General features: G+C 43.7%; 12 protein-coding genes, 4 non-coding genes and 2 pseudogenes across 25 annotated transcripts; 7 read left to right on the top strand and 11 right to left on the bottom strand.

Moving 5' to 3' along the window:
• Positions 1-10,367: 10,367 nt before the first annotated feature.
• LOC116627210 lies at positions 10,368-10,474 on the bottom strand. Its single transcript, XR_004298447.1, has one exon. It is a non-coding gene; the product is annotated as a U6 spliceosomal RNA (small nuclear RNA).
• A 7,291-nt stretch (positions 10,475-17,765) lies between these two features.
• Positions 17,766-28,774, bottom strand: LOC116627130 (60S ribosomal protein L12-like). Its single transcript, XM_032396809.1, is given in 4 exon segments — positions 17,766-18,359; positions 18,963-19,189; positions 26,938-26,992; positions 28,737-28,774. Coding segments are annotated over 4 exon segments (891 nt in total). The 3' UTR covers positions 17,766-17,788.
• BAG1 (BAG cochaperone 1) lies at positions 19,127-54,193 on the bottom strand. 3 transcript variants are annotated; one of them, XM_032396775.1, is made up of 8 exons: positions 53,913-54,193; positions 52,411-52,539; positions 49,954-50,036; positions 48,101-48,214; positions 45,664-45,771; positions 44,391-44,453; positions 43,780-43,870; positions 19,127-19,218 (listed from the first exon to the last, which is right to left on the bottom strand). In XM_032396775.1, exons 1-7 carry the CDS (start codon positions 53,947-53,949, stop codon positions 43,781-43,783), a joined length of 624 nt encoding a protein of 207 aa, XP_032252666.1. In that variant the 5' UTR covers positions 53,950-54,193; the 3' UTR covers positions 19,127-19,218; position 43,780. The 3 variants fall into 3 exon arrangements, with proteins under 3 accessions (XP_032252666.1, XP_032252667.1, XP_032252668.1); XM_032396776.1 differs by lacking the exon at positions 19,127-19,218 and adding an exon at positions 41,600-43,073; XM_032396777.1 differs by lacking the exons at positions 19,127-19,218; positions 48,101-48,214 and having other exon boundaries at positions 43,072-43,870.
• On the top strand, positions 30,953-40,554 carry SPINK4 (serine peptidase inhibitor Kazal type 4). The gene is made up of 4 exons (XM_032396778.1): positions 30,953-31,555; positions 35,677-35,717; positions 37,076-37,188; positions 38,427-40,554. The coding sequence occupies exons 1-4, from the start codon at positions 31,501-31,503 to the stop codon at positions 38,470-38,472; spliced, it is 255 nt and encodes an 84-aa protein (XP_032252669.1). The 5' UTR covers positions 30,953-31,500; the 3' UTR covers positions 38,473-40,554.
• Positions 54,194-54,588: 395 nt separating the features above from the next.
• On the top strand, positions 54,589-68,433 carry CHMP5 (charged multivesicular body protein 5). 2 transcript variants are annotated; one of them, XM_032396906.1, is made up of 8 exons: positions 54,589-54,838; positions 55,591-55,695; positions 57,206-57,252; positions 59,254-59,347; positions 59,481-59,552; positions 63,514-63,622; positions 65,287-65,399; positions 67,729-68,433. In XM_032396906.1, the coding sequence occupies exons 1-8, from the start codon at positions 54,770-54,772 to the stop codon at positions 67,777-67,779; spliced, it is 660 nt and encodes a 219-aa protein (XP_032252797.1). In that variant the 5' UTR covers positions 54,589-54,769; the 3' UTR covers positions 67,780-68,433. The 2 variants fall into 2 exon arrangements, with proteins under 2 accessions (XP_032252797.1, XP_032252798.1); XM_032396907.1 differs by lacking the exon at positions 63,514-63,622 and having other exon boundaries at positions 54,673-54,838.
• Positions 62,338-62,441, top strand: LOC116627220. The gene has a single exon (XR_004298454.1). It is a non-coding gene; the product is annotated as a U6 spliceosomal RNA (small nuclear RNA).
• Positions 68,434-73,285: 4,852 nt separating the features above from the next.
• On the bottom strand, positions 73,286-74,623 carry LOC116627153 (annotated as a pseudogene). The gene has a single exon (XR_004298438.1). The product of XR_004298438.1 is annotated as a cytochrome c oxidase subunit 8A, mitochondrial-like (transcript).
• A 1,328-nt stretch (positions 74,624-75,951) lies between these two features.
• On the top strand, positions 75,952-150,180 carry NFX1 (nuclear transcription factor, X-box binding 1). Of its 4 annotated transcripts, none has more exons than XM_032396786.1 (24): positions 75,956-76,135; positions 80,355-81,356; positions 93,343-93,501; positions 96,349-96,426; positions 99,850-99,955; positions 101,668-101,739; positions 103,458-103,597; positions 110,467-110,566; positions 110,650-110,867; positions 115,509-115,606; positions 118,894-118,924; positions 122,896-122,975; positions 123,902-124,010; positions 127,923-128,042; positions 130,559-130,638; positions 133,564-133,794; positions 134,646-134,719; positions 136,221-136,322; positions 136,849-136,890; positions 144,450-144,548; positions 145,115-145,181; positions 146,316-146,461; positions 147,202-147,306; positions 148,506-150,180. In XM_032396786.1, exons 1-24 carry the CDS (start codon positions 76,111-76,113, stop codon positions 148,576-148,578), a joined length of 3,357 nt encoding a protein of 1,118 aa, XP_032252677.1. In that variant the 5' UTR covers positions 75,956-76,110; the 3' UTR covers positions 148,579-150,180. The 4 variants fall into 4 exon arrangements, with proteins under 4 accessions (XP_032252678.1, XP_032252679.1, XP_032252677.1 ...); XM_032396785.1 differs by having other exon boundaries at positions 122,893-122,975; XM_032396787.1 differs by lacking the exon at positions 147,202-147,306 and having other exon boundaries at positions 75,952-76,135; positions 122,893-122,975.
• On the top strand, positions 141,650-142,379 carry LOC116627115 (dnaJ homolog subfamily C member 15-like). The gene has a single exon (XM_032396789.1). It carries the CDS (start codon positions 141,757-141,759, stop codon positions 142,210-142,212), a length of 456 nt encoding a protein of 151 aa, XP_032252680.1. The 5' UTR covers positions 141,650-141,756; the 3' UTR covers positions 142,213-142,379.
• Positions 150,181-159,476: 9,296 nt separating the features above from the next.
• Positions 159,477-172,263, bottom strand: AQP7 (aquaporin 7). Its single transcript, XM_032396909.1, has 7 exons — positions 172,213-172,263; positions 167,940-168,060; positions 161,649-161,772; positions 160,883-161,020; positions 160,554-160,672; positions 160,156-160,373; positions 159,477-159,781 (listed from the first exon to the last, which is right to left on the bottom strand). The coding sequence occupies exons 1-7, from the start codon at positions 172,236-172,238 to the stop codon at positions 159,499-159,501; spliced, it is 1,029 nt and encodes a 342-aa protein (XP_032252800.1). The 5' UTR covers positions 172,239-172,263; the 3' UTR covers positions 159,477-159,498.
• Positions 172,264-199,434: 27,171 nt separating this feature from the next.
• AQP3 (aquaporin 3 (Gill blood group)) lies at positions 199,435-205,383 on the bottom strand. The gene is made up of 6 exons (XM_032396842.1): positions 205,213-205,383; positions 202,030-202,156; positions 201,528-201,665; positions 201,054-201,172; positions 200,516-200,733; positions 199,435-200,424 (listed from the first exon to the last, which is right to left on the bottom strand). The coding sequence occupies exons 1-6, from the start codon at positions 205,318-205,320 to the stop codon at positions 200,256-200,258; spliced, it is 879 nt and encodes a 292-aa protein (XP_032252733.1). The 5' UTR covers positions 205,321-205,383; the 3' UTR covers positions 199,435-200,255.
• An 8,472-nt stretch (positions 205,384-213,855) lies between these two features.
• On the bottom strand, positions 213,856-227,537 carry NOL6 (nucleolar protein 6). 2 transcript variants are annotated; one of them, XM_032396912.1, is made up of 26 exons: positions 227,213-227,537; positions 225,942-226,148; positions 225,740-225,856; positions 223,341-223,520; positions 222,598-222,766; positions 222,241-222,375; positions 221,996-222,159; positions 221,789-221,909; positions 221,508-221,566; positions 221,323-221,424; positions 221,004-221,119; positions 220,656-220,833; positions 219,927-220,049; positions 219,605-219,753; positions 219,374-219,449; positions 218,985-219,125; positions 218,726-218,843; positions 218,486-218,640; positions 218,219-218,382; positions 217,742-217,894; positions 217,424-217,521; positions 216,535-216,659; positions 216,319-216,408; positions 215,701-215,895; positions 215,483-215,584; positions 213,856-215,262 (listed from the first exon to the last, which is right to left on the bottom strand). In XM_032396912.1, exons 1-26 carry the CDS (start codon positions 227,264-227,266, stop codon positions 215,113-215,115), a joined length of 3,441 nt encoding a protein of 1,146 aa, XP_032252803.1. In that variant the 5' UTR covers positions 227,267-227,537; the 3' UTR covers positions 213,856-215,112. The 2 variants fall into 2 exon arrangements, with proteins under 2 accessions (XP_032252803.1, XP_032252804.1); XM_032396913.1 differs by having other exon boundaries at positions 222,598-222,754.
• LOC116627196 lies at positions 224,394-224,968 on the bottom strand (annotated as a pseudogene).
• A 9,128-nt stretch (positions 227,538-236,665) lies between the features above and the next one.
• UBE2R2 (ubiquitin conjugating enzyme E2 R2) lies at positions 236,666-348,968 on the top strand. The gene is made up of 5 exons (XM_032396917.1): positions 236,666-237,161; positions 312,553-312,639; positions 327,529-327,626; positions 342,151-342,285; positions 345,418-348,968. Exons 1-5 carry the CDS (start codon positions 236,985-236,987, stop codon positions 345,635-345,637), a joined length of 717 nt encoding a protein of 238 aa, XP_032252808.1. The 5' UTR covers positions 236,666-236,984; the 3' UTR covers positions 345,638-348,968.
• Positions 348,969-350,175: 1,207 nt separating this feature from the next.
• UBAP2 (ubiquitin associated protein 2) lies at positions 350,176-478,460 on the bottom strand. Of its 2 annotated transcripts, none has more exons than XM_032396916.1 (28): positions 478,435-478,460; positions 437,615-437,754; positions 425,126-425,203; positions 422,055-422,165; positions 414,835-414,988; positions 413,253-413,330; positions 400,907-400,961; positions 399,299-399,402; positions 388,112-388,164; positions 382,135-382,202; positions 378,918-379,107; positions 373,089-373,302; positions 370,317-370,591; positions 369,537-369,706; positions 367,822-368,035; positions 364,595-364,634; positions 361,564-361,747; positions 360,551-360,620; positions 356,350-356,545; positions 355,425-355,516; positions 355,114-355,161; positions 352,730-352,808; positions 352,292-352,497; positions 351,937-352,036; positions 351,746-351,853; positions 351,526-351,593; positions 351,250-351,441; positions 350,176-351,159 (listed from the first exon to the last, which is right to left on the bottom strand). In XM_032396916.1, the coding sequence occupies exons 2-28, from the start codon at positions 437,711-437,713 to the stop codon at positions 351,064-351,066; spliced, it is 3,342 nt and encodes a 1,113-aa protein (XP_032252807.1). In that variant the 5' UTR covers positions 437,714-437,754; positions 478,435-478,460; the 3' UTR covers positions 350,176-351,063. The 2 variants fall into 2 exon arrangements, with proteins under 2 accessions (XP_032252807.1, XP_032252806.1); XM_032396915.1 differs by lacking the exon at positions 478,435-478,460 and adding an exon at positions 478,106-478,224.
• LOC116627217 lies at positions 362,396-362,477 on the bottom strand. Its single transcript, XR_004298451.1, has one exon. It is a non-coding gene; the product is annotated as a small nucleolar RNA SNORD121A (small nucleolar RNA).
• Positions 378,715-378,797, bottom strand: LOC116627214. The gene has a single exon (XR_004298450.1). It is a non-coding gene; the product is annotated as a small nucleolar RNA SNORD121A (small nucleolar RNA).
• Positions 382,227-384,104, top strand: LOC116627201 (U6 snRNA-associated Sm-like protein LSm3). Its single transcript, XM_032396918.1, has one exon. The coding sequence runs from the start codon at positions 383,725-383,727 to the stop codon at positions 384,028-384,030; it is 306 nt and encodes a 101-aa protein (XP_032252809.1). The 5' UTR covers positions 382,227-383,724; the 3' UTR covers positions 384,031-384,104.
• Positions 478,461-510,089: the final 31,629 nt, after the last annotated feature.

Below are 510,089 nucleotides of genomic sequence, written 5' to 3'. Positions count from 1 at the left end.
AAGAATGAGTAATTGTTGGGGCACCTGGGTGGTGCAGTCGGTTAAGTGTCTGACTTTGGCTCAGGTCATGATCTCGGGATCCGATCTTGGGGTCATGGGATCAAGCCCTGAGACAGGCTCTGTTCAGTGGGGAGTCTCCTTCTCCCTCTCCTTCTGCCCCTCCCCACCTCTAAAATAAATACATCTTAAAAAAAAAAAAAAAGAATTGTTAGTCAGATGAGAAGAAGAGAAGGATGGATGAAAGAGATTGATTAATAAAGCCAATTAGATCTTCAAAACAAAACAAAGAATGACACCCGGGTAGCTTGGGTGATGGGCAAATATGGTGCCAATTGACCAGAAAAGGGAAGGATATAAAAGAAAAGGGATTGATTAGGTCTTGGACATGCTGAGTCTTAGGTGCTTGTAGATATATGAGGAAAGATGACCAACAGCACTTCCAAAGTGTGTTCTAGGAACCTGACTTCCAGGAGATATTAATATTCCAGGGAAAAAGGGAGCGGGGGTAGACTGTGGAAGGCTGTATTAGCCCAGATTCCCTGGGAAACAGAGCAGAGGCAAGAATTATATGCTGATGCCTTTTATGAAGGTGCAAACCCTAATCCTCAAGAATGATGTAAAAGACATGAGGCAGGGAAGGACGAGAAACAATGCAAGATGCAGGGAGGAGCAGCTGGTGGGCCACAGAACTACACTGTTGGCTACAGTTCAAGAAAAGCAAATGGCTAGGGGTCCAGGACTTAGGCAGTGGTAACAGAAACTGAGAAAGCAGATTGTATCCAATACAGATGCCAAATAAGTTTAAGAAGTATTGGGTATTACATGCCCTCTCTTGGAAATTTGCAATGCATTTTAACACATTAACAGTTCTGGAAGTAACTTAGCAAGGAAATAAATTTCATTTTATTTAACACAGTATTTCCCAAACTTATTTGACCATAGAAGCTTTCCTTCCTGCCCTGCTCATCTGTAGAACTCAGTTCTGGTCAGCTGTGGATACTGCAGTCTGGAGCAAGGGAGATAGTACGGATTGGAGGTAGGGATTTGAGAAGCATATAGGTAGTGTTTGAAGGCCAGAGGATGGAGATCATCCAGGAAAAGTCTGTAGAATGATCCTAAGCCAGAGTCATGGGTTACACCAATATTAAGGGACAAACACAGGAAGAAGATCCCTTAAGAGAGAAGGAAGAAACATCAACAGAATTTGGATAATCAGAAGCTATCACTAAGTAAAGCAGAAAGGAATTTATGAACAGGTATAGGTGAGCAGAGGACACCCTAGGACTGAGTGACTCAAAAATCTATCCTGACCATTAGACACTACCCAGGAGCTTGTTAGACATGCAAAATCTGAGATCTCACTCCATATCTACCCTTTACCTGGATCCTCGGGTGATTCACATAAACGTTAAAGTTTAAGAAGCTCTGGCTTATAGCATTGCTGCAAGGAGTGGAGGAGTAGACTAAAATGGAGCTTCCGGAAATACCTGTAAACCCTCAGAATCACCATGCCTCTGCCATTGTAATTAAGAAAGAAGCCACAAAAACACTAGTGCTGCAGGAAGCTGCTGAACTAGGAAGCTGGTGATCATGAAACCAGCCGGCCTCTATCCACACCAGCAAAACTGATGCCTCACCTGCTGCTACTCCCCTCTTTGTTCCAGGATCAAGTCTCAGGTAATGTCATTGAATTGGCAGTTCCTAAATCACATGTGGAGTGCCAGCTGCAAGGAAGTCTAGGAAATGTAGCTTCCCAGCCATAATGTCCTAGAAGGAAGTGGAAAGCATAAACCAGTCAACAGGATCCATCCTTGGAGGTGTCCTGGAAAGTATGACAGGTGCAGATAGCTATCCCCCAATATCTATTCTACCCTTCATCCATGGTTATAGGATCTTCAGCTTGGCACATGACTGCCCAGAATAGACATCTCCCAGCCTCTCTGCAGACAGATATGACCATGTGACTAAGTTTGGGCCAATAATGTAATGGAAATGTCACAAACCAGCATCCAGGAATCTTTGAGAGACAGGAGGAGCATATCCTTTACACTCTTCTTTGTCCGTCACTCTACCATGCTGCTTGGAGCATGAGAGGACATCATCTTGGACTATGAGGTTGAGGGCTAAATCCTGGGGTTGGCAGAGCCGAGCTAGAAGGAGCCTGAGTCCCTGAGGACTTCCTAGGTGAGATCATCATCCTTGCTCTTGTGACTTACCTCTGTATACATGAAAGTCTAATCAACCATTGTTGTTTTGGATCATCCCTGGAAGAACCTAATCATAGCCAGATGTCAAAAGCACTGGTTCTTAACACTGGCAATTCATTGATTCCTTTGAGAATGGAATGAATGTCCTGGACCACCCCCCTAAAAAGATGCACATCTGTACAACTCTGTATAACAATTTCAAGGACTGTGTGATGTTTTTTCCTGAAGACAGTCTAAGAACTCATGGAACCCTGGTTAAGAACCCCCAGAGTTGAGATTTCTCAAGAAGAAAGGATTATAATCAAAAGGCAAATGGCTCAGAGTTAAAGTAAGAACCGAGAAGTGGTCCTGGTCCAGACTGTTGCTGCCACTGGTAGGAGCAGTTTCAGTGGGGTAGGGTAGAGAGGGGGCAAAAACTAGACTATAGAGTTCTGGGAGAATGAAAATCAAGAAAGTGGAGGCAGCAAGTATTGTCAACCATCTGGAGTAGCCTACCCCCGAAGATGGTGGTGGCTGGGAGACGGTAGAGGTCATGGGCTCCAGAGAGGGTTTTCCTGGCTTTCCTCTGCTTCTAGGACCAGACCAGCCAGAGTGAGGGTGATTTGGGATATCCAACACCATTCCATGTTGCAGCCCATCTGGTAGCCTTTTTTTTTTTTTTTCACTGCCTTGGAAATGCTGGTCCCGTCTCAGAAAGTAGGGGAAAGTGGGATCCTGGGAATAGAAAACATTCCTGAGGGAATGAAGGCTAGAAGATGAATTGGGCTCAGCCAGAGTAGATGCTATTAAGTCCTTCCTCTTCAGACACTCCACACTAGGATGCCTCTGGGCAACCTTCAATGAGAAGGCTATCCCCTCTGCCCCATCTCTTACCACCTCTGGTGTTGCTGCTCTAGCGGGATCCCAGTCCTGACACCAGTGCGTCCAATAGCCTCAGCATACCTGTGGAGCTAACATCAAAGTGAACACAGCTTGTCCTCTGGAGAGGAAAGGGGACCACATCATGTGTCCTGGTTTCTCTTCTTACCGGGAAGCTCTTCCATGCTTTTCTGCACTCAGACTGGCATTCCTGATGTGCCTCCATGATTTTCTCCCCCAGTACTTCATCAACCCTGCTCTGGGATCCCAGGCTTATCCTGTTCCTGCACCCTGAGCTGTTCCTCTGCATCACCCCCTGAATACACGAGTCACTTAGTCCTCTCTCTCCTTTACATCATCCTTTCAAATGATAGAACCACCTTCCCAATCAAAGATTTACTGTGCAAGCACCCTCCCCAGCTTCCTATGGTGGGGAAATTAGACAAAATCTAATCACATGTTGGAAACTGGAGACAGAAATGGCTCAGATTTATACTAGAGCCCCAGGGAACAGCACTGGCAGATGGAGCCTATCAAAGAGGCTCTGCTCCAAGTGGCCTACCTTTTATGGAGACCCAAAGTGCTCATTTATCTCCTATCTTGGGAGGAAATGAGGGTCTTCACTGGGGCCTTGCACTTGACAGCCAATTGCTGAGCCAAACTTGTGTTTTAGTAGCCCCTTGAAGGCCTCAGGCATCCAGGGAGAAAGCAAGGGTCCCAGGTCAGAGCCAGGGCAGCTCTCACTCTGTGGCTCCCACTTCCCAAGACATGTTCCTGCTGCTCTGGACTGTGGCTACCTCCAAAAAGGAGACTAGGCTTACAAAGTGGAAATTGTCCAACAAAACTTGTAAACATCCCACCTGTACCCCTCCCACTTCCCACCCCTTGGGGCCCCAGTGTTTGAAAACAAAGCTTAGCGGCCACTGAAAGCCTTGACCTTACATAAGAACTGAGCCAAACAGGTGGGGCTGGTTCCTTAGGGCAGCCTCTTCCTCCTCCCCTAACCAGCATTTCCTGGGTGAGAAGGAAGAACTCAGCAAAAGGAATTTGCTTCCCCAGAATTTTAGCAAGGTGCTTAGAAAGAAATACGGGCTCTGGCCTCTGAAAAGCCTGGGTCCCAATCCAATCCCTGCTACTTACCTGCTGTGTGACTTTCCCTTAACTTTTCTGAGCTTCCCCTTATTTTCTCAACTGTAAAATAAGGATTAGAAATGTATGCATAGTTCCTGGCTTTTTAAAATTGTTACTAACCTGCTTGAAGATGGAGCCTCTACATAACTCGTTTACCATTTTCAGAAATCCTTTTCTCTCTGGTTTCAGTTTACCTTTCTCCTCTTTCCTCAATTCTCTCCCCAGTACCTGGAAATATCTCCTAGGTCCCTATTATTCAAAGGTCCAGGACAAGAAGCCTCACCTAAGAGCTTGTTAGAAATGCAGAATCTCAGGCCTACCCCAGACCCTCTTGAGTCAGAATCTGCCTTTGAATAAGATACCTAAGTTCTTCTCTGTGCATATTACAGTTTGAAAAGCACTTGTACTGGGTCATCCTTTGCTGCTTTTTTTTTTTTTTTTAAGATTTTATTTATTCATTTGAGAGAGAGAGCACGAACTGGGGGAGGGGCACAGGGAGAGGGAGAAGCAGACTCCCAGCTGAGCAGGGAGCCTGATGTGGGGCTCAATCCCAGGACCCCAAGATCATGACCTGAGCCGAAGTCAGATGCCTAACCAACTGAGCCATCCAGGCGCCCCATATCCTTTCTTCACAATACCAAATAGCACCGGATTTCAACACCACTTAACAGGAGTTTCCCTCCAGCAAATTTCACATTACATACTAAAACTTCTTTTTTTTTTTTTTAAAGATTTTATTTATTTATTCAAGACACAGAGATACAGAGAGAAAGATAGCATGAGCAGGGGGAGAGGGAGAGGGAGAGGGAGAAGCAGACTCCCCGCTGAGCCAGGAGCCAGATGTGGGGCTCCATCCTAGGACCCTGGGATCATGACCTGAGCCGAAGGTGGACGCTTAACCATCTGAGCCACCCAGGCGCCCTTATATACTAAAACTTCTTAATTGGACACTTGAATAACAACAAATCATAACAGTAATAAAATATTAGTAACACAATTTGATATGTGCTTAATGCTTTGCTATTTACAACACACAATTTTATACCCACATAATCTCATCTGATTTCAGAATATGGGATAGTTATCTTCAATCAGAGAGTGTTTGAGTGAGTGAATGAATAAATGATTGAATGAATGACTTGGGGACTATTTAGTGAAGAGAAACTGAGTTATGAGAGGGCTTTTAGGGTTACACCAATGAGGACTTTTGTTCAGCCCTTAGTAAGAGAGATCCAAAACAACAGTGGCCTAAATAAGATAGAGGCTTATTTTCCTCTCACATGATAAACCGTCTTCAGGCGGGCCAGGCTGGTATGGGGACTCTACAAGTCTCAGAAGCTGGAATCCTATCTTCTGCTCTGCCATCCTTAGCACATGACTTCAACCCACAGATGAAAATGACTGCTGGAGCTCTACCCCTCAAGTTCATGTCCCAGGGACAAATAAGCAAGAACAGGGGGAAAGGACAAAGGGGTGCTTGCTAGCTAGTGAACCCCTTTAAACAGCTTTCTAAAAACCCTACCCAATCACTTCCACTGACTTCTCATTAGCCATCGCCCTCTGCAAGGAAGGTTGGGAAATGTGGTTTTATTAGCCAGCCACATTGCTGCCCTCAACATAGGAGTAAGGAAGGTGAGGATAATAGCTATTAGGGTGAAATCTAGCAATTCTCTACCAAAAGGGGAATGAAGGAAAGAGAGCGTTTTGTATTTCTCCCCTTGCAATATCTCAACAAGGAATGGAAGAGTCTGGACAAGAGGGGGTGGTCCCTGCTGGGCTGCTTTCAGGCAAAAGGAAAGAGTCTTCTTACCAGTGTATTAGCTGGGGGCCCAAAGTAGGGGTAGGTGAGAAACCAGGACCTTTAACTGAAGTGTTGCTGTGACTCCAGAGGATGCTGACCTCATGATAGAGTTATCATTCATCCTCTTCTTCTGGACTGGGATGTTCTCCCTTCTTTACATCCTAATTCCCAACTCCTTCCACTCCATTCCTGCTCATTCCTTCAGTTTTCTGCTTGTATGTTCTCAAAATCTTGTTATATGTTCTCATAAACCTGGATTTTACCGATATAGTACTTGTTCCAGGTTTACCCTGCCCTGGCCTTTTATCCCCCCTCCAAGTATAAGGTCCCTTAGGGTAGATACTATGGCTATCCTATTCATCACTGGATTTCCAGCACCTTGCGTGGTACCTGAACATAGTAGTTGTACCAGAAGAATGCACTTGAATCAATAAACGTATCTGATAAGAAAGTTCATATTATTCCTTAGCTTTTTTGGATTGTAAATAACAAACATCCATCTGCACTATCAAGGAGAAAGTTAATTATAATGATACGGAGGCATGTCACATAGACAAGGGACTAGATTACAGCCTGACCTCAGGAATGGAGCAGAACCAGAAACTCAGATGCCCCTGGGAGTCTCCTCATCTTTTGTTCTCTCATCAGACCAGTTTCTCCTGCTTGTTACTTCTACACAGTGAGGAAAATACGGCTGTCAAGAAAACCTCAGAGTTATCTGTTATTGGACCAATCAGCTGGAGAGAAGTTAAGATAGCTCTTCCTCTCATCTCTATCTCTTCAAAATTCCAAGCAGAAAAATTATTGTTCCAGTATGGGTCAAGTGCCTGACCTGGACCAGTCAAGGGACCAGGGACCAGGGTCATATTGTAGAAACATAGCAGTTCTCACTGCAACCTTGTAGTTTGGGGATGGGAGAGTTGATTCCTGGAAGAGTGGTCTGGGGCAGACGAAACAGTGGATGTCCACTGGAGTGAGCATCAGCTCCCCAACACACACAATCCCAGCTCCTCAGCCACAAGTCCAGCATCTCCTTGGATTAATGCCTGTATCTCTGGGGCCTCCACTGGATCTTCAGGGCCATTGCCAGAGTTCTCTGGTAGATTCTCATATCTAGCTTCCAACTCTTCTTTCGTTCCCTGAAAATCCTTCTTCCCCAACAATACCAGTGTTCAAAGATACCACAGGCACTTGAGCTTCACAGGGAGGGCCTTCTCAACAACCAGGAGAATCTGCTGAGCTGTCCTGGCTGCAGAAGATGGCAAATTAAGTTGGAAGAACTGTTGGGCATAGTCAGACCTCAGGTGGGTGCAGCTCTCTCCAGGATTTCTTCCAACCAGCACTCTACTTCTCCTCTTACATCTGGCCATCATGTAGCTATGAGGGATGAACTTCCAAATCCATCTGACAAATGAGGAAACTGAGGCCCGAAAAAGGGACAGGATATGAGGGTGGTCATTTAGTGTCAAGACAACACTTGAACTTAAGTCTCTCTTCCTTATGCTTTTGATAGAGGGACTGGAAGAGCTTGACAACTCTTCTGCAGAATCAATGCTATGTTCACTAGATATAGGCTACATTTCCCAGGTCCGCTTGCATCTAAGTATGGACCATATGACTGAGTTCAGCCAATAGGAAGAAAGTAGAAGAAAAGCCTGCCACTTCCACATTTGCCCATAAAATATCCCAGGTTATCTTCCACACCCTCTCTCCTCCATCTGTGTGAGTCTGGAAATAAAAGGTTCTGAGATGGCAAAGCCTTCTAATGGAGGAAGACCAAATCTCTGATTTCACTGCTTGGAGGAGAGCTGCCCAGGAGTCACCAAGATCCACATTGAACTTTACTGGAACAAGAAGTAAATCTTTACTGTGTGAAGCCACTGAGATTTTAAAGTTATATATTATTATATATAGCATCCCATTCCCATCTTTGATGGAGCTCCTCTTCTCTGTGATGAGTTAGACTTTTTTTTATTTTAAGATTTATTCATTTATTTGAGAAAGGGAGAGCACGTATGGGAGGGAGGGGCAGAGGCAGAGGGAGAGACAGTCTTAAGCAGACTCCACTTGGGACTCGATCTCAGGGCCTGAGCTGAAACTAAGAGCCAGATGCTTAACTGACTGCACCGCCCAGGTGCCCCTATGTTGAGTTAGACTTGATCTCCTCCAGCACTGTCTCTGCCCTTTGACCCTGACAAAGACCCAAACTACAAAGGGGCAGTACAGCTTTGTGATAGGAACTCAGGCCTTAAATCCAGTCATATCTGAGTCTGAACCCCAGATCCCACCCCCGCGACAGACCCAAGCAGGTTTGTTCCTTTGAGCCTATTTCCACATGTGTAAAATGGAGAAAGTACCCAACGTGCCATTGTAGGGTTTAAATAAGATATTACATAATCAGTGGTTCTCAACAGAATGATGTCACAGAAATTGTAAGGTCATGTTTGTGGAACCCCTTTAACTAGAGATGCTAGGTGTCCTGTGATGCTTAGGACACTCCTACACAATGACAAACTGTTGCCCCTCCCCCACAGCTTTCATATGGTCCACGGGACATTCACCTATCTGACGTTAGAATTACGTGAGCCTAGACACTAAACTCTGTTTTACAAAGAATCACGACATATTTTGGCATGGTTTAGTATCTATTGAATGTTCCTGGAGTGTATTTGCCGGGTGTAACTGTCAGGGTCCTGACAGGAAATCAGCGCATTCAAGTTAAGATAATTCAGGGAGGGGTTGATTTGCAAAATGACTAATTACAAAGGTGTCGACAGGTGTGGGGAAGCCAGACAGGATAGGGCAGACACCAGCTGTCACCACCACTATATCCGAGGTGTGAGCAGAGGCGAGATCACCAGAACCTGAGAGGGGAGAAATGTGGCTGAGAGTATTAGATCCCCCGGGCTGCCGCGACTAATCACCACAACCTTGGTGGCTTAAAACAACAGAAATCTATTCTCACAATTCTCAAGGCCAGAAGTCCAAAATCAAGGCAGCAGCAGGGTCACAGTGCCTCCAAAGGCCCTAGGGGAGAATCCTTCCTGGCCTCTTCCAGCTGTGGGCGGCTCCCAGCCTTCCTTGGTCAGCGGCATCACTCCAGTCTCTGCCTCTGCCTTTTTTTTTTTTTTTTTTAAGATTTTATTTATTTACCTGACAGAGAGAGAGAGCACGAGCAGGGGAGTGGCAGAGGGAGAGGGAGAAGCAGGCTCCTCACTGAGCAGGGACCAGGGAGCAGGGACCCCCCCCCTTCCTGCCCCAAACGGGGCAAATATCCCAGGACCCTGGGATCATGACTTGAGCCGAAGGCAGATGCTTCACCAGTTGAGCCACTCAGGCGCCCCTCTGCTTCTGTCTTTACATGGCCATCTCCTCTTCTGTGTCTTCTCTTCTGTCTCTTCTAAAGACGCTTGTTATTGAATTTAGGGTGATCACATCTCGAGAGCCTTAATTACATCAGCAAAGATCCTCTCTCCAAATAAGGCTACATCCACAGGTTCCAGAAGTTAGAATATGGACATTTGTAGAGGCCGATTTTAGGCAACACGCTTGAGCAATGGAAACCTGAGTAAGGTAAAAGGGCCCACAGTGACCCCTGGGCTGAATGCAAACAGGCCCAGCAGGCGACCCACTTCAAAATATCCACAAGCCCTAGCTGATCAATGGCCTGCTTACAACTGGGCACAGGTACCAAAAAAGGAAAATTCCATATACCCCATACCTCCTCACCTTACCCGCCTTAACGACAGCCCCCCACCACTGCCTCCTGGCAGACAGCCTCTCCTCTGCTGCCCTTGCAGTGTAGTCAATAAACTTCTATCTCCTTTGTTTGGCCTGGGGTGAATTCTTTCCCTGCCTGTGCCCGCCTCCACCGTATCAGGTCGCTCCACAGACACAGCTTTGGGGGGCTTTCATTCAACTCACAATAGCCATCTTGAGAATAGCAGCAGCCTTAGGATGAGGGATATAGACAGGAAGATAGGCAGAAAGATAAAAACCCCAATCTCCCTTCCCTCCCTCACCCCATCTCCTGTCAGGACTTTCATTGGCCAAACCCAGCAGGAAATCAGAGGGCATGAGTGTGGCTCCCGGGGCCAAGAGCAGAGAAGAGAAGTGGGGGAGAATGGATCTGGAGGGGCAAACAAAAGACGGCAGGGCACCATGTTAATCAAGGGAGACTGGACTCTGTTTTATTTGGAACTTCAGCAGGAGAGGTCGCCACTGCAGAAATCGTAATTGATTGGCAACAGTGCTGCTAGTATTGGAGCCAATAATGTAACATATCTGTATCAGGATGTGTTCACAGTTGTTGCCCTTTCACAGGGAATGACTACTTCCTTATACCTGCCAGTCGTCCTCTATGCAAGCGTTTCTGTCTTGAACGCCTCACAGATCTGCATGTTGTCCTTGCACAGGGGCCATGCTAATCTTCTCTGTATCGTTCCAGTTTTAGTATATGTGCTGCCCAAGCAAGCACAGAATATATATTCTTTTATTTTAAATACCTTTTATTTCCTCCTTTAAGTTAATTGTGGCATTTTTTTTTTTTTTTTTGGTTAAATATTATGAAACTGTGATGCGGGTTGGTTATATTATCTATGAATGCTAAAAGTGGCATTGAAGGGGCGCCTGGGTGGCTCAGTCGGTTAAGCGTCTGCCTTCAGCTCAGGTCATGGTCCTGGGATCGAGCCCCACATCATCATTGGGCTCCCTGCTCAGCAGGGAGCCTGCTTCTCCCTCTCCCTCTGCCCCTCCCCCTGCTTGTGCTCTCTTGCTCGCTCTCTTGCTCTCTCTCTCAAATAAACAAATAAAATCTCAAAAAAAAAAATAAAGTAAAAATGGCATTAAAAAATATTATTGGGTTGCATAAAGTTGAGAGCTACAAGGTGTAGGTGACTCACAGTGCCAACACATTAAGTGCTGGATACATAGTACCTATTGGCATTAAGGCTATGATCCGCTTCATCACCTCCAAGCACAATTGGATTGAGGACCCTAGAGACCAGGCCTGCTGTGAGTCACTAGGCAAGGAGAGGGCCTGGAGCCAGTCCCCTGGAGGTGGTATGACGTAAGCCTGGGTCCTGAGAAACCCTGGCTCCGACACCACAGTTCCCTTCCCCAGAGCAAGATGTCTCCAGAGGAGGAGATTGTTTCTCCTGAGCCCTGGAAGCCCTCAATGAGCTACTTGAGCATATCAGCATCCTGGGCTTTCCCACAAAGCAGGGAGCTGTGAGGGAGGTGGCTAGGCCTGGCTCCAAAGCTCAAACCAGACAACCCCACCAAGCTGACATCAGTGGGCTGGCTGGCCAGGGGAGGGCAGGGTGGGGCTGGCCTGGGAGCCTAGCTGTCTCACCCCCAGGGGAAGGGAGGAGATGAGAGAAGAGGGAGGAGGGGAAGGAGGGAGGAGAAAGGCAGGAAGGGGTGGGAAGTGAGCCCAGGGAAATCTGACTCAGGCCTGTCTGGACAGCCATAGGGAGGGAAAATGGAGTACATGATACCTCCTTTCTTGAAACCTGGCATTCAAGACCCCTGCTTACATCTCCATCCTCATCTCATGCCATTCCCTGCCATGCAGACTACTTATAGATTCCTTCAAAGGCCAGGCTAATGCACGCCTTTCGTCATACAGTTCTCTGCCTGAATTGCCTTTTTCTGGCTCACCTAGCTCAAGGCTTCCTTGAAAATATCACTTTCTCCATGAAGTATTCCCCAATCCAGACACAATTACTCTTGTCTTTGCGCTGAGATCTATAGATGTCGAAAGTAGACTAGAATTACCATTTATTAATTTAGTGCAGTGTTCCCAGGCTTTAGCATGCATCAGAATCACCCGCGAGGCTTTTAAAATGTGGATTGCTGATTTCTAAGTTTCTGATTCTAATTCTGGTGTGGGGTGGTGTGGGAGGAGGTAACTGAGAGGACATGACTGCTGGTTGACCCTCAAGTAGGACCTGGGCAATGGGGGGGCTCCTCACCCCCTCCCCTGTCCTTGGGATGTACATTCTGCCTACTGTTTCCACAGTGGGAGCATTCCAAGGATGTAGCTTTGAGAGAGTAAGGTGTTGTTGAGACCACCTGGACCGAAGACATGGCTGAACCCAGTTAAGGCTTCTATATAAACTTTTAAGATTAGGTGGGTTGGTGCAGAGATGTACTTCTCTTGTGGCCACAAAAGCCAAGTCTTGTAAGTAAGTTCCCTTGCTTATTAACCTGCCACCTACCAATCTGGAGTGGTCTGCCTCTTTCTTTGGTCTCTCTCTCTGCCTTCTGTGTACGGCGCCAGTTTGTGAACCAACAGGTGAGGTCAAGAATTTTCATTTCTAGTAAGTGATGTTGCTGGTCCCAGGATCACACTTTGAGAACCACTGGTTTAGTGCAAGAAATGATCATTCCTGGGTATGATCAGTGCTTATTTATGAATTCATTTGGTGAATGTCTCCTACAGGCCTGCAGCATGCCACACATAGACTATGTGTTGAGTATTCAGGAATAAGCAAAGCAGACATAGAACTTACCCCCATGGAGCTTCCAGTCCACGGGGGGACAGGAAGCAAATAAACATACTATTAAGTATATAATAACAAATTGTGATAAATGCTGTAAAGGAAAATAAGAAGAATATGATGAAAAAGAATAATAACGGGGCACCTTGGTGGCTCAGTTGGTTAAGTGGCTGCCTTCGGCTCAGGTCATGATCCCAGGGTCCTGAGTTCAAGCCCCGCGTCAGGCGCCCTGCTCAGCGGGGAGCCTGCTTCTCGCTCTCCCTCTGCCTGCCTCTCTGCCTACTTGTGCTCTCTCTCTATCTCTCTGTCAAATAAATAAATGAAATCTTTAAAAAAAATAAAAAGAAAATAAAATTTAAAAAAAGAAAAAGAATAATAACTAGAACCTATTTCAGACGGGGTGATCAGGTAAGGCCTTTTGGGTAAAAGAGACATTTATACAGGCATACCTTAAACAGTTATTGCACTGTATTGTTATCTATTTTTTTTTATTTTTTATTGTTATGTTAGTCACCATACATGACATCATTAGTTTTTGATGTAGTGTTCCATGATTCATTGTTTGCGTATAACACCCAGTGCTCCATGCAGAACGTGCCCTCTTTAATACCCATCACCAGGCTAACCGATCCCCCACCCCCCTCCCCTCTAGAACCCTCAGTTTGTTTTTCAGAGTCCATAGTCTCTCATGGTTCGTCTCCCCCTCCGATTTCCCCCCCTTCATTCTTCCCCTCCTGCTATCTTCTTTTTTTTTTCTTAACATATACTGCTTGTTATCTGTTTTTAAGTTGTTCAGCTAACCACTAGACTATGTGCACCCTGAAAGTTAGAATCTTGTGTTATTCATATTTGTGCCTTCAGTATGCTGCAGAGTAGGGCCTTCACAGATAGTGTAAAATAGATGGGACAATGGAAGGATCATTGGAAGGATGGATAAATGATTGAATAAACTGTCAGATGTATGTACATATGTATGTATGCATTGATGGATGGACGGATGGATGGATGGATGGACGGATGGATGGATGGATGGATGGATGACTGTCTCTGGCAGCAACATGGAGAACCAGGATTCCTGCTGGTATCAGTGAGACAGGAGTGGAAACTAATAGAAACCTAGCTGACTCCTTTGCTATATTTCCAAACCTTGTCTATCATTTAAGGTGACCACCAATGGCCCCTCGTCCCCAAAGCTCCCTTGATTACCATTGCTGAGCCCCACCCCCCACATGAATGAGTTACTGTCACCTCTTGCATTCCCACACAGCCCACACTGACTTCAACACACACAACGGCCTCATACTTGCCATCTGCTCACCACCTGCAAGCTTCTCAGGGCAAGCCGTGTTCTCTGTGTCAGTTTTAGAAGGCAAAGGGAATGGGAGAGGAAAGAAAAGAAAGTTTTTCTCTAACTCCTGGAGCCAAAGAAGGCACGGAGCTCAGAGGGGGTGAGGAGATTCCTGCTTTGATAATTTACCACATGACTTCAAAATAGCACTTTCAATGACACATTTCCTCTAAATATGTGTCTTAGGCTCCTACGAGGAGCACAGTTTATTTAAAGACTCAATTTGAGTCAAATAAGGAGAAGAAAAACACCCAGGGTCCCTCTGGGGTATTTAAAAATGGAGAGTGGAGAGAAAACTATATACAGACCAATTCCTTCCCTCTGAAGACTCTCCACCCAGGGATGAAACTCGACCTTCTTCACAGGCTTCAGACTGCCATATACTTGCGTCCCTTCTCATCAAGGCTCACAGCCACCAAGCCCAGTCCTCCTACACCAAAGACATTTGAATTCAGAAAGGAATTTCCAAAGGAGTTAGAGGTGGGAGAAGAGCTCCCCTCCATCTAAAAGAGGACAGAATGAAGAATCTGGGACATGAAACTCCCCAGAGATTGAAATAAAATTTGTCTCAATTGTGAAGGACCTGAACAGATGACTCGCAGAAGAGGGCAAGAGGATTGAATATCTCTTGTGAGCATGAATATCTAACATTAATATTAACTAAAGAAACGTAAAGAAAGCAAGATTTCATATGTATGTGGGCATGTGCGTGGCACGCACGCGCACGCGCACACACACACACATTAAACCATAATACCCTGTGTGAATCAGGATGTCCTGAAATGGTCTCAAGTGGAACTGTAATTGGTACATTTCTGAAATCATTGGGCAATAGGTCTTAAGAGCTAATAAAACATTCATGCTTCCCCTCCACACACACACACACCCAAAGGAAGATGTGATTTGACATCAATTTATTTCCAATTCTGATCATCTATCCTAAAGGAATCATTTGAAATACAAAAACAAACAAAACAACAGCAAAAAGAACACTAATCACAAATACTAATCACAAAGATATTCATCCTTATGTTCTATATAATAGTGACAGACTGAAAAATGCCTCTAAGTCCAGCAACTACAGAATGGTTGTTGGTTAAACATTTATAGAATGTTATTTATCCATGCCCAATTACGTATTCTGCAGAGTTCTTCCTTGGGGGATGCGCTGGCAGCAATAATTGTCTGGCGCGCAGGCTGCAGGTCCTTTAGGAGAGCACCCTGATTGGTCCCCCAAGTCCAAAACCTGGTTCTCAGCTTCTCAGGATCAGAACCTGGCTCTCTTAGTGCACCAGCTAGTAGTAGAGTCTTGGTGACAGACTTTCACTAATACCACCCAAGGCTTATATAGCCATCAAAGGCCAATCTATTAGATCACAGTGGATGACATCCCTTTCCAAACAGCAGAATATGTGTATCCACTGCCAAGATCTGTCCCTCAGCTGATAGTGGGGTAGATGATAAGAAAAATCAGATTACTTGGTGAGCTGCATGTCTGAATAAAAGGAAATGGGTAGTCTTGAGGAATATTTTTCAAGCCATGGTGAAGCTTGGTGAAGTGTCTCTGATCTAAAGGACAGACAATTTCTCTAGTGACTGAAACACTAGTTTCTCTTCCTGGGAGAGCAGGGGCTGCTTGGTGACCAGTTTGCTTTCTTGCACCTGCCTTTCCACGCTCACTGCTTCTCTTTCTATGAATGCGGTTCCATTCTCAGCAGAAGTGACTGACCAATCCAGGGTGACACCATCTCGACCAATCATCCTCCCTTCTCTGGGCATACAGACTTGGGATTGTGCTAGTTATTAATCTGTTGCCCCTAGGCTCCATATTTAGCCTTCATTGTCTACTCTACAAAAATAGAGTAGAGCATCTCAACATTTTTTCTTTGCTAGCTGACAAATGTAAAGCTTTGCCAGTAGAAGTTCCTGGAGAGATATTGTAAGAGGAATTTTCTTTCCTGATTGAGGTGTGTTCTGTTCAGCAAGCCCCGTGACCCCGGGGCACCTGACTCAGACAGCGTGGACAGCTTCTCCAGTATCCAGCTCCTGCAGGGCAAGTGACTTCTCTAGCATCAAGTTCCTGCAGGACCAATGGTGTCTTTAGCATCAGTTCCTGCAGTGCATGGTGGCTGGCATCCTCCAAAGGCCCACAGCTTTCCCTGGCACTCTTCTCCATTCCCTTTTGTAGAGCAGCAACTCCAGTGAACACATCCCAAGCAGGTTCTGCCAGTGTAGCCCCAGTGTGCGGTCTCTACTGACCACTGAACCACAGCCACACCCTCTCCCATAAGGTTTTATTTTATTTTTTATTTATTTATTTTTTTTCCCATAAGGTTTTAGATCACCGCCCTGGGAGTGGGGGTGGGAAGCCCTGCCCTCGACGCTCTGTCTCAGCTCCAAAGAGACTTAACTAGGACAATCTGATTCTGAGAGACATTGTACCTCCTCTCATGATATATTAATTTCATTAGAACATTTCGAGTTTGAGAGATGTCCCCTTCTGAAACGTTACTTATAAAAGCGAAAATGAAAACTCAAAAGTCCAATAATAGATACATTTTGAAAATTATTAATGTGCTTGTTTCTTTCGCCTTTCCCCTCTTCTGCACAAAGCAGGTGGGGTGGTTATCTCCATCTGCCCCTTCAAATCCGCTGTCCACCGTCTCCAACCTGCTCTGTGTGCTGGGAGGCTGACCCCTGTGGGCTATTTATTCCTCTGCCTTCCAGTTCAGTTCAGCTAATGGGAGGCACTGGGAAGAGATCTGAGGGCAGGTGGAGAGATGCCAGAGTGATCACTCCCCTGGCTCCCTTTCAGCCAGACCACAGGGAGCCAATAGCTGCGATCCTTCACCGAAATTCCCGTTGGACAGTCTCTCTCCTGCGGGTAGAGCTTTTGCTGTTTCTCCTTCAGGACTAGGGGTGGCAATGCCCTCCCACATCTCTAGTCCTGAGTGCTTTGTGGTTTCTTGTTTGTTATCTTAGCCTTGCTGGCACCTTTGTAAATGGTCCCCCCATTAAACTCTTCAGTGACACATCGAATAAACCATGTGTTTTCTGCTGAGACCTTGGGGGATTCAGTATCCATGAGAAGGAGAAGAGACCAGGGATTAGAATTTATTACAGAAGGCTTGCAAAGAGAAAGACTGAGGTTTCAGCCCTGCAAAATAGAATCATGTAGTAATAAAAAGCCTTAAAGGCAGGCTGTTTATATTATTTCTTAGGGGTGCCTGAGTGGCTCAGTGGGTTAAGCATCCAACTCTTGATTTTGGCTCAGGTCATGATCTCAGGATCGTGAGATTGCTTAAGATTCTCTTTCTCCCCCTCTGCCCCTCCCCCCCTTTATTTCTCTCAAAAAAAAAAAAGTTATTTCTTTTAGAATATTTTTTAGTTAGACCCATGGTTAATTTTCCCTGTTAAGTGGGTGCACGTTGTACAGGAGGCTAGAAGAGCTGAAGAATATAGAAATCACAGTTTTTCTGCACATTCCCAGTTGAAGTGTGATATAAATCTGTCACCACTACAGGGACATGGTTAACTAAATGATGGATGGATAGGATGGAATATTAATGATAACAGCAAATTTTGATGAGTAAAAGCTTATAATGTACTGCCAAGTGAAAAAGGCATGAAACTTATGGTCATTTTGATCTCAACTATGTTAAATATGTACACATATATGCATAGAAAAAAATAATCAGAAAAAAACAAATCAAATCAAAAAAACAAATCAGAAAAAAAAACAAACTTGTAAGGAATACACCAAAATGTAAAGAGGTTGCCTTTAGGTAGTGGGATTAGGGTTGGTATTTATTTTTTTTCCTTTATATTTCTCTTTATTTTCTAATTTTTCTGCAATGAGCATGAATTACTTTTGTAGCCAGAATTTTTTTTTTTCCTGGTCATCAAATGATCCACTATTGAAATATTTTCCTTTGTAGTTTTAACTAGCTGGGCATTCCACTGTACCACTGTTGATGTCATCTATGATGTCATGAGGGTGGTGGCCACCAACATTGCAGCCCACAGATTGGGCAGGCCCCAGGATCTCTTTAATGGTTCCAGAGAGTTGTCTGGCTAAAGATCGGTGCTGCATCTGTCGGGCAATGTTGACAATCTCATCAAAAGTGATATTTCCACTGTGCTTAATGTTTTTCTGCTTCTTTCTGTCTCCTGGCGGTTCTTTAAGGACTTTGCTAATCAGGGCAAAGGCAGAAGGAACCACTTCAGTCTGCACCTGTCTGTTCTGAATGGTCCGTTTCACTGTCATCCTCAGACCCTTCCAATCCCTGTTCGCCTTGGCAATGTCATCACCATCCTTTTATGGAGACAGGCCCAGGGGGCTGATCTTCGGGGCCCGGGCAGACGTGGCACCGACTTCGCCACCGGTGCAGCTCAGGTACACGACTTTGATCTCACTGGGGTCGAGCTTAGGCGGCCTGGTGGCTTGGCTGGTGTGCGATGACTGAAGACAGTTACCTGGCCTCCTCTGAGCCGAAAGCCAAAAGCTGTAGCTAGAATTTTATTTGGTTTTTTAAGAGAACACATACATCATGTTCTACTCACACTATTAGAAACAAATCAGACTGACCCTGGCAAGTGCCAGCCAAGGAATTTCCCTCCAGATATGCCTTGGCCTGATTAGTGTCAGGAACCTCAGCAAACAGCTCTCTGAGTTAACTCTTTCTTCAGAAAAGAGTAGGAGGTGGTGAGGCAGGGACCGTTCTGATGAGGTCTACCTGTAGGAATGGGGTTGCTATAATGGATCCAATTGTCCTGAGCGCTTGCTGTGGATATATGGGAAGTTTTTAGTCTTCCAGTCAGGGTTAGGTTGGGCAAACTCTGTGGGCTGCTGAGAAATAAGCTGAACCAGAACTAGCCCTGTCCTTGAGGAACAAGCATGGGACTCTACGCCCAGTGACATGCACAGGCCACGAATGTTGTCCTTGGAGCTCGGAAAACATAATCGGGCCAGCTTACTCAAGACTAGGTAGAGACTTGTAAGTTGATGTCCCTTTTCCCACCCAGGTGAATGTGGTCCTGCCTTCGGGCCTTCGCGTGGGCCTTTCCTTCTTCTAGAAATCCCATCTCTGTCTACCAGATTCCTGCGGACTTACCTTTGAGTATCTAGGTAGAATAGCAAGAAGACTTCATCCTGGTGGATCCAGGCCTTGGCTGCTCTGTGCTGACCCTCTGAAGGGTCCAGACAGGCGCCCCCTGCTGGAGGATGCGTCACACGTGAGACCTTCTGGAGTAGGGCAGGAAAGTATGCTGAAAGGCTGTGCTGGTATTTCGATACTTCGTTTTGTTTTGCTGCTGTAGAGGAGAAAAACTCATGTTCTCTCTATCCTTCGGAGTTTTTAGCTGAGACCCCTGTAATAAACGACAGATTAACAAGGGAAAAAACCAAGTTTATTAACATGTATACTTCATGTGTACATGGGAGATACCCAGGTAGGGAGATGCCCAGTAAGTCCCTGAGGTGGTTTAGAATTCAGGATTAAATACACTCTTAATAGGGAAAGGGAAGGGGGAATGTAGGCCTCGGAGAGGAGAGAAGATGATTTTTAGGAAAGATGAATGGGCCCTCAGAATAGATGGGAGGTATAAGAGTTTGAGACAAAAGTCTGTCTTCTGGGTGTGGTATTGACTTCTAATCCCCTCTCCTGTTACAAGATAATTTTCCCTGGTGAATGATACCTCAGGGGAGACATCTATGATAAATGAGTTTCTTTTGGAGGATCCATGTTGAGGCAGATAAGAATTTAGAGAAAGTCTCTCTACATTTGCTGTTTTTCATGTGCCTACAAGTCAGCATAATCAAATACCAAAGCGGCATGTTTCGGGATGGCCTGTTCTGCCACCCTTTGTTGTGGTTACTGATGCTGTGGTTTTCAGTTTCCCTCCCCTTAGTTACCCCCCACCTAGGCTAGGCACCCTCCACCCATCAAAAGCCAAGTCTGTGGGAAGAGTGTTCCCCCAGGTCCTCACCAAGGCCTCTGGCCGAGGCCCAGCCTGCCTGCATTCTTCCTGTGGCCTGCAGAGCTCATGCCAGCAGTGCCCAGGGCCAGGCCCAGACAAGGGCATGACCTGTTAAGGGGGGAAGAGAATCTAAAACTGGACTGGTTCAGCCTCTGGGTGCACTTGCCCTGAACATCTTTGCTTCCTGATGGGTCAGGCTGCCTGCCATCAATCCTCACTGTACCTCCTCCCTCTACCAGTGTTGGGGATCAAGAGGAAGAAGCTAAAAGTTCTTCATACAGGGCCTGAACACTAGGCTGTGTGGCTGGCCATTTGCCTGTCCAGAGCTGGTTTCTCTGGGAAGAGAACGGGAAATATCCCTTCCCCGTTTGAACCCTGCTCATTCCCTTCCTCTCAGTCTTTGCCATTATATCTACCCAGTTGTGGCAGATATCTAGACGTATATATATATATATATATATATATATATATATATATATATATATAATGAGGTATGGCCTCATTATCTGTTCTTGCTCCCTGATGACATCCTGCCGCTTCCCCTGGTGAATCAGTCATTGCTAGGTGATGGCAAGGAGAGAAGAGAAGACACTCGTTCCCCGTACCAGTCTTCCCTTCCTAGTTGTCTGTCTGGCCAGGCCTGGAAACCACTAGGTCAGCCTTTGGCCAGGGTACCACTCAGAAATACATTTGGTTCTGTTGACATTCTTATCCAAAAGTGTGCTCATTTTAAGGCAGCCCTTCTCAAACAGTAAAGTGTAAAAGTCAAGTGTCTGGGGATCTTGTTAAAGCGCAAGGTCTGGCTTGCTAGCTTTAAGGTGGAGCCGAAGATTTTGTCTTTCTAACAAGCTCCTGATACTGCAAGGATGTAAAAGGGACCCAGTCTCGTATTCTAGGCTTAGTGAGGTATTGCTTGGTCTGTGAAGATTATCAGAACTCCAGTGTCAGAATTAATCACTGAGTTCCATTGTTTCCCCCAACATCTGGCTCAGACCTTGACATATCTTCTGACAGTCTGACTTGACTCATCTGTCCCCCTGCTAGCCTACGGGTCGCTGGGACAAGTAATCTTTGTAGCCCTATTACCTAGCATGGTGGGTGCCCAACAGTTTTTTGAATAAATGAAGGAACACATTAGTGGCTTTTGAAGGCAATTTATAAAAAATGGAGGTCGTTAATAGCTAGGACATTTCCTAAACTGTGTTCCTTGAGATACCAGTTCTGTGCGGGTGTTAAAAGATGTGGTAGGTGTGGTAGGAAGTTTCTGTAATCACTTAAACTGGGAAATGCTGGATTAAAAATAGACATCCGGGGGTGCCTGGCTGGCTCGGTCAGTAAAGCATGCAACTCTTGATCTCAGGGTTGTGAGAGCCCCACATTTTTTTAAAAATAAAAATAAAATATTTTTTTAAGATTTTATTTATTTATTTATTTATTTATTTATTTATTTATTTATTTATAGCAAGTGAGCAGGAGGAGGGGCAGAGAGAGAGAGGGAGAGAGAATTCCATGTGGGGCTCAATCTCACGACCCTGAGGTCATGACCTGAGCCAAAATCAAGAGTCGGATGCTCAACTGACTGAGCCACCCAGGCGCCCCTAAAAATAAAATCTTTAAAAAAAATAGACGGGGCGCCTGGGTGGCTGAGTTGGTTAAGCGACTGCCTTTGGCTCAGGTCATGATCCCAGGGTCCTGGGATCGAGCCCCGCATCGGGCTCCCTGCTCAGCGGGAAGCCTGCTTCTCCCTCTCCCACCCCCCTGCTTGTGTTACTTCTCTCGCTGTCTCTCTGTCAATTAAATAAATAAATAAAATCTTTAAAAAAATAAAAAATAAAATAAAATAGACGTCTGAAGAGCTTCTCAAAGCCTTTAATATACTGATGGTCATTGCCAGTGTCCAAGAGAGGGATCCAGTAGGCAGCATTACTATTACTTATTTGACCTCAGAAAACTTTCCTCAGAAGCATCTTATAGGGCTAGTGTGCTGAGGAATATACTTGTGACAGTCGTCACTCTGGGTGTTCATCTAAGGACTGTAGATAAAAAATTACATGGGAGATCTAGAGAGAGAATAGGTCCTTCTGAGAAGAGAGGATATGAGAGCCAAAAAGAGAGACTGAATCATCAAACTTTTAAGGTCTTATCAGCCACTGTGGGACTGTCCTTCCTCTTCTGGATTCCCAGGAAGGGAACTCCCTCTTCCTTCTCTGATGCACTAGAGTGGCTGAGAGGGAGGCCAGGAAAGCTAGAGAAAAGAGAACCTGGATGACTGCTTGGAGCTCAGTCCCCTAAAAGGCGAAGGGCTCCAGTATCTCCAGAAAGAGCTTTACTGCAGCCAAGACGCAAGGGGGCAGGTTTTAAAAGGGATCCCATACAGTAAGTCTGTGGCTAAGATTAGGGTTGAAATAAACTGGAAAGAAAGAAAGGAAGATCCTAGAAAAAGGCCCCAAGTGAATCCCAGAATTCATTTACCTTAAAATAGTGGTTCTCAACTAGATGCAACTTTGTCCCCATCATTGGACATTTGACAATGTCTGGAGATGTTTTTGGTCATCACAACTGGGGAGAAGTGCATCTAGTGAGTAGTGACCAGGGATGGTGCTAAACACCCTCTAATGCACAGGACAGCTCCTGATAACAAAGAATCAGAAGGCCAAAATGTCATAGTTCTACTGTTGAGAAGCCTTGCTTTAAATGTGGTTCTGAAATGTCACCTTTAATTTAAAATTTAGGATGTTGCTTAAATTCAGCTGTTTTACAGCAAAGAATTGGGGATAGTTTATTCGGTAAAAGAAAATCCATGATCATCAATGTGATGGTCCAAATCTTAGTCAACAATACTATTTTGTAAGCTTAAATCATATCACAAACAAGAAGATATGTTTTGCAAGGAGCTATAGAAATAAAATGACCCATAACAAATATTTCCCATAATTTAAAAGTTTAAGATGTTGCTCAGATTAACCTGTTTTAACTCCAAGAATTGGAGGGAATTTACTAAGTAGAAGGAAATAAAGAGATACAAATAAATATTAAGAGTAGAGGTGAGAAGGATCCCACTCCTGGCTATGCAATTAGAGAAATTCTTACGCAGGTGCATGAAGAGACATGTAAGAGGATATTTTATCACAAAGTTATTTGTGATTGTTGGAGTGCTGGATGCAGTGAGGCACTGGAATATTCCATCACTGGAATATTCTACCACAGTAAGGAGCAATGAGCCAGATATACACACAACGTAGATAGATCTTTAAAACGCCGTGCTGAATGGCGGGGTGGGAAGGGAGAGTAAGGAACAGAAAGAGACCTCCAACAGGATACTATTGATTGAAATTTAAAATACATGCCCACAAAACAATGCCTCATGCTTTCAAGAACACTCACAAATAGAATGATTCCCAAATTTAGACATTACACAACCTTTACGGTTGGACTCAGGCATTAGGCACCACTGCCACCTGGTGGTAGCAATTCAAAATTGAGGCATAATACAGGTTGGTTTTTTAGGTTTTGTTTTTGTTTTTGTTTTTTGTTTTTTGTTTTTTAAGGATTCCACTTGCTCTAAATCTTTGCCAATACTTGATATTGACTGTGTTTTTTGTTTTAGCCCTTGGCGAGTGTGTAGTGATATCACAACATAGCTTTTTTTTTTTTTTTTAATTTTATTGAAGTATAGGGACGCCTGGGTGGCTCAGTTGGTTAAGCATCTGCCTTCTGCTCAGGTCATGATCCCAGGGTCCTGGGACCGAGCCCCGCTTTGGGCTCCCTGTTCAGCGGGGACCCTGCTTCTCCCTCTCCCTCTGCTGCTCCCCCTGCTTGTGCTCTCACTCTCTCTGTCAAATAAATAAATAAAATCTTTTTAAAAAATTTTATTGTAGTTGACACACAGTGTTACATTATTTTCAGGAGTGCAACATAGTGATTAAACAACTCTATACATCATACTATGCTCACAAGTATAGCTACCATCTGTCACCATACAACCCTATTACATTATTGACTATATTCCCTATGCTATATCTTTTTTTAAAGTTTTTTTTTTTTTAAGTAAACTCTATGCCCAAAGTGAGGCTCAAACTCATAACCCCAAGGTCAAGAGTCATGTGCTCTACCGACTGAGCCAGCCAGGTGCCCATCTATGCTACGCCTTTTGTCCATATGATTTATTCATTCCGTAACTGAAAGGCTGTATCTCCCAGTCCACTTCACCCATATTGTCCATCTCCTCACCCCTCTTCCCCCTGGTAACCATCAGTTTGTTCTCTGTACTTATGAGTCTGTTTCAGTTAAGGTTTTTTATTTTTTAAAAAGATTTTATTTATTCATTTGACACACAGAGAGAGAGAGAGCAAAAGCAGGGGGAGCAGCCAAGGGAGAGGGAGAAGCGGGCTCCCTGCTCAGGACTTGATCCCAGGACACTGAGATCATGACCCGAGTGGAAGGCAGATGCTTAACCAACAGAGCCACCCAGGTGCCCTGCAGTTAAGATTTTTTTAAGATATAGTTTATTTCCTATGAGATGCACAGATATTAAATGTTAAATTCCTTAACTTTGGCAATTGTGTACATCAGTGTCATTATCACTCTAAACAATATAGAGAACATTTCCATCCCTCCAGAAAGTTCCCTCTACCCTTTCCTACACCTTACCCTAAAAGCAACCACTGATCTCTTTCTGTCACTATAAATAAGCTTTGCCTGTTGTAGAACTTCGTGTCCATGGAATTATACAGTGCTCCACCCACATCTCCTTGGCGCTCACCATTCCTGTGCATACCCGCATTTCCATCCTCAACCCCTGCAATCCTTTGGCTGCAGGCTTTCTCTGGATGCTCGGAGACATGAGAGAGGGAGCCCATAGTGCCAGGGCGTTAAGGACCTCGCTCTCGTGTTCTCAATCAGTGACCGATGGGAGTTGGTGGCTATACACCCCAGCTCCCTCACCCCTCAGTGGGGATAACTGAAAGGAGTTCCACACAGTGTCCCGTCCATCCCTGGTAGGACTGAGGCCTGGTTTCCCAGTGATAACCTCAGTGATGCACACTATTGTTTCTCTTCTCTCCCCGCCTCACTATCCTGACTCCTCTGCCAGTGCTTCCCGGTATCAGCTCCTGGAAAACTGCTTGGAATTTAATATCTCAGGGTCTGCTCCTGAGTGAGTCCAACATTAAGTTAACTACATCCTCTTCTGGAAAATTCCCATTTTCTGCATAAGTTGGCAAGAATCTGTTTCTGTTGCTTGCAAGTCATGGATCCTATCAGAATTAACAGTGGTCTGAGGGGATGTGATATTGCACTTGGCCATAAGAACCTATAGTCTTTTAAAAAAATTTTTTTTAATTTAAATTCAACTTAGTGGGGTGCCTGGTAGCTTAGTCGGTTAAGCACCTGCCTTGGGCTCAGTTCATGATCCCAGAGTCCTGGGATCAAGCCCTGCATCGGGCTCCCTGCTCAGCTGGGAGCCGGCTTCTCCTCCCTCTGCCTGCCACCCCATCTGCCTGTGCTCTGTCTCATGCTCTCGGTCAAATAAATAAGTAAAATCTTTTAAAAAATTTTTTAATTCAATTTAGTTAACATATAGTGTATTATTAGTTTCAGGGGTAGAATTTAGTGATTCATCAGTTGCATATAATGCCCAGTGCTCATTATATCAAGTGCCCTCCTTAATGCCCATCACCTAATTACCCCATCCCCCCACCCACCTCCCCTCCAGCAACCCTCAGTTTGTTCCCTAGAGTTAAGAGTCTCTTATGATTTGCCTCTCTCTCTGTTTTCATCTTATTTTATTTTTTTTCCTTCCCTTCCCCTATGTTTATCTGTTTTGTTTCTTAAATTCCACATATGAGTGAAATCATATGGTATTTGTCTTTCTCTGACTGGCTTATTTCACTCAGCATAATAGTTTTTTTTCTAAAGACCATCAGAGCTTTGAAATGGGAAGAAGAGGGTCTCATGAGCCTTTGTCTTTCATATGTAAGCTCAGAAAACTTGAGTTCTGAGCTATGCCTGTGTGAATGGAACTCCTTGGATGGCACATGACCAGAGAACACCAGGTCTCTTGTGACCCCAGGCCACTTATAGAGTGAGGACTGACCTAAAAATTCTTCCTGGTTGATGATCATCAAGCCAGGATCCCATACACTGAGAGAGAAGGCAGTACTGAGTCACTGTGAGTCCTGCACATGGGCTTGGGACAGCTTTTGGACTGAAGCACCACATCTAGGTCTTGGAGGAGATGCTGATTTCTTGGGGACCCTGACAGGTGGGCCAAGAATTAGAAAAATTGGTCCTTGGAATAGAGTGCCACCTCTGTTCCCATATGGACACAGCACAGAGTGGTCAGTGGCTGGACCCACTGGGCCAACTGGAGCCCAGCCTGGTCCTCAGAGCTCTCTGAAGCCCTTGAGCCCAGCTGACAGAACCTGGAACTGGGCTCCTTGCTGTCCTGAAGTTGCATCCAGTCCTGGATGTATTCATATAGTCAACACACAGGTGCCAGGCCCTGCAAAGAGCACCGGGGGTATGGGGTAAACTGGACGTCCTCCCATTCCTCTCTGTAAGGAAATATAGGACATAGTCACATAAGCAAGAAAGGACCATGGGACATTATACGTGCTGCTGGGATAGATGTCTGTACAGATGAGGGGCCCAAACTGGGGAGGCTGAGCACCCAGGAAGAGAGTCCAAGGCAGGTGGTAGAGGAGCATGCCAGGCAGAGGTGCCGCATGAGCAAAGGCTTGGAGGAATAAGAACCTGGTGGGTGGTTCTGTCTGATGGAGTTCAGAGTTAGGTGGTCAGAGATGAAGGTAGAGAGGCCAGCAAAGGCCCAGTCATGGAAGACCGTGTATGCTGATGAATTTGGTTTTCATCCTTGAGTCAATAGAGATTGAATAATATTAATTGAATGGACTAATAATAATTGAATAATATTAAGCAGTGGATCATGTGGTCATTTTTACATATCAGAAAGATTGCCCTGGAAGAAATATGGAGGATGTTAGAGGAAATGTAGAGGAGGTGATAGATATGAGAGAGGGGGAAGAGGTGAAATCAGAAAGAATGAAGAATTAAGGACGAGTTCAGGGGGATGCCCAGGTCCGCCAAGGGCACCTGGATGATAGTGGCACTGTCCACCTGGATGGAGACACGGGGACGTAGGTCATCTCTGGGTGGAGAGGAGATAGCAAATTGACTTTTGGACATATTGAGGGAGGGGTGCATGGGCTATCTCTATTACCATTTCCTTTACTGTCCTGACTACAGCATTTTATAAGTACCTTCGTAAATTTATAAATGCTCAGTGTCCGTGTGCCCATTCCACCTCCCCACTACTTGTGAACTGCAAGCTTCTTGAGCATAGGGACCCATTTACCCCTCATCTCTGTGGTCCCAGGACCTGGCACAATGACTGGTGCCCAACAAGAGGTGCTTAATAAAAGTCCGTTGAATGGTAGGGCGGGTGCCCCCACAGAGGAATGACTTCAGTCTGTTGCCATCACTGAGTCCTCCTTGGAGTCAGATCCCAAACAAGTAGATAAAATCTACCTGTAAAGGAGTAGAGGGGTGCCCTTTCCTTTCACTGCCATTGTGTGGGGGCCCTGCAGTTTGTACCAGGCAGAATGGGAAGCGGCCAGACCTGGGACATGGAGTCAGGTGGCTGAGGAGCCCAGGACAGGACGGGCTGTGGAGCTGGCTTTGTCCAGACCAGGCCTCCTGGGATTGGGTGCCCATACCTGGGCTGCTCATTGCAGGTCGATGGGCAGGTGGGGACACTTGAGGTTGGAGGAAGGTGGAGCAGGATGTGGGCTGAGGGGCCAGGAAAGATGGTCCAGGGGCAAGCTGGCCATGTTGGCCGTGCCATCTGGCAGGCCCAAGTTCATCCACCTTAAACCAAACAAGGCCATTGTTTCCTCCACCCATCAGCAGGACTGGTGACTCAGCTAATGGATCCTGCATTGTTGTCATCAAGGAGGGGCTGTATTCCATGGGCATCAATCCAAGACTTAGCAGGAAGAGTGAAGGCTGCTGGGCGAGGCTACGAAGTGTTAGCGTGCATGTCCCAGCCCTCACTCTGACCTGGGGCAAGACCAGCTCCCCTGCCAGAGCCCAGTTTTAGGGCATCTCTGTCTTTATCGTATTGATCCCAGCACTTGTGTAGGTGCTTAGGGCTTTTAGTGCTTGGCCTCTGCTCTGCTTCCAGGAATCCACGCTCAAGCTGCTTCCTTGGCATCACAGTGTCTGCACACATCTCACCCCACACTCTCCTCTTCGGGGTCCTCACAGCTGCCCTGGGAGTCAGGCTGGTGATGTACATGTCAGCGGGCCCATTTCCCAGATGGGAGAACATGCACAAGCCCAAAGGGAGGAAGGGATGCACTCAAGTTGACCCAACGAGTTGGTCTGGCCTGGGATCTGAGTATGAGCTGGCCCTCTCCTCCTGCCACTCACTTCCATGTTCATTCTCCTCTAACCACAATGAACTCCTTGGTATTTGCTTCCTGAGCATATCAAGCTTGCTTCTGTCCCAGGGCCTTGGCCCTGCAGTTCCTCCTTTTGACAGACCCTTTCCCCAGATCTCCGCAGGACTCAGTCCTTCTTGCTTGCATGATTCAACAGCTGCTTAGGAAGCAGAACCTGTATACTCAGTGGGAAGGCAAACAGGGTCACAGAGAGCTTCTGGATTGCACTGCTGGAAGGTGGGATGTGGGGCAGGAAGCAGCGATCTGATCTCCCTGACTGTTCCAGACTCATCACATGCCCCTCTCCACTCGCTACCTCACTTTAGCTGCATTGGCCTCTCTGTTTTCCTGGATGTGCAAAGCTTCTTCCTGCCTCAGGGCCCTCACACATTCTGTTCCCTCTGTCTGCAACACTGTTCCACTCTGCTATAGCCTGCCCCACGCACTCACCCCTTGGCCTTCTCTGACTTCCCGGATGGATAGGTCATTCTCCGATCCTCCCAAAGCACCGAGTGTGTCTCATCTGTGGGACTTACTCCAGTGGTGATGGTAACGGTTCTGCTGCTCATTTGGTAGCAGTCTCCCACTTAATGACAAGCTGCTTGAGGGCAGGAATTTGTCTGACTTATTCTCTGCTATGCCCAAACACATGGAGCTTAGCTGCATATTAATCTCCTGTTGAGTGAATGAATGGATTCTGGACTAATGAATGAAGTTTATTTGGATACACTGACATTCATTGGGGTGCTGTCCAATAGCAGTTGGATATAGGAGTAGGCTCATATTTTGGTGGGAGGACAGATTTGAAGTTTGTCACTATGAGTGAATCTAGGAGGTGCTTGTGCGAGGAAAGAGACTTTGGGTAGGGAGCATAGTAGGTGGGCTTGACGCCCCACAGGCTGCCCTTGATTTTACTCTGAACTTCAAAGAATGCAGAATTCAAGCTTCTTGATCCCTTGAAGCAGCTAGAACCATCAGCAGACATTCCTGCCACATTGATAAAGGTCTAAGGTCCAAAAACAAGGGAGGTGACAAACTCCTTTGTTTCCCCTGTCCCCTTCTCACTCTAACCTGGATCACAGGCAGACAGACCTGGGAACCAGATGAGAAATGCAGAGAGGCCCAAGAGCTTCCTCACGCGGAAGTGTGGGGGCAGGCAAAGGGCTGGACCTGCTTAGCCTGGAGGTGCTCACCTAGGGTTCATGCAGGTGCAGGAGGCAAGAGACAGAGCTGGGAACCACCCCCCACCCCACCCCCCGAACCGGCAAGGAGTCTCGGGGAAGTGGACCTCTTGTATGAGGAAGGACTCAGTTCAAAGCCATTTAACAATGAAACTGGTAGGTAGTGAGCTCCTCATCCCTAAAGGTTGAATGACTTCGTGATGGGGCTGCTGTAGGAAGGTTTGAGAGAAAGATGATAGACAGGACCTAGATGACCTTTAAAGTTAACTCCCCACACTTTATGAGACGTTTTTGCTTTAGGGCAGGAAATCATCGTTAAATATTTGCTCTGCCTGGCTAAGCAATGAAGGGGTAGCTGCCACCTGCCTCAGAGGCAGGCCTGTGAGTTTCCTGAGGAGGGGCAGGAGGATCTTGAAGCTGAGTCACAGACCTGAGGCTGGGCTTGGCTGCAGATCTGGGGCCTGTATCAGTTTGTAGGGGTGACTGTCTGTCTGGCTGCCTAGAGCCCCCAAAGGGGCTATTCTTGAATCAAGAATCCTTCCCATTGACTCATTTAACTTACAACTTACCTGTAGGCTTGAAATCTTTCAAAATAAAAAGAATTTTAAAAAACATTGAAACTTTGATTCATGCATTTTGGAAAGAGGCTCAGCGTCTGTAGTAATAAATTCTCCCCAGGGAAATTGAATCTGTAGATGGAGCTAAAAATCACTAATCTAAATTAATTAGAGAAATGCATATATAGTTAAAATTTTATTATTCTATTTATAAATCAGAAATTCTTTGAAAGCAGATAACCAAATATCTCGTTCATATATATTGTATCAGTATGGGGGAGTTTTATTTTTTTATTTTTTTTATTTTAATTTTATTTTTTATTTTTTATTTTTATTAATATTATTTATTTATTTGAGAGAGAGCAAGAGATAGCACGAGCAGGGAGGAGAGGGAGAAGCAGACTCCCGCTGAGCAAGGAGCCTGATGTGGGACTTGATCCCAGGACCCTGGGATCATGACTTGAGCCGAAGGCAGACACTTAATGGCTGAGCCACCCAGGTACCCCTGGGGGAGTTTTATATACTGATTTTTCTTGAAAAGAATCTTGTCTGTATTTAACCCATTAAAATGCAAATGGAATAAAATACATGCAAAACATGAGGGCATCTTCTTTTTTTTTTTTTTTATTTTAGAGAGAGAGTGTGAGGGGTGGGGGGGGCAGTCAGAGGGAGAGGGAGAGAGACAATCTCAACCAGGCTCCATGCCCAGCGTGGAGACCAACATGGGGCTCAATCTCACGACCCTGAGACCATGACCTGAGCCGAAACCAAGAGTCAGATGCCTAACCAACTGAGCCACCCAGCTGCCCTGAGGGCATCTTTATGTTTTATTTTGCTCCCCGCCCCCCGTATCAATTGTGCCCTTTCATGGTGGGAAAAGAAGAACAAAAAGAACCATTTTCATTTATATTTACACCTCACTTCATCCTCTGCAAAATGCCTTCCCATCTGCTGTCCCCACTGTCACTTCCCAGCAGCCCCAGGAAGGAGGGGCTGGTCAGGACCTCCACGTGGTGCAGGGGTAAACGGGCCTCAGGAAGGAAAGCGTCTGTGGGGCCGTCGCAGTTGCTTGGTGGCAACGACAAAGGAGCCCATGGCTCCAGCCCCTCTTCCCTGCCTCCCCCCCTTCCAGTGGCCGCTTTTCTTTTTCTCTTTCCTTCTGATCTTTCTCTCCTCTTTCTGTCTCTCTGACTTGGTGTCTCTGTTTTTCTACTTCAGTTTCCCTCTCCCTCGTGCTCCAGCCCTGACTGGCGGCAGCTTTGGAGGTTGTCCAAGCTTTGTGTCACTCTGGAACCCTGCCAGCTCCACAGGCACAGCCCCAGGCCCCCACAGGCTCAGCATCTCTGGTGCCACGGTGCACATACTACCGGGGATGCCGCTCCCAGCCTCCCCATCTGGCCCTAGATAAGATAAGGGTGGGGATCAGCCTTATAAACAGGCCCCGGCTGGCTTGGACCACATCAGCCCAGGATCAGCATGGCCATCCACCTGTGGGTGGTCGCCCTGGCCGCCCTCCTCATTGTGGACAGGGGTGAGTGGACAGAGCCTGGATTCTCTGGGGCTTGGTGTTGGTAGATGGGCCTGTGGTGGGGGCAGAGACAGGGCCTGGAGCATCCTGTGAGGCCTCGGGTTTCTGCCTAACCCTTCTTTCTGTACCTCTCCGCTGTGGTGGGGAAAGCCCTGGGCTAGGAGAAAAGAAACCTGGGTTCAAATCCCGACTCTGGCCCTGAATTGCAAAAGCCCCTCCTCTCTTGGGGCCTCTGTTTCTCCAGCTGTAGCACAGGAAGTCCTAGTTCAAAGCTGCTCTAAGCGACTCCTCGGTGAGAGATGTGGGAGGCAGCAGGGAGCAGGCCTATCTCGGGAGAGACAGATAAGTCTGCTGGCTGCCAGGTGGTGGGTGCTGACGGAAGCCTGGCCTGGGTCCTCTGAGCTCCTGTCTGCTGTGACAGGCGATGCTTGCGGGACTGACAGCAGCTGTGTGAGCCAAGGGTAGCCCTTGTCCCGGGCCAGACACATGCTGGAGTGGGGCCTTCTCAAGGCCTGAAGCACCTCTGTGGCCTCACACTGACCATGTATCAGACATTGTTCTGGGCCCTTAAGACGTATCAGTGAGCAAATAGAAAGAGAACTACCCTGATGGAGCTTAAATCCAGTGGGGTAGGTTGGAAGGGAATGGACAACAAGATAGGTGCAATGTTAGAAGGTGATAAAGGCTAAAGAAAAAAATATTGGGCAGGGTGAAGAGAGGACTGCCACGTTAAATCAGGGGGTTCTCTCCTAGAGCAAGGCTTGAAGGGGGCAAGTGAGTGAGCCATGTGGATATCTGGGAGAAGAGGGTTCCAGACAGAGGGGACTGGCAAAGGCCCTGAGGTAGGAGCATGGCTGGAGTGTTGGAGGTACGGTGAGGAGGCCAGTGTGGCTGGAGGGGAATGAGAGGCAGGGTGCAGAGCAATGGTAGAGGAGATGACAGAGGCAACTGGGAACTATACTGGGTAAGGCCTTGAAGGCCAATGTGAGAACTTGGCTTTCCCTCTGAGTGAAATGGGAGACACTAAAAAATTTTGAGCAGGGGTGCCTGGGTGGCTCAGCCGGTTAAGTGTCTGCCTTTGGCTCAGGTCGTGATCCCAGGGTCCTGGGATCGAGCCCCGCATCGGGTTCCCTGCTCGGTGGGGAGCCTGCTTCTCCCTCTCTCACTCCCCCTGCTTGTGTTCCCTCTCTCGCTGTGTCTCTCTCTGTCAAATAAATAAAAAATAAAATCTTTAAAAAAAAAAAAAGGAATTTTGAGCAGAGTTGTGTTAAAAGGATCGCTCTAGTTGCTGTGTTGAGAACAGACTAAAGGGAGAAGCAGGGAGACTACTTAGGACCCTTCTAGAAGGCCACTGACCTCATGGCCAGTCCCACTCCCATTTCCCTAGCTGAGGACATAGTCCTAGGGGCTGGGGCAACAGAGAATGGGTCTGGGGGCTCTGGCCCAGCTAACCTGCTTACTCCCAGCTTGGCATCCATTCCCATTCCCTGAGCAGTTGTCCCATTGGGAACACTGAGGAGGCCTGTCCGGAAGACAGTCCTTGTGCCCATTTCAGATTCCTGCCTGGGCTGAGTGAGGACAGGGTTCAAGGGCAGGCTGAGAGTAAATGCAACCCTTTCCCATATCCTCCAGGAAGAAGCTCTGATACTGCAGGGTTCTGCACTCCGCCTCCCCACAATGCACTTTAGTCGTCAATTCCTGAACACCCACTATGTTAGGGGCATTGCCACATGGGGGCAGAAGCATAGGAGCCCCAAGGAACTCAGGTCCATGAGAGGCAGGAGTGACCCAGTGAGTGGGACAGCCTGTGGTGGTATGAAAGAAGCTGCTATGTTTGTGGCCTGAATGCTTGTGGCCCCAAAATTCATATGCTGAAATCCTAATCCCCAAGGTCATGGTATTGGGAGGTGGGACCTTTGGGAGGTGACTAGGTCATAAGGGTACAGCCCTCATGAACAGGATGAGTGCCCTTATAAAAGAGACCCCACAAAGCTCCCTTGCCCCTTCTACCATGTGAGGACACAGTAAGGAGGCACCAGCTCTGAAGCAGGAAGAGGGCCCTCACCAGACACCAAATCTGCCAGCACCATGACCTTAGACTTCCCAGCCTCCGGAACTGTGAGAAATCAATGTTTGTTGTTTATAAGACACCCAGTTTATGGTCTTTTGTTCTAGCAGCCCAAATGGACAAAAACTGGAGCCTAAATCCAGGTCTGCTCGGGAAACCCTGGGGGACATCAGGGAAGGCTTCACTGGGAAGTAGCATCTGAGCCTTGAAATGAAGATAGAATCATAGAAGGGGGATGAGGACGTTTCAACTAGACGGAAACAGGATAAGCCAAAGCAGAGCCTGTCCTGAAGAATGAGCAGACAGGAATAGCAGAGGCATAGGGACATGGGGAGTATCCTAGGAAGTGAGTGCAGGAGGAAGTTTTCAGTCAGCTCATGCAGGGCCCTAAACATAAGATAAAGGAGCTTAGCAATTACAAGGAGCCATGGAAGGCCTTTATATTTTTTTAATGCTTTTTTGTCCCCTAACAGCTATGTACCATGAAATAAATAAATCTATCACTCAATGAATTTTGACAATGCATGTACCTGTGTAACCCAAACCTCTATCAAGATACGAAACGGGGGGGGGGCGCCTGGGTGGCTCAGTTGGTTAAGCAACTGCCTTCGGCTCAGGTCGTGATCCTGGAGTCCCTGGATCGAGTCCCGCATCGGGCTCCCTGCTCGGCAGGAAGCCTGCTTCTCCCTCTGCCCCCCCCCCCTCCCATGTGCTCTCTCTCTCTCATTCTCTGTCTAAAAAAAAAAAAAAAAATCTTAAAAAAAAAAAAAAAAAAAGATACGAAACAGGGGGATGCCTGGGTGACTCAGTCGGTTAAGCATCTGCCTTCGGCTCAGGTCATGATCCCAGAGTCCTGGGATCAAGCCCCACATCGGGCTCCCTGCTCAGTGGGGAGCATGCTTCCCCTCTCCCTCTGCGCCTCCTCGTGCTTTCTCTCTCTCTGACAAATAAATAAAATCTTTAAAAAAAAAAAAATACAAAACCTTTCTGGGGCACCTGGCTGGCTGTCGGTAGAACATGCAACTTTGATCTCAGGATTGTGAGTTTGAGCCCCATGTTGGGTGTGGAGCCTATTTAAAATAAAAATTAGGGGCGCCTGGGTGGCTCAGTCGTTAAGCGTCTGCCTTCGGCTCAGGTCATGGTCCCGGGGTCCTGGGATCGAGCCCCGCATCTGGCTCCCCGCTCGGCGGGAAGCCTGCTTCTCCCTCTCCCACTCCCCCCGCTTGTATTCCCCCTCTCGCTGTGTCTCTCTCTGTCAAATAAATAAATAAAATCTTAAAAAAAAATAAATAAATAAAATAAAATAAAAATTAAAAAACAAAACAAAACAAAAACATTTCCAACACCCCAGAAACTTCCCTCATGCTGGTCAATCCCCTCCCTTACCCCACTCTCGAGGCAACCACTGCTTTTTTTTCCCCACTGTAAATTAGTTTGGCCTGTTCTAGAATATCACATAGAAAGCTGTATTTATCCCAGGCTGCCTTTGACCTTGGCCCAAGATGCCCCTTCCATGTAGTATGTTCCTGGGTAGGGGATGCGACCAGGTGAGGCACTCTGTTCTCTGAGAGTAATTTCTAGGAAGGGACTCACTGTGAGTGGCCAATACTCCCGGCAGCTGAGGAAATGAGCACCCCAGTCCTGCCTGCGGGTGGGATGTGGGGAGCAGACCATGGCATCCACCACTGTCTCCTTCCCTCCCCGTTACACGACAGTGATAGAGCTATGAATAGGAGTTAAGATCATGTGTTCTCAATGCCTGGTACATACTAACTGAATTATCTTATTATGTGGGATATAACAATCCCAGTGGGATCTGACTAATAAGATCAGGCTGGACTGTCACCTCCCAACTCTAGATTTTGTGTCTCTGTTCTAACAACCCAAAGTCACATCAGCTTTCTGGGATTCCCCACAGTCTGGTGATTCAATACCTCAATGCCTCTCAGAATTCCAGACTGGGCAGGAGCTGGAACAGGTCTCTTGAAACAGTCCTCAGATGCCAGACCTGCGCCTAGAGCCGCCATCACCTAACTCTTGCGTTTTTGCCTTTCAGAAGTGCCAGTGTCGGCGGCAAAACTCATCTCCCCAAGGATGGTAAGGCAGCCGCTTCCAGTTTGGGCCCCAGGGTGCTGTCGTGGCCTTCCTTCTGCATCCATGCTAGGAAGCCAGCATTTTCCTTCTGTATACTCCCGCTCAAATAACTGATGGCTCCAACGTGGCTAGGGTGGCCTCGTGAGCCTGCATGCTCCCCAGGTTAGCCCTTCCAGACTGAGTTGGCCCAGCTCCTCTGCCAAGGTCTCAAACTTGGCTTCCAGGACCTCAAGAGATCTGCCCCAACCTGGTCTCCAGTGCAATCCCCTGCCCAGACTCAGCAGGACTGAGCATGCTCTCTGCTTTGTGTAGTAAAGATGGACAGGCCACGGGGTTCAGGCCAGAGGTACCCTGGCCCCCGTGGTGTGTGCCAGCCTCCCCCAACCACACCCCATCGTTCATCCATCCCTTCACTCTGGAGGACAGACACCAAGTTGTCCCTGAACCCTGGCTCCACCTTGGCCCTGGGTCTGATGTCCCCAGGGATCCCAAAGCAGTGGTGCTGGCCTTCCTGAGACCCTCAACCCAGCCTTCACCAAGGTGCACAAGGAGGCTCAAAGCCACCTTCCCATCCAGCAGCCTAGCATCTTCACTGTCAGCCCATCAGACCCAGGCCTATTATTGTGCCAAAGAGCCAAGTACTTCTACATACATGACTTCAATTAACCCTACGTGAGAAGAATACTATTATTCATTTACAGTGTTTGCAGAGGAGGAAACTGAGGCTCCAAGAGTGGAGACAGCTCTCACAACTTCACACAGCTCATCAGTGCAGAAGTCAGGCTGTTGGTCTTGTGACCACCGCCCCAGGCTGCCTCTTTCACCCCATCCTGTCCCACGCTCCGATCCCAGTCCTGACCCAGCTTCCACCCTGACCTCAGGCCTGCCCTGAAACTCTTTCAGACTAGCCTCATTTAAGACCCAAGCCTTGTTCCATTTCTCCAGCCTTCCCGTACCAGGGGCCTGATGGGTCATGTCAGCCAGGGTGAGTGGAGGAGCCCTCAGTGAGGGCGGTTCTGTCTCCTGGGGTCCTCATGAGGACCAGCAGCAGCGGTTCTAGTTAGACCCTCTGAGAAGTGTGTGAACCCGTCCTAGGAGCTTGAGGGCATAAACTCACCCGACACACAGACATATACCTGGATGCCCGCACACTTGGGTTCAGCAGACAGATACACACCTGTGTACACAGCCACAAACATACCAAGGGGCCCTGATGGTTAGTTTCACGCCCACTGGACCAACACTGGGGCCTCCTAGAATCTGGCTCTTCCCTGGGGCCCCTGACTCCAAGCAAAGTCCCTGGGTCCCTCCTCGTTGCCTCTGAATCTCTGAGTGCCCTCCCCACTTCCTCTCTTTCACAGCCCATCTGTGAGCACATGGAAGAGTCTCCTGTCTGTTCCCAGACATCCAAGCTGGTCTGTGGCACCGATGGTGTTACGTATAACAATGAATGTCAGATCTGCTTGATCCGGCTGTAAGTCCACCCCACTCCTTCCCCTCAGCTTGCTTGCATGGGCCCCACTTCCGGTACGTTCAAGTGTGAAAGGAGCAAGACTTGACCTGCCTCTTCCTTCACACACCTTGGACTGAGAAGAGTCCTCCGACATTGGCCCTAACAGAATGAGCACAAGTATATTTCAAAGAAAGCACATGGTTCTAAGTACAAAGCCACAACTAGTAGGGGGTTGGGGAGGGTGCAGAAACCCTGGGTTCTTTCCCTCATTCTGCCCTTGACCACTAGGTGACTTCATTTGTTCATTTATTCCTCCAGCCAGCAATTATTTATTGAACGTCTACTATATGCTAGGCACTGGGCATACAACAGGGCATAAGCTAGATAGCAACCCTGGCCTTCTGGGGGCATATGGTTTAAGGAGGAAGCCAAGCTAACGGTCCACCAACTGTGGAGCACAGAATGCTCAAGGCTCAGATGGGGGCACCCAGGGTTCTGTGAGTGCAGGGCAAGGACAAGGGCAGGGAAGACTTTCCAGCTCAGCTCTGAAAGATAAGTTGAAATTAGCTTGGAAAAAAAAGGAAGAAGGAAAGGTAATTCCAAGTAGTGAAATGAGTTTGGAAAGGTCTAAAAGGGAAAGAAATGTTTGTATTTGAGAAAATATAAGAAATTGGATATGCTGCAGTATAAAGTTTAAAGACTGAGTGGGGAGAGGCAAGAAATGAGTCTTGAGAGGTGAGGAGGGCCAGAACATGACCTTGGTATGTCTGATCACCTATTCGATCTCCTTTCTTCATTAATAAAACCCTTGGGCTGGGCCAGAGCTAAGCGAGATCATGGAAGAGAAGACAGTCTTCAGAAGCTACAGCACTCTGGACAGAGAGGCAGGAGAGCGACAGGACACTTTCCTAACTTAGCTGGGAGGCAGTGAGGGTCTAGGTGGTTTGTGGGGCAATGATGTCTGGTGGAGGTGTGGCTAGAGTTCAAGACAGAGTCAGGGCTGGAGACAGATTCAGCAGCCATCAGACAACATCAGACATCCCGGGAAGCTCAGATCTCCCAGGGGAGGGTGTGCAAGAGGGAAAAGCTATAGAAGGTGTGCCCAGGGACCCCCAGGACGTGCCCTGTATCTACAATGGGTGGGGGAGGTGGGGAGAGCTCAGGAGAGTGTCTGGATAGACTGGGCCAAGCAGGGTCCCTGAAGGGTTTGTTCCAGTCCCTGATGAGATGGGCCTCATCTTTGTCTCCTGTGATCCTAGGAAAACCAAAGAGGACATCCAGATCCTGAAGGATGGCAAATGCTGACCCCCATAGCAGCCTCTTAAGTCATGAAGCTTCAGGCTAGAGAACAGTTTTGGGAGTGGAGGATGTGACATGAATAAAAGATCCAGCCGAACTCAGCCAAGTGAGCCAGTGTCTTTGGGGACTCCAGTGAGGTGGTTGGTGGTGGGTGGATGTGATGGGGATTTTGCCCTGACCTCCCTATTTTGAATCTTATGTCTTCTCCATCGCTCCAGTGCTCCTCAACCCTGTCACATGCTCCCCTAGAGGTCCCAGGTCTCTTCTGCTTCTTGAAGAGGTCAGCCCCTGTCCCCAGCACACTTGTCTGCCCCAGCCTGTTTGTCAAGAACCTAGGTGACCTCTGTACCTTCTGCCATTGTCAGAGAGCAGGACCAGCCTTTGGGAGAGTCCTACACCCCTCATGGCCTTCTCCTTGGGTTGTACCAGCACCCCAAGTCTTATACACACACACACACGCTGATACTACTGTCGCTAATATTTAGGTAGTGTACACAGTGTATCTGAACTACTTGTTAAAATACTGACCTAGGTCTGTAACAGTTAAAAACAGCTGCCCCAAGCCTTTGAGTGTCCCCTTGCACCTTGGCCACCCACAGCAGGATGACGTCCAGACCCTGCTCTGTTCTTTTGGTCACCATCCATTCTGACTGTTAATGCTGGCATTGGCCACAACCCCAGGCACACACAGCACACATGTGCCTATACAATGGCCCACAGAAACACACAGTATCCAGAAACCCCACCATAGAGGCCCTAGCCTATGGTCCATGTCAAATAACCCTCTTTTGGCCAAAGCAAATAGAAGGAGCCACTTGATAATGGTAGCAGAGGAAAAGAGTGTGGAGAGGGGCCTGGCCAGCAGAAGCAGAGCCACATGGACTCAGATTCCCGCTTCAGGATGGGCAGACAGAGCAGGAAATGTACTGTGGGAAAACACACTGGGAAGAAAGATGGGGCGGGGAAGGCAGGAACCAGCATTCCCCAGACAACTGAACCGTGGATGTGGGCAGGAACTGTTGCTGATAGATCTGCAGGTGGAAGGTCATCTATGGGCCCTGCTACTTACTGCTACTGGTAACAGAAACTTTTATTCCTCTCGTGCATGGGAATGATGCAGTATTAAGTTTGGCGGTGAGAAACCCAAATGCCAAAATAACAGTGGCTGAAACAGTTATTTCTCCCACACAGAGACCTATGCAGCATGCTAACTTCATGCTCTTTATATATTGTCACCCTGCTGTCCTCATCAGTTTCCCCTTCAATGTACAAGACAGCTGCTCTAACTCCAGCCATCATACCTACATTCCAGTCCACAGAGAGGTAAAGAAGGGCACTCGACTGCCTCTGAAGATGCTTCCCGTAAGATGTACATACTCTGTTTACATCCCATTGCCTAAAATGTAGTCTCTTGGCCACGCTAGCACAAGGAGACTGGGAAAATGGTTATCTGGTTGGCCATGTGCTAAGCTGAAAATTAGTTCACTTATAGGAGGAGAGTGAATATTGGTGATCTCTAAGCCTCTGTCCTAAGTGAGAAGCCCCTCTTACACACAGGTGGCACAGCTCCAGCCAAGCTTCCTGTCGGTGACACTCCCCTCCCAGGCTTCCACCCATGATGAGGAATCCCAAAGATTACAGCTGAACAATGTGCCAGGCGCCAGGCACCACTGGAAGAAATACTTAATTCCCCACATTACAGATGTGGAAACTTGGCCCTGTCTCTGGAAGCATAACTGTGGGCCCCTAAAGGCCCTATCTATAGCACATGACCCTGCTGCCCTGGCCATTACTGATTGGCCAAAAAATTCTCCCCCAGGATTTTTTGAATAGCAAATAAGGAAACAGGCAGTTCCTCTCTGGTAGTGAGCTGCAAGATGTGTGAAGTGGGGGCTGACAGCCATGTTTCCTACTTTGTGGAAGAAGCAGGATTGAGAGAATGATGCCAGCATACAAAGAAAGAGATGCAGAGAGCGATTCAAGGCTGTGTTTGAATTCCTGAAGCCCAGCTGCCCTCGAACATCCCAAGGCTACATGGGATAACTTGACATCCTGCCAATAAATTTTTTCTTTCTTTCCTTTTTTTAAAAAAAGATTTATTTATTTTAGAGAGAGTGTGCAAGCGGGGGGAGGGGCAGAGGGAGAGAGAATCTCAAGCAGACTCAAGCAGACGGAGTCTCACGCGGGGCTCAATCTCACGACCCTGAGATCATGACCTGAGCCAAAACCAAGAGTTGGATGCTTCACCAACTGAGCCACCCAGGCACCCCAATAAATTTTCTATTTCAACAATCTCTTTGGAATTCGGTTTCTGGTGATTTCAGTTAAAAGAGTCCTGACGGGCGCCTGGGTGGCTCAGTTGGTTAAGCGACTGCCTTCAGCTCAGGTCATGATCCTGGAGTCCCTGGATCGAGTCCTGCATCGGGCTCCCTGCTCGGCAGGGAGTCTGCTTCTCCCTCTGACCCTCCCCCCTCTCATGTGCTCGCTCTCTCTCATTCTCTCTCAAATAAATAAATAAAATCTTAAAAAAAAAAAAAAAGAGTCCTGACTACCAAAGGAACAAGGGCATCTCAGAGAAGATAACCTTAATGCTGAGTCTTAAAGGGTAAGTAGAAATCGTTGACTAAACAATGTGTGGGAGAATTCTTCTAGCCCTGTGAGGCTGAAGGATGTTTACAGGATCACAGAGCCCCATCGGCTCCCCTTATAGTAGGACTGGCCATGTCTCAGGAAAGTGGGCAGCGAGGAGTGTTCTTTCCCCGTTCATAGGCAGGGACACCCTGTGGATGTGCAGATGTGGGGGGTGGGGGCGTTGTGCACACATGCCCAGTTGCCCGTGCTATAGGGCCTCTCTTCTCCACCCTCAAATCAAACAATGGTTGTTGGTGCTGTAAATTCCAGTGCTGACGGAGTGCAGCTGTGGGAATTTCACTGTAGATGTGTGCGATTGACATTCATTCATTCTCCAAATATTTATTTATTTATTTTAAAGATTTTATTTATTTGACAGAGAGAGACACAGCGAGAGAGGGAACACAAGCAGGGGGAGTGGGAGAGGGAGAAGCAGGCTCTCCACCGAGCAGGGAGCCCGATGCGGGGCTCGATCCCAGGACCCTGGGATCATGACCTGAGCCGAAGGCAGACGCTCAACGGACTGAGCCACCCAGGCGCCCCTTTCCAAATATTTACTGAGCACCTATTATAAATAGACAATGTGCTTGAAATATGCTGTTACAAGACAAAGAAGCCCCTTAACCCAAGAAATTTAGAGTCTAGGGTTAGAGGTAAATATTAATCAAATAATCCCACAAATAACTCATGGTTTATCATGCTATTTATCATAAAGAAAAGTTATGGCAAATTGTGAAAGGATATCACCTGGGGGGTTTGATATGTTCTCTGACAGTAGATAAGGTTTCTCCATGAAGAGACATTTGAGTTAAGTTCAAGGGATGAACAGGAGTTACTACCTAGGAAAGGGGTGGGGGAGAGATGGTGAAGAGCTGTCCAAACAGACGAACAGCATATGCAGAGACCCGAAGGCAGAAGGCACAGAGCATCTGGAATCCCAGCGTGCGGAACAGCACACAGCAAACAGGCCAGTGGCCGGGGATGAAAGGGAGAGCACTGAAGGAAAGGACTCTGGCCTTTATGCACAGGGGACTGACATGCTAAGACCTGCACTTTATGACCACCCCACCTGTTCTGTAGAGAAACTGCTCTGCAGAAGGCCAGACAGGAAGTGGAGACCAACAAGGGGGAGGGAGACAGATGAGAGCGAGCGAGCCCATGCTGTGGGGGGAGGCAGTAAGTGAAGAGCGTGGGCTCTGAATCAAACCACCTAGCTTTGTATCCTGGCTTTGCCACTTAGGACCTTGAGAAATTACCTGAGCTCTCTGCTTCCTCACCTCTAACATGGGGACAGTATCTGTCTGCCTCCTAGAATGTCTGAGGATTAAATGACTAATATACCTGAAGAACTCAGAACAGTACCCAGCACACAGGGACTTCTCATTACGTGTTTTGGCCCAACACCACACAGCTACCATACAAAAACGATCATATAAATACTGAACTGCTGATTCAAGTGGGAAGTGGGCCGGGCTAGGCTGAGCCTCATCCACGTGTCCACCCCTGTCCTAGGTCACACCCGCACAGGCCTAAGTTCCTGGGGCTTCAGTGACTCCCTCTCTGCCAAATAAGGTCGGCCTCAGAGTGGCCTATTGGATGCCTGTCTCCTGGGCACTGTGTGAAAAAATGGGGTGATAGCAGTTGACCCGGTTACGAGTTCTAGCATACAGGGCCACTCTTGACTTTATTCAACACAAATTACAGCTAGAACCACAGAAGGCTTTTGCTTCTCATATTTCATCAAAAAAAGTTCAAACATTCTTTTGCTTGCGGACGTGTACATAAACTGCTTTTTAAAAAAAATAACAGTGGAGGGGGCCACAAAACAAATAGGAACAGCCTTGAAGGAAACACTGACCTCAGAAGGGTACAATGAGCAGAAATGCCTTTGAGGAACACCTTAGAAGTTTACGGTTGCCTTCACCACCTGCCTCCCTGTGGTTCCTCTCTCTGTCCCCCCAAGCCGTACTTGTGACCTGGTTTCAAGCAGAGATTCAGTCATCACTAGGTTCTAACCTTCTAAAGATTTACTTAAGGACAAGGAAGTCCACGCATCAATACGAGCCCCACCCCAGGAATGGGCCTCTGAGATCTCATGGCCTGTGGCTGGGCAGGGTCACTGGGAGACGAGGTCAGGGTCTGTAAACCAATCACCCAGCCACCTGTTCCAGAATTCGGTTACAACGAGGGATACTTGGACTACCCTGTGTGCCAAACATCTGTTCTGAGCCACTCCCAACATTCCTGACTAGCTGTAACTTCCTGGTGATTCTGGGTTACATCGACAGGCTACGGAATCACAAGGGCAAAAAGGCCTCATGAATCTGAAGACAGGGGTGGCCTATAAACCCAGAATTACTCCAACATTAATGAGAGGTCTCGCCAGCCCGAGGAAAGCACCCCAAGGTCGAAAGAGCTGGGAAGATGGGCAGGGGAGGCCCCCTCCAGACAGGGTGGGCTGCTGGACGGCACAGCCGCACGGAGACGGAAAGAGAAAACAGACAGGAGCTCCACTGCGGACTGCAGACAACACTTGTTCACTGAGAACAGGGGGAGTGCAGGAAAACTGGCAAGTGGCCAATTGTCCCCTACAGCCCTGGAGAAATCAGGTCACTTCAGTCCCAGAGAGGGCAGAGCTGGGGGCGCTGTTCTTCAGGGCAGCCCCGCCTATCGCCGCCTCACCTCACTCGGCCAGGGCCAAGTTCGTGGACTGTAGCCGCTCTGTCTCCTGGCAGATGTTCTGCTCCACCGTGTCACACTCAACTAGGAATGCCTAAAACAGGAATGCAGGGCAGTGAGGGACCATCTGGGGCCAGCCACTCCCTGCCCATGCAAGGCTCTTTGCTCAGCCATTATGGGGAACCCGCGGGTGACCAACTCAAAACGGGCTGTGGAGGGATGGAGCCAACCTGGGCTCCCAGGTAAGGGGAGGGAGGCAGAGGGCAGCGTAGGACCAGGCTTTCTGACAACAAGCCCCCAGAAGGGTGGTGAGAACAGGAAGCCTCGCCACTGTACTGCACAAGTTCAGGGAACAGTGTTCACATGAACAGTGCCTCCTGGAATTGTGTAACATGGCCATAACTGTTCTCTAGCCACCTTCCTCCTCAATGAGCTTACATTCAAATGTAATTACAGGGATATGAAAGGAGCTCTTCTCTTATGTTCTGGGCTCAGGAAATAACAACCAAAAGAAAGTCCACATCACACATCACACCTCTACCCTATCCTACTCTGCACACATAAACACACACACCAACACATTAAACTTTGTAATGCTTCACGACACAACTCACCTGAACCCTTTTCACCAAACCCTTCCTCTTCAGTCTACTGTCCTTGAAATTTTCTGGCAGAATCTGTGGAAGAATAAGTTGACACATAAATAATCTCAACAAAAGTGACATAACAACATGACAAAATACCCATAGTACACCAAAGTGAATGAGACGTGCATGTTCAGGAATGTATCCTTGATCTGTATCCTACATGGCCCTTCCCATGGTTCTCACCCCTATTAAAGCTCCCTTTGTTCTCATGGGAGAACATGTCTGCGCCATGGAAACTGATCTGTAACATGGACTTTGTCCTTTCTCTATTTCCTATGTACAGATACTATGTCCTGGCCATGCCATGAGCTCACTGTGCTTCTTTACAACTACCCTCACTCCCCCCGAATCCCAGGCAGAGTAATTCACCCTCAAAAATGAGGCATCAGGGGCGCCTGGGTGGCTCAGTTGTTAAGCGTCTGCCTTCGGCTCAGGTCATGATCCCAGGGTCCTGGAATCGAGCACCGTGTTGGGCTCCCTGCTCAGCGGAAAGCCTGCTTCTCCCTCTCCCACTCCCACTGCTTGTGTTCCCTCTCTCACTGTCTCTCTCTCTGTCAAATGAATAAATAAAATCTTAAAAAAAAAAAAAAATGAGGCATCAGGGCACCTGGGTGGTTCAGTCATTAAGCATCTGCCTTTGGCTCAGGTCGGGATCCCAGAGTCCTAGGATGGAGTCTCGCATGGGGCTCCCTGCTCAGCAGGGAGTCTGCTTCTCCCTCTGCCCCCCACCCCTGCTCGTGTTCCCTCTCTCTCAAAAATAAATAAATAAAATCTTTAAAAAAAAAAAAATGAGGCAGCCGGCTAGAAATATCATTACTGTCATTCTGTAAAAGGGAACGTGGGAGTCGATGATTCTCAAGTCTCACAAGAGCTGGGTCTGACTGACTTCTGTACAGGTAATGAGCCCAGTAATAATCAGATAATCAGTCACATGAGTATCATGAAGCCCTGTGTTTCTCTAACCATAAAATCATGGTCCATTTGGGTCCCACCTTTGTGAGGATTACATGCTTTTAGCATACATAAATAAAAATGACAAAAGCCCTATGTTGGTGCGATGTGAGTGCCTAAAAATCCAGAACTATCTTGTCTTTCTGTGTATCCATCAAGGACTGAGCACTGTCTGGCACGTAGCAGGCCCTCAGTATGCTCAGACAATAAGAGTGCATTACTGAAAGAGTGAACATGACTGAAACATAGTCAAAGGAAACTAGTTCTTCTCAGCTCAATATTTACTTACCAGTGTGTCAATCTCTTCCAAGATCTTCATAAATTGCTCAGTTGTGGCTTTTACTCTCCTATCGAGTTTGCAGAGAGCTTCAGCTTGCAAATCCTTGGCCAGAAAACCCTGTGCAGGAATAATGCATTATTGCAAGGGTTCCTTGAGGCTGACAGAAAACTCCAGGCTGAGGTACTAATGAAGCAGCCACACCCTAAGCCCACATTCCCCCAACAGGTTGGGCCAGACCTCAGACCCACAGCTTCATCTCTTGGAGAAAAGAGAGCCCCCCCAGGCACTGTAATAGGCTGCAGGCCACTCTAGCTCACATGGCCCACGGGGGCTGCTAACGCCTCCTGGGGCCTGGCTCTGGCGAAGCCTCCAGTCACCAGAGTATAGCCACACACAAGAACGCAGGGTGTAGAGTCCAATAGGCCCAAGCTTGAATTCTGACTGCCATTTACTGGCTTGTGATCTTAAGCAAGTTACTTAACTTATCTGAACCTTAATGTCCTCATTTTTAAAATGGAGATTATGATACCCACACCCCAGAGGGTTACTCTGAGGATAAAGAGGAACATAAGTAGACTCTTAATATAATTCCTGACACAGACATGCGCTAACAAATGGCAGCATTTACATTGTTTTTATTAAATTGTCTTGTTGTTTATTCACATTGCTTGGCCTAGAGACCAGTTAGCTGGTGACAATGGGTGGACAGCTGGGATCTCTGAGGATGTTTATCGAAGATGCAGATTTGACCACATGTAGTAAAAGCTTTAAACATTAGCCAGCAACTCCAAGTCAAAGAATTTATTCTACCCCAAAAAAATGATCAGAAATGGTCAAAAAAGATTTATGTCCAAGGATGTCCAGAGAAGCATTAATGCATAACGGTAAAATAACATTAGATAATGAACAACAGAAAATTGGTTAGATAAACCATGATACATTCATATATGTTACAACACTATGTAAGTTTTGAAAATTATGATCTTTTTTTTAAAGATTTTATTTATTTGGGGCGCCTGGGTAGCTCAGTCGTTAGGCGTCTGCTTTCCGCTCAGGTCGTGATCCCAGGGTCCTGGGATGGAGCCCAGCATCGGGCTCCCTGTTCCGCGGGAGGCCTGCTTCTCCTTCTCCCTCTCCCACTCCCCGTTTCTGTTCCCTCTCTCGCTGTGTCTCTCTCTGTCAAATAAATAAATAAAATCTTAAAAAAAAAAAAAAGATTTTTATTTGAGAGAGAGAGCAAGCGTGAGCAGGGGAAGGGGCAGAGGTAGAAGCAGACTCCCCAATGAACAGGGAGCCCGATGCAGACGTTTAACCGACTGAGCCACACAAGTGCCCCAAGTATGATCATTTTTAATGACATAGGAAAATGTTCAGTTTTATTATCCTATAAAAGAACAATTTACAAAGTGTACACAACACTGTATCACCTTTTTTAAGATGCAAAAACATATTCCAGTCTTTAGTATTGGTTATCTTTTGAGTCAGGGCCTTATAGGTATTAGTGCCCATATGTTTGCCTAAAAGTTATACAATTCGCATGTATTACTTTTGTAATTAAAACAGAAACCTACATCTATTAACGTTATAAACTGAGGGGGAAAAAAATATGTGGTTTGGGGCTAGTTCACAATCCTCAGCATTTTTTTGTTTTTTTTTTTTTAAAGATTTCATCTATCCATTTGCAGAGAGAGAGAGAGCACAAGCAGGAGGAGGGGCAGGCAGGGAAAGAGAGAAGAAGGCTCCCCACTGAGCAAGGAGCCCGACATGGGCCTCGATCCCAGGACCCCAGGATCATGACCCGAGCTGAAGGCAGCCACTCAATGGACTGAGCCATGCAGGTGCCCTCTTACTTATAGTACTCCTTCTCTAATACAAGGAATTGACTAGGAATGACCCCCTGCTAAGATCAAGCTCAACTTGGACCTTTTATGCATCAACAAAATGTTCTTTGTCTTGCTAAACACATTATAACAGCTGGGCCTGAGAGAAGCTACCTGTTCTATTTCAGACAATACATGACCCTGGCATGGCAGGTGCTCTCCTAGGAGCACAAACGGATGCTGGCTGGGGTTTGAAAATGGCAATGACAATAACACTTATAAAGCACTTAATATGCATCAGACTCAAACTACATCATTTGTTTTTAGTTTGTTTTTTTTAAGTAAGCTCTATGCCCAATGTGGGGCTTGAACTCACGACTCCGAGATCAAGAGTCACGTGCTCGACCGACTGAGCCACCCAGGTGCCCCTCAAATTGCATCATTTAATCCTCACACCAACCCTAAGAGGAAGTACCATCATTTTTCCCTTTTTACAGATGTGGAACTTGAGACAAGGCAAACTTGCCCACAGAAATAGAAAGGGTAAAGCCAAGACATGACCAGGGAATCGGACTAGAGAGCCTGCCCTCACAGCCACACATTTGTATCTCCCCAAAGAGAGTGACCTGTTGGATTCCAGTAAGCTCTTTATTCAACTCTTCCAGTTGGTCAGCTATCTTCTCCACAGATTTCTCCAAATCTTTCAATTTCTTTAGTTCAACCTCTTCCTCTGGACTGTTCTAAAATGTTTAAGAATAAAATGAAGTCAATAATCACCAAGAACAGTAGCTTCTGACTGGAAAGAAAAAAAAAATCTGACCACAACTGGGCTAAACCACTCACCTAGAAAAAACAGCCTTAACTCTGCTGCTTCTTGGAAAGCAAGCTGGAGGGTTACACATGAAGGTTTTCTACCTACAAAGACTCTAGACTAGAGAGAAGATACTAAGTAAACATTCTGCAAGGACCCAGACAGCTTGGGAGCCAATCTAAGTGCCAGAGTCAACCTGAGCCTGGGGCTGACTCCAGACTGAAGCCTCCAGGAGGAACAGATGACAGTGAACACCTACGAGGAGTCCAGAATGGTGAGACAGGTGGAATTCTACCATTCTTTTAAATGAATTCCTAAGTGTCACCCACAACTGAGCTCTCCCATTTGTTAAGATGATGACAATGATGAATACTTTTGTTGAGCATTCTCTCCACTACACTAAAACTACTTTATCTGGACTATTGTTTTAAGCCTTACTACAACCCAGTGAGGAAAATAGTGTTCTAGATGATGAAACTGAGGTTTAATGTAAAGTAACCTAAGGTCACACAGCCTAAACGAGGTGGAACGGAGACTTGGCTTCACACATCCCAGGGCAGCTCAAATTAGGGGTTCTATAATTTCTTCAAACTCAACCCTTAGGTTCTGCCCATTGCCCAGAACTATTCTCCCTGAACCTTAAGACAGAAATTTAGAATATTTCCCCTTTATCGTCTAAACAATAGGTAGTCAGGGCCAGCAGTTTCCTGCTTTTATACTACCCAAAATTGTTCACATTCTTCTTTGTGGCCAAATCCTGAGTGCCAGACTCCTGGCTGTTCTGCGGCTGGACTAGATCTTCTTTGCCTCCACGTTGCTAATCTTTGCCCTCTCTCCACTCTGAATAAGCCACCTCACTCAAAATAAGGAAACTTCCTATAACCAACAATTTCACTGTGTCACAATGCAGGGCTGGCCATAACCCTCTCTCATCACCCCAGGGGCTACTGTCCTCACCAACTGGCTCTTTTCCTCCCTCGGTTCTTTTTTTTTTTTTTAAGATTTTATTTATTTATTTGACAAAGAGAGAGCGAGAGAGGAAACACAAGCAGGGGGAGTGGAAGAGGGAGAAGCAGACTTCCTGCCGAGCAGGGAGCCCGACGTGGGGCTCGATCCCAGGACCCTGGGATCATGACCCAAGCCGAAGGCAGACACTTAACCAACTGAGCCTCCGAGGCCCCCTTCCTCCCTTGGTTCTTTAGGCTGAACCTTTCTTTTGAGCCAAAGAAGGCTTTCCCTTGTGGAAGATTTTAGTGGAAAGGGTGTTTAAAGGGAGAGAGACTCATGAAATTTGCAGAGGACTTATTTTAAAAATTTACAGACTTATTTTAACAAAAGTTTCTCTTGCAAATCCCCTCCAAGTGAGTAAGGTCTGACTCAGGCACCATTTTAACCAGATTGAGATCCACCACCAAGACAAGAGCTACATTATTGAAGTAGCATAACTGTTCATAATTCCCAGAGCAAAAGTCATAACCCACAGGAGCCGGAGGGCATGGGAATAACAAACCTGGCAAGCCCATCAAATAAATGGAACTACATCTGTTTGGAGAGAGCTATTTCACTAATGTAGAATCCGGGTTCCCAATTTGGCCTTCTAAATGGAAATATGTATAGAAGACCTTAGTCATTTGATTCTGGGGTATTCTGGTAGAAAAAGCAATTTACCTTTTTCCCAATTAACATGACCCGGCAACCATTTTGTATTCCGAGTGCTGACAATGGCTTCTCCATTTCCTTCAGAGATTTTCCTGAAAAGAGAAGTTATGCCAAGTGGTAACAACTGTACAACATTGAAAATAGATTTCAGCAAGGTTACAGGAAATAGACAAGTGTGTTCACTAATGAGAAGAGGATAAATTGGCATAACCTTTTCCAAAGGTGTCTTGATCCAGTAATTTCATCTTGGATTTTATCCCAAACAACTGGACATATGCCTGCATAGTAAGTGTTATATAATAATTTTCAATGCAACCTTAATCATAATAGTGAGAAACTAGAAAGGGACAAACATTTAGGAACAGGGGTCTAATTAACTATACATCAGTACAATAGAAGATTTTGTAGGCATTAAAGCTAATTTTTTCAGGAAATTTCAATGCCCCAATAAATGCTGATGGCTCAGTTTTATAAGAAAAATGTTATAAAATTGGTATAGTCAATATAATCTCAGTTTCGTCAACTAAACACACACACACACACACACACAAATAAAAACCCACACTTCTGGGGCGCCTGGGTGGCTCAGTCGGTTAAGCGGCTGCCTTCGGCTCAGGTCATGATCCCAGGGTCCTGGGATCGAGCCCCACGTCGGGCTCCTTCCTCAGCAGGGAGCCTGCTTCTCCCTCTCCCTCTGCTTGGCACTCCACCTGCTTGTGCTCTCCCTCTCTCTCTATCAAATAAATAAATAAAATCTTTAAAAAAAAAACAAAACCCACACTTCAGGATGCCTGTACAAATGGATAGAAATATGCTGAAATGTAATGAGGGATTTTATCCAGGAGAACATTTTCTTCTTTGTGCTTTCCTCTATTTTGAAACATGGACTTCTATTGCCTTTTATAATTCCGTAATAAAATAGTTGTTGTTGTTTTTTTTTAAGATTTTATTTACTTATTTGACAGAGAGAGACACAGCAAGAGAGGGAACACAAGCAGGGGGAGTGGGAGAGGGAGAAGCAGGCTTCCCTTGGAGCAGGGAGCCCGATGCGGGGCTCGATCCCAGGACCTTGGGATCAGGACCTAAGCTGAAGGCAGACGCTTAACGACTGAGACACCCAGGCGCCCCCATAATAAAATAGTTTTAAAAAGAAAACACAAGGAGTTGCTCTATGACATATAAATAAAAAATGCTTCCCACCACTAAATTCTTTTTTTTTTTTTTTTAAGATTTTATTTATTTGAGAGATAGAGAGCATGAGCAGAAAGAGGAGCAGAGGGAGAGGGAGAAGCAGGCTCCCCACTGAGCAGGGAGCCCAGACACAGGGCTCAATCCCAGGACCCTTGGGCCATGATGTGAGCCGAAGGCAGACGCTTAACCGATTGAGCCACCCAGGCGCCCCCCCTTCACTAAATCCTTTATGACTAGCACCAAATGGGATAAATTTGGCCCCATCAGATACCATGATAATGAGTTCCCATGGGAATGGGAAGAAAGAGTGGGTCCTAGCAGAAATCAGCATCATCCACTGGGCTTGCCACAACCAGGCCCCTGGTAAGTTTGTTCAACATCTCTGTGTCAGCACTATGCTGAGCATTAGACACAGCAGTATCTTCCCTCAAAGAGTTAGTTATTCTAACAGAGAAATCAGATGTTCAGCAACTATGAAAACAATTATTTAATAGTAATTCCAATACAAGTTATGCAGAAGTGGTAGGGAGTTTGATCTGTACATATGATGGGAAGAGGATCTAAACTAACTTCGCCACAGAAGACTACCCATGTGCTTTCACCACAAATGGTAAGACTGCTGCCATCCTCATGGGACTTGAACTCTAATACCTGTCCAAGTGTTTGAAAGTGTCCTGTAGGGGCGCCTGGGTGGCTCAGTTGTTAAGCATCTGCCTTCGGCTCAGGTCATGATCTCAGGGTCCTGGGATCGAGCCCCACATCGGGCTCCCTGCTCGGCGGGAAGCCTGCTTCTCCCTCTCCCACTCCCCCTGCTTGTGTTCCCTCTCTTGCTGTGCCTCTCTCTGTCAAATAAATAAATAAAATCTTTAAAAAAAAAAAAAAGAAAAAAAGAAAGTGTCCTGTAGGGGCGCCTGGGTGGCTCAGTCGTTAAGCGTCTGCCTTCAGCTCAGGTCATGATCCCAGGGTGCTGGGATCGAGTCCCGCATTGGGCTCCCTGCTCAGCGGGAAGCCTGCTTCTCCCTCTCCCACTCCCCCTGCTTGTGTTCCCTCTCCCACTGGGTCTCTCTCTGTCAAATAAATAAATAAAATCTTTAAAAAAAATAGTGTCCTGTACGTAGTAGGTCCTCAATAAAATGTGCTGAAGGAATGGATGAATAAATAAGCAAATTAGAATTATCCCAGTTTAAAAACTAAGAGTTATCATTAGGTAAGGTTAAATAGTTTTAAACAGGCCCTTTAGCCATAAGGACTCAAAGCTGGAAGAGAAATGCCTACCCTTAAATATAAGTTTCTGAAAAGGCAGTGGGACTCCTGTGGCCTCTTCAACAACCTGGGCCAGGTCTTGGACAACTGGCTCACTACAGCCCTGCTGTGGGGTAACATGAAGATCGTGCTTCTCATTGCCTGGGGAGAGAGAAGAGTGTTCAGTGAAGAAAATTCTTTTACATAAACTAATACAGACTGACACTTTATTATATTTATTTACCCAGCCTTCAAGGCCCAGTTCATCTGTCACCTCCTCCAAACAGCCTGTCCCCACCATCTTCCCAGCTTCGTCTGGTGACCCGTCTGGAGGATTTTTGTTTCCTCTCTAATAATAACTAACAATTTAGTGATATCAGCTAGCGTTTTAAGCACTTAACATGCGTAAAGGACTGCTGAGGCTCAGAACAACCCCATGAAGTAGGTACTACCTATATTAATCCCCGTTTCACAGATAAGCAAACTACGTTCAGTCCAGTTACGACCTGCCTATGGAGACTCAACTGAGGAGTCAGAACTTGACTTCAGATCTGATTCCTAAGGCCATGCTTTTCATCAGAAGCCATCTGCTTCCTGTGGCCTAACTGCCCTGTACTCTGTAATGTTCTTGTCTCCTTTGCTGTCATGAGTAAGGGATTATTTTTTCCTCTAAGTCTGTCCCACTGGGCACGCCTGGGCACATACATGGTTGGTGCTCAGTAAATAGACAACGAGTGAGTAAACTCACACAGCAAAAAACTTCTTTTTGAAGCAGAAATGTCAATTCTTTAACAGGTATGTGGACAGTAAGGAGATAGCCCATGCCCAGTGCTTATGCCAAGCCTTGAGCCTGCACAAGAGCCACATGAAGTTAGTGGGACAGGTGCTACCAACTCTACTTCACAGGGATGAAACCAGAAGCCTAGAAAGGAGACATCCCAAGGTTACTCAAAACTGAAGGATCTAGAATACTGGTCTTGAGATTCTGAGGCCCTGGGGTCTCCCCTAGTCCTGAAGAGACTTTATAGGCTCAACTCTTGAGAGGACTGACTGTTTAGATTGATGTCAACTTCAACAGTAGACAGACCCAAAGGGTGCCCAGAGCGTATGCTTGGAGCCACAGCCCACTCAAACAACGGACATGAGTTTAGGCTCGGCACACACATAGGTGTCCAGACACACAGCAGTCATACACCACACGGCCAAATACAGTCCTGATACAAAGACCCCCAATAACTGCGCAGGCACACACTAACACATACAACCAGGACGACGACATGAAGCACGGACATCGAGGATAAAACAAATGGCCTGAGTCAAAATACACTGGCCACTGGAAAGGCGTCCTGATACAAGACCCCAACAAAAGCCGGTCCCAAACACAAACAAGACCCCACACTTCCGGACGGCCAGGACCAACACAGTAACACCTGCTTTTGGAGGACACGTGGCCAAACCCACAGACCCCCGCTGGGCTTTGGTAGCCCCGCACCGCGCCCACCCGGCACGGAGCCCACCCGGTCGTCCGAGCTCACTGTGGGTGACGGTCACGATGAGCCCGGCTGCCGCCATTTCCTCGCTCTGGACCACCTCTTCGCTCCGGGCCACCTCTTCGCTCCGGGCCACCTCTTCGCTCTGGGCCACCTCTTCACTTCGGGCCACCTCTTCGCTCCGAGCCACCTCTTCGTTCCGGGCCACCTCTTCGCTCCGGGCCGAGCGAGGCTGCACTTTCTTCACCCGCGGCCTGCGAGCGCAGCCGGCGGCGCCCCTGGTGGATCTGGCATGCCCGCTGGCCGCACTCCTGACTGATGATCGCTGAGAGGGAGGCGGACCGCGCTCGGCCTGGGGCACCGACTGGCGCGGCTCCCGGCCCGGCCGAGGGCCGCGCCGCCGGGGACCCAGCCGCCCCCGGTCGCCTCGCGGTCTCCGCGCGCCACCCCGCTCCGCCAGACCCGCGCTTGTTGACCACCCAGCGGTGGGCGCTGAGCTCAGCGCTTTGCAACCTGGGCCGGCTACTTCCCCGCCCCTCCCCGCCCCGCCCGGCCTACCGGCCCCGCCCCTCAGAGCAGGCCTCGCTCTGGCCCCGCTGTATTCCGCCGAAGCAGCCCCGGCCCCACCCACTCAACTGAGGCCCCGCCCCACTCACTGGAACCCCGCCCCACGCCCTTCACCGAGGCCACGCCCCTGCTGACTGTCCGCCATCTCCACCCTCCCGGAGCTCTCCTTCCCCGGAAGGTCGCGCTGAAAATCCGGAAAAAGGATCGGGTAACTCCAATAGGCACATTGCGCTTGCGCCGGGGGGGGGGCCGGAAGTCAAGGAGGAGGCGGAGGTGGCTCTGCTTCCGTTTCTAGTCTTGTTCCAGTGTTTGGGTTTTCTTCGTGGCCGCCCAAGATGAACCGATTCTTCGGGAAAGCGAAACCCAAGGCTCCGCCGCCCAGCCTGACTGACTGCATTGGCACGGTGGGCACTTTACCACGCATAACTAGACTCAGGGACTCTGACACTCCCGACCCCGCCCACCCTCGGCTCCAGGCTCCTACTCCTCCATTCCATTCTCGGTTCCGGACACCTCGGCCCTCTCCACCTCACCTTCGTTCCTGTTACCCAGGTCATTCCTGACGCCACGCACCAGGGACCCCCTAACCCCACTTGCACGCAACCCCTTCTGAGGCTTGCTGCCGTGTTTACTCGCTCTTTCCGTCTCCTGCCCCAACCAGCCATAGGCCCACATCCTTCCCATTCGTCCAGCCCGACCCTTTTCCCCTCTTTTATTTTTTATCCCTCTCCCACATCAGGATCCTCAACTTGATATCCTAGGTCAACATATACGTACCGCAATCCTGGATCTCAGTAACAGGAAATTCAGAACTCTGGTCCCTCACATTAAGCCACCACCCTCTATCTAAACGAATAGCATTAGATTTACAGCCCTAGCCCATTTCACACACCTGGTTGAGCCCCCAGCCTGACTAGTCTCTGATTGTAGGAGAATGTCGACTCAGCCCGGTGATTCCCAAATTCTTTCTGCTCAAGCACACTTGAAAGGGGCCCTAGAATATGAGAATCTGAGGGGTGGAGTATAGTTTATAAAAGCCTCCCAGTGTTTCTGACTAGTAATCTCCCCCTGGTTGGGAACCACTTTCCCACCCTTCTTTCCTCTCCTGCCCCTTCTCATGTAAGTGTATTGTCCTAACTATGTCTGTTTTCTCAAGGTGGACAGCAGGGCAGAATCCATTGACAAGAAGATTTCTCGACTGGATGCTGAGCTCGTGAAGTATAAGGATCAGATCAAGAAGATGAGAGAGGGTCCTGCCAAGGTAAGGTAGGCGGCAGCTGCAGAACGTGCTGCGACAGCCTAATTTGAGCACCTATGGAAGTAGGGCCCAGTAGTAGTCTGGTAAGGAGAAAACATGTGAGGGTGTATCCTTCAGGGAGGAGGGTTTGCAGCTTGATATGAGAGGAAGGCTGGGGTTTAGTCTGGTGGAGAGAAGATGCTGATGACTGGTCCAGAAGCATGTACAGGGGAATTAATACATTCTGCTGAGAAGGTGGCAGTCTCAGAACAGCATCTGGAGACCAGCATTCTATTAATAACACCATCACTATCAATTAGCCGTGACTGTCATAAAGTCACTTAATACCTTATTTTCCTCTTCTATTAGGTAGAAACAGAGATTACCATATTTAAGTGCATGAACTGTGGATATAGAACTACCTTCTTTTTTCCCCATCTCTGTAACTTATTAACTATTTGAACTAAGTTACTTAGCGTCACTGAACCTCAGTTTCCCTATCTGTAAAATGGGGATAACACCTACTTTATAGTATGAGAATTAAATGAGGTAATTCATGTGACCTACCTAGCACTGTGTCTGGTACACAGAAACATTCATAAATAATAAATGTTAGATGGGGCACCTGGGTGGCTCAGTTGGTTAAGCGACTGCCTTCGGCTCAGGTCATGATCCCGGAGTCCTGGGATCGAGTCCCACATCGGGCTCCCGGCTCGGCGGGGAGCCTGCTTCTCCCTCTGACCCTATCCCCTCTCATGCTGTTTCTCTCTCTCTCTCAAATAAATAAATAAACTCTTAAATAAATAAATAAATAAATAATAAATAAATAAATGTTAGATATTATCATCATCTGTGAGTAATATCTGCTTTTCCTTCTTCATTGGAGGAGACAAATACAATGATTTATGGAACAGTATAGAAAGGGAACTGACAAGAGGCTTTTCTCAGCCATCTTAGTTGGATGGCATGGAATGAAGAATGACCAGAGGCAGGAAAGCTCATCTAGACTTGAGATGAAAGCCTAAACCATGGTGGCAGTCAGGAAAATGACAGGAAAATCAGTTTGCAAGTGAGTTCTGAAAATCAGTAACAAGATGACTGCATGAAGAGACGGAAAGGAAATGTAAGGTTGATATAAAGGTTCTTAACCAAGTGAGAGATTGGTGGGACCATTGTGAATAATATTGGTGAGAGCAGGTTGAGGATTTTGGGCCTGTTGAGTTTGAGTAGATAGCAAGAAGTCCAAGTTGGGAATCTCCCTAAGGCAACTGGATGTACAAATAGGCACTATTACGGGTGGCCATGGAGAGACAATGCACTAAAGAGAATGCAGTTCAGTACCCTGAGATGTGGGATTCAAAGACAGAGACGAGATGAGGCTTAAAGACTATGCTTGGGAGGTGAAGAAGAGTCCAGGAGCCACTCTGTCTATTACTTTGAAGAAGAAAGTAGATATGTAAGTCCGAGATACGGGAGATTTCTTTTACTATATGTGTGTTTTCTTCTTTTAAATAAAATCTGTTTTTCTCCTCAGAATATGGTCAAACAGAAAGCCTTGAGGGTTTTAAAGCAAAAGCGGATGTAAGTTATAAGTGTAACCTCCTTTCCTCCAGCAGGTTTAACTGAAAGGGAAATGGTCTTATATTCTTCAGTTTTTCATAGTATTTTATAAGCATTCTTGATTTTGTTGCAAATTTCATTTACATATCCGGTGAGCTGGGTTTTTCTCCCCCTGCATGTTGAGCACTATCTGTTACAGCACTGTCCATCTGAACAGAACTTTTTGCTATGATAAAGATGTTCTGTATCTGTGCTGTTCAGTACAGTAGCTCTTAGCCATGTGTGGCTCTTGAGCACTTGGGAAGTGTTTAATTTTTAACAAGTAGCCATATGTGGCTAGTGGCTTCTGTATTGGACTGCCCAGATCTATAGGTTCTCCCATTATTTATTTAATTAGAGTATGCCTTTTTGTTTGTAAAATTGAGAATCCTGAATACCTGTTCCCTCCCAACCAGAATAGATTTAAGGGTCCTTAATTTATTTTAGGTGACTATGTCTCAGTGTTTGAACAGAAGCCAAATAGCATCTTTGGTGCTTACCCCTGTGGGCTGTCCAGCTGATGAGACCTTCTGCAGGGTTGTAGGGATCAGATGTAAGCAGCTTATAAGGAACCAGAAATGTTGTTGATATCTCTATTTTTATTTTTAAAATGTCTTTTTATCAACACAAACAATGAATCATGGAACAGTACATCAAAAACTAATGATGTAATGTATGGTGATTAACATAACAATAAAAATTTAAAAATAAAATAAAATGTCTTTTTACCAGATACCACCTTCCTCCTTTTAAATTAGACAAAATTGGGGGAAAAAAATGATAGTTGTGAGAGCATGGTAAAACTGTTCCTTCTTAGTAGGTAGCACTGCAGTTTTTAAGTAACCTTTTTTAACAAAAGGAATGTATATTCATCATAGACGCCAGGAAAATACATGAACATGAACAGAAGAAAAGAACATTTACCTAGATTCCTACTACCAGAAATAACCATTTTTAGAATGCTGATTTCTTAGTTTCTTTTCTCTGCTTGTGCATGCATGGAATCTGTGCATATAGGTTTTTAGAAGAAAAATTGTATTGTGTAAATATAGGTTGTCCCTTTCCACTTCACATTATATCATGAGCATTTCTCTCCTTTTATACATTTTTTTTTCCCTTTTATACATTCTTTGGAAACTTTAATGGGGTGGTGATAATTCTACCACCATTTGCCTACACCATAAATTGACCAATTTTCTTCTGGTTGGATAGTTAGACGGTTTCCAAATATTGTATAAAGACCATAGGGACATAAGTCTTTGAGGTAGTATTATACTTTGATATAAAACTTTATTTTAAAAAAAGCATTTTGGAGGGCACTTGGGTGGCTCAGTCGTTGGGCATCTGCCTTCGGCTCAGGTCATGATCTCAGAGTCCTGGGATCGAGCCCCGCATCGGGCTCCCTGCTCAGCGGGAGGCCTGCTTCTCCCTCTTCCACTCCCCCTGCTTGTATTCCCTCTCTCGCTGTCTCTCTCTCTGTCAAATAAATAAATAAAATCTTAAAAAAAAATTTTTGAGCACCAGGTATTACATCAGGTCTGGTGAATTACTTAATTATGGATATAAGATTAATAAAAAATAATACCTATTCTCAAGAAGTTCAGTCTACTGAAAACCAGTTTAGTTATATGTATGAAGAGCCTTAAAAATCATCCTACCCTTTGCCCCAAGAATTCTACTTTTGGGGATTTATCATAGGAAATCATTTGAAACATCATAAAGACATATTAAGAGTATGTAGTAACATAGAAAACAGCAAAGGCTATAATATTAAGTGGAAAATAGTCTCGTAACTAAGATACAAAGACAAAAGACTGGAGGGGTACATCAGATGATATTTGTATTAGAGGGATTACATTGCTTTTGCCAGTTTTTCTGTGTATTTAATTTTTTAAAGAAAATTCCTATTTAATGTTGGAGATACTTTCTTCCTGAGGATTTCTGTCTGGCTCACATTTACCATTCTTAATTGATTCTAAAAAGGTATGAGCAGCAGCGGGACAATCTTGCCCAACAGTCATTTAACATGGAACAAGCCAATTACACCATCCAGTCATTGAAGGACACCAAGACCACGGTATTTCCATAGCACCTTTTCCCATGATTTTATTTTATTTTTTTACTCTTTTGTTCTTTTCCCATAGTATTTAAAAGACAATTTCACCAACATGGCTTCTTAAGACATTGTGTTCTCTCTTATCTTTTTTTAGGTTGATGCTATGAAACTGGGAGTAAAGGAAATGAAGAAAGCATACAAGCAAGTGAAAATCGACCAGATTGAGGTGAGATGTGTACTGGTTTCTGCAAGAATGTACACTAGTTTTGGAAAGAATCCAAATGAATGTGTATGTGATGGAAAGAACACAGAAGACCGATTCAATCTTGAGCTTGCCATTTACTAATAGAGTAACTTTGGGAAAGGATACCAAATGACTCTGATTCCTTGTTAACACAAGGATCCTAATGCCATATATGGTTATGGTGAGGATGAAATAAATGAGCTGGTGTGTCTGTGCACACAATACCTGGCACATAATAGACACTCAGTAAATAAGCCGCCAGTTTCCCGTTACTTCTAACTCACTAAATGATTTTGAGTCTGTTTCCTGAATTGTAAAGTAGTGATGTTGCGACCCATCTCCCAGGATTGTCACGAGTGTTAAATGAGGATGTATATGTCAGGTGTTTGACACAGTTCTTGGAGTAGAGCTGGTTCCCTTTTCTAGTAATTCTCTTTATATATTTAATAATAATGTCATTAGATTCTTAAAATTAACATGTCTTTTGAGATCGTGCTTTAGCTGGGAGGTGAGCCCTAAGCACTTGGCTCCTCTCACCTCTGTCAGGTGAACAGCCCAGATGGCAAGCAGAGATAGCAGAGGGAGTGAGCGGTGACTGGTCAGAGGAAAGAGGCCTTTCTGCCAGTATGGTGGTATTCCTGACTTTATCACGCCACTCCACCCTCCCCCCAACCCCCAGTAGAATGTCTCTTTCTATGAGGGCAGGGACTTGATTTTGTTCACTGTTAGGCCTTGAACAATGCCTGGCCATAGTTGGTGTTCAGAAAGTTTTTGATGGATGATGAACAAATGAACAAGAGACTGTTAAAGGAGCTAAAGCAGTCCTGCCTGATTCAAGCCATATTTGTTGGTTATTTACTATCTTCCTGGCATTTTACTGCCCCTGAAGAGTATTCTCCAGGAGTGTGGATCTTTAGTACAAATGAGGGCATTCCTCCCATCTGACTTTTCTCGAGCACCCCTCCTTGGACTGCCCGTGGCTGTCTCTCTAATCCTGCACCAGTCTCTGCTCACAGGGAGTTAAGCTCAGTGCCATCTTCCAGGACATTGACTGAGAAAATGTTCCAAGTAAATTTGTCTTATTTGTACAATACTATTTAGTAATATAATGAAACTGAATTTTGTTTTCTGTTTATAGGGTTCCTTATGTTTTAATTAGAGCTATTTAATGTCAACAAAATAGAAATTGTGGTCTTTCTGGGGGTTTTGTACGTCTCTCCATCTTTTATCTGCAGTTGTCTGTCTGGTTCCCTATCTAATTATCCTTTTCCTGTCTCCTCGTAGATTTGCCCATATGGCAGGTGGAGAGCTTCTTTCTCTCCCTTTTGGCCTTTGTGTCTGTCTGTGTCTGTTGTCAGTTGGGCTATCTATTTTGAATCATTTGTTTTCCTAAAATACTTTATAAAACATTTTCATTGTTTTATAACTCATTTTTTTGTATTTTGCCTATGTTCTCTGTTTCTAGCCTTCCTATTTTTCAGTTTCTGCACATCAGGTCTAGTGCTTATATTTGTTTATATTACTTTTGTGTTGTTTATCCAATATTGAACCCGTTAATTCTTTGTGTGATGATTGTGTGTGTGTGTCTTTCATAGAGTCTATTTCAAGGAATCCTATCCATAAATGATTTGGGGAGACTTGTCTTGATATATGATTCACGGCAGAAACTTGACTTGATTAGCTTACTCTGTGTTCTCACTCTCTTTTAGTTTTTGTTTCAGCCAGTGCTTCTCTGTACAGCGGAATGTCACATACGTACAGTGTGGTATTTGGGCACTGAAAATACAGAAAAGCTTAATGTTTTCTTTTTTTTAAAGTGTTTTTCATTTTACTCTCTGTGTTGTCTTCTTCACCTTTAAATGGAAAAACAAACCTCCACTTTGGGGGCCCGGAGGAGTTCTCAAATGTTTTGCATTGTTCTAAATATTCTGAAGGATAAATGGTGCCAATTTGGACTTTCTGCATTATCAACAATAGTCTGTTCCCTTTCTGTGGAAATTTAAGTCTATGACGAGCACGTTGTTACTCTGCATATCCTTTTTTTTTTTTGTAAGATTTTATTTATTTATTTGAGAGAGAGAGCATGAGCGAGAGAGCATGAGAGAGCATAAGCAGAGGGGGAACTGTAGAGGGAGAAGGAGAAGCAGACTCCCCACTGAGCAGGGAACCCGATGCGGGGCTCGATCCCAGGACTTCAGGATCATGACCTGAGCCGAAAGCAGATGCTTAACCGACTGAGCCACCCAGCGGCCCCTCTCTGCATATCCTTAACACAGTGGAAGATATGTAGTATTAAGTGCTTAGTGTTTTACATGTATTATTGCAATAAAGCCTTACAAAACCCTCTGAGGTATGGCCATTAATAATCTCATTTTGCAGAAGAGAAAATTATGGCTTAGGGACTTTATTTCTCATTAAGTAAGGCAAAATTCGAGCTTTTATATGTCTGATTCCAGAGTCTGTGCTCCTAACCATTATACTAGCTGCCCTATATTATGCTGTAGCACTTCTCAGATTGGTTTTACATTATTTCTGGCCTTGTAGTCTTCCAGTTAATCATGGGTAGATCATTCACAGATGACTTACGCTCTCAGTCAATTATTTTCACCAGCCTCGTTTCAGATATCAAGCCTGTCCTGATTCCATTTCTGTTTCTCCATCCAGGGTGGGCCTAGTAGACTTTTTGTATCACCCAGTTGTTCCACTACTGTTTTTTTTCCCTACACAGTGTAGTCAGTCTTTAGCTGACTTAAGAAGACTAATTTGCGTGCTCACTTCAGCAGCACATATACTAAAATTGGAACAATACAAAGATTAGCATGGCCCCTGCACAAAGATGACATGTAAATTCGTGAAGCGTTCCATATTTTTGTCCCACATCAGGCTCCCTGCTCAGCAGGGAGTCTGCTTCTCCCTCTGACCCTCCCCCCTCTCATGCTCTCTCTCTCTCATTCTCGCTCTCAAATAAATAAATTAAATCTTTTAATAAATAAATAAATAATAAAACTTAAAAAAAAGAAGACTAATTTGCTTGTCTCTATTACCTGCTTTTCTCCATAAACTAGGAAAATGTTGATAGTGTAGATGTTGCTGGATTTAATGTTTTAGGTAAACTTTCTGTAATGACAGAGAGCTGATGGGCATCTGTTCTTGCAATAGGACTTTGGATTTCCATGAGGCACCTTAAATTCAAATGCAAGGTCACCAATTTAATTCTCTTTTTTTTTTAAGTTTATTTCTATTTTTGTAGTAATCTCTATACCTAGGGTGGTCTTCAAACCCACGACCCCAAGATCAAGAGTCGCATGCTCTTTGAGCCAGCCAGGCGCCCCAATTTAATTCTTTATTTTTGAGTTTATATTTTATTACCAAAAAGGAGGATTATGTGGGTCATTGGCATTTACAGTTACTTTTAGGGGAATCTTCAGTTTTGTGATTTTTAGATAGTTCATTAAGCTCTCTTATACTTTTTTTTTTTGCTTTATTATTTTTTTTATTATTATGTTACGTTAATCACCATACATTATTACATCATTAGTTTTTGATATAGTGTTCCATGATTCATTGTTTGTGTATAACACCCAGTGCTCCATGCAGTACGTGCCCTCTTTAATACCCATCACCAGGCTAACCCATCCCCCCACCCCCCTCCCCTCTAAGGCTCTCTTATACTTTTAATTGGAAGGGGCATTCAGGAGTTATTCAGACCCATCCTTTAGAGGAGCACCTGCTCAGTTGTTGACTAAAAACAATCACTAGGCAAGGACTGGGGTAAGGGAAGGAAACTAACAATTGTTGAGAACTGGTATGTGCTCGGCATTTTATGTACATTATCTTTTTAAAAATTGCTTGTTTCTAAGATTCAGCGGAGAGAATAGGGTGGGGGGTGGTTAGAGGAAAATAGTAAGAAATGAATGAAAGCTGTCATATATATTTCTGTAAGGACTTACAAGACCAGCTAGAAGATATGATGGAAGATGCCAGTGAAATCCAAGAAGCGCTGAGCCGTAGTTATGGTACCCCAGAATTAGATGAAGATGACCTGGAAGCAGGTATGTTGTGGGAAAAGCAATTAGGAAAGAAAAAGTTTTAGAGTCTGAAAGGGGTGATTTCCTGGGACCTTTTCCCAAATGCTAGAGAAAATTCCTGTGAGGGTTCTGTGAGAGTTAGTTTATGGTACAGTCTCTGGGCAAAGAGCTTGTGAGGCAGGCATGTCAGATTTGCATCCTCCACCAACAGCTCTGGGAAGGACAAGCTACAGAGGAAAGTTGGGGCAAAGGTCTCTGCTGACCTGGTACTTGGTATCTAATTATTGCCTTTCCCTGCCATTTTTCTTTGGATTTTGTTCTCCCTATTATTGGAGTCCTCTCCCTCAGAACAGCAAAGCAGATCAAGAAATAGTCACTGGCAAGTACTTAGTGTGCATCTACCATATGCCAGGTACTGTGTTAGATGCTGGGGGTTTAACGTTGAAGAAAGCGGATACGGTCCCTGCATTCATGAAGCTTCTCTAGCCAGGTGTAAGAAACTGCTTGTTTCAAATAATTAATAGCAAGAACACAAACTGTTGGGAAGGAGAAGTATGGGGTACTGTGGAGCGCATAGCTGGGGAATGTAACCTACTTGGGAGTGGAGACAGGCATGGGTCCTGAAGGATGAGTAGGGGTTAGCAGGAAAAAATTGGGAGGGGTTGTTAAGTGGTCTCAGGGAGAGGAATCTTTACCTGAAGAAAACGAAAACACTAATTTGAAAAAATACATACACCCCTATGTCTATTGCAGCATTGTTTTTAATAGCCAAGATATGGAAGCAGCCCAAGTGTCCATCCATAAATGAATTGGTAAAGAAGATGTGGTATATATATATACACAGTGGAATATTACTTAGCCATAAAAAGAATGATATCTTGCCATTGGCAACAACATGGTTGGATCTAGAGGATATAATCCTAAGTGAAATAAGTCCCACAGAGAAAGACAAATATCATGATGATTTCACTTATATGTGGAATTTAAGAAACAAAGAAAAAGATGAAAAAACAGTCTTAACTATAGAGAACAAAGTGCTAGAGGGGTGGGGAGGGGATGGAAGAAATAGGTGAAGGGGATTAAGAGTGCACTTATCCGTGATGAGCACTAGGTAATGTATAGAATTGTTGAATCACTATATTGTATACTTAAAACATTAATTTCTTTATTTCCTATCCTGAGTTTCCCCTGATGAATCTCTACCTGCTATTGTCATTTCTCTTGGTCATTTCCAACTCACTTTACCGTAGACTTGTTTTTAAAGCCTGATTTCATGTGATGATCATCAGTATATCGCAATCTCTTGCTTTCTTTCACTGCCTTCTTTCAAGTTCATCAATAAATGAGAGAAAATTTTGTATATTTGTTATTGTCCAAATTTTCTAATTTGAATTGGCCAAGCGATAGCTCTAGACTCTTCTCATGAAGACTAGGACCTTGTAAACCTGTGGGGAATGGTTGTTTTGTTTGTTTTAGTTTGGTTTTTGTTTTTCATAGATTTTACCACATCAGTTCCCTTGAAAGTTTCTTATAATGGTCATCTTTTATTTTGAAAATAGAAATTAATAATCCTTTTCCCTTTGTTTTAAAATTTTTGTCTTATAACAAATAATTTATCTAACTTTCTTAACATTAGCTGCCAATTTTCTTGTGTAAATTTTAGTGAAATGTTACTCTTTCAATATCAGAGTTGGATGCACTGGGTGATGAGCTTCTGGCCGATGAAGACAGCTCTTACTTGGATGAAGCAGCATCTGCACCTGCAATTCCAGAAGGTGTTCCCACTGACACAAAGAATAAGGTGAAAGCTTTTTCTCTTTCTGTTAGCTATGCAAAATGTAAAGGTTTTATGCTTAATCACCAATTTGGGAATCTACAAGGTAGTCTTAAGTTAGAACAAGGAAAGATTGTCTCAGTCATTATTTTGGGACCCCTTGCTAATATTAAACTGTGGACAGGCTGTGTACATTGTGTCACTGAGGCCCAGGAGTGTTTTTCTACATTAACAATTTGTATAATTTAATTATGAACTTGTACTAGGTTCCATTTATAGGTTTTAGATAGCATTTCCTGGAAAAGTACCACTAACACATGCATGAACCATGCTGGGCAACAGCATGAAAGAAAGTTCTGTCCTCCATACACACTGCTTAATTGTAGGGTGGATTTTTTTTTTAATAAAGATTAATAATTTAAGTATAAGACTTAATATAGAAAGATTCTCACTTAACAAGGTAAAGAATCAGGATACCTGGGTTTAAGTCTCAGCCCCGCCACTAACTGACTGTGAGACTTGGCAAATCACTTAACTGTTTTGAACTTTTCTGTTCCTTGTATCTTTAACATGCAGATAATTATAATTATCTCACATAATTGTTGTATAGACCAAGTTAGATCTTGTATGGCGAACTGAAAGCCCTATCCAAAGCCACATGGTTGTCATTATTATAAACAGATAAAATTTTGTTACTTATGAAATCCTGTTCACTCAATCTTAGTTCCTCGTGTAAATGTCATTTTTTTTCTATTGCCATTTATCCTGTGTTTGCATTATCTCCCAACATGCACATTGAGTGTGCAGAACCCTTGAGTGAGAGCCAATCTCCTCAGCTCTGCCTTTATTCACTGTATGACTTGGAGCAAATAAAAAAAAAAAAAAAAAAAGATTTATTTATTTGAGAGAGAGAGAGAGAGAGCAGGGTGGGGGTGCAGAAAGAGAGAATCCCAAAGCTGACTCCCCCTCAGCGCAGAGCTGGACAACCCTGAGATCATGACCTGAGCCGTAACCAAGAATCAGATGCTCAGCATCCAACTGAGCCACCCAGGCACCCCAACTTGGAGCAAATTAGAAATCCTTGTTTTCTGTCTGAACTTCATCAGTTTTTCCCACCTATGAAATGTAGGGAACGAAAGGTAGGGAGTTGGTAGTTTCTCAGGTCCTTCTAGCTAATTTCTATGAATGTGCATCTTCCCCTACTGTACCCCTCCTTTCCTCCTTGAGTCTAGGGTAATCTTACCTTTCTCTACTGCCCATTCTACCCCACCTCACCACCCCTGCCTCTGACCATTTCAAGGTTCCAGGCACATAAGTTGGTTTTTTTGAGCATACCTGAAATAATTTTTTTTAAAGATTTTATTTATTTATTTGACAGAGAGACAGCGAGAGAGGGAACACAAGTAAGGGGAGTGGGAGAGGGAGAAGCAGGCCTCCCGTGGAGCAGGGAACCGGATGCGGGGCTTGATCCCAGGACTCTGGGATCATGACCTGAGCCGAAGGCAGATGCGCTCAACGATTGAGCCACCCAGGCACCCCTACCTGAAATAATTTTTATTAATGCTACCTACCACAACTCACCTTGTCAATACCCTGTAGCATCTATGTTTCCATCTTCTATTTGTCACAGATTCCTGAGTTAAATGTGCTGTTGAGGTATAGTTTCTTAATTGATAGTGGTATCACTGCCTATAAGTTTGTAGTAAAGTACAATGTGGAAGTAACTAACTGCCTGTCCTAGAGCACTGCTCCTTTAAGGACTGGGAAGCTGCAGAAGGTAGTGGTTCACTTTAGGAATCAGAGTGAAAATGGGAATCTGGAGGCAGGGACTAACTCCTCAGCCTTTCCTCCCAGACGTTCCCAGCTCCTACTTCCCCTTCCTAGGTTAACTCTTTTTTTTTTTTTTTTTTTTTTTAAGATTTTATTTATTTGAGAGAGAGCACAAGCAGGGGGAGTGGCAGGCAGAGGGAGAAGCAGGCTCCCCGCTGAGCAGGGAGCCCGATGCAAGACCCTGGGATCATGACCTGAACCAAAGGCAGCTAGCTGCTCAACCAATTGAGCCACCCAGGCACCGCCCACCCCCCCCACCCCCCCCCACCCCCGGTTTACTCTTAAGTGTCTGTTTCTCTCACTCTTCTTTTACCCTGCAAACAACCACCGATTTTGAGCTTTTCCAGGCTTTTCTTGGTTTATCACGTCCCCCTTCACCTTTCATGAAAATGCCTTCTCATCTTCTCGGGGATTTTGATGTTCATTGGTTAAACACTCAGAAATGAGTTTTGACTACTAAATATTTGTAGTCATTTGTTTTATCAGTTGAAAAACAGTGGCACTGAACATTGCTTTCTTTTCACAGGATGGAGTCCTGGTGGATGAATTTGGATTGCCACAGATCCCTGCTTCATAGACTTGTGTCATTCAAGTACATCATGTAAAATAAACACATATTGTGGGACTAGGAAATATTTATCTTTCCAAATTTACAATAACAGATTTAGGTTTCTTTCCTTTCTTCAAAGGAAAGTTTAATTATATTGCTCTTTCATTTTTTTCTGTAAAGAGATTCATTGTTTGGGGGATGCTTTCTTCATACTAAGTTTTTATTTCCTTTCTCTTATGAAAGACTAACTTACTTACAAGTATCAGTGACTATGTATGACTTGTTTTCATTTATTAATAATAATTTGAAATAAAACCAAGGAAATGGAATCTTGAAATTCTAAGATCATATAACTCCACAATCTCAAATTGACCTGACAAATTGATAAGACAAAGATGAGATTATTGGGACTGTTCATTCTATGATTCAAAACCATTTTCTATTGTGGTATTATAGGTTGGTTAAAGTGATAGCCTTTTTTGATGGGTTTTGTTGTGTCTTGTGAGTAAATCATTACTATGTCTGATACTGGAATGAATTATCACTACTGTATCATGAGTGGATATTTTGACTCTGTGGTTCCCTCAGTATTACAGCCTGACTTGTAATCAATAATGACTATTTCTTGATATTTAATGTATAGGACATTTATTTATACTCAATAAATATTTTTCAAAAGGATATAATTTTAATAATATCACTTCAGCCTAAAACCTCTAGTACAGAAAAAAAAACTTAATATAATTTTAATGTTGATTCACCTAAAAACTCCACTACAGAAATCAAATTTAAGTGTTAGCATCAGAGGAAGGAACAAAGAACAATCCAGGCCTGGGCCCTGGTCTACTGTCTAATAACTTCTAAGCAGCCTACTCACTTTGTTAAACTTCTGTTTCCTTATTAGTATAATCATGCTTACTTTACAAGGCTTTTGTGAGGAATAATTGAGGTAATAGTCATGAGTATAGTTGACCCTTAAATAACACAGGTTTGAACACAATCCACTTCTCCATGGATTTTTTACAGTACAGGATTGTAAATGTATTTTCTCTTCTTTGTGATTTTCTTAATAATATTTTCTTTTCCGTAGCTTACTTTATTGTAAAAATACAGTATATAATACATATAACATACAAAATATGTGTTAGTTTTTTTATGTTATTGGTAAGGCTTTTGGTCAACAGTAGGCTATTGGTATAGTTTGGGGGGAGTTAAAATTTATATGCAGATTTTCAACTGTGCCCTATACCCCACATTGTTCAAGTGTTAACTATACTTTGCAACTTGCTATTCTCATATGAGGGCTGTTAACAACAACAACAAAAATAGGAGCTTCATTCTTTTCTTGGAAGGTGCCAGAAGTGCTACAGCCAGTCCAAATTCCTGCCCAATTTCAGAGTCTTTAATGATCCATTAGTGGGGACTAATCTCACCCTCTCGAGAAACCTTCCAATGGGATCGAACATTGTGCTATTCATCATTACCTTCTTGAAGCCATCCTTGGCTTCTCTATAATTTCTCACTCAGCTCTTTAAATATTTCTTCCACTACAGTTTCAATCTTGGATTTGAGATATATCAAAAGATATATTCTTGAAATATATCACACCCAAGATTTTAAGTATTACCTGTGCACTAAGGACTCAAAATAACTGTCACTAGCCTAGACCTCTTTCTTCATTCTTATTTTCAGTCCTGGGCATTCCTAATTAAATGTCCCACCATTACCTAAAATCTGACATCCAAATTAAGCTTATTATCTTGGGATTCACTCTTGGCAAACATTCCTGCTCTATTTCTTATCTTGCCAATGTTATCAGTGTCCCATATATTGCCAATTTTAATGGGTGATACTTTGTCCTCCAACCAGACCTCTTTAGTGCACTGGATACCAGTGAGCAATCATTCTAACAAAATTTCTGCCTTGGTTTTTGTGACAACACACTCTGGTTTTCCTGTTACTCCTATTTTCTCTAAGACTCCCATCTGAAATCCTCATCTCTCCAACTCTGTAATGTTGGTGCTCCTCAGGATTCTAACCTTTATCTACCATACTTCTTTCTCTGATCACTTATATTTACTGAGCTCAACTATTCTCATGGCTTTAACTGCTGACTTCTAAATCTATACTTCTATCCCAGATCTTGCCCCGGAGTTTCAGAATCCTATTCACATGCAGCTGTTTGCCTAGCAATTATTTGGATGTTCCTAAAGCCAGCAAACACTTGATATTCAAATGGCCAAGACAACCATTATCTTTCCCTCAGACCTGAGTCTCCTGTTTTCCCTGTCTCAGCTAATGGAACCATTATCCTCCATCATTCAAAACAGAAAGCTCTTGAGTTATCCTTGACGCCTACGTTTTGCCTCACCCTACACATTCAATTAATCATCAAACCCTGCTTTTAACCCTAAGTGTATTTTGGAATTAATGACTTGCTTTCTCTTCATGCATAGTTTGACTTCCCTGAGCCCATTCATCACATACAGCTATATTTATCTTTCTAAAATACAAATCTGACCTAATCACTACTTAAAGTCTTTTATGGTTCCCTGACACCTCCAGTAAGACATACAAAGCTGCCTGTGACTTGGCCCCTACCTCTCTGTAATGTTTTATTGCTTAGTCTTTTCAGAACAACATTCTCTGGGGTACCTGGCTGGCTCAGTCAGTAAAGCATGTGACTCTTGATCTTGGGTTTTTAAGTTTGAGCCTATGTTTGGTGTAGAGATTACTTAAAAAATAAAATCTTAAAAAGGGGGGGGGCGCCTGGGTGGCTCAGTTAGTTGGGCATCCAACTCTTGGTTTCAGCTCAGTTCATGATCTCAGGGTTTCGGGATTGAGCCCCACATCGGGCTCCATGCTCAGTGGGAGTCTACTTGGATGTTCTCTCCCTCTGCCACCAACCCCCATTCATTCTCTCTTTGTCTCATGAATAAATCTTTAAAAAAAAAAAAAAAAACTTCGCTTTCTTTTCTTTTTTTTTAAGATGGAGAAATTTTCTTTTTAAGTTTTTATTTATTCATTTAAGGAGTCTCTGCACCCAATGCGGGGCTCAAACTCATGACCCTGAGATCAAGAGTTACATGTAAGCTCTTCTCACTGAGCCAGCCAGGTGTCCCAACATTTTCTTTCTTTTACAGAACTGCCTCCCCCAATATAACCATATGATTATTGCAGAAATACCAAGTAGAGTAGCCCTACCCTTATTCTTCCAAGCTATGAGAGTGGGCTTGTGACCAGGCTGTGCCTGTTGGAAGTTCTTCCTTTGAATTTTCTAAATGGAAACTTAGGGGAAATACTTTCTTCCCCTACTCTCCCAAAGTCTTTGTCAGTATGAGAAGCTTGAGATGTTGAGGCCAGAGGAGACAAGACGAGAGGCCGAATGAAAGAATCCTCATGGCACTGAGGCCTGACTTCTGATCTTTGAGACCCCGAGAGTGCTCCAAGTCTCTGCAACTCTTCCTTTAATTCTGTGAACTCTCTGAGAATTCTGCCAGCAAACCCCCTTTTCTGCTTAAACTAGTTGAAGTTGGGTTCTTGTCACTTGCCAATAAAAGTCCCCAAAATTTCTCTGCAGCCTCTCTCTGTGCCATATCCCACTTTTCATTGTTAGGCTGCAATGATTGCTTCCAGTTCCCCCATTTCCACCATAAAGTCATGATTCCCTGCTTCTGACCATACCTTTCCCTGGAGATTCCTTAACACCTTTATCATTCTGCTAATTCTTGCTGTACTCAGAAAAGACCAAAGGCCAGGCCTTGGTCTATGTCAATCTTAGTGAATTTAAGGAAAGTGGAGAAGATGAGTCCTGTGATAGAGTCAGTCCCAGGCACAGCATAGTCTTTGACGATCACTCCTGTAGCTGCCACCAGTCAGCATCTCTGAAGCAGAGTTGAGTGCAGGTGGTCTCCTTGAGTTGTAATCTGTCAGCTCCAGCAGTTTAGCAAGGGTGGAGGACATCGGATCCAGTAAGAGAGTAAAAGCTTGGCACTTCAACCTCTATTCATCTCCCATAGCTTTCCTTTTATATTTTCCTACCCCCATAGATTCTAATATAATAGATCTGAATATGGTGTGAGCACTTGGATTTTTAAAAGCTCCCCAGGTAGTTTTTGTATGTAGCCAGAATTAAAAACCACTGCCCTAGGATGCCTGATCAGTTTGACTCCATTTTCATGGACAAGCAGTCTGGGCTGTTGCCATCAATTTCTACAAATGGAGAGCTAGGCAGTGATTGCCCTAAGGCAGTTTTCATCCAGAGAATGAGTTGGGACATATTCCCTCCTCTTCTATTTTTAGGGAGAGTTTGTGAAGGATTGGTGTCAATTCTTTGAATATATGGTAGAATTTACCAGTGAAGCCATCTGGGCCTGGGCTTTGTGGGAAGCTTTTTTATTATTAATTAAATCTCTTTACTTGCTATAAGTCTATTCAGATTTTTCTATTTTTCTTGAGTCCGTTTTGGTAGTTTGTGTGTTTCTAGGAATTTGTCCATGTCATCTAGGTGATCTAATTTGTTAGCATAAAGTTGTCCATAGGATTCCCTTATAATTCTTATTTCTTTAAGGTCAATAATAATGTCCCCTCTTTGATTCCTAATTTTAATAATTTGAGTTTTTTTTCTTTTTTTCCTTGTCAGTCTAGCTAAAAGTTAGTCAATTTTGTTCTTTTTATTTAGTGAACTTTGTTTTGTTGTTTTCTATTTTTATTTCTGTTCTAACCTTTATTGTTTCCTTCCTTCTACTTGTTTTCGTTTAGTTTGCTCTTCTTTTTCTAGTTTCTTAAGGTAGAAGGTTAAGCTGTTGATTTGAGATCTGTCTTTTTTTTTAATTAATAAACTTTATTTTTCGGAGCAGTTTTGAATCACAACAGATTTGAGCAGAAAGTACAAAGAATTCCCATGTATGCCCTGTCCCCACACATGCACAACCTCCCCCATTATAGACATCCCACACCACAGTGGTACATTTGTTACAATCCATGAGCCTACACTGACACCTTATTATCACCCAAAGTCCATAGTTTACGTAGAGTTTACTTTTGGTGTACTTTCTATGGATTTAGATAATGTAACCATCGTTGCATCATAAAGAATAGTTTCACTGCCCTAAAAGTCCTCTGTGCTCTGCCCATTCATCCTTCCCTTCCCCCTGAGCCCTGGCAACCACTGATCTTTTTACTGTCTCCATAGTTTTGCCTTTTCCAGAATGTCATATAGTTGGAATCATATATAATATAGCCTTTTCAGATTGGTTTCTTTCATTTAGTAATATGCATTTATGTTTCCTCCATGTGTTATTCATGGCTTGACAGCTCATTTCTTCTTAGTAGCGAATATTACAGTGTCTGGACTTTATTTTTATTTTTATTTTTTTAAAGACCTATTTATTTATTATGGAGGGGGGGTGCAGAGGGAGAGGGAGAGGGAATCTTAAGCAGACTTCCTGCTGAGAGTAGAACCGGATGCCCAGCTCAGTCTCACAACCCTGAGATCATGACCTGAGCTGAAATCAAGAGCTGGACGCTTAAGCGATTGAGCCACCCAGGCACCTCTGGACTTTTTTTTTTTAAAAGGTTTAAATAGACTTTATTGTTATAAGGAGGGCCTTACCGAGTAGGGCCTTATACACCAATATATGTGGTCTGAGGATGTCACCAAGGAGAAATCGAGAGGTCATGATTGCAGAAGAGGTCATTGAAGGACACGATCCTGGGAAGGCCGTTCAGGAATGCAGCAGACATGATCAGGAGAGGCCAGGGGTGGTCAGGTCACAGGGTGAGGGACAGGACAGCCCCCTTCACTCCCATTTCTTGTAGCACTCCAGATGTGACAGGACCCAGCCTGATGGCAGGAGGAAACAGGAAGCAGGAGGTGAGCCCAATGGAGTCATCCATGGTCCCGAGCCCCTCCCGTGGTGGCTTGGAATGGATCTGGGCATGCTGCACCGGGAGCCACGGGGTGAAGTGTGTGAGGCCCCTCAGCAGCTGCGGTATAGGCACAGACATAACCGCACGGAGAGGCTGCAGACAGTGACCAGCAGTAGTAGCCCAAGGTCGGGAAACCAAAGTGGTGGCGCCAGCCGGAAATTCCGGCACTGGGGAGTCCCGGCACTTCTTTTTTAATGCAAGTATGTCGTAAGTTTTGGTATGTTGTATGAAGTACTGTTTGTATAGAAAAGGCAGGATAGATGTTTGCTTACTTACCTTTTTTTATAAGTTTTGAAAATAATGAGAAGATTCCCTAGTATGCCATTCAGTTCCAAATTTATCCTTTTTGCCTGCTCTGTGAAATGATTTGCACCCTTTTAAATAGATCCTTTATCAGCTGGCAGATATTAAGATGTGTCAGTAGAGGGCACCAGAGAGATATTGCAGGAGGAAAAGGTTTTGTTTCCTGTTGTAGTGTTTCAGTTAGGCTTTTGTGCTGTGCGCGGCTTCTCCAGTGTTTGGCTCCAGCAAAGTACAGGGCTTCTTCAGCACGTGGCCTTTTCAGTTTATGGTGGCTAACAGCCAGAAACTTCTCTTGGCACCCCCTCAGGTGGTTTGTAGTAGAGTGCCTCTTCTGAGACACCTCCCCATAAATGACTTTCCCCAGTACCCTACAAGGTAGATTTCTGGCAGCTTCCGCTATCGCAGCACCACAGCCACTTCCCTGCCATCTAGTGAGCCACGGGCACATCCTGTCTGACAAGGTCTGCACGTCAGCTCTGGGGTGATCTTCATTAGACAGTTTATCTCAACCCTAGAGGTAGTGGCTGTTCCTTATATTGCTAATCCTATTTTATTTTAGAGTTCTTTTTACTTCTTTATTAGTCAATCCCCTTATTACTCCAATGCTCTGTTATAGTTAATAAGTCTTTAAATAAATAAAATCTTCTCTGTTCAAATGACTGTGTGGTTCCTTTCTCCTGATTGAACCCAGACTGATATATCTGATAATTTCTAAAGGTGACTGTATGGTTGGTTGGTTGGTTTGATGAACTGATCTGTCAAAATTAAGGATTTATGTTCAGTAAAGGACAAAATAGACCATGGAAGAAAAGAAGACAACTGAAATGTATAAAGCTGACAAGGAATTGATATCTGCAATATACAAGAAACCATAAGCAAGAAAAATAGAGCAACCCCAATAGAAAAAAATAGGCAATGGGTGTGAATAAGCAGTTAAAAAAGAAGAAACTCAAAAGGTCATTAAGAAATGTTCAGACTTGGAGTGCCTAGCTGGCTCAGTTGGTAGAGTGTGTGACTCTTGATCTTGGGGTTATGAGTTCAAGCCCTGTGTTGGGTGTAGAGATTACTTTAAAAGAAATAATAGGGGCGCCTGGGTGGCTCAGTCGTTAAGCGTCTGCCTTTGGCTGGGGTCGTGATCCCAGGGTCCTGGGATCGAGCCCCACATCGGGCTCCCTGCACCGCGGGGAAGCCTGCTTCTCCCTCTCCTACTCCCCCTGCTTGTGTTCCCTCTCTCGCTGTGTCTCTCTCTGTCAAATCAATCAATCAATCTAAAATTTTGTTACTTTAAAAATTATTGGTGCTTCCAAACTTTCCCCCTTCCGTTCAGTATCTATCTGTATTTTATTGTCATCTGCCCATTCAAGTCCTTTACCATTTTTTTTTTTTAACGATTTTGAGAGAGAGAGAGCATGAGAGGGAGGAGGGTCCGAGGGAGGAGACTCCCTGCTGAGCAGGGCGCCCAATGTGGGGACTCGATCCCGGGACCTTGGGATCATGACCTGAACCGAAGGCAGTCACTTAACCAACTGAGCCACCCAGGCGCCCCTTTACCATTTTATAATATATGGTTAATCGGGTTTTTTTCTGGGGTTTTTGGTTTGGTTTTGGCTTACCATTTTCTGATTTGTAAGCGTTCTCGGTGTATTAGCCCTTTATCTTTTTTTTTTTAACGCGTATTTTCCCTCAGGTTCCCTTTTGACTACTTAAGAGTTTTTTTCGTTGCTTTTTAACCCCAAAGCCAAACTACTCTAGGTAGAAGGTGACCTCTGAGTTAACTGCTGAAGGCCAGGTGAAGTTGGTTGGGTGCCCGGACAAAAGGGCATAGTAGCAAGAGAACACCGTGAATCTCAAAACGAAAAACAATGACTACGCACATTCCAACCGGCGCACGAACGTGACCCTAGCCACCTACAGCCAGCCTCTAGTCTCCTCCTCCTGGCCGGCGCCTGGCGCTTGTGTCTGACGTCACGGACGCACCGCACAGTTCACTTAGGCCGCGCAACCTCCGTGGCCGTCCCCCCGGCGCGCAGATGCGAGTATTCTTGCGGCGCCGGAAGTCAAAGGCACGTGACCGGGTGACAGCCCTCTCTAGGTTGCCGGGCTCGCTTTAGGTGTTGGCACGGGATGGCGGAGGCGCCTCCTGTCTCAGGTACTCTCCCGGCCGGTGCGGGACTGGGCCCCTCTCGGGGAGCGGAAATTGGGTCAGTGGCGAGTCCTAGGGCTCCGGCCATTCATATCGCGAGAGCGGCGCGTACTAAGGCTCGGGATAGTGGCTCGGAAGGGCCAAGCCACGCGCGTCGTGGGTACCGAGACCTCGACCGTCCTCCACTGGGTTGTGAAACCCCGGTTTCCAGGGAGAGCGGGTTTGTCCCGGCGCCCAGTGAATCGATGTGGGCGTCTCGCCTGCTGCGGTACGTCACGCCTTCAGCCCGGCCCTGCTGGTGCAGAGGCCGCACTGATCTCCAGCAGGCGGGCGTCGGCCGAGTCACCGCCCGTGACGGTGACGGGCTCTCGATGCGTGGCGGGTTGGCGCGTCCTGGGGCAGCGGAGCGAGCGCGAGCCGAACATCAGTGGTTTCCATTCTCAGACAGCCACAAACTCGCAATGTGACAGAGTCTGTTTCCTCATCCATCGGTTGGGGGTAATTAAGTTAATTCCTGTGAAAGCTCTCACCCTGTACGGTACCTGTTCCATAATTGTTAGCCCACTTCTCTTGGAGTTGGTTCTATGTGTAGAACAGCTTCATTTGGCTGCTAATGTGGCATCCATTTCCATTTCCTTCAGGGGGTACTTTAGGTCTTTGTTCTCCAAACTTTTTGGGCAGAGAACAAAAAGAAACATTTTACATCTGACTCAGTGCACACGTGTGTAAATATAAAAAAGAACCAAAAGTTTTAGGACGTAATGCTTTTCCTTACTAATTGCAGTACACTCTTATTTTCTGTTTTCTTTGAAAAAATACTTGTCACAACCCACTACGTTGATTTGATTTCAGGACCCACTCTTTCTGAAAAATAGGACAGCAGTTTGCAGCATGTGGTTTGTAAACAGTCATTGATTTGAGTCTTAGTTCTGCCACTTACCAGTGTTGGGGCACCAAGAAGAGTGTATGTGTGTTTGTGTACTGGGTGGCAGCTAAAATGTACTTGTTACTGTGGGTCTTGGTCAAAAAAGTTGCATTTTCCAAACCCTAGTCCTGATTTAGGTTTTAAATCTTGTGGGATGGGAACCTTTTTAGGTTAGTTCGGTGTTTTGTTATTCTCCCACCCATTTTTTCCCCCAGATCCTCTAAACTGGATCCATTGATCTTCCCATCCTCAGGCTCACTTCTGGCCCATTTCTACACCCTTCAATGTTTGAGGCAGGATTGGGTAAGGCCAGTTGTGAGTTACAGTTTTGGCCTCCTTTGTTCCCCAGGTTGCAACCTCCTCCCCATCTATTCCGGCAAAGTTCCCTAGTCCAGAGACCTTTCCAGTCCCTCTCCCGTTTCTTAGTTTGTTTTTGCTTTGGTTCCCATTCCGTGCTCTTATTTCAGCATCATCTTTAGCCCACACCTCCATCTCCACTCAGGGTTTAGTTCTCTTGCCCACTCCTGTCCTCAATAGCAGACAGGTTCAGGGATATCTTCCTGCCCATGGGCAGACTCTCCAATGCCAGCTTTATTTCTAGACTTCATAATCTCATGGATTTCCCCTTATTCTTCTCCACTCACCTGTTGGACACTTACTATGCTGCTATGTTATCTTCGATCTATCACTTGTATCCTATTTACTGAGTAACTTCTAGCTACTTAAAATACTAAAGAGAAAAGGGGGTGGTGTCTCAGATCTTTGTGTCTCAGATGCAGATTCCTGATTCATGTACCCTTTTTCCCTTCCTCCTACCTCTCAAGGATCTTTCTTTTCTTTTTTTTTTTTAATTAAGATTTGAATAGCGTTTTAACATTTTCTTTTTTTTTTAAGATTTTATTTATTTATTCGTGAGACACAGAAAGAGACAGAGAGAGAAAGAGAGAGACAGAGAGAGGCAGGCTCCCCACGGAGCAGGGAGCCCGATGCGGGACTCGATCCCAGGACCCCGGGATCATGACCTGAGCCGAAGGCAGACGCTTAACCGACTGAGCCACCCAGGCACCCTCAAGGATCTTTCTGAGGGCATTACCTACTACCTCATGTCTAATGGAACCATACTGTATATGAATAGGTGAGGCCCTGTCTAGACTCTCTAGTTGATCAACTCCTTACTGCTTGCTGAACATGGAACACCTTCTTCCCATCCTTTACCAGGCTATTCTGGACAACTTTACTGACTTTTCTTCTGCCCCTCTCCAACTTTGTTTCTTCAAGAAGGAGAGGACTTTGCAACACCCACTCGGTCTAATCTACCCATTCCCACCTTTATGTTCTCTCGTATGTTTCTGGAACATCTCCTTTGCCACCTTCTGAATCTGTCTAATCCTCTTTGTTTTGTAAGGCTTTCCACCCCATCCCCAGAATTGCCTGTGTGAAAACTTTCAGGACAGATCCTGGATTGAGTGAGAGGTTACCCTATGACCTTTATAATCTCATTCAGTTCTTGAGTATATGTTTCTGTGGTACCCACTGCCCAGCCTCTGACAGTGCAGTGTAAGAGTGTGGTTTTTAGGGCCATATAGCCTGGGGTGGAATCCTGAGTCTGCTTTGGAACACATCTGTGGCCTTTGGCAAGTAACTTTCTCAGTGTCTCAGCTTTCTCATCAGGAATGTAAGGATTAAATGAGTTAACAGATGCAAAGTGTTTAGAATAGTGCCTGGCACATGCTAATTACCTAATAAATGTTAGCGTTTATTATTAAACCTGAAACCGACAGGCTCTGCACTGCACCCATCTGAGGTCAGGTCTGTGTGTTTTAGATAGTCTGTAGTCCTAACAGCAAAAATAAAGCACCATTTTAACCACTTTATATATGTTACTAACTTGCTTTATTCTTCATAGCAACTCTTTGATGTAGGGATTGTTACTTTCTCCATTCCTTATAAGAAAATTGGGGTCAAGTCATTTGCATAAAGACACAAGTGATGTGCAGGGACATAAACCCATGTCTTCCAAGCCCTATTGATTCATAGTACAGTTGGCCGTTAAACATCATGTGGTTAAGGATGCCAATCCCCCGCACAGTGGAAAATCCACGTATAACTTATGATTCCCCAGAAACTTAACTACTAACAGCCTACTGTTGACCGGAAACCTAACCAGTAACATAAACAGTCGATTAACACATATTTTGCATGATATATGTATTATATACTGTACTCTTAAAAATAAAGTAAGCTAGAGTAAAGAAAATGTTATCAGGAAAATCATGAGGAAGAGAAAATATGTTTACAGTACTGTACTGTAAAAAATTCACATATCAGTGGACTTGTGTAGTTTAAAACTTGTGTTGTTTAAAGGTCAACTGTATAATCCATATGCTACACATAATTCTGACTTTCCTACTAACTAGTTTTGTATCCTTAGGCAAATCATTTAGTCTTTGGGCTTCAGGAACAAAGAAGCACATTGGGGGGAAAAATGAGTGGGTTGAAGAGGCATATGGTTAATTTTTGAGACTCAGATTCTGGACTACATTATAAAGGTTACATATGGAAAACCTAAAGTATATTCCTGGGTGGGGGGAAGAGATGGGAACTAATGTACTCATTAAGTTTATCTGTATGAAATCTTAATTAAATTTCACAATAGCCCTTTGAAATAGTATCATCTTTTGTCATGGATGAGAGAATGAAGGCTAAAAGCAATCAAGTGATATCCCTAGGCTCATATCAGAAATTGGAGGGCCAGACTTCAAACTGATTCTGGCTGACTCCAAAACCTGTTTACTTGATATTACACAGTGCTACCTTAAGAGTTTTGAAAGACCACATGGAACCTGCTGATTGATTCTCACCCCAGAATTGTTTGCTGACCTGAAATTTTTTGATAAAAGAAGTGCATGTATAAATAATGCCTGATTAGGATGCCTGGCTGGCTCAGTAGGCACAGCACGAGACTCTCAATCTTGGGGCTGTGATTTCAAGCCCTATATAGAGCGTGGAGCTTATATTTAAAAAAATAAATAATAATAATAATAATGCTTAATCACCCAGGTGAGCAGTTTTACTTAGTAGTTCTTAGCAGTGGCTATTGGTGAGGTTACTGGACATGGAATGGTCAGTGTTCCACAAGCACCTTGAACCCATCACATTCACAGGAAACATAGGCCTCACTAAGAGCCTGTTTTATACAAGTCCTTAGGAAAATAATATTTAGATAATGGCTAGAGTCTTCTGGGCTTCATGGGTGATGATTAATTTCTTCACTGGCATGTCTATTTTCTTATGTCCTAGGTACTTTTAAATTCAATACGGATGCTGCTGAGTTTATTCCTCAGGAGAGAAAAAATTCTGGTCTAAATTGTGGGAGTCAAAGGAGACTAGATTCTAATAGGATTGATAGAAGAAATTATAGTTCACCACCTCCCTGTCACCTTTCCAGGCAAGTCCCTTATGATGACATCTCTGCTGTTCATCAGCACAGTTATCCTTTGGGAGGCAAACCTAAAAGTCAACAGATTTCTTTTCAGTCCTCTGCTTCTAACAAATCACTCAAGAGCCATGGCCTTCAGAATCAACCTTGGCAGAAATTGAGGAGTGAAAAGCAGCATATCAAAGTCAAGAAAGTACAGAATCTCACTGACCAGACCTCAGTTGCAGCTGGCTTAGAAAGTGTGGCAAGGTCAGAGAGTGGGACAAACCCCAGAGAACACAGTCCTTCTGGGAATGAGAAGGAAATTGTTGGTGCAGATCCCAGGGGAGCAAAACCCAAAAAAGCAGCCCAGTTTGTGTACAGCTATGGTAGAGGACCAAAAGTCAAGGGAAAACTCAAATGTGAGTGGGGTAACAGAATGACTCCAAAATCCGAGGATGCTGGACCTGAAAATACCAAACCTGTGGGGGTTATCCACCCTGACTCTTTGGATACATCCTTTAAGAAAGGAGTATTGGATGGGTATGCGGCCAGACGCAATGAGCAAAGAAGATACCCACAGAAAAGGCCTCCCTGGGAAGTGGAAGGGGCCAGGCCACGACCAGGCAGGAATCCACCGAAACAAGAGGGCCAACGACATACAAATGCCGGACCCAGAAACAACATGGCCCCCATTCCAAAGGATAATCCTAATGAAAGACCAGCAAAATCTGCCTGTGACAATGGGAACTTGGCAGTCGTCAACAAGTCTTCCAGAAGGGTTGACCCAGAGAAATGTGCTATAAGGAGGCAGGATCCTCAAGTAACATCTTTCCCCCGAGGCAAACAGAACCACATGCTAAAGAATGTGGAAACACACACAGGTAAGTCTACCTAGAGGGTGGAAATGTTTTGTTTTGTTTTGTTTTTTAATAGATAATACACAGAGTTCAGGAACCAGAAAGTATAAAAGGGTACACAGTGAAACATTTCTCTCTGTCCTTGTTCATCATCTGCCTGGGTCCTGCCACCACTTGCTTCCCTCCCCAGTAGATAGCCACTTACTTAGTTTTTATATATCATAAGCAAATACAAATAGGGAACTTTTTTTCTTAACAAACAAGGAATTTAGTAAGGGTTTTTTAAAATGCAGATATGGGTCTTCCAGATGTTTGGTTACAAGATTTTTTTTTTTTTTTTTTTTTAAATCTTGAAAGCACAACTAGGGGATGGTAACATCTCCGCTACCTCTCTTCGTTCCAGCCTGCATCATCTCTTGTCTGCTTATCTGCAAGAGGTACTGACCACTCTTGCCATCTTCACTTTCTCTCTCTCAGTCCAGCTGTCACACTAGCATCAGAGAGTGATCTTTTTAAAATACACATTGAGGGGCGCCTGGGTGGCTCAGTCGTTAAGCGTCTGCCTTCGGCTCAGGTCATGATCCCAGGGTCCTGGGATCGAGCCCCGCATCGGGCTCTCTGCCGAACAGTGAGCCCGCTTCTCCCTCTCCCACTCCTCCTGCTTGTGTTCCCTCTCTGTCAAATAAATAAAACCTTTAAAAAAAATAAAAATAAAAATAAAAAAAAATAAAAAAATAAAATACACATTGAACTGTGTAGCTCCCCTGTTTGTTTATTTATTTATTTATTTTGACAGAGAGAGAGACAGTGAGAGAGGGAACACAAGCAGGGGGAGTGGGAGAGGGAGAAGCAGTCTTCCCGGGGAGCAGGGAGCCCGATGGGGGCTCGATCCCAGGACCCCGGGATCATGACCTGAGCCGAAGGCAGACGCTTAACGACTCAGCCACCCAGGCGCCCCTCCCCTGTTTATTTCTCACCACATACAGATTCTGGGTTCTTCCTTACCCGGCCATTCCACCTTATGCTGCTTCAGTCCCTCACCACATTTTATTCTCTGTACTCTGTGCCATTTCATCTTTCCCTGCTGTTGCGTATGTGGCTCTTTGTCTAGAATGTCTACCACTGGGGCGCTTGGGTGGCTCAGTTGGTTAAGCGACTGCCTTCAGCTCAGGTCATGCATGATCCTGGAGTCCCAGGATCGAGTCCCGAATCGGGCTCCCTGCTGAGCAGGGAGTCTGCTTCTCCCTCTGACCCTCCTCCCTCTCATGCTCTCTGTCTCTCATTCTCTCTCTCTCAAATAAATAAATAAAATCTTTAAAAAAAATTAAAAAAAAAAAAAGTTTAGAATGTCTACCACTACATTCACTAATGAATTCTTACTCATTTTTCAATGCTAGTTTAGCAACATGTCCAGGACACCTATTCTCACCATTACAGATGGCATTAATCTTTTCTTGCCCTGTGATAACGTCTTTCCCTTACATACACATGCTTCAGTTAGAGCAATTACCACTCGAAGCCATCATCATTTATGTGTCGGTGCCCTCCACTAGTCTGTAAGCTCCTCGGAAGCAGAAACTGTATCTTTTTTCATTTTTTGTAAAGGTTTAATTTATTCATTTGAGAGAGGAGAGAGAGAGAGAGCATGCATGTGTGCACAGTGGTTGGGAGGGACAGAGAGAGGTAGAGAGAGAATCTCAAGCAGACTCCCTGCTGAGCACAGAGTTCAATGTGGGGCTCGATCTCATGACCCCAAGATCATGACATGAACCAAAATCAAGAGTCCCACACTTAACCAACTGAGCACCCAAGCACCCCTCTTTCTTCATTTTCATATCCCTATTGCTTATCATAGCTCTTAGAACATAATAGGTACTCAGCTCTGTTGGAAAGTTCTTCCATCCATTGAACTGAAAACTTCTTTCCAATAAATACTTTCTATACCCTGGTTCAAGTTCTGCCCTCTGAAGCAACACAGCAACCAGTCTCTCTCCTCACAGTTTCCCTCCCCCTCATCGCAAATCAACTTTATTGCGGCATTTGAAGACACTTCTCATTTTGCCCTGGGTATATGTTTCATCTAGGGTGAACAGCTTCCTTCCAGTAGCTCTTCCTCATGGACCTTCACCATCTGGTCTCCTTCCAGTTTAATGTACATAGCCCAGCCTAACACGTGAAGTCACCTCCTGCCCAGGCCTGTTTTTACACTGGCTTATAGTTCTTCTAGTTCTCATTTGCTTCACTAGGCAGTTCTTCCTCTTGGGACCTCAGCTTGTATGTGAACCAAGGTAATGTTATACTAGGGTTGTTCTTGAATTCTTAAGGCTGGTTAATAGTTTCCTTTTGCTTCATAACAAATTACCACAAATGTAGTGGCTTAGAATAGCACAAGTTTATTATATCACAGTTTCTTTGGGTCAGGAGTCTGGTTATGGGTTAGTTCTCTACTCAGAGCTTCAGAGGACTAGAATTTGGCCAGGGAGGCAATCTCATCTGAGACATAGGATTCTCTTCCATGCTCACTGGTTTTGGTAGGATTTAGTTCCTTATGGGTGTAGAATGAGGTCCTCCATATTCGTGCTGGCTATTGGCTGGGGAGCACTCACAGCTCTTAGAGGTTACCTGCAATACCCTACCACATGGCCCTCTACACAACATGGTACTTTTCTTTTTCAAGGTCTATAGGAAAATGTGTGCTACAGATTGTTCAGATCTCTCTGACTTCCTTGATCCCTAAACTGTTTTTAAAGGATTCGCCTGATTAGATCAGCCCCACCCATACGCAAGGGAAGGAGATTATACAGGGCACGCACACCTGTATGCATGTGGGAATTTTAGAGGCCATCTTAGAATTCTACCTAACAGATCTCTCTTGGCCTCACATCCCCACATATTTTTGAGAACATTTTATTCATATTTATTGAATAAATACTATGTAAAAGCACTGTTCTTAGCACTGGGAGTACAGTATTGGTGAGATTCACATTCTGGTAGGGAAGGCAGGCAGAAAGCACTTAAACCAATATTTAATATGTTAGGTGGTGAGTAAGGACTAAAGAAATACAAAGCAGGTTAAAAGGACAGAGTAACAGGGGCACTTGTTTGGCTAGGTTGGTCTGTTCTGTTTGATGAGACACTTGAATAGAGACCAGAGGAAATGCAGAAGTGCACCATGTGGCTCTCTTGAAGAGTTATTCCAAGCAGAGGGAGAAGCAAGTTTAGATTCGGGTGGGAGGGGGACATTGTGAGCAACGGAAGAGGCGGGCAGTAGAGGATATCAGAGAAATCACAGGGGCTGGATCATGTGAGGCCCTTGGACTTGGTTCTGATTAAGATGATGAGAAGCAGCTGGAGGTTTTGGGGAAAAGGGATGACATAATCTTACTAACATTCTAAAACGATCACTCAGCCTGCTGTGTGGAGAATTGGCTCTAAGTAAGCAAGGGGACAAGTTAGGAGGCTGTTGCAGTAATTCACATAGTTGATGATGGAGACTTGGACTAGGATAGTAGTGTTGGAAGAGGTAAGAGTGTTAGACTTTGGATATATTTGGAAGATAAAACTCAGGATTTGGAGATAGACTAGATGTTGGCTGCAAGAGAATGAGAGGGTTCAAGGACCAAGCCAAGGCTTTTGTGCCTGAGTAATGTAAAATTAGAATTGCTGGGGTGCCTGGCTGGCTCAGTCAGTGGAGCATGCAACTCTTGATCTCTGGGTTGTAGGTTCGAGTCCCACATTAGCTATAGCGACTATTTAAAAAATAAAATCTTTAAAAAAAAAAAAAGTAGAATTGCCAGGTACTGAAGTGGTAAAACCTGGGAGAGGAAAAGGTGTTGTTTGTTTTGAAAACTTTTTAGTTTGAGATAATTTTGGATTTATAGAAAGTTACAAAGATAGTACAGGGAATTCCCATATATCCTTCACCCAGCTTTGTCTGATGTTAATATCTTACATATCTTGGTCAAAACCAAGAAATTAACACTGGTATAAACTAAACTGTAGACTTTATTTGGATTTTGCCATTTTTTCCACTACCATCTTTTTTTTGTTCCAGGATCCAGTCCAGGATACCATGTTGCAATTAGTCATCATGTCTCCTTAGTCTCCTCCCAGTCTTTCTTAGTCTTCTTGTTGGAAAAGTTTTCTTAGACTTTCCTTGTTGGAAAAGGTGTTTTTGGATATGTTTTGTCTACTCCTTGTTTAGAAAATTTAGATTATTTGGTTAAGTAGGGAGTTAAAAATTCAGGCAGAGATCTGGACTGGAGATTTAAATTTGGGAACTTTCAACATGGAGTCCTCTAGCAGACTAGAGGTCACCTAAGGTGTGAGTGTAGTCAGAGAAGAAAAGTTTGAGGGTAGAGCCTTCCTATACCTCAGTGTTACAAGGTTGGAAGGTAGGGACCCAGCAAAAGAGATGGAGAATGAGTAGGAATTGAACTAGGAAGCGAACCATGTTTTTGCTTAAAGAATTTATTTATTTATTTATTTATTTAATCTATCTATCTATCTATCTATCAATCAATTAGAGAGTAGGCATAAGCAGGGGAAATGACAGAGGGAGAGGGAGAAGTAGGCTGTCCTCTGAAAAGGGATCCCGATGCAGGGCTCGACCCCAGGATCCTGGGTTCATGACCAGAGCCGAAGGCAGACACTTAACCGACTGAGCCACCCAGGCACCCTGGGAGTAAACCATTTTTTTTTTTTTTTTAAGATTTTATTTATTTATTTGACAGAGAGAGACATAGCGAGAGAGGGAACACAAGCAGGGGGAGTGGGAGAGGGAGAAGCAGGCTTCCCGCCGAGCAGGGAGCCCGATGCAGGGCTCGATCCCAGGACCCTGGGACCATGACCTGAGCCGAAGGCAGCCGCTTAACGACTGAGCCACCCAGCTGCCCCGAAGTGAACCATGTTTTAAACACCAAACTAAAAAAAGAACTCAAGGAGAAGGGAGTGATCAGTTGTGCCAAATGCTACTGATGGGTCCAGCAAGAGGACAACTGCATATTGATTGTTGGATTTGGTGGTGTGAAGGTTATTGGTCTTGATAAGAGCAGTTTTGGTGGAGTGGTGGAGATGAAAGCTTGATAGAATGGAAAGAGAGGATCACCCCAAATATAAGTCTCCATGGCTGCTGGAGAGTGGTCTTTGCTTACTCTCGTTCTGTACTGAAACTAGCACTGCTCCTGTTCTACCAAGCTGTCTGGATCCCTCATTCTCTGGTAACAGGATCCCCTATATCCTTAGTCAGTTCCTGCTCTGCTCCTGCTCTTTTTTTTTTTAAGATTTTATTTATTTGACAGAGAGAGACACAGCGAGAGAGGGAACACAAGCAGGGGGAGTGGGAGAGGAAGAAGCAGGCTTCCCGCAGAGCAGGGAGCCTGATGCGGGGTTCGATCCCAGGACCCTGGGATCATGACCTGAGCTGAAGGCAAATGCTTAATGGCTGAGCCACCCAGGCGCCCCTCTGCTCCTGCTCTTAATTAATCTGTGGCCTTCTCTAAGTTCACCCCTTTCCTTACAGCCTGTTCAGAGCATGCTTTTTTCCTTTATCCCACTTGCCTTAGTTTCTGGAGGACAGGAAGAGCGTGCTCCTCTCCCAGTGTCCTTTCTGAACCATTACACTTCTATCTTATATCAGAATCCCTGCTCCTTTGAACCTAATGCTACATCACTTTTTGGCTACATCACCTTCTGTCTCTTTATCTTTGTCATGTATTAGCCTCCAAATCTCTCAGCCCTAGCGTCATTTATTAAAGCCTCCTGCCTATATCTTCTTCTACAGTGGTTCTCAAGGATGTACATCTCTGGATGTACTTGCAGACCAGCAGCCATCAGCAACACTGGGGAACTTGTTAGAAAAGCATATTCTTGGGCCTCACCTCAGACTTAACAAACAAATTCTGGGAGTAGGGCCCAGCAACCTTATTTTTTAATAAGCCTCCAAGTTATTGATTTGAGAACTACTGATTTACCATAAATCCTGCTATTATTCTGCGAGACTTTAGTGATCATATGGATTATACCATCCTCACGTTCTTTGATCTTCTCAACCACAGTGACCTTCACCTTCATTATCCCTCCACACCCCCTACTACTTTCTGACCATAACCTCCCGTCCTTCTGGCACTCTCAGTCTGTTCCACCCACTAACTGTATCGTCAGCTGTCTATCCTTCTTTATTCCCTCTTCAGGCTGGGCCTTAATGTAATTTTAAAGTATTATCCTTCTGCCAAGCCATTTGGCAGAATCCCCACCCTGGGTTGATGCTGCAGTCTACCTCTTTTGCTCCATCTGACTAACAGAATGCTGTTCCAGGAAATCATAGGATAGTACAGATTTGGTGCTGCTGCAGATTCACTCACCTCTCAGGAAAGTCTTCCTGATCACCCTGTTTAGAACTCTAGTATTTCCCCCGTCACCAGCATTCCCTATCCTTTACTGGTTTATTTTTCTCCGTAGCACTTATCACTATTTGATATCACTATTTTTTCATATAATTTCAATAATTTTTCATTATTTGTTTATTGTTTACCTTCCCCTACTAGATAATAACTTCCTAAGGGCAGTAGATTTTTGTCTGGTTTGTTGACTGTATATTCTTAGTGTTTAAACAATGCCTGGCACACAGTAGGTTCTCAGTAAATATTTTTGATTAGTGATTCTCCAACTTCAGTTGACTTTCAGTACTGCCCATTTCCCCTTATATGACCTTGGACAGCTGCCCTTCTCATTTTCATCTAAGACTACTCCAAATCTTTTCCAGTCTTATTCAGACCTTCCTGCCATTCGTCTCCCTCAAACTCAATGGACCTCCTTGCCTCCTACTTCACAGAGAAAGGGGAGATCATCAGGCATAATTTTCTCAGCTTCTTGCTCCCTTAAATGCAAACTCAGAGACATCTGTGCCTAACCTCCTTTTCGTTCATTCATTCTGAAATCTCCTTTGTTTTCTTCCATCAGCCTTTTCACATCTACCATTCCAAGTTCTCAGCCTGAAGCTCTCTTCCCAAGTCTGTCACACACTCCAAAAGGAAAAACTGCCCTTGTCATGTGCCCCCCTCGCTGCCCCCCCCCAGTGTTTCCTTTCCTTCCATTCCAGTTTAATCAAGAGTCACCACTCTTGTTTCCTTTTCCCTATTTTGATTCACTTCTCAGTCCTCTGCTATCATCACCACTTGCCTCCCAGCTACTGATAGGTCATTAATGCCTTCCTATTTGCCACCCCCAGCAGACAGATGTATTTCAGTCCTTATCCTGGGCTTCCCTTTGAGTCTGATGTAAAGGAGTCTTTGTTGAAATGTTACTTCCTTGATACCACACATTTCTGGTCCTCCTTGTTCTCCTTGGCTGTTCCAGCTTGTGTCCTTCAAGTTTCTCTTCCTCCACCTCTTTCTTAAATGTTGGTGTTTCCCAGGGCTTTATCTTAGCCCTCTGTTCTTCTTACTTGATAAGGTCTCATTGGAAGATTACAACTGGTTCCATATCTTTCAGCCACTGCCTCTGTGCTGTGCTGACTTCTAAACTTTTACCTCCAGTCCCTAAGCTCTGCCACAAGCTTCAGACTCACATAAATAAATGTGGTATCTGACATATGCTTCAGACTCAGCAAAACCATCTTTTTTTTTTTTTTAAGATTTTATTTATTTATTTGTCAGAGAGCAGAAGCAGGGGGAGTGGCAGGCAGAGGGAGAAGCAGGCTCCCCGGTGAGCAAGGAGCCCGATGTGGGACTCAATCCTAGGACCCTGGGATCATGACCTGAGCCGAAGGCAGACGCTTAACCAACTGAGCCACCCAGGCGTCCCTCAGCAAAACCATCTTGAACATGTTGACCATGTTTATATTGTATTAGCTTTTTTTTTTAAAGATTTATTTATTTTCTTTAGAGAGAGTGAGAGAGAGCACAGGCAGGAGGGGCAGAGGGAGAAAGAATCTCAGGCAAACTCCTCACTGAGCGTGGAGCCCGTGTATTAGCTTTTTAAAAACAGCTGCCTCACATTTCATGAGGTAACTTAATAAAGTTGCTTTAGTAGGTAATTCACCTTTAGTCCCAGCATCTATATAATAACCAGCTTTAACCTTTTGTTCTATTTTCTTAAAGAATTTTCCAGTGCTCAGTTTTACATTGTTTAAATCATATAATATAAACAGTGTTCATCTTTTTGCTTATTATAATGTGATATTTTCCACTCATTAAGAAATCTTTGCACTGTATTCTAAATATATAATATGCAATAAAATAGATAAGCATTAATATTTAAACAATCTCCCATTTTTTATCTAATTTTTATTTTTGCTGATATATTTTAAGATAAATTCCAGATATCAGATTATTTTTAGTGTACATCTATTTTTTAGTGTATCATTATTTTTAGTGTACATCTATTTTTTTAATGGCTTTTTTTTTTTTAATCACAGTGTACTCTTGGATTTTTCAAATCAGTATTGCTTTTGGGTTTTTTTTTAACCGTTATTTATTGGTGCATCTGAAAAGTCTGTAGTCAGTTAACACTTCAGTCAGGTCTTTTCCAGTTATTTCAGTGGGTGCATCACCCTCTTTACTGACATGCTTTCAAAGTACAAGTATGGAGTAGACAGAGTCATGACTGAGAAATTATGGGGAAACCCTAGTGGAAGAGGATTTAGGATTGAAGAAGAGCCAGTGGTCACACCAGGGCTGGCAGCCAGCAGACAAGAGTCTTGGACCTGAAATGTTATAGTTTACCAGCAGAAAGCTGTTCTGGGACAGTACCATATTTTACATGTGTTACACATGTTTTGATAAAACCAAAGCATTGTTGGTGAAAGGATTATACTATTTCTCTTTCTAGGTCTTTCTGGAACCTTTTGCTATATTTTTATTTCTTTTCATTCATTCATACAAGTATCCTTGAGTGCCCACTACGTCCCAGGCAGCCCTGTAGGTAAAAACCTCAGCCATCAAGGAGTGTACATTCTGTGTATAGAGTTAGGAAATAAGATGAAAAAAGCAAAATAGGGACGCCTGGGTGGCTCAGTCGGTTAAGCGTCTGCCTTCGGCTCAGGTCATGATCCCAGGGTCCTGGGATCGAGTCCCGCATCGGGCTCCCTGCTCCGCGGGGAGCCTGCTTCTCCCTCTGCCTCTGTCTCTCTCTCTCTGTCTCTCATGAATAAATAAATAAAATCTTTAAAAAAAAAAAAAGATTTAAAAAAAAAAAGAAAAAAGCAAAATATATGATATATAAGATAGGATATATAAGTGGCGTGGAGAAAATAAATGATCTGTAAGATTCAAGTGGTGTGGAGAAAAATACAGTATGGAAAAGTAATAGGGAATGTTGAGGGAGTGGGTTACAATTTTTTAAAATATGGCCAAGGCCAGTCTTCTCATTGAGAAGATCACATTTTGAGTAAACACCTGAAGGCGGTAGGGGACTGAGCTATGCCAAAGTCTAGGGAAAAGTATTAGGCAGAGGGAGCACCAAGTTGTAAAGACCCTCGGGCAGAAATCTGCCTGCCAGTCTGGGGCCAGGAAGGAGGTCAGTGTGTTCTTAGAGTAGTGACTTAGGGAAAGAGGAATAACAGGTAAGGACCGGGAGTGATGAAGGCCTTTGTAAGAACTTTGGCTTTTACAGACAGGTGATGTAGAAACCATTGGCAAGTTCTGGGCCTGAGTGGCATCATCTAATTTGCATTTTAACAGGCTCCCTCTGGCTGCTGTGGTGAGAATAGACTGAAGGGGGCAAAGGCAGAAGTAGGAAGATTAGTTAGGAGGCCATTTTAATAACCCAGGTGAAGAGATAGTGGCTTGGGCCATAGTAATAGCAGCAGGGGTTGGATTCTAGATGTATTCTGAAGGTAGTGCCAGCAGGATTCACTGTCCGATTCAACATGGGATGTGAGAGGAACAGCCTTTGCAGAGGGCTTAGTAGAGCTTTGTGGGTTATTCAAGGTTGGCGGTTGTTCCCACATTGCTATATGTATGTGCATCCTCGTGGTCAGTTTCACTGTGACTGGATTTAGAAACATCACATATAAAACAATATTAACAAGCCATAAACTTAATGAATAAGAGAAACAATAAAATAAAAAGACAACCTTCAGGGCAGAAACCAAAACAGCAGTCGATCATAGGGTTCTCATGTATGTTCCCAACTTCACTTACTTTTTTGTGTCCTTTAATTCTCAGTTCTGTCCTAGAATAGTCAATAGGCATTTTCTACAAAATTTATCCAAGTGTAATTCTCACAAACTATTCCTCTGCCACAGTCAGGCTCTTGTATGTAGATGACTCACTCATAATCTCACTCTTTACTGAGCTCTCTCTTACTTACCCCTTCAGAATCTTCCACACGTAGCATGCTAAATGGTAGGAGATGTAATTAACTTTGTTATTCAGAGACGTTAACTGATGCAGAGTAGGGTATCCCTGCTTTTAAGAAAGAATCTAAGTCTGGTTCTTTAGTTTTTTAAAATATAATTCAGTTTTTGATGTGTTTATGGGTTATCTAAAGTGAGTAGATTTCCCTTTATCAGCCACACAAAATCTTTATTCCAGGCTTTCATCAGAACAAAAGAGCTATCTCAAAAACTACTGAAGCCTGAAACTTTCAAGGGAGAGAGGTTATAGAACAGACTAGATGATACTCATTTATTTCTTCATCCATTCATTTAATAAATATTTACTGAGCACCTGCTAATGGCCAGGCATTGGAAATAAAACAGTGAGCAAGGCAAACAATGCCCTGGCCCTGCCTCACAGACCTTATAGTCCTTGTGTTCTGTATTTCTTTTGCCATTAAATTGGGCAAACAGGAAGTAATCTTAGGAAAGCTAATATTATAAAGTGATTAAAATATGAGCTTTGTGACCTTAGGTAAGTGATTGAACCATTCTGAGCCTCAGTTCCTTCATCTATAACATGGTACCTATATTACAGCCTTGTTAAGAGAATTAAATATGTGTAAAGTGCTTTAGCACAGCATTTATTTAAGGTTAATTATTTTATTCTTAAAGCCTATTTGGACCCAATAACAAATGAAATAGTTTTATGAAACAAATGCTAAAAGTATGGACTGAAAGGGGTGCCTGGGTGGCTCAGTTAAGCATCTGCCTCTAGTTCAGGTCATGATCTCTGGGTCCTGGGATTGAGCCCTGTGTCAGGCTTCCTGCTCAGCAGGGAGTCTGCTTCTCCCTCTGCCCCTCCCTTTCCCCCTGCTCATGCTCTCTCTCTCAAATAAATCTTGACAAAAAAAAAAAAAGTATGGATTGAAAAAAGAAAATTCACACACACACACACACAAACACACACACACACCCTCTGAGAGCACCTGACTCTACCTCAGATCTAGAAAGGCTTTGCTGAGATCGTGTTTGAGGAAAAGTCTGGAAGTGGGTGAAAGTATTAAGGAATCCATCTGGGAGGATTCTTATGACACTGATCTCCCTCACCAGATGCTGGGCTTCTGGAGCCAGGGTCTGTGTCTCCTTTAGTCTAGTAACCCTACCATGGGATTATGGTAAACACCAAGGATATCTTTGTTGAGTAGATCAACTAGAGACTTTCATGGCAACTACTAGAAGAGATGTTACCACCCTGGGTTGTTGGAACCTGTCCAGGCCTAGGTTTCTTTCACCTGACCACTGCAGCTCCATGAGCCCCTTTCTGAATCCATGGATCTGGATCAGATTCAGAGGAGGCAGGGCAAGGTGCTACAGTTGTTGCTTCTGAGGATGCTTAAGCTGTGTTATAAGGGGCGTTTGGCTACTCTGGTCAATTCCTGGGCAGTTTCTTGGCAATGTTTCCTCAGTTGTGCGAATCCCCACCTGAATGTCCACTTCCTAAGTCTTCTTCCTCAGCATATTCCTGTCCCTTCTTGTCCCCAAACACTGAACAACCACCTTACTTAGAATCAGACATACTTAAAACCTTTGTGTTTGGATTCTTCCTTCAAATGCCTTGCTGATCCTTGGTTGACTAAAGTAAGGAATGTTTTTCTGTGTTTGAATTAATTCATTTGGTTTTTTAAACAGGTTCTCTAATTGAACAGCTAACTACAGAAAAATATGAGTGCATGGTGTGCTGTGAATTGGTTCGCGTCACAGCACCAGTGTGGAGTTGTCAGAGCTGTTACCATGTGTTTCATTTGAACTGCATAAAGAAATGGGCACGGTCTCCAGCATCTCAAGCAGGTCAGTCATTTCTCTCTTCTGTATAGTTATTCTCACTCATTTGATATATTCAGGTTTTAAACTTAGCTTTTTTTTTTTAAGATTTTATTTTTTTTCTTTTATTTATTTTTATTTATTTATTTGTCAGAGAGAGCGTGCACACAAGCAGGGGAAGCGGCAGCAGAGGGAGAAGCAGGCTTCCCGCTGAGCAGGGAGCCCAGTGTGGGACTCGATCCCAGGACCTTGGATCATGACCTGAGCTGAAGGCAGACGCTTAAGTGACTGAGCCACCCAGGCGTCCCTAAGATTTTATTTTTAAGTATACCCAATTTGGGGCTCCAGCTTACAACCCTGAGATCGAGTCATACTCTCCACCGACTGAGCCATCCAGGCACCCCTTAAACTTAGGTTTAAAAATAACTAATTCCTCTTGAATATTTTATCTGCGCTGTTGCCTTGAACACATGTTTTAGATGACTAGTATGAAGCTGTAGATCTTAAATAAAGAACTAAGGGGTGCCTGGCTATCTCAGTTGGTAGAGCATGCAACTCTTGATCTCAGGGGCGTGAGTTCAAGCCCCATATTGGGCATAGAGCTTACTTAAAAGGTAAAAATAAAATAAAATTTTTATTTATTTATTTATTTTAAGATTTAATTTATTTATTTGACAGAGAAAGCGAAAGAGGGAACACAAGCAGGGAAAGTGGGAGAGGGAGAAGCAGGCTCCCCGCTGAGCAGGGAGCCCAATGCGGGGCTCGATCCCAGGACCCTGGGATCATGACCTGAGCTGAAGGCAGATGCTTAATGACTGAGCCACCAGGCGCCCCTAAAATACAATTTTTAAAAAAAAGGAAATTTAAAAAACAGCTTAACATAACAATATTAAAATATATTTGGGATATAACAAAATCAGTCACATTTATTGAAAATGGTAGCTTTTATCCAAGTAGCAATTACAGAAAACATTTCCTGTGTAGTTTGCTTTAGAAAATTTATAGAAAGCAGTTATTGGGGTACCTGGCTGGCTCAGTTGGTTAAGCAACCAACTTGTGATTTCAGCTCAGGTCACGATCTCATGGGTTGTGAGATCGAGCCCTGCAGAGTTGAGCCTCTGTGCTCAGCGTGGAGTCGGTGGAGTCCGCTTGAGAGATTCTCTCTCTCCCTCTCTGTCTCCCTCTGCCCCCCCTCCCCCGCTTGTGCTCGCTTGTGCTCGCTTGTGCTCTCTGTCTTTCTCTAAATAAATAAATAAAATAGCCATCTGGGTGGCTCAGTTAAGTGTCTGACTTTGGCTTGGGTCATGATCTCAGGATCCTGGGATCTTGCCCTGCCTTAGGCACTGCGCTCAGAGGGGAGTCTACTTGTTCCTCTCCCTCTGCCTCTCCCCCTGCTCATGCACACACTGTCTCTCTCAAATGAATAAATAAAATCTTTTTAAATAAATAAAATCTTTAAAAATTTCCTTAAAAAAAAAAATAACATGTTTTCTGATTTGTGACTCTTCTAATTTAAGGCATCTGAGGGTGCCTGGCTGGCTCAGTCGGTAGAGCATGCAGTTGTTGATATCGGGGTTGAGGGTTCGAGTCCCATGTTGGGTGTAGAGATTACATAAAAATAAAGTCTTAAAAAAAAAAAGACATCTGGGTTTTCGTGAATGTACTCAAATATTTTATCCTCTTTTTTTTTTTAAGCCAAGATTTAGATGATGTTTACCTTAATATTAGAACCACATAATGAGGGGCACCTGGGTGGCTCAGTCGTTAAGCGTCTGCCTTCGGCTCAGGTCATGATCCCAGGGTCCTGGGATCGAGCCCCATGTCAGGCTCTCTGCTCAGCAGGAAGCCTGCTTCTCCCTCTCCCACTCCCCCTGCTTGTGTTCCCTCTCTCGCTGTGTCTCTGTCAGATAAATAAATAAAAATCTTTAAATCTAAAATCTTTTTTTTTTTTTTAAAGATTTTATTTATTTATTTGAGAGAGAGAGAATGAGAGAGAGCACATGAGAGGGGGGAGGGTCAGAGGGAGAAGCAGACTCCCTGCTCAGCAGGGAGCCTGATGCCGGACTCGATCCAGGGACTCCAGGATCATGACCTGAGTTGAAGGCAGTTGCTTAACCAACTGAGCCACCCAGGCGCCCTAAATCTAAAATCTTAAAAAAAAATAAAGCCCCGATGCGGGGGCACACGCTTAATGACTGAGCCAGCCAGGCGCCCCTAAATAAAATCTTTAAAAAAAAAAAAGAACCACATAATGAATTGATAATCATGTGAAGCGATGGAGGTGTTAGCTAATGTGACAGTGATAATCCTATTATAGTTTATAAATGTATCAAGTTAACATGTTGTACATCTTAAACTTAGTGTTATATGTCAATTATATCTCACTTGACATTAAAAAAATGGGTACCTGTTTGATTACTATATTTAAAGTCCTTATATATAAGTCCAAATGCAGTATTTAAGCAGAGCATTCAGATTGTGAATTTGTTTCTTAATATCCTGATATCCTTAATATCTGATATCTTTAACATGAAATGACTACTGCTGCTATAACATTAAGGCTTCCTTTAGGTTTAAATTTTTAAAAATTACATGTACTTTTAGGGGCGCCTGGGTGGCTCAGTCGTTAAGCATCTGCCTTCGGCTCAGGTCATGATCCCAGAGTCCTGGGATCGAGCCCCACATCGGGCTCTCTGCTCAGCGGGAAGCCTGCTTCTCCCTCTCCCACTCCCCCTGCTTGTGTTCCCTATCGCTGTCTCTCTCTCTGTCAAATAAATAAATAAAATATTTAAAAAATAAATAAATAAATAAAATAAAAATTACATGTACTTTTGTAAGGAAATTATTTTGGTTTCCTCTCCTTTTTCTTGACAGATGGCCAGAGTGGTTGGAGGTGCCCTGCCTGTCAGAATGTTTCTGCACATGTTCCTAATACTTACACTTGTTTCTGTGGTGAGTTTTTTTTTGCTTTCACTTGAGTCTCTTCCACTTTATGCATTGTAACTCATTTTCCAACCCAGAAGAAGTGATGTACCAGGCATATTTTAGAAGTTCCTAATAAGACTTCAAGGTTCCAGGAGTTTACCGACATCATCTGCCTGTGGTCCATCACACAGCCAGAGTCACAGGCCTTTGTGCTTTTGGCAGGCTTTTCTGGACATGAGCCTTCTCACCATGCCCACCAGGCTCATGCTACTTCTGAGCTGTGGTGCTGGTCTCCGTGATCTTTTTTTTTTAAGATTTTATTTATTTGACAGAGAGAGACACAGCGAGAGAGGGAACACAAGCAGGGGGAGTGGGAGAGGGAGAAGCAGGCTCCCCGCTGAGCAGGGAGCCCGATGTGGGGCTCGATCCCGGGACCCTGGGATCACGACCTGAGCCGAAGGCAGATGCCTAACGACTGAGCTACCCAGGTGCCCATGGTCTCCGTGATCTTACCTTTAGACCAGAGATCTTACCTGACCAGATGGTGGAGGCAGGCATAGACATGGGCTCCTTCTCACCCTTAACTGTAACAGCTTTGATATTCCAGATTTGAGCAGTATGAGTAAAGTGTTGAAAAGTACTTTATTTTAACCCAGGAAATCAGTCATTGGGGTCTTTATATAGTAAAGAAAGATTTTCTATAAACCAGCATTACAAACTCTATCCTCCCTCTTTGTGGAAAACTTCTTCCTGTTTTTGAATAGCTCAATTCCCCTATGTGTTAAGAAGAACTTTCTTCAATCCAGATGCTCATTCTTGCTGTTAGTCTGTTTTCTGCATGTTTTTTATTATTTTTTTTCTTTCCTGCCTTTTAATGGCTAACCTTCATCTAGTTGTTGATTTTTCAAATTTTGTTTAACCGTCTGTCTCCCTTCTTGAACCATTGCATTTTTGCTTCTTTCTTTGTCACCTTGCTGCATCTGTTTTCAGAAGTCATCAGTGGCCCATACCTGACCAAATCCAGGGCTGATTTAGAAGTTCTTAACCTTTTTGGCAACACAGTAGCCCTTGGACCTTTTGGCCATTCCTTTCTTGAAATGACTAGCTCTTCCTGTTTATTTCTGTAGGCTTTAATTTGCTCATATTTTTTCTTTCCCATTACTTAACTAGCAGCTTTCACTGAGAGTTAGTCTTGACCATCAAGTCTTCATCAGTCTCTTGGTGAACTCAACTATCTAGAATGTTCTTCCCCATCTTCTCTTTAAATCTTCATCACTGACTCCTCATCCATTCAAGATCAGACCCCAAACATTGTTTTCCAAAGGAATCCTTCCTTTCTTATCTCCTCTCCCACTTTGGCCACTCTTTTATTTGGAATCTGCTGGTCTTTTATGTTTTATTGCCACAATCTGAGCCTTAAAAGATAGTAAAATAGTATTTGTTGAAGGAATGAATATTTTGGAATGTACTATTGGAAAGGCAACCTGAAACTGGAAGCAGGAGATCCATGTAAAACTACACAAGTAGGACCAATACCAAAGCTTAATTACCTTATTTTAAAGGATTTTTAAACATAAAACACCACAGTGGAATTAAAAATCTTGTTAAAGCCTTCACTGACAGATCTCAAGTGAAGAATAATAAAAGTCTATAATGGGTGTTAGAGTGGGAGAGAAAGGAAGGGGGTACAAGATTTCAAAGGTAAACAGGAATTAACAGCAGTGGGAAAGGGAAGAACCTAAATGTGGCTCCAAAATTTCATGCTTTTGGAAATGATGATACCAAGGGCAGAAAAAGGCAGGTCAAGAGAACCAGGACTGATAGGGACAATGAGTTCAATTTAGAAATGTTGAGTAGGATGAGTGAACAAGGCATCCAGTGAGAGGTGTCCAACAAGGAGTTAGGAATATTTAAAGATTTTTTTGTTATTATTATTTGAAAGAGAGCATGAGCTGGGGGAGAGGCAGACTCCCCACCAAACAGGGAGCCCGATGCAGGGCTCGATCCCAGGACCCTGGCTGGGATCATGACCCCAGCCAAAGGCAGACACTTAACCGACTGAGCCAACCAGGCGCCCTGGGAGCTGGGAATATTTAAAGAGAGATCAGGACTTAGAGATGATAGTTGCAGTTGAGAATAGTGGATGGAAGGGCAAGGAGTAAAAAGGGTCTAATGCAGAGCCCTGGCAGAAAGAAGAAAAATAAAACATCATTTAGAGTCAGGGAAAAGAGGTGGAGCCATTGAAAGATGGTAGGGGGAACCCAGGGCACTGTATTAAAGCAAGAGAGCACAGAGGCGGGGAAGTTTTTCTAATAGTCTGGAGTTGAGATTCTGACAAATAGACAAGAGTAGAAGTAGCAGGAGAGTTGAAGTGAGATACACTGTGTAGGGAAATTGAGAAGATTTGGTGATTAAGTAGATTATGGAAAGAAAAAGAGGAGTCGGGGATGACTCTAGTTTTTGAGTCTGTGACTCCCGACAGTGATGGTGTTACTGACAGAAATAGGAAACACTGAAGAAGGAGGGGTTAAAGAGAAAAGATACTAACTTTGGCTGTAAATGTAGACAGTTTGGGGTGACTAACACCTCACATGGAGATGTTCAGCAGATGGGTTGGACAGAGAGGGCCGGAACTGAGGATTCAGGGCAATGCAGAAAGTGTAGATTTGGGGGGAAAAAAGGAAAAAGAAAGAAAATGTAGATTTGGGAATCACAGGCCTTTAGGTACAACGAACCTCTCAACATGAATAAGGTTTCTGAAAGAAACAAGATAGAAAAGCAGAGCCCAAACACTGGGGACAGGCCATCACTTAGGGTGTAAATTGCCCAAGTAAAGATGAGTTCCTCAAGGGCATGGAGGAGTCCCGTGCCTCAGTTTTACAGTTCCTGCCTCTGTGCTAAGTTCATGGAAGATAGTCACTAAAGATTTGCAGAGATACCCTAATTATAAAATTATAGCCTTCTTCTGCCTACTTCATAAGCTTTAGATTTGGCAAGTTCCTACTGTACAGGGGATTTATGTCCTTTCCATCTCTTACTGCTCCCCCATCTCCCACCCCATTGTTCTTTTCCCTTATTTCTTCTTTCTGATCCTTATGGCAGATATTCCCATATCTGTTCAAGGGTCCATTTACAAAAGATTTACCTTGTAGGGTTTTTTTTTTTTTTTAGATTAATATGTCGGTTAGTCAAAGTGGCATTTTCATAAGTAAAAATGACTTATTTCTCTTTTCCAGATAATCCAGAATTTAGGATTTATCATACTCAGTGAAGCTTTTGATGAGTAGCATTACAGTCATCTTTTTATTTTAGGATGTGGGATAATGTGTTTGTCAAACTAATGAAAACCACACTGAAGTTCATGCTGTCTAGCTATATTATACTGTTTCATTAAAGTATAAGATGTGGTTGAAGTTTATACCATTGACTCTCTGATCTGATATGTTTTAGGCAAGGTAAAGAATCCTGAATGGAGCAGAAATGAAATTCCACATAGTTGTGGTGAGGTTTGTAGAAAGAAACAGCCTGGCCAGGACTGCCCACATTCCTGTAACCTGTAAGTTGGAACACTAGACCCCTGGAGATTCCTGGTAGACACACTTTGCTCATGGCTCTGAGTACATATATCTGGTGGTTAGCATGTAACAGGATGGGGTGAAGGGCAATATGATTTCAATTTACTGAACACTTACCCTGTGCCAGGCACTCTGCAAGAGTTAACTCATTGAATCCTTACAACAGCCCAGAGATGTATAGATATTTATCATCTCCATTTTACTGATGAGGCTCCGAAAGGCCAAGTAGCTTGCCCAAAGTCATAGTGCTAGGACATGGTGGAGATGGGGTTTCCACGATACTATACTGCTAGCTTCTAAGAAATATCCCCCAGTGATATCCAGGTCCAAAAGAGTGACTAGGACAGACTTCTGTCTGTGAAAAGGCAATTGTGTAGGGTCCTGTTGCACATGTTTTTAGGATGCGAATCCCTCTGTCCAGTAAGTAGCCAGCTTTACAAAGTGTCTAGTCAACTTCTAAATAAGAGGAATACCCAATACTAACAGTTGATTAGTTACAGATAACAAATTTCTACAGCTTTGACTTCAGACAAATGTTTAATTCCTGGGGTCAAGTCACTTAACGGTTGTGTGACCTTGGGCAAGTTACTTCTCTAAGCCTCACTTTCTGCATCTGTAAAATAATAACGAACATCAATATTTATCTCATAGAGTTCTGTGAATATTAAATTAATGCATCTAAGAGGCTTGGTACAGAGTCTGGCATATGGTAAATGGTCAAGTAATGGTAACTTGTTTTTATTACCCAAATCTAAAAGTAAAACAGACTTCAAAGTGTTATCTTGGTGCTTGTGCTGCATGGAGCAGGGGCAAATGTTGGGCCAGAGGCCTTGTGGGTCAGGATGTGGGTTGCTGCTGGGGAATTGCCCATGGTAGGAGAGCTTCCCAGACAGGGATACAGAGCCTGGCCTGCTGCCTGCTGGGCATTCAGCCCCTAACCTTCTTTTACTGCTTCTATAGGTCCTTCCTCAGACCCAGGGACTCATCTGTTTTTTTTTTTTTTTTAAGATTTTATTTATTTATTTGAGAGAGAATGAGAGAGAGAGAGCACATGAGAGGGGGGAGGGTCAGAGGGAGAAGCAGACTCCCCGCCGAGCAGGGAGCCCAATGCGGGACTCGATCCCGGGACTCCAGGATCATGACCTGAGCCGAAGGCAGTCGCTTAACCAACTGAGCCACCCAGGCGCCCGACTCATCTGTTTTTAAACTGTTCCTTCCCTCAGTAGGCATTTTAAGTAAATTTAATAATAAATTAACCTTCTGCATGAACTATCTTTCTGAAGTCTTTAGCAGAAATGGCCCCCTGTCATGACTACCAGAAAATATCAAAAGTGATGCAGATTAGGTGGTCAGCATCACATCTGAAGGAAAGGAGGCCCTAAAACATCTCACTAAGTGGGCTAAGACCATATTTGGAAACGTTATCTTTGACTGTCAGAACCAAAGAAAACCAGTATTTTGACTTGGGCTTTACTTTTCTGGTTAAGTATTATAAGATGATAATGCCATAAATTCTGTATGAAAACATTGTTGGTATTTTTGTTTAAATAGTTTAATCAACATTAGGCAAATACTAAAACATTTCATAGTAGGTTTATTTGTTGGCACATTCACAATAAAACCCAGTAGGGGCAACTTTGTTCAGGTTTGGATACATGAGTATCATTTATTCATCTAAGCCTTTCTCTTTTAGTCTCTGCCATCCTGGACCTTGCCCACCCTGCCCTGCCTTCATGACTAAAACATGTGAATGTGGACGGACCAGGTAAAGTTAGAACTGCTCTCTAAAGACTTCTGTGTCCACTTTGATGATTTATGTGTGAATTTCTAAAGTAAGAATTAGTGAGTAGATAGAAATAAGTGGTAGGCATAAATAGTATTTTTTTTTTTTTTAAGATTTTATTTATTCACTTGAGAGAGAAAGCACAAACGGGGAGAGGCAGAGGGAGAGGGAGAAGCAGACTCTCCACTGAGCTGGGAGCCTGAATGGGGCTCGATACCAGGACCTGGAGATCGTGACCCGAGCTGAAGGCAGACGCCCAACCATCTGAGCCACCCAGGTGCCCCTAAATAGTACTTTTTTGTAAATAGTAGTTTACTCTGCTGCCCTGATCCTGTTTTGCAGTCTTATAAGTGATTAAGAAGTTATTTGCATGGTGAGATTATCCATTTCAGTTGAATGCCAAAATGACAGGGACTTTTTTCTTAACCTGTCTGTGGGTGAAAGAATCAGGATTAAACCCAGGCCTGTTAAGGTTCAGGAGACAGGGACCATTTACCTATACCTAGCATTATATCTGGCATCTAGGAGGTTTTCAATGAATATTGTTAAATGAAAAAATAAGTGACCCTAGAGCCCATCCTCTTTTCATTATAATACAAGTTCTCCGTCATTAGGGCAAGGATCACTGTTAGTTATGAAATGTTTCTGAGGCTCAGTAAGACCCAAATGATTTTTGAACCGTAGGACAAAATGGGATTGAGCCAGTTTTCAGTGAATCACATTTGTCTGAACTTACAAGGACAGTGGTGTGGCCTGAGAGTCACATGTAAGGGCTCTCTGGGTCAGAAAGACCAGGTCAGATCTGGCCTCTGCCACTAATTAGTTGTTGACCTGGGCAAGTTGCTTGGTCACACTGAGCCTCATTTTTCTTATCATAAAATAGAAATAATAGTGTTCACCTCCAGGGGTTGCTGTTAGCCATGAGCCTGAGCACTGGAAACTGATTGTCTGTATATGTAACAGTGACTTTTTAAAACAAAATATGTAGTTGAGATTAAAGTAGGGGATAGAATAAAACTCTTCTTGCAGGAGAGTAGACTCCAAGCTCTAAACCATTACCAGAAAGAGACCTGAAGATAGTTGTCTAAAAGCACTAACTTCATATCCTTCTCTAGGCAATAAGTCAGCAAAATTAGGATGCTTATTGGAACAAAGCCAGAATGATTTTCCCATCCTGAATCAAAGTGACATACAGTATGTTCTTAAGTATTATAACTACATAAAATGCCGGAGTACCAGATCCCATGAGAATGCCATTGTACTTCCATTCTTAGTATATACATTATAACTAACCCTCCCTGCCCCGGCCCCCACCGCCCAAACTTTCCTGCCTCCATCTGTAAGATACTGTGGGAGCTCCCAGCTCTGTCCCCTCCTGCATGCTACTTCATGGGAACTCAGTGAAGAAATCTACAGAGAGGAACTTCATTTCTTCACTGGTCAGAATATAGGGGAGAGAGAGCAGGATGGGAAATAAGGAAAGCAAAGCAGGGGAAAAAAGAAAAAGTGGAGAGGAGGAGAGTAATTAAGGAAATAAAGATTGGAGGAGGTAAACAGAAAAGTGACGGAAATGGGGTCAAGAGAAAGGTTTCATAGTTTTGGGGGGTAAAGCTTGGGCTTCATTGTTAGTTTAGCTATCCAACAGGAACTTACTGTCCAGCATCAGACTAATGCTGTGTATACATCTGTTTTCTTTCCAGGCACACAGTTCGCTGTGGTCAGGCCGTCTCAGTCCACTGTTCCAATCCATGTGAGAATCTTTTGAACTGTGGTCAGCACCACTGTGCTGAGCTATGCCATGGGGGTCAATGCCAGCCTTGTCGGATCATATTGAACCAGGGTAAGTGGTGGGCGCACCAGTCAGCAATACCTGTGTATTTTCTGGAACCTTACTTATAGTTGTCTTGATGACATGGATTGGTCTTAAGCCTATAGTTACAAGGTCTCTAGTAGCTCTGTACCTTGGGTAGAGAGAAGTGGAGATACATTAATGCTTAGATGGTTTCAGTGTTTAGTTTTAGTGTTTAGTTTCCGTGTTTAGTTTCATAATACCAGTATAGGTCATTGTCCTACTATAGAATTTGGACAGTAGATTTTAAAATGCTGTTTAAAAGTGTTTGGGAAATTTTTTTAAAAAGTAACTTCTTGAAAAGGATGTAGGAGGGGTGCCTGGGTAGCTCAGTTGGTTTAGTGTTCGACTCTTGAGCTCAGCTCAGGTCTTGATCTCAGGGTTGTGAGTTCAAGCCCCACGTCGGGCTCCACACTGGGCATGGAGCCTACTTTATTTTATTTATTTATTTTTTTTAAAGATTTTATTTATTTATTTGACAGAGAGAGACACAGCAAGAGAGGGAACACAGCAGGGGGAGTGGGAGAGGGAGAAGCAGGCTTCCCGCGAAGCAGGGAGCCCAATGTGGGGCTCGATCCCAGGACCCCGGGATCATGACCTGAGCTGAAGGCAGACGCTTAACAACTGAGCCACCCAGGCGCCCTTTGGGGCCTACTTAAAAAAAAAAAAAAAAGGGATCTGAAAAGGCCAAAAAAATCTTGAGAAAGAATGAAGTTGAAAGACTTAAACTATCTAATTTCAAGACTTATAAAGTTACAATAATCATGACAGTGCAGTTATTGGTGTTAAAGGTAGACTAGTAGATAAATGGAAGATAATAAAGTCCAGAAATAGACCCACATATGTACACTCAGTTGATTTTCAACCACAATGTTAAGTTAATTCAGTGGGAAAAGGCGAGTCTTTTTACAAATGTTGCTAGAACAACTGGATGTATGTATACGAAGAAACAAACCTCAACCTCTGTCTTACTCTTTACACAAAAATTAATTCTACGTGGATCACGGACTTAAATGTAAAACCCAGAAACATAAAGCTTCCAGAATAAACTATAAGAGAATATTTTCACAACTTTGGGGTTAGGTAAAGATTTCTTGGACAGAGCAACAAAAATACTAACCATAAAAAAAATTTGGATACATTGAACTTTAATCAAAATTAAAAATTTCTGTTCATCAAAAGATACCATTAAGAAAATGAATAGATCAATTGCAGATTGTATCCAGAATATTTGAAGTATTCCTACAAAACAACAAAAAAAAGAGGCACAACCTAAACAATGAGCAAAAGACTTGAACAGATGCTTCACAAAAGAAAACATAGGGGCGCCTGGGTGGCTCAGTCAGTTAAGTGTCTGCCTTTGGCTCAGGTCATGATCTTGGGGTCCTGAGTTCGAGCCCTGCGTTGGGCTCCCTTCTCAGCAGGGAGTCTGCTTCTCCCTCTCTCTGTACCCCTCCCCCAGCTCGTGCTCTCTGTCTCTCTTTCAAATAAATAAAATCTTTAAAAAAACAAAAAAGAAAACGTAAATAGCCAACAGACATGTGAAAGGTGCTGTAAAGGAAATGTAATTAAATTAGAAGGAAATGTAAATTAAAACTGTAATAAGAGTAATATAGTATAACCACTTTAGAAAACAGTCTGGTAGTTTCTTAAAAGGTTAAATGTAGAATTTTACCATATGACCCAGCAATTCCACTCCTAGGCATATATCCAAAAGAGATGGAAATATATGTCTGCACAAAACTTGTAAGTGCATGTGCATAGCAGTACTATTCATCATAGTCAAAATGCGGAAACAATTCAAATGTCTCATCACCTGGGGTGCCTGAGTGGCTCAGTCGGTTAAGTGTCTGCCTTTGGCTCAGGTCATGATCCCACATTTGGTTCCCTGCTCAGCGGGGAGTCTGCTTCTCCCTCTCCTCCCTGCTCATGCTCTCTCTTGCTATCTCTGTCACTCTCTCTCAAATAAATAAATAAAATCTTTAAAACAAAACAAAACAAAAACAAATGTCTGTCACCTGATGAATGGATAAACAAATGTAACCATACAGCAGATTATTATTCAGCCATGAAAAGGAATGTAATATTGATACATGCTGTGAAGTGGATGAACCTCCAAAACATTATGCTAAGTGAAAGAAGCCAGCCACAAGGAAACACATACTGTGTGATTCTTCTGTTTTTACAATAGCCCCTGATCTGCAGGGATCTTGGGCTATCATGTATTGGTGCCCTGTAGAGTTTTGTTTCATTAGATTTTACCTTGGTGTGATGCTATGGATCTATGTTCACACTTAAAATACGTAACAGCCCTATGAAATGTTTTATGTTGTATACTGTGAGGATTTCGTGTAAGGAACTGTGCTGTGTGTTACTCAACTGTTCTCTTCGTGGGTCCTCTTGGGGGAAATTCCTGTCTGGCCTTATTTCCAAGAGAAGTTGTTTTTCCTCAGAGACGATTGATCTTTTTATCTTAGGAACCCTGGGTAACAGACCTAATGTTTGTCTTTATAGTATACTTTTTTAAGCTATGATTTATTCTATATCTCTGCCATTGTTCTACTTTTCACATCTTTAAATTTATGTTCCTTTGTTATATTTCATAGATCCTTACATGCTACCTCAAATCCATTTGAGATAAGGCAGGAGTTAAGTATACACTGGCAGTTTGGTCTTAGCAGTATAGACTGTGGTGTGGGAGGGTCCCTTTGCGGACCATATTTAGCTCTGATTCATATTGTGCTTTTTCTCAGCTAACTCACCCAGGTCTTTTTTGTACAAATTTGTATGGATCCCAGTCTCTGCCTTTCTGTTTTTGTGTAGCTGATTTTTCAAACCCAGATGAAAACTTTTTGTCTGTCTGCAGTAAATATCTAGGAGACTCTTATGGTCGTGAGTATAGCTTATTTATCCTCTTCATTTGTAATTCTTCTAGGATCCCTCTCTAGGATCTAGAGATTTAATAAGCATTCCTCCCAGGGGTTCATTCATGTGTTGACAAAAATGCTGAATAGGCTAAAGCTGGCAGCAGACCTTCCAGACTGCCTTTGGTTCCCTAATAATCTTCAGCCAGCAATGACCACCCAACTCTTCTGTCACCAGCTCATATTGCTGTGTCTCTTGTGCCTACGCATATATAACAGGGCTATTTAATGTTGTACTCAGGTTATTTCCTGATTGATCAGGGGCTCCATTTTGTTTTTATTGTCATAATTTTCTGACCCTTGATTCTTTTTTTTTATTGAACTGAATTAACATAGAATGTTTTGTTAATTTCAGGTGTACAGCATATTGATTTGACAACGCTATCTCAGTGCTCACCAGAATAAGTGTAGTCATTGTCACCATATATTGTTATTATAGTATTATTGACTCTATTCTCTATGCTGTCCTTTTCATCTCCATGACTTATAACTGGAAGTTTGTACCTTTTAATCCCCTTTGCCTGGTTTATCCATCCCCCTACCCACTTCCCCTGTGGCAACCACAAGTTTGTTCTCTGTATTTAAGAGTCTATTTGGTGTTTTGCTTGCTTGTTGATTCATGTGTTTTGGTCTTTAGATTCCACATAAAAGTGAAATTGTATGGTATTTGTCTTCCTTTGTCAGACATACTTCATTTAGCACAATACCCTCTAGGTCCATCCATGTAGCTACAAATGGCAAAGTCTCATTCTTTTTTTTCTTTTTTTTTTAAGATTTAATTTATTTGAGAGAGGAAAAGTGAGAGAGACAGAGAGACAGAGAGCATGAGAGGGGGGAGGGTCAGAGGGAGAAGCAGACTCCCTGCTGAGCAGGGAGCCCGACGCAGGACTCGATCCCAGGACTCCAGGATCATGACCTGAGCCAAAGGCTGTCACCCAACCTCTGAGCCGCCCAGGCACCCCGCAAAGTCTCATTCTTTTTATGGCTGAGTAATATTCCAGTGTGTGTGTGTGTGTGTGTGTGTGTGTGTACACATACATACCACATCTTCTTTATCCATTCATCTATTTGGACTCTTGGGTTGTTTCCATATCTTGGCTATTGTAAATAATGCTGCAACAAGCATAGGGTGCATGTATCTTTTGAATTAGTGTTTTTGTTTTCTTTGGGTAAATACCTAGTTTTGGAATTGCTGGATCATGGTATTTCTGTTTTTAATTTTTTAATTTTTTGAGGACCTCCATACAGTTTTCCACAGTAGTTACACCAATTTATATTTCCACCAGCAGTGTACAAGGGTTCCTTTTTCTCCACATTCTCACCAACACTTGTTAGTCCTTATCTTATTTTATTTTATTTTATTTTATTTTATTTTATTTATTTGAGAGAGAGAGAAAGCCAGAGAGAAAGCATGAGCGGGGAGGAGAGGGAGAAGCAGGGTCCCTGTGAGCAGGGAGCCCAACATGGGGCTCAGTCCCAGGATCATAACCTGAGCTGAAGGCAGATGCCCAACAGACTGAGCCACCCAGGCGCCCCATCCTTATCTTTTTGATACTAGGCATTCTGACTGGTGTGAGGTGATATTGTGGTTTTGATTTATGTTTCTTTGATGATTAGTGATGTTGAGCATCTGTCAGCAATGTGTATGTCTTCTTTGGAAAAGTGTATATTTGGGTCCTCTGCCCATTTTTAACTGGATTATTTGTGTTTTTGGTGTTGAGTTACATAAAAAATTTTTTTTTTAAGATTTTTTATTGAGTTGATAGAGACACAGCACGAGAGGGAACACAAGTAGGGGGGAGTGGGAGAGGGATAAGCAGGCTTCCCATATTTTGGTTATTAACCCCTCGTTAGACATCTCATTTTCAGATATCTTCTCCTATTCGTTAGGTTGCCTTTTTGTTTTATTGATGGTTTCCTTTGCTGTGTAAAAGCTTTTTATTTTGTTGTAGTCCCAATGGTTTATTTTTGCTTTTATTTCCCTTGCCTGAGGAGACCTATCCATAAATATGTTGCTAAGGGCGGTGTCCAAGAGATTACTGCCTATGTTTACTTTTAGGAGTTTAGTGGTTTCAGGTCTCTCATTTATGTCTTTAATTCATTCTGAGGATATTTTTGTGTATGTTGTAAGAAAATGGTCTAGTTTCATGCTTTAGCATGTAGCTGTTAAATTTTTCTAGCACCATTTACTGAAAAGACTCTCTTCCCCATTGTATATTCTTGCCTCCTTTGTCATAGATTAATTGACCATATAGGTGTGGGTTTATTTCTGACCCTCGATTCTTTTGTTCACAGCTGTCTGCTCACATCTCCAAAAATAAAAAAAAAAGCACCTGTGTTCTGAGCAGAAACTTAGCAAAGAGAAGCCTCCTTGCAGGAATTCCCAGTTACTAGGGTTAATTTACCAATTCATTGATTCCATAAATATTGGTTGTATTTCCTACATCTGTATTCATCCAATAAATCTTTATTGAATAAATGAATCAGTTTTAGAACAGGGGATGAAACTGCAAATGTACTTACTGGAAGATGGAATGTAGATTTTAAAAATCAAAAGTCTTGGTTAGGGCTTTTATTGATTTGAGGCTTTCCCCCTTCTCGTGTCTCATTGAAAGTTTTTGGTCTGTTCGTTTTATTTATAAACATTATTTCTAATGTTTGAAGTTAGAAGTATTCTATTTTATTTTTTACTAAATACGTGATTTTAAGATTTGATGTTTTTATAATGTTGCATTTATTTTGATGTTGATTTTCTGTGCAAGTCGATATCTAAGTTGTACTGAGAAAGAAGGAAAGCATCATTAGGTCTGCAAGATTTCAATTTAGTTTCTACTCTTTTGGTCTCCATTTATTATGTAGGGCCAAGTATATTTGCACAGATTGATTTTAACAGGATAAATTTTTATTATAAATTGAAAATGTGAAGTGACACTTTTTTTTTTTTTAAGATTTTATTTATTTATTTGAGATAGAGAGTGAGAGCTGGTTGGGAGAGGGAGAAGCAGACTCCCCGCTGAGCAAGGAGCCCAATGCGGGGCTCAATCCCAGGATTCTGGGACCAGGACCTGAGCCAAAGGCAGACGCTTGACCAACTAAGCCACTCAGGCGCCCCATGAAGTAACACTTACAAAAATTATATTAATTGATGAAAATTAATTCTTATCAGACTTTGTTACATATTAATACATCAGAAACATAACTCCTTAAATATAACACATATTTATTGCTAACCTCAAGAAATAAAGGAACTCATTATTTCTTGAACTCACAGGAAGATCTGTAGATGTTGGACCAGGTTCTTTATCTAGCAAATAAAAGTCTTGAGTTGTTTGAACTTTCTACTCAGTGTGAATACTCAAACATGATTACTTCAAATTCAGTAGTAGTAGAATACAAATTATTAAGGATTTTATATTGCGCTGATTTTTTTTATTCCTTTTTAGCAATAGAAAGTTTTTGTGAGCATTTTATGTGAACCCCAGTATATAAAGTACTAAATCTATGCTGCTTGGGTTGGAGTGAAGATGGCAGGGATTCAGTCATCAGCTCCTCCACGACTGTCACCAGCTTAGCTTCCATCTTCTGTAACCTCTCCAGAGACCTCAGGGAGCCTCAGGGTGAATGGTTCTCAGCCATGGCCTTAGGGGCCAGGTAGTAGTCTCTTAATTTAGAGGGTTGCTTCACTTTAATGCTGTTTTGGGGACCGGCTGCAGAGGCACCATGGGATACCAACAGTCTTACAAGGCCTTTTTTACTTCCTCTGATAAAGCCTTTTAGGTGGGTCTTAGAGCTGCTATATGAGCCACATTTATTTCTGCATCAGGTCTGATCAACACTAATGAGTAGCATTTTGTGCTAGGTTCTTATAGACTGTTTGGAATATTTTAAGAGCCCATACAGTTTACTCACCTTTGTTTTTGAAATTGTGTCCTCAAGTATGCTACTGTGGCAGCACTTCCCGAGATGTGTTATGTGGAACAGATGTAGGAAAGTCTGATGGATTTGGCGACTTTGGCTGTTTAAAGATATGTGGCAAGTAAGGTTTTATGTTTTTCTCAGTTAGAATAAAGCCATATTTTATGCAACAATTATGTAATAGTCTGTTGTTTTTCTTAACAGGGACTTGAAATGTGGGAATCATACATGTTCTCAAGTGTGCCACCCTCAGCCCTGCCAGCCATGCCCACGGCTTCCCCAGCTGGTGCGCTGTTGCCCTTGTGGCCAAACTCCTCTCAGCCAGTTGCTAGAACTTGGAAGTAGTGGTCGGAAAACATGCATGGATCCTGTCCCTTCATGTGGAAAAGTGTGCGGCAAGCCTCTGCCATGTGGTTCCTTAGGTAACCAGTAGGCATAAAGTTGTCTTTAAACATATGAATGGAAATTTTTGGCAACAGTGACTATATAAGCAGAATAGTGTTCAATTTCAGTTATAATATCAGAAGCTTTTGAAAATACTAATGATCAGATTTGTGTGGGCACTTTTTCTTTCCTCCTCAAAATATACTTGTGAAAACTCAAATATGCCCAAGTGATCTCTCCTGCTTTAGGTATTTTATTGCCAACTTAGGACAGTTGTGAGATACTGTCCCATGCAGGGCTGGTGCCGGGGAGTGGGGGAGGTTACAATTTCTCTTAGTAGCCTGCAGTAGTATGAAAACCATATATCCTTTTACCAATCCAGGGTAAAGGCATTTTCATATAATGGGAACATGTTAAATAACTGTGGGTGAGATGTTTAAGAACTAAAATGCTAAGTATAATAAAACTTTAGCCATTTGGAGTACTCAGGAAATACTTTCTCTATAGATAAGTTTCCCATCTAGTTGAGGGAAAAGACCTCCTGAGCATCATTTTGGAAGGACAGTTTTCTAAAATTTACATTTGCTTTCTTTAAACAGAGGTTACTGAAGATAATTTCTTTTCTCTTTATTGACCCAGAGTCATCATTTTCCTGAACCTCAGTTATTGTATTATGCTGGGTACAGTGATGTCCTTAGGGCCTGCTAAGGTTTTCAGGCAATTTCCCTACACCAATATGCAGTTTGAATTGTTTTATCTACTTGTTAAAGGTTTTGAGTGTTTATTTTCCTGTCATTGCTTTTAGTATGTCTGTGTGCCTACCATTAGTGACTCTCCCTTTTTCCTGACTTGTGGCTTCTGATTACTTGGATATAGAAACCAGAAAAAGTTTGTTAGAATTAGCTTTAAAGTAATAGTTTGAGTTCTGAAATGTTCTGAGGCAGTCCTTGGGGAATATACCTGTATAGTTTTGCAGTGACTTGGCACCTTCTCTCCTGGCTGAGTGTTCAAAGGCTATGTATTTAGAAAAATGGACATGGGCAACTGAGTCTATATAAGAGAGGTGTTCCTATAACTAATTGGCAAAGCTAAAATCTTTAGGTTTGGTTTCCATGTTTATCGAAAAGAGAGATTTCATATTTTTTCCAGATACCAGCAGAAACCGGTAGGTACACTCTACCTAATTATTTTTTACAGTGTGACTTTAAAATTCTGTATAGAGGAGAAATGCTCTTTTCTCATGTTTTAATACATATTTTTAGTGCATTAGGAAAGTCAGTTGTCTGTTGGTTCTCTTTGCCTACTGTAAAAATGTATCTTCAGATAAGCTCTGTAAAGTGGAGATCAAATGACTTCAAAATCAAGAAGGATGGTAAAGGTCTTCCCTTTTCAGAAAGCTCATGGGTCAGTTTTGTAATAATTTCATATACGATGACCAGAAATCCCACTGTGGGGCTAAGATACGTTGGCAATGAGAGAAGGAGGAAATGTGAAATGGGTAGTGCATGGGGACTTGAGCAAGAGAAGGATAGTAATTGTCTTTATAAACAGACCCAGGGGGTGGGACAAGACCAGATGAAGGGGTTTGAGGGTAACCACTTGTTACCTCAACAAGTTTTTAATCATGGAAAATTTGTAAGGAATTAGGCTGAGTTGGATTGAGAAACTCAAAGACAAGCCCATGGCTAGTGAAAACAATGGCTGTCAAGTTTATTCAGACCTGACTTATCTGTAGAAAGCTTACTGAGGTTTTTTAGTAGCTCACTCAATAGGAATTTCCATCCTAGACAGATCGCTTTAGTACAAGACACTAGGGAGAGTTCTGCTTTCAGGATGGGAACATGAGCTACATGGACCCACTCCCCAGCAAAACAGGCAAAGCTAGGGAAAATTATTACAAAGCAATCATTTAAAGTTTCTGGAAATGTTCCTGTGGGCATACATCAAATAAAGAAGTATTTTTTATTAAAGAAAATCTAAAATTCAGTAAGAACAGCAAGTCTGTGTTGTCATTTAAGTCACAGTCCACTCCCTTCCTTCCACCCCGAGCTCAGCTTAACAAAAGCTATATTCAGGATAGGTGTGCCAGGAAGATGAGGCTGCCTCTACCTCTAAGCTCCCAGTCAAGGGTTACCATATCTCACTGGGAGGAGCAGACTGCCAGCATTTTTCATCCCCTCTAACTCCAAGTTGAAGAGGCTAAATTTCTGGTAAGCACAGCTGAGAGGTTGGGGGCTGTCTTCCATACAGGCCCACCTATAAGTCAGAGTTTTTACCCCATTCACAACAGGCTAGACTATTGCGGCCCCAGTCATCTTCACCCCAGCTCACTTTTAGAGCAGATGTTCCACACTGGGATAAACAAGCCAAGAAAACCAGAGGCTACTGTCCCACTCAGCACCAAGAGTAACTGAGACTTTTCCTGGCGGGGGAAGGTAGTCCATAAGAAAAGAGAGCTACAAAGTATTCCCCCAAAGGAACTGACTTTAATTTGTAACGCTGGAGAAGTTCAGACCTAAATAAAGGTCCTTTAGAAAATAATACCTCTTCTTAATTAAGGGCAATAAGCTAACCTGTAAGCCAGCTAGTTCAGCAGAAAGAACCAGGGAAAGAGATAGCTAAGAGGAGCCCTTCTGAGGTCAGAACAAACTTCACAGACTTTACTCAAAGACTACCCCTACCCACATTTCACTGGATCAGACTGCTGAGCAATTTATGCCCAGCAGAGAGAAAGTAGAATCAAGAAAAGTGAACGGCACCTCTAAACAAATGCGGGGCACTTTTAAGCACACAAGCATATATGTAATGGGAATACCACAATAGTAGAAAGCAGAAAAATATTTGAATAGCTGAAAACCTTTCAAGTTTATTGAAAACCATTAATCTATGTATCCAAGAAGCTCAACTTACCCAATAGGATGAATTCAAAGAGATCCACACCTAGACATAATTAAAAAGCTGAAAACCAAGGACAAAGAGAAAATCTTGAAAGCAGCAAGAAATTTGACTCCTCACATACAAGGGAACCCCTATAAGATTAACAGCAGACTTCTCATCAGAAACAATGGAGAACAGTACATCACAACAAGAAGACACTGGAATGAACTATTCAAAATGCTGGGGGGGAACGAACTGCCAACCAAGAAGCTTCTGTCCAGCAGATCTATCTTTCAAAAATGAAAATAAAAACAGAGAATTCATTGCTAGTAGATCTACTTCACAATAAATACTAAAGGAAGTTCTTCAGATAAAAGCAAGTAAACCAAGATATAAATTCAAATCCATATGAAAAATCAAAGAGTAATGGTATTTACATAATTTTAAATGACAGTGTAAATGTATATTCTTTTTGCAACTGACTTAAAAAACAGTTGTATAAGATAATATGTAATTATAGTATTAAGCTTATAATATGTGGAAATATATCTGACAATAAGAGCACAAAGGGGGTGGGTGGGATCAAAGTTGTACTGGAGTAAGGAAGTGATATACCAAATGGTAACTCAGATCTGCAGGAACAAATGAAGAAAACCAGAAATGGTAAATAAGATGATAAACACAACAACAAACTTTGAATGTGTGCTTGCTGTCCTATTCTCAGCTTTAATAAAAATTATATGAAGTAATTAATGTATTATGGGGTTTATAACATGTAGACATAATATGTGTAACAATAACAGCATAAAAGAGAAGAGAGAATAGAGCTACTACATAGGATTAAGGCTTCTCTATCTCGCTGGAATTAGGTTAGTATAAATCTGAAGTAGATTCTGATAAGATGTGTATGGTAAGCCCTAGAACAACCATTAAGAAAATACCCCCCCTAAAAATAGTGAAAAATAACCATTAAAGGAAAAAAATGTTAAATTAGAAAATATTCACTTAATGCCAAAGAAAGCAGTAAAGAGGATTAGATTAACAAAAAAGAAATGAGGGTTACAGAGAAGTAAAAGATAAATGGCAGATATTATCCAACTGTATCAATAATAATGTGAATGGATTAAACTATTAAAAAGCAGAGGCTATCCAATCAAATTATTTTATAAAGCATACAATCCAACTATGCGGTATCTTTAGAAAATATACTTTAGAGTTAAAAATAAAATTAGGCTGAAAATAAAAGAATGGAAAAAAATACATTTAAACAGTAGCCATAAGAGACTGTGGCTGATCCCCGAGGGGTTCTTGAAAAAGGATTCGTCCTAAATCTTGTTTAGCAGAATGAATGACAGACCTCTTATCACCAGATAGTTGAAGAGCTGGAGTCTGAGGTTATGGATCATGGTTTCTGATTGTTTATGATCCCCAGATTTTCAGAGTCAAGAGTACTTTAGTAAAGTCATCCATGGCTGTAATTTTAAGGATATCCAAGTCTAACCTTGAGACTTGACGCCTGAAGAAAGAAGTCAGAAGATCTGATTTTTGACTTAGGCAAAGCATTATGCACTCCACAGGATATTCCAGTGACTAATTCTGGGCCCTTTCTTTGCCAGAAAAGGCCCAGCCTGCTAGATTAAGAGAGGATAGAGGAAGAGGCATTGACTACATCCTTCTTCCCTCAACTCTGAGTCTGGAGTTGCAGGGCATAGAAGTAGAAGACCAGTGTGGCTAGTGAACTTGGGAGTCTGAAAATGCATACTTGCAGTGTTCATTCCTAGCTCTTTTCATTTTTATTAAAGATTTCATTCATACCTGCGAAAAGCTCTGCCATGAAGGAGACTGTGGACCATGCTCTCGTACATCAGTTATTTCCTGCAGATGCTCTTTCAGAACAAAGGTAAATCGTAAACAATGTTAGAGTTGTTATCACCCGTACCTTTTAAATTAGTGATTATGGGATGGGAGGAATCAAAATAACATAATAATGTTTTATTCCTCTCATAGTATGTATGATTCATTCAGTCCAGCCAGTGTATGCTGACAGCAACCAGAGGCCAGTTGTAGGGTAGGTATTGGGGGTGGGGGGAAGTATCACTCCAGGCTCAGAGACCAGTAATTGGGCTAAGGCAAGTATACAGATAGCTCTACCGAATACAGTGTGATAATGCCAGATGCTACTATAGGACAAAATCACTATTGCAAGGAGTTAGCTAACTAAGAAGTTGGAGAGAACACAGTCCACAAGATCACCTTCATTTCTGACACCCACTGCGAGAGTTTAGACAACTGCTGAATTAGAATAGTCCACAAGACCACCCTAACTTCTGATGCCAACTGCAAGTCCAGTGTCCCCAAGACCACCCTCAGGGTTTGATAATTCACTAAAAGGACTCAGCAGAACTCACTGAAAGCTGTTGTAATCGTGGTTACAGCAGGGGAAGGATACAGATTAATATCACCCAAAGGAAGAAACACACAGGGCAGAGTCCAAGAAATACCAAATATGAAGCTTCTAATTGTCCTCTCCCTATGGAGTTGGAACAGTGTTACTTTCTCAACATCAGTTGGTGATAATATGCATGGGGTATTGCCAACCAGGAAGGGTCACCCGAGCCTGGGTATTCAGTTTTTACTGAGGCTCTATTGTGTACACATGGTTGACCGCCCATGTAGCTGATCTCAATCTCCAGTGTCACCAGAGGTCTCCGGTTACCATGTGACCCAAAGCCCCACACTGAAGTACATCATTGGTCTTTGTGGTGTAGCCAGTCCCCACTTTAAGACTTTTCAGTATGGCCAGCCTGTACCCTAAATTATGTTACACTGTGTGAAGACCCAAGGCCTCAGGCAAATAGTGACACTCCTATCAAGCATGATATTCCAAAGGCTTAGAGATAACCTCCCAGAAGCCAATGGCAAAGGCCAGACCGCCCTTTCAGAAAGGTTAATTCTTAACTGTACAACTGTTTTGTCAATTTCTTCTTTCTGCCTGGGGTAGTTTTGATTGGACTTTTTGTTAGAAAAAGGACATCTTACCATTTTTACCATTCCTATGCTTGTAACCAAAGGCAGGAGCCTTGCTGTGGAAGTCTTTGGGTAATCCAACTTGGAGAACATACCAAGTATTGATCTGTCCTCTTTGACCCACTTTCAGTGCACATTCACTGCTACCAAGCCCAAGGTCTGGGTAGCTGATGACTTGCAAATGTTCTGAGGATATGGTCCATAAATTGGGTGCTAGCTTATTAGGTAAGCTTTAGAATAAAAATGTAAAAATATAGCAGTTTACATGTGGCAAAAGTTGTGTGTGTGTGCAGTTTTTTTCCTGAAAGAAACTGCAGAGTACATGGGGCAGTAGAGATATTTTGAATGTCAGCTACAGGACCTTGAAGACTGTGAAGTACTGTGATTTAGTGATCACAATTTTAGTAATGCCCAGAGGTGCTCTTTGTGACCAAGAAGCACAGGCAGGTTGGGATGCGTGAGCTAGAAATGGCTACTGTCAGTTTGCTTCTTTCTCCCCAGCAATCCCATTCTCTGTGCTTTTTTGCTTCTCATTCACTGTCCTTCCTCACTCCCTTGAATACTGGACCCCATGGCAGTGAGTGTACTCATGAAAAGCTGTGTGTAAATAGAATTTTTGCAAGTAAGTTTTATTCTAAAATTGCTGGAGGCACTCCCTATCAGTATGAATTCTGTTGAAAACTTCGACAAAGTAAAAAATCTCCTTGAAACTGTTGATCATCACCTCATTGTTTAGCCAAATTTTTCATGAGATGTCTTTTGTAATGGAATGGGCTTTTCCATTGGAAGTAAGTTTTCTTTTTTCCTTTTTTTTTTTTTTTTTAATTAAGATTTTACTTAGAGCAAGAGAAGGCATGGGTAGGGGAGGGACAGGGAGAGGATAAAGCAGGATCCCCACTGAGCAGGGAGCCCGACTCAGGGGCTCTATCCCAGGACCCCAGGATCATGACCTGAGCTGAAGGCAGATGCTTAACCGACTGAGCCACCCAGGCGCCCCTGGAGTGAGTTTTCTAGATAAATAAAACTTCTTAAAGCTTCAGAGGTGGTTTTCTTTTAATCACTTTGGTGGGAATCTTTGAAAAATGTGTTCTATATCTTACTACCTCTTAACAAAGAGTACTGTATTTAAGTTTTTGTTGGTAATTCATACTGATTTTAGGGATCTGTAGGAGCTCTGCCTTTCCCTGCAGTTTATCACTCTGGCATGTCATTTCTACTCTGTAATCCAGTGTTTGCATTAACTTGAACATTCGCTCAAACAATATTCATGAGGCTACTCATGAAATTTCTAGAAAACATATGGGGAACTTTTTCTTATCCAACCCAGCCAACTAATTTATCTAAAACATCTTTCTAGCCAGAATCGTCCATTTCTTAGACCTTTTTACTTCTGTCTTCAGCTCTAGTAGCTGCCCCTTTTTTCAGGGTCATTTTCACTAAGATAGAGTATTTTTATCATTTTGCTAGTTTCTGAGTACATAGCAACCTGTGAATGACATCAAAGACAAATTCAAATGTAGATGGTGGGCAGCCAAGCTCCCTCCCTCCCAAGTGACTGACTTACTCCTGCACAGCTGCCTCTCCACACATGTTATTCAGGATCATGCCTCAGCAAGTTACATGTGATAGATCTTTGGGGTCATTCCTACATAATTACTACAGTAATACTCTGAATGCCAGAGGACTACTATATTTCTACTTTGCTGCATTTCAGCAATGTCAGGGCTGCTCTTAAGTATGTTGAACTGTTTGCCTCTGGTACCAGATTGTTACATATTTTCACATTTTCTGCTATTTATGGCTTCTTCTGTCTACCCTTGCCAGGAAGTTATTTTTCTTTGCTTTGTATACCTTTAGCCACCCCTCTTTCCATTCAGATATTATAATTCCTAATCTACTTTAAATTAGGAGACCAGACCACAAAGATTGTTACAATGATATTTGCATGAAGTGTCAGTAAACCTGGGGCCCTGTTGTGAATAAAGCATATTAATATAGAGACTGAGCTAACCTAGTCCCAGATGGGTAAAGTTGGTAAATAAGTGGCTGCCAGAGAAGTACAGGATATTTAGGATATACATGTTACAATTAGCATTATACTATAGTTGTTTCATTTATTCCTAAAGGAGTTACTGTTGTCTTTTTTTCCTTTTTCCATAGGAGCTTCCATGTACCAGTCTAAAAAGTGAAGGTATGACTGGGAACGGGTAAGAGGGAACATTCTGGGGTAAAAGTAATTGTTCTCTATCTTGATAGGGGTTTGGGTTATGTATTTGTCATAATTCAGTAAAGGTAATTCAGTTAAGGTTTGTGTATTTCATTGTATGTAACTTTTACCTGAAAAGAAAAGTAAAAATCATAAATTGAATTCTAGTTAATGAAATGCTAAAGTTAGGGTAAGTGTACCCATATCTGCAACTTACTTTGAAATGCATCAAATATTAAGATAAATTGATTGGTAGATAGAATAGGTGGATATGTGAAAAAGTAAGGGTAGAATCTCAGTAATGGTCATATGGATATTCACTGTAAAGTTGTTTCAACTTCTTTATATGTTTGAAAATTTTCATAATAAAATGGTGGTAGTGGGGGTGAAGGTGAATAATACCTAATGCAGCAAACTTTTTACACACTGACTCTGATGCTTGATCCCCATAAGGCTTGATATGACTGTTGCATACCTGGAACAGGTACTCAACCAGCAGCCTTCTTAAACTTGAGGACTATGGTGTTCTTTCTTCCTTTGTCCTTGATCCTGACATTCCATGCTATTACGATTCTGTCCTTTGCTAACCATCTCATAGTCTTTTGTTTAACCTTAAAACCTTTTTGAAAAAGTGATAAAAGTTAAATAGAAGTTAAATGTGTACAAAATTAAAGCTCTTATCCTGGCCAGGAAGAAAACTGTATTGGGTTAGGATGCTTTTGTTTGCAGGTATCGAAAACCCAGGGAAAAGTAACATCAGCAATAAGGGAGTTTACTGTCTCACATAATAGGAAGTGTGGAGGCAGAACAAGTCCAGGCTTGGTTAATTCCAGCCTCACTGATTCCAGGACACCAGGTCAGCTTCTCTGATTTTTTTGGTTTTTCCATCACGGGTGTAAGTTAGCTACAGCAAGTCCATACATCATACCCAACATCATCTAAAGGAAAGAGATTCTTAAGCTTCCCTTCCTTCATTCCCCCCATCCCCCCCCCACCCCCGAGAGAGCAAGTGGGGTGGGGGAAGGGCAAAGGGAGAGAGAATCTGAAGCCAGTCCCCCACTGAGTGCAGAGCCCGACTTGGGGCTTGATCTCACAACCCTGAGATCATGGCTGGAGCCGAAATCAAGAGTCTGATGCTTAACTGACTGAGGCACCCAGATGCTCCAAGCTTCCCTTCCTTCTTAAAGAGCAAGGAAAACAGTTCTGAGAGGTTCTCAATACACTTTGTATCACATGCTCCTGCCTAAACCGGACATTAACAAGGGGAATGAAATGAACAGGCTAGATAGACTATTATACTACATTCACACCTGGAACTGAGGAGCACATGGGCACCCAATTTCTGAACAAAATTAAGGCTCTGTTAGCCTTAAGAAGGTGGGGAGTGGCTGTTTGGGAGGTAACTGGAAATACCCGCCTTAAGCCCACAGTCAAAATTTTGGTTATTAAAAAACATAATTTGAAAAAATTACATTAATACACTTTTAAAGTAAAAAAATAACAGCAGTGTAAAGTAAAAAGTGAAATATACCCTAACCCGATTTTTCCCCTCCTAGTTCCACTTCCCTGATGAAACTTATTAGTTTGTTGGGTCTGGGTCTTAGATCTTTTTCTGTATTCATATAGATGTATACACATGCCCATTAGTTTTGTTTTTTCTTCTAAACTTAGATTTATAGTAAACATGCTCTTTGCAACTTGGGTCTTTTTTTTTTCCTCAGTAATATATCAAAGACATTTTTCCATGTCAGTGTATATAGCCCTCCCTCTTACAGAGTATTCTGTATGTGGGTATGCCACAGTATAGTTCGCCATTGCCCTTTGGGTGGTCATTCAGGTTGTCTCCAGTTTTTCCCCATTACGAATAATGCAGTAGCCATCTTGTCTGACATTTTAAAACTTTATGATGAAATATTTCAACCATAAGTGAGAGTAGAAAGATTAATATAATAAACCCCTAAGCACCTGTCACCCATCATCCATTATCAACATTTTGCCTGTCTTGTTTCATCCATCCCTCCCTTCCCTACTTTTTATTTTCACTAGAGTACTTTGAAAACAAATCTCAAACATTATTTCACCCACCTAGCACCTAGCCCATTTTTAAAAATTGAGATAAAATTCACATAATCTAGAACAGGCCATTTTAAAGTATACAATTCAGTGGCATGTAGTAAATTCACGGTGTTGTGCAGCCATCACCTCTGTCTAGTTCCAAAACATTTTCATCACCCCAAGAGGAAACCCTGTATTCATCAAGTTTTCATTCCCTACTCACTCCTCCCTTAAACCCCTGGAAACCACTAATCTGCTTTCTGTCTCTATGGATTTACCTGTTCTGAGTTTTTCATATAAATGGAATCATATAGTATGTAACCTTTTATGCCTGGGTTCTTTCACTTAGCATGTTTTCAAGTTCATCCATGTTGTAGTACATATCAGTACTTCGTTCCTCTTTATGACTGAATAATATTTCATTGTATGGATATATTGCAATTTATCCATTCATCTGTTAACAGACATTTGGGTTGTTTCAATCTTTTGGCTATTATGATTAGTGCTACTGTGAACATTTGTACACAAATTTTTGTTAAAATATGTGTTTAAAATTTTTTTGGATAGGGGCGTCTGGGTGGCTCAGTCGTTAAGCGTCTGCCTTCGGCTCAGGTCATGATCCCAGGGTCCTGGGATCGAGCCCCACGTCGGGCTCCCTGCTCCGAGGAGCCTGCCTCTCCCTCTTCCACTCCCTCTGCTTGTGTTCCCTCTCTTGCTGTGTCTCTCTCTGTCGGATAAATAAATAAAATCTTTAAAAAAAATAAAAAATAAAATTTTTTTGGATATATACCTACAAGTGGAATTGCTGGATCATATGGTAATTCTGTGTGTAATTTTTTGAAGAACTGCCACAGCAGTTTTCTGTAGCAGCTACATCATTTTACATTCCCATCAACAATGTATGAGGGTTCCAGTTTTTCCACATTCTCTCCAACACTTATTTTTTGTTTGGTTTTGGTTTTGGTTTTTATGTGTTTTTTTATTATAGCTATCTAAATATATATGAAGTGATATGTCATTATGGTTTTGATTTGCATTTCCTTAGTGACGTTGAACATTTTTTAATGTACTTTGCCATTTGTAATCTTCTTTGGAAAAGAGTCTTTTTAAGTCCTTTGCCAATCTTTTAATTGGGTGGTTTCTCTTGTTGTTGAGTTGTAAGAGTTCTTTATGTATTTTGGGTCCTAGACCCTTATAGATAGATGATGTGCAAATATTTTCACCCATTATGTAGACTGTCTTTTCACTTTCTTAATGGTGTTCTTGGTGCACAAAATCTTTTAATTTTGATCAAGCCCAGTTTCTGTTTTTTCTTTTGTTGATTGTGCTTTTGGTGTCCTAGCCACTTTTTTTTTTTTAGCCACTTTTAAAACTATATATGTAGGAATGATTTCTTTTTTTTTTTTTTAAAGATTTTATTTATCTTTAAAAGAGAGAGGGAACACAAGCAAGGGGGACTGGGAAAGGGAGAAGCAAGCTTCCCGCCGAGCAGGGAGCCCGATGCGGGGCTCGATCCCAGGACCCTGAGATCATGACCTGAGCCGAAGGCAATTGCTTAACCAACTGAGCCACCCAGGCACCCCAGGAATGATTTCTTAAGATAGAATTACCACTGAAATTTTTGATAGATACATATGTACATCAAAAATTTATACTCCTATCCACTGAGTGTGCCTTGTTCTCTCTACACCTTCACCCATACCAAATATTAATCAGTCTCCCATTGTCTTTTTGACAATCTGACAAATGAAAAATATCTTTTTATATTTATTTTCACCATAACTAACTTATTTATCTTATTACATTTGTATTTCTTCAGCTTGTAGTCACTCAAATATTTGTTGAATGAATGTTCATATCCTTTGCCCTTTTTTTTTTTTCTTTTTAATTGGCCACAGCAGATGCTACATTTATGTGTGATAAGCGGTGTAACAAGAAACGGTTGTGTGGACGGCATAAATGTAATGAGATATGCTGTGTGGTAAGTGGACCTATCATTAGGTACAGTCAGATTGCATTCATCCAGGGGCTGGGCATCTAGAAGCCTCAGCCATCTGGAATGTAGCCCAGATTTAGAAATCACTGGGAGGGACCCCTGACCAGCAGTGAGAGAGCTGCCCAGAGAGACAGGCCTTTTTAGGCCCTAGCCAGGTCAGCCTGTGGCAATATGGAGGAAGAGGAAGAAGAAAGAAGGCCTCAGGCTCCAGAGCCCAAGATCACCAGATGAGCATATAGTCCTCTGCAGGAGATTATGTGCTGTCCTAACACACAGACTGGGCTGGTCTTAGGACTTCAGGGTTTGGGTTTCACATACAATGTGGATCAGGTCAGTAGGCAAAATGAGTAGGGCATTTTTGAAAGGAGCAATTTTCAGTTATCTGAAATAATTCACTTATGTGGAACTAAATAAAGGAAGCACTCCCTGGCAGTACTGTATTACCATGTTGTGCGTGTGTGTCTTGTGTATAAACAAGATAACGCAGTGCCAATACCAAAGTAGTGCATGTATACACACACCTATATATGTATATTATACATAATTGTTATTTCTAAAGTTTACATATTGGTAAGATAAAGAGTGATAAAATTGGACAACGTACCAAGACTTATAAATCAGTATTCGAAAGCTTAAAGACTTCCTCTTATTATTGAAAATTTCAAACATACACAAAAGCAGAGAGATTAGTATGAGTCTTAAATACCCAACACCCAACTTCAGTAGTGATCAGTTCATGACTAATCTTATTTCATCCACATCCACACCTACTCCCTCTAATTATTTTGAAGCTAATCCCGGACATCATTTCATCCATAAATGTGGAGAGCTTCTCTTTTATTACTCTTCTTGTTGTTTGTGGAAAATATAAATGGAGATAATTTTACAAACAAATATGAATCTCTTTGTAGGATAAGGAGCACAAGTGTCCTTTGATTTGTGGGAGGAAACTCCGTTGTGGCCTTCATAGATGTGAAGAACCTTGTCACCGTGGGAACTGCCAGTCCTGCTGGCAAGCCAGTGAGTGTCTTCACTATATGCTTTATTTTAAGTTTTCTAGAAATTCAGGCATAATATATTTTGAGGGATTGATTTACTTAATTTGGTATGGGTTACTGAACTAAGCCTAAGTATTTCAGATATGTTGAGACGTTAAAAAAAAGTTATTCTGGTGCTGTGTTGTCTTCCCAGAATGTATAAAACCTGGGATGTAAGCAAGAATGCTAAGATGAGATCTGGCTCATTACTGGATTACTCCTAAATATCATTAACAGATTCTGTCCTCAACGGTCTTCTTTCTCTATATTAGTAGCTGTTTAGAAACTTGGTTTTAGGACGCATTTACATTCTTAAAAATTATCAAGGACCCTCAAAGAGCTCTTTTTATGTGATTTATATCTGTTTACCATAGTAGAAATTAAAACAAATTTTTTTTAAAGATTTTATTTATTTATACTGCTTCTCCCTCTCCTTCTGCCCCTCCCCCACTCATGCTGTCTCTCTTTCTCTCAAATAAATAAAATCTTTTAAGAAGATAATATACTCATTGCATATTAATATAAATGACTTCTTTTTAAGGATTTTGTTTATTTGAGGGGCGCCTGGGTGGCTCAGTCATTAAGCGTCTGCCTTCGGCTCAGGTCATGATCCCAGGGTCCTATGATCAAGCCCCTTATCGGGCTGCCTGCTCAGCCCTTTTTTTTTTTTTAAGATTTTATTTATTTATTTATTTATTTATTTGATAGAGAGAGACACAGCGAGAGAGGGAACACAAGCAGGGGGAGTGGGAGAGGGAGAAGCAGGCTTCCCACTGCACAGGGAGCCCGATGTGGGGCTCGATCCCAGGACCCTGGGATCATGACCTGAGTCGAAGGCAGACGCTTAATGACTGAGCCACCCAGGCGCCCCAAATAAATAAATAAAATCTTTTAAAAAAAAAGGATTTTATTTATTTGAGAGAGAGAGAGAGAGCATGAGTCGTGGGGGAGGGCAGAGGGAGACACAGACTCCCCACTGAGTAGGGAGCCCAATGTGGGGCTCAGTCCCAGGACCCTGGGATCATGAGCTGAAGGCAGATGCTTAACCAACTGAGACACCCAGGTGTCCTTAAATGACATATTTTTAAAACTATTTTTTTAACTAGAAGAGTAGATGGGTTCTCATATCTGCTTCTACATTAATCTGTTGCAGTATAGAGTTGAAGGAAATGAAAAAAATCTGGCCTTACATAGATATATAGTTGAAAAAGAGAGTATAATCATGGATATTCTTTTTTTGAAATTATACCAAAACTCAACCTCATTTCAGAAGGGACTTAAGTCCGGGGTTTTGTTTTTGTTCTCTATCACATTAAAATTCATTGGTTTTTCTTATATTTTGAATGGATCTTTTACCCATGCATGATTTTATAGCATCGCACATTGATCATTTGGAAATGAATTATTCACTGTGCTATGCAGATTTTTGAAATGGTGAAAAATTTTATGTTATAATATTAAAAATTTACATTCATTAATATAACTACCAATCTCATCAGAAAAGTCTTGGGAAAAGTATTAGGAAGTTGTCAAGCTCATAGTGGTAAATACATATTTTCCAAAATTCTGTTTTCACTTGAAGGCTTGAAAATTGGTTTTCCTGAATTGATAGGCTCACTTTGGTAATTTTTGATAAAATGTATGCCAGATACCCAAGTCTAAATAACCATAGCTTGTCAGTCATTCTTTCAAGTAAAAATGGTATTCTAGCTCACAACTCCAACAAGTGCAGTTCTTTAAAACAACCAGATTTGGGGCGCCTGAGTGGCTCAGTTGTTAAGCGTCTGCCTTCGGCTCAGGTCATGATCCCAGGGTGCTGGGATCAAGCCCCGCGTCGGGCTCCCTGCTCCGCGGGCAGCTTGTTTCTCTTGCTCTCATCCCCCCTGCTTGTGTTCCCTTTCTCACTGTCTCTCTCTCTCTCTGTCAAATAAATAAATAAAATCTTAAAAAAAAAATAAATAAACAACCAGATTATATTTTAGTGCGCAGCGAAAGTGCTTTATGCAGATTTCCCACTTTGTTTCACAGCTTTTGAATTTGTATTTAAGAAGACATGTATTGAAGAACTAAATTGTCTTTCTTTTTATTGCTTCATCAAGGACTTTCTTAAGTGAAACTAGCATTTTTTATTTATTCTAAGTGCTTGGCAGTGAGAAATACCATGATTACATTTTGGTACTACTGCCTTGATCTGTGCTAAAGCCCTGGCAGTTTTACTAGCCGTGGCTTTTGTACCATCAGTATAAATGTCAACATAGTGAAAACAAAAATAATATCTTAGTCTTATGAAAATAATTTTGGCCCTATGGACTCTCTGAAAGGATCTCAGGGACCCTTAGGCATCAACAGAGCACACTTTGAGAACTGCTGCATTAAAAGATTGGCTTAGATCAAGATTTCCCAAAATGTCTTTTGCTAGAATGCTAGGCCTACTTCATTTCAAAAAAAGAGTTGAGTCCGTGCTTTGATATAAATCACACACATGGGGGCACCTGGGTGGCTCAGTCGGTTAAGGGTCTGCCTTCGGCTCAGGTCATGATCTCAGGGTCCTGGGATCGAGCCCCGTTTTGGACACCCTGCTCAGTGGAGAATCTGCTTGCTTCTCCCTCTGCTCCTCCCCCCTGCTCATTCTCTCTCTTTCTCTCTCTCAAATAATCTTTTAAAAATAAATAAATCACATACATGGATTCCATGAAAACAACTTATATAGCCCCTTTACCTTTACCTAGCTATTTCTCATAATAAGCTTTTTGAATGGATAGGCCAAAGTATGGTATCACCACCTCACCAATAGAAAGCTGAGAAGGGTTAAGTTACCAGCCCATAATTACTTAGCGAGTAAGTGGTAGGTCCAGGACTCAAAGCCTAAGTCTCCTTACTGTATTTATAGGGCTCTTTCTGCCACATTGTGTAGCCTCTGAAGGGTTTGGTGGAAAGAGTACTGACTGGAGAAGAGCAGTGGGTGGAAGAACCTTGAGAGCCCTGGGCTTCCTAATTCTTAGTGACTTGGTTGAGATCAACAGCCAAAGGCCTGGCCTCTACCAAGACTCAGAATTGGAGAACTGTTTCCCCTTGGGATTTAGGAGTTAGGAGAGCTCTTGAGGTGGGCTGCTTGTTGGAGCTGTCCAGTGTGAGTCATCATTTTGATTTAGCTTGGGAACTGTGCATAATGAACTTGGATGCAGCTCTGTGCTTCGTTTCAACTTCATATTTCTAGCGTGATAGGTGTTGATTATACCTGTAAGAATTTTGGGGGGCGGGGCGCGCCTGGGTGGCTCAGTTGGTTAAGCCTCTGCCTTCAGCTCAGGTCATGATCTTGTGGTCCTGGGATCAAACCCCACATCAGCCTCCCTGCTTAGCAGGGAGCCTGCTTCTTCCTCTCCCTCTGCTCCTCCCCACCGCTCGTGCACACGCACTCTCTCTCTCTCTCAAATAAATAAAATCTTTAAAAAAAAGAATTTTTTTGAATGGCTTCAGTGGCTCTCTGAGGTTTATCTTCAAATGTATACTTTAGTATGTTTGTTAATTATTTGTGGCTTTCAGAATCTCTATCCTTTTCCCTAACCAAAGGAGTTTGGGGAAAAAAGCTATATCTTTAGTGGAAGTCTCCTCTTCTCTCAAAAGAGATGGTCTGTAGATCTGTTGTCTATAAAATACATGTCAAAGTGTCCTGGGTTGCTCATGGATTAGAGTTTGTTGCAAATAACATACCTGTCTGCTCCTTTGCCACCAGCTCAACTTTAATAAAATAAAAACCTTTTGTGAAAAAAGCAGTCCCCTAAAAGAAAAAAAAATGCAAGCCAAAAAAAGTGTGTGTGGTCTGTGTCTGTGTAAATATGTGTGTGCACATTCCAAACTCAGAAAGATTGTTTTATTTCGCCTGCCTCTCCATCAGGTTTTGATGAACTAACCTGCCACTGTGGTGCATCAGTGATCTACCCACCAGTTCCCTGTGGTACAAGACCCCCTGAGTGTACCCAGACCTGTGCCAGAGTCCATGAATGTGACCATCCAGGTGGGTCCCACCTCCTTCCTCCGCACCTCACAGCTTGCTTACACTGTGTCATTTTGGATGTTGCATGACAGTCTTCAGTGCTCTGAGGTCGTGTTGTGATGGCCACCCCTTGTTCCCTGTTCTCGGGCTGCTTCTCTGAAGGTGGGTCTGTGATCTGGGCCACAGCTGGGAATCACAGTGCCCTCCATCTCTGTACTCTGTGGATGTCACACACACCTGAAAGGCTGGGAGAACCTCCAGCTGGTCTTATCTTTCAGGGACTTTTCTTCTTTTCTTGTTGCCTCCAATTTGGGTGTATATTTCAAGATTGAGCATCTCTTTGCAAAATTGAAAGTCACTTGTTTTTTGTGGTTGCTGTTGTTATGGAAGTAATGTATGTTTATTGTATAAAAAGAAAGAGAGTGAGATAAAATCAGTAAAGTCAAAGGATTGGATTTAAATCATCTATTATGCTAGCTTGTAGGAATTACACATTAGTATGTATTTTTCAGGGCTTTTTTTCTATGGGCAAAAATAGATATTTGCGTTTTTTTCCTTCACGTAAAATAAAAGTGGGATCCTACTGATTTTATTTTAATTCTTTTCTTCTCTTATTATTGTATTTTGAATCTCTCTTCTTATCAATGAATATTTTTATACAATATAGATTTTTTTAAAGATTTATTTGAGAGAGAGCACACAAGTAGGAAGGGCAGAGGGAGAGAGAATCTCAAGCAGACTCCCTGCTGAGTGCAGAGCCCAATGTGGAGTTCAGTCTCACAACCCTGAGATCACGACCTGAGCCGAAACCAAGAGTTGACGCTCAACCAAATGTGCCCAGGTGCCCCTCTCCAGTATAGATTTTTAATAATTAATGGAGTGTGCTTTACATGGATGGGCCATAACTTAGTCTCATGTTGCTGGACAATTAAGTTGTTTCCAATTCTTCTCTCATAAACTGCTGTAGACACCAGACCAGTAGCTACTTAACATCACCCATTTTCTGTTACTGGCTTTCCTCTGGGACCATATTGGGCTCATCATTTCATTTTACCAAGTCCCAGAGGCAAACCTGAAATAACTCAAGTCACCAGATTTGGCACTTACACTTAATTTGGCCATATGAATCAGACTGACAAATAGACAACCAGTTCTCAAATTTTTAAGTTAATAGAGTAAAACAGAATTAAGTAAATTCCTAATGAAGTAAAAGGTCTCTTCTTTCCTGGGGACCTTAGGATGGCCCTTCCCACTTAGTTTGCAAGCCCCTACTTCAGTGTTCACACCAGCATGAAGTAAGTGCCCAAGCCAATACTCACCCACTTCCTCCTTTACACTCACTTGCAGATGATACAGATGAAGTCCACATCCTTGTGGTTAATGTCCATAGTGAGAACTTAACCATTTATGAGGTGTTTGAGCCTGCTTTTGTTCAGCATTCATTTAACTTCTTTGAGTGTTAGTTGTATATCCAGCATGGTATCAGACACAGAGGTTCAGAGGAAGAAAAAAGTAGCCCATGACCTAGAGATTCTTATGTTCTTCCCAAGAGGAAGAGGGTAGTTATGTGCACATGACACAGCCATTACATGAAAATGGGCCAGATAACATGGTAGCAAACCATCTACAAAAGACCTCAGACATGAGGGAGTGTAAGAGAGCTCAAGGTCGGGTATGGTCAGCAAGGAAGGCTTTGTTGTAGGAGATGAGTTTGGATGAACTGTCTCTTACAGACAGCAAGGAAATTGAAAGGTATCACGGGAGCATGTCAGATGGGATGAGTAGCAAAGATAGGTAAGCAAAAGTGAGCAGTTGCCATGTAAGGTAGGGCCAAAAGAATGATTGAGTAGAATGGACAGACCAGGGGCTGTGCCGTAGGAAATGAGTGGAAAAACTGCCTCCCTCTCTGCTTCTCTGTGCATGTATCTGTCCTGCCTCAGTGGGGTTTCTTTTTCTCACTCATGCTCATCCTTCAACACTTTAATAGAAAGCCACCTACTTTTTCTTTCCTATTTTCCATTTTAAAAAGTACTCCCAGGGTCGCCTGGGTGGTTCAGTCGATTAAGTGTTTGCCTTCGTCTCAGGTCATGATCCCAGGGTCCTGGGATCGAGCCCCACATGAGGCTCCCTGCTAGCAGTGAGCCTGCTTCTTCTTCCGCCCCTCCCCCTCTGCTCTTGTGCTGTCTCTGTCTCTCAAATAAATAAATAAAATCTTTAAAAAAATAAAAAGAACTCCCAGCTTCTAAACTTAAAAGTTCCATGTTATATACCATTATAACATGTGTAATAGTTTATGTGGCTTTATTATTTTTTTAAAGATTTATTTATTTGAGAGAGAGAGAGAGAGAGAGCACAAGCAGGGGGGAGGAGCAGACTCCTCACTGAGCAGGGAGCCTGACGTGGGGCTTGATCTCACGACTCTGAGATCATGACCTGAGCCAAAGTCAGATGCTTAACCGACTGGCGCCCCAGTTTATGTGGCTTTATTTAAACATTATTCCTAAACATAATTCCTAATTTCCTTTCTCTTTTAACAGTGTATCATTCTTGTCATAGTGAAGAGAAGTGTCCCCCCTGTACCTTCCTAACTCAGAAATGGTGCATGGGAAAACACGAGGTAAGTTTTCTCTCTCAAGTGTTTATTGTTCCAGCTAGAGATTTATGATTGAATTACTTTTAGAATTGTTAGTCTCTTTGTTTCTGAAAGTAAAAATATACTCCAAGAAGCAGAGGTTTGCTATTGCCACTTTTTTCTTTTTTTTTTTAATTAAGATATAATTTGCATAAAATAAAATTTACCCATCACCATGCTGTGGCTAAATACTGGTAGAAGAAATAGAAGAATCCAGGGCACCTGGGTGGCTCAGTCCGTTGAGCGTCCGACTCTTGATTTCAGTTCAGGTCATGATCCTCAGGGTCATAAGAATCCCACGCTCAGCAGGGAGTCTCCCTCTCTGTCTCTCTCCTTCTCCCTCTACCTCCCCCTCTCCCACTACCCCTCCCCTCGCTCGTGTGCTCTCTCTCTCTCTCTCTCTCTAAAATAAATCTAAAAAAAAATAAAAGGGGCGCCTGGGTGGCTCAGTCGTTAAGCGTCTGCCTTCGGCTCAGGTCATGATCCCAGGGTCCTGGTCGAGCCCCGCATCGGGCTCCCTGCTCGACGGGAAGCCTGCTTCTCCCTCTCCCACTCCCCCTGCTTCTGTTCCCTCTCTCGCTGTGTCTCTCTCTGTCAAATAAATAAATAAATAAATCTTTAAAAAAAAATAAATAAATAATAAAATAAAATAAGATTTACCCCTTTAAGTGTACAGGTCCTTGAATTTTGACAAAAACATTCATACAGTCATGTAATCACCACCACAGTCAAGATGCAGAATAGTTCATTCACCTCCAAATATTCCTTCATGTCTGTATAATTTTCACCCCCTATCTCCTGGCCCTGGCAACCAGTGATTTCTTGTCTGTCCCAGTAGTTTTGCCTTTTCCGGAATGTCACATAAATGAAATCATACAATGGGTAGTATTTTGAGCCTCTTTTGCTATCATTTTTACTCTGGTTGCAATCAGGTGAAAGTCAGTTGGCTTGAGAACATGAGCTGTGTTCAGAGACAACTTTTAGGTTAACCAGCATGGGTGAGGTTGCTAGCCTGGGTACAGGTGTTACAGTGAGAGCATCCCAAGAGTGGAGGTGGTCTCTCCACCAGCTGCCACTGTTCCTTCCTCTATGCCCCGTGCAGCTTCCTGTCCTGGCCACTGGATCAAAACACCTTTCTCCAGGCTCATCTACGCCTCCGCAGTGCCACTACTGTGAAGGACTTTCATCCTTATTCTCAACTTGGAAGCTTATTTGGCACCATTGACTATAGACCCTTGGAAGCACTTTCAAAAAATTCTTAATTTAAAAAATGCATATTCATTGTAGACAATTAAGAATATACAATTCTGCAATCCAGAAAGAAATAGTCTTAACATTCTTGTGCATAGATTATCAGGCATGTGTGATACATACTTTCTCATACTCTATTAAGATCGTACTATTTTTATGGGACACCTGGGTGGCTCACTCAATTGAGTATCCAGCTCTTGATCTCAGCTCAGGTCTTGATCTCAGGGATGTGAGTTCAAGCCCTGTGCCCACCGTGGATCCTACTTAAAAAAAAAAAAAAAGTTTATACTATTTTGTAACTTTCTTCTTACTTCATAACATGTTAGCCAGCATTTTTGGAAACTCTTGACATCTATGACAACATGCTTTCAGTATCTTTATCTTGATCGACATATTTTCTCCCCTTATTTCCTGTGAGTGGTTCTCAAGTCATAGTCCTTATAAATCTCACTTCCTCTGAGAGTAACCATTCTAAGACATCCAGGTATTATCTTTGTGTTGACGGCTTATTTGGACTTCATGCGACAAATACTGATTGCATACCTACTATGTGCTAGGTATAACAGGCCTGGTTCAAGTGATTCAGAAGAGAATAAGACAGGTGTGACTGCTCCCCTCGTGGAGCCTTCACTCTGGGGGGGGGAGACAGGCATGTAAACAGTCAATTACAAGTGCAGTGGCAGGGGAAGTCCAAAGTACTGAGCGGGATCGAAGGAGCCCACACCCAGGGAAGGTGTTTGTAGAGGAAGTGACCTCCTAAAGGATAATGAAAAGGTAGACAAGTAATGAGGGGAGGGGACAACAGAGGATATAGTGTGTGCAAAAATTATCTCCGGACTCTGGCAGTAGTGTAAGTCTTTAGTGATTGGAAACTACATTCTACCAAAATACTTCTAAAGTGATTCTAAAGCAATTAGAAGCATGTACGTCTTAGACTTTGGAAGCCTCTTCAAGAGTAAAAGTTATGTGTCACTAGAATCAAAGTATATTCCTCATTTTGAGGGTTCTTGGAAGAATTTGAGTGAATATATAAGAGTAACCTTTGGTCCCACAGAAGTAAAATTCCAGCATCTTTTTCCTGGAGTAAGGAATCTTGGAAGAAGGTGATTTAAAAAATGAGTTTGGGGTTTCATGGCCTGTTGCCCCTTAATAATTTAAATGACAAAGCTGCTTAAAGCTATGAAGACCATGAGTCAGGAGATGTGAGGAGAGTTGATTATTTATGTAAAACGGCCCTGCCAGCAGTCTTGAAACCATGGGTCAAGGGTGTCCCCAACCCTCAGGGTTCATGTGTCAACTCAGTGCCCTAGCTGTTTGCAGAACAGAGCGGGGAAGATCATCTGATCCTCTCAGTTGGTCATAGCATTTTCAAATACTCCCTAGTTATCTGGTTTCATGTACTTGTTACCCACCCTGGGAAGTGTAGGTCTTAAGTCACACTTGGTTGCTAGCACAAATTCTTTTGGATCATAACAAGTATTATTAAATAAGGTTCAGATTTGTTTATTTTCAAGTTAACCTTTCAGATTTTAAAGATCAGCCTAATTTTTTTCAGATAAGAGTAACTTTTTGAAAATTCAGAAATGTTTAAATACGAAATTAAAACTCATCCCAAATCCCACACGGAGATAAGAATCTAGCTACTTCTGTCTCTCCTAGTTACGGAGCAACATCCCCTGTCACCTGGCTGATATCTCTTGCGGATTACCCTGCAGTGCCACGCTACCGTGTGGGATGCACAAGTGTCAGAGACTCTGTCACAAAGGAGAGTGTCTTGTGGATGAGGCCTGCAAGCAGCCCTGCACCACCCCCAGAGCTGACTGTGGCCACCCGTGTATGGCCCCCTGCCACCCCAGCTCACCCTGCCCCATGACTGCTTGTAAAGCCAAGGTGCGTATTCCTGACTCCAGATAGGGCATTGACTGTGGTTCTGGGGCTACTCAGGAGTCCGGAAGTGCTTGTAGAAGTGCCTGGGCACACATTCTAATCAGAAGTCATTGGTTGCAAGGAAGTGCAAGTTAAATTAGCAAGAGAAAGGTGGAGTATTACACAGATTTCTGTCTGCCCAGTTTGAAATGGCCTTTTAGTTCAGGAGGTGCCCACTGCCACCTGACAACAGTCTCTGTCTCTCTCCCTTAGAGCAGATTCTCAAGAGAGACTCCGATTGCCTGCTCCATTTATTCAACAAATATATAAGTGTTCTGTGCAGGATGTTTTGCTAGGTGCTAGGGCTATACCAGTGAGCAGGAGACACAAAGTCCCTTCAATTAGATGGGACAGATAATAGATAATGAATTATGACTGTGGTGAACAAGAAGTTACACCCTTGTAGAGGGTGCTGTGAGGGCATGTGAGTGGGCGACTTAGCCTGGTCCAAGGGATCTAAGCAAGGCCTCCCTGAGGAGATGAAAGCAGACTGATGAGGTGGACTTGATTAGGCTTTGGGTGGTCTTGGCCAGGTTCAGTGGTAAAAACTTCATTCTAGGCCTGCCCCTTCAGGTAGGGTTAAGGACAGGAGTAGTTCCCAGAAAGAGTCACTGTAGAGTGAACAGTTCTCCTAGTGTGTCCACTACCACATTGTCAGTTTGTGTGCATGGTTAGCTTCCTCCATCCTGAAGGGTAGCCACTCACTGGCTGTATTCTCTGCCATGGCTGGATTTGAGAGAGGCTTTAAAAGTGAAACCTGCCTATTCACATGGTTTCCATGTGCTAAAAGTCCCTCCATGTTAATCTTATTTCAGATAGAGCTGCAGTGTGAATGTGGACGAAGGAAAGAGATGATGATTTGCTCCGAAGCATCCAGTACTTATCAAAGGTTAGTGCTACTTAAATGTTAACAGTGGTGGATCTCAGTCTACGGAAGGTACACATGTGTATACATGTGTTTATTGTCAAATCCTTGCAACTTTTGTCAAGTTTGGAAAATTTTTTCTTTTTTTTAGAAAAAGCTTGTGCAGGGGCACCTGGGTAGCTCAGTCGGTTAAGCGTTTGGTTTCAGCTCAGGTCATGATTTCGTGGTCACGGGATAGAGCCCTAAGTCAGGCTCTGCACTCAGTGTGGGGTCTGCTTCAGATTCCCTCTCCCTCCCACTTGTGCGCTTGCTCTCTCTCTCTCAAATAAATAAATAGATATTTTTTAAAAAAGAAAAGAAAGAGTGTGCACAAGCTGTGGGTGGTGGGAGGGGTGGAGGGAGAGAAAATCTTAAGCATACGTACCCTGCTGAGCGTGGAGCCCGACGCAGGGCTCAATCCCATGACCCTGAGATCATGCGACCTGAGCCAAAATCAAGAATCAGACTTAACCGACTGAGCCACCCAGGTGCCCCCTGGAAAGTTTTTTAAAATAAGATTTCCTAAAAAAACAAAAAATAAATAAATAAATTTTCCAGAATCTAGTTTTTCTGGTTCAAAGAAAAAGTACTGCTTTGTGTCCCTTTCCTTCCCTAACTTTCATTTGTAAAATAACCTTTTTATTTTTCCTCCTTTCTTTCTTTCTCTCTCTCCCTTCTGGTCTTAGGACACCAAGGGATCAGAAGGGATGATGTCCTGAAGTTGCATGAATTGCTTTAATGTCCCACCACTTGTGGTGGCACAACCGGGACCAAGTTCTGTGCTCCTCCTCTGTAGTGGGGGTTTCTGACTGTTCTCTGAATTGTCTTTGCAGCCTCCTGAAATCCTGGGACTGGGTAGCCAGAAAGGGATCTCAGTAAGGAGAAGCTATTAGGGATGGATGGTTGTGTTTGTCTCTGATTACATGCAGAGATGTGTCATGGAGATACAGTTTTTGGAGTACGAAGACATCAGAGTGACTTTGACATCAGTGGGTTTGACTATTTACTGAATGCCAGGCATAGGCCTGGATATTTAAGGGGGATTGAATAGACTATCTCATTGCTTCTACTGGAGCTGCTTAGAATCTATTTGAGGAGATATGACATAAACGTACGGGTAGTTCATAGTAGGTGGGTTTCTGAGGCCCACAATTGTCCAGTGGTAGGTTCAGTTTGAAAGAAGTCTTCTGTGGGCGCCTGGGTGGCTCAGTCGTTAAGCGTCTGCCTTCGGCTCAGGTCATGATCCCAGGGTCCTGGGATCGAGTCCCACATCAGGCTCCCTGCTCAGCAGGAAGCCTGCTTCTCCCTCTCCCTCTCCCACTCCCCCTGCTTGTGTTCCTGCTCTCGCTATCTTTCTCTGTCAAATAAATAAATAAAATCTTTAAAAAAAAAAAAAAAAGAAAGAAAGAAGTCTTCTGTATACCTAGTACTAGGACATTCTTACGAACTTCAATGCCTTTTCTTCCCTTTCTTTTTTATACTTCAGAATAGCTGCTATTTCCATAGCCTCTAAAATAACAGACATGCAGCTTGGAGATTCAGTGGAAATCAGCAAATTAATTACTAAGAAGGAAATTCACCAAGCCAGGTAATTTTTAAAATGTATGTCTTCTGTTAGAATTAATTTCCAGAGGGCAGGAACCATTCATTTGTCTCAATCTCCCAGAGCAAAGCCTTGCACACACAGTAGATGTTCCAACAGACATTTGATGTTAAGAGACTACACTCACTCCAATCCCACGAATCTTACTCAGGATATAGCTATGACCAGAGGAGACTTTTCCAGGCCTCTCTTCAAACAGTAGCCAGAGGGAGCAGAGACCTAGATGTGTCCAGCCCAACCCACAGAGAACCATCTGTGTCAAGAGAGGGGGGTGGGGCTGTCAGAAGGTCATTAGGACATTGGGACATTGGGGACACTTTGAGGCCCTTCTGAGGACTCCTAGATTTGATTCCCATAACCAGAGACCCACCCACCTGTCCTTGAGAGGGACCTCATGCAACCCTATTTTGGCCAGAGTCTGCTCTGTTTCCAGGTTGACAAAGAACTTATTGCTGGGTAGGAGCTGTGAAAATCTGTGCCCTGACTTTATCTTTTTCATTTGTTTCTCAAGGCTGGAGTGTGATGAGGAGTGTTTAGCCTTGGAAAGGAAAAAGTAAGTCATTTCAACTGCTTTTTATCTACTTGTTTTTGAGCTCTGTGAAATTAATAGGAGGGAGCGACCTTTCAAGCATTCATTCAGCACCTGCTCTGAGTCTTCTGCTGCTATTGGAGATCAAGAGAAATTCGATCATCAGGAATTGAAATGTCTAAGGATAAACCACTTAGGTGATTTCAGCATATTTCTGAAACATGAGCTTGTTGGTTTGGGGCATGGTATAACATCACATGTCACAGCATACTTATTCACTGACTGGCAGACTTCCTGATTCCAATTGAGATAAGAAGCTAAAAATTTTTTTAATGACCTTTATGTTGAAGTATAACGTACATATAGAAAGTTCAGAAGTGTACAGAAGTCATCACAAAGTAAATACAGTGGTGTAGTCAGCACCCAGGTCAAGAAATAGAAAATTGCCAGAACACTTTCGTACACAGGTAAAATGTATCTTTCGTACAAAGATAAAATGTCTATCCTGACTTCTAACACTTTAGATTAGTGTTGTCTGTTTTGAACTTTATATAAATGATGAAATCTTATAGTTGGTATTATTTTTGTCTGGCTTCTTTAATTACATTTGTGATATTCCTCTTGTTGCATGTAGCAATACTTCGTTCATTTGCATTCCTCCATGATATTTTACTATGTTAAGATATTATAATTTATCATTCTACCATTAATAGGTATGTGTGTGGTTATCAGTATTGGGCTATTACAAATAATGCTCTGTTAAGAACATCCGTATATTCCCTTTGCTGTATATAAATACTCACTTCTGTTAGTTACAAACTTAGGAGTAGAATTACCGATTAATAGGGTATTCATATGTTCCGCTTTAGTCAGCTCTACACAGTGGTATCCAAAATGGTTGTATTATATTATACTCCCACCAGCAGGGTAATAGTTTCCATTGCTCTACACTTATATTAGCTCTTAGAATTGTTGGGTCTTTTAAATTTTAATCTATTCTTGTGAATGTATATCTGGATGTCATTGAACTTTTAGTTTATATTTCCCTGATGACTAGTGAGGTTGAATACTTTTTGTATGTTTATTGGCAATTTGGATATCCCTTTTTGTGAAGTGCCTGTTCAACTTTTTTGCTTATTTTGTAATTGTATTGTCTTTTTTATATTGATTAGTAGGAGTTTTTTATGTATTTTGGGTATGAATCCTTTGTTGGTTTTATATATTGTATTTTCCTGTACTTCGTGCTTTCAGTTTTCACTCTCTTAATGGTATCTTTTGATAAGCAGAAGTTTCTAATTTTAATGTAGTCCAGTTTATCAATCTTTTCCTTAGTGACTAATGTTTTTTATGTCCTGTTTAAGGAGTATTTGTCTATCCTGAGGTCATGATTATACTCTTATTGTCTAGAAGCTGTATCATTTTTCCTGTCATGTTTAGATCTACAGTTGACTGGACTGATTTTTTTTTTAAGATTTATTTATTTATTTATTTGACAGAGAGAGAGAGAGCACAAGTAGGTAGAGCAGCAGGCAGAGGGAGAGAGGGAGAAGCAGGCTTCCCACTGAGCAGGGAGCCCAACATGGGGCTCGATCCCCGGACCCTGGGATCATGACCTGAGCCAAAGGCAGACGCTTAACCGACTGAGCCACCCAGGCGCCCTGGACTGATTTTTTTGAGCATAGTTTAAGGAGAGTTCACAGTTCAGTTTTTTTCCATGTGAATATCCATGTGACCAGTACTGTTACCAAGATGTTCTTTTCCCAGTCTTTCCAGCGCCATTTGTCTTAAATCATGTATTCATATTATGTGTGAATCTATTGCTGAGTTCCTTCTCTTCCATCACACTAGTGTCACACTCTCTTAATTGTGGTACCTTTATAAGAATAAAGGTGTTTTGTTTTTTTTTAAAGATTTTATTTATTTCTTTGACAGAGAGAGAGACGGCGAGAGAGGGAACCACAAGCAGGGGGAGTGGGAGAAGGAGAAGCAGGCTTCCCACTGAGCAGGGAGCCCAATGTGTGGCTTGATCCCAGGACCCTAGCATCATGACCTGACCCGAAGGCAGACACTTAACGGCTGAGCCACCCAGGTGCCCCACAATAAAGGTCCTAATATCTGATAGTATATCTCTTCAAGCATGGTTCTTCAAGATTAACTTGGCTATTCTTGGGCATTTGCATTTCCATTTAAACTTTATAGAGTGAGCTTATCAATATCTGCCAAAAAACCTACTAAGATTTTTATTGAATTGGTATTTAATTTATAGATCAATTGGGGGAGATTTGACGTTTTTATATTAAGTCTCTTAATCCACGAGCAAAGTATATCCTTCCATTTATTCCTGTCTTCTTTGATTTCTCTCAGTAATACTTTATAGTTTTCTGTGTACAGATTTTGCACATCTTTCAGTAGACTTGTTCCTTGCTTTTGGTGTTTTTTGACACCTTTTTAAATGGTAATTTTTCTTGTATCACTTTTTTTTTTTTTTTTTTTACTCAGCTACCCCTTCTCCTCTCCCTTCCTCTATCACTTTTAAATTTTAATTTTCTAAAAAAAAAATAATTTTCTAATTGCCTATTGCTGGTGTACAGAAATAGAATTGATGTTTGTTGACCTGTATTCACTTGCTAAATTCACTTACTATTTCATGCCCTCTTCCAATAATAGTAGTTTTATTTCTTTACAGTTCTTAACTTTTTTCTTTTTCTTGCCTTATTGCACTGGCTAGAGCCTCCAGTACAGTGTTGAATAGAAGGTGGTAATAATAGACATTCCTGACATCAGGCAGCTTTGAATATCTCACCACTAAATATGATGTTTTCTGTTAGTTATTTGAGGATACTCTTTATTAGATTAAGGGGCATTTATTCAGTGACCAGCAGACTTCCTGGTTCTAACAGAGATTGATAAAAAGGTATAGCCCTCTAAATGTTAACAATTGGAGAATTTAGGTGAACTGGTGTATACAGACAGTCCCCAACTTACAGTGATTAACTTACAATTTTTCAAATTCACAATGGTACAAAAGCAGTACACATTTAGTAGAAACCATACCTCAAATTTTGATCTTCTCTCAGGCTAGCAATATTCAGTATAATGATCTCTTATGATACTGGGCAGCGACAGCAAACTGCAGCTCCCAGGCAGCCATGCAATCACAAGGGTAAACAACCCATACACTTAGAACCATTCTGTACCCATACAGCCATTCTGTTTTTCACTTTCAGTACACTGTTCAGTAAATTACATGAGATGTTCAACACTTAATTATAAAATAGACTTTGTGGAGTGCCTGGGTGGCTCAGTCGGTTGAGTGTCCAACTCTTGGTTTCAGCTCAGGTCATGATCTCAGGGTCATGGGGTCGAGCCCCATGTCAGGCTCTGCACTCAGTGGGGAATCTGCTTGAGATTCTCTCCCTCTCCCTCTGCCCCTTCCCCCATTCTTGCATGTGCGTGCATGCACACACACACACTCTCTCAAATAAATAAATAAAATCTTAAAAAATAAAATGGGCTTTATATAAGATGATTTTACCCAACTGTAACCTAAGGTAAGTGTTCTGAGCACATTTAAGGTAGGTTAGATGTATTAAATGCATTTTTGACTTACAATATTTTGAATTTACAGTGGTTTTATCATTATAAAATGATACTTTGTCACTTTGAAAATTTCTCAAGTTAAATAGCTAGACAAATGCAGCCAAAGTATAGTCCTATTTTATCTTGAAATTTGATTTTCCACTATTATTAACAGTACCTCTTTAAGTGGCTAAATGTGTAGGAGGTATATAATAAATAATAGCACTGCCCAAATTTCCCTTGGTAACTCTATAATAACTGCTGTTCAAAACTCTTGACCTTTAAGAACCATCAGTCAACAATGTTCTCAGCTGCAAAATGTGAACTGAGTTATGAGTATTCAGAAATGCTGTAGTGAATACACAGAAGGCCTCTAAAGCATGGAAATGCACCTTTGTGTAGTTGAGAGACAGTATTATATAGTAGACTAGAGTCAGTTTGCCTGGATTTGAATCCTGCCTTCACAAATCACTTAGCTATGTGACCTTCGGCAAGTCATGTATTCTTTTAAAGCTTTAATTTTCTTAAAAAATCTGTGGAAACAGTGACAGAACTGGCTCTCTTGGGGCGCCTGGGTGGCTCAGTCGGTTAAGCCTCTGCTTTCAGCTCAGGTCATGATCCCAGGGTCCTGGGATCGAGCCGTGCATCGGGCTCCCTGCTTGGCAGGGAGCCTGCCTCTCCCTCTCCCCCACTTGTGCTCTCTCTCTCCCCCTCTCTCTCTCTCAAATAAATAAAATCTTAAGAAGAAGAAGAAGAACTAACTGGCTCTCTGTTTTTGAAGGCCTTTTGAATTTCTCCTCCATCTTAGAGTGATAACCTATGATGGTCCTCACTATATAGAGATTCTTTCTTAAATACCCACTGACCTAGGGGGGAAAAAAATGCCAATTTAAAAAAAAATATGAGGTGCCCAACTGGCTCAATCAGTAGAGCATGCAACTCTTGATCTCAGCGTTGTGAGTTCGAGCCCCATGTTAGGTGTAGAGATTATTTCTTAAAAATTAAAAATCTCAGGGGCGCCTGGGTGGCTCTGTCAGTTAAGCGTCTGTCTTTGGCTTAGGTTGTGATCCCAGGGTCCTGGGATCGAGCCCCGCATCGGGCTCCTTGCTCAGCAGGGAGCTTGCTTTTCTCCCTTTCCCTCTACCTGCCGCTCCCTGCTTGTGCTCTCTCTCTCTCTCTCTCTCTCTGTCAAATAAATAAATAAAATCTTTTAAAAAAGAAAAATTAAAAAATTAAATCTTAAAAAAGTACCATCTAAAGTTGCAAACAGGCGACGCTGCGGTGCACCGAGTCTCCCCACGTCGCATTGCCATGGCTGCCCATGGTGGCGTGGCCGCTGCTGGCGAGGGTCTGCGCTACACCGAGTACTCGCCGCCGGCGACCAAACGGCCGGACACGGACGTGGACCAGGGACTGGCAAGAAGTTTGATAGCTGTAGGACTGGGTGTTGCAGCTCTTGCATTTGCAGGTCGCTATGCATTTCAAATCTGGAAGCCTTTAGAACAAGTAATCACAGAAACGGCAAAGAAGATTTCCACTCCTAGCCTTTCATCCTACTATAAAGGAGGATTTAAACAGAAAATGAGTAGGCGAGAAGCTAGTCTTACTTTGGGTATAAGCCCATCTGCTGGCAAGGCCAAGATTAGAACAGCTCATAGGAGAATCATGATTTTGAATCACCCAGATAAAGGTGGATCTCCTTACTTAGCAACCAAAAGAAATGAAGCAAAAGACTTGCTAGAAGCACCACGAAACATTGATGCTTAGGAATCATTCTGAAGGAAAAAAGGGGGGGAATATAAAACAAGTCCTGCAAAGTAGTCTAAACCACGGTGTTCATAATTTTCATACATGTACTGACCACAATCATTTATTCCACTATTAAGGTATATAATAATAAAAGATTAACAATCAAAAAAAAAAAAAAGTTGCAAACAGGGACGCCTGAGTGGCTCAGTTGGTTAAGCGTCTGCCTTTGGCTCAGGTCATGGTCCCAGGGTCCTGGGATCGAGTCCCACATCAGGCTCCTTGCTCAGCAGGGAGCCTGCTTCTCCCTCTGCCTGCCGCTTTCCCTGCTTGTGTGCTCTGTCTCTCTGACAAATAAATAAAATCTTAAAAAAAAAAAAAGTAAAGTTGCAAACATATATTTTATTGCAAGAAATGAAAAACTGGCAGGCCAAATTCAGCCCACAGATATGTTTTATTAATAAGTGTTTAAATTTGTCAAAACATCAAAAAGATCTCTCAAGAATTTCTCTTGAAAATTTCAAAATTAAGCTTAAACCAGATTCTTACGGGCATTAAACTTGCAAGAGACCCTTTTCTCAGTGTGAGCAAAAATTGTACTAAGTGCTAAGCTGAATTTTATCTCTCTTTATAAAAGAAAGACATAACTGGGTGTTGATGAGGTGCCATGAGACTCTTCCACTGGCAGTCAAAACACAAATGGGCAGTTGTGGAAAGCTCTCAGACTGTGTTGCTCATGAGTCTGACATCCATACCATCTTACCTGGTAATCTCACAACTGGAAATATTTCCAAGAGAAATAACCTTAAAAGTTTTTTGCCCAGTGATATTGTGTCACTTAAAATATTCAGAAACTGGGGAACTGTTAAAGAAACTAGGGAATTTTTTTTTTTTAAGATTTTATTTATTTGAGAGAGAGAGAATGAGAGAGAGAGCACATGAAAGGGGGGAGGGTCAGAGGGAGAAGCAGATTCCCCGCTGAGCAGGGAGCCCGATGCGGGACTTGATCCAGGGACTCCAGGATCATGACCTGAGCCGAAGGCAGTTGCTCAACCGAGCCACTCAGGCGCCCAGAAACTAGGGAATGTTTAAGTAAATTCTGGTATATACATAATTAGAAGATTATGTAGCTATTAAAACAGTAAATGTGTGGGGTGCCTGGGTGGCTCAGTCATTAAGCGTCTGCCTGCGGCTTAGGTCATGGTCCCAGGGTCCTGGGATCGAGCCCCACATTGGGCCCTCTGCTTGGCGGGAAGCCTGCTTCTCCCTCTCCCACTCCCCCTGCTTGTGTTCCCTCTCTCACTGTGTCTCTCTCTGTCAAATAAATAAAATCTTTGAAAAAAAAACCCAAAAAAACAAGAAACAGTAAATGTGAAAAACAAATAGTAATATGAGAAATGCCAATCATATAATGATAGGTGAAAAAAGGTGCCAAGTTGGGGTTTTTCAGGTTTTTTTTTCTTTAAGTTTTTTTTTAAGATTTATTTATTTATTTGAGAGCGCGAGAAAGAGAGCACAAGCAGAGGCAGAGGGAGAAGCAGGCTCGCCACCGAGCAAGGAGCCCGATACGAGACTTGATCCCAGGACCCTGGGATCACAACCCAAGCTGAAGGTAGATGCCCAGCTGACTGAGCCACCCAGGCGCCCTAAGATTTTATTTTTAAGTAATCTCTGCACCCAACTTGGGGCTCGAACTTATAACCTGGAGATCACAAGTCACATGCTCCACTGATTGAGCCACCCAGGTGCCCCAGATGCCAAGTTTTATATACCCTAATTGCAATGACTTAAAGGGAAAAAAATCTGAAAGGAAGTGTAATAAAATATAGTGCATAGGTTGTTAATGGAATTCTTCCCTTTATTTTGCAGATTTTCTGTAAGGTGATTCTAATTTTAATGTTTATGTGTCTACTTTATGTATCTGATGTTTAGGTAAAACCTCAGAGACTGCCATCCCCCACTGACCACTCCCAGTGCTCTCATTCCCCACCCCCCTTCCCTTCACCAGATAACCCAAGCTGCCAGTGTCAGCCCATTTGGTTCACTCAGACCCACATAGATTTGTCTTGTTTATTTTATTCTAGGAAGACAAACTCATATCTTGTCCCAAGTTGTTGTTATTCCTTCCTTAATAATTGGGTTTGCCAAAATGGCATCATTAATGTATAAAGAACTTAGGACATGGTGGGCACTCTGTGTTACTATAAGAAGTTTTCCTCCCCTTTCCTTTTATTTACTTATTTCTCTCTTATTTTCAGGCGGTTAGCAGAGGCATTTCATATTAGTGAGGATTCTGATCCTTTCAATGTACGTTCTTCAGGGTCAAAATTCAGTGACAGTTTAAAAGACGATGCCAGGTATGTATGTAACTTGTTACCAGCTTTCTTAATTTTGGCTTACAAGAGTGTTTGGTCTTTTAAGTGGTAGTAACTAATACGTACTCCTCTGTGATTGAGCCAGTTAAAGTTTATATATCTATTATAAGAGATTATATGATGCTTAATAAAAATCCTTTCTTGGTTTCTCACAATTGTCCCCTTGAAGAATTGAGCATGGGGTGTGGGTGTGTGGACCCTGTAGTAGAAGTTTGGGGCTCTCTAGGGCTTGGACTAGCCTGACCTGAGAGATCTCTGGCTGCCGACATGGGCCCTCACTTGGGCAGTAATAGCTGTTATTTTCCTCCTGTGTCCTGACCCTCCAGACAGCTCTTTCTCCTTCCCATCATCTCCTTTCTCATACTTGTTTTCTTTTTCTCTTCCTTTGTTATTCACAGTCAGTATTCTGTTATCTGACAATTCCTGACCTTTGCCATTTTTCTGCCCACATTGTTCATTGTCTGCAGGTTAGGGCAGAGAGTGTGGGTGGAAGGGAGTCTCAAAGAGCAGGAACAGATGAAATTAACTGTGGTGATTTCTCATTTCAGGAAGGATTTAAAGTTTGTCAGTGACATTGAAAAAGAAATGGAAGCCCTTGTGGAGGCCGTGAATAAGGTTGAAGTCAAAACATCCAACTGGACATGTCTCTAAGGCTAGCTTGATTAAAAAAAAAAAAAAAAATCAAGTCCCAGAAACACCATCAGTGTAGAGTAGTTACAGGAAAATGTCACAACTTCTTGACGATACTTATCTTTCCCAAAAGCCCAGCCATTATAACATCCATGGAAGCCTTGCCCTGGTTCAGCAAAGATATGCTCCATCAAATTCAGCATAAATAAAAAATCTTAGCTCAGTGGCTAAGATTGGGTGAAGAAGCTCTGGAAAGCCAGAGGCATTCAGTAGTGACAGCTGAATGACTGTTGGGTACTTAGGAAGACATAGTCTCTGGGGGGCTGTTGTATGATAGGGCACACTGGTTCTTTATTACCCCCCAGGCAGAGTGGAAAACCCTTGGGTAAGGATCAAAAGTTGAATGACTAGAGCCCTTGTCCTGGAGATAGCTTTAAGGGAAAAGTCTTTAATTTAGTCAGAAGCAGCCAACCTCAGGGTGGCTCCCTCTTTATTCCGTGGGGACCGTGAATGAGGATGAGATGCCTGTATTAGTTCCATATCTAATGAAGGTGGATTTCCTTCCCACCATCTCCCTTAGCCCCTGCTCTTCCTCCCTTCCTTCCTTCTGTTCCCACTTCCCAGGATACTAACCTGAAGGAAAAAATGGGATCATTGTTCCTCTCTAACTAGGAAACCTGTGCAAATGTATTTCCCTGCTAGTGTGTCTGTACCTGCACACTCATGATTTTTAGTGTAGAATATATTTTTATAAGAAATAAGACTGTCTTGTTTTATGTCTTCAATTTATTTAGTCATTTCTTGGGTATATCACTTACTCCCCAGTTACCAGCCCGTTAGGAGGAACCATTGTACTGTCCACCTAGTTTCTTTTCACTTACTCTTGATCCCTAACCCTGGCCAGCTGCTACTATTGTGGCTCAAAGAATAGATGAAGTAAGTGCATCAGACCTCATCCTCCCAAACCCCTCGGCTTGCTTAGCAGCCAGCAAAATCCTGTATGCTGTGGGCCTCTAAAACTCAGCCACCTCTTTGTTGACCCAGCTGTTTTGGACCTTCGTAAGTATATTCTGTTTGCAGGATGATTTTATCAATCAGTCATCTTTTCCCTCAATACAGGGAAAGAATAGTAAGAAGAGCCACTGCTTCCCTCCCATGAACAGAGACCACCGCCGGATCATCCACGACCTGGCCCAAGTGTATGGCCTGGAGAGCGTGAGCTATGACAGTGAACCAAAGCGCAATGTCGTGGTCACTGCAGTCAGGTGGGTTGATCTTGCCATCACAGGAGGAATGCTCATTTCAGCAAGCTGAACCTCGGAAGCAAGGTCTACCAACATTTGCTTGCCTTAATTCCTCTCCTAGAAGAATAGATAGAAAATCTGTTTCTGGGCTAGCCTTTCTGACATGATCAGAAGGTCTGATCTAAAGGTCTGAACCAGAGAGCAAAGCCCATGCTTCAGTCCCCAGGACAGACATGCCTAAAGACACACAAGGCTCTTGTCTGCCCTGATTCATGAGCAACACTGGAGGCAGCATTTCCTCAGGCCCAGGGAACAGACTCTGAGGGCCTGGCTTGAGTGCCTGCCCATCCCATCTGTCTGTCCCTTTTTCCCTTGTCCTCCGGCATGATGAAAGCAAAAAATGCTGGACTCTGATTCAGGGCATCCCCCGTAAACAGTGTTTGCCAGTAGAAGAAACTGAGGCTGCAGTGTGAGCTGGGAAGTGACAGGGAGGATCTAGGATCACTGTCAGAACCTGACAGAGTAGGTCCTTACCAATGAAGAAAACTTGAGCATGGGATGAGAGGGAGCAGTTAACAGGCCCAGGCAGAGGTGAGTGGAAGGACGAGGGTTAAATGAAGGTGACCATGCCTGAGAGGGGATGGGTCACATCAGAGCCCTCAGCAGCAGCACAGTGAAAGTCATGACTGGATTTCCAGCAGTCTGCCTGTCTCCACAAACAATTCTCACTTTTCAATACTTTGTGTTCTGACTTTTATCAGAGGGAAGTCCATTTGTCCTCCTAGCACGCTGACATGTGTCCTTGAAAGGGAAATGCAGTCACGACCTCCACCACCAATTCCTCATCACAGACATCAGACAGACAAGTAAGGATCCTTCAGCTGCTTTCCAAAGGCCCTGTCTATTCAGAGAAGCCAGCAGGGGCTGAACTGTCTGGGACTCCACCAGCCATTGGCGACCTCTCAGGCCTGGCCTTGGGGTGCTTTGTTCAAATTAGTAGGGTTTGACTGGGATGTCAGACATTTGTTCCTGCCTGAGGGGTCCCAAGTTTGATGTTCGTAATGCCCACTTCCCCTCTGGAGAAAAGTCACTGGACATAACTTCCATGGTGTAGGTGGTGACACTGGGAAGTGGATTCAGTCTGTCACACCAGAGGATTTAGGAACATCACATGGTTCACAAAGTTATTGTGGAGGTGAAAGTCAGCTAGTGGGCGGGGTTGCAGTGAAGGTAGAGACTTTTGTGTTTTGACCTGTCTACTTCTGTATGATTTAAATAATTTTTATAACAAAAACATATTTTCATGATTTAAAGAGAAAAGAAAACCACATTGGCAAGCAGCAAGTCTTAGGAGCAGGGAAGGAGCACCATCCCTTTTTCCCTTATTGTGACTGAGGCAGCATTGCTGAAAGTTGCTCTGAAACCCAGCAGGGTCCCTAATGCTGTCCTGGCCTTCCACACAGCAGCCCTACCAGAACCTCTTATACAGAACCTCTGGGAGGGTGGGAAGGGCAGTTTACAGGGTCACCATGATGGCCTTAGCAAGCAGTGTTCCCGAAGACTGGACAGGACAGCTAGGTGTTGCCCATTGGGCATAACCTTGGCAAGAATTGTCTAGATCAGTGTAGTTCCCCAGGACCAGCCCTGCTTCACCCCTGGAGAGCAGACGGCCTGGATTCTAGTCAGCCCAGCTCCATATCCATGTGGGCAGTGGTTTGGGAAATGTGAAGGTATTCCACAGTTATTCCACAGCTATGTCCAGTACTACCTCAACATAACCATGTGGGATGTTTGGCCTGTTTATGCCATGCTATCTTTTTTTCCCTTTGTTTGCTTTATTTTTGTATAAAACTTTATTGTGGAAAACTTTTAGAGTAGAGAATATGTTAATACAGTGAACCCTTGTGTGCCCATCACCAAATTTTAATAGTTCCCAGCTCATGTGGGCCCCCCTATCTTATCAAAGCTTTGCAAATGGCAAATCAGCTGATCCTTAACTTTCTGAAGACTTCAGTCTGTTTCCCCCAAACAAGAAAAGATTGATCATTCTTTGTTTGCTTTTCAGGAATCCTGCAAGCAGTAATTTACAGAAAATAGCCAAGGAACCAGTAATTGACTACTTTGATGTCCAGGACTGAGAAGATCAAGATGCACTTAGATAAAAGAATGATTAGGTGTGATGGAGACTTGTTTGCCAGCAGATAAATCATGCTTGTTCCCAACTGCCTGGTGGACTCACACACAGTCTCACATACTGTCTTGTACTGATACGTCCAAAGCATGAGTGTGTCAGAAATTCCCTTGTCCTCTCTTCTGTCTGTATAAAGTGTTTCAGTACAGCCAGATCTCTGACTAGATGGTCGCTAGTGATTCAGTCATGTATTTGCAGAGGCTCCACCATCACTGATTGCTCAGAGGGCCGGGGGAACATTGAGTTTGATTTGAACAAACCAGAATTTTAGCCTGAAAGTGGCACTTAGTCAAAGCCTCAGTTGTCCCAATTATCCATCCTCCTCTTAAAAATGCCTGCAACATTAGCTGCACCTCATTTTTTGGATTAATCCAAACTGATCACAATCTTTGGAAAGACACAAGTGAACTTCTCAGTCCAAAATACCAAACACATCCAGAATCACACATGTTGTGTAAAACCTAGCTATCTTATCTGAGTCTTTTGCCAAAAACTCTCATAGGTCTATCTGGCTGAATTTATCTTAGGGGTTCTTAATGCCATCAGTTCTAGACCTAGAAAAGGGGTCAGGGTGCTTTACAGAATTCCATTTTCTAGAGTTCAGGGATGTGGCTCATACCACATCACCGAGCCTGTCCTGTTGCAGTTTAGCTATATATGCTATGATGGTAGAGGACATAGAGCAAGCTCCTCCTCCTGCCAGGTTCACACTGTGGCCTCTGTGTACTGACCAGTGTAGCCCTAACTCCTCTTTGGTTGAGAAAGAGTCTCAGGTAGATTTACCTTTCCTGTGTTGCTTTCTCCCAGGCTTGGAGCAGCTGTATTGGCTCTCCTTGTCTCTGAGCTCTGGACTTCTGTTTAAATATTCACAGAAGTATGTGGACAGTCCAGGGCTTATCCCAGCAGCCCTCTGGAGGCATTCTTGAGTCTTTGTAAAGGCAGGTGCATTGACAGTTAACATTAGTCTGGCCCTCTCTGCCGTGGCACCCTTCCAGCTTGGAGGCCAGACTTGCAACAACTTCTTTGTCCAGAGCAAGCCCGAGCCCCAGAGCAACGGATTTCAGAAGTGACGTCACAAAACTGGCGCTTAGTTTTCATAGGAAGAGCAGGACAACCCCTTGGTCCTGACCCAGACAATCTGCCTTGAGAGGCAGCAGGTACAGGAGCAAGAAGAAGCAACTGGAGGGAGGAGATGGAAAACTACAAAACCTCCTCTCTCTCGACTCATTTAGCACAGGGTCAGTGGCCCCAAACACAGCAGGAAGCCCACAAGCATCTGTTACATCTTTGAAGCAGTGGTTCAATGGATGACCTGCTCATGAAGAACATCTCGGAATTCAGGAGGCAGGAGACATTCTAGATGCCAGCTGTGCCACATAACTCGCCACTTGATGGAATGGAGGTATCACCTGCCTTAGCAGGGTCGTTGTAAAGATTAAATGAGATCAGATACATGTAGGTGCCTGATATTATCATGAATGCTAAAAGTTTATATAAATGATACTTGGGGGTGCCTGACTGGCTCAGCTGGTAGAGCATCTGACTCTAATTTTGGGGTCATGAGTTCAAGCCCCATGTGGGGTGTAGAGTTTACTTAAAAAAAAAAAAAATGAGGGGCACCTGGGTAGCTCAGTCCGTTAAGCTTCTGACTTTTGATTTCAGCTCAGGTCATGATCTCAGGGTTATGAGATGAGCTCTGCTCTGGGTGTGGAGGCTGCTTAAGATTCTGTCTGTCCTCCCTCTGCCCCTCCCCCCCCACCTCTCTCTGTCTCCCTCCCTCTCTTAAAAAAAAAAAAAAAATACTTAGTATCTGGAAAATATATAAGCATCTTCTTCCTCCATACTATTAGCCAAGTAAAAGTATAGAATGCTAAACAGACCTCTTCTGGAGAATGCTTATGTGCCCACCACATGCAGCCTTGTGCTAGGGCTGTGGCCTGTTCTTCACAGTTAGTAATCCAGCAGAGGACACATACCTGAACAAATATTTATAATGGAATTGGTCATCTACAAGTAAGTCATTAGTCTGTTATTAAAAGCTGAGTAGAGCCATAAGAGGAGTTTCCTGTGATGTGGTAGGAATGGGTTAGTTCTCGTGGTTGGGAGAAGGGAAATGGGAGGAAACATTTGGGCTGAGCCTTAAGATGGTAGTCTGCCATTAGAAGAAGAAGAGAAGCATGCCAAGGAAAGATAAATAGCGTAAGACAAGCCCAGGGATGTGGTTTGTGGTGGGGTTGAAGAACGGTTATTTGTTCAGAGTGGGCAGACAACTGGAAGGACAGGTGATGAGGCTGGAGAGGTAGGAAGGGGTCAGCTGTGGAGAACCACAAGGAGCCACTGGAGGGTCCTAAGCAGAGAATGGCATGACTGGATTTTTGATCCAGAGTGGGAGTCAGCAAATGGTTTCTGTAAAGGTCCAAATAGGAAATATTTTAGGCTTTGTGAGTCTTAGAGTTTCTGTTGCAGCTACGCAACTCTGCCATTGTGATGTCAAAGTGGCCACAGACAATACATAAGCAAATGAGCATGACTCTGTCCCAGCAATACCTTATTTTATAGACACTGAAATTAGAATCGCATACAATTTTTCATGTTACAATATCATTTTTTTCCCAGCTAAAACGATTTTTAGCTCATGGGTTGTACAAAAACAGGCAGCAGGCTGGATTTGGCCAAGGACCTTAGTTTGCCCGCCCAGTTCTAGAGCAGTGTCTCCAGCAGAGTGTATAGAAGGGATTGGAGGATTAACTTTGAGGCAAGAGACCCAGGAAAGAGCTATAGGGAGTGATCCAAGTGAAAGATGAGGATGGGGGTTAGTGCTGCAAAGGGAAGAGATTCAGGAGATTGGATAGGATGCTTGGGGTCATCAGGGAGCTAACACCCCTCGGATCACTAAAGGGGCCCCAGGCCCCCTCAGCAAGGGGAAGCTCCTTTCTCATGGGTTTGGCAGATTCACCACTGAGCAGTGGCCTTGGGCAAGAATTTACATGTGGACTAAAGGGATCCATTCGTGGAGGAATCCCGTGGGTGACATGACCCCACATTACTGCTCCCTGAGAATCAGGTGATAGCATCCCTTCCCCTTCCAGGCCCACCCTCTCTTTCAGCAGGAGGTTCTTTATGGGGCCAGAGCTTTTCAGAGACCCAAGTTCTTATCTCTGGAATTCCCTCTGGCTTGTCTGGCAGGGCTGGTTCCTTTCAACAGTGGTGCCAGTCTGAGGTGCAGTGGGAGGTTGTATTCAGGCTTGGAGATGAAAGCAGCCCTCCTGATTGCAGGGGTCTGTGTGAAGCAGCTCTGGATCCTGTCCTGGACAGGTCAGAGAGCAGACCATGGGAGGGGAAGAAAGAATGTCAGTCTTGTAGGAGAGGTTCAAAGTCTCAAACAGTGGGTCCTGTGATTTAGGTTTGGGGGAGGGGATCCTTCCATCATGGTGTCAGCCTTCTTGCTTCATGCCTGAAAGCCTGGAGACCTTGTTCTCTAAGGATAACCTGCTAGTGTGCCTTCTCTTCTAAAATTGGGGTGTGAATGCCTGGTCACCTTCACAGACCTGCCTTCCTCATCAGTCCTTTCATATGCCCAGCCATACCCATTGTGAAATTTCTTCCTCCCAAGCTCCCTACATGACCTCAGCACAGATACCCCGGGCGATCTCTCATGGCTTTTTAGAGCCCACAAATCCCCAAAGAGCTCTAAGCTAGGCCAATCCCTCAGTCTACAAAGGCCTAGCCCAGAAGGGGCAAGGCTCCATGGGGTCACTCTCAGTGTGAGCCAGGCCAAGACTGGAATCTAGGTCGGGAGGTGTCTGAAGTCCTCAAGGAAAGGGCAACTGTCTTCCCCAAACAGGATTCCCTTGGAGCCTTTCCCAGTGGCCCGGGCCACCCTCAGCCTCAGGCTTTATGTGGTAACTCTTCATAAGGCATAACCTCCTGGGAGAGAGGGAGAGAGAGAATCTCAAGCAGACTCCCCACTGAGCACGGAGCCCAACACAGAGCTTGATCCCACGATACCGAGATCATGACCTAAGCCGAAACCAAAAGTTAGTTGCTCAACCAGTGGCATCACCCAGGTGCCCCTGAAGTATATATTACTATCTCCATTTTACCAATGGGTAAAGGTTGAAGTTAGGTCCTTTGCCCGAGATCACGCAATGAATAATTGGGGATCTGAAATTCCTGTAAGGCCGGACTCCAAAACCTGTGTCCTCCACTACACACACAGTTTACCTTGGAGTCTCTGGGACTGCAATATCTGGCAGGTCAGGACAGGTGGGATGGAAGTTTATACTGTGTCCTAATGTAGGGAACACCAGCAACCCCCAGAAAATGGGACTTTTCCTAGAATGGCTGCTAGGAGACAATATGTATCCCCAAACCAGGAGCCTGGAGAGTGGTGGGGTAGCGGTTCCACTTTGCCTCAAAAAAAGCTCTTACTTAAAACTTTTTAGTAGAGTTTATAACCAGTATCTTTAAAAATTATTACCTCTCCATTTTTTTAAAATACTGTTTTCTGTTTGTTGACATAAACAGCGTAAGCACAGGGGGAAAAACATAAGTCACGCAGATATCTGAAGGAAGAACATCCCAGGCAGAGGGAACAGCCATTGCGAAGGCTCAATGGTGGAAACATCCCATGTACCTTGAAGGAACAGCAAAGCCATCCAGCTGTAGGGGAATGAATAGGGAGAAAGAAGCAGGGGCCTGGAGGCCATTGGAAGGCTTAGGGCAGAGGAGTAAAGGATATGATTTGGCTTATTTTTTGAAAGGAACATTCCAGCTGATAGTATTGAGACTACACTATAGGGGTAACTCAGAGCAAAAAGGCTGGAAGATGATCAGAAGACCACTTCTGTAATCCAAGAGAGGTGACAGTGGCTCAAACCTGGGTGATGGTGGTGGGGTGATGAGAAGTGGTTGGTTTCTAGATAATTTTGCAGGTAACACCTATAGGGTTTGCTAACAGCTGGGATGTGGGTGGGGTGTGAGAGAGAATGGAGTCAGGGACGACTTCAAAGATTTTGGCCTGAGCAACGGGAAGACTGAATTTGCCATTTACTGAGATAGGAAAGAGTGTGGGAGGAGCAGGCTTGAGGGATGAAAATCTGTTCAGTGGGTGGTTGTACATGGGAATCTAAAGTCTGGAAACAGGATTGGACAGGAGATCTAATTTGGGGAGCTGTTGGCATATAATGGTATTTACAGGCTGGTAAGGTCACGTTGAGAAGGAGGGTGAAAGAGAAGAGGTCTAAGGACTGTATTCTGGGCACTCCATCATCTAGAGGGCAGGGAGCTGAGGACAGGGCAGGAGTCAGACATTTCTGGAGCCAGAGCTAGGGGTTGAAGTTGGAGGAGTCAGTGCTACAGAGAAGTCCTGTGTGGTGGGGGTCTCTGGAGTTTTCCTCCTGGTTGCCTAGGAGAGTCTGGGCTTCTTTTGCTTGCCTGACCATTCTGAACCTTCTGAGAGAAGGGGCTGGCCCCATAGTACAAGTCAGTTAGGGTTCCTGGGGTCAGGGGAGATCATGGGCCTTGGCTGCCTCCTCCCCTTTAGCCATCTCTTAAACATGGGTACTCCCCAGGACTCCATCATCTCTCTCTGGGCCACCTCATCCATCTGCAAGCCTTCATGTGCCTCTCTGGACTTAAAAGCTCTATCTCTAGCCCAGCCTGTGTTTATCCCTGGATGCCCCACAAACACCTCCAGTTCAGCATGTCCAACCTCCAAACTCTCTCCTAGTATATACACTACTTTCCAGTCTCTCCTACCCCAGCACTGATTCTCCCTTAGAAGTTCATCTTCTCCCTAATGTCCTCAACTTGGGGCAAGAGGCCAGAATAGAGTGGGGGTTCTGGGGCAGTGGGGAGGACAGGAGGACATTCTTGCTGGACCTGGCTGGGCTGTGCCAAGGGCCTTTTGTGACCCCCATCTGAGGAATCCTCCTTACCAGCTGATGGGGATTTCGTTGGGTCCCTGGAGGACTCAAGGGATCAGTCCCAGATTTAAGACCTCATCTGTGTGCCTGGGTGTACCTGGCTCTGAGCTGTGTGTCTTCTCTCTCTGCCCCTGACCCAGCCTATGAAGCTCCAACCGCCCTTATTAAGACCCCCAACTAGGCCAAGAGCATAAGCATCCCCTCCAGAAGCCCCTGCACACACCCTCCAGCACCCACCCACCCCCTTGACTCCTGAGCACAGACGTAAGGGGAGACCATGACCTCTGGCAAATTCTTCCTCACCCTGCTTCATCACAGCAAAGTGCCAAGGGCAAAATTGAAACCTGAAGCACCTCGCCTCTGAGCTTCATTATCCCCATTTTACAGATGAGGAAGTTGAGGCCCAGAGAGGTTCAGTAACATGCCAAAGCTCAGTGGAGGGCACTTGAGTGTTTGGGGTTATTTGTTCATTAGAGGTCTTTGTTTTTTGAGTGTTTTATTATTTTAACTGTACCTGTATGTTATATATGCATATTTATAGGATGTATTTCACAATTTAGAGACCAAACAAAAAAACTAGGCAAGGCCATATTGGTAAGGACTGGAATCCCTACTGTCTACCCCTTACCAAGCCAATCTCCCCAGGCCTCAGCTTCCTTGGATGTAAGATGGGCATGATGATGTGAGGACCACAGGAGGGTGTAGCATGGCAACAGGGAACGCACTGCCCACATGCCAGGCAGACTCATTTTCTCATCCCAGCAGCCTTGTGAGGTGGGAGCTATTATTATCCTGTCTTACCTAAAGTCAGCCAGCTAGTGAGTGGTAAGAGCCAGGATTTGCATCCAGCCTGGCTGCCCTCTTTGTGCTCTCAGGGGCCACAGTATGGGCCCTGCGGCACCCAGGAGAACTGGGTCATACCTCTTCCCCACTTCAGGGTCAGCACAGAGGTAGGTACATAGCCATGGGTCAGGCTGCACAGCTCTGAGGGGCCACAGGCTCCTCCCACTGGGGGCATCAGCACCCCAGCCTGGCCCAAGATGGCTGCTCCCATCTCTTTCTGGGCTGCAGGACCCCATCTGAGGGAGGAGACAGACTAGCCCGTCCCACTGGGGGCATCAGCACCCCAGCCTGGCCCGAGATGGCTGCTCCCATCTCTTTCTGGGCTGCAGGACCCCATCTGAGGGAGGAGACAGACTAGCCCGACCGGCGTGCTGCCTGTGGGTGCCTGTCCTCGAAGGCCCTGAGTGGGGAGAACAGGCAAGGACAGGGAGTGAGGGGCTCTCCCAAAGCCAGGACCACCACGCTGAGGACCAAACCTTCATCTGCAAAGTCCTGAAGTGGCCTGGCCTGGGGCTGGGAGTTGTTCCTGCCCTACCCTGTCCCCGTTTCAACCACAGCCTCAGTTGGGGTGGGGGAAGGGAAGTCATGACATGAGACTGCAAAGTACTGGAAGAAGTCAGAGCTGGGAGCTCCCCGCAGACACCAACAAATCCAAGCCTCAATGCACAGATAGGGAAAATGAGACTCAGAGAGGGGAGGGGTTCCGTCCAGGTCACACAGCCAGTTTGTGTTGGGCCAGGGCCTGGGAGAATGGGAGCTGAACAGGGACTTCCATGACTCATATCCCAACCTGGCTCCCAGAGCTAAACAGATGCGTCTCCTGGATCCAGCCAGGGCACGGTTACAGGAGAGACTCTGTGTGTGTGTGTGTGTGTGTGTGTGTGAGAGAGAGAGAGAGAGAGAGACAGCAGAGCTAAGGGCGCGGTTACAAGAGAGACCGTGTGTGTGTGTGTGTGTGTGTGTGTGTGTGTTTGTGTGTGTGTGTGTGTGTGTGTGTGTGTGACAGACAGCAGAGCTAAGAGCCAGGGACCCACAAGGCACTGTGACGCCCACCCCACCTCATCCTACTTCTTTCCTTCCTTCCTTCCTTCCTGCCTATCTGCCTGCAGTGAGACCTACGGCCATCCCACCCTGAACGCGCCCGATCTCGTCTGCCTCTCTCTTCCAGAGACCTCCCTTACCTCTGCCCCAGGCCTTGGGCTTACCTCTCCCCTGGGCCTGGCCTCAGTTCACCTTAACCTACTTGTCTGACCTTCTCTTCTTCCACTCTTCCCTCCCTTTTTCCATTCCAGCAGTGGCCCTCCACACTCCCACCTGAGGGCCTTTCAGTGGCTTCCCTCAGCCTGGAATGCTCCTCTCTCTGGTGTCCACGTGGCTCACTCCCTCTCCCCCTTCAAGTCTTTGTGTAAAGTCACCTTCTTAGTGAGGTCTTTGGTCTTTACAGCCCCATACGCTTCCTATCCATCTTTCCTTTTTTTTTTAAGATTTTATTTTATTTTTATTTTATTTTTTAAGATTTTATTTAACCCAATGTGGGGCTCAAACTCACAGCTCCAAGATCAAGAGTCACAAGCTCCACCAACTGAGCCAGCCAGGCACCCCCATCCCTTCTTTTTTTTAAAGTAGATTTATCTGGGGGCCCCTGGGTGGCTCAGTTAGTTAAGCATCTGCTTTCAGCTCAGGTCATGATCCCAGAGTCCTGGAATCGAGCCCCATATCAGGCTCCCTGCTCAGCGGGGAGCCTGCTTCTCCCTCTGCCCCTCCCCTCACTCGTGCTCACTCTCCCTTGCAAAAAAAAAATAAAATCTTTAAAAAAATAGTTTTATCACATATGTATGCCCAAAGAATATATTCCTTTTTGCTTGTTTTTCAATGATAGCACTGGTGTCATACTGAATAGTGTACTGCATTGCTTTTTATGCCTCCACACGTTTTCCATGTTGTTACAGGAAGCTGTCATGCCTCAGTTTTCACTGACATATCATGTCCTGTTGTCTGTGACTGTAGGGCAAGGTAAGTATCTGCTCCCCTCCTCATGGACATTTGGCTTTGTTTCCAGGGCCCCATGATCACCCACCTTGCACCCCTCCTCAGTCAGGTGCCCACTCCACCCCTCCCAGCTGCCTTCCAGCCGTGCTCCCAGGACACTGGTCACTGACCCTCCTTTCACTATCCCACGGCCCCCGTGATATCCACACAACCATGTCTTCCCCAATCTCTGTCTTCAACTCTCTTCTGATCTCCAGATCATATAAAAGGCATAATTGTTTACTGTGCTCTTCCTTACCCTGTGCCAAGCACTATTCTCAGCATTATACATGTTTTATTTCATTGAATATTCACAGCGACACAAATGGTGGGTAATATGAGACCCATTTTACAAATGAGAAAATGGAAGCCCAGAGAGATTGAATAACTTGCTCAAGATACACACCTCTTGCCCCCAAGTCCCATAGGCAACTCAAACTCAACATGCCCACGATAGAACTTATCTTCCTCTCTAAACCAGTTTGTCTCCCATGCACACTCTCAGGGGCACATCTCCAATGCCCCAGGCCCAAGCCAAAAACTTCAATCAGCCTGACCCCTGCCGCATCCTTACCCACTCCTCCCAATTTGAGCCAAGTCCTGTGGGCTTTACCTCCTCCGTATCTAGTGAATCCCCTTTCTCCCATCTGCTGCTCCTCCTGGATTATTGCCTCTCACCATACTCCCTCGCAGGCTCCAATCTCCCCCTTTCCCAACAGCTTGCACACCGCAGATCAGGCGGGCTTGGTAAATCTCATCTCACCATGTCCCCATCTCCAGAAGAAAGCCCAGCCTCCTCACCTCAATCTCCTCAAACTGCAAAGTGCAGCAACCAGCCCCAGAAAGGACAACCCTTGTCCTCCACTCTGCTCTGCCTCCTCCCTCTGGGAAGCCATCCCTGGCCTCTGCCCCGTGGCTGGGCAGTGAGCCCCCTCTGAGCCCCACAGCCCACTCTCGGTCACTTAGCTCCTTCCTCATGACTATCCATCCTCATTAGACTGTGCTCCTCGAAGGCAGAGGTCCAGCCTCATCCACTTCAACATCTCCAGTGCCCAGGCAGGGCCTGCACACAGGAGGTTCTCAATAATTGTTGAAAGGCTGAATGCACAATGACAGAAACCATGGGTGATGCTGCCTCTGAGTCCCAGAAAGCAGGGTAATTCCCGCTTGATCCCAGAGTGGGTGGGGATGCTGGCTGCCCCACCTCCACCCAACCTCTGTGCCTGTCCCCCTGAACCCCATGAAGCCATTTCCTGTCTCTGTACCTTTTGGAAGAACTTCCTTCTCTGCATCTTTCTTCTGACTCTGGAATTCCTTAGTGTGGGAGAGCTCTGACACCAGTAGAAGAAAGAGGAATCCAACCCTTTACCTACTTTCAGTCTACATCAGGCATTTACAAGGTGGGGGGGTGATTTTGCCTCCAAAGGTAAGAACATTGATTCATGGAAATGGAAGATGAAAAAATCTTACTCTATTTTGTATAAGGCACAAATCTATATACACAATACTGAAACAGATATATAGTACATCTGTGGTATTAAAATACTGTGTGATTAAGAAAGAAAATGTCTAAAAGGCTTCCGAGGGAAGCAATAATGAAAAAAAAGTTTGAGAAACTCAGATCTACATGCTTGGGCCTTGCTTTGTCTGGTCCAAGGACTAGCCAGAACTAAGGGAGAGTCTAGAGTCTCATCCCAGGGCAGCTCACCGTATCCCCAGAGCTTACCCGCAGCTAGCTGTTGTCCTTTCCCCAAAACCATCCCTTCCCTACCCTATGCCTGAAAGTCCACCATTCTGTGTCTGGCATCCTTTAATCTCCTGTTCCTACTGAGGCCGTAGATCGGCTCTTCCCCCATTCTCCCCGGGGGCACCCCAGTTCCCAAGGCTGGAAGGAGTTAGAGACCTCTTAGCTCTGTGCTCCAGCCTTGGGCTACTGCATAACCCTGGAGTTCCTGGAAGAATCCAGTAGGGAAGCCAACCACAGGAGGCACCCAGGAAGTGGGGGTGCCGCTGTGTTGGACAAGGCTTTCTTTATTAGAGTGGGGGGATAGGGTCACAAATAATCTTTCTTAGAAGTGCTCTAGGTGGATGGGGTCACTTAAGGGTGGGACAGTTCGGACTGAAGGTCTGTTGATGGGAGACACAGAGACAGGGGTGAGGGGAGAGGTCATGGGTGGGTTTGGCATGGTCTTGGGCAACACGGGTATTCTGCGGTCTTCATACACCATGGAGTCCTCCAGTATCTGGGGCCTCCGTGCGACGGTGGAGCCAATGAAGACCAAGTAGATGATGCCACCTAAATAGGCACCTAGGAGCGGTGCCACCACTGGCACCCACCACCAGTCCCGGGCCCTGCAGGCAAGAGGCAGAGGCCTGCTGAGGGGACTGATGCCCAGCACAATACCCGCATCCACTCAGGCTGAGACAGGGAGTAGGGCCTGAGAGTAGAGGAGTGATCCCCATTCTAGCCTAAGAGTCGCCCCTGAGCCTGCCAGGTCAGCTTCAGCCTGATTCAGGGACAGGGCTGGTCTGGGGCAGGATTGACATTCAGTCCAAGAGCAGGATCTGCATCGGTGCTGATCTGGGGGAAAGGGAGGTGCTCACACCTGTCTCCCCAGGCCACCTGGGAGTTGGGCAGGACTCTCCTGTGCTGCTCCTCACCCCCCGCCCCTCTGCATGTAGGGCACCATAGAAAACTTGCAGGAATGGGCTGGGCAGGGCAGTACCTGAAGACCTGTATACCCCAGCCAGCAATGTAAGTGAAGAAGCGGGGAGGCAGGTCCCGGGATGGGTTCATGGCATATCCTGTGTTCATGCCCAGGGACACTCCAATGACAAAAACGAGGATGCCAATCACCAGGGCCTGTGTCCCTTGCAGTGCTGGGTTGTTCTCCTTGTCCGTGATGGCGAAGAGACATAGCTGGAGCATCCCTGTCACTAGCACCTGGGGAGCAGACACCGTGGCAGCCCCCTGGGGCCCCTAGCCAAACCACAGAGCTTCAGCAGTGCCCCCAGCCCCAACCCACCGGCAGAGACCCTATCCAGAGTTCTTGTCCTTTCTACTGGGAGGGCTGCCTGCTAGGTGGGGGGGCTTGAGGAGGGGAACCCACACTGGACAACTGACCTCATCCAGGAAGCCCCTCCACAACGTTGAGTGGTCAGGAAGGTAGGTGGCAAAAATGCTAGCGGTGGCTACGGGACCAGTCACTGTCAGATGTCCGCCCGAAAATTCGATAATGGCTGCTGTGGAGACACAGACTGAGTGTGAAGCTGCCACCAGCTAAACCCCACTGGAGTCCCAGGGTTAAGGCTGTAGGATCCAGGGGTGGGGAGCAGCTCCAAGGCTTTCTCTCCCAGATGTTTTCACAGACCAGAACACTGGGCTTGGATCTGCCCATTTTTCAGAGGACGAGGCTGAGGCCAGAGATGGACAACCCAGGGCAGGACACTCACAATAGAAGAGGCAGTAGACGGTGGCAGCAGCCAGGAAGGAACCCAGAAACTGACCCAGGATGTACACGGGAAACTTCTTCCAGGACATGCGGCCTAGTGCACAGTTGGTGAAGGTCAAGGCTGCATTCATGTGGGCCCCTGCGGGGAGGGGCAGAAGTGTCAGAGGTGTGAGAGCAGAGACAAACAATAATAAGAAACAATATGAGAGTGTGGCGCCTGGGTGGCTCAGTCGTTAAGCGTCTGCCTTCAGCTCAGGGCATGATCCCAGGGTCCTGGGATCGAGCCCCGCATCGGGCTCCCTGCTCAGGGGGAGGCCTGCTTCTCCCTCTCCCACTCCCCCTGCTTGTGTTCCCTCTCTTGCTGTCTCTCTCTGTCAAATAAATAAGTAAAATCTTTAAAAATAATGAGAGCAAAAATAACAATAACAGCTAGTATTTATGGAATGGACTCATTTAATCCTCACAATGACCCCACGAGGCAAGGACCACCATCTCCATTTCACCATTAAAGAAAGTGAGAGACAGAGAAGTTAAATAACTTGCCTAAGTTGACCCAGCTAGTAAAAATGGGGGGTCCAGGGGGGCTTAGGAAGATTCTGGGCAGAGAGGGTCTGAAGAAAGGGGTTCAGGGCGTTCTCCCTCCCCCCATGGCCAGTGAGGATCGGGTTCAGGTGGACTTGGAGAAGGGGCTGGCTGGAGGTAGGCAGGAAGAGCCTGCAAGGGGACACCTGTCCTTGCTGATCAGATGGGGCCCCGGGCTCACTCACCAGAGATGTTCCCAGCCATGTGCACTCCCATGGTGACTCCGAAGCCAAAACCCAAGTTGACACCGAGGAAGCTCCCAAATTTACCTCCTAGAACCATATGGGCCACGGAGCCGAGGCCAAACACCTGCAAGGGAGGGCCTCTGAGGGGACCACCTGCACAGAAGCCCCAACCTCACAGGAGGGCTCGGGCTCAGATTGGGCTCCTCACCCCTATGCCCCAGGCCACTGTGCATTGCCCTTGGAGACCCTCTGCTATGCCCTCTTCCTCCAGAAATTTTCCTCCCTGACTTCCCTTTATGATGTGACCAGCGAGAGCTGGGTGGGGCTGTACAAGGAGCTGGGAGGGAAGTGGCAATGTCAGGGGCTCTTAAGGACACATCCAGGCCCCTAGACCCCAAGCCCACCTGACGTTCAGGGTAGGGGGCAGGGCTTCAAGGAGGGCATGGTTGATGTGGACTGAACCCCTCAGAGTATCTTACACTTCAACCCAACCTGCAGGAAGTTTCTTCAAGGGATCTCCAAACTGGCCTGGACTCTGTCAGAACCCCACCCCCTACACACACAGCGGCCCCGGAAGCCCAGTGAGGTTCTACTCCGCTTGCCTTCAGCAACAGTTCCATTGCCCTCAGGTGTCATTTCTGAACTTCTTGCTCTTGCCCACCTGTAACTGCTGCATCACCTCAGAAGATACCCCCCACTGACCTCCTTCACAGGGAGATTAGAGGCCTGAAGCTAGGCCCTCACTCAATCTCCTGCAGCTCCCACCAGAATCCATACCCACCTTCCCCTTCAGCTCTGGCTCCCGTGCCCAGCCTCTCTATCCCTCTGCAGGCACTCCCCTCTTGCCTGTATCTTCCACCCTCCCCTTGACAGCTCCCACGGACTCAGGTCTCTTTCTTCCTGCTGTGAACCCCTGGACACCCCCTCCCTGTGTGGGCCAGGCTCTAGGAAAGAACACACTGGCTGGCTCCTTGATCCCTTCCCTAGCTCTCCCTCTTCAATCTGGCTCCTGCTTCCACATGTCACGGACACCAAAGCTCTCCCCGAGGGTTCCAGCCTCCTGATTTCCTCCAGGTCCCTTTAGCCATTGTCTTACTTGACTTTGCTAACTTTGACCTTCTTAACCACTCTGTGCTTCTGGAAAGTCCCTCCTTTTTGGCCTCCATGACATCTCTGTCTCTCCTGGTTTCCTCTTACCTCCATAGCCTCCCTCTCTACAGTTCCTTCCCACATTCTTCCTTCATCTGCCTCGTGAATATGGATGACCCCAGGGCTCCATCTTTAGCCCCTGTCACGTCTCTCCCCAGGCACTCTTCCTGGGCCTTCTGACCAGATCTATGGCTTCAGATATGCCTGATGCACTAAAATGCCCAAAAGCTCCACCTAGGAGCTAAATCCCTATCTTCAAATACCTACTGGGAATCCGGGTTTTTCAAAGGCATCTATGGGTTTTTCAAAGGTTCTATGTTGAAAGCTCACCATCTCTCAGAAAATGTGATCCTCATCCTATGTTCTCCATCCAGCTGGCCAAGCCAGAAACTTAGATGTCACAAATGAGAGCTTCCTCTCCCTCATCCCCCACACCCAGTCAGCTTTGCCTGCACTCTATCCAGATCTCACCCAGCCTCCTCCTTGCAGCCAGAGTGACCTTTCTAACAGAAAAATTTGATCATGTCTGCCCTTGTTCAAACATTTACTGGCTCCCCTCCATTTCTAAGATAAAGTCCAAACTCAGTAGGCCACCATTTAAGACCCTGTATAATTTTATCCCTCTGCCTCTCAGTTTCATATCTACTCAGTGTTCTCTATGTTAAGCAATAGTATTACTACTAAACCATAATAACCACTTATTAATCACTTATTGTGTGTCAGGCACTTGTAAGCAAGTTATATCTATCACCTCCTTTAACCCTTACACCACACCAGCCTTTGTGTTAGGTGCTCTTATTCTCCCCATTTGACAGATTGTTAACCAAGTCCTAGAGAAGTTGAGCGGCTTGTCCAAAGCACACAGCCTGCACAGAGGGAGCCAGGATTTGCATCTAGGCAGTCAGCTGTGCCAAACAGCCTCAGCACCAAACAACCACACTGCTCCCTGCCTGCCTTGTTTTCTAATGCTTCTGTGGTTTTGCGTGTGCTATTCCCTCTGTCTGGAGTACCTGATCCCAGATTCTGAAAAATCAATACTCTACTTTAAAGCCATACTCGGAGGGCACCTCCTTTGAGAATTCCATGTGCTTTAGATAACGCTGTCTCTGAGGGACCTATAGATATCGAGGGGGCTGGAAATGGAAGTGTAGATTCATCCTCCAATATGATGGCCACTAGCCACATGCAGCTATTAAGTACTTGAAATGTGGCCAGTCCAAACTGAGACCTGCTCTAAGTGTAAAGTACATACCAGATTTCAAAGACTTAGTAGGAGAAAGAGAATGTAGAATATCTTATTAATAATTTTATATTGATGATGTGTTGAACTGGTAATATTTTGGCTATATGGATTAAGTGCAATAATTATTCGAATTAATTTCACCTGTTGCTTTTTACCTCTTTAATGTGGCTACTAAAAATTTTTTAAAAATTACAAATGTGGGTCATATTGTATTTCCCTTACACAGCTCTGTTCTAGTGTTTTCGAAAAAGAAAGGCTGGAGAATCGACATGGGAGCTATAGCTGAAGCCGTCGGGGAGGATGAAAATGAGAGGAGGTCGGCTGCGGGCTGTCCCCCGGTGGGTTGGCATTAGAAACCCTGGCTGGAGCAGGTGTTGAAATGGGAGAGAAGCAAAGGGAGAATGTGCCCTGGACACCAGAGAGCAGCAGAGTTTCCCAGGAGAGTGTGGTCCCCATGGTCACATGCAGCCTCCTGGTCAAGGGCATAAAGGCCTGAAAAAGTGGTGAGCACTGCATCATCAGGCCATGGGAACAGAAACCAGGTCCCAGAAATTGAGAGGTAAGTAGGTGATGAAGAAGAGTTAAAGGATACCAGTGCAGACAGCTCTTTGAGATCCTGCCTGAGAAGGGAGGGAGGGAGAGCGTGATCATTGAAGGGGCTCACAGGGGGAAGGGAGGAATGTTTTGTGTTGTGCCAGTTTAAGTAGAGAGACTTCAGTGTGGTAAGGCTGAGAGAAGGAGAGGTTCTCCCTCAGGATGGAACTAAGTACCTGAGTAGACTGGAGGGTGGGACTGGTGCAGGAGTGGAGGGCCCTCCATGGAGGAGGGGCCCTGCCCTAGCCAAGGAGGGGGAATACATGGATGCACAGGTAAGTGGAGTCTGGGGCTGCAGGGACAGGTGGGTGAGGAGCCAGACAGGGGAAGCCTGCCTGATGGTTTTCTCTGTCAAGCTAGAAATCAAGCCATTTGCTGATTTAAAAAAAAAAAGGGTGGGGGGCGCAGAGTACAGAGTACAGAGTACAGCTTTGGGAAAGTCTGAGAACAAGTGGAATAGGCTGGATAGGGTAGGGAAGAGACAGTTGAGCAGGACCATGTAGGTCCCCCAAGAGCTCCAAGACAGGTGCAGGGGAGCCCAGAGACAGGCAGGCTTAGGGCCAAGGGTAGGATGAGGCAGGAGAGGACAGGAACAGATGGGACATGGGGGTGGGGAGTGAGGCCAGGACGGACTGACAGGCGTGGGGAGGGTCAGGAGGTGCAGGGGCTGGAGCACGCATGGAGGGTCTGAAGACCGAGGGTTCACATTTCCAAGTACGAGCTCTAAACCATTTGCTAAAAATAATGAATGAGCGACTAAACCCCACATGATCTCCTGTATCAGGGTTGCCAACTGGCAGCCCAGGGGCCAGTCTCTCCAGAACACAGGTTTTGTTTGGGCAACTTGGTTTTGACGACCAGAAGTTTCAGGCTCTCTGGAAGAATCAGAAACTCGGGCAACGCTGGCCAGCATTGCACCCTGCGTGGCAGCCGTCCGCTGGGGTGGTGGCAGAGATGCTTTGCACAGGCCGGCACTCTGCCCTTAGCCACAGTCCCCACCACTCTGAGTTCACTCTGGCCCCCATAGCGTGCAAGTTTGCAACTCCTCCCTTTATGGCTCCTGTCGACAGCTGCTTTTCCAGGCCCCTACTGGCCCAGCCCCTCCTGTCCATGCCCAGTGAATGTGGCCCGGCCTATTTCGGTCCCCATAAGCACGAGGCCAGTCCTGAGCACAGCACCCCGGGAGGCTGCAGAGTAGAACAGTCCACTTCCCTCATCCTGGCTGCAGTAAATGGGGCCCAAGGTCACACTAGTTTTTCTGGCAAAACCTTCGCCCTGATGACTCACTGAGCTTCCTATAACTGAAAAAGCCCCCACTTCTTGGCACAGGCCCAAAACTGAAAATAACAACACAATGTCCTAGATGAGCTTAAACCTCACAGAGTTCTTTTATAAGTGTGATTTCCCTTCCATCCTCACAGCATATCTGCCTGGCAAATATTTCTGCTCCTCTTCTACAGATGGAGAAATTGAGGCCCAGAGACTACCAAAGGCCTGAAAGTGAGGGCCTTACCTCAGCTGGGGGAGAATTAATAAACCAGAGTGTTGTAAATTCTGTCATAGCTAAGCGAAGGAACAGAGAGTATAGAGACTAAGGGTCAAGACTATGATATTAGGTTGGACTGGATTTAATCTGAACTTAAAATGTGACCTTGGACAAGTAACTTAGTCTCATGGAGGCTCAGTTTCCCCATCTGTGAAATGGGGATAATAATAGAACCTCCCTCGTAAGAGGAGCACAACACTTTGCTGTGAGGATTTGAGAAAATACTATATGTAAGGGGTTTGGCATCATCATGTCTGGCATGCAGTAGGCGCTCAATAATAATCTCAATAAAAGGAAGAGAAACAGGGACATGGGAAGGCATCAGTGCATGTGGGTGGTGCCGGCTTCTCCTAAGAGCTCTCTGAGGAGGCACCCTCCTCACTCTATGGTTCCAAGGTTTAACAGCCCTCACGAGGCTGGAATGTCTTGTCATAAATGAATGACTTCACCCTGGATTAAAGCTGGACCCCATCCAGTTGCTGTCCTCACAGCTCAGGAGTCAAAACAGGAGGGCAGGTAATGGGGAAAGGGGAGAGGGCAGGAGGCAGGGAGGGGAGGGCAGTTGAGAGCACTTATCATGACAAGAGACCAGCACATATGTCCTGCATGCGGAGAGAGGGGGAGTTTCTAAGAAACCTCACATCCCATCTACAGTCGGGTTTCTGTCCCATCAGCCAGTAAAAGAGCCCTTGTCGAGGTCTCCAGTGGCCTCCATCTTGCCAATCCCTACAGACCCTTGCCAGGAGTCACTTTCTCTGGCCTGTCTGCAGCCTCCCACTGCTGACCAGCCCCTCCTTGTGGACCCTCCCTTCTATAACAGGTCTCCCCCTCTTCTCCTCCCACCTTTCTGGCCTCTCCTCCTCAGGCTTCTTTGCATGCTCCTCTTTAGGGTTCTGTCCTCAACTTATTTTTTTTCTCTTTCTATACACTCTCACTGGACAGTTTTATAACCACCATCCATATTCTGATGAGCTCTAACTCCTTACTTCCAGCCCAAGTCCCTCTCTTGAGCTCCAGACCTCTATATCCAAGCCCCCAGATGTCTCCACTGGCACCTCACCTGAGCACACCCAAACTGACCTAGCCTCTCACCTGGAAGTGGGCCCCAGGCTCCAGAATGGCCTCCTCCTCAGCACTTACCCCTCATCCGCTGCTTGCAAAGTCTAGGTTCCTCCACAAGTCCCTCAAATGTGTGCTTTCTTCCCCATCCCTGGACCAGTCACCACCCTCCCTCTATCACTAGGTCAACAGCCTCTTAACTGCTTCCCCTCCCACCAGTTCTGCCAGTTCTGCTGGGGTGCTCACACTGCACCCCAAACCACCTTCTAAAATCCAAATCTGAACACATCACTCCCCAGCTTGAAAACCTTCAGCGTCTCCTCATGGCCCTCAGGATTCTCAAAGCATGATGCTCAATGACACTTCTCTCTAATCTCTGTACCCTTAGTTTCCCTTCTCCCCACTTCCAGCCATGCCCCCTGACACCTGTGCCCCAGCCCATGGTTTTGTTCTGCCCCCACATATTATGATCTCTTTCTTTCCCTAAAGGATGGCGAGAAAGAGAAAGCCTCTCTCTTTACTTTCTTATGCTTCTCCTTCAGGATTCCCGCTCCAAGGCTGGAGAATGGATAATGTGACCCAGGGGTCAGTGGTGGGGAGGGGGTCATGGATTGCCTTCACTGAGCCCCACCCTCCTGAGGTCCTGGGGTGCCTGTCCCTCCCTCAGAGCCCACCCACCCTGTGCCTCCTCCCCACTCACCATCATGACGTACGTGCTCATGAACTCGGCCAGGAACTCTCGCACCATCTCCTTCTGCATGATTGCTTGCATCCTTGTTATGACCACGGGCGATGAGACCATCTTGGAGCTGCGGGTGGACCTAGAGCAGCAACCCGAGCCCATGGGCAGGAAAGAGACTTGACTGTACTCGCTGCCATCGGCCCTTTAACTCATGTCTGAGTTAATGGGTAACTCAGAGGTTACCCACACACACCCCCTCTTGCCCAGGGCAGCTGGTACAGTTGGGATCCGAGATAACTGAGAGCCACAGGGATGTGGAGAGGGACTGGTGCTAGACGGCCAGGCTAGGTCCCTTCTTTCTGGAGGGGACTGGCCCAGTGGGAAGGGTGCACTAACGAGGTCATTTTGCAGAGAAGGCAGTGGGGAGCCGAAAAGTGCCATCTGTGGGGCCATTGAGTCTCAGAGGAGAAGCAGATGGGAGAGAGCAGGCAGAAGAGTGGAGCTCAGCTGTCCATCTGCCTGCCTGCCTATCTGTAGGAGCCCAAGCTTCGGGAACACAGTCCAGGCATCAGGCACGACTTGTTAATAGGAGGCACTCTGCAAACAACACAGGGTGTGGCAGAGTCCGCTCAGGGCTCTGTAAAGACTGAGGCCTGAAACTTCCATCACGTTCTGCCAGAGGGGAAAGCATCTGCAAAGTGCAGCGGGCTCGCAACCAGGTGGACACAGACTTCTGTGGTGAACGAATGAATGAACAAATGAGAGAGAGGAGGGAGGAAAGGAGGGACTGGATCTTCCCCTCTGTTGTATGCTCAGTGCCTAGCACAGGGCCAAACACAGAGTAGGTGTGCAATAGATATTGTCCAATGAATGAGAACTGGGGAATTCATCTGTCGTGCTCTCCACTAGATCCCCAAAACCTCTTACAGGGCCTGGCACATGGTATATGCTGGACAAATATCTGTTTAATAAATGCATGTTTGGATGGATAGATAGACAAAAAAATGAGTTACGGGTTCCCATCATCTGTTGGGAGCGGAGTAGAGAGTTCTCGTTTGGGGAAGGAGATGGAGTCTGGAGGCTAAAGAGGAGGAAGAAGGCTACAGAGCCATTTAAGTGTCGTTAGTGCTTGTTCAGACTGGTGACCCTCCCCCTGCTGAATGCCTGAAGCTGACCCAGCCCCTCAACTACCTCATCCTGCCTGGGATAGCAACATCACCCCCCACCCCAGGCTTCCTGAAATTTCCCCGGCCTCACAGCAGCACAGAATAAGTAGAGGGAGTAAGAAATGTAAATCAGGCATGGATAAAACACCTTCTACTTTTCTGGCTGAGACCCTGTGTTTAATCTCACCCACCTGGTCCTTGCTCTGTCCTTACCCCAGGGAAACAAACCAAGGGCTGAGCATCTGAAGAGGGATATAGAGTTGCTGGGACAATTTATTGACTTCCATCCAACTCTGGCTCCCATGAAGCATTGAGGGGGGGTTGTCTCCTTGCCACTATAACCAGCCTCTTAGCCCTGAAGAAGTGACTGTGAGTAGCCCGAAGCAGGCAGGTACCCAAGAGGGTCCTGGGAAAGTACCACAGAGATAGTGGAGAGGTGGACAGAGCAAGAAGCCAAAGACACCAAGAGAACTTTCCAACCGTGGCACCTTCCTCCTCATCACACAGCAAGCAAGACACATTAAGCAACAAATAACCACCAACCAGCCACTGACCCAGAGATTTATCAAATGCCTACTATGATCAAGCACTGTAGTAAAGAACACTGTCATGATCCCTGCTCTCAGGCGGAAAAACAATGAAGGAATTGCTATAAAGTGTGAGGAGTGTTGCCACAGGTGAAAGGTGGGCATCACTAGATTGCAGAGAAGAAACAAACGACCTAGAGGAGGGGGCGGGAGGGTCTCCCACAGGAGAGGAAACAGGTTGAGAATGGAAGGCTGGCCAGATGAAGGAGCAGCAGGGGAGGCAGGGGAAAGTTCAGGGCATTGGAATGGCATGGCAGAGGCTTGCCGCTAAGACAGCGTGTGATGTGTAGATGAACTTCCCAAGGATGGGCTGGCCAGAGAGAGGAGAGAAAGTAGCATGAGGTGGGCAGAGAGGGGCACAGGGCCAGATGGCAGAAGACCTTAGGGCCCATGTTAGGGAGTCTGAACTCGACCCAGAGGGCCAGGGGTTCGGTGGAGGATTTAAGCAGCGGCATTGCCTCCTCTATGGGAGCTGGGATGAGAGAGCAGGAGTGAGGGTGTGACGAGCAATCAGGAAGCTTCTGCCACAGACAGCCTGAGCAGCGACGGCAGCCTGAGCCAAGAAGGTGCTGTGGAGATGATTAGAAGACAGTGAAAATGACACACTTGGTGTTTGATTGAAGAGGAAAATGGAGAGGGAAGGGTCAGTGATGACCTCAGGTTCAGGCAGAGCAGCAGAATGACAAGTGAGCACAGGAGAGAAGCTGCAGGCTTAGGCAGGAGCATGAGGAGGCCCTCGGGCTGCGTGGAGTTTGAAGAGCCTCCTGGACATCTAGGTGGAGATGGCCAGTAATACGGAGGCAGCTGGTCATGTCTTGTTTAGAGATACACATCTGGAGGTCATAGGTGGTCATTTGGTCCTTGGGCAGAGATGAGATAGCTCAAGGAAAGGGTGTAGAATGAGAAAACTGGCCTACAAGCCAAGAAGGTAACGGCCAACCAGATAATTATCTAAGCAATATCTGCTAACCAAAGAGCTAAATAGCTAACAACTCACCAACCAACCCTTCAACTAACTAATAATCTAGCAACTTGGCCAACTAACGGAATCTCCTATTCACCAGCTCATTTAATGATCTAATCAACCAACCACCTGTAAACCAGCCAAGCTCCAGCGGTACAGTATACAAACCAAATCTCCACCCTTGGATCGCTCCATCTAGTGGGTCTGATGGATAACGGCAGCGCCATCAGAGATGAGAAGCCAGGGGTGGGAGGTGAGGCTTGCAGAGACTTCTGAAGAGTGGGCAGGTGGTGGCCTAATGTGCCTGTGAGGGAGGAGAGTCGTGGTGGAAAGAATGGTGGGAGTGAGCACAGTCTAGATATTTTAGATGTGACTAGATATGAGGCATGGGGAGACAGAAGTGTCAAGGACAGAGTCTCGACGTCTGGCTTGAGCAATGGAGAAAGGGATCCTGAGCTGAGCTGAGGCCACAGGAGGAGGAGTGGGCTTGGGGTGTGGAGGCTGTTTTCAACTGGAACTTTGTTGTCTGTGGGACACCAGTGGGTCTTTGGAAACAGTGTCTAAAGACCCAGAAAGAGTCCAGCACAACGGGGAGCCATTCATTCTATCCAGGAGTGAACAAAAATCTCTGCTCACGTGGAGCTCGCAGGCAGCGATGAAATGCAATAAGCAAGTACATTTGCGTGTTAGAAGGTACTATGGGGGTGGCGCCTGGGCCACCTGGGTGGCTCAGTCGGTTAAGCGTCTGGCTTCGGCTCAGGTTGTGATCCCAGGGTCCTGGGATCAAGTCCCATGTCAGTCTCCACACTCGGCTGGGAGTCTGCCTCTCCCTCTGCCCCTGCCCCCACCCCACTCGCACTCTCTGTCTGTCTGTCTGTCTGTCTCTCTCTCATAAATAAATTTTTTAAAAATCTTAAAAAGAAAAAAAAGAAAAAGAAAGAAAGAAGGTAGTATGGCCTATGGGGAAAAACAGAGCAAGGAAAAGGGGGTGGGGTATGATTTTAAGTAAAGCAGTTGGGGTAAGCCTCAATGAGAAGGTGACAGACATGAGGAGGTGAGGGAAGAGCATTTCTGGCAGAGGGAAAATCACTGAAGGATTCTGAGCGTGTCTGAGGGAAAGGAAAGGAGGTCAGTGTGACTGGAGTGGGAGAGAGCAGGGATGGCATGGGGAAAGGTCAGAGAGGAAACCGGGACCAGATAGGCAGGGCCTGGGCTGTTGCAAGGACTTTGGCTTTTATTGTACCCCAAAGAGACCTGAGCCCGTAACGGTGAGAGGCAGTGAGTTCAGTTCAGTTGAGCGTGACCACCTACATAAAGGCAGCTAGAACCCCCCACTCACCAACCTTTTGGCCCTCACCCAGGTCTGAGTCTCCTGTCACCCCACGGCCCAGCCCAGGGCCCAGGTGGGAGAGGCCCTTGTTCTGGACCTCCTGACCCAGTGGAGGATGGGAAGGAGGGGGGTTTGGGAGGGTCAGCTGCCATGAGGGAGAGGCTGAGAGTAGGGAAGGAAGGGCACAGGGATGTGCTGGGGGGTGGGGGATGGGAGGCTGGAGGAGAATGGGTAGGGTACTTACCGCCTCTTCTTATCTGATTGAACCATGTTCTGTCTTTGAGATTTTTAGATGCTGCAGAGCCAAAGAGAGGTCATTAGGGCTGGGGGACACAGAACTTGGCCCCACATTCTCATCAGACCTCAGCCTCCCCGGGGGAGAAGCCACAGGGACAGGTCCTGCTGGTTCCAGTCTCTCAACCCAGCCAAGCTGGCAAGGAGGGGTGTGGATGTGCTTCAGCCAATGGGGAAAGGCCCTGGAGTCCCACCCCCTCTACCCTTGCTGGCCTCAGGACCCCTGGACCAGGCCCTTCACAGGTCCTCCTGACTTCCCCAGGTTGCAACCCAGCTTTGGACAGTGGAGATGCCCACAGCCTCCCCTCAGTGGCTCCACCCTCACATATGTGGGTATTACTGCCTTTAGTATAACCTCAAGCCCTCTTGCTGCTGACTTAAATTCTGATTTTCCAGGGCCTTTTCCTTGGGTGCATGCGCACACACATACACACACACACACAGTGAGGTCCTGAGAATTCATTTAGTCCATAGTTCCACCTCAGAACAAAGTCTACCCTCTTACCTTTCCTGAAAATTCCCCAGTGTATTCCCATTGTCCACGCAAATGACCACACAGAGGTAACCCTTGAGTTTCCCCACCCTGTAAGTCCCGGGACTCTGGGACTTCTTTAGCCAGATTCCCTGTAGCTGCAGCACAAGTTCACAACCCTAGCCCTGCCTGCGGGACCCTGCAGCCCCCAGCCCCTGCTTCTCAGGAGGGAACTCCCAGGGGAGAAATCATTCCAGCTAAGCCAGTAATCAACCCATCTCTCTGATCTGCATGCCTTCTGCTTTGGTCCAGGGTCTGGTCTGCGTGCTCTCCTCGTCCCCTGGCCAGCGCTCTCCTGACAGGCCAGCCCAACCCCCCGCCCCCCCAGCCTTGGTGGCACTGCTCTTCCTCCCAGTAGTCAAATTACAGGTAAGGGAACTAAAGCCCAGAGAGAGTGTGGGACATGCCTGTGTCACACAGCAACTCAGGACTAAACCAGAACAAACATCCTGGCTTTCAGCTCCCAGCTGGGGTTCCTTTCCCAGCTAGTCCCGTCGTCATCTCTCCACCCCCGCATATGGTCCCCAGGAAGTAGCACTCTGAGGCCTGGGTCGCAGGGGAGGTCCCCTGTCCCAGCCCTGCCTGGAGTCCAACTCACTCTACTGAAGTGCCTTATGTTCCTCAGCGTCCACCTTGGGGGCTTCTCAGTTATAGCAGCTCTTGATATCGTTCCTCCATGACTGTCCTGGGCTCTGGCAGCACCCCCGGCTGGGACTCCACTGTCCCTGTGTCCCCAGTCTAGAGCCTGCCTCTCGACCCCCCTTGGGGTGGCCCCACACGCTGCTTTGCTCTGCTCCTCCAGGGGAGAGGTCAGTGGGGCAGGGGTTTGGCCCGTGCCACTTGGGCCAAGTCCAGACACACTGCCTAAAATAACATCCCTTCTCTGACCAGCGGCGCCACGGAGACCAGGTTCTAAGGCGGCCCTTGTGAGGTCAGAGGTAGAGCTCAGGGTGGGTCCCAGAGGAAGGGCCTGTCCTCCAAGCCAGGTGTCCAGCCCAAAGCCAGAGGAAGCCCTCCCAGGGCCCCAGACGGCTCCTGAGGCCCTGGCTGTGGGAAGAGCTGTGCAGAATGGGGACTGGAGATGGAAAGATCTGGAGATCAACAGCCAGTGGAGGGGTTGGGGAGAAGACCCTGCTTCAGTCCTCAGGAAACCCCCACTCTGCAGGTGGAAAGGGAAACTCAGGCCCCTCCCAGTCTCGGGGGAAGGAGGACACATAAGCCATGTTGGCAGGGAAACCCCGGTCTGAGAGGGGAGATAGAAATCCAAGCCTGGTCCTCTGGAGTCCCTAGTCTCTGGCGAAGAGAAGAAGCCTGGGCCTCCTCCTCTGGGAGCTCCCATCTGAGCAGGGGAAGGGGAAACCTATGCCCCATCATCAGGAAAATGCCTCCCTAGTAAGCAAGACCTCTGTGAAGGAGCCAAAGCTGGAGCAGAGTGTGGGGCACCAGGCCAGGGCTGCAGAAACTTAGTGACTAAGGTGGGGTCCTGAGTGAGCTAGGGGATCAGCTGCCATCTGAGAGGACTTCTGGAGCCAGGGCGTTACTGGGCCTCCAAGGATGGGGCAATGTGGTGTTTGAGCAGGTGACTCGGTGCTGAGACACAGGGAGTGGTTGCTGGTCTGCAGACTATGAGGAGACCTGCCAGGCAGAGTGGTGGGCGGTGGGCAGTAAGTCCCAGGAGCATCTGAGGCCAGGCAGCCCCTCAGTTGGGGGGGAAACCATGTAGGATTTGGTGGCCCGAAGCTAGCTCCAGTTAATAGAACTGTCCTCTAGAGGGTGCCAATAGACCAAGCCAGGTCTGATGGGGCATTGTCCAGGTCCCTACCCCAAATTGCCCTGCAGGTCACTCAGCAGGGAGAGGCAGGGAGAGGCTGCAATCAGAGGGCTTCCCAGTCAGAAGCTGTCCTTAAGGAGCAAACTCTTCCACTGCTGCCCGCCACGGCTGAGGCTCTGCCCCTCACTCCACTCTGCAGATTCTGGTGGGCCCAGGATAATTAATGCTTCTTTCAGGAAGGGAGAAATATACCCCTGGACATGGGAGGCACCTGCCTTTATTCCTTTCCGGTGTGTACTGTCAGGGTCAGGGTGACGTAAGAGTCAAAAGTGAAGCTGGGGTCTTGGATGAGGTCAGAGCTTGGGCAGACTTGGATTGGGCTGGGACCAAGTTGGTGAGGGAGGAATTTGGGATCCATGTTGGCTGGAGTCAGGGATCAAGCCCCGGGCTCATTTACTGGGTGAGGTGCTAGAGACCCAGATGTAGAGAAGACACAGTCCTATCTGTCTCTTGGGAGAGATGGATAAACAGCAGGTGACTTAGGATATGCCAAGAGAAGGTGGATGGAATATAGGCAGCAGCTAAGCCAGCCTGGAGGGGGGCAAGAATCATCTGGAAGAGATGACAGAGAAGATGAGTCCTCCAAAGTGAGTGAGGGGCGGGGGGGGGGGGGGGGGGGGGGGGGTGGGGGGGGGGGGCCGGGCTGGTTATTTGAAGGCATTTGAAGCCCAGTGGGATTGTGAGAAAACCTAGCATATTTTGGGAGTGGCTTGCAGAAGGCTGGAGAAGGAACTCCATCCTCCCTTGGGCCTCTGTTTCCTCATTTGTGAAATGGGGTTGGAGAATATGTGATCCTCCCAACCAACCACTTTTAGCATCCAGACAAGGCCCACGAAAAGGTCTATGAAGGCACAGTGGCCCAGTAAGTCAAAAACTAATTTGGGAAAAATGAGAAATCGGTTGAAAACGAAGTGGTAGTATTAGTGTGCTATAAGGCAAGTTTTGCAAACTTTGATGTATCTCTCAGCATTTAGTCCCTCTTGCAGAAATTTAGTTTTCTTATTCTAATTTTGTCTGCAATACATTATTTTTGCTAGTGAAAATTTGGAAATAACCCAGTGCTCTCAAACTTCTTTCTTTTTTTCTTTTTTTTTTAATTTTTTTTTTTTTTTTTTTAAAGTAAGCTCTAAGCCTAACATGGGGCTCGAGCTTACAACCCTAGAATCAAGAGTCTCATGCTTTACCGACTAAGCCAGCCAGGTGCCTCTCCACCTCCCATTTCTTACTCACAACACTAAAAACCTTACAATGTGAATTGGTAATTGGGGACATTAATGTTCAACCTAACTGAAAATTTAAATATTTATGAACACATAGCCAAGCAAGTCAAGCAGATATAATTGTCTATCATTGGAGTGGAAATTTTTTAATAGAAAACAAATAAAAAGAATCTCAGGCCCTTTTCTTTTATTCTGTTTTGACCTAAAATACAAACAAGCCAAAGGAACCTTAAAAGACCCATTTTCCCTCTGTGACAACTATTACTAACATTTTGGTAGATTTCCTTCTAATCCTTTTTTTATGTATACACATAACACATCCCCTCCTTACTTGGTCAATAATAAGTAGAATGAAACTTATTTTGTCAAGTACTGTTTCCCCTCAAACATTATTGAGAATATCCTTCCATGCCAATAGGTCTATATCCCCATCTTGCACATTTTAAATGTTTCCAATTCTTTTCTATTAGGAACAGCATGGGTCAGACACAAGAGGCCGAAATCCAATTAGGAATGAAAATGCAAATAGAAATTTTTAAAAATCAGAATAAAGGAAGAAAACTGCCAAGAGATGCTAAAACTTCTCTGAACTCCCCCCGCCAAATATGCCCCAAAGTGTTGATGTGTAAAAAACTAATCATTTCAGCTATTTGCTTCAACCAACATTCCATTTGATAAACTTATCACAAAACTACTTTCAATCAAATTGTTTTATACTTGGGGTTTTTCAGACTCTTTTGAGCCCCCGAATCCGGTGTGTAACTCAGGAGCCCATGTATCAATCAGTAAGAAAGGAAAAGCTCTGGCTAAAGGGGCAGGGATGGGTGTGGGAACACAACGCAGGTTCTTCAAGGGACCCTGGTCTCTCTGAAATCACCTGCAGTCATAAAAATTCTCCTTCTGCTCAAAAAAGAACGGACCCTTAAGTCTCACCCAGGTAAGTGTCACCTTTCAAACTCTTGAGATAGGGAAACTGAGATTCAGAGCAAGGTAACAACTTGCTCAAGATCACCTAGACCTAGAACATCCAGATCAGGGCTCTGTCCCCTGCCCCAGGAGGCCAGGGCCCCCCACCTAGGAGAACTGGGGGCTAGGCTGGGGAGGGGCAGGGGCACAGGCAGGACCCAGGACAATGTCTAACCTTGACCTTCTCCAATGACCAGACTCCCCTTCCCACAGCCCAGCCTCATCCTTCTCAGAGTCATACGTGGGCCTCCAGGACCGAGAGGACAGAGACTAGGGAAGACAGGACCAGGAGGCACAGTCACTGGCCCAAAGACAAACATCCTGTGATTTAAGGGAACCAGAATCCAAAACCAAGCCTGTTCCACTCTAAAGCCTATGTCATGTTGCCTGATTGGCATCAGAAACCAGGCATAGAGCTCAGGCCTGCCACTTCCCAGTAGGAGCTAGAGCTATCAGGGAGGGCTTCTTAGAGGAGGCAATCTCATTGACAGAATTTGGAAGATGATACTGAAGGAATTTGCATGTGTGAGAAGCATTTGTGTCTTTGTGTATGTCTGTATGTGAGCATGTATATGTGTGAATGGGCAGGTGTGTATGTGCACCTACGTATCTGTGTCTGGTCTTGCATGTGAAAACCTCTTTGTGGGTGCACACATACACATGCATACACACACACACACACACACACACAGAGCCATGCACACATTTACATGTGCCCATTCAACTGGGTTAATATTTTCCTGCCTGCGTCAGCCCGGTCCCAGTCAGCAGGCAGCTCACTGCAGGAACGTGCCCTATCTGATCTGGTCAGGGGCTGTGGGCCTGGAACAGGGGGCTCGGGGTGGGCAGGGAGCCCATCTCAGCTCCCTCAGAGAAAGCTACACTCTCTCCACTCTCCTGCTCTGCCTGAGAAAGGAGGCAGGCCCAGAGGCCAGGCAGCTCCAGTGTGAGATGACTTCCCTGTCTCCCAACTCACACTAGGGGCTCCCCAGGGGGGCAGCCTCCCTGCCTGCCTCCAGAAGGGTAAAGCCAGCTGTTCCATGAGAAACCTCCTGCCTCCCTCATCTTCACCCAAATCCTGAGGCCTCTCCACACACAGATGTCCCACTGAGGACAAACAAGGTTAGAGACTCCTTATAAGGAAATGCTCCCAGGGTGCCCCCCTCCAGCAGGAAAGTAGTTTTGAAAATGACTGTGCTAGTCTGTTGGAAGGGGGATTTGATTTACAGCTTTTGAGGAACACAGTGACTGCACAAAGAGCCTGTGCATAAGTCTGTGTGGGCAGGGCCTGGGGCACAGGCACCCATAGGCATTGAGCCTCACCCAGGAAGGCTCCGTGGAACATGGAGACCACAGGCAGGGTGGGGTCTTCCCGGTTCCTAGGCGTCTCCTAGTGTCAATGGAGGTTCTTCCCAAGCCTACCCTGGTCCCTGGGGTGCAGGCTGGGCCAGACGGGGCTGGACAGGCAGAGACAGTGTCTTCTGCTCTGGGCACAGCCCAGGGTCCAGAGTGATTCAAACCCAGGTGTCCTGGTGCCTAGCCCAGCCTGAGGATGCCCTGATGCATCTCTGTTTGGGAGATGCAGGGACGGAGCACAGAGGGAGGAGGATGACGGCCAGGAAGAGGAGGACCCCCCAGGACGATGATTTTACCCCACGGTGCAGACCTAGAGGCTTCTCGCCTCCCTCAGGCTCCATCTCTGGGCAGTCTCTTTCCCACCCTGTGGCCACATTCTGACCTTCAGGGCCCTTGCCACCTTTGCCTTTGCGGGCCCCTTTCCCCATAAAAAAAATTAAATAAAAATTATATTTTACAAGCACGTGGGTCTAAAGACAAATATATCAATGTTGTGTATTAAAACGTCTTCAACTAAGTTCATTTAATTTTAAAACAAAACATCTTTTTGTGGGCCCTTAAATAGACCATCTTGGCAGGCACAGCACCTTCCGTGTCCAAAGGAGAAGTCAGCCCTGCGCGTCCCCAGTGTCCTCTCCCACCACACAAATGCTGCCATCTCCCCAGGCCTGTCGCCTGCCCACATGTCACCCCGCTGCTCCGGAACAAGTGAGCCAGCATCCTTCTCTTGTTCTCTCTCTTGTTCATCTAATGAACACATCTGCCTTCACCTGCTTCAATCCAGGCTCTTCGAAACTTCTCCCAAGTCTGTCGACTCTAGTTTCATCAGTCTCTTTTTTTGTGAAGTATTTTAAAACAAACTCCAGCCATGGTGTCATTTCACTCCTACATTCTTCAATATTCATCTCTAAAATACATGAACAAATTTTCTTCAATAATCATGATGCTGTACCTAACAAAATGAACAAGTCCGTGGGATTACTGAGTCCCCACAATTATTTCAAAGTGTCGCTTTGCGTTAATGTGTTGGTCGGTTAGAGTCAGGATCCAAACAAGGTCACACATTACATTGGGTTAAGGGCTCTCTTAAACAGCTGCTCCCCTGTCTGTCTCTGATTTGTTCGTGTCACTGACTTGTTGAGTAAATGTGGTTCTGTGGGAAGTCCATGCTCTGCATTTGTCTGTCTGCTTCTTTGTGGTGTCATTTAACTTTTCCTCCATCCCCTGCATTTCGTAGAATATATAGGAAGTTAGCACTAATGGTGTGATTTTATTTAGGGTCAAGGGCGGGGGTGGGTGGGCAGAGAATCCTTTGTAGATAGACCTTGTGCTTTCTTTTGTGTCCTATCCAGAGATAATGTCCAATTGTTTTAGTGATGCTGACCAATCAGTGGGTCCAGAGAGTGGCATCCTGATCCCTCCCTTGTCAAGTTCCCCATCAGCCATTCCACTTCTGGTTTCATTCTCTGATTTCTACCTAAATCAATTTCAAGATCCTTCCACAGTAGAAAAGAAGGGGGTCTAATAATGGTGGGGTGTCAGGGACCAGCTTAATTAAAGCAAAGAGGGAAGTCAGGATCAGGGAAGCTTTCTGAGAAGAGTGAAAGACTGAGGTGGTGGCAGAATGGAGCAGAGGAAAACCCAGGGACCTCCTGGCCTGGAGCCTGAGTCTGGGGCTGGTTTAGGGTTTGGCTATTGGGGTGGGGACGGCTCCCCCATCCAGGTGGTAAGCTATGGTTCAGGGCTCAGGCTTTATAGCCAGGCAGACCTGAGCTTGAAACCAGTTCAGCTTCTTAATTGGCGCTGGGTGACTTTGAGCAAGATATTTAATTGGGTGTCTTCATCTGTAGGATGGAGATACACTAATCCTCACCTCAGAGGGTGAGGATTGTTGGGAGAATGGATTGAAGTGCCTGGTAGAGAATAACCACTCTGTGGAGAGGTGGAGAGGGTGCCTGTTTGAGGTAAGGGACCCTGCACCCCACCCGTGGGCCCTGACCAATTCTTGCCTGACGCCAAGGCCAAGCTAGAAGGGCTGAGCGCAGAGTATACGATGCTCATTCCACAGACAGCAAGACCACAGCCCATAGACTTGCGCCCAGATTCCAGGCTGCTCCAGCCAGGTGCGTCTGGGCTCTCAGCCCTTCCCATTGCATCCTGGCGGCTCAGCAATCTAGACTTGACTCCCCGGTTGCCCTCTCGGGTCCAGGAGCGGGGCTGCCCCAGGCACCCTGCAATCACTGGCTCCATCAACAAGCAGTCAGCTTCCCAGGCATCTGGGGGATCCAGGCATGACAGGGCCCAGGGCAGGCAGCCTACTGGGGATGCCCCAGCCTGGACAGCATATTGTGCATAGCAGGTGCACAACAAATGTATGTTAAGAGAACTGAGCTCCACCTGCCCTGAGTGGAGAGAAATAGGTTGTCAGGGAAGGCGGCTATGCCTGTGCGTGGGGCAAGGGAGCATGTTTTGGGAATCCCAGGAATTCATGGCTCCAAGATCCTGAGCCCTGAGGTGAGCAGCTGGGGCAGGGCACAGAGCCCGAACTCCAATCCTGCTCCTGTTCCAGACTGTTTACTCCCTCCCTGCCTGCTTCCATCCACAATCCTGGCCTCCATGTAGCCTCTCACTTGCTTTGCGAATCAGTAGCAGCAACTGTGGAGTCCGGGGCAGGGGGGGTGGTCGGAAGCACCCCCTGTCCCTAGCCACCACATCCTTCTTACAGCACTCATTAGTCTGGGCACTAGCACCCCCTGCTGATGATCTAACCTCACTTCTTTGACCTGAGTCCACTGGAGACACCCCTCCTCAGACACCCCACAAGAGATTGGCAGGACCAGCCTTAGCCCCAGGGTGCTCTCTGAATGGAGACACATCACTCCATCCTGCCCAGCCTGCACACTTTCATTGTGCCTTCCAAGTTTTCTTTCCACATCACCTGCAGCTTCCTTTCTTGTGTTGTTGACTTCAATGCTGTCTGTTCGCTCTGGCTAAGCCTACAGCCCCAGGATGAAAACTCTGAACTCAGGAAGTGTGAACCTGAAAGACAGCAAGCTGGGGGTGGGGATGAAGGTGGGGGTGAGAGGGGGTGGAAGACAAGAGAGAGTGAGCTGTGAGCTGGTCTAGGGGCACTGCTGTTCCCCTCCAGCAGGCAAGCAGGGCTGGGAGGTGCAGGGATGGGTAGATAGACTTTCCCAGCCTCACCAAGGGCAGGTCCTAGCCTGTAGCGTTAATTGGTTTTGAAGCTCAGCCCCAGAACTCCAAACACCTCACTTCCCCAGGAGGTTTGACCACCCCTTGTAGGGCAGAGTGCAGGTCCCCTAGAGGTTGTTACCTGCTTTCACCCCCTAGTCTTATAGCTGAACGACACAGGGAGTGCCGCCCTTTCCCTTGTGAAGCCCCAGGACCAAACCTCTCAAACTTTTCCAACCCCTCCATGAGAATCTGTCACCCAACAGCCTCGAGAGGTGGCCCTGCAGGGATTACTGCCCCAATGCACTTTACAATGAGAAAGTTGAGCCCCAGAGAGGGCAAAGGGACCTCCCCAAAGGCACTACGAGAAAGCTTGGAGAAGAACCCCGGCTTCCCAGTGGCTAGCCCAGGCTCTTTGTCCCACTTGAAGCATCTCTCAGATCGTGGAGCATGATGGGAAGGCGGCCCCAGGCCCCAGGCGCTAGGGCAGGGGCCAGCACACGCAGACGTGGATATGCATGCACACTGCATGCCAGCACACACAGTGCCACCCAAACCAGGGACATGGGCAACCCGGCGCTGACATGCTTTCCTCGTATCCCAACGGAGCAGATGCCACTCAGACCCTCAGTCCTTCCTGCCTGCAGAGAGGATGGGAGACACTCACTGCTCCTGACCTACCTGTGTGGCATGTGGGATGTGCATGTCCTCTCAGGGTTAGGATGGGGAAGCCACCCTGGCATGCAGCCAGGGGCTTAAGGGATAAGCTTAGGGAAAACCACTGCTGTCACCATGGGCTTAGAATGCCCGGCCCTGCCAGCTGGTCCAGCCAAGCCCTCCTTGGCGAGGATCAGCTGTCACCAGAGAACCTTCTCACCCGCCACCCACCCAGGCCTCCTCTGGTGTCTCACCAGGCTCTGAAGCTGCGTTTGTCTTTCAGTGAGACACCTGCGCGCATGCACATGTGTTCTGGGGAGAGCTGGGTGCTCACATCACCCCTGCCTCATACTGCGCCCACCTTCCACACCTATGGCCCGCATCTTTGCCCAGCTCCCGTGGCTGTGTGCCCAGGGACTTAGCAGCCTGTGTACGTAATCAGACATGGGCATACATCTCCGACTCAAGCATGTAACACAGCATATTCCCTGCATACATGAGCACGCAGGTGCTGCATTCTATACACCCCCTGCCCCTTCCTGGACCTGGGTCATGTGAGGGTGAGGGATGAGTCACCCGCCAACCTGTGGGACCTGCTGAGCCAGCAGGATGGGAAGCCCCAAGCTGACAGATGTGGCCTCAGGGGACCAACACCCTGCGTGGGGTCCGCCCTGCCACCAGCCTCCAGCAACCCCCAATCCTCCACTTCCACAGAAAGGCACCTCTGTTCCTTTCAAATTTCAATTTTATGTATCCATATAATATATATAAATAATTTTTTATATATGTATCTGCAGCTGAGCTGTCTGTCACTGTGCCTCAAAGGCTACCACCGAACTTCTGTCATACAGATGCCCTGTGGGAAAAACCAAGATGGTAGCAGGACCTACCGTCTCTCCTCTCCCTGTCCAAACCCAAGCCTTCTATCTATGCCCCTCCATGGAAACCCTCCCTGTCGGTGATAATTCACACCTCTTGCTCCTCTTAGCTTTGCAAAAACTTGAGCCAAGAGCCTCACTCTGGGCCTGGGCGGTCTCATTGCCCTCTCCCACTTGTGTATTCCTTTTTTTTTTTTTTAACATTTTATTTATTTGAGAGAGAGAGATAGAGCACAAGCAGAGGGAGGGACAGAGGGAGAGGGAGAAGCAGACTCCTTGCTGAGCTGGGAGCCCGATGCGGGACTCGATCCCAGGACCCTGAGATCATTACCTGAGTCGAAGGCAGACGCTTAACCAACTGAGCCACCCAGGCGCCCCCCCACCTATGTATTCCTGCTCAGGGGTCTGTCCCTGAGAATGTGAGCTCCCTGAGGATGGAGGCACAATCCACAAACAGAGAACCGGGAGGCCAGGGCAGCCCAGGTGAGTGTATCACCCAGCAAATGGAGGAAGCCGGAAAAGCCCACCTACCCTGGCTCCTCATAATCTGTTACCAACGACTCAAGTCCTGCTGGGTCTGAAGACTGTCCTCAAGCTCCTACTATATTCCAGGCATGTCTGTAAATATATGGTCAACTTTGTGTGTGCATTAAGATAAAAAACATCACTCTAGGTCTCACTATCTTCCTAGTCTGAAAATGTGACCTCTAATGGTTGAGGTATAGCCTCTGAAGACTCCTGGATTCAAATCCCAGCTCTGCTGCTTGCCAGTTATTTAGTCTCTCTGTGCCTCAGCTACCTCATCTACCTACATGACATCACTGAACAAGGAGCTGGGAAGGTGTGCGTAGTAGCACACCATTGTAAAGTTTCTCCATCTTAAAGATGTGATTCATGTAAATAGGGGCGTCTGACTGCCCCAGTCAGTGGAACATTCGACTCTTGATCTCAGCATCATGAATTCGAGCCCCACGTTGAGTGTAAAGATTACTTAAAAATAAATAGGTACAGGGGCGCCTGGGTGGCTCAGTTGGTTGTGTCTGCCTTCGGCTCAGGTCATGATCTCAGAGTCCTGGGATCGAGTCCCGCATAAGGGCTCTGTGCTCATCTTGGAGTCTGCTTGTCCCTCTCCCTCGGCCCCTCACCCGGCTAGAGCTCTCTCTGTCTCTCTCTCAAATAAATAAATAAAATCCTTTAAATAAACAAGTAAATACAGTTTTAAAAAGGTACAATTGATGTAAATGACTTCAAGAGCATACACAATAGTAAAATGCAATAACAATTAGAAAGTGACGTGTTTATTACCTTTGTTTTAAGTAATTACATAATTAGGGGCTCCTGGCTGGCTCAGTCATAAGAGCATGCAACTCTTGATCTCTGTCTTGTGAGTTCCAGCCCCATATTGGGTGTAGAGATTACTTAAAAATAAAATCTTAAGGGGCACCTGGGTGGCTCAGTTGGTTAAGCATCTGACTCTTGATTTCGGCCCAGGTTATGATCTCAGGGTCCTGGTATCGAGCTCCCCCCTCCATGTTGGGCTCCAGGCTCAGCAGGGAGTCTCCTTGAGATCCTCCCTCTCCCTCTCCCTCTGCCCACTCCCTGCTCATGCTCATGCACTCTCACTCTCTCAAATAAATATCTTTAAAAAATAATAAAATCTTAAAAATAAATAATTTCTATAATTTAATTTTTAATAATGGCTGTGTTTAGTAAGCAGTTTGTAAAAATTCCTGAAAACGTACCAGTTGGCTCTTGTGAGCCTATTGGGATGGCTCCAGAACCGCCTCTACCGTCCCCCACAGCCTCCCCAGCAAAGGCCAACTGGCCCTTCTAGACTTGGTCCCTTACCTCTGCCCTGACCTTTCCTGGGCTGAATGTAGGGCCTCCTCTGCGTTCCCACCACCATGTGCACCTCTCTCTTTCATAGCCAGTGAAGGCTAAGCTACCTCACTTACTTTCTGGCTTGTTTTCCCTCTGGGTTGGGGAGGGAGGGAATGAGCACAAGGACCAACACTCTTGTTCACCTCTGAATCCCTAGGGCTTAGAAAATGCCTGGCAGATAGAAGGCACTCAATGAATATTCATGGGATGAAACAAGGAGGGGTTGAGAAGCCTTGCAGAGAGACACTGGGGGAAAGAGACAGGATTAGGGAAGTGGGGGTCTGATGAGAGGGGCTTCATCCAGGGGCTCAGAATGTCTGGGAATGCAGGGTGAGAATGTTCCCTAGTTGTCGTGGGAGCTTTCAGGTGAGGATGCCTGATCAGGCTGCTTGCATGTAAAAGCACTACTCTGCCCCCAAAATGTCCAGGCTCCCCCATCTCTCCCCCACTCAGCCCAAATTTCAGCTGAGTTTTCTCTTAGCTCCCAGGACTTCAGAAGTAACTTGTAACAGAGACTCCCTGGTCTTCGGTGACCACGTAAGGGGACACTCTGTCTCTGGTAGGCAAGGACCAAGAAAACTCTCCCCGTTTCACTGAGGAACAACTGAGATCCAGGGCTGGCAGGTGTCTGACCCAAGCCCTAGAAGTCCCAGGGCTTCCTTTTCAGCTATGAATACCCCAAACCCTGCCTAAGGGCTACAGGCGACCTTGTTACCCTGCTCATCCTGTCCCCCTCCCCTGCCTCCTAACAGACAGTCTTCTCTCCCATGGAGGGGCTAGGTACTACAGCTCTTCCCCTCCCTTCTGGGAAGCAGCTTAATTAAAGAGGCACCTCATGCTCCTTGATCCACCATCACCTGCCCCTCCTACAGTCTAACCTGAATCCCTTCTGCTTTCATGACATCACCTTTCCTTCCCAGAAAGGGCCCTTGGCTCCCACCCTAGAAGTGACCTCACTAAAGGACTATTCTCCACCCCGGAGCCCCATGGTACAACCAGGGCCTAGCCCAACCCAGCTTGCATCTCTGCAGTTCCTGAAGGCCGTCACCAAGAAAGGGCAGCCGGCCTGCTGGAGCCACCTCTCCCATCCTTGACCTTTGCCTGGGATACACTTCATCTACCCCCTCTCCACGACACATGCACACACCCCATCCCGGAGCCCAGGCTCTACTGTCCACCTGTCCAGACTCGCCCGCCGTCCTGCTGGCTGACACACCCAAACCAGTGAGTCCCCTGTGGTAGAATGTCTCACTCAGATCAGAGAGAGGAACAGAAAGAGGGAGCCTGAGGGAGCAACTTCCCGTCATGCCCATGGCTGACATCCCTGTCTCAGCTTGGGAAGTCCCATGAAGGACCCCAGGGCGCAGGTCACTAAACGCCCCAGTTTTATGAGCAAAGTGAAGCCGTGGGAAGGACCTGAGAGGTGGGCCCTGAGAGCCAGCCCAAGGCCTCAGGGGTGCTAGTGGCAGAGACGGGGCTCGATCCGGGGCTGGACCCCATGCGTAGTCCCCCATGCCTGCCTCCTTGCCGCAGACCCACAGGGTTCCCCCAAGGAAGCTTGGTGCCAGAGGAGTCACAGAAGGGTCCCAGCTCAGGTCGAGGACAACCTTGCCCAGCAGAGTTTTCAGAGGCTGGACACCTGTGAAATCACTCCGGGCTCTGTGCTAAAGGGAGGAAAACAGGTCACTCTGTAATCAGGGTTTCTTTCTTTCTTCTTCTTCTTCTTTTTTTTTTTTTTAATTTATTTATTTGTCAGAGAGAGAGAGAGAAAGCATAGCAGGGGAAGCAGCAGGCAGAGGGAGAAGCAGGCTCCCTGCTGAGCAAGGAGCCCGATGTGGGACTCGATCCCAGGACCCTGGGATCATGTCCTGAGCCGAAGGCAGACACTTAACCAACAGAGCCACCCAGGCGTCCCTCTTTCTTTCTTTTTTAAGATTTTATTTATTTGACACAGAGAGAGACAGCGAGAGAGGGAACACAGCAGGGGGAGTGGGAGAGGGAGAAGCAGGCCTCCCGCCGAGCAGGGAGCCCGATGCGGGGCTCAATCCCAGGACCCTGGGATCATGACCTGAGCCGAAGGCAGATGCTTAAAGACTGAGCCACCCAGGCGCCCCGTAATCAGGGTCTCTTACCAGGGGCATACTAAACGGGGACAGGATGGAAGCAGCACTACCTGGGGACAAGCGGAGAGGGTGTAGTTGCAGCAGAGAATTTAAAAACAGTAAAACTGAGTAAAAGTCATCCTGCTTCTTCTTCTCATCACCATCGATGGTAATTCTAAACTATGTCAGCAATAAAATACTTCTCCCAGATCGGGGGGAACCACTCCCACTGCCCCCCATCCCACTGTTCCTAACTACAAATTCACCCCCGAATCCTGGCCTATCAAATCCACATTATTTCTTTGATCACAAGACAATTTCACCTCCTTTGGAGAATTTATGGGTCCTTTTAGGACATCTTTTCCTGAATGTCTACTTCTATGCCTATTAGAAATATTAAGCAATTCTTACAAGAGTGCTTGATGTATTTGTTATTCATTCCTCATCAATAGCAGCCCTGGAAGCCCCACCAAGGGTGCGGTGCCTGGTGTGCAGGGGAGAGCTCGTCCCAGTCCCGGAGCTGGAGGGCTTACAGGGCACGTAGGCGAGATGGTGAGTAAAGTAAGAAGGTACGATGCAGGTACCAGAGGCAGTACGCACAGAAGCCTGTGGGAGTTGAGAGGAGGAGGGCCGAACCTAGTTCAGGTGGCATCAGGGAAGCCTTCGTGGAGGAATGGACATCTACTTCAATAGCTGAGAGGTGCGGAGTTAGCTAGGCAAGGAAGTGTGGCGCAGAAAGGATCATTTTCCCCAGAAGAAGAGACAACTCATGCAAAGGCCCAGAAGGAGCCTGGGTAATGCCAACAGCGAAATTCTGTGTGGCCGGAGAGGGTGGGAGCGTGGTGAGGACAGCGGTTGGCCTGAGCCAGATCGTGAACCGTTTGTACTTACTTGCTTCTGAGAGTGGTGGGGAGCCACTGAAGGGCTGTAAACAGGGAATGGCAGGGTAGACCAGAGTATTAGAAAGCTCACTGTGGCCGTAGCTCAGAAGGCATGAATTTGGGTGGAAAGAGCAAGAGTGGAGCAGAGAAACTTGGTCAGAGGCAGCTGCTTGATGAAGGCAGGAAGCCATGCCTGGAACAAGGAGAGTAGCATCAGGGATGGGAAAGGGTTTGGGCTGCCCGCAAGTGTGCTGGGGAGTGAAGGACTGTGGGAGTCAGAGGCGGAGGAGCAGGTTTAGTGCACAATCAGGTCTTGCTTTCATATTTCTGATAAGAATTGCTCAAATTCACATTGCTTCTTCAATGTGTCCTCACGTGAGTGAGGGTTTTTGGTTTTGCAGATCAAGGCCGCCCCCCAAACACTCTTTCTGTAAGAAGGGGTTACTCTGAAGAATTAAAATGAAAATTAGTGAACGGGCCCTGACTGGCTCAGTTGGTGGAGCATGCCACTCTTTTTTTTTTTTTTTTAGATTTTATTTATTTATTTGACAGAGAGAGAGATAGCGAGAGCAGGAACACAAGCAGGGGGAGTGGGAGAGGGAGAAGCAGGCTTCCCGCGGAGCAGGGAGCCGGATGTGGGACTCGATCCCAGGACCCTGGGATCATGACCTGAGCCGAAGGCAGACACTTAACGACTGAGCCACCCAGGCGCCCCGGAGCATGCCACTCTTGATCTCAGGGTTGTGAGTTCAAGCCCCATGGTGGGTGTAGAGATTACTTAAAAATGAAATCTTTTTTTTTTTTTTTTAAGATTTTATTTATTTATTTGACAGAGAGAGACACAGCGAGAGAGGGAACACAAGCAGGGGGAGTGGGAGAGGGAGAAGCAGGCTTCCCGTGGAGCAAGGAGCCCGATGCGGGGCTCAATCCCAGGACCCTGGGATCATGACCTGAGCCGAGGGCAGACGCTTAAGGACTGAGCCACCCAGGCGCCCCAAAAATGAAATCTTTAAAAAAAGAAATTAGTGAGAGATGTGGCCAAAAAAATTACATTTCATTAACTCCATCACACTTTACCAGTCATTCTCTCATTCAGGCCTGCTACTGAGAAATAGACAAGAAGCCTTGCCCCCTAGGATCGAAAAGTAAAACAGGGCTATAAAATACTGACACTTTCATATAAAACATTATTCTTGCCTCTTTGCTCTTGTTGTTGTTGTTTTTAAAGATTTTATTTATTTGAGAAACAGAGAGATCTCTGAGAGAGAGAGTGCACACATACACTCTGTGGGGGGGCAGGGGGGCAGGGGAGCCAAGGGACAGGGAGAAGCAGACTCCCCACTGAGGAGGGAGCCCGATGTGGGGCTGGATCCCAGGATCCTGAGATCATGACCTGAGCCGAAGGCAGCCGCTCGACCGACTGAGCCACCCAGGTGCCCCTTGTTATTTTTACAAGTGCATAGGTTGTATTATCAAAGTGATAATGACCATCAAAGATAGGTAAAAACTACAGGAAATAAAAATAAATGGCTCACAATTCAGAAACCACACAACACCTATTAATCCTTTTGCTCCTTTTCACGCTTTGATCTTTCTGAGTACTCTGATGACATAATTGAAAGCAGTTCCATGTAAGCCTGCTCGTATGATGCGCTTTTCACTGAATGCCATGATTATAGAATAATGAACTCTTCAGGACCATGATTTCAATAACTAAGAGTCAAACAATACTTTATTTCATCTGTCTTTTCAACTTTTAAATTTTGTATTTTTTTTCCATTCATAAATATATATTTGCATTTCAATATTTCAGTGGTATAGATAGCATTGCAATGAAGATCTTTGGGCAAAGGCTTTGTCTACATCTCCAATTATTTTCCCAGGGATGAAATATATGGGACAAAGGATATAAGAGACATCCAGCTTTATTTTAACCCCTTATTATTTATCTCTTAAAACCATCAGTTTGGGGGCACCTGGGTGGCGCAGTTGGTTGAGCAACCAACTCTTGGTTTCAGCTCAGGTCGTGATCTCAGGGTCTTGTGACTGAGCCCCATGTTGAGCTCCATGCCCAGTGCGAAGTCTGCTTAAGACTCTCCCTCTGCCCTTCCCCTTCTCTCTCTCTCTCTCTTTCTCAAATAAATAAATCTTAAAACACACACACACACACACACACACACACACACATCAGTTTTATGGTGTAAGGTGAGGATCTAGTTCTTGTTTTCCAGAGATGAGAAAGGATCTTCTTCAGGTACCCCCCGGCCCCCTCACCTTAGCCCCCAGCTTCTTCCACCTCCCTCAGAGAGCAGAAAAATGAAATCGAGAAGCAGCGTTACAAGCTGCAATTCTCTTTGCCCTAATTACAAGGAAGTGTTTTTCCTTGTTCTGTGAGTAACTGACTTTCTCTAAGTGTCCTCACTTTCTGATGAGTAACTGGAAATGTGCTTCTCTGCTTGAACTTTGTCAAAAGAGCTTGTGCCAAATCAGCTAAAAGCCCTTGAAATGCCCAAAAGTAAATAAAGTGAAAAGGGAGACCAAAACATGACAGAGAATGAACGTTAATACGTGTACAGCACTTACCACAGTGTCTGGCACTGTTAAGTACTCAATAAATAGTATTTATTCACTCAGTAGATGTCCACTGAGCCCCTACCAGAAGCCAGGCACTGTGCCATGCTCTGGGGACTGACAGCAGCCTAGACAGACCCGGTCCCTGCCTTCCCAGCGTGTCCTGTCTGGCGGGCAAGATGGCCTTACACACATGATTATACAAAAAAGCAGTTGATCATAAGTGTGACGTGTCAAGGTCCTGGGGGGCCATGAGAATGTATCATAAGGGGATAGGTAATAGTCTGAGGGGGCATCGGGGAATTCTAAAAAGGGAAATAATAATCAATTTAATAAGTGGAGATTTTAGGTCCAGGCTGGGTGGAAGCATAGCCAGATGTCATGGGTGTGGGGAGAGAAGAGTCAGGGCTCCTGGCAAGCCTCTGACAGTACTCTTCCGGTCCCCTGGGAGTAAGTGCCAGGCCCCGGGGTCTGGCCCCTCCCGGGGTGAAAGCCGAGTGCCAGGGCAGAGCACGCAGGGAAGCAGCATGGCAATCCCAGGTAGGGAAGTCTGGAGGAGGCCTGAGGCTGGAAAGGCCGGGGCAAAGGCTCCGAGGCGCACACGTTGAGGATGTCTACACCAGAGGGGAACCACTTCTGGGGACCTAGAAGAGGAGTGGAGAGAAGGAGGATGCTGACGATAGAGCCAGGGGGGAGGCAGAGATGGGCCGTGCTGGTGAACCAACAGAGGGGACAAGGGGAACCGATGACAGTCCAGAGGACTTACAGGTGATGTGGACTGGGAGAGGTGGTGAGGAGTGTGGTGACAGAGGTGACAAGGATGACAGGAACAGGTGGTGACCTCAAGGTGACAGGTGAGATGAATGTGGAACTAACCAGTAACAGGGTTGGGGTAGAGGCAAGTGATAAAGAAGACTGGGTTGGTTCAGATAGCAACAGGCTTGAGCACGGACAGGGATGGGACAGGGACGGTGGCAAGCTGAAGAAGGTAACACCGTGATGGGAACTGGGTTAAGTGGCAGCATGGTTAAGAAAGGGCCAGTGGCTCTGACGCAGGGATGACAGTGAGAGTGACAAATGAGTGACAAGGTCAGAGATGAGTGGGGACCATGAAGGTGACCCAGGGATGACAGGAAGCGTGAGTCGTGAGGATGTCTATGCTGGTGGCAAACTAGAGACACCCACTCCACTCGCTCGTCTGGGCCCATTTCCACGTCAGAACTGTTTCCTAGGCCGCAGGTCCAATGACTCAGTCCCACGCAGCAGTCTGACCCAGATAAGGTCTGCAGGCAGAGCCAGTGCTAGAGGGGCTGGCTGGGTGCCCTTCCCAGCTATGTCCAGGCCCATCGAGGGACCCAGGGGTGGAACCTTAGAGTCATCTCTGCCTCCTCCCTCCTGGGTTCACATCCACACCAATCTGAGGTCCACGGAGAGCTCCTAACCTTCCTCTCCTTGGGGAACACAACTTTCGTGTGTGTGCTCCACCAGCATCTTCCACAGCTGACCCCATTAAAAGTTTCTGGGTCTTCTAATGCTTGGTCATAACCATTCCCTGGAAAGAGAGAGAAAGGAAGGTAGGCTTCAAGGGGGGCGGAGGTGTCTGAATAATCCCATGCATTCATCCCACAAATATTTATTGAGCCCCCTACAGCATACCAGGGGCTAGCTTTTACAACCGGACCCATGGCTCCCTGTCTCCATGAAGCTTGCTCTGGGGAATAGACATGGAAATGGCAGTCATCATCGAGAGAGTGCTATTCCCTTGTGATGGGGGTGGGGTGGGGGTGGGGAAGGGGCCTCAAACTGCTTTTCAAACCCTGAGGAGAGTGGGTCCCATTAAAGGAAATCTCAGGACCTGTGCTGGTGACCCTTTAGACATTTACTCAGTTGAATACTTGAGCAAAACAAAGCAAAATTTAGAGTATACCAAGGGGAAGAAAGTGAGGAGGGGAGATGAGAAGGGAAAGAGAACCAGGGATGTGGCCAGAGGCTAAGGTGCTGAATAGGATGAGGTGCCAGGACAAAGGTGCCACCGTGGAGAAGCCAATGCCGATGTTCCCTCTTCCCTGCTGGAAGGCTTCCAATGAGGCTGACACCATGGAAGAAAGAGAAAGGACCTGAGTGCTAGATTAAGCCTCACCTCAAGTTTTCTTCTGACTTTGCAGTTTATGTAAGCCAATGCATTACCATCGTTGCCTAAGCCACTTTGAGTCAGAATTCCACTTTTTTTTTTTGCATCCAGACACTTCCTACCTGGTGTTATATGCATCTTGCTCATTATAGTACTCCTGGCACCTACCACAACCTGGCACAAAAAAGATCCTCAACAATTATTTGATGAAATAATAACCAAACGAATGAAATAAACCCAAGACCTCTGGCAGAAAGCCCAGAGATAGTACATTACGCATGAGATGGTTCTGGGAGCCTTCGGCAGAGCTTCTACTGGTCTCCCTGATCCTGCATACCTCCAGAGACTCCTACAGGTCCCCCTCTTTCCTGGATAGACTCAAATCTCTGGGACAGCCCAGAGCTTAGTCACTTTCTGTTCACCCGCAGGCAGATGGGTCTGCTGTGGTTTCTCTCTGCAGTTAGGTGTCTCTGGGTTTAGAAGCTCTGCCCGAAGGGGTGCCTGGCGGCTCAGTCGGTAGAGCATGTGACTCTCGATGCTGGGGTTGTGAGTCTGGTTGCCTGGGATTCTAAACTTCTGTGACACAGACAAGCAGCACGACTAGTGAGAAATGGGGAGTTTGGGTCAATCCTGCTGTTCTCTTGTTCAGCAAGTGTTTGTCAACAGCTACTGTGTGCCCTGCCCAGACACTGGGACTCTCAGTCACATTCTTTTTTTTTTTTTTTTTTTAAGATTTTATTTATTTATTTGAGAGAGAGAGAATGAGAGAGAGAGCGAGTACATGAGAGGGGGGAGGGTCAGAGGGAGAAGCAGACTCCCTGCCGAGCAGGGAGCCCGATGCGGGACTCGATCCAGGGACTCCAGGATCATGACCTGAGCCGAAGGCAGTCGCTTAACCAACTGAGCCACCCAGGCGCCCTCTCAGTCACATTCTTTAAACTTCCTGCCTCCTGACCCTTGGCTCTGAAAATCTGGGTTGTGACCCCAAAACCTAAAGACTTCTGAACTCCACATCCAGACCAACCCCACATCCTGTGACCCCCATCTCTTCATCCCCTGTCTCTGCACTGCCCCCCCTCCAACACTTCCAGCCTGCTAGATGTATCCTTTGCCTTTGCTGCCCTCATCCACAAATATGTGGCTTCTGGGGACCCACGAGTAGGAGTGTATTTGAGTGTGAGTGTTGTGTAAGTGTGTGTTTAAGAGTGAGTGAGCATGCATGACTGTGAGTGTGTGTAAGTGTAAGGACATGGAATATAAATGTGTTTGTCCATATGATTATGTGCATACATGAGTGCACATAAGTGGTTCTAAGTGTGTCTGAGCATCTGAGTGCATGGATGAGTGTGAATCAATATCAGATATGAGTGTGCATGCATGGGTATAGACGGGTTGAGCGTGGAGTGAGTGGGGGGGTGTCCGTGAGTGAGTGAGGGTGTAAATGTGTTTGTATGAGCATAAACACACACACCCCATGTTCCCTGGTCACAGCAGACGCACCTTCATGTGTATGTGGGCACACATGCATGTCTAAGGGCCCAAAGTGGCTCAGGCTCAAACCCTTACTCCCAATAAAGGGAAGGTTTTATCCACAGGCGGTGGTCACTCTCCCCTTTGCACCCCTGACGTGGAACTAAGGATCCTCCAGCTAAAGGCCACCTCTACCAGGAAAGAGCTCCCTCTGACCAGCAGCCTGCCTCCTGGCTTTGGCCAGGCCACCTCCTCCCCTCCCTCGGCCCATTTCCGGCCAGGCCCTGGCAGTGACCCTGAGCAGAGAGGCAAAGGATGAGGGTGGTGGGCAGGACGTTCCAGGTGCCTCCTTGGCTATGGGGGGCGTCTCCGTGGAGACAAGAGGTGGACCATGTCCAGATGATTATCGGGGCTCCTAGAGTTCTCTCTCCCCTCACCCAGCCTCTCCCAGCCAGGCCTACTTGGCTCTGAGAGCAGTGAGGAAGCTTGGCAAAGGCCCATCCCTAGTTGCAGGCTTCCAGAAAAACGCAGAGGCTAGAGGATGGTGGGAATACACCAGAGCCAGAGATTGGAGAAGCTGGTCAAGGTGATTAAATCTGGTTTAAGGCTTTGTCCCCAGAGAGCTCTAGGAATGGGAAAGGTAACCCTTACCCCTTCTCCACACCACACCATACCTCACTCTGACCTGAAGGCATGACCAAGGTGGTCAAGGGAAGGGACCCCGAGAGGAATCAGGTGAGTCACTTTACAGCCTGCTCATAACCTCATCCCACCAGCAACCTTGACCAGTGCCCTCCCCATGGGTGCCCCCTGGCCCTCACCCCCGGGGCCTCCTGTGCTTTGACCATATGCAAGGATCTTTTCCCTACTCCAAAAGCTGCTGGAACTCCCAGTGTGCTAGTAAGAACTAGAAAAGGCCACCAGGATCATGCTAATTGTCCTGGTCTGCCTCATTCTTGAGGAGCTGAAGCAAGCCAGCAGTGAGACCTGCGGAAGGACTTCCTGATAAGGCTGTGAGACAAGGCTAGGAAACACAGATTGGGATTTTGCTTCTCCTTGGGATTCAACCTCCCTGGGATTTATTCTCTCTCCTGATCCCAAATATACCACCCTGTGAACCCCTAATTCATTGCTACAACCACTCTCAACCCAAGCCACCTCTCCCTTTCTCAGGTGCCTGAGTTTTCTGGAGAAGAGCCAGGGTGGGAAGGGGTCTCTGGCTTCCATCTCCCCTCACCCCAGTCTTCTCAGGAAAAGCTGGGTCCAAGTGAATTGGAGGGACTGGGACTAGACCCCCTGGCTGACTAAGGCCCCCAGAAGCAGCAAACAGCCTAGAGCTGGAAGAGATGGCCTTGGAGATTCAGGCATTTCACTCTAAGCCTGGCTTGGTGTCACACTTTCCTTCTCCGCAGTGTACAGGGAGCTCACAAGGACGCGTGACAAAACAATAGCAGTAATACTATTATTCTATATTCTGCAGCACTTACTGCTGCCTCTGGCATTATTGTGTGCATATACTAACTCACTTAATCCTCACCTTGTGCAACCCAGTGAGGTACCGTTACTGGCCCCATTGTACAGATGAAGAAACTAAAGAGCAGAGGGGTGGACTCTGTCAGGGATCCAGCAGGACCAATACGTCCTCAGAGGGCTTCACTGACATGAGCTTGTGAATGGGATGATGTACAGAGGAAGGGTCAGGGTCACAGGAACCAGCAAGGGGTAGTCCTCAGGCCTGAGGACGAAGAGCAGGCAGCCGAAGAGACCAGTGGTACTGGGATGCAGTGAAAGCCCAGGAAAAGACGTGAAGGCCCTGACCTTGCCCCACACCCCCACTCCACCCTCCCTGCCCTCTGGCTTCCTGCCTTGCCTCCTTCTTGCCAAAGCCAAAGGTAAGCCAGGGGCAAGAGGGCCCCGAGGGTGCACCCCATAGATATTAGCCTCCTGAGGCACAGAGCAGGCCAGAGATGGGATCTGGGGGAATGGAGACCTCCACATGCCTAAGGCCCACAGCTCAGAAGGGCTGGTGATCTGGACCCAGAGCCTTGCTCCCTGAGCTGTTGCAAAGTGCTGTCTGGGAAAGGGGCTACAGGGAGCCAGGCTGGGGACAGGAGGCTGGATTCTAGCGCAGGCTATGCGGCACTGCTCTATGATCCCGAGTGAGACTCTGGGTCTGTTTCCCCTTCACGCCACTCTGGGACAGCCAAGGAGCCAAGAGACCCGAAAGAGCCTCTGTTCCCATTGCCTCTCTCCTTTACCTCAGATAAACCTGGCACGAAAGGCTGAGGCCTCAGGCGGGGAGACGCTGAGTCCCTGAGGAGGCCACCCCCAGCTGCTGCCCACTTAGGACTCAGAGGTGTTCTTGGGTGAGCCCCCTTCAGTCTCCCTGAGGGCCCCAGTGCCTCAGTCTCTCCTCCCTTTGCACGGCCAGCATTCCCGGGCCCACAACTCGGGGACCCACCCCAGAACAGGCTCCCTCCTCCCAGTGAGGCTTTGCAGAGCCTTGCCTAGGCTAGCACCCCCACAGACCCTTCCTTGGGAGATCAGGGGCACCTCTGGCCTCTGGGGTCTCTGTCTGGGGTGGAGTCATCCCTCCTCTCCCCTTCCCACCCCACCCAACTCTACCCCACCCATGCTTCCCCAAGCCCAGGGGGAGCCCCACCCAGGTTTTCAGACAAACAAAATCAAGGGGAAAGAGTTAGCAAGGAGGAGGGAGCTCATTACCAGGAATTAAGGAGGAGGCATGCCCTGGGGTAAGACGAGCGGGAGTGGGCTGACAGGAGAGTCACTCCTAGGTACACGCAGAGATGGGCTGAGGTACACCAGATGGCACACAGAGAAAGATCCAGACACAAAGAGCCAGGCAGTGACAGAAACACAGAAAGGGGCAGAGATGTGCTTGGCCAGAGTCACAGTGCCACAGAGAAGCCAGCCCCACCCAGAAACACCGAGAAATGCACACTTGCACGTGTGTGCACACACAGAGGCAGGCACAACAGGAAACAGGAACTGAGCTCAGGTTTCAGGGAGGCTGATTTCAAGCCAAACAAGTTAGAACTTTAAAGAAACATGGGTGACTCCACAGTGAGCTGTGGAGAGGACTCGACGGGGAGGACAGAGCCGAGGCGTGGGATCTATCTACCCTCCCACAGGGTGATTCTCCCTCCACGCCCAGCCTGGGAAGTGGATTAAGATACTTTCCTAAAGGAGATAAGACATTTCTTTCTAGAACTTGTTACCAGCTAGAACTACTAATGAGAGGCAGAGCCTGGATGTGAGTTGGGGAGGTGGGAAGCTTCCCTCCCTCCTGCGCCAGGAGGGGTAGCTCACTGCTGCTTGGTTCGCGTCCCTACCAGCCCCTGCCCTGACTCCCTGCCCCGGGCCTGGCCAGGCCTGACCCTTTCTCAGGCAGTCTGACCCTCCATCTAACACGTTCCCTGCGCTGCCAGCCCCTCTGCCCTCTGCACCTATGCACGTGACCCTCTCGTGTTTCCCTTCGATCCCTGTCGGAAAGCCTCCTCAAGTCAGGGCACAGCTAGCCATCACCCCCATTCCTCCTCCCCCCTCTCAGGAAATTCAGAATCCGTGGAAGGAATCTGAGGCGGAAGAGGATGTTGAATTCAATGACCTTTAAAAAACAGCCTTCAGCACCTCTCCACCACCTCCACCCCCTCCTCCCCAATTCTGCAGGAAAAATCATAAGGTGACATTTATTGACTATTTAGTATCCGATGGTCACTCTGCTAAATCCTTTTCATGAATTATCTTCCACTACCTCCTCCTCTCAATATCTCCCAATTCACAGGAAATTGAAGTTCAGGGAAAGAAAAATGACCACCCCAAAGTCACACAGGTGGAGAAAAGCCAAGCTGGACCTGGAATCCAGGTTTGACCACTCTTGAACCACTGCACCAGAAGGCCTCCCACCCCCCGGGGGGGCTGACTGGTAGGGATCGGCTGCAGGATTTGAGAAGGCATGGGGCACGCCGGGCAGGATGGCAGGGTAGGGGCCCCAGAGGCAGGACTGGTGTGGCTGGAATGAAATTCTGAAACCACATTCCCCTCCCAAGGGTGGCCCTTCCTCCCCCCAGGGCCTGGGAAGGGGACACTCCCTCTGGCTCAGGTCTCTCCAACATTCCAGACACACCTCTTGGGAGCTGGGGACAAGGAGGGGTTGGAGACCTGAGATGGAGCTGCCTTCTCCCATCACCACTTCCACCAGAGTCCTGGCTGTGTGGCCCTGCAGTAGCCACCCACCCTCTCTGGGCCAGGTCCCCTCATCTATGAAGTGGCTGGGGAGCACCAGCTTAATCTCTAAAAGCCACATTTCTCCCGCCAGACCCAGGGATCCTCTGGCTGCCATGGGGTTAACTCTGCAGGAGGGCTAAGCTTGGGGCCCGCCTTCCCTTTTATTCCCAGTGAAACTTGAAGAGGATCTGGTAAGGAGGTAGGGAAGGAGAAGGTGAGAAGGGGCACATGATTTCCCGACAGAGCTTCCTGGGCTCAGGTGCGCCGAGCCCCTCGCCTCCCTGGGGACAGTCAGAACACCAGTGTCAGTGGTCCCACCTCAGCCCTGCGGGCAGCGGAGGCGTTAGCCTGAAGAATTGAGCAGAGGGGGAGGCGGGGATGAACGTAGCCATGCTCCCTGAGTTCAGACGACTGACTAGAAAACGGTGGGAGGGTGGGGTTGGAGCAAGGATGACTTTCTAGAGGAGACAGTAGAGCAGACCAGGAGGATTTCAGGGGGTGAGCACTAGCAAAGGTTCCAAAGGGAGGAAGGCACAGAAGGGCACAGAGGAGTCTGGCGGCAATGGACCATTGTGAGGGGATAGGTAGGGACCATGGGCCAGGTCCTGGGGGCACCGAATGCAAGAGGATTTGGGGTTGTGTCTGGATAGTGGGCAGAGCCATGGAAAGAAGCCCACTTTCAACAGTGGTGTCAGAAAGATCCCTGTGATTGCTGTACAGTCTGGCTGGGGCAAGCCCGGAGCCGGGGAGGCCGCTAAGGGGGCTGTGGCCGAGGTCTGGGTGGAGGTGATAGACCCTAAACGGCAGCAAGCTATAGAAGATTGTGCAGGTCCCTCGTCTGATTGGTCTGCTTCGTGACTAGTAGTCCCCCCTTTTGGCCAGCTCTGCCCGAGAAAACGTTTTTCTCTAGGCCAGGTTCAAGCCCGCCTTCCGGGGATGATGGGTAGGTGCAGGGGTCCGGAAGGAGATGCCGCTCATTGTGCGAGAGGATGGAAGCTTGGGGGAAAGTGTGGGGCCACTGAGTTCAAGCTGAGAGGCTTGGTGAAAAGGCCCTCTGACCCATCTGTGGGACTGACCCCTGCCCTGCCCCCCCCGGCGGCGCCCGACTACTAGCCCTAGGGTACCCTGGCCAGGGGAGACGCCAGCGGGGCACCCTTGCTGGTATTTGTGGCTGGACACCATGAAGCTCCTCAGCTAGCCCCAGAACAAAAGCAGAGCAAACTGGCAGTTTTAGGAACACATTTTATTATTTTTTTTATAAAAGGCAAAAGAGTACATTTTTTGAGTGGAGGATTAAAGGAGTGAAGACCCTATTTTAAGCAGAGTCTCCCAACCCCCATCCCTGAAACTGTAACATCTGCTGTATTTTAAAAAAAAAGGCAAGCATGAAACTTACGACCCGGACTTCACCCCACCACCCCTCATGCCTACATCATCACAGAACTACGTTCTCTGTTCTTCCTTATATACAACCAGAGCTGCATACCCGGGCTGTGGCCTCCTCCTCCCCGCCCTACCCCCTTGTCCCCACCCTTCCTCCCCCAAAGCCTAGAGAAGCTCCCTGCTTAGAAAAAAGGGCACATACACACACATACTCAGAAACACATATATCTGGACCCTTCTCCATATGGAGCCCCCTGAAACATGCAGACTCTTCACACTTTCCTCACTCGCAGATGGGACACACCACAGATGGACCTTCCCCTTCCTCTGGTCTCCCCCCAACAGCTAGAATCCTTTCCACTTGGTCCCTTGCCCTGAGTATCTTGGAAACCACACACGCGCACACATACATACACACACGTGCACACATACTCACACGCCCACTGCCCATTTTCCTTTTGGGAGACAAAGGGTATGTTGGCCCTACTCCCTGTCCCACCACAGCTTAAGGACAGTGTCCTAAGGGCCTATTTGGGGAGCGTCCTGGGGAGAATCCCCAAGGGGGCTGTCCACTGGAGTGGGAGTTGACAAGGAGCTTCTCCGTCCGGGAGGGTCCCGTGAAGGCTTCTAGGCAGCAGCCCCTGCACAGTCCGGGGAAGCTCGAGGGAGGGGCGGGGAGGTAGCCCCTGCCCATTCAGATCTGCTCCTTGTGCTTCACATGGGCCAGCTTCACATTCTCCTGCTCAGTGGAGGGTGGAGGCTGCTCCAGGTGGCAGCCGATCATGAGCTGGTACACGAAGACACCCGCAATGGAGCCCAGGAGTGGAGACACGATGGGCACCCACCACCAGTGGCGGCCGGTCCTGGGGACAGACAGAGAGGCGGTCGGGGGCGGGTGGGCAGCAGAGGGGTGTCAGGCTAGGGCAGGCCAGGGGGAGGGGGGGCTGCACTCACGTGAAGACTTCAGAGCCCCAGCCAGCAACGGCGGTGAAAAGGCGGGGACCGAAGTCCCGGGCGGGATTGACAGCATAGCCGGAGTTGAAACCCATGGAGGTGCCGATAACCAGGACCACCAGGCCCACGGTGAAGGCCTCCAGGCCGCGGGGGACGGGGTTGTTGTAGGGGTCGACAATGGCCAGCACACACACGATGAGGGAGGCAGTGCCAATGAACTGGGGAGTGGGGGGGACAGGGTGAGGAGCTGCTCCGATCCCAGCCTCTGGTCCCTCCTCTGTCCTCGGGCTCCTACAGTCTTACCGTTTCCCGAGTTCAGCTCTTTCCAGCAGTGGTGCTAGAATGTGAGCGTGCAAAAAGGATCCCCTGGGGACCTGGCTAAATACGCCGATGCCCGCCACCATGATTCTGATGTAGGTGTCCCCACACATTGAGAAACCCTGCTACAGACCAGGAGTCCTGTCCACCAGCCACCCACAAGCAGCTGAGCAGCTTGGTCCTTCTCCCTGTGTTCCCCTCATGGTTCCCTGGCCCGTACCTGGTCGAAGAATCCATTGACCATGTCCAAGTGTCCAGAGGGGTAGGTGGCAAAGATGCCCGCTGTGCCGTTGGGGCCTGAGACTATGAGCTCATTCTTGGCAAAGTCCCAGATTGCATCTGGTGACAGATCAGACCCAGAGTGGGTGAGGGCAGAAGCCGACCCGCTCTCCAGTCTCAGGCTGGGCCCACCCTCCTGGGGGATCACAGGTGAGTACGTCACTGCTGTACTACTCAGGAGTCTGTGGACGGGCAGGGGTGGGGGGGTGGGGGGGTGGATAGCCTGAGACTCTATTGTTGCCCAACTTGTTTCTTTCCCCTTGTGCCCCCCACCTTGGGCCCGTGAGTGAATGAGTGAGTCATGAGCCCGGGGCTTGGGCAGGCCCCAGTTGTCTGTCATCGAAAGGCCTGGTGCCAACAGGTCCCAAGCAGAGGGAGGGAGGTAGTGGAGGATGGCAGGGTGGGGAATGCTCACCATAATACAGCCCAAAAACAATCCCGGCACCCAAGAAGGCTCCCAGCGTCTGAGCCAAGGTGTAGATGGGCAGCTTGATCCAGGGTTCGCGTGCCAAGAAACACATGGCAAAGGTCACAGCAGGGTTCAGGTGGGCCCCTGGGCAGAGGGGGGATGGGACCTCTTAGTCACCGTAGCTTGCAGCAGTGGGAAGGCCAGGATCCCTAACCTCATATTCCCCCTCTCTGGCCCTCGTAAGCACGGGTGCAGAGAAGGGTTTTCTTGTACCAGATGGTGGGTTGGACTATGTAACAGGCCAACTCTGATAATCGGATTCCAAGGGGAGAGTCAAAGGTTCAAAGTATCAAGTTCCTTCTCCATTCTTGTCTTCCAAAGCTCAGAGAAGCTGAGGCCACGGCTATGCCTTGCCCTTGGGAATGTCCCCTGCCACCCCATTCCCCAGTTGGGCGCCTTGTGGGAATGCCATTTGAGGGTAACGACTGAGGGCAGAGCGAGGCCTTACCAGAGACCTGGCCAGCCACAAGGATGCCCAGGGTGACAGCGAAGCCGAAGGCTAGGTTGATGGTGAGGAAACCACCGTGGGTGCCCCGGCTGAGCACCACCTGGGCCACGGAGCCACAGCCAAACATCTGTATCGAGAAACAGAACCAGGCAGGGAGAGTGAGGCCCAGCAACTCTGTGACTCCAGAGGGAAGGGGTGAATCCAGCAACCTCCACCTGCCGTCATCTGGAGGACAGGGAAGCCCTTCCCAGGGGAATCCAACCCACACCCCTCCTGAGGCAACTGTAGCCCGCAGAACAAGCAGACACGCCCTCTCACCCACAACACCCGAACTTTAATTTAACAGGGCCCTATGGAAGGGACTGGAAGCAGAGTCTACAACTGGGAGCCCAAAAGATGGCTGGACCGTCTTCTCTGATTTTTCTGGAATCTCAGTACGAGTGCGGTATAGGGGAGCAGCATTCACCTAGCACACTTTCTCCAGCAGCCCTTCAGGCCTGGCCCACAAAGTGGGAAGGCTCTCACTCATCCCCCACCTGTACTTGCCTCCTTCCTTGTCCCAAAGAAGAGCTTTGGCGAAGGTGGGGGGTGGGTGGGGGTGGCGCAGGGCGCAGAGAAACAGGGAGGAGGCCAGAAGTTAGGCGGAGTCCACTTCTCCTGAATCTGGAACGTCAGAGCCCCTGCCCCTGCCCCTGTTCCTGTCCCAGAGCCTCCTCTCTCCATCCACCCTGACCTCTCGGCCCTCAGGGGTCCAGGTTCCCTACTCAGATGTGGAGGTCCTTAAGACAATGATCTCAGTGGCCCCCCTCACTAGCCGCAGCAGGGCACTGGAAGTGGGGAGATTTGTTCTGAGGTTTCTGCCGGTGATGGGGGGATTCCAGAGGACTAAGGTCCCTGATGTGCCGCAAGTATAGAAATCCTGTTCCTCTTATTTAAATGTAAAAATGCTTCTGTACCCTACACAAAGAGCTATTGCCCTGAGCCTCCAGAGTGTTCCCTAAAGCTGCTCACTCCAGGCCCTGCCCTGGGTTTCCTCTTCTACCTCCCCATCACTAAAAGTGTTAGCCCTAGTCAGCGGGCAGCTCCCAAAACTTGTGCTAAGGGCCCTTGTCCATTTGGACGGGTCAGTGTCCTGTTGTACTGGGTCGCTAAGCATTTTGATTATCATCCCTCAGAAGGACTGAGAGAGGGTGGGGAAGCCAGCGGCAGTGATGGCAGGGCAAAGGTGTGTAGGCAGGTGAGAGCAAAGATCAGAGACTGTGAGTATGTGGGGGGTGGGGGCAGGCCCATGGGGGTCCGGGGCACTCTGCCCGGCTTGGCAGGCCGTGGCCCCAGCTCCTTTCCTGCCTGAGGCCCAAACCTGGCTTCATCCCAGGAGACCTTGGAGGGAGAAGCTGTCAGAGCCAGTTCCGCCACCTTGGGGCTAATCTTCTTCTTCCTTCCCCTCCTCTCCCCCACTCCCTGCCTTGCTAGGCACCCCAGAGAAAGGGGCCACCCTCCCCCCAAGGCCAGCCGTGATCCTGCCACCATAGGCTCTGGGTCCCCAGTGCACAGAGGTACGCAGGCAAGCCCTCACCCACCACTCGGGGCTCTCCCAGGCCTAGCCCCTCTTCTCCAGGCCACCCCGGAGAGTCTGCTTTTCACTGACGCCAGATGCCTTACACTCACCTGAGCCTGAACACCTTCACAGAAGTTAACACCCTCCTTTTGTGGTTGAGGATAAGCCAAATGATCCTGCGGCTCAGTGCAAGGCCTGACTGCTCCTTTGTGGGAGAGGCTGACTGAGACGGGAGAGGGGTTAGGGAGGCCCTTCTGTGAATGTGGAAGACAACTTCCCCTGTTCTGGCTGCTCGTGGACAGGGGCATGGACCATCAATCAGATAGGGACTGAGGGACACAAGGCTCTGGGGACGGGAGGGTGAAAAGCACCTGCCCCTCTCTTCCCCCCTCTTCCCTTCTTGGCTTGGGGAGAGAAGGGAGGGGGAAGACGGGTAGGGTCACTAGTCTTGTGAGGGGCTGTGGACAAAGTGCCCCACCTGGCTTCTCCCCTGCTGTTCCTGGAAGCCAAAGGTGAGTCTAAGACCTTCTCTCGCCACGGAGCCTGCTCTATCACCACCACCCATTTGGGCCACCCCAGCTCTACCTACTTGCCTCTAGTTGAGCTTCCTAGTCCACAGGGGGCTGGCTGGTCTGCATTACCTATAGCTAGGGCTGGCGCAGGGACGGAATAACCCATTCACCACAATGAAGCAACTGAACTCAGAAGAAAACAGGTGTGACCACATGAGGGACTGAAAATTAGAGAGTAGGTAGGACAGGAAATGGAGACTGAAAATGGTTGTCAAACCCAAGAAATACAAACAAAGTCACCCAGGAACAACCTAGGGACAAAACTCGTAACCAGGGAGTAAACGGACTGGGGAGTGACCCAGGCAGTGGAAGTGGCCTACTCTGAGAACCCACAAACTAACTCAGAGGTTGAGTTAGAGGCTGGGGAGTAACTCAGAGTGCTTGGGCACAGAGGATGATAGCATCTGTCTGGGTGACTGACAGGGTCTGGGGGCCACTCAGCACAAGACGAGTGACTTAGTGACACCACGTCCTCTGTGCCCCGGGGCCCAGCTGCCTTCCACAGCCTCCTTATCTTCAGGATCTTCCTTTCTTCCAGCTCTGCTGTTTGCACCTGTGTGGCCTCCGCCCTCTGCCCCCACCCGTGGCGAACTGTCCTCACATCACGGGAACTTTTGGACTTTCTGAAGCTTAATTATTCATTAGGGACCAGATATCCAGGACCCAAATAATCTAATAGGGGCCCATTTGCCAAAGCCTCCACTGCCTCCCAGAGCGGGGACTCGGGGCACCTGGGGAGCTGAGAGCCAGGAGAAGACCCTGGAGGTCTCAGACCGCGGGGGTGACCACTGCCCCCCGCCTGTGGGCTGCGGCCCTGGTGAGAGGGGGACCCATCAGAGCTGTCAGTGGAGTAAGTGCTGCCCTCTGGCAGGAGTCAGGGCTGTCAGGGATGGGAGCTAGGGGAAAGACCACCCTGGAATGGGTCAAGGTGGGGAGCAGAGCGGGGAGAGGGGGCGCGCCAGCCTTGAAAAAGAGCCCCTCCAGTGTGAACAGAGGGGCCGCGGAGCGCGGGGGCCTGGAGAGAGAAGGGCTTCTCCGGGTCCCTCCACTCACCACGAGGATGAGGGTCCCCAGGCACTCAGCCAGAGCCTGGCGAAGCAGCAGGTGGCGGATGCGGAGCATCTCGCCGCAGCGGGACACCAGCTCCTTCTGTCGACCCATGGCGGCAGCGGCGGCGCGTCGGAGGTGGGCTGGGGCTGCGAGCGCGGCGGGCCGGCAGCGGTGGCCCCGAGCGCCGGGTGGCGCCCTTTATAGGAGCCGGAGGCACGCGCCCCGCCCGCCCCGCAGCCCCGCCCGACGTATGGGCGGCCGCCCCCCACCGCTTTGCCTGGGGAGGCCGGTGGGGACGCTGGGCTGGGGGAAGCTGCGCGGGAAGGGAGGGGGCGGCGGCGGTGCGTGTGAGGAGCTTTAGGGGTGACGTTCGCTCCGGGAGGGCACTTAGGGGAGGAGGCGTGTTGGGGGCCGAGGGGATCGCGCGGGTCTGAGAGGGGATTGCGTGGGGTACAGGCAGGTGCGGGACCGTGGCTGGGGAGAATGAAGCCGCCACCAGAGACCTCCTCGGTCATCCACACGACGGTGCGGGGGAGAGAGGCAGGTCAGAGAGGAAAGCACTGGCCCCACCCAGCTCTACAGGATGGCTGGACCCCGCAGGTCCTCCGTCAGGGGGCTGGGGGGAGGAGGCTGTGGGCCCCGAGGGAGAAGAGGCCCTCTCATAGTCCGGACCTGGGTGGGCTCACAGAACACATGCTGAGCGTTCACGGGCCGTGTTCCTTGCGCCGAGTACATGTCCCATGTTACATGTCCTGACCAGCTCTGTCCTCAGCTGTGTCCGCACATGACGTCTGTCCTGTGTACCAGATCGCACTTGGACATTTCTCGGGGCTGTGCATATGCCTGTTGAACCCGGCTGGCCTAACTCAGTTTGCCACACGTGTACCTGCGTGTGTTTTGCACATGGCTCCAGAGGCCGAGCTGCGGTTGTCCGGACATGCCGCATGCCACATGCTTGCCAGCAGGGTGAGTCCCAGCTGTTTTTAACCCTCTCTTCCCCCACTCTCGCTGATCCCCAGCTAGGCACCCCAGAGAAAGGGGCCACCCTCCCCCCAAGGCCAGCCGTGAGCCAGGGGAGAGTTTGACCCTTTAAGAAGTTAAGTTGGCTAAACTGTGAGGGTTGTCGGCCCCATCTGAGGGGGCGCGTGAGGCAACGTTGCTCCCCATATTGCATTTAATAATTGGGAAACTGAGGTGTGGTGGCCTGGGCCCTACTTCCACAGGACGGGGAGCAAATCTGACCTCACCCCTGTCAAGATGGCAGCACTGCCAGAGGAGACCACATTTTCCAGAGGTACTTCAACCAGGTGGTCTAAGGGCCCTGGGGGCTTAGCCCTTGAGGAGTGGCTGTCAGAAATGAGGGCTCCAGAGATGACTCATACCCAGAGAGATGGGGTTTAGCAACACATTTTGGGTAAATTTACACACTTGCACATGCACACGCACACACACCTATAAACACTGAGCTCTGTTCACATGCTCATGGGATCCCATTCACATGAGAGCCTGGCCATGGGCTCAAACATATATGTAACCCACACAAGAGATCTTCCATGGCTCTTTGCCCCGGGAGAAGCGCCCCCACTCCCCGGGCCGCCACGGGCTGGGAGGCCCCATGGTGAATCAGGGAGCCATCACCTACCCACAGCCCCACTGCCAGTCTGTGACTCAAGACACAACCCGAGACTGCTGAGGCCGGAGCTCAGACTGTGGAAATGGGGACACACCCTCTACCGTGCTGCCCTTTCTCCTCCCCGTCACATGATGTGCTTCTCAGCTTCTCAGCTGGGGCTGCACAGGGACTGGCAAGGGGCTCCTCAACCCTGGAAGAAAGTAAGGAACCCCAGCCCACAGCACCCCGTCCTCACCGAGGCCCATCCTGGCCTGGCCTGGAAACCAGAGCGCGGGAGAAAGACAGCGGCAGCTTTGCCAGCAGCAGGCACACGCGAGGCCCCTAGACACCGTGTTTGCACTTAGCTTAGAGGTGTTCACATGTGCTGCACCAGATACTCCCACCAAACTCATTCCTATCTATAACTTGTGTGCACACACTTGTTCATACGTGTACATACACATGCACACTGGGATGGGTTTGGGTCAGAGCTGAGGAGATACGGTATGGGTAGGGCTTGGTGCTTCTGAGTGGGCCTGGAAGAGAGAGAAGAATGCAATGCCTTCCAACGGCCCCTTATTCCTGCCAGCCCTCATGTGGGATTAAGAGGGGTCAGGGCCTGGGGATTTTGTCCAGAAGTGCCAGGCTGGCCTGAGTTTGGGGGCTGAAGCAGGACCTCACTGTACAACTCTTCTCATTGTAGTTCAATGTCAATGGCGCCCTCTGGGGCAAAAGATAGGAAGAAGCATGGCTTCACAGAGAAGTGATGGAAGCTTGGTAGGGCCCGGCTCTGAGTCACATAGCTTACCTATAGCCCTCTGGGCTCCCTCCTGTGCTTTGGGAAGGAAAACCAGTGCCAAGTGCAGGCTAGAAGCCAGCCCACGTGGGAGGTCCGGGAGGATGCAGATGAGGAGGCACCACCTCCTCCCAGGGCATCTTGAGCAAGGTCTATGTCTCACCTGGGCGGGCGGGCTGAGCCCAGGAAGGGGCCTTGACAGCCCATCCACCCCGTGGGAGGCTGTGACTCCTTGGGGTCAGAGCTGGGGGAGTGGGCTCCCAGGCAAGGGAAGGGCTGAAGATGCAGGTCCCAGCCTGCTGGACCAGAGGGGCTGGCTGGGGCCCTGTAAGGCCCTGGCTGGTGGCACATCCTTCATTGCCTGACCCCCAAACTCTTTTTTTTGCTTCAATAGGAGCAGCCTGAACCATCAGAAGATACATGGTTCTTGCTGTCAGCAAGTGGCGTAGAGAAGAGTGTAGACATAAGAGAACAAATCATGCTACAGTCCCCCCGGCCTCTTCAAACCCCCTAATCTCCTCCAGAGCATTGGAGCGGGATGGGGGGAGTGGCAGACCAAAGCAGACATACAGACATTTTCAAGTTTAGAAAGCACCTCCTCCCATTTGCAAAACAACCCCCAAAGTGACTGTATCCCCCCCCCTTTCATAGATGACAAAACTGAGGTTTGGAAAGAAGTCACCTGCTAAGGTCTCAGCCACTAAGTGCTGAGTTGGGAGGCTCAAACCCCATGGGGATGAGGAGGAGAGGTAGAGAAGGGCAGAGAGGCCAGGGAGCCTCAGGTCCGAGGCACAGGAGGGGCAGGGAGCCAGGGCACAGGAACCCACTAAGTCTCTCCACACTTGAGCTCCCTTTCTAGAATGTGTCTCACTCTTAGGCCACTGCTGGACATTGTTCCTGCTCCTAGGCCTCAAGAGTTGGGGGCTGGCTCTGGACTTGAACTGGGAGTGGAGAGCAGAGATTAATCATCCTATTATGAGCATCCCCAGACTGGGGGGTGGGCGAGCCTCTCCTCCTACTGCACCAACAGTCACCCCCTGTCTCCAGACAAGATGGCAGAGAGCCCATAAACACAAACTACCCCCTTGGCACCTCCAGCCAGATGTCCAGCTGGACCCTGAGAAAAATCTACCTTTAGACCCATATCCTGGGGATTCTGGGTTCACCTTCTGGTGTCCCTGAGGTGCCCTTGGCACGCTTTGGGTACAGCAGAGAGTCCTAGAGGAGGCAGAGGGATGAGGCAGTGGCCTAGACTCCTTGCTGAGGAAGGGCCCAGAGTCACAAAGTCTAGGCTGATGGGGCAGAGGCTCTCACAGACCCAGAATCTCAGCTCCAAGTCTGGCTTGGCCACTGACCAGTCAGGTGACCTACACAGCTCTCTTCTCCCAGCCCTCAGTGTCAGTTTCTTCATCAGTCACCTGGAAGTTTCAGATGAAGTCCTCCCATCCCCCAACCCAGAGCCACTGTAAGAGCCAAACAAGACTGTGGGTGCTTCAGGCTTTAAAAACTGTATTATGTAATCAACATAGAAAGAAAGGCTCATTCTAGAAGCTGACTCCTTAATCAGAGCCACATGTCCTCCTATGTGAATATGCATACGCATCCATGTGTGTTCTTGGCTGTGTGTGTATGTATATCCACGGAGGTCTGCATGGACACGTGGACAACCGTGGGGTCCATGCATGCATGTGGGTATCCATCAGGGCCTGTGTGTGCATATCTGTGTGTGTCCCTGCCTGGGCCTGGCTGTGGGTCTGGGTCCAGTGTTTACAAAAGCCAGAGATAGAGGATGAGGATCTGTTGAGGAGTCTGGAGACTACCTGGCCGGCCGTTTGGGCCTGCTCCATGCCAGCCTAGGGGGAGGGGAGTTAGTGACATGGAGCTGACACAGACCAGGCTATCCCTGCAAACAGGCCTAGGGTGTCTAGAAGGCTCAGGTTCACACCTCAGGGATCAGATCCTTGTAGCCCCTGGGTTTTCTCTTTTCCTATCTCCTTCTTCACTAGCAGGAAAGCTTCTGGAACCAGGATGGTTGCCTCAGAGGTTGAGGGGTCAGGACAAGAGGTTGAGGAGAAAGAAAAGCTCACGGGCTTCGGGGGGGGGGGGGCTGAATTAGGGCCTGGCATTTGCCTGGCCCCTGTAGCCACAAAAGGAGCATGGAGCTCTTGGGGGGCTGAGGCAACCAGAGGGCTTCCTGGAGGAGGAAACATTTGGCTGGGGATTTTAGGGAGGGTCTTCCAGGTGAGAGCCTGCTGGGCCAGGCCATGATGAGAGCACCTGTAGTGAAGCCAGGGAGGGACACTGGTGGCACAGGAAGGGCCTTGGGTTCTGTACTAAGGGCCTGGACCTTATCGAGGATCCAGAGATATTGAAGCCGTGCTTCTTTAAACCCCAGGGCTCTGAGGAAGCTGTCGCAAAGACTGCTGCAGCTGGAAATGGGGAGAGGGACGCCAAGGAGGCAGAGCCTTGGCCCCACCTCCTGCTTCAACCACAGTATTTTAACCATGTTATATCAGGGTTCTAAACAGGACAATAATTGACAAATGTTCCACTGCTAAGAACAGAAGCTAATGGGAGACCTGAGGGTTTTAAGCAGGGAAGTGGTATGGTCTCCATTTGTCAATTAATGGAAGGCATTGGAAGGATCCTTCCAGCTGTGAAGTGGAAGATGTGTTGGAGGGGAGAGGCTGAGGCCAGGAGGCCTGGAAGGAAGCCACGGAGGAGGGAAAGAGGCCAGATGCAGGGCGGTACCTATAGGGAGCGAGGAGGGTTTGAATTGGGGATTTAGGGGCCAGAGTGAACAGGGCAAGTTGGCAAGAAGCTAAAATTGGAGGCAAGAATTGGGAAGACAGGAACTTGAACCTGAGATGGGGCCCAGGACAACTGCTCTCTGAGAGGCCTGTGGTCTGAAGTGGGCCGGATGGGAGACAGGTGGTGGAAGGAGGCTCTGCATCTGGTGTTCCAGAAAGGCCATGGGCATGTGTGAGGCCCAGTATTCTCTCCCCTCATCCCAGCCCAGTCTGGTGCTAATTACAGGGCAGCCACCAGCTGCCTGCCCTGGGGAAGAGGCATCACAGGGGGAAGGATCTAAAGGACGGGACAGGCTACCCCAGGAGGTTCTGCAGTCACACTTCAGGTATGACTTCCTGAGGATCACTAGACCTGGGATCAGTGGGAACCAGACTCCAGGGAGACCCCATGGATTGGGAGATGGGGGTGCGGATTTTGTGGGGGCAGATAAGAGAAAGGCCAAGATGCCGTATCTCTCTATGCCATATGATTGCCATTGTAGCGATAATTAGACCTCCATCACATAATTGTCCTTTTTTAAGTGGTTGGGATAATTAAGTTCTAGTCTCTTGGCAAGTTCATTGATTATAATACCATATTGTTGGCTAGGGGGACAGAGGAGACTCAGGCTTGAGCTAAGGTGGACCAGACTGTGCACACTCCCACCCCTCCCCTATCCTTGGCTCTGCTCCTCTAGGTCTTGCTGATAACAGCTTCATTCAACTGCCCTGGGTGGGCAGAGAGCAGCAAGGCTGGCAGGTGGCCCAGACCAGGGGACGGGGCCAGGCTTTGCACTCCTCTCTGCCCCATTGCCCAGATCTGGAACTCAGTTCTCCATTCCTTTATTCCTCCTCACCCCAGCCCTTGGCTCCAGGAAAGCCCAGGCTCAGCAGTAAGGCCTGGAGCCAGGATGCCCAGATTCGCTGGGTCTCCACCCCTAGCCCCCTGTGTGACCCTGGACAAGTTCCTACACCTCTCTAGGCCTCATGCAAACCAGAAAAACTATCCTCCCCATCTTGCTCTCGGAAGCTGAAGTAGGAAAGGGAAATGAGTCTCCCTCTGGGTTTGGAACACCCCGGTCCCCATTAGTGCCGTGGGCAGTCTAAGAGTCCTGTTCCCCCCACAACCCCTCCTCTCTCTTTGCAGCAGAGGGAAGGGCAAGCAGGCTGAGTAGGGTAAGGGTGACTCACGTGCCCCAGGCCTCCCCTCCCGTTCATCTCTCACCTGGATTAATCTATGACTCACAAAGCAAGTACCAGATGTTGGGGGGTTACGTTTATTTACTGGGGTGGGGGCACTCAGACTAGCCCAAATCTGAGCAGCCCTCAGGACTTCACTGAATGTAACCTGCTGCAAGGACCCCCAGGCTTTGAGGTCTTGCTCTTCTTCTCCAAAGTAAGGTACAGGGCAGAAGAAAATAGGGCCTTCAGCTAAAAGGATTCTGGTTTTTTTTTTTTTTTTTTTTAAAGATTTTATTTATATATTTGACAGAGACACAGTGAGAGAGGGAATGCAAGCAGGGGGAGTGGGGGAGGGAGAAGCAGGCTGCCCACCAAGCAGGGAGCCCGATGCGGGGCTCGATCCCAGGACTCTGGGATCATGACCTGAGCCGAAGGCAGACGCTTAACGACTGAGCCACCCAGGTGCCCCAGGATTCTGGTTTTATACTTAAAGATTTATTTATTTTAGGGAGAGAGAGCACGAGTGGGCAGGGCAGAGGGAGAGGGAGAGAGAGTCTCAAGCAGACTCTGCGCTCAGCGTGCAGCCTGACCTGGGGCTCAATCCCATGACCCTGAGATCAAGACCTGAGCTGAAACCAAGTCGGACGACCAACTGACCGCGCCACCCACACGCCCCAGAAGGATTCTGGTTCAGAGGAGGTGGTGATACCACAGGCAGAAGAGAGGACCCTTTGAGAATTCACTAAATGTAACTACGTAGAGGGGCTTAGAAGCTCTGACAGAACTGGGGAAACCAAAGCCCCAAGGAAAAGGCTTTCTTTAAAGCCTTTAAATCCACAGGAAAAAATCAAGCTTTTGCCTTTTATCTGAGAGCTTTTTCTCCTGACTTGCTCTTCAAAAAGAGAGATTTCCCCTTTTACAGCAACTCAGAACTAAAGGCAAAAATGTGCACACAGACGAATGCATACAGACGTGTCCACGCCCCAGAACACAGAGCAGACACATCACTCCATACATCAGACACAGACTCCGACCCCATCCACGTCCACCTGCGAAGTTAAATGCAGAAGCCCAGAGGCAGATACACCCACCGGGCTGTGTAACCTACACCCTTGCTCACACAGTTCCTTCTAGTCTTCTCTTCTTCCCTTCCAATGAAGTTCCAGCTCCTCAGGCCACCCTCCTCACCTACTTCCAAGGTCATCTTGGACCACACCGGCCTCCTCGCCTACTTCCCCGAGAAGATCTGAGGAAAACAGATTGGAGCTGCAATGTGAGGGACTGAGACTGGGAGCCTGGGCTTCCAGCACTCTCCACACCCCGTCCCCTAAGCTACGCAGGGAGTGCAGACAGGATGGCGCAGCTTCTTGGGTTTGAGTCCTCTGCCCTCCTCCCTGGCCACATTGTGCACCTGACAAAGCCATTACCATGCCCATTTTCAAGGTGGGAAGGCTGAGCCCAGCGAGGGGAAGTGACCTGCCCAGGGATGCATGGGGACATAGCAGGGCCAGGGCTCATCTCCTGAGTGGGGACCACTGTCTGCACCTCTCGGAGCCACCTGCTGCAGTTTTACCTGGGGGCAGATTCTGTTCCTTCTCGCACTGGGATCACCTAGAACTGGCTTTGTGAAAAGGCCAGAAGCCAAGGACTGAAGCTGACCCGTGGATGAAGCAGGACGGTCTGAAACAGGCCAGCACCATCCCTCCTCAGAGCCTAGGGATGGACTGTGGAGAAAAGTAAGTGAGGAGCAGCCAGGGACAACCACAGACCCAAGGTCTGTCAGGGCTGGAACTGCATTTCTTTCCCTGACGATAAAGCCTTGCAGGCTTCCGTTTGGAGTCCGTGAATCAAGGGCACAGGGAGATGCAGCCCCCAGCTCACGCAGCCCATCAATGTATTCTCTATGCCCATTTCTAATCCCATGACAGTGACAGGTAGGGACCGGCACAGGTTCACAAAGACTCACAGAATTGGGACAAAAGGAGATCAGGGTCCCCATATGTGGGTTACCGTCTTGAGGATGAAGCCTGACGGCCAGGCAGCCGAGCGCCTGCCTGCTGCTGAACCTGCTCCCTCATTCAGAAGATGAGAAGTCAAAGCGCATCCTTCACGGGGCTGGTATTACTGTGTGAGCACGCTCCCACACAGAAGATACGGAAAATACCTGAGAGCGCCCCGCATTTCCCAAGCGCTCCATGAACGCCCCCTGCAGCTCTCACCATCCCCACCCCGCCCCCTCTAGGCAGAGTACAAATCATGACGCCCTTTTCCCTAAGGTCTTCTGTGGCCCTGCTTCTCCCATTGGCCCTTCTGTACACACTTGTAGCCTCCGTGAGCACAGCACTGTCTTCGGTGCCACGAAGGCGCCAAGAAATCTATGTTCAAACATGTCACCTGTCCCCAAAGACCTCACATGTAGGAGACATGGTTAACACCAGGTGGAAAAGGCAGAAAAGCCAAGAACATGGGGAAATTAAGTGATTTAATTTTAAATCCAAGTTTCGGACAACAGAAGGGTTCACGCCACTGTATGCGACTATGAAGTAAACTCAACAGACAATAATTGCTCGATGTTTCAGCGAGAAAGAGCACCTGAGGCTGGGGGCAGGAGAAGGGCTGGAGGAGGAGGCACTGTTTGAGCCAAGTCTGGAAAAACATCAGGATTAGGGGAGACAGGGGCGGGAGAGGCTGCCGAAGTGGGGTATGGACCAGGCTAAAAGGAGGCGGCATCCCCCCACCCTGCCCTGGCACAGAGAGCTCCTGGGGATCGGGCCTGGGGTCCCGCTCCCCTCCGCACGCCTGCTGCAGGGATGTCGGGGGGCAGTTTGGGACACGAACAGGCAGGGGCACGGAGCCGGTGGGACTGAGACACGGAGCGGCCAGGGCAGCACTCAGTGCTCTCTGCAGCTCTCCTGGGCTAGAGCAGCTGCTCTCCCCCTCGCCCCTTCACCCAGCCAGCCCCTTCCGTCCTCTGTGCTTTTCCACGTCCCACCCTGGAAAGCAACAGCACCCTGCTCAAGGCTGGAATTCTGGGACCCTCAGCAAGTACCTCACCTTCTCTGGGGCCTATTTAAAGGCCTGACCCTGCACTGAAGGGCATACCAAGGTCTAGGCACATATCCTGGCAATGGAAAGGAGACAGAGCCTCAGCCCTAGGCACATGTCTTCCTCTCCAAGCTTCGGAAACATCCTAGGAAGACAAAAAGAAGCCCGGGCCAGGGCTGTCAGGTGGATGGATCTGCTGGGTTCATTTAGTTCCCTCTCTGAGCTGGCTCACCCTCCTCTTCTGGGAGTTCAGACAGGCCCAGGGGACTCTGTAGGATACCAGGCCCCCGCCCCGATGCTGAGGCGTCAGACAGAAAACTGGGGCAGGGCTTCTTTGGGGGAACATTTCAGTGTGTTCAGGCCAGCAGGTACTCCACGAAGGATCTGTCCGTAGCAAGGGTGGAGGTCATGCCATTGACATCTTACTCCAGAGGCCTGACGTCCTGCTGTCACCTACAGCCTGCTCCTAGGGCTGGAGATCACACGGTCCACCTCTCACTTCGGGCCTCCACGGCCTGTACCAGGCCCTCACCCAGGACGGCCAAGTCCTCCAGGATCGCTTCCACATTGGGCACCATCACCAGCTCCCCACCTTGCGACATCACCATGCGCCCCTTTGTGTTGGAGGCCTAGGGGAAGCAGAGAAACGTGGGCCGAGGCGTCACAGAGGCACACCAGAGACAACATGCAGGGGGTGGAGGGGAGCGGCAGCAGAGGAGACAGACCCGCGGGACACGTGCTTCACACCTGACCCACGGCCACTCACAGAGCACACCCCGTACAGACGGGCGTGCCCACATGGGACCGCACGTACACACTTGAACACACAGTTATCACCAGCCAGCACACCTTGAAGGGCTGGGGCTGGAAGCTGCTGGGCTTCCAGAGAACACCGATCACCTCTCCACCATGCTGGTCATAGAAGAAAAGGGCCAGGTCCCCAAAGGCCTCCTAGGAAAGGGCAGGACACAGATAAGACCACAGGAGGACACCTGAGAGTCACCTCCATGGCCCTAGGTTCCCCTGGAAGTCCCCTCCCCAGATGTAGTCAGCCCTTTAGGGCCTACCCTGAGCTGTGCCAGATAGAGCTGAGGAGGGTCATAGCCCAGCACAGGCATCAGGGAAGAGGGCCCCGGCTCGCTGAGCAGGCCACGGCAGAAGGAGGCAGCTGGGGAGTCCACGGCCTGGCGGTGCCGGGGGATGTGGCGGGGAGACAGGCGGATCAGCACATCATACATATCCAAGGGCGGCCGGAACACTGTCTGAGGAAGGGTAGGGAGGGGTCAGCAGAGCCCACTGGGAGTTGGGAACTGGACCACAAAGCCTTCTACATGCCCACCTCGCTTTCCTCCTTCCCTTTTGTCTGACCTCCCCCACCCCCGGCCCCACTTACGGGCCCAAATGCTCATCTGAAAGTGGGAACACCAAGCCCCAGCTGGGGTCGGCTTCACGCTATCAGGAGGAACACAGGCTAGGAGCGTGAGGGCTGGAGAGAGCCAGGGCCCTGGTTCTCCTGCAGGCTCCCCCACTGTCAGGGACCGTGGGCAGCTCCAATGCCCTCTCTGGATTCAGTCTCGCCAAACCAGGGGACAGAGCGTCCTGTGACAGCCCCTACAGCTCCAGACTTCCAGTGTTCAAAGGCGGAATCCCCAGAACCCCAGAGCCACTCTTGGTCAGGGGCTTACCCTGATGTCCCCAGGGCCCCGGGGATCCATCAGCTGCTTCTCTAGGACAGGCAAGGCCTCAGCTGCCAGGACCACAAGCTGCTGCAGGACCTGGGGGGGGGTACACATACATCAAATAGATCAGACCTAACCATGGGTCTCTCTTAGGTCAGGCTGGGCCTACTTTTTCCTTGGGGGAATAAAAACACAAATTTGAAGGTAGGGATGGGATTGCACCTGGGGCGAGGGTCCATCCTGTGTCCATACAGAGTTTTTACGATCCTGGGGGGTAACGATGACCATGATCGGGAGTTGTGTCCGAGTCGCCAGGAAGCCACTGCGGATCTCCCCCTGCTCCTCCACTGTGAACAAGAGGGGGTCCTGGGTCAGCCTGCTCCTTTCCCCGGACATGCTCTACTGCCCCAGGTCTTCTGGTAGCCCATCACAGGGATTTTTCCGACGGCCCTCCCCCAAGAGACAAAGGCAATGAAAAGGATACCATGTTTGCCTCCACTGGGTGGGGCACTAAACTCCTAAGCTCAGGCCAGAGGCAGAATTTTCCACTGCCTGGCACCCCAGTCTAGTTTCCGGGCTTGCACAAGCTGAGGCCTGCCCCTGACCCCCTCCCACCCTATGCTCTCACACACCTGGGGAATTAGGAAGCTGACACCCTCCTCTCTGCTGGGACCAGGAGCTCCTCATGTTACAACTGGAAATCATCACCCCCACTCCCTAAGAGGTCTGGGCATCTACTCTAATCTGGGCCCTTCCCTGCTCCCCACAAGACTTCTCACCTGGTGTTCAGGGTCCCCCTTCTACTCTCCTCTCCCCTTCACAGCCCCCACCAGGTAGCCTGCTTACCACCCCTAGTCCATCCTGTTTCTGATCGTCATGTGAGCAAACCATAGCTCTACAGCCTCAGAACTCGCTAAAGCTTTCAACTGGGCCTCCTCCTCCTCGTAATTCCCCACCCCAAGGCCGGCGGGGTCAGGCACAAATATCTGTGAGGGGGAAGGCGCACACACACAAACACCTTGCAGACTGACAGGGAAAACCCCATGTGCCCCACTCTGCACTCCACAAACCGTCGGTCCTGCGGGAGTCGGACCCCAGTCCTACCACTTACCAGTGAGCTCGTTGTTGAGGTTGACAATAAGGGGGTTGTTCTTCCAATCAAAGGTTGACACCAAAAAAAGGAACCGAAGGAAGCCCACCTGTGGGGAGCTGAGAAGAAAGAGTGAGCAAAGAGTCTGGGCCCAACCACACATCCCAGGGCTTACCCCATGGTCTAGATACCCTAGACCCCTCGGCAGGGATTGTCTCAGAACCCCTTCCATCACCTGTTTCAGCTACCCTCTCCCATTTGGACTGAAGGTACAGCCTAAGGGATGAAAGCTGGCCCCAAGGGGAACTTTCTGGCTAGGGAAAAGATGGAGGGAATCACCTGGGAGGGGTGAAGGGCTCAGGGTGCAGGAAAAGAGCAGCAACCACCAGGTCCAGGCTCTCATCGGTGAACCCCTCACCCAGAAGCTGGGCGCGCACCCACCGCTTGGCCAGCCGTGCCACACCTGAGAAGGCCGGGTGCTGCTGCTGGAGCCTGTGGAGGGGGAAGGGCGTAGTGGCAATGAGCCTCAGGCCCTGAGGGCCCAAGAACAGTATTTCAGCTCCACCACCACCATCGACCCAGCCTTTACCCAAAGTTACCCTCTGTGCTAACACATTCTATACAGGATCTCACGTATCCCTGACTAACGCCAACAGGTTGGTCCTATAAAATTCCCATTTTACAGATGAGAAACAGGTCCTGCCCAGAAGGACATAGCCAGTGAAGCGGCCGGGCGAGCGTTCTAGAATTTGTCTGACTCCATAACTCATATCCCCATTACACCATCTGGCCTCCCAGAGAGACAGGTGATCATACCCATGCAAGGCGCTGGTGAGCAGGGGCAAGTGCCTCGTGTCCCTCTCCAGGCGGAGGGAGGCAGGTGTGTCCCTCAAGGAGATCATCCCCTCGGGGCTCCGCATTTCCCTCAGGATCTGGGGCTCCCGCTGACAGGCCACCCGAACCCGGAACACGAACCCATCCTGTTGAAAGAGGGTGTGAGGTGGGAGATACGGGTCAGCCCGGAGCACGCTCACACCCCGGCTCCTCCCTCCCTGGGGAATCCCGACCCTGCCCCGGCCTAACCTTGAGGACGTCCGTGTGCGTGGCCGTGGCTCGACACTGCAGCCCATGCTGTTGTGTCAGCAGCTCCGCCAGGCGCAGCTGAAAGGCAGCTCGGACCCGCCGTATGGCCTCAGCGTCCTGTGGCCACTGACCACTGCCCTCCAGGTGACATACCACTAGGAAGAAAAGTAAGAGGTCTCAAGACTGTGGGCTGGAGTGGGAAAGGTTCCTCTCATCCCTCCCAAGAAAGAGGCTCCTCACCGGTCATGGGCTCCACGTACGCTGGACACGGCTTGTCGGGCCGGGGTAACAGCGAGGCCCGCTCTCGAAACTGCTCGTAGAAGGAGTAGGCTGGCCGGACTGGGGTAGGTGGGAACACCTATGGAAGAAGCAGGGTTGAGGAAGGGGCCTCGGACTGGGAGAGAGTGAACACAGGAATTGGAAGGGGGAATACTGGGTGGGCAGGGAGGAGGCGAGGGGTCACCAAGCAGAAAGGGCTCCCTGTCCCCTTGCACCTCACCTCAGTGTAGCGCAGCACTGGGTGAGCTCCCTGCACGGCAGACACAGTCAACGGGAGACCTTCCAGCCCCCACAGCAGGCGGCTGAGGTCATCATAGCAACGCACGGCTGCTGCCAGGGCCTCCTCACCTGTGTTGGAGGTCTGAGAAGGAGAACACAGTCAGGAGACCAGGACCCTACAGAACCCCCCCACCCCAACCCCACCACCACCGCCTGGGATTTTGCCTCAGCTCAGGCTGCCGTAGAGCCAGCACCCCCTCTGCTGGACGCTATGGGAAGTGCAGTCTGGCTGAGGTTGCACGTGCCCCCCCCCCCCCCCCACCTAATTCCACCGCCCAGGCTACTCTGCAACCCCCGGCCTTGACCCCAGCCCTGACGCACGACCCTTACCTCTTTTGGGCTTTGGATCAATGCATCCAGAAGGCCCCCCACATAGTGGACACAGGTATCTGGGATGTTGGCATGGCTGGGAAAGGGGGACAGCACAAAGTCAGTGTGGGCATTGAGCCTATCGGAGTAAGCTACTGGACATTAGCTGCTCAGCCCAAAGCCCGGGCCAGACCCTCCTAAAAGGCTCCCCAGTCCATGGCTGCTTCCTAGCAACCAGATGCTAACACTCACAGTGCCAAAAGGTGAGTGACCACCTGGTGGGGAATAAGGCACTTCTGGGCCATAGAGGCTGCCTCCCAGACCACAGCTTCCCGAATGGCTCCATCCTGGAAACGCCGAAGCTCTGAGCGAGATCCCCAGAACTGGCGGAAGTCAGCAGCCTGAGGAAAGGCAATGGGTGGTAGGAGAAATCAACAAAGATGCGCTCTGTCAAAAATCCCTGACAGGTTGCAATCCAAGTGGCATGAGGATAATCCACACCACTTCTGCCAGTACCCAGCGTGGACTTCCCAAGACAGGGCCAAATCATCCCCCAAACTCCAGGGCTCCTCACCTCAGGCTGGTTGGCCTCTGGACCCAGTTCGAGGACACTGGTCAGCCCCTCAGGCCGGAGGAGCAATCCCAGGGTCAGGGTCCCAGAGTCTCTATACTTCGGTGGGTCTTGGCTGATGTCCCACTACAGGGTTTAAAAAAGCTGAACTCAACCCAAGAATGCCCCAGCTTCGTCTAGAAACCCACTTTCCAACTAGGTAGAAAGATCTAGGGGCACCTGGGTGGCTCAGTCAGTTAAGCATCTGCCTTCGGTTCAGGTCGTGATCCCGGGGTCCTGGGATCGAGCCCCACATCAGGCTCCTTGCTCAGTGAGGAGCCTGCTTCTCCCTCTGCCTCTGCCCCTCCCCCTGCTCGCACACGCACACTCTCTCTCTCTAATGGATAAAATCTTTTTTTTTTCCTTTTTAAGATTTTATTTACTTATTTGACAGAGACAGAGGCAGCGAGAGCAGGAACACAAGCAGGGGGAGTGGGCGAGGGAGAGGCAGGCTTCCCGCTGAGCAGGGAGCCTGATGTGGGACTCGATCCCAGGACCCTGGGATCATGACCTGAGCCAAAGGCAGACGCTTAATGACTGAGCCACCCAGGCGCCCCTAATGGATAAAATCTTTAAAAAAAATTTTAAAAAAAGAAAGATCTAGCTAGAAGAATGGTGTGTCTTTTGTATCCCCTGGGACCCTGGATCTAGTCCCCCTTAAGCCCACAAACTCCCCACCCCACAGCACCTCACCTCTGACACTGGGGGCCGAGAGTGGGCCAGCAGGTGCAGGCGGGACCCCAGACCCTGCTCCAAGAGGGTGGTCAGGGAGCCCAAAGCAGCTGAAACATAGTCCCCACCAAGATCCTGCAGCTCTGGCCACAGCTTTAGCCGGTGACATGCTGCCTGTAGGCGACTCAGTGGATGGAGACTAGAGGGGCATAGAGGGACAAAGAGACAGAATGAGGTGCTGCTGACCCCAAAGACCATCTCCCACCCCAAAATGAGGAAGATCTGAACACCGACCTGAGCACCTCTGCCCCATCACTGTAGCCCCAGGGAAAAGGACCCACTGACATAGCCTGCCAGCCCTAAACTTACTGCAAGACGTGGTCAAAAGCCCGGATCATGGGTTTGGGAGTCATCAACAGAAGCTGGAATCCGTCATCAGCTCTACCGTCCAGCAATGCCATAGACAGCCGTGCCTCATGCTGTACCTGCGGCCACAAGATAAACAGGGAACTCACATGTGAGACTATCACCACCATACCCCTCCCTTCATTGACCTGAGGGCTCAGACCAAGAGACATGCCTGATCTAAGCTCTTTGGAGAGGAGTTGCTGGGGCTCTGGGACTGGCAGAAGGGACAGAATCTGGACTGGGACATCAGGGGTACCCAGGAGTGGGGGACAATTGGTACCTGGTGGTAAGTAGAGGCAGTAACATCAGCACAGAGGTTGAGATAGCCTGAGGAGTCCAGGAAGACAACAGGGAAGGCCTGGTGGAAGTCAGCCAGGGCCGGCTTGGAGGCACAGAGAGAAGCCAGTCAGGGTTGGGGCCTTATCTTCAAGCCTCCTTGCCCAGACCCAGCCCTGCCCCACTCACCAAGGAGGGATCTGAGCTGAGACATAAGCTGATCCCGTTGACTGTCAAATCTGTGGTGGCTGAAGTGAGCCAGAGAAGGTGGGTGTGTGTCAGAAGGTATCCTTTCCCAGGGGACCCAGCCCTAATGACACTCTCCCTCTGGTCAGGTGGCTGCAACTGCCTGCCTCTAAAATTCAGTTTGCTCAATTGTCTGATGGCAAGAAACTGAATGATCCCTGATAGGATGAGAGGATTCACAGGAAGAGTGGAACCCTTGGCCTTTCTGGGTCTAGCCACCTTACCCAGAAACTGCAAGACACTCCTCAGGACCTGGTAGCCGCTCATAGTGGTGTGGATCTTGCGTGTGGACACAAGGAAAACAACCAGCATGGAGACAAGGAACCCACTGAACCCTCCCAGGCCCTGAAAAAGAGATGGAGAGAGAGGCCCAAGCTCAGGCCCAGCCCGCCACTCAGTGAGGCAGGGAAGCTGGGCCACTCCCAACTCACCTTGTCCAGTTCCCGCTGCCGCAGCCAGACCTTCAGAAGTGCCACACCATCCTTCAGCCCCAAGGCTGAACCCAGGACAGTAGACAGCAGCTGCAAGTGGGACTCAAGGGTCACGTCCTGCAGGACCCATGTGTTATAGTGGGGGGTGGGAGGCTCTGGGCTACCTGTGGGAGAGGGGAAGCCATGGGAGGAGAAATCCCAACATCTTTGCCTTCAGCTCCACCCGGATAGCACTGCCTGCTTACCATCCCCTGGGGGACTCTGCCCTCGGTACCAGGCAGAGCGCACATTGTTCTTAGATGGCAACAAGCGGCACGGACGGAAGAAGTCAGGTGGAGGGCACGGATGCAGACGTACGGTGACCAGGCGCTCATCCTTCCCTGGGGGGAGACAGGGAGTGCTGAGATCCTGCCAGGTGGGCCCCTGGACCACTCTCCTCCTCCGTGAGGGCCCACGTCCTCCCACCTTAGAATCTGAGGTCCTTATACCTTCCACCTCAAACTTGAGGCCCAAACTGCTCACCTTGGACTTGAGGTCCCCACACCTCCCCCACTAGATCTGTCACCCCAGACTGTGCCTTCAGCCCAATGTGTGTCTCTCACCGTGTGGCCGAAGCAGCAGTGAGGGTTTCAGGTGGCAGCCCCTGGTGTAGGAGAAGCGAACACTGCCGAAGAAGGGGTCTTGGCCCAGGTGGTGAGCCAAGTGGGCCAGGTAGAGAGCACGCTTGCGGAAGTAGCGCTGGTTCAACCCATCCTTGTCCTGTAGGATCTCCTGGTGAGGGTCAGAAGAAGGGAGAGACGACCAGGCACATAAGTGCTTGTTGTTAGAGAACTTAGGGGCCAGGATAAAGCCAACGTGCATCACAGTTTAGAAACCTCAGGGATCTTTGCTGGCCAGAGTGTCTGAACCAGGACTAACAACAATATAGTTAGTTCTCAGATGAGGAAGGCAAAGTTCAAACGGCAGCAACTGACCCAAGGGCACCTTTAAGCTGCCCTCAAGAAGACAGCAGAAGAGCAAATTTTCTTTGTTTGTTTGTTGTTGTCGTTAAAGATTTTATTTATTTATTGGAGAGAGAGAGCGCGCACAAACAGGGGGGAGAGGGAGAAGCAGGCTCCCCACTAAGCCAGGAGCCCAACGTGGGGCTCGATCCCAGGACCCTGGGATTACGACTGAGCCGAAGGCAGATGCTTCACCAACTGAGCCACCCAGGCACCCCTGCTCTTTTGATTTCCAGTTCAGATTTCAACCCTCTGGCAAGTGACAGGTGGGAAAGAAAGAGGGACCCAGGAATTTGTAGGTGGTGAAGGAACAGGACCCTCATCCCCCAAATACTGGACCTCACCCTGGGCATGGTCACTGCCATGTCCACGTTGATGTCCGGCCGGACGCAGGTACCCAGAAGGTAGCTGCCCACAACAGTGACCTGGGCTGGTGGCAGGAAGCGGAAACAGCCCTTCACGGTATAGGGCACTTGGTGGAGGGGTACTCGAACCCCAGCTGGGAGCCAGGTCTGGTCAGTCAGCTGTGGGGACAGAGACAGTGATACATAGTAATCTGATTGCCTTCCTGATGTGTCCTCCTTGATGTCTAGTAGACATCTCAAATTAAACACATCAACACATTTGAAAACAAACTCCTGCTCTTTCTGTAAACATGTCCCCCTCATTAAGGCAACTTCATACTAGTTGCTCAAGCCCAAAACGTTCAAATCACCTTGACTCATCTCCGTTAAGAACACCCATTTCACCTTCAAGAGCATCCAGACACTGACCACTTCTCTACTTTTCCATCCTAGTCTGAGATGCCACCACTTTCCAGAGGATCACCACATAATAGGTTTCTAACTAGTCTCCCTGATTTTACCTTTATCCCCCTCCATTCTACTTTCTTTTTTTTTTTTGAAGATTTTATTTGTTTATTTGTCAGAGAAAGAGCATGAGCACAAGCGGGGGAGTGGCGGGCAGAGGGAGAAGCAGGCTCCCTGCTGAACAAGGAGCCCGATGCGGGGCTCAATCCCAGGACCCTGGGAGCAGGACCTGAGCTGAAGGCAGACGCTTAATGGACTGAGCCACCCAGGTGCCCCTCCATTCTACTTTCAACACAACAGTCTGAGTGAACGTTTTTTGTTTTTTTTTCCCTAGGCAAAGCCCTCCACTGGAGACCTTTGTTTCAAACTTTATTCCCAGGCTTCTTCAGCTTAATTAGCTGCAAAGAATGAATTATGTATAAGCAAAAACTGAAAAGAGCTGCAGTGTCCAAGGGGCTTGGGCTTAAAAATATTAGAGATCTAGATTTTATCAGATCCATGAACAAAATTTTTAAAAGCAGTCATAATATAAAATAGCAGCTCCCAGTAACTTCTTCAAGTTTTATCTTCTTCAGAAGTTGACTCTATTCAGTTTGCTTCATTCTTGGAAGCTTCATCAAAATTCTCCACAAGATCTGGAACTTCATCATCATCATCCTCTCCGGTAGCAGGTGGTGCTTTTCCATCCACACATTGTTTGGGCAGAGCTTCAGCCAGTCTTCTTCAACTAGTCAGACTGTCTGCACCAAGTTGGTTTAAGATACTGGGTGGCATTTCTGTCAGCTGCTTTGTGCCAGCGTGGCCTAGAATGGTGGAAGTGTTCGCTGCCAGCGATGCCTGAACTTTGGGGGTGTTAAAGTGGATCACTGGTCCTTGGTTTGTGAACCTATTCACCTCTTCAATGCCACAGATATTGTTTACCCCTAACTTCTTTAAGGAGAACTGAAGTTTCTTATCATCTGCTGTAGCCGTTCTATGAACCACCTTCTTTTTCTGGTGAGCAGTTCCTTTCCCACCAATGCGCACTTGTGCTGGCAGTTTGTGGAGTTTCTCCTGGTTCATGATAGTTTCTTTCATCTTGTTGGAGCAGAAATGGGACCGAGAGGGGGAATAGGGCTGGTGCTCAGGGAGTCTCGGGCGGACCAGCTGAGATTAGGTGCACACACGCGGGGACGCAAGATGGCAGCTAGAGCTGAACAAACGTTTTTAAAATGAAGTTAGATCACATCACTGCTTTACCAAAAAATGTCCCATCAGTGGTTTCTCATTTCACACAGAGCAACAGCCAAAGTCCTTGTTTCAGTGTACAAGGCCCTGCATGAAATGCCTCCTTCCTCCATTGCCTTTTTGCCTTTCTGAACACATCTCCTATTTTCTCCTCATTCAATCCAAGGAACATACCAGACTTACTCCTGCCTTTGAGCCTTTGGTGTTGGCTATTTCCCCTTCCTGGCATGCTCTTCCTCCCTTAGATATCTATATGGCTGACTCACGTCCTTCAAATCTTCACCCTAATGTCACTTCAATGAGGCCTACCTCAACCATCCTATTTAAAATTGCAAACCACTCCCATCCTCTGATATCCCCACAATCCCCTTACCTTGCCCTTTCTCTTTTGCCCATAGTGCTTACCACTTTCTAACACTGCCACACAGTTTACCTGCCACGGTTATTTTCTACTATCCATAAGCCCAGCACTAGAAAATAGACCGCTTTGTTCACTGACGTATCCTAAGAGTACAACTACTGCAAGGAACATAAGTGTTTGCTGAACAAACGAACACATGGTTAACTATACTTCCAGTTGAGCCTCCTGGCAGTGAAAATGAGCTCCCTAGCACCCCACCCCCTCTGGAGAAGTGCAGGCCCTGTTTCAGATGCCCAAACTGAGGACCTCTCCGGGGCTTTCCATTTCTTCACACTACCTGCCTTACCTCTGTCTTAGGAGTTGAAGGCACCTTCAGGACCCGCTGGTTGACCTCCCGTAGGAAAGCATCGATCCGCTCCTTCTTCTTCTCTGGTAGCCTCACTTCCTTTAGTAGCTCCTCTACCTGAAAGAAAAGACAGGGAAGAGTCCTTCAGCCTCAGGGTCCCGGGCCCACCCCTCTAACTGAAGCCCCAGCCACCCAATAGTACCTGTAAACGAAGCAAGCTGGAATGGAAGAGACTCTCAGTCTCCCGAAGGCGAGTCAGCTCCTCATTGGTAGGCTCCTTATACAGTTCTGCCCGGCTAAGCTTCACTGGCTGCAGGAAGCCCTCCACTGGAGACCCAGCCAAGGCATGCTTCTTTGAGGACTCCTTCTTTCCCTCCTGGCCTGTGCCTTCCAGAGCTAGTTCCATCACCTATGGCCAGTGAGGAGAGCAGCCACTGTGAGGTCACAGATGTCTAGCATCCACTGCCTGAAGTGCCACCATGATAGGATGTGGGCAAAAGCTTCACAGGCTCCTTTTCACTCTTTTGAATGGGAGTCAGACTTAAAACTCAGGATTATCATTACTTAGAAGAACATTACTGAGCTCTAGGCTGAAAACTCCTTGAGTTGAGGGCTCCTTGTCTATGTGACAGCACTAGCATGGAGCCCTGCCTGGAGTTGGGGGTAGGGTTAGTTGTTCACTGAGCCCTGACCTAAGCAATGCTTGAGCTCCTTGTATTTCCGGTATATGCATCAGGGAGCTTCCTCTTTTTCTGGGTTACTCCTGGGAATCTGCAAATGCCATCTCCACTCTTGCTCTATCCAAATCCTGCCAGGCTCTACCCCTGTCAGGAAGCCCTGACTATAGACTACATCAGTATAAGTGGTCAGTGTTGGAAAGAACTAGGACCTACTGCCTCTGTAAAATATACTCAGTAAATCATCCAATCCTCAGTAATCCCGGCAGAAAATGTACACTTGAAGGGAATTCCCTGAGCTCAAGATTCCACACTTAATATACCTATTCTGTAAGCAGGCTTCACACCCTGGTCTGCAGGATCCCAAACCTTCTCCCCTACAGCCCTGGGCCCCGCCCCCACTCCACGGTCCTACAGGGGTGAGAGCCCTACTGAAGGGTTCCAGAAGCACCACCATGTGCCCTCTGTTACAGCGCCGAGGACAGAACTGGGCACAAGAAGTTAGATCTCGCACAATGACAACGAGGAAGACCTGGTTAGGAAAATGACCTGGTTAGGTCTCCTCAACTTCCAGGTGCACAGCTCTCGAAGGAGTAAGCTCAATAAGCTTTACTGCTTCTATCCAAATAACGCCAGGTTCCATGTCCCCTGAGTGTCTCGGTGCCCTAGACTGGAAACGTGGTGGAATAAGGCTCTTCCAGAAGGGACCGCCTTCGCGCCCCTCGCCGGCGAGCTGCCAGTCTCTGCCACCTCTGGCACGTGGAAAGCCCTCTTTCCTCCCAGACAGCTCACCCACCTCTGGCTCCCCAGCAGCTCCGCGATTCTGCGCTCCCGCAGGCGCCGGCCCCATAACTCCGGGGCCAGGTCTTGCTCCAGCACTTCGGATTCAAAGCCCAAGTACTCGGCACAACTTCGTCCCACGTCGGCAAAGTGCCAAAGCCCTCCGCAGAATAACCGAAGCCTGGCAACAGAATTGCCAAAGGTTTGCGGTAAACTCCCCGCACCGCGTGGGGACAAGCCTCGTGCCGCAGGACTCCGCCCAGTTCCAGAGCCATTGGGTGAGTGCCCGAAGAATCGCTGGCCATTGGCATCTGTCACTCCCCAGGACCGCCCATCATGGGGGAGGGGCCAACCTGGGTTCTCCCATTTACGGTCTCTTTGCGACGCCACACCGGAAGCCTGTCTGCAGCTTAGCGGTCGCTTTCTTTTCCTCACTTCCGCCGCTTGCGTCGAACGGAGAAGGGCGGAGCTAGTTTTGGCACTCGACACTGTTTATTTACACTAGTGATTCCTATCCTTTTTTTCATCTACTACATTTTTTAAAAATATTTTATTTATTTATCTGACAGAGAGAGACACAGCAAGAGAGGGAACACAAGCAGGGGGAGTGGGAGAGGGAGAAGCAGGGTTCCTGCCGAGCAGGGAGCCTGATGCGGGGCTCGATCCCAGGACCCTGGGACCATGACCTGAGCTGAAGGCAGCCGCTTAACTGACTGAGCCACCCAGGTGCCCCTCATCTACTACATTTTATCAAATAAACAGTTTAGTCAGTTCTATCTTAAAAATATGTCTTAAATTTATTCATTCTTCTCTGTCTTTAGTGCCAAATTTAGTCCAAATCACATCATCTTGTGCCTAGATTATAATTGGTTCTCTCCAGTTTATTAAAATTTTCCAAATCTACCAAAACATTGTAGTAATAATATAGTGAACTCCTTCACCTATCCATCATAACTTAGTGTTTGTCTTGGGCGCCTGGCCCAGTTGGTTAAGCATCTGCCTTCCCCTCAGGTCATGATCTCAGGGTCCTGGGATCAAGTCCCACATGGGATTCCCTGCTCAGCAGGGAGTCTGCTTTTCCCTCTCTCTCTTTCCCTCCGCCTGCTTGTGCGCTCTCCGTTGCGCGCGCTCTCTCTCTCGAATAAATAAAATCTTAAGTTAAAAAAAAAAGTGTTTGCTTTTGTCAAATTTGTCTTTATGCATTTACATACTATTTTGCAAAACCACGGGAGAATTAGTTGCACACATCCCTGAATACTTTCGCATATATGTAATAAGAACAAGGGCTAATCATAGTCCAATTATAAAATTCAGGAAATTTAAGCTTGATTCAATACTATTCAAATTTTGCTGATTATCCAAAAAATACCCTTTACATAGTAGCATTTTATTTCCTGATGCAACATCATGCATCAGTTTGGTTGTAATGTTTCTTTTCTCTCTCTTAATCTAAGAACATTTGTGAGCTCTCCTTTTTTGGTCTTTCATGATAACATTTTTTTTTAAAGATTTTATTGATTTATTGATTTATTTCACAGAGAGATAGCGAGAGCAGGAACACAAGCAGGGGGAGTGGGAGAGGGAGAAGCAGGCTTCCCGCCCAGCAGGGAGCCCCATGTGGGGCTCGATCCCAGGATGCTGGGATCATGACCTGAGCCGAAGGCAGACGCTTAACGACTGAGCCACCCAGGCGCCCCTCATGACATTTTTGAAGAGTATAGGACAGTTTCATTCAATAGCTTTTTTGTACAGTATGCGTATATATGCATATATGTAGTTATAAGTGTATATACAATATACATATGTAAAAATTACATAGACACACATGCATATAGAATTACATCTATGCATATAATTACATAAGCATATGATTACATATATATAATTACATATATACGTATAGAAAATTACATAACGGTACAGCTTGAATATTCATATACCAAACATACCCATGTAACCAGCTCCCAGAAAAGAAACAGAACATTTCCTGAACCTTTAGAATTTCCCTTCATTCTACCATCTAGTCATTATGTCAACAGTAACTCCTATCCTGACTTCTAATAGCACAGATTAATTTATTAATTTATGCAATAGCTTGTAAAGGAATTTTTCAGTGGTCTTCTTCAATCCCTTTCCACATGGTTGCCAGAATGAGTGTTCCAAAACTATCATTCTATCATGTCACTCTCCTCTTAAAAATTCATCAGTGCCCCCCGGCACCTGGGTCGCTTCAGTTGGTTAAAAGTCCGACTCAGTCTCAGCTTGGGTCTTGATCTCAGGGTCCTGAATTCAATCCCCATGTTGCAGGATTTTTTTCTCCACTGGTGCCCTTGGTTTTTGGTCACGCCTCTTCGAAGAATGAAGAGATAAACCAGACAGAGTGGTGGGCAGCAAAGCAAGGTTTATCGAGTGATAGCAAAGTGACAGTACAAAGCTCCCAAGAAGGGAAGGGACCCCAAGGGGTTGCCACTGGAATTTCTAAGTCTAGGGGTTTTTATGGACTTGTTGGCGGGCTGTTTTAATCTGATTAACCCTCCCTGCGCCTGTCATCCAATCAGGTTTTTGTCCTATGGGAAAGGGTGGAGGTCTCCTTCCAGGGTGGGTGTAAAATCCTTTTATGGGTAGTTTCCTCTTAGGTCCCCGCCTGCCTGCCTTCCAACTATCCTTCATCACCGGCGTTGGGCTCCATGCCCAGCATGGAGCCTGCTTAAAACAAAAAACAAAAAACAAAAAACAGGGGCACCTGGGTGGCTCAGTCGGTTAAGCGTCTACCTTCAGCTCAGGTCGTGATCCCAGGGTCCTGGGATAGAGCCCGGCATCAGGTTCCTTGCTCAGCAGGAGGCCTGCTTCTCCCTCTCCCTCTGCCTGCCACTCCCCCTGCTTATGCTCTCTCTCTCTGTCAAATAAATAAATAAAATCTTAAAAAACAAAACAAAAAAACAAAAAACAAAACATCAGCAGTGGCTCCCAATTATACTTAGGATGAGATATGAGTTTTTATAAAGCCTCTATCAGTATGGTCCTTTACTGCCTATGCCATCCTTTTTCTTTTTTAAGATTTATTTATTTATTTGAGAGAGAGAGAGAGACAGAGAGCAGGGGGAGGGGCAGAGGGATAGGGAGACAAGCAGACTCCCATCTGAGCAGGGAGCCCTACTGGGGCTCAGGGCTCGATCCCAGGACCCCAAGATCACGACCTGAGCCAAAATCAAGAGTCAGATGCTCAACTGACTGAGCCGCCCAGGCGCCCCATCCATTTTCTTGATATACTCCACACCTTGTTCACTTAGCTTCAGCAAAATAAGCCTTCTCTCAATTCCCTGGTTATAGCAAGTTCTTTCCCATCTCAGAAACTTGAGCCAAGCTGTTTGCTCTGCTTGGAATGCTTTTCCTTGACTTTTTCTCTTTTTCATCCTTCAGTTCTCAGGATAAGTATCACCTATTTAGTTAGGCTTTCCCTGACCATCTAATCTGAAATATGTTTTCCCTTATCCAATGATCCCATTTATTTTCTTTTTTTTAAATAGGTTTTGATTGTTTATCAATTGTCTCTTTGTCCTTGACTGTAAATTCATGAGAACAAGGACCAGGTCTACATAGCCAATGCCTAGCACACTGTAAATACTCAATAAATGTTTACTGAATGAATGAATGAATGAATGTAGCTACTGTGAACCTTCCAGTCTTTGTCTCTTACCATTGTTTCTGTCAAATTTTATGACCCAGCCATATTGAACTACTTGGAGTTTCCTTACTTATCCTGCTTTTTTGTTCTGGGCCTTTGAACTTGCTGCCCTTTTTGCTCAGTGTTTTGATTCTCCCCCACCCCCACCCCCACCCAGCTTTATTGAGATATAATTGTTGGATAACCTTAAGTTTAAGGTATACAATGTGATAATTTGTTACATGTATATGTTGCAACATGATTACCACAGTAAGGTTAGTTAACACATTTAACACATCTTTCACCTCACATAATTACTATTTATTGTTGTTATTATGGTAAGAACATTTAAGGTCTATTCTTTTAGCAATTTTCAAGTACACAATACAGTATTGTTAACTATAGTCACCATGCTGTACATTGGATCCCCAGAACTTATTCCTCTTATAACTGGAAGTTTGTATCCTGTAACCAAAATCTCCTCATTTCTCCTACCTTTACCTCCTGGCAGCCACAGTCTACTCTCTTTCTACAAGTTTGGCTTTTTTAGATTCCACATATAAGTGAGATCATACAGCATTTGTCTTTATCTGACTTATTTCACTTAGCATAATGCTCTCAGTGTTCATCAATATTGTCACAAACGGCAGGATTTCCTTCTTTATGGCTAAAGAATGTTTTGATTGTTAAGGAAGGTTTCCTGGAGGAGATGGGTTTGTGCTAAGTCTTGAAGCATAATTTGAGTTTGAATTGACTGAGAAGAAGCAGCTCTGTTGAAGTCTGATTAAGCACTGAGGAAGATCAGAGAGCCGAGAGATAAGTCAACCACTCATTCCACACTGGATGACACTTAAGAAATGGCAAGCGCTGTGTTCAGTGTCAAAGATAAAGAGATAAATAAGATGATGATCACAAGCCAGAAACCTGGAATTATGTACTTGCCCTCACATTTTACAGGTTGGTCCCTCTATTCAATTTTTTTTTTTAATCCAGCTTTGACCTTTATTCAAGAGACCAGATGGGTTGCCCCAGGATCCGGTTGCCAGCCCTGAGGCCAAGCAAGGCTGGAAACCCACATCTGGCCCTGCTCTGCCCTGAGCTGCAGCCTCAGCCCCCAGGATCCTGCTTGCCACCACCTCAGGTGCAGGAGGAGGGAGCCCTCGGAGAATTGGATGTTACTATTGATTCATTTAAAAAAAGAAAAATACAAAACCAACCAAACAAACTCGCTCTATTGATTTGGGACTTTTTCTTAAACAAACAAACAAACAAAGAAAAATACACTAGGACTCTGTGTTCTCCATGACAGGTGGGCCTGGGGGAAGGGCAGCGTGGACCCCCCCCCCCCACACACACACAGCCGCATAATTTCTGTATAATCCACCATCTGGGGCAGAGGGTGGGCACATGGAGGCCATTGGCCCCGGTATTCATTCATTTTTTTTTTTTAAGATTTTATTTATTTATTTTGACAGAGAGACAGAGAGAGAGGGAACACAAGCAGGAGGAGTGGGAGAGGGAGAAGCAGGCTTCCCATTGAGCAGAGAGCCCAATGTGGGGCTCAATCCCGGGACCCTGGGATCATGACCTGAGCTGAAGGCAGAGCTTAACTGACTGAGCCACCCAGGTGCTCCCCCCCCCCCCCCCGTATTCCTTTAAATGCAACCTCAAAGAGGTTTATTCTGCCTTTGTCCTGTCTCCATTTAAAATTTGCATTCACCCCTGGCTCATCTGGTTGCTCAGTTGGTAGAGCTGGGGACTCTTGATCTTGGGGGTTGTGAGTTTGAGCTGATATTGGGTGTAGTGATTACTTAAAAATAAAATCTTAATGGACACCTGGGTAGCTCAGTTGGTTAAGTATCCAACTCTTGATTTTGGCTCAGGTCATGATCTCAGGGTTGTGAGATCAAGCCCTGCGATGGGCTCCATGCTGGGCGTGGAGCCTGCTCTCTCCCTCTGCCCCCCCCCAAACAAATAAATAAAATAAAATCTTTTTTAAAAAATTGCATTCACCCCAACATTTTCAGTTTTAGGCCCTACTGTAATCACCTCCATTAGTATTCACCAAAACTTGCAATGATATTATTTATCTAGTAGTTACTTGTTTTTGTGTGATTCAGTCTCAGCCACTAGAATGTAAGCTCCACGAGGGCATGACTAAATCATTTCCATCTCATTCACTACTGTATCCTTGGCATTTAGCATAGGGCCTGTCACATAGCAGGCACTCAATAAATATTTGTTGAATGAATGAATGGCTCTTTCTTAAGAGCACCTCAGAGTCTGGGAGAAAGATGTAAACAAATAATTGCAGTATAGCATTGGAGATGATATGATATGCACGGATTGCTATGGGCATGTTAGATTAGGAATATTACAGTACTTCGGTTAAGAGCAGTCATGCTTAAGTGGGATGGCCAAGATTGAACTCCAGGTTCTAACGTTTACCCACTGGGTGACATTGGTAACTTTCTTAACCTTTCTAAATCTTATTATACTCAGGAAAACAGATGTTCTAGTATGGATGTCATGCATTTTTTGACAATTAAACAGGATACTGCTTGTAAAGGGCCTGTCACATACTGATGCACAGCAAATGTTAGCTATTATTATTAAAGAAAGATTGTGGCTCCTTAAGAGCACTAGTTGACTTACATGTGTTAACATACACAGAATGAAAAAAAAATGTTGGTCCCCTAAAAGGAGTCATTCTAGAAGGTCAGAATTAACCTCTCTAAAACAAACACTCCTATCTTTCATTTATCTTTCAAGATTTCCATATCTTTTCTCTTTGGAAGAAAGAATCAATTCTTCAGAAGAGCCCTGGTTGAGGGGCGCCTGGGTGGCTCAGTTGGTTAAACGTCTGCCTCAGGGTTCTGGGATCGAGCCCCACGTCGGGCTTCCTTGCTCAGAGGGGAGACTGCTTCTCCCTCTCCCTCTGCCCCTCCCCCTGCTGTGTGCTCCCTCTCTCTCTCTCTCTCAAATAAATAAAAATCTTAAAAAAAAAAAAAAAAGCCCTGGTTGAAGGGCACCAGGTGATGCGGTACAGACTGAGGGTAAGTGGCCTGTTTTCTTTACCACCAGAGGGCACCAATCAGTCAAGTCATTTTACCTGTCATTTTACCTTTCCCACGCTATGGGAAAGCTGTAGGAAGCCGTTTCTGCCATTCATTCTTCTGACAAATATATTTTGAGTACCTACAACGTGCCAAACATCATGGTAGCTTGTATATAAAAAAGAAGCTTGTATAAACAAGACCTGTCATCCTTATGGAATTTATAATCTTGAGCACCTACTGTGTGTCTGAGAGGTCCTATTAGACATGGGGGTGGAGGGTGGGGTTCAATTTGTTGTTGTTGTTACTGATTGTTTTCCTGCTCTTGGCTGTAAGCCCATGAGAATAATTACTTAGTGTCTACTTTGTCTCAATGTGCTGGTTGCCGTGGATCCAGGCATGAATAAGACACAGTTGCAACCTACTAATAAACAATGTCTTACCTGCTAGGAGAAAAAGGCATGAGACAAATTCTAGACTTCCTCTGACCTGAGAATGGAGAACCTTAGTACACACCTCGTTATCACACTAGGCTATGAGCCCTCTAGACAGGTATATGTTTATTAGCCATCTACCTTAGGGCCATGGTCATTGCAGATATTTACTATGAATTTATGAGTTTATTTAAACTCAGCTAGCAGCTTCTGGTCTGGTTGTCAGGTGTATGTTACAGTGGGTTAGGCTAGGGATCTACCATCTTCTGGGGCAGGGTGGGACTGTGATGAGTTACTGAGGGTGAAATGCTTTGAAGATGAACTTTCTGCCTATTTGTCTACTCACATCCTTGTTATTAAAGGTGTCAACATCATCTCCCACGTTTCCAGGTCAGCAATCTTCTTCTCCCTAAATTGAATGGTAGAGGAAGGGAAGTCAGAATGGTTGAGGGGGTGGTAGCCAGAATACAGCTATGCCTTCAATTTTTTTTTCTTTAAAGTTTCTATTTATGGATCATTTACCATGTGCTAGTCATTGTGTCAAATGCTGTATATAGATGATCTCATTTAATATTTACAATAGTTTAAGTTAGGTGTAATTAACCCTTTATTACAGAAGCTGATGAATAAGGAATGGATAATGTAAATGGTGGAGCCAGCATTGGAACTTAGGATTTTTTTGATCTCAAAATTCTAAATGTGTGGAACTCTCATAGTATCCTGACTTTTCTAGGAAACGTTTCAGCAGTTACCACAGGACATGCCTTTCCAAGAGAATGGGTTATTCTAAATCATGAGGATTTAAGACTGTCTCCTCATCTCACTTCAGTTATGATTATCTTTTTTTTCTTTTTAAGATTTTATTTATTTATTTGACAGAGAGAGACACAGCAAGAGAGGGAAAACAAGCAGGGGGAGTGGGAGAGGGAGAAGCAGGCAGCCCGATGTGGGGCTCAATCCCAGGACCCCGGGATCAGGACCGGAGCTGAAGGCAGACGCTTAATGACTGAGCCACCCAGGGGGCCCAGTTATGATTATCTTAAAAGTCCCTCAGTTCCAGGTCGGACCTTCAAGCTGAAAGGATCTATAGGGAGTCAAAGTTCAACCATAGTATTTTTTTTTTTCTTTAAAGATTTTATTAAGTAATCTCTACACACAGGGTAGGGCTTGAACTCACAACCCCGAGATCAAGGGTCGCATGCTCATGGACTGAGCCAGCCAGGTGCCCCGATAGTACTTCATTTTACAAATAACTGAGGGATAGCCAGAGCACTTGCCCCAAATCACAGGGAAGGGCCAGGAACCCAGGTTTATTTAGTCTGCGTTTCTACTTCCCTCTTTATTTCCCACAACTTCCTCTTTGTAGTTAAGAAAAGAAGTAGAAGCTGGCCTATCTGCCTTCCCCATTTCTTGGATGGGAATCTTCTCCCCCACCCCACCCCTGTGGGTGACACACTGCCAAGGACACACGGGCTTGAGGGCCCTGCACAAAATATGTCGGGACACTTGTTCCCACGATAAGACTCATAAACTCAGCATATTCTTGTCAAGCACCTACTGAGTGCAGGGACGGCGGACTTTGTGTCACGGGGAGGGGCCTGTAGAGGACCAGGGCTCGACGGAGGATGGCTGTGGAAGCCTGTGGACACCCACACATCGGGAGAGGAAGGGAAGGCGCTGACAGCTCTAGGACCAGTGGTCCCTTCCCGGGAGCTCCCAAGGAACCGCGGCGTTCAGCCGCACAACCGTCATTTTGGGGCCAAGGGCATCCCTTGTGGCTGCCCTCGGCCCCCACAGCAGCTTGGCCCTTTAAGGGCGGGGGACACGCGTCGGCGTCACAAAGCGCCGCCACCGCGCCGGGTGGCGGAAAGGAGGCGGGGAAGTGAGAGGAGGAGGGCGGGGGAAGGAGAGGAGGGCGGGGGAGGGAGGGGCGTGCGCACGCGCGTCTGGCCGCCCGCCTCCGAGAGCCGCCCTCCCTCCCGGCGCGCGCCCCTCCTCCCTCTCTCCCTCCCTTCTTCTTCTTGGCTCCGTCGCTCCCGCGGCGCGAGGCGCTCTCGCTCTTCTCCTCCTCCTCCGTCGTCGCCCCTCCCCCCGCGCAGCCGCCGCCGCCGCCGTCGCCGCTGCCGCCGCCGCCGCCGCCGCGAGACCCCCGCGCGCCGCGCGCCCCCCGCCCTCCCGCCCCGCGCGCCCTTCGTCCCCGGCAGCCCCTGAGGAGAACGAGAGGGCGAGCGAGCGCGGCGCTCCCGGGCCGGCTCGGCCCCCTCCCCTCACCATCGCCGGCCCTTCGCCGCCCTCCTCCGCTTCCACCCCCTCTCCCCCCCCCCCCGTCAAGTTGAGGCCCCCTCCGGGGGGGGGAGGCCCGGGACCGGGAGCGAATTCCCCTAACTCCCTCAGCCCCTCCCCCCACCTGGCCCGAGTGTGAGGGAAAGGGCCCGGCCCGGCCCGCGTCGTGTGTGAAGGAGGACCCGGGCTGGCCCACGGGCCGTCTGGGGCCTGGTCCGGCCCGCCGGGTGTGTGAAGACAGAGGCCCGGTGCGGCCCGGCGGAGGGCGAGCGGAGGGGAGGGGCCTCGTCCGGCCCGGCCGGTGCGAGAGGACTGGGGCTCCGGCCCGGCGCCGCCGCCGCCGCCGCCGCGATGGCCCAGCAGCAGATGACCAGCTCGCAGAAAGCCCTGATGCTCGAGCTGAAATCCCTGCAGGAGGAGCCGGTGGAGGGCTTCCGGATCACCCTGGTGGATGAGTCCGACCTCTACAACTGGGAGGTTGCCATCTTCGGACCCCCCAACACCCTCTACGAAGGCGGCTACTTCAAGGTACCCCTACCCCCTCCCAGGCCAGGCTTCCCCAGGCGGAGGCCTCCGCTCCCCGCCGCTTGCGGGGCCAAGAGTGTGAGCGCGAGTGTGTAGAGGGGGCTCCTCACCTCGGCAGCCCCCTCCCCCCATCCGTGGAAGCAGGAAGGCCTTGCTCACCAAGTGCCTTTTCTTTGTCATGGGGGCGGGGGCTGGAGGCCAGACTGCACCGGGAAATAGGAAAGCCTCTCTGGCTAGGGTAGTGGCTACCGGCGGAGGAGGGCTGTCTTTGTTTTGTTTCCCCCAGCTGAGGGTGTGTGGGAAGAAAGGTGGTCTTTCCTTTCTCGTCTTCCCATCAGAACCATCCCCGCGCCGGCTGGAACTGCCCCAGAGGGCAGAGTGACCTGCACTTAGTGGATTGGATATTTCTTTTTTGGGGGGTGAGGGTGGGGGAAGGGTATTAGCCTGTCATTCCAGAGGCTGCCTAGTGACCTGACACTTTGAGGATTTGATGGGCTTCTTTGCGTGGTGGTGGTTCCAACTTCGCATTCCAGTGGGCGGTAATGAATAGGACCCTAAGAGTGGTAAACAAGGGTGCCTGCGTTTCCTTGCCTTTCTCCACTTGAGGGAACGCTAATTTAGCCCCCTTTCTGTTCTCACTCTCTGTTTACTTCAGTGGTATTTCAGAATGCCCTTTGTCCTCACCCTGTCACCAACTTTACTGGCATTTTTCCCCCCTACATGTAGAAATATCTGCAGACAGTGGAACATGTTATGTAGGGAGATTGATAGTTTCCCACTTCAGGGAGACAGAAGTGAAACGTTTTACTCAGGTTAGCTCTAGCAAATGGGGTGGTCTTACAGATGAAAAGTATCATCTGAGGTGAGAGGGTTTTGAACAGTGATATCATTCTTGAATCCAGTGGTTTTCTTTTTTTTACTCCATTTCTTTTTTTAAATTTTAAGATAATTTGGCGATATTGAGGGTTTGTTTTTGTTTTTATTTTACCATTTTTGTAGGGACGAATCATAGATTGAACGTGCAGTGTTTTAAATGGTGGAGGCGGAGACAGGAAATTAGTGCAAGGGAATCCATTTAATTTTATTTCCAAAAGTAAGTAAAATAGAGCAGTGAGTCAATCTTAGTTTGTTTTGAAGGGAGGGGCTATCTTGGCATAAGTTTTAAATGAGTATCTTAGTCATGTAGTTATGATGTACACTTTTAGGACTACCCAGTTGTGTTTTTCTATCTTTCTAAAGGTAGAACCTTCAGTGTCAGCTTTGAAATTGGGTCAACTTTGTAGAAAATGTGAAGAATTGACAGGGGGATGTTTAATATTCATGCCTGTGATAGTCAGTGAATGCCTAGTAAAAGCACATTTTTAGGATATTGTGTAAGAGCAGTTCTCTTACCAACTATATGCTTAATCTCTTGTGGTCACCATACACTATACCTTTTAGATGCAGATATTAACGTACAAGTTATTAGTGACAAATTGGAGAAAGTATTCCTGTGTCTACTGGCTAACTTTAGTGACTTAAAGTTTAATTTCCATAAAATGTCATTGGGACAATTGAGAGTCAAGGTGAATGGGTACTAATTAGAATAATCTCCACTTCAGTGTTTTAAAAAAACTATGTGAAAGGAGATAATGGGTTGCAAATTGTAGTATTTTTGCTTAAGTAGCAGGAAAAGGACTGGAGAATCCTCTCAGTTTGAAATAGGTAGTATGGGAAGAGGATTCTCTACAGTGGCAAACATTGATTTCAGTTGAATGCTTTGTAATTTCAGTCCTACTAAGAAAGAATGGTTGAATTTCATTGTGTATGTTAGATTTCTTAATCTTTTTACCTTTATTTTATCTTTTAAAGATTTTATTTATTTGAGAGAGAGCGTGAGCACGAGCACGAGCGGTGGGGAGGGGAAGAGAGAGGGAGAAGCAGACTCCCTGCTGAGCAGGAGACCAGCGCAGGGCTCAATCCCAGGACCCTGAGGTCATGACTAAAGGGAGATGCGTAACCAACTAAGCCGCCCAGGCACCCCAATATTTCTGCCTTTAATTATGACATTTAAAAATGTATGAAAATTCTTAGGTTTTATGTTTTAGTATTGTGTGAGAATTTTGTCAATTTTGTTTTATTCCTTATCATACGGCCTTTTATCCCAAAAGTCTTTTGTTGGAAAAAGGCAAATTTGTGGTCATGAGCAGTTAACACTGGTGATAAGTCTAAAGCCATTGTTTTTTATTTCACTGCTTTTGTCATAAAACAAGGCTTTTAGTGTGTTCCACTACAGCTGCAGTTAAAAGTTGGCACAGACCTTCTTCTACCACTATTCTCCCATATCAAATGATAGTTCTTGAACATTTAGTATAATTTATTTTCAAGTTAAATTCTTTTCTCTATTTTACATAATAGTTTCTGAAGGCAGTGGGACCGCCAGTCATTCTTTACATTTTTCATAATGTTACTCCTTTACTTTTATATATTAATAGGCTTCTTATTGATCTTTTTCACCATGAAATAGTTGGCTCTAGTCTAATTATGGCATCTGTTGTGGTAGAGACTGGTGAGGCTTGTATTTCACAAATTTTTTTCGATTCATCTTTTGTTTTTTAAATATCTCAAAAAAAAAAATCTCAAGTTGTGTGTTTCTTAGCTCTCGGGTTTCGGGGTGGCATGTATGATGGGTAAAGGTAGTTTCTTGTGCCTGTTTTTCTGGATGTTATACAATCTTTTTGTCCAGTTTTTTGATCTCTTAGACTTAGGGAGTGAACGTCTTTGCTGCTTCTACTTTTTCCTCTAGGGGTCAATCATTACAAAACACAAAGTAGGAGACGGCTTGGAACAGAGAATGCCTCTGAACTTAATTTTGCTACTGTGGGGCAAGTTGGAATTTTATGATGTTATTGGATGAATAAATTGTCGATCATGTGAGCAGTTAATGATGACTTAACAAGTCCACCCCATTCATTTAAAAAGCACTATCTTTTCAAACAACTCCTGCTAGTGATCATAACTTAGTATGGTGCTTTGGTATAGAACTCCTTGGAGCACCTGCATTATTTATCTGAAACCATGGTGACAAGTGAGTCTAGAGATCAGAAAGTGAGTGTGTCTAGGGGTGCCTGGCTGTCACAGTAGTTGGTAGAGCATGTGACGCTTGATCTCAGGGTTGTGAGTTCGGGGCCCATGTTGGGTGGAGAGATTACTTAAAAAAAAAAAAGTCTGTTGCATGATGTTCATAACAGTTCAAATGATACAGAAAACTTAAAATATTGCAGTTAACTTTTCGTAGTTTTGATTTTATTCAGTAATCTGGTGAGAGTGAAATAAGGTTTTTCCATTTTTAGAAAACTTCAAACTGATAATTTAGAAAAGTATTTGTTATATACTAAAAGTTTTCCTTAATTGAAGCTTCTTTATCAGACTTAACAGTTTGATTTATATTAAAGAAACTCTTGAAAAAAAAGAAACTCGAATAGTTTTTAAAAATAATGGATATGTATTATTTTCATTTGTTCTAGAATAAATGAATCTCTTTTCTGCCCCCCCTGCCCCCCCCCCCAAAAAAAAAACCAACCAAAACCCTACCAAACTTAACCTTTGGGCCTGGCAATAGCATACTCCATTTTGTGACTCTGATTCTTAAGATATAGTTGAAACAATTATTTTAAGAAAGTGATTCTTAGTCTTTTTGTTATATGGATCCTTCTGAGAAACAATTTTCTCTGGGAAAACATTGGCACACATAAACTAGTTTGTATACATTTTCAGAGGGTTAACCGACAGGTTGAGAATTCCTGTTTTAAAGGATTTGGATAGGCAATTTAACTTTAAAATTATGAAAGTAGTGCTTTTTTTTTTTTTTAAACAATTGTATAATGATTCTTTCTGTCAATTAAAGCTATCTTATTTCTTAATTTTTCCTCAGTCACTTTGAGAATACCTCTTAGAGCTTTTAGCTGTAACCTTTTCTGGAAGCTGAACTTGTCTTGAGTGCTTAGTGAACTAAGGCAACACTGTAAATGGAAACATAGTTAATGTCCAGTGGTTTGGGGCACTACTGTAAATGCAGTTTTAGTGTTCCCCACTGCGCCCCCCCCCATGGCAAAGGTATAGCACCTCAGTATTTATAGAATATTCTTTTTTTTTTTTAAGACTTTATTTATTTGACAGAGAAAGACAGCGAGAGAGGGAAGACAAGCAGGGGGAGTGGGAGAGGGAGAAGCAGGCTTCCTGCGGAGGAGGGAGCCTGTTGGGGGCCCGACCTCAGGACCCTGAGATCATGACCTGAGCTCAAGGCAGACGCTTAATGACTGAGCCACCCAGGTGCCCCTATGGAATATTCTTTTACCCTATTAAGTTGATTCCAGATGCTTTTTTTTTTTTTTTTAAGTTTTTAGCTTGTTGGAAATTGGGATGTGTTTTAAAATTTCCATCAACCAGGTGGCACTTGAGACCTAGTTGTGAGAGAATCTTCCATTGAAATCTTCTAATGAAATTTTTTTGAATGCCAGCATCGGTGTCTTAAATTTGATAAAATATTGTTTCTTTTTGAATGAAAGATTTGAGACCTAGTTAGTACTTTGTTTGCAGCATGTTGATTCCTGTTTTTCAGAGATTTGTGTTAGTAATATTTATGGAGTACTCATCATAGGCAAAGCACTGTGTGAAGAATAGCTGTAATAAGGGAAAGTATAGGACATTGGTAACCATAGAGCTTTTATGAATGATCTTTAAAATCTTTGTGCAGACTTTACAGAAATGTGAGGTGTGTTATGTACGCAATTGTAAATGGTAATTTAAATCAAAGCTTTAAAGTTTTTCTTTTAAGATTTTATCTATTTGAGAGAGAGAGAGAGAGCCCGCGCGAACGTGCTAGAGCACACGCCCCAAAGCTTTAAAGTTTGAACATTTTATCTGTTTGAGTAGAGCGCACGCCCCAAAGCTTTAAAGTTTGAGCATTTGTCAACATAACTACAATCTATCATGATAAAACCTTCTACTTCATCTTTGCAACTTAGCATTACTGATCCTAGTTTAAGGTTCCAGAAGAACCTGTCTTGTTGGAGACAAGTGAAATAAAGGAGGCCATCTAACAAATTGGGCCACCTCTGCTAATCTAGTTATGGGGAAATAATAGTGAGGAAGAGTTAGAAATTCAGGGCTTAGGACTACAGAACTCCACCTTGCTTGAAAGGTCATATTTAAAAGATCTAATTCTTTTGGGGCACCTGGGTGGCTCAGTCAGTTAAGCGTCTGCCTTCAGCTCAGGTCATAATCCCAGGGTCCTGGGATTGAGCCCTATGTTGGGCTCTCTGCTCAGCGGGGAGCCTGCTTCTCCCTCTCCCTCTGCCCCTCTCCCCTGTTCGTGCGCTCTCTCTCTCTGACAAATAAATAAAATAAAAATAAATAAAATTTTACTTAAGTTTAAAGGTCACAAGGGTAGTTCTCTATTCCTCCAAATTATGGGTCGAGATTGTTATGATGACTTCAGTTTATAGCTTAAATTCACTGGAAAAAATGGATTTTTTTGTTTGTTTTTGGACTACGTAGAGAATGATAAATCCTATTGCAGAAAGATTTTTTTCTTTTTAATTGGCAAATGGGTTTAATAATTTCTCAGTACTTCAAGTAGGGAGTGGGTTGGTGCTCGTGTTGAGAAATAGAAGTCTAAGAAAACTAGTTTTGGAATTAGAAATGAATACATCTCTCATAGAAATGACAGTGGGAGGATGATGGGGGGGTGTAAATTTCTTAATGCAATATTGGTTTATGCTTTTAAAATAATAATGCCTTAATATTTTTCCAAGTAAATTTAAGCATCATAGGAAACTTGAGTAGTTTAAAGTTAATGCTCTTTTTGTTGTTGTTCTTTCAGCTGAGTCTGTTAAGTGGTATTCCTTGCCTCTATTATAGCATCTTTAGATCAGTGCCACAGTTTTAATATATTCTGTGTCTGGATTTCCAAATTTTATAATGTATTATTTATCTGTTTTGCTGTATTTGCTGCATGGGCAGCTGATGTTTAATTTGAGGGATAAATCCTATGGAATAATTTGGATTATGTGGCTCACCTAGTAACATACATAGTAATTCGGATTATAAGTATTGAACGATTACTATCTTGTTGAAGATAACCATGGTCCCATTTATAAGATAATATTAAGAACTGGCAAAGTTACAGCACTTGGGACAATATGTAATAATCTTTTGTAGAAACAGAATAACTTAGAAGAAAGATTTTTTTTTTTAAAGATTTCATTTATTTATTTGAGAGAGGGAGAGAGCATGAGCAGGGGGAGGGACAGAGGGAGAGGAAGAGGGAGAAGCAGACTCCTGTCTTGAGCGGGAAGCCAGACAGCAGGGCTCAATCCCAGGACCCTGAGATCAAGTTGAAGTCAGATACCTAATTGAGCCATCCAGGTGCCCGTAGAAATAAGGTTGTTTTTTTTTTTAATTTTCAATTAGCCAACATATAGTAGTACATCATTAGTTTTTGATGGAAGATTTTTTTAAAAGATTTTATTCATTTTTGTGTGACAGAGAGAGAACTAGCACAAGTGGTGGTGGGTGGGGGGGACAGAGGGAGAAGTAGACTCCCTGCTGAGCAGGGAGGCTGATGTGGGACCTGATCCCAGGACCCTGGGAACATGACCTGAGCCGAAGGCAGATGCTTAACTGACTGAGCCACGCAGGCATCCTTGAAAGAAGATTTTTTTTTTTTTTAAAGATTTTATTTATTTATTTGACGGAGAGAGACACAGCGAGAGAGGGAACACAAGCAGGGGGAGCAGCAGAGGGAGAAGCAGGCTCCCCACCAAGCAGGGAGCCCGATGCGGGGCTCGATCCCAGGACCCCGGGACCATGACCCGAGCCGAAGGCAGACGCCTAACGACTGAGCCACCCAGGCACCCCTGAAAGAAGATTTTTAAGTTTACTTATAATCATACCCGATATATATAATAAGACAAAAAAAGTTTTGTTATTCAAAACAATATCCTTCATATAATTTGAAAATTTTCTTTTGAAATTGTTGGCAGAGGCACAGGTAAAAGTAGTGGTACTTCATTTTCACGTCATTTTAAATTTTATTTATTTATTTTTTAAACATTTTATTTATTTGTCAGAGAGAGAGCGAGCGAGCACACAAGCAGGGGGAGCAGCAGGCAGAGGGAGAAGCAGGCTCCCCTCTGAGCAGGGAGCCCAATGCTGGACTTGATCTCAGGACCCGGGGATCATGACCTGAGCCGAAGGCAGACGTTTAACTGACTGAGCCACCCAGGCATCCCTCACATGTCATTTTTTTTTTTTAAGATTTATTTATTTTTATAGACACAGAGGCAGAGGGAGAGGGAGTCTTAAGTAGACTCTCTGCGGAGTGTGGAGCCTGACTCTATCTCACCACCCTGAGATCACGACTTGAGCTGAAATCAAGAGCCAGAGACTTAACCGACTGTGCCACCCAGGCGTCCCTATATTCACAGGTCATTTTTGATTGAAAAATAATATTACTCAGATTATTATTTTTTGCCTTATTTACTGAGTTGAATCAGAGTCAGTTTTGAATATTAAATGAAACAAAACAAAGTCCACGCTAAAGAAGGAAAGATTTGCCACTAATAAGAACATTAAGAAGTTGTACAATAGGCTCTGAAGGCAGTTCTCAAAAAAAAGAATTCTGAATTGTTTTGAGCAACGTGGGTGTAGCCCTGTTCGAGTGGGGGTATAGCCAGCCTTCTGAGGTATTTGCTCTGAAGGGGGCAAAGCTCATTTGAATTCTGGTAGTTGGATTAGGGAAAAAAAAAAAAAAAAAACAGAAAAAAAAACACTTCTTACTTAAGGCCCATCTTGATCTTAATCACCCAGCTGCTTTTTCCCCCATTGGATAAACAGGAATAATGATGTATTCAAGCTGTTAAGGACTAAGCCCTGTGGAAAAACTTTGTGCTAATGTTTAAAAAAAAAAAAAAGTATAACTGTTCTCAAGGTTCCTACCCTGAGTTTTTTGGAATTTGTTAATCATATTTCAACATTTATTCTGAATGAGAATGACAAAATTTGCTAGACAAAGAGTGAAATGTCTTATTGAAGATAAGGAAATTATGTAGAATTTAGATTTAAGATTTAAAGAATCTTTTTTTTTTTTTTTTTTTTTAAAGATTTTATTTATTTATTTGAGAGAGAGAGAATGAGAGAGAGAGAACACATGAGAGGGAGGAGGGTCAGAGGACGAAGCAGACTCCCTGCCGAGCAGGGAGCCCGATGCGGGACTTGATCCCAGGACTCCAGGATCATGACCTGAGCCGAAGGCAGTCGCCCAACCAACTGAGCCACCCAGGCGCCCAGATTTAAAGAATCTTGTGTTAAAAGGGCTTTAGGGACACCTGGTTGAGTGTCCAAGTCTTGGTTTTTGGTTCGGGTCATGATCTCAGGGTCCTGGAATCAACCCTGCGTCGGGCTCCACACTCAGGTAGTCTGCTTGTCTCCTCTCTGCCCCTCTCCTGGCTCGTGGTCTCTCTAAAATAAATCTTACCATGAGAGACTTTGGACTCTGAGAAACAAACTGAGGGTTCTAGAGGGGAGGGGTGTGGGGGGATGGGTTAGCTTGGTGATGGGTATTAAAGAGGGCATGTATTGAATGGAGCACTGGGTGTTATACACAATTAATCATGGAACACTACATCAAAAACTAATGATGTAATGTATGGTGATTAACATAACAATAAAATTTAAAAAAATCTTTTTTTAAGAAGGGGGGCTTTTTTTTTATATTGCATCAGTCACACAGCAAGTTTCACTTTTTTTTTTTTTTTTTTTAAGATTTTATTTATTTATTTGACAGAGACACAGTGAGAGGCGGGAACACAAGCAGGGGGAGTGGGAGAGGGAGAAGCAGGCTTCCCACCGAGCAGGGAGCCCGATGTGGGGCTCGATCTCAGGATCCTGGGATCATGAAAGGGGGGGGGGGGCTTTAAAATGAGAACACTTCCTGAGTTTTTATTTTTTAAAGATTTTTATTTATTTATCTGACAGAGAGAGACACAGCAAGAGAGGGAACACAAACAGGGGGAGTGGGAGAGGGAAAAGCAGGCTTCCCACAGAGCAGGGAGCCCGATGCGGGGCTTGATCCCAGGACCCCGGGATCATGACCTGAGCCGAAGGCAGACCCTTAGCGACTGAGCCACCCAGGCGCCCCACTTCCTGAGTTTTTAATTAAATCTCCACTTTATGTAACTTTTTCCTGAAGATTTTTTATTGGTAAAGTACAGAATAAGTTATGTACAGAGAGGTTCCTTGAATTAAAAATGGTGCTGGGACGCCTGGGTGGCTCACTCTTTAAGCATCTGCCTTCGGCTCAGGTCATGATCCCAGGGTCCTGGGATCGAGCCCGGCATTGAGCTCCCTGCTCAGTGGGAAGCCTGCTTCTCCCTCTCCCACTCCCCCTGCTTGTGTTCCCTCTCTCGCTATCTCTGTCAAATAAATAAATAAAATCTTTAAATGATGCTAGTAAGTGGCAAAACTGGGAAAGTTACTTGGGGATGTATAAGTATTGTATTAAGGAAATCAATTTTTTTCTGTTGTGGCCACATCTAGTAGTGTGTGAGTCTAAATGCTCTTAGATTATGAGCTCGTTAAGAAACGCCACTGGGTCTTTGAATTTACTTCGCATTTGGCAGAGGACCAAAAAGAGTAAGTGGTTATTTTGGGGGGAGTCACATCCTTTGAGAATGACATCCCCCTCCCTCCTAATTCTGCGTGCAATTTCAAGGAATTACTGATACCTGATTTTTTTCCATAGACCTTAGGTGGTCAACCCCTAGTCTAGGACATGTGGTAGACTAAAGTGGCTAAATATTTGGACTGCGTAGTTATTCTAGTTGTGCTTTCCACTTTGGGAAGAAATTGCAGTTTATGTGGTTTTGACATTTTATAGTTGCTTGGTTGTCTGAATTAGATCTCATGTTCTTGATGACCAAAGTTTTAGCTAAAAATTAAGATTGAAATCTTGGTTATATACTAATATAGCAAATTACGATCTTTATAGGGTTCCTCTTGTAATTTAAATACTATAAAACTGGGGCGCCTGGGTGGCTCAGTCTCTTAAGTGTCTGCCTTCATCTCAGGTCCTGATCCCACGGTCCTGGGATCCAGCTGCACACCCCTGCTCAGTGGGGTGTCTGCTGCTCCCTCTCCCTGTGCCCCCTCCCTACCCGCCCCCCCGCTTGTGTGTGTGCCAGCCCGCTTGTGTGTGTGCCAGCCTGCCTGCCACTCACTTGCTTGCGCTCTCTCTCAAATAAATAAATAAATAAAATCTTAAAAAAATAAATACTATGAAAGTTATTTAGAAGAGGTTAAGAATTTTAGAGCAGTGATGGTAAGAGACATTACCCAAACCTGCCAACCATAACAACCTGGACCTCTATAGTCCCATGGAGATAAAGATTGCCATAACCCACTTGGAAAATTTAATGAAATAAAACAAAACAAGTAACCTAGTTCTGTTTTAGCCTGCTTTTCAGAATGTCAGAAGACATCTTTTAAAACTAGAAATACATTTTATTTTATTTTTTATTTTATTTTCAGTTAGCCACTGTATAGTACATCATTAGTTTTTGATATAGTGTTTAGTGATTCATTAGTTGCATATAACACCCAGTACTCACAACATGTGCCTTCTTTAATACCCATCACCCTGTTACCCCACCCCCCTCCCCTCTGAAACCCTCAGTTTCCCTGTTTTAGAATTTCTTATAAAGTGGAGGATTTTAAAGTAGTGACTGTAAATGTTATGAATATTTTAATGAGGTTCTTGATACATTAAAAAATCAGAATAATTAGAAAAGCACATTTTTAAAGCTGTATTTTTGCTTTGATAATATTCTGTGTGCATATATTTTGTTAAAGAATAATTTTGGTGAAGTATAGCCAAGTGTGCATATATTTTTTCTCCCACCCCATATATATAAAGTGTCCTAAATAAAATATTAACTACATCTTGCCTATACTGTTTACATATATATATACCTTGAGTGAATTAATTATTAACAAGGTAGAGTAGGGAGGGAACTTTTAAAGTAGGTTAAATTTCTGTGTGAATTATTATAAACAAGCTCTCCTGGGTTATTGTTTGAGCTACCAAATATGTCTTGAAGTGTACATCTGTAATGAGGCCTATTAGACATTTCTACTAGTCTGGACTTTTTTAAAGTATGTCCTATTTATACTAAAGATTTAAACACTAAACTGGGCTCTACCTTTTTTCATAAGCCTCTTCTATATTCACTCTCCTGGATATTGGACAGTGTCTACCCAGTCACACAAGCCTAGAAGCTGGAAATAAGATGATTTCTGCTTCCTCTTTCCACATATCTAATTAATTTTAGTACCTCATGTCTCTGCTATTTAGCCCCTCCTCTTCATTCCTACTGCTACCATGTAAGTTTATACTCAGTTGTCACTCACTTGGACTGTGACAATAGCCTCTTTACTGTCTTATATCCTTCCAGTCAGTGATGCTACCAGAGTAACCTTTCTAAAGCTCTAATCTGACTTGTCTCCACCAAAAAAAAAAAAAAAAAAAAAAAAAAAAGGAAAGAAAGAAAGAAGCTATCTGTTCATCTTTCACAAAACTAAGTAAAAATTTCTTTGTGTGGCATATAAGGCCCTTCATAATCTGGTTCTTGCTTACTTTTCCAACTGTATTTCCAGTTCTTGCCCCATAGGTAATTTTTCACAGTGCCATTGCCTAAGTTGTTACCTGCCTGGAATGCCCTTTTCAACTTTTCTCCTGCTCTCTTTAGTCTGGGGAACTCCAGCTTATATTTTAAAACCCAATTCACTGTGAATGACCTCGTGAAAACTGCTCAGGTTCACCCCTGTAACCTATACTCTTCCCAATTAGATTGTTTTAAGGTAAAGCCAGACACCCTGTCCTTTCATCCCTAAATACTGGTGTCCCCAAAAGATAAGAACTCTTTTTAAAAATATAATTGGGGCGCCTGGGTAGCTCAGTCGGTTAAGCGGCTGCCTTCGGCTCAGGTCATGATCCCTGGGTCCTGGGATCGAGCCCCGCGTCCGGCTCCCTGCTCAGTGGAGAGCCTGGTTCTCCCTCTCTCTCTGCCTGCCTCTCTGCCTACTTGTACTTTCTCTCTCTCTGTCAAATAAATAAATAAAATCTTTAAAAAATATATATAATTGCATTATTATTATTATTTTTAATAGGCTCCACAACCCAGCATGGAGCCCAGTGTGGGGCTTGAACTCACGACCCTGAGATCAAGCCCTGAGCTTCGAGTCAGACGCTTAACTGACTGAGCCACCAAGACACACTGCATTATTCTTTTTTTTTTTTTTTTTTTAAGGATTTTATTTATTTGGCAGATACAGACACAGCGAGAGAGGGATCACAAGCAGGGGGAGCGGGAGAGGGAGAAGGAGGCTTCCCGCAGAGCAGGGAGCCCGATGCAGGGCTCGATCCCAGGACCCTGGGATCATGACCTGAGCTGAAGGTAGACACTTAATGAGTGAGCCACCCAGGCACCCCCACACTGCATTATTCTTACACTTAATAAACAGTAATTCCTACACCTGAAACTAAGGTAACATTGTCAAATATACTCAAATTTAAAAAAATTCCTTAATATTATCTAATATTCAGATTGTCCCAGTTGTCTCATAGATAAACCTCTAAGTTAATTTGAATCAGGATCCAAAATAAAATCCACAATTGCATCTGGTTGATATGCTTCTTAAGACTTTCTTAATTGATAATTTTTCTTTTCTTTCCTTTTTTCTTTTCGGGAGGGGGAGGGAGGGCCAGAGAGTAGAGGGAGAGAGAATCTTAAGCAGGCTCCATACTCATTGCGGAACCTGCTGCAGGGCTCCGTCTCACAACTCTGATATCATGACCTGAGCCAAAATCAAGAGTTGGACATTTAGCCAACTGAGCCACCAAGGCACCCCTCTTCTTCTTCTTTTTTTTTAAATAACAGCTTTATTGAGATATGATTCACATGCCTTATAATTCACTTATTTAAATACACAATTCAGTGTTTTTTAGTATATTCACAGTTTTACAACCATCGTGACAATTAATTTTAGAACATTTTCTTCACCCAAAAAAATCCCATACCCATTAGCAGTCACTCCCCATTTCTCCCCAAGCTCTAGGCAACCAGTCTACTTTCTATGACTGTATATTTGCCTATTCTGTAAATGTACAAGTTTATATTTCATATAAATGGAGTCATATAACATATGGTCTTCTGTGAGTGGCTTTTTTAACTTAGCATAACATTTTCAAAGTTCCTGTGTTGTAGCATGTATCATAATACTTCATTCCTTTTCATTGTTAAATAATGTTCCAGTGTATGAACATTTGAGTTGTTTTCTACTATTTGGCTATTTTTTTTTTTTTTTTTTTTAAGATTTTATTTATTTATTTGACAGAGAGACAGCGAGAGAGGAAACACAAGCAGGGGGAGTGGGAGAGGGAGAAGCAGGCTTCCCGCCAAGCAGGGAGCCCGATGCGGGGCTCGGTCCCAGGACCCTGGGATCATGACCTGAGCCGAAGGCAGACGCTTAACGACTGAGCCACCCAGGCGCCCCACTATTTGGCTATTAAAAATAATGCCGATATGACCATTTGTGTACAAATATCAGTGTGGACCTATGTTTTCATTTCTCTTGGATATTTACCTAGGAATAGAATTATTGGGTCATATGAGAACTCCGTGTACCATGTGAGGAACTGAGACTGTTTTCCAAAGTGGCTGCACCTTTTAACATTCCTACCAGCAGTGCCTGTCAGAGTTCTGTTTTCTCTACATCTTCACCAACACTTTCTCTCTTTTTTTTTTAAACTTTATTTGTTGCCAATTGAATGTATTTAACTACTGAACTGCTGTCTTCAGTTTTAAGGAATTCACTATTGGACTGGTGATAATTATATTTTATTATAAACTGAAGGATGTTATTGTAATACTAAGAGTAATGGAAGTTTACTATGTTTCTAACACTGGGGGTCACCAGACATAATCCTGGAGTGCTCTAGCCCCGTATTTAGCTAGCTGCATATTTTTTCTGCATTATTTCTTTGCTTTAATTCATAAAACTTCCCATACAGGATCTAGTGGAACTAAATTTAGGTTAGTAGATTTGATGGAAAAAAATACTAAATTCCTTGGAGTGAAATCTGTCATGCAGGTATTATACTGGAATTTCATAACATTAATGATGTAATGAGGGACATTTAGTAAGGGCATTAAGTTATTGTTTTTCTAGGAAAAAATTCAAGCAGCATGAAAGTTTTTCTGTCCCTGAAAATCACTTAACTGTTTGACATTTAATCCTCCAGAAAATACTCTGTGCATGCACAAACATATCTATGCATTTTTAAACTATAAATATAGTTATACTTAGGGGCGTCTGGGTGGCTCAGTCAGTTAAGCGTCTGACTCTTGACTTCGGCTCAGGTCATGATCTCAGGGTTGGGGGATCCAACCCTGAGTTGGACTCCCTAGTTCGCAGGGAGTCTGCTGGAGTTTCTCTCCCTCTGCCCCTCCCCGTGCTTGCACATTCTCTGTCTCTCTCTCTAAAATAAATCTTTAAAAAAAGGGGCACCCGGGTGGCTTAGTCCGTTAAGCGTCTGCCTTCGGCTTGGGTCATGATCCCAGGGTCCTGGGATTGAGCCCCACATCGGGCTCTATGCTCAGCGGGGAGCCTGCTTCTCCCTCTCCCTCTGCCTGCCTTCCTGCCTACTTGTGATCTCTCTGTCTGTCAAATAAATAAAATCTTAAAAAAAATAAAAAATTTAAAAAATGTGATTATACTTATAAGCATTTTTCTGCATCTTGCTTTTAAACTTAATAGTTTATCTTGGAGATCTTTCCATTATCAATATTTATGGATTGTCTCAATATTTGTAAGTATTGCACAATAGTCCAGTTAAAGATATACTTTATTCCCCAATTGATGGACAGTTATTTTTAGTTTTTTACCTTTTTTTAATAAGATTTTAAACTTTTTTTGTGTGTGTGTGAGTATAGTGACAGAAGTTTATTAAGTGAAGATACAGAAGAAGCTCTCAAGAGTGAGAGGGGTCCCGACAGGGTTGCCAAGAGGGCCTTAGGGTTGGTCTTTTATAGAAAGCTAACAAGGGAACTTAAATCCTTTCAACATTTCTATTGATAACACCTTCAGTGGCTTATTTCCTTTTTAGGAGCTGGTTAATTTTTGTTGGTCACAGGTAATTATCATAAAGACATCCACACCACACGCCTAGGGCAGGGTGGTCCAATTTGTCCCCTTATCTCTGGTTTCCCCACACCTCCACATTTTTGGGGTTTCTGTGAGCCTCATCACTTACCCCCTATCTATCTCTCCCTACCTACCCCCCCACCCCCGTCCCTTACTCATTCCTCCCCCTGGAATAGTAACCCTAACTGCGTTAGGGAATGGGACGATGACTGCTCTGCAGAAATGGGGCGGCGGGCTGTGTGGCAGTTAGAATCTACCTAGGGGTCAGTCCAGGGGCTTGTGGGATGGCTCCAGGGGGTCATGATAGGCAGCAAATGGTACATGCATCAGCACATGCAAAAGGATGAACATGAAAGGGGAACCCTCGGGCACCTGGGTGGCTCAGTCGGTTGAGCGACTGCCTTCGGCTCAGGTCATGATCCCGGAGTCCTGGGATCGAGCCCCACATCGGGCTCCCGGCTCGGCGGGGAGCCTGCTTCTCCCTCTGACCCTCCCCCCTCTCATGCTGTTTCTCTCTCGCTCGCTCTCTAATAAATAAATAAATAAAATCTTTAAAAAAAAAAAAAAAAAGAAAGGGGAACCCTCTTACACTGTTGGACAACTTTTTTTTTTTTTCTTTTTAAGATTTTATTTACTTATTTGACAGAGAGCACAAGCAGGGGGAGCAGCAGGCAGAGGGAGAGGGAGAAGCAGACTCCCCGCTGATCAAGGAACCTGACATGGGGCCTGATCCCAGGACTCTGGGACCATGACCTGAGCTGAAGGCAGATGCTTAACTGACTGAGCCACCCAGGCGCCCCTAACTTTTTACTTTTTTTTTTTTTAAAGATTTTATTTATTTATTTGACAGAGAGAGACACAGCGAGAGAGAGAACACAAGCAGGGGGAGTGGGAGAGGGAGAAGCAGGCTTCCCGCGGAGCAGGGAGCCTGATGCGGGGCTCGATCCCAGTACCCTGGGATCATGACCTGAGCTGAAGGCAGACGCTTAACGCCTGAGCCACCCAGGCACCCCTCTAACTTTTTACTTTTACAATCAAAGCTTAAAGGCACATTTTTACATATCTTTATATTTTTGTAAGTAGATTTGCTGTATTAAAGGAGAGAAATGTATTTAAATTTTACTAGAAAGTCAAATTATCCTTCAGAAATACTAATTTTTATTACATAATGTATATGGGTATTATCAAACTATAAAATTGGCAGTTCTGATAAATCAGCTTTAATGATGGTTGTTTCTCTTAACTGTGAATGAAATTTAGCTTTCATGTCATTGGCCATTTGTATATGTAAGTTTTCTATACTTGTCCTTTGCCTATTTTTCTTTAGGTTTTGTTTTTGTTTGTTTTAAATAGGATAAAGGCTGTTTGCATAAAGAAGGTCATCATTTGTCAGATGTGTTCCTTGTTGCAAATACCTTTCCCCATGTGTCATTTATGGATGACGTAATTTAAAATATCGTGCTTACAGTTCTGCCCAAGTTAAACATGAAAATGAGCATGGAGAAAATTGTGTTTGTCACTGTCATGACAGTAGGATAGAAGAGTTTGTAGGGTTTAGAGTAGGCTCTCTTAAAACATTATCATGTGGATGATTCATATCCTGTGAACAAACGATACAAATAAAGTACAGGCTGATTTAAGAGTTACCTGTGTATTTTACTATGAAAATGGTAATAACACCTTTTAAAAGATAAAATGTAAAAAAATAAAATGTTAATCCCCCTTGTACGTTTATTGTAGAAAGCTTTAGAAATTCCTGAACCTATGAAGAAAAAGTCACTTGTAATGATGCTACTTAAAAATACCCCCCTTTTTTTTTAAAGTAAACTCTGCCCAATGTGGGGCTTGAACTCACAACCCCCAAGATCAGCAACTGAGCCAGCCAGGCACCCCTAGAAATAATAACTTCATATATTTTTTCTGAATATGCCATTGTTCATTTAAAAATTAAATACTGCATATTCATTCTTTTAAACTTAATATATTTAGAACATTTTCCCAACTATTCATTATTTGACCTTTTCTCTTTTATTGGACCTGGAGATTTATTTTGCTTTCTAAACAATGCTATGTTGTATACATTTTTATATCTATATTTGTGTGTTTTTCACATAAGTTTCTGGTACTGAGTATATTGGGTCAAAAGTTATGAATATCTCCATAATACATGTAGAGAAGATACTTTGAACTGTTATTCTTTTTTTCAAGATTTTATTTATTTAATTTATTTGAGAGAAGAGAGTGAGAGAGAACATGGAGGGGGAGGGGCAGAGGGAGAGGGAGAAGCAGACTTCTCGCTGTCAAGGGAGCCTGACACATGGGACTCGATCCTGGTGATTATGACCCGAGCTGAGGGCAGACGCTTAACTGACTGAGCCACTCCGGCTCCCCTTGAACTGGTTTTGACAAGATAAGGTGCTATAGTAAAAATGCCAGTTTTCTGGAGGGCTAAGAAACCATTAAAGAGTTGGCTACTATGCCTTGGTTTTAAATAATTATATGTGGAAAATTAAAGGAATTAGAGTAGCCAAAGCAATTTTTTTTTTTTTTTAAAGATTTTACTTAGAGAGTGTGTGAGTAGGGTGAGGGGCAGAGGGAGAGAATCTCAAGCTGACTTCCCACTGAGCACGGAGCCTGTCACAGGAATGTATCTTACGACCCAGGAGATCATGACCTGAGCGGAAACCAAGAGTCGGAAGCTCAGCCGACTGAGCCACCCAGATGCTGCAGCCAAAACAATTTTGAAAAAGAATAGCAAAGTTAGAAGATTCACAATACCCAATTTTAAGATGCAATATAAAGTATATAAAGTAATGCTAATCAAGACAGGGTGGTATATTGAACTAAAGGAACAGAATACAGAACCCAGAAATAGACTTACACAAAATGTAGTCAACTGATTTTTTTGACAAAGGTGCAAACATAATTCACTGGAGAAAGGACAGTCTTTTCAACATATGGTGTTGCAAAAATTGCTCATCTGTATGTTAAGAAGTGAGGCTCAACCTAAACGTGTCGTATGCAAGAATTAACTCAAAGTGGATCATAAACCTAAATGTAAATCATAAAGCAGTAAAACCCTTGGAAGAAAGCATTGGAAAAAGTCTTCTTGACCTTGAGTTTGGCAAAGAGGTCTTAGATATAGCACCAAAGGTGCATGAACCCTGAAAGAAATAATTGATGAGTAAGGTATGGTGACTAACATAACATAATAAAATTAAAAAAAAAAATTGATGAAGTGAACTTCATCAAAAATTTAAAACTATTTTCGGTCAAGTACACAGATAAGAGAATGAAAAGACAAGCCATGAACTAGGAGAATATATTTGTACATCACATATCTGAGAAAGCAATCAGAATGTTCTGGGGAGGGACCTGGGAATCTAGTGGGTATTTCCAGGTGATTCTGATTCCTGATTCTGGTTCTTATTCGTGATTTCGGTATGATTCTGTTTTGCTTTATTTTATGAGTAGAATGCCTTTATGTTCCAGAGATACATATAAATTTTTTATTAGTCAAAAAAGGGGTACTTTAAAATTTATTTTTATGTTTATGTGCTTCTCTACCACCAAATACCATCTTCCCATGCAACCATGACACAACTACACCTGTGAAATTATAACCAGAGTTTTTCTTTAAGCTTTGGAATTTTTATGTTAATAGCTTGTATAATTTTGCTCCTAAGGATTTTTGCATATGATGGGGTTTTTTTGTTGTTTTTTGTTTTGTTTGGTATATGATGATTTTAGTTCAGACAAGGAAAATAGTTCTCATTTTTATTCAGACAAGGGAATTACTTCATAACATGTCTAATGTATTTGAGGCAATAATAAATTTACTTAGTAAATGAGAAACTAGTAAAAAAAGTATGGCTAAACTGAATATTTTAGCTTCTTATGTAATGCTTTACAAACATTTAGAGAAGGATTTGGGGCCTACGTAAATCATCATTATGTTTTTCTCATATAATTAGAACTATCAGTATTAACTTCAGAAACATGGAGTACATTTAAAGTTAGTCATTTTTATTTATGTATATTTTTGGTTACCAGTACTGAATGCTTACTATGATCAGGTACCGTTGTAGGTGTTGAGGATATAATGAACAAAACACTTGACTCATGGTGCTTATGTTCTAGTTGGGGAGATAGACAATGAACAAAAAAATATATGGCATCTTAGAAAGTGGTAAGTGCTAAGGAGAAAAGAGTGAAATAGAGTTTGAAGTTGGGAAGAGGGTATTAAAAATTTTTTTGTGTATGACATTTTAGATATTTATTTTTTAAAGATTTTATTTATTTATTTGACAGAGAGACAGCGAGAGAGGGAACACAAGCAGGCGGAGTGGGAAAGGGAGAAGCAGGCCTCCTGCTGAGCAGGGAGCCCAATGCGGGGCTCGATCCCAGGACCCCAGGATCATGACCTGAGCCGAAGGCAGACGCTTAATGACTGAGCCACCCAGGCGCCCCAATATTTATTTATTTTTAAAAGATTTTATTTATTTGCCAGAGAGAGACACAGCGCAAGAGAGGGAACACAAGCAGGGGGAGTGGGAGAGGGAGAAGCAGGCTACCCGCAGAACAGGGAGCCCGATGTGGGGCTCGATCCCAGGACCCCGGGATCATGACCTTAGCCAAAGGCAGATGCCTAATGACTGAGCCACCCAGGCACCCCTGCTTTTTTTTTAATTTAAAAAAAATTATTTATTTTTTAAGATTTTATTTATTTATTTGACAGGGAGAGACACAGCGAGAGAGGGAACACAAGCAGGGGGAGTGGGAGAGGGAGAAGCAGGCTTTCCGCTGAGCAGAGAGCCCGACGCGGGACCCTGGGATCACGACCTGAGCCGAAGGCAGACGCTTAACGACTGAGCTACCCAGGCGCCCCCAAAATTATTTATTTTTAAAATTGTGGTAAATGTATATAACATAGAATTTCCCATTTTAATCTTGAAAAAAAAATTTTTAAGTAGGTTCCATGCCCAACATGGGGCTCGAAGTCACAACCCTGAGATCAAGAGTTGTATGCTGGGCGCCTGGGTGGCTCAGTTGGTTAAGCAACTGCCTTCGGCTCAGGTCATGATCCTGGAGTCCCTGGATCGAGTCCCGCATCGGGCTCCCTGCTCGGCGGGAAGCCTGCTTCTCCCTCTCCCACTCCCCGTTTGTGTTCCCTCTCTCGCTGTGTCTTTCTCTGTCAAATAAATAAATAAAATCTTTAAAAAAAAAAAAAAAAAAAAAAGTTGTATGCTCTACTAACTGAGCCAGCCAGGCGCCCTCTACCATTTTAACCATGTTTAAGTGTTAATTTAGTACTTAATACCATTAATTTTTGTACTTTAAAAGCTGTCTGATTTTGCTGTGGAAGATGATCACAAAATATCTATCTACTTCCCCTCTGCTATACATCCAATTTTCAAATAGTTTCTAGACTTACGGATTTCTTGTATTGAGTTAACAATTTTTTAAAAAAGATTTTATTTATTTATTTGTAGAGAGAGTGAGAGAGCACTAGCAGGGGGAGCAGCAGAGGGAGGGGGAGAAGCAGGCTCCTCACTGAGGAGGGAGCCTGATGCGCAGGGCTCGATCCCAGGACCCTGAGATCATGACCTGAGCTGAAGGCAGACGCTTAACCAACTGAACCACCCAGGCACCCCTTGAGTTTTTTAGAAATCAAAGTTTTACCTGTCTCTAGTTTAAAGAATCAGATGGGTTCTACAAAGTTATTTCATTGGGGTGCGTGGGTGGCTCAGTTGGTTGGATGTCTGACTCTTAGTTTCAGCTGGGGTCATGATCTCATGGGTCATGGCATTGAGCCGTGCATGCGGTTCCGTGCTCAGCTGGAGTTGGCTTGGAGATTTCTCTCCCTCTACCCCTTCCCTGCTCATGTGCATCTGTGCTCTTTTTCTTTCTCTCTAAATAAATAGGGGCGTCTGGGTGGCTCAGTCACTTAAGCCTTGGGACTCTTGATTCTGGCTCAGGTCATGATGAGCCCCCCCTATCGGGCTCTGCACTCAGCTGGGAGTCTGCTTGAGGATTTCCCCCCCCCCCCTCTCTCTCTCTCTCTCTCTCTCTCTCTCTCTCTCTCTCAAATTAATCAATAAGCCTTTTAAATAAATAAATCTCTTAAGAAAAGTTATTCCATAGAATAGTTCCCCAGAGAGCCCCTCCCCATTTCCACCTCTCCACGAGAAAGAACATCTAATTCTTATAGCTAATTATTTTGGTACTTACCTCCTTAATATTGTGCTTCTTTTACTACTTTTTTATTTTTAAATTTTATTCATTATCTGTGATTGCCCACCATGGGAGATAAGGACTTCTTTTTAAATTCCTCCACTGCCTTCTCTTTCCCTCTGACATACATGCACATATATTCCTCCAGTCTCCCTACAGTTATATCCTAATTATAGATCTTCACTGCTTACAATCTTAAGATGTAGTAAAATATTGCTTTTTATTTTCCACATGATATTTTGTTTTCCATTTAGTTACCTTTTTCTGCTTACTTTTCTGTGTGGTTATTACTAATTCCAGTAATTTTTTTGTATCAGTTTTATTGAGATGTAATTTACATTCCAGGTAATTCTCCCATTTAAAGTGTTTAATTTAGGGACGCCTGGGTGGCTTAGTCGGTTAAGTGTCTGACTCTTGTTTTGGCTCAGATGATGATCTCGGGGTGTGGGATCCAGCCCTGCATTGGGCTCTCAGTGTGGAGTCTGCTTGAGATTCTCTCTCCGTCCATTCCTCCCCTGCCTATGCTCACTCGCTCTCTCATACATAAATAAATAAAATTTAAAAATAGAGATTAAATGTTTAATTCAGGGTTGCCTGGATGGCTCAGTCGGTTAGGTGTCCAACTCTTGATCTCAGTTCAGTTCTTGATCTCAGAGTTGCGAGTTCAAGCTCTGCATTGGGCTCCATGCTGGGTGTGGAGCCTACTTAAAAAAATAAGTAAATAAAAATAAAGTGTTTAATTCAGTGGTTTGTTTTATATTTAGAGTAGTGTGACCATTAATTACTACAATCAATTTTAGCAGATTTTCTTCACCTCCCAAGAAAACCTCTTAACCATTAGCAATCACACCCTGTTTCCCCTCAGCCTCTTCAATCCTAAACAATCACTAGTCTGCTTTTTGTCTATATAGTTTATCTGTTCTGAACATTTCATATAAGTGGAATTATACAGTATATAGTAGGTGATCTGTTGTGACGAACTTCTTCCCTGAGCGTAATGTTTTCAAAATTCACCTATGTTGCTGAAAAAAATTCCATTATATGGACATACCACATTTTGTTTGTCCATTTGTCTGTTGGTGGACATTTGGGTTGTTTCTACTTTTTGGCTATTATGAATAATGCTTCTGTGAACATATGTGCATATTTTGTGTGAATGTACTTTTCATTTCTCTTGGGTGTGTAACTAGGAGTGTAATGCTAAATCATAAGTTAACTGTTTAATCTTGTGGGGAATTGCCAGAGTGTTCTCCAAAGTGGCTGTATCATTTTACTTTTCACCAGTCTCCTGAAGTATTCTGAATTTTATTCTGCATGGTTGCTTTCTTTATCTAGTTTACAACTGTTATCTGAGTTCACTCCCTTCACCATCATCCTGAGTCTTTCATGCTCCTACCTGTGTTGGATTGGCTGTTTACCTTATTCTCTGTGTTTTGGTTCATTCTTTTGTTTTGGTATATCTTACCCTTCAGTAGATGTTTTTGAGGAGGTGTGCGTAGCAGGTGAATTTTTGAGCTCTTATTGTACCTTTACATTTGAATTGCTTGGCAGGGTATAGAATTCTAGGTTGGAAATCATGGAGCTTTAGAATTTTGAGCCTATTGCTCTATTGTCTTCTTGGTTCCAAAAGGGCTGTTTGAAATTCAGAACCATTCTCAGTCCCGTCCATTATATGTGAACTATATTCTTTTGGAAATTTGCAGGATCCTCTTTGTGTCCCTACTATTCTGAAATTTCACATTGCTGTGGGTACTTTTAATCTGGAAACTCATGTTCTTCAGCATTGGGAAATTTTCTTGAATTATTTTAGTGATATTTTCTCCTATAAATTTTTGCTGTTCTCTTTTGGAAGTGCCTGTTACCTGGATGTTGGGTTGCCTGGATTAATCTCTAATTTGAAATGTCTTTTACTCTGATTTTCAGTTTCTTTGTGTTTTTATTTTTTATTTATTTCTATTATTTTTAGATGCTATAGATGTTTAAAGATTGGGCATACAGCAAGCATTTTACATAAATTCTCGAGTTTTTAAATTATATAACAGGAAATAGGGGCCCCAGAAAAATAGGTCTCTTTCCATAGGTCTTAATCCTTGGCCTCTGCAGTAAAGACAATCTCTAGCAATCCAACAAGTATTTGCTACCCACCGACACATTACTTGGTAGGAAACAAAAGCAGCTATAGGTCTGTCCCTTGTCTTCTTACTAAAGGATTACCAATAGCCTGAAAAGCAGTGTTGTGGCCCAGTATTCAGTACTTGTATACATGAACCTTTTAATTCCACATTTTCATATTTATTAGGGAGGGCAGTTGGAGTTGGTAGCTTCTAACCTTCTAGTCAGAAATGTTAAATGCTCAGGAGGGCCATGTATTGCAATGGGCTTTTTGTTCAACTTTCGTTTTGTCAAATGTTGCAAAAGAATTCCAGTGAGTAAGAAAGTCATTAATTCCTTATACTTCAGTTTCCGGTCTTTAAGTTAGCAGTAAGCTTCAGGTGTTCTACTTAGCCACGTTTAATTTTTAAGAATCTTAAGAGGAAAAATGTTTCATATGTAATTAAAAAGAATGTTGCTTGGTAAGAGTTGGGATTGAGCTCACTATTTTTTATTTTTTTTAATTATCTTTTATTTTTATTTTTTTAAGTAATCTCTGCTCCCAACCTGGGGCTTGAACTCACTACCCCAAGATTGTGTCACATGCTCTACCAACTGAGCCAGCCAGGCACCCCATGTTTTTATTCTTTTAAATAAATAATTACCTCACCTGGGGTGCCTGGCTGGCTCAGTCAGTAGAGGGTGAGACTCTTGATCTCAGGGTTGTAAGTTTGAGCCCCACGTTGGGTGTAGAGATTACTTTAAACAAATAAAATCTTAAAAATAATTAGTGCACTTTTATCTTTCATCCCTTCTATGGAGTTTTTCATTTTTGTTTTATGTAGCATATTTTAGTATACTGATTTTTAAGTGTGTGGTTTAATTTTTTTTTTTTTTTTAAGATTTTATTTATTTATTTGACAGAGATGCAGCGAGAAAGGGAATACAAGCGGGGAAGTGGGAGAAGGAGAAGCAGGCTTCCTGCTGAACAGGGAGCCTGATGTGGGGCTCCATCCCAGGATCCCGGGATCATGACCTGAGCCAAAGACAGACACTTAACGACTGAGCCACCCAGGCACCCCTAATTTTTTTTTAAGGTTTTTTTTTATTTGATAACACAAGTAGGCAGAGGGGCAGGCAGGGGAAGAGTAGAAGCAGGCTCCCCACTGAGCAGAGAGCACGATATGTGGCTCGATCCCAGAACCCTGGGATCATGACCTGAGCCAAAGGCAGCTGCTTAACCAGCTGAGCCACCCAGGAGCCCCACTGCTGTTTTATTTGATTTCAAAGAGTTCTATCTTGATATCTGATTTTTTAAAATAACATTGTTTTTGAGGCATGGTTGCATTATCTTCTGTGAACTTGCTGAAGACATTATATATATTTAGATACAGGTTTGTTTCTTTTGGGGGTTTTCTTGTTTGTTTATTTTGAGAGAGAGAGAAAGCACGAGCAGTGGGGAGAGGCAGAGGGAGAAGCAGGCTCCCCGCCGAGCAGGGAGCCCAACACGGGGCCCGATCCCAGGAGCCAAGCCCGAGATCATGACCTGAGCTGAAGGCAGACTCCCAACCGACTGAGCCACCCAGGCACCCCTGTTTGTTTGTTTTAAGCTTCCTTTTCCCTCATAGACTGTTTCTTCCAGGTTGTTATTTGTTTTTGGTAAGAGTGATTCATGTTAAAGACTTTACCTCAAGTCTGGTCGTTTGGTTATCTGCTCAGTAGTTTTTTGGTTTTTTTTTCAATTGAGGTATACCATGTATAAAATAAAGTGTATGTATCTTTAAATGTACAGCTTAATGAATTTTTACTATAGACTCATGTATTCACTTCCCAGAACAAGAGAGAACATTTTTAGTGCTCCAAAAGGCACCCATGTACCACTTCCAAGTCCATACACTCACTCCCTATTAAACACCAATTAGGGGCACCTGGCTGGCTCAGTTGGTAGGGCATGCAGCTCTTGATTTCAGGGTCGTCAGTTCAAGGCCCACACTGGACGTACAGCTTATTACTTTAAAAAAAAAAGCTTTTAACCACTAGTTATTCTGATGACTTATATCACCATAATTGAGTTTTGCCTGTTTTTCAACTTCGTATAAGTGAAATTGTTCCATTTTTTCTTCTCTTTTTGTTGTTATACATTCTTTTTTTTTTTTTTTAAGATTTTTTATTTATTTATTTGACAGAGAGAGACACAGCTAAGAGAGGGAACACAGGCAGGGGGAGTGGGAGAGGGAGAAGCAGGCTTCCCGCTGAGCAGGGAGCCTGATGCGGGGCTCGATCCCAGGACCCTGGGATCATGACCTGAGCCGAAGGCAGACGCTTAACGCCTGAGCCACCCAGGCGCCCCTGTTGTTATACATTCCTATAATTCTTTTTTAGAGGTTACTCTAACGCAGTTTAGAGTATTTAACTTTAACACTATTGACATTTGAGGCCAGTAATTTTTTGTCGTCGGGTAGGGGGCTGTCCCATGTGTTGTAGGATGTTTAGCAGCATCCCTGGCTACTACCCACTAGGTACCTGGAACAACTGTCTCTCCCTCTGTTGTGACAAGCAATAATGTCTTCAGGCATTGCCAGATGTCCCCTGAGGTGTAAAATTACCCTTGGGTGAGAACTACTGCCCTCAATATTTCAATCTACATTTTTTTTTAAGATTTTATTTATTTATTTGACAGAGAGAGAGCACGCACAAGCAGGGTGAGCAGCAGCCAGAGGGAGAACAGGGAGCCCAATGCTGGGCTCGATCCCAGGACTCTGGGATCATGACCGAGCCGAAGGTAGACGCTTAACCAATTGAGCCACCCAGGCACCCCCCCCCTTTTTTAAAGTGTATTTATTTATTTAAGTAATTTCTACACCTGACGTGGGACTCAAACTTAACACCTGGAGATCAAGAGTCGCATACTCTTCTGAGTGAGCCAGCCAGGCGCCTCTCAATCTGCATTCTTAACTTATTACAGTTTAGTGTAAGTTAGTTAGTGCTTTTCAAAAAATGCAAGAACCATATAACAATTGAACTTCAGTCTGTCCCCCTCCCCTTTGTGCTACTGATATTACATGTTTTAATTCCACATGTTTTATAAACCTCTAAGGCAATAGTATTGTTTTACATATTTAATTTTATATTGTAAAATAAGCAGAAAATACACACATTTATTTTTAGAGAGGTTTTTTTTTTTTTTAGATTTTATTTATTTATTTGTCACAGAGAGTGAAATAGAGCACAAGCAGGGGAGGTGGCAGGCAGAGGGAGAAGCAGACTCCCCACTGAGCAGGAAGCCTGACATGGGACTCGATCCCAGGACCCTGGGATCATGACCTGAGCTGAAGGCAGACACTTAACCGACTGAGCCACCCAGTCGTCTCCACTTTTACTTATTTTTTATCTTTCATATATTTTATATATTTTTTAAAGATTCTATTTATTTGAGAGAGAGAACGTGCGTGCATGCACGCACTAGCAAGAGTGGGGGGAGTGGCAGAGGGCGAGAGACAAGCAGATACCCCACCGAGCAGAGATCCCAATGTGGAACTTGATCCTGGGATTCTGGGATCATGACCTGAGCCAAAGGCAGATGCTCAACGGACTCAGCCACTCAGGCACCCTCCAGGTAGTCTTTATAGAAACCTTGCTATTTGGTATGACGAAATGTTACAGGCTTATCTTTTACATTCCCTGCTTCAGATTTGTAACCACCTCAACCTTGGTTTTAGTGGAAAATGATACCTGAGAATGTCATCTGGGCATTGGGTATGCCGAGTTACCATTTTGCCTAGGACAGAGTTAGGAGTGATGTATGTATAGTTTTGTATCTGCGCGCGTGCGCGCGCGCACACACACACACACACACACACACACACACACACACAGAGTTTTTAAACTTAATCGCTTCTGTATTGTATCCATATCTCCGTTTTCTCCATACCACATATTCCAGTTTTCAAGGATACAGGGGATAATGAATTAAAATGTCCTCATTATTAATTACTCATTTGTTTTATCCCACATTATACTGTAGTCTCAGAATAGCAATACTAATATTACTGTTACCAGTGTGATTACTAAACAGTTGCATAAGTTATTTTGCATATGCTCTTTCCCTTCCCTCCTTATATCTGTACTATCTGTATTTTCTAATTATATTGCTGTTACATACTACATTTTAACCTCCATTTATTTTTAGTTCTACAAGGAATTACATAGTTCAGTGGAACTACATAGTTCAGAGGTTGACATACTTTTTCTGTAAAAAGCCAGATAGCAGGTATTTTAGGATTTTAGGCTTTGCAGGCCAAAGGGGGGGAAAAAATCAAAGTTATTACATACTTATATAATGAGAGAAAACAACTTTCCACAAAAACCTTATTGACAAAATTCAAAATGTAAATGAGTATAATTTTTTATAATTCAGGTCTAATGAGAAGAGTGGCATTAATTTTGGGGGGTTAGATAATGCTTAATTGGGGTCAGAGTTACTGTTTGTTATCATTAAAATTGTTTGCAGGTGTTCATCTGTTACTGTTGATCGCTAATGAGATTTTCTCTTTGAAATGTCTTCACATAGGTTGGTACTGCCAAATACAAACATCAATCTGTGAGCAGAAGATTTTTTTTTCATGAGCATATGATTTTAAATGAGATATTTATCACTTGGAAAGCATTTATAAAATTCTGTAAGATTCTCAATATTTGTCTTTTAGCATGTCATTATAGTGCAGATTAATCACTTCTAATTGTGGGTTAGGTGGAAGCTCCTCAGTTACGTAGTTAAATGGATTTTAAAATATGTAATTTTCTGTTTTACTTGGCTTTGCGTTCAAAAAACACTGCTGAAACTGTCCTTTGAGCTCAGAAAATATATCTGTTGCAAATTTGTGTGAGAATAGAGACTTTACTTCTTGTTTTAACTTTTGACTGAACAGGAATTGTATGAAGCAGTTCGCCATTACATCTGATTCCAATAGCTTTAGCTGTCATCAAATATTTTAGGCTTTACCTGCAGTATGTTTCACATATGAGCAGTATCTTGCTAATTTTAAGTTCACCAAGAAACATCAAGGTTTCGGCAAAAGCTAAATTTCCAAAGCCGTTCATTGTTCTATAGTAGTAGTGAGGCTGATTTTTTTTTTCCTTTAGAAAATGTTTAAATTCATTCCTGGGCTCAAAAAAATTGCAATAAAACGTAATCAATTGCCAAGCCATCAAACTGCTGAGTGGTGGGGCAAGTCAGGATATTCAGCTTCTATTTTGGTATATGGTTAAATCCATACAAAACCAATAATGGTTAAATCCACAAAAGCAAATGAAATTTATCTTTTGGCACTACTGGTCTATAAGACATAATGGATTCAGATATTTTCCCCAGAGTACCTGAATAATACAGTGGATAACCATAGGCTTGAAATACCTTATACATTATACATTTTCACAAGTTTTGTTAAGTTGTCCCACTGAGCCTTTTTCTGTACCATGCATATTTTACCACCATCACTTTTATTTATTTTTTTTTTTTTTTAAGATTTTTATTTATTTATTTGAGAGAGAGAGAATGAGAGAGAGCGAGTACATGAGAGGGGAGGGTCAGAGGGAGAAGCAGACTCCCTGCCGAGCAGGGAGCCCGATGCGGGACTCGATCCAGGGACTCCAGGATCATGACCTGAGCCGAAGGCAGTTGCTTAACCAACTGAGCCACCCAGGCGCCCCCACCATCACTTTTAACGTTTCTTAGATTCCACTTCAGGTTGTACTGAATTAATGTTTTAAATTTGAAAATATTCTTAATTATAGTTGTTTCACATAGACATTCATAGAGGCTAATTCTTCAGTCACTCAAACTCTGTATTGACTGCTCAAATAAACAACTGATCCGTAACTGGCAACATCTGTTGACTCATCTGTAGTCAAGGAAACCCATTAGAAATCATTTGCTTTGTTTTTTAATTGACTATTGCTATTGATCCCAGTATCCTCAACTTGCTTGAACAACTGTTCTCTCTGAAAGGCTAATAATCTTAGACAGGTTTGTTTTCTTTGGACACATTTCTTTGACTGCTATAATCAAACACTATTTAATTAACTCACCATCAGTAAATGGCTTTCCTTGCTAGGCTGACAAATGGGCTACTCACACACCTAGTTTGGTCACAGTTTCATTTTTTTATTTTATGAAGAAATTATGAGATAATTCAATTTAAAATTTTCTAATTTTTCTGACTGTTGGTTTCCTGTGAGTTGGGAACTACTGTGATGAGTATAATCTGGTAGTGTCTATGTATGTTGTACTCTTTTTGCATAGGTATTGTGATTACATAGTAAAGACAATGCCTTGCCATCTAATTTGATGACAAAACACTCCTCTGTGCTTTGATGTGTGGCATTTGAAGTGCACTTTCTTGTTTTGACAGGATGGGTTATGCACTCATAAATAAAATGTCACGTACAGCGATATGTGTGACACTCGGTGCTGTCAGATATAACTACCTCACTGCAATTTGTAGTGCACCATGATGCAGCAGTATGAAGTGATGAGGGCACCACATAGTCTCTATTGCAACTAGTTAACTCTGCATTGCAGCGGTAGAACAGCCAAGACCAATCATAAATGAGTGTGATGGTGTTCCAATAAAACTTTATTGATATTGAAATTTAAATTTTATATGTTTTTAGGTATCAGAAATACTCTATATTTAATCATATATTTCCCTTTCCAGTGTTTTTTATTTCTTCCTGCAGTATGTACTTTTATCTTAGATGTTTTCCTTCAGCCTAAAGAACTTCCTTTCAATAAATTTTGTAGTGCAAGTTTGCTGGCTACAATTTCTTTCAGCATTTGTTTGCCTGAAAACATCTTTATTTTTTGAAGCTTTTTTTTTTTTTTTTGGCTGGGTATAAAATTCTGGGTTTGCTTTTTTTTCTTGGGGGGGGGGGGCTGCTTTCAGTATTCCAGAATCATTTCATTGTTTTTTGTCTTCCTTAATTTCTCTTTTTTTCTAGCTTTATTGAGATAAAATTGACATAGAACTTGAAATTACATATAAGTTTAGGGTGTGCAATGCAATAATTTGATAGGCATATATATTGGAAAATGATTATCACAATAAGGCTAGTTAATATATCCTTCATCTCTCATAATTACCATTTTTATGTTATGGTAGTGAGAACATGTAAGAGCTACTCTCTTAGCAACTTTCAAGTATATGGTACATTGTTGTTAACTATAGTCACCATGCTACACATTTAATCCCCAGAATTTATTCATCTTATAACTAGAAGTTTGTACCCTTTGACCAACATCCCCGACCCCACCCTAAGCCCCAGGCACCACCAGTCAATCTACTGTTTCTATGACTTTGGCTTTTTTAGATTCCATAAATAAGTGAGATAATACAGTATTTGTATTTCTCTGTCTGACTTAATTTCACTTAACATAATGCCCTCAGTGTTCATCCATGTGTCTCAAACAGCAGGATTTTCTTTTATGGCTGAATAATATTCCCTTGTATATATATTGGCTTCCTTAATTCCTTTTGACAAGTCAGCTCTCAATAATATTATTGGTATTTCAAGGTAATAGTCTTTTTTTCTTCTGGCTTCTTTTAAGATTTTCTCTTTGTCTTTGTTTTCAACATTTTATTATGGTGTGCCTAAATCTGGTTTTCTTTGCATTTATCCTGCTTTTGTTTCACTGAGCTCTTTTTTTTTTTAATTATTTATTTGAGAGAGAGAACGAGCCGGGGGGGGGGGGTGGGCAGAGGGAGAGGGAGAAGCAGGCTCCCCAAGGAAGCTGGATGCGGGCTCAGTCCCAGGACCTGGGGATCATGACCTGAGCCTAAGGCAGACGCTTAATCAACTGAGCCACCAAGGCGCCGATGGTACACTGAGCTTCTTAAATCCGTGTGTAGTTCATCAGTTTTGGAAAATTCTTAGCCATTATCTCTTTGTATATTGCTTTTAAATCCTGTTCTCTCTTTCTCATCTCCATTTCTATGTTAGACCTTTTATAATTACGTCCTACTCATCTCTGTTCATCCTGTCCTTTTTTTTTCTCCCTTTTCCGTGCTTCAGTTTGAACATTTTCTATTGACCTGAATTTGAGTTCATTAATCCTGTTTGTTGCTGTTCCAAATGTGCTGTTAAATCTACCCAGTGAGTCCCCAGTTCTAGATATTGTATTTCAGGTTTACACTTTTTAAAACAGATTCAAGTTTTTGTTAAATTTTATTTTAAAAAATTAATTCTGCCCATCTTTTCCTCTGTTTTTTGTTTTTGTTTTTTAACATACTAATCATTGTCATTTTAAAGCCCTTGTCATCTAACTTGAATATCTGGGTCATCTGTGGATTTGTTTTTGTTTATTTTATTATTTATTTATTTATTTTTAAAGATTTTATTTATTTTTTTGACAGAATGAGACAACAGTGAGAGAGGGAACACAAGCAAGGGGGAGTGGGAGAGGCAGAAGCAGGCTCCCCGCTGAGCAGGGAGCCCGATGTGGGGCTCCATCCCAGGACCCTGGGATCATGACCTGAGCCAAAGGCAAAGGCTTAACGTTAACTGAGCCACCCAGGCGCCCCCTGGCCATGTGTTTTAAGCACTTCTTGTCCTTCATTCCAGCCCTGTGTGACCACCAAAAACCCGATTTCTCTTTCTCTTGGAGTCCTTCTGCCTATGCTCACTCTCATTTTTCAGCCTCTCCCCCAACCCAGTTGGCAAAATGCCCCCCAGAAAAAGAAAATGAATAAAATGGCCATCAATTTCTGGCTCATAAAAGAAGGACTTTCCTCTTTCTGAAATTTTAGTTCAAATAGTTCTTGTTACTTTTATCAGTTTCCATAGTTTTTCCAAAAATATGATTTTGCAAACCTCCCTCCTCTCCCTGCTGCCTAGCATTATTTCAGAGCTTTGGTCTGCTGTGACCTACTGTATCCTACTTGGAAGCAGAATTGTCTTCTACTTAATATCTGAGTGACCAAAAAACTGATGAAGATCTGAATGCATGGATGGCAGGCAACTTTTAACATCTCTATATGGTATCTGGCTGGCCTTTTTCTTTCTTTTTTTTTTTTTTTAACATTTTTTAATTTATTTATTTGAGACAGAGGGATACAGAGCATGAGCAGGGGGAGGTGCAGAGGGAGAGGAAGAAGCAGGCTCCCCACTGAGCAAGGAGCCCGATGTGGGACTCGATCCCAGGACCCCGGGATCATGACCTGAGCTGAAGGCAGAGGCTTAACCATTTGAGCCACACAGGTGCCCCTAGCTTGCCTTTTCCTAATGGACCCTTTTAATGTCACTATCTTTAGGCCTTTCTTTTGGGCCTGTAAGTTTCCCCAGTGGAGACTTGTAGTTTTCTCTCTGGAGAGTAAGGGACTAACTGCCAGGATTCTGTGAGCCACCTGGAAGAGACGACTAAGGTTGTCAACTTTTAGCATATTATCTTTTCCTTAATTCCCGTTTACCTATTTGCAGCATGGAGTTAATGCCCAACACTGAACCTCATGTTGCGCAACTTAAAGACTTTTACCTTCTCCAGAGAATAAAGGCGTCCATCTTCTGGAATGAGCACCCAGCTGCATAAGTCAAGGAGAGGGAATCTGGGAAGCTAACTGCTTTGTAAAGAAATCTTCAGGCAATCTTCCTCCTCTAAGCTCTCTCCTGCTCCCACTTCCAGAGCTACTTGATGCTTCCAGTTCTCAAGATTTTGGGGGGATTGTATGTGTAATGTTGGTTCTCTGCTTTTCCACTACCAGTTTAAGACAGCTTTCTCTGGTCAGTTGGAATAATTTGTTTCTTTTCCATCTGCTTTCTACTGTCCAGAATTTAATTGCTTTGTCTCTTTGCCCATTGTCTTTGTCCTTGTGGGTGTATGTTTTAAACAAAAAATCCTATATTTTAACTTTTCGTGGGTTTGAGGGTGAGCAAAAATAGGAGCTGTGATTGTTCAGTCTGTAACACTAAAAAAAGATATCATGGTACAAAATTTGTAAGGTATTAAAGGGTACTTATAGCAAAGAGTTAGTCTGAATAATCTATTTTTTTCTACTGGTTTGAAGTGCTACCTTTACCATAATCCAAATTCCCCTGTTGACTTGGGTCTATTTCTGTGGTTTGTTCCATTAATCTCTACCTAGTTTTACTTATGTTGGCTTAGAATATATTTTTAATGTCTATTAGAGTTATTTCCTGCTCATTATTTTTGTTTTTCCTGAGAAACTTCACGGCTATTTTTCGTTATTTTTTGTGTGTGAACCTTTGAATCAAATTGCCTGGGTCCCCCCAAAATCTTCTTAGTGTTTTTTCTGGGGGGGGTCATTGCATTATATATATATATATATTTTAAGATTTCTTTATTCATAAAAAAAAAGATTTCTTTATTCATTTGAGAGAGCATGTGGGCATGCCCGAGCACCAAGAGGGAGGAGGGGCAAAGGGAGAAGCAGACTCCCTGCTGAGCGGGGAGCCTGACGGGCTCGATCCCAGAACCCTGAAATCATGACCTGAGCCGAAGGTAGATGCTTAACCTACTGAGCAACCTAGGCGCCCCTGAATTACTTTTATAAGTTAATTTGGAGAGTTGACATCTTGACAATATTAAAATCTTTCCATGACCTTTCATTTATTCAGAACTACTTCTGTGTCTCTTTAGACCTCTTGTTTATTTAGGGGTTTTTTATTTTTTATTTTTTAGACTTTTCTTAGAGCAATTTAAGGTTCATAGCAACATTGAGAGGAAGGTACAGATTATTTCCCATATACTACTGACCCCACACATTGCATAGCTTTCCTGTTATCAGCTTCTCCCACCAGAGTGGTACATGGGTTACAATTGATGAGCCTACACTGACACAACACAGTCACCCACAGTCCCATAGTTCACATTCAGGTTCACTCTTAGCATTGCACATTCACAAATGTTTAATGACTTTACCCATCCTTATAGTATCATGTAGAGTATTTTCACTGCCCCGAAAATCCTCTGTGCTCTTTTGTTCATCTCTCCCACTTCCCAACCACTGGCAACCGTTGATCTTTTTTTCTATCTCTATAGTTTTGTCTTTTTCAGAATGCCATATAGTTGGAGTAGTTTGGTATGTAGCCTTTTCAGATTGGCTTTTAGTTAGTAATGTGCATTTAGTATTCTCCATGTCTTTTAGTGGCTTGATAGCTCATTCCTTATTAGCGTTCAATAATATTACATTGTCTGGATGTACCATAGTTTGCTTCTGTTTACCTGTTGAAGGACATCTTGGTTGCTTCCAAGTTTTGGCGGTTATTAATAAGGCTGCTATAAACATTTATGCACAGGTTTTTGTGTGGACATCAGTTTTCAACTGATTTGGACTTTTTTATTTTTTATTTCTTTTAAAAGATTTTATTTATTTATTTGACAGAGCACAAGCAGGGGGATTGGCAGGCAGAGGGAGAGGGAGAGGGAGAAGCAGGCTCCCCACAGAGCAGGGGGAGCCCGATGTTGGACTCAATCCCAAGACCCTGAGATCATGACCTGAGCCGAAGGCAGTTGCCCAACCGAGCCACCCAGGCGGCCTCAACTGATTAGGATTTTAAATAACAAAGAGCATGATTGCTGGATTGTATGAGTATATTTAATTTTGTAAGAGACTGCCCAACTAACTGTCTTTCACAGTGGCTATACTATTTTACATTCCCACCAGCAATGAATAAGAGTTCTCGTTGTTCCACATCCTCGTCAGCATTTAGTTTTGTCATTTGGTTTTGTTTTGGATCTTAACCATTCTAATAGGTGTGTAGGGGAATCACATTGTTTTACCTATTTTATTTTATTTTTTTAAGTATTTATTTATTTGACAGAGAGAGAGACAGCGAGAGAGGGAACACAAGCAGGGGGAGTGGGAGAGGGAGAAGCAGGCTCCCCGCCGAGGAGAGAGCCCGAAAGGGGCTTGATCCCAGGACCCTGGGATCATGACCTGAGCCGAAGGCAGCCGCTTAACCAACTGAGCCACCCAGGTGCCTGGGAATCTCATTGTTTTAATTTGCAATTCTAACGGTGTGTAATGTTGAGAAATCTTTTCATATGTTTATTTGCTGTCTATATATCTTCCTTAGAGGTTGTGTTCAGATTTTTTGCCTGTTTTTAAATCATGTTGTCTATTTTCTTATTGTTGAGTTTTAAGAGTTCTTTGTATATTTTGGATAAGTCTTTTAGCACATGTGTCTTATACCAATATTTTCTTCTAGTATGTGGTTTGTCTTTTCATTCTTTTGTCAGTGTCATCCACAGAACTCTCTTTAATTTTAATGAAGTCCACAACTTATCAGTTCTTTCTTCCATGCCTTTGTCTAAAAAGTTATCACCAAATCTAAAGGTCATCTAGATTTTTTCCTGTTTTCTAGGAATTTTACAGTTTCGTGTTTTACATTAGGTCTTTGGTCCATTTTCAGTTAATTTTTGTGAAGGGTGTACTGTCTCTGTCTAGATAGGTTTTTTCACACAAATGGTATCATACTCAACTTGCAGCACCGCTTTTTTCACTTAATATGTACTTTCCTTGTCATCAAAGAGTATCCTCATCCTTTTTCTTCAGTTATTAATCTTACATTCAATTTTATTGTAATCTTTATTGTTGCTATTTCAAATAGGGTATTTTCTTCTGTTTTCTAAGTAGATATTTCTATGTGGGAGCACTTTTGGATTTATTGTGTTAATTTGCACCAGCACCAACTGAATTATTACCGTTTGTAATAATTTTCTAGTCTGTTCTTTTTAGATTTCCATGTAAAGCAGGTAATTTGAAAATCATGATAGTTTCAGTTCTTGTAATTTTTATACTTTTCCTTTCTCTTATTTATGCTTATTTCTCTCTCTTATCCTCTTACTTTTATTTCTCTTATATTGGCTGATATATGCAGAATGATGTTAAATAACCATAATGATGAAGAATATCCCTATCTTTTTTCTGACCTTACTGAGAATGCTTATGGCACTTAACTAAACATCATGTTGGGTTTGGGTTAGCTATAATATGCCTTACCATGTTATAGAAATATCTGGCCCTTTTTTTTATATACTCAAGAATGGATGTTGAATTCTGTTGCATGCTTTTTCAGCATCTTATGGAGATAATCATATGATTTTTTACTCTATTCATCGTTAAGCCTGCTAAATATTGTGACCTGGGAGTGTATGTGTCTTATTTAGAGCCAGGTAAGGAAGGTGAAGAAGGGTCTAGGTTTGCCCAGTGGTTGAAGTATGACTGCCTGGAACTGAGCCAGCCTCTCACATGTAGAAGAACAGTCCATTCTAATGGGTCAGGCAGTTTTCAGGCTAAGGAGTCTTAATCTAAAATGAAAAAGTTGTCAGGGTGCCTGGGTGACTCAGTCGGTTAAGCTCCTGCCTTTGGCTCAGGTCTTGATCCCAGGGTCCTGGGATTGAGCCCCACATCGGGCTCCCGGTTCAGCGGGAAGCCTGCTTGTCTCTCTCCCACTCCCCCTGCTTGTGTTCCCTCTCTTGCTGTGTCTCTCTCTGTCAAATAAATAAAATCTAAAAATAAAAAATAAAAAAGAATTAAATGAATTAACATATGTAAAGAATTTAGAACAGTACCTGGCACATAGTAAGCACTCAGTAAAAGCTGCTACTACTGTATTTCTTTTTTTTTTCTTACCCCCTCCCTCACTGTATTTCTTATAGCAACCCCATGACGTTTTACTGGACCAGTTCTATGTATGTGAGGAAACTAAGGCTCACAGAGTGTTTGGTAGTCCAAGGTTATGCAGATTAGTCTGCCTTTCTGATTTTGTAGCTTATTAAGTGTATCTGCCTTGATTGTATTTTGCCCTGCCTCCCAAAGCAGGATAGTTGGATGTTCAGACAAGATGGTTTGTCAGGAAGTTGTCTGGTGAGAGGACCAGATAGACCCCTGCTACTGGAGTTTAGAAGAGTACAACCTTCAGGAAGACGTTGGGCACAGCAAGCAGAAATGAAATATACTTCTAGAACAAGAGCTTCAGAATTAGAGGGACGCCTGGGTGGCTCAGTCGATTAAGCGTCTGCCTTCGGCTCCAGTCATGATCTCAGGGTCCTGGGATCGAGTCCTGCATTGAACTCCCAGCTCAGTGGGGATCCTGCTTCTCCCTCTGCCTTCTGCTCCCCCTGCTTGTACTCTCTCTCTGACAAATAAATAAAATCTTAAAAAAAAAAAAAAAGAACTTCAGAATTAGAGTTGGGGCACATGTTGGCATTTGGGCTGGAGGAAAGAGGTTGAAGTCCGGTAATTAGACCATTCAGGATTCAATGGAGCCTGAGGATGGAGGGCTTATACATAGTAATCAAGTTAGAATTGTTCCTGGGACTTAGTGATGTATTGATTGTGTGGGTGTTGAAAGTGGCAATAGCTGCAAGGACAATTACATCAGAAACTGGTAACGAGGTTGGCATTAGTTACTTCATTTCTCAGTCACTTGTATTTACTCTTCATCTCATGATACTAGACCAGCTGTGCCCTGATAGTAGCTGGCGTCATGAGCTACTGAACTCATGGTTTAGATGCCCTTTGCAATAACAAGTTTCTTCTCTGTCCTGATGGCTGATGACGTAACTGACCTGCCTGTCTGGATTCCTGACTTCTGGCTTACTGTTCACCTCTTAAACTTTGCCTGCCCTTCCAAATCCTGCTAATCCAGATTCCTTACTGCCTTCACATTACTGATTTGACACTTCTTTCCTTTTAATTAAATTTAATTTTCATTTATAAAAATAATATATATATAGTTTTGTATATATCCCTACTCCCAGAAGCAACCTCTTTCAGCTGTTTTAGACATGGAGAATGAGTGAGTCTTTGGTTACCTCTCATGGTCACTTCCAGCATAAAGCCACACCTGAGGTGAGTCCTATCCCCAGACTTAGTGACATATTGCCAGTATTTATTTAAACCAGTTTTTTTTGTTATTGTTCCTAGTGTTGAGTTAACAGTCATACTTCTCAATTCATGTCTCTTTATCAGTATTTTGCCCATATCAGACCTTTTCTTATTTGTTTGGTGGTGGTTGGTAGGTAGGTATGTATGTATCCATTTCTTTTTATTCCCATTCCCATCCCATTCTCTTTCCCTCCTTTCTCTTAGGCACCCATTCTAATATGTTTTTGAATATTCTTTGATAGGTACTCTTTTTTCTTTCTTTTCTTTTTTTTTTTTTGAGTAGGCCCCTCGCCCAGCATGGAACCCAACGTGGGGGCTCGATCTCACTACCCTGAGATCATGACCGGAGCCGAGACCAAAAGTCGGACAGTTAACCACCTGAGCTACCCAGGCACTCCTGATAGGCACTCTTTTTTAAGATTTTACTTATTTATTTGACGGAGAGAGCACAAGCAGGGGGAGCGGCAGGCAGAGGGAGAAGGAGAAGCAGGAGCAGGGAGTCCGATGCAGGGCTCAATCCCAGGAGCCTGGGTATGATCTGAACCGAAGGCAGACGCTTATTAACCAACTGAGCCACCCAGGCACCTCTTTAAGAATCATTGTTTTTTTTAAATATTTTTTTGTTGTTGTTTGTTTATTTGAGATAGAGAGCACGAGCAGGGGGAGGGGCAGAGGGAGAGGGAGAAGCAGACTCCCTGCTGAGCAGGGAGCCCAATGTGGCGCTTGATCCCAGGACCCAGGGGTCATGACCCTAGTTAAAGGCAGACACCCAACCGACTGAGCCACCCAGGCGCCCTACAAAGAACAGTATTAAGAAAACAGGCAAAATAGGGGCGCCTGCTTCACCCTCTCCCACTCTCCCTGCTGTGTTCCTGCTCTATCTCTCTCTTTGTCAAATAACTAGATAAAATCTTTTTTTAAAAAAACTGTTCTTTGTAGTAGAGGAACCCAGTTCAGAATCATGTTGCTTTGTTTTTAGTTGTCCTCTCTCTCTATAATCTCTTTCAGACTCTAATCATTCCTTATGTTTTTCCAGACTTTAATGCCCTTGATGGATTTGATGGTTACAGGGCACTTATTTTGTAGAATATCCCTCAATTTGAGTTAGTAGTGTTTCCTCATGTTTGTTTCAGGTGGCACATGATTTTGATTTGTCTCATTATTGATGATGTCCACTTTGGTTACTTAGAAGATATTTGCCAGGTTTCTATAAAGTTACTCTTCTCCTTTGTAGTTAGTATTTTGTGGGAAACTATTTTGAAGCTATATAAACATTCAGTTCCTACTCATTTTTTTTTTTTTTTTAAGATTTTATTTATTTGACAGAGACACAGCGAGAGAGGGAACACAAGCAGGGGGAGTGGGAGAGGGAGAAGCAGGCTTCCCGCTGAGCAGGAAGCCTGATGTGGGACTCGATCCCAGGACTCTGGGATCATGACCTGAGCCGAAGGCAGATGCTTAACAGCTGAGCCACCAGGCGCCCCTCAGTTTTCAATTTATAAATAAATTTGTTTGTATGGATTCATAGTTTATTATTTTATTCAGTGGGTAATGATGGTACACATTCAGATATAAAACTGTATGCATGTGTATTACATTGGCATAAGTGATATAGTTTGATTTTATTTTAATATATAATAGTATATTAAAGTGTTAAAATGTGATCTAAATCTAAATCATATTTCAGAATGTTCAGTATGATTATCTGGTTGGTGGTAAGTAAAACTCCATCATAAGGAGATAGGTGGAATTCAAAAAATTTAATCACACAAAATACAAGTTTAGTGTTATTTCTAGCTGGCCTGAAGTTACAGGAATGCAGCTGCTTGATCCAATTCTGATGGGGTCCTGGCTGCAGTTTGGTGCCACCTGGTGGCATTTGTCCACTTCAGTATAATATAAATGGGGACAAATCTGGCTGGTTAGGACTTCTATGCATTGGTAGCAATTCTAGGTGTGGTTAGTTGATGCCAGGTTCTTTGACACAATCCTGGGAAATTGGGCCAGGTGAATACTGGGAATGAGAAGACCAGTTCTCTACCTCTTTGCTTTCTAAGATGGGTGGCCTACTTTTCTCTTCCTGCCTCTGTCCAGGATAGGGGTAAATGGTAGGTGGATATGTTTACTGTACTATTGGTGATTTTTCTCTGTTTTTAAAATCTGTACTTTTTCTCCAAATTCATGTACATGAAATGTTAATAAAGTCTTAATGAAAATTAAGATTGTTAAAAAGACAAAAATGGAAGGCTCAGCTGTCTCAGGAATAAGGGAAACCATACTAAGTAGGTGATTTATGTAGGAACCATTTTCCAGCACTTCAAAGAATCAAGCAGGGGCGCCTGGGTGGCTCAGTTGGTTAAGCGACTGCCTTCAGCTCAGGTTATGATCCCAGAGTCCTGGGATCGAGTCCCACTTCGGGCTCCCGGCTCAGTGGGGGGCCTGCTTCTCCCTCTGACCCTCTCCCCTCTCATGCTGTTTCTCTCTCTCTCTCTCTCTCTCTCTCAAATAAATAAATAAATAAATAAATAATTTTTTTTTAAAAAGATTTATATATTTGACACAGAGAGAGACAGCTAGAGAGGGAACACAAGCAGGGGGAGTGGGAGAGGGAGAAGCAGGCTCCTGGCCGAGCAAGGAGCCCAATGCAGGCCTCAATCCCAGGACCCTGGGATCATGACCTGAGCCAAACGCAGACACTTAACGACTGAGCCACACAGGCGCCCCATAAATAAAATCTTAAAAAAAAAAATTAAAAGAAAAAAAAATTTCAAACAGTATTTATTTAAAGCCTGCTATCAGGACTTGTTCTGGGTATGTAAAAGGATTCTTTCTTCCAAAGCAAGTCTTGTCTTTAATTTTTCTATTTTAATTCTATTATGTATTATCACTGTTTCTGGGTTATTTTCAGATTTCTGCTGATTCCTTTATCCACCCACTAACATTTTCTTCTTGGATCTTAGGTGCAGAGGGTTAAGTTAATCATAATCCTCAGTTTATAGCCCGTTGTTGTCATTGGTTTGTACAAACTACTGCTTGTGTTACTTCCTTCCTTTTATCCTCATGCTGTACTTTCATGTCTCTCCTCCTGTCATAGGCAGCCATTCTCATGTGTACTTTTTTATTTGTATTTATTCCTACAAAATGTGTTTTACTGTGTGTACATGTATTTTACTTTATGTAATTTAAGTATTCATATTTTATTTTCTCTGAAGCAGTATATATATATATTTTTAAGATTTTATTTATTCATTTGAGACACAGAGATAGAGATAGAGAGAGCATGAGCAGGGAGAGAGAGGAAGAAGGAGAAGCAGGCTCTCCGCTGAGCCAGGAGCCCGATGTGGGGCTCTTATTCTTCCCCTCTCCCTCCCCTCAGGGTTGTCTGAGTCGTTTCTTCCAGTGAAACTTTAGAATAAATTTGTTGAATTAAACAAAAACAATTGGAACACTTATTGGGATTGTATATTGAATTTATAGATCAGTTTGAGGGAGAATTGACAAGGAATATTTCCCTTTTTCTTTTATTAGGGTTTTAAAGATTTTTTTAAGATTTTTATTTATTTGAGAGAGAGGGAGAGCACAGAGTGAGAGGGAGAAGCAGACTCCCTGCTGAGCAGAGAGAGTCCAACGTGGGACTTAATCCCAGCAACCTGAGATCATGACCTGAGCCGAAGGCATACACTTAACTGACTGAGCCACCCAGGCACCCAGGGTTTTAAAGATCTTTTAGTAGAATTAAGTTAACCAAGAATACGTAATTCTTAGCTACTTTATAATAAATTTATAAAACTTGTAAAACTGATACTCTGTATCCATTAAATAATAATTGCCCATTCTCTTCTCCCCTCAAACCCTGCAAATACCATTATACTTTCTGTCTTTATGATTTTTAACTATTCTAATTACCTCATATAAGTGGAATCATACAGTATTTGCCTTTTTTTTTTTTTTTTTTTTAAAGATTTTTTATTTATTTATTTGACAGAGACATAGCGAGAGAGGGAACACAAGCAGGGGGGGTAGGAGAGGGAGAAGCAGGTTTCCCCATGGAGCAGGGAGCCCGATGTGGGGCTCGATCCCAGGGTCCTGGGATCACGACCTGAGCCGAAGGCAGACGCTTAACGACTGAGCCACTCAGGCGCCCCCAGTATTTGCCTTTTTGTGACAGGCTTATTTAAGATTTTTTTTTTTTTTTGACAGAGACACAGCGAGAGAGGAAGCACAAGCAGGGGGAGTGGGAGAGGGAGAAGCAGGCTCGCCACCGAGCAGGGAGCCCGATGCGGGACTCAATCCCAGGACCCTGGGATCATGACCTGAGCCGAAGGCAGACCTTAAAGACTGAAGCACCCAGGCGCCCCATGTGACAGGCTTATTTAACTTAGCAAAATGTCCTCACATTTCCACGTGGTAGCATATAGCAGAATTTTTTTCCTTTTTAAAAAAATTTTTTTAAAGATTTTATTTATTTGACAGAGACACAGCGAGAGAGGGAACACAAGCAAGGGGAGTGGGAGAGGGAGAAGAAGGCTTCCCACAGAGCAGGGAGCCCAATGTGGGGCTCAATCCCAGGACCCTGGAACCATGACCTGAGCCGAAGGCAGATGCTTAACGGCTGAGCCACCCAGGCGCCCCAGAATTTTTTTCTTTTTAAAGGCTTAATATTTCATTGTATCTGTATGCCATTTTGCTTATCTATTCATGTGTTGATGGACAGATAGGTTTCTTCCAAACATTTTAGCTATTGTGACTAATTCTGCTATGAACATGGGTGTACAGATACTTATTTGAGACCCTGCTTTCACTTCTTTTGAGTATATATCTAGAGGTGGAATTCCTGGATCACATGGTAATTCTATTTTTATTTTTTTGAGCAACCACCACACTGTTTTATATAGTGGCTGTCTCATTGTAAGTGGTATTTCGTTATAGTTTTGATTTGCATTTCAATGATTAGTGATGTTGAGCATCTTTTAATTTGCTTGTTCATAATTTATACATCCTTTTCGGGGAAATATCTGTTAAAGTTCTTTGTCCATTTTTAATCAGGTTGTTTTTTTGTTGTTGAGTTTTAAGTGTACTCTATTCTGTATATATCAGATATATGATTTGCAAATACTTTTTCTCTCTCTCTTTTTTTTAAAGTTTATTTATCTCTGCACCAATGTGGGATTCAAACTCATGACCCTGAGATCAAGAGTCACATGCTGTCTACCAGCTGAGCCAGGCAGGCACCCCTACTTTCTCTCTTTTCTTATATTTTTATTTTTATTTATTTATTTTTAAAGATTTTATTTATTTATTTGAGAGAATGAGAGAGAGAGAGCGTGAGAATGGGGAAGGTTAGAGGGAGAAGTGGACTCCCCGCCGAGCAGCGAGCCCGATGTGGGACTTGATCCTGGGACTCCAGGATCATGACCTGAGCCGAAGGCAGTGGCCCAACCAACTGAGCCACCCAGGCACCCTTTACATCTTTATTTTGGAAAACTTACTAGAACTAGGATTTTTTTCCCCCTGAATAGCCAAAGATAAAATTTTACATACGATTTTGTTTGCATAGATTTGAGGCCTTATTTAAGTTTGTTTATTTTCTTTTCCAGAATGATTTGGATTCAGTAAAATACAATTGGTTATTTAATGTAGGTTTAGTATCTGATATACAATTTTTGTGTGTGTCTAAGCTATTTTGTTTTAATATAATTACATTTTAAGAACACACATTTTCCAAGTAATTTAGCAGAAGGAAATTCTCTTGATTGGACGTGACGCTTTGTTGACAGGCCAAATATTGATACATAAGCCTCTTCTTCTAGTGACATCTTAGCCTTTGGTGTAAGTTTGTACTATTTTATTATTTTCCCTTCTGATTCCTAATGGCTTCCTCCTAACATTTTCTTTCCTTCCTTCCTTCCTCCTCCCTCCCTGCTTTCCTTCCCTCCCCCCTCCCCCACCTCACTCCCTTCCTTCCTTCCTTTTCCTTTTTCTGTCATTAATTAGGTCACAAACTACAAGTACCTTTTTGAGAGCATGAGGATGCCACATCTTGTGATGGTGGCATGGCATAATATTCCATAGCATTGTGACCTACCACTCTTAAGTAAGCGAAAACATTACTGCCAATACCTTTTCTAAATGAGTCTTCTGTATTTCACATTTGTTCATTCTTGAATTCATGTGTGTTTGAAATCAGAGTTTTCACAGATCCTTGGTTGTATAACATCAAATTTCCATTTTTGACTTGTTTGGCATGTCTGACACATACTTTTTTTTTTCTTTTCGGGGGTGGTGTAAAAAAGAATATGAGTTGACTCCTCCTGTGTGTGTGTGTGTGTGTGTGTGTGTGTGTGTGTGTGTGTGAAGTTTTTAACAAGCTATTCTTCAGCAATAGTTAATGCAAGAAAAGATCTGACTTAGTTCTTTGCAGTTTATTTTTAAAGATTTATTTATGTGGAGCCCGATGTGGGGCTCAATCTCACGACCCATGAGATCATGACCTGACGTGAAACCAAGAGTTGGACCTTTAAATGACTGAGCCACGCAGGTGCCCCGGTCCTCTGCAGTTTTAATGAGGATCTACTCTCTTTCTGAGAAACCTTTTATTTTTAAAAAAGATGACAAATATTTATGCTAAGCCTTAATATTATTTGACGATAAAATATGGATTAGTGAAGAAAGGAGTTTTAAGTCTTTTCAATCTATTGTTTCCTCTTCAAATGACTGTCACTATCATTTGCTGATCTGTTTTCATCTTTGGTAATAAAACTTTATTACTTGTCATTTAATACAATAAACAGAGCCAAGAGTTAGAGATTTGTTCCTTTTTCTCCTTTGCCATTGCCACTGTCAAAATCTAGACTTTTTCCCTTCATATCTGCTGAGTTAATTTTACCCCCTTCTGCTATCATGCTTACCTCTTACTGAAAACTTCCCTTATTATGTCTGTCTCCGGCTCAAGAACATACAGCGTCTTTACCTGGTGTTTAGTTAGGCAGGAGTAGAAGATAGAATATAGACAGAGTGCTATTAAATTCCTTTTCTTGCTTTGATAAATTTGATGCTTGTCATACATTTCTCTCTGCTTGGCTGAATTATATGTTGTGTACCCTCATTTTTCACTGGTAATGCATCTTTAACAATATTAAGCCTTCCAACCCACAAACACGGGTTATCTTTCCATTTGCTTGCGTTATCTTTAATTTCTTTCAACAACATTTTGTTGTTTTCAGTGTACAAGTCTTTCACCTCCTTGGTTAAGTCTGTTCTAAGTATTCTTTTGATGCTATTGTAAATGAGTTTATTTTCTTAATTTCCTTTTTTGGATTCATTGTTATTGTATAGAAATGCACCCTTTTTTTTGGCAACTGATTTTTTTTGGATGTTGATTTGGTATCCTGGAACATTGCTGAATTCTTTTATTCTAAGAGTTAGTGTTTTTTACTTATAAGATCATATTGTCAGCAAACAGAATTTTACTTTTTTTCCAGCTTGATTTTTAATTTAGTTTAATTTTATCTTTTTTTTTTTTGAAGAATTTATTTATTTGATAGCAAGCACAAGAAGGCAGAGTGACAGGGAGAGGGAGAAGTGGGCTTCCTGCTGAGCAGGGAGCCCAATGGTGGGGCTTGATGCCAGGACCCTGGGATCATGACCTGAGCCAAAGGCAGATGCTTAACCACCTGAGCCACCCAGGCGCCCTAGAATCTTTTTCTTTTTCTTTAAAGATAATTTATTTTAGAGAGAGAGCGGGGCGGGGGGGGGGAGGGGCAGAGGGAGAGGGAGAAAGAGAAACTCTAAGCCCAACCAGGGCTCCATCTCATGACCCTGAAAACATGAGCTGAGCCGAAACCAAGAGTCAGACACTTAATCAACTGCACCACCCAGGCACCTCTTCTTCTAGAATCTTGATAGTTTTAGTTTTGCACTTAGGTCTAGGATCCATCTGTAAATAGTGTGAGACAAGGATCAAGGTTAATTTTCTATGTGAATATCCAGTTTCTCCAGTACCATTTATTGAAAAGACTGTCCTTTTCCCCATGGAATTGCATTGTTGCTTTGTTGTAGGTGATCTTATATATGTTTCTGGAGACTCTCTTCTGTTCCATTTGTCTGTCTAGCCTTGTACCAGTAACGATCTTGATAACTATCGCATATGGTTAAGTCCTGAAATCTAGTTGTATATGTCCAGTTTTATTCTTCTCAGACTGGTTTTGGCTGTTTTATATCCTTTGTTTTTCCACTTAAATCTTAGTATCAGCGTGTGAATTTCTACAGGAAAACCTACTGGGATTTTAATTGGAATTGCATTCAATCTGTACATCAATTTGGGGACAACGAATACTAAGACTGAGTCTTTCAGACAATGAATGTGTTATATCTTGCTACTTATTTAGGTCTTTTTCATTTTTTTCATCAGTGTTTTATCGTTCTCTATGTACAGATAACACACATCTTCCTGTAGATTTATTCCTAGGTAATGTTTTTCCAGTTTTATTGAGCTATAATTGACATATAATATTATATTAGTTTAGGGCATACAGCTTGGTTAGATACATGTATATATTGCAGAATGATTACCAAATAAGTTTAGTTATCTATCACCTCACATAGTTACAGAAATCAGTTTCTTAAAAGAACTTCTAAGATCTGCTCTCTTAACTTTGAAATGTATACTATAGTTTTGTCAACTATAGTCACCATGCTGTACCTTACATTCCTGAAAATTTGTTCCTTTTGACTACCTTCACCATTCCCCCCCCATCCATACCCTCACACCCCTGTTTCTTGGTAGATTGCCAACTACCAATCTGTTTTCTGTATGGTTTTTGTTTTTTTTTGTTTTTTTTTGGGGATTCCTTATTTAAGTGAGATCATGTAGCATTTGTCTTTCTCTTCCTGACTTGTTTCACTTAGTACAGTGCCCTCGAGGTCCATCCATGTTTTCACAAATGACGGGATTTCCTTTTTAAAGGTTGATTATGTTCTTTTGTATGTATTCCACATTTTCTTTATCCATTCATCCATTGATGGACACTTAGGTTTTTTCCATGTCTTAGTTATTGTACTGCTGCTGCAGGTATTAAATGGTATTTAAATTTTTTAAATTTTCTAAATCTTTGTTGTTAAAATACAGATACACAATTGTTTTTTGTATAGTTTTTATCAGCGATCTTGCTAAATTACTGTAGCAGTTCATAGATTCTTTGGGGTCTTGTACATAATTAGGATTTGTTTTTGATGAAGCATCTGTTCAGTAGCTTCTGAGAGAGGATACCATTGGTAGGTAATATTGAGACCTCACATGTCAAATACTTTCACTTGATCTTCGTAATTGAGTGATAGTTATGCTGAGTTTAGAATTAGAGGTGTGTTTTTTTTTTTTTTTTTTTTTAAGATTTTATTTATTTATTTGACAGAGACACAGTGAGAGCAGGAACACAAGCAGGGGGAGTGGGAAGGGAGAAGCAGGCTTCCCGCTGAGCAGGGAGCCCGATGCAGGGCTCAATCCCAGGACCCTGGGACCATGACCTGAGCCGAAGGCAGACGCTTAACGGCTGAGCCACCCAGGCGCCCCAGAATTAGTGGTTTAAAGTAGTTTTTCTTCAGAATTTTGAGGGCATGGTCTTCTTGCTTCCACTGTTGCTGTTGAGAAGTCTGATTTTCCCCCCGTGGAATCTTTTTTTTTTTTTTTTATTCCTCCCAGCTTTACTAAAATATAGTTGACATATAACATTGTGTAAGCACTCTGCGGAATCTTATAGGATCTTCCTTTTGTCCCCCATATTCTCAAATTTCACATGATATGAAAGTTTGGTATGACCTTTTCATTCCATTGTGTTGTGCATTTGTAGATTAACTCCACTTGTGTCCTTCAGTTGTAGAAATTTTTCTTTATTTTCTCCCCTCTGTTTTGTCTTTTTTGTTTTGTCTTTTTAAAACTCTGATTCTATGAATGTTGACCTTCCTGAACTGGTCTTCTCATTTTTCTTTTTTTCTCCTTATTTTTCATCTTTGTTTTTCTCTATTTTCTGAGAGGTATCTTCAGTTCTTATATATATCCTATATATTTGCTATCATACTTTTAATTTTTCAAAATCCTGTCTTTTTTGTTGTTGTTTTTTGAATGTCCCTTCCCTCCTTTTTGGCCTCCTGTTCTCATTTTATGGATGCCATATCTTAACAGTCTAAGAATTTTAATAATATTTTTTGAGGTTTTCTTTTGCTTCAAGTTGTTTTTGAGAGTTTTCCCCCTTATTTTTGCCTCTAGGCTTACCTTAAATGTCTTCTGATCCTGTCCAGTCATATAATTTTTTAAAGTTTATTATGTTAATCACCATACACTACATCATTAGTTTTTGATGTAGTTTTCCATGATTCATTGTTTGCGTGTAACACCCAGTGCTCCATTTAATACGTGCCCTCTTTAATACCCATCACCAGGCTGTCCGCTCATATTTAAGAGTGAAGTACTAAAAGGCGGATTGAAAATTTTGCTTGGTGCTCAAGGGCAAAATTAGTGACCTGTTAGATGTTACAGTATGGTGATCAGACTGGCCTGATTTGGGGAGTCCCATTTGTTGTATCTTTTTTTAAAAATATTTTATTTATTTATTTGACAGAGACACAGTGAGAGAGGGAACACAAGCAGGGGGAATGGGAGAGGGTTCCCGCTGAGCAGGGAGCCCGATGTGGGGCTTGACCCTGGGACCATGACCTGAGCCGAAGGCAGACACTTAAACGACCAAGCCACCCAAGCACCCCTTCCCATTTGTTGTATCTTTACAATTTTGTTTTGTTTTATTTTTTAGACCACTTTACTGCGATATAATTCACATTTTTTTTTTTTCAATGAGTGGTGGTTCTCTACCTCAGAGAAGAAGGCTTTCTTTTATCTTGCAGTCATAAGCCTGGTTGCCAGCCTTATTAGAGTCAGGTGAAAAAGGAAAGTCCAGGATCTTACCATTCATTAGTGAAATTTTCCCAGTTTTCAGTTTGGTTTCTCCACACTCTGTTCTACTCAATTCAACCATGGCAGAGAATAAACCTCCAGCCTTCTATTAGTGTGGTGTAGGCTACTCACTGATCAGCATGGGCGAGAAGTTCTGGGGATCTGACAATTCTTTATACAGAGTTTTGACCGGTCTTCCTATTTGCAGCACCAGTTGTACCTGGTGCCTCAAATTTCTGAGTTTTTCGATGATTCAGTGGAAAGTAGGCCTACTCCTTGGGCTTTCTGACCATAAGCCTGGGTTTATATTTTTTCTAGTCTTCCAAGTTAGTTACCACTTATCCTTCTGGTTTGCAGCTTCCAAAATTTTGTTGTTTTGTGTCTCCCATTTGTCCTGGGTTTATGACGTTTGTTTTTTTTTAAGATTTTATTTATTTATTTGACAGAGAAAGAGAGAGAGAGAGTTCACAAGCAGGGGGAGAGGCAGAGGAAGAGGGAGAAGCAGGCTCCCGGCTGAGCAGGGAGCCTGATGGCGGGGCTTTATCCCAGGACCCTGGGACTATGACCCGGGCCGAAGGCAGCCGCTTAACCGACTGAGCCACCCAGGCGCCCCGGGTTTATGACTTTTTATTTTTTATTTTTATTTTTTTTAAAAGATTTTATTTATTTATTTGACAGAGAGAGACACAGCGAGAGAGGGAACATAAGCAGGGAGAGTGGGAGAGGGAGAAGCAGGCTTCCCGCCAAGCAGAGAGCCCGATGCGGGGCTCGATCCCAGGACCCTGGGATCATGACCTGAGCTGAAGGCAGACGCTTAACGACTGAGCCACCCAGGCGCCCCCGGTTTATGACTTTTTAAGAAAAAACAGTTTATAAACTTAGTAGTTTGTGAGGAAGCAGCAGTAAATATACATGTTGACACACAATTTTAACCAAAAGTCCAAATGTCTTTTCTGCTATTACATTTAACATTAACCCAGCTGATGGTGCCATGGGTTTCTGTAGCATTTATTTTGGGAATAAAAGGCTTTACTTTCCTAGCAAAAAGAAACATTGTCTTACTCTTATTAAAATACAGAGGGCTGGGGCGCCTGGGTGGCTCAGTCACTAAGCATCCGCCTTTGGCTCAGGTCATGATCCCTGGGATGGAACCCTGCATTGGGCTCCCTGCTCCGCGGGAAGCCTGCTTCTCCCTCTCCCACTCCCCCTGCTTGTGTTCCCTCTCTCGCTGTGTCTCTTTCTGGCAAATAAATAAAATCTTGAAAAACAAAAAAAAGGGGGGCTTTCAGTATTAATATTGGAAGGTACTTCTGAAATGTCTGAAGTTTACTTTTCAGAGTTCAGTAAGAGCTTCAGGGATTTCCTGTTTTTTATTTTTATTTCATCTTAATTTTAGGATAATTACATTAAGTATTATAACAATTCTAACAAACTTTTTAGGTTGGGATTTTTAATCAATAAAAATTCATACTTAATATATTGACTTTAAAGCCTGTGGCACCTATTATAGCATCATTAGGTATAGCTACTCACTTTATTTTTCACATACTGCTAATGAATAGTTTAAAAGTTTATCTTGGTCGTTGGCAGACTTTTGAAACTTTCAGCAAATTAATAAGAAAACATGTTTTGCTTTTGCTGTTATGTTGGAAACATATCCTATAGCAGATGTGAGCTGATGACATAGCAGAAAAACTCAGCAGTGGGAGTGTCCTCATTTCACACTAACTCCAGGCACTAATCCAAATGCAACAGTAAACACTCTTTGCTGTCAGCTGAGCTATTACAAGTATAGTTGTGTTTAGGACTGGGAACCTTTTTCTTAACCTGTTTAATGGTATGTTAGTAACAAGATAGCAGGAATAATTGGAATATATTTCACTATTCATATTTAGTTGTTTTTTGTCATGGCTGAAAATTCATATGAAAATAATTAGTGATATAACAAAATTAACATTTGCACATTCGGATTATCAAAATTCTGTGCTAAGACAATGTATACTTTATTTACATATATTAATGTTTTTTGAATTTTTGGTTATGCATTTTCAGGCCTCCTTTTCTTTGCCCAGAAATTGTTGGTTTTTGTTATGTTTCACATTTTGGAGGGGAGGATAGAGGGCCAGGGAAGGTTATAATGAAGAGCGCATTAAGTTAAAAAGATCTTGAGAGGACCTGAGGAGTATGAGAAAGAATAGACAGAAAAGCTTAGAGCATGAGGAGACAGTGGAATCACAGAAGCCCAAGAAATAAGATGGTTCAGGAAGACAAAATGTTAAACGTGGGAAAATGCTTCTTGGTAGTCAGAGATATGGACTAGAAAATAATCTGTACCTCTGGGGCGCCTGGGTGGCTCAGTTGGTTAAGCGACTGCCTTCGGCTCAGGTCATGATCCTGGAGTCCCGGGATCGAGTCCCGCATCGGGCTCCCTGCTTGGCAGGGAGTCTGCTTCTCCCTCTGACCTTCCTCCCTCTCATGCTCTCTGTCTCTCATTCTCTCTCTCTCAAATAAATAAATAAAATCTTAAAAAAAAAAAAAAGAAAATAATCTGTACCTCATTTAATAGGTCGTCTGCATTTGTGGCTTATACATACTTACCTTTTAATTTCACAACTGAATGGTGAAATGAAGTGATGCATATAAAGCATTTAGTCCAGTGCCTGCCACTTAATAAGCCTTTGTAAGTATTATTTAATTGCCACTGCCATTTGTCATTGTTCACCTATTTCCTCAGTCCAGAAATTTGAGAGTCATCCATGGTTTTTCCCTTTCAGTCCCCAAATCAAATCAGTCACTAGGTCTCATTGATTATACTTGCTAAATGTCTTAAAATAAGTCTTCTTGTGTTCATTCCTACTATGTCTGCCTTTGTTTTCATGTGTAAGCCTTTCTACATTCTTTTCCCTCTGCCTTTAAGGTCCCTTTCCACTTTGGCCTCAGTTTACCTCAGGTATCACCCTTCTATAAATCTTCCCCTAATCATATCAGGCAGAGTTAAGCATTTCTTTCACAGTGCTCTTTCAGTACCTACTAGATATCTTATTTAAGGTCCTTAATTTGTAATCCTTTCCTTGCATGTCTGTCTTTTCAGTTAGACCATAGCCATTCAGGGGTAGGGATAGTGTTATAAATATCTTTGTTTTCTACCTCCCATATTTGGTACTGGCAGCGTGATTGGTGTTCAGTAATATATTGAATGATTGAGTAAATGAAAATATTAACATAAATCTTCAGGGATCTGAATAACTAAGAACAGATGTCTGATGAGTTCATTGATATCATTGAGGGTACAGTTAGGAATGGCCTGAGCATTTTAGAGAAGGCATATAGTAGTAATGGTACAGAAACTATTTCAGAAGTACTTGCCCTTCTGAGTTTGTAGGTTGGTCAAGAAAGATAAAAGAAGTTGCCTGAAAAAGAATCAGAGTGTAAATTACTTCTATAACAAAAATAACAAAAATGTATATTTTTAGGTGTGACCTTTCAGATTTATTTCTTCTATTTCTTTCTTTTTTTTAAAAATTTTATTTATTTATTTGACAGAGAGAGACACAGTGAGAGAGGGAACACAAGCAGGGGGAGCGGGAGAGGGAGAAGCAGGCTTCCTGCGGAGCAGGGAGCCCGACGCAGGGCTCGATCCCAGGACCCTGCCGAAGGCGGACGCTTAACGACTGAGCCACCCAGGCGCCCCTATTTCTTATATTTCTTGACATAGCCATATACTAGTCGAATTTAAAGCTGTACTTCATGAATAAATTGTAAAGGGTAAACTTCAGATATTTAAAACTAGACTGTGTGTATATGAACTTGGGTAAAGGTTATACTGTAGTACATTTACTTAACAGTTTCAGAAATAAATGGATAAGGAGCGCCTGGGTGGCTCAGTTGGTTGGGTGTCTGCCTTCAGCTCAGGTCATGATCTCATTAACTTATTTAGTTATTTTATTTTGTTTTCATCCCTTAGCACAACAGTGGTGGAATGTCTGCTGGGTAATTTAGAACTGGGCAACTAACTGAGTGCTAGGTGTAAGGAACTATTCCATTTTTACAGTTTAAAAGGATACTGATAGTTTGACTAAGCAAAAGCTTATTGATAACTAGGAAAATATTTCTGCAGAAAGAACCAGCTGCTTGTATATGCAATGCCTAATTTCCAAAATAAAGATGTTTGAATGTGTCACATTCCACGTGTGACCCAAGACCCTCTAAGGATATCAGATATCCAAAGCTATATATATATATATAAAATATATAAATTTATATATATTTAGCTGTAGCTTATACATTTCATATTTACACATTTTGGAAAGAAAAATATACTGTACTTTTCTATTACAATAAAAACTTAATAGGTAAAAATTATTAATTGAAGATTAAGATGACCCACTGCGTTTGTCTTCTTGTTAAACTTTTTTTTATATTAATTTGTATACTTCAGGCCTTTGAGTTTATCATTCCAAATGTCAATTTTCTTTTTCTTTTAAGATTTTATTTATTTATTTTAGATAGAGAGTGAGAGAACGTGCGTGTGCGTGAGAGAGAGCAGGGGGAGGGGCAGAAGGGGAGGGAGAGGGAGAGAATCTGAAGCAGGCTCCGAGCTGAGCACGGATCCCTATGCAGGGCTTGATCCCACTGGGATCATGACCTGAGCCGAAACGAAGAGTCAGACATTTAACCAACTGTGCCACCCAGGTGCCCCTCACATGTCAATTTTTATTGCAAAGCAGATATATAGAAATGTATAGAAAAGTCATGAATAAAAATCTTTTTTTTTTTTAATTTATAAAATATATGTTCATGTATCAGTCATCTAGAAGTTAGGCTAGTTCCTTTTTTTTTTTTTTTTTTTAAAGATTATTAGAGAGAGAGAGTGAGAGAGAGCATGAGAGCAGGGTGAGGGGCAGAGGGAGAAGCAGACTCCCTGCTGAGCAGGGACCCCGATGCAGGACTTGATCCCAGGACCCTGGGATCATGACCTGAGCTGCGAAGGCAGTCGCTTAACCGACTGAGCCACCCAGGCGCCCCTAGGCTAGTTCTTTTAATGACCCGTTGGCCCATCTTCATTCCCTCTTTCACTTCTTTTTTTTTTTTTTTTTTTTAAAGGTTTTATTTATTCATTTGAGACACAGAGATACAGAGAGAGAGAGAGCATGAGCAGTGGGAGAGGCAGAGGGAGAAGAAGAAGCAGACTCCCCGCTGAGTCAGGAGCCCGATGTGGGGCTCGATCCCAAGACCCTGGGATCATGACCTGAGCCGAAGGCAGACGCGTAACCATCTGAGCCACCCAGGCGCCCCTCCCTCCTTCACTTCTACCACTACTCTAGTCCCCAGAGATAACTATTGTCAGTAGTGAGAAATACATCTTTAAAGTCTTTTTTCTATATATTATGTACATGGAATATACACATGTGAAAACATAAATAGAATTCTCAGATACACACATTATTTTTTACATGTTATATATGATATATTATTTACTTTTTAAAGATTTGTTTATTTTAGAGAGAGAGGGAGAGAGAATCTCAAGCAGACTGCCCACTGAGCGCAGAGCCCAGTGTGGGGCAGAATCTCATGACCGTGATGCATGACCTGAGTCGAAACCAAGAGTTGGACACTTAACCAGCTGAGCCACCCAAGCGCCCCATGATACATATTATTTTTAAGTAACATCAACCTTTATATTGCCATTTACGTTTTTTACTTAACATATCCTGGGTATCTTTCTCTGTTGGTGTATATTGGTCTATTACATCTTTTGTAATAGCTACCGAACAGCGTATCAGAGGAGTAGACCACTCTTTAGTATTTGAACCAAAAAACACAAATCTGAGTTTATTGCTTGCTTAAGAGCTTTACTGGTCAATCACAGTCTGTCCAAGTAGAGCAGACTACTGATATTTATATGGTTTTGAGAAGTGTAAAGTTTAGGGATTAGTTTATTTTTTGCAGCCATGGTAGGTTGGCATCAGCAGTGGAAGCAAGATTAGTTGGGTAAGACATTTAATGATTGGTTGGTATTCAGAAGTGTGTTTGAAGTGTGTTCCCGTTGGCAGGCTTTCAGAAGCAAGGGCCTGTCACTGATAGGTTGGCTTGCAAATATATAGTCACCAAGACAAGTTGTTGTTTTTATGTGGGTTTAAAATTGGTTCTTGTTGTTCCATACCCTTAGAACTGTCAGGTATTGATTAAGCAATTTAAAACTGTTTCTGGTGGCTATTTTATTATGGCTACAGAATAATCAGTCTTTTGCTACTAGTATATGAACTTTTTTATTCCTGGGGAGATCAAGGATTGTCCAGATCTTTACCAGTGTTGTTGATTGTTCTTAAAGATAAGGTTTGGGGGCACCTGGGTTGGCTCAGTTGGTTAAGTGTCTGCCTTTGGCTCAGATCATGATCCCAGGGTCCTGGGATTGAGCCCTGCATTGGGCTTCCTGCTCAGTGGGGGGTCTACTTCTTCCTTTCCCTCTGCTGCTCCCCGTTTGTGTGTGTGCACGTGCGCTCTCTCTCTCTCTCAAATAAATAAATAAAATCTTTAAAACATAAAAATAAAAAAAAGATAAGGTTTGATCTTTTTCTCCTTGAAAGTGAAGTCTAATTTTCAATTCCAGTGTCTGTAAGCATCATCATCCCTTCAAAGGGAGAGTCATTTTCCTCAACTTTACTGTGTTGAATCCTTTTCCTACCTAATTGAAGTGTTGCCTTTATTATTTGCTTAATAACTCCACTCTATATCATTGACCTGATTCATTTCCTCTTTTAATTATTGCAGCTTTATAGGTTGCTTTTCTGTCTGCTAGGGTAGGGCCCCCCCATTACTGGTTTTTGTTAAAAACAGTGTTATTTTCCTACATTTTCTCTTTTACATGAATTTTATGATCACCTTGCAAAGTTCCACCATGTTCATTTGGTTAATAGTGGCATCTATTGCTATTATAATGGTATGATTATACTGGTTATGCAAAGAACCCTAACGCTTTAAAAAAAATTGTATATTAGTCATCCCCTTTTTTTAAGTTTTTTGTAGGTTTGAAAATTTTCCATAATATGAAAGTAGAAAGAAATAGGAGTATAATAAACTCCTGTATACCCGTCACTCAGCTTCCATAATTAACTCATAGCAAATCTTATTTTATATGTACCTTATCCACTCCTGCCCATTATTTTGTAATTGATTTCAGACATCATATCTTTTTTGAATATTTCAGCATGTATTTCTAAAGTATAAAGGCTCCCTTTTAAAAAGTAATCATACTATTATTGCAGTTGAAAAAGTTAGTAGTCCCATAATATCCAGTCAACAAAACTCTTACATATTTTTATGTTTTAGCCACTGTCCTAATGCATTTTACAACCATTAACTCATTTAATCCTCAAACCAAGCTGTGTAATAAAGTACTATAAACTTTATTTTGCTGATGAGGAAAGAGACACAAGTTAAGTATCTTGCTTGAGATAATAGCTCATGAGTGACAGAGTTGGGAGTCAAACCCAGGCAGTCTAGCGTCTTGAGTGGATATCCTTAACCATTTCTCTTACATGCTGCTTTTTTTTTTTTTTTTTTTTTTAAAGTAGGCTCCATATCCAGTGTGGAGCTCAACAAGGGCCCTGAACTCATGACCCTGAGATCAAGACCTGAGCTGAAACCAAGAGTAAGATGCTGAAGAGGCTTAGCCACCCAGGCTCCCCTTCCGTGCTGCTTTTCATATTGTTACATATCATACGTTCTTTATAAATTTTCATGCAACTAGGGATGTCTGGGTGGCTCATTTGGTTAAGTGTCTGCCTTCAGCTCAGGTCATGATCTCCGGGTCCTGGGATTGAGCCCCATGTTGGGTTCCTTGCTCAGCAGGGATTCTGCTTCTCCCTCTCCCTCTGCCCCTCCCCTCCTCCTTCGTGCTCTCTCTTGCTCACTCTCTCAAATAAATAAAATCTTTAAAAATTTTTTCATGCAGCTATACCTAGTTACTCTGCAAAGATTTCTTCTAATGTATTTAGTAGTCTAGGAAGACATTTTGGGAGACCGAAACATTTGGCTACACAGATAATATTAAATTTTATTGATTATTTCTGTTTCTAGAAAGGACAATCTAATTTCCCCCATAGACAGTGATAGAGGAGGGGCACTTGGGTGGCTCAGCCGTTAAGCGTCTGCCTTCGGCTTAGGTCATGATCCCAGGGTCCTGGGATCGAGCCCGGCATTGAGCTCCCTGCTCTGCGGGAAGCCTTCTTCTCCCTCTCCCACTCCCCCTGCTTGTGTTCCCTCTCTCGCTGTCTCTCTGGCAAATAAATAAAATCTTAAAAAAAAAAAAAAGTGATAGAGGAGGTTTCATTTTCAACTTATTGTAGAATTCCCTGCTTATTATGGAATTTTCACAGTCTTATCCAGATAAAGATTATATAACTACATAATAATTAGTAAAGCTTTCTAAAGTACGTACAGATTTTGGAGATGAGATTGATTAAATGGAAAGATAGGAAATGTCTCTTAACTTACCTCTGTCTTTTATTCTGTCCAGCCCACCTTTTCAGTGCTTTTCAGAGTCATTTTTCTAAAATATACATCTTGCTGTTATTTTTTTAAATTAAATACTCTGTAACTTCCTACTATCACCTAAACAAGGTTTCAACCTATCTTCATCCAGTCTTGTTTTATCTTGTAGTTACCAGCAAGCATTCCACTAGCCATACCTGACCATCCTGTATCCTTACATCCTTAACTACCACTCTTTGCACCTTGTGCCTTCATGCTGTTTCCTCTGCTTTTATCTACCAGGGAACTACTCAGGCAACACCTAACCACAGTACCAGGGAAGTCTTTCCTGTTTTTGCCCAGCAGACTAAATCACTTTTCTTTACATAAGAACGTATTGTTAGGGGCGCCTGGGTGGCTCAGATGGTTAAGCGTCTGCCTTCGGCTCAGGTCATGATCCCAGGGTCCTGGGATCGAGTCCCGCATCGGGCTCTCTGCTCCTTGGGAGCCTGCTTCTCCCTCTGCCTCTCTCTCTCTCTCATGAATAAATAAATAAAATTAAAAAAAAAAAAAAAAAAAAGAACGTATTGTTAGGTGTTCTACTGTGATTCTTTCTTAGCTGGATTTTGAGGTGGGATGTGTGTGAGATTTTCATCTGTAGGTCCTCAGTATCCAGACTGAAAATGCTTAATAAGATTTTGAATGAAAAATGGGAAAATAGGCTTATTTACAATTTAAGTTTTAAGAAGTGATTGGGGATTTTATTACTTTTGGTGGGGGGCAGTGCAAGATGGTTTATATATTTTTTTGTTCTCCTACTGCTTCTTGGTGATTTGGAAACCAGCACATGATTTATTTAATGACTTCCTTGTTGTAGTTTGAGAATATCCTAAATACTATCTTTTTGAGTCCCAGTGAATATTCCAGAATTTTCCTGACCTTGGATCTTAGGAATCTTCAGGCACAGAAAATGTTTAAGGTAGAGAATAGAAACTGAACTTAGAGTGATCCAACTGCCCTCCGCACCATAACTTAAGCTTGTCTGCGGAGAGACCATTCTGTAAAGGAAGCAGTTATGAACATCTGTATCTATTCTTCTAAGTACCAATAATGCATGCCTGTGTTACTAGTTTACTACTTTGCTTCCTTAAGATTTCAGAGCTAATCAGATAGGGTTTTGTTTAGCCCCGTTTTGCTCATTCATGAATGCTGAGCTCTAGGATCAAAACAAATAGAAAAGTTTAAAAAGCATATAATACAAAATGGGCCAGGGAGAGGCATCTAGATTTCTATACTTATTTTTGCTACTTCAGTGCTTTCAGTATAAGAATTTTAATTCTCATTTAATTGCTGATTTTAAGTTTAAGCTCAAGTTCAGTCTTTCAGTAGCACTGAGCACAGGTGACATAACTTGTCCTGTTACATAGTGAAAAACCATTCAGTAATACAAATTTGGGCAAAATGTGATTGGGAGTTAGCTCCTTGGTCTTTTTTCTTTTTTTTTCTTTTAAAGATTTTACTTATTTATTAGAGTGAGAGCATGAGCAAGGGGAGGGGCAAAGGGAGACGGAGAAGGGGACTCCCTGCTGAGCAGGGAGCCCTATACGGGACTCGATCCCAGGACCTGGAGATCATGACCCAAGCCGAAGGCAGACTCCTAACCAACTGAGCCACCCAGGTGCCTAGCTCCTTGGTCTTTTAATGAACTCATAGTAGTGTAGCACTTGAAATTTTTGGACCCCACTTACAGCATTTTGGGAAAGTTTGGCTCTATTTTTAAGTATTTCAGGTTGGCCTACTAAATTTTTTTTTTTTTTTTTTTAAAGATTTTATTTATTTATTTGACAGAGAGACAGACAGCGAGAGAGGGAACACAAGCAGGGGGAGTGGGAAAGGGAGAAGCAGGCTTCCCGCCTAGCAGAGAGCCCGATGCGGGGCTCGATCCCAGGATCCCGGGATCATGACCTGAGCTGAAGGCAGACGCTTAACGACTGAGCCACCCAGGCGCCCCTTGGCCTACTAAATTTAAAAGCAATACTAAGTTTTGCTATAAATGTTTTCTAGGATTCTAGTTATGTAGATAGAGCTGCAGGAAAATGGGTTACCTAGGCACCTTGTCTTATCTTTCTTGTATTTGTACACTAAAAATTTCTGGCCAGGTTCAGTTAAGGCATTTATAGGAAACTTTTATAAGAACTTGTTTTTGTGGTATTTATAATTTGTAACACTTTCGTATTGAGGTATTTTATTGTTGTGTTTCAAAGTGCTGTTACTTTATTTTTAATTTCAATTGTTCATTGCAAGTACATAGAAATAGTTATTTTTGTATATTGACACTGTATCCTGCAACGTTCCTAAACTCATATATTTGCTTTAGGAGTGCTTTTTATAGATTCTTTGGGTTTTTCTTCATAGACAGTTGTGATCTGTGAATAGAGATGGTTTTAGTTCTCTATTTCTGATCTGTATGCCTTTTATTTATTTTCTTTCTTTATTGCATGGGCTAAGACCTCCGTACAGTGTTGAATAGGAGTGATAGGAGTGGACCTCCTTGCCTTACTTCCCATCTCAGAGGAGGCCACATTCAGTCTTTCACCATTAGGTGTGATGTTAATTGTAGGGTTTTGTAGATAACCTTTATCCATTTAAAGAAATACCTTCATATTCCTATGTTGCCGACCGTTTTTTTTTTTTAATTATGAACTGGATGTTTACTTTTTCGTATGCTTTCTCTGCACCTATTGAGATGATCCTGTTTTTCTTTTTTCTTTTTTAAGTTTTATTTTATTATGTTATGTTAGTCACCATACATTACATCCTTAGTTTTTGATGTAGTGTTCCATGATTCGTTGTTTGCGTATAACACCCAGTGCTCCATTCAGTACGGATCCTGTGTTTTTTCTTGTTTAATCTGTTGAATTACACATATTTTACACAGTGTAAAATGAATTATGGTTTTAAAATGTTGAAGTAGTCTTGAATTTCTGTGATAAAACACACTTGGTCACGATTTATTATTCTTTTTAATATATTGGTGGATTCCATTCATAAATACTTTGTTGAGGTTTTTTTATCTTTGTTCATAAAGGATATTGGTTTGTAGTTTAATTTCTTAGAATGTGTTTGTCTGGTTTCTGTATCCAGGGTATTGCTGGCCTCATAAGATGAATTGGAAATTATTTCCCCTTATTGCATTTCCTACAAGAGTTTATTCAAAATTAGTGTTATTGCTTCCTTAAATATTTGATAGAATTTGCCATTAATGCTGTCTGGCTCAGGAGACTTCTTTCTGTCTACACCCAATGTGGGGCTTAAACCCACAACCCTGAGATCAAGAGTCACATACTCCACCAACTGAGCCAGTCAGGTGCCCCAAAATTCAATTTCTTAATAGATACAGGACATTCAGGTTATATATTTCATCTTAAGTAGCTTTGGTGCTTTGTGCTTTTTGAGTTGTCTGTTTCATAGACTTTGTTGAATTTTGTGAGCATAAAGTTATATATAATATTTCCTCATCATTCTTTTAATATTGGTAGGATTAGTAGTGCTGTCACCTGTTCTGGTCTTAATACTGGTATTTATACATTTTCTTTTTAATTTTTTAATTTTTATTTTTTTAAGATTTTATTTATTTAGTTGACAGAGAGAGAGAGAGACAGCTGGAGAGGGAACACAAGCAGAGGGGGTGGGAGAGGGAGAAGCAGGCTCCTGGCTGAGCAGGAAGCCCATTGCGGGGCTCGGTTCCAGGACCCCAGGATCACGACCCGAGCCTAACAGGTCAGATGCCTAACGACTGAGTCACCCAGGCACCCCCCTGTACATTTCCTTTTTTATCGGTTTGGCTAAAGATTTATCAGTTTTCTTGACCTTTCAGAGATCTAGCTTCTATTAATGTCTCTCTCCTTGTTTTCACATTTTTCAGTTCCATTGAGTTCCACTTTTATCTTAATTCAGTTTTTTTTCTGCTGGTTTTGGTTTAATTTTTTAGTTTCCTAATTTTTGTTAAGCAGAAGTTTACACCACTGAATTGAGACCATTCATCTTTTTTTTTTTTTTTTACTGCAGTGTAGTTGACATTACAATATTATATTAGTTTCAGGTGTACAACATAGGGATTAAACATTTATATACATTACAAAGTGATCACCTTAATAAATCCAGCTACCATCTGTTACTATACAAAAGTGTTACAGTATTATTAACTATATTCCCTATATTGTACATTGCACCCCCATGTCTTTTTTGTTTTAAACTGGAGGTTTGTTCCTTCTAATTCCTTTCCCCTATGTTGTCTGCTGCCTCCCTCCCCTCTGACAACCACCAGATTGATCTCTATATTTATGAATCTGTTTCTGTCTCTTTTATTTTTTAGATTCCACATAAAGTGAAATAATTCAGTATTTGCTTTTCTCTGCCTGACTTATTTCACTTAGCATAATACCTTTTAGGTATCGTCCGTATTGTTGCAAATGGCAAGATTTCATTCCTTTTTTTATAGTTGAGTAATACTTCATTGTATATATACACCACATCTTTTTTATCCACTCATCTATCTATGGACACTAAACGTTGTTTCTGTATCTTGGCTTTTGTAAATAATGTTGCAGTGAACATAGGTGCGCATATACCTTTTTGAACTAGTGTTTTCATTTTCTTCAGATAAATACCCAGAAGTGGAATTGCTTGATCAGATAGTAGTTCTATTTTTAATTTTTTGAGGGACTTTCATACTGTTTTCCATAGTGGCCGCACCATTTAGCATTCCATCAAGAGTGCGCAATGGTGCACAAGGCTGCACCATTTTGCATTCCATCAAGAGTTCCCTCTTCTCCACATCCTTACCAACACTTGTTATTTTTCTTTTTGACGTTGCCCATTCTGACAGGTATGAGGTGATAATCTCTTTGTGGTCTTGATTTGCATTTCCCTGATCATTAGTGATGTTGACTCTTTTCATGTGTCTGTTGGCCATCTGTATGTCTTTGGAGAAATGTCTGTTCAGGTCCTCTGCCCATTTTTTAATTGGATTGTTTGCTTTTTTTTTTTTTTTCTTTTTAAAGATTTTATTTATTTGTTTGACAGAGACACAGTGAGAGAGGGAACACAAGCAGGGGGAGTGGGAAAGGGAGAAGCAGGCCTCCCGCAGAGCAGGGAGCCCTATGCAGGGCTCGATCCCAGGACCCTGGGATCACGACCCAAGCCGAAGGCAGACGCTTAACGACTGAGCCGCCCAGGCGCCCCAGGGATTGTTTGCTTTTTTGATAATGAGTTGTGTGAGTTTTTTATTTTGGATATTACCCTCTTATTAGTTATACCACTTGCAAATATCTTCTCCCATTTGGTAGGTTGCCTATTTGTTTTGTTTCTTTGACTATGTAAAATCTTTTTAGTTTGGTGTAGCCCCATTTGCTTATTTTTGCTTTTGTTTCCCTTGCATGAGGAGATAGATCCCCCCTCTCAAAATATTGCTCAGACAGATGTCTAAGAGTTTACAGCCTGTGTTTTCTAGAACTTCTAGGAGTTTAGGTTTCCAGGCTTAAAAACATTTAACTTTTTATTCTCTCTGAGTTTTTTTGTATATGGCATAAGAAGGTGGTTATTTCCTTCTTTTGCATGTAGTTGTCCAGTTTTGCCAGAACCATTTATTGAAGAGACTTCCCCATTGTATATTCTTGTCTCCTTTGTCGAAGATTAATTAACCTCATAAGTGTGAGTTTATTTCTTGACTGTTCTATTCCACTGATCTCTGTGGCTGCCTTTGTGTTAGTACCATACTATTTTAGTTACTATAGCTTTTAGTGTAGTTTGAAATTAGGGAGTATAAGGTGCTTCCAGCTTTGTTCTTCTTTCTCAAGATGGCTTGGGCTATTCAGGATCTTTTGTGATTTCATAGAAATTTTCAGATTATTCTAATTCTGTCAAAAGTGCCATTGGTACTTTGGTAAGGATTGGGTTGAGTCTGTAGATTGCTTTGGGAGTATGGACATTTTAACTGTATTCTTATATGAGTACAGTATGTATTTCCATTTATTTGTGTCCTCTCTAGTTTCTTTCATCAGTGTTTTTGTTATAGTTTTCAGAATACAGGTCTTTCACCTCCTCAGTTAAATTTATTCCTAGGTATTCTTTTTGATACAACTGTAAATAGGATTGTTTTCTTGGTTTCCTTTCTTTTTTTAATTTTTATTTAAATTCAATTAATATATAATGTATTATTGGTTTCGGAGATAGAGGTCAGTTATTCATCAGTCTTATATAATACCCAGTGCTCATTACATCACTTGCCCTCCTTAATGTCCATCACTCAGTTACCCCATCCGCCCACCCATCTCCCCTCCAGCAACCCTTGGTTTGTTTCCTATGATTAAGAGTCTCTTATGATTTGTCTCCCTCTTCTTTTATTTTTTTCCTCTCTTCCCCTATGATCCTCTGTTTTGTTTCCTAAATTCCACATATCAACAAGATTGTATGGTAATTGTCTTGCTCTGATTTGGTTATTTCGCTTAGCATAACACCCCCTAATTCCATCCATGCCGTTGCAAATGGCAAGATTTCATTTTTTTTGATGGCTGAGTAGTATTCCATTGTATATATATACCACATCTTCCTTATCCATTCATCTGTTAATGGACATCTGGGCTCTTTCCATAGTTTGGCTGTCGTGGACATTGCTGCTGTAAACATTGGGGTGCACGTGCCCCTTCTGATCGCTACATGTATCTTTGGGGTAAATACCAAGTAGTGTAATTGCTGGGTTATAGGGTAGCTCTATTTTCAACCTTTTGAGGAACCTCCATACTGTTTTCCAGAGTGGCTGCACTAGCTTGCGTTCTCACCAACAGTATAAGGGGTTTCCCCTTTCTCCGCATCCTCACCAACATCTGTCATTTCCTGACTTGTTAATTTTAGCCATTCTGACTGGGTGAGATGATATCTCTTTGTGGCTTTGATTTGTATTTCCCTGATGCCAAGTTATGTTGAGCACTTTTTCATGTGTCTGTTGGCCATTTGGATGTCTTCTTTGCAAAAATGTCTGTTCATGTCTTCTGCGCATTTCTTGACTGGATTATTCTTTGGGTGTTGAGTTTGATAAGTTCTTGATAGATTTTGGATGCTAACCCTTTATCAGATATGTCACTTGCCAGTATCTTCTCCCATTCTGTCAGTTGACTTTTGGTTTTGTTGACTGTTTCCTTTGCTTTGCAAAAGCTTTTTATTTTGCTGAAATCTCAGTAGTTCATTTTTGCCTTTGTTTCCCTTCCCTTCGGAGACCTGTCTAGCAAGAAGTTGCTGCAGCTGAGGTTGAAGAGGTTGCTGCCTGTGTTCTCCTCAAGGATTTTGATGGATTCCTGTCTCACATTTAGGTCTTTCAGCCATTTTGAGTCTATTTTTGTGTATGGTGTAAGGAAATGGTCCAGTTTCATCTTCTGCATGTGGCTGTCCAGTTATCCCAACACGATTTGTTGAACAAACGATCTTTTTTCCATTGGATATTCTTTCCTGCTTTGTCGAAGATTAGTTGACCATAGAGTTGAGGGTCCATTTCTGGGTTCTTTATTCTGTTCTGTTGATCTGTGTGTCTGTTTTTGTGCCACAACCATACTGTCTTGATGATTACAGCTTTGTAATAGAGCTTGAAGTCTGTGATTGTGATGCGACCCACTTTGGTTTTCTTTTTCAACATTCCTTTGGCCATTCAGGGTCTTTTCTGGTTCCATACAAATTTTAGGATTATTTGTTCCAGCTCTGTGAAAAAAGGTGATGGTATTTTGATAGGGATTACATTGAATGTATAGATTGCTCTAGGTAGCGTAGACATTTTAACAATATTTGTTCTTCTAATCCATGAGCATAGAATGGTTTTCCATTTTCTTGGTTTCTTTTCTGATAGTTCATTAGCATATAGAAATGTAATTGATTTGTGTGTATTAATTTTATACTGCAACTTTACTGAATTCATTTATTCTAATAGTTTTTTGGTGGAGTCTTTAGGGTTTTTTATGGTATCATGTTACCTGCAAATAATGACAATTTTACTTATTCTTTTCCAATTTGGATGCCTGCCCCTTCCTCCCTTTCTCCTTCCCTACCCCCTTCTCTCCCTTTCTCCTCTTTCTCTCTCTCTCTTTTTTTTTAAGATTTTATTTATTTGTCAGAGAGAGAGAGAGAACAAGCATGGGTATCGGCAGGCAGAGCAAGAAGCAGGCCCTCCTCTGAGCAAGGAGCCTGATGCAGAACTCGATCCCAGGACCCTAGGATCCACCCAGGCGTGTCTCTCTCTCTTCCTTTTCCTTTTCCTTTCCTTTCTTTTCTTTTCTTGTCTGATTGATGTGGATACGACCTCTAATACTATGTTGAATAAAAGTGTCAAGAGTGGGCATTCTTTTCTTGTTCCTGATCCTAGAGGAAAAAGTTTCCAGCTTTTTACCATTAACTGTGATGTTATCTGTGGCTTTGGTACATATGGCCTTTATTATGTTGTGGTGTGTTCCCTCTGTACTCACTTTGTTGAGAGTTTTTATAATAAATGGATGTTGAATTTTCTTTCTTTATTTTTAAAAGACTATTTATTTATTTATTTGACAGAGAGAGAGACACACACGCACACACACAAACACACACAGCGAGAGAAGGAACACAAGCAGGGGGAGTGGGAGAGGGAGAAGCAGGCTTCCCGCTGAGCAGGGAGCCTGATGTGGGACTCGATCCCAGGACCCTGGGACCATGACCTGAGCCGAAGGCAGATGCTTAACAACTTGAGCCACCCAGGCGCCCCGGATGTTGAATTTTATGAAATGCTTTTTCTGCATCTATTGAGATGATCATATTATTTTATCCTTCAATTTGTTAATGTGTATCATTGTTGCTTGATTTGCAGATGTTTAACCATCCTTGCATCCCTAGAATGAATCCAAATTGATCATGGTGTATGATCCTTTTAATGTATTGTTGAATTTGGTTTGCTATTATTTTACTGCGGGTTTTGCATCTATGTTCACATCTCTGTTGACCTGTAGTTTTCTTTTTTTTGTGTGCTGTATTTGTCTTGTTTTGGTATCAGCATAATTCTGCCCTCATAGAATGTATTTGGAAGCTTTCCTTCCTCTTCTATTTTTTGGAATAGTTTGAAGAGAATAGGTATTAACTCTAAAATGTTTGGTAGAATTTGTCTGTGAATCCATATGGTCCTAGACTTTTATTTTTTGGTAGTTTTTTGATAACTGGTTCAATTTCATTACTAGTAATTGGTCTGTTCAGATTTTCTATTTCTTCCTGATTTAGTTCTGGAAGATTGTATGTTTCTAGGAATTTATCCATTTCTTTTAGGTTACCCAATTTGTTGGCATATAATTCTTCATAGTGGTCTCTTACAATCCTTTGTGTTTCTGTGGGATAAGAATAAGTAAAATAAGTAAAAGATCAGTTATAACTTCCCTTTCATTTCTGAATTTATTTGTGCTTTTTTTCTCTCTCTCTCTTTTTTTTTTTAAAGATTTTATTTATTTATTTGACAGGGAGAGACAGCGAGAGAGGGAACACAAGCAGGGGGAGCAGGAGAGGGAGAAGCAGGCTTCCTGCCGAGCAGGGAGCCTGATGTGGGGCTTGATCCCAGGACCCTGGGATCATGACCTGAGCCGAAGGCAGACGCTTAACGACTGAGCCACCCAGGTGCCCCTTTTTTCTTTTTTTTTGATGATTCTTGCTAGAGGTTTTTTTTTTTAAGACTATTTATTTATTTATTTATTTGGCAGAGAGAGAGAGGGAACACAAGCACGGGAAGTGGGAGAGGGAGAAGCAGGCTTCCTGCTGAGCAGAGAGCCCAGTGCATGGCTCAATCCCGGAACCCTGGGATCATGACCTGAGCTGGAGGCAGACGCTTAACAACTGAGCCACCCAGGTGCCCCTGGCTAGAGTTTTATCAGTTTTGTTTATCTTTTCAAAGAATAAGCTCTTAGTTTCATTGATCTTTTCTGTTGTTTTTTTAGTCTGTATTTTACTTTTTTGTAGTCTGATCTTTATTATTTCCTTCCTTTTACTAACCTTGGGCTTTGTTTATTCTTCTATTTCTAGCTCCTTTAGGTGGAAGGTTAGATTGTTTGAGATTTTTCTTGTTTCTTGAGATAGGCCTGTATTGCTATAAACTTCCCTCTTAGAACTGTTTTTGCTGTGTCTTTATATCCATCCTAGTGGATTTGAAGTGGTATCTCATTATGCTTTTGATACTCATTTCCCTGTGGCTAATGATGTTGAGCATCTCTTCTTGTGCTTATTGGCCATTTGTTTATCATATTTTTTGGAGAAATGTTTATTCACATACTTTGTCCATTTTTCAGTTGAGTTACAGGTTCCCCCTACTCTTTGAAAGTAGAGTGTTCCTATGAAAACTTTTATAAGGGGCGCCTGGGTGGCTCAGTCAGTTAAGTGTCTGCCTTCAACTCAGGTCATGTTCTCAGGGTCCTGGGGTCGAGCCCCACGTCAGGCTTCCCTGCTCAGCAGGGAGCCCACTTCTCCCTCTCCCTCTGCTGCTCCCCCTTCTTGTACTCTGTACTCTGTAAATAAATAAAATCTTAAAAAAAAAAAAAAGAAAACTTTTATAAGCCAAAATGGTATAAAGTGAAGAAGCACTTACTATTAATTTATATGGAAAAAAATTTGAGTGTTCCTAGACCCAAAACATAACTTCTCTTAGGCTTTTCTGAGACCTTCGGGCATATCTTACCAACAGATACACAAGTAAATCCAGATAAAGCACAGATGCTCACAGACACAGTTCAAAGCTATGGTGGTGAGATGCTGAAGGACATTGGCAGCACTACATTTGTTGCTCAGGGTGCACACTGCTTCTATAATAGCTTGCAAAACAAACACTGAATTCTATTTTCACTTTTTGTGTTTTTTTCCCACAGAAATGAAAATCCTCTTTAGATTTTTTTTTTTTAAAGATTTTATTTATTTATTTGACAGAGAGAGACACAGCGAGAAAGGGAACACAAGCAGGGGGAGTGGGAGAGGGAGAAGCAGGCTTCCCACTGAGCAGGGAGCCCGACGTGGGGCTCGATCCCAGGACCCCGGGATCATGACCTGAACCGAATGAAGGCAGATGCTCAACGACTGAGCCACCCAGGCGCCCCCCTTTAGATTTTTTTTCTGTTAGTGAAAATAGGTACTAATGTTGTTCTGTAAAAGCAAAGTGGTGTGATCTGAACTTTTGAAAAGCAAAGGATACCTGTATTCCTCTTTATTGTTTAGTTATAAACATTCTTTTTTTTTTTTTAATTTAAAGATTTTTAAAGAGAAAGAGCGTGAGCTAGCAGGGTAGGGAGGAGCAGAGGGAGAGAGAGTCCCAAGCTGACTCCACATTGAGTGCGGAGCCATGCACAAGGCTCAGTCCCATGAGCCTGAGATCACGACCTGAGCTGAAATCAAGAGTTAGATGCTTAACTGACTGTGCCATCCAGACGCCTGTAATTATAAACATTCTTTACATATTCCGGATATGTATCCCTTACCAGAAAAATAATTTGAACATATTTTTTTCTCATTCTGTGGGTTGTTTTTTCATTTTCTTTATGGTACGTGTCTTTTGTTCCTTCTCATATTCCTATTACATGTATGTTACACCTTTTTGTAGTTGCCCCACAGTCTTTGGATATTCTGTTTTTTTCAGTCTTTGTTCTCTTTCCTTTTCAGTTTTCATGAATTCTTTTGATATAACCTCTAGCTCAGAGATTCTTTCCTCAGCTGTCTCCAGTCCTAATAAGCTCATCAAAGACCTTCTTCGTTTTTGTTACAGTGTTTTTTAATCTCTAGCATTTCTCTTTGGTTCTTTCTTAGGATTTCCATCTCTCTGCTTACATTGGCTGGCTGTTTTTGCATGCTATCTGCTTTATTCGTTAAAATCCTTAGAATATTAATCAGAGTTATTTTAAATTCCCAGTCTGATAATTCCAAAATCTATGCCATATTTTCATTGTGATAATTGCTCTCTTTATTTTTTATTTCTCCTTCTTGTATGCTTGTGATTTTTTTCTTGATAGCTGGATATGATGTACCCAGATATAAGGAACTCTTTAAATAGGTCTCAGTAATATGGTGGTAAGATTTTGGGGAGGGGGAAGCATTCTCTACTCCTGTGTTTAGGGCTCAGTCTTTCAGTGAGCCTTTGCCTCTGGATTGTGAACTTATCACAAGAGTTTTTCAGTCTCTTCCTCTTTTTTCTTCTCATCTAACTTTGTTCTTTTTCAAGACTGTTTGGGCTATTCTGGGTCCCCTGAATTACAACCTTATATGAATTTTAGTACCAGTTTTTCCATTTCTGTAAGGAAGGAAGCTGGAATTTCCATAAAATGATGTTGAATCTGAAGATCAGTTTGGGGAGGATTGCTATCTTAACAGTATTAAGTCTTGGAATCCATGAATATGCAATATCTTTCCATTTGTTTAGGTTTTTAATTTCTTTCAACAGTGTTTTGTATTTTTCAGAGTATAAGTTTTGTGTCACTTTTGTTAAATTTATTTTTAAGTATTGTTTTTGATGCTGTTGTAAATGGTACTTTCTTAATTTTCCTTTCAGTTTATTTAAATGATACTATATGGAAATATAATTGATGCTGGCATATTGATCTTTTATCTTGCAACCTTGATGAACTTGTTTACTTGTTCTAATAACTTTGAGTGGATTCGTTTGAGTATTTTATATACAAGGTTAGGTTATCTGCAAATACATATAACTTTACTTTCTTTCCAACCAAGATACCTTTTATTTCATTCCCTTGCTCAATTGTCTTAGCTAGCATCTTCAGTATAGTCTTGAACGGAAGTAGTGAGAGCAGACATCCATGTCTTGTTTCTGAAATTAGGGGAAAAGCATTAAGTCTGTCACTGTTAATTACAGTGTTAGTTAGGGTTTTTTTAAATCAATGTTCTTTATCAAATTGAGGAATTTACCTTGTATTCCCTTTTTGGGTATTTTAAATCATGAAGCGGTATTCAGTTTTTGAGTTGTTCTTAGTGGTTGTCCGGGGGACATCTTGTAACTAAAGTAGATCATTTAATACCATCTTAATTTCAATAGTATACAAAAATTTCGCTTCTAGACATACAGTTGGCCAACAGAACATGAAAAGATGTTCAACATCACTAATCATCAGGGAAATGCAAATCAAAACCACAATGAGATATCACCTCACCCCTGTCAGAATGACTAAAATCAAAAACACAAGAAACAACAAGTGTTGGCGAGGATACGGAGAAAAAGGAACCTTTGTGCACTGTTGATGGGAATGCAAACTGGTGCAGCCACTGTGGAAAACACTATGGAGGTTCTTAAAAAATTAAAAACAGGGGCACCTGGGTGGCTCAGTCAGTTAAGTGTCTGCCTTTGACTCAGGTCATGGTCCCAAGATCCTGGGATCGAGCCCCACATCGGTCTCTGTTGGGCTCTCTGTTCAGCAAGGAGCCTGCTTCTCCCTCTCCCTGTGTCTGCCGCTCCCCCTGCTTGTGCTCTCCTCTCTGTCAAATAAATAAAATAATATCTTTAAAAAAATTAAAAATAGAATGTATCACCATATGATCCAGTAATTCCACCACTGGGTATTTACCCAAAGAACATGAAAACACTAACTCAAAAAGATATATGCACCCCTGTGTGGGTTTATTGCAGTAGCCAAATGTGGAAGCAACCATGTGGCCATCCAAGATAAATGGATAAAGAGAATATGGGGTATGTGTATATACATACATACACAAGTGCGTGCACGCACACAGTGGAATATTACTCAGCCATAAAAAAGAATGAAACTTGGCATTTGTAACAACATGGATGGTGTAATGCTAAGTGAAATAAGTCAAAGAAAGACAAATACCATATGATTTCACTCATGTGGAAATTAAGAAACAAAACAAACAAAAAAGACAAAAAAGTAGACTCTTAAATGTAGAGAACAAACTGATAGTTACCTGACATGGGGGTGTTGGGTGAAATAAAGTGAAGGGAATTAAGAGTACACTTACCGTGATGAGCACTGAGTAATATATAGAATTGTTGAATCACTGTGTTGTACATCTGAAACTAATATAACACTATGTTAATTATACTGGAATTAAAAAATAAAATTTGGAAAATTTTGCTTCTTCATAAGTCTGATCCTTCCCCTTTACTTTTCTCTGCCACACGAATGTGCCCATCAAGATTTATAATTATTATATTATGTATTTGCCTTTTAAATCAGATGGAGGGGGGCGCCTGGGTGGCTCAGTTGTTAAGCGTCTGCCTTTGGCTCAGGTCATGATCCCAGGGTCCTGGGATCGAGCCCCACATCGGGCTCCCTGCTCCACGGGAAGCCTGCCTCTCCCTCTCCCACTCCCCCTGCTTGTGTTCCCTCTCTTGCTGTGTCTCTCTTTCAAATACATAAATAAAATCTTTTTTAAAAAATCAATCAGATAGGGGAAAAAAGGGATATAAACCAAAAAATACATTTATAATGTATGCTAATTATGAGTTCTCAGTTTTCATTTGTCTAGTAATGTCTTAATTCACCTTCATTTTTTGAGGAGTAATTTTGCTGGATATAGAAATTTTGGTTGATGAGTTTTGTTCTTTCAGCACTGTTTTCTGGCTTCTGATTAGAAGTTCTCTCTTATTGAGGATTCCTTGTGCTTGATTAATTGTGCTCTTGCTGCTTTCAAGATTGTCTTTGGCTTTCAGCAGTTTATGATATTTCTAGATGTGGATCTTTGTGAGTTTATTCTACTGGCAATTGTTGAACTTCTTGTTTATGTGGCTTAATGTTTTTCATTAAATTTGGATGTTTGGGGTCATTATTTTATCAAATACTCTTTTTTGTCCATTTGTTTCCTCTCCTGCTGGGATTCCCAGTAATGCATATGTTGGTTTCTGAGTCACATTTGTTTTTATTTCTTTAGATGGGGTAATCTAAATGGACATATCTTCATTTTCACAAATTCTTTTTTCCTCTTATTCAGATCTGCTGTTCAGCCCATCTAGCTTTTTGTTATTGTTATTGTACTTTTGACCACAGTTCATACTTTTTTTTTCCTCAAAAAACTATTCATTTTATTTTTTATAATTTTTCTTCATTGATATTCACAGTGTGCCGAAATATTTTTTTTTCCCTCATACTGTCCTTAGTTCTTTAGTCACAGTTTCCTTTAATCCTTTAAACAATGCAGCTGATTTAAGGACTTGTCTGATAAATTCAGTATCTGGGCTTCTATTTTCTATTGATTGGTTTTTTACCCTGTATATAGGCCATACTTTGTAGGTTGTTTTTTTTCTCATGTTCTGTAGTAATGTGTTGAAAACTAGTTGGATGTTTAAGTAATAAAATGTGGCAACAGAATTTTTTCTTGCTGTTTATTGTGATTGTTTCCTTGTTTAATTAGTTTTCTGACCCAGTTCTGTTTTGTCTATATTCTTGTGTTTGGCCAGTAACGTCTCCACTTGGTTAGCTAAGCAATCAGCTAATGATTGAACAGCGATTTCCTTAGTTTGATTTGATTTGATTTCCTGGAACCAACAAGTTCCCTGGGCATTGTAGAGCAGCTGTGTGTGCATGTTGAGGCACACCTTTTAACACTCAGCTAGCCAGTTTTGAACTCTGCCTTAGCCTTTAGTTCCTCCTTGTGCAGATCCTCAAATTCAGCCAGAGATGATAGTTTAGGGCCTTCTAATGAATTCTCATGACTTTCCTGAGTGTGTGTATAGCCTGTACACATGTCCAGCACTACACATGGGCCTCGTCTTCTATATTCTTAGGAATTTGTTAGAGTTTTTCACAGCCCTTATGTGTATCTTATCCTTGCTTTCCCTATTAAATTTTTTGGTTAGTCTGTTGTTCAGCCTAACAGGCAGCTTTGAAGTTCAATAGTTGTCTATCATTGTCAACAACCACACCCAAGGAAAATTATTTTGATGCTGTCCAAGCTACAGATCAGGTCAAATATAGACAACTTGCAAGTGAATTTTTCTAGGGAACCATCAAAAAGGTCAGATAGTGATAATTCTTTGGGATTAAGGCTTTGAAGAAATTTCAGCACATTGTTGCTGCTTGTCTTCACTTTAAATGTGATTTGTTAGTTTTAAGGTTACCATAGCTCTGGAGGTCAGGGCGTGGGACTAGGGCATGTTAAAACACCACAGAGTTCACTGTTCTTATTGAGGGTCAGCTCTTTTTCTTAAATAGATGCTCTTTGAATTCCTGCAAACCTTTGGTTATTTTCTACATTCTGTAAAATTGATTCTTAAAATTTTTGCCAGTTTTCTCGTTGCTTTTATTGAAGAAAGAAATTTTGAGTGTCCTGACTTGCCATGTTGGTTTTAGCTTATTTACTCTTAGCTTGTCCTTTCTGTCCCTTCCTCAGGCTCTTTTACTGTACTGTTAGATGAGGGTCTTTCTGGGTTTCTTCATATTTGAAATAAGAGATATTGCCAAGGACAGTCAACTGTAGTAATTTATAATAGCAAAAGAGTGAAAACAACCCAAATGTTTCAAAATAAAGAAATCTTTTTTTTTTTTTAATGTTTCGTCTATATATTCATATGATGGAACATTACAGAGTCACTAACAATCATGTATTTGGAGACTATTTTATAGGAAAATGTATGATTATGGATAGGAGAAAAGTATAAAATGCAGTATATTCAAATTTTTGAAAATAAGTTTTGTAAAGAAATAAACATGTATATACACCAAAATTAACTGCTGGAAGGAGCTGTATCAAAATAGTAGCATTTCAGAGAAAGACAATTACCATATGATTTCACAGATAGGTAGAATTTGAGAAACAAGGCAGAGGATAATAGGGGAAGAGAGGAAAAAATGAAACAACACGAAACCAGAGAGGGAGACAAACCATAAGAGACTCTTAATCTCAGGAAACAAACTGAAAGTTCCTGGAGGGGAGGGGGATGGGAGGGATGGGGTGGCCGGGTGATGGACATTGGGGAGGGTATGTGTTGTGGTAAGTGCTGTGTATTCTATAAGACTGATGAATCACAGGCCTGTACCCCTGAAACAAATAATACATTATATGTTAATAATAAAAAATAATAATAAAGGATAGTGCATGATTAGAAAAAATGGTAGGATTTATTATTTCTGGGTGGTAGTTAGGTGAGTTAAAAACTGTATTATGTACCATAAGGTTGTGTTAATTATTTTTTGTGATAAAATGCAGTAATTAGTGTGACACACCTGTACCTATACTGTTTTTCAGTCTTATGAGTTTAATTAAAAATTATATGGATGTTGAGTTTTGGTGATTTAACATAAGCTCTTATAAATATTTGAAGAGATGCTATAAGAACGTGCTAATAATAACTGACATTGGGGCTAACAAAATGTATATGAGCAGTTGTTAATCCTAAGAGTCTACTCTGTAGAAAGGAGTTTTTGTTGCACTGGGGTATAATAAGGTGAATTATTAGGCAGATGAAAAACCTGAAGTCTGATTTATTCGATTTCATTTTTTTTCTTTTCAGGCGCATATTAAATTTCCTATTGACTACCCATATTCACCACCTACCTTCAGATTCTTGACCAAAATGTGGCACCCCAACATTTATGAGGTAAGAGACATATGTTGTGAATTTCTCTGAAGATGTACTTTTTAGAAACAGTCCTTTAAAATAACCTTTATATCTCCATATGCTGTGGTTGTTATGCTGTAGCCACAAGGGAGTATTCATGGTTCCCCACTTTTAGTTAGTAATCTCTAGTTTAATGGTTCAAAATTGAGGGTGGTTTTATAATACCAGTATATATTATATTTAAGAATAAGGCTTTAGGGGCGCCTGGGTGGCTCAGTCGTTAAGGGTCTGCCTTCGGCTCAGGTCATGATCCCAGCGTCCTGGGATCGAGCCCCACATCAGGCTCCCTGCTCAGCGGGAAGCCTGCTTCTCCCTCTCCCACTCCCCCTGCTTGTGTTCCTGCTCTCGCTATCTCTCTCTGTCAAATAAATAAAATCTTTAAAAAAAAAAAAAAAGAAGGCTTTAAACCTTTGTTGCTTATTGCTAAGATTATTATAATGCCTATGTGTTAAGACTTGCATTTCAAAAATTTAGTATATATAAAGACATACAAATTAGTGTACCTATCCTGTAGCGTCACAGCAGTGGTCACCTGTTGCTGTGATCAGAAATTGAGGTTTTTAGGGGAATTTATCCTACTACATTTGGACTGGCCTCCTTTTAGGAATTGCTGCAGAACAGTTGAGAACCTCTTTTAGAATAAATCCAAGGTGAGGTTCTTTTACTGGACAAATTCACATGCCTTCGGAAATCATTTCTAGTTTTGTTGATGAAATGTACTTACCTTTGGGCTAATCTGTAACGATGCTAGAATGATGCATTTTGTTTCTCAGGATAATTATGTCAGGATCCTGTAAAATATCCTTAGAGTCTACTCCTTTACCATTCTGTAATATTTTTCATTGTAATAAGGCTCTGAGGTGGTTTCATTTTATTGAAGCTGTGGTCCAAGCATAAAATTGCTTTTTTAAAATTGGCAGCATTAGTTATGGTAGTCCCTTTTATTGGCCTGGTGGATATTGGGAAGCTCCTTTGCTCCAGAAACAGAGCAACATAGTCTTTGAATTGCTTGTGGGCAAGAAATGGAGAACTTACTCTAGAGTCCTGAATTTGGATCTCCATCTGTATAAATTAGCACACTGGAGCAGCTTTAGTGTTTTTCACAACTTGCTTTTTCTTTGAGGTATTATCTTCATTTTGTTTTTTTCTTTTCTATTTATTATTTATTTGAGAGAGAGAGTGTGTTTGTGGTGGGGGGGGCGGATGGGGGAGTGGCAGAGGGAGAAAAAATCCCAAGCAGACTCCCACCTGAGTACGGAGCCCGACACGGGGCTCAGTCCGACAACCCTGAGATCATGACCTGAGCTGAAATCAAGAGTCAGTCACTTTAACTGACTGAGTCACCCAGGTGCCCCCCCCCTTTTTTTAGAAGCGGGGAGGGGCAGAGGGAGAGAGAGAGAATCTTAAGCAGACTCCATGCCCAGCGAGGAGTCCCATGTGGGGCTCAATCTGACAACCCTGAGATCTTGACCAAAATCAAGAGTCAGATTTTTTTTTTTTTAAAGATTTTATTTATTTGTCAGAGAGAGCAGAAGCAGGGGGAGCAGTAGGCTCCCTGCTGAGCAAGGAGCCCGAGGTAGGACTCGATCCTAGGACCCTGGGATCATGACCTAAGCTGAAGACAGCTGCTTAACCAACTGAGCCACCCAGGCATCCCAAGAGTCAGATGTTTAACTGACTGAGCCACCCAGGGACCCCTCTTTTCTTCTTTAAACAGAACAAACTGGTGCTCAAGAGGTGATACATAGTTACATTTCCAGAAATAAGCTCCCAGAATATTGTTTTAGTATCTTTAGTATTTGACATAATCACAATATGAATAAACAATAGTAAATCCCTTATATTATTTTGTATAACTAAGTTACCCATTGTAGGAGAGAGACATAGAAGCAATTCGCTGTTTCATAAGTTCAAAGTGAGTTCAGTACACATAGAAATATTTTTGTGTCTCTGTCCATGTAATATATAGAGAGATTTTATTTATTTTTAGATAGATAGATAGATTTTAGATAGCAAGAGAGAAGTGAGAAGACACAAGCTTTTGTTTTGCTATTGAGAACTAATTTACCATAAAGCCATGTATTCACTTCTTTCCATCTCAAGTTATCTAATTCCCAAATCCCTCTCAAATAAGAAACAAAAAACAAAGGAAGGAATTCAGAACTGTGAAGGATTAAAATGTAGGTAAACTCCCCTTTCCAGTATTTTCTCACTATTAAGGTAGGCCATTTAGTTCTGTCTCCTTAAGATTTAACATTGGATCATTATCTTTAAAAATATTTTTCATATTCAGGGGCGCCTGGGTGGCTCAGTCGTTAAGCGTCTGCCTTCGGCTAGGTCATGATCCCAGGGTCCTGGGATCGAGCCCCGCATCGGGCTCCCTGCTTGGCGGGAAGCCTGCTTCTCCCTCTCCCACTCCCCCTGCTTGTGTTCCCTCTCTCACTGTCTCTCTCTCTGTCAAAAAATAAAATAAAATCTTTAAAAAAAAAAAAAAAAAAATTTTTCATATTCATAATAAAATTTTCAGTGGTAAAATAACGCATACATACCTTACAAATATGCAGTTGTTTTCCATGCCATAAAAGTTTTCTTTTAAAAGAAGTGATAAGTCATAGTTAGCAATTTAATTTGATGTAGTCATGGTGGTAATAAGAGACTCTTCTCACATAAGTTAATTTATCTTTGCTACATTTAGAAATGGTATCAGAATTGAACTCTTTTTTTTTTTTTTTTTTTTTAAGATTTTATTTATTTGCGAGAGAGAATGAGAGACAGAGAGCATGAGAGGGAGGAGGGTCAGAGGGAGAAGCAGACTCCCCGCTGAGCAGGGAGCCCGATGCGGGACTCGATCCCGGGACTCCAGGATCATGACCTGAGCCGAAGGCAGTCGCTCAACCAACTGAGCCACCCAGGCGCCCAGAATTGAACTCTTTTTTAAAGATTTATTTATTTTAGAGAGCGTGCACACGAGTGGGAAGGGCAGAGTGAGAGGGAGAGAGAATCTCACTGGTCATGGAACCTGATGTGTGGGACTCAATTTCACAACCCTGAGATCATGACCTGAGCCTAAACCAAGAATCAGATGCTTAACCAACTGTGCTACCCAGGCGCCCCAGAATTGAACTTTTTGAGGGCCTATGTCAGTATTTGTGATTCTAGAGAATAGGGCTCTTGCTTCTTGGCCAAAGGGATATTCTTGGTGGTGGTTCTCTACTCACCCACGTGTGTTGTCCCCTAAGGTGGACACATGGTGGACCTCAATATCATATTGTTAGTTTACTGCAGAGTTATTTATAATAGAACTGCAGGGGAGGGAGGGACAATGAAACAACCCAATCAAAAAACAAAAGCAGACTACTCAAATGCCAGAAAAAGGGACTTGAAAGAGTTTTTGATAGGGGAGCCTGGGTGACTCAGTTGGTTAAGTGTCTGCCTCCAGCTTAGGTCATGATCTCAGGGTCCTGGGATGTCCTGCATCAGGCTCTCTGCTCAGCGGGGAGCCTGCTTCTCCCTCTGCCTGCCGCTCCCCCTGCTTGTGCTCTCTCTCTGTCTCTCTCTAATAAATAAATAAAATCTTTATTAAAAAAAAAGTTTTTGATTCATGGGCATTAAAAATAAATATTGTAGGGACACCTGGGTGGCTCAGTTGGTTGAGTGTTTGACTGTTGATCTCAGCGTCTTTTTTTTTTTTTTTTTTTTTTAGATTTTATTTATTTATTTGACAGAGAGAGACATAGCGAGAGAGGGAACACAAGCAGGGGGAGTGGGAGAGGGAGAAGCAGGCTTCTCGCGGACCAGGGAGCCCGATGCAGGGCTCAATCCCAGGACCCTGAGATCATGACTTGAGCCGAAGGCAGACACTTAACGACTGAGCCAGCCAGGCGCCCTGATCTCAGGGTCTTGAGTTCAAATCCCTTGTTGGGCTCTACACTGGGTATGGAGCCGACTAAATGAATGAATGAATGAATGAGTAAAAATAAATATTGTAAAGACTATTACTGTTACAGAATAGTTTATTATGTCAAGTTTTAAAAATCACCAGAGCTTGGTTACAGTTTTGTTAAATACATCCATGGACACATTACTGCAGCCCCAAAAGTAGTAAATACGGCAATGTTATATGAGTGAATTTAATTATTTTAACATTTCCTTTATAGTTGCTAAGTTTTTGAAATTTATAAATATCAAGGGGAAACTTGGAGAACAAGAGAAATTTAATACAATGGGACACCTGGGTGGCTCAGTCGGTTAAGTGTCTGCCTTCAGCTCAGGTCATGATCCCAGGGTCCTGGGATCGAGTTCCGCATCGGGCTCCTTGCTCAGTGGGGAGCCTGCTTCTCCCTCTCCTGCTCTGTCTGCCACTCCCCCTGCTTGTGCTCTCTCTCTCTCTCTCTCTGACAAATAAAATCTTAAAAAAAAAATTTAATATGAACTTGTCATCAATCATTCTACTCCTATCTGCTTTGTAATATGTTGAGTGAGCTCAAAAATACAGTTTCCTGGTTACGGGTAACTACATATTCAATGTAGACAACCAACAAAGCCTACTTGCCCCACAGACCATGTATTAAAATGGGGTTTTCATACCCAACAAAGCCTACTTGCCCCACAGACCATGTATTAAAATGGGGTTTTCATACATACTGTAATTCACTATGAACTTTACAGCTATGGCAACTCAGAATCTCCCTGTTCTTTATCATTTATTTAAAAAAATTGGGGGCTGCGCCTGGGTGGCTCAGATGGTTGGGCGTCCGCCTTCAGCTCAGGTCATGATCTCCAGGTCCTGGGATCAAGCCCCACATCAGGCTCCCGGCTGGCTCAGCAGGGAGTCTGCTTCTCCCTCTCCCTCTGCCTCTCCCCCTGCTTGTGTGCTCTCTCTGTCTCTCTCTCTCTCAAATGAATAAATAAAATCTTTTTTAAAAAATTAAAACTAACTAAATAATTTTTTTTTTAGGGGTGCCTGGGTGGTTCAGTCGGTTAAGCATCTGCCCTTGGCTCAGGTCGTGATCCTAGAGTCCAGGGATCAAGCCCCACTTCGGGCTTCCTGCTCAGTGGAGAGCCTGCTTCTCCCTCTCCCTCTGCCTGCCTCTCTGCCTATTTGTGCTCTTTCTCTCTCTCTGTCAAATAAATAAATCTTCATTTTTTTTTTTTTTTAAGAATATACTGATTTTTTTTTAGAATAGTTTTAGGTTCACTGCAAAACTGAATGGAAAACACAGTACTTGATGATCTTTAGGATATAGTATTTTTAAATTTTATTGTTTTAATAACGATTAAAATTAGATCCTACTGTTTTAATAGGCTTTTCCTAAGACATGTTTTCTTAGCTTGGGCTGCCATAACAGTATCATATAGGGAATGGCTTAAACAAAAGAAATTTATTTTTTCGTAGGTTAGGAAACTAGAAGTCCAACATCAAGGTACCAGCATGGTTTGTTTCTGAAGACTCTTGTGGCTTATCTCTGTGTCCTCACATGGCTTGAGTAGAGAGTGAACTAGCTCTCTGGTATCTTGTATAAGGTTTTTTGCCAAGTCTATAGAACCGTAACTTTTTGGAATAATAGAATTTAGACTTTGTGAGTGGTGAATGGGCCTTAATTACACAGGGTTTATGATCTTTGTAAATTTAGGTAGATGGTATGCCGTTATCAGCTTTTCAGAAATTGAAAGAACTGCATATGTTAAGAGTCCTTTACGATAAAGCTGTAATCATAAATTATATTTTAATATTATACAGGAAAGACTAGGTAAAAGCAATAGTAATACTGTATTAGGGTTCTCCAGAGAAACAGAACCGATAGCATATATAGAGATATATATTAGAGGAGGTTTATTATACAAGTTGGCTCACATGGTTATGAAGTCAGAAATTGCACAATCTCTGCAAGCTGTAGAACTGGGAAAGCTGGGAGTATAATTTAGACTGAATCCAAAGGCCTGGGAACTGGGGAGCTGCTGGTGCAAGTCCTAGAGTACCAAGACTCAAAAACCCAGAGTTCCGTTGTTCCAGCTCAGGAGAATTTGTCCTTTGCCATTTTGTTCTATTCAGGCCTTCATCAGAATGGCGGATGCTTGCCCCATTAGGATCCCTGTCCCCATTATGGTGGATATTCTTTACTTAGTCTACTGATAGAAATATTAATTTCTTCTGGAAACATCCTCACAGACACACCTAGAAGTAATATTTTACCAGCTATCTGAGCATCCCTTAGCGCAGTCAAGTTGACACATAAATTTAACCATCCCAGATACCTATCTTTTTCAACCATTCCTCCCTTCCCATCCACATATGGTCTTTCTGTCCTCTGTGTACACCACTGTGTTCATAGCGAGTATAATTAGGAAGTACATTTGAATCCTTTACATAGCAAGATGTTTTAAAATAAGGGTTTACTCCATTCTTATTTGGTAGCACTCAGTAAAATTATTAGATAATGCAACAAATGATAGCTCACCTAGTTCTGCTTCATCTCCTTTGCTCATTTAATGTGCATTTCTTTCTCTTTGATTAAATTATTATTCTTTTATCCTTTTGGTGGAATTATCTAATAGAGCTATGGTTTTTATGTGATTTCTCTGGGAATTTCCTTTGTTATTCCACCCAGGAATCAAATAATAAAACCAAAGAAGTCATATTAGAATCAATTACAAATAAAGTTGTAATGTTATATTCTCTGATGATTTTTCAATGCTAGGATAAACTGCTGAAGTTCATTATTCTTAAACTTATTTCATATAAAATTTAAATATAAAAATTTAAAATTCTATAACATTTATAATTTTTATTAAAATGCTTTCATTTCAATGTCTAGATGTTATAAACATACTAAAAATGTTAAGTTTAAACCCACTTCTTGGGGCACTTGGGTGGCTCATCAGTTAAGCATCTGCCTTCGGCTCAGGTCATGATCCCAGGGTCCTGGGATTGAACCCCGAGTTGGGCTCCTTGCTCAGTGGGGAGCCTGCTTCTCCTTCTTCTTCTGCCCCTTCCCCTGCTTGTGCTCTCTGGCTCTTTCTCTGTCAAATAAAATCTTTAAAATATATATATATATAAAATAAAAATATAATAAAAAATTAACCCACTTAAAAATAATTTTAGACTTAAAAGAGTTTCCAGAATAGTACAGAAAGTTCTCATAAAACTTTTACTCAGGTTTCTCTAATGTTAACTAACATCTTATACAAGAATAGGACATTCATCGGGGCGCCTGGGTGGCTCAGTTGGTTAAGCGACTGCCTTCGGCTCAGGTCATGATCCTGGAGTCCCGGGATCGAGTCCCGCATCGGACTCCCTGCTCGGCAGGGAGTCTGCTTCTCCCTCTGACCCTCCCCCCTCTCATGTGCTCTCTCTCTCTCTCATTCTCTCTCTCAAATAAATAAATAAATAAATAAAATCTTAAAAAAAAAATAGTACATTCATCAAAACTAAGAAATTAACTTTGGTACAATACTGTTAAGTAAACTACAGACTTTATTTGGAGTAAAGTGTGGGATGGGGAAGGTTTTTTTTTTTTTAAGATTTTATTAGCATGAGAAGGGGGAGGGTCAGAGGGAGAAGCAGACTCCCCACTGAGCAGGGAGCCCAATGTGATACTCGATCCTGGGACTCCAGGATCATGACCTGAGCTGAAGGCAGTCGCCTAACCAACTAAGCCACCCAGGCCCTCATGGGAAAGGTAAAACATATATTACTTGTCTATAGCTGCTCTATGTTCCTCTATAGAGGTGAGACAGATTTTGTTTCTGTATTGTGTTATTAAATCATCAGAAACATGCTTGAACTGTGTGGTTTTAATCCACATAAAGATGCTGAGTGCTTGTTAAAATTTTGTTATCAGTATTTATTATCATTTTTAAAGTGTGCATTTGATGAACATTAAAAATTTATATAATTTTACTCAATAGTGTTTAAAAATGGACCTGCATAAAACATTTCTCTTTGAATTCAAATGAATACAAATGCTTTCTTGTGTGCTAATCAGAAGTGTGTAACCTAATATATTTTGTTTGCTTTAACTACTAAGATAAATTGACATAACTTTTCTTTTGTACTCAGTAAAATATTTTTAATTGTTTCCATCATTAAAACAAGTCATCATTATTCGACTTGTAAAATATTCTTTATTTCTAAATCATTAGAGAAAAGTTTTGTAGAATGTTCCTTTAGAACTCTCGAAGTCTGTGTGTGACTTTCACCTTGGTTTATATGAATCAAATGAGTAAGGTAGAAAGTCACTAGAAACCAGAGGATTTTGATTCTGGTTTGGTGTTGAAATTTTACCTAGCAAATGCAATTTAATAATAAACATTATTAAACGTTTGAATTCTTTGTTATGCTTTATTTCAATTTTTAAATTTTCCTTATAGTTTTTCTTTAAAAAAATTTAAATAAGGACACTAGTTTGCTCTGTGACAGTATACAAACCTGAAGGATTTGAGTATAGGTACATTAGCCATCATTTAGAACGTAATAATATTTAGGCCACCAAATTTGCCCTTTTGTAGAGCTGGGCTCTGGTTTGTAAATAGTCTTTGACAAGCAGGAATTAATGTATATTTATGTAGTTATATTCATGAATTTGCAGATCTTATGCATTCTTTCTAACTTTAAGGTATGGGGAAGAGATTTCCCTAAGCAGTACCCAAATTTGGCTGCATATCAAAATCCTGGGGAGAAGTTGTTAAAAATAAAGAATACTGGAGATTTCAGTTTAATTGGATTTGGAGGGGGCCTAGGCTAGATAGTCTTCATTTTACATCATGCTCTCTCTGTCGCTATCTCTGTCTGTCTCAAATAAATAATTTTTTTTTTTTTTAAAGATTTTATTTATTTATTTGACAGAGAGAGACACAGCGAGAGAGGGAACACAAGCAGGGGGAGTGGGAGAGGGAGAAGCAGGCTTCCCGCAGAGCAGAGAGCCTGATGCGGGGCTCGATCCCAGGACCCTGGGATCATGACCTGAGCCGAAGGCAGACGCTTAACGACTGAGCCACCCAGGCGCCCCTCAAATAAATAAATTTTAAAAATCTTAAAGGGAAGCCTGGGTGGCTCAGCCAGTTAAGCATCTGATCTCAGGGTCCTGGTATCAGGACCCACATCAGGCTCTGCACTCAGTGGGGAGTCTGCTTGTCCCTCTGCCCCTCCCCCTGCTCATGCTGTCTCTCTCTCTCTCTCTCAAATAAATAAAATCTTAAAAAAAAAAAGTAAAGTTGGAGAACTCACACTTCCTGATTTCAAAACTTAGTATTGCTAAAGTCAAGACAGTTTAGGACTGGCATAATGATAGACCTATAGACCAACAGACTAGAACTGAGAGTCCCTAAATAAATCCATACATCTTTGGCCAAATGATTTTTGACAAGGATGCTAAGTCCATTCTATGGGGAAATAATAGTCTCTTCAACAAATGATGCTAGGATAACTGGAATTCCAAAAACAAAAGAATTAAGTTGGATTCGTACCTTATACCATGTACGAAATTAACTCAAAATGGAACAAAGATCTAAGAGCTAAAATCATAAAACTATTTAAAAACAAAACCAGGGGTGCCTGGCTGGCTCAGTTGATTAAGTGACTCTTGATTTCAGCTCAGGTCATGATGTGTCAGGGTCGAGCCCTGCGTTGGGCTCCTGCTGGGCTTAGAGCTTGCTTAAGATTCTCTCTCTCCCTCTGTCCCTCTCCTTTCCCTCTCTAAAAACAAAACAAAACATTGGGGTAAATCTTCATGACCTTCAATATGGCAATGTATTCTTAGAATACCAAAAGCATGAGCAACAAACAGACATAAACTAGACTTCATTGAAATGAAAAACTTTTACGCGAAGGACATTATCAAGAAGATGATTTTTAAAAACCCTATAGATATGAAGGAAATATCTCTAAGTCATACATTTGATAAGGGTTTAATATCCTTAATTATATAGAACTCCTGCAACTCAAAGACAAAAAGATAAACCAGCCAATTGAAAACTGGGCAAAGGACTTGAACAAACATTTCTCCAAAGATGATACATAAATGGCCAATAAGCACAGGAAAGGTTGTTCAACATTATTATTCAGTAGGGAAATGCAAATCAAAACGACAATAAGATATCATTTCACATCCTCTTTTGATAGCTAGAATTAAAACAAAAGTTAAAAATAAGTATTGGTGAGGATGTGAAGAAACGGGAACCCTCATACACTGCTGATGGGAATATGAAATGGTCCATCTGCTGTAGAACTGTCTGGTCCTTCCTCTAAAAGTAAAACACAGAATTACCCATTTGATCCCGTAATTCCACTCCTAGGTATATAAGCAAGAGAACTGAAAAAATTACTTAAGCAAGTACATCTATGCACATGGTCACAGCAGCACTATTCACACATCCAAAAGGTGGACAAAGTCCAATGTCCATCAACAGATGGATGGATACAATGGGAATGGAGTATCATCCAGCCATAAAGATAAATGAAGTACTGGAGCCTGTGCATGGCTTAGTCGGTTAAGCAGCCAACTCGTGGTTTCGACTCAGATCATGGATCTGGCGGTCGTGAAATCGAGCCCTGCATCCGGCTCTGCGCTTACTGTGGAGTCTGCTTCAGATTCTCTCTCATTCTCCTCCAGATTGCACTCTCTCTCTTTCTTAAATAAACAAAATCTTTAAAAAAAAAAAAAGTTATTGATACCTGATACAACATGGAGGAACTTCCAAAACATTAGGCTAAGTGAAAGTCAGAGAAAAAAGGTCACATATTGTATGATTCCCTTTATAAGAAATATCCAGAATAGATTAATACACAGAGACAGAAAGCTGGGGGCATGGCTGTCAGAGACCAGGACTAGGGTGAAATGGGATTGGGGGGAAATTGTGTTGTGGGTAAGGTGTTTTATGTAGGAGTGATGGAAATACTTTACAAATAAAGGTGATAGTTGAACAACACTGGGACCACGTACTAAATGCCATTGAATTATGTTCACTTTAAATGGTTCATTTTATGTATTTGAATTTCACCTCAATAAATTATTATTTATTATAATTATTATTTTTAAAGGATGGGGCAAATTCTAGGTCTCCAGAAAGGCAGTTCTTTTTTTTTTTTTTAAAGATTTTATTTATTTGAGAGAGAGACCATGTGCATGAGTTGGGGGTTTGGGGGGGCAGAGGGACAAGCAGACTTCCCCCTGAGCAAGGAGCCTGATGCGGGGCTCAATCCCAGGACCCTGGGATCATGACCTGAGTCGAAGGCAGACTCTTAACTGACTGAACCACCCAGGCGCCCCATTTACTCTTCTTTCTAAAGGTTGTTTTTGCTTTTGTTTGTCCCTTAAATTTCTATATAAATATTAGGATCAATTTGTCAATTTCTGGGAAAAGGGAAACTGGTATTTTGATTAGGATTTCATTTAATCTGTAGATCAAATTGGGGAATATTGCCATGTTAACATTAAGTCTTTCTACTCATGAACACAGGATGTTTTTCTATTTACTTAGGTCTTTAATTTCTTTGAGCAGTGTTTTAATAGTTTTCTGTGTACAAATCTTTCATCTCCTTGGTTAGATTTAATCCTCGGTATTTTATTCTTTTAGATGCCATTGTAAGTGGAATTGTTTTCTCAATATCCTTTTTAGGTTATCCTGTTTATGTTATTGCTGGTATAGAGAAGTAAATCTGATTTTTGAGTGTTGATCTTATATCCTACAACTTTGCTGAATTTCTTTATTAGCTTTAGTAGCTATCTTGTGAATTCTTTGAAATTTTCTTTGTCGTTTTTGAAATAATGTTACTTCTTCCTTCCCAGTTTATATGCCTTTTATTGCTTTTTATTGTTTAATTCTCTGGCTAGAACTTCCAGGACAGTGTTAAGTAGCAGTGGTAAAAATGGTTATCCTTGTCCTATTCTTGATCTTAGGAGGAAAGATTTCACCATTTAGTAAAATGCTAGATGTGGGTTTTTTTTTTTTTTTAATTCCTTTACAATGTTAAGATACGTCCCCTCTATTTATAGTTTTTTGAGTGTTTTTATCTAGAAAAAGTGTTGGATTTTGTCAAATGCTTTGTATCAATTAAGATGCCCATCTTTTAATATGTTGTTTCTAAGTACAAATCTATGTATGTCATTCCACTGCTCAGAAGTTTTATATATATAGGTATTAAACTCAGAACAAAGTAACATATTCCTCTGGTCTAATTTTTGTATTTTATTTTTCATTACAAGTGGGTTCTTCACTACTGTGCTAGGTAGAATAATGGTCCTTCAGAGAAGTCCACATCTCAATCCCTGGAACCTGTGATATGTTAGCTTATATGTTAAAGAAAAATTAAAGTTGCTAATTATTAGCTGGCCTTAAAATAAAGAGATTATTCTGGATTATCCAGGTGGGCCTAGTGTAACCCAACGAGTCCTTTCATGTGGAAAAGGTAGGCAGAAAATGAGAATGAGAGATGTGACTCTGGAAGAAAGGCCCAGAGAAATGCAACATTGTTTGCTTTGAGGATTAGAGGAAGGGGGACCAAGAGCAAAGGAGTGTGGGTGGCCTTTAGAAGCTTAGAAAGGGCAAGGAAAGATTTTTTTCTTAGAGCCTTCAGAAAGGAGTGCATTGCTGCTGACACACTGAATTTAGCCTTGTGAGAACAGTGTCAGATTTTGACCTACAGAAGTATAAATTTTTGTTTTAAACTAAGTTTGTGGTGATTTGTTACAGTAGCAATGCAAAACAAATACAACTACCCAAGTCTGTTTATGATGTTGGTTTATTTCTCTGGGCTAACTCATGTCTAAATTTCCCTTAGGTTGTTAAAATTGACTTATTATTCAAGACCCATCTCAAAGCTTTTTCAAACATTAAGCCTTTAGTTTGTCTTCCACACCACATGCCAGGTGTCCACTATCCAGGATATACCCTAAGTTTCTCTTTCCTTGTTTCTGTTTTGCTTTTTTTTTTACCTTCCTCATGGCATCTAACAAGTTTTAGAATTTAGTATTTGGTATTTTATTAAAATTTTATTCTCCTTTTAAAAATGTTCTGTTTGGGGCGCCTGGGTGGCTCAGTTGGTTAAGCGACTGCCTTCAGCTCAGGTCATGATCCTGGAGTCCCGGGATCGAGTCCCGCATCGGGCTCCCTGCTCAGCGGGGAGTCTGCTTCTCCCTCTGACCCTCCCCCCTCTCATGTGCTCTCTCTCTGTCATTGTCTCTCTCAAATAAATAAATAAAATCTTTAAAAAAAAAATAAAATAAAATAAAATAAAAATGTTCTGTTATCTTGATATGGTTGTGTATTTTTTGTGTATGTCTAAATCTTGGTTGTATATATAAGACTTTTATACTTTATTTTTTAAAAGATTTTATTTATTTATTTGACAGAGAGAGAGGGAACACAAGCAGGCGGAGTGGCAGGCAGAGGGAGAAGCAGGCTCCCTTCTGAGCAGGGAGCCCGATGCGGGGCTCGATCCCAGGACCCTGGGATCATGACCTGAGCTGAAGGCAGATGCTTAACCGACTGAGCCACCCAGGTGTCCCAGATTTTTATACTTTAGTTATTATCTCTATTTAGAATTTTGAATCTTTCATTTTAGACTGAGGTTGGTACTATATCTTACTCAGTCTTTTTTTTCCTATTGAATAACAGTCTGTGATGCATAAGGTAAGCAATCCATATGTGTTTGACTTTAAATGTACATGTGGATTAGGTCCTATAATTTAAATTTATGAACCAAAGGACGCCTGGGTGGCTCAGTCAGTTAAGCATCTGCCTTCAGGTCATGTCATGATCCCAGGGTCCTGAGAGCAAGCCCTGGGTCAGGCTTCCTGCTCAGCGGGGAGTCTGCTTTTCTCTCTCCCTCTGCTCCTCCCCCTGCTCATGCTCATTTGCATGCTTTCTCTCTCAAATAAATAAATAAAATCTTACCCAGAAAAGTAGTGAGTTTTATCCATATCCTGAGGGAGTTATAATTAAGTTGTTGGGAGGCATATTTTCAGTTTATGTAAACCATAATTATTGAAACCATTGATTTAAAGGTGATTATACATCTCTCTAGATAGATTTTAAGCAAGGTCAAATTTTGGAGGGGGTTGTTTCTTTTTATGTACTTTAGGTTCAGATGTGTCTGAAAATAAAGATATTTAGTTGCTTCTCAAGACTCCTGAATATCAGTTCATCATATTTGTCAATATTTTTAAAATATTTATTTATTTTAGAGAGAGAGCACGTGAGCATGCGAGCACATGAGCATGAGCAGTGGGGTGGGGGTGAAGGGCAGAGGGAGAGGGAGAGAAGCAGAGTCCCCGTGGAATGCAGAGCCCAATGTGGGGCTTGATTCCACAACCCCAAGATTATGACCTGAGCCAAAATCAAGAGTCAGACATTCCATCGACTGAGCCACCCAGGCGCCCCTCTCTATTTTTAAGTGAGTTTTTTAGAAGGATGGTGCTACAAACATAGTGCTTTTTTAACTAAGAAATGTATCTTGCAGATTGTTCAGAACTAATATTTATAATATAAAAAATGTTTAATAATTCTTCAGCGTTGGGGTGTCTGGGTGGCTCAGTTGATTGAGCGGTTGACTCTTGGTTTTGGTTCAGGACATGATCTCATGGTGGCGGGATTGAGCCCCTCATTGGGCTCTGCGATCAGGGCAGAGTCTGCTTCAGCTTCTCTCTCTCTCCCTCTCGCTCACTCTCTCTCTCTCACAAATAAATATATTAAGTCTTTAAAAAAAAAATTCTTCAACATCGATTGCAAACATGAAGAAAAAGAATTGTTTTCTCCCCTAATGATGAGAAAACAAGTTTTCTAAGAATAAAAGAAACTTCAGCAGAACTGATGTCCCTTTTTACATCATATTTTTGAGTATTTACTGAATGTGATGTTTGTGTCTCATAGAATGGAGATGTATGCATTTCGATTCTTCATCCGCCTGTAGATGACCCCCAGAGTGGAGAACTGCCCTCTGAAAGGTGGAATCCTACTCAAAATGTCAGGTAAGGGGTTACATATGGAATAATCTGGTTTTTAGGTGGTTCTTAAGATTAGATATTATCTTTTAACAAGTACAAAAGAATCCTTTCTGTACTTGGTTGCTTTGTCTTCTGCTAGAGCTTTAGGTAACACGTATGCATCGTTTTGAAGAGTCATATTTACAGAGCAGTAATTGCATATGTTACTCATTTCTTTATGTGCGGCTTAGAATTTTTCTAGTCTGAATTCTTGTTCATACATTATCATAAGTTCCATCCTGCATCTTTGGATCTCATGATGTCCATGTTTGGATTGGTTGTTTCCTTACTCTAGGATTCTTACTACATTTTGCAGAAAAATTTAAGTCAATTGACTTTATATACATGCTACTTTTAAAAGAGCTTCCATTATCTGTTATTTTTTGTGTTTTATATGCGTGTGAATGTTTTTAATGATTTGAAGGCCTTGTATATTTCTTTTGATTGCCTTTGATTATCCATCTATTTTTCTTTTCAAATTTTTATTTAAATTCTAATTAGTTAACATACAATGCAGTATTAAGATTATTCATCTGTTAATTGATCTGTTGAACTATCTATATAAATAGATGGGTATTTAACCATTTCTTTAGAGTAGTGGTCTGTATATTTAGGAGCTGGTGACCTAACCCTTAAAAGAATTTTGAAAAACTGTACACTGTTGCATGTTTTTGTAGTTTTTTGTGTTTTGTTTTGTTTTTTTTAATTTTATTTTGAGTAATCTCTATACCCAACGTGGGGCTTGAATTTACAACTCCAAGATAAAGAGTCACCTGCTCTACCGACTGTTAGGCGCCCCCACTGTTACATGTTTTTTAGGTGCAGGGTTCTCTTGGTTTTTGTTTTTTTAGGTACAGTTTTTTACATCTCTAAATAGTTAAAAAATACTTTTTCGGGGCACCTGGGTGGCTCAGTTGGTTGAGCGACTGCCTTCGGTTCGGGTCACGATGCTGGAGTCCCAGGATCGAGTCCTGCGTCGGGCTCCCTGCTCAGCGGGGAGTCTGCTTCTCCCTCTGACCCTCCCCCCTCTCATGCTCTCTCTCTCATTCTCTCTCTCTCAAATAAATAAAAATCTTTTTAAAAAATTAAAAGAAATAAAAAATATTTTTCTACTTGCATTTGAATTTCCATTTTACTGTCCTAATACTTGAAATTTTTATGTTTGATAGCCTTATATATTTTATTTATCCTATAATATTTTTCTGAAACAAAAATCTGTATTTTAATTGCTTGTGACAAAACAAAACTGAATTCTATATTGAATTACTTTATTATACAGTTGATTAAAAACAAGACAAGTATATTATACTTTCAGTATACTTTTACTTTTTACATTTAATAATTATTAGAAATACATTTTTAATCAGGTAGATAGACATTTGTTTTCAGTTAGGTCATGTAGCCATGAATAATTATTACATTGTTAGATTGAGGTAGAAATACAGCTTCAATTTCATATGTATACATAATGTATGAATAATATACATTATATATACTGATATACGCACCCAAGAATATATGCATATATATACATATATATGTATACATACGCATGAGGACTAACATATATAACATAACTATATTAAATGCAATGATTAAGAGACCGTATTTACATATGATAATGGAATAGAATTTTATATGGCAGTGAAACAATCCTTTTAATTCCTTCTGAGTTATTTCGCAGAAATCACAGTGATCTATTGTCCGTCTTTAAGAAAAAGTTTTATTGTGACATAATTCCCATACCCAACAATTCTCCCATTTTATGTGTACGATTCACTGTTCTTTAATGTAAGTAGAGAGTTGCACAAGTATCCCCACAATCAGTTTTAGAACTTTTTTTTTTTTTAAGTAGCCTCTGTGCCCAGTGTGGAGCCCAGCTCGGGGCTTGAACTCAACGACCCTAGATAAAGATCTGAGCTGAGATCAAAAGTCGGACACCGAACCAACTTAGGCACTGAGGTGCCCCATGAACATTTTTATCACCTCCAAAGAAACTCATACCTCTTAGCATTTACACTCCATTATCCCTCAGCCCCCCATGCCCACCCCCACCCTTCTGCCTGCAACCCTAGGAAACCACCAGTCTACTTTCTGTCTCTATAGATTTACCTATTTGGATATTTTGTAGGAATAGAGTCATTCAATATGTGGTATTTTGTGATTGGCTTCTTTAACCTAGCATTTTTTCGAGGTTCATCTTTGTTGTAGCATTAATCAGTACTTCATACCTAGGAATAGAATTGCTGAGTCATATGATAACTCAGTGTTTAACTTTTTGAGGAATTGCCAGACTGTTTTCCAACATGGCTGCACTAAGTAGTACATTCCTACCAACAGTGTTTGAGAATTTGTTTATCCACATATTCGTTAACACTTGTTATTATCTGTGTTATTATAACCATCCTGGTCGGGTGACGTGGTATCCCATTGTGGTTTTGTTAATGACTTTTAAAATTTTAGAACAGTTTTAGATTTTTGAAAATTGTGAAGATAGTACAGATAGTTCTCTAGAATTCCATGCATGATACCAAGTTATATTTAATAGGTATGTCTCCTTAGGCAACTGTGACAGTCTCAGACTTTCCTTGTTTTTGATGACCTTGACAGTTTTGAGAAGTACTGCTCAGGTATTGTAAAAATGTCCCCCAATTGGGATTTTTCTGATGTTTTCCTGGTATTAGAGTAGGGTTATAGTACTGGAGAGGAAGATCATGGAGGTAAAATATATTGTCATCATCTTGTATTAAGGGTACATAATATCAACATGACTTAATCACTGTTGATGTTAACATTCATCACCTAGCTGGGACTCAGTTTTTAGATTTCTCCCATGTAAAGTTCCTTGTTTTCCCCTTTCCATTCTGTACTCTTCTGAAGGAAGGAAGTCATAGGTGCAGCCCACACATAAGGAATGGCAATTACACTTCCATGAGGCTGAGATATCTGTATAAATTATTTCAAATTCTTCTGCACAGGAGATTGATTAAAATCAATACCTAAATACATACATATATACATATTTATATGTTTATTCACTCATTTTGTTAGTCTTTTTTTTTAAGGGGGAGGGGCTGAGGGAGAGGAAGAGAGAGAATTTTTTTTGAAGATTTTATTTATTTGTCAGAGAGAACATGAGCACAAGCAGGGGGAGTGGCAGGCAGAGGGAGAAGCAGGCTCCCTGCTGAGCAAGGAGCCTGATGCGGGACTCGATGTGGGACTCGATCCCAGGACCCTGGGATCATCACCTGAGCTGAAGGCAGACACTTAACCAAACTGAACCACCCAGGCATCCCGGGAGAGAGAGAATCTTAAGCAGGCTCCATTCCCAGTGCAGAGCTGCACACAGGGCTCCGTCTCACAACCCTGAGATCATGACCTGAACTGAAACCAAGAGTCAGATACTCAACTGACTGAGCCACCCAGCTGCCCCTTTATTAGTCATTTTTAATGATCTGAAAAGCTAGTAACTCAGGAACTCTACTTTTGTTAAAAATGAAAAGTTGGAAGCTTCTTGACTTACACAAGGATTTCTTACCAGTTTTTACCAAGTTAGTTACTTCTCACTTTCTGGGAAGTGTATACCAAAGAGTCTGTTCAAACGTATCAAATTACTGTTGATTATGTGTTGATTATGCTGATTACTCATTACTTTAGGTACCTTGTTCAATATAGTATACTTAGAAAAAATTGAGAAAATAGATCTATTTTGGATTTTAACGCATCTAGCCCATATATTTTTTAAATCAGAAAAAAAATGTCTCCCTTTTTAAATTCAAATAAATGTGTTGATACACCTCACCTTGACAGCCATCTTGCTTATGGATTCTAATTCTCAGATCAGGCATAGAACTTTGCCATAAGTTTATTATGTCTATGAAATAAGGAGTCACCACATACATATTCCCTGTACTTAATGCTTTACTTTAATGGGACTCTCCCTCAGGCATAATGCATTCTTAATAATAATCAGAGATGGAATTAGTAAGTTCCTTTTAATGAAAATGTAATTCCAGCAACCCCAGTCTATACATATCTGAATTTATTGTACTCCATCACATACCAAAATACTTTTTTTAAATAGCATTCTACAGTTTTAACAAAATTATTTGTGAGAAAGGAAGAACAGTTGGTTTTATATGTAAATTTCTTTCTTTTATACACATTACGTTTCATTACCTCTGGGCAATGCACCCCAGGAATATTTGGGATGTGTGGAAGGTATGCATTCCTTTTGTAAGAGCAATTGTGAAAAGGGAGGCTGGAAAGAAGTGATCTGATACTTTATATACCCCCAGGTTCATGAATATATTAAAGACCACTTCTTTTACACAGGATCTTTTATGATCCTTAGCAAAATTCGTGTATTCCTACTTTTTCATGCCTCATATCCCTTACATCACACAGTTATAGCTGATTATTTGTACCTTTAACCTCTACTTATCCTATTACTTGATTTTTCAGCCTCAGCCTGTATTGACAGAGCTAAGTAAAAGAAAATCAGCATACATATTCTATTTCCCATCCTCTCTTCCCCTTTTCTTCCTAACTTTTAAAAATATTTGTTTATTGGGGCACCTGGGTGGCTTAGTTGGTTGAGTGTCCGACTCTTGCTCTCGGCTCAGGTTATGTTCTCAGAGTCATGAGACTGAGCCCTGCATGGAGCTCCACGCTGGGCGTAGAGCCTGCTTAAGATTCTCTCTCTCCTTCTCCCCCTCCCCCTCCCTGTCTGACTCATGCGCGTGCACACTGTCTTGTTCTCGAAATATGTTATATATAAATATTTGTTTATTGGGGAGGCTGGGTGGCTCGGTCGGTTGAGCATCTGACTCTTGATTTCAGCTCAGGGTCATGAAATCAAGGCCCATGTGGGACACTGTGCTCAGCAGGGAGTCTGCTTGAGATTCCCTCCCTCTCCCCCTGCCTCTCCTCCTGCTTGTGCGCACACTTGCTCGATCTCTCTCTCAAATAAAAAAATCTTAAAAATATATATATTTGTTTATTGTCAGGGTTATAACATTTATAATCTGTACTGTTTTGTAACAATCATAGTTTTGTTTTGTTTTTTTAAGATTTTATTTATTTATTTGACAGAGAGAGACACAGTGAGAGAAGGAACACAAGCAGGGGGAGTGGGAGAGGGAGAAGCAGGCTTCCCGCTGAGCAGGGAGCCCGATGCGGGGCTCGATCCCAGGACCCTGGGATCATGACCCGAGCTGGCTTAATGACTGAGCCACCCAGGTGCCCCCATAATCATAGTTTTTTAAATTTCTTATTCCTACCATGAAATGAATTCACTGTTTGCTGTCCATTATTTTATTTCCTTTGATCTGTTAATCAGCTGAATTTGTCCATTAGTAATTTCTCCAGGAAAATGCTCCTTGGAGCCATATTATATTCCCTGAATTCTTAGATGTTCAAAATGTTATATGCTTGGGGCGCCTGGGTGGCTCAGTCAGTTAAGTGTCTACCTTCGGCTCAGGTCATGATCTCAGGGTCTTAGGATCAAGTCCGGAGTTGGGCTCCCTGTTCAGCAGGGAGCCTGCTCCTCGCTTCTCCCTTCTGTCTCTCTCCCTACCTCTCTCGCTCTCTTTCTCAAATAAATAAAATCTTAAAAAAAAAAAAAGATTAAAATAACCCCAAAATGTTATATGCTTGTGTGTATGGGTATATATATATGTGTGTGTGTGTGTGTTTTGCCATGATACTTCAAATGGCAGTTTGGGCATAAGATTTCAGGGTCATACTTTCTTTCCTTCAGGATATAGACGTTATTCTGCTGTAGTTATTGTTGCTGGGGAAGAGTTTGGCTACCACATTTCTCAGTGACTGTCAGGTTTTCGAAAGAAACACATTATCAAAACATAATTAAACTGACAGTATATTTAAAGGCAGTAAGTATTTTGGAAGATAATTGAAAAATTGGACAAAAAACGCAGGGTTGTCTTTTTAGTTTGACTTTGGTCTTGTTTTTCAGGGCTAGTAGTAACCCTAGTCAAAAGGAAGTGTTAGCTTTAAGGTACTAGTGATTCTTGTTTTGTTTTGTTTTTTAAAGATTTTATTTATTTGACAGAGACACAGCGAGAGAGGGAACACAAGCAGAGGGAGTGGGAGAGGGAGAAGCAGGCTTCCTGCCAAGCAGGGAGCCCGATGCGGGGCTCGATTCCAGGACCCTGGGATCATGACCCGAGCCGAAGGCAGACGCTTAACGACTGAGCCACCCAGGTGCCCTGTGATTCTTGTTTTTGGAGGTTGAATGCTGAATCGAATGCTTACCATGTCTTGTCCCCCTTTGAGAAAACAAGCTTCCCCATTCTTCATAATACAAAGCCCCAAACAGTTTTTTTCATTGTATTTTCATGCTGTCTCAATGGGTAATCTATTGCCATTACCCATAGGAATTCAAGATTTTTACCTTTACTTCTCCTGCATAAATATACCTATATTATCCTTGTCTCAGCTTAAAATCTTGTGGACATTTTTCTTTTAAGGTAGGCCTGTTTCTCATTTGATTCAGTCCTTTGGGGACAGGAAACCCCTTTCATACTAAATTTGCCTATCTAAAACTACTCTTGGCACTTTGGGTACCAGCATCATTTTTTCTGTCTCTCAGCCCTTAGGTCACTTGAGCCCCAATTTAGAAGCCTTTCCTAGATTTCATCTCAGGGATTGCCTTCTCTGCTTTTATGCTTTTTTGTTTAGAGGCTTCACAACCAGGACTAGTTATCTTCAGATTGCCCCTTTGATCTTCATACACAGATCTAAAAGGTATTTGCTTTGGAATCTCTCTCTCTCTCTCTCTCTTTTTTTAAGTAATCTCTACACCCAGAGTGGGGCTCAAACCCACAATCCCAAGATCAAGAGTCTCATGCTCTACCAACTGAGCCAGCCAGGTACCCATGCAGTGGGATCTTTAGTTACCTTTTCAGACCTTTGTCTCCTAGCTTCATGTCATCATAGATATTCCTTCAGTGTGCTGATCTTGGGGTGGGGGAGTGAATGGAGGGTTTGGTGTTTGTGAATTTCTAGGGAGATACAGAGTGTTATGTGTGCATTATTGCAGCCTCATCTGCCTGGGATACCTTATGGTGCCCAGAACCCTGAAATGTCAGGAAAGCACTACCTCACGAGTAGGTGTGGAATACTTCTTCCTTTCTCTGTTACTTATTGTGAGGCAAGGGGGTTCTTCAGCTAGTTAATTGTATATATTTCTCAGAGGCTAGTTTATGGCACTGAAATATCAAGAGGCAAGATATGAGGTGCTGGGCATTTTCCTTGATATTCCTTTGCTGCTAAACTCTCTAGAGTCAGCAGCTGTCCAACTAAGGTTTCTGTGCTCCACATCCAATTAAGGGTGGCTCGAGCAAGACAGCAATGGAGGTACCATAAGGTACAGCACAGGCTGGTGCAGGGACTTGATTGCTATATAGCAGTGTTATCTGAAAGTGGTCTCATCTTCACATGTGTTTGGACTTCTTCATGACCACCTGTACTAGTCTTTCATTCAGCACCTCAATGAAAATATTTAGAAAACTTTTACATGGAAGACTTTTGTAACCTGAAGAAGAGTAAAGCATCCCAGTTACCTTGAAGAACCTGTCAGTTTATATCATAAGACCTAGTGAGTGGGGAGAGTAGAGAAAAGGAAAAGTGGGGGAAAGCTCCCTACAGTTGTAGGGGTCCAGAGCTTCAGCCAACTAGTGTCCACTGCAGGTTCAGTAGTTTGCGTCTGTGTTCATAGAGGAAGCCAGCATACTTTCTGGAAGAAGAGATCCACCATCCTACTGTACCCGGATGCATAGGATTAAGTTTAGGCAGGTGAGAGTTCCTTATGGAATTGGGAAGTCTTAAATAGGCATTAGCAAAGAGTGGAGTTGGGAGGGTAGGGATGCCTGATGTTCACAATACCATGCCTCTTCTTCCTGGTGTAAGCAACAAAATGTTTCTTCATCCATGTTGTGTCCAGAACCAAGTGGGTGCTTTTCGTGTGGGTGGGTGTCAGACAGTAGAGTTCACAACTGCTTTCTCTGAGAACTATCTGCCACACCTATTGCAGGCCCTTGGATAGGAAAGTCATCTTGGTGGAGGTTTGCTTTCCCTTGAAAGATGGTTACATGGTGTTTTCTTTGCCACAGCATCATGGAGAAGCATCTTTCAGGAGTAGGATAGGATGTTTTCCTGACTAATCTTACCCACTAAAAGGGAAGGGAGCTAAGGACTGCCCCAAGCATTGGGTGACAAAGTAGGCAAGGTCAGGGGAGATGGCAATAGTGCTGCTGTTCTTAGGGCTCCTATAAACCCCATTTGGGGCCAGGATGATATTAATTGCTCCCTTGATATTTATACATTGGGTTCCCCTGCATTCGACTTGGTGGTTTCATTCTATGCATATGATACATATTCTGTGTATTTTAAAAATTTCCTTTTTAAAATGTTCTGATTTTGTGTTTTTGTGTATTTTAATCTGAGATCCTCATTCCTGCCATGTGTTTTCAGGGATCTGTCAGTCAACAGCAGTTCCAGGATTTCACAGGAGGAAGTATTAAATTTGTTAGTTGCTTTAGAGGCATAGAGAAAAACTGTTTGTAATATATGACCCCTTAAACTATCACATTTTCAGGGCGCCCATTAAGTTTCTGCCTTTGGCTCAGGTCGTGATCCCAGGGTCCTGGGATGGAACCCTGCGTCAGGCTCCCTGCTCAGCGGGGAGTCTGCTTCTCCCTCTCCCTCTGCCCCTCCCTCCCCTTTTGTGCGTGCGCCCGCTCAAATATATAAATAAATAAATAATCCCATTTTCCCACTCATAACCGATTTCTTTGCCATGATGTCCTCTTTAAATTCCTCTCCCATCTTGAAAATACGTAATAAGGACTGAATTTTAACTGGGTCATCTTCTGGTGTTACAGGTCCGTCTTTTGAAATGGCATAAATGAGAGATTAAAAGGACCTGGGTTAACTGGAAGAGTCAGGCATTGGGCTTCACTTCTTCATAGTTGCCAATCAGTTTTCCTCAAATAAGGCTATGCCTGTAAAACCTAAGAATCTCAATCACTCATTCTTTTTCTCCTCTGTATGTGTATGTTTTAAGAGTCAAAGTAAGTTTAGGCTTTTAAGAATGAACCCTTTCTGGGCGCCTGGGTGGCTCAGTCATTAAGCGTCTGCCTTCGGCTCAAGTCATGATCCCAGGGTCTTGAGATCGAGTCCCACATCGCTTCTCCCTCTCCCACTCCGCCTGCTTGTGTTCCCTCTCTCGCTGTCTCTCTCTCTCTGTTGAAAAATAAATAAAATCTTTATATATATAAAAAAAAAAGAACGAACCCTTTCTACCTCACACTACCTGAAAAATGCCAGTCTTTAATCCTGCAAAATCCCAAACTTTGCCTGCTTAGTTTCCAGGCAGACTCATAATCCAGGTCTTATTTGTTGTGCTAGGGCCAGTTTTATGCCCTCCATCCTGAAGTTGTACTTGTGGTGACATAGTAGCTAACAAAGGTCAAAAACTGGGGTGGGGGTGGGATGGAGGGGCACCTGGCTGGTTAAGTTAGTAGAGCATGTGACTCTTGATCTCGGGGTCATGAGTTCAAGCCTCACATTGGGTATAGAGCTTACTTTAAAAAGGGAAGGGGGAGCAGACCCAACTCATTGACCATTGTCTATATGTTGAAAAGGGACAGATACAATATTACTCATTGGGTCATAGATGTCTAATTTTGATTTTTTTTTTCAAGATTTTATTTATGTATTTGATAGAGAGTAAGAGAGTACAAGCAGGGGGCAGTGGCAGAGCTAGAGGGAGAAGCAGGCTCCCCACTGAGCAGGGAGCCCAACGCAGGGCTCCATCCCGGGACCCTGGGATCATGACCTCTGAGACAAAGGCGGAAGCTTAACTGACTGAGCCACCCAGAAATCAAAATAATTCTGATTTCTTATCTCCCTTAAATACTACTTTAGTTTTGATGTTTTTAAAAACATGTCTCAGTTCTATGAAATTCACAGCTTGCTAGTTTGCTCTTTGCTAGTGTGTGTGTGTATGTGATTAATTGGTCTTTGTTTTCTTTTGGTGTCTTTATTATTTACAAACTTTTTTTTTTTTTTAAGATTTTATTTATTTGTTGGGAGAGAGAGAGAGAGAGAGAGCACAGCAGAGGGAGTGGCAGGCAGAACAGGCAGAGGGAGAAGCAGGCTCCCCGTCAAGCAAGGAGCCTGATGTGGGACTCAATCCCAGGACCCTGGGACTCAGACCCGAGCTGAAGGCAGCCGCTTAACTGAGCCACCCAGGCGTCCCTACAAACTTATTTTTATGCAAAAGCGGATAGCCAGATCTCTCTGACAAAGATTGTGAGACAACCAAAAAGATCAGAAATACGAATCTGAAAAAAAAAAATGAAGACTATATAAAGTGGAGTGTTCTTGACTATCGTTTTGTCTGCACCTCTCTCCTCTGAGTTTTTTTATTTTGGTCTAGATTCCCTATGTTGAAAACTCCTACCGAAGTCCCCTGCCCTGGCTTAAAGCAAGGGTGGAGGGAGCATTTATTTATTGGAGTATCTCTAAATCCAGGAATGGTGGTGGTCCTTGGAATTGTATTGTGCAGTAATTGAAAACACTTAAGAAGCCTTTGTTCCTCATTTTTATCCCAAATTGTTACTGGATTAGGTCTGTTTTAACATGTTAAACCTTTACACTACTGAATTTGGACAACCAGACCTGTCTGTTCCTCCAAACATGCCGTAGAGAGGGGCATAGATTTACTCTTTGTAGGAAGTGAGAGTCTGGGGATGGGTCCTCAAAAGTCTGTTTTGCTAATCCAAGAAATTTATGTCTAAATGCTACAGGATTGTCTAAATGGACAAGTGCAACTACTGTTACTGCTAAAAACCAAAGCTTCATGTGGAACTGTGAATTTACATAGAATGAGAATAAGAAAGAATGTATGTAGTTGTTTTCTGGACCCTTTCCCATTTGTTCATGATCTGAAGGAAACCAGTCCCTTCAGTGGACATGAATGATCTCTTCATTGTGTTATATTAATTTGATAGTTTCATTATTTGGTCTTTCCTTTCTTTCACCTATTGTTAGCCTTCTCCACCTTCTGCTTTTTTCCTCCTGAAAAAAAATACAATGAATAAGGATTTTCAAACACTTAAACTAACAACAAAAGATGGCAACAAAAAAATGTAACCATTGGAATAGTTGTAGGATTCAGTTCTGTGTTGTACATTCTATTAGTATTGTCTTAGTTCATTTTTTCCTTTCTGTAAAAATAGGATTAAGGGGTGCCTAGCTGAATTAGTCAGAAGAGCATGTAACTCTTGATCTTGGGGTCTTGAGTTTGAACCCCACAATGGGTGTAAAGATTATTTTTTTAAAAAATAACTTAAAAAATAGGGTTGATAATACTTATCTTGCAGACTTGTCTACAATATGCTACATGGTATAATTCCTGTGTAAAATTATTTTGGTACAAATGCTAGACAGTTTAAACTACGTATGACATTACTTCCAGACCTTTTCCAGTCATGATACATAGATAAAATTGAAATTATTCTATTTGTAGATCACAGTGTAGTAAACTGAAGATGCTTTGACCAGAAGTTGTTGCAGAGGCTCAGGTTATCCCAGGTCCCACCTACCCAGCTGCCTACAGGAACCAATAAATAGTTTACCTGTAACCCATCCACAACATACTGGTTGGGAAAGTTTATAAATACAGTCTTGTGTATGAATTACTTAGCAATCTTTGTTAGAGAAAAAAGTCTAAATTCTGCTTTGCGTCGTATTGGCCTTGTTATTAGGCAGACTCTTAACCACTTGGTGATAAAGATGGCCACTTGCTCTAGACCTTCCCTCCTTATTCTCACAGTTGTCAATTCAATCAAGAATAAAAAGTCATTGCCTTTCTGCTATTAGATTAGAACATCATAGTTCCTACCAGGGTTCTGATTAGCCCATCTTGGGTTACATGCATACCCCTAAAACCAACATCATGACTAGATGGTGGAATCCTTTGGCCAGCACTTGTATATCTGCCACTGTGGTTAGGTAGGTTGTGTGTATGAAGGTGTGGCATGATAGTAGGGGAAGATTAACCCCACCAGAACCAACAGAATGGGTTCCCATACAAAAAAAGAAAAAGAAAAAAAGATCCTGCTGTCCAGAGGAAGGGAAGAAGTGAAAACGTACAGTGTTAACTATTTTCACAGTCCACTGTAGTACCTGACACTCCTTCTGAAAGCATCATGGATTTCAGTATAGAAGTACATGGTATTAGAAGTGAGTTCTTGATGAGCACTGGGTGTTATATGCAACTGATGAATTACTGAACTCTCCATCTGAAACTAATGTACTATATGTTGGCTAATTAAATATAAATTAGGAAAAAAATGAGTTCTTATTTTGATAGAAATGGATAATTCACCATTTTATTTATTTATTTTTAAAGACTTAATTTATTTGACAGCGAGAGAGCACAAGCAGGGGGAGCAGCAGAGGGAGAGGGAGAAGCAGGCTCCCTGCTCAGCAGGGAGCCCAATGCGGGGCTAGATCCCAGTACCCTGGGACCATGACCTGAACCGAAGGCAGATGCCCATCCATCTGAGCCACCCAGGCACCTCGATAATTCACCATTTTAAAAAATTGTATTTCCTAATATTTTAACACTTGTCCAATATGGTAGCCACTAACTAACTACATATGGCTATTTAAAAATTAATTAAAATTAAACATGAAATTCAGTTCTTCAGTTGCACAAGCTACTTTTCAGAGTGCTCACACGTGGCTGGTGGTTATCATATTGGATAATACAGATTATACATTTATATAATCACAGAAAGTTGTATGCAGTGCTGATCTAGACCAATGAAGTTCCCCCCCCCCACCCCTTTATACCCCACTTTGTCCTATCCTGCCTATCTTTCTTAACAGGTTTTGTATGTTTTCTTCTGTGGCAGCGCTTTGGAATTTTCTACACACATTTTTTGGCTTCTAGGATGTTATGTCAGTTTGTTTCCCATCATTCGTAGTGATGAGTTTCTTTGAATCTTTATTTTATAATGTAATTACTGAAGAAATCGAGGAGGGTCTTGGTGGGGAAGGGCAAGGAGTTATTCTTAACCTAAGAGAAAGGGTGTGTGTGTGTGTGTGTGTGTGTGTGTGTGTGTGTGTGAGATAAATGGATTTTAACTAGATGGGAAAGTTGTCTGTGAAAGTGCCTTTGTCATAATCTTGTATAATCACATAACAGAAACTCTCTACCCTTTTTAGGAAAAGTTTTCATCAAATCAAACATCTCATTGCCTGGCTCCCTCCCTTTATTTTTTGCTTGGGGCAGGAGCAAAAGGCTATTTTGCAACAACACAATCTATAACCTCGCACCAATGAGAAAAGGTAGAGAAATTTAATTTTTCTCCCCATTTTTTCCTTACATACATGCACAGAGCTTTTTTGGGGGGGAAAAGAAGCTTGGTAATAATTTGAAACCTTTTTGGAACCTGTTCTGGTTATTTTTCTAACAGAAAAATGTGTGATTAAGGTGTCTGTTTTTTATCTGTGGACGAAAATTGCCTGTTTAGATCTCCCACAATTCTTACAAACCCTGGGAGAGCAGGGATGGCATCTGACGTGCTCACTGTTGTACACGCAGCATCACAGTTGGTGCCCCTGGCACACACTAAGTCCTTCATAAATATTTTTGAATAAAGACTTCCATTATTCAGAGACTAGTTCTTCCATGTCTGGGCTATTGTTTTCCTCCATTCTCCTGCTTAAGCGTCTTTCTTCCCTTAGAAGTATGGAAAATAAATACATTTGTATGTAATATCATTTTTCAGATCCTCTTTTTTTTTTTTTTTTAAAGATTTTATTTATTTATTTGACAGAGAGAGACACAGCGAGAGAGGGAACACAAGCGGGGGAGTGGGAGAGGGAGAAGCAGGCTTCCCGCAGAGCAGAGAGCCCGATGCGGGGCTCGATCCCAGGACTCTGGGATCATGACCTGAGCCGAAGGCAGACGCTTAACGACTGAGCCACCCAGGCGCCCCATTTTTCAGATCCTCTTAAGCAGCCATGATAAGAAGTGGATGTGTGGAACAGGATCATTTTTACCCTCTCCCCAAAAAGTTTTTTTTTTTTTTTTGCTTTTGCTTTTTCCTATTGTACTTAATAGTAGTTTTCAAAATTTGTTGTTTGAAAAGCTTTCAGGCTTCCACTTTCTGCAGACTGGAACATGTAGCCATTTGAGAACATGCCTTGTACAGAGTTTATTCTGTGCCCTGCAACATGACCTTTATGCTCGGCTCACGGATTTCCTTTACTTTGTCTCCTATTTAGCAACTTTATTCTGTATTCTAGCCTAACCAGCTGAGCACTGAAAATAAAATTTTGTATTTCTATTCCCCTAAGGTCTCACATATTATATATAAAAGCACAGTATTTTTGGATCCTGTAAATATGAATATTCGGAGCTGACCCTTTTCCCCCCCCCCCTCCCCCCCCCCCCCCCCCCTTCTAGGACTATCCTTTTAAGCGTAATCTCATTGCTCAATGAGCCCAACACCTTCTCCCCAGCCAATGTGGATGCTTCGGTTATGTTCAGGAAATGGAGGGACAGTAAAGGAAAAGACAAAGAATATGCTGAAATCATTAGGTAAGGTGTTTTGTTTTACCTTCCGTTTGATTACTTCAAGTCTTCATACAGAACTAAAGTATATCCTAGAACCATGGCTTTAAATCAGACTTAAAATATCCACTCCATTTCTCTCAATTAGATTTATTGTTTGGGAAGAGATTTCTGCCTGAGCCTACTGAGTTTGTATGGCTTTTGAGAGAGCACACACTAGAAGATAATGCTGCAGCAGATCGTACTTCCTGGGAACCAAAACTTCCAGGTTCTGAATCAGTGAAGTTCTCAGACTCTGCCTCCGAATCATTTTAGGGACACTGTTCAGGATTTTCAGTATGTCCTTTAAGTATAGCAAACACCCAGAGTATTCTGGACATTCTAGATATTTTTGTTTTCCAAAAATTTTAATGAAGCCGTATAGTTTATTGGCCCTTTTGACCAGAGCAGCAAGTATCTTCTAGGTATCATTATCAGCAACACTAGTATATGGTTTAACAGAGCCATAGAAGCTTCCTCTCATTGGGAGACTTGGAATCTACCCCTAGCTCTGTCTCCCTTCGTATGACCTTTTATCAGTTAATTTTTTGGGTCTTTGTGTTTTTTCCATCTGTATAAAGCGGGGGAAAAGGTAGAAGGTATTGGGGCTGAACCATTCATCTCTCGATCATACCCTGAGTAGGACTTAAGGTTTTCTTAAGAGTACTCAAGAATTGATACTTGAATTGCAATAAATTCATTTCCTCTTATGTCCTTAAAATAGAGCCCCAAGGACAGTTCCAGCACATTCTGCACATGGTTTAGTAAGCACTACAATTTATACAGATAGTTCCTCTTTATAACTCTAGTCAGCACGATGCCATGGGATGTACAAAAAAAGGGAAAACTGCATAGAAATAAAGCTGAATAATATATAGATCAGCAGTTTTCAACGTTTTCTGCCCACTAGAATCACCTTTAGACCCCCTTCCATATCCGTAGTCATTTAGTGAGATTATAAGGGTAAAATCTGGGCATCTATATTTTGTTTTTACCAGCCACCTAGGTGACTGATGTATACCAAAGACTGAAGATAATTAGTATAAATAATAAGGACCTAGAGATTTAGAGGAGCTGGAGTAGGTTGAAGATTGAAAGATGGGAGTGCTTTTCATAAAATAGGATTAGAACCTGAGCCTGATGTTCAAGGAAGGGTAGTATTTAGTAAGTGAAGAGTTAATATCCCTCAGGCATTTGTATTCTTTCTATTTCTTATTTAAGGGTTTATCTCATTCTTTAATTCTTTCCACATTTGCACCAGCTTCATGTCAGGTACTGCTAGGTCATGAAGGCAGTGCTTTCTCCTTGAGTTTACACTTAAGAATTTGTAAACAAATGACCCTATAATAAGATGAGCGCATGAACAAGATACAGTGGAAGGAATATATAGTGCTGTGGAGTTCCTAGGAGAGGTAATGCCTCATAACCAAGACTTTTTCAAGTAGTAAGGGAAAGGAAAAAGCCCCTTCAGGGAGGAAACAGGCCTGCACACAGGTAGCTAACCACATGGCACGATCAGAGAGAACTGTAAGCAGCTTTACGTTGCTTGAATATAGAGTCTCATTTTGCAAGTAATGGGAAATTCAGAGAGCCATCAGATCTGTTTTTGTTGTGTGTTTTTTTGAGAGGCATCAGATCTTAAAAGACATCTGAAGTTACAATAAGGCTTTCGTCCTTAGTCTTAGAAGTGATGGGGTATCAAAGATTTTAGGAAGGGAAGGGAAAATCATATTTGAGTTCTGAAAGAATCCTAGTTGACCAGAGGAGACTGAGATAGGGAGGAGAAGCCAAGATGAAGACTAAACAGAGGCAGTGGCAGTGAGAAAACATGAAGATAGGGCTTTGGCATGAGGTTTAGGATTTTAGGAGGTAATACTCTTAGAAGAAAAATGGGAGAAGGTGGCCATAGAGGTCAAAAATGACAATTGCAGACTTGCCGAGTTAGGGTCCCTATGGAACATGAGGGGTGGAGACATCCCAAAGGCTTATTGAACGGTGTAGGGCTCAGAAGGTAGAGGCTGGAGCCTGATAGTTTGAGAGCTGTCAGCATGAAGGGGAATGGTGGCAAAAACCATAGGAATGACTAAGATGGCCCAGGAAGAGACAGAGAGGGAAGAGATTCAAGCCAGGATGTATCAGCAACACCAGGATGTCAGGCTTGGCAAAGTAAGGCAGACAGCAAGATCAGTGGGGAACCATCTAATTAGAGGCAGCAGAAGGAAGATAAGGAGGGTGGCAGTTTGTTGTCTTATGGTCAGTTTTTGTACTTGTTGAAGGAAACTTCACCCTTCCATCCATCCAGTCAGTAATTTTGTGCACAGCTGTATGTGCCAGGCTGTATTCTAGGCATTAGGGAAATAGAAGACAGACAGGTAAGTTCTCCAGTGAAGTTCACATTGGGGGGTGAGGGGGACAGGAAGGAGAGGAAACTGATAGAAAAGTTAACAAATGGGGAAGATCATAAGAAGAAAAACGAGTAGATAGTGGTTAAGTAGCATGATATGAAGGAGTGACTAGGTGGCTGCTTTAACTTAGAAGTAGCCTGTTCTGACAACCCAAGTTCAGATCTGAGTGACATAAGCAGCCAACCATGTGTAAAATCAGAAGAGCAACTGAGCCACATAGAAAAATAAGTGTTGTTCAAGGTACTAAAAAAGAAAAGGACCAGGGTGGCCTGTATATTTTGGGTGACAAGAATGAAGTGGGAGGCAGGTGTGTCATGGGACTTCGGAACCCTACCTAGGCTATTTGGAATCTAAGTGTAAATGGCAGGATTATTGAATTAAGAAGAGTTGTTGGGACTGCATTCAGTTTGGTGTGAGACAAGGCAGGGGAAAAAACAAATCTCTGAGGTCATTTCTGGCTAACCAACATCTAAGATCCACTGCTTTTAAATGCCCTTCAAAGGGTCATTATTAAGTGTTCTTCAAAACAGTACCTAATGGGCTGAGAACCTTTGGTGTAGTATCTGTTAGATGCTTTTAGGCAGGCACTGAAATGTAGAAACCTGAGTCATAAGGAATCTTTTTTTTTTTTTTTTTGAATAAGGAATCTTGATTAAGAAAGGTCAGTTGTAAATCCATCTTCAAAACAGACTTACATAAAACTGTCTCCCTTCAGGAAACAGGTTTCAGCCACTAAAGCCGAAGCAGAAAAGGATGGAGTGAAGGTCCCCACAACCCTGGCGGAATACTGCATCAAAACTAAAGTGCCTTCCAATGACAACAGCTCAGATTTGCTTTATGACGACTTGTACGACGACGACATCGATGATGAAGATGAGGAGGAGGAAGATGCCGACTGCTACGATGATGATGATTCTGGGAACGAGGAGTCGTGACGTGCTCCTTCGGTGCCCCGTACTGCCCTGCCGTCTCAGGCCAAAGGGAGGGGAGCAAGTGGGGACCTAGCAGTGGCCCCTCAGCAAAAACCTATCACAGGGGGTGGGAAAAACAAACACGGCTTCTGCTGACTCCCCTTATGGATCTCAGTTTGCTCCTTTTTATGGACCTCTTAATGGAGAGAAAGTAATCCTCCACAGAATGTCTGAATTCTTGCATTCTTTACCCTTCCATCACTGTATTGATTCTTTTTTTTTCTTCTTCTTCTTTAAACCCAAACTCTCGCCTCACTTCGTCTCTACAGAGTGTTCACAGCAAAACACGTTTGGTCTGTTTTTAGATTCTTGAAGAATTAAATAGTCTTTCATCAAGACGTTTAATGTGTTTAAAGCTGGGAACCCATTGGAAGTTCACAAGTGCTGCGTATGCTGAGTAGCAAAAGAAAATGGAAAAAAAAAATATAAAAACCCCACAAAACAAACTTAAAAAAAAAAAGCAAATTTGCCAAGGTTTAGCTGCTCATTTAGTGTGTGTGCATTCGATCAGCCCCATGGTGGTGAATTTTGTTTCCTTTCCCTTCTTAAGGCTGGGATACAGTGGGCATCAGGGACTTTGTGCTAAGCCTGATGAAATGTGTTCCTAAGGGCACAGAGCTCCTTCAGCCTCCAGGAAATCATCCTAACCCAGGGGGCCTCAGCTACTCTGAGGAGAGAGATCAGATTTTGTTTTTTGAAATCGATTGGGATCTAAAGCCTGAAATAAATATTCATACTTTACATAGAACTGGGCACTTGATTGCTATTTATTTTAAAAGACAGAGTTGTTACCCTCCCTACCCCAAGGGAGTGGGGAGAGAGTGGAGATTGTGTGCGTGTGTGTGTGTGTGTGTGTGTGTGTGTGGAGTCTTAGTGATGGGAACAAGGAGTTTAAAATCACTATGCCAATTCTGGTTGATGCTGCTGGGGGAAAAAAGTCAAAACTACTGGTGACCACTGTTGGGTGAGAAAACATCTGTTTTATGTGAACTTGGCCTTTCCCGCAAAGATTTTTTTTTAAAAATACTCATGGTGAGAGTATAAGTAGCCAGTTTTAATTACTCAGTATTACTCCTAGGTGCATGTGTTAAGATTTTGGTTTTCATGGAGCTGCTTATGCTGATAGTGATAGCTGTGGATAGGAGACATGAGTGACCAGTTCCCGCTTTCCTCGTTGGATGTGACCTGGACTTTTCTCTCCTTTCATTCCATGTACTCTGGCTGTGGAGGGCAAGCAGAAGTTGTGCATGGAGCTTGCCCTGGGCTGCTTTGACTTTTTTGGCAGGGCCGGGGGAATTGGCTGCAGGCCATGTACGGGCAACGGCTAGATCTTCCAAATGTGCAGTGGCTGCAGCTTTGACTGCCCTGGTCTCAGTCACGTGTCACTTCAATCTTGAGATCCATCAGCCTTCAACCAGGGACTTCAGAACTTGGCGGTGATTTTTCTTTCTTTTGGGAGTGGGCCAGTTCATAGGAGGGCAGTATTCTTTCAGTGGGGAAAATCATCATAATGTAAAATTACAGACTTCGGAACGAAAATATGAACAGAGACTGGTTATAATCCTCCTCCAGATCCCTGTGTACTGGTGTCAACTTATTTTCTTCAGATCATAGCTCGAAAGAACCAAAGGGTTGAGGGACAGGGGTAGGATGGATCCTAGAACAGAGTAGGTGATGCTTACTTCCTTAGCTCCTCCTTCCTTTCTGATCTCAGGGTTTTCATTCGCTCTTCAACCTCCAAACATTTGCTAACTGATGCCCAGCAGACCTCTCTGGCCTCTAAAGTTTGATTTGGTATTAAGTGGGAACGTTAACATGCAAAGGTTCATATGGGACAGTATTGGGCCTGGTCACAGAATCTCTGTCCAATCCCCATGGGGCCAGGACTACTTGCACCCCTGAATCTAGTGAATCCAGTCAGATTCCAAGAACAGAGCAGCTCTTTCTGAGAAAACACTGGCCGCAAATTCTCACAGAAGGATGTTGGAACTAGCTTTTTACACCCCACACTTAAGTAATGCTTCCGGATAACCTGCATATCTTCTGGAGTCCAAAGTCTCTCCTAATGCTCTGATTACCCCCTATCACCCCCACACACGTTTACAGCCAGTAGCTTGGTCTTCTCTCTTGGAGCCCTAAGATTAAGGCTTTTCTCTCTTCCCTTACCACGAAAGCATCTCTCTGCCAGGGCAGGCCGGGCACCTTGGCGTTGCGGAAGGTGCTGTGCTGCTTAGCCCTGTCCCATTCGGTCCTGTTGGCCTCTGTTGCATGTTGACTCAGGGAGCCAGAGAGCCAGGTGGAGGTCAGACCTCTCAGCCCTTTGGGGTGTTACTATTGAGGGCTGGCTTTGCCCCTGATAAGAGTACAATCAGTTCCAGAAAAGACTGGCATGTGTTGATTGGCTAGCAGGTAGACATTCTGATAACTCAGAATTAAATAACCTGTAAAACCCAGATGCTGGTTCCAGAGCTGTGTCCTGAGAACACATCCTGTGGCAAAAGAAAACTTGAGCATGTAATTTTTTTCTTTTTGGGAGTAGAGGTCTCAGGCTCAGGCCAGAACTTTGTAAGTACAGTTGTGCTGATTATCCGGTGTTAACATGAATTCAGAATCCTGCATTTTAAGATTCCTTTTGATTCTAGTGGAGGCCTCTCTGGATGCTCTTCAGGTCTGTGTGTTTTGAGGCTGGGTGGAGAAAGTAATATCACGATTCTGTTTGTTGCTTCTCAGAGTCTTCCCACTCTATTTCATATCATTCCAGAGTTCTTTTCTATTAGCCAGACTTTTTTGTAGTCCCCTCTTCCCTGGAAATTGCTTATTTGCTGGTTTCCTTATGTTTGGGACATACACAGTAAGAGACTGTAGGGGAAAATGTGTAGTTCTCCACTGAAAGTTAACTCCCCACCCCTCCCATTCTGATAAAAATGGTTTACATTTACAAAAAGATTCAGATGCAATTTTCAACTATTCTGAAACCAGCAGGACACACCTGACTTTAATAGTTTTCTTAGCTGAAATTGTAGATGTTTTTCTTCAGTTTAACTTATGAGAAAAGATTATCTGATGCATTTTTGTGTTGAACTTCCCCTTTAGTGGTTTATTTTGTCTTTTTCTGCCCATCTGTCTACTAATAAAATGTGAAATAAAATATACCTGTATTGCTACTTCCCCATGGGATGACCCTCTTTCTTTGTGTTAAAGAAAACTAAAAGGTGGTCTCAGTACTTCCACTCTTCCCTCACAGGTATTACGCTCATGACTCAGCTGAAAAAATAAAAACCAAAACTGAATCTCACTGACCTGCCTTTTAGGATATTCTGCTCAACTCACCTCCTCACGAATACACATTCCCAGTCCTTACTAGCTTTGAGGAAAGGTTGTTAAAGACACAGCCATTTGTTAACCTTAATTCCTAAGTGGGGCACAGTCTGCCAGTACAGTCGGTGAAGCTATGAGGGTGCTCCACTGCCCTCCTTAGGTGAGCCTTTTGTTTTCATCGTCAGTTGTCTTTTGAACTTCCGGCTGCTCGTTAATAAGCAGGGATCAGGCAAGAAATCGTATAAAGTCCCTGTTTAGTTTCACTTGTGAACACTTACTTTTTTTCTGGCAGGGATCTCAAGCTGTGGGTCACCAGCAGCACATGGCCCATCTGCTGAAAGGACCAGTGATTCTAGAGGCCAAAAACAGAAAAGGTGAAGCCTGACCCCAGGTTGGTTGTGGCGCACCGACGTGACCAGTATTTGACGCCCCACTCCGGTTGCTCATTTAGCCTAGCGTGCGGGGTTATTTAGGAGTGAGAGGCTGTAATGCCTCGGGAAGAACCTGGAGGTTGGAGCGCAGTTGTGCTGCAGGCTAGTGGGGCCATCTGCCTCCGGCCACACACACGGCTAGTGGATGGCCCTGATGGCTCCCGGACTGGTGGCCTGGGAGCAGGAGGAAGCAGCTGCACTGGAATCCCGGCCCAGGCAAACGGCTGCCCGGGACTTTCTGGAGCAAGTACTTCACCCCGGATCCACTTACCTCCCTCACACCACCGTGACTCGCTAGTCTTCTCTTCCACCCCATCCCTTGACTAACCACCAAGATTCTGGCTGCTGAAGAACAAAGGACAGAGAGGGTGAGCTGTGTAAACTTCCTCTCAGGCCATGAGAAACACATCCTCCGCTCTTACCTTTCAGATTTTAATGTCCGCTGACATTCGGAAATGAAAGGACCCTGCCCTGGTACTCCTGTTGACCGGGGCCCGTAAGAGATTGCCTTATCAAAGTCAACTTTGATAACCACTGCCCGTGCCCTGTCAGCCTCATTTACCTTTCCACTCCCTGGATGCTGACCGGGGCAAAGAAGGGATGCCAATTTAAGCCCTCACAACCCGCTGTCAGAAGACTGACCACGTGAGCTCTACTTGTACAGCTCCACTGTGAAGTCCACGGTGCCTGGAACAATCACGAAGACAGCCTGTGCCCTGAGCTACCCTTTAGTCACACCACACAGACACCGTGCATGCTCTCAGAACTTTATTAGGTGGAGATTGGGCAAAAGAGAAAACCCCTGAAACAGTCGCCCACCTGGGTCAGGACAACTGGAATAGAGGAGCCTTTGCTTGGAGACGTGCTCTCACTGAGGTGAAGGCGTTATCTTGGATTTTTTTTTTTTTTTTTTTTTTAAAGGGAGCAGACTGACTGAACATCTCTGAGCACAACTTCAGACGGTTTTAAAAAATGGTCAGCCAGAGGAAGGCAAGTCTCTTGGGGACAAGACCAGAAGCAGAAGCCTCTGGTTTGTATGAAGACAAACAGGTGCCACTTTCATGTTGGGCAGGAAGGATATCTCTGCTATTCCCAGATGAAGATTTGGTAGGAGAGGGACATGACAAATGACAAAAGGACCGGTTTCTCAAAAAGAGAGAGGGCTAAAGTAATTACACAGGGAAGGAAACTCAAATAATGGCTTACAAGGGAGCGAGATAAGTCGTGATTCTTCATTGGTACCTGACCCCAGTCCCCAAACTGCCTTAAAAGCAGCCCTTCCACACACTGCTCCCAGCTGCCCCTGGGCTGGGAGGCTACAGAGAAGGCCTGAAGGCAGGAGTGGGAAAAGGGCTTATTTGCTACAGCGAGAAGGGGCCCGAGTCGGGATTGCAGACCTGGCTAAGAGTAGCAGCTGTACCCCCCATGCCCCCAAGACTTCTATCACATTTACAAATACATACATAAATACATTACATACAATAGCGAGTCTGGGAGGCAGGCTCCCCACAGAGGCTCGGCTGACACAGTTACACGTCTCAGGAATTCTAGGAAAGGGCACTGGGCTCCCAGAAATGGGCTCCGTGTGTTCTCTCCTGCCCAGGGTAAGCCCCGCCCGAGCCCACCCCTCTCTTCAAAGGTTCAGTTTGTCCAGTAGGGAGAGTTGCCGTAGGCGGGCTTGGAGGCTTGCGACTTGGGCTGCAGGGAGCTGGGCTGGCTGCGCTGACCCGAGCCACTCTGAGGAGGAGGAGGAGGAGAGAAGGCTGTAAGGGCTGGAGCAGGACCCCGAGGCCAGGGCAGGGTGGCTGCCTCCATCACTGGGCTCACCTGGGCATCCTGTGGCAGGTGGTGGTGTAGCAGCTGTGAGTGAGGCTGCTGGTGGGCGGGGAGGATGTGCAAGAACGGTGGGGGCGCATAACCGGGGGCCGCTCCGGCGGCCAGGGGCCCGGTGGAACCCAAGGCCGAGGGCAGGCTGAACGGTGGAGGAGTCCCTGCGTGAAATCCCTGCTTGTCAAAAGTCTGCAAGGTAAAGAGACCGTGGTAAGGGGCCAGCTTGGGGGGCATGTCCCGCCGGCAGACCCATCCAACCGAATCCCCCCTCACCTGAGTCTTGTTGTAGACCGAGCCGCTCATGTCAGGTAAGCCGGTGGTGCTTGAAGACACGGACACGCCTAGGAGGGAAAGCAGTTGTTCCCAGGGCCGTTGGGCCCAGCTCCAGCCTCCCCCACCTCCAGGGGCACTCTGGGGTAGCCTTGCCTGAGAAAGAGTCAGTAGAAGACTACTACTCTGGGCCTCAATCCTGGAAAGGAGGGGCAGACGCTACCTTTGCCAGGCCCAGAACCTGCAGACTTGTTTTGTGCCTGTGATGATCCACCATAGCCACCCTTGCTGTAGTCTCCCGCTGCTGTCCCCTGGGTCAGGTCATCATAACCTAGCGCGGCAGGGTACAAGAGGCACGTGTGAGCCGGGCAAGCCTTCCCGCCCGCGCCTGTCCGTGCTGGGAGCGCCCCTCACCTGTGCTGTAGCTATGCTGGCCGTAACCGCCGGCCTGCTGGAAGGGGGTGCTGGGGGTGCTGAGGTTCACACCATGCTGCTTGGCTGAGGCCGGAGGGACCTGGCGGCGCAAGCGGGAGAGGCGTCAGTGGAGGAACAGGGCAGAGGGGAGCAGGTCGGGTATCCCCCGGCTTCGCCCCAGGCAGCACAACCACAAAGCACCTGCGCCCAGTAGTGCGGCCCGCGCTGGCCGTAAAAACCCGTGGGAAAGGAGCTTTGGCCCCAGCCTAACACACTGCTCACGGCCAGCTCCCTCCCTCCCTGCTTCTGGTCCCCACAGCTGGAGTGACCCCCACCCCCCCGCCCCGACACTCACAAACATCGTGGGCCCATACTGGAAGGCACTAGGCACGCCTGTGTAGTAGGGGAGGCCAGTGTAGCTGTAGCCGGGGGGCAGCGCAGGATTCAGAAAGGGCTGCTGGGCTGTGTGGTGGGCCTGGGACTGGCTCTGCTGCGGCTGAGCCAGTGTGGTGGGGGGCGCAGGGGACGCAGAGTCACCTCGGCCAAACTTTGTGACATCACCTAGGAGAAGAGGAACACTTGACTCGAATCACTGCCCCCACCCCCTCCTTATCCAACAAGGAAAAAAGCCAGACTGGCTCCTGCCCACAGGCACAGGTCTGGCTGCCGAATCAACAGGAAGCAAGCAGGCCTCGCTCAGCCCTTCCGCTTCTGTTTCCAGATGCCTGGGATGAGCTGCAGACCGGTCCCAGGCCCCCCCGCCCCCCACCCCTCTCCCCCGGAACAGACTCACCTGAATACGGGTTATTCGCAAGGCTCCCATCGCGGCTGGCCAGGGCTGTGGGCGTGGCGAAGGGAATCCCATAGTAATCCTAGGAGAGACCACGGAGGCTCCATCAGCAGAGAGGCCTCGGCCCGGCCGCAGGCAGCCCCGGCACTCCAGGTGATGCCCCGCTCGGCGGACAGGCCGGACCGCAGGCACACAGGCACACCTCCAGAGGGCGGCCCCAGAACTCAAAGCGGTGTGCGTCCGGGTTGTGCAGGGCGGCAGCCGCACAGTGTGCAGACGCGCTGACAGGTCCGTCAGCCTTGGCCAGGCAGAGCCCCGGACGGCCCAATCTCACGGTGATTTACGGCGCCGACGGGCGCTGCTAACGCCACAGGCCGCACCGACTACTGGCTTGTCCTAGGTGACAGAGTCTGAAGGGCGGCTAGGAGAGCTGGCTGGATACGGCACCCTGAAAAGGAACCAGCAGGACAGGGGGTGCCTGAGGGTTTAACAGACGTCAGAGCAGCAATGCCAGGCGGGCACAGGTCCAAGAGGACCTCAGGTAGGGTCCCCAACTGGCCCCTCACCACCCACGCTGTCGTGGCAGCACTGACCACGGAGGAGCCAGGGCGAGTGTGGACACCGAGAGCGCCGAGCAGCGGAGCTCTGTGGGGCAGGGGAGGCCCGACCCGGCCCTCACTCACCACCCAGGGCTTTGCCAGCACTGGACCTATGGCCCCCTGGCCTCTGGGCCCCACAGGGAGCCTTCCTGCTTTCTTTGTGGGCCACAGTGCCTGGTCACAACCGGACGGGAGCCATCCGGGCTAGGGATGGCACCTCCACCCTCCTTCAGCCTCATCGCCACTTAACCTCCAGGAAACCCATTAGCTTCCTCAGCCCCGAACCCCAGGAGGAGGCAGGACCGGGAAGTCGCAGCGGTAGCAAGAACACAACCGGGGACAGACCGAGAGCAAGCCCAGGAGGGGGAGCTCTTTCACAGAAAAAAAGGAAAAAGGGAAGGCGGGGACTAGGCACAAAAGTACCAGACTCTAATAAGTGAATAAAGGGTTGAAAATCGAACACAATGTATCTCAAAAGGTGGGCTCAGAGGTGATTTCTTCTAAGGCACAAAAGGATACAAAGACTACAAGGCAGGGTGACTCCCAGGGCTGGGATCCCACCGAGTCCCTCTTGGGGGCCCCCACCAGGAACCCCTCTGACACTCCCATCTGATGCCTGGGGCTCTCAGGTCAGGTGGGTACAAGGTTTCCTCCTGAGAGTCAGGGGGCCAGGGCCACTTCCAGTTCCTCTTCTGCAAAGTCCTAAGGCTCAGGCATTCCCCAGAGACCCTAAGTTCTGTTGACCACCCCAGAAATCTGCCATCATGTCTTCAACATCCACTCTGGGTCCTTCGGGGACACGGGCGCAGCCGTGTGAGGGGCGGCCGGTGTGCACCCAGGGGGAAGAGCCGCCTAGCCACCCACCTCTGCCTCTAGAAATACTTCAGCAGCCGGAGAAGCATTCTCCTGAGAGACATGAGCTTCAGCCAGCAGGCCCGGGAGGAGGAGGGGATACCTGCAGCCCCCTGAGCTCTCTGTGCGCAAGCACAGCAGGGGGCAGCCGATGGGAAAGAGTTCAGGAAGGACGCCACACTGGGGGAACACCTCACACGGAGCAGGGGCGTTCAGACAGCTCTCTACTTTCCAGCACCGCGACAGATGCCCCCGGAGTCTGGGAAAGGCCAGAGCAAGGAGGGCGGGGCAGCATGCCTGTCAGGCAGGGGGCACACCTCCTTCAGCAGCCCCCCGCCCCCCTGCCCCGCCGTGCACCGAGGCACCCCAGCCTGCGAGCCAGGGTCGGATGAACGCTGCAGCAGCCCCGGCCTCGGGGTGAGGCTGCACAACGAGGGACTCCCTGGGGCCGGCGCGCTCGCAAGCCGTGATGGCAGGTCGGCTCCACAAGGATCCTTAAAGAGTGTCAGCTCCAGCGGGTCACCCAGCTGGGGACAGACGAGCCATGCTGCCATCACAAGCATCACTGATGGCCACTTCAGAGGCCAAAGACACTGAACAGCACTTCAAAGAAGACGACATGAAAAAAACTCTAGAGGTAGTCAGGCAACCCCACGTCTAGGTCATATGGTTTTCCTTTTTCAAAATGGGGAGGGGAGCCTGAAGGAAGAAAAGGACCCACAGGTAGTAGGGGGCACTGTCTCCTGGGACCCCAGGTCCCAATGGTCTCCAAGTTCCCAAGCTGTAAGCACAGGACACTCCTGCCCAGCTACAGTGACATGAGGCACATCCCCCGAATGCCAGAAGCTTTCTCAGTAGGGTGGCAATGAAGGCCTAGAGAGGAAGAACCTGTGAGAGAGCCTGACTCCCCTCCGTCCCCCAGCACATCCCACTCACCATTGGCAGCCTTGACTGCAGCATCTGGAGCTCGTCATAGCCGTAGATCTGCGTGAGGACCAAAAAGGGCGTTAGGGACCATGTACCATCCCCTGGGAAGCCCAGGCCCACATAGGGGCCTAAACAAGGTTGGGGAGATGGGACCTGGGGACTCAGACCATCTGCTGTGGGAAGACACCCTGATGAAGTTCAGATGAGGGAGAAATACTAGGGAAGGAGCCGCCCAAGGCCCGCCTCACCAGGTCCTGCCAGGTGCCAGCCTCTAAGGCCACAGGGGCCGGGCCGCCCGGAGCTACACCCCATGCCCTCACCGGATAGGCAGGAAGCAGTCCTCCAGGGCCCACGAGGTACTGGTTGTGCAGCAGGGGAGGTACTCCCTGGGGCAGGTTCGGGGGCGCTTTGCCTGTAAGAGCAAAAATCAAATGAGTGAAGATGCCACCACAAAGAGTGAGATGCCTCAGCTGCTGTGGGGAAGGGGGAGCTGCGCTCATGGTCACAGTGCTGCCCCATATGGGGCCACCACCAAGAGGGGAGGGCAGCAGCTGAGAGACACAGAAGGCTGTTCCAGGAAGTAGGGGAGACAAAGCACGTGACACCACATTCAGGCTCTTTCCACATCAGAGGGTCCCATGCACAGACAGAAACACCACCCCTCACCCGCTCCTGTCACACAGCACTGAGCAAACCTGAACATAAGGAACAATCTGCCTCCTCAGAACAGAACGAAGGCTGGGTGGTGCCAGCAGAGGGGGACAGGCTGTGTCAAAGGTAGCTTTCAGGAGTTTCTACCAAACCACAGTTTGCTTGGTCCACACAGACTGCCCAAGTCTGCCTGATGGACAATCAGTGACATTAAGTGGCCAGAAGAGGCCCAAGAGAGCTGTTCCCTGGTCCATCCACATCACCAGGCCATCTCAGCTCCAGGGAGGAGTGACGAAGAAAAGACAGGGGACCTATAAGCACAAAGGCTACCAGGAATCCTGCCCAGGGGGAGCCCACCCAGAAGACTGGTTTCACCCATCCCCACATCATCGCTGGAAGGACGGGGACTCTCTAAGAAGTCAGTGGAACAAAATGGACCAGGGAGCAATGGCAGGGCTGGAGGGAGACCAAGATGTTCCTATGCTTGTAGCTACCCAGCATGCCCTGCAGCCACCCCTAGGCATCCTCCCTGGGAAGCCAAGCATCACCTTCTAGGGGCAGGGGATAGGTAGGAAATGTCTGGGGAGCACACACCTGAGGTCACCAAGGGCGTGGCCCTGGTACTGCTGCTGGGGGCACTCACAGTGGTCCCCCCCAGGCAGAGGCTGTTCACTGTGTTCATGCTGCTCGGCAGGCTGAGCCCTGAGGACGTGGCACCCGAGGCAGAGGTTGCTGCCGTTGAAAAGGTGGCTGAGGACTGGAGGGAAGGGGTGCTCTCCACACTGGCATGCTGGCAAAACAAAAAAGCGAGGACACATGGATGTGGTGGCAAAACGTAAGAGTGCAAAAGAACCTGGTCTGGCATCTGGGCCTGCACTCTGAAGACCAGTCTGAGGGGCTCTGTGCTCAGTGCTCACTGTGGGCCCCACACTGCAGCTAGATGAGGCCGTCAGGACACAGCTCCTACGCTGAGTATCACACAGTTAAAGCTGAGCTTTATTGACCAACACCCTCTTAAAAATCGTTGCTGAAGCTCTATCTTATATAAGATACAGACACCCAGGTAAACCTTAGGTCAGATATGAACCCAGACCATTGGCATGTGAGGTGAGAACCCACCTCACAGAAAAGCAAGCAGTCTCAGGAGAGTCGATCACGGCACCACAGGCAGCCCAGCCCAAGTCAGAGCCTTCTGGGGACCGCCGCCTTCTACTAGGCTTCCTAACTAGTCTGATATGGAAGTCACAGGGGGCCAAGAGAGGCCTTTCCTCCAGATCCTGGGGACACTGTGCAGGCCACCAGGACCTACCTAGAAGGGCATGGCCTGCATGTCTGCCTGTTCAACAGGATCCACCTAGGATGGAAGGGTGAAACCCAACAAAAGCTCTAAAGAGTTCCAGGAACCCTGGCCAGCTGCTCAACTCCAGGTAGGAACAAGGTACCAGAAAGGGCTTCAAGGGCTGAGGGGTGGGTAGAAGAGATGCACCTGGTTGCAAAAAACAAGGCCCAACAAAGGAAGAAAGGCTCTGTAAGACTGAGACCAGCCTTCAAACCAGAGCATGTATAGAACAAAGTACTCTGGAAACTGCTGGAGGAGAAGCCTCAGGAATAGGAAGCTCCAGGAGAAGGGGGACAACCCTGCAACGGTCTTCCACTACACAGACAGCTCTGTGTTAGGTCCCAGCCTCACAGGCTGCCCTACCCTGCTGAACACTGACCTTAAGGTCCTGACATCCAGAATCAGTTCAACAAGGTGACGACAGCCAAACTCGTGGTCTCCTGGGGCACCCCAGGACTTCCTGATGGAAGCTGGGTGAGGAGAGCCCCAGGGGTGGGGGAGGCGAGGCCAGCCTGTCCCAGCACCGGCTCCACGTTCCTCTGCACACAGCCAGGCTGACCACCCGCTACAGAAACAGGAACAGCTCTGACCACCGTGCCTACGTGTCACGAGTCAGAGAACTTTTCAACTCTTTTAACCACAGGACAAAAAATTACTATTCCCTAGTCTGGGGAGAGGGGGAAGCCACAGAAGAGCAGCTTACTAGAAAATCAGTGCCTGATTTGCTCAAAGGAACTCAAAGTCATCCAGCAAGGCTTTCCTACCACCAAATGAACCTGACCGCGCTCCTGTCCCTGTCCCTCACCTGTCCAATCTGTGAGCGCCACGGGGGGCTGGCCTAACTGCCCTCCACTCCATTTAAACAGCTCACACGGTGGCTCCAACAGGGCGCTGGAGCCGGCTCCTCAGAAAGGGCCCGGAAAGCACAGCTGCACCAACCCTTCCACGACACAAAAGGCAGGAGAAAGCGCGGAGATTTCCTCCATAAACTTCAAGGGGGAAAGACCTAATTACAACAGAGTATGAAAAGACTGTTGTATCTGACTATACAAAAGTCAAAAATAAAGTGACAAACCGGAGGAAAGTCTCTGCACCTCCCATCACAGAGGGCTACTTTCTATCCTCCTGAATATGGACTGCCTAGAAGGAGACATCAAGGGCCTGACAGAAAAATGAACAATATGAAGAACTTGCTGAAAAGGAAATTTAATGGCATTCTAATACATTAAAAAAGATGTTCAATCTCATTCAATTAAACACTGTACTGACAGGTCATTTTTCAATTAACACATGGGAAACATACAAATATCTGATGACACGATTTGAGGATTTGAGGAGGATTTGAGGAGGCAGCGGGGAAACAGTACATCTCCTTCACTGCCAGTGGGAGGTAAACAGGTTAAAATCACTGTGCAGTGATTGCAATTCGGCAATTTGGATAAAACATCAAATGCCTGGGGATTCAACCTCCAGGACTGCCTCTGCAGCCACAGCAAGGTACAAAGTTCTCGAATGTAACATTGTTTATAGTATTCAGACAGAAAATGGCCCTGCAGCTCCAGCAGTGAGTGATTTAATAATGTGATGTGGTAGAGCTATGGGAAAAGAAGACAGAATCTATGTTTCAACACAGAAATATCTCAGACAAACACTGTTACATTGTGGGGGGGAGGGGGATGCTAAAGGACACTATCTAGGGAACACTCCCATACATGTTACAGGGGAAAAAAAAAAACAAAGAAAAGGGGCAAGAAGCAGAGGGAAAGTGACAGTGTATGCATTTCCTACTTTATGGGTTCAAAAAAAACTCCAGCAGATCAAGAAAATAGTAGGAAGAGGGGTAGAGCCAAGCAGACATGATACAGAAAAACACTTCAGTATGTATCTCCTCATACTTTTCATTACTTAATCTTTTAACTATACTAGCAACGCAGCAATTCTGGCTCATGACAAAGTCTGGGACTCCCTGGATGAGGCCACTCTAGCTGTGGTGGTTTGGATGGAGAACAGCAAACCCATGCGAGCAAGAACACCAGCTCCAATGGACCAGGGCCCGGGGACCAGGAGGCCAGCAGCTCTCCAGGGCTCGGGATGGCGACCACCCACAGCTCCCACCGGCCAAACAGTGGGCACAGGCAGGGGGCCAGGTGCTTACTCCGAGGACAGAGGTGTCCACACTGTGCTCTGCTATAAACACGGTGATCTATGTATTTTATGACAAAGAATTTTGTGCAAGATTTCACTAGGATACCTAAAGTTAGCCAATCTTGATGGAAGGAGAGAGCTGACCCTTCGCCATCACTCCATTCTGTAGCAAATAACCTCTCCTTCAGAGGACACTAATTTCCCAAATTTCTAATTTCTCCTACTGATCTGTACCCCAAACTTCCTTCCTTGCTTGGGGATCCATCTCCTGTTACCTGTTCTCAGTACCTGTCTGCCTACCCTTATGCTCAGAGTCCCCCAGCCTGAGTGAAGCACCCCACTACTACCCCACTGAGGATCAATCTTCTGTTCTCTATTTTCATTACCTGTCTGCCCACCCTTATGCTCAGGGTCCCCCAGCCTCAGTGAAGAACCCCACTACCACCCTGCCTCTTCGCCATCTCACCACCTTTCATTCCTCCGCCCACAAGCTGTACAGACCCACCACTGAAACTGTGCCCCCAGCTCCGCACCTTGAGAAGCCACACTTTGATAACCATCACCCAGGGTTACTCTTTAGCACACCAGGATGCTTGCCAACTGGCACCCCAGTTGTAGTTCCATGCTTGACTCTCTACACTCCAGGCTTCCCTCTTCATTATCAACCTTCGCAAAGTCTGCCTCTGAGCTGGGGAGGATGGCCTGAGATGGCACGAAGGAGGAGTGGACAGAAAACCTGATGCCACAACGAGGAACGTCCCCATGACCACCAACAAACTGGAATGCAGTTACACTGACAGGGCTAAGAGCCAGGGCTGGGAGTCTGAGAGAGAGAGACATGTGCATGTGGCAAAAGACAGCTAGTCCTCACACAAGCTCTCACTTTTCCCTCCCAACATTCTCTCTACAATGGCCTTCCCAAAATAACAGAAGGTAATCTAGAACAATGCTCTTGATTTAACTTGACTTCGGGTGGAGCACAAACCGAAATTAGCAATGAGCCTACTTCAAACACCTCAACATGACCAACCCCAGAGTGGGTTCAAAAGGCTCCTCTAATAAACAAGGAGCTCAGTGAGTGCTTAGGAACAAATCCAGCCCCTAACCAGTTTAGGAAGCAAGATGTCCTCCATGGTGCCTAGGAAAATCAACACATCAAACCACATGCCTAGACTGAGGTAATACATCTAAGCAATTTGAGATTATCTTAGACATTCAAAACCCACAAACCAAAGCTCCACCTGCACAGGACTAAGCTCCGCCGAGCTCGCTGAGCAGGGTGGGGGATGATGGGACCGAGAAGACACTTACTGTGTGTGATGTGCTGGAGGAGAGCGCTGCGTGTGCAGAGGAGAGGCTGCTCTGATGGCTGGAGAGTGAACTAGAAGACAAAACAGAGCACCATGTGTCCGCCCCACCGAGTCACCCCACAGGAGAGGCCCACGTGTCCAGGTTTGCCCCATCCCTCCAAGATGAGCCCTGGCTTCACACCCATCATTCATCATCACCTGGGGGCCCAGACCAGGTGCTGGGATGGTTAGAAATGATCTAAAGGGTCATTCACCATGAGGATCTGGGATATCATGGCCTGGGAAACCTCCAGAGCCAGCTTCAGCCAACTAAAATCATTTGCTCTTTAGACTGTAAAAAGTAAGAACAGGATTGCACTAAGAACACTGTCAGCCACAGAGACCCCATTCGATCTGTGTGCGAGGGAAGAAAGTTCCTACGTTCAAACCCCCACCACCCCCATGCCAGAGCCAGGGCCTGACTTCCCATCAAATCAAGAATTCAAACCAAAGACTTTTATTCCTAGCTAAGGGGGGGAAGAGTATGTATACTCTACATACTCTACTCCAAAGACACAGGATGAGGACCAAACAAAATCCATTATCCTACACCCTGTTCTAATAATTCAACCTCTGAAGCCAGAACAAGAGCAAGTGAAAGACCTGCTCAAAAACCAAACATCGTTCTCACTTCACATCACAGGGACCCAAGCCCAGAGCTGAGAGGAGAGGCCAGGCTCAGGGCACACTCCTCAGGGGTCCAAGAAGAGGGGCAGCAGCGACTCCCCAGCCGCCCACTCCCAGGGGCCCCAGTGCTCTGGGACAGCAGGGGCATTACAAGTAGGCAAGGTTTACACATCTGGTGCTTCTGAGACCACGCCCAGCCAAACCCTACACACTGACACATTACTGCTGAAGACCAGGCCATCGTGCTGCGGGCAACAAGAGGGTTTTGTTCATTGTCACTGCCTTCTGTAACGGTTTGGGACTTCACCCCAGTGTGCCTCTCATTTTGGGCCCTTATTTTCTCCATACCTGCTAAGCTGAGAGAGGGGGCTGCTGGACAGGTCACCAGGCTGGGACATGGAGGGCAAAGTGGCAGTGTGCTGAGACGCAGAGGGCAGAAGCGTAGTGCAGGAAGTGGTGCTGGGCAGGGAGCCCACAGATGGGAGGGCGGAGGGAGGATCTGTTGTCTTTGGAGCTGGAACGGATGAAGTAGCTGTAAGAAACAGATAGGTTTAGGTCCAGAACCAATCATAAGTATCTAAAATATGCTCAATGTCTTATAACACATCAGGATCGGTTTGAGAAACATACAAAGTTACATTCCCCGGGGAAAATGCACAAGCATTTTCTGTCCAATACGACTAATAAAACTGACATGTGAAGGTAAGACAAATAGGACTTGGCCAAGAATAGGAAATGATAGCTTTTTAACCAACCCTAAACTGTCCTAAAACGTGGACATACTTCCCCTAATTAAAGGAACCCAACCCTGAGCTGCACTAGAAAGGGCAAGAGGCTCTGAGACTGATACACAGGATTACAATGTGAGGCAAATTTGTCTCAAAAGGCACAAGGGATAGTACAAATCTGGTAGGCAAGACCGTCAAAGAGTTAGGTATTTGCTTCTATCAAGTCAGTATTAAATCAGGCTGACCTGGGAAAGCTCACAGCCAATTCAGGGCAAACAGGGTTTGAGAGCCCAGGGTACACAGAGTGTGGGGTGTTACAGATATCTAAAAGCCACTGTCCACACCCACTTTCACAGGCAGAGTGAGCATTTCCTTAAACAAACAAAACCCTCAGAGCACATGAAGGAGCTTATTAGGCTTCCAGAAGAACATAAATATGATCAATCCTAGCTGCAGAAAAGACTCAGTTTTAGTTCTATCCACACATGTAACTCGGATATGTGCTTGGATATAAAGCATCATTGTCTTTTCCAGTTAGGAAGGACGAGTAACGTTTACCCACCCACAGGACTCCCTGGGAACCGAATGAAAAACGTACTAGTATCTAAAAAGAAGGATGATTTGAAAACAAACACAGATAGCAAGAGTGACCGGTCAACACACAACTTGGCCCATTCTTATAGGAGTCCTTATAGTCTAGAGGCTTGTTTTTTACTGACAGTCTATTCCAAACATGATACCTGTTGTTACAGACACCAGAAGAAAACACCACAGATGCCCCTGACCCAAAACTCAGACCCATAACTTACCTCCCTAGGTCTTGGGTCACACTGATAACAAGTTCAGAAGAGGCCTCTCAAAGAACGGCGGGGAGAGGGAGAAGCGTGGGAAGTAAGATACAGATGGAGGATAAACCTATCTGAAATGCACACTATGTTTTCCAGACATTTCACTTCTCACTATCTCATTTTAAATCTCCAAATACGGGTGCCTGGGTGGCTCAGTTGGTTTAGCACCTAACTCGTAATTTCAGCTCAAGTCATAATGTCAGGGTTGTGAGATTGAGTCCTGCACTGGGCTCCAAGCTGGGTGTGGAGCCTGCTTTAGATTCTCTCTCCCTCCGCCCCCCACCTCTGCCCCTCCTCGACCTCTAAAAAAATTAATTACAATCTCCAAATAATCGGGGCGCCTGGCTGGCTCAGTTGGTAGAGCGTGTGACTCCTGATCTCGGGGTTGTGGGTTCAAGCTTCAGGTTGGGTGTAGAGATAATTGAAAACAACAACAAAAAATCTCCAAATAATCGAGGACACCTCTATGTGTTCTCAATCTCATGCCTGTACTAAAGAAACTTGCCACCAAGGCTTATGGAATGAGAATGTCCTCTGACATCAGAAGTTCTCATAGCTACCAACGTTATCTCCAAACAGCTCCGGCAGCCCAGCAATACCAAAACCAATTCTGAGTAAATCACAAATGTCACTTTAATTCCAACTGAGGCCCCCTCTTGGACTGATGAAATTCCATGTCCACACTACCAAAAATCCTAAATAAAAGGAAAGTCCGAGGCGCCTGGGTGGCTCAGTTGGTTAAGTGTCTGCCTTTGGCTAAGGTCATGATCCCAGGGTCCCAGGATCGAGCCCCACATCAGGCTCCCTGCTTGGCGGGAAGCCTGCTTCTCCCTCTCCCTACTTGTGCTCTATCAAATAAATAAATAAATAAATCTTAAAAAAAAAAAAAAGTCCTTCTGGCTTCTCTACCCAATAGTGATACCCATTTGCCTTACTGAATAAAGAATGAAAATCATCATTAACAATCACAGATAACCAAGCCAAGAACAAAGGAAAGAAACAACTAACAGAGATTCACGTACACCAACTCTAGAGATCACTGAGCTTACTAGAATCGGGGGCAGGGAGAACCTCATTTTTTTTCCCCACATGTTTATAAGTGAAGAGCATTTGACCTCTCTTCTTTGCAACAGTCCACTAGATCCTGAAGGCAATGAGCATGTCCTTCCTGAACTAGCACACCAAATTTTTGCTTTAAAAGTCCTTCCCAGGGGATGCCTGGGTGGCTCATTCGGTTAAGCAGCTGCCTTCAGCTCAGGTCATGATCCCAGGGTCCTGGGATCGAGTTCCACATCAGGCTCCCTGCTTAACGGGGAGCCTGCTTCTCCCTCTCCCTCTGCATGCTGCTCCCTCTGCTTGTGCTCTCTCTCTCTGGCAAATAAATAAATAAAATCTTTAAAAAAAAAAAGTCCTTCCCAGTATTGAAGAGCTCTATGACAATACTGGAACCTCTACCTCAAAGCAAAGCATCTTTTAAATCCATACCACAATCTACACCTGGGGTGCAGTTGACTAGAACAGAGTGATATGAGGCTATTACCTCCTTCTTACTGTAGTTATGATATTTCTCATAATACCAACAGCTACAACCTACTCACATGGCAATCTCTAGCTGAACTTGTAAACCCTGCCAAAGAAAGGATGCCAATGTGATGGATCACAAGTAACTACCAGAAAAAATGCAAAAGGACTATTTTTGCATAATTAGTCACTGGCCCGTTTTTTTCCCCATCATATTAGCTATACTCTTTTTCTGTTTGATTTCCACCAGCCAAAACAAGAATGGTTAGTTTATGTACTTACTGTCTATTGTCTGCTGACTTCGACCACCACTATGTCCATTCTATAAGGAAAGGAAAAGAAAGTAAGTAAACCCACAAAACCAAATGACAACTTAGCTAAATTTCTGTTGGAATTTAGCCAGAAACATATGCAGTATAGATCAGTCAAGAAACGATGGCCTGTTTTATTCTGTTTGGTTTTTGGTTGTTTTATTTTTTTAAGATTTTGACAGACACAGCAAGAGAGGGAACACAAGCAGGGGGAGTGGGAGAGGGAGAAGCAGGCTCCCTGCTCAGCGAGGAGCCTGCTTCTCCCTCTCCTCCCCGCTCGTGCTCTCTCTTGCTATCTCTGTGTCTCTCTCTCTCAAATAATAAAAAATCTTAAAAAAAAAAAAAAAAAAACTACTAAGGAAAAAGACAAACCTTAGAGATGGTGCCTCTGTATTAACCCAAATCCAGTACAATTTTTTTTTTAAGATTTTTTTTTATTAATTTGAGAGAGAGAGCACGAGAGAGGGAACACAAGCAGGGGGAGTGGGAGAGGGAGAAGCAGGCTTCCCGCTGAGCAGGGAGCCCGATGCGGGGCTCGATCCCAGGACCCTTGGATCATGACCTGAGCCAAAGGCAGATGCTTAATGACTGAGCCACCCAGGTGCCCCTCCAGTACAATTTCTGTTCAAGAAATGTTATTTACAATTTTTTTCTTTAAAACAATATGAAGTTATATACAAGAAATGTAGACTATAAAAGATTAGAACTTTGAGAGGGAGAAAACCAAAAATGAGTTAAAATAAAAGACTGGGGACACCTGGGTGGCTCAGTCGTTAAGCGTCTGCCTTTGGCTCAGGTCATGATCCCAGGGTCCTGGGATCGAGGGCTCCCTGCTCGGCAGGAAGCCTGCTTCTCCCTCTCCCACTCCCCCTGCTTGTGTTCCCTCTCTCGCTGTGTCTCTGTCAAATAAATAAATAAATCTTAAAAAAAAAAAAACTAGTATGCTCACAGTTAAAAAAAAAAAAAAAGACTGAGGTCAGGTAAAGGGAAACACAATATACCTTACCAATATATACAGATAGGTAGAGAACAATCAAAACTCTACTCTCTGCCTCCCTCTAAACTAGGGTTCACTACACACTAAATACATAGACATAACACTGAGCATGTACATCCAAAACAGCACAAATGGCAACATCCAAAGAAGTGCTTTCAAAACCACACCAAACAGAAAGAATAAAAAGGGGTAATAGAAAAAGAGCAGCCATCAGACCTTAGGTATATTTTATCCCACCTTGAAAATCACTTTTAAATTTTTTTTTTTTAGATTTTATTTATTTTAGACAGAGATAGTGAGAGACAGCACAAGTGGGGAGGAGAGGGAGAAGCAGGCTCCCTGCATGACCTCGGGATCATGACCTGAGCCGAAGGCTTAACCGATTGAGCCACCCAGGCGCCCTTGAAAAACACAATGGACAAACTGATACAACATGGGAACTACATTATTTGGGGTGTGGATAATTCTAGGCAGAAGAATGGTGAGAGCAGAAGTAAAGAAATACCAAATGGTCAGGAGAGATCAGAAATTGCAGGGTCTCAGTTCAACTAGCCAAGCAAGAAATGAGGTGAGTAATGACATGAGCAAGCAGCATACCATAGGTGAAATTAGGGCTGGAGTTGAGAAGCTGAGCAGATGACATACACTGAAGCTCGGACAGCACACTGTGTGATTTATGTTTTAGAAACTATAGCCCAGTACTGTACAAGGAAACATTCTGCAATAAAGGGAATAATCTATACGGACATGTGTGTGTCCCTATACTGTAGCCACTATAGATATTGAGCATTTATTTCCTTTTTTTTAAAGATTTTATTTATTTGACAGAGAGAGAGAGAGAGCACAAGCAAGGGGAGCGGCAGGCAGAGGGAGAAGCAGGCTCCCCGCAGAGCAGGGAGCCCAATGCAGGACTCAATCCCAGGACCCTGACTGAGCCACCCAGTTGCCCCAATACTGAGTATTTAAAATGTGGTTAGTACGTCTGAGGAACTAAAACTGTAATTGTTTATTTAATTTAAATGAACTACTACAGAATTTTACCATATACGGTGACAAGAATTTAAATAAAAGATTGAAATAAATTTTTTTAAAAAGTAGCTCTCACTAGTAATGCTTGAACACCTCTGCCTTTCAGGAAACTAAAATATTACAAATAAGACTATAGGTCCATTGTGTCTCCCCCCCACGCCCACCCCACATTCCCATGCAAAGCACTATGGACAATTTGGGATGTATCCTTACGCTATCCTTATACTAAGCTTCTCGGTCCACTCATACACTCCTGTGTATGGGTGCTTAAAATGCAGATTTCACACCACAGCCCACTATTAGTAAACTCAACAAACTATAAGAAAGGTTAGCCAATTTCTTTTTTTTTAAGATTTTATTGATTTGACAGAGAGAGACACGGTGAGAGAGGGAACACAAGCAGGGGGAGTGGGAGAGGGAGAAGCAGGCTTCCCGCCGAGCAGGGAGCCCGATGCGGGGTTCCATCCCACGACCCTGGGATCATGACCTGAGCCAAAGGCAGATGCTTAACGACTGAGCCACCCAGGTGCCCCAAAAGGTTAGCCAATTTCTAGGGGGTGCCTGGCTGGCTCAGTTGGTGGAGCATGCAACTCTCGATCTCAGGTTGGTAAATTCGATCTCCATGTTAGGTGGAGAGAGTACTTAAAAATAAAATCTTGGCGGACACTGGGGAGGTTATGTGCTATGGTAAACGCTGTGAATTGTGTAAGACTGATGAATCACAGACCTGTACCCCTGAAACAAATAATACATTATATGGTAACAATAAATAAATAAATAAAATAAATAAAAATAAAATCTTGGGGCACTTATGTGGCTCAGTTGGTTAAGTGCCCGCTCGGGTCATGATCCCAGCGTCCTGGGATCAAACCCCGCATCAGGCTCCCTGCTCAGCACGGGGGCCGCTTCTGCCTCTCCCTCTGCCTGCCGCTCTGCTTACTTGTGCTTTCTCTCTGTCAAATATAAAAAAAAAAATCTTAAAGAAAAAAATAAATAAAAGAAAACAAAATAAATAAAAGAAAATCTTAAAAAGGTTAGCCTTTTCTTTCTTTCTTTCTAAAAGTTCTTTCTTTCTAAAAGAAAATCTCATCTAAAACCCTCAATTTCCCAAACTAAACACTGACCCTCCAAACAGGATTTCCTACAAGAAGAAACCTGAAAAGACCAATTACCGTGATGGTTCCTGGAGCTGACTCCGATGGACTCACAGAGCTTTGGTATGCAATTCTGTTATGCACAGAACTCTGGTCATAGGAGGAAGACGTTGTTACTGGACTAGTGGAGCTCAGTGATGAGCTGGTCAGACTGGAGGAGGTAATAACTGAAGTTGTATAGGTGGAGTTCTGTACTGCACTGGTCATTGGTAGAGAGGTATTCAAAGAATCACTAGAAAGAATAAAAAGATTTAGACATAACTTTGTGTCACTTTACATGGGTTCATCAAGAACTATTTCATCACTTTACTGCCATACTATAAATTAAATAAACATGTCTGTACCTACACATTTGTACTACTGCATCCTTTAACTGTATTAAAAGGATGCATATTCAAAACACCCCTCCACTCCCAATCAGACCCACCTAATTTAAATGACAGGCAGAGGGACATCTTTAAGAATCCTTAAGACTCGGGCGCCTGGGTGGTTCAGTTGGTTAAGCGACTGCCTTCGGCTCAGGTCATGATCCTGGAGTCCCAGGATCGAGTCCCGCATCGGGCTCCCTGCTCAGCAGGGAGTCTGCTTCTCCCTCTGACCCTCCCCCCTCTCATGCTCTCTCTCTATCTCATTCTCTCTCTCAAATAAATAAATAAAATCTTTTAAAAAAAAAAAAAAAAAAAAGAATCCTTAAGACTCTGTAAGGAACCCAGAAGTCTGAAACCACTTTTTTTTTTAAGATTTTATTTATTATTTATTTATTATTTTTATTTATTTGTTTATTTATTATTTATTTATCAATCAATCAATCAATCAATCAGAGAGAGGGAGAAGCAGGCTCCCCGCTGGGCAGAGAGCCTGATGTGGCACTCGATCCCAGGACCCTGGGATCATGACCTGAGCTGAAGGCAGACACTTAACTGACTGAGCCATCCAGGTGCCAGTGAAACCATTTTTAGAAAGAGCAAATATCAGCTTTTAGTTCTGGGGAGTAGAAAAATTAATAAAATCTAAAATCTGGGATCCTCTACCTACGAAACATTCCACTGAAGGAAAATACGTGTTGGCAAAGATGTACAAGAAGTGTATCCCTCAGAGATTACTGGGAGGAATGTAAAATGCTACAGCCACTATGAAAAAAGTTTCCTGGTTCCTCAAATGTTAATATAAGGGTTACCATAGGACCAGCAATTACTAGGTCTATATCCAGAAGAACTGAAAGGACAGAAAATTTGTAAATGAATGTTCACAGCACCATGATTCTTAATACCCAAAAAGTGGAAACAATCCAAATGTCCATCAACTAATGAACGGATAAAAAAAAAAGTGATATATCTACACAATGAAATACTATTCGGAAATAAAATGCATACAAGCTACAAATGGATGAACCTTGAAAACACTATGCCACATAAAAGAAGTCAGACACAAAAGACCACATACTGCATGACTCTTGCTTTATGAAGTATCAAAATAGGCAAATCCAGAGACAGAGGATTAGCTGCCAGAGGATGAGGGGAGGGGGAAATTGCGAGTGACTGCTAACAAGCACAGGGTTTCTTTTTAGTGTGATGAAAGAAAAGTTCTGGAATTAGATACTAGTCATGGGTGCACAAACTTACCACCACAGGGTGTACTGTCTCCACCAGGTGATTTCTTAGGCTCTATTTTGTTTTACTTTGCCAACAAAGGGCTTAATTCAGTCAAAGCCAGAGAAATAGTAAGTCGTGTACCTTAAAGACTTCGAATACAAGCTGATGGGAATCTGGTTACTATTTTCATTGCTTGCAGCTGATCCAAATTCAGAGAGAGAAGGTTCTGATCCAAATTCCAAGGCGCCAAACTGAACATTTAATCCTGTGACATCTGCTGAACCAGGCATTTCCACTGCAGAAGCTGGGATCTGAAAAACAGAGCCATCACGTCAGGAACAGAGATCAGAGATCCCACGTCCCAGAGGCCTCTAACAGAGCCAAACGAGTACTGGCTTCCCAAAGCACTACTGGCACCCCGGAGGAACAAGGTGCAAGACATCCACAAGAAGGAAAAAGGCATAGGATATTTCAAAAAAGGAAGAGAAAAGAAAAATGAGAAGTTAACAGCAGAATGGTCAGTGCCACCAACTGCTCCTTAGAGCAGAGGCCGAAGAAATGGGGGCGGGCTGGGTGGTGGTGGGTGAGAGAAGGGAGGAGAGCGGGCCATCGCTGAAAGCATTATCTAGTCAAAGAACCACTTATTCTCTATCTACGAGACGCAGGTAAATACACAAGACCAGCAGATTCTCTGACCCAGATCCTGTAATTTCAATGAACAGTCTCTGTCTCCAACACAAAACCATTCCCTCTCATATTAGCCCAGCCACTCAGAAATGGCCGATTCCTCATTAAGCAGTAAGCTATGTGCTTGAAAAAAAATACCATGACACCGTTTCTGAGACTTACTAACCCAACCCTTGAGCTAAATGTTGAAATACATCCACCATTGGGCCTGTGACTTCTGGATGGAGAACAGACCTTAGAAGCTGGAGGCATCCGCCGCTTCGGTAGTTTGATGTGTTTAGACTGTGGTTGGTGGGTAGTCACAGCAATGTTTTCTACAGTCATGCTGGGAAGCTGCAAAAGTTTGTTCACAGTGGAGGTACTGTCTCTGGGTGTTGACTCTCGCAGTTTTACCTGGGAAGGAAAGGACTCCAACCCAGGAGGAGGAACAGCAACGGCCTGAGTGTGGTGCTGCTGTCGCTGGCTCAATTGACTAAGAACCGGGGATGGTTCAGGCTGAGATTTGAAGTCTATGAAATATGTAAAGGGGGAGGGAGGGAAAGTAAGCAACAATCAATTATTTAGGAACGTGGGCTTAGAGCTCCGTCTTCCAATATGACTGAGAGTGAAAGGTTGTAGTTACCACTTGTTTCTCCCAACAACCTTCTACATGAGTCCCCTAAGTTGGGGGTGTGTGTGATCTATTATAACTGGTATCCGATAAATGGAAAAGGATGCCTGAATGGGTTTACAGATCATTTCTTATGCAGAGAGGAGACATAGTTTACATTAAGACATATGGGGTGGGTAAAAGAGCATGGAGTTGCTACACATTTGGCCTTTAGCTAAGAGAAAAATATATTTTTGTTGCTTTATGGATTTCTTAACAAAACTGTTAAAAATTATTGTTTTTCAGTAACTAATGTGATATTACAAAATCCAAAAGGTAAAAAAAAGTATATGAGGACTATAAATCACCCTTTCAACCCTATCTCCAGATTCACTCCACAGAGGCAGACATTGTACCCAGTTTCTTGAATATCTTCAGAGATACTGTTTCAAAACACACATACACAGACACACACACATTATATATATAGCTTCCTCACAAACCATTTGGTTTTCAAAAATTGTTCCATATTAACATGTGAAGAGCTACTTCATTTTTATGGCCACACAGTAATCCAGTGTACAGAGGCATCGATTTTTAAAACCAGTACTGTATTAACAGGCTTTTAGGTTTTCCAATATCTTGCTAAGAAAAACAGTGCTGCAATGAATGTATCTTTATGTAAGACATTTTGCTCAAGTGCAAATATACCTGTGGGATCAACAACTAGAAGAGTTACTGGTTCAAAGAACAACTCTATTTTAAATTATACAAACACTTCAAAATTCTTACAAAAGATAGAACACACACTTTTTAATATGCTGTGATACCAACAACTTTTATCCTTCCTAATCTGAATGATGGAAAATGGCATAAAAGGTGCAATTTAAAATGATATAAATTCAATGAGGCATCATTTCATATACTCCAGTATTCTTTGCCTATGAACTCTGACAATACCTCTTTGACCATTTTTTTTTTTTTACTTTGTTTAGTCTCCTTTATTTTTAGTTACTCTTCTTTATAAAAGAAGCTAGCCCTTTGTCTACATGATTTTCAAATCATAATGAAGTGGGCAATTTTTTCCAGCAAAGAGCCAGGTAGTATGTATTTTAGGCTTTGAAGGCCATCTGTTAGCAACTATTCAACTCTCCCTTTGTAGACTGAAACCAGTTATAAGACAATACATAATGAACGGTCATGGCTGTGTTCCAATAAAATGTCATTTACAAAAACAGGTGACAAATCCAGTTGAAGTTTTGCCAACCCATGACTTGGTATATTTCCATCTTAGATGAGTCTATTTTTGGACTTTATATTAGAGGCATATGTAAACAGGTAGGATTTATAAAGAATATAGAAATAGCATGTACAAATCTAAAAACTCTTATCACCCACTGCAGTGGGTCTGCAGAAAAAGGGTAACACAGGACTACAACTAGCATCAGAAATGCCACCTTGCTAAACTGGCTCTTGGCCAGTGTCTGCAAACACAGTATTTTAATATATTCTAGGCAAAGGTTGCCAAGCACTCTTATCAGATAAAAATGACTCTCTACACCTTTAATGTTTGTACAGGGTGGTTTACGGTGAACACTTGCTTTCCTACTGGGAATCTGGAATATTGTTATGTACTAGGCAGAGGGTACTTATGTATAACCAGCTCCCCAGTAAAAAAAACTTTGAGTATTAAGGCTCTAATGAATTTCCTTGGTAGACATGACTCCAAATTTGGCAGTAGTCTCAGATACTTCCTTAACAACAAACTGTTTCTTTCAGGATAGAAACGTGATTCCATGTCTTTTAATAAGCCCTAAACATAAACATGCCTAGGAAACCAACACTATGGTTAATAACCCTCTGCTATTCCTTAATACAGTGTGGCGTGTGTATGTTGGTGGAAAATGGGTGTTTTAATGTCACAAAATCTTTGGGAGTATAGTTTAGAAAACATCCAACTTACATATGGTGCCTTTATATTATAAACCACTGACAATAAGGCTGGCACAAATTATGATAGATACATACAAATATTAAAATGAGAAAGCAACCCAGAGGGTGTGATTTAAAATTCCACATCCCAACTCTGTCCCCACAATATTATAATAGAGCTTAGAAAATTCTGTCCAGGCATTTACTCAAAGTGTTATTTCCTTATATTTGTAGGGCTTTACCATGCTTTGGAACATCTCTTCAAGATATGTACTACTACCACTACCACTACTGATAACAACAAATAAATGCAGGTATTTATACAATACAAAGCTATCTGATTTAATTCACAAACACCACAGAAATTCTATTAAAAAGAAACATCTCTGGACAAATTCCACATTACTGTTCACAATTCAACACACTCTCGTAATGTTTAGCATGTCCTCACTAGGGGCTAACCACCACAGAAAATGTATACTTACCAAAATGACTAAGGACTGAGGACTGGGAAGTTGAGGGCTTGAGGTCCCAAGAAGAAGTGGTTGTGGGGGGACTTGTACTATTCTGCTGTGAACCTGGGGTAGTGGTAAACTGGCCCAAACTTGGAGCTTTCAATTGGTCCAAAATCTGGGAGCTGGTGATGTTTGCCATTTTGGAAGGTGCAAGCTCTCCAAATCCTGAACCAAGGACGGATGACTTTAAAAGGAAAAAAAAGCAAAAATCCTCAGCAATACAAATCTCTACTCCAGAATTTAAACACATCAAGTATTTTCATAAGAATTTTTAAAACTATAACCTAGAACATGTGAATCAATAAGACTCACCTGAGAAGATCCTACATGAAAATATTACTATATAACAAAATCTGATTAAATCCAGCAATCCTTCTGGATTCTGATATAAGAAGTTAAAGGGAAGGAGAATATTTTCCCTGGATATTAAGACATTGCTTTCTTTTTGGGGCACCTGGGGGGCTCAGTTGGTTAGGCCACTGCCTTTCGCTCAGGTCATGATCCCAAGGTCCTGCGGTTGAGCCCCGTGTCATCATTGGGCTCCTTGCTCAGCAGGGAGTCTCCTTCTCCCTCGCCCTCTGCTCATCCACCCCCCAATTGTGCTCTCTCTCTCTCTCTCACAAATAAAATATTTTTTTTTTTTTTTTTAAGATTTTATTTATTTATTTGACAGAGAGTGAGCACAAGTAGGGGGAGCAGCGGGCAGAGGGAGAGGGAGAAGCAGGCTCCCTGATGAGCAGGGAGCCCGACACGGGGCTCAATCCCAGAACCCCAGGATCATGACCTGAACTGAAGGCAGCCGCTTAACTGACTGAGCCAGCCAGGCGCCCCATCAAATAAATAAAATCTTAAAAAACAAAAAGACACTGCTTTCTTTTTAAAAGTGGTGTCACAAATTCACAAACAAAATACTACTGTTTTTTATAAAGATAAATACCATGAATTCAATGACAAACACAAGCTTGAGAAACAAAAATACAGTATTTTCTTAATGTATGCAACAACAGTAATCATGTTTGTAAGTTTCATCGGTGAATGGCTCAGCAATGTCATCCTACAAAGTTAACTGCAGGTTGCAGCACTTACTTAAAAAGTTAATATTCTGAGCTGCCGCGTGGGGAGGAGGCCAAGGCCGTAGCTTGAGGGAGGCCTCGGCCCCTCTGTACGCGTGGGTGTGGACGGCTAGGGGAAGGGAAGGGAGGCCGGCCCACTGGCCAGCCAGGTGCCTGTGTCTGGCAGAGCCGGTGTGAGACGAAGAGACAATCCTTCTCTGCCGCCCGGATAATCAAGAGTTTTGGCTGGACCTTTGAGCACACACCGAGAGAGTGAGGAGCCAGACGAAAAGCACAGACTATGGCGCTGAAACGGATTAATAAGGAACTTAGTGATTTGGCCCGTGACCCTCCAGCACCATGTTCTGCAGGTCCAGTTGGGGATGATGTGTTTCATTGGCAAGCCACAATTATGGGACCTAATGACAGCCCATACCAAGGCGGTGTATTCTTTTTGACAATTCATTTCCTACAGACTACCCCTTCAAATCACCTAAGGTTGCATTTACAACAAGAATTTATCATCCAGGGCGCCTGGGTGGCTCAGTCGTTAGGCGTCTGCCTTCAGCTCAGGTCATGATCCCAGGGTCCTGGGATCGAGTCCCACATCGGGCTTCCCTCCTCGGCGGGAAGCCTGCTCTCCCTCTCCCACTCCCGCTGCTTGTGTTCCTGCTCTCGCTATCTCTGTCTCTGTCAAATAAATAAATAAAAAATAAAATCTTTAAAAAAAAAAAAAAAAAAAGAATTTATCATCCAAATATTAACAGTAATGGCAGCATTTGTCTCAATATTCTAAGATCACAGTGGTCTCCTGCTTTAACTATTTCTAAAGTTCTTTTATCCATTTGTTCACTGCTATGTGATCCAAACCCAGATGACCCCCTAGTGCCAGAGATTGCACGGATCTATAAAACAGACAGAGATAAGTACAACAGAGTATCTCGGGAATGGACTCAGAAGTATGCCATGTGATGCTACCTTAAAGTCAGAATAACCTGCATTATAGCTGGAATAAACTTTAAATTACTGTTGCTTTTTTGATTTTCTTATCCGGCTGCTCCCCTATCAGACCTCATCTTTTTTAATTTTTTGTTTACCTCCCTCCATTCATTCACATGCTCATCTGAGAAGACTTAACTTCTTCCAGCTTTGGACAATAACTGCTTTTAGAAACTGTAAAGTAGTTACAAGAGAACAGTTGCCCAAGATTCAGAATTTTTTTAAAAATGGAGCATGTGTATTATGTGGCCAATGTCTTCACTCTGACCTGGTTATGAGACTAAAACCATTCCTCACTGCTCTAACATGCTGAAGAAATCATCTGAGGGAGAGGGAGATGGGTGCTCAGTTGTCACATCAAAGGAAGCAGCATTATTCTAGCATCCAGTCTTTTTTTAAGCCTTCCACTGTTAGAGATTTGAGGTTACATGATATACTTTATGCTCGTAACTGATGTGGCTGGAGAACTGGTATTGAATTTATAGCATCAGCAGAACAGAAAATGTGATGTATTTTATGCCTGTCAATAAAGGAATGACCTGTTCTCGTTCTACAGAGAATGGAAATTGGAAGTCAAACACCCTTTGTATTCCAAAATAGGGTCTCAAACATTTTATAATTCTCATTTAAATTGTTAGGAGGCTTGGAGCTATTAGTTAATCTATCTTCCAATACACTGTTTAATATAGCACTGAATAAATGATGCAAGTTGTCAATGGATGAGTGATCAACTAATAGCTCTGCTAGTAATTGATTTATTTTTCTTCAATAAAGTTGCATAAACCAAAAAAAAAAAAAGTTAATATTCTAAAATCAGATAATGATTTACACATGAGGTACCTTGTGTATTGGGCCAATACCCTGGGCACCACTGCATTTATTTCAAGTTGTTTTGATGACTAAGAACACCAAATACGCTCCTTAAGTAAGTATCCAAAAGAAAATGTTACACCTCCTCCATCTATCCTGTCAGGTCAGATACCAAGAGCCAATGAGAACGACACATGCAAAAAAATGAAACTGGACCACTTTCTCACACCATACACAAAAATAAACTCAAAATGGATTAAAGACCTACATGTGAAACCTGAAACCATAAAAATCCTAGAGAAAGCATAGGCTGTGTAATTTCTTTCACATCAGCTAGAGCAATATTTTTCTAGATATATCACCCAAGGCAAGGGAAACAAAAGCAAAAATAAAGTACTGGGACTACATCAAAATTTTAAAAAAAACAAAAAACAAAAAACAAAAAACAGGACCCAAGGAGAATGAAAGCCTTGGCTAGTGAACACAGTGGTAGATCAACTGCATTTTTACATATCAAGATCCTTCAGTTTCTGAAAAGATATTTATCAAAAAAGAACTTTTTAAGGGCACCTAGGTGGCTCAGTCAGTTAAGCATCTGCCTTCGGCTCAGGTCATGATCCCGGAGTCCCAGGATCGAGTCCTGCATCAGGCTCCCCGCTCAGTGGGGAAAATACTTCTCCCTCTGCCCTTCCCCACTCTCGTGCTTTCTCTCTCTGTCTCACTCTCTCAAATAAATAAATAAAATCTAAAAAACAAAACACAACTTTTTGAAACCATTTAAAAGGTCAAAAACAGAAATGACTTGCATTCTCTTAAGAGATCAGATACAGAAAGTTGAAATAATTATTTCTGTTAACAATATCCAAAGGCATGGAGTATCCCAGTTGTTTTAAGGAAATTCAAATTCTCCAATCTGAGCAAAACATTAGGTTGTAAGCAGTTATTGCACATCAATCACAGAATCTGCTAACATTTATCACTACTCCAGAACCCTTCCTCATGCTGTCCAAAACACGTGCTCTTCTGCTGCTACAAATCCACCAAAATCCAGTTCAAGCCCCCTTGTTCAGTAAAGGCTTCCACGATGATACTTCGATTCTTCTGATCTCTATCCTGCATCAGCTAATATCATCAAATGCATTTTCTGCATGCTTTGCAACACAATGAAATCACTGAATCAAGGACTAGCGCTTTGCTTCACATTAACACTTAGCATAGGACTTCTCAATTTCACCTACATTTCAGTCAATGGGGGCTTTAACAATGTGTGTATTGATACACCAATATGCATGCACTCACATATACACAAACATACACAAGTGCCCAACTTGCAATCCCAAGATTCTGACTTATTTGGTCTATGTGGACTCCGGCATTATTTTATTATTATTATTACTGTTGTTAATTTACTCAAGGGGTTCCCCACTGATTATAAAAGTACAGTAGATTGAGCACCACTGTTGTAATACGCTAAACAGTATCTGTTCCAGTTTCTCAAGGTGTTGTTCATTATCAAAGGCAACACCCCTGAAGGCACTGTTGGAAAAAAACAAGCAAAAAAAACCCTCCTCGTGTCCTACCTATGTTCTGAGTGTCCTAAGATCCCAGCAGCTCAGCCTAGACATTACATCAGCATACCAGCAGCAGACAGAAAGGCAAGGGGAAAGGACAGGAATGGTTCAATCAAAATGTGAGGGTACTGGAGCGCCCGGCTGGCTCAGTCGGTGGAACGTGCAGCACTTGATCTCAGGGTTATAAGTTTGAGCCCCACACTGGGTGTAGAGATTACTTAAAAAAAATTAAATTAAAAAACAAAATAAAAAACAAAGCTTGAGGGTATTATTAGACCTTACTACCCTCTCAAAACAGAGACAGCATCAAGCCCTGGGCTTTCCTACTTCAAGCATGGACACCCTCTCATACATAATCATCAATGACACTAAAAATGCCAAGTTACCAAGCCAGTTATGACATGATGTGTCTGTGCAGAGTATAAGACAGCAATGAAAAGTTTACATATTTCATTCTCCATTTTATTAGGGTTCAGCAAATGATTTTTGAGTCGAGTAGGGGGAAAAGATAGTATCATATTCATAAGAAATTCTTTCTCAACCATAGATTTCAAGTAAAACACAGCAAGTGAACCAATAATTACCACTAGTGAAAGCTGTGCATCTGTATATGGAGGTATTCCAACCCCTCCCCCCACCCCCACTGCCAACTGAGAACTGCCTACAGTTAGGGCCTTCAGTTCACCATTATGCAGCTACATTGCTTGACATTCTATGCTCTAAGATTTTATTCCCATCAGCCTATCTTCATATCCTTCTCTACCAGTTCCTGGAGTCCTTTCTGTTAGGAGCTAAATTCTCACAGGAAGTTAAAGCCAGATATACAAGCAGTAGGTGCCCGTTTTAATGAAAACACATCCATATTATAAGGGCCTCCACTAGAGTAGCATGTTAAGAAAAAGTACACTAAATTTTACAAATAACAAAACAAGAACTGCCAAAAATATAAGCACCTAAGAAGACTTGGAAAGAACTGTTTTAGCATGATTTTAGCAAGCTAATTCTGACAAACATTTGCATTTAACTAAATTGGAAAACAAATGAAAATTTTAATGTCATAAGTACACTTTCAAACAAAATCCAAGATAAAAATTATTAATAAGGATGCCTCAGTGATTACGACTTAAGATTTCAACTAATCATAAAGAAGTATTTTTTATCTTTGTCCAGAAAACTCAGAGTAGCTGAATTCCACATGGCATCATCAGATATGTGCTTGGAAATTATCACATCATTGTTTTCTGGACTGAAATCTACTGTAGATATGTTTATGTTTAGAAAATAATTATAAGGCATGTATCATTCTAGAATACATTTGCTTATGGGTACATTCCTTCAAATCCCATACTAAAATAAAAGCGAGTTACCAGACTCTGAGGAGAATAGGAGTTGACAGCAGTGGAGCTGCCAGTCCCTGGTGCCATCTGATTGTTGTGCTGAGAATTTGTGAAGACAAGGGCTTGACCAAAGCCCTGCTGTTGGGAAGTTTCAAAGGAGTTGACTTCTGAGGCTTGACTGGGAGGAACAGGCTTCTGGAGCAAGGCTACCAGATCAATGCTAAGCAGACAAAAAGCAAATGAGGAACGAGTCAAAAGCAAATCTTATCAATAATGAATTTGAGAAGTGAATCAATATAGAATAAATTCATGTTAAAAAATAATCTAAGTGAGGAAAATCTTTGGAAACTGGAGTTTAAAGGAGCCAAGAGGACAGCATTAACTAAAGAAAACAAAACAAAAAACAAAAAAACAACAACATACAAAGCCACAGAGACTAAAGCAGGGCTTGGCAGAGAAGTGAAATGAAAAGGTGCATCAAGACAGTTCCACAGAAATAGCACAGTAATAACTGATTTGAAAACCTGGAGCAAATGAGTAAATAAACAATTTTCTAAAGTTTGGCTTATTTTCTGTAAAATATTTTCCCCCCTTCATTACTCAGAACCAATGTTTCTTAAACTTGCCTCAAGGAAAGTGAATTCCTACTGTGGGAGAATGAGAACCACAGTCATAGTAGACAATTCAAGCAGTTTCCCATTTATCATAAATATCCCAGTGAGTTCTGCATTCTAAGCTATAAGTTTATATAAATCTCCAAAAATTTTCTCTCTTAAATATTCAAGAAGGGGCGCCTGGGTGGCTCAGTTGGTTAAGGGTCTGCCTTCAGCTCAGGTGGGATCGAGCCCACATCAAGCCTGCTTCTCCCTCTCCCTGCCGCTCCCCCTACTTGCGCACACTCGCTCGCTCACTCTGTCAAATGAATAAAAAAAAAAAAATCTTAAAAAAAATACTGAGGAAAAAATGCGCAAAATATAAAAAAATGCACAAATACTCTGTTAACTACAACTCTTGTAATGTCCCCAGAAGAAGAGGTATCATGGCATGAAAACCTAAAAGCACGAGGAAGAACTAATCTTCTAGATCTATACTACCTGATATGTGAGTAAGCTACTAACTCTTCTCCACAGAACTGCAAGGTGCTCAAGATTAACTAACATGGTAATTTGCTCCATTAAACCCTCTCAAAGGCCAGTTTCCAGTTAGTTTTCCTGTCTGAAATGTTCACCACGCAGGTGAGGCAGATTCTGGAAGGTCAAATAATTCACGGCCCACTAATATCTGATAAAGAGTGAAGTTCCTAGGCCTGACTTCCTCTCCTTATGTACTACCCACTCTTACTTTCCCATAACCAGGTTGAAGTCCCAGACTAGTATTTTGGATCCCGAGGTAATTGTTCTAACTTATGATATCCTAACTCCAGGGATATAAATCCAGGGTAGTTATATTACATATAACCTATCTCAAAAGCTACATTATCAGAAAAAACACAGGACGTTCTATTCTAAAAGACTGACAGGATATTCACCTAAAAACACTACAACACTGTTTTCTGAAAAATAACCATTAAAGTCTATTTCTTTTTTTTTTTTGAAAACTGCCCTCCCATGCCCAATTGTGACCTCTGATCCCATCCTTTCCCTCCTGTTTCAGTGAGTAGGGGAGGGGACATTTTTTTAAATGAAAATGATCCTATGAAATTGAGTAATGAATACAATAAGGAAGTTATATCCATTCAATAAATTCTGAGCAATTCACAAAACCTTTGTTCATTTTTATTTCCCTATAATGAAGTCTTATAACCATCTCGTTTAGCAGGAAATTAAGCGTGTCAGGTTCAAAATTTCCTTCAATTCTCAGGGGTCATACATAGAAAGGCTTTCATCCTCCTAGATCATTGCATTTTGAAACCATAATCAAAGGTTTTCTGAGTTATTGTAGACACTAGGATGTAAATAAACGCTTTTCAAGAATTCAGTACTGGGGGCGCCTGGGTGGCTCAATTGTTAAGCGTCTGCCTTCGGCTCAGGTCATGATCTCAGGGTCCTGGCATCGAGCCCTGCATTGGGCTCCCTGCTCCACGGGAAGCCTGCTTCTCCCTCTCCCACTCCCCCTGCTTGTGTTCCCTCTCTGTGTCTCTCTCTGTTAAATAAATAAATAAAACCTTTAAAAAAAAAAATTCAGTTCTGTACATACTAATAATGTTTCTATTTTTCTGAAAATTCCTTCCTTTTCTGTAATCTAAGAGACTAGATGAAAACTAGTAGAGCCCACAGTCGTTAAGCGGCTGCCTTCGGCTCAGGTCATGATCCCAGGGTCCTGGGATCGAGCCCCACATCGGGCTCCCTGCTCGGCGGGAAGCCTGCTTCTCCCTCTCCCATTCCCCCTGCTTGTGTTCCCTCTCTCGCTGTCTCTCTGTCAAATAAATAAATAAAAATCTTAAAAAAACAAAAAAAACTAGTACAGCCCATATAAAATGAGAAGTTTGTATTAGCCTTAAAAGATCTAAATAAATGGTACTATACACAGAAACCAAAGGATATTTGGTATTAGGTTCATCTGTCAAAAAACAATATATTTATAAAAGTAAAAAAGAAAAACCACTAAATAAGTTTAAAATTATTAAATAAGCTTAATATTATTAAGCCAGCCTGGCTGGCTCAGTCAGTGGAACCTGCAACTCTTGATCTTGGGGTTGTGAGTTTGAGCCCCACATTGGCTAGAGATTACTTTTAAAAAAAAGTCTTTAGGGGCGCCTGGGTGGCTCAGTCAGTTAAGCAGCTGCCTTCGGCTCAGGTCATGATCCCAGGGTCCTGGGATTGAGCCCCACATCAGGCTCCCTGCTCGGCGGAGAGCCTGCTTCTCCCCCTCCCTCTGTCTGCCGCTCTGCCTACTTGTGCTCTCTATCTCTGTTAAATAAATAAATAAAAATCTTTAAAAAAAAAAAAAAGTCTTTAAAAATAAATAAAATAGGTTTAACATAATATCTATCACAAATGATAACAAATCAGAAACATAATCGCTATTTTAATTCATCAGAGGATATAATAAATTAGAAAATGATGGAGGCTCTGTCAGCTCACAAAGGTTAGGGATAAAACAAAATCTTAGAAGGGAAAAAGGTAAAAACAGAAAGAGATTCAAGCAAAGGAAAAAAACAGAGACCTAAGACCCAAAACAAATTTCCTGAGCAAGAAATTTAAATTATGCTTTGAACAACAAACAAAAGGTGAAAGAAATTGTTTACCTTTGCCCAGGTGTGACATGATTCTCTGCTGGAACAGCTGAGGCAGTGAAGACCTTTGTTTCAGAAAGCTGTTTGGAAAGGAATAAAAAAAATACTTCGCTTTTATTTTACAGAACATAAAACCAGAAATGTATCAAATTCCTGACAATTTTAGTCACCAGTACTCTTATTATACTTCACCCAAAAGTAGTCTGAAAGAAAGGAAATACATTAAGTGATCATGACAAGTAATATTCTTCAAGTGAAGGTAATTTTAGATTGGCAAACCCATAAAAAGGATTTCACATCAGGGAAAGAATGAAGTCAAGTCAGACCAGGGTTCAAGTCCTAGTCACACTACTCTATTTGACATTACACAAAATGAGAATACCACTAAAACCACCACAAATGCCAAACGTTTGAAAAAGGGCAAAAAATTGACATTTTCTTTCCCCCAAAACAGATAGTTTCAGTATTTTAACAGTAATCTGTGTTTCTTTTTTATTAAGTCATAGGTTTCCCTGTTTTTGTATAAAAACAACTTTGTTGAGGTTATATCACATTCAATGATCTGCAAATGCTCAAACCAAATAATTGAAATTTTATCATATGAATATGCCCATGAAATCATCACAAAATCAAGACAATGAACATACTACCCCAAAAGTTTGCTCCAGTCCCTATGTAATCAATCCCTCCTACCACTTACCTTAGTCCCCACGAAACCACCAATGTGTTTTCTGTCACTGTAGATAAAAGTGTTGTAATTTCTAGAATTTTAAGTGGAATTTTAAAATATGCACATTTTTTTTGGTCTGGCTTTGTTCAGTGAATACAATTATTTTAGATTTATACATATGGTCTAAATGCCCTTTCAAAGTTTTAAAGCGCCCAGGATAAGATTTTTTGAAACCTCAACTCACATTATTGAAAGGTAGGCTCTTTTCACATTTTCAAAGCAGAGTATGAGCTATTAAAGGCTGAAAAATGTTGACCTAATGAGATAATGTCAGAAATCGCAGAAAATTCTTTTCAAAAAGGCTGCTATAATACTTATCAACTCTAACAGTCTCAAACTCTGAAACACTGTATAAAAATCAGGTTGACTCACATATTAATATTCTGGCAGGGACAGAGCAGACAGTAGGTGCTCATTATCTATAAAAACAAATAAAAAGTGCTGAATAGATTGCTGTTTCAACAAGAAGGGCGTTCACTGCACCCTGTTCCAAGGTAGTATCTTATAGAGCTCCCAAGGAATCCATTTTTGCCTTAACTCTATTTAATATGTAAGATTCTATAAGACACAGAGAAAAGCAATAAAGGAGTAACTGAAAAGCAATGGTAGAGTAGATCCAAAGCCACAAAAATATTAATCAGTTCAAAGCAAATGAGAACCACATTAATTACTGACATCCTATTTAACCCTGGCAGAATAAAGAAAATTAAATGGTTTCCTCCTTCTCTATCGTCTAAAAAAAGGAGAGGCACAACTGCTGGCTCAGTCAGTAAAGCATGTGACTCTTGATCTCAGGGTCGTGAGTTCAAGCCTCAAGCATGTAGAAGCTACTTAAAAACAGAATCTTGGGGAAAGGGCGCAGGGTTTGAAACATGGCGGACAACATGGACCAGCAACAAACTACCAACACCGTAGAAGAGCCCCTGGATCTCATCAGGCTCAGCCTGGATGAGCGAATTTATGTGAAAATGAGAAATGACAGAGAGCTTCGAGGCAGACTACCTGCTTATGATCAGCATTTAAATATGATATTGGGAGATGTGGAAGAAACTGTGACTATAGAAATTGATGAGGAAACATACGAAGAGATATATAAATCAACAAAACGGAATATTCCAATGCTTTTTGTCCAGGGAGATGGTGTTGTACTAGTTGCCCCTCCATTAAGAGTTGGCTGAAACAAAGAATTTATCATGTGTGGAATATAGGAGCTTTTGTATGATTGCCTCTTTAAATGTAGAAACCTGTGGGGTGCCTGGGTGGCTCAGTCGTTAAGCGTCTGCCTTCGGCTCAGGTCATGATCCCAGTGTCCTGGGATCGAGTCCCACATCGGGCTCCCTGCTTGGCAGGAAGCCTGCTTCTCCCTCTCCCACTCCCCCTGCTTGTGTTCCTGCTCTAGCTATCTCTCTCTCTGTCAAATAAATAAATAAAATCTTTAATTAATAAATAAATAAATAAATAAATAAATGTAGAAACCTGTGTAAAATTTGATATTAAGAAATGACCAAGGATTCTTCCACTCCTGAAATGAGTTGATTTGCGGATAACTAAAAAATTCTTTTTTTTATTATTATTATTTTTAAAGATTTTATTTATTTATTTGACACAGAGAGAGAGACAGAGAGAGAAAGCACAGGCAGGTGGAGCGGCAGGCAGAGGGAGAGGGAGAAGCAGGCTCCAGAAGAAGCAGGCTCCCTGAGGAGCAGGGAGCCCGATGCGGGGCTCAATCCCAGGACCCTGGGATCATGACCTGAGCCGAAGGCAGTCGCTTAACCAACTGAGCCACCCAGGCGCCCCGATAACTAAAAAATTCTTAAGCTAAAGGGCATTTTAATTTTTTTCCAACCCTTTCAATAAATGTGCAAGATGCAGAACTTTTTTTCAGGAATTGATTTGTTCTGTTTTTTCAGACAATTTCTGATTTTTTTCCTTTAAATTAAATTTGAGGTTTCCTTTTTTGATAAAAAAAATAAAAAATAAAAAAATAAAATCTTAAAAAATTATGTAAAAAGCATTCTCATATTTCAAATGACACACACATTTTAAAATTTGTAAAAAGAAAAATAACAGACGAAAATACATAAAAATTATTTAAAGTGGCTGCCCTTAGGGGCAGCCTGGCTGGCTCAGTCAGTAGAGCATGCAACTCTTTGATCTCATGGTTGTAGGTTTGAGCCCTATGCTGAACGCAGAAATTAATTATGGAGAAATTAAAGGGGAAAAAAGGAGTAGGGAGGGAAGGGTTAGTAGTTATTGCTGTTTTTGTTGACTTTTTTTTTTAAAGATTTACTTATTTATTTGAGAGACAGAAAGTGTAGGGGCCAGGGGGTGGGGGGTGAGAATCTCAAGCAGACACCCTGCTGAATGTGGAGTCCGATGCGGGGCTCGATCTCACCACCCTGAGATCATGACCTGAGCCAAAACTAAGAGTCGGACACTTAATCAACTGAACCACCCAGGCGCTCCAATAGTTACTGTTCTAAGCTCTACAAGGAATTTTCAATTTGCACCATGTTTACTCATGGATCAATCACCATTATTTTATATAATCTCAGAAAAGTCTTAAATTTTCTTGTTAATTTCTGAGAAAAGACATCCAAATTTCCTATGCTAATTCTTTTCACTAATTACAAATTATACTGTGATATAATATGGGTTCTCCAGAATATTAATCTCTATAGGTGTACATTTGAACTGCTTGTTAACAACATTCATTGAAAAACCTCATCTGACCCACAGAACAATTAACAGAAAGTTAGGCAGGACAATGATATTCATTACACTGATAGAAAAGAGAAGGCTCAGTAAGGAAAGATGCATCACTCAAAGTCAACAGGTCAGCTCAGCTACAATTTGAATAAAGGCCTTTTTCATTCTTTTTTTTTTTTTAAGATTTTATTTTTATTTATTTGAGGGGGAGAGAAGGGGAGAGAGAGAGCAAGCAAGAGCACAAGGGAGGGGGTGAGAGAAGCAGACTCCTCGCTGAGCAGGGAGCCCGATGCAGAGGTCAATCCCAGGATGCTAGGATCATGACAGGAGTCGAAGGCAGCCGCTTAACCAACTGAGCACCCAGGCACCCCATGGTCTTTTGCATTCTGATCCCCTGCTGATTTTCTAAACTGCCTGCTGACCCAGACAGGAGCCAAAGAGATCTAAAGCTTCTAGCACTGGGAATATTTTTTTCCCCAACAAACTCTTAGCAAAAATTCAAGTAACAAACATATTTAAAAGTTGGACAAGTGCCCACAGGCTGCTCACTCTGTCTTCATCACTGGTACCCATCCCTCCACTGATTCAACTAACCACCCATCTAGTCCAGCATCTTCATATTACCAGTACCACAGAGCCTGATGACATCATACCCCAAAGATTTATGGTTAGTATATGGCAGAAGTTAATATATACCTTAAATCTCAATCAAATGAGCATCTCTATTGTCTTTCTTCCTCATACTTTACCCAGTTTGCTCACTAACAAACCAGATATAATACTGCTTCGCAGCAGGACAGAGGTGGCATAACTGTAGTTCATTTTAAAAACATACTTGTAGGGGCGCCTGGGTGGCTCAGTGCTTTAAGCATCTGACTTCCGCTCAGATCACGAACTCAGATGTCCCTCTCCCTGTGCCCCTCTGTTTGTGCTCTCTCTCTCAAAAAAAAATAAAATTTTTAAAATACATATACTTATAAAATAATAAATAAAAATACACTTGTTAAAACAGAATGGTAAAGGGGGGCGGAAATCTCAAGAAAAAATTTTCAAAGTCTGGGTCACTTTATGTGATATTAAAGGTCAATACTTGAGGGGCACCTGGGTGGCTCAGTCGTTATGCGTCTGCCTTCGGCTCAGGTCATGATCCCAGGGTCCTGGGATCAAGCCCCGCATAGGTCTCCCTGCTCCGCGGGAAGCCTGCTTCTCCCTCTCCCACTCCCCCTGCTTGTGTTCCCTCTCTCGCTGTGTCTCTCTCTGTCAAATAAATAAATAAAATCTTTTTAAAAAAAGGTCAATACTTGGGACACCTGGCTGGCTCAATCGGTAGAGCATGCAACTCTTGGGTCTTGGGTTCATGAGTTTGAGCCCCATACTGGACGTAGAGATTACTTAAAAATTAATAAATTTAAAACCCATCATTTAAATAAAGGTCGATACTTATAACCCCTTTATTCTCTTCCGCACACTGTTCATGTACATACACATGTTCTGGCACTTGAGAGTCAAAGAGAAAAATGGTATAAAATATGGTATAGGGCTACTTGTTCAGTTACATTTTCTTTTTTAAATATTTTTTTAATCAAAGAATATCTTATGCTGAGCCCAGAGTTATAGATCAACACTACCAGAGTTAGTGTAGTACACTCAAAAATGTCTATGGAATAAATGAATATAAAAAGAGCTAGTCTAGTTTTAAAAAGAAGGGGTTGGGCCTAGAACCAGAATCACCTAATTCAGGTTAATTTCAGCTGTGACCCAAACACTGACTGATCTCCATTAATAAAAATGCTATAAAAAATAAACAGGTCAGGGGGCGCCTGGTTGGCTCAGTCGTTAAGCGCCTGCCTTCAGCTCACATCATGATCTCAGGGTCCTGGGATCGAGCCCCGCATCGGGTTCCCTGTTCAGTGTGAAGCCTGCTTCCCCCTTTCTCCCTCTCCCACTCCCCCTGCTTGTGTTCCCTCTCTCACTGTATCTCTCTCTGTCAAAGAAATAAATAAAATAAAAATAAAATAAAATAAACAAACAAACAGGTCAGGCAATAGCAGCACTTGGTTATCAGAACAAACAAGGGGCGCCCAGGTGGCTCAGTAAGTTAAGCATCTAACTTTGGCTCAGGTCATGATCCCGGAGTCCTGGGATCAAGTCTCACATTGGGCTCCCTGCTTGGCAGGGAGCCTGCTTCTCCCTCTCTCCCTCTGTCCCTCCCCCTGCTTCAGCACTCTCACTCTCAAATAAATAAAATCTTTAAAAATTAAAAAAAAATTTAAAAATTTTTTAAAAGAACAAACAAAAGATAAGCTAAAAAAATGATTTCAGTCCTGTTTTACAATTGGTCATTTTTAAGTGGATGCTTTAAAACCAAGTTTCTTAAAAATCTCAAAACACCAACCTCCTTCTGAGAAGCACTTGCTAAAAAACATGATAATCATAGATGTCTGAAAAGGAGCCATGAACAACTCAAGATGTCTCCAGCTTTCTTCAAGGAATGCATGCCCCAATCAGAAACCAAAAGGAGAAGGATCTAATCTGATGCTAAATACTTACATCTTCAGTCCAGTCGTCTGTTGTCCACTCTTCCACAGAATTCTTCCAGGTTCCTGTTGACAATAATCATAGTTTACATCACAAAGGCAAATACTATCTTACTGCAAATAATTCTCTGTTGTATACTGCACAAGATGTGTCATGTATCTCATTAATTTAGTTTACAATCCAAGAAATATGAAGCTCCTGATCTATTCTCAGTAAAATGTCATGTTCTCACATACCAACTTAGCTAGGTACTATCCACATAACCTCAAAGCAATTTCTCAAACTGATTTTGCATCAGTGTAGATCATATTCAAGCAATTCTGCCATAAGTACGAACACAGCACAAATACACACAATGAGATCCTTATGATATATAAAACTTAGAACAAAATTATGAAGCGGTCTGCCTTGGACCCTAATTTCATGTAGATTACAGAGTTTCTAAATTTATACAAGCATCCTTTTTATAAGATATTTATTCCATTCTATGGTTTTCTAATAGATCCCCAGCAAAGGTTAGTCCTGTTCACATGAAGTATGTGCTGTAACTCCTGATTAGGTACAAAGGATCTGCTCAAACAATTGTTACAGAACAAACATCTATCAAATAATTAAGTGCTTTAAAAAGAAAGCATTTGTGGTGGCATCTGGGTGGCTCATTTGGTTAAGCCTCTGTCTTCAGCTCAGGTCATGATCCCGGAGTCCTGGGATCGAGCCCCAAGTCAGGCTCCATGCTCAGTGGAGAGTCTGCTTCCCCCTCTCCCTCTGTCCCTTCCCCTGCTCCTTCTCTCTCTCTCACTCTCAAGTAATAATAAAATCTTTAAATTTTTTTTTTAAAGATTAAAAAAAAAAAAAAAACCACATGTCCAGAAATGCTGACTTTAGTATTCAGAGATCCTGTATAAGTACAGGACCATTATTTTAAACTATACATGCAAATACACACCCAGAGAAAATGGTTTTAAAAGAAAATATACCAAGATATCAACTATAACTACCCCCAGGAAGTAGGACTGTCAATGTTTTCGTTCCTTCCAACAGGAAGAAATGAGCTGAGCATCTGACCTACAATGAAGTCTGTGTGTGTAGAGAGGACAAAAGGAAGAGAAGGGAACACTCTTGAGAAAAAAAGGCAGGTAACCAGATCTCATCTCCTTGGAATCAGGTCAATAACCTAATAACCAACTGCCTCATAAATAAATAGATGTTATTACCTAGGAATAGAGTCCTTCTCTATGGAATCTTTTGATTGGATGTCCCTAGTTTAGGACTGGTTATGGCAAACACAGAATTGATGCATTTATGCAGTATGGCTCCCTATAAAATATCACCTAAGATATGCTACTACTTGGGAGATTTTTTTAAACCTGCGAAAATTTCCTGCTGTGAGAAACCTACACACATCACTGATAGACTTCATCTATTATTGTGGATCATAGGGCATATATATTATAGGAAGGAAGAATGGCAATACAGGCACTCATTGTTCTTCCGTGCTTCTCAACTGCATGTATCCTTGAAATAACTGTAAAGATTCATAGAGAAAGATCTGAACTGACAATCTGATCCTTTGTACTGGTTTACTCACCATACTTTTTTTTTTTTTAGATTTTATTTATTTATTTGACAGAGAGATAGAGCACAAGTAGGTAGAGAGGCAGGCAGAGGGAGAGGGAAAAGCAGGCTCTCCACTGAGCAGGGAGCCTGATATGGGACTCGATCCCAGAACCCTGGGATCATGACCTGAGCCAAAGGCAGCCGCTTAACCAACTGAGCCACCCAGGCGCCCCCTCATACCTTTTAATGGTTTCCATAATTTTTCTACAAATGTCATAAAACAAATATCCCAAAACATCTCTCTGAATTAAAATATTTTCTTAAAACTAGAAAAAAGTTATAGCCTAAGTGAAAAAACAAAACATGCAATTAGTCCCAGTCGGAAATCAGTACTGAAAACTTGTTCTCTAAGACCTCTGCACAGGCTTCTTGGAGATCACCCTGTACACAAACCTTAATAAATCTAAGGCAAGCCATGTACATACTCTCCACTCTTATATTCCTTCTACAATGTGACTTTCTTCTAGGTACTAATAATACATAATCTCCAATCTTTGAATATATCTCCTTCGAAACTTCTCTAAGTAAATTTATAGTTTTAAAAGGACACAATTAGATTAAAGAATGGACAGTACACACTGTTCTTGGTGCCACCTCCATGCAACCTACCATATGCTCACGCTGTCAAATTCATCATAAGAGACAGTATTCTAAAGATTAACAGATTCTGGGGTGCCTGGGTGGCTCAGTCGTTAAGCGTCTGCCTTCGGCTCAGGTCATGATCCCAGAGTCCTGGGATCGAGCCCCACATCGGGCTGGCTCCCTGCTCGGCAGGAGGCCTGCTTCTCCCTCTCCCACTCCCACTGCTTGTTACCTCTCTCACTGTGTCTCTCTCTGCCAAATAAATAAATAAAATCTTAAAAAAAAAATGATTAAGAAATTTTATGAAAAGCTGAGGCTCAACCCAAGCAGTTTTAGGAACATTCTAATCAAGAAACAGAAAGCAGGGGCACCTAGCTATTTCAGTCTGTAGAGCATGGGACTCTTGATCTTGGGGTTGTAAGTTTAAGTCCCACACTGGATGTAGAGATTACTTAAAAATAAAATCTTAAAAAAAAACAAAACAAAACTTGAAAGTTGGAAAATAGCTAGAAAGATAAAAAGAAGGGATATTCCAAAGGAGAAAAATAACGATGAAGCATTAAAAAGCCTTCTATATAAAATATTAAAAGTATCCTAAAGTTTACAACATACCTTTTTTTTCCAAAAATTTTTAAGTTGTGGTAAAATACTCATAAAATTTACTCTTGTGATCATTTTTAAATGTACTCTGTGGTATTAAGTTAAAGCACACTTTCATACACATGATGTAAAGAGATTCGACTAACACTTAAGAGACAGGGGTATTTTGAAAATAATTAAAACACAAATTTAGACATGTAGAATACAGTCAGAATGTGAGTACATTTACTAACTGGCAGAAGACCATATATGTAGTCACAAGCAGAAGTGCAACATGGTAAAGTGGTTATGTCAGGCAACAGAGAGGATAGCCCCTTATCAGAAATCAGGGCCAACTGTTGCAGTAACCCACCCTAAATACATAGACTATAAAATTATGAGACATTACATAAAGACGAATTTGGTTCAAGTCCTAATCCTATTGTAAAATATTAGAATTTTACAGTAAGACTTTGGTCTCCATTATAGACCTATAAACCTACACCTCAAACTATGGGAAAATGTCAGTAACAATTTATTTTCAGCTCATAACAAATTTGAGATGCATGCTCTATGTTCAACTTAACTTGATGTTAGCCCTCTATCAAAAGCATACATAAGGCAGCCACACAGGAAAAAGGAAAACAATGAGTTAAAAACCTGTGCTGTCTTGAAGGCCAATCTATAAACCATTTCCATAATCAAAAGTTGATATTTAATCAAGTAGTTGTAAAAACACAGTTTTTACAATTATTCACCTGAGGTTTTCTTAGCTAGCCTTGATTAAAATGGAAGATACTATAAGCATTTTAGGAGACTTTTTCTTTTTAAAGTAAGCTCTGTGCCCAACATGCTGCTTTAACTCATGACCCCAAAATCAAGTCGCATGCTCTGCAGATTGAGCCAGCTAGGCATCCCCATTTTAGTAGATTTGTAACTAAGGGAAATTTTTCAATTAAAACAACAATACCTTTGAGTCCATAAAAATTTTTGTTTGGCAGATCCTGAGCTACAATATGAACATTTGATGCCAGTTCTGCAGATCAATGTACAAGGGAAGGTCTTAACATATTAAATTAATGAAGGTATTCATCAAAAGAAAAACAGGTCAGCAACTTAAATAGAGAAAGTAAAGCGTCAAAGCTATGTCTATGCTGTGCATCAGAGAAGAAAACTTACTGCAATCCATATTGTGACAGCCCACTGTGACTCAACTATAAATCTTATTATTAGCCAGATGGCCTCTGAACATTCAACTGCATCAACTACCCTTGTTCACATTCCCATGTTCATCAAACTCCCTTCCCACTTGTCAAGAGCATTCCAATGTTTAACAAGTTATGTTTAGTATGTTTAAATTTAATAAATTAGCATTCTGACTACCCTTCAGTCTTTCTATTTTGGTTAATGGAGGTCTGCCTCTAAGGAATGGATTTATTATCCTGTCAAAAGTCAGGTTTCTGAACCTATAATTACGGCTGAGGGCCAGACTTGTAACTCTGTGTTTTCAACAAGACAATGCCACTCTATGACGCCCTTAGAGAAATACCCAGGCTCTATCAACGGAATCCTTTAACTGTATTTGGCATTAAACATGTTTGCTTATTTTTTAGCAAGGAATTGGCTACTCTAAATGAGAATGAGGAGAAGGAGGGAGAAGAGATAAACACAAGACAGAAAAGAACAGGAGGCAGAATGAGAAAAAAGAAAAGTAACAGTTAATCAACTAATTCAACATTGTTTCAACACCTGATTTCAAAATCAATAAAGGTTATGAATAAAGCTGCTTTACATTCTGTGCAGGTTTTTGTGTGGCTATGTTTTCATTCCTCTTCAATAAAAAACAAGGGTTGAGGCGCCTGGGTGGCTCAGTCGTTAAGCGTCTGCCTTCGGCTCAGGTCATGATCCTAGGGTCCTGGGATCGAGCCCCCATCGGGCTCCCTGCTCTGCAGGAAGCCTGCTTCTCCCTCTCCCACTCCCCCTGCTTGTGTTCCTGCTCTCACTGTCTCTGTGTCAAATAAATAAAATCTTTAAAAACAAAAACAAAAACAAGGGTTGGGATTTTAAGACTATGTCGTGAATGTACACTTTCACACCAGGAATGTATGAGTTCCGGCTGTTCTGCCACCTTTATTAATACTTAGTACTGTCAGTTTCCTTCTACAGCCATTTTTGTTTTGATTTTGTTTTTTTTTTTTTTTTTAAGTAACTTCTACACCCAACATAAGTCTTGAACCTACAACCCCAAGATCAAGAGTCGCATGCTCTACTGACTGAGACAGTCAGTTGCCCCTCTAAAGCCATTTTTATGAATGAAAAGTGGCAACCTATTATGGTTTTAATTTGTATTTCTCCTACAACCAATGATAATGAGCACATTTGTATCTTCCTCTTTGAAGTATATGTTCAAATCTTTTGCTCTTTTATTAACTTTTTATTTTGAAATAACTACAGATTGACTAGAAGTTATCCATATCCTAATGATTACATGCCCCATAATTATAGTACAACAATCAAAAAAAACTGGCATAGATACAAAGTGTGTGTATAGTTCTAGGTCATCTTTTTATTTTGGTAAAATACACTTAAAATCACTTTTTTGGGGGGGGGCAAAAAACTTACCATGTTAACCCTTCTTAATTGCACAACGCATTACCATTATATTCAATGTTATACAAACCCACACCACTACCCATTTCCACAACTTTTTCATTTTTGCTCATTCTTAATTGCTCATTTATTTTATTGGGTTGCTTGTTTTCTTATGAGTTGTTAAGAATTCTTTATATATTCTATATACAAATCCCTTTTCAAATGGGGGTTTGGGGGTGCCTGGCTGGCTCAGTCGGTAGAGCATGTGGCTTTTGATCTCTGGGTTGCAGGTTCAAGCCCCATGTTGGGTGGAGAGATAACATAAAAGGGGCACCTGGGTGGCTCAGTCATTAAGCGTCTGCTTTCGGCTCAGGTCATGATCCCAGGGTCCTGGGATCAAGCCCCGTATTGGGCTCCCTGCTCAGCAGAAGTCTGCTTCTCCCTCTCCCACTCCCCCTGCTTGTGTTCCCTCTCTCGCTGTGTCTCTGTGAAATAAATAAATAAAATTTTTAAAAATAATAAAATAAAAAATGGGAGTTTTATAAATATTTCCTCCTTTCACCTTATTTATTTTCTCCTCAAGAACCAAGTTTTTGGGGCACCTGTGTGGCTCAGTCGTTTAAGCATCTGCCTTTGGCTCAGGTCATGATCCCAGGGTCCTGGGATTGAGCCCCACATGGGGCTTCCTGCTCAGTGGAGAGCCTGCTTCTCCCTCTCCTTCTGCCTGCCGCTCTGCCTATCTCTGCTGTCAAATAAATAAATAAAATCTTTAAAAAAAAAGAACCAAGTTTTTGTTTTATAACTCGTGCTTACTGTGTCCTATATAAGAAATCTTGCCTAACCCAAGGTGGCCTAAGATTTGCCCCTGTATTTTCTTTAGAAGTTATCCTACCAGGTTTCACATTTAGAACTATTACCTACTTGGGGCGCCTGGGTGGCTCAGTCGGTTAAGCGGCTGCCTTCAGCTCAGGTCATGATCCCTGGGTCCTGGGATTGAGCCCCATGTCCGGCTCCCTGCTCAGTGGAGAGCCTGCTTCTCCCTCTCTCTCTGCCTGCCTCTCTGCCTACTTGTGCTTTCTCTGTGTCAAATAAATAAATAAAATCTTTAAAAAATTAAAAAAAAAGAACTATTACCTACTTGATTTTATTTTTTTTGTGTAGAACAGTGTAATAAATACCACTGAAGTGCCTTGAAACTGTTGTCCTAAGTCAATTAATTAGCCATATATCTATGTGTTTATTGCTAGATTCGCTATTACATAATTGATCAGTCTCAATGCTTTTGCCAAATCCACAGATTATTGTAGCTTTAACTTTTTAAGGGGCGCCTGGGTGGCTCAGTTGGTTGAGCGTCGGACTCTTGGTTTCCGCTCAGGTCATGATCTCTGGGTCATGAGCTCACGCCCCATGTTGGTCTCCATGCTGGGTGAGGAGCCTACTTAAGATCCCCCCCCCCCCCGAAAAAAAAGATTCTGTCTCCCTCTGCTCCTCTCCCCTCCCCCCCCAAAGAAAGAAAGAAACAAACTTTTGAAATCAAGGCATATGATCTAAACGTTGTTGTTCTTTTTCAAAATTCTTTGGGCTATGCCAGTTCCTGTATTTGTCTATAAAAATTTATTTATTTATTTTTAAATTTTTATTTGACAGAGAGAGACAAAGTGAGAGAAGGAACACAAGCAGGGGGAGAGGGAGAAGCAGGCTTCCCGCCGAGCAGGGAGCCCGATGCGGGGCTGGATCCCAGGACCCTGGGACCATGACCTGAGCCGAAGGCAGACGCTTAACAACTGAGCCACCCAGCGGCCCCTAAATAAAATGTTTTTAAAAAAAATAAATTTGGGGGGCACCTGGGTGGCTCAGTCGTTAAGCGTCTGCCTTCGGCTCAGGTCATAGTCCCAGGGTCGGGCTCCCTGCTCGGCGGGAAGCCTGCTTCTCCCTCTCCTGCTCCCCCTGCTTGTGTTCCTTCTCTCGCTCTCTCTGTGTCAAATAAATAAATAAAATCCTAAAAAAAACAAAACAAAACAGAAACATTTTATTTATTTGCCAGAGAGAGAAAGCGCGCGTGCGTGCATAAGCGGGGGGGTGGTGGGGGTGGAGCACCAGACAGAGGGACAAGTAGGCTCCACACTGAGCAAGGAGTTCAATGTGGGACTCCATCCCAGGACCCTAGGATCATACCCTGACCTGAAGGCAGACGCTTAACCAACTGAGCCACCCAGGCGTCTCTTCTATAAAAACTTCAAAAGCAAGTTAATTTACACAACAATAATCTGCTAGGATTTTTTTTTTTAAGTATTTATTCGAGAGAGAAAAAGAGAGCATGCACAAGTGGGAGGGGGCAGAGAGAAGCTGACTCCCCGCTGTGCAGAGAGCCAGATGCCCAACTGAGCCTAAGGCAGATGCCCAACCGAATGAGCCACCCAGGCGCCCCTGCTAGGATTTTGATTCAACTTGTACTGCACCTAAACACCAATTTGAGAAAAAATAACTTTTTAATAATATACTGAATGATCCAGTTCATAAACACTGAGTATCTCTCCCCTTTGTTGGGTCTTGATATTTCTCAAGATGCATAATTTTCAACATACAAATATTGCACACATTCTAAGTATTTCATGTTTTTATAATACTGTAAATAATACTTTTTTTCCTTTTTAATTCTCATTTGCAATTGTTCATTGCTAGTAGAGAAACACAGTCTTGATTTTAGGGGTGGTCACAGAAGTATATGCATTTGTTTGACTTCACCTACTTGTACCCCTTAAAAAAGATAAATATTATTGCCTATAAATTTTATAGGCAATAAACCTGACATTTTAAAAAACTAGCAAGATAAATTTTCACAAAGTGGAGTACCATGAATTAATGTCCAAGGAGAGAGTCAGTAAAAACTAAGTTTCACAACAGTGAGAGCTGAAATATATAAAAATATATAAAAATGGTATATCTTTCCATTTATTTCTTGAAACTTGATTCCATGTTTTAAATATAACATTTAACATTTTCATAGGTAGAAGACTTATCATTTTGCTCATCATTACACTTCTTCCTAAGCATTTGATGTTTTTGAGGCTCCTAATTTTTTTCCATTTTCTCTTTGTTGATGGTTTATAGAATATATCTTCTATTGAACTTCCACCTAGCACCTTTTAAAACTCCTTTATTAATTTTTAATATTTTATCTAGATTTTTATATCACTGCCAGGAATGACAGGTTCTTCCTTGTCTTTCTAACCCTTCTGACTTTTTTCATTCTTTACTGTAATGATTACAACCTCTAGTACACTGTCATATAGAAAGAGTAAGAGTAAACTCCTTTATCTTGTTCCAGAGAAAAAATATCAGCTTTACTCAAAGTATGAATAATACTGGGGCGCCTGGGTGGCTCAGCCGTTAAGCGTCTGCCTTCGGCTCAGGTCATGATCTCAGGGTCCTGGGATCGAGCCCCACATCGGGCTCCCTGCTCAGTGGGAAGCCTGCTTCTCCCTCTCCCACTCCCCCTGCTTGTGTTCCCTCTCTCGCTGTGTCTCTCTGTCAAATAAATAAATAAATAATCTTTAAAAAAAAAAAAAAAAGTATGAATAATACTTATTTTTGTTACTGAGATATAATTTGTACAGCATAAAATCCACTCTTTTAAAGCACACAACTGAGCAGTGTTTAGTATATTCACAAGTTGTAAAACAATCATGACTGACTATTCGAGAATATTTTCATCACTCCCAAGAAGAAATCTTGAACCCATTAGTAGTCACTCCCCATTTTTCCCAAACATTCCCAACCCTATGCAACCAATAGTCTACTTCTATGTATCTGCCTGATTTGGGTATTTCATACAAATGAAATCACACAATATAAAGTATGTGGTCCTTTATGACTAGCTTCTTTCACTCAGCATGTTTTTAAGATTCATCCAGTTACAGCATGCATTAGCACTTCATTCCTTTTTATAGAATGAATATTCCATTGTATGGATCATATACCACATTTTACTCATCCATTCACCCACTGAGGGACATCTGATTTGTTTCCATGTTTTGGCTCCTATGAATTATGCTTCTATGAACATCTATACACAAGGTTTTACATAAAGCTAGGTCCTCCATTCCCTTAAGTATGTATCTGGGAGGTGACTGATTTTTTATTTTTATTTATTTATTTATTTTTAAAGATTTTATTTATGTATTTGACAGAGAGAGACACAGCGAGGGAGGGAACACAAGCAGGGGGAGTGGGAGAGGGAGAAGCAAGGCTCCCCACAGAGCAGGGAGCCTGATGTGGGTGGGACTCAATCCCAGGACCCTGGGATCACGACCTGAGCCGAAGGCAGCCACTTAACTGACTGAGCTACCCAGGCGCCCGGTGACTGGTTTTTTAATGTTAAAGAAACTTGACTACCAAGAATACATTTAGGGGTGCCTGGGTGGCTCAGATCATGATCCCAGCAAGCCCCACGTCTGGCTCCTGGCTCGGTGGGGAGCCTGCTTCTCCCTCTCCCTCTGCCCTGCTCATGCTCGCTCTCTCTCTCTGGATCTGTCTCAAATGAATAAATAAAATCTTAAAAAAAAAAAAACAAAAGAATGCATTTAAAATGGCCATGATGTATTATCCTTTTTTATCTTACTGAATGGTTTTCCAATATTTTGGCTCAAGATTTTTACATCTGTGTTGAAGAGTGAGATTAACCTGTAATTTCAAATGTTAGCACAAAATTTATTGACATGAAGTATCTTACAATCTTCTAATATCTGATATTACAATTGTAATTATAATTATATTAAAATATAAATTATATAGAATACATATTACAAGTATAATTAATATCAATATCCTTTTTTTCATTCCTATAACCAATTATGTATGCTGCTTCTCCTTCACTTGATCAGTCTCCGAGTAACCTTACCAATTTTACTAGTCTTTTCAAATTACCATTTTTATAACTTTTGTTGATCCTCTCTATATTATCTTTGATTTCTAGTTCATTAATTGTGTTTCTGTGGTGCTGGCACAGTCCTGTTTTTTTGACCAGGATAGATATTATATGGATGTTTCCTTTTAGATTATTTATTGAACTATAATTTTATATTTGTAGTTAGAATTCATGAATTGTCAAAACAGGTCTTTATTTTTTTTAATGTTTTATTTATTTATTCATGAAAGTCAAAGAGAGAGAGAGGCAGAGGCAGAGGGAGAAGCAGGCTCCCCACCTAGCAGGGAGCCCGATGCGGGACTCGATCCCAGGACCCTGGGATCATGACCTGAGCCGAAGGCAGACGCTTAACCATCTGAACCACCCAGGCACCCCAAAACAGGTCTTTATAAATATAAATGCAATAGTTAGTATCTTTATTATTATGAAAAAAATCTAGGATCTCTATTAAATAAACACACCAATTAATAACTATTTATCCATGAATTTCCAAAACAAAACTATCCAAAAACATCAGGATACAGAAAAAATCTGCAAAAGCACTTGGTGCCCAAACCTACCTATCACCCACCACTTTATCTGGCCAAATTTATGTCCACCAACAGGAACGGTACTTTCCAGTAACAAGTCTTCCCCTAAGAAATGATATATATACACTGATATTTGAGTGTGATTTTGTACTGACTTACACAGATTAATTAAAGGCTCTCCCTCAGAGTGAAGAAGAAAAACATCAAATACCTTATGGTCAATGAGATTTTTAAGTGAGACTTTGGAGGTAAGAACCAGCCAATAGTCTCAGAAGTAGGACAGTGGCCTGTTTTTCATTCTTCTCCATGGGCACACCTTTGTATGTTAAGGACTCAAACATTTAAAACACATCTTTGACAACAGACACTTACCAGTTCCCTCATCTGCACCATTCTGAGTAGCTTCCCAAACTACTGGCTTTGTAACACACCCATCTATAGATGGAGAATCTGAATAGTCCGCAGGATTAAATGTCCTTAGGTTTGAAAGAAATAAAGAATTTAAGGCAAAGGCAACAATTACCAAAGTCACAAAATCAACCATACATCATCTTCCCCCCCCACCCAAAAAAACCCTGTCCCTTCTAAAAGCCATTATAAGAAACTTCACCTTCCTTCTCCTATTTAATTATAGCTAATTCTTCTGGCCATCAGGATGCAGATCTTCTAAAAAGCAGTGATTTACTGGGACCTTCCATACACTCTTGTATGATGCCCTTATTTATTTCCCTAAATTGCTGCCCTCTGCATCCTAAAGCAGATGTGCACAACTATAATTGTATTAGGAAGAATAAGGGCTCTAATGGAAAGCCCTAAAAACTAAGGCCAGACTTAAACACACAGTCTTTTCTTCCCAAGTCAGAATCCAGATTCTTTTTGTATAGAAATGGTAGATCTAAAGACAATGTTTCATTCAGGTTTTTTTTTCCATTAAAATTCTAAACACCCATGATTCAGAAGTCTAACTAAAGCCAAATCAATACTATCTCTAAAATTTTCAGAACAGAATTTAAAATTTCTTCCAGCTTTATTGAGATTATCATTGACAAATAAAGAAAAAAATCATTAAAGAATATTTTTGAAAGTAAACCGCAAAATCTACTAAATAGTCTAAAGCTACTGAGCTGGGCACATACAGTATGTTTAAGTGTTCCAGCCAGTTTGCTCCCTATGTATTCATCCTTCCTTCATCCACAATGAGCTCATGCAAGAAACTGAAATGGCAAGAGGTATCACTGAAGTCAGCAAACACCTCCTTGACCCCGCCCCCCAGGGCTGCCCTGGAGCTAGGAAGAGACAAAAGGGTTTTGCTGGAACCAATTCCCTTCCTTTCTTGACTGTCATCTACAGATGGCTTCTACAAGAAGCTTAAAACTTTTCCTAAAATTCCAGGGGAAGCTAATGTATTAGGAAGCAGCAAAAGGTGAGAGAATAACCAGAAATTATGGAATAAACAACAGATTATACTACCTATGGGGGAAAAGAACTATCACTTTTACATACATAAACATTGCATTTACTCACCATTCAAAGAAAATTACTGTTATTTATCAACTTAACTCTTAGGCAGTGGTTTTCAACTAGGGGTGATTGTGCACCTCCCTCCCAAGGAACATCTGGCACTATCTGAAGACTTTTTTGATTGTTACAACTTGAGAAGGGGTGCTACTGACATCTAGTAGGGAGAAGCCAGGGATGTTGCCAAACATCTTACAATGTAAAGGATACCCGACCACCTCAACAAACTATTATTAAATCTAAAATGTCAACAGAGCCAAGGATAGAAATTCTACTCTAAAGCCCACTGCAATACAATTTTATTTGTACTATTTCACTTTTTCACTATTTCCTCTTTTTAATATAGAATTAACATGAGACTCACCAGGATAAATAAATTGGGTACAGGACAGAGGAAGAAAAACATTGGCAGTAGTAACTAGAAAGGGTAGTAACTATAAAAATAGGATGGCTCAGACTTACCCCATGCCTTGGGTTGAGAATCTTCCTGTCCCTCTCCCTCTTCCACGTCCAAATCCTTGAAAAGAAAACAGTACTGTTAAATAGTATTTATGTGCTACACAATTATAATTCTACCAACTTCATTCTCTTATGCACCCACCCAAACACCGCTGTCATTGTTCCTAACAGCACCAACATTCCCATCCAGTGTACCCAATCTGCCAGTCCCTACTGACACAACTATATACACAGTTACTGGTATTAAAGGACAGAAAGGATTTAATTCTGCTTGTATAGTACTTGTGATATGCAGCTGACATTACTAACTATTCTGGGGGTGCCTGGGTAGCCCAGTCGGTTAAGTATCCGACTCCTGGTTTCGGCTCAGGTCATAATCTCAGGGTTCTGGGATCAAGCCCTGCATCAGGCTCTGCGCTAAGCACAGAGTCAGGTTATCTCTCTCCCTCTGCTCCTCACCCCGCAAGCCCCCTCCCCAGCTCACCCGTGAGCACGCACACTCTCCCTCAACCACATAAAATCTTTAAAAAAAAAGAGACAGAGAGAGAGATCATTTTATTCAGTGACTCTCCAGTTTTTCTTAACATCCCAAACTGTGAAATAAAGACCTAAATGCAAGAGCTGTAACTACACAACTCTTACAGAAAATATAGAGCAATAGCTTCATGACACTGAATTAGTAATGATTTTTTTTAAAGAATTTTTTAAATCTTTAAAAAAAAAAATTCTTATTTATTTGACAGAGAGAGAGAGACAGCGAGAGAGGGAACACAAGCAGGGGGAGTGGGAGAGGAAGAAGCAGGCTCCCCGCCAAGCAGGGAGCCCGATGCGGGGCTCGATCCCAGGACCCTGGGACCATGACCTGAGCCGAGGACAGACGCTTAATGACTGAGCCACCCAGGCGCCCCCGTAATGTTTTTTTTTTTAAAGAGGACACCAAAGACACAGGCAAAACAGACATTAGATTGGTGCATCAAAGATACAAAAGGGCACCTGGGTGGCTCAGTCAGTTAAGTGTCTGCCTTCAGCCCAGGTCATGATCTCAGGGTCCATCAGGCTCCCTGCTCAGTGGGGACTCTGCCTCTGCCCCTACCCACCCCCACTTGTGCTCCCTCTCTCGATAAATAAAAAAAATCTTCGGAGGGAAAAAAATACACCTTTATCGGAGTGCCGGCTAGCTCAGTCAGTAGAGCATACAACTCTTGATCTCAGGGTTGTAAGCTTGAGCCCCACGTTGGATGTAGAGATTACTTAAAAATAAAATCTTAAAAAAAAAAAAAAAAACAGGGTGCCTGGGTGGCTCAGTCATTAAGCATCTGCCTTCGGCTCGGTCATGATCCCAGGGTCCTGGGATCGAGTCCCGCATCAGGCTCCCTGCTCCACGGGAAGCTTGATTCTCCCTCTCCCACTCCCCCTGCTTGTGTTCCCTCTCTCGCTGTGTTTCTGTCAAATAAATAAAATCTTTAAAAAGAAATAAAAAATTAAAAAATAAAGATATGAGGTACCTGGGTGGCTCACTCATATGAACTATATGGTATATGAATTATATTTCAAGAAGTTATTTTTGCTCTAAAGTTACCAATGACAAAAGCAAGAGAAACAACACAACTGCCCTTGATAGGTGGACTCAAAAATACCCCTTGTAAGAAAAGAAAATTCATTTCAAAATCATACAAGTGACAATAGGCACTTACAGTGGTTAAATATTAAGAAAACAGTGGCAAGATTTTAAAGGGGGATTCTGCTCAGAAATTATTAAACAAACCTGGAATACCTGAGCTGGAAAGCAAGATGTTCATTAGAAAGAGAAAAAGGAATTTATACAAGAAACATGTAGCCTAGGGCAATAATTGAAGAAATCTTGCAAGTACCCTGGAAAAAGTATCAACTACATATATATATATATATATATATATATATATATATGTCTCCAGGGATCAAAAGCTGCTGACCCAAGTACTGACCACAAACATGCCAAATATCGTAGGTAGATTTTTAAAAGTCAAATCCATTATGCCCATAAATTTTTGCAAGATAACGAAACTGTTCTTTCCTATTTACCCACCTAGTAACGCTACCAGTAACATTGTTTTCTGTGTATATACGATTTCCCTACATTGTTATCTGGTACAAACAGCTATTTCTACCTAATAGCTCATAATAAAGACTTGGGGCCTTTTAATTTTAAAAACAAAAACACAAGACTAAAGTGGCTTCAAAAAATAAAATTTAAAAATTAAATAAAATTTAAAAAACACAAGACTAAAGAATATTATCATAAAGAATAAACCAATATTATGATACATGCTATCTTTTCCCCTAGAGGTCTCTCTAGGAACTCTGCACCACATCTTTGTTGCATGACTGCTCAAGTTTTCAGTTGTTTAATATTTATGTTTTCTATACTGAGAGTCTGAATAGAAAAGTTGCTCATTTCCCTTGAAAAAGCCATAACACAGAAAACAGGCAATCGCCTCTAGTGGAGGCAGACCCTAAATGCAGACATTCCCCACCCACCCAGGGCCCAACATGTGTGACCTAAATAGAAGCAAGTAGGGACAGTGATCCTAATCTAAGATGACAGAAAGCAATCCATCTCCGTCATCCCTACAACACTGTATGGACAGCTTTGCCACAGAAAAATGTGCCAGAAACTGTGTGATCCTGAATTTATTACTGCACACTCTGAGTCATGACATGAAACATCTTTAAGGTCCTGACTAGTTCTAAGGCTTTTTGTATAGACAAAAATTCCCAAATTTTCATGACTGGTTCATCATAAAAACAGTTGCCATGCTGACTTCATGAGCTGCCTCCATGACCAGAGAACTATTCAGCCTATACCAAGAATAGGGCATCTCTGGGGCTTGCCTGGCTCAGAGACTTGGGAGTCAAGCAAGTTCTGCCTTTCTGTCCCTAGGTTAGAGTATATTCGCAGATAGGAATATGCCTTTCCAACCCTAAAGCAGCATAAACAAGTTAAATGACAATAGCAAAATCTCCCTGGGATTCAGCGAGGAATAAAGCTTAGAATCCACCCTCATATCCCATTTATTAGCTTGTCCTTAACAAATAACTCTGATTCTAAATGTGTTAGAGGGGCACCTGGGTGGCTGAGTCATTTGAGCAATCAATTCTCGATTTCAGCTCACGTCATTAGGGTCATGAGATTGAGCCCCAGATCAAGCTCTGTGCTCAGCAGGGAGTCTCCTTTAAATTCTCCCTCCTTATCCCTCCGCCTGCTCCCTGTCCCGTGCTCCCAGCACTCTGTGCTGAGCACAGAGCCCGACATGGTGCTCAATCCTACGACCCTGAGACCACGATCTGGGCCGAAATCAAGAGTCAGATGCTTAACTGACTGAGCCACCCAGGCACCCCAATAAATAAATCATTAAAAAAAAAAAACCATAAATGTATTATGGTAAATGTTGCAGGAATTAATGGACTCTAAAACTAGTAAATAAAAGTCTGATTTTTTTTTTTTAAAGGATATTTAGGAAATACTCTGAGCTGGTTGCCCAACCCCTGTGGCGCTTCACCCACCTCTGCCACTAGTTGAAGGTGTTAGTACACTGAAAAGCCATACCCTGGATGCCATGCATCCTGCTTGGCAGGGACTGATTGGGTGCCATCTCCTTCCACCTAGAACCAGGAGGAGACTGACCCCCTTTTGGACTGAGTAAGCTTCCCCTTTTGTGGTGACACTTTTATTTTTTTTATTTTTTTATTTATTTAAAATCAATTAATTAACATGTAGTGTATTATATATTTCAGAGGTAGAGGTCAGTGATTCATCAACTGCATATAACACCCAGTGCTCATGACATAACATGTCCTCCTTAATGCCCATCACCCAGTTACCCCATCCCTCCACCCACCTCCCCTCCAGAAACCTCAGTTTGTTTCCTATAGTTGTCTCTTATGCTTTGTAGCCTTCTCTGATTTGATATTTTATGTTTCCCTCCCTTCCTCTGTGGTGATAATTTTAGAAATTCCCAAATAGGGGGTGCCTGGGTGGCTCAGTTGGTTAAGCTTCTGCCTTTGGCTCAGGTTATGATCTCAGGGTCCTGGGACTGAGCCCCACATGCGGCTCCCTGCTCAGCGGGCAGTCTGCTTCTCCCTCTCCCTCTGCTCCTCCCCCACCCTTTGCTTGTGCTCTCTAATAAATAAATCTTTAAAAAAAAAAAAAAAATCACAAGTGGAAGATAATTTCTCCTAAGCCCCACTTCAGGCAGAGCTCTTCCAGATGGTTGAAGGAAAAACCCAATTCAAATTAGCTAATGCAAAATAGGCAATATTAGTTTTATATAACTGGGGTAGTTAGAGGTTTAGCATTACTGAATGCAGGGGCCCTTAACACATTACAAAAAAGGATATTTACATAGTCTCAGAGTACTCCCCTGGAAAAGTATTTATTAACTACAAAGTGCAGGGTAGTAACTTCACAGAGGAGAAACTTGGCAGAAACTACTGTTCTTAAACAAGTAATCAAAACTAACATCACTAGTAATGGGATAAACCTGTATCATGTGCCCTCTAATGTGATGCACGGAGGTCAGTGATCCTCACTTTGTGGTATTCCTGTCAAAAATAAGTAATAAGTTAACTATACTGGCATTAAAATAAAATTTAAAAACACCAAATAACATCAATCTACTCATGAGAAAGCTTCTCAGACCGATATTAAAGGATATTCTATAAGAGAGTCCATATGCTTCAAAAGCATTAAGGCCATTAAAGACCAAGTTTATTCCAGACTGATGAACTATTTTAGATCGAAGGACACTAAAAAGACATGAGAGCTAAATACAATGTGTGATACTGGACTGGATCCTAGACCAGAATACTTTTCTGCCATAAAGAACATTACAGGATAGGGCGCCTGGGTGGCTCAGTCGTTGGGCGTCTGCCTTCGACTCAGGCCATGATCCCAGGGTGCTGGGATCAAGTCCCGCATCGGGCTTCCTGCTCAGCAGGAAGCCTGCTTCTCCCTCTCCCACTTTCCCTGCTTGTGTTCCCTCTCTCACTGTGTTTCTGTCAAATAAATAAATAAAATCTTCAAAAAAAAAAAAGAACATTACAGGATAACTGGAAACTTTTCAGTAAGGCCTGTAAATTGCATCAATAGTTATTTCCTGATTTTATCACTGTAAGATCTCCGTAAGAGAGTATCTTTCTTTCTTAGGAGAAATACACAAAATATTAAGGGGTAAAATGGCATTATGTTGGAATTTATATTCAAAGGTTGCAGAAAAAAAAAACAATACATACATACAGAGAGAAACAATAAAACAAATAGTAAAATATCAAAATTCAGGAAATCTGAGTAACCATTACGCAAAATTCTGTTTTATTTCAAGGTAAAATGTTAAACTGTACCCTGAGCACTTCCATGTATATTTCATACTCCCATAAGTAGTTTTTAATTATGTAAAAAAAAAAAATCCAAGTTGTTTTCCACGTTTACATTAGCTGCTCCTTCTACATAGAATGCTCCTACCCAGATTTTCACATGGCTTTCTTCCTCCTCAGCGACCTCCTCAGGCCACTCAATCTAAAGATGACCCTACAAGGGCACCTGGCTGCCTTAGTCAGTAGAGGCTAAGATTCCTGATCTAGGAGTTGTGAGTTCAAGCCCCATGTTGGGTGTAGAGATTTATTACTAAAAAAAAGTTTAAAAAGAACAAAAAATAATAATAAAGAAGACCCCATTGACAGTTGATCACCAATCATTTTCTTAAGTCAAATAGTGATTTTACTTGACTGTCTCTTCTCCTTTCCCACCCATATGTGAGAGACATTGCTTATTCCCAGCATTATCTGCAACAATACAATAGGTATTTAAATATTAGTTGTTGCAACACCAAAGAAATACAATTATAAGAACATATTATGAACAACTTATCCCAACAAATTAGACAATCTGGAAGAAATGGACGCATTCCTAGAGACATATAAACTACCAAAACTGAAACAGGAAGAAATAGAAAACCTGAACAGACCCATAACTAGCAAGGAAATGGAAGCAGTAATTAAAAATCTCCCAAAAAACAAGAGCCCAGGGCCAGAAGGCTTCCCAGGGGAATTCCACCAAACATTTAAAGAAGAATTAATACCTAATCTTCTGAAACTGTTCCAGAAAACAGAAATGGAAGGAAAACTTCTGAACTCATTATCCCAAAATTTATAGATTACCATATTAAATCCACGCTGTTTCATAGTATTTTTTAAGCCAATACTATGCAGATAAGGCAAAAAATAAGGAAGAAAAGTTTCATTAGCAATTTCAATTTTTTAAGATTTTATCTGAGAGAGACAGCACGCACATGACGGGGGGAGAAGCAGGCTCCCTGCTGAGCAGAGAACCCGATGTGGGGCTCGAACCCAGAAACCTGAGATCATGACCTGAGCCGAAGTCAGATGCTTAACTGACTGAGCCACCCAGGCCCCCCAGTAATTTGAATGTTAGCATTTAATCACATATGTAAATTAGTATTCTAAGGGAGAGCCAATGGAAAGTCTGTAAGAGGAGCTCACAAGTATGGTCAAAATCTAAGAATAAACGCAATGGACACTCTAAAGAACTGTCTTTAAAAAAAAAAAAAAAGATTTTATTTATTTATTTATTTGACAGAGAGAGAGAGAGACAGCGAGAGAGGGAACACAAGCAGGGTGAGTGGGAGAGTGAGAAGCAGACTTCTGCTGAGCAGAGAGCCCAATGTGGGGCTCGATCCCAGGACCCTGGGATCACAACCTGAGCCGAAGGCAGACGCTTAACGACTGAGCCACCCAGGTGCCCCAGAACTGTCTTTAAAGTATACACTTTATGGCACATACTTGTTCCTAACCCTAACCCTTAATATCTGCATACTACCCAACAAACCAAAAATAACTGCAAAGGAACAGAACAATGAACTGTTTTGTTTTGTTTTTTTAAGATTTATTTATTTGCGGGACGCCTGCGTGGCTCAGTTGATTAAGCAACTGCCTTCGGCTCAAGTCATGATCCTGGAGTTCCAGGATCGAGTTCCGCATCAGGCTCCCTGCTCAGCAGGCAGCCTGCTTCTCCCTCTACCTGCTGCTCCCCCTGCTTGTGCACATGTGCGCATTCTCTCTCTCTCTCACTCCCTCAAATAAAATCTTAAAGAAAAAAAGATTTATTTATTTGAGTGAGAGAGGGAGAGAGAGCATGCACAGAGGGAGAGGGAGAAGATGACTACCCACTGAGCAGGGAGTCGGACTCAGGGCTCGTTCCCAGGACCCCTAACCAACTAAGCGACCCAGGCGCCCCCAATGAACTATTTTAAAAGGTTAATTAAATGGACCACAACAGAGTAAATTAAGACATTAAATGACTTACAACTAATCTTCTGGTAAGTAACATGTTAATAAAACAAAAGACATTTATTCCTTAATTATTAAAGTAACAAACTAGGGGCGCCTGGGTGGCTCAGTCGTTAAGCGTCTGCCTTCGGCTCAGGTCATGATCCCAGGGTCCTGGGATCGAGCCCCGCATCGGGCTCCCTGCTCAGTGGAAAGCCTGCTTCTCCCTCTCCCACTCCCCCTGCTTCTGTTCTCTCTCTCGCTGTGTCTCTCTCTGTCAGATAAATAAATAAAATCTTTAAAAAAAAAAAAAAAAAAAAGTAACAAACTATTTGTCCTGCACCACTATTAACTTACTATCAAACTGTACTAATATTCATAAGCAAAATAATTGTGGTTTTGAGCATGTAGGATACTGAATGTTTTCCCCCTCTTGCCCTGTGCTGGATGTTGGATTCAAAGCAATTCAAAGAAATCTCCAGACAGACCACAACCCTTTCAAGAATTTATTTAAATATACTTAAATATAGGTGTTATGATACAAAAAAAATTTTTTTTTTCAAAAAGTAAAGTTTAAAGTATACTTTTTAAGCATTTTTATTTAGTAATTTATGGGGCGGGAAGGGGAGAAGCAGAGGGAGAGGGAGAGAGAATCTGAAGCTGATTCTCACAGAGCGCATAGCCCGATCAACGCGGAGGCTTGATCCCACCACCGTGACACCATTACCTGAACCAAAACCAAGAGTCAGACTGTTTAACCAATTGAGCTACCCAGGCGACCCAGAAAAGGTAAAGTTTAATTGAAAAATCCTATACACAAAACAATGTCCGATTCACTTCTTTGAAAAAGTAAGTTTAATTAAAATCATACATACAAACAATGATAAAAAATTTTAACTCGGGGCACCTGGGTCGCTCAGTCAGGCAACCGTCTCTTGATTTTGGCTCAGGTCATGATCTCAGGGTTCTGAGATCCGGCCGCGTGTCAGGCTCCACACTGAGCGTGGCAACTGCTTGGTATTCTCTCTCTCCATCTGCACCCTGCTTGTGCTCTCATTCTCTCTCTCTCTCTCTCTCTCTAAAAAGTAATTTATAACTCATTTAAGTTTATATGTGAGGGTAGAGTAGACTGATTTTTTTTTTTTTTGGTCGAACTTGATTTATAAAAGGCCAATCTTAGTCCCTTACTACTACTTTACATCTTTCTTAAAAAGGATTAGGTATTGGGGTGCCTGTGTGACTCAGTCAACAGAGCATGAGGCTCTTGATCTCAAGGTTTTAAGTTCAAGTCCCATTTTAGGTGTAGAGATTACTTAAAAAATAAAATCTATTAAAAAAAGGATTAGGTATTGAATTAGGGATTTTAAAGCAAGCCAGTATCATTTTATCAGATTTTACTTGCTTTGGCTCCTTCAATTCAGAGTGTCTCATAATAATAGTTCCAAGCAGACATGGTTTCAGGGTGACCCACTAGTTAAGTCCTTCCATCTTTTCATAAAGAAAAGCGATTTATGTCCACCTCTAATATCAAAAAAAAAAAAAAAAGAATCCTTGAAAAAGGAAGGAGGCAAGAAGACAGATAACCAGCCTACTATCCACTTTGACTCTTTCCCTTCCTCCCTTCATCTCCCTGAAGAACCTGGGTCCCAGAATAGGTAGAAGTAGTTCAAATCCTGACCATGTACAAGTAATCTGCCTTTCTCAAGACTCAGTTCTCTCATCGGTAAAATGAGAATACCACCAGCAGCAACAATAATCCTCAGACGTTTTACTGGGGGAATTAAAGGAAAGTACATGTAAATTACAAGTAAAAGGCCTACTACACAATAAACACCCACAGTAAATATTAGCTATTATTAATTATTCCATTTTTGTCCAACTCACAAAGAGAAAAACATCCTGTAAATAGGTAACTCTGAAGTCTTAGGTAAGTACCCCAAAGCAGGCCTAGCTAGAGCTCTTAACATTGGAGAGACCAAGCAAGGCCCAATGCTGTCCCTGAGCAGACTACTCTTGTCACAAAGAAAATCAAGAATGGAATTACATATGCTGCAATCCTCATCTTCAATTCCAAGAGAATTCTTTTAAAAACGAAACCACAGGGGCACCTGGGTGGCTCAGTCGGTTGGGCACCAGCTCTTGATTTCAGCTCGGGTTATGATCTCAGGGTTGTGGGATTGAGCCCCGTGTCGTGCTCCACACTAAGCGCAGACTCTGCTGGGATTTTCTACCTCTCCCTCTACCCCTCCCCAAGCCTGCTCGCACGTGCTCTCTCTCTCTCAAAGAAATAAAATCTTTTTTAAAAATGAAATTAAATTGGGGTGCCTGGGTGGCTCAGTCGTTAAGCGTCTGCCTTCGGCTCAGGTCATGATCCCAGGGTCCTGGGATCGAGCCCCGCATCGGGCTCCCTGCTCAGCAGAGAGCCTGCTTCTCCCTCTCCCACTCCCCCTGCTTGCGTTCCCTCTCTCACTGTCTCTCTCTCTGTCAAATAAATAAATAAAATCTTTTAAAAAAAAAATTAAATCAAATTAAAAAAAAAAACTAAACCATAAAAACCAAGATGGGGATTATGTTCAGAAATGCAGTTAACCTAATACCTACTAATAAATAAACTCACTAAAAATGGACAACTCATTCATTAACCTAAACACCACTAAAAAAATTAAAAGGAAAACATAAACAGGTCTTCTGATGCAGTGCAATATAGAATACATAACCTCCTCTATGCTTACCCAAAAAACTGAACTTGAATCTAATCTTTAAAGCTAACTTACATTTACAGTAAATAAGGGGGCTAAAGAAATAAGCTAAGTGACACCACAAGAAACAAAAAGACCAATGCATAATGTGAAACATAACACCTAAAGGACAAGTAATATGGTTCTGACAACAAATCAATGGTAAGGAGAAAAAAGGGGAGGTACAAAGAAGTTAGGAAGAATATACTCTAAAGAGAATCAAAATATGTAATGTATGAATCTTGTTTCAATCCTGATTCAAAGAAATCAACTATGAAAAGACATTTTTTAAGTAATCAGGAAAATTTATACATGGGTTAAATATTAGATGATACCAAAAGTTTACTATGACTTTTTGAGCTGTTAAAATAGCATTATGATTATATATGAAAGTGTCTACCTTTTTCAGAGGTGCTTACCATAGTAATTAGGGGTAAAGTGACCCAAAATATCTACTTTAAAATTTTTTGCAGCGAAGGAAGGTAGGAAAGAGATCTATAAAACCAATATGGCTAAAATCTTTAAGTGTTGTTGACTAAGAAGGAGAGGACATGTGGTTCAACTAACTATTCTCTCCACTTCGTCTAAATTTGGAATTGATCATAATTTTAAAAGGCTAGAAAAGGGAATTAAAATTGGTTAGATGGGGTCGCCTGGGTGGCTCAGTCAGTTAGGCAGCTGCCTTTGGCTCAGGTCATGATCCCAGCGTCCTAGTATCCAGCCCCACATCGGGCTCCCTGCTCAGTGGAGAGCCTGCTTCTCACCCTCACCCTCGGCCTGCCACTTCCCCTACTTGTGCGCTCACGCGCTCTTTCCCTCTCTCTCTGTCAAATAAATAATTCTAATCTTATTTTGACTCTGCCAGGCAAATCAGTACATAGTTTTGCCTTCTCTGATCTCTGGATATCATTTACCTTTGGCAAATACAGTATTTTAGTAAATGATAGTTGAATGAACAGCAAAGGGAGTTGGTACTATACATATTGCCTATGTTCTTTTTTTAATTTAAATTTTTAGGTAATTAATGTACAGTGCCTACATTACTTCTATGCTTAATAATATTGCTGATCAAAAATTCTGCCACTATGAACTGCTCATGAAGAGAACAGTCACAACTGCATTTAATAATACATCAAACAGAGGTTCCTGGCTGGCTTGGTCTGTAGAGAATGAGACTCCTGATCTCTGGGGTTGTGAGGGTGTGAGTTCAAGCCCCACATTGGGTGCAGAGATTACTTAAAAATAAAATCTTGGAAAGAAAAATGAAATAAAATGGATCAAACAACATGTCAGTTCAGGTAGCTCATCCACTGAACCAAAGCAGTATCTGCATATTACCATCATGTATCTTGATTTTATGACCCTGAGAAAATTCAGTAACTCTAAAGTATACGAAATGACAGTATTAAAGTGGCTTAATGACATCCCAAGTAAATAAATGTTAAGAAATGATCACTAACAGAAAATATTGAGGGATGGGAAAGAGAGCTAATGAATGGGAAAATACTTTTAAGTTTAAAACCAGTATCATATGGGGGTGCCTGGGTAGCTCAGTCGGTTAAGCATCTGCCTTCGGCTCAGATCATGGTCTCTCAGGTCATGGTCTCAGGGTCCTGGGATCGAGCCCCGCATCGGGCTCCCTGCTTGGCGGGAAGCCTGCTTCTCCCTCTCCCACTCCCACTGCTTGTGTTCCCTTTCTCACTGTGTCTCTCTCTTTCAATAAATAAAATCTAAATAAATAAATAAATACATACATACATACATACATACATAAAACCAGTATCACATGGGTAAAACACATCTATTAAAGTCCAACAGAGGGGCGCCTGGGTGGCTTAGTCGTTGAGCGTCTGCCTTCGGCTCAGGTCATGATCCGAGAGTCCTGGGATCGAGCCCAGCATCGGGCTCCCTGCTCAATGGAAAGCATGCTTCACCCTCTCCCACTCCCCCTGCTTGTGTTCCCTCTCTCACTGTGTCTCTCTCTGTCAAAAAAATAAATAAAATCTTTAAAAAAAAAAAAGTCCAACAGAGAAAAATTTAATGACTGTTTGATCAGAGCGTCAAGTTTTAAATTATTCATTTAAAGGGCTTTCTCAGCTCAGGTGAAACCAACCAATAAGTTTTCTCAAAATTATGTAAATCCAAACACTTCATTCATAGTCATCAATAAACAAACCAAAGATTGCAGAAGACCTACCCGTCTCTCAGAGCACATTGCCATGCCTATACCAATAGCCTGTCTCCTCCTTCCATTCAAAAGCATCTCCTTCTCCCTTATTCTATCTTACCTCTGCCACGAGCTCGCTTGCCACGGTCGGAAGGCTTGTCCCCTTGGTTGCAATCAATTCCATTCTCTTCGCCTCTAACTACGGGAGAAAAGAGCACCTCTTGTACATAATTGTACATAAGAGCTATCAAATGCAAGGACAAAAAAATTTTAACAGAAGGGATCAGAAAATGGTAAAAACAAAACCAAGTAAAAGTGGCTGAAAAACTGATGACAGCACATCTTGCTTAATTTGCAGGCGAAAATTCTTTAAGGAAATAAAAACGATATACCACTCTTTCTTTCTTCTAGCTGGACTTGCCCACCCCTAAAGCAAGTTTGCTTCAAAAAGCCACATTTGTTATGCAGCTGTATGTAATACACACCAAAACTGGCTCACTGGTTAGGTTCGAAGCCTGGAAAGGCCTAGAGTAGCAAAACAACAATACCAAGGAAATAACGAGTTGCTAAAAAAATTAGTGTTAGAGACAGGTTTTCCCAAGATGCTATCCAGAATATGCCAGCAGAGTCTTATCTTCTCCTCATACCTATATTGCAATTAATTACTCTATATAATACATAAATTTTGAGCACAGCTTGCTCTCCTCATCTCTTTCATGGCCTAGCCTAAATCCATGAGTTGTCGATGTTATCCCATGAGTGCCTTCCTTGGCCACTCCATTTAACTTTGTCAATCCCGTCCCTAAAACCACCATCTTGCTGCCTCTGTTTTTCCCCCACAGTATAATTTCCACATATAACATCATTAAAATACTGTAATATTACTGCAAAACATGTTAACTTCTCTTTCTTATTGTTACATCTCACTCTAACTCCATTAAAAGTTTTAGGAGGACAGGGGTGCCTGGGTGGCTCAGTCGTTAAGCATCTGCCTTCGGCTCACGTCATGATCCCAGAGTCCTGGAACGGAGCGCCACATCGGGCTCCCTCCTCCCCGGGAAGCCTGCTTCTCCCTCTCCCACTCCCCCTGCTTATGTTCCCTCTCTCGCTGTGTCTCTTTCTGTCGAATAAATAAATAAAATCTTAAAAAAAAAAAAAGTTTTAGGAGGACAAAGATTTGTTTTTTCATTGCTCTATGCCTATTAGAGTACCTGCCACATAGTAGGTACTCAGTAAACATCTGTGGAATAAATACACTAGTAAAGTTTCTAAGATGGTATGTCTGCACATAAGGTTGTGTTGTTATGGGTAATAATGCCAAAATATGGGTCAAATGAAAGGACTGAGAAAAAATCTTCCCTATTCGACAACCTCCCTCTTAATCTAACCCTTGCCTATTATAATGAGTATCCATTAAGTAGGAAGAATAAACAGCATTATCTATCAGTGAATGAAAACCCTCCTTTAAAATTAGAGGGTATACCTGATAAATAACAGAAGGCAGTCTTAAGACACACAACACACCTACCTACAGCCAAGGCAAGTGCTAATATGAAACTGCATCAGTTACGGTTCAGCTGTAGCTCATTATTAAGTGTTACCTATAAAAACACACACTGCATTGAGGCACTAGATTTATGGGCATTCGATGGACCACTTTTTCAGCTTTTCAGTGTGCATAAAAATTTTTGAAATGTACTTACACTCTCTCCCACGATTGCCACCTCTTCCTTTCCGGTTGTTGTTTCCACGTCCACGATTTATTTCTCTCTCACTTCTCTTCTCTCTATTCTCTTTGTTTTCTGAACTTTCTTTTACAATATTCTTCTTCTTTCCCCCTACAGTCTCCCATGAAGTCTACCAAGATAAGAGTGGTCATTCAGAGTTGTCATCAAAGTGTATACAATTATCAAGGATATGTGCATATACACCTTTCAGACCTAATAACCCATGCCTTGCAGCTCACTTGCCTACCATTTTAATTATTATCCATATAGTTCTACTTTCTGATGAAAAAGACAGCAGATCTCTTGCTAAGCTCCTGTTGCCATATACAGCACAAAAGACTACAGCAACTAGCTGAATTAACAACACACTATATGTTGTCCCACCACAGAGCCTTTTCCTATGCTGATTTAAAAATAAAAGGTCGGGGGCACCTGGGTGGCTCAGTCGTTGGGCATCTGCCTTCGGCTCGGGTCGTGATCCCAGGGTCCTGGGATCGAGTCCCACATAGGGTTCCCTGCTCGGCGGGAAGCCTGCTTCTCCCTCTCCCACTCCCCCTGCTTGTGTTCCTGCTCTCGCTATCTCTCTCTCTGTCAAATAAATAAATAAAATCTTTAAAAAAAATAAAATAAAATAAAATAAAAATAAAAGGTCGGGGCGCCTGGGTGGCTCAGATGGTTAAGCGTCCACCTTCAGCTCAGGTCATGATCCCAGAGTCCTGGGATCAAGCCCCACATCGGGCTCCCTGCTCAACGGGGAGCCTGCTTCTCCCTCTCCTTCTATTGCTCCCCCTGCTTGTGCTCTCTCGCTCTCTCTCTCTCTCTCTCTCTGTCAAATAAATAAATGAAATCTTTTAAAAAGAGGGGCGCCTGGATGGTTCAGTCAGTTAAGCATCTGCCTGCCTCCAGCTGGGTCATGTCCCGGGGTCCTGGGATCAAGTCCCACATCGGGCTCCCTGCTCGGCAAGGAGCCTGCATCTCCCCTGCCTGCCATTCCCCCTGCTTGTGCTTGCTCCATCTCTCTTTCTCTTTCTGTCAAATAAATAAATAAAATCTTAAAAAAAAAAAAAAATCCTTTAGAAATAAAAGGTAATTTCCCCAAGCTCCCACACTATGCCACCTCCACCTACCTCAGCAGGCCTTAAACCTATGAATAAGTAGATTAGCTCAAAGAATACAAAATTACATTAAAGTCCTTCCCTAAAACCTCAGGAATAACTTGCTCTATTCAGTTAACCAAAGTAACCATCTAAAAAAATTTAATGGTAGGCAAATAAAATCAGGGGTTATTTTTTTAAACTAAGTGACCAAAATTTCAACCTCAAAGACGTGTTTCTAATGAGAAGTCAAATAACAACCTTCTCTGCCTCTCCTCTAATGGTGATTGAAAACAAATCATATATATCTATATAAACTGCTGATAAAAGAACACTTCGTTCTTGTGAAAATAATTGGTATTAGGATATCAATAAAGGTACATTACTGAGAAATCTCCAAACTGACGCATTTGTTTCTTTTTACTTTATCATCATCTACCTCATTTCACAAGAGATTTGAAGTGATTCAATCCCAAAATAAGACCAATAACTATTTTAAGCTTAAAAAAATCTTAGGAACAAAAGGAAATTACTAATATTGTATATCCAAATAAACATAAGCACTAGAAATTAATAAACTAAAATTAAAGAAACACAGCTGAATTACTTCCAAAACAGTGGAGGCCAGATTTAAAACACCTTTTTTTTTTTTAAGATTTTATTTATTTGCCAGAGAGAGACACGGCGAGAGAGGGAACACAAGCAGGGGGAGTGGGAGAGGGAGAAGCAGGCTTTCCACCAAGCAGGAAGCCCGATGTGGGACTTGATCCCAGGACCCTGGGACCATGACCTGAGCCAAAGGCAGATGCTTAACGACTGAGCCACCCAGGCGCCCCTAAAACACACTTTTTTAGAAAGAATTTTTTGACATCTACAAGCCTCTACTCAACCCACGTATTTAGTTACATATAAAATCATTAGATGTGAAAAAAATACTAAAACAAGTTGTTTTCCAACTTTAAGCTTTTATCAATAGTTTTTAAAAATCAACAACTGACAGTTACAGCAGAATAATCTGGTATATTCACTTCTGGTGAATACTGATCTATTCTAATCTTCCTACAAGTCTACCTGGGAATAATAATACCCAAACTTTAATTAGTTCACAGCTTTTGACCCAGCAATTCTATTTCCAGGCCTTTATTCAAAGGAAATACGCCTCAATCGGTTAAGAATTTGCCTTCGGCTCAGGTCATGATCCTGGGACCTTGGGCCCTGGGACGGGGCCAGCATTTGGCTTCTCCCTCTCTGCTTCTCCCTCTCCCTCTGCCTGTCCCTTCCACTCATGCTCTCGTGCATGCGTGCATGCTCTCTAATAAATAAAATCTTTAGAAAAAAAGTTATCCAGGTGTACACAGAAACAGATCCATGATATAAGTGTAGCAAGCTAACCAACTGTGTATAAAATAGGATTACATTTTTTAGTTCAAAGAGAAGCCCATGTGTGTGTGTATGTGTGTGTATATATATATATATATATATATATATATATATGTATATACTGAAAAAAGTAGTTATCTAAATGAGGATGTTTAATTTAATTTTTTATCATTCTGCATTACTTTTTTTTTTAAAGATTTTATTTATTTGAGAGAGAGACCGTGAGCGCACACAGAGGGACAGGGAGAAGCAGATGCCCCGCCAAGCGCAAAGGCCAATGTAGGGCTCGATCCGAGGACCCTGAGATCATGACCTGAGCCGAAGGCAGATGCTCAACTGACTGAGGCACCCGGGCACCCCTCTGCATTGCTTTTTTAATTACAGAAAACAATAAAGCTTATTTATTCCAGAGAAATAATTCTGCCGTGTACAAACTCGATTATGCTTGCTAATATGAATAAACAAGACACCTATGCAAGACAGAATCCTGTCCTCTTAGGTTAACAAGACAAAAAGTAAAAGTCCTAGAAAAATTACACATGGTATAGTCAGCACAGGTGCATATGTATACAACTTATATTGTCTTTTTTTTTTTTTTTTTTTAAGATTTATTTGCGAGAGAGAGACCGCGCACGAGCACAAGCAGGGTGAAGGGCAGAGGGAGAAGCAGACTCCCCACTAAGCAGGGAGCCCGATGGGGGACTCAATCCCGGGAATCTGGGAAAATGACCTGAGCCGAAGACAGACGCTTAATCGACTTGAGCACCCAGGCGCCCCAGTATGTGAAACGTTTGAGAAAAACATCTTACCCCATTTCATTCAGCAAAGGACACCCATAAGTAAGTCTTGGGCTTGTGAAATCTACAAGACTGACAAGAGCTTATTTGTGGGGGAAAGTAAGGAGAGCAAACTTAAGGGGCAACTGGTCTAATGCCACTGTAAATGCTAAAGAGAGTATCGCACACTTGACACAACAGTCTGTGAGCATGCACACAAGCTTTCAACATAAACCAAATAATTATAAAAGATTTTCAACTGAACTTCTGACAACCTTTGTCATCTGTATTTGGCCACTTGCAGAATAGGTCTTAAAGAAACTCTAAGAAGAAGAATGGTCCTCCCAGACACTACATTTAGTAATCAGAAAAGCAGCTTTCCAGGCCAGCTAATTAAAAATCACTCTCCCACCTCTTCTTATTTGCCAACACAAATTACTTTTTAAAAAAGAGTACATTAATGCAAGAGACTGATATTTCAGAACTATTCTGTGACTAAAAATAGCATTATAATGAAATAAAAGGTTTATTAGTACTTATGATCATGTTCAATGTTTTCCTTTGTGACAGCTCCTCTAACATGAGAAAGACAAACTCATCCTTAAAATTATGGACAGGGCGCCTGGGTGGCTCAGATGGTTAAGCGTCTGCCTTCGGCTCAGGTCATGATCCCAGGGTCCTGGGATCGAGCCCCGCATCGGGCTCCCTGCTAGGCGGGGAGCCTGCTTCTCCCTCTGCCTCTGCCCCTCTCTCTCTCTCTCTCTCTCTCTCTGACTCTCATGAATAAATAAATAAAACATTAAAAAAAAAATTATCATGGACAATTACTCCTAACATTTTTTTTTTTCAAAGTAATAATTTTGTTTCAGGGGCGCCTGGGTGGCTCAGTTGGTTAAGCGGCTGCGTTCGGCTCAGGTCATGATCCTAGGGTCCTGGGATCAAGCCCTGCATCTGGCGCCCTGCATCTGGCTCCCTCTCAGCAGTAGCCTGCTTCTCCCTCTCCCTCTGTCCTTCACCTGCTTGGGCTCTCTCTCTCTCTCGATCCCTCCCCCTCAAATAAATAAATAAAATCTTTAAAATAATAATAATAAGGGACACCTGAGTGGCTCAGTCGGTTGAGCGTCTGCCTTTGGCTCAGGTCATGGTCCCATGGTCCCTGGGATCTAGTCCCACATCGGGCTCCCTGCTCGGCAGGAAGCCTGCTTCTCCCTCTCCCACTCCCCTTGCTTGTGTTCCCTCTCTCTCCGTCTCTCTCTGTCAAAGAAAGAAAGAAAGAAATCTTTAAAAAATAATAATAATAATATTAATAATAATTTTGTTTCAGAAGATCCTGGCACAAAAAGGACAAGATTTGTTTGCTTTCATGGTTTAAGTGTTCTTGCTACTGGCAACCCTACAGTATTTATTGTGTCTAGCACCTCCACTCCAATGAACTCTATCCTAGTCAGGGGAAGATACTCCTTACAGCTGCTTAGCCATGGCTCCTACAGACAGCAATCAGGTAGGGGACAAGACAAACACTATGGAAGAATGATCCTAAACAAACCAGAGTTTCAAAAGGACTTTTCCTCTGCCTCTCCATTTCTACCACAGCCTTCTCATCTCTCAACCAGCATACGCCTTTTGTGTCTGTATTCAGGCCCTAATTTGCTGTTTTCTGATCTATGAAGAAACCAAACTAGATCCTAAATCACTACGTGATTTCCAGATTCAAGGTAACCAAAGTTATGTTCTTTATCATTCAAACTCCTTCGGTTGAACTACCTCCTTTGGGTTCAGTCCCAAAGGATCATAAGAAGTTAAAACTCAATAAAACACAGAGAACTGGACATTCATTTAAGACTTAAAAATTCAGGGGCGCCTGGGTGGCTCAGTCATTAAGCATCTGCCTTCAGCTCAGGTCATGATCCCAGGGTCCTGGGATCAAGCCCCGCATCGGGCTCCCTGCTCTGCGGGAAGCCTGCTTCTCCCTCTCCCACTCCCCCTGCTTGTGTTCCCTCTCTCGCTGTGTCTCTCTGTCAAATAAATAAATAAAATCTTTTAAAAAAACAAAGACTTAAAACTTCAGCCCACTACCACAGAAAAAGAATGAAGTCAGCTAGAGCTAAAGGAAAGGCAACACAGAGTAGTATCCTGACCTACCTACAACATATAAAAAGAAATCAGGCCCTCCAATTAACAGTTTGGAAATATTTCACTTATTCACAGTGATTTTATGAAGGAGGTAGTTTAGGGGCACCTGGGTGGCTCAGTCAGTTAAGCATCCAATTCTTGATTTTGGCTCGGGTCATGATCTCAGGGTTGTGAGATCGAGCCCTGAGTCAGGCTCTGCACTGGTATGGATCCTATTTAAGATTCTCTCTCTCCCTCTCCCCTATGTCTCTCCCCCACTCTCTCCCTCTCTACAAAAAACAAGACAAAAACAAAAACTGAGAGCCATTCTATACCGCATCCATTAGCAATGAGGTAAACACATTCCCCATATTTAATAAAACACAGAAAATATAAGCCTAAGTATCAGCAAACAAAAACTAATCAAAATTTTATTTCGTCACTTAACATGATGTATTTACCCAACAGACAGACTAGTGTTATCTTGCATGGAATTTTACCCACAGATACTGCTATACTCAAATAGTGAAATACTATCCCAAACATCTGATTTTTTTAAATTATGTAACTCATTCTGTTTATTTCATATTAAATAAAGATACTTCTGAGCTTGTCACAACAGTTCATTTTTATATAGCCTGTCCCTAATACAGCCTTATCCTTAAAAATGAGAACCTGATTAAACCTGAACACTGACAGGAAGGCACTTTTGGTTTTGTTCATCTTTATACCCCATTTTAAGGAGAATCATTATTTTGTTTTAATCTGTTTTGAAATGGTGATTTGAAAATACAAATGAGGGGCGCCTGGGTGGCTTAGTCAGTTGGCGACTGCCTTCGGCTCACTGTCCTGGGGATCAAGTGCCACGTTGGGCTCCCTGCTCAGCGGGGAGTCTGCTTCTCCCTCTCCCCCTGCCCCTCCCTCTGCTTGTGCTCACTCTCTCAAATTAACTAGTTAATTAATTAAAAAAGAAAATACAAATGAAATACTGCACACGGTGCCTGGGTGGCTCAGTTGGTTAAGCAGCTGCCTTCGGTTCAGGTCATGATCCCACAGACCTAGGATCAAGCCCCGAGTTGGGCTCCCTGCTCTGCTTCTCCCTCTCTCTCTAACCCTCCCCTCACTTCTGCTCTCTCTCTCTCACTCACACTCTCTCTCTCGAATAAATAAAATCTTATAAAGAAAAAAAGAGAAAAGGAAAGAAAAGAAAAGAAAAACACTGTGCAATCTCAATGCAGAAATCAAGAGATTAGGGCTGAGAACTGCCTAGTGTGGCTTTAGTTGTATCTTCCTAAAATAAAAAGGATAAGCTTTAGTGTGCCTGCATCCTCAAAATTTACTAAGCTTAAAAACAACAACACCTTTCTTTCTTATTTTATCTGTCAAATGGTCATGAAAATGTGTCTGTAAAATCTTCACACATAAGCAAATAGATACACCAGCAAATTCTGGTTTTCTGTTAGTCTAGAGATATAAGGAGTAGTAAAGAGATGACAATTGAGAGGAAGAAACATGAGCAGAGAAGCCAAGAGAAGTTTTTCAGGTGGTGAAAATGTCCACAGGCCCAAAGAATTTGGGAACTGTGTAAGACTGGAGCAGATGACCAAGTTCACTTTCCTGTCTTCAGATTCTACAACTTCATGAAGAAACCATATGTAACAGAAACAGTCATTTCAGGTTAGTGTTCTTTCTGGTCTTAAAACAAACATGGAATGGAAACCATAACGCCCTCCACCCCCACCCCCAAAAAAGGTGAAGTCCAAAATGCAATATGGAATTGGAGATAAATCTTAGCACTGCAAATCAATTAATAATACTTATTAATAATTCTTACCGTGTCTGAATTCCCTTCCAGCAATATATTGATAGCTTTGTTCACATCTCCATTACAGTCATGGAGGGCCACTATGCATTCATCCTGATTTTTCCCCGTCACTTCCATAAGCTGTTGAAATCATAAGAATATGGTTAAGGGGACCCCAAAGTGGCACATGATATCAACTTTAAGATTCTTTTTTTTTCAGATTTTCTTTATTTGAGAGAGAGGGAGAGAGAGCACAGCAGGGGGAGCAGCAGGCAGAGGGAGAGGGAGAAGCAAGTCCCCCACCGAGCAGGGAGCCAGAGGTGGGGCTCGATCCCAGGTCCCCGGGATCATGACCTGAGCCGAAGACAGACGCTCAACTGACTGAACCACCCAGGCGCCCCTAAGATTCTTCTATTTACAAATAGAAATTACACAATCCTTCCACATGAAGATGGCCTCCTTCCAGACTCTGAGCTTATAATGCAAGAACAGGTTTCCCTGCTTTTTGTGACCATCACTTATCTTTTCATCAATACAGAAGAGTCAAATGACAGATCAAGTCTCCTCCAAGATGACCAAGTATCGGATTATTAATCAGCAGTATACACAACATATATACCAACATTCTCAGCATACTCAGGATCAACTCTGACTACTCCAACTTAGTTCAGTGGCCTGGGATTCCCAAAATTCGCAACTACTCAAATAATAAGTGTATGTGGCCACCATTAACTAAACATCCAGTCCAACTATTTTGTACAAAGAAAACAATCCCTATGTGGTTTATCATTGCTTGGATTAGAACACTCCACATACTTGTAAATGACAACACCCAAAGGTCTCACAAGTGCAATTCTACAGCTATCACAAACTCACTCCTAGACACAGTACTTGTGCAAGCAGCTTCAACAGCGTGCTATGTTTGAAGTAATCAAAGAAATCCCCTTGGTACATTCTCTTTAACAAGGGAGATTAAGCTACTTGGCATTTTCAACACAAATACAATCACAAATTAGGTACAAGTTTCTCAATTATTAGTGAACAAATGTATGATTTAAGTATCTCTTGTGTTTTTACACACATTTAACTGTTTTAGTATGTACCACCTGTTCAAAACGGTTTGATGCCAACATGTGAAGTGATTTTTCTGTGGTCAAAAAACTAATTAATAAGAAGGCCTATCCGGAATCCAGGTATCCTGATTTCATAACTAGAGCTCTTTGCACTATACCACTCTCTCTCTCTGCTTTCTTCCCTGCATTGCACAGTGGAAGTTCTACACACACTACAGCTTTCCAGTCCTTTGGTCTTTGGATATCGACTAGCGTCAGTTTTTATCAGTGTCTGTATTAACCCAATACCTGTAATATGCAAGTGATAAGATGAACATTATCAAAATTACCCCCCAGTGACTGGATTAGTAAGAGATCAAACTGAAGTTTAGGTCCATTTCTGTATCAGTTAGGGAGGACGTTAGGTTTGAGGTTGGTGTTGAGGAGAATAACTACCATGACTTCCAGTGCTTTGACGAAACCTCAGATGCGAGGCCTTCTGGCCAAGCGCCTGTGATTTCATATTGTTGGAGCGTTCACTGTAGCCCTGGGAGTTGCAGCTTTCTACAAGTTTGCTGTGGCCGAACCAAGAAAGAAGGCATATGCAGATTTCTACAGAAATTATGATTCCATGAAAGATTTTGAGGAGATGAAGAAGGCTGGTATCTTTCAGAGTGCAAAGTGATTTTGGAATGTAAAGAATTTCTTTGGGTTGAGTTCCATTGAAGTCGGCACTGACCTGTGTTCCTGAACTATGAAACACGAATATTGGGTTATGGAATAGTTTGTCTTGATAAATAAACAGCAAATAAAATAAAAAAAAACACACACACAAAAAAACTAAAGTTTAACCATAAAACTCTGAACTCCTGGACCAGTGCTCTTTTTTGTGTATCTGCTATACTATTCAGACAAAAGACAATACGATATCAGAAGTATGTCTCAAGCTATACATAAATCTCATTCCAGAGAATAAGTTCTATCATTTTTAATAAATCCTTTTTGTGGCCTTCTAAAACTATTACCATTAGTCTAAGGACAGCAACTCTAAGTATAAACAAAGAGTTTACAGAGTAAAGGGCTAAAAAAGTTAGGCAGGAAGCTAGGCGTGAGCAATAGGAGGATGGACCTTAGATATCATAATGGAGAGCCCCCCAAGTGAGGACAGCCTGGGAACCACCCCATTCTCCCCATCTAGCAATGGGTTTGTGGTTACAACATCCTGGGCAGGAGTTAGAGCTAAATTTGCTTGTTGCACTTGTGCAGAAAGCAGCAGCTTGTCCTTATTTAACCTAATGTCTCTAAAATAGAAATTATGTTGCAGTTTCTTACCCCATGCAGGCATTTTGAATACAACTTGGGAAAGTTGGCTATTATATAATCCAGGCCTGTCACTCAAATGTTGCAACCCTACGGCCCGCCCAAAAGAAAAAAACTGATAGAAGGCCACACCACCAAGTTTCCAGGGCCACTGTCTCTCTTGACTAGCCCACTTCTCCCTTGGGGGTATACTTTAATGAAACTCTGCTTTGCTTTCATTCTGCTGTTCTGTAATTCTTTATGGTGGCAGTGAAAAGAACCAAGGCTTCTTTCCTTTTCCAGCTAACTCTCAGTAACAAGTCCACTGTGGGACATTCACTCAAGGAACAATTATTTGTAGACCTCTATCAAGGTCTGGACTGAGGTAAGGGTTATACAGCTTGATTTCTAGAATCTTGAAGGGAAAAGAAGCCTTATCAGGAGAGAAGATTTTTAAATTTATATTATCAAAAAGGCCTCTCATTAAAGTTCTAAATGAAGATATCACACTAAAATTTAATGTTGTATTTTTGCAGCATATGTTTGGAATCATCAACATGTTGGAAAAGGCAATTTGGTTCTTAACATTAAACAAAATTTTCTGAGAACTTGCCAAATACTAAATGTACTCTCTATACACAGGTACAGACAAGGTCAGTGTGCTTCTTCACAAATGTCTAGCTCATTGTTGGTAACACTAGTAACTAGGAAGATTCTACTATCAAAGTAATAGTCTCTTTGCCAACATACCTGTTTAACTTTAGCTTCAAATTCTGAATCATTTTTATCGAAGATCACTTGAGCAAGACGCATCTGTTCAGCTGTTGCCTGAAAAGTACATACACAATTGTTAAAAAGATCTCAGCACCTTAAATACAAGTTAGATGCCAAAATCTGCTGCAAAAAGATAAAAAGCTCAAGCACTACAGTTCTATTGTAACAAAAATACTGATTAGAGCTCTCAAATGTTTACAACCTGCTTCCATAAGCCAAATAAACATCAAATTAAATGGCATAAGGGTCCCATTCCTTTGGCCAAATGACCTAAAGTTATTATTCATCTTAACTGGCCATGTGACTCATTTAAATATTCTTTCCCTTAGGGAAATGGAGTAAATAAGAACTACAGAAAATTAGAAGAACAGGAAGCAGTGGAGACTGCTAGGACACAGGCTTAGAACCAGCATGTCTGTCAAAAAACAAACAAACAAACAAAACAAAAAAGCTCTGCTGTCAACTCTTTTAAGATATCCTGGTCAGCTCTGAAGAAAAACGGCTGTATTTAACGTAATAAAAATTATTTTTAGGGGTGCCTGGGTGGCTTAGTCAGTTAAGCGTCTACCTTCAACTCAGGTTATGATCTCAGGGTCCTGGGATTGAGCCCTGCATCGGGCTCCCTGCTCAGCGGGGAGTCTGCTTCTCCTTCTCCCTCTGCCTCTCCCCGCTGCTTGTGCTCTCTGTCTCTTTCTCAGTCTCCCTCTCTCACTCAGATGAATAAATGAAACCTAAAAAATATATGTATTTTTTTAAAATGACTTTTTTTTTTAAAGCCACAATTTAAAAATTTTTAAGAAAAAGGGAACTTTAGGGACACCTGGCTGGCTCAGTCAGTTAAGCGGCTGCCTTGGGCTCAGGTCATTCATGATCCCAGGGTCATGGGATCATGTCCCACAGCAGGGAGCCTGCTTCTCTCTCTGCCTGCTCTGCCTGCCGCCCCCCTGCTTGTGGGCTCTCTCTCTCCCTCTGACAAATAAATAAGACCTTAAAAAAAAAAAAAAGGAAACTTTCAAATGCTACAATTAGTGACCCTAACAGAAAACTCTCTTCCAGTGGCTTTTCAGCCAAAACACTTATTTGTTTTAAATATTTTTTAATATTTTATCCATTTATTTGAGAGAGACCGACACAGCGAGAGAACACAGCAGGGGAAGTGGGAGAGGGAGAAGCAGGCTTCCCGCCAAGCAGAAAGCCCGATGTGGAGCTCGATCCCAGCACCCTAGGATTGCGACCTGAGCCGAAGGCAGACGCTTAACAACTGAGCCACCCAGGCGCCCCCCAGAACACTTTTTAAAAAAATCAAATTACTGAAATTTTGCTGTTTCCTTTTGTAGTATTTTTGGCAATAAAAAATTAGAAAGTTACTGTATAAAAAAGTTAACTCTTGGGGCACCTGAGTGGCTCAGTCGATTAAGTGTCTGCCTTCGGCTCAGATCATGATCCCAGAGTCCTGGGATCGAGCCCTGCATTGGGCTCCCTGCTCAGCAGGGAGTCTGCTTCTCCCTCTGCCCCTCACCCCACTCGTGCTCTCTCAAGTAAATAAAATCTTTAAATTAATTAATTTAATAAATAAGTAAATAAGTAACTTTTGTGCAGTGAGTTTATAGTAATATGCCCATTTGGTTTGTTAGCTTTTACAAAGGTACCTTGATTAATAACAGGAAACTAGGTGAGGGGCACATAGGAACTCTCTGTACTATTTCCATGCAACTTTCTGATAAACCTAAAATCACTCCCAAAATTTACAGAAATAAAAATATTACCCGTCTGCCTTCGGCTCAGCTCCTGATCCCAGGAGCCAGAGATGGAGCCCTGAGTCGGGCTCCTTCTCTCTCTACCCTCCCTCACCGCTCATGTTCCCTCAATCTCTCAAATAAATAAAAATCTTCAAAAAATAATAAAAAAATAAAAATATTACCCTTGTTAACTAAAACCTTTACTAACTCCCAACAAATATTTAAAAAGTTAAACCATTTAAATTACTGAATGAGCACAGAGAATGAAGAAAAAAAAAAATCAAGGAGCTAATAATGAACAACTTTTCTACCCAAATACTACAGAGATCAAGTCTTATACCTAAATTTGTACACATATCCATGATAACTTTCTTTTTTTTTTTTTTTTTTTTTTTTTTTAAGATTTTATTTATTTGACAGAGAGAGCACAAGCAGAGGGAGAGAGAGGGAGAAGCAGGCTCCCTGCTGAGCAAGGAGCCCGATGTGGGACTCGATCCCAGAACCCTGGGATCATGACCTGGGCCGAAGGCAGCCGCTTAACCGACTGAGCCACCCAGGCGTCCCATGATAACTTTCTTAGAATAAGTACAAAGATGTGAAACTACTGACCAAAGAAATATCTAGAAAAATGTTTCATACATCTGAAACTAATGATGTACTGTATGTTGGCTAAGTGAATTTAAATTAAATAAAGAAAAAAACATTTCAAACCATCTGTTCAAAAATTCTCTGCACACTGGCTACAAAGATTTATTCTCCACCAGCAGTATAAAACAGCCTGTTTTCAAAATCTTTCCAATTTAAAAAAAAATGCCAATTTTGGGCGCCTGGGTGGCTCAGTCGCTAGGCGTCTGCCCTCGGCTCGGGTCATGATCCCAGGGTCCTGGGATCGAGCCCCGCGTAGGGCTCCATGCTCGGCAGGAAGCCTGCTTCTCCATCTCCCACTCTCTCTGCTTGTGTTCCCTCTCTAGCTGTCTCTCTCTCTCTGTCAAAATAAATAAATAAAATCTTTAAAAAATAAATAAAAATTGGGCGCCTGGGTGGCTCAGTTGGTTAAGCGGCTGCCTTCGGCTCAGGTCATGATCCTGGAGTCCCTGGATCGAGTCCCGCATCGGGCTCCCTGCTCGGCGGGGAGCCTGCTTCTCCCTCTGACCCTCCCCCCTCTCATGTGCTCTGTCTCTCTCATTCTCTCTGTCTCAAATAAATAAATAAAATCTTAAAAAAAAATAAATAAATAAAAATTAAAAATAAATAAAAATTAAAAAATTTAAAAATGCCAATTTAATCAATGAAAAATGGTCTCTATTTGGTCTAATTTTTATTTCTTAAATCACTAAGTAAGGGTAATCTTTTTAAAATATACTTAGTAATGGGTGCCTGGGTGGCTGAGTCATTAAGCGTCTGCCTTCGGCTCAGGTCATTGGGGTCGAGCCCCGCATCGGGCTCCTTGCTCAGCGGGGAGCCTGCCTCCTCCTCTGCCTGCAGCTCCCCTTGCTTGTGCTCACTTGCTCGCTCTCTCTTTCGCTGACAAATGAATAAATAAAATCTTAAAAAAAAAAAAATTAAGCCACATATACAGGAAAGAAAAGAAGGTCCGCAATGGTGGAGGGGAAGGGGCCAGGAAATCTCAGAAAGTAAGCCAACGTAATTACACAGAAAAGAAACTCTCTAGGGTTTATTAGTTAAATTAATAAATTATTAATTTATTCTAAATTAGAAAAGCCACTCAGAACCATGTAGCCATCTGAAAGTCCAAGAAAACTCACTGCACATAAATAAGAGCAAGAGAAAAATAAAGGTCAAATCCCATACAAAGTTATTTTAAGAAAAACAGAGTAAGAAGCAAGATAATACCCCCATAACCAATGAAAACACACCAAAAAAAAAGTACCTAGAGAATAAAGCCCTGGGGCGCCTGGATGGCTCAGTCGTTAAGCGTCTGCCTTCGGCTCAGGTCATCATCCCAGTGTCCTGGGATCTAGCCCCGCATCGGGATCCCTGCTCAGCGGGAAGCCTGCTTCTCTCTCTCCCTCTCCTACTCCCCCTGCTTGTGTTCCCTCTCTTGCTGTGTCTCTGTCAAAAAAATAAATAAAATCTTAAAAAAAAAAAAAAAAAAGAATACAGCCCAACTGCTATCTTCTATCTCAAAACTAAAAGGCACCGAGCATGGGGTACCTGGGTGGCTCAGTCGGTTAAGTGTCTGACTTTGGTTCAGGTCATGATCTCAGGGGAAAGGAGTCTGCTGCTTCTCTCTCTCTCTGTACACCCTCCCCTTGCTCATGCACTCTCTCTCTCAAATAAAAATCTTTTAAAAAGGCACTGGGCATAAAGAAAATTATATAATACATAAATAACTATGTCTTTTTATAACTCAGAAATAAAAATGAGGACTACACACAAAGAAGGAACACAAAAATAAACTTTTAACAGTTAATGCTTCAAGAGAAATAAAAGGTGAAAGGGTGAAATATTTTAAGTAAAAAATTTAAAAAGGAAAAATAAATAAAAAGCTAAGAATTAATGACAGAAGGGGTGACCGTCTCGCTCAGTTGGCAGAGCATATGACTCTTGATCTCGGGTTTGAGAGTTCAAGCCCCATGATGGGTGCAGAGATTTTTTTTTTTTTTTAAGATTTTATTTATTTATTTGACAGAGAGAGACACAGCGAGAGAGGGAACACAAGCAGGGGGGGTGGGAGAGGGAGAAGCAGGCTTCCCACAGAGCAGGGAGCCCGATGCGGGGCTCGATCCCAGGACCCTGGGACCGTGACCTGAGGCGAAGGCAGACGCTTAACGACTGAGCCACCCAGGAGCCCGTTCCAAAATAGTTTGTTTTTTAAAGAAGGAAGTAACAGAGACAACAGTAAAAATAAACGAAAAAGACAGTAGGAAAAAAAAAAAATCTGATTCTTTGCGGAGGGGAAATCGACAAAACCGACAAACCTTTTAGCTAGATCAGCCAAGAAAGGAGAGAGAAGACTAAAGTCATTAAAATCAGGAATGAAATTGGGGACATCGCTACCTATGTTAGAGGAATAAAAAGGATTATAAAATTCCATAAACAAATGTATGCCACAAACTGCATAACCTAGACAAAAAAAATTCCTAAAAAGATACTACTGAAACTATGTCAAGAAAAATGAAAATTCTATAACAAGTGACTGAATTAGCCATCAAAAAGTTCCCACAGGGGCACCTGGCTGGCTCAGTCAGAAGAGCATGGGACTCTTGATCTCAGGGCCTTGAGTTCAAGTCCCATGTTGGTTGTGGAGCCAACTTAAAATAAATAAATAAAAAGTTCCCACAAAGAAAAGCCCAGGGCCAGATGGCTTCAATGGTAAATTCTTCCAAATGATGAAGGAATTAACACGCATACCAATTCTTTACAAACTCTTCCAAAAAATATAGAAGGGAACACTTCCTAACTCATTCTACAAGGTCAGTATTATCCTGATACCAAAATCAAAAACATCACAAGAAAAGACACCTACAGAAAAATACCACTATGGATGAAAAAATCTTTCACAAAATCCTAGCAAACCAGCAACATACACAAAGGATTATATACCATTACCAAGTAAGGTTTATCCCAATAATTCAAGGTTGTTTAACATCTGAACAATGTAATAGATCATATTAATAAAATAACAAAACCCCATGAATATTTCAGAAGACACAGAAAAAGCATTTGATAAAATCCAATATCCTTTCATGATAACAAGGACTCAACAAATCAGAAATAGAAGGGAACTTCCTCAACCTAATAAAGGCAACTACAAAAACCACAGCTAACAACATACTTAACAGTGAAAGACAAATGAAAGCTTTCTCCCTAGTATCAAGAACAAAACAAGGTGTCTGTTCTAACCTTTTGTACTGGAGGGTCTAATTAAAGCAATTAGACAAGGAAAGTCCTGAGGCAATTAAGCAAGGAAGGTAGGAGCATACATATATAAAGATGGAAAATGTCCAAATATACACCCTTACAATATGCATGCAAACTTCAGAAAAACTGTTATACAGGAAAGGGCCAACAACAATCTGGCAAGCAGCCATCATGAAATTCTTCATCCCTGAAGCATTATCTTTCCATAAGATAAAAAAAAGTTCCTATTATAAAGATTATTAAATCGTGAAGTGGAGCTTCAATTTTATTGCTAGGAAAGATCTTAGACATAGTAGTACAGTTCAACACCATAGTGTCCCCTAAGCAATTTACTAACACTTTATGCTGGGTGTTAAAGGCATAGGGTTCTAACTACCACAGGTATGTAGTGCCGAGTGAATCACACTGCCTCCAAGCTAGGGAGGAACCTATTTTATCAGTCTAAGAATATAGTAATGAGGGTCTAGGCTAGTGTGGTTGCCATAAGAAGGAAGGGATATAACGGAAGATGATGTTTTTTTCTGTCATTTTATACTTGAAGACTGAGGAAAATGACTACAACATGTGCGAAGACTAGAAAACACAGTCCACATTAGTTATGGGAAACCTGCAGAGTCTTAAGGGAAAAGAGGCACACAAAAAGATACAATGAGGGGCCCCTGGGTGGCTCAGACGGTTAAGCGTCTGCCTTCGGCTCGGGTCATGATCCCGGGGTCCTGGGATCAAGCCCCGCATCAGGCTCCCTGCTCAGCGGGGAGCCTGCTTCTCCCTCTCCCTCTGCCTGCTTGTACTCTGTCAAATAAAAATTAAAAAATCTTAAAAAAAAAAAAAAAAAGATAAAATGAGAGTTAGAGGCAAGGTGAAAGAAATCAGCAGTACATAAAGAAAATTGCCAGAACCCTAAAAGAAGTCAGGATGTCTGCACCAAGAAAACATAATAAAAGCCGCAGAAGCTTCTGGGATGAGGGTGATGTTCTGTATCTTGAGAGGGGACTGAGTTATACAGGTACATGCATCCAACAAAAAATAATCTGGTAACACTTAAAATGTCTCCCTATGTAAATTTCAATTTAGAAAAGGGGGGGGGGACCTAAACAAATATCAAACTCTAGTTATATATGTGTATATGCTAAAGAGCGTAGGACTAAACTATATTGATGACTTTAATTTACCTTGAAATTCATCAAGAAAATAAGATAAAATAATGGATAGCTAGCCAGATGTAATAAAACAAATATATCAAAAAGCTAATTTTGGGGGGTGCCTGGGTGGCTTGGTCATTAAGCGTCTGCCTTCAGCTCAGGTCATGATCCCAGAGTCCTGGGATCAAGCCCTGCATCAGGCTAACTGCTCCGCGGGGAGCCTGCTTCTCCCTCTCCTCCCTGCTTGTGCTCTCTCTCGCTATCTCTGTCTCCCTCTCTCAAATAAATAAAATCTTAAAAAAAAAAAAAAGCTAATTTTGAGTGTATGGGTGTTCACCATACAACTCTTTTCAAAGACTCTCTGTATTTGAACATCTTCCTAACAAAATGTTAGGGGGGGAAATTTCAACACTTCACCCTGCTTCTCCCTCTTTCCTGTCACGCTTCCCCTGCTTGTGCTCTCCATCTCTCTCTGACAAATAAAAAAATAAAATCTTAAAAAAAAAAAATGTGCTTGGTTCAAGACATTTCAGACAGAAAATATAACACACAGCAATGTCACAGAGTACAAGACACACATAAAACCAGGGACTCTGGCTGTAGTATCCTTCTGAAATGGGTATGGGATTAAAAGTAATGGGGCGGGGGTGGGGTGGGGGGGAACAGTCACTAATAATAGATCTAAAAGCAGCAATATTTAAATTTGAAAAGTGCCTGAGAACTGCCTTTGATTCCTTAATGTACCAAGTTACACACACACACACACACACACACACACACACACACACAAAATGCTTCCCCTGACTCTATTAAACTATCTTACAAAGTATTAGCAAGAAAACACTTGAATTCACAGACTTTCACTTAAGATTTTAAGAATAGTTATTAGTAATAGCATTTTGCTATAGGTAACAGTCTGGGGCTTCCACATATTTTTTACATTTTCATTTTATATTGTTTCACCTCCAAATTTCTAAAATGTAAAGTTAAGGGGCCACTGGCTGGCTCAGTTAATAGAGCATGCAAATCTTGATCTCAGGATCTGGAGTTCAAGCCCCATGTTGGGTTCCATGGAGTCTACTTTAAAATTACACATACATACCTAAAAATAAAAAATAAAATGTAAAGGGGCGCCTGGGTGGCTCAGTCGTTAAGCGTCTGCCTTCGGCTCAGGTCATGATCCCAGGGCCCTGGGATCGAGACCCACATCCGGCTCCCTGCTCGGCAGGAAGCCTGTTCTCCCTCTCCCACTCCCTCCCCCTGCTTGTGTTCCCTCTCTCACTGTGTCTCTCTCTGTCAAGTAAATAAATCTTTGGAAAAAAAAATAATAATTATAATAAAATGTAAAGTCATACATTAGGTAAATACCAATTACTAATTTATTCAGACTTAATTTTCTCAGCTTAAGTATTAGACTCAAATATTCTTTGCATTTCTCTTCAATGATATCATCTGTATTCTTCCTAAGAGGGCCATTTAGACATAACTTCTGAAAGCGGACCTGATGCATTTAACAGATGTTTAACAACTACAGTACTGCAGTACTAGCCTATCATATTAATGAAATAAAAAGCATTTTAAATCAGAACTTTAAATATTTTTTACCTTTGGTGACTAACCTAGCCAAGAAAATTACGTTAAATATGCGATAAAGAAAACCCCAAACATAAATTCAACTAAGACAGGAAACTTTCAGACAACCTCTGGGAAATGTCAAGAAATCTGTACAACTTGAAAAATCAGAGGAAAAAGCAAAATCAACTGATAATTTGAAGTTAAACAAGGTGACTGCACCCTACCCTACGACAAACACTAGTGACATCCACCACCCAACTGTCAGGTCTTGCCAAGAAAAGCAGCATTACTTCCATTCACTTGGCTTATAATAGGCTAAGCTACTTTCTTCTTTTTTTCCTCCTAATTTTTTTAGGTAAACTCCACGCCCCCTAGGGCTTGATCTCACAACCTGGAAATCAAGAGTTGCATGCTCCATGACTGAGCCAGCCAGGCGCCCCAGAGCTAAGCTACTTTCACAGTGAAGAATGTGTTGACAACTTTTCTATGTAAGCCAAATATTTTTTGTTGTATTTGCCAATGAAAAAATTTGGAAAATATAATGAAATACGATTTTTTTAATCATCCTTATGCCTACCACCAAAGATAAACATTATTAACACAGTCTACTTGTCTTTTCTTTTTTCTTGTTTTAACAGTTGTTCTATACTATAATTTTGGGTCCTGTCTCAGTTGATCAGGAACCAGGCATTTTCCAACATAATTTCAAACGGTATTATAATCACTTCATAACTTATGTGGAATATACAATGACTAAAGGTTAACAATTCCTGAATACAACCTACACCATTTCTAATTCCTTACAACCATCCTGAAAAGTCACTTTTCTTTTATTTATTTATGAGAGAGAGAGAGGGAGGGAGAGAAAGCAGCAGGGGGAGGGGCAGAGGGAGAGGGAAGAAGCAGACTCCCCGCTGAGCAGGGAGCCCACCTCTGTGGATCCCAGGACCCAAAGCGAAGGCAGACGTTCAACCGACTGAGCCACCCAGGCGCCCCTCCATGTCACATTTTAAAAATGTGGAGTTCTGGGGTGCCTGGGTGACTCAGTCGGTTAAGTGTCTGCCTTTAGCTCCGGGTTGCGATCCTAGAACCCAGGGATCGAGTCTCGAATCTGGCTCTCTGCTCAGCGGGGAGTCTGCTTCTCCCTCTGCCCCTACCCCCCACTTCTGCGCACTCTCTCTCAAATAATAAATAAATCTTAAAAAAATAATAAAATAAAATAAATAAATCTTCAAAAATGCATAATTCTAATTATGAGTATCTCAGACAAATTAAAACTGATCGTTATTCTACAAAGTAACTGGCCTATATTCTTCAAATGGGTCAATGTTATGAACCAGAGGAAAGGAAGTTCCACATTAAAAATGACTGAAAAGGGGCGCCTGGGTGGCTCAGTCGTTAAGCGTCTGCCTTTGGCTCAGGTCATAATCCCAGGGTCCTGGGATGGAGCCCCGCATGGGGCTCCCTGCTCTGCGGGAAGCCTGCTTCTCCCTCTCCCACTTCCCCTGCTTGTGTTCCTGCTCTGGCTGTGTCTCTCTCTCTCAAATAAATAAAATCTTTAAAAAAAAAAAAAAAATGACAAGAACGGACATCTGAATACAATGTACGATAAAGGACTTAATTAGCTAAAAAGGACATTATTGAGACAACTGGGACTATAGTAATATAGTCCGTAGATTACATGAGTTGATTTCCTGATTTTTTAATAACTGTTCTGTAATTATGTCCTTGACAAATAACATACTGAAGTACTCAGATGTGGTATTCACCACATCTACAACTTACTCTCAAAAGGCTGTGGGGAAAAACTGTATGTAGTTTCTTTTTTGGAGGAAGGAGAAAAATATAAACATGGTAAAAATGTTAATATCTGGGAGATCTGGATGAAGGATATTCAGGAATTATGTGTACTATTCTTATTTAAATCTCAAAGCATGTTTTTTGGGTTTTTTTCTTTTTAAGTGAGGTTCAAAGAGATTTAAGTAATTCATCTAGTTGGGAAAGTGACAGACCCACTTTATTCAGAATCTAAGAGTTAATGGTCTTCTCTCTTACATCCCTCTGCTTTGATAGAGGTGTCCTGAGATAACCTACCTTTGGACATTTAGAACTGGGCAACAAACATCTTACAGAATAAAGCGCTACCCCCACCCCCAGTTTAAGGTTGCTTCCTTAGGAAATACTTCCTAAAATGGGATTCATGCATAAATGAACATGAACAATGTTATTCATACTGCTTTTCTGAGAAATTCTCACCATACTTTTTTAAAAAGGAAAACTAGGAATGTAAGGGTCTAAGAATCCTTCCCACAGCTCAGTGGGCAATTTTTCATCTAATTACATAAAATGAGCCATCCCCAAAGTGCCCATGGAAAACTATTAGTGACAACATCCCTTGGGAGGAAGAGAGCCCTCCCTCCTCCAGTCTGGAGACTGATTCACTGGAAATCAGCCCAAGGACTCTACTTGGGTGGGAGATAGAAACAATTTACATTCCCAACATTTCATTTGGCCCTCTTTAAAAGATTACACTTTTTTTTTCTTTTTTAGTTTTTTTAAAAGATGTTACTTATTTATTTGAGAGAGAGAGAATAAGCAGGGGCAAGAGGGAGAAGCAGGCTCCCCAATGAGCAGGGAGGCCAATGGTGGGCTCCACCCCAGAACCCTGGGATCATGACCCAAGCCAAAGGCAGACGCCTAACCAACTGAGCCACCCAGCAACCCTAAAAGATTACACTTAAAAAAAAAAAAAAAAAAGATTTTATTCTGAAGTAAACTCTACACCCAATGTGGTGCTTAAACTTACAATGTGAGATCAAGAGTCGCACGCTCCACCGACTGAGCCAGCCAGGCACCCCTAAAAGATTACACTTTTAATCTTGACTGGATAAACAACAACAAAATGTTGTTTTAATTTATATTTGATTATAAACAGGGTTGCACCTATGATTACTCATAACTTGTATTTCTTCTTTGATAAGAAAATGTTTCATGAATGGGGCACCTGGGTGGCTCAGTCGTTAAGCGTCTGCCTTCAGCTCAGGTCATGATCCCAGGATCCTGGGATCGAGCCCCGCATCAGGCTCCCTGCTCCACGGGAAGCCTGCTTCTCCCTCTCCCACTCCCCCTGCTTGTGTTCCCTCTCTCGCTGTGTCTCTCCGTCAAATAAGTAAATAAAATCTTAAAAAAAAAAAAAAGTTTCCTGAATAGCCTCTTAAGCATTCACCTACAAAAGGAGGATCTAGTATAAAAAGTCAAAATTTGGGGCGCCTGGGTGGCTCAGTCGTTAAGCGTCTGCCTTCGGCTCAGGTCATGATCCCGGGGTCCTGGGATCGAGCCCCATATCAGGCTCGCTGTTCGGCGGGAAGCCTGCTTCTCCCTCTCCTGCTCCCCCTGCTTGTGTTCCCTCTCTCGCTGTGTCTCTCTGTCAAAAAAAAAACAAACAAAAAAAAAAAAAAAACAACAAAAAAAAAAAAATCTAAAAAAAAGTCAAAATTTTTCCAACAAGAGGTAGTCTTTCATATCAGTTGTGAATAATTATCGGGGTAAATGTATTTAGGAACAAGCACTGAACAGCAGAGTTTTAAGTCTATTGATAGAAGCAAAATTTAAGGCTAACCTTATACAGAAAAATGTAAAGCAACAATAGAGTCTACTCTCTCTGTCTCCCTTACTCCCTTAACATCAAGAGGGCACTTGGTTATGACTGATTATAAAAAAGTACTTGTAATTAGCTGTCAAAGTATAATCAAATCGTCAATCTGAAATTTATGATGGGCCTCTGAAAAAGGGTTTGCAAATCTAGTCAAAAACATGTATAAAATGCTCGATTTGGGGGGCACCTGGGTGGCTCAGTCAGTTAAGTCTCTGCCTTCGGCTCAGGTCATGATACTGGAGTCCCAGGATCAAGTCCCGCATCGGGCTCACTGCTGGGCGGGAAGTCTGCTTCTCCCTCTGACCCTCCCCCCTCATGCTCTCACTCTCATTCTCTCTCTAATAAATAAAATCTTTAAAAAAAAAAAAAATGAATAAAAACAAGATTCAAAATCCTAAGGTATCCAACAAAGGAGAGTATGTGCTCCCTAATTAACATAACTCTACAGAAGAGTTCCACAAAAACTTACCTGTACTACTTGTTTCTGTAGTTGTGATGCCTGTGACGCTGAAATTTGTGTTTTTTCCCGAGCACCTCGGGAACGGTCACTGCTCACCGAAGTCATCATATACAGTATATACAAAATAACGTATGTACAAAATAGAAAATCTGCAAGAAAGCAGGCATGGTAGTAAGCAAAACTTCCAAATTATAGTATAAGAGAAGAATAAAATTCAGGAATAAGGAGAAAACACGAGACAAAACATAACAGGTCTCCAAAACACAAATTCTCGGGGCACCTGGGTGGCTCAGTGGGTTAAGCTCCTGCCTTCGGCTCAGGTCATGATCCCAGGGTCCTGGGATCGAGCCCCACTTCAGGCTCCCTGCTCATCGGGGAGTCTGCTTCTCCCTCTTTCTCTCCCTCTGCCTCTACCCCTGTGCATGATCTTTTTCTCTCAAATAAATAAATAAAAGCTTAAAAAACAAAACAAAGCACCACAATTCTCAAGAAATAACCCATTAGGATTTTACATTTTCCTAGTAACAATTAAGCCAATTTTACTAATGCAATCTAAAAGTCTACAGTTGGGGCACCTGGCTGACTCAGACAGTGGAGTGTGCAACTCTTGATCTCAGGGTTATGAGTTTGAGTCCGATACTGGGTGCATAGATTACTTAAAAATAGGGGCGCCTGGGTGGCTCAGTCATTGGGCGCCTGCCTTCGGCTCAGGTCATGATCCCAGCGTCCTGGGATCGAGCCCCGCATCGGGCTCCCTGCTTGGCGGGAGGCCTGCTTCTCCCTCTTCCACTCCCCCTGCTTGTGTTCCTCTCTCACTGTGTCTCTCTCTGTCAAATAAATAAATAAAATTAAAAAAAAAAAAAAAAGATTACTTAAAAATAGTATCTTACGGGTGCCTGGGTGGCTCAGTCAGTTAAGTGTCTGCCTTCGGCTCAGGTCATGATCTCAGGGTCCTGGGATAGAGCCCTGCCATCAGGCTCCCTACTCAGTGGGAAGTCTGCCTCTCCCCCAGCTCATGCTCTCTCTCTCTCTCTCTCAAATAAAAACAAAAAATAAAATCTTGGGGCACCTGGGTGGCTCAGTTGGTTAAGCAACTGCTTTCGGCTCAGGTCATGATCCTGGAGTCCCAGGATCGAGTTCCGCATCGGGCTCCCTGCTCTGCAGGGAGTCTGCTTCTCCCTCTGCCTTTCCCCCCTCCCACCCGCCTCATGGCTTGTGCTCTCTCACTCACTCTCTCTCTCTCGCAAATAAATAAATAAAATCTTTAAAAATAAAAAATAAAAAATAAAATAAAATCTTAGGGGCACCTGGGTGGTGCAGTCAGTTAAGCATCTGAGTTTTTATTTTAGTTCAGGTCGTGATCTCAGGGTTGTGAGATTGAGCCCTATGTGGGACTTTATGCTCAGCACACAGTCTGCTTAAAACTCTCTCTCTCTTCCCCCCTCCTCCCCACCCACACTCTCACTTGCGCTCTAAAATAAATCTCTTTAAAAAATAAAATTAAAAGGGTGCCTGGGTGGCTCAGTCAGTTAAGCGTCTGCCTTTGGCTCAGGTCATGATCCCAGGGTCCTGGGATCGAGTTCCACATCGGCCTCCCTGCTCCACGGGAGCCTGCTTCTCTCTGCCTCTGCCTCTCTCTGTGTATCTCATGAAAAAACAAATAAAATCTTTAAAAAATAGGGGCACCTGGGTGGCTTAGTCATTAAACATCTGCCTTCGGCTCAGGTCATGATCCCAGGGTCCTGGGATCGAGTCCCACATCGGGCTCCCTGCTTGGCAGGAAGCCTGCTTCTCCTTCTCCCACTCCCCCTGCTTGTGTTCCCTCTCTCACTGTCTCTCTCTCTGTCAAATAAGTAAATAAAATCTTTAAAAAATAATAGAAAAATAAATAAAAATAAAATCTTAAAAATAAAGAAATAAAAGTCTATGGTTTATGATTATAGCGATTCTAAACAAAAATCTCAAACATCACCAACTGTTCTTAACCAGTATTTATTTTACCACTATTTTTTTTTAAGATTTTATTTATTCATTTGAGACACAAAGATACAGAGAGACAAACAGAGCATGAGTGGGGGAGAGGCAGAGGGAGAGGGAGAAGCAGGCTTCCCGCCTAGCAGGGAGCCCGACGCGGGGCTTGATCCCAGGGACCTGGGATCATGACCTGAGCCAAAGGCAGATGCTTAACGACTGAGCCACTCAAGCGCCCTCTACAATAAGAATTAAAAATAGAAATTAGGGGTACCAGGGTGGCTCAGTCAGCTGGGCGTCTGCCTTCATGATCTAGGGGTCCTGGGATGGAGCCCCGCTATCTGGCTTTCTGCTCCACAGGGAGTCTGCTTCTCTCCCCCTCTGCCCCTCCCCCCAACGCATGTTCTCTCTCTCAAATAAATAAAATCTTTAAAAAAATAAATAGGGTGCCTGGGAGGCTCAGTAGGTTAAGCATCTGCCTTAGCTCAGGTCATGATCCCAGGGTCCTGGGATCGAGTCCCGCATCAGGCTCCCTGCTCACTGGGAAGTCTGCTTCTCCCTGTACCCCTCACCCCTGCTCATATGATCTCTCTCTCTCTCTCTCTCTCTCTCACGCTCTCTATAATAAAATCCTTAAAAACCAATCAATAAAAATAAAAACAGGAATTAAATTTTGGACAGGATGCAGAGAAACTGTAACCCTTGTATACTGCTAGTGGAAATGTAAAATGGAACAGCCAGTACCGAAAACAGTATAGCAACCTCAAAAAAAAAAATACTATCTCATTCAGCAATTCCACTTCTGAGTATATACAAAAAAATAAAACTGAAAGTGGGGTGTCAATGAGGTATTTATATACCCATGTTCATAGCACTATTATACCCAATAGCTAAAAAGTGAAAGCAACCCAAGTTTCTACCAAGAGATAAATGGATAAGCAAAACGTAGCATATACATAAGAGGCTGAATAATATTCTATTTTTTTATTTTTATTTTTTAGTTTTTTTTTTTTTTTAAAGATTTTATTTATTTATTTGACAGAGAGAGACACAGTGAGAGCAGAATCACAAGCAGGGGGAGAGAGAGAGGGAGAAACAGGCTTCCCGCAGACCCGGGAGCCCGATGCGGGGCTCCATCCCAGGACCCTGGGATCATGACCTGAGCCAAAGGCAGACGCCCAACGACTGAGCCACCCAGGCGCCCCTATTTTTTAGTTTTTATGTGGGGCTTGAACTCACAACCCTGAGATCAAGAGTCACATGTTCTACCAACTGAGCCAGCCAGGCACCCCTATTAGTCAGCCTTAAGAAGGAAGAAAATTTGGGCGCCTGGGTGGCTCAGTTGGTTAAGCATATGCCTTCAGCTCAGGTCATGATTCTAAGGTCCTGGGATCGAGTCCCGTATTGGGCTCCTGCTCCTGCTCCTTGGGAGCCTGTTTCCCCTCTGCCCCCCCCCCCCATCCCTTATAAAAAAAAAAAACTTTTAAAAAAAAAAAAAAAAGGGAAGAAATTTTTTTTTTTTTAGTAGGCTCTACACCTAACATGGGGCTTGAACTCATGACCTGGAGATCCACAGGCTGAACCAGCCAGGTGTCCCAAAAAAGAAGAAAATTCTGACACATGCTACATAGGGATGAACCAGGAGCATTATGCTAAGTAAAATAAGCCAGTCACAAAAGGACAAATACTCCATGACTCTACTTATATGAGTTACCTACAATAGTCAAATTCAAAGATTTATTTATGAGAGAGAGAAAGAGCACGAGTGAGAGTGAGCATTGGGGAGGGGTAGAGGAGAGGGAGAGAGAGTCTCAAGCAGATACCACACTGAGTACGACCCTTAGGGTCCTGACTTAAGCCGAAACCAAGTTTCGTACACTTAACCAACTGTGCCCCCAGGCGCCCCTATAATAAGTCAAATTCATAGTCAAGGAGCACCTGGGTGGCACAGTCGGTTAGGTGTCCAGCTCTTGGTTTTGGCTCAGGTTGTGATCTCAGGACCCTAAGATTCAGGCTCTGTACTCAATGCGGAGTCTGCTTGGGATTCTCTCTCTCCTCTCCCTGTGCCCCCCTTGTACCCCCCCCCATCGTCTCTCTCTCAAATAAATAAATCTTAGGGGCACCTGTGTGGCTCAAGTCAGTTAAGCATCTGCCTTCAGCTGGTGACCCGAAGATGCTGGGATCGAGCCCCACATCGAGCTCTCTGCTCAGTGGGGAGCCTGCTTCTCCCTCTCCACTCTGCCCTTCCCCTGCTTGTGCTCGTTCTCTTCCAAATAAATAAATAAAATCTATTAAAAACAAATTAAATAAATAAATCTTTTTAAAAATTCATAGTCAAATGTGAAAGTGGTCACCAGGGGCTGAGAGTTGGAGGGACTGGGGAGTTCTGCTTAATGGTTTTGAAATTTCTGGGAAGATAAAAAGTTCTAAAGGAAGATGGTAGTGCTGATCACAAAACCATCTGAATGTACTTAATTCCAGAGAAATGTACACTTTAAAGCTGTTAAAAGAGCAAATTTTATTTTGTATATTTTACCTCAATTTTAAAAAACAATGCAGCAATGCCTTAAAAGTTTCATTTCCAAGCTCAAATTCTACACTCGGCAAAAATACCAAGTGGGACATCTGGCTGGCTCAATCAGTAGAGCATGTGACTCTTGATCTTGGAGCTATGGGTTCCAGCCCCACAATGAGTGCAGTAATTACTTAAAAATAAAACCTAGGGGTGCATGGGTGGTTCAGTCAGTTAAGCATCTGCCTTCGGCTCAGATCATGATCCTGGGGTCCTGGGGTCAAGCCCCTCACAGGGCTCCCTGCTCAGCAGGGAGTCTGCTTCTCCCTCTGCCCCTCACCCCACTTGTGCTCCCTCACTCACACGTGCGCTCTCTTCTCTCTCTCATATAAATAAAATCTTTCAAAAAATAAATAAAATCTAAAAAAAATGGGGGGGGGATGCCTGGCTGGCTCAGTTTATAGAGCAAACAAATCTCAGAGTCATGAGTTCAAGCCCACATTGGGCAAGGAGCTTACTTTTAAAAAAATAAATAATAGGGGTGCCTGGGTGGCTCAGTCACTTCAGCATCTGCCTTCGGCGGGTCATGATCCCAAGGTCCTGGGATGGAGCCCTGCTTCGGGCTCCCTGCTCAGTGGGAAACCTGCTTCTCCCTCTCCCTTTGCCGGTCCCCATGCTTGTGCTGTCTCTCTCTCTGTCAAATAAATTAATAATAATAAATGTTTAAAAAAATACCAATCAAGGGGCACACCTGGGTGGCACAACTGGTTGAGCGTCCAACTCTTGGTCTCGGCTCAGGTCGTGATCTCAGGGTCACGGGATCAAACCTTGCATAGGTCTCTGTGTGGAGTCTGCCTAAGACTCTCTCCCCTCTCTCTCTGCCCCTCCCTTCTGCTCTCTCTCGCCAGATCTTTAAAAAAAAATTTTTTTTAATGGGGCACATGGGTGGCTCTGTCAGTTGAGCATCTGACTCTTGATTTCAGCTCAGGTCATCATCTAGGGGTTGTGGGATAGAACACTGTGTTGGGGTCCACGCTGAGCATTGAGTCGGCTTGGGATTCTCTCGCTCCCTCTATCTCTGCCCCTCCACCCCCACTTGCACGAATGCGCTTTCTGGAAAATAAATTAGTATTTTTAAATGCTATAAAAATTGGGGGCGCCTGGGTGGCTCAGTCGGTTAAGTGGCTGCCTTCGGCTCAGGTCAGGGTCCTGGGATCGAGCCCTGCATCGGGCTCCCTGCTCAGCAGGGAGCCTGCTTCTCCCTCTCCCTCTGCCTGCCTCTCTGCCTACTTGTTCTATCTGTCAAATAAATAAATAAAATCTTTAAAAAAATAAAAAATAAAAAAAAATAAATGCCATAAAAATTTTTAAATGCCAATTGGGGCGCCTGGGTGGCTCAGTCGGTTAAGCTTCCAACTCTTGATTTCAGCTCAGGTCATGAGATCAAGCCCCACATTGGGCTCTGTGCTCAGCAGGGAGTCGGCTTGAGATTCTCTCCTCTCCCTTTGTCCCTGCCCCTGCACACTCACTCCCTCTCTCTCTCTACAAATAAAATTAAAAAAAAAAAAAAAGTACCTATCAATTTAAAGACAAAACCAAGTTGTGTACACATATGCAATAGCTCAGAAAATCAGGACACTCCAGGAACCAATCAAAAACAAAAGAACAAACCAAGGAGAAGCTATTTACAATTAACACCATGAATTACCTACCAATATCCATTCACAACATACTATTTCTCCCTTGCGATCCTCTTGTGAAGAGGGCAAAAAGCTAAATACATAATTTCACAGCCTCCCTTGCAGCTTGGAATGGCCATGGGCCACTTCCCTGAAAAACCATCTGAATACTCATAGCACCTTTACTCAGTCCCCTAAAACCGAAAATAAGCCAATGTCCTTCAAAGGTTGAATTATCTGGAGCACAACCATATGGTTGAATATTACTCAGCAATAAAAAAGAATGAAGTATTGATAAACACAACAGAGATAAACCTCAAATATATTAAGTGAAAGAATCCAGCCTCAAATTCATTATGATTCAATAGTATTCTATTTTATTTTGACATTATGGAAAAGACAAAACTACAGTGATAGAAAACAGGTGACTGGTTGCCAAGAACGGGGCGGGGGGGATAACAAAGGGGTCCAACAGGGTCCAACACAGGAGAAGGATCACCCCAATGACGGTGAAAAAAGATCAAGAAGACAGCTATTAGGAGGCCTATGAAGCAATGAATTCTAATCGGAGGAAAGAGGGCAACCAAAGAGATGCCTCCAAGAAAATGTTTTTGAGAACCCTTAGAATTTGCACATACGAAAGAAAGTATAGAGGTTAATCAGTGGTGGGTACCTAGAAAACTAAGGACGGTGGAAAAAAACAACTGTTAATTCCAAAAAAAAAAAAAAAAGGGTGCAATATGGCTCAACTATAACATTTATATTGTTATAATAATATGGACAGTGAATACTGATCTAACCAAAAATCACTATATAATACTGGGAGGATAGAAGAGAAGAAAGTGTCATATAAACTGAAAAAAAAGGCGGGAAGGAGGCATAAGAAACACCTAAGAGTTGAAATCGACAGCTTCTGGAGAGTGAGATTCAGGAATAACTCCAAACAAGGTGAAGGATTACTGTGGACATACTGAACATGTTGAAAGCAACAAAATGGGGCGCCTGGGTGGCTCAGTTGGTTAAGCGACTGCCTTCAGCTCAGGTCATGATCCTGGAGTCCCTGGCTCGAGTCCCGCATCGGGCTCCCTGCTCTGCAGGGAGTCTGCTTCTCCCTCTGACCCTGCCCCCCTCATGCTCTCTATCTCATTCTCTCTCTCAAATAAATAAATAAAATCTTTAAAAAAAAAATAAAAAAAAAAGAAAACAACAAAATGTTTTATTGAAATTTACTATGTGCTGACTACCAAGTTAAATATTTTATATACATTTTTTTTTTTTTTTTTTTAAAGATTTTATTTATTTACCTGAGAGAGAGAATGAGATAGAGAGAGAGAGCATGAGATGGGGGAGGGTTAGAGGGAGAAGCAGACTCCCCGCCGAGCAGGGAGCCTGATGCGGGATTCGATCCCGGGACTCCAGGATCATGACCTGAGCCGAAGGCAGTCGTCTAACCAACTGAGCCACCCAGGCGCCCTATTTTATATACATTACTCCCAGTAATCCTCAACAACACTCTACAGAACTTGGCATAATTCCCATTTTAAGAATCAGAAATAAAACTTGGGGGAAGCTTAGGTGGCTTGGTTGGTTGAGCATTCGACTCTTGATTTCCGCTCAGGTCATGACTTCGGGGTCATGAGATCGAGCCCCACCTCCAGCTCTGCGCTCAATGTCGAATCTGCTTGTCCCTCTCCATCTGCTCCTACCCATGCTCGCGTACTCTATCTCTAAAATAAATAAACAAAATCTTAAAAAAAAAAAAAAAAAGAAAGAAAGAAAGCTAAGAAAGGTTCTACATAGACCATTAAGATGCAATACAGGGAGTCCTAACTGCGTATTTCCTGGGGTACAGAGCCTACAAACCAAACTACATACTGTATTATGAAATAACCATTGCCTTCATAATCCTAAACTAGGAAAACAGTGGCAAGAGGGCAAGCTGGAAGAGACAAAACTCTTAACTATGAAAACAAGACACACAGCAACAAGTTCCAAAGTCCATCTGTACCACACCTAACCATCTCCCTAACTTTTCAGGACAGTCATATACACTCAGAAAAACAGCAATGTTGAACAACATTATCATTTAAAATAACATGGAGGAGCGCCTGGATGGCTCAGTCAGTTAAGTGTCTGCCTTCTGCTCAGGTCATGATCCCAGGATCCTGGGATCAAGCCCCACATTGGGCTCCCTGCTCACGGGAGGCCTGCTTCTCGCTCTCTTCCCTGCTTGTGCTCTCTCTCGCTCGCTCTCTCAAATAAATAAAATCTTAAAAAATAAAATAACATGGAAGTAAAACCTTTTAAATTTCAAGAATTTTAAATCACTGAATGGAATGTCCATTGGGACTCCAACTAGGTCTTCACTGGTGACCACTATCAATACAGCTTCAGTAAAAAAAAAAAAAAAAATAGTGATGAGGAAAAAGCCAAGATAAGTGAGGAAGACAGACAGCAAACTAAGCATACTTGAAAGACGTGGTAGCTAGGAGATAGAGAGCATCAAAGAAGAGTTTTGCAAGGATGAAGAACACTGGGGCGCCTGGGTGGCTCAGTCGTTTAAGTGTCTGCCTTCAGTTCAGGTCATGATCCTGAAGACCCAGGATCGAGCCCCACGTTGGGCTCCCCACTCAGCAGGGAATCTGCTTCTCCCTCTGACCCTCCCCCCCTCTTGTGCTCTCCTCAAATAAATAAAATCTTAAAAAAAGAAAAAAAAAGGATGAAGAACACTGATCAAGTCTAATATATGCTAAGCCCCTTGAGGAAAGTGTTTATTTCTGTCCCATCACCCTTGTTCTTCTGGGGCCGAACATGGGAGGTACGCACAATTTAATACATACATATTTACTGAACAAAAGAGACCTAGGGGTACCTGGCTGGCTCACTGTGTAGAACATGCAAGTCCTGATCTCCAGGTCGTGACTTTGCACCTGAAGTTGGGTGCAGAGATTACTAAAAAAAAAAAATAATTAAAGAGAGGGGGCGCCTGGGTGGCTCAGTCAGTTAAGCAACTGCCTCCAGCTCAGGTAATGATCTCCAGGTCCTGGGATGGAGCCCTGCCTCGCCTTGGGATCCCTGCTCAGCGAGAAACCTACTTCTCCCTCTTCCTCTGCCCCCCGCCCCCGTACATGTGCTCTCCCTTTCTCTCAAAAAAATAAATGAAAAAATCTTTTTAAAAATTTTAAATAAAAAAAAGAGAGAGACACCTATGCATGGGCTGAAGAGGAGATAACTGAGAGGCAACACATTTGAGACAGCAGTGAAGGAAAATGATCCACTTGGAGAAAAAGAGGGATCCGTCACCATACCCAGCAGAATGAAGAAAAAGAGAGGCATAAGAGCAGCTAAATTTTTATGATTAGGAGAGATAGTCAACAGAGTTTGTTGTATTGGTCTTTAATTTTTAGTAAAATAGACAAAAATATCTGCAGAGAAGGAATACTAGATGGGGGGTGGGTAGAGGAATATAAGAAAATGGCAAAGGCTTGTGACAACTACTAAGGTGAATATAAGGGGAAATCAATAGAAAACAAGTAAAAAGAACTGAAGAGTGACACAGAGGATCCCAAGTGAAAGCAGAAATCCTGAATATACATATAGTGCCGTTAATCCACATATTAACCATGAAAGCAAATCAAACATCAGAAATTCAGAATCACAATTTAACTGAATAATCAAGGGAGATGCGGGTTAAGATGAATAAATCCCTTGCTGAAATATCCACAAGGGATGCCTGGGTGGCTCAGTCGGTTAAGCATCTGCCTTCAGCTCAGGGCATGATCCCAGGGTCCTGAGATCGAGTCCCACATCCAGCTCCTTGCTCAGCGGGGAGCCTGTTTCTCCCTCTGCCTGCCGCTCCCCCTGCTGCTTGTGCGCTCTCTCTCTCTCACTGACAAATAAATAAAATTTAAAAATTTACCATGTGGTAACTGAAATATCCCACAAAATAAAAGAATTTGGATTTTAAACAAGAGTCCATTTATTCGGGGCACCTGGGTGGCTCAGTCGGTTAAGAGTCTGCCTTCAGCTCAGGTCATGATCCCAGGGTCCTGGGATCGAGCCCCGCATCGGGCTCCCTGCTCGGCGGGAAGCCTGCTTCTCCCTCTCCCACTCCCCCTGCTTGTGTTCCCTCTCTCGCTGTCTCTCTCTCCGTCAAATAAATAAATAAAATATTAAAAAAAAAAAAAAGAAGAGTCCATTTATTCAAGGCATAGATGATGTCACCAGGTGAAGAGCTGCTCATACCTACCTCTAACACTGGGGCCCTTTCCGATAAGCTTCAATAAATTTGAAAATATCCTTCCTAAAGAAGGCTCTCCAACTTATTACAATCCTAGCTGCAAGATTCACAATCTCACTAAAGGTAAAAATAACACGTTTAAATAATATATATATATTTTTAAGATTTTATTTATTTGCTTGAGAGAGAGCGCGCGCAAGAGAGTGAGCGCAGAGGGAGAGGGAGAAGCAGACTCCCCGCTGAGCAGAGAGCCTGATGCGGTGCTTGATCCCAGGACTCCAAGATCATGACCTAAGCCAAAGGCAGACGCTTAACCCAGTGAGCCACCCAGGCGCCCCTTAAATAACGTTTTTCATTAAATATGTGTTTCATTCTGGGTGCCTGGGTGGCTCAGTTGGTTAAGCGTCTGCCTTTGGCTCAAGTCATGATCCCAGGGTCCTGGGATTGAGCCCCCCATTGGGCTCCCTGCTCAGCGGGGAGCCTGATTCTCCCTCTCCTTCTGTCCCTCCCCCCCATTGGTGCTCACGCGCGTGCTCTCTCTCTCTCGAATAAATAAAATCTTCAAAAAAAGAAAAAAAGATGTGTTTCATTCTAGTATTTTGAGTCTCATTAAACCTTCTGGGTCATTAAGTACTTAGACAATTTGGTGAAAAGTATGGACTCTTCCCCCAGAAAAACACATATGCATGCACAACTCTACCTTGTGAAAATTTCAGTAGGTTTAGATCTCTCATACCCTTCCCCAAAGCAATAGACAACCCCACTCCACCACCCCCCTCAGTGTCCACGGATGCCTAGGCTAAAAACCATGCTCTAAAAATTAGAAGTACTCTCATGGGGCCTGGCTGGCTCAGTCAGAAGAACACGTGACTGCTGATCTCTGGGTTGGGAGTTCGAGATCCACGTTGGGGGTAGAGACTGCTTAAAAAAAAAAAGTTTAGGGGAGCCTGGGTGGCTCAGTCGTTAAGTGTCTGCCTTCGGCTCAGGTCATGGTCCCAGGGTCCTGGGATCGAACCCCGTGTCGGGCTCCCTGCTCCGCAGGAAGCCTGCTTCTCCCTCTCCCACTCCCCCTGCTTGTATTCCCTCTCTCGCTGTGTCTCTCTCCGTCAAATAAATAAATAAAATCTTTAAAAATATATAATTTCTTTTTTTTAAATTTTATTTATTATTTGAGATAGAGTGAGAGCCAGGAACCAGAAGGAGAGGGAGAAGCAGACTCCACACCAAGCAGGCCCAATGTGGGGCTCAATCCCAGGACCCTGAGATCATGACCTGAGCCAAAGGCAGACATTTAACTGACTGAGCCATTCAGGCGCCCCACAGATATAATTTCTAACAGAGATGGCAGTACATGTGATGAGAAAAGGTAAACTTTTAAAGAAGTGAGGTTGAAAGGAGTGGTTGATTATACTTTTTAAAAAAATGATTTTTTATTAGACCATACATTAAAAAGCCAATTTTAGGGGCACCTGGCTGCCTTAGCCAGAGGAGCATGCAACTCTTGATATCAGGGTTTTGAGTCTGCGCCCCGCATTGGATGTACAGATTAATTAAAAATAAAATCTTAAAAAAAAAAAGCCAATTTACAAGGGGCACCTGGATAGTTAAGCTTCTGACTTCAGCTGAGGTCATTATCTCAGGGTTCTGGGATCAAGCCCCACATTGGGTTCCCTGCTCGGCGGGGAGTATGCTTCTCCCTCTCCCTCTGTCCCTCCACCCACCCCCCTCATGCTCTCTTTCCCTTGAATTAAAAAAAAAAAAAAAAAAAAAAAAGCCAATTTACAAGTATTTTAATGATACACAAAAAGCAAAATTACAAATTTCAGGAAACAGGCTGCCTGGGTGGCTGAGTCGGTTAACCATTTGCCTTCAGCTCAGGTCATGATCCTGGGGTCCTAGAATCGAGTCCCGCATTGGGCTCCCTGCTCAGCTGGGAGTCCGCTTCTCCCCTCTCCCTCTGCCCCTCCTTCCTGCTCATGTGCTCGCTCTCGCTCTCTCAAACAAACTCTTAAAAAAATAAAAAAAGAAAGAAAGAAAAATACTATGGGGCATCTGGAAGCTCAGTCAGAAGGGTATGTGACTCTTGATCTCCCTCGAGCCCCTGTTGCTATAACAATCTAGCATTATTTAATAAAGGTGAACATGTATATACCCTATGATTTAGCAATTCCACTTCCTGGCTTATACCCCCTCCCCAAGATATATATACCTCTAGCATATATGTACCAAAAAACATGTAACTAGTATGTTCAAGGCAACAACCCAAACACCATCTTCAATATATTCCTACCAAGGAATACTATAAAGCAGTGAAAATGGATAATAGCTATATACATGTTGGCTGAGTCTCAGTAACATACTCTATGGGAAAATGAAAAAGAAAACACAGTGACTAAAGAATATACATACTATGGTTACATTAATACTCAAGAAGCATAAATAATTATTAATTTTGTTTGTAAAAAGGTGTTAAAATTATAAGGAAAAGCAAGGAAAGGATAAACTCAAAATTCTGGATAGGGGTTCACTTTACCTAATTCACAGGTTGGGACTGGGAAGTAGCAGACCATGAATTTCAAAAGATTTTTTTCTTAACTAGGTCATGGTACATGAATATTTTTTTTGTTCTTCATATTTATGTATTTTATAAATGTTGATCATTGATTACACACTTCACATAAAATCTCTGAAGTCAACACGTTACAATCATCAATATCTAAGTATTCTATTCTATATACTCAATATTTGATAAAAATTTAAAGTAATGTATACTTGAAAAACAATCAGAAAATAACAATCTGCCCTAATAAACAAACATGCAAAATTAAAATGCAAAGTTTCATGATCATTTTCATTTCTGGCCTAGTGACCCAGAAGGATAAAGATAAATAGTTCAAATAGGATAGATCACACTAACAGGCCCTTAAGTTTCTATCAAAGTCCATTCAAAATATTCCACAACAGGCTACAGATTTCTAGAATTTTATTTCCTAATGCTTTTAATATATTAGCTTCTCTTTAAATACAACAGTACTTATATACAATGTATTTTAGTTTACTATTTTTTCTAAATTTAAATTTCCTTCCTAATCATATCATAAATAAGACCAGACACTCATCTTGTTTTGTTCCTTTCACTACTCAGTAGCTACCAATATAAGAGACATTTGGTAAGTGTGTTGAAATAACATGCTACAGAAGCTGGTAACTTTTAGAAATTAAGAATGATCTGAAAAAGAACAAATCCTAGCAGAGCCAATGATTCCAAAAAGAACAATAAATGGAATTCTGTTTTCCAGAACAATCAATTATAGAGACCTCAAAACAAGCTTTCCTATGATGTGGAACAATGTTCCCCTATTTGTAAATCTTACAGATCTCAGGTTAATGAAATGACACTATACTACCATTTCTAGATATCTTTTTGACCTGTGTATCTTTTCTTAAAGAGCCACCCAGGTGCCCCTTGACCTGTGTATCTTAAAATAGAGGAGACTAACTGAAATTCAGTGTACGAATTCAGGCATCCACAAGAAAAATTATGCTCCTGAAAACTATTTTAGCTAGAAAAGGTCTGACAAACTTCTTCTATGTTAGCTATCCTAGTATTATTTACTTATTTTCTAAATAGGTCCTCTGTTAATTGGAATGCTAGATAAAAGCAACAGACATATTACTACACTGCCTTTTACATAAACTAGAATAGTAAATAACCAATTAAAAAGAATATATCACATGCCAAATATTATGATTTAAAACTTAATATATTGGATTTTTGGGGGTTTAAGATTTACTATTTGAGATAGAGTGCATGCACATGTGTGCGTGCAGGGCGGGGGCGGACAGAGGGAGAGGGAGAGCATCTCAAGCAGACTCCCCACTGAGCCATCGCACAACCCTTAGATCATGACCTGAGCCAAAATCAAGAGTCAGACACTTAACCAACTGAGCCACCCAGGCGCCCCAAAACTTACTGTATTTGAATCTGTCTCTCCGTCAGTATCAGTACACATTTTGAATCTTTTTTCTGAGTTCAGCCATTTTGATAGTTTGCTGGTTTGGGTTTACTGTTTTGGTTGTATTATATGGAACAAGGTTAACTGTTTTGCCATGATTATTTTTAGAGCTTTCTCTGAGTTTAGTGTTCTCCAATATGAATAAATACACATGAACAAATACACTTTTTTAACTATAAAGTACCAACACATGTTAAAACATATTAATATTTCTGGGACGCCTGGGTGGCTCAGTCAGTTAAGCGTCTGCCTTCGGCTCAGGTCATGATACCAGGGTCCTGGGATCAAGTCCCGTGTTGAGCTCCTTGCTCAGTGGGAAGCCTGCTTCTCCCTTTGCCTGCCGCTCCCCATACTTATGCTCTCCCTTTCTCTCTGACAATAAAACCTTTAAAATTTATATATATGCATATATATATATACACACACACACATACATACATATATATTAGTATTTCTGAAATAAAGGGATTACTTGATTATTTCTAAAATCACCTCTGAGCACTATGCAATTCTATCTTAAGTATCTAAAGTTAAACATCCAATCAAAATCTGAGTGGTGTTCCTAGAGTAAAACTTTAACAAAAAAAGTCATTTTTAGTTTACATAGATTTCCAAACAGTTGCTTTTCTACTGAAGAACCTTTTCTCATTCATCTTTTGAACTATTTATTCCCCTATGCTCTCATTTATGAAAATAAACTAGGTACATTAAATATAACAAAAAGGAATTTCTTCTTACAGGAGTGCCATCTGGTGATAAAAATCTGCATGTACAGAAATAAACTTAAGCTAAGTGGAATGGATGCTAAGATTGAGTTTTCTGACTTAACCAAAAAAAGACTTTAAATCTTAACAGCCTTGCTATTACAGCCAAACATTTAATATAATGTACCTGAATCTTCATTTGTCAATCAGGAAAACCATAAACTTCTTTTATGTTTCACTGCCTCAGTATAAACATTAAGACTTTATATCTCCATTGCAATCATCAATCCTCAATCCACATTCGATGTATGTAATTAGACTATAAATAATGTCCTCAGTTCCATGGCTGAACCAGAATTTGAGCCACCCAGGCAACCCAAGCATCCAACTCTTGATTTCAGCTCAGGTCATGATCTCAGGGTCCTGAGATTGAGCCCTGCATCGGGCTCCGTGCTCAGCAGGGAGTCCGCTTGAGATTCTCTCTCTCCCTCAACCCCTCCCCCTGCTTACCCACTCTCTCAAATAAATAAATCTTAAAAAAAAAAGAAAGTCCTGGGGGACACCTGCATGGCTCAGTCAGTTAAGCATCTGCCTTCGGCTCGGGTCGTGATCCCAGGGTCCTAGGGTCAAGTCCCACATTGGGCTCTTTGCTCAGTGCAGAGCCTGCTTTTTCCTCTGCCCCTCCCCCCTTGTGCTCACTTTCATGCTGACAAATAAAATCTTTAAAAAAAAAAATTAAAAATTGGGCGCCTGGGTGGCTCAGCTGGTTAAGCAACTGCCTTCGGCTCAGGTCATGATCCTGGAGTCCCAGGATCGGGTCCCGCATCGGGCTCCCTGCTCAGCAGGGAGTCTGCTTCTCCCTTTGACCCTCCCCCCCTCATGCTCGAGCTCATTCTCTCTCTCAAATAAATAAATAAAATCTTTAAAAACAAAAAAATTAAAATTAAAATAATTTTAAAAATTAATAAAAATAGAAATAAAAAAAGTCTTGGGGCACCTGGCTGGCTCAGTCGGTAGAATATGCTACTCTTGATCTCAGGGTCATGAGTTCATGCCCCACATTGGGTGTAACTTACCTTTAAAAATACAAATTAAAAAAATCTTACTTAATGCTTCAGATGTCCAGCAAAAAACCTCCAAAGATAAAACTGGGAGTTTACAAAGCAAGCACAGAAGAAAAAAAAAAAAAGTGCTACTGAAATCCTATGGAAAAACAGAGCCCAGGCGCAGCTGGGTGGCTCAGTCCATTGGGCATCTGCCTTCAGCTTAGGTCGCGATCCCACGGTCCTGGGATTGAGCCCAGAGTTGGGCTTCCTGCTCAGTCGAGGAGTCTGCTTCTCCCTCTTCTCCCTCTCCCTCTGCCCCTCCCCCTGCTCGTGTGCTGGCTCTCTCAAATAAATAAATGAAATCTTTTTAAGAAGAGGAAAAAAAAACAGAGCCCAGAAAATATATTAACAGGGTGTTGTGATTCACCAAACTTTCTTATACTAATTTTAGGGGCGCCTGGGTGGTTCAGATGGTTAAGCCTCTGCCTTCGGCTCAGGTCGTGATCCCAGGGTCCTGGGATCGAGTCCCACCATCCGGCTCCCTGCTCAGCGGACAGCCTGCTTCTCCCTCTCCCTCTGCACCTCCCCCTGCTCATGCTCTCTCTCTATCTATCTCAAATGAATAAAGAAAAAAAAACTTTCTTATACTAATTTTATATATAAAACTTCTGGAGACAGTGAATTCACAAATCAAAATAAAAGCGTAAGTTATCAAAATAATTATCAACACCTTTAAAAACTGTTACCACCAATGAATTATAAAATGAACAAGGCAAGGAAACTAGACTATAAAAAGCTACAACTTTAACATACTGTCACACGGAGAAATTCTATGTCCTTTCTTCTGGACACAGAGTTATGTGTAGTAAATAGCAATAAGCACCCAGTTGCCAGACCAAAGGAATCCAGTTTACACTTGTGTCCCATTCCCTCTATCACTCTCCACCCACAAGAACTACTACCCTCAAACATGTTCCAAGAGAATTCTTAGAATAGAAACAGACAAGAGCAAGAGATTCTAAAAATAATCCAGGAGAAACTCATACATCTCTCAGGTTCTTGAAGTGAAGGAAACACCAGGTTATTTCAATCTATTCAACCGAATTTTAAAACCCTTATTTACCTCGATTCATCCAAAGTAAATTAAAGATGGGACAGATTAACAGCAGGTAAGAACTGTTACATGTTTAAGCTCTTTAAAAACACTGCCAGCAAAATACCATATAAAGCTTCCTAGATTATCTCAAGTGTAGGAATAGTCTAAATTATTTGTTATATAAGGAAAGTAAGTCAGGAGAATAAACTAACTTGATTAAACTACAGACTTCCTCTGTAGAACGGGTATTTTTAGAAAACGTTTTATTAACTGCTGTTTTTTTCAAGGACTTTTTAAAAGATAAGGTACCTCAGTGAAACAGTGGCATTTAAAGTGATTCTAGAGTTTAGAATGAACTGAAAATGGTTAACAACAGCCACTTGCACTTATACTGAAGCTTAAATACCACAAATTCATCCTAAGAGGACCCTAACTTTAAGCCAAAGGGGGGGGGGTGAGTGGGTGGATAGAAATTTATTTAAAAACCATGTAATATCATACCATAAAAGAAAAACAAGGGCACATTTGATCATTCTGAAAAATTATAGAACACTTCTTGATAACATGCTGAGAACTATGAAGATTTTGCTGAAAGCACCAACCACCAAAGTGCTTTATTTAAGATAGTATCGCCAAGTGTCAGCAATGGAAGACAGCTCTAAAACCAGGAGGCTCACACAATGGTGGGGGGTATCTCATCTACTGCATCAAAAAAAATCTACATTCCAGAAACAGCAAAGTGAATGTCTCTTTCTCAAAGAGAATGTAATTAACTCAAGTCAAATTAGTCAGCTAAGGCCTCAACTATAAAAACAAAATATACAATTTGTGTTCAAGAAACAAGTCTCGGTAAAGAATGCTCAGAGGTGCGCTGTTCACTCAGTCCTAAGACCAGTGGCGCCGGGACTATCTTAGGAATAGGGGTCCTTCATCTTTATGAAAATCTGATTCATTCATTCATTCTCAAAAGCCTAAAACCCTTAAGCAAGTAAAATAATAACAGCAGCAAACACGTACTGTTTACTATGTGCCAGATACTACTGAAGGATTAAGTCATTAATCTTACCAACAACACTGAAGTACATACTAATACATACTCCCATTTTACAGACAGGAAACTGAGATACACAGATTCACAGCTAGCCAGTGGTAAAGCCAAGATTCAAATCCAGGTCATCTGGCTCCACAGTCTGTACTCTTAATCACTATGCTATGCTGCAAAGCTAATTGTTAATTGTAGATATACAAGACTCCAACTCAGCTTCCTCTTCTTTAAAGCAGTATTACTGGGGCGCCTGGGTGGCTCAGATGGATGGGCTTCTGCCTTCAGCTCGGGTCGTGATCCCAGGGTCCTGGGATCGAGCCCTGCGTCGGGCTCCCTGCTCCACGGGGGGCCTGCTTCTCCCTCTCCCACTCACCCTGCATGTGTTCCCTCTCTCGCTGTGTCTCTCTCTGTCAAGTTAAGTACATAAAATCTTTAAAAAAATAAAAAATTTAAAAAATAAAAAATAAAGCAGTGTAACTACTGTCAGCATCACCTACATAGCTCATACCTGATATGACAGATCTGGTTCTGGGTCAGTATCTCACCTATCTTCCCAGCCTTTCAGATACCCACAGGCACTCCCTTGGATCTATATTGTACCGTTGTTGTTACCAGTTCTGTTTCATTATTTGTATTAAGTTCCAATTTGTGTTCTTGCTTTTCGTATTAAGAAAATACCCATTTGGGTGCCTGGGTGGTTCAGTCGTTAAGCATCTGTCTTTGGCTCGGGTCATGATCCTAGGGTCCTGGGATTGAGCCCCGCATCAGGCTCCCTGCTCAGCAGGGGGGCCTGCTTCTCCCTCTCCCACTCCCCCTGCTTGTGTTCCCTCTCTCTCTCTCTGTCAAATAAATAAATAAAATCTTAAAAAAAAAAAATACCCATTGGGGTGCCTGGGTGACTCAGTCGGTTAAGTGTCCGACTCTTGATTTCAACTCAGGTCTTGACCACAGGGTCGTGAGTTCAAGCCCAGTGGTGGGCTCCACACTGGGTGTGGAGCTTACTTAAAAAAAAAAAAAAGACAAGACACATTAAACAAAAATAGAAAAGACCCATTATTCTCACAAAGGAAATTCATTTATTCATTCCTATAAGAACAGGACTGGTTCATAATGAGAACTTCAAGGGGGTGCCTCGATGGCTTATTCAGGAGAGCATGTGACTCTTGATTTTGGGGTCCTGAGTTCAAGCCCCATGTTGGATGTAGCTATTACTGAAAAAAAAAAAAAAAACTTAAAAAATATATTTTGGGGTGCTTGGCTGGCTCAGTCGGTGGAGCATGTGACTCTTGAACTCAGGGTTGTGAGTTCAAACCTCACATTGGGTGTAGAGATTACTTAAAAATAAAATCTTTAAAGAAAAAAAAAAAAAAAGAATTTCAACTGATTTGGGAAGCCCAGAGCAGCCAACAAGAGGAACTCTACATCCCCAACCCAGGAGACAGTAAGGCAGGCTAGGGTGCCAAAACACTCTAGTAGGAGACCCAACTCCATGCAACTAAACTGCTTGTGCCCTACATGACAGGAGCTGACCAAGCTGATACTTTTATTCTCCACAGCTGCTGAGGGCAGGGTCAAGCCTCAAGCAGCTGGTGAACAAGGTTAACTACCCTACAGCCAAGCTCCACTGACAGAGGACCACAACGTTACCTGCTATTCTGTGCATATAATCTGCCCATGGAAAAGATAAGTGCTTGTGAACTCTAAACACTATAGGACATCAAAAATTATTTGTTAAGTCATATTTCCTCTTTCAGGTTACCTAAGGTCAGGGAGGAAAAAGTAATTTTATCTATCACTGGTTCCATATTATCTGTCCCATACCTGCTCCTTATTTCTTAGCTTTAAACCCTGGGTTTTACCCAGAACCCCGCTCAAGCAGCTAACTTATTACTATCCCTTGGAAAAGTCTCTGATTGGGGCATCTGGGTGGCTCACTCAGTTGAATGGCTGCCTTCAGCTCAGGTCATGATCCCGAAGTCCCGGGATTGAGCCCCACATCGGATTGAGCCCCACATCGGGCTCCCTGCTCAGTGGGGAGTCAGCTTCTCCCTCTGCTCCTCATTCAACTCTCCTCCTCTCTCTCTCAAAACAAATACAAAAACAAAAGTCTCTGATTATTCATGATCAGTCTTAACCCCTTTTAAGAGCCCTTTTTGTTATACTACATAGGATCTCACAAGACTTATTAGGTTATAAGAATAGTATACTCTTTAAAAAAAAGTACCATAGGGGCGCCTGAGTGGCTGAGTCGTTAAGCGTTTGCCTTTGGCTCAGGTCATGATCCCAGAGTTCTGGGATCGAGCCCCGCATCGGGCTCCCTGCTCCGCAGGAGGCCTGCTTCTCCTTCTTCCACTCCCCAACTTGTGTTCGTTATCTCACTGTGTCTCTGTCAAATAAATAAATAAAATCTTCAAAAAAAAATTAAATACAAAATAAAAAAAGTACTATACTCTTAATTTACATTACATTCAAAGAAGCACCCCCCACATACCAAGAGGATACCTTCCTTTAGAGAGTTACTACTCCACAGCCAAGGGAGTAAAGGGTCTATTTTATAAAGTAAAAAAAATTTTAATTATAAGAAAGACTGTAACCAGATTAAAATAGAATTTCTAAAAATCCCTTTACCAGAACAAAATATTAATAATGCCTTCCTCATAAATCCAGTAGTAATTCTTATTAAATAGAGACACAGGGGCGCCTGGGTGGCTCAGTCGTTAAGCGTCTGCCTTCGGCTCAGGTCATGATCCCAGGGTCCTGGGATCGAGCCCCGCATCGGGCTCCCTGCTCAGCGGGAAGCCTGCTTCTCCCTCTCCCACTCCCCGTGCTTGTGTTCCCTCTCTCGCTGTCTCTCTCTGTCAAATAAATAAATAAAATCTTTAAAAAAAAAAAAAAAAAAGGCACATACAAAATCACTATTATCTTGCTCTACTTATATCAGACTCTGTTTACCTTCTTATATATTATTCTCTGGTCTCCCCCCGACACACACACACCAGAGTTTGTACCTTACCCACATATACAAGAGCACATCTACAGTCCACTTTCTGCTTTCAATTTCCATTTCTGAAACCTTCCAAGTTCCTCACAGGCTCTAGCAATAAGGAATTACTGGATGCTATTATCTGTTGCCATTTCTGATCCTGTAGTTGCACAGCGGGCCTGAAGAACCAGGAGAATGGCAAAACAAGTTAAGAAGGAGCCCAGGGGCGGCTGAGTGGCGCAGTCAGTTAAGCCTCTGCCTTTGGCTCAAGTCATGATCCTGGGGTCCTGGGATGGAGCCCTGCATCAGGCTCTCTGCTCAGCAGGGGAGTCTGCTTCTCCCTCTCCCTCTGCCCATCCCCCGCTCTCTCTCTCTCTCAAAATAAATAAGATCTTAAAAAAGGGGGGGGAGCCCAGAAAAACTGCAACTCCATGAAACACTAGAAAGTCTCAACCCAGGTTTGTCACTATACTCATTAGCTAAATATGCCATTCTACCCATGTCCAAATGTTAGCAAGCATATCTCCAGAAGCATCAGGAATTTCTCACATCAAACAAAGTTTAAGAATCTTGAACAGTGGATCACTATCCATCACCATCCCTGGCTGCACAGTACAATCACTTGGGCAACTTCTAAAAAATGAAACCAAATAAAAAATTAAAATTAAAGAAAGCAAGAAAGAAACCAGGTCCTAATAAAATCAGAGCTACTCAGAATAGGATCCAGATATCAATATTATTTTTTAAGGTTCTCCCAGTAGTTCCTAGAAAGTTAAAGAGTTACCATATGACCAAGCAATTCCACTTCTAGGTACAGACCCAAGAGAACTGAAAACATACGTTTGCCCAGAAATGTGCACATGAATGTTCACAGCAGCATTATGACAAAAAGCAGAAACAACCCAAATGCCCTATCAACTGATGAATGGATAAACAAGTAAGGCATAACCATACATTATTCAAGTACTAAAAGGAACAAAGTTCTGGGGTGCCAGGCTGGCTCAGTCAATGGAGCATGCAACTCTTGATCTCACGATGGTGGATTCAAGCACCATGATAGGTGTAGAGCCTACTTTAAAAATTAAATTAAGGGGCACTTGGGGCGCCTGGGTGGCTCAGTCGTTAAGCGTCTGCCTTCGGCTCGGGTCATGATCCCAGGGTCCTGGGATCAAGCCCCGCATCGGGCTCTCTGCTCCGTGGGAAGCCTGCTTCTCCCTCTCCCCCTCCCCCTGCTTGTGTTCCCTCTCTCGCTGTCTGTCAAATAAATAAAATCTTTTTAAAAATTAATTAATTAATTAATTAAGGGGCACTTGAGTGGCTCAGTCGGTTAAGGTCTGCCTTCCGCTCAGGTCATAATCCAAGGGTCCTGGGATCAAGCCCTGCATAAGGCTCCCTGCTGAGTGGGGACCCTTCCTCTCCCTCTGCTGCCCCCCTGCATGTGCTCTCTGTCAAATAAATAAAATCTTTAAAAAAGTAAAATTAAATTAAAGGAATAAAGTTCTGATACATGCAACAATATGGACGAACCTTGAAAACATTATCCTAAGTGACAGAAAAAGACCACATAATTATTATTCCATTTAAAGGTAATATCCAGAATAGGCAAATCCAGAGACAAAAGTAAATTAGTGATTACCAGGGGTTAGCAGCAGGGAAAAATAAGCATTGATTGCTAATGGGTTGGGTTTCTTTTCAGAGTGATGAAAATGTTCTAGAAAGAGATGTGTGCACAGCTTCGTGAATATACTAAAAAACCACTGAACTGTATACTTTAAAAGGATGAATTTTATAATATACAACTTATATCTCAATTTTAAAAAAATTTCTTTTCAGGGGTGCCTGGCTGGCTGACTCAGTAGAACATACGACTCTTGATCTCAGGGTTGTGAGTTCAAGCCCCACATTGGGTGTAGCGATTACTTAAAAATAAAATCTTAAAAAAGAAAAAAAAAATTGGGATGCCTGGGTGGCTCAGTCAGTTAAGTGTCTGCCTTCAGCTCAGGTCATGATCCCAGGGTCCTGGGATGGAGTTCCACATCAGGCTCCTTGCTCAGCAGGGAGCCTACTTCTCCATCTGTCTGCCGCTCCCCCTGCTTGTGTTCCATCGCTCTCCCTCTCTCTCTCTCTAATAAATAAAATTTTTAAAAGAACTATATTTTAAAAAAATCTTGGGAGGCTCAGGGGGCTCAGTTAGTTGAGCATCCGCCTTCGGCTCAAGTCATGATCCCAGGGTCCTCGGATCACGCCCCACATCAGGCTCCCTGCTCCAAGGGAAGCCTGCTTCTCCCTCTCCCACTCCCCCTGCTGGTGTTCCCTCTCGCTGTGTCTCTCTTAGATAGATAGATAGATAGATAGATAGATAGATAGACAGACAGACAGACAGACAGACAGATTAGATAGATAGATTAGATAGATAGATAGATAAATAAAATCTTAGGGGCGCCTGGGTGGCTCAGTCGGTTAAGTGATTGCCTTCAGCTCAGGTCCTGATCCTGGAGTCCCGGGATCGAGTCCCCGCATTGGGCTACCTGCTCAGCAGGGAGTCTGCTTCTCCCTCTGATCCTCCCCCCTCTCATGTGCTCTATCTCTCATTCTCTCTCAAATAAATAAATAAAACCTTTAAAAAAAAAAAATAAAATAAAATCTTAGGGGCACCTGGGTGGCTCAGTCATTAAGCGTCTGCCTTTGGCTCGGGTCGTGATCCCAGGGTCCTGGGATCGAGCCTCACATCAGGCTCCCTGCTAGGTGGGGAGCCTGCTTCTCCCTTTCCCACTCCCCCTACTTGTATTCCCTCTCTCACGGTGTCTCTGTCAAATAAATAAATAAAATCCTTAAAAAAAAAATAAAATCTAAAAAAAAAATCTTGGGGAGCCTGTGTGGCTCAATCAGTTAAGTGTCTGCCTTGGGCTCAGGTCATGATCCCAGGGTCCTGGGATCAAGCCCCGCATTGGGCTCCCTGCTCAGCGGGGTGTCTGTTTCTCCCTCTACCCCTCCCCCTTGCTTGTGCTCTCTCTCACATTCTCTAATAAATAAAATCTTAAAAAAAAACAACTTTCCAAGCTTCTAATGTACAACTGGGATGTCAAACTACTACTATGGAATTAGTGGGCCTCAAAGTGTGATGTCAAGACCAGCAGCAGCATCACCCGAGAACATCACAAATGCAAATTCTCAAGGTCATCCCAGACCTATAGAACCAGAAATTACGTTCAGAAAGACAAGTTTGTGTTTTTTATTCTTTTAAGTAATCTCTACCCTCAATGTGGGGCTCAAACTCATGACCGTGAAATCAAGAGTCACACACTCCACTAAATGAGTCAGCCAGGTACCCTAGATCGGACTCCCTGCTCAGTGGCGAGTCTGCTTGTCTCTCTGTCCCTCCCTCCTCCTCCCCCCACCCCTGGCTCGTGCATGCACACCCGCGCTCTCTCTCAAAATAAATAAAATAAAATATAAATAAATAAATAAATAATCTAGTTGGTGAGCATCCTTTCAGTGTTTTCTATTTGTTTTGCATCACTGTCATCCACTAGAAATGGCTGTATCATGCTTTTATCACAGAACATTGAGATATAAACAACTATGTAAAAGCAACACAGCATTGTAATTATAGCACCTCAATTATCCTGTTCAGCTACAGAATCCAGTATTATGGTACTCTGAAAGAAAACTCCTTAGGGGCCAGGATGGTTTTGGTTCCAACATTTTTTGAAATAAATGCCTTCTAAAATGCAACACATACCTCCCATCTTTGAGAAATACAGTACAACAAACATCATTTAACTTCTGATTCTACATCAGTTATTGTAACCATGTGATGAGTAAAGTGGGAAATTTGTCTGTATTCTTTTTGTTTTTTGCTGTTTTTGTTTTGTTTTTTTCTTAAACTCTACACCCAACATTGGGCTCAAACTCAAGACACAAGATCAAGAGTCCCACGCTTTACCAACTGTGCCAGCCAGGCACCCCAGTCTGAATCTATTCTAACCCCAGGACATACCTAGGAACTTCTTTCCTAAATATATCAATCCTGTCTTTCCTGTCCCTGGCCTCTTTCTCTAAAGTGGCACCATTTACGTATCTGCCCTTCTGGGCAGCACAGTATGGCTACTTTTCAAAATTAGTTTCTTGGGGCGCCTGGGTGGCTCAGTCAGTTGAGCGTCTGCCTTCGGCTCAGATCGTGATCCCAGGGTCCTGGGATTGAGCCCCACATCCAGCTCCCTGCTTGGTGAGGAGCCTGCTTCTCCCTCTGCCTGCAGCTCTGCCTGCTTGTGATCTGTCAAATAAATAAAATCTTAAAAAAAAAAAAAAAAGGTTTCTTTGTTTTTTTCCCAAAAATAGTCTCTGAACCCAAGGACAATGCAATGTTTCAAACTGTCATTTATTTTATTTTTATTTTTTAAAGATTTTATTTATTTATACATGAGAGACAGAGGCAGCGGGAGAAGCAGGCTCCCCGCAGAGCAGAGAGCCGATGTGGGACTTGATCCCAGGGCCTGGGATCATGACCTGAGCTGAAGGCAGACGCTCAACCAACTGAGCCACCCAGGCGTCCCCAACCTGTCATTTATTTTAAAAGCATCTGCACGGGGGCACCTGGGTGGCTCAGTTAAACATCCGACTCTTGATTTCTGCTCAGGTTGTCATTTCAGGGTCATGACACTGAGCCCCGTGTGGGGCTCCACGCTGAGCGTGGTGTCAGCTTGAGACTCTCTCTCTCTCTCCCCCCCTCCCCCTGCTCATGCTAAATAAATATACATAAAATCCTTTTTAAAAATAAAAATAAAAAAATAAAAATCATCTGCATTATTTTTAACTCATTCATGAGTTTAATGGGGGGACAGGGGGGCTTTCCACCAAGCCCTTGAGTAGCTTAAGCCCTCAAACCTCGATTTTCAGCAGTCTGCATAATGACTTCTAGGATAGCTTGAGTGATTAAGAGACGACCCTACCCACATGCCAGCATCCACTCATGTCAGCATGCATTTTATCAGGGAGGGAGGAAAGGAAGGAAAGAAAGAAGAGGGCCTACTTCCTGAGTATTAACAAAAAAGTGGTAATAAATTGCCAAGTGAATGTTCCCATCTCAAATTCTTCTGTCCCTAACCCTACTTTAATGTGGCTCTTTCCCAATCATGTTCAGCTGCATTAGTCCCACCTATCCTCTCTGGAAAGAATCAAGTGAAGTCTCAAGAGACCTTCTGAGGGAAAGGGTATGCAGAGGAGATGCCTTCTCCTTTTGGCTTATTTCCTCTTCATAAGACCCAGTGAGAAAGGGAAAGAAAAGTGTCAAACCATAGGTTAACTGACCTCACCATCCTTGGGGATACAAGTTCAATAAGCCAAATGTTTCTTTTAATCAAGTCATATTGACCACAACCAGTCACAAAAATCAAGAATCTTTTATTCTTGATACTCTAAGCCAAAACATTACCTAAACCAAAATGTCAGTTTAACTCATTTCTTATTTTAAGATTTTATTTATTTGACAGAGAGAGAGACAGCGAGAGAGAGGGAACACAAGCAGGGGGAGTGGGAGAGGGAGAAGCAGACTTCCTGCCGAGCAGGAAGCCCGACACACGGCTCGATCCCAGGACCCTGGGATCATGACCTGAGCCAAAGGCAGACACCTAACCAACTAAGCCACCCAGGCACGCCTCGTTTCTTTTCAAGCACAGAAAAGCCATAATGATGGTCAATGCAGGAAAATCTCCAACTCCAAGCTGTGAAAAGAACTCCAAGAAATCCCATATATAACAACACTCAAAAATGTTACCTAGGTCAATTAATTCATAATCACTTGAAAGTTTTAGTTCATATCTCACAAAACTTTACAAATCTCCAATTCTTATTGAAGACAGATAAGCAAGAATATTTCAAGTTATTCTCATTTTTCACATTTCTGCATGAACTACTTAAACATTGGACACTCAATTGTTATAAATATTTCACAATTTATAGAAGTTCAGTATATCCATTACTAAACCATTCCAAGACAGCTATATCATCTCTAGCTATTACTGTAAGCCAAAACTATAAATACTGATTTTTAAGTACTTAAGACCCACAGTTTTTCACTACAGTTCTCCAACCTTCCTCATGAATGAGAATATAGTCTGAGTTGTTTAAAAAAAAAAAAACGTGTAGGGGTGCCTGGGTGGCTCAGTCAGTTTAAAGTCTGCCTTCAGCTCAGGTCATGGTCCCAGGGTCCCGGGAATGTGCCCCACATCAGATGCTCCTGCTCAGCAGGGAGTCTGCTTCTCCCTCTCCCTCTGCCTGCTGGTCTTGTGCTCTCTCTCTGTCAAATAATCTTTTTAAAAATAAATAAAAATAAAATGTATTTGTTTTATTCTAATGGCAACTTCATTACCATTTCACTCACACCAAAAGCAACTTTTAAAATGTCAGTTACCTGAAGAATGTATCAAAATATAGTCATGTGATCCATTCAAATGTTAACACACCTGTCACTTATACACCAGGCTCAGTTTTCATTCAAATACCAAATACAAAAATCCTTAATAAGGAAATCTCCTACCACTACTATTGAGAAAATATTCCCTAACCTTTCCCTTCTCAGAAGTATGTGTATAGGGGCGCCTGGGGTGGCTCAGTGGCTCAGTCGTTAAGCGTCTGCCTTCAGCTCAGGTCATGGTCCCAGGGTCCTGGGATCGAGCCCCGCCATCGGGCTCCCTGCTCTATGGGAAGCCTGCTTCTCCCACTACCACTCCCCTGCTTGTGTTCCCTCTATCGCTGTGTCTCTGTCAAATAAATGGATAAAATCTTAAAAAAAAAAAAGTATGTGTATAAAAAACCTGCTCAACTATTCTCTACATCTACATTAATCTCAAAAACAAAGGCTTACAAAAATTACCATCCAAGCACTCTGGGAAACTGCATGTTCTATCTTGTAACCAATGACTATTTCAGCTGTGTATCTCAAAAAGATTACAGGGGCGCCTGGGTGGCTCAGTCGTTGGGCGTCTGCCTTTGGCTCAGGTCATGATCCCAGGGTCCTGGGATTGAGCCCCGCATCTGGCTCCCTGCTTGGCGGGGAGCCTGCTTCTCCCTCTCCCACTCCCCCTGCTTGTGTTCCCTCTCTCGCTGTGTCTCTGTCAAATAAATAAATAAAATCTTTAAAAAATAATAAAAATAATAAATTAAAAAAAAAAAGATTACACTCACTGCCTCCACTTCCTCACTAAACATCTCCTTAACTTTTAATGTGGTTTCCCTCACCCTCATTCCAACAGTAGGAAAAATGCTATTCCCCAGGTCACTACTGACCTCCACCTAATTGTCAAATCTTTTTTCTTTTCTCATTCTTTCACCTGTCTCTGGCATTCAACATATTTCATAATTTATTCCTTTGGTCTCAGACACCACACCACCCTGGTTCTCTTTTTTCCTAAGATCCTCAGCCACATGACATCATTCTCCCAGGCCTGACTTGTAAAATTGTTCATTCTTGAGCACATTCTCCCTTCCCACAGAAATTTTATGCTCTACTGGCATCAATAATTACCTCCAACTTCAAAGCAAAAGTGAAAGATCTTATGTTTCTCCAAAGATTCAGCACACATCTAACTGCCTACTAGGTATCTACACCTACAATGGAACTCATCCAAAAGCACCTCGTTTGAAGACTTGTGAAATTTTCCAAGGGACCAATATTTTTCAGGGTTCCAGAGCGCAAAACCTTTAAACCATTCTTTTAATGCCACCATTTCTTCTCATACCCAGTTAAGTCACAAGATTTAAGACCTTGGGGCGCCTGGGTGGCTCAGTTGGTTAGGCATCTGCCTTCGGCTCAGGTCACGATCCTTGGGATCGAGCCCCACATCTCCCTCTGCCACTCCCCCCTACTGTGTGCGTGCTCGCGCACGCTCTGTGTTAAATAAAATATCTTTTAAAAAAAAGATTTAGGACCTTATATCTATGCCTTCCTTTACAATTCTGTCTGCCATCAACTCTGTGTAAGTCCCTGAATTAAGGATCGTTGTATTTAAAGCCTCCTTGTCTTGGGCGCGTGGGTGGCTCAGTTTGTTAAGCGACTGCCTTCAGCTCAGGTCATGATCCTGGAGTCCCAGGATTGAGTCCCGAATCAATGTCCCTGCTCAGCAGGAAGTCGGCTTCTCCCTCTGACCCTCCCCCCTCTCATGCTCTTTCTCTGAAATAAATTAAAAAAAAAAAAAAAGAAAAAAAGCCTCCTTGTCTTATAGGAGTAAGTTATATAGCCCTCGTCCAGTACTACTTCTGATATGTCAGTGTCACATACATAACCCAGCAATTATAAGGTAACTTCATCAACTATATTATTAGTAATTGCCTCCTCTCTGGTTCACGGAAACTTCCTGCCCTCATATACTTGTCTGAACTACCTTAATTGTGAAATTGATTGCAAAGTGGCCCGCTTAATCTTCTAGAATACTGCTAAAATCCACCATCATCTGTTTACAAAGCAACTCCTTGATAAAATACAAACTCTTGGGGCACCTGGGTGGCTCAGATGGTTAAGCGTCTGCCTTCGGCTCAGGTCATGATCTCCACGTCCTGGGATTGAGCCCCATGTCAGGCTCCCCTGCTCAGCAGGGAGTCTGCCTCTCCCCCTCTCTATGCTCTCCACCCCCATGCTCTCTATCTCTGTCTCAAATGAATAAACAAAATCTTAAAAACAAAAACAAATAAAAACCTCTTTATCCCTTTCTGATTCCTACACTTTGGTCAAACTGGCCTTGCCATACTCCCAAATTGCACCTTTTTGCCTCCACCTTCCACAGGCATGTTTTCTCAACAGCATACTGAACATATCCCATTTTCTTATTTTCTGTCCCTTAATATAAACAGCAATTACTCTCTACTTGATGTCCATAACTCCATGGCATTTTAGGGCATTTTAGGCCCACTTAACAGCAGCTTGAGTCCTTACGTGTAATTTTCATTTAATTTTATAGCTTTCTTCTGACTCTGTTCTCACAGTGTGCTATCAATTGACTTCTCAGTGTTGTATGCCTGACCTCCTTATAGATGCACCTAAATTGGCAGAGGGCTTAGAGATCAGTTCACCATGCCAATTAAAACAGCAAGTAAAATCAGAATGAAAAACCAAAGCAAAGGCAGCATTTCTTTTAAACCACAGAATCAGGGGCGCCTGGGTGGCTCAGTCGTTAAGCGTCTGCCTTCGGCTCAGGTCATGATCCCAGGGTCCTGGGATCGAGCCCCGCATCGGGCTACCTGCTCTGCGGGAGGCCTGCTTCTTCCTCTCCCATTCCCCCTGCTTGTGTTCCCTCTCTCGCTCTCTCTCTCTCTGTCAAAATAAATAAAATATTTAAAAATAAAATAAAATAAAACAATTAAACAGAGTGCCTGGGTGGCTCAATTGGTTAAGAATCTGCCTTCGGCTCAGGTCATGATCCCACAGTCCTGGGATCGAGGCCTGCATTGGGCTCTCTGCTCGGCAGGGAGTTTGCTTCTCCCTCTCTCTCTCTCCCTCTATGTTCTCCCTCCTATCTCTCTCTAATAAACAAAATATTTAAAAAATAAAAAAAATAAAAAACAAATAGCTCAAATTATCTAAAAAAAACCCCACAATATCTTCTGTGGTAATAAAACAGTAAAAGCCCTATATTAACAAGATTTTTATTCTTGTAATCACCATCTGGACTGTTCTGTATATACAGGGGTATTCTCCCACCATTACCTTAGCACTCCCAATCACAAGGAATTAAAAAGATACTAAATAAACTGAAGTACCAAAGCTAAGAATTTTCAAGAGGTCATCTAGTCTCCAGCAATTCAAAGAAGTGTTTCACCGACTAATCGATACACCAGGAAACTTCTAATCAAAATAAAATGAGCCCCTGACTGGGGAAAAATTGAGACATTCAAGTTGTTACTACTGGGGCACCTGGGTGGCTCAGATGGTTAAGCATCTGCCTTCGGCTCAGGTCATGATCCCAGGGTCCTGGGACCGAACCCCGCATTGAGCCCTGCATAGGGCTCCCTGCTTGGCAGGGAGCCTGCTTCTCCCTCTCCCTCTACTGTTTCCCCTGCTTGTGCTCTCTCGCTCTCTCTCTCAAATACATAAAATCTTTAAAAAAAAAAAAAAAGAAGAAGAAGAAGTTACTATTAAAAACTGACCCATGGGTACCTGGGTGGCTCAGATGGTTGGGCGTCTGCCTTTGGCTCAGGTTGTGATCCCGGGGTCCTGGGATCGAGCCCCGCATCCAGCTCCCTGCTCAGCGGGGAGCCTGTTTCTCCCTCTCCCTCTGCCTGCCGCTCCCCCTGCTTGTACTCTCTCTCTCTCTCTCTGTCAAAAAAAAAAAAACCTGACCCAAAGAAAACAATGTGAGTAACTTATAGTAAGAGTAACTGGAGGGGCGCCTGGGTGGCTCAGTCACTGGGTGTCTGCCTTCAGCTCAGGTCATGATCCCGGGGTCCTGGGATCAAGCCCCGCATCGGGCTCCCTGCTTGGCGGGAAGCCTGCTTCTCCCTCTCCCACTCCTCCTGCTTGTGTTCCTGCTGTTGCTATCTCTGTCAAATAAATAAATAAAATCTTAAAAAAAAAAAAAAAAGAGTAACTGGATTGCCTTACTGGCTTAGAGGAATATGCGACTCTTGATCTCAGGGTCGTGAGTTGGAGCCCCACGTTGTGCATAGCCCTCACTTGTAAGTAAATAAATAGAAGAGAATAACTTAGTTTCTCTTGGGGTACCTGGCTAGCTCAGTCTGTGCAACATGGGACTCTTGATCTCAGGGTTGTGAATTCAAACCCAATTTTGGGTGTAGAGGTTACTTAAAAAAAAAAAAAATCTTTAAAAAATAAATAAATAGGGGCACCTGGGTGACTCAGTTGGTTAAGCGGCTGCCTTTGGCTCAGGTCATGATCTCAAGGTCCTGTGATCGAGCCCCATGTCAGGCTCCCTCCCCAGAAGAGAGTCTTCTTCTCCCTCTCCCTCTGCTCCTACCCCTGGCTCATGCACTCTCTCTCTAAAATAAGAAATCTTTTAATTAATAAATAAATAAAATAAAGTTTCTCTTTTACTAGCTGCTACAAATAAACTACCAATGGCGGCCAAACAAAAGATACAATAATATAGTAATCAAAATAACAGCAAATTCTAATAAAACTGAACTAAAACTGACGCAAAATTCTGGGTTTTTTTTTTTTTTTTTTAAGGAGGCTCCATTCCCAGCATGGAGCCCAATGTGGGGCATGAACACACAACGGTGAGATCAAGACCTGAGATGAAATCAACAGCTGGACACTTAACTGACCAAGACACCAGATGCCCCTTTTTCTTTATTTTTCAAAGATTTTATTTTTTTAAGATTTTATTTATTTCAGACAGAGCGAGCCTGAGCGGGGGGGGGGGGGGGGGGGGGGGGGAAGGGGGGGGGAAAGAATCTGGAGCATTCTCCAAACAGAGCCCCTATGTTGGGCTTGATCTCATGACCCTGAGATCACAACGTAAGCAGAAACCAATAGTCAGATGCTTAGACTGCACCACCCAGGTGCTCCTCCAAATTTTTTTTTTTTTTTTTTTTTAAAGATTTTATTTATTTATTTGACAGAGAGACACAGCGAGAGAGGGAATACAAGCAGGGGGAGTGGGAGAGGGAGAAGCAGGCCTCCCGCGGAGCAGGGAGCCCGATGCGGGGCTCGATCCCAGGACCCTGGGATCATGACCTAGCCGAAGGCAGACGCTTAACGACTGAGCCACCCAGGAGCCCCTTGTTTTTCTTTTTAAGAGAAGCTCTTTATTGTAAAGAGATACTTGCTAAGGAAATATTTAGGCATATATGTCAAGATGTTTCACTTTACTTTCCAAAACATTCAGCCTCGCGGCGCCTGGGTGGCTCAGTGGTTAAGCGTCGCTCAGGTCATGATACCAGGGTCCTGGGATCAAGCCCCGCGTTGGGCTCCCTGCTCGGCAGGAAGCCTGCTTCTCCCTCTCCCACTCCCCCTGCTTGTGTTCCCTCTCTGTCAAATAAATAAAATCTTTAAAACAAAAAACAAAAAAACCCAGCCTCATAAGACAAATGTGCATAGTAGAAAGAAAAGTCAATGTAGCAAAATACTAAGTAGTGACTCCAGGTCAAAGGTATACATGTGTTCATAATACTCCTTCAGCTTTCATAGATTTAAAAAATATTAAATTAAAAAGTTGAAGGAAACCAAACAGAAATAATCAAAACTGCAAAAAGAACAGAAAAACAATAAACACAAGGCAAGTAAAGACTTTGATAGCAAAAAATATATACAAAATATCCGAAATTATAATCAACAATGACAGTCTCCATGCTCTAGTTAAAAGACAAGTTGGCAGGAGATATTAGCAAAGCAAAATCTAGCTGTGTGATGTTCACAAAAGATGTAACTAAAACATCCCACTAGAATTGCCAAAAACATTTAAAAATTAAAGCAATACCAAATGTAGATAAGGATGTGGAACTCTTATCAACTCAGTCTTGAGAATTTAGTTCTAATGTCTAAGGTATTCATTTATGTATGAATTTAACTTCTTCCCTAGGCTTCTAGAATGATTTCAATTATGTACATCCTCTAGAGAATTGAAAAAATAATCACTCAATTTTCTGTGTTCTGTAGTTAAGATGAAGAGCCTCATTAAAAATGAGTATACAACACAGTTTGGGTTCACCTAGTAAAGTTACACATACTACAAACACAACCCAAAAACTCCACTCCCAGTTACATAGTCTCAAGAAATCTTAAATCTTCTCTTACAAAAAAGTTTGTTTTGGGGGGAGGGTCAGGTTGTGCAAATGTTCACAAAGAGACAAGTAAAAATTCCCCATCACAAAAAACTGGAAATGACACAAACATCCATCACAATAGAGTAAGATGTGACATATCCTTACAGTGGAGTACCATACTACTAAAAACGACTGACAGAATCAACATGAATGAATCTAAAACATTTAAGAGTGAAAGATTGAGGGGGGGCCTGCCTGACTCAGTCAGTAGAACACGGGACTCTTGATCTCAGGGTTGTGAGTTTGAGCCCCATTTTGTGGGTAGAGTTTACTCTGAATGAATAATTCAAGACTGAAAATGGCAATATTAAACTATTATTCATGGATTATATGGAATAAAAACTATTCTAAAAAATTTTTAAATATATATATATTTTAAGATTTTATTTATTTGAGAGAGAGCAAGCACAAGCAGGGGGAGCAAAAGGCAGAGGGAGAGGGAGAAGCAGGCTCCCTGCTGAGCGGAGAGCCGGACGTGGGGCTCCATCCCAGGACCCTAGTATCATGGCCTGAGCCAAAGTTGAGCCAACTAACTGAGCCACACAGGTACCCCTCAAAAAAATTTTTTTTAAATAAACCCAAAATGGAGGCTAATGGTTACCTCTGGGAAAGAGGGAAAGGAATGTCCTGGGAAATGACAGGGGCTTTTAGGCAACAGTAATGCTCTATGTCTCAACTAGTCATTTTATTCTTGTTTTTGAAAACTCTACATGTGTTTTTATACCTCAGATACCTTCTTTGGTATGTATTCTCTTTCTCAATAAAAATCACAAGTATAAAAGTATTATCACACTTTAAGTATATGCTTTACATAAAGAAAAAAAAGGGGGCGCCTGGGTGGCTCAGTCGTTAAGCGTCTGCCTTCGGCTCAGGTCGTGATCCCAGGGTCCTGGGATCGAGCCCCACATCGGGCTCCCTGCTCCGCGGGGAAGCCTGCTTCTCCCCTCCTTCTCCCCCTGCTTGTGTTCCCTCTCTCGCTGTGTCTCTCTCTGTCAAATAAATAAATAAAATCTTTAAAAAAAAATAAAAATAAAAATAAAAGGAAAAAAAAAAAAGAAAAAAAAGGATTTCTGGGGTGCCTGGGTGGCGTCTCAACAGTCAAGCGTCTCAACTCTTGGTTTCGGCTGGGGTCATGGTCTCAAGGTCATGGGATGGAGCCATGAGTCAGGCTCTATGGAGTGTGCTTGGGATCCTCTCTCTCTCCCCTGCCCCTCCTCTCGCTCGCTCATGATCTCTCTCTCTAAAATAAACAAATCTTTAAAAAAAAAAAATAAAGGATTTCAGGGGCACCTGGGTGGCTCAGTCATGTCAGTTGTCTGCCTTTGGCTCAGGTCATGATCCCACATTGGGATCCCTGCTCAGCGGGGAGTCTGCTTCTCCCTCTCCCCTACTAGTGCGTGTGTGCTCTCTCTCGCTCTCTCTAAATAAAATCTTTAAAAAAAATAAAAATAAAAAATAAAAAAAAAAAAGAATTTCTACTAAAATGTTAAACCATGATTAACTCATTTTTATCTTTTGATTTTCTTGTATTTTCTAAAATGTTATTTTCTTAGGTCAAACAGTACCAGATAGCCTGACCCTGAAGTTTCAAAAAAGAGGAGGAACAAACTGATTTGGTCTAAGAACAATGTAATGTAAGGCTTGTCAATCAATCCTAAAGCCAGTCTTTTTTTTTCCTAGACCCTATTTCAGCTAAACCTGTATTTTTTTTAGGCCCACTTATTCTCTTGCTTAATGATTTGACAATGCCAAACACTGTTATCAAATGAAAACTCGCACCCTTCAAAGAGCACACATTCCAGCTAGGTAGACACACAATACAGGTAGCACTATGCACCTTGCCCAAGCCCATGAAAAGAGGTTGCAAAGATATTTTAGGTTTTCATCTGCCTGAAAGCAGCATGTTATGTGGCAAGTACAGTCAGAAGGTCTACAACCTCATCAGTTGAGACTGAGCATTAGAGTGTTATTGTATGGGGATGAAAGGGCAGAAGGAGGCAGAAAAATAAAATGGAGAGAAAACAAAGGGTGCACAAAGGGTCGGATGCTCAACAGACTGAGCCACCCAGGTGCCCCCACACAGTATAACTTGAAAGTTCCTATGTGACATCTTAGTTAAAAACAGGTTAATAACAACAGTGTTAAAAGAAACAAGGTTACAGCAACAATAAGCCTGAACTAAATCCAAATGAAATTCTCTATAAATCTGAAAATCTTCTCATAAAATTTTACGTTTTAGACCCACATGTATGTTCTATTGTTTTCAGAGTCCCAAATGAAGAAAAACAAGCTACACATTCCTAACAACTTTTCTAAGAACTCTGCGTAGTCTTAAATGACACACTCCTTTATCTAAGCCCCATTTCAATAAATTCCAAAGTTATGAGTTCCAATTCAATTGATCTCATCACCCAGTATGAAAATGAGTTATCTGAAAATTAAAACTCACTCTAGCATACATGCCATGTCAGCAGCAAATTCACAAACCTGGTCTTCAAAAACCTATGCCAGAAAAAAAGAAGAATGTAGCAGGAGGGGAAGAATGAAGGGGGGGAAATCGGAGGGGGAGAAGAACCATGAGAGACGATGGACTCTGAAAAACAAACTGAGGGTTCTAGAGGGGAGGGGGGTGGGAGGATGGGTTAGCCTGGTGATGGGTATTGAGGAGGGCACGTTCTGCATGGAGCACTGGGTGTTATGCACAAACAATGAATCAGGGAACACTATATCTAAAACTAATGATGTAATGTATGGGGATTAACATAACAATAAAAAAATTTAAAAACAAAAAAACAAAAACCTATGCCAAAAAAAATTTTAACTCGGGGCGCCTGGGTGGCTCAGTCGTTGGGTGTCTGCCTTCGGCTCAGGTCATGATCCCAGGGTCCTGGGATCGAGCCCCACATCGGGCTCCCTGCTCAGTGGGGAGACTGCTTCTCCCTCTCCCGCTCCCCCTGCTTGTGTTCCCTCTCTCGCTGTCTGTCTCTCTGTCAAATAAATAAAATCTTAAAAAAAAGTTTTTTTTAACTCAAATAATTTACTTTTTTTTTTTTTTAAGGTATTTTTATTTTGGGGATGCCTGGGTGGCTTGGTCAGCTAAGGGACTGCCTTCGGCTCAGGTTATGATCCCAGGGTGGAGATCAAGCCCCACATCAGGCTCTGTGCTCAGCTTGGAGTCAGCTTGAGACTCTCTCTCCCTCTGCCCCTCCCCCCACTCACACACTCTCTTGCTCTTTCTCTAAATAATCATTAAAAAAATTTTTTTAGAGGCCCTGGGTGGCTCAGTCGTTAAGTGTCTGCCTTAGGCTTGGGTCGTGATCCCGGGGTCCTGAGATCGAGCCCCACATCGGGCTCTCTGCTCAGTGGAAGGCCTGCTTCTCCCTCTCCCACCCCCCCTGCTTGTGTTCCCTCTCTCGCTGTCTCTCTCTCTGTCAAAAAATAAATAAAATCTTTGGGGAAAAAAAAAATTTAAAAACCCAAACCTGATTAATTTGGTTCTTGGACTTAAAAATGAAAAAAAAGGATTCCATTCCTAAATATTTGACAGTTGGGTCAAAATTATTTCAAAACTAACCACAGGCTTAAATGGTGATATTCCCTGTAAGTCTTCCCTCTCTTTGCCTTCCTTCAAGTTACATCTTCACCCTCCTTTGGGGGTGGGGTGGGGGGAGGGGAGAAAATAGCTGCTTCCAAGACCTATCAGTGAACCACCACCCCACCAGTCAACACAACCAGTGCCATACACTCCACTTTTAAAGGACACTCCATTTATTCGAATTAACTAAGAGCCAACTAATATTTGCTGACCTCATAGGATTAATAAACAAAATAAAATTTAAGAACACAGAAACTTCACAATCTGTGAATTCATGCAGGCATTCATCAAACAAAAAAAGTGTCTTATAACAACACATCTTAAGTCATCATTTTTAAAAAGGACTGGGAACTTGGGGCACCTGGGTGGCTCAGTGGGTTAAGCATCTGACTCGATTTCAGCTCAGGTCAGGATCTCAGGGTCATGGGATCAAGCCCTGGGTGGGGTTCTGCACTCAGAGCAGGCTGCTTGTTCCTCTCCCTCTGCATCTCCCTCCCACCTCAGCCCCCTCTCCGCTTGCACACGGGTCGAGCTAATAAATACATGAAATCCTTAAAAAAAAATAAAATAAAAGGACTGGGGAATCAATACTTCAAGAATAACACTTCCAAAGTAAAGGCTTCACTTCACACCAGTTCAAAATTTCAATACTGGTTTATACTTTCTTCATATAGTGTACTGTTAAAGGAGTAGAGATAGCAACCAGTTCCCATCAAAACACAAGGGCCTATTGAAATTAACCATTCTTCTCCATGTTCTCCTACCATTTCTCCCTAAACAATAAAAGTCACTCAGGCTAATACCAAGAGACACTGCTGGTGAATACTGCACAGGCTGCATCAGTTACCAGGAAAAGGAAGCGAGGTGTTATTGTTGTTCTAGCCTTGTTCTAAAGGCAGCTCCATGTGACTGCGGCTGGTCCAGCCCACATTTAAAGAGAGAGGCCAGAGGAAACCAGAGCAGCAGGAAACAGGCAGGAGAGGCAATTATCACAACCCTTTCCCATGGCCTCATTTCCATGCCACCACTTCCAGCCATATTTCAATCACAACAAAAAACTCTCCCTTCTCTGAATTTGAGGGTCAGAAGCAACAAGGAAGCAAATAGGGGAAATCAGAGCTGTGGAAAACTAGCAGGACAGAGGTGGGGGAAATCTCATCACACATGTGAACTAGCCTTATGGAGGAAAAATCAGATGGAACATACTGGAGATAAGCAGAAGAGCAGTGTGGGAAACTAGTCACTTCTGCATGATAAGTGTTCACAGCAAAGGGAGGATGATAGCCCCAGCCAAGGGGCCCTGCAGGTATGTAAGAGATATTGGTGGACTATAAGACTCTATGGTCTCCAGAGAGTGGAAATTACTCCCTTTCCTGAAACAGGTAAGTACCATCACAATCTAGGTACCCAATGCCAAGGATACAGGAGAACTTAGGTATTAGCTTCATCTTCCTTCCACCATTATTAGACAAACTGACACTAAAAATTGGGATGTACAATACATGACAGAAAGTGAGGAATACACTACTGACATAACTCTTGATTTAAAAAGTATACCATAGGGCGCCTGGGTGGCTCAGTCGTTAAGCGTCTGCCTTCGGCTCAGGTAAGGATCCCAGAGTCCTGGGATCGAGCTCCATATCAGGCTCCCTGCTCAGCGGAAGCCTGCTTCTCCCTCTCCCACTCCCCCTGCTTGTGTTCCCTCTCTCGCTGGCTCTCTGTCAAATAAATAAAATCTTAAAAAAAAAAGGAAGTATACCATAAAATTAATTAATTAAAAGTATACCATAATTGACGAGAAAATATAAAAGGCCTGGGTTCACCCAAAAAGTTAATTATATGCCCTTCGAATAAAAGATGTTTGGATACCTTATAAAGACCTTCAAAAGCTCTCAACTGTTAGGGCACAAAGGGGCTAAAGACAATAAGCCTAACTACTAACAGACCATACACCTCGGACGTAAGTAGAAACCAATATACAACAGAGGTGGTAGTAAGCTACAAGATTATGTCAAACAGGAAATAACAGAAACGATGACGGGATCAACTCCTAGAGAGAACAAGGACATAAGATCAGAGTGGCGGCACTTGAGATGCCTGGGCAAAAAATGAGATTGAAAACCGAGGCGAAAAGGTGGGAAAGTGATTCAGAAGCAAAGAAAACGGAAATATAATACACTAAAGAAAGAGTAACATAGAACTTTGGTTTACAGGGTGCTCTCAAAACTATATTTAAAAACTCTGATAAAACCAGACTAGAGGAACCGGGACTGAGGGGAAAGAAACTGAGTCCCCAGAGTCTAACACCAAAACCTCCCAGAATGAAAAGGAGTAGAATCTAACTATTCCTTCGGGTAAACCAAGAAAGGCTACAGAGCGCAGAAGTTGGGCTCTAAGATGTCCAGTCCCAAGACTAGCGACAGGCGTGAAAACGGGAAGGTGGTCAGGATGGGGAGCATCAGCGTGGCGCTGGAGCTCCAGCGGACAGACAGGGAGGGGACAGAGGTGGGAGAGAAAACCACACCCTCCAGGGCAGAAACCCGAAGGGGGGAGGGGAAGGCGCCCCCTGGGGTTGGGTGGGGCCAGGCCGACTAGGACCGCAGTAGGCAGGAAGAAGCACAGGACGACCCGCAGAGAGAGGAAGGAAGGAGCCCAGGCCTGGGCATACTGAGGACGCCTGAAGCTGGCGAGGGACGCTTGGCCCGGTCTTCATGAGTGGGCGCTGGGGCAGTATGAAGAGGGTTCGAGGAAAGAAGAGCTGAACCCAGGACTAGAAAGCGCACGCTGCTACGCTCAGGGCTCTGGAACAGGAAAGGAGACAGAGGGTGCCAATTACCGCTGCTGTTCTCGCTGGACTCGGGACCAGCTGCCGCCGCCGCCGCCGCTCGTTACCTGCCAATGTGCCTCTTACAAAGCAGCGGCGGCGGCAGAGGCGGCCCGGCCCGTCACGTGACCTCTGCGTCATGAGCGAAGGAGGAGCCACCACGCGACGCTCGCTCGGGGCTCGTCAGCCCGCCCACAGAGCGCGTCGCTTCCTCCAGCCTCCCACATACCAACTAGGAGAGGTCAGCAGCGCCGAGGCGGGGGTAGGCACCGGGAAGGAGCAAATAAGGGAGACCTTATAAAATTTCTCGTACTCAGAGCTGTCAGAAAGGTACTACATACCGCATCCAGGATGCCCACAACTGCAGCTTGTCGCGCTATGATGACCTCACAAGGCACCACGAGTCGCTCCCCTGCGGCCGCCTTCCTCTCATCACGTGATGTTGCCCAACCATTCAAAACAGGCCTGGCTTCCCAAACCTTGCGCGGGGGGTATAGTATCGCCAATATGCTGCACAGCAAAGGCACCCAACACTGCAGCCTTTCCCTCGCGGGTTCATAGACCTTGCATTTATGACTTAGTGCCCTGAGGCAAAGCCGAGAGGGAAAACGGACAGCAATGGCTTCTGAGACTAATACCGGCCGGCGCCGCTTGCCAGGTGGCTGAGCGTGGTTCCTGCTGGGAGTTGTAGTCCCGGCGGGGGGGTGGGGGGGTCCGCTAACACGTTCCCGGGCTCGCGCTCCGCTCCGCCCTCTGCGCGGGAAAACGCCAACGGCTAGCCGAAGTGCACCCGCGTGGAGCCGGCTTCAATAGGAAGTTACCCAGGGCAGAAGGGCCTCGGGGCTTCTGGCTTGTTAAATGTGGGCGTTGAATTCTTTCACCAAGCCCCTTATGCATGAGTTGATTAACATTTATTGACTGTTTACTTAATGTCAATACAGCAATTTTTACTAAATCTTATAATCAACCCATCGAAGCAGGGATTGCTCCCTGTAAAGAAAGGCTTAGAGGGGCACCTGGCTGGCTCAATGGGTAGGGTATGCTAGTCTGGATCTTGGGGTTGTGAATTCGAGTTCCACCTTCAGTGTAGAAATTACTTAAAATATAAAATCTTTTTTTTTTAAGATTTTATTTATTTGACAGAGAGAAAGAACACAAGTGGGCAGAGCAGCAGGCAGAGGGAGAAGCAGACTCCCCGCCAAGCGGAGAGGCCGACGTGGGGCTCGATCCCAGGACCCTGGGACCATGACCTGAGCCGAAGGCAGCCGCATAACCGACTGAGCCACCCAGGAGCCCCTTAAAATATAAAATCTTAAAAAAAATAAAATAAAAAAGGAAGCCTGGGGCACCTGGGTGGCTCAGTTGGTTAAGCGACTGCCTTCGGCTCAGGTCATGATCCTGGAGTCCCTGGATCGAGTCCCGCATCGGGCTCCCTGCTCGGCAGGGAGTCTGCTTCTCCCTCTGACCCTCCCCCCTCTCATGTGCTTGCTCTCTCTCATTCTCTCTCTCTCTCAAATAAATAAATAAAAAATCTTTAAAAAATAAAATAAAAATAAAAATAAAAAAGGAAGCCTTAGAGAGGTTCCGTTGTTTCTACCTGAAGAGAGCCAAACCAGATTCTGTCTCCAATGAATAACCCTCCTCTCAAAGATCTGTTTAACTCCAGGAATTAAGCATAATTGAGGCGATAATGCTTTATACTTGTAGCATGGTATTTTGGAGTTAATTTTTTTTTAATTTTATTTATTAGAGCGTGAGCGAGAGAGAGCAGGAGCAGGGGGGGAGGGTCAGAGGGCGAGGGAGAAGCTGACTTTCCAGTGAACAGAGTGTGGGGCTCCATCCCAGGACCCTGAAATCATGACCTGAGGAGAGGCAGACGCTTAACCAACTGAGCCACCCAGGTACCCCAGTATTTTGGAGTTTAGAGTATTTTCCCATTTACTGACCTATTTGATTCTCAAAGGCAGTATCCCAGGCTGGTTAGGTACACGGACTTTGGAATACAGCAGGCCTTGCCTCAACTTGAGCTTCCCTCCTTTGCAATGACACCACTTCACCAGGTTGTGAAAATTAAATGAGATCAGGTAGGGGCACCTGGGTGGCTCAGCTGTTTAAGCATCTGCCTTCGGCTCAGGTCATCATTCCAGGGTCCTGGGATCAAGCCCCACATTGGGCTCCCTGTTCAGCAGGGAACCTGCTTCTCCCTCTCTCTCTACCTGCTGCTCTGCCTGCTTGTGCTCTCTCTCTCTCTTTCTCTCTCTCTCTCAAATAAATAAATGAAATATTTTAAATAAAGAAAGAAATAAAATGAAGTCATGTAAAGTACCTGTTTGGCACCTAGTTAAACCCTCAATAAACAATTATTTTCACACCTGGTATGTACCCTTTGGGCACAGCAGATACAAAAGGTGCGAAGGGAATTAACATACACTGATCTTTGTGCAGGGCACTATACTAATTACTAGCTAACACCCTAGTTACTAATAGACTGTTGTAGGTTAAATTACTTGATGAATAACAATCAGAACCTTAACAGTTCTGCTCAGTTCAAGGGAAGCCTTTGTTATAAATCTGAATTGATCAAAGAATGCTCAGGCTGAAACAAAAATTATCATGACCATTCATGTGTAAATGTATCTTATCTCTCCCTTTTGACAGTGAGCTGGAATTGTGCCTGGTCAGTTCAGTCTTCCTCCTCTTTGTATTCCTGCTTTATAGAAATGTGTGGGAGAGTCAAAGATAAAACCACCCTTGAGAGGCAAAGACTTTTAATGGAAAGTGTACAAGAAAACAATTCTGAAAACAACCTGATAACAGGAGCTGTCTCTGTGGAATGGGAAGGAGGGTTTGTGATGGAGGGTGCTAGTCAACAGGGACTTATCGGGGTGCCTGGGTGGCTCAGTCGTTAAGCGTCTGCCTTGGGCCCAGGTCATGATCCCAGAGTCCTGGGATCGAGCCCCGCATCGGGCTCCCTGCTCCGCGGGAAGCCTGCTTCTCCCTCTCCCCTCCCCCTGCTTGTGTTCCCTCTCTCGCTCTCTCTCTGTCAAATAAATAAATAAAATCTTAAAAAAAAAAAAAAGGGACTTATCTAATCTATATTTTTACATGAAGAAGGTACTGGTCTTTTAATTAAAGATAAACAAGAAAAGAGAGACCGGGGTGCTTGGCTGGCTTAGTTAGAAGAGCATGTGACTCTTGATCTCAGTGTTGTGAGATGGAGCCCCAGGTTGGGTGCAGATTTTCCTAAAAATAAATACATAAACTTAAAAAAAAAAAGAGGGGCGCCTGGGTGACCCAGTCAGTTGAGTGTCTGCCTTCGGCTCAGGTCGTGGTCAGCGAGGAGCCTGCTTCGCCTCTGCCTGCCATTCCCCCTGCTTATGCTCTCTCTCTCTCAAATAAATAAATACTAAAAAAAGAGAGAGACCATGTGTTAGTTCTGTGACTTGTACAAGATACATCACCTTTCCAGTCCCTCAATTTCCCCTTCTGTTATATTCAAAAACATCTGTCTTTTCTGTACCAGGCATACTATGCTGGATACTTTTGATAAATTACCATTTATCAAGGGAGAAGTCCCACCTCAGATCTAGGATCAGAAAGAAAAATAAGGGCATCAAAGTCCTAAAACCTCACTGATAATAGTTATTACCACCTGGATGTAATAGAACTATCCTCTCACAATAGGCTTCCCTAGAGGATATCACTACCACCCATTCCCACCCAGCCTGACTCTGATACATTGACTCTGAAACTTATTTCACATCCTGTGACTGCAAAGAACATCACCATCCAATTCACCAGTTTTTGTTTAAGTACACTTGGCTGGACTACAGTGAGAGCATAATGTGATGGAAAATACACTGGAGAAATTCTCAGAAGCCTGGGTTTTTAAGTCTGTAAACATGGCAGGCAATAAAGAAGGTGGGTGAAACCAGACGTAACCCATCTCAGAAAGAATCAGTAATGGGTAGCTGAGACTTAGGAAGATAAAATCAAAATGTATAAACTCCAAAGCAGAATTTTCGCAATCTAGATAAAGCTAATCACTGATTAAGTTCAAGTCTAATCTCCTGACTTACAGTAAGTGATCATAATCCAATGCATTATACCCTGCAGAAGAATATGGTAACTGGGAATGGTCTGTATAGAATCTATTAAAAAAAAAAAGCCTTAAGAAGCAAAAATGTACACCATGCAGGGAAAAGGGTAGCCTGACTAACCAGTACATAGAACATTTTGTTCCCTTTGGCAGGTCTCTCTCTTTAGCAGATATAGCGATGAATGATCCATGCTTATTAACCATAAAAATCACCCAAGATTCCCCTACCCATGTTCCATGTCAGGAGCAACCTTCTAATGAGAATTGGGCTTCTTGGGGCACCCAGCTGACTCAGTCGGTGGAGCTTAAGACTCTTGATCTCAGGGTTGTGAGTTCAAGCCCCACAATGGACATAGAGCTTACTTAAAAATAATAATAAAAATAAACAAGGGGCACCTGGCTGGCACAGTCAGTTAAGCGTCTGTCTCTTGGTTTCAGCTCAGGTCATGATCTCAGGGTTGAGAGATAAGAACACCATGTCAGGCTCCTTGATCAGCCAGGAGTCTGCTGGAGACGCTCCCTCTCCCTCTGCCCCTCCCCCATCTCTCTCTCTCTCTCTCTCTCTCTCTCTCTCTCTCTCTCAAGTAAATAAATCTTTAAAGTAGTGAAATTCTGCTTACTTTATATGGCATTGCCAGGTTCATGCAAGACACTGCCTATGAAATTCCTCAGAAAATAATTGGACTATAAGAATCGTAAGGAATTATTATTACCATGAAGAACATTATTTGATTTCATCAATACTTATATAACCCTAGTCAGTGGTTGAGGTTTGGGTTTTTCCCAAATCCAGGCCTTCCTGGATTCCTGGATTCTAAAACAAGGGTCAGCAAACTATAACTCATAGGCCAAATCCAGCCCATCTCCTGTTTTTCTACAACCCACTAGCTAAAAATTATTAGCCATTTTTTCTTTCTTTTTTTTTTAAGTAAGCTCTATACCTAATGTGGGGCTTGAACTCACAAACCTGAGATCAAGAGCCTCATGCTCTATTGACTGAGCCAGGCAGATGCCCCAAAGTCTAATTTTGTTGTTGTTGTTGTTTTGTTTTAGGTGGCGGAGGAGCAGAAGGAGGAGAGAGAGAATCTTTTTTTTTTTTAAAGATTTTATTTATTTATTCATGAGAGAGAGAGAGAGAGAGACAGAGGCAGAGGAAGAAGCAGGCTCCCCGCGGAGCAGGGAGCCCGATGCGGAACTCGATCCCAGGACCCTGGGATCATGACCTGAGCCGAAGGCAGATGCTTAACCGACTGAGCCACCCAGGCGTCCCGGAGAGAGAGAATCGTAAGCAAGCTCCATACCTAGCATGGAGCCTGATACAGAGATCATAACCTGAGCCAAAATCAAGAGCCTGACACTTAACCAACTGAGCCACCCAGGTTCCCCTTGTTTTGTCTTAAAGTAAATGCTACACTCAGTGTGGGGCTGGAACTCATGATCCCAAGATCAAGAGTCACCTGTTGGGCGTGCCTGGGTGGCTCAGCTGGTTAAGCAGCTGCCTTCGGCTCAGGTCATGATCCCAGGGTCCTGGGATAGAGCCCCACATCGGGCTCCCTGCTCAGAGGGAAGCCTGCTTCTCCCTCTCCCCACTCCCCCTGCTTGTGTTCACTCTCTCGCTGTGTCTCTCTCTGTCAAATAAATAAATAAAATCTTAAAAAAAAAAGTCAGAATCATGGGTAAATACGGGACCCTCATGGTGCCTCCCTCAGGAAAATGGTGAAGAAGACTGAAATAAGCCAGCACGCCAAGTACACTTGTTCCTTCTGTGGCAAAACCAAGTTGAAAAGACGAGCTGTGGGGATCTGGCATTATGTCTCCTGTATGAAAACCATCACCAGTGGCGCCTGGACCCTACAACAGCACTTCTGCCCTCACGGTAAAGTCGGCCATCAGAAGATTGAAGGAGGGGCGCCTGGGTGGCTCAGTCGTTAAGCATCTGCCTTCGGCTCAGGTCATGATCCCAGGGTCCTGGGATCGAGTCCCGCATCGGGCTCTCTGCTCCTTGGGAGCCTGCTTCTCCCTCTGCATCTCTCTCTCTCTCATGAATAAATAAATAAAATCTTTAAAAAAAAAAAAAGAAGCTCCACCATTTGAAACACTGCTAGCCTGTAATAAATGGGTTAACTTAGGTAACAAAATTAAATTTTTTTTTAAAGATTTTATTTATTTGTTTGACAGAGAGAGACACAGCGAGAGAGGGAACACAAGCAGGGGGAGTGGGAGAAGGAGAAGCAGGCTTCCCGCGGAGCAGGGAGCCCGATGCGGGGCTTGATCCCAGGACCCTGGGATCACGACCTGAGCCAAAGGCAGCCGCTTAACGACTGAGCCACCCAGGTGCCCCCAAAATTAAAATTTTTTTAAGTAGTTTCAAATGGCCCAAAATGGAACAATCTGAGCAACAAAATAATGATAGTATTTGATTGACTCCAAACATAAATATCCACGAGTCAATACTCATATAAATAAATGGATGAATAGGGGCACCTGGGTGGCTCAGTTGTTAAGCATTTGCCTTCAGCTCAGGTCATGATCCCAGGGTCTGGGGATCGAGTCCTGCATCGGGCTCCCTGCTCAGTGGGGAGCCTGCTTCTCCGTCTCCCGCTCCCTCTGCTTGTGTTCCCTCTCACTGTTTCTCTGTCAAATAAATAAATAAAATCTTTTTAAAAAAATAAATAAATGGATGAATAAATAGGGATAAGAACTAACTTTTCCTTAGAGAAGAATTCCAATTAGTAAACACGGAAAAAATGAGAGAAATAAAAAATCACCTTTAGAAACACCACAGTCATAATTTGTACCAATGAAAAACAAATGCACAAAAGTTTTTTTTTTTTAAGATTTTATTTATTCATTTGAGAGAGAGAGTGCACAAAAGTTTGAGGAAAAATTGGGTATGAGCATAGTCTCAAAGTATATCCCTCAAAATATCTATGAATTACTATGGTGAGTTTGTTGGGGTTTGTTGTTGTTATTTTCTTTTTAAAGATTTTATTTATTTATTTGACAGAGAGATAGCGAGAGCAGGAACACAAGCAGGGGTAGTGAGAGAGGGAGAAGCAGGCTTCCTGCCGAGCAGGGAGCCCGACACGGGACTCGATCCCAGGACCCTGGGATCGTGACCCAAGCCGAAGGCAGACGCTTAACGACTGAGCCACCCAGGCGCCCCTAAACTTGAAAAATCTTTAAAAAAAATACCTAAAAAAAAAAATCAGTTTAGTGGGTTGTGACCTGCTGTTTTTTTAAAACTTACTTTGACATAATTTTACACCTAAAGAAGAGATGCAAAAATAGAAAAGAGAATTTCCATATACGTTTCATCTTGCTTCTCTGAATGTAAGAAAGCATGGTAAGAAATGAACACGAGGAAAAAAAAGAAATGAACAGTAGTACAAAACTTTTAACTAAACTGCAGACTTTATTTGCATTTTTTCATTTTTCCCATTAATGTCCTTTTTTTAAAATCCCAGGATCCAAATCAAGATACCACAGTGCATTTAGTTGTCATGTCTCCTTAGACTCTTCGATCTGCCTCAGTTTCTGTTATCCTTGTTTTTTTTTTATGATTTTTGACTCATTTGAAGAGACCCTCAGTATAATGTCCCTCAGTTTGGGTTTATCTCCTGATTACCCTCAAGTGATAGATGTTTGGGAAGAATGCCACAGAGGTGAGGTGTCCTTTGCTTTGCTTCATATCAGGGTGTTCATGATATTAATATGACTTCTTTAAAAATCTTTTTTTAAGATTTTATTTATTTCTTTATTTTATTTATTCATTTGACAGAGAGAGACACAGTGAGAGAGGGAACACAAGCAGGGGGAGTGGGAGAGGGAGAAGCAGGCTCCCTGCAGAGCAAGGAGCCCGATGCGGGGCTCGATCCCAGCACCCTGGGACCATGACCCAAGCCGAAGGCAGACGCTTAACCAACTGAGCCACCCAGGTGTCCCTCTTTTTTTTTTTAAGATTTTTTTTTTTTAAGTAATCTCTACACCCAACATGGGGCTCAAACTTATAACCCCAAGGTCAAGAGTAGCATATTCCACTGACTGAGCCAGCAGATGCCCCATGATTGGTTGACTCTTTAATGCATCTAAATCTTCAGGTTGAAAAAGACTAAATTAATACAAGTAAAAAGCTTAGAACATTGGCACATTGTAAATGTACAATAAATACTAGCTATTATCAATATCCCATAATATTGTTAATTTTCTTCCAATGGGGTGCATGGGTGGCTCAGTGGGTTAAGCATTCGACTCTCGATTTGGGCTCAGGTCATGATCTCAGGGTCCGGGACCGAGCCCTGCATGGGGCTCTGTGCTCAGTGTGGTGTCTACTTGAGAATTCTCTCCCTCTCCCTCTGCCCCTCCTCCCACTCGCACACGCTCTCCCCCTCTCTCAAATAAATAAATAAATCTTAAAAAAAATTTTTTTCTTCCATGTTCTCTTTTTCTTTTGTTCAAAAGAGACTTGCCCTGGGGGCAGCTGGCTGGCTCAGTTGGTACAGCATGGGACTCTTGATCTTGAGGTCATGAGTTCAAACCCCCTGTTGGGCATAGAGCTTACTTAAAAATAAATAAACTTTAAAAAAAATTTAAAAAAACAGAGAGACTTGCCTTTAGTGGCTGAAAATACATAGACCTCAAGATAGACTGTCATGTATCATCTGTACCAATCAGAGTAAAGAGTCCAGGCTAACGTGGGAAGGAGACACTGATTTGAGGGGTTAAAATAGTTCATTACAATTGTTATTTCCATGCTGTGCAAGTTGTTATGCCTAAAACATTGGGGCTGAAATATCCTAGTTTCAAAATACACACTTCCTAGCATTAAGATAACAGAAAGAACCTTCAGAAAAAGACCCAGAGGGAAAAGAAACATTTAAATAGTCTAAGCTAGACTTCAAAAACATCTGCACCATGACAGTAGCGTGCTTGCTGTCAATTCATAAGAACACAGATTCTTGCCTTGCAGACAATAGTTAAAAGTAAGTAGGGAGTAGGGAAAGGATGGGGGCATGGGCAAAATGAGTGAAGGAGAGTGGGAGATTCAGGCTTCCAGCCATGGAATTAATAAGTCACGGGGATACAGTATAGGGAATATAGTCAGTGTAATCGTCATGTCGTTGTATGGTGACAGATGGTAGCTACACTTGTGAGCAGAGCATGACATATAGGCTTGTCACATTACTATGTTGTACACCTGACACTAACATGACACTGTGTGTCAACTATACTCCAAATTTTTTAAGTTTATTTATTTTTAATAATCTCCACACTCAACATGGGACTCAAACTCATGACCCCGAAATCAAGAGTCACAGGCTCTACCAACTGAGCCAGCCAGGTGCCTCTTAAAAAAATTTTTTTTCAATAAAAAGTAGGAAGACAATTTATTAACAACCTGGGGGAAAGCTTTAGACATACTGCACTCCGTGTTCCAAACTGATTTAAAGGGGGTAAAGGTTTACATCAACTGTACGGGTGAACATTTACTGTCTATTAGGCACAGTGCTATATATGCCCATCTTATTTTTATCCTAATAACAAGTATGCAGGCAGGTATTCTGATTTTATAAAACAAAGAGAAGAGAGGATTCTAAACTTTGACTAGAAAGCCTGTGCTCTTTTCACTCACTTAACCAGGTTTCCACTCTATATAAAACTGTCAAATAGTTTTTTAAAACATTGAAGAGGGGCGCCTGGGTGGCTCAGTCGTTAAGCGTCTGCCTTCGGCTCGGGTCATGATCTCAGGGCCCTGGGATCGAGCCCTGCATCGGGCTCCCTGCTCCGCGGGAAGCCTGTTTCTCCCTCTCCCACTCCTCCTGCTTGTGTTCCCTCTCTCTCTGTCTCTCTCTGTCAAATAAATAAATAAAATCTTTAAAAATAATAATAATAAAAAAATAAATAAAACATTGAAGAGCTTGGGGCGCCTAGCTGGCTCAGTCAGTACAGCATGTGACCATGTGACTCTTGATCTCAGGTTCATGCGTTGGAGAGCCCCATGATGGAGGTAGAGTTTACTTAAGGGGCGCCTGGGTGGCTCAGTTGTTAGGCGTCTGCCTTTGGCTCAGGTCGTGATCCTGGGGTCCTGGGACTGAGCCCCACATCAAGCTCCCTGCTCGGTGGGGAGCCTGCTTCTCCCTCTCCCACTCCCCCTGCTTGTGTTCCCTCTCTCACTGTGTCTCTGTCAAATAAATAAATAAAATCTTAAAAAAAAAAATCTGAACAGCTTGAAGAAAACAGAAATGGCTATCTAAGTAATGGAGAGGCAAAAAAGGAAATAATCAACATATAAAACTCTTCTTTTCTTTTTTTCAATATTTTATTTATTTATTTATTTGAGAGAGAGAGAGAGTACAAGGGGTGGAGAGAGAAGCAGAGGGAGAGGGACAAGCAGACTGGGAGCCCAACTCGGGGCTGGATCTCATAACTCTGAGATCATGACCTGAGCCGAAATCAAGAGTTGCACACTAAGCCACCCAGGGCGCCCCTGAAACTACTCTTAAATAGAAACTTTTCTATGTAATGTTAAAAAAAATTTTTTATGGGCGCCTGGCTGGCTCAGTTGGAAGGGCATGTGATTCTTGATCTTTGGGTCATGAGTTTGAGCCTCATGTTGGTGTAGAGATTACTTAAATTAAAAAAAAAATTAATAAATAAAAATAAATTTCAAGGTACACAAATCTGGGGAGAAAAACAAAGCAAGTTTTTGAATGATTGATATTTTTACAATAAACAAAAGCTCATACAAATTGACAAGAACAGTGAAATTTCTATAGATAAATGGGGTTGCCTGGGAGGCTCAGTCAGTGGAGCTTCTGACTCTTAATTTTGGCTCAATTTGTGATCTCAGGGTTGTGATCAAGGTCATGAGATTGAACCCCGCATCAGGCTCCGCACTCAGCAGGGATCTACTTGAAATGCTCCCCATCTCCTTCTGCTGCTCCCCCCACCACGGCTTGCACGCTCTCTTTCCCTAAAATAAATAAATAAAATCTTTTTGAATGAAAGAAGGAAAGAAAGAAAGAAAGAAAAAAAGAAAGAAAGAGGGGGGTGGGGGGATGGGTTAGGCTGGTGATGGGTATTAAAGAGGGCACGTACTGCATGGAGCACTGGGTGTTATACGCAAACAATGAATCATGGGACACTACATCAAAAACTAATGATGTAATGTATGGTGACTAACATAACATAATAATAAAAAAAAGAAAGAAAGAAAGGGAGGGAGGGAGGGAAGGAGGGAGGGAGGGAGGAAGGGAGGAATAAATTTCTGTAGATAAATGGACAAAGCTTATCAATGATTCCTAAAAGAGGGAGTAGAGGTAATCAACAAGTATGGAAAAATGTTTTGCCTCACAAATTTTTTAAAAATATTTTATTTATTTATTTATCAGAGAGAGAGAGCACAAGCAGGGGCAAGAGTAGAAGGAGAGGGAGAAGCAGGCTCCCCGCCAAGCAGGGAGCCCGATGCGGGACTCGATCCCAGGACCCCGGGATCGTGACCTGAGCCGAAGGCAGACACTTAACCGACTGAGCCACCCAGGTGCCCCTGCCTCACAATTTTTTAAGTGAGTTATAACAATAACATGCATTTTGTCTATCAAATTAATAAAGAGTAAATATACTGGTGTTACCAATGAGAGGCACTCTCATGTCTCTTCAACAAATGGTGTTGGGAAAACTGAACAGCCACATGCAAAAGAATGAAACTGGACTGCTTTCTTTTTTTTTTTTTTTTTTTTTAAAAATTTTTTTTATTTATTTGAGAGAGAGAGAATGAGAGACAGAGAGCATGAGAGGGAGGAGGGTCAGAGGGAGAAGCAGACTCCCTGCCGAGCAGGGAGCCCGATGCGGGACTCGATCCAGGGACTCCAGGATCATGACCTGAGCCGAAGGCAGTCGCTTAACCAACTGAGCCACCCAGGCGCCCAAACTGGACTGCTTTCTTACCTCATACACAAAAATAAATTCAAAATGGATTCAAAGACCTAAATGTGAGACCTGAAACCATAAAAATCCTAGAAGAGAACACAGGCAGTAACCTCTTTGACATTGGCCTCAGCATCTTCTTACTAGATACTTCTACAGAGGCAAGGGAAACAAAAGCAAAAATAAACTTAAATAAAAAGCTTCTGCATAGGGGTGCCTCAAAGGGATGCATGCACCCCAATGTTTACAGCAGCATTATCTACAATAAATTATGGAAATACTCCAAGTATATCTCACACACACACACACACACACACACACACACACACACACACAGGAATATTACTGAGCCATAAAAAAGAACGAAATTTTGCCATCTGTACGATGTAGATGGAGCTAGACAGTACTATGCTAAGCAAAATAAGTCAGAGAAAGACACATACCATATGATTTCACTCATATGAGGAATTTATGAACAAAACAAGGGGTGCCTGGGTCACTCAGTCGTTAAGCGTCTGCCTTTGGCTCAGGTCATGATCCCAGGGTCCTGGGATCAAGCCCCGCATCAGGCTCCCTGCTCGGCAGGAAGCCTGCTTCTCCCTCTCCCACTCCCCCTGCTTGTGTTCCCTCTCTGCTGTGTCTCTGTCTGTCAAATAAATAAAATCTTAAAAAAAAAAAAAGAAAATTATGTCATTCTTACTAGATCTCATATTATACAGCCTTTATAAATAACATTTACATTCCCAGGACATGGAAAGACATTTGTTTTATACTGTCAGGTATAAAAAGCCAAAACCAAATCACTGAGTGAATATAACTACGTAAGAACATTATGCATAAGAAAGAAAGACAAAAATACATCAAAAGTATATTAATATGGGCCATGTATCGATAATGGGATTATAGGTAACTTTTTCCCATTTTACTTCTGTATTTTCAAATTACCTTTATTTTACCTTAAAGATTTTATTTTTTTTTTTTAAAGATTTTATTTGTTTATTTTAGAGAGAGAGAACATGAATGGGGGGGAGCAAAGGGAGAAGAAAAGGGAAAGAATCTCAAGCAGACTCCACACCCAGTGCAGAGCCTGACTGGAGGCCCAATTCCACAACCCCAAGATCACGATCTGAGCTAAAACCAAGAGTCAGGCACTCAACCTACTGAGTCATCCAGGCACCCCTAAAGATTTTATTTAAAAAAAAATTTTGGGGGGGTGCCTGTGTGGCTCAGTCGGTTAAGCATCTGCCTTCCACTCAGGTCATGATTCCAGGGTCCTGGGATTGAGTCCCGCATTGGGCTCCCTGCTCTGCAGGGAGCCTGCTTCTCCCTCTGCCTCTGCTTCTCTCTCTCTCTCTCTCTCTCTCTCTCTGTCTCTCATGAATAAATAAAATCTATTTTTTAGAAAAAATTTTTTTAAGATTTTATTTATTTATTTGACAGAGAGAGACACAGCGAGAGAGGGAACATACAGAGGGAGTGGAAGAGGCAGAGAGAGAAGCAGGCTCGCCGCCAAGCAGGGAGCCCCACGCGGGGCTCGATCCCAGGACCCTGGGACCATGACCTAAGCCGAAGGCAAGACGCTTAACAGACTGAGCCACCCAGGCACCCCTAAAATCTTCTATTTTTAAAAAAGATTTAAAAATAAATAAATAAATAAATAAATAAATAAATAAATAAAAAGATTTTATTTATTTATTGGTCAGAGAGAGAGAGAGCACAAGCTGGGGGAGCGGCAGGCAGAGGGAGAAGCAGGCTCCCCCCTGAGCAAGGAGCCTGTCCTGGGACTCGATCCCAGGACCCTGGGATCATGACCCGAGCCCAAGGCAGACGCTTAACCATCTAAGCCACCCAGGCATCCCGTATTTTTTTTTTTTTTTTAAGATTTTATTTATTTTTTTTAAGATTTTATTTATTTATTTGGCAGAGAGAGACACAGCGAGAGAGGGAACACAAGCAGGGGGAGTGGGAGAGAGAGAGAAGCAGGCTTCCCGCGGAGCAGGGAGCCCGATGCGGGGCTCGATCCCAGGACTCTGGGATCATGACCTGAGCCGAAGGCAGACGCTTAATGACTGAGCCACGCAGGTGCCCCAAGATTTTATTTATTTATTAGAGAGAGAGCAACACAGCGAGAGAGGGAACACAAGCAGTGGGAGTGGGAGAGGGAGAAGCAGGCAGGCTTCCGGCAGAGCAGGAAGCCCGATGTGGGGCTCGATCCCAGGATCCTGGGATCACGACCCCAGCCGAAAGCAGATGCCCAACAACTGAGCCACCCAGGGGCCCCCAGGCACCCCGTATTTTTTTTAAAAATTTTAAAAGATTTATTTATTTTAGGGGCGCCTGAGTGGCTCAGTCGTTAAGCGTCTGCCTTCGGCTCAGGTCATGATCCCAGGGTCCTGGGATCGAGCCCCGCATCGGGCTCCCTGCTCCGCGGGAAGCCTGCTTCTCCCTCTCCCACTCCCTCTGCTTGTGTTCCCTCTTTCGCTGTGTCTCTCTCTGTCAAATAAATAAATAAAATCTTTAAAAAAAAAAGATTTATTTATTTTAGAGAGAGAGCAGGGGGAAGGGTCGGAGGGAGAAGAGAGAGGAATCCCAAGTAGACTCCCTGCTGAGTGTGGAGACCCATGCAGGGCTCGATCCCACGATCCTGAGCCAAAACCAAGATTTGGACACTTAACTGACTGATCCACTCAGGTGCCCAATAAAGATTTTATTTTATTTTTTTTGTTAATTTTTTAAAGATTTTATTCATTTATTTGACAGAGAGAGAGCACAAGCAGAGGGAGAGGGAGAAGCAGGCTCTCTGAGGAGAAGCAGGCTCCCCAAGAAGTAGGGAGCCTGATGCAGGGCTCGATCCCAGGACCCCAGGATCATGACCCGAGCAGAAGGCAGTCGCTTAACGATTGAGCCACCCAGGTGCCCTAAAGATTTTATTTATAAGTAATCTCTACAACGTGGGACTCAAAACCACAACCCTGAGGTCAAGCGTTGCATGCTCCACTGACTGAGCCAGCCAGATATCCCTCAAATTAACTTTAATACTCAGGTCTTATATATGATTTAAAAATGTTTAAACGAAATATTTAGAGTGGTACTAAAAGTTGTATGCTCTAAGAGAGGAATCCAAGACATCTGATTATAGTAACTTATGAGATGAATTGTGTCACCCTCAAATTCATATGCTGAAGTACTAACCTAGTACTACAGAATGTGACTGTGTTTGGAGATAGGGTCTTTAAAGAGGTAATTGAGGTTAAATGGCGTCATTGGTGTGGACGGTAATCCAGTATCAGTGAGGGAGAAAAAGGAAGGACCATGTGAAGACAAAGGGAGAAGATAGCCAACTACAATCCAAGAAGAGAGGACTCAGAAAAACAATCCTGCCAACACCTTGATCTTGGACTTCTATCCTCCAGAACTGTCAGAAAATAGATGTCTATTATTTAAGTCTGTGGTTCATAGAGCAATGCTAACCAACTAATACAGATGAGATGTTAGGGTTCTACTAAGCAGGAAGAATAGGGGCTGGTGAAGAATTATCTTCCTTCCTCTTGGAAGACATTATTTTAGTTCTGGTAATTCCACAGTTTGGGAAGTAGAAAGACCTAGGGCATTACTGTCTGATTAAGAATAGAACACCCCTTAAATAAATAAAATAAAATAAAATAACTTTTTAAAAAGAATAGAACACACTTCCCCCTCCACTTTGTAACCAACCTTCAGTCGTCAAAGACCTCTTTTTTTAATATATTTTATTTATTTATTTGACAGAGAGAGACACAGCGAGAGAGGGAACACAAGCAGGGGGAGTGGGAGAGGGAGAAGCAGGCTTCCGCGGAGCAGGGAGCCTGATGTGGGGCTCATTCCAGGACCCTGCGACCATGACCTGAGCCAAAGGCAGACACATAACAACTGAGCCACCCAGGCGCCCCGCAAAGACCTCTTTTAACACATGAATGTTTCCTTAAAAGATGTTAGCATATCATTTTTTTTTTTTTTTTTTTTTTTTTTTAGGTAGGCTCCATGCCCAGCGTGGAGCCCAACGTGGGGTTTGAACTCACTATCCTGAGCTCAGGACCTGAGCTGAGATCAAGAGTCAGACACTTGGTGTGCCCGGGTGGCTCAGATGGTTAAGCGGCTGCCTTCTGCTCAGGTCATGATCTCTGGGTCTTGGGATCAGGTTCTCGACTCGGCGGGGAGTCTGCTTCTCCCTCTCGCTTTGCTTCTCCCCCTGCTTGTGCTCTCTCTCAAATGAATAAATAAGATCTTAAAAAAAAAGAGTCAGACACTTCACCAGCTGAGCCACCCAGGCACCCCAACCTATCTTTTATAGAGTGAGTGGATTTTTTTTAAGATTTTATTTATTTATTAGAGAGAGAGTATGGGGGGGGGGCGTGCAGTGGGAGAGGGAGAAGCATTCCCCTGCTCAGCAGGAAGCCTTAGGTGGGGCTAGATCCAGGACCCTGGGATCATGACCCCAGCCAAAGGCAGATGCTTAACCAACTGAGCCACCCAGCCTCCCCAAGTAAGTGCATTTTAAAGATGTCTACAAAAATTGGGGCGCCTGGGTGGCTCAGTCGTTAAGCGTCTGCCTTCGGCTCAGGTCATGATCCCAGAGTCCTGGGATCCAGCCCCACATCGGGCTCCCGCTCAGCGGGAAGCCTGCTTCTCCCTCTGACCCTCTCCCCTCTCATGCTGTTTCTCACTCTCTCTCTCTCAAATAAAGACAAAAAATCTTTAAAAGAAAATGCTTTAAAAAAATTTATTTTTGGGGCGCCTGGGTGGCTCAGTCGTTAAGCGTCTGCCTTCAGCTCAGGTCATGATCCCAGGGTCCTGGGATCGAGCCCCGCATCGGGCTCCCTGCTCCACGGGAAGCCTGCTTCTCCCTCTCCCTCTCCCCCTGCTTGTGTTCCTTCTCTCGCTATCTCTCTCTGTGAAATAAATAAATATTTTTTTTAAAAAAATTTATTTTTAAGTAATCTCTACACCCAACATGGGGTTTGAACTCACAATCTAGAAATCAAGAGTCACATGCTCTCCCAACTGAGCCAGCCAGGCACCCCCTGAAGTATTATTTTTATAATCATCATCACCCTCAGAAAGACTTAATTCAAAAATCCTAATGCTACCAAGTTGCAGAGTTAGGGGTCAAGTCCAGGTCTCCCTAATTCTAAACACGGTGTTTTATTTTCTCCAGCATCATTAGTGTCTTTGCTTGTCTCTTCCCACTGGACTATAAGCTTCTTGAGACAGGGACTGTGTCTTTTCATGTATGTATTTCTAGCACTTAGCATAGTATCTAACAAATAATAAGCATACTCAATAAATATTTTTAAAAGGAAGAGTGATGGGACGCCTGGGTGGCTCAGTCAGTTAAGCGCCTGCTCAGGTCATGATGCCAGGATCCCGGGATCAAGCCCCGCATCAGGCTCCTTGCTCAGCGGGGAGCCTGCTTCTCCCTCTGCCTCCCACTCCCCCTGCTTGTGCGCTCTCTCTCTCTCTCTCTGGCAAATAAATAAATAAAATCTTTTTTAAAAAATTAAAAAATTAAAATTAAAGAATAAAATGAAGAGTGATGCTTTCACATAATTATCTCATAAAATTCTGTTTTTCATTTCTACGTTTTGATTACAAAGGAGATACAGAAACCTATACACACTCACCTGTATATTCAAATTAGGATTTAGCAAATTCTAGAGGAGTAAGAGGCAAATTTTATTGGATGCCAACTATGTGCCCAGCTCTATTCTGGGTGTTGTGATTAATTACCAAAAAAAAAAAAAAATCCCTGACACAGTGCTTCACTATAGTAGGTGATAAATAAACATCTACTGAGAAAAGGAAAAGAGACAGGCTAGAGGGTGAGTGGCCAGATATTCCAGAAAGGCAGGAATTCCAGGCAGGGGAAACAGTGTGAACAACAGGCAGAGGGAAACAAATGCAAGGTAGGCTCAAAGACCAGGTTGGATGAAGGGAAAGTTCTTTGGAGATCAATGTAGCGGGACATAAAGTCATCAAGGTAAGTAGCATCTGGTTGTATAATGTCTTGCATGTTAGGCTAAAGACTTTATTTCCTCCTGTTACTCATCCCTCCTAAAATGTTCTTTCCTGAGGAACTGGAATGTCAGTAGGGTTTCTAGAAGCAGAAAACCCTCCTCAGAGACACTGAGGAATTAAGCTCTCATGGTGGAATGACAGGTGGAGGGGTGGGTATTTTAGATGAGGAGGCCACCCCCTCAGATCCTCTGCTGATGTCGCGCCAGTTCTGCCCACTTGAGGGTGGGCCAGCTGTGGTCACTAAATAAAGAGTATTTTCACTGAGCTCTCACTTGCATGTCAATATTTTTTTTTTTTTTTAAGTAAGCTCTATGCACAACATAGGGCTTGAACTCACAACCCGGATATGAAGAATCTCATGCTCTATCGACTGAACCAGCCAGGGACCACACATGTCAATTAAAAAAAAAAAAAGATTTATTTATTCATTTGAGAGAGAGAGCGCACGAGTGGGAGGGGCAGAGAAAGAGGGAGAGAGAATCCCAAGCTGACTGCACTGATTCCAGAGCTCCATGCGGGGCTCAATCCCAGGACCCTGAGATCATGACCCCAGCCAAAACCAAGAATAGGGAGCTTAACCAACTATGTCACCCAGGTGCCCCACCCACGTGCCATTTTTTAATTACCAAGTGAACTTAAGCAAAACTTTCCTGTTGAGCTTCCAAGAACATACACATGGTAGTCACCAGGATAAATCTGCTCGGATAAACATGAGTACAATTCCCGGCCTGGCTATGGAAGAAAATGCACCTCCCACAGCATGCCAGAGGAGGGAAGGAGGGGGCTTAACAACGTGTTCAGCCCAGACCTTCCCTGACATTCCCTCAGCCAAATGCTAATCTCCCAGCAGCTTGGGCCACGTTCCAGCCAAAGATAGTTCGCTACGGCCTTCTGCAGGGATAGAATGGCTACACCTGTTGGCTTCTCCCCACACGCCCCCCACCCCGTTGGCTTCTTAAAGTAAGATCAAATGCCTTGGGCGCCTGGGTGGCTCAGTTGGTTGAGCAACTGCCTTCGGCTCAGGTCATGATCCTGGAGTCCCTGGATCGAGTCCCACATCGGGCTCCCTGCTCAGCAGGGAGTCTGCTTCTCCCTCTGATCCTCCCCCTCTCATGCTCTCTGTCTCCCATTCTCTCTCTCAGGTAAATAAATAAAATCTTTAAAAAAAAATTCCTTTTGGTTGAAGGATAAAACCGCAGTGCTTCTCAACATTTCTGATACCAGGCTCTGCCCTAGGGAAAATTGTGAAGTAGGTCATGTATCTGGGAAATGACTATGAACTCATCAACTTCAACTTCCTGGCAGGCAAGGAAACATTAGCCTTATTTTAAAGAGGAGCTCTGAGGCCCAGAGAAATTGGCTGCTAAGCTTTCCTCTCCCTAAGCCACCCCTTAAATGAATAAAAAAAAAATTGTTGCCTACTAGATAAATGCTTGAGACTATATTAAGTGATGGGAGACAATGAATCAGATTCTGTCTTCAAGGCTTTCATAATCTAGCCAGGTGACAGATATGCCAATGATTTCAAACCCCCCCCCAGCTTTACTGAGATGTAGCTGACATATAACATTGTGCAAATTTAAGACATACAATATGATGATTTGATTTTTTTTTTTATTTTCTTTATTTGACAGAGGGAGACACAGCGAGAGAGGGAACACAAGCGGGGGAGTGGGAGAAGGAGAAGCAGGCTTCCCGCAGAGCAGGGAGCCCGATGGGGGCTCAATCCCAGGACCCCGGGATCACGACCTGAGCCGAAGGCAGACGCCTAACGACTGAGCCACCCAGGCGCCCCACAATATGATGATTTGATACACATACATTGCTAAATGTTTACCACAATAAGGTTAGTCAACAAATCGTTCATCTCATGTAATTACCCTTTTGTTGTTGTCATGGTGAGAACATCAAAGCTTTATTCTCACAGCAACTTTCAGGTATACTATACGCTGTTAACTGTGCTCACCATGCTGTACCTTAGATCCTTGGTATTTATTCACCTTATGACTGGAAGTTCGTACCCTTTGACCAACATCTCCCCAGTGTAAATTCCTTAAGTGTATGGAAATAGAGAATTAGTTATGCCAGAGGGGGTGAGGCACCAGCTAAGACGTCAGAGAAAGAAACTATACAAGCAGGATGTGAAAAGATAGACATTTCTCTGGGTTAGAAAAGAATAGAAGGGCCCTCCTGGTAGGGACTATAGCACAGGCAAGGTCTGCAGACAGGACAGGGTAGGGCGAGTTCAGGCAACGGGTAACCGGCCTGGGAAGGTTGGGTATGGGGTAAGAATGGAGGGATAAAGATTAAGCTGGAAACATGAAAGGCCTAGATAAAATTTAGCATTTTATCTTGAGAGGCGCCTGGGTGGCTCAGTCGGTTAAGGTTAAGCATCTGCCTTCCGCTCAGGTCATGATCTCAGGGTCCTGGGATTGAGGTCCCTGCTCAGTGGGGAGTCTGCTTCTCCCTCTGCCCCTCCCCCTGCTCCTACTTACACTCTGTCTCTCTCTCAAATAAATAAGTAAAATATTTTTTTAAAAGTAGAATTTTATCTTGAAGGCTGGGAGACATGTCAGAGATGTAAGCTGAAACGTGTTTTTTAAAAATAATAATGACAGGGCGCCTGGGTGGCTCAGTCGTTAAGCATCTGCCTTCGGCTCAGGTCATGATCCCGGGGTCCTGGGATCGAGCCCCACATCGGGCTCCCTGCTCCGCAGGAAGCCTGCTTCTCCCTCTCACTCCCCCTGCTTGTGTTCCCTCTCTCGCTGTGTCTGTCAAATAAATAAAATCTTAAAAAAAATAAAATAAAATAAAAATAATGATGACGGTGGCACTGTGAAGGATGACTGAAGTGACAGTGTTACGGACATTCCCACTCTCCTCATCCCCAATTGGGAGATTTCAGGCCTCCCTGACCAATTTACCCCCTTCATCCAACCTTCTTCCAGATTTCTTTAGACAAGGATAAGAGTCTGACAACAGTTCCAATAGTGCTCACCCCCTACTTCCCCTTACCAAAATTTAATCAGGCTCTTTAGGTGTCAGGGAACTAAATACCAGTAAAATCACCTTCATTCATTTATTGAAGAAGCATTTATTGAGTTTGTCACATGTTATCTTCACAGAGCTTACAGTCCAGTAAGGAGACCAGGGTGTGCTCGAGCCGGCTCCTGTGGGCTCATGAGAGCCAACTGCTAAATTTTCAGGAATTTTGCAGGTTGTCAAAAATTAAATTACATACTAAAAATAAAGGTGAAAAATACTCAAATTCATTCTATTCTACTAATTTCACTATTACCTATGCTGTTGTATCTGTACAGTGGAAAACTATATACTGTGCATTCCTTCCTAACTTGTGTTCAGTGACATCATGTTGGTAGCTTGAAATAGGCTATGCTGGGATTATTTACACCACAGGAATCAGCCAATGCTACAAATCAGGGCTTGTTTCATTCATTGTCTGGACTTGGGAAAGTGAGAGAAAATATGTTAATAACGCAAATTAAACTTAAAAGTGTGTATGTCTGTAGTTATTACACTGTGAATACAGCAAACATTAAATATTTTCTTCCCAGTATTCCAAAGCTATTATTCAATTCAGCAAGGAAGTTGCTCACTTAACTGATGAGTAAGTGAAGTTCTACACTTTCGCCTCACTCTACTGTGTAATAAGGTATGTATTTGGTCCCTGGTTCCTGGCACAGAGCTCTAAAACCTTTGTCATTTCCCAGGTGATAGGAATAGTCTTTTGTTATTCATAACAAGCCTTTTCTCTTTCAACTGAGTTTATGCTAATGCTGAGTTAGGGTGGGGTCCCTACGTAGCCTCAGGATGGGGCTGGTTACCAGAAAGACCCAGTGATTAGAGGGCTGGAACTTTCAGCTCCACCCACCGACCAGAGGGCCAAAGGGAAGATGTGATGAGCTTCATCCATCGGCCAGGAAAGGTAGTGCACTCCAGTTCACCCTTCTGGACCTCACACTGTGTACCTCTTCATCTGGCTATTCGTCTGTTTCCTTTAAAATATCCTTTCTACACAATAAACTGATAAACGCAAGTAAATGTTTCCCTGAGCTTTGTGAGCTATTCTAACAGAACACCGAACCCAAGGAGGAGGTCCTGGGAACCTCTGATATACAGCAGGTCGGTAAAAAGCAGAGGTGAGGGGTGCCTGGGTGGCTCAGATGGTTAAGCGTCTGCCTTCGGCTCAGGTCATGATCCCAGCGTCCTGGGATTGAGCCCCACGTCGGGCTCCCTGCTCAGTGGGAAGCCTGCTTCTCCCTCTCCCTCTCCCTCTCCCTCTGCCTCTCCCCTGCTCATGCTCGCTCGCTCTCTGTATCTCTCTGTCTCAAATGAATAAAAAAATCTTTGGGGCACCTGGGTGGCTCAGTCCGTTAAGCGTCTGCCTTTGGCTCAGGTCATGATCCCAGCGTCCTGGGATCGAGCCCCACATCAGGCTCCTTGCTCCGCAGGAAGCCTGCTTCTCCCTCTCCCACTCCCCCTGCTTGTGTTCCCTCTCGCTGTCTCTCTCTCTCTGTCAAATAAATAAATAAAATCTTTAAATAAATAAATAAATAAAATCTTTAAAAAAAAAAAAGCAGAGGTGACAACCTGGACTTGCAGTTGGCATCTGAAGTGGGGGCAGTCTTGTGAGACTGACACAGGTAGATAGTGTTAACATTGTGTTAAATCGTAGGATACCCATTCTGTATACACCTGAAAATTAGAGAATTGCTTGGTGGTGTATGTTGGAACTACACTTACTAGTTGCAGAGATAGATGGGCTATGGTTACAAGAATATGGCAAATAACAACAAAAGCATTCAGTGAAAATATGGAATTTACAATAAATAGTATGTTTTGCAATTATTTGCAAATTGTGTTGTAGACATCTTTATATCAGTGAAATTTATAAATACAATTATGTATGGATATCTATGCATTAATACTTTTCAGAGAGCTAGTTGCTAAACATTTAAACAGCACAACCTGGAAGAAATAGACAATAAACAAACAATATAATGTGAGGTGTTAAGGACTAGGAAGAAATCATAAAGCCTTCTGCGGTCAGAGTGTCAGAAGAATATGTTATTTTCCATGGGCAGTCAGGGAAGATCTCTGTAATAAGATAGCAACTGGGCAGAAACCTGAATGAACTGAGCCACATGCAGTGTCTTAAGTAGAGGAACCAGCAAGGACAAAGGCAGTGAGGTAGGAATGTTCCTGTGTTTTCAGGCGAACAGCAAGAGTCTGGTTTAGCTAGAGCCTAGTAAGCTGGTAAAAAGGAGTAGATTGAGATCCAAAAGGTGGAGAGGGCCATGTAGGCCAATAGTAGAGACTTTGAGGTCAATTTTACTCTAAGAGACAGTAAGCACTGAAGAGTTTTACACGGTTGTATCATGACCTGAACTTTACTTTTTTTTTTTTTTTTTAAGAGAGAGAGCGAGCCCACATCAGTGGGGAGGGGCAGAGAGAGAAGAAGAGAGAATCCTAAGCAGGCTCCATCTCAGGACCCTGAGATCATGACCTGAACCGAAATCAAGAGTCAGACGCTTAACTGACTGAGCCACACAGGTGCCCCTGAACTTCACAGTTTTAAAAGATCACTCAGGCAGCTGTGGGAACAGACTGTAGGGAGAGAGTATGCGAGTGTGAGGAAGCTGGGCACCAGTCAGGTGAGAGATGATGTGGCTTGGACCATGGAAGACAGCAGTGGAGTTGATGAGAAGCAGATTTTTAAATTTTATTTATTTTATATATTATATACATTATATATATATTATATACATTATATATATTTTTAGCAGTTAGATTTTTTATTTTATTTTAATTTTTTTATTATTATTTTTAAAGATTTTATTTATTTATTTGACAGAGACACAGCGAGAGAGGGAACACAAGCAGGGGGAGTGCGAGAGGGAGAAGCAGGCCGAAGCAGGCCTCCCGCAGAGCAGGGAGCCTGATGCGGGGCCCGATCCCAAGACCCTGAGATCACGACCCGAGCCGAAGGCAAACACCCAACCGACTGAGCCACCCAGGCGCCCTTTATTTTATTTTTTATTTTTTATTTTTTATTTTTTATTTTTAAAGATTTTATTTATTTATTTGAGAGAGAGAGAATGAGAGACAGAGGGCATGAGAGGGAGGAGGGTCAGAGGGAGAAGCAGACTCCCTGCCGAGCAGGGAGCCCGACGCGGGACTCGATCCCGGGACTCCAGGATCATGACCTGAGCCGAAGGCAGTCGCCTAACCAACTGAGCCACCCAGGCGCCCCCTTTATTTTATTTTTAAAGATTTATTTATTTGACAGAGAGCGAGAGAGGGAACACAAGCAGGGGGAGTGGGAGAGGGAGAAGCAGGCTTCCCGCCGAGCAGGGAGCCCAATGTGGGTCTCGATCCCAGGACCCGGGGATCATGACCTGAGCTGAAGGCAGACACTTAACAACTGAGCCACCCAGGCGCCCCAGCAGTTAGATTTTAGATATATTTTGAAATCTACCTGACAGAAAATGCTGATGGGTTGGATGTGGGATGTGAGAGGAAAAGGTGAGTTAAGGATAACTCCAAGGTTTTTGGTCTGACCAACTGGAAGACTGCAACACCATTTACTTGAAAGAAATCAGAAAGTGGTTGGGGAAGGGCAGGTTGGGAGCCATGATGGAAATTTATTGGTTAGAGGCTTGAATGAACTTTCTGTGGTAAAGGAAATGTTCTATGCCTTATCTGGAGAGGTGGTTGTCTGGGTGTATACACTGTGAAAACACAACGAACTGAATATTTAATAACTACATTTTATTTTACATAAATGATGCCTAAGCACAGCCCCCCACTGGAATTTACCATTTATTGATATGAGGAAGCCTTAAGATAAAGGGGGTTTACTTTATTTTTTTGTTTTTTTTTAATATTCTCTACATCCAACATGGGGCTTGAATTCATGACACCGAGATCAAGAGTTGGCATGTTCTTGGCTGCCTGGGTGGCTCAGTCGGTTAAGCATCTGCCGTTGGCTCAGGTCATGATCCCAGGGTCCCGGGATCGAGCCCCGCATCGGGCTCCCTGCTCAGCGGGAAGCCTGCTTCTCCCTCTCCCACTCCCCCTGCTTGTGTTCCCTCTCTCACTGTGTCTCTCTCTGTCAAATAAATAAATAAAATCTTTATTAAAAAAAGAAAAAGAAAACAAGCCCTGATTTGTAGCATTTGCTGATTTCTGTGACATAAATATTCCCACCATACCTATTTCAAGCTACAGGACACATCAAGCTACATCAAGTTACAATATAATCCTGGTAAAGTGAGGTAATGGAGAACACAGACTCCAGTGCAGGCAAGTTTCTTTGCCCAGTGAGTTTCCTCATCTGTAAAATGAAATGATAGTAACTAATGCTTCCTCCATAGGGCTGTTGTGAAGATGTAATGAGTTGATATATGAGAAGTACTCAGAGCAGAGCCCAACATTATGTACCTTTTAACTGTTATTAGCTTTGCTCTTAATTTATTTGTGTGATGTTGGGCAAAACCCTTCCTCTCTCTGGATCTTAGCTCCTTTATTTGTAAAACAAAGAGGTTTATTATATTTAATCTTTGAAGTCCTTCCAGTTCTAGAAATCTTAGGACCATCAATGACTCCAGTTAAAGAGAAATCTCAGCCTCCCTTTCTGTTTCTTATTTTTTTTTTTTTTTTTTGAGATTTTTTTTATTTGAGACAGAAAGAGTGAGCGAGAGAGAGAGAGAGAGAGAGAGAGAGAGCATGAGCGGGGTGGAGGGGCAGAGGGAAAGGGAGAAGCAGACTCCCCGCTGAGCGGAGAGGCTGATGCAGGGCTCAATTCCAGGACCCTGGGACCACAAGCAGAGCCAAAGGCGGACGCCTAATCGACTGAGCCACCCAGGCGCCCCACCTGGTTAAGCACTTTTCCTGAAATCACAGGTATAAGGCCCCTGAGTGGTGCAAGAGACAGCCAGGTGAGTTCTATCCAAAATAAAACCAGCCCAATGTGTAGAGTTAAAATTAATGGTCAGCTTTGGTCTCAGCCTGGGAAAACTTCTTCAGGGCCAAAACTTTCCAGCAGCTGGGACTTCTTCACTCTATCTGGCAGCTCCAGGTGCTGGTCAGTTCTGGCTGCCTCATTTGTATGCCTGCCAGGTGCCTTTGTTTAAGAACTTCCTGATTCTCCCCTGCTAAGGAGGTGCAAGGGAAATGTCTTTTTTTTTTCTTTTCTTTGTTTTAATGGAAAGAAACAGAAATAAAAAGAAGGAAACAAATACAGAGAGACACTAGATATATAGAAATAGATTAAAAGAAATAGAGAAGTTGAGAAAAAAGCACTAGGAGAAAAAAAAATTTTTTTTAAAGACTTTTTACAGAGAGGGCCTGGGGGGGAGGGGCAGAGGGAGAGGAAGAGAGAGAATCTCAAGCCAACTCCATGCTGAGCACAGAGCCCCATGCGGGGCTCAATCCCACAACCCCGAGATCAGGATCTGAGCCAAAATCAAGAGTTGGGTGCTCAACTAAGTGAGCCACCCAAGCACCCCTTTCCTACATTTTCTAACAAAAGACGACAAATACAGGGCGCCTGGGTGGCTCAGTTGGTTAAGCGACTGCCTTCAGCTCAGGTCATGATCCTGGAGTCCCGGGATCGAGTCCCACATCAGGCTCCCTGCTCGGCGGGAAGTCTGCTTCTCCCTCTGACCCTCCCCCCTCATGCTCTCTTTCTCAAATAAATAAATAAAATCTTTAAAAAAAAAAAAAAAGACGACAAATACAAATAGAGCTAGAGATAAAATAAAAGCTGATTCCTACCACAACTCTAGAGAATTTTTTGGAAACACTGTGTTCAAAATAAATATATGCAAGGGGCGCCTGGGTGGCTCAGGCGTTAAGCATCTGCCTTCGGCTCAGGTCATGATCCCAGGGTCCTGGGATCGAGCCCCGCATCGGGCTCCCTGCTCAGTGGGAAGCCTGCTTCTCCCTCTCCCACTCCCCCTGCTTGTGTTCCCTCTCTCACTGTGTCTCTCTCTGTCAAATAAAATCTTTAAAAAAAAAAAGAAAGCTACAAGTTGGGCTCCCAGCTCAGCGGGGAGTCGTGCTGCTCTCCCCACTGGTGCTCTTGCTCTCTCAAATACATACATACATACATACATGCTTCTCCTTCTCCCTCATCCTCAACCCGTTGTGATCTCTCTCTCAAATAAATAAATAAATTAAAAAAAAAAAAAAGCTCAGTTCCTGACCTTAAGGATCCTGAGTCCAGTGTTGCGGAGAGTGAGTCTTGACCATGGACGACTGCTCCTGGAGAGCTGTGAAATGGTGATAGGCAGGGAAGACTTCTCTCTAAGAGCACAACTTCCCGGAGAATCAGAAGTGATGCAAACTATAGGAGAGGCTGGAGTCTCTGTTCTGGGACCTGTGAGGAGATACGTTGGTGGAACCTCAGGGAAATCTGGGGGACCCCCTTGTCAGAGTAAAGTTACCTGTCCAGGGATTTCCTGACTTCATGGTTCCCTTTGGCTGTATCTTGTCTCCTCCTCCCCCACCCCTCCAACTCCTTACCCTGAAGCTAAAGGAGTCTGGGGTGGAGTCAAGACTCTCAGAAGCCAGTTAAACCAGTTCCTACAGGCCTGAACACTGCCCTGCTGAGGAATAGCCCCTGCAGAAAACTACTGTCCCCAACTGTAGCCACAGCCAGCGACAGAAGATGCAGAGACCAGGGGTGGGGAAAGAACTCAGGGAAAACACAAATCAGCACCTACTCCAAATACAGGTGGACCCAACCTGGACTTGTAGATGCCCAGTGGGGCCAAGCTGATGCTGGTCACCCCCTCACTCTGGTCAGCAATGGCAGAAGTAGAGGAGGATGAGAAGTATGGCACCAATGTCTTTCTCCAATTCTCCCAGCTCAGCTCTTAGCAGAGTTCTTAGTGTTATCGGAGAAGCTGCCCCTCAATGCCTCAGCCCAGAGCTCTCTCCAGCGTTGCTTAGCCCCCTGTGTCTTGGGGGAAGGGCCACACATGGATTCTTAACTCCAGCAATGGGCAGTCTGGCTAAGCCTCTCACCTCTCTGTGGTTAAAAGCGGAGGCTGCAACCAGGAGGGATATAGAGAGGCTCATGGTTCCTGCTTAGGTAAAAGCCTGGCTGGATGCTTGAGGACTTGAAGCTTTTTGTCAAAGTGAACACCAGCTAGTGCCCATGCTCCTGGCTGCCCCATAGTCACAATTATTTGGACTGAGCTTAAGTGAGGGAGATCTGCCATATCCCTGGGACTGTGAAATCTCAACAGATGGCTCAGGCTGTTGGGAGCCATGGGAATGCTTTACAGTTGTGCTCTATTTCAAAGCACCTTCATATCCCTTATCGCTTTAGGTCACAATCAGCCCAGAGAGATTCAAACAGCTTACAGCCAAAGAGCTGGTTAATCATTAGAGACAGGATTTAACTAAGAACATCAGCCTCAGATTCAGCACTCTTTCTCCAAGCTGCCTCCTACCTAACTTTAAACCACATACGCACGCACACATATACACATACTTTTGAGAAGTTGTGTGCATATCTTTTTGTAAATAATCTGTTCATAAATGTAAAGGGGAGGTTGGTTCAAGGACTGCTACTCTGAAAAGTTCATTATAACAAACCCACCCCCAAACCAACAACAAAACCCTCCTTCAAGATTGATATTAAAGCTCTGCCTGTCCCTTCTCTTTCCTTCCTTAGAAAAAATGTGTATTGTGCGTATCTTTGCTCACACTCTATACTGAGTTTATGCAGGGTGGATACCTCCAGAGTTTGGGAACTAAGTTATGGCTCCCCCTACTGGGTGGATGATGGATTCATTGGCCCAAAGCAGAATTTACCCAGTCTCCCCAGAAGTTTCTTGGTCTCTTAGGAAAATCCTGTATTTGCCTGTGCTTGGAAAGACCCCCCAAAACAAGGATCTCTGTGGAGGAGTGTGATCATGGAAGATTTTCTAGAAGATTAGGACCTGAGCTTGAAGGATTTTTTTTTTTAATTATTATTTTTTTTTTTTTAAGATTTTATTTATTTATTTGACAGAGACACAGCGAGAGAGGGAACACAAGCAGGGGGAGTGGGAGAGGGAGAAGCAGGCTTCCTGCGGAGCAGGGAGCCCGATGCGGGGCTCAATCCCAGGACCCTGGGATCATGACCTGAGCCAAAGGCAGATGCTTAACGACTGAGCCACCCAGGTGTCCCGAGCTTGAAGGATTTTGACAGGAGTTTGTTGTAATTTCTTTTTTGATTGAGAGCAGTTTTGACAAGGAAAGTGCCCTATGAGTTGAGAGAATGAATGAGCTAGCTGGTTTAAGCAGAAAGTTCATACCAAAGGAAAGGGAAGTGAGGAATTTTTGTTTTAGGTTTTTGTTTTGTCTTGTTTTAAATAGGCTCTATGCCTGAAGTGGGGCTCAAACTCTTGACCTTGAAATCAATAGTCATGTGTTTTATGGACTGAGCCAGCTAGGTGAGTGAGTGAATGAATGAATGAATTAATTAATAAAAACATAACTACAATATCATTATTATACCCAGAAAAAGTAACAATCGTTACTTTTAATTTTTTTTTTTTTAAAGTAATCTATATGCCCAGCATGGGGCTTGAACTCACAACCTCGAGATCAAGAGTTGCATGCTGTACTGAGCCAGCCAGGTGCCCCAACAATCACTACTATTACCCAATATCCAGTCAGTGTTGATTTTCTTTTTACAGTAGCATTGTTTTGAATCAGGATGTAAACACCATCTATGCATTACATTTGCTTGATGTCTGTCTCAAATCTCAATCTATTACAGTTCTCTTTCTTCTTGCTATTTGTTTGTTGGGAAAAAAACAGGTCATTTCCCCTACATCCTGGATTTGATTGCTTGCATCCCCATTATACCATCAATATGTTCCTCTAGCCACTGTATTTTCTTAGAACTGATAGATCTGTGCTTGTTTAGATCAAGTTTGATTTTCTGGCAGGAATGCTTCTTAGGTAATGCTGTTAACTTCCTATCACAGAGGCCCCTGGCTGGCTCAGCTGGTGGAGCATGTGACTCTTGACCTCAGGGTTCAAGCCTAGGTTCAAGCCCCATATGGGATATAGAGATTATTTAAAAATAAAATCTTAAAGGGGCGCCTGGGTGGCTCAGTCGTTAAGCGTCTGCCTTTGGCTCAGGTCATGATCCCAGGGTCCTGGGGTCGAGCCCCGCATCGGGCTCCCTGCTCGGCCAGGAGCCTGCTTCTCCCTCTCCCACTCCGCCTGCTTGTGTTCCCTCTCTAGCTGTCTCTCTCTCTCTCTCTCTCTCTGTCAAATAAATAAAATAAAATCTTTTAAAAAAATAAAAAATAAATAAAATCTTAAAAACAAAAACAAAACTTCCTATTGCAACCCATCAGGAGGCACATAATATCTGGTGGTCTCTCTTTTTGTGATGAGATTGACCTGAAAAAAAAAATTTTTTTTTTAAAGATTTTATTTATGTATTTGACAGAGAGAAAGCAAGAGAGGGAACACAAGCAGGGGGAGTGGGAGAGGGAGAAGCAGGCTCCCCACGGAGCAGGGAGCCCGATGCGGGGCTGGATCCCAAGACCCTGGGATCATGACCTGAGCCGAAGGCAGATGCTTAACAACTGAGCCACCCAGGCGCCCCAATAAATAAAATTTAAAAAAAAAATTTTTGAGGGGCATTTTAAAAAAAAATTTTTGAGGGGCTTGGGGTGCCTTGGTGGCTCGGTCCATTAAACAACCAACCCTTGATTTTGGCTCAGGTCATGGTCTTAGGGTTGTGTGATTGAGCCCTGCATCGGGCTCCCCGCTCGGTGAGGAGTCTCTGCTGGAGATTCTCTCCGTCTCACTCTGCCCCTTCCCCTGCTCGCATGTGTGTGTGTTCTCTCTCTCAAATAAATAAATCTTAAAAAAAAGAGTTGGAGGCTTAACCAACTGAGTCACCCAGGCACCCCATGACTTGCAAATACTTTGCATTTTCTTTTCCTTTTTCTTTTACATTTTCATTTAACCTTTTCCTTATCAATAGACTTAGGATACTTCCAGGTGTTTTTGTTTGTTTTTTTGTAATTAATGCTATGGCAAACCATCCTTATACATCTATCTTTGCATGCTTGCCTAGAACATTTCCTAAAATTCCCAGAAGTGAAACTACTGGGTCAATGGATATAAGCAACAGTTTTTCAACATAATAAATCCATTTTGACAGGCTAAGCATTCCTAATCAAGACCACAGCCACCACTTAGATTAGCCAGTAGCCTAGAAACAATGAAGTCAATGCTAACTTTATCTAATGACTCATGCATCTTCCATCCTTGACTCATGCATTCTCTATCCTTGACTCATGCATGCATCCTTGATCCTTGGGGATCTTTCTCACATTCTGGCTGGTAACTCCAGGTCTGCACAGGCAGGCACAGGGCAGATCCTCTAGTAGAGCAAGTTCAGGTATGACAGGCCTTAGTTAGATCTATTATTTCCTGCTATCAAGGGGGAGTGCAGATAGCTGTATGGGTTATTGGCCAATACATTCAGGATGGGTAAGCATCCTAACTCTATAATCTGCACCGTGAAAAGATGACCTTGAGTAAAAATTAAAAATACAGACAGTTTCAGATAGGAAAAGGCAACCAGTGGTGAGCAGTTTGGGGATTACTGCCTTGGCCCTAGAAGGAACAAATCTTCCAGGCAGAATCAATTCAAGTATGGTTCTGGGCTTTAATTTTTCTTTTACCAAGTCTTAGCTCTATTATGTGAGTACCGTTCATCTTTGTATTATCAAAAAAGAAAAATTTTCTTTTCTTTTTTTTTTTTTAAATTTTTTTTATTGTTATGTTAATCCCCATACATTACATCATTAGTTTTAGATATAGTGTTCCATGATTCATTGTTTGTGCATAACACCCAGTGCTCCATGC

This window comes from Phoca vitulina, unplaced genomic scaffold (assembly GCF_004348235.1).
Source record: "Phoca vitulina isolate PV1807 unplaced genomic scaffold, GSC_HSeal_1.0 scaffold94, whole genome shotgun sequence".
Classification (NCBI taxonomy): Eukaryota; Metazoa; Chordata; class Mammalia; order Carnivora; family Phocidae; genus Phoca; species Phoca vitulina.
The sequence above is the reverse complement of the archived record's forward strand: the minus strand, read 5'-3'. Positions and strand labels throughout refer to the sequence as shown.

Coding starts and splice junctions, on each gene's coding strand:
- NFX1 (XM_032396785.1), top strand. CDS start 76,111: ATGGCGGAGGCGCCTCCTGTCTCAG. Junction 81,357..93,342: donor GAATGTGGAAACACACACAG/GTAAGTCTACCT, acceptor TTTTTTAAACAG/GTTCTCTAATTGAACAGCTA. Junction 110,567..110,649: donor TGTTTAAAGATATGTGGCAA/GTAAGGTTTTAT, acceptor TTTTCTTAACAG/GGACTTGAAATGTGGGAATC.
- CHMP5 (XM_032396906.1), top strand. CDS start 54,770: ATGAACCGATTCTTCGGGAAAGCGAAACCCAAGGCTCCGCCGCCCAGC. Junction 54,839..55,590: donor TGACTGACTGCATTGGCACG/GTGGGCACTTTA, acceptor TGTTTTCTCAAG/GTGGACAGCAGGGCAGAATC. Junction 59,348..59,480: donor TGAAGGACACCAAGACCACG/GTATTTCCATAG, acceptor ATCTTTTTTTAG/GTTGATGCTATGAAACTGGG.
- LOC116627201 (XM_032396918.1), top strand. CDS start 383,725: ATGGCGGACAACATGGACCAGCAACAAACTACCAACACCGTAGAAGAG.
- UBE2R2 (XM_032396917.1), top strand. CDS start 236,985: ATGGCCCAGCAGCAGATGACCAGCTCGCAGAAAGCCCTGATGCTCGAG. Junction 237,162..312,552: donor ACGAAGGCGGCTACTTCAAG/GTACCCCTACCC, acceptor TTTTCTTTTCAG/GCGCATATTAAATTTCCTAT. Junction 342,286..345,417: donor GAATATGCTGAAATCATTAG/GTAAGGTGTTTT, acceptor GTCTCCCTTCAG/GAAACAGGTTTCAGCCACTA.
- AQP3 (XM_032396842.1), bottom strand. CDS start 205,320: ATGGGTCGACAGAAGGAGCTGGTGTCCCGCTGCGGCGAGATGCTCCGC. Junction 201,666..202,029: donor TGTGGCTGGCCAGGTCTCTG/GTAAGGCCTCGC, acceptor CCCTCTGCCCAG/GGGCCCACCTGAACCCTGCT. Junction 200,734..201,053: donor TCAATGGATTCTTCGACCAG/GTACGGGCCAGG, acceptor CCCACTCCCCAG/TTCATTGGCACTGCCTCCCT.
- AQP7 (XM_032396909.1), bottom strand. CDS start 172,238: ATGGTTCAATCAGATAAGAAGAGGCG. Junction 168,061..172,212: donor CAATCAGATAAGAAGAGGCG/GTAAGTACCCTA, acceptor TTGCTGCTCTAG/GTCCACCCGCAGCTCCAAGA. Junction 161,021..161,648: donor CATGGCTGGGAACATCTCTG/GTGAGTGAGCCC, acceptor CCCTCCCCGCAG/GGGCCCACATGAATGCAGCC.
- NOL6 (XM_032396912.1), bottom strand. CDS start 227,266: ATGGGGCCGGCGCCTGCGGGAGCGCAGAATCGCGGAGCTGCTGGGGAG. Junction 226,149..227,212: donor GAGCTGCTGGGGAGCCAGAG/GTGGGTGAGCTG, acceptor CACTGGCCATAG/GTGATGGAACTAGCTCTGGA. Junction 221,910..221,995: donor GGCAGCGGGAACTGGACAAG/GTGAGTTGGGAG, acceptor TCTCTTTTTCAG/GGCCTGGGAGGGTTCAGTGG.
- LOC116627115 (XM_032396789.1), top strand. CDS start 141,757: ATGGCTGCCCATGGTGGCGTGGCCGCTGCTGGCGAGGGTCTGCGCTAC.
- SPINK4 (XM_032396778.1), top strand. CDS start 31,501: ATGGCCATCCACCTGTGGGTGGTCGCCCTGGCCGCCCTCCTCATTGTG. Junction 31,556..35,676: donor CCTCCTCATTGTGGACAGGG/GTGAGTGGACAG, acceptor TTTGCCTTTCAG/AAGTGCCAGTGTCGGCGGCA. Junction 35,718..37,075: donor AACTCATCTCCCCAAGGATG/GTAAGGCAGCCG, acceptor TCTCTTTCACAG/CCCATCTGTGAGCACATGGA.
- UBAP2 (XM_032396916.1), bottom strand. CDS start 437,713: ATGATGACTTCGGTGAGCAGTGACCGTTCCCGAGGTGCTCGGGAAAAA. Junction 373,303..378,917: donor CCTATTCTCCTCAGAGTCTG/GTAACTCGCTTT, acceptor TTCCTTTTAAAG/TCATCCGTCCTTGGTTCAGG. Junction 351,594..351,745: donor AGGTTCTGGGCCTGGCAAAG/GTAGCGTCTGCC, acceptor TTTCCCTCCTAG/GCGTGTCCGTGTCTTCAAGC.
- BAG1 (XM_032396775.1), bottom strand. CDS start 53,949: ATGGCGGCAGCCGGGCTCATCGTGACCGTCACCCACA. Junction 52,540..53,912: donor CATCGTGACCGTCACCCACA/GTGAGCTCGGAC, acceptor CTCTCTCCCCAG/GCAATGAGAAGCACGATCTT. Junction 48,215..49,953: donor TCATGTTAATTGGGAAAAAG/GTAAATTGCTTT, acceptor TAAACATTTTAG/AACAGTCCAGAGGAAGAGGT.